We start from the raw sequence: 576,716 nt of genomic DNA on the forward strand, positions 1-576,716 counted from the left end.
CTTGCTAGATCAGCGGCAGCTGAGGAGGCTCAGATAGTGTTTACAGGAGAAGAGAGTTTTGGTCATTGCTTAAGGGTTACAAGGGTTCATGATTGCAGGTTCCGGAAGGAGTCTTGGTGCATGGCCCCAGACTAGATATGTTTGGGGAAGGAGGATGCTATAAAATAGGGTGGAAATCCTTTTGTAGTTTCAAATGAAGACTCTTGGCACCAGAGAAATCTTCTAGGTCAAAACAAAAACCAGTTTATCACTATGAAAGCATAGAATAGTCTATTGGGGATGTGATAGAGGTAAGCACAATTAAAGGAAGCTTGGGATAAGCACAGAGATCCATAGTTGCAAAGAAGTAAAGGCTAAGCCAGAGATCAATTGGTGTGTCTGTTAAAAAAGGAAGCTTTTTTTTCTGATTAAATTAATTGAAATAATGTTAATAGGACTACTGCTTTAAAGCATTATAAGATTGTTTTTGCAATGAACCAGAAACATTAGAAGGCTAGAGCAGATTTTCAACAAAATCATTTACTGTCTAAGATAATAACACTAGAAATGGCATCTGCTTAAGTGGGGCATGGTTTAAGGCCTTTTTAGGAATATTTCATAATGGATTACATTCACATGTTAGCTGAGCTGTTGCTTAGTCAGTCCCTACACGTTTCAGGTGCATACAGTATAAATATGTCTAATTTCTGCTAGGTGGCCAGGATACTGAGTGGAAACTTAAAACAATCCAGGAACCATATGGCTTGGAGTTAAAATGATCTAATACTCTGGAAATGGCAGAAAAGGACAATTAAAATCTGGACTCCCTAGTGCATTATGAGCCTTAAGATTCTGTTGCCTGTCACTTTCTGATGCCCATCAATTCACCTCCTCCTACCTCCACCAACCTTGCATCAGACTGTGTTAGAATACTTTTTATGAGTAGCTTATTTTCCATTGACATGCAGGAATCAATCAGACACACAACTGGGTACCATCACTGCACATCACCAGATGGAACAGCTCTCCCAGAGCTCAGAACTGTGTGTAAAGTTCTGAGTATGCATGGCTCTTCCTGTGCACAGCAGTCTCTTCAGTACCTCAGTTTTGTGTTTTAGACTCACAGAGTGGATATGAAAACAAAGCACTCTTGATTCTGTCTAGAAGTTTAATCTCTATACTTTCTCTGATGTTTTTCATTGTTTGAAAAGAAATCAAACAAAATAAAACATGGACAAGAAAATAAGATGATACCTTTTTTATTGGACATAACTTAATACATTTCTTGATTAGCTTTCGAAGGCTCATAATACACTAGGGAGTCCAGATTTTAATTGTCCTTTTCTGCCAGCATGGCATTAAAAAAAATTGAAGCAGTGCAAAGAAAAGCTACAAAAATGGTATGGGATTTGAGTTACAAAACGTATGAGGAGAGACTTGCTGACCTGAACATGTATACCCTGGAGTAAAGGAGAAACAGGGGTGATATGATACAGACGTTCAAATATTTGAAAGGTATTAATCCGCAAACGAACCTGTTCCGGAGACAGGAAGGCAATAGAACTAGAGGACATGAAATGAGATTGAAGGGGGGCAGACTCAAGAAAAATGTCAGGAAGTATTTTTTCACAAAGAGAGTGGTAGATGCTTGGAATGCCCTCCCGCGGGAGGTGGTAGAGATGAAACCGGTAGCGGAATTCAAGCATGCTTGGGATAAACATAAAGAAATCCTGTTCAGAAGGAATGGATCCTCAGAAGTTTAGCGGAGATTGAGTGGCAGCACCGGTGGTTGGGAAGTGGGGCTAGTACTAGGCAGACTTCTACAGTCTGTGCCCTGAAAATGGTAGATTCAAATCAAGGTCAGGTATACATATAAAGTAGAGCATTTGAGTTTATCTTGTTGGGCAGACTGGATGGACCGTACGGGTCTTTTTCTGCCATCACCTACTATGTAATGTCTTTCTATGAGCCTAAGATCACCACCTCCCCAGTTTCAGAACCTTTGTGGTGAAGAAAAGATGTTACTGTTGAACTGACCTCCAGCAGTTCTCTGCAAAGTGGATTTAAAGGTCCAGTCCAGCAGAGTAGTTATGGGAGTGGGTTCAAGTGCTGAAGAGCTCCTTGTAGGCTGCCAGATAAAACACATAGGCGTTCTTGGACTCAGGCCAAAAGTGCAGGATGATGGCATTTCCATCTTCATTGGACCTTCTAAAATATGTCCTGTAAGTGCAGATCTAAGCAGCCAGTTCTACTGCAGTCAGTTTTATTATGATAGTTACATAAGAACATAAGTGTTGCCATATTGGGGCAGACCGAAGGTCCAGCAAACCTAGTAGCCTGTTTCCAGCAGTGTCCAATCCAGGTCACAAGTACCTGAAAAGATCCCGAAAGAGTTTAAGGGCATTACCAACATGTTCTGACTTCTGTCAGTGCAATTATCTGTACACACGGGCATCACAGCTTGGTTGCACATGGATTCAAAATGTCTCTATGTTTACACTGCTAGTCAGTGGCGTACCAAGGTGGGGGCGGTCCGCCCTGGGTGCACGCCGCTGGGGGGGGGGGGGGGGGGTGCCGCGCGCCTGTCGGCTCTTCGTTTTCATGCTCCCTTTGCCCCGGAACAGGTTACTTCCTGTTCTGGGGCAGAGGGAGCATGAAAATGAAGAGCCGGCAGGCACGCGGCACCCCCCCCCCCCCCCCCCAGTGGCGTGCACCCGGGGGGGGGGGGGGTTCTTTCGCCAGGGGATCGGGGGTTCTTTCGCCGGGGGGAGGGGGGCGTTGCACTGTTCCGGGGGGTGCTGCACCCGGGGGGCGGAGCGCATCGGCAATCCGCCCCGGGTGTCAGCCCCCCTAGGAACACCACTGCTGCTAGTGCAGGCATAGCTCAAGGCTCGTCAGACTCTCAGCTTTTGTCCTCATCAGCACAATAACCAGCCTTAAAGTCTCCCAGTTCCAATTTCCCTATCAGACCCATCTCTGACTGTTTTGCAGCTTCTTTCAGAATATCCTTGTTTGTTAGTGCAGTAGATGATCTGTAACTTTGGTAAGAGGTACTGCAAAGATGCCCCAACATTTCAGTGTTAAAATCTAGCTCTTTGCCATCTCTGTCTGGGTGGAACTCTTTCTGCTATTTCATGTTCACAAAATTTAGATTTCTACCACTGTCACAGCCTAAGCCTTTCTAGAGGAAATAAGGATATATGGCTGCAGCAGTAAATATGGTTGTTTCCATGCTTGAAAATGAAAAAGCCTCAATGGGATGTTACTCCCTTCCACCTTCCCGAGAGATGCCTTACCATTTTAGCCATGGTATGAACTGAGGAGACTGCTGTGCGGGAAGGGCAGCACATTCTCAGAACTTTACACTTAGCTCTGTTATTTGAGGGACTGATGCAGAAAGCTACCATGAGGAGTGGCCTAGTGGTTAGGGTGGTGGACTTTGGTCCTGGGGAACTGAGGAACTGAGTTTGATTCCCACTTCAGGCATAGGCAGCTCCTCCCTCCATTGCCCCATGTAAGCCGCATTGAGCCTGCCATGAGTGGGAAAGCGCGGGGTACAAATGTAACAAAAAAAAAAACATGCAGTTACAAGGGGGGAGGGTTCGCACGTTCTTAGGCACTGAAAACAGAGAGGGGTTGAGCATGCAAGTTAACTCACATGGAAGATATGACCACACGGTATATTAAAATATATGGTAATAAGCTCATTTAAATATTACAATCAAGGCATAAAGCTTTTTGCATGTGCTCATCAAGTCCAGGGCAGCATAGAAGGGTTCGTGGAGCGGATCTCATGCCAGTTTTTGAACTGTAACTGCCAGTTTGTCATATTTTATAACCATAAAGAAGTTCCTGCAAGCTTCAAAGGCAAATGGGAAGTAACAGACGTGCATATGAAATTTGAAAATAAGAGCACATATCGGCACCTGCTCTTCTGCACCTAAATATGAGCCTCACAAACAGTTTCTGTGACTGAACTTTTTGCGATGCTGATATTTAGGCACAAATAACAAATGCCAATGTGTGCTGGCAATTCCGTTTTCCTTCAGACATGCACACAAAGAAGCCACGGAACCTTGTGCGCATGCATCCGTCAATCTTCAGTCCTCCCTCCCCCCCCCCCCCCCCCCCAATTTGAATACATTTAGTATTCTTCAAGGCTCAATGTTACGTTCTCAGTAGAAGCCACATGCTGAGACATTCGCACACTGGTGTACCTCAAGCTTTTCTGCATCAGCCCCTAAGAGAGCTTCTCCATCCCAGCAGTGTGTGCACGATCAATTCTGCTATTTATGGAACACAACTGTTACAGGTTAGCAACAATGCAATTTCTAGACTTGCCATCATTTGCTGATTCACCCTTGACCTGAGGTGCTAGCTCTCAAAAGTTAATCAACAAATGTATTAAGTTAGTCCAATAAAAAGATGGCACCTTGATTTCAGTTTTTGTTTATTAGCCTTTATTTCTGTATTGTGTGTTTATATTTTAGAGTAGCAGTGGTAACATTGCTTTTAATATTATGGTTGACATGAAATTCATTAACAACATTAGCTGCTATTTGGTAGCACTTTTGGATTATAAGTATGAGGTTATTTTTTTATCTTGTATTTTTTTGTTTGCTGTTTTTGTTTCCCCCCTCCCTCCCCCCAGTCATGTTCCCTTAAGCCAAGAGATTATGTCTTTCATTTAACAGTACTGTTTTTAATAAAAATGCACAGTGGAGACTTTTTTTTGAGCCACACATGTGTTGTTTGGCTTTATACTGAGGTCTTTTTCCCCTTCTTCACATTCTTACTTTTTACTTTATATGGAGTTTGATGACCCTGTTGAGATTCTCCTTTTCACCAAGTTATTTTGATGGCTTTTGTTAGCAAATCGCTGTTAATACATCTGTATTCTTTTCTTATAGTTAGTCACTTGCTGAATTGTGAAGATTTTAAAAGCTTAAGGCATCTAATACATAATATATTAATGGCTGAACTGACTGCTTGTTCCTCAGGTGATGCTCTGCGGCATGCAAGAGGTGGATTTATCAGACTGGCAAAGAAACACAGTCTATCGTCATTATACAAGAAACAGCAAACAGATGATTTGGTTCTGGCAGGTATGCTATACAGTATAAGTAATCTCTACCCTTTCTCAGGTCTTCTGCAGGAGTGACATCTCCAATCAAAATTCCCGTAAAGCACTGTGAAGCAAATATATTAACTTCACCCTATTAATTGCTTCATTTTTCTTTTAAAAGTCATCAAAATTTTAGTAGCTATGGGGCTCATTTTCAAAACAGAAAAATTTCCAAAAAGCAGCACAAAACAGCAGATGGATGATTTTTTTTTTTTGCCCAAATATCCAAATCATTATTTTTGAAACCCATTTTTAAGAACGTTTTCTTTGCAGTTCATCCAAATCACAAGGGCGCATGTTGGAGACAGGATTTAGGCATTCCCAAAACGTGGACGTTCTTCTGCCATAATGGAACAAAGCAAAAACATTCAGGGCTAAAAGTTAGATGTTTTGGTCTAGATCTGTTTCAATCACAACTAAGTCACAAAAAAGTGCCCTAAATGACTCCCTCTTATCAATTGGTCACTGACCCCCTCCCAACCCCAAAGATATAACAGAAACAGTACATACCAGCCCCTAAGACAGCTTCAGATATTATGCCAGTCCTGTTAGAGCAGAAAGCAGGTCCCTGGAGTAGCCTAGTAGTTGGTGCAGTGCACTGTAGAGAAGGGGACCCAGGCCCATATCCCACTGTAACTGGTACACTTGTGATGGAAAGTGTGAGCCATCCAAAGCCTACCAAAAATCTATTGTACCCACGTATAAGTGACACCTGTAGCCATATGGGCTATTGTAGTGGTGTACAGTTGGGGTTTTGGAGGTCTCTCCATACAATATAAGGGAGTAATGGTGGGATGTGTACCTGAGACCTTTTTTATGTGAAGTCCACTGCAGTGCCACTTAGAGTGCTCTACTGGGATATCTGTCTGGTCAGTCTACTAAGAATGCTGCCCCCCCCCCCCCCCCCCCCAATATATCCCAATGGCTTTTTTTTGTGCATTTTTCCTTTGGACTGTGTTTTTTCCTCCAAAATGTCCATAAACGTAGATGCACTGAGCACAAAAACATCTAGCTAATGGCCATTTTTGAAACAAAAAGTTGGATGTTTTTCTGTTTCGAGAATGGCCATGTTTGTTACTGGATTTTTGGATGTTTTCAGTAAAAGGTCCAAAATTGGATTTAGATGTCATATTGGAAGTGCAACTCTGTGTCAAGGAGGAAGTGGTATCACCCAACTGAATGGCAGCTTAGACCTCAAGCGTCCTTCACCTCTGCTTACCTTAGCAATAATTAGCAACTTTTCAGCAGTGCCCTGTGGTGAACCTTATGTGATGAGTTTTGGGAGGGCACCTGTCTCAGATGGTAGGTAAGAAATTATGACTGGACCTTCATCTTTTTGCATATAAGCTGGTGGGGTTGGCAGGCCACGAGGCAGAGCAAACAGCTGTAGCAGCAGGAGGACTGCGCACCCAAGAACAAGGAGGAGTCAGAGCTTGGCTCGGAATTCCAAGAGCAATGTCTACTGACTACCCGGAACAAGCTGCAGGGGTGGATGGTGGACCTAAAGTCGGCAGTCTTAATCATCAAGTGTGAACTTCATGCGGATGTTTAAGGGCTTCATAAAAAGTTTGATGATATGAGTCAGCGATTAAATGAATTTGGGGAGCTGGTAGATGTTATGGAAATTTTCCTGTACCAAAGAAGCTCGCAGAACTCTAGGTTTAATCATATAAAGATCTTTATGTGAAAATCAATTCTACATGCAGGGAGATACCGTCTTTCACAAAATGCAAGTTTTCTTCCCTGCTCTTTCTACAAAACTACAAGCCCACCTAGCTTCTTTACTGCCAAAGGATGATGAGTGTGGTACTCACCTTATCAGAAAAGCTTACAGTGCTTCAGAAGATATAGACAGATGTCTGGCATGGTTGAGAGATTCCAGTTTGCATGAAGACATTCATTCAGTATTGGTTAAAAGAAATGTGCATAACAGACGTGATCAGTGCAGAAGGATGAACTGCTGAAAGAAGCTGAAGAGTAGAATAAAGATCTTTAATCATGCCCACTGTCTCTTGCACTCACTCTCTCTGTAAGCTCCTCATATGATACACTCTCTTCAGAGTGGCTACCACAAAATATTTTACTACGAAAAGCAACCTCAGCAGGCCTAATGTACCACTGTGGCCCCAAACCCAAGGAGTAGGACTCAGTCTAAGCATATGGTTCTTGCTCAGTCAGAGTAGCAGCCACCTTTTTAATTATTTCATACCTCCAATCTCTACAGAACTCTCTAAACCTCTGAGGGGGCAGAGTTCAGTTTTTCCTTCCAGATTGGCAAGGGTCCCTGTGGGATGGTGCCACTCCATCCGCCCCCCTACCTTGGTTTGAGGAGGGACGCAGCCTGCCTCCCTCCTCTTCCTTTGACGCCACAAATGGCACCCTGCCCAGTGCATCCTGGGATGAGCTGGGTGGGGCTACACACCATATAAGGGAGAAACTGGGGGGGGGGAGCTTGGTCGGCACAGACTGGACCACCACCCATTTGCTGGGGGGTTGGGGGGGCTGGAGACCCACCGGATCTCCAGCCCTCCCTGAACCTGGGGGGATCATCTGGGGGACTGGAGGTCCGCCGGACCTCCAGCCCCCGTTGCTTGGGGCAGGGGTAGTCAGGGCCTGGTGGTCCCATGGACCTCCAGCCCCTATGTTTGACAGAGCACAACTTTAAAAGGGCCCCCCTTGGGTTTTTTTTTATGCCAGCTGTAGGCTGCAGTGCTGTGAGGACACACACATATACACACTCTCACTCTCTCTCTCTTTCAGACAGACGCACACACATATTTCATTACATTTTTCACAACAAATATGTTGCCCGTTTTAACGGGCTTTACGGCTTGTAAATTATATAATACAACTATAGTATCTTAAGCCTCATTTTACATAGGTCATTGTGGTAGGAATTGGGATGTCCAGGTCAAGACATACTCATTTCCCCCTATTATTTTATGAAAGGCTCTGCCAAATATGCATGTAGGCACCAGCACGCAAAGCAGGAGTGGCAACTTTATAAATTTACATATACAGAAAAAGAGCAACATATATATATAGTAACCAGGTTCCTCTAGGTGCAGCCAAGGATAGAACAATCTCCTCTAGCCGCGGGCTCCCGGTACAGTCAAGAAATAAATGTCCACCAGCAACTTCAATCTTAAGGACTTTATTCCATGCAGGTTTCTAGTAGACCTGACGCACAGTTCCAACAGCAGCATTCACCTTCAATCTTTAGCACATATAAGTCACCTGAAAGTGTGTGGCAAATAGTCCCCTTTAAGCAGTAGGCTATCAGCACATACCAGGATTCAATACAGGCTCACAGTCAGCTCCAGTCTGGGCTCTTTATCCAATGCACAATAAGAAGTAGTTCAATTCCAAATAGAAGCAATTCATTCAATTCATCATCACAGTTAAATTACAAAGCAGCAGTTTCTACCTTCTACTCTCTTTACCTTCAGGAGAGTTCAATACTTTAGAGACTCCTCATACCCAAGGGATTTCACCCTGCATCAGCTTCACTGGTAAATTCAATACTTTAGGGACCTCCCTTACCCAATGATTTTCAGCCTGCAAATACTTTTGGGACTTCCTCACACCCAAGGGATTTCAGCCTGCTTCAGTACTTTAGGGACCTCTCTTACCCACGGGTTTTCAGCCTGCAACTGCTTCTCTCCTCTGGGACTCCTTCCCACCTGCCTAATCAACCCCTGGCTTCTGCTCTCACAACCAATCATTCTCCTTCCATTAGCTTCCCCTACACCCATACCAGCTGAGTTAAGCATTAGACTAATGATGAGCTCCTGCACACAGGGTTTCTTAACTCTCTTTCCCCCTAGTGGCAGCCCATCTCCACATCCTGCCAGCTTACACCCATATCTTCCCCTATTGCAGTAGGAGTCCAATCCGGGTTCTTCAGCTCACCCCCTGGCTCCTTGCATGCAATGCCTTCTGGGACTTGTATTTCAGACTGAAACTGCCTTAACCCAACTATCCTGGATGTGACTTTATCACAATATATATGTAATATTTTTATATTTAGAGAATAGCAAATCAAATGCACAGCCTAGTACAAATGGCGACCCATAGTTGCCCATCTAGTAAGGAAATCTAAACTGTTGGCCAGATCAGTAGTTATGGTAGACATTCACCACATAGATTGCTGGTATACTGTTTCTAAAGTGAAATAGGCATGTTGCTACTCACTGTTGAGAACTATTAGTCAAATTCGATTTTTGAATTACTTGGCCACTTGTCTACTGAATTTGTATCTGTTAGAGCATGTAATTATAGTTCAACTTAATTTTTGATTATTTCTGTTGTCTAGTTTGTTAAAGAGATGGACAACGAAGTTCGCTTGCGGCTGATGCAGTTTGTCACTGGTACCTGCCGACTACCAGTTGGTGGATTTGCTGAGTTAATGGGTAAGAATAATTGGACTGAGGGTTTTGTAGAATTTATTTAAACAATTGAAGATGTATCTTTTTGAGAAATCTTATGTTTTATAGGTTTTTTCTTTGATTTTTTTTGCTTGATTGTGAGGATTTAAAGTGTTTAGCTTTTTTATTTAGAATGTTGTATGTTATTTTCATTTATCATTTTATTTAAATATGTAATTCTGTACATTATTTTGCTTTTTACTTTGTAAACCACCTAGGACCATTTGTTTGAATTAAGTGGTATATAAACTTTAAGATAAGATAAGCAATAATTCCACCTTGAAGTTCAGTGGGTATATTGCATGCTTAGTATTTCATTTTTCCTTTGTTCAGAGGTAAGACCAAGATGCTATTTTGATTCCTCTGGCTGTTTTCTATAATCCACTGATTCATAAAGAAGAATAGTGAAATTGTGACCATATTGCTGTAGGCATATTGAGCAGATTAAACTTCCTGCTGTGAAATAATACTCATACAGGTGGAAAGTAGTGTTATGCTGTCTTTATTCCTTTACTATAGGAAGTAATGGTCCTCAAAAGTTTTGTATTGAAAAAGTTGGTAAGGAAACATGGCTGCCAAGAAGTCATACCTGGTGAGTTATGCTGACTCTTTAAGTATTGATCTAACTTCTTATTTTTTAATTTATCACTCTCTTTCTTACACATTGAGAAATCACTTTCTTTGATGTTAAACTGTTTTCTAGATAGCTTCTATGTGATTTTGCAATCAGTGTTCAAGTATCATGTGTTAAAGCTCTGTTAAAATGGTAGATTTAAAACAACTAGCCAACAAACATTCTCTGTTCATCAGGAGGAATGAAAACAGCCACAACAGTAAGTAATGTCGTTCGGTGGCACCAACACTTAGAAACATTGAGAAGGTTTTTCTAACTGAGCATGTGTAGTGGTCTCTTCCACACATCATGGCCAGCAACCCTCCATGTACACACATATACAGAAAACACACAAAGTGATTATGTAGTGGAATTTTCCTTCCCTCCCCCCCCCCTCAACTTATTACCTAGGATAAAAGTAGCACAGCAATCATAATACATTTCCTGCAGAGAAGGCCAGAAGATCCCCTGAAACCCTTCAACCACAACAAAATACAAAACAGGTTTAGACAGGGTGGAGAAAAGCTCCAAGCCTAGTGTTCCTTATGATTAAATAGCAGAAAATCTAATTAACACATTTTACATGGTGTGGCAGCGTGGCTAGCAACTGGCTGCAGGACCACATGAAAATGTAACACACACACAGGCTGCAGGTAAAAGTCAAAAGTACGTTATGTACCAAAAAGTAATCATCTCTGTTACTTCACAGGCTTAGTCATGTTAAATAGTGTCTCTCTTTCTCTCTCTTTTATAATATAGCCCCAGTCAATACTCTTCTAACATGCGCAGTTAATGGCATCTCATGTCCCTTAATTCATAACTTTTGGAATATCCTGCAAAGTTCTCTCCTACTGTGGTAATCTTCTGTCCATGTATAATCAATTCCTAGAAGCTGACATCACTACTTAGTTTCCCACCCTAGGGATACGCGTAGGCTCAAGCTACTCCTCCCTCAGGGCTGCAGCCTTCTCTCTCTTTCTCTGTGTATCATTGCTGGGAAGTCCTCAATCAAGGCTGCGGCTCTAGAGGCTACTTGACTCTGGTCTCTATCACTACTCCGTTGGAGACCTCTTGCCTAGGGGCCTCTGATCTGTTTTGTCTCGGGGCCTCTCTGATCTGTTTTACCTCGGGGCATTTAACCGCTTCCCTGCCTGAGCCCAGCCCCTCTGATTCAGCAGATATAACTCCACCTTCCCTAAGGAGTGATCCTATGGAAACCCGATCATGTACCTCCCACTCCCTTTTACATGGTCAGAAGTCAGGTTAAACGTAACCTCTGACCCAGGCATATTGGGAAAGAGGGTGAGAGAAAGAAAGAAGAATGGGGGGGAGGGGGATTAGGGAGCATAAAAGGAATTCCACATAAGTTTACTAGTGCACAGAATGTGTTTACAAACAACAAAATGATAATGTCCTTTATTTGTACAACTTTCATGTCATAGAAAGGAACTGTGCTAATAGAGCAAGGACTAGTGGTTACTTATGGAAATAACATCCACAACAGATTAAGCTTCCCCCACCCCTTCTTTTTTGCTACACATTAGAAGTGTCTGATTACACTTTCAGGTTTTTTTCTGTCCCTGGATTTGAACATAGGTCCCTTGGACCTCAGTCCACTGTAGTGGCGTAGGCTTACATTTTTAACAGGGGGAGCACCCCCCCCCCCCCCCATGCCCTCCCCACCCCCATACCTTCAAATCACCTTACTCCACTCCAGTCTTCGCCTAGGCAGTGGCAGCAGCACTCATAGGCTGCCTGCACTGGGGCTTTCTCTTTGAACTGTCCCGCCCTTCACAAAACAGCACGTTGTATCAGAAGGGGCAGAATGGTTCACAGAGAATCCCCGGTGCAAGCCACAGACAGCCTATGAGGACCACTGCCTCAGCAAAGACTGGAAGGAGATGATTTTAAGGCACAGGCAAGGGGTGCGGTCTGACAGGGAGCGCATATGCAACACATGCACCTGGAATGATTACGCCACTGGTCCACTGCACTAACCATTAAGCTACTCCCCAACTCTGCACGGAGATTGTAACAGAACAGTGTTTTTTTAGACCTGTAAAACTGCCTTAATTAATTCTTGAAGTGTATTTCTCTAGTTTGGCCAGCAGTTGGTGCATGTTTATGTTTTGAAGCTGTTTGGCCAGCAGGTGGTGCAAGTTTATGTTTTGAAGCTGCTGCAGGACCAAGGCTGTTTTCTTTGCTTAAGCCTTTTGGAAAGGACGTCTGCAGTATACTTTCAAAGACAGTTGTTCTGGGCTCTAATTGACCCAAGAGCTCATTTTCATTTGGATTTTACTGGCTTTTCCCCCAGTCTTAGCTAGGAAGAAAAGAGAGTAGGATCTATTTGCTGAGGCTCTTTGAACAGTTATATGTCCTGATTTTCCCAGGTTTAGTTTTATAATTGATCCATATTTCAGTTACCTGCTATTGTTTGCTGATTGCACTTTTTTGTTCATTGTTCAATATTTTTAAGACAATAAACACTATTCAGTTTATTGCCTCTGCTATCTGGACTGATAAAGAATCCTGGTGGTTTGTGTGTTGGGTCTATGAGTGCTTTCTGGGAACCTAGAAATCACTTGGCGGTTCTGACCCAGTTGGTTGGAGGAGGGTGCTAGTGTAGAGCACAAGCGTCAGGTGGACCTGAGATATGCTGGGGATAGACCCTCTAAGTGGATACGGGGTAACCCCAGGTGGTTGGCTAGGCATTTTGTGACACGAGGTCTATTATGAAGTTGATTTTAAAAGATTTTAGTACCATGAACATCCATAGATCTTGAAGCTGTCATAGAGCCCCATATCCCTAGCTAATTTCACATTCAGGGGAGGGAAGGGGACAGCAACCACTGGAGAAGTAAGAAGGTGATTTGCCTTAATCTCTTCAGTGGCCAGCTCCTCAAGCAGAGTGCTTTTCTGTAACCTGGATGTGCCAACATCCATATTTTGGTCCCTTTCTAGTCCATCCCAAAACACGCCCAGACCGCACCCCCATGCCATATAATGTGCTGCAGTTTTAGATGTCCATATTCTGGCTTTATAAAGTCATGATTTGGATGTCCATGAAATATGGATGTCTAAATGCTGGGTTTCATACATCCAAAGCACAAGTAGAGCTTCCAAACTAAAGGCATTAGTGTGATGATGTATCTTTTTATACTACTTTTACCATAACTTTCTGGATACTGTATACCACCGAGATAATTTTGCAACTATATAGTCTATCACATATTCCAAATGAATCGCTGCTTTTTGTATAAGTGGTTTGGACCATATTTTTGTCAGAAGTGTGATAGATGTTTGTGGTTTCATGTTCTTTAGAAATATAGTTGATTTAATGATGTCATAAAAACACAATTATGTAAAACAAATATATAAATGATTGCTTTCTTTTTTGTTGTTTTAGTTTTAATCGTTTGGATCTACCACCATATAAAAGCTACGAACAACTAAAAGAGAAGCTACTTTTTGCCATTGAGGAGACAGAGGGTTTTGGACAAGAATAGACAGCATTGTATAGGAAAATACTTTTGCCTCCAAAAAAACATCCTTATTTCATGTCAAGCCAAGTAAAATTGCACAGTCTTTAATTGTATATATGCTGTTTCTTCTGTACAGTAATATTTTTCTGGAACTCTGAAAGCATAAATGTCTGCGATCTTCCACATAGATATGCAAAACAATTCAGCCTTTTCTACTTTATTTATTTCCCCGTACAGTGACTGACTAGGAAAATAACTTTAATTTTAAAAATAAACTAAATATTTTATTTTAAAAATTATATATATATGTATAAATATATATGTATACGGAGAGCTCTAGTTTTATAGAGCTTTACATATAAGAAACATTGCGGCCATCCAAGGAGGTCTGGAATCACTTCATCTTGACTATATTGTCCAGAAAAATAAAATTGCAAACAACTGTGTTCTTACTTATGCAACATCTCTCCCAAGGTGGTTTATTGCATGGCTTTTCTAAATGGTGTTAAAAGGTTAATGCCAAAAAGTATCTCAAGTATGTAGAAATTCACTGCTGGCTTTATAAGATGATAGAACATGCAAAATTCTGCACATTGTAATCTTTCAGTCCTTAAGGATAGCTGGTTTCCCTCGCTATACTGCAGTCATGATTGAAGCCTTTATGACTGGCACAAGAGTGTTTGTACAGTTGAAAAATGCAATTCATATTGAGAATGATCAGTTGATGCCACTCTTCAAATTCATTTTGGATGTCAGAATACCGAATTTCATTGGACATTGTTAAGAAATCACTTTATTTTTTTCAAGTTAATATTAGGAGGTTGTTGGGTAACAATCTTTTCAAATGAAACCTGAATAAAAGAAAAGAATTTTTTTAAAAAGGTCATCTTGCTGTTGTACAGTTTTTTGTTGTTGTTTTTTGTATTTTTATCTGTCAATGAAATTATTATCGAAGTACATCACAGTTTATATACCCTAGCATCAAGTGTATAGTGTGCGATTTAATGTCAGCAGTTTTCAACTGTGTCAAAGGTTCACTATTTACATTTCTTCTCAGATGTGGTTACAAATCTGGAGAGACTGATATGTGACCATCTCTGGGAAAAGAAGACTAAAGTCTCATATCCAAAATGTTGAGAATGGCTGATTTTTCATGTCTTAGGTACATAAGCAGTTAAAGTTACATGTTTGAACTTCTATAACTTTTTTATTTTCTTTGCATAAAAGAATGAGGTTTGAACTGTTGTATTACAAATTGTTTGCTGTAACAGAAATCATTAAAATCTCATATTTTGTTTCTGGAAACTTTAGTCATCTTTTCCCAGAGATGGTCACACATGGTAAGTTAAACAATCTTGAGCAAACAAGATTCTTAAAAATTAATAGCTGTTTAAAAAACAACACTCAGCTTTAATATAACAAGTCAGATTTTCTTGAATATGTTTAAAAATGTTTCTGTGTAGATAAGCTTAGCATCTTCAACAGAGCATGAGTTCTTTTTAGGTTTTGATACCTTTATTGGATTAATATAATTATACAAGAACATAAGAGTTGCCTTACTGGGCCAGACCAAAGATCCATCTAGCCCAGCATCTTTCTTCCAACAGTGGACAATCCAGGTTACAATTACCTGGCAGAATCCCAAGACGTTTTCAAGATTGCATGCTGCTGAATCCCAGAGATAACCTGTAGCTTTCTCTGAGTCTACCTTAATAACAGTTTATGGATTTTACCTCCAGGAACTTACCCAGTCCTTTTTTAAATGCAACTATGCTGGTCATTTCTCTTTTGAACAGGATGAACAGGCCATCTCTGAGTTCAGAATATCCAAGATTTCCAAGCATATGTGGAAGTTCCTACACAGCCACCCCTTTACTGTTTCTCTCAGTGTATTTTTATCTATATTGCCACATTGCTGCTCTCATAGCATTCTTTTCCCTTTCAGCAAATCACGTTTTTCCTATGGTCTTCTCATTTCTCAAACAACCCCCCCCCCCCTTCTCTTTTTGTTTTTATTGTATATTAATGTAATTAACATCAAATTAAAACTTGACAAAGAGAAACATTTATTCCAGTAGCCAGTAACATAGTAAATGATGGCAGATCCAGTTTGCCCAACAAGATGGCCAGAGTTATACCTTCTGCTCTGTGCATGTTATACTCTGTGCCTTGTTTAAAGGGTGAAGATTATTTAAGGGGCTGTTTTATTTAACATGGGAAAAAAGGCTTACCACAAAATGATTTAAAGCATTTTGTGGTAGTTTGCCTATCCTGTCCACTCGTACTACCTTGCGCATTAGCTATTTTCCAAAATATTTTTTGCTGGGGGCATGTTTTGATAGACTGACCCTGCCCTGGGGCAGGGCACCACAATTTTGAAGATGACTGCACTGATCCTGCAGCAAGCAGACATCACTCTCACTGCCAGACCCACAAGAGGTCAGGGGGTCACTATTAGACCGCTGGGCCTTTTTTTTTTTTTTATAATGTCAGGTCAGGCCAGCAGGATGGATGGGAGGGAGAGATGGAGGCCACTAGACAATTTAAGATATGGGGTTTGGGGGAGGCTTGGGCAAGAATGAGGGTAGGAGCAACTACACTATCAGGGTAAGGGGGTGAAGGAGTCGGGTCAGGCGTGGGGGGGGGGGGGGGGGGGGGGAGGCGGAGGGAAATTTGGGACAATGACTGCCGACAACTTTCTTTTGGGTTTTTGTTTGTTTTTTTTCTTCACCCTTCTTGTCAGTGCCTGAGCCAATCACCACTCAGGAACTGATCAGAAGAGGTAACATTTCGCAGTGAGCTGCAGATTACTGCTGCAGTTTGAACATGGTAGTAATTTGCATGCTCATTGCTTATAGAATGCTGCTGTAGCTTTTGAGCAAGAACTTCACAGTAGAGCTGCAAGCTGAGCCAGCTGTACTGCCAGGCTTTCTGCTTGGGCCCCTTATTCTTCCAGGACTCTCCAACTCCCCAGACGCTCTTCTTTTCATAAAGTATGTTTATCACTTTCAGAACTGGATTGAATTCAGATGTAGTCACATATGCAAATTCCTGTGGTGCTGTATCATCTCATTCTTTCCCAGGAATAAAGCTCCCTGCTGCTCTTTTATTCCACAGCTACTTAACTCATATTTTTTCTTCTTAGAAGAAGTGGTAGGCTGGCATCTTTATCCAGATTATACTTCCAAGTAAGTGTATAAACCTAGGCAACTTCTCACTACTCTCTACTCCTCCTTATGCAATAACTGGGCTTCCCAAAGGCTTGAGCCACATACAGAATGGTGCAATGGCCATGGAATCCAGGAGCTGAAGACAAAGAATTCAAAAAGGGTTTTATACCAGTCCCCAAAATGGTCTCTCTCTACCATAGCATTACTGATCAGGAGAACCTCCCCTTCTTCTGGAAATTTAGGGGTATTCAAAACTCAAAATACAATAGAGCCATGAGAGATCTCTGCCATCCACCTAAAGCAGCCCCAAACTAACCCAATAAGGTGAAAAAAAACCAATAACAGTGTAAACCAAGATTTCACCTGAATAAAAATATATATTGAGAACCCCCCTGATATTCAGCAGGCAGCACTGACCCCAGATATTCCATGCCAAGCTGTATCCGGGGACCAGCATTGAATATCCGGTTTCAGTTTTGTCCACGGCAACTTAACCGGTTAAGCTGATGCTCAGTGCTAACCGGTTAAGTGCTTAGCAGTTAAAGATAGACCTACTATTTATGTGGCCTATCAACTTCCAAACTGAGGGGCCCTTTTACTAAGATGCATAGGTTCCAACATGTGTCAATTTTGAACTACCAGCCGGCTACTGCGTTCCCTTGGTGGTAACTTCATTTTTTACACACATCCGATATGCGTGGCAGAAAATATTTTTTATTTTCTATTGCATGGCGCTAACCAGGCAGTAATTGGCAGTGTTCACTCACTGACGATTACAACCCAGTTAATATTTGAGACCTTACCATTAAGTCAATGGATGGTGATAAGGTCTTAGGGCCAAAGTGGATGCGCGCCAATTTTTATTTTTATGCACGTCCATTTTTGGCCCAAAAATAAAGGCCTTTTTTTTTGCAGGCACGCTGAGAAATGGACCTGCACGTGGCCAATACACGTGCCTACAACAGTGCTGGCCATTTTTCGGTGTACCAGGATCCCGAGCCGGTTAGTACTGAATATTCACGCTAAATTGCATAACATAGTTGGTTAGCAACTAGCCGCTAAACACTAATATTTAGCGGAGATAACTGGCTATCTTGTGCTGAATATTAGTGGTTAGCCGGCTAAGTGCTATTTAACTGGCAGGAGCCGTTCCTGGCCAGTTAAGTAGTGCTGAATATCAGGCCCAGAATGGACTATAAAAGTGGAAACTGGGATTTATCAGTTGAAGAACCAAAGACAATTTTAACTGCTGAGGTTCAATGACCAACATTGCTATGTTCTTATAAAATCATAAACTAGGGCTGCATTTCTATTAAAATTTTAATTGCATGATAAAATATATGTTGTTATTTTTTTCCCACTGCAGCTCCTTGTGATTCTGTTCAAGTCACTTAACCCTCCATTGCTCAGAGTTACGAGGAGCTGCAGTGATGAAATAAGACCTTTAATCATGATTACAAATTTTAATTGAAATGCAACCCACCCCCCCCCCCCCTCCCCAAAAAAAAAATTAAGAATAAAAAGTGATGAAAAGATAAGAAATACAAAATACACATTGACAAATTACGGGCCCTGTTTACTAAGGTGTGCTAGCGTTTTTAGAGTGTTCTAAACGCCAGAAACATATATTCCTATGTGTTTCTCTAGCATTTAGCGCACGCTAATAACACTAGCGCTCCTCCAGTGAGACGTGGAGGGGCATAATCGAACGCGAACGCCCATCTCCATGGGCGTCTATGTCCGCGAATGGGTACGTGAAGGGGCAGGACAGACTGTATTTTCGAAAAAAATGGGCGCCCATCTTTTTTTTCGATAATATGGTTTGTGCCCGGCAAATGCATCGGATTTGTGCAGATTTGAGCTGGGCGATTTCGTTTTTCAGCGATAATGGAAACCGAAGGCGCCCAGCTCACATGCCAGGACACCAACCGGGCACCCTAGGGGGGGCTCTTGTAACAATTAGAAAAAAAAATTAAATACCTCCCAAGTCTATAGCTCCCTTACCTTGGGTGCTGAGCCCCTCAAATCCCCCCCCCCAAAACCCACTGCCCACAACTCTACACCATTACCATAGCACTTATGGTACACGTGGGTACAGTGGGTTTTGGGGGAGGTTTGGAGGGCTCCCATTTACCACCACAAGTGTAACAGGTAGGGGGAGATGGGCCTGGGTCCACCTGGGTGAAGTCCACTGCACCCACTAACAACTGCTCCAGGGACCTGCATACTGCTACTACTACTACTTAACATTTCTAGAGCGCTACTAGGGTTACGCAGCACTGTACAAATTAACAAAGAAGGACGGTCCCTGCTCAAAGGAGCTTACAATCTAAAGGATGAAATGTCAAGTTGGGGCAGTCTAGATTTGCTGAGTAGAGGTGAAGTGGTTAGGTGCCGAAGGCGACATTGAAGAGGTGGGCTTTGAGCAATGATTTGAAGATGGGCAGGGAGGGAGCCTGGCATATGGGCTCGGGGAGTTTGTTCCACGCTGGGGTGAGGCGAGGCAGAAAGGGCGGAGCCTGGAGTTGGCGGTGGTGGAGAAGGGTACTGAAAGGAGGGATTTGTCTTGAGAGCAGAGGTTACGGTTAGGAACGTAAGGGGAGATGAGGGTAGAGAGGTAAGGAGGGGCTGCAGATCGAGTGCATTTGTAGGTTAGTAGGAGAAGCTTGAACTGTATGCGGTACCTGATCGGAAGCCAGTGAAGTGACTTGAGGAGAGAGGTGATATGAGTATATCGGTCGAGGCGCAAGATAAGACGTGCAGCAGAGTTCTGAATGGACTGAAGGGGGGATAGATGGCTAAGTGGGAGGCCAGTGAGGAGTAGGTTGCAGTAGTCAAGGCGAGAGGTAATGAGAGAGTGGATGAGAGTTCGGGTGGTGTGCTCAGAGAGGAAAGGGCAAATTTTGCTAATGTTATAGAGGAAGAAGCGACAGGTCTTGGCTATCTGCTGGATATGCGCAGAGAAGGAGAGGGAGGAGTCGAAGATGACACCGACGTTGCGGGCAGATGAGACGGGGACGATGAGGGTGCTATCAACTGAGATAGAGAGTGAAGGGAGAGGAGAAGTGGGTTTGGGTGGGAAGACAATAAGTTCTGTCTTGGCCATGTTCAGTTTCAGGTGGCGGTTGGACATCCAGGCAGCAATGTCGGATAAGCAGGCCGATACTTTGACCTGGGGTTTCCGCAGTGATGTCTGATGTGGAGAGATAAAGCTGGGTGTCATCAGCATAAAGATGATAGTGGAAACCATGAGATGAGATTAGGGAGCCCAGGGAAGAGGTGTAGATTGAAAAAAAGAAGGGGTCCAAGGACAGATCCCTGAGTAACTCCAACAGAGAGCGGGAATGGGGTGGAGGACGAACCATGAGAGTGTACTCTGAAGGTACGATGGGAGAGATAAGAGGAGAACCAGGAGAGGACAGAGCCCTGGAACCCAAAAGAAGACAGTATGTCAAGAAGTAAGTTGTGATTGACAGTGTCAAAAGCGGCGGATAGATCGAGGAGGATGGAGTGGAGGAGGAGTGGCCTAGTGGTTAGGGTGGTGGACTCTGGTCCTGGGGAACTAGGGAACTTAGTTCAATTCCCACTTCAGGCACAGCTCCTTGTGACTCTGGGCAAGTCACTTAACCCTCCATTGCTCCAGGTACAAATAAGTACCTGTATATGTAAGCCGCATTGAGCCTGCCATGAGTGGGAAAGCACGGGGTACAAATGTAACTAAAAATAAATAGTGACCTTTGGATTTGGCGAGGAACAGGTCATTGCAGACTTTAGATAGTGCCGTTTCTGTAGAGTGTAGGGGGCGAAAGACGGATTGAAGCGGATCGAGGATGGCATGAGAGGAGAGAAAATCAAGGCAACAGCTGTGAATGGCGCGTTCAAGTATCTTGGAGAGAAAGGGTAGGAGGGAAATGGGGCGGTAGTTGGAGGGACAGGTAGGGTCAAGTGATTTTTTTTGAGGAGTGGTGTGACTACAGCATGCTTGAAGGTGTCAGGGACAGTTGCAGTGGAGAGAGAGAGGTTGAGGATATGACAGATGGTGGGGGTGATAGTAGGAGAGATGGTGTTAAGTAAGTTGGTGGCGATGGGGTCTGAGGAACAGGTGGTGCATTTCGAGGAGGAGAGAAGATGGGCGGTTTCCTCTTCAATGATATCAGGAAAAGAGGAGAAGGAGGCCTGGGTTGGTTGGTTGAGGGAGTGGGTTATAGGATGAAGAGGAGGAGAAGGTTTGGTGGTGAATTCGAGGTTGATCTTCTGGACCTTGTCGTGGAAGTAGTCAGCCAGAGATTGGGGAGAGAGTGGGGGGGGGGGTGGGAGCGGAGGGCACTTTGAGGAGGGAGTTGAGGGTGGTGAAGAGACGACGAGGGTTAGAGCTGAGGGAATTAGTCAATTGGGTGTAATAGTCCTGTTTGGCGAGGAATAGGGAGGACTGGAAGGAGGATAGCATGAATTTGTAGTGAATGAAATCAGTATGGGTGCGAGATTTCCTCCAGAGGCGTTCAGCCGAACGGGCGCAGGAGTGAAGGTATCAAGTGCAAGGGGTCAGCCAGGGCTGGGGATTGGTACGCCTTGTGGGACGGGAGATGGACGGTGCAAGGGTGTCTAGAGCAGAGGAGAGAGTGGCATTGTAAGGGGAGACAGCCTTGTCAACAGACTCAGAGGACATGATGGAAGGGAGGAGATCAGAGCTACTAGAGGATAAGGTGGGGGGGGGGGTCAACAGCCTGGAGATTCTTGGAAGTAGTGGTTAGTGTTGGGGGAGGCTGATGAAGTGTGAATGTGATCAGTTGATGGTCAGAGAGAGGAAGAGCTGATGCGCGGAAATTGGAGGGTGAGCAGGTAGAAGAGAGGACGAAATCAAGACAGTGGCCAGATTGGTGAGTAGGGGTGGTGGAGCTCAGTTGGAGGTTGAAGGAGGAGGTTAGAGTGAGGAACTGAGAAGCGTACGAGTCGGATGAGTTATCAGTGTGTATATTGAAGTCACCAAGAATGAGGGATGGGGATGAGGGCTCAAGAAAAATGGAGAGCCAGGCATCGAAGTCGATAAGGAAGGAAGGAAGGAAGGGAGGGACTTATCAGGGGGGCGGTAAATGACTGCAACTCTGAGTGGCAGCGGGTAGAATAGACGGATGGAGTGGACTTCAAAGGATGAGAAGCAGTGAGACTGTGGTAAGAGGAGAGGTTGAAAACTGCAGGAGGGCGAAAGTAGTAGCCTGACGCCGCCACCGCGGCCAACTGGGCGGGGCGAATGGGAGAAAAGATAACCTCCGTGGCATAGGGCCGCAACTGAGGCAGAGTCGTCAGGGGTGAGCCAGGTTTCAGTTAGGGTGAGCAGTTGAAGGGAATGGGAGATGAAGAGATCGTGGGTGAAGGAAAGTTTGTTGCAGACCGAGTGGGCATTCCACAGGGCACACGAGAAGGGGAGGGAGGAGGGGAATAGAGATGTGATTGGAGATATCGCGGAAACGTTTGCATAGATGAAACGAGTGGGGGACCTGGGTTGGGATTGATGTCTCCTGCGGATAGCAGGAGGAGTAAGAGAGGGCGGAGAAGGGTGGGGGAGGTAAGGCGACGAAGATGGGATGCGCTTAGGAGGAATGGGGAAGGGTTCATGGCAGGAAGGAGGTGTTAAAGGTTGAGAGCTAGGAAGGAGGAGGAGGACAATAGGGATGGTGAGGTGGTGGGGGACAGGGGTGGGTAGGGTATTGTAGTAGTGAGCAGGACGGGAGAGGACATGGATGGGCAGTGAGTTCGTGTGGTATACAGTGGTGGGAGAGGGAAAAGATTAGGGAGGGACAGGGCAAGGAATAGAATGTGAATGGGAGCCATAAGTAGTGACTGAGGTATTCACGGGGCAGGTAGATGGGTTGGGAGACAGGCAGGTGAGGGTGAGCAGTCGGGCAGGGGAGTGATGAGCTGGCAGGAAGATGGACTGGGAGGCAGGCAGGTTTCAGGGTGAGCAGTCAGTCAGGAGGGTGAAGGGCTGGTAAAGTGGCAGGTTGTTGATGGGCAGGCAAGTTGAAGGGCTGACAAGCGGCAGGCTGATCGATTGGCTAGCAGGCAGGCGGGCAGGAACAGGTGATTGGCTAGTAGGCAGGTTGAGTGGCTAGCAGGCAGGAGCAGGTGATTGGGCAGCAGGCAGGCAGGAACAGGTAAGTGCGGTGAAGAGCACAGCAGCAGGACTGGAACAAACTGGAATGGTTTAGAGCAGAAGAGAGCAGAGTAGTAGGATTGGAGCAGGCTGGAACAAGCAGGAGCTGGCGGACTAGAATGAGCTGGATCAGGCGGGCTGGAACAAGCTGGATCAGGCGGGCTGGAACAAGCTGGATCAGGCGGGCTGGAACAAGCTAGATCAGGCGGACTGGAGCAAGCTGGAGCAGAAGGCCTGGAGCAAGCAGGGAGAAGCTGGATCAAGCGGACTGGAACAAGCTGGAGCAGAATGACTGGAGCAAGCAGGGAGAAGCTGGGTCAGGCGGGCTGGAGCAGAATGACTGGAGCAAGCAGGGAGAAGCTGGATCAGGCAGGCTGGAACAAGCTGGATCAGGCAGACTGGAACAGGCTGGAGCAGATGGACTGGAGCAAGCAGGGAGAAGCTGGATCAAGCGGACTGGAACAAGCTGGAGCAGAATGACTGGAGCAAGCAGGGAGAAGCTGGGTCAGGCGGGCTGGAACAAGCTGGATCAGGCGGACTGGAACAAGCAGGAAGAAGCTGGATTAGGCGGGCTGGAACAAGTTGGAGCAGATGGAGATGGAACAAGCAGGGAGAAGCTGGATCAGGCACGCTGGAACAAGCTGGAGCAGATGGATTGGAACAGGCAGATGGATTGGAACAGGGAGAAGCTGGATCAGGTGGACTGGAACAGCAGGGAGAAACTGGGTTGGGTGGCTGGAACAGATGGGCTGGAACAGGCAGATGGATTAGATCAGGCAGGGAAAAGCTGGGTCAGCAGACTGGAACAAGCTGGTGCTGATGGGACTCTGCCTCCTCACGGTCTCTGTCCCTGCCGCCGTCGGCCCGGTCACACAGGTCGCTGGATCGGCGGGCTGGAACAAGCTGGGGCTGATGGACTCTGCCTCCTCTCAGTTCTTGTCCCGCCCCCGTCGGCCCGGTCGCACAGGTCGCACCCCGACTCCACCGCAGGATGGATCCCTGTCTCGTGGTCTGCAATCCGTGCCCAGGCCGTTCCGGCCAGGGAGTGTGGCGGCAGCGCACAGGACCTCGGGGCACGACCAACGCGGCAGACCGCGGCCCGCCGGATCTCTCACGCAGGAACCCCAAGCCCGGGATCCTCCGGAGTGCACGGGCAAGGCAGAGAGGCCATGGGAGCCCCAAGCAGTCGGACGACAGCGAAGGGGACAGTCCGCAGCCACGCGGCAGGCAGACAGCCACAATCAGCCCCAGGCCGCTCACCCGCGCCGGACACCAGATAAGCCGTCGTGGTCCAGCAGTCCACCGACTGGGTCTGACACAATTCCGGTCCGGTCCGGTAAAGGAGGGCCCAGGATGGTTCAGGTGAGTCTGGTACTTTGGGGCTTCAGGAGCTCGCCACGGAGCTCCTTACCTGCCGGCCATCTTTGTGTAACTGCTGTGATGGAGCTGGGTATGGCATTTGAGGCTGGCATACAGACTGGAAAAAAAAAGTTGTTAAAGTTGTTTTTTTTTATGCTGGGAGGGGGCTAGTGACCACTGGGGGAGTCAGGGGGTGCTCATCCCCGATTCCCTTCGGTGGTCATTTAGGGCACTTTTTTGGGACTTCGTGAAAAAAAAGGGTCCAATAAAAATGACCCAAATTCGCGCTAAAAACGCCTTTCTTTTTTCCATTATCGGCCAAAGGTGCCCATCTCTCCTCGGCCGATAAACACGCCCCAGTCCCGCCTCCAACACGCCCCCGTCAACTTTGCCCATTTCCACAACAGATTTCAGTTGAAGACTCCCAAAATCGGCTTTCGATTATACCGATTTGGGTGCCTTTGCGAGATGGGTGCCTATTTCCCAATTTGGGTCGAAATCTGGGTGCCCATCACTTTCGAAAATAAGGCTGTTAGTAAACAGGGCCCTAAAGAATCTAAAACAAAACCTATAAACAGCCTTTCAGTTTTCACAGCCTACTTTAGAAAAGCAAGCCTATCATAAACATCCCAGAAAAAAAAAACACAAATATATGGACACACATTTAGTGTCAGAATTATCAACAAGTATATAAAAATCTAATATATTTTTTAGTGACTACAGTACCCCTCTATATTGAAATTGAGGTCCACCATTACTAGACAACGATCCCAGCTCTGCAGAAGGAAGTGGCAATTGTTGTCAGATGCCTAGAATGCAGTGGTTCTTGAGAAAGTACTAGTCGAAACAGAGGCTCTGTAATCAATTTTGCACAGATAAATTATTGAACTCAAGGTATTGCCCTTCACATATATTTACATTCCAGTGGGTGGTGGTATTTAGAACAATTTGATTCTGTGGACCTCAATCTCAATATACAGGGTGCAGTGCTCGCTAAAAAATATATTTATTAGATTGTTACATACGCGTTGATAATTATGACAATAAACAAGGCAAGGGTACATATATTAGTGTTTTTTTCTGGGATGTTTATGATTTTAAAAAAAGCATAGCAATGAATGCCCATATGGTGGGCTACTCTGGTAATTTGGTTGAAGAATCTCAGCAGTTAAAATGGTCTTTGGCTCTATAAATGATAAATCCCAGTTTCCATTTGTATAGAAACATTCTCAGTATATATTTTTATTCGGGTGAAATCTCGGTTTACACTTACATCAGTATCTAATTAAACTGAGGGAGCTAGTATGGTGGCAGCTGTGCAGGAACTCCTATGCATGATGGGAAAAAACTTAGGAGCCCTTTTGCAAAGTTGTGGTAGGCCTAATGTGCAGGTAATGCACCCAGGCACCCTGCAATACTTTTGTGTTTGCCTCGCGATGTTTCCCGCTCCAGAAAATATTTTTCTATTTTCTAGTGCATGGGCGTGGTGTAGATGTGCCCAGTGGTAATCGGCCATTGCGCGTGCTGTCCAGTTACCACCAGGTTAGAGAGTGAGCCCGTACCTCCTACTAAATAGGTGACGGTAAGGGCTCAGGCAGTAAATTGCCACACACCAATACTTTTATTAACGCATAGCCATTTACGTCTTCCATTTAAAATAATGGAAATCCTGGCTGCGGTAATAAGTGGCCTCGGCACATGGCGATTTCACATGCCCACCCTACCACAGGACATTTTTTACCGCAGCTTAGTAAAAGGACCCCTTAGTTATTTTGGAGATTTCTGTGTCAATACAGTTGGATGATGTCACCCACTAACATGTGTGATTTTATTCTGCTATGGTAAATTCCCCATTACAGATAAGCAAACGCACTACTTATAATTTGTTATATTTTTTACAGGTCAGATAATACTTTTAATGCTAAAACCTTTTTTTATTGTTTTCATTTTATATTTCTGAGTACTAGCAGTCATACTTGTCATGGAGATAAACTGGATCTTCCAAAGACAAGCAGCTAAACTAGTCACACAAAAGACTTTTTGAGGAATTTCCCAGTAAAGACTCGATGAACCCTTTAAGCATGCAGGGCAACTCCCATTACTGCACAGTGTACTTCAATTTGTCTTTTTCCATTGGTTCTGATGCTCATGTTCCTGAGCTCTGTTTGTTTTCTTTTTTACTGGTCATGAAAATAATTTTGTGGGTGGTTTTTTGTTTGTTTTTTTCACTTTCCCTACCTTTCCCTTTGGAGTGCCTTAGTGAGGACGTCAGACTCACAGAGACAGAACAAAGCCATCTTGCAAGGATTCGTTCTGTTTCTGTGAGTCTGACGTCCTGCACGTTGTCAGACTACAACGAAGTCTTGCATGGGATTGGGAAGAAGAGGACCTCGGCTTGGCTGGCGGGGGTTGGGGTCCCCTGCCAGCAAAGGTAGGCGACAGCGGGTTGGCGATGGCAGGTTGGTGGCGGGAGGGGGGGGGGTCGAGAGGGTCCGGCGGGGGGGGGGGGGGGGAGGTCAAAGTTGATGGTGGGGGGGTCGGCGGCGCTGGGGGGGGACTAAAATGTGCCCCCTCACCTCGGGCTCTGGACCCCCCTCCCGCCAAAGTCTGGCTACGCCCCTCAACCCACCAGCTCTTTCTTCAGGTACTCCCCTATTTTACTAAAGCCAGAATGTTTGAAATCTCGTACTGAGTCTTGTGTGTCCACAGTCCATTTTAGCTCTTATGTCAAAAACCATATTGTGTGATGATCACTATTGCCTAAGTGGGCACCACCTGGACATTAGAAACACTTTCGCCTTAATATGCAAATCTATCTCATGCATATTCATTCTGGATATCCTGAAAACCTGACTAGCTGGGGTTCCCCCAGGATAGGTTTGGAAACCCCTGGTATATAACCTAGAGCAGGGGTGGGCACCCACAGTCCTCAAGAGCTACAACCCAATTGGGTTTTCAAGATTTCCACAAATATGCATGAGATCTATTTGCATACAATTGAAACAAAACATGTAAGTCAATCATGCATATTCATTGTGGAAATTTTGAAAAACCAACTGGGTTGTGGTCTTTGAGGAACATGGTTTCCTACCCCTGAGCTAGAGGAAGGAGGTTGAGAAGGAAGAAGGATTGAAAGATAACACCCCCCCCCCCCCCCCCACACACACACACACACACTTTTTTTGATTGTTCTCTGGGGTTATTGCTTTGCTTGACTCGGGAGCGGGAGGGAACTTCATTGATGCTAACCTCCTCGATCTATGGGGCAGACCTTCTGTCCCGTGTAAGCCTGCTCTGCAGGTGACTTCCATTCAGGGATCGACCTTGCCACAGCCCATCACTCAGATCACTTCACCCTTACAGATGCAGGTTGGAATCCTGCACCAAGAAGAGATTCAACTCTTGATTCTCCCTCGAGCTATCCACCCAGTCATTTTGGGGTTGCCCTGGTTACGACTCTATGCACCCCAGATTGACTAGACCACCAGTGAGATCAGCAGCTAGGGACCCCGCTGCTTTCACACCTGTCTCATGCCAGTTGAACCTCCTCAGAGGGCCATTTTGGCTTTTCCCGGAGCTCTTCGTCCCTGCAAGGCCTCCCTACCAGTGGAATACCAAGATTTCCAGGACTTTTCGATGCTCAGGAAACTGAATCTCTTCCCCTCATCGCCCTTTTGACTGCCCAATTGACCTACTCCCGGGTAAGACGCCCCCCAAAGGCCGACTATACACCCTCTCTCGGGAGGAATCTAGTGCTATGCGGGCCTACATCCATGAGAACCTCCAGAAGGGGTTCATCAGACCGTTCTCCTCTCCTGCAGGAGCCGGCTTCGTCTTCGTGTCCAAAAAGGATGGTTTCCTGCGACCCTGCATTGACTATCAAGGCCTCAACAATATAACCATTAAGAACCGGTATCCGCTCCCACTTATTCCTGAATTGTTTGACCGTCTGCAGGGGACAGTAATTTTTGCTAAATTAGATCTCTGAGGAGCCTACAATTTGATCAGACTCTGCCAGGGAGACGAATGGAAGACCGCCTTTAACACTCATGAGGGTCACTTCGAGTACCTGGTCATGCCTTTTGACCTCTGTAATGCTCCAGCAGTCTTCCAAAATTTCATTAATTTCATCTTTCAGGACCTCCTGTATGCCTCCGTCATTGTATATCTGGATGACATTTTGATTTTTTTCTACCTCCGTTCGAGACCATGTATGCCATGTCCGCATCGTCCTCAAACGGCTCCGGAGTCATCGCCTTTTTGCAAAGCTGGAGAAATGTGCATTCCACCAGAAGATAATTCCCTTTCTGGGATATATTCTCTCCCGGAGGGACTCCAGATGGACCCCGCGAAACTTCAAGCCATCCGAGACTGGCCGATACCCCAGGGACTCCAAACCTTGCAACGTTTTCTAGGTTTCGCCAATTATTATCGGCAATTTATCCAGCACTATTCCCTAATCACTGCACCGCTAACCGCCCTTACTAGGAAGGGGGCAGATTTGAAGAACTGGACTCCCGAGGCCCAAGAGGCCTTCTCTACCTTGAAGGGAGGCCTTTATGTCTGCCCCGGTGCTCCGCAGCCCAGATATAACAAAGCCCTTAGTGCTGGAAGTTGACGCCTCATCATTGGGGGCCGGGGCGGTATTGTCTCAGGTCGCACCCTCTGGGAGATGACACCCATGTTTCTATTTCTCTAAGAAGTTCTCCCCTGCGGAACGCAATTATACCGTTGGGGACCGGAAGTTACTAGCCTTGAAACTGGCTTTCCAAGAATGGCGGTACCTGCTAGAGGTGGCTTCACACCCGGTCACGGTGATTAATGACCATAAGAACCTCCTCTATCTTTAGGGGGCTAAAAGATTGAATACACGGCAGGCACGCTGGTCTCTCTTCTTTGCCAGGTTTGATTTTCGTCTGGTTTTCCGCCCCACGGAGAAGAATGTGCAGGCAGATGCTCTTTCACGGGCTTTCGTTACATTCGAGGAACCCGAAGAGCCCTACCCGATATTAAACCCAGCATGTATTCCTTCCACCATTATAGCCTCGACCTCCCTGAAGACCTCCATGCCCCCTCAGTCCAGGAAGAAAGTTCTCCAGTGGGGACATTCGTCTACCTTTGCCGGTCATTTCGGATTCCGGAAGACCTTCCACCTCATCTCCCGGTACTATTGGAGGCCTCGCATGGCGCAGGACGTCCTACATTTTGTTTCTTCCTGCCCCACCTGTGCTCGGACTAAGTCTGCTCCTGGCAAGCCTTGGGGATGCCTACAACCCTTACCTGTTCCTCAACAGCCATGGCAGGAGCTCTCTATGGACTTTATTACCAATCTTCCATGCTCTCAGGGTCACACTGTTATCTGGGTTGTGGTTGACCGATTTTCACGTATGGCTCATTTTGTCCCTTTGAAGTCTCTGCCATCTGCTGCTAAGCTAGCCTCCAACTTCATTCAACATGTGTTCCATTTGCATGGTCTACCACTACGAATTATCAGTGACCGAGGGTCTCAATTTACATCTAAGTTTTGGAGGGATCTATGTTCCGCTTTTGGCATCACTACACACTTCTCCTCGGCCTACCATCCCCAAAACCAACGGGTTGGCAGAAAGAACCAATCAAACACTCAAGACATTTCTACGGGTTTTTTCTAACTGTTACTTCCCTGGGTAGAGTTCGCCTACAATAACAGCCTCCAGTCCGCTTCCCAGACATCACCATTCTTTACTATATATGGACGTCACCCTCGTCTACCTCCTCCAATTCCGATGAATCAAGCCTCTCCGCACCTCCAGCACACCCTTGCGAATATCCAAGAAATGTGGAGCAAGATCCAGCATCAACTGCGCCAAGCTGCAGCGAAGTACAAGCCTTTTGCTGACCTAAGAAGACGAGCTGCTCTAATCTTTCAACCAGGGCAGAGAGTGTGGCTCAGCACCAAGTACCTGAGGCTCCGTTTGCCCTCTCTTAAATTCGCTCCCCGCTTCATTGGCCCATTTCCTGTTCAATCTCGAGTGGGAACGCCTCCAACTGCCTAGTACTCTCCGAATTCATAATGCCTTCCATGTCTCGTTACTAAAACCATTCGTGGCATCAAAGTGGCATTCCAAACCCAAGAAAAGCATCACTCCAGAGACTGAACCCGATCCTGAGTTTGAAGTGGAAGAAATTTTGGACGCCAAACATCAGAGGGGCCAACTCTTTTATTTGATATCATGGAAACACTTTGGTCTGGAGGACAATTCTTAGGAACCAGCTAGTAATGTCCATGCACCAGAACTGGTCCAGGAGTTTCATGCTCGCTGTCCCTCTAAACCTGGACCGGGACGAAGAGGGGTGGGGTCTTCCGGGGAGGGGTACTGTCATGCTCTTCACCTCCTCGGTGATGGAGCGCTCCCGCAGGGCGGTACACCGGCCGTATTGGCGGGTTTGGCGCTCCCTGGCATGCCTGAAGTGGAGCGCCAGTCATCTTGGCGGGGCTGGCGCTCCGAGAATTGCCCCGGCTCTCTCTCTTTTTCTCTGGGGGCAAGATCCACATCCGGGACTCGGGCTTGCTGCGTTTGCGCCTCCGGGACGCTGGGATTCCTCGCCCCACCTCCTGTCCAGCACAGGATTGGATACCTCGGCAGTCCACTTCCTGGCCCCTCCTCTTTTCCCTTCCCCTGGCCTATCAGTGTCTTCTTTTTCTTTAGTCCTCCCTCGCTCCGCTACTATTGGCCTCCCAGTCTTTCCCTCCTTCTGCTCTCTATGCTATGGCAGCACCCTTCCAGCTGACGTCAGACACCAGCCCTTTATCAACTGATCTCCTCCTGGGCTCCATGCTTCGGCTTCTACTCCGGTAGGTGATTGTTTGCGCTGTTTCTATATTCTGTCTGTTGACCCCTCATTACTGACCTTGCGTGTATCCCAGATTACTCTCTGCCTGCTGCCTGTCTCTGACTACTGCATGAACCCGGATTACTCTTTGCCTGCTGCCTGTCTCTGACTACTGCCTGAACTCGGATTACTCTCTGCCTGCTGCTTGCGGCCACCTCTGAACCCTGCCTGCATCCGGAAGTCCTGTCGGCCGCCCGCACCTGGGGGCTCAACCCTCGGGGAACGGCAGTCACCACAGGTGAAGTCTCGGGGTTGTTCAGCTGCCTAGCAGAGCGCAGGTGCGAGTCCTCGTCTCTGTGCTCCGCCTGGCACAAGGACTCATGAACGCGACAGACACCTAGATCTTTTTCTTGGGTGTCGACTCCTAGGGTGGAACCTAGCATCAACTAAATATGATATGGATTATTTTTCCCATTGTGTATCACTTTCCACTTGTCCACATTAAATCTCATGTGCTAGTTGGATGCCCAGTCTTCCAACTTCCTAAGGTTTTCATAAAATTTTTCACAATCTGCATGTGTTTTAACAACTTTGAACAGTTTTTTTCATCTGCAAATATAATCACCTCACTCTTGGTTTCCATTTTCAGATCATTAATAAATATGATAAATAGCACCAGTCTCAGTAAAGATCCCTATGGCACCCCACTATTCACCCTCCTCCACTAAGAGAGCTGGCCATTTAACCCTACCCTCTGTTTTCTATCCATCAACCAACTCCTAATCTACAACAGAACATTGCGTCCTATCCCATGACTTTTTAATTTTCTCAGAAATCCCTCATGAGAGACTTTGGCAAACACATTCTGAAAATCTAGGTATACTACATTGACCGGCTCACCTTTACCCATGTTTATTCATGCATTCAAAGAAATAAATCAAATTGGTGAGGCAAGAATTCCCTTGGCTGAATCCATGTTGACACTGTTCAATTAAACCGTGTTTGTGTACAATGATTTGTATTCTTATAATAGTTTCTGCTATTTTGCCCGGCCATGACATCAGGCTTACCAGTCTGCAATTTCCTGGTTCATCCCTGGATCTCTTTTTAAAAATTGGTGTTATATTGGCCACCCTCCAATCTTCAGGTAATATGGACGATTTTAATGACAGGTTATAGATTACTATCAGCAGATCTGCAATTTCATATCTGAGTATATCTTCCAGGTTCACCGAGATTTCTTTCAGTTCCTCTGCATCGTCACCCTTGAAAACCAGAGGTAGATTTCTTATATATTCTTCAGTAAAGACCGAGGCAAATAATTTATTCAGCCTCTCTGCTATGGCTCTGTCTTGCCCGAGTGCCCCTTTTGCTCCTTGATGATCTAACGGAGTCATGGATTCCCTCACAGGCTTTCTGCTTCTGATATACCTGAAAAGTTAATGAAATTGCATGGAAATACTTTTAAAACAAATAGGAGGAAATATTTTTTTCAAAGAATAGTTAAGTTCTGGAACTCATTGCCAGAGGATGTGGTAATGGCAGTTAGCATATCTGGGTTTAAAAAAGGTTTGGACAAGTTCCTGGAGGAAATGTCTATAGTCTGTTATTGAGATGGACATGGGGGAACCCACTGCTTGCCCTGGGATTGGTAGTATGGAATGGTGCTACTAACTGGGTTTCTGCCATATACTTGTTGGAGTCAAGTTTCTCTTCGTATTCTTTTTTGGCCTTCTTTATCAATTCTTTGCATCTAACTTGCTAGTGCTTAACTTTCATCTTTTTGTCTTCATTTGTATCTTTTTTCCATATTCTGAAAGATGTTCTTTTGGCTCTACTAGCCTCTTTCACTTCTCCCTTTAGCCATGCTGGCTATCATTTGCTCTTCTTGCCACTTTTATTAATACATGGAATACATCTGGTCTGGCCTTCCAAAATGGTGTTTTTAAACATCCATGCCTAATTTAAAGTCCTAACCTTTGCAGCTGAGCATTTCAGCGTTTTTTAAACCATTTTCCTGGTGGATGGTAGTATAGCCCTACACTTATATTCTTTTCTGTCACACATGGAATTTCTATCCATAATGATTCCATGTTGCTGTTTCATATAGAATTTTTATTTTGTTAGACTCAATTCTCTCTTTAACATAAAGTGCAACCCCCCTCCAATTTGATCCACTGATCGTCCTCCTTCCACCAGGTCTCTGAGATACCTATTATATCTACCTCTTTTACTTAGTTTTATATACTCTAACTCTTCTATCTTACTTTTTAGGCTTCTAGCATTTGTATAAGGAACAGGTTCAGTCACTGGCCTGAAAGAAAGGAGGGGCACTTTCAAAGGTATTGGTGGTCTTCTCTTTCTGAGATACTGACTGAAAATAACTATCATCATTTGATTTTGCTATAATGGGGGAATACAACAACCTGTGCTTACTTGACACTGATACTAGTGGCAAGTTCCTGACTAAAAAAAACACACACACATACAAACACAAAAACCCAAACCAACCAAAAAAACAGGTTGGTCAATGTATGAAAAACCCTAGGGGAAAAAGAAGAAAGAGCCAAAACAGGAGGAGGCCTCATAAAAACACCGTGGTGTAGATATGCAGCTGGCAGCAGTCAGCATTTTTTACAGGCTGACTGTGGCCAGCTAAATTAGCCTTGGATATTCAGTGACAGGCCATGTATGGGAACTGAACATCCAGTGCTAATTTCAGTGGGTCTGGCCACTAAAACTTAAACGGTCCAAGCTTATATTCAGCCATGGCCCACATAATAGAGGTATGTGGGTCCCAACTGAATATCGGCTGGGACCCACCTAACATTTTGTTTTGTGGCCTCCCCAATCCCCCTCCTGCCTCCCAATATAGCCCCCCTAGCCCGTAAGAGTATGAAACCTCCCCTTCCCCTAGAACAGATAGTCCACTTTGGAAACCGCAAGAGACAGGAGTGAGTGAGCTTTGCTCCTACCTCACTAGACCATCATGAATATCAGGTTAGGCCTGGAGGGGGGGGGGGCTACTGCAACTGAGGAGGTTAGGGGGTCACTCCATGGACAATGGATGTGGGGGATTCCTTAAGTTGTGGGCTGGGGGGAGCAGAAATTGGAGGTGGGTTCTTTTGGGGTTCAGAGGGGGCTCGAAGGGCATAAAAAAGGTAGGGCTGTCCTAACTTGGCCGGGTTAGTGATGTGGGTCCCAGCACTGAATATTGCCAGTACCTGCATATCTGCTGGCTCCTCCCCAATGCCACCCAACTGGCCCACTTTTTTATGGGTGGCCCAGTTAAGTGCCACTAAATATCTGCTGTTGGGTGGCCCCAGGAACTTAAGAGGGCTGGAGCCTCTCCTGCCTGTTTAAATCGTTTTGAAAATTGGCCAGTGTGATATTATACCAAGAGATGAAGTAAAAGTGAGGAAAGACTGTCGGGCTGCACAGGAAAAAAAAAAAAACAGGTCTGAAGGGGACCCTGCCCAATGCTATGTTGTGCGACATCACACAGATGCTCATCTGATATGATCACCCTATAAGTGAGGACTATCTTGCTTTTATTTAGAGAAAAGTAGCTAGAAATACATAAACCAGGTGCATTTAGGCCAAGAAGAAATGCATCTGGCATGTATACACTCTACAGTCTTACCTCACTTAAAAAAGTTTAAAATTGAAAAACAAGTTACTCCAAATGTATTTGTAAAAAAACCTCGTAGAAACAAAATGAACACTGAAAGAAAAAAAAACATATCCTATGAAATGGTAATTCAATTAAAAGTAAATTTAATGCAATTAATCATTTTTAAAATTATTTTTACCAGATTATATATATACTTCAAGTACAAAATATCTTGGACAGAAACATTTTGAAATAATCATAAGCTCCCTCTGAATCCACAATCACATAGGATCAAGAAGGAAACAAAAAAGTAAATTAATTCTTTCCCCCTAAAACAATACGTAATACTTTTAAAGAGATTATTCTACAAAGGTGTGTCAATGTGTGTGTTTATCATCTGAGAAAAAGCGAATGCTACATACTTGTAGAAGGTATTCTCAGAGGACAGCAGGCTGATTGTTCTCATTGATGGGTGACATCCACGGCAGCCCCTCCAATCGGAAACTTCACTAGCAAAGGCCTTTGCTAGCTCTCGCGCGCGCATGCGCGGCCGTCTTCCCACCCGACCCGGCTCGTGTTCGTCAGTCCCGTATGTAGCAAGACAAAGCCACGGGAAGACACAACTCCAAAGGGGAGGCGGGCGGGTTTGTGAGAACAATCAGCCTGCTGTCCTCGGAGAATACCTTCTACAGGTATGTAGCATTCGCTTTCTCCGAGGACAAGCAGGCTGCTTGTTCTCACTGTGCTTGTCCTCACTGATGGGGTATCCCTAGCCCCCAGGCTCACTCAAAACAACAAACGTGGTCAATTGGGCCTCGCAACGGCGAGGACGTAACTGAGATTAACCTAACAACTTATCCAACTAACTGAGAGTGTAGCCTGAAACAGAATAAACATGGGCCTAGGGGGGTGGAGTTGGATTCTAAACCCCAAACAGATTCTGAAGCACTGACTGCCCGAACCGACTGTCGCGTTGGGTATCCTGCTGCAGGCAGTAATGAGATGTGAATGTGTGGACCGATGACCACGTCGCAGCTTTGCAGATCTCTTCAATAGTGGCTGACTTCAAGTGGGCCACTGATGCAGCCATGGCTCTGACATTGTGAGCCGTGACATGACCCTCAAGAGCCAGCCCAGCCTGGGCGTAAGTGAAGGAAATGCACTCTGCTAGCCAATTGGATATGGTGCATTTCCCCACAGCCACTCCCCTCCTGTTGGGATCAAAAGAAACAAACAATTGGGCGGACTGTCTGTTGGGCTGTGTCTGCTCCAGATAGAAGGCCAATGCTCTTTTGCAGTCCAATGTGTGCAGCTGACGTTCAGCAGGGCAGGAATGAGGACAGGGAAAAAATGTTGGCAAGACAATTGACTGGTTCAGATGGAACTCCGACACTACCTTCGGCAAGAACTTAGGGTGAGTGCGGAGGACTACTCTATTATGATGAAACTTGGTGTAAGGGGCCTGGGCTACCGGGGCCTGAAGTTCACTGACTCTACGAGCTGAAGTAACTGCCACCAAGAAAATGACCTTCCAGGTCAAGTACTTCAGATGGCAGGAGTTCAGTGGCTCAAAAGGAGGTTTCATCAGCTGGGTGAGAATGACAATGAGATCCCATGACACTGTAGGAGGTTTGACGGGGGGCTTTGACAAAAGCAAACCTCTCATGAAGCGAACAACTAAAGGCTGTCCTGAGATCGGCTTACCTTCTACACGGTAATGGTATGCACTGATTGCGCTAAGGTGAACCCTTACAGAGTTGGTCTTGAGACCAGACTCAGACAAGTGCAGAAGGTAGTCAAGCAGGGTCAGTGTAGGACAAGAGTGAGGATCTAAAGCCTTGCTGTCACACCAGACGGCAAACCTCCTCCATAAAAAGAAGTAACTCCTCTTAGTGGAATCTTTCCTGGAAGCAAGCAAGACACGGGAGACGCCCTCTGACAGACCCAAAGAGGCAAAGTCTACGCTCTCAACATCCAGGCCGTGAGAGCCAGAGACTGGAGGTTGGGATGCAGAAGCACCCCTTCGTCCTGTTTGATGAGGGTCGGAAAACACTCCAATCTCCAGGGTTCTTCGGAGGACAACTCCAGAAGAAGAGGGAACCAGATCTGACGCGGCCAAAAGGGAGCAATCAGAATCATGGTGCCCCGGACTTGCTTGAGTTTCAACAAAGTCTTCCCCACCAGAGGTATGGGAGGATAAGCATACAGCAGACCTTCCCCCCAGTCCAGGAGGAAGGCATCCGATGCCAGTCGACCGTGGGCCTGAAGTCTGGAACAGAACTGAGGGACCTTGTGGTTGGCTCAAGATGCGAAGAGATCTACCAAGGGGGTGCCCCACACTTGGAAGATCTGGCGCACCACTCTGGAGTTGAGCGACCACTTGTGAGGTTGCATAATCCTGTTCAACCTGTCGGCCAGACTGTTGTTTAAGCCTGCCAGATATGTGGCTTGGAGCCACATGCTGTAACGGCGAGCCCAGAGCCACATGCTGACGGCTTCCTGACACAGGGGGTGAGAAGGGAGCTTGTCCACCAAGCCTGCCAACTGTCGCACATTATTCCGCATGTGGATGCTCGTGTAGAGCTGGTAGGGCTGAATCTTGGCCACGAGCATAGAAGAATGGTAGGCCTTCCTCCCAAAGGAGTCTAAGGTTCTAGAGTCCTTGCCCAGGGGCGCCGAAGCATGCTCCCTAGAACTCTTAGCCTTCTTTAGGGCCAGATCCACCACACCAGAGTCATGAGGCAACTAAGTGCGCATCAGCTCTGGGTCCCCATGGATCCTGTACTGGGACTCAATCTTTTTGGGAATGTGGGGATTAGTTAGAGGCTTGGTCCAGTTCCCCAGCAATGTCTTTTTTAGGACTTGATGCATGGGTACTGTGGACGCTTCCTTAGGTGGAGAAGGATAGTCCAAGAGCTCAAACATCTCAGCCCTGGGTTCATCCTCCACGACCAACGGGAAGGGGATGGCCGTAGACATCTCCCGGACAAAGGCCGCAAAAGACAGACTCTCGGGAGGAGAAAGCTGCCTTTCAGGGGAGGGAGTGGGATCAGAAGGAAGGCCATCAGACTCCTCGTCAGAGAAATATCTGATGTCCTCCTCCCTCGAGGCCTCACCATCGGTATCAGACACAAGCTCATGAACCTGTGTCTGAAGCCATGCCCGACTCGACTCCGTGGAAACACGGCCACGGTGGGAGCGCCGAGAGGTAGACTCCCTCGCCAGCACCGGCGAAGCTCCCTCCACCGACGTTGTCGGGGAATCTTCCTGGGAGGCGGCCGTAGCCAGTACTGATGTCGGAGACCTCACCCCGGGCAAAGGGCCAGCCGTTGCCTCGCTCGACGGTACCGGAGGCGCAAGCACCCCCGGTACCGGAGGAGAAGGGCGCAACAGCTCTCCCAGAATCTCTGGAAGAACGGCCCGGAGACTCTCGTGCAGAGCGGCTGTGGAGAAAGACTGGGAAGTCGATGCAGGCGTCGAGGTCAGAGTCTGTTCCGGGCGTGGAGGCGGTTCCGGGCTGTCCAAGGTGGAGCGCATCGACACCTCCTGAACAGAGGGTGAGCGATCCTCCCGGTGCCGATGCCTACTGGGTGCCGACTCCCTTGGCAACCCAGAGCTCTCGGTACCGAGGCGGGAAAAAGACCGGTGTCGATGCTTCTTTGATTTCTTCAAACGAAGCATGTCACTGGAGATCCCCGGTACCGACGAGGAGGACGTAGAATCCAACCGTCTCTTCCTCAGGGCCGAGGCCAAAGAAGGTCGGTCTCGGGGGGAGGGGGGGCTGTACCGCAGGAGCCCTCAGGGCAGGAGGAGACCCACCCGAAGGCTCACTGCCACCAGCAGGGGAATGGACAGCCCTCGCCTGCACTCCAGTCGAAGCACTACCGTCCGACGACATCAGCAACAGCGGAGGTCCCGGTACCACCAACGTCGACGCAGCCTTCCGATGTCTCGGTACCGATGATACAGAGGGTCGAAGCCTCGATGCAGTCGATGCCAAAGACTTCGATGCTGTCGACGTCGATGCACTCGATGCGTCCTGTGCTGTTGTCGACGAAGAGCCCGAGAACAACACGTTCCACTGGGCCAATCTCGCTACCTGAGTCCTCTTTTGTAAAAGAGCACAAAGACTGCAGGCCTGCGGGCGGTGCCCAGCCCCCAGACACTGAAGAAACGAAGCGTGCCTATCAGTGAGCGAGATTACCCGGGTGACATGGGCGGAAAAATCACGCCGGCGAAATCAAAATTCGCGATGATGACGGAAGGCACCAAAAAAAAAGGGAGAGAAAACCTGTACCGAGGCCAAAAAGGCCTATCCCGAAAGCGAAAAGAAACTTACGCTGGGGGAAAAAACTGGACACACGGGAAGGGACAAAGACCGAAGGTCTTTTTTTTTTTTTTTTTTTTTAGCGAAATCGCGAAGACGCGCGAGGGTCAACTTGAGGGGCATGAAACGGCGGCAAAACACGACCGTCCCGAGCGCGGACAAAAGAAGACTGACGAACACGAGCCGGTTCGGGCGGGAAGACGGCCGCGCATGCGCGGTGCGCATGGGCGCGCGAGAGCTAGCAAAGGCCTTTGCTAGTGAAGTTTCCGATTGGAGGGGCTGCCGTGGACGTCACCCATCAGTGAGAACAAGCAGCCTGCTTGTCCTCGGAGAACTAACATTAACCCACATTTTGGTGCCACCTCTTTATAAGTATATCTTATTACCATCCTTTTTCACGTTTCTACCAAAAATTGAGATTGTACTGTCATGATAAGTTCAGGGAACCCCTTTATCACCTTATATTAGCAACATTATGATTCATAGCTTTCTAGACGTGCCAGTACCTTGTTTATGTGATAACTAAAAAACCCAAAGATACATAACAGATACAAGGGGAAATGTAGAAAGGTGCTTTTACTCTTAGGAAGTTTGTTTCCAAGATGGCTGGTTTGTTTCCAAGATGGCTGCTGACAATTATCTGATGGATTTTGGCCGTTCATCGATAGCCATTTTCATTCCCAAATGGCAGAATGAGGAATGTAGTTGGCTCAACACTGGACCAGAACGGTAAAGTCAGAGATGTACATACAGAGCCAAATTTTGCTTTCTGTCAGTGCAAACATTTCTTCATTGCTGTTTCATTACTTATGGCTCTTAGCACCTTTAATCAACCTTGAATAAACATAAGCTGGATCAAGTCTTTTAGGTGCTTCAGATGCTTTATCCAGAACAGCTGTTCACAAACCTCTGAGCAGTTTAGTAGCTTCCTTCTGTACCTAAAGTTAAGATAATAATTAGTATGAAGTAATCTAGAAGCAGTAAAAGAAAATAGCACTGCCAGTCCTGTAGCCTACCTACAAACATGCAAAACAGATTCCTGGTACTAAAATATATAAACTTCTAAGACTATGTACTTTCATGATACACATAAAAAGTCATAACATTTGGGTACTAATACTCAAGAGTGCACAGGCAGCAGCAGAGAGGTGGGCCACTGGGGCCATGGTCTGGAATCTCTGCATGGAATCATTGACTAGGGAGGCTGGAGGGCAAGGAAGGAGACTGGTTTATTTGACTTTTGCCCTTGGAGTGTGACTGCTATCTGAAGCTTCAAACCAAAAACTGCATTCTACAGCAGTTTTCCCATCTTCTGTTGGCCTCAGGAGGGGAAGGACTGCAGCAATAGCACTTGCAAACTTCTATTTTTGAGTTGAAAAAAATGCCTTCAAAATATTCCCAAACCTGGTCCTAAAGGCACTCGGCCCAGTCAAGGTTTCAGGATACCCACAATGAACATTCATGAGAGAGATTTACATGCCCTACCTACACCGCATGCAAATCTCTCTCATGAATATTCATTGTGGGTATCCTGAAAACCAGACTGGCTGGGGTGCCTCCACCTTGATAAACTCAAAGCAAAGCAAGCTATTGGTCCACGCCAAGCCCCACATAGGCATTCCTTATCCTATATAATAAAAAGCACCTCCAACATTCTGAAGCTGACTCTGTAGCACTGTGGGGTTTGTAAGTCTGTAGTTCAGCATTTCATTGGCTCTCACTGTCCCCGCCCTCACCAATCAGACAGAACGGAACTTGGAGGAGGGAAGTGGAGTGGATTGAATCTCTAACAAACAATCATATACAGGGAGGTACGAACATCAGCAGAGGCAAGTGCACAGAACGGAAGGGAAGACAAACATTTAATCACTTTGTCACTCAAACACATACATACATACATACACACACACACAGACATCACACACACACAAAATCACTCTGTGTATCTCTCTCTTACACTGTCTGTAAAACACACTCACTCTCAGTCTCTCACGTGGGCAACTGTATGTTGCATTCTCACGAGTAAGGAGCTCTTCTGATGTGATTGTTAAACTGATTGAAGGGCCTGAACAAGGAAAACTTTTACCACATTGTAACACAGTTTACACAAAAAATATTGTATATAAAGAAATCTTACAAATGTAAACAACAATTATATTCAGAATTATATTCAGAATACAGAGCTTGGGGGTGGGACTGGAGATTGGAACCAAAAGGATGTTCTGCTGTGGCTTTTTTCAGGGCTGTGTGCTTGGTCTGTATATAGTGCTTGATTTTTATATAGTGGTTCTTGATCCAGATTGGTTGGTGTCCGTCCAATTACATTTAAACTCTTGAATGTGGGAAAGGCCGTTGGTCTCTGTCCAATCAGTATAAACTTGCTAGTTGCTACCAAACAACCCACTCTAGAAGATCTGCAGGGATATAGCAAAGCGGATCAACACCTTAATCGGCGCAGGGGCAAAAGCAAGTTTCAAACAGGGCAATCACTTGACCCCAAGGTTCTACAGCCTACCCAAAATCCATAAATCATATGTTCCACTACAGCCCTCATAATTGCAATTAACTCACCTACTCATCCTTTAACATGATATCTAGCTGATCGTCATATCTGTTATGTTATATGTTATGTTATACAGGGGCTTTTAGTCCGCAAATACCATTTAGTTCATTGCAGATTACATTTAAGAACCATAGAGAAATAAAACTCTAGAAAATAAAACTGTTAGAAAGATTCCAAAATAAATAGAAAAAGAATAAAACGTTCCACTATATCTCATAAAAGATATACTAGAATTAGAAAAGGTTCAAAGAAGGGCATCCAAAACAGTAGTGTAGCCAGAAATCAATTTTTGGGTGGATCTAGGGGTGGACTGGGTAGACATGACCTATGCATTTCTTCTCTGCCCGCTATTCTGCCCCCCCCCCCCCAAAGCAGTAAAAATGAATACCTCGGCTGGCGGGGATCCCCGGGCTCTGCAGTCCTCTCTGGAGTCCCCCTCCCCCAAGCACTGCCCACTCGCACCCCCACTTGCTCAGTTCAACCAGCATCCCCTCCCCCTCATGCCCACATGCACAGGGGTGCCAATTGAACTGAGCATGTGTGAGTCGGGGAAGTGCTGGTGTCAGCACCTGGAAACATGTTGGTGATTGCCATAGGGATGAGATTTAGCAAAAGGGTTTAAGTAATAGCTTTTATAAGCATATAAAGTCTCTGTTACAGTTCCATAGGCTAGCATTTAAGGGGGCTATTTCAAAGTTAGCAATGTATCAGTATACAGCACAGCTAATAGGCACAGGAAGCCTCAGTTTAGACTTTAATTCCCTCTCACCCACCCACCTCTGGCCTTATCTCTGTTTTATAGGCCCTTGAACCAAATAGGAGGTTCCAAATTTAATTAGGGCATCTCTATCAGCCAGTAGCTCTTAGAAATACAGTCTACATAGATCCACAGAGGGGAACCTGCTAACAACATTAAATAATAATAATAATAACAAACTAAATATTAGCATAGCCTAGCATATAACTAGCAATCTTAAGGGACTTTAGCTTACAAATTTAGGATCATATGTAGAAAGCTGAAATCCAGAATCTCCAAAGTAGCATTTTCAGAAGTGCTCCCTGTTCCACGCGCTGGACCCAAGAGATAAGCAAAGCTTTGAAGTCTCAATGTGTGGATGAGGCGATCATGCAGGAAGGAGGGTTTTAGATTTGTTAGGAATCAGGCAACATTCTTGGGAAGGGGGAGCCTATTCCAGAAAAATGGGCTTCATTTTAATCAGGGTGTGTAACCAGGCTGCCGGTATCAACATTTAAACTAGAAACTGGGGGAAGGCCAACAGTCACTCCAAATCACATGGTTTGGAACAACGTGTCTTTAAAAGATATCACCAAAATATGGAAGATATTTTTGGGTGGATCTAGGGGTGGACTGGGTAGACATGACCCATGCATTTCTTCTCTGCCCCACCACCCTCCGAAGCAGTAAAAATGAATACCTTGGCTGGTGGGGATCCCCGGGCTCTGCCAACTGAAAAGTCCTCTCTGATAGTGAGGTTGCAACAGAGACCATAGTAGATCAGGTGTCTTTAAATACAGAGCAGACAGATTTTAAAGATTGCAAATTATCACTGTCAACTAACAAACAAGTTGTAAGTAGGAACACAAAACACTGAAATGTCTGTATGCAAATGCCAGAAGCCTAAGAAATAAGAAGAGAGTTTTAGAATATATTGCACTAGATAAAAGATAGATATAATGGGCATCTCTGAGACCTGGAGGAAGGAAGAGAACCAATGGGACACTGTCATACCATGGTACAAATTATACTGCAGTGATAGGGTGGATCGAATTGGTGTACAGGTAGCATTATACGTTAACGGGGCCTTAAATAGATTAAAAATTCTGCAGGACACAAAACACATCTTGGAATCCCTATGGATAGAAATTCCATGTGTAAAGGGGAAAAGGATAGTGATAGGAATATACTACTGTCCACCTGGTCAGAATGAACAGATAGGTGCAGAAATGTAATCAGAAATTAGGGAAACCAACAAACTGGGTAACACAACAATAATGGGTGATTTCAATTACCCACTAATATAAGAAATCTGTAGAATTCAACTTCATAAATCCAAAATAAGCTTCTACAATACTATTCTGTATCTAAAGGAATGTCATCTAATCCAACTACAGTGCACTCCATTTAAGTGCACATCGGATAAGCGCATGCTCTGTTTAACTGCATGCCGTACTTCGGTCCCGTTTTTGGCACCATCAATTTCTATGGGGACAAACCGGTTTAGCGCACCACTGATAAGTGCAAGATTCGCTTATATGCATGGTTTAAGACTGCTCCTCTGCAGGAAAGACTCTGCATAAGCGCACGCATGGAATATGGGAGTCAATTGATGCGTGACAAAGGGGCGGTAAATTTGAAATCTCGTTGGTTAACTACCACATGCAGAATAAGCAAAAGAATGTTGTTAGAGTGTACACTGGAGTCATCATCGTCGTCGCGCAACTGTATGACTTTAACACTGGCTGAACGAATATTTATTTATTTATTAGGATTTATTTACCGCCTTTTTGAAGGAATTCACTCAAGGCAGTATAAAGTAAGAATAGATCAAGCATGAGCAATAGACAATTATAGCAGTAAAAATATTCAAAAACAGTACAAAGAATGGCATGGTATACTATTTATAATGTCAACACAATACGTAATAGAACATTATAGGTGATAGCGAAGGGTAGAGCAAAGATGTAACATATAGAAGGGTAAGAAAGTAGGAAGAGTTAGAAAGTAAGGTGATTGATTTAAAGAAAGTTGCACATGAGGTCAGAGAAATGGTTAAATGTTATCTCAGCTAGAGTAGGAGTGGATAAACATGTCCTGCTGCAGTATATGCAGCCTGAGGGTGTGTGTGTGTGTGTGTGTGTGAGAGAGAGAGAGAGAGACTGACTAACGAGTTAGTTACTTCTTCCAATAAAGGCCTGGTTGAAGAGCCAAGCTTTCACCTGAAGTAGAGATAGTCTTGTGTTAAGCGCAGCCTTTCAAGCACTGCATTCCACAGTATGGGGGCTACTCCGGAGAAGGCTCGCTTGAGGGTATCACATCGTGTAATGTCTTTTCGGGAGGGTGTGGTTAGTGAAAGTCCTTGGGAGGACCTTAGTGTCCTTGGCGGTGTGTGGAGGATCATCCTATTTTTCAGGTACTCAGGGCCATTTCCTTTCAGGGCCTTGAAAATCAGACATAGAGTTTTAAATTTAGCCCTGTATTGTACTGGTAGCCAATGAAGTTTTTGCAAAAATGGTGTGATGTGGTCACATTGCTTGCAACCTTCTATGAGTCTTGCTGCTGCATTCTGAATCAACCGGAGCCGGTTCAGGCCCTTTGTAGTCAGACCATTGTATAGTGCACTGCAGTAATCCAGTCTTGATGTTATCATGGCATGTACAACTGGGATAAGATTTACCTTCTCGATGTAAGGAGAGGCAGGGTAGCTGTTGCAAATAGTAGAAACAGTTCTTACTTCTTAAAAAATTAGAAAACAAACAAAGTCAAGCATCTATTGCTAAAGAATATGGTGTCAATCCCAGTCAAATTTCACATATCTTGAAGCAGAAAGATCAGCTTCTGGAAGACTGGCAAAACAATACAAATCCACACAGGAAACATAAACGGCGGGAAAAGCTGAGGATGTAGAAGATGCTCTTCTTCGGTGGTTTTTCTCAACTCAGGAGTAGACAGTTTCCTGTCAGTGGTCCACTGCTTATGGAAAAAGCTAATAAGCTAGATGAAAGTCTTGGACTAACTGAATTCAAAGCCACAGTTGGGTGGTTGGAAAGATGGAAGGAGAGGAACAACATAAAATTCAAGAAACAGCATGGTGAAAAACAAGACGCTGATGACTTTGGTGCTGAAAATTGGGTTGTTTCAGTTCTTCCTACCATCTTGAACGAGTTTGCACCTCATGACATTTTCAATGCTGACGAAAACAGTCTCTACTGGCGAGCAATTCCTGATGGAACACTTGCATTCAAACAAGCCGAAACTACAGGAAGTAAAACGTCGAAGGACCGACTGACGATCCTCCTTTGTTGCAATATGGATAGGAGTGAGAAGTTGGAACCACTCGTCATTGGAAAGCGCAAACAGCCCCGTTGCTTCAAGAATGTTAAGTGACTTCCTGTGTCATACGAGGCTAAAGCAAATTCATGGATGACTGGGGAGATTTGGAAGCAGTGGCTAAAGAAGTTAGACACTAGAATGCGGGCACAAAAGAGTCAGATTTTGTTGCTTTGTGATAATTGTGCTGCACACAGTGATGATGTCAGGCTGTCTAACGTCAAGGTAGTCTTCCTGCCACCAAACACTACCTCTCTGATCCAACCTATGGATCAGGGCATAATAGCCAATTTCAAGCAACATTATCGGGCTCTTGTGCTATGTCGCCTGATGAGCGGTATGGATGACCAGACTGGCAAGGATAAACGTGATGTTGAATTCCCTACATATACAGAAAGAAGCCTGGAATCATGTTACACAGGCAACCATTGTGAACTGCTACAAGCAGGCAAGCTTTGTTAAGGATGTGGAGAGGGACGAAACAGATGCAGCTGTTGCAAACGCGTCAGATGAACAGGCTATTGACATCCCAGCCATTGTTACTGAAGAGGAGTTTCATCACTACATAGCTGTTGATTACGATCTACAAACACTGATGTCCAGTTATGTGCCTACACTTAGGCAACGCTGATGATGAAACAGATGATGAAATGAGCAGCGAGGCACATGCTGACGAAATTCAATAACCTCCTGTCACTTTTGCAAGAGCGCTGGAGAGTCTCAACACCGTGCGGGCCATCTGGAGGCCACTGGATGTCAGTGCTATGACAGTTTTTACCGTCTGGCAGACATAGTCTATGGAACTCACAGACACAATAGTGTACAGAGGACTATGACTGATTACTTCAAGTAAGCCTAACGTCAGTTAATGGAGACTGTATATGTACATATAATAAACAGTACTGTACATATGTTTATCAGATGTCAAGCTTCTTTGGGTCACAACGGTTAAGTGCATGCTCCGGTTAACTGCATGTATTTCTTTGGTCCCAGACCCTTGCACTTAAGCAGATTGCACTGTACTTGTAAATAGAATGGAGAAAAAAAGACTTCAGTAAGAAAAAGAGATACACCTACTTGTAAGGCAAAACCTTCATAAACATAGGAGGCTCTTCATAATCATCAGTCATAAAAAAAATCCACTTATAATACTATTTCAGTATTCTTCAAAATAACAAAAATCCTTTTAAAGATACAGAATAGGTTTAGAAAAGAAAATGAAAAAAAAACGTTGCCAACAAATATGTGCTTATCTTGGAAAACAAAGTCTCTCACCCGTCTTGAAGTAATGCATTCCAATTAAACTTTACAAATCCCGACAGGGATTCCCTGTTTCACCACTTCAGACTGCTTCAGGGGAAAATGCATTGTATTATATTCAATCCAAGATAACAAAAAACTTGAAATTTCCAAGAAAAAAAACTTTCCAGCTTACAGCACTATCAAAAATGATTTCAATTACTCCAATACTGACTGGGCAAATGTAATATCAGGGAATGTTAGGGAGGTCAAATTCCTTGGTGAAATCAAGGACTGCTTTATGCAGCAGCTGGTTCAGAAACCAACAAGAGGGGGAACAATTTTAGACCTAGTCCTTAGTGGAGTGCATGATCTGGTGCAGGAGATAATGGTGCTGGGGCCACTTGATAACAGTAATCATAACATGATCAGATTTGAAATAAACTCTGGAGTAAGTACTGTTAAGATCCCCCTTAGGGAGCCCCCCCCCCTCTTGACCCTTGCCGGACACCGGTCCAGGAGGGTGAAGAGGGTCTTTCAGAAGGCTTGGAATATATCCCACCAATAGGACCTCTATTACCTGACTCCTGTCATTATGGATATCAGTGTGTGAATTCTTTTCCCCATAATGTGTCTGGTGAATGGTATTTAGTGAAGAGTAGATTTATGAAAGAAATTATTCTATCACTGTAGGAAATAAAAAGAGTGAAACTTTGAGTAATACCAAGATACAGCTGAAAGTTCAGATATGTAGAAACTTTTATTTCTTACATCAGTCTGGTACGCTCATCACGGGGCCTTAGGACATCAGTCCGTAGCTTTACATCTCTGGAGAGTTGGGGATCGAATCCAAACTCCTCCCAGATTCACCTTTCCTATTTACCCTTTTTCCTCATTATTCACTTCATTAAAACTGTATAATTATATGTAAATCTTGTTTTCTTACAGTAGCTGACCACAAGCTAACCACAAACTAGATCAGAAGCCCAAATGTCCCCCCCTTACACATTTCCCAATCCTCTGCAATACCTTCTTGTCTTAAGTCTCCGTCCTCCCTTGAGCGAAGCTTCTCCTGTCTTTTTAGGCTATTCGGTGTATGTTGAAGTTGATCCCAGTTATGTCTCCCCCATCCCTACCTGTAGATCTTGGGTTAAGTAAGATCCAGGCAGGTCACATTTTGTGTAATTCTGTCGATCGTGGGTTAAATGCAATCCAGAAATTTTTCTCTGTTTGTGTCACTGTGTTGTTTGCCTAAGCTCGGCTGTTTTTCTATCCTTCCGAGGCTATTCTCTTTTCCTATCTTCATAGGCATCCATCTTAAAAAAGGATTCCACCTTAGCCTAACCTAACTTGTCAATTCAGGTTATCTAATTCTTCATTTAAGCTTTAAAACTGCATTTGCTTGTTAGGCCAGATCCTGATTTGACTTGCCAACTAGACACTGCTTCAGCAGGTGCCCAGTGTTAAGTCTTATCTCAGTTTTACTGGCCTAGCCAGTGCCTCTCAGGGCCTAGGCTTCATGACAGAGCCCACCACTATTCCAGTGACGGGGGCTCTGGCTACAACATATATTAACAGTACACATAGGAAATCCAATACATTAACATTTAACTTTGAAAAAGGAGCTTACGAAAAATTAGGAGAATGGTAAAAAAAAAAAAAAAAAAACCAACCCTTAGAGGAGCAGCTGCGAAGGTCAAAAATTTACATCAGGTATGGATGCTATTCAAAAATACATCCTAGAAGCCAAGACCAGATATATTCCATGTATTAAAAGAGGAAGGAAGTCAAATGATGCTGGCGTGATCAATAGAAGGATCCGATTGAAAATAATAAGAAACAGCATAAGGAATGGTAAGTCAAATGCAAAGCACTGATAAGGAAGGCAAAGAGAGACTTTGAAAAGAAAATTGCGCTAGAGGTAAAAACATAGTAAAAACATTTTTAGGTATATTAGAAGCAAGAAGCCAGTAAAAGTATCAGCTGGACCGCTAGTTGACCAAGAGGAAAAAGAGGCACTCAGGAAAGACAAGGCCATAGCAGAGAGATTTATTTATTTGGATTCATTAACTGTCTTTATGAAGAGAGTCCTCAAGGCGATGTACAACAGATACAGTTTAACATAAAACTTAAAATTTTGTTAACAGCATAACAATAGTAAAATGACCAAATACAAGCATAGAATAAATGAGGTAAACTTGAAAACAGCAAACTGAAACCTAATAATAGGACTACCGTGAAACAGTATCAAAAATATACACATTCAAATACCAAACATATAATACAATGTCAGCATAATACCAATAAAACATCTAATAAGCACACATTAGAACATTCAAATAACAGATATGATGCTAAGGCTTTATCTACAATACAGCTTACCATGTAGCCAAGGAGCCAAGTGCAGATACAGTGGTGGAAATAAGTATTTGATCCCTTGCTGATTTTGTAAGTTTGCCCACTGACAAAGACATGAGCAGCCCATAATTGAAGGGTAGGTTATTGGTAACAGTGAGAGATAGCACATCACAAATTAAATCCGGAAAATCACATTGTGGAAAGTATATGAATTTATTTGCATTCTGCAGAGGGAAATAAGTATTTGATCCCCCACCAACCAGTAAGAGATCTGGCCCCTACAGACCAGGTAGATGCTCCAAATCAACTCGTTACCTGCATGACAGACAGCTGTCGGCAATGGTCACCTGTATGAAAGACACCTGTCCACAGACTCAGTGAATCAGTCAGACTCTAACCTCTACAAAATGGCCAAGAGCAAGGAGCTGTCTAAGGATGTCAGGGACAAGATCATACACCTGCACAAGGCTGGAATGGGCTACAAAACCATCAGTAAGACGCTGGGCGAGAAGGAGACAACTGTTGGTGCCATAGTAAGAAAATGGAAGAAGTACAAAATGACTGTCAATCGACAAAGATCTGGGGCTCCACGCAAAATCTCACCTCGTGGGGTATCCTTGATCATGAGGAAGGTTAGAAATCAGCCTACAACTACAAGGGGGGAACTTGTCTATGATCTCAAGGCAGCTGGGACCACTGTCACCACGAAAACCATTGGTAACACATTACGACATAACGGATTGCAATCCTGCAGTGCCCGCAAGGTCCCCCTGCTCCGGAAGGCACATGTGACGGCCCGTCTGAAGTTTGCCAGTGAACACCTGGATGATGCCGAGAGTGATTGGGAGAAGGTGCTGTGGTCAGATGAGACAAAAATTGAGCTCTTTGGCATGAACTCAACTCGCCCTGTTTGGAGGAAGAGAAATGCTGCCTATGACCCAAAGAACACCGTCCCCACTGTCAAGCATGGAGGTGGAAATGTTATGTTTTGGGGGTGTTTCTCTGCTAAGGGCACAGGACTACTTCACCGCATCAATGGGAGAATGGATGGGGCCATGTACCGTACAATTCTGAGTGACAACCTCCTTCCCTCCGCCAGGGCCTTAAAAATGGGTCGTGGCTGGGTCTTCCAGCACGACAATGACCCAAAACATACAGCCAAGGCAACAAAGGAGTGGCTCAGGAAGAAGCACATTAGGGTCATGGAGTGGCCTAGCCAGTCACCAGACCTTAATCCCATTGAAAACTTATGGAGGGAGCTGAAGCTGCGAGTTGCCAAGCGACAGCCCAGAACTCTTAATGATTTAGAGATGATCTGCAAAGAGGAGTGGACCAAAATTCCTCCTGACATGTGTGCAAACCTCATCATCAACTACAGAAGACGTCTGACCGCTGTGCTTGCCAACAAGGGTTTTGCCACCAAGTATTAGGTCTTGTTTGCCAGAGGGATTAAATACTTATTTCCCTCTGCAGAATGCAAATAAATTCATATACTTTCCACAATGTGATTTTCCGGATTTAATTTGTGATGTGCTATCTCTCACTGTTACCAATAACCTACCCTTCAATTATGGGCTGCTCATGTCTTTGTCAGTGGGCAAACTTACAAAATCAGCAAGGGATCAAATACTTATTTCCACCACTGTATATAGATGGGGACAAGATGGGTGGTACAGAGTCAGCTGGGATAAATAGATGGGTAGCTAAACTCAAGGCAAGTTCTTTGTACAGTTAAAGATATTAGGAACTGGTCTAAGCTGCAGTGTGTGTAGCTAGCTAGGCCAGAATGAGTGTACAGTCAGTCACCATATATATTAAAGGCTTGGGGAACAGCCAGGCTTTCACCTGCTTCCAGAAGTACAGGTAGTTAGATGTAACTCCTCTGGGAGTAAATTCCAGAGTGTGGGGGCTACTCCTGAGAAGGCTCGCTGGCTGGTATCACATTTTCTTTTTATGAAGGTACAGATAGTGTTACTCCTTGAAAGGACCTCAGAGGTCTCAAAGGTGTATAAAGGGCTTATTCTTTAAGTACCTTGGCCCATTTTGTCTGTGGACCTTGAAAATCAAACAGTTTTAAATTTAGCTCTGTAAGGTACCAATAGCCAGCGTAGTTTTTGCAGAAACGGTGTGATACGGTCATGCCACTTGAAGCCTTCTGTCAGACGTACTGCAGCATTCATGTGGACTTGATTTGATTGCTGGACGGGGGGTCCTCTCCGTCTTCCGCAGGTACATTGACTACTAAAGCAAGGTCCCGTTCTCAGGGAGGAACCATGCATCTTACTGCTTGGCCATTGAAAGGGCTCTGTTGACACAAAAGCGTTATTCTAATTTGGTCATTGCTTCCTTGTTTCCTCACTTTTCAGAGGCGGCCCACTACCTGCAAGAATCAAATGATATCCGGCTGCCAACCTGAGGGACCAAAGCTCCAAAATTGGCTATCGAGCACGACAAAACGTCCACCCTGTAGTGCTTGGCAAAGGTATGCTTGTATACACAAACCAGGACTTAAAAGCCACCTACTTCAAAAAAGTGCTTTAACCAACAGTTGTTTCACCAGTATTTCACCAATATTCCACCAATATAATATGTAATATTTATGTGTAGAGTACCCTCAGATATAAACCACTGTAACTGCAGTCAATAATGCTGCTAAAACGTGGCATAGCACCTCTTTCATTAGGTAACTCTCACTCTGTTTTTTGGGAGAGAGCAATCTCTGCTCACATTTTTTTATGCTTCCCAATCACCACAGTGCTATAAAATCATTTATTTCTTTTAAAATATATACTAGGTGAAAATATATACTAGGTGAAAAAACTGGCCTTGATCTGTGGATTGTGCGAGACAGAATGAAAGAGGAAGAAGTGATTCATGCAGCCTTAACCCTTTGTCCCTGAGGAAAGTGATTTGAAACCCCGCGGAGTCGGGCGGTTCCAGGGGAAGGCAATTGTTTATTGTGTCAGCAAGGCAACATAGTTCTGCCAGGGAGGCAAGAACTCACGAGATAAGTGCACAGTTTTTTCACCTAGTATATATTTTAAAAGAAATAAATGATTTTATAGCACTGTGGTGATTGGGAAGCATAAAAAAATGTGAGCAGAGATTGCTCTCTCCCAAAAAACAGAGTGAGAGTTACCTAATGAAAGAGGTGCTATGCCACGTTTTAGCAGCATTATTGACTGCAGTTACAGTGGTTTATATCTGAGGGTACTCTAAAATATTATATATTATATTGGTGGAATATTGGTGAAATACTGGTGAAACAACTGTTGGTTAAAGCACTTTTTTGAAGTAGGTGGCTTTTAAGTCCTGGTTTGTGTATACAAGCAGTTGAATGTTACCAGAGACATTGATATTGTGAATTCGTTTTCTGTTGGCAAAGGTATGCAGCATCAACCACGTTGCTGTCTTGAAAATATCTGCCAGAGACAGTACAGTAGTCTCCGCCCAGGATGTCACTATATGCCTCATAGAATTAGCCCACAAGGAGCCAGCTTCTCCGCAAGCAAATAAGCTGATGTAATTGTCTCCTACAGTCATCTAGCAATTGTGGGCTTGGAAGCCATGAGGCCAAGCCTTTATTTACCAAAAAGCACAGTCTGTCCAATTTACAAAACTCATTCGTGACTTCCAGATATCTAATGAGGACTCTCTGCAAAAGGACAGAAGCTCCACAGATTTGGTTGAGATGAAATGCTGATACCACTTTCTGAAGAAAGGACGGAACCATATGCAGGAAGATATCCACCTCCAAAAATCAAAGAAAGGGATCCCAACAAAAGAGAGAGCCTGAAGCTCTGAAACCCCATGTGCCAACGCAACACTACTACTATTTAACATTTCTAAAGCGCTACTAGGGTTACGCAGCGCTGTACAATTTAACATAGAAGGACAGTCCCTGCTCAAAGAGCTTACAATCTAATGGCCACCAAGAATGCTGTCTTTAGCATAAGATCTGAATCTTCTAAAGAGCCTGAAAGACTAAATTAAGGTTCCACTCTGGCCATGGAGTATGAAAGGAAGTCTGCAAGTGGCCTGCTCTCCGCAAGAATTGAATGATATCCAGGTGAACCACAACAGACATCGTCTATAGTTGGCCCCTGAAACAGGGCAAAGCCGCAATCTTAACTTTTAGAGAACCCAATGCCAATCCTTTCTGAAGACCTGCTTGGAGAAATGATAGGATGTGCGCAATCTGAGCACAGAAGGAAGATAGTCCACACTCAGAACACCAGCACTGAAAAGTCCTCCATACCCTTGCATAAATGGATGTAGAGCATTTCTGAGCCTGAAACAAGGTAGCAATGACCAAATTAGAATAATATTTTTGTCTCAACAGAGCCCTTTCAATAGCCAAGCCATAAGACCAATGGGCATGCATCCTCCATGAGCACCGGACCTTGCTTCAGTAGGCCATGTACCTACAGAAGATGGATAGGATCCCTGCCAGCAGTCAGATCAGGTCCACGTACTAATGCCTCCACAGCCAATCTGGAGCTAAGAGAATTATCTGACCCAATGCAGTGCAATCTTTTTCAACACGCAGCCTACCATGAGCCAATGACATACAGTAGATGTGTCTCTGGCCATGGCTGCAGTAGGGTATCGATCCCCATCGAGCCCGGTTCTTTCCAACAGTTTAAGAACCTGGGCATTTTGGAATTTCTTTTCGTCACCATCAAGTTCAGAAGCGGAGAACCCCATCAGTCCACTATCAGCTGAAAACCCTGGCTGAATAGATCCCATCCCTGCTGAGAAAGTTCACCTCTACATTCACAGATCCTGTGACGTGATCTACTGAAAGACAGAGAAGATTTTTCTGCACCCAACTCTTGAGGGAGGCTGCATCCACAGCCATCAGCAACTGCGGGTCCCTCCTTGCTTGTTGATGTCTAATCTAATCAGGTTATTCTATACCACTAGATTTCCACCAAGGTCCAAAGTGGTTTACAATAATATGACATATACAATAATGTGGCATATACAATAAAAAAAACAAGTCAATAACAACATTAACTAACCATTAACCAGTACTTTTGAGTCTGACTTAACAAGTAAATAGGGGAAGCAAAGGGAGTGTCTACGCCTCCCATAAAGAAGAAAAACACCAAAGGGTGGAAGCAGAACCAACTCCAAATGATCAGCCCAAACAGGAAGAGCATCAAAACAGTTTATTGGGACCCTACACGGTCTGTGTTTCAGCAACAAGCCTGCCCTCAGGGATCTAAAAACATAAAAATCAATATTTAAAAACATAAATCATAAAAACAAAAGTTATAATAAAATGTGTTGATGATAGGGAAACACATGGTAAATTAATAATATAAATACAGACATCATCAATGAGAAATATACATAAAGAAACCACACAAAATAACAGTATTATATAGTGATGATATAAGGATATCTAGAAGAAATTAAATAAAGGTTCAAATTCCAAAAATATAACTAATGCAGATACATCAAAGAATAAAAATGTGCCTGAAAGTACAGCCACCATCACAAAATACTGTAAGTATAGAGTGCAAACAGAAAGTGAAAAAGTAATAAAAAAGGAACAGAAGACTGGCACAAAGCCCAAGAAAAACCCTGAATTTGTCTGCACATTTTGTTTTTCATCTATGAGCCACACAATTTAAAAAAATTATTTAAAGGCACTGGCATATTGTACAGACGCATTCATGTTTCAGATATGTCACCCCTGTCTGCTGTCTCCAGAAACCCTAACCTTAGGAATTATTTGGTACCCTCCACTCTTCCTACACAACAAGAAAACATCACTAACAACACTGGTCATAGATCCTGCAACTCTTGTTCAGTCTGTGCCCACTCATTCATCCTCGATGTCTTCATTCATCCCACCACGATATCCTCATATATTATATTATTAATTTACCATGTGTTTCTCTATCATCAACACATTTTATTATAACTTTTGTTTTTATGATTTATGTTTTTAAATATTGATTTTTATGTTTCTAAACCCCTGAGGAAGGCTTGTTGCTGGAACACAGACCAAGTAGGGTCCCAATAAACTGTTTTGACGCTTACTTCCTGTTTGGGCTGGTCATTTGGACTTGGTTCTGCTTCCACCCTTTGGTGTTGTGCTTAACAAGTGTCTTGAGACTTTTGTGAAAGACTGTATAATAATTGTCCAGTCTTGAGTCAGTCGGAAGAGATCTTAACAGCCTGAAATAAATATGATCTTTCACAATTTCTTTTTGATACAAGATGATGAACTGGGGGAAAAAGAAGAGCCACTGCCATCACATAGTCAGAGAAAACTTGGATTGAAGCCCCATCAGAAAGTGAGCGAAGTTGGGTAAGGCATTCTACACTGCCCTCAGCTTCATGCAATTTATTGACCACTGAGATTGCTGTTCCATACAGGTGCCCTGTGCCAGATGGAACTTGTAATGAGCTCCCCAACCCGATTTCCTGGCGTCTGTTGTCACCACCTCCAATTGTGTTACTGGAAAGGGAGCTCAGACAGTCAAATTCTTGCCCGACAACCACCTCTGCATACTCTGTCTGGCAACCAGTGACCAAAGAAGATAAAGATCGCACTTCTGTGACACTAGAAATCAGTGGCTGAGAAGAGAAGAGATTCGTAAAATGGCCACATATGAGCCCTTGCCCATGGCTGTTGCCATTGACTCCAGAACATGGACATAGAAGAAGCCCCCTCATGATCAACGAAGGTGGAACTCCTGACACCAAAGCAGAAGGCTCCTCCATGGAAAGCACTGCCAGTGCCTCAGAAATAAGAGCATTGAGCTCCTCTTTATGAAAAAACCTCAGTTCTTTTGAATCATCTTCCTCCTCTAACAGCTCTGTCAATGATGGCTCCTCTGAATAGACTGAGGCCATGTCAGATAAAGAGGGAAAAGAAGAGGTAGGCTCATCTGCCCACTCCTAGAGGTCTAAATGAGATCTCTAAGGAGTCATAGGGGCAGCAGAGTGAAAAACTGAAGCACCTTGCAGCAACTCTGATTATCCCTGCTTCAGTAAATAGGCCTAGTGTAAGAGCAATAAAAAACCATGGAGAAAATAAAAATCCTGATTCAGCTGAATGATCTGTCAGGCCCTGAGGCTGTAAAATGGCAGCTGTGCTCTACGCGTGATCAAAGGCTACTCCTCAGTGCCAGTCAGCCCCAACAAAATGGCATCCATTCCTGTGCTCTCCTGCATCAAATTGCGCACTGGTCCTGTCACAGAGCCAGAAGATCCTGGCATATTTGGATGATACACCAAATCTGAAGATGTGCTGCTGCCAACTGCTTCCTCCGCGTCCTTTGGGATACCCGGTTTGCATGCACTGCAACACCCGACGCTGACCGGTGGGTCCCACAGTGGGAACATCCTGTAACTGCCTTTGTGCGAACTTCCATTCACCCCAACTATCACAAGCACAGTACAGTGTGTGCCATGTGGTGAGACAGGATACCTCCCCTGCATCAAGTAGAACTTGCAGCCCTCCAAGCAGTTCTGAGTCAAAGATTAGTCGTACTAACCACTGCTGGCTGCTCCCCCCAAGCTCAAAATCTCCTTAAGTCTTACCACAGATGAGAAAGGTTCAGGAATCATATTCTGTCCCATGCTCTTCAGCTAACCTCTTTCCTTCTCCCTTTTTTAAGGTTGTTTGCTGGAAAAGGAGAGGTGAAGGAAGAAGTAAATTCACCGGGCACCACGGACAGGGATCTGAAGTCCTCCAGATATGACTCTGCAGACTCAAACCACCTGCAAAGCTCAACTGGTAAACAGATGACCAACTGGACCAGGAGCAAAGCATTCAGAGCCAGAGGCTCAGTTAAGTTCTCTATCTCCACCTGCAGGTTGACAGGTCCTGGAATAGTGGGAAGATATGTAATGGAAACTGTTTTATCATCCAAATTCTAACATTCTTTATTTAGGAGAGCTAAATTCTGTGGGAGAGCTGATATCAGAACCTGCCTCTGCTGGTGAGAGATCATTCTAAGATTTAGCGACCTTTAACTCAGTTAAGAGGTTACGAGGAAAGTTCTTTACAAACGTCAAAAATTGTGTAACTTTGATTTTAATAACAGGCTAATTATAGTCTTTTTACAAGTCATTGGGAAAATAACAGAAAATACACTAAATAAATTTAAAAGACTTAAAATCAAATTTAATATCCCCCACTCACAAATTTAAAAACATTAACAACTCAACAACATTACAATGCAGTACAAGGTCTGGAAGCCAAATTTAGTAGTTTAAACCAGAAGTCCAACATAGCTTTCTGAGAAATGTTCCCTGTTCCATGCACAGGATCCCAGGCTCAGCTCCTGAGTGATCGCAGGTAATTTAGAACCTCTGAGATCACAAACAGGTTAAGGATGAGTGATACAAGTTGGGCCACTCACCAGGATGCTCTGCAAAATCAGACCCAGTCTTTCTAGGAAATAAGATGATATCTTGAGCTCCTGAATGTTCAAAAGGCTTTCAGAAAATCAGGCAATCAATAACATTATCTTTGATAAATTACTTTAAAAATTGGGGATGAACAAGTAGACTAGAGTTGTCAGTATACTTATCAGGCAGCAAAAGTGGAACATTCATCTTTTCCAATATGTCTTTAGGCATCATCATTAGAGAAAGATTTAAGTGACATTACCATCTGCTCCCCTTTCTTACCTCCTTGTCATCTTCTGTGCGTGCTGGGTACTCTTTAGCTTTGGTTAACCAGAAGCGAGCATTGATTCTATCTTTTAATTGAAGGTATGTCTTTCCCAAACTGAGTAAATTTTGGCTATAAAAATTTGGAGCAACTGTGGGGAGTTGGGGAGAAGCAAGCAAAAACAAACAAAAAAATTGAACATTTGCTTGCAACAACTAAGTACTTACATAAATACTTAATCTAGATTCAGATAATAATTAGTAAGTTTGCCTAAAATACTTTTGTTAACTCTAAATATCGTGTTCACACGGTAAATGAGGGCACATAAAGACCCATAAAGTCATCCAGTTTGCCCAACAAAGGCAAAGCCGCACCTGCCACTCTGTGAAGGTTATAGTCATTCATGCTTAAACACCAGTTGGCAATTTGCCATCATGCCAACCACATGCCGCTATGAACTTTCTTCAGTAATGGCAGGATACCAAGAATTTTAATAAACATTTAATAAACATACAGGTAATTAAATATAATGCAGTCTTGGGATAGTATTCTATGGAGTTGTAAGTACAACACTAGCTGTACCGTGCTGGCCTTTATCTGTTGTCATATATAAGTTGCTATGTCAACTGAGATAAATGAACAAGATAATAACAAAGGCTTATAATGATCATGATGTGGGTCCCAGATAGCAAACTAGTTACCTAGCTAGAATGCCCTAGTTATACCCTATTCCTTTGTAGAGGCTTGTATGGGCTTTTACAACACACATAATTGTAGCCAAATTTTAGAAAGGAATACTCCAGGTGTGTTGAGGTTGAGGAAGTAAACCTATATATATTTGGATTCTTGACTGATGTTTTGACCCTGTAGCAGGTATTCTCTCGCGGACGACGACTCACACGTAAGAATATTGAGCCTGCTTGTCCTCGGAGAATAGAAGGTACAAAGTATGCAGTTTGTACCCAGGGACCTCGTAGCCAATTTACAAACTACCGGTGTTGTTTCCTTTTGAAAATCAGCGCTCAGTGTGAAGACCTATGAAAGCATAAAGTATTAAGCTAGAAGAAGTGTGCCCAGGGGCTGGAATAAAGAGTTGCCTGAGAAATATGCAGTTGGTGAAACCTGTTTAATTTGCTTAGTGGGAACCAGGTCACCCTGAGCGGGAAGGGGTAGCACACTAATTTGCATATGATCTGCATATTGAGAACCAGGTCACCCTGAGTGAAAAGGGGGACATCACAATATATAGCATAAAGCCAGGGAAGCGGAAACCAATACTTTCACAAAGGGAATCAGATAAACAAAAACTGGAAGATCTAAAAGGCATTTTAAAGATTTATTCTGCAGCAGTGGCGTAGCTAGGGTAGTTGACACCCGGGGCCGGTCATTTTTTAACCCCCCCCCCCCCCCACCCCACAATCCAGTACTAGGCATACCGAGAATACAAAACACTCAGGACCTATAGAGCAATTCTACCATACCATAAGCAGTAATTTGTACGAGTCACACAAGGAAAAGGAAAGCATCTTAAACACTACAGTGAGCACTAGAACATCAATTCACCTATTGTACAATGAAAACAGACAGATTAGTACAGATCGTCGATCCTGTACAGTCAATGCCAACCGAAAGCCATGTCTTTTTCACAAACACAGATACACCCTAATCCACTATAGAATAAGTAATCATAAACTTTCTATTTAGACAAAAATTAAACTGAACCCCCAATGCCAGACTCTGCACACAATGCAACACCACAGAAACAGAAAATGTCCCCTAGTACTGTGCAAAATATAAAGACAGCAGATGTAAATTTGAAAAAACTAACAAATACCAACCACTTTACAAATTAACAAATAGAAATAAAAGAAATACAGAAAATAAAATAATACCATTTTATTGGACTAATACATTTAGCTTCCAGAGGCCAAAATCTCCTTCCTCAAGTCAATACAGTATAGTGCTGTTACAGTATTCTATCCTGACCTGAGGAAGGGGGTTTTGTTCTCTGAAAGTTAAGTCAAAATGTATTAAAATTAGTCCAATAAAAAGATTACCTTATTTACATGTTCTATTTATAAACATTTATTAACACAGCTACAATACTATATCCTAAAGGAAAAAAATAAAAATATATATTTTATTTACAGTTTGTTGTCTCTGGTTTCTGCTTTCCTCATCTTCTTTTCACTGTCTTCTTTCTATCCAGCATCTGTCTTCGCTCTCTCTCTCTCTGCCATCCAGTGTCTGCCCTTTCTAATGTCCCTTCCATCCACTGTCTGCCCTCTCTCTCTGCCCCTTCCATCCATTGTCTGCCCTCTCTCTTTCTTCCATCCACATCTGCCCTCTATTTCTGCCCCTTCCATCCACCATCTGCCCGAGTCTGCCATCTCTCTCCCCCTTCCATCCACATCTGCGCTCTCTCTCTGCCTTCCAGCCACATCTGCCCTCTATCTCTGCCCCTTCCATCCACCATCTGCCCTTTCTCTCTGCCCCCTTCAATCCGTCTGCCCTCCCTCTCCCATCCATCCAGGGTCTGTCCCCTCTCTCTCTGCCCCCTCTTTTCAGCCCCCAGTTCCAGCCCCCTTATTCCACCTGTCCCTAGTTCCAGACCCAGCCCACATCTCCCACATGCCCCCCTTTTCATCCCCACTATCCCACCAGTCCCCAGCCCTTTTCTCCCATCAGACCCAAGCTTCAGCCCCCAGCCACTTCTCCTTGTCTCCTTTTCAGCCCCTAGTTTCAACCCCAGCCCTTTTCTCTCACCAGTCCCGAGCTTCAGTCCCAGCCAGTTCTCCCTGTCCCCTTTAAAGCCCCCAGTCCCCACAGTTTCAGCCCCTGCCCCTTTTCAGCCCCCAGTTCCAGTACTAGCCCCCTTATCCCAACTACCCTCCTTTTCAGTCCCCAGTTCCAGCCCCATTCATCCACCACATGCCTTGCATCCCCCCTTTCAGCCCCAGACCCATTCTCCCACCTGCCCCAGGCATGGACCCATTTTCCCTCCTGCCCCCTTGTCAGACCCCAGTTCCAGCTTCAGACCCTTCTCCCCTCTGAGCACCCCCACCCCTCCCCAATGCCCTTCTCCCCTCTGAGCTCCCCCACCCCTCCTCAATACCCTTCTCCCCTCTGAGCATCCCTCTGAGCTCCCCCACCCTCCCCAATCCCCTTCTCCCCTCTGGGCTCCCCCTCTCCCATCTGAGCTCCCCTTCTCCCCTCTGAGCTCCCCCTCTCCCATCTGAGCCCCCTCTGAGCACCCCCTCCCCTCCCCTCTGAGCTCCCCTTCTCCCCTCTGAGCTCCCCTTCTCCCCTCTGAGCTCCCCCTGAGCAACCCTACCCTCCCCAATCCCCTTCTCCCCCCTGAGCTCCCCTTCTCCCATCTGAGCCCCCTCTGAGCACCCCCACCCCTCCCCAATCCCCTTCTCCCCTCTGGGCTCCCCCTCTCCCATCTGAGCCCCCTCTGAGCTCCCCCTCTCCCATCTGAGCCCCCTCTGAGCCCCCTCCCGATCCGGTCCCGTCGTCTCCCCTCCGTCGAAAGCTGACAGAGCCCTCTTTTCCTGCCACCACCCTGCCTGTTTTTTAAAAAATGCATCTGCGACGCAGGCAGCGCTTCGCGTCTGCCCTGTGCATGCTGTAAAAGCTGAAAATCGCCTTGCTGGTGTCCTCGCTATGTCCCGCCCTCGAGGAAATAGGAAGTTACCTCAGAAGAGGGCGGGACATAGCGAGGATACCAGCGAGGCGATTTTCAGCTTTTACAGCATGCACAGGGTAGACGCGAAGCGCTGCCTGCGTCCCAGATGCATTTTTTTTAAACAGGCAGGATGGTGGCAGGAGACTCGATGGACTAGCACCCCCCACCCGCTGACACCCGGGGCAGACCGCCCCCACCACCCCGCCCTTGTTACGCCACTGTTCTGCAGTATTAAAAACAGGATGGGTTGATGGTCCCTTAATGTCACTACTAATTCAGTGCCTACTTGTCATCCTGCTGGCACAAAGTTTTACATCATGAAACACCACTGACAAAAATTTGAAATAAACATTATGGAGTTACCTTGTTCTGCCTTTAAAAAGTATTGCAGAGCCTAGAAGACAATAAAATTGCATTTGTATTACTTTTGGATACTTTTTATTTGAAATTCAACATGACATTAAAGACACAAACCTGTCACAACTTTAACATCAGAACATTTCTTGTGCTGAAGTTTTTGTTATCTCTACATACTTGAATAGGCCTACCTTCTTATTCACAGAGGATCATTTCCTAGTGTGCACCATATAACCAATGACTCCCCTATCACCTCAGTATAAACTAATTGACATAATCAGCTTGGCACACCAACTCCCATAATCCTTCAGTGTCACCATACCACCATTTTCTGATTTCCTCCCTGTTTCCTTTCCTTTTCCCTAACAGTAGTTCCTTCATAATACTCTGTTCCTCTCATAATGGTAATTCCTATATGTGTTAAACAAAGGAGTAGCATGATCCACAAAACTAATACAATAATGCTAGGAAGACGAAGGAAGTCATATACACTTTATTCCATAAATAAGACAATGTTTAAAAGTGATGACTCGACATGGCACCAAGTTTCAGCTAGTGTCTGCCTCAGGAGTCTGTGCATATGTGATTTAACCCAACTGTAGCAAAAAATGCTTCGCAAGAGTGCCAAAAATGGATACAGTCTTTAAAAAGACTACAAATCCTAAAAGGACACCAAAGCAGTGTACTGCCGTGATTGTGGTACAAACTGCTGAAACAACTACAAGAAATAATAATAAATAAGAATAAAGAATAATTACATTTCCTCATGGCATACTGCTTGTAACACTGACACAATATACCATGAGAAAATGTAATTATGTTTGAGAACAAGAACACCCCTGAAGAAGCGTTTAGTGAAACGGGACCCTGTCGGATTGCAGAAGATAAGTGCTTCTACATAACTACAATATTAGTCTATGAAGACATTTTGAGTATTTTGATTAAATGTGATTACATATCCTAAATTTGAAAAAGACTGTATTGACATTGTATATCAAGATTTTGGTTTTTGCACATTTTTAAGGAGGTTTTTGGCCGATGATTAAAAGAAACTGAATGTCTGTTGTGGCATTGTGGAATACTACTACTACTACTATTAAACATTTCTAAAAAGGTTTTTCACATCCATAGACTATTCCAGAGGTCTTTTCTTCCTTTCTTGCACTTTAGTGAAAGAGTTGATATTTTCCATCCACTAATTATGCATGACTATCTGAATAGAGCCACTGAAAATTCTTTCTGACCACTCCAGCACTATCCCTATAGTGCCAGGGCAGAGCAAGAGTGTTTCACTCATTTAAACAGACAGCAGCACTCAATATATATGGATTATTTAAGTCCCACAGCTAGTGTGATCAACACATAAGAATAGCCATACTGGGTCAGTCCAATGGTCCATCTAGCCCAGTATCCTGCTTCCAGCAGTGGCCAATTCAGGTCACAAGTACCTGGCAGAATTACAAATAGCAAGATTCAAGCTACTGATCCCACGGACAAGCAGTGGCTCTCCTCATGTCTATCTCAATAGAAAACTATGGACTTTCCTCCAGGAACTTGTGCAAACTTAAACCCAGATACATTAACTGCTGATACTAGATCCTCTGGAAACAAGTTCCAGAGCCTAACTATTCGTTGAGTGAAAAAAATATTGACTTCATTGTGTGTCCCCTAGTCTTTGTACTTTTTGTAAGAGTAAAAAATCGATTTCCATTGTCCTCTTTTTTTATCTCCACAAATATGGTAACCCTACCCTTAAGCATTTTCTCATATGACAGGAGTTCCATCCCTTTAATTATTTTGGTTGCCTTCTTTGAACCTTCTTTAATTCTGTTATATCTTTTTTTAAAAACAGCGACTAGAATTGCACACAACACTCAAGATGTGTTCACACCATGGAGTGGTACAGAGGCATTATAATATTCTTTGTCTTATTTTCTATCCCTTTCCTAATAATTCTTAGCATTCTGTTTGCTATTTTGGCCGCTGCCACACACTGGGCAGAAGATTTCAGTGTATTGTCCATGATGACATCTAGAACTTTTATTTGAGTGTTGACTCCTTGGGTAGAACCTAGCATCAAATAACTATGATTTGCATTTGTCCACATTAAATCTCATCTGCCATTTGGATGACCAGTCTTTCAACTTCCTAAGGCCTTCCTGCAATTTTTCACAATCCACATACATTTTAACAACTTTGAATAGTTTTATGTCGTCTGCAAATTTAGGGTCCCTTTTACTAAACCACAATAGCGATTCCCAGCATGGCAATGCTGACAAAGCTCATTCACTTTGAATGGGCTGCGTCGGTGTTGCCGCACAGGAATTACTAGCACAGTTTGGTAAAAGAGGACCTCAATCACCTCACTTGTTTTTCTGATTTCCAGATCATTTATAAATATGTTAAATAGCACTTGTCCCAGTACAGATACCTGAGGCACTCCACTATTCATCCTCCTTCACTGACAGCATTGGCCATTTAACCCTACCCTCTGTATTTTATCCATCAACCAATTCTTAATCCACCACAGAACGCTGCTTCTTATTCCATGGATTTTTAAATTTCTCAAGAGTCTCTCATGAGAGACTTTATCAAACGCTTTCTGAAAATTTAGATATACTAAATCAACTGGCACACCATTAAGGTTAGTGCAGTGGACTTTGATCCTGGGGAACTGAGTTCGATTCCCACTGCAGCTCCTTGTGACTCTGGGCAAGTCACTTAACTCTCCATTGCCCCTGGTACAAAATAAATACCTGAATATATGTAAACCATAGTAACATAGTAACATAGTAGATGACGGCAGAAAAAGACCTGCACGGTCCATCCAGTCTGCCCAACGAGAAACCTATAAGTGTATACCTTACCTTGAATTTGTACCTGTCCCCTTCAGGGCACAGACCATACAAGTCTGCCCAGCCCAACCACCAGTCCCGCCTCCCATCAGCGGCTCTGGTACAGACCGTATAAGTCTGCCCTCCCCTATCCTCGCCTCCCAACCACCTCCCCCTCTTCCCCCCAACTGCTCCGCCACCCAATTTCAGCTAAGCTACTGAGGATCCATTCCTTCTGCACAGTATTCCTCTATGCATATCCCATGCATGTTTGAACTCCGTTACCGTTTTCATCTCCACCACCTCCCGCGGGAGGGCATTCCAAGCGTCCACCACCCTCTCTGTGAAGAAATACTTCCTGACATCTTTTCTGAGTCTGCCCCCCTTCAATCTCATTTCATGTCCTCTCGTTCTACCGCCTTCCCATCTCCGGAAAAGATTCGTTTGCGGATTAATACCTTTCAAATATTTGAACGTCTGTATCATATCACCCCTGTTCCTCCTTTCCTCCAGGGTGTACATGTTCAGGTCAGCAAGCCTCTCCTCATACTTCTTGGAACGTAAATCCCATACCATTCTCGTAGCTTTTCTTTGCACCGCTTCCATTTTTTTAACATCCTTCGCAAGATGCGGCCTCCAAAACTGAACACAATACTCCAGGTGGGGCCTCACCAACGTCTTATACAGGGGCATTAAAACCTCCTTTCTTCTGCTGGTCACTCCTCTCTCTATACAGCCTAGCAATCTTCTAGCTACTGCCACCGCCTTGTCGCACTGTTTCGTCGCCTTCAGGTCCTCAGATACTATCACCCCAAGATCCCTCTCCCCGTCCGTGCCTATCAGACTCTCCCCGCCTAACACATATGTCTCCCTTGGATTGCTACTCCCCAAGTGCATCACTTTGCATTTCTTCGCATTGAATTTTAATTGCCAAACGTTAGACCATTCTTCTAGCTTCTTCAAATCTTTTTTCATGTTTTCCACACCCTCCGGGGTGTCCACTCTGTTGGAAATCTTGGTGTCATCGGCAAAAAGGCAAACCTTACCTTGTAACCCCTCGGCAATGTCACTCACAAATATATTGAACAGAAGGGGCCCCAGCACTGATCCCTGAGGCACTCCACTACTCACCTTTCCCTCCTGCGAGCGAACTCCATTCACCACCACCCTCTGGCGTCTGTCCGTCAACCAGTTCCTAATCCAGTTCACCACTTCGGGTCCTATCTTCAGGCCGTCTAGTTTATTCAAGAGCCTCCTGTGGGGAACCGTGTCAAAAGCCTTGCTGAAATCTAAATAGATGACGTCCATAGCACGTCCTTGATTTAATTCTCCCGTCACCCAGTCAAAGAATTCAATGAGATTCGTTTGGCACGATTTCCCTTTGGTGAAACCATGTTGTCTCGGATCTTGCAACTTATTGGCTTCCAGGAAATTCACTATCCTTTCCTTCAGCATCGCTTCCATTACTTTTCCAATAACCGAAGTGAGGCTTACCGGCCTGTAGTTTCCAGCTTCTTCCCTATCCCCACTTTTGTGAAGAGGGACCACCTCCGCCGTTCTCCAATCCCTCGGAACCTCTCCCGTCTCTAAGGATTTATTAAACAAGTCTTTAAGAGGACCTGCCAGAACCTCTCTGAGCTCCCTCAGTATTCTGGGATGGATCCATTTATACTTGCTACAGTTTTTAAGTATTGACCCAGAAAAAATTATACATACATGTAAAGCTGATAAGGGATTCTGGCATATATATATATATCTATATATAACTATATACAGTGGGGGAAATAAGTATTTGATCCCTTGCTGATTTTGTAAGTTTGCCCACTGACAAAGACATGAGCAGCCCATAATTGAAGGGTAGGTTATTGGTAACAGTGAGAGATAGCACATCACAAATTAAATCCGGAAAATCACATTGTGGAAAGTATATGAATTTATTTGCATTCTGCAGAGGGAAATAAGTATTTGATCCCCCACCAACCAGTAAGAGATCTGGCCCCTACAGACCAGGTAGATGCTCCAAATCAACTCGTTACCTGCATGACAGACAGCTGTCGGCAATGGTCACCTGTATGAAAGACACCTGTCCACAGACTCAGTGAATCAGTCAGACTCTAACCTCTACAAAATGGCCAAGAGCAAGGAGCTGTCTAAGGATGTCAGGGACAAGATCATACACCTGCACAAGGCTGGAATGGGCTACAAAACCATCAGTAAGACGCTGGGCGAGAAGGAGACAACTGTTGGTGCCATAGTAAGAAAATGGAAGAAGTACAAAATGACTGTCAATCGACAAAGATCTGGGGCTCCACGCAAAATCTCACCTCGTGGGGTATCCTTGATCATGAGGAAGGTTAGAAATCAGCCTACAACTACAAGGGGGGAACTTGTCAATGATCTCAAGGCAGCTGGGACCACTGTCACCACGAAAACCATTGGTAACACATTACGACATAACGGATTGCAATCCTGCAGTGCCCGCAAGGTCCCCCTGCTCCGGAAGGCACATGTGACGGCCCGTCTGAAGTTTGCCAGTGAACACCTGGATGATGCCGAGAGTGATTGGGAGAAGGTGCTGTGGTCAGATGAGACAAAAATTGAGCTCTTTGGCATGAACTCAACTCGCCGTGTTTGGAGGAAGAGAAATGCTGCCTATGACCCAAAGAACACCGTCCCCACTGTCAAGCATGGAGGTGGAAATGTTATGTTTTGGGGGTGTTTCTCTGCTAAGGGCACAGGACTACTTCACCGCATCAATGGGAGAATGGATGGGGCCATGTACCGTACAATTCTGAGTGACAACCTCCTTCCCTCCGCCAGGGCCTTAAAAATGGGTCGTGGCTGGGTCTTCCAGCACGACAATGACCCAAAACATACAGCCAAGGCAACAAAGGAGTGGCTCAGGAAGAAGCACATTAGGGTCATGGAGTGGCCTAGCCAGTCACCAGACCTTAATCCCATTGAAAACTTATGGAGGGAGCTGAAGCTGCGAGTTGCCAAGCGACAGCCCAGAACTCTTAATGATTTAGAGATGATCTGCAAAGAGGAGTGGACCAAAATTCCTCCTGACATGTGTGCAAACCTCATCATCAACTACAGAAGACGTCTGACCGCTGTGCTTGCCAACAAGGGTTTTGCCACCAAGTATTAGGTCTTGTTTGCCAGAGGGATTAAATACTTATTTCCCTCTGCAGAATGCAAATAAATTCATATACTTTCCACAATGTGATTTTCCGGATTTAATTTGTGATGTGCTATCTCTCACTGTTACCAATAACCTACCCTTCAATTATGGGCTGCTCATGTCTTTGTCAGTGGGCAAACTTACAAAATCAGCAAGGGATCAAATACTTATTTCCCCCACTGTATGTCTGTCTGTCTGTCTATCTATCTATCTATCTATCTATCTATCTATATATATCTATATATATATATATACACAGTTTCATTTCAAATTCTGTCTTTCGATCTTTGGTGCAAACATTGGTTCTCTCCAAATTTGATTATTGTAATGCTGTTTACAAAGGTTCCCTGCAACAACACACGCTCGGAATAGTGGACTATAATTTCGCTTTTAGGGAGTAGTGCTAACTACAGCCATTTTTTTTAAGTCACAATACGTATGGGGATCCCCACAGGACGTTTGACTCACCAGTGAACTCCTGCACCCTTGAATGAGCTAAGTAGAATTACCTTTCAAATAGTTTTTTTGGTCAATGTCACAGATTCATGGCAGCCATGATTCTATCTATGAGCACATGTGCTGCATTCCAAGACTTTCCTCCCATTCTGTGTTCAAACAATTTATAAGCAAAAAACCAACAAAAGTGCAGAAACTAGATCCGCTACGTGGTTAAAGATAAAAAAACAACCAAAAAGTAGCGAAATCAACACAACACTTCCAAGACACCGTGGAGGCGAGTAATAGATAAAAATACCTTATTAAAAAATGTAAAGAAAACTCAAAAGACTCGACACGGAGCCATGTTTCGACAAAAATGCCTGCTTCAGGAGTCTACAAATTAAAAGGAATATGCAATTACAATACACAAAAATATGTAACTTAATACAAGCATATACAAAGTAATGACAAAACAATTTGTTTTTTACAAAGACATAAAAAGCATGTACTAAAAAGATAAATAATAGACATCTAAGAAGACTGTTAATCACATAAGGTTTGTTAAGTAAATGGAACTGTAAATTAAACTGTAAAATAAGTAGCAATATAAAAATGCATAAGTAAAAATGGCTAGAAGTATAATTAGTACCAGTAAAGAATGCTCAGCTATGATGAAATTAAATTCTCATATAAAATTACTGAATATGAATATGAATCTCCTCCTCTCAAACTTTTATGAAACTGTGTAGATCAGTAATTCCCAAACTTTTAACCATAGAGGAACCCCTAAAATATTTTTCCATACACTGAGGGACCCTCAATTTATGTAAGAATATATATGTTCATACAAACAGATTTCTTGAAGAGAACCCAAAAAGAGTTCAAAGAACCCATGCGTACAAGTCATAACGGTCAACATCAACCAGAATGCTGAAATCTCCCAATACTGTGTGGGAAAGATGAAATAATAAAACTCAAATTCTGAGCTGTAGAAGAAAAGAATGGTCACCTTACCTCTTCATAAGTGGAAGTTGGTGGGGTTGAAAAAAGAATTGCTCCCATTTTTCTCTGGAACCAAGACAGACTAGCAAAAGACCAACACCTAAGAGGAAGACACATGTTCAAGCATCATAATGCATCACAATTTTAATTCTTTATTTTGTGGAAATTTGCTCCCTCCATATACTTTAACAGTAATATGTGTGCTCTGTGGATCATACACTATTTCAAAGGCACACTTGATAGCAAAACCATATGACTTTTAGTAGAACAAATATTGCTGGAAAGTCATTTTCAAAATACTTTGAGCTAATTTCTCCAAGCTCGCAATGAGTTTTTGGGAACAGCCATAATGTAAAAAAAAGTGTCACAAATTATCACACATATGTAATGAGATTCAAACGGTCCCTTTTAGTTATAAAGCTACAAATGACATCAATTATACAGCATGACTCAATCACACCATTCTGTGTGACATAACATCAGATATTGTTCCAAACACTGCTACTCACTGAAGTTTAGGGGCTTCAAAAATAATTGTAAAAGTTTTAATGAAAGCAAAGTGAAAGTTAAAATTTGCTGCCTGTATGACTAAAATATACAATATAGAAAGAATGCTGCTTCCTTTTTATTCATGACGACTACTGACTACAGCCAAGATTTAAGTGGTAACAAGAAGTTTCATAACTGCACTGATCTAAACTAAATGCCTCGTACTTGTGACTAAATTCATAAACACAATATTATGTGTGCATTCTTCATGTCTTGACAAAAGGGTTTGACGGAAAAGACACTCTAACTTCTGGGCTTATGTGGTCTAGGGGGAGAAGGTAAAGGAGGATTCTCTTCAACTCCAAGGCCCCAGATTTAGTGGAAATAAAAACACAGAAAATTATGGCCGATAAAGTCCATATGGGCTATCCAGTAAGCCTAGATACACCATCTACTATATCTTCCTCTCCTTTCAAGGTCCTATACCATCTACTAGATCTAGGATAGTGTGAAATCCTCCTAATTTCTTTGGGACTAGGTAAATACTTGGAATGAAATCCCTTCTCTTTTTCCTCTGGTGAAACAGGTTCAATCACTTTGGCCTGTAAAAGGGACGAGAGTTCCTTTACAAGCAATTCCTGGTGCTGAGAGCTTAATTTTGATACTCTTGGTGGACAGTTTGGCAGTATGGTTTTCAACTGCTGGGTGTAGCTTGTCCGCACTATTATGAGAACCCACTAGTTGGAGGTTACAAGGGACCACCTCTTTTGGGAAAAAATTTAGCCTCACTCCTACTGGTAGGTTGCCCAGCACAGCTACTTTTATGGTGGCTATGCTCTGCTGGAGCCAGTCAAAATCTTGCCCTGGTTTGGGACTTCTGAGCCTTCTGCTACTGTACTGCGAGAGCTCTGGGTAGTTTGGGATAGATGAAAGGGTGGAGGGAACTTATGCCTTTGTCAGTAGTAGACTTTCCTTTGCACTCCGCCAGAGTACCTTCTGGAAGAGTGATTTAATAGTATCAGTGCATTTCCTGAAGAGGTCAATGACCTCCTCCACCTTGTCACCAAAAAGACTGCTCCACCCACTCCAGCATGGAACATCCACCAGTTTCTCTTGAACCACTGTTTCTAAGTCTGAGGCATGCAACCAGGCGAGTCTGCACATCTCAATAACCATAGCGTCAGAGATAAGAAGTGGCTTTCCCATTTAATGGATAAGAATGGTTTATGCAGTTTTCTCCAGGAAAAGGTTTTGGCCATAGGAGCTTAATTTTTACAGTTTCCTTGTAAATGTATAGTTTGTTATCAGGAAAGCATTTATATATTTTTGGAATCATCTTAATTAGAGAAGGATTTGGGGTGTTCTATGGAATTTTGTAGACACTAAGCATATGGTGCCTAGATTTCCACGCCGAAATCCAGGTGCATTCTAAAACTACGTGCATAACTTAATTGGCTCAACAAGCCAATCAGCATTTTTAACAGCACTTAACAAGCAATAATGAGCACTAATTGACAATAATTGCAAGTTATGCATTCAACTCAGTAAGCGCATTCTACAATGAACTGCGCCTAAATGGTGACACACACAGTTCAAAATAAATGCGTGCAATTCAAAGGGGCATGTTTACGGGTGTTTCGTGGGCGTTCCAAAATTTATGAGCGCAGCAATCTGTCTAAATCTATGCGCCGGGATTTACGCTAGGTTTTCGCTGGTGTAAATGGGTACGCACAGATTTAGGTGTGATGATATAGACTAAGTGTATTCTATATACTGAGCGTAAATCTTATAGAATATGCTTAGGCGAAACTGAGTTCCATGCGGATTTTTTAGGCGACATATATAGAATCTGGCCCTAGAGGGGTCCTTTCACCAAGTCATGCTAAAAGGTGGCCTGTGCTATCCCCAGTGTGGGTCTTTCCCGCATGCTGAGGCCACTTTCAGCATGGCGGTAAAATGGCCCAATTTTCTATGTTTCCTGTTAATGGCCACATGCTAATTTCCCCTTTAGCATTTGAGCCCTTACCACCACCTATTTTGTAGGTAGTAAGAGCTTACATGCTAAACATGTGCTAATCGGTTAGTGTGCAGCGATGTAGCTGCGCTAACAAATGAGCACACATGCCTACTCTGCCCCCAGACCCACCCCCAGTGCTAAAAAATAAATTCTACTTTTTAGCGCATGGGTAGTGCGCATCAATCCCAAAACTACTGCGGGACCCCTGAGCGCACCCTGAGGTAGTGTATTTTAACCTGTGGTAAGCACACATTATTACTTACCGCAGCTTAGTAAAAGGATCCCTAAGTATGGAATTGTTTGAAATTCTGATTCCTATGTTCTTTTTCTCTGTTTTATGGGCTATTATGTATTCTTCTTTATTACCTTTTTTAATGATATGGAAGTTTTCCTATTTGTCTTGTTTATTATCTTGTGAGGAGTATGCGTTTCTTTTCCACATATTTGAAAATGAATTTTAAAAAAAAGGACGAGATACAAAAGGATCACAAAGCACAGCAGAAGAAGCACTCAGAAATGATAAAACTCTCAGCAATACCTCTCCCCTCAAAAAAAAAAATCACCTCTAACGCATAGTCTCTCCACACACTGACAAAGCTTCTTGCAGGATAGTGATTTTATCTGTAGCAAGCATGTTTACAAAGCATAACTGAACCAGAAAAACTCCTAAGATTCTTCTGTTTCCTGACTTTTTCAGCCAACAGAAAGCAAGGACTTCATGGCACAAATTTTTTTTTTTCATATTTTATTAAGGTTTTTCAAGTATAACACAAAACAAACAAACAAACAAACAAAAAAAAAAGTTACAAGAATCCATGGCAAAGTTAATAACAAAAATGAAAAGACAGAACAACATACCATGACAATACCCATAGCAAATCAGCAATTATACAATTATCAGGTAGTGCTATTAGGAATCCGACAAAATGAATCTAAACGAGCCCAGGTCTTTAGGACAGATTGAACACAACGGTGCACAAATTTTAATTTTAATGCAGAAGTAAAGTTACCGTATTTTTCGGACTATAAGACGCACCGGACCATAAGACGCACCTAGGTTTTAGAGGAGGGAAATAGGAAAAAAAAATTTTCCTTTTTCCCTCCTCTAAAACCTAGGTGCTCCGGTGCGTCTTGTCCGAGTTTTGGATTGTCGTCTCCTACTTACGCGATGCCATGTTCCCTGGTGGTCTAGTGACGTCGGGGCAGGAAACAGCCCCCTCTTTCCTGCCCATCGCGCTGCTCTCCGTGCTCCTGACTGCTTCCTGACGGTCTCGGCGAGATTCAAAATGGCCGGAATATCGCCGAGACCGTCAGGAACCAGTCAGGAGCACGGAGAGCAGCGCGATGGGCAGGAAAGAGGGGGCTCTTTCCTGCCCCGACGTCACTAGACCACCAGGGAACATGGCATCGCGTAAGTAGGGGACGGCGATCCAAAACTCGCTACCTTCGGACTATAAGACGCACCCCCCATTTTCCTCCCAAATTTTGGGGGAAAAAAGTGCGTCTTATAGTCCGAAAAATACGGTAACTTCCATTTTAGTACACATTTCTATTCTAACGTAGATTCTCTTTTTACGTCAGTGTTTTTTGCCTATCAGTGGTGTGCTCCCTGTTTCGATATATCAAAAAACATGAACTTAAACTTGTACATAGGAAATTTAATTTTATTGCTGAATTAAAAATTCTGTACTAAAAATCTAACACAGCCTTATCACACTGGCCCATAAATCATTCCGATCTAAAACAATGAATGTAATTTCATCACCTCCCCCCTGCCATCCTGTTACCTTAGAATTCTTTATAGCTTTGAAACAGTGTTAAAAATCATCCTAAAATGTATTTGGGCATTCAGACATCATCGTCCTTAATTCACTTTACTTTGACCTAATAAAGTGAGGCTACTTGCATGTGGCAGGTGTTCTCTGAGGACAGCAGGCCACTTATTCTCACAACTGGGTGACATCATCCGACAAAGCCCACTGTGGACGCTACCCAGTGTACTGTCTCTTTCAGAGGCCTTTGGCAGCATCCCACCGACGTGCAAGTGTGGGACCAGCAGTATAATGATATAGTTGGAAAAGTCAACTTCAAGTGGAGAAGGGAGAGTTTGTGAGAATTGGCCTGCTGTCCTCAGAGAACACCTGCTACAGGTAAGTTACTTCTCTTCCTTCAAGGACAAGCAGGCCATAATATTCACCCAAAATGGAAATCTCTAGCTACCAGGGTCCCTGAAAACAACAAGGGCAAGACCTAAGAAACCAATCAATCTGAAAACTACAGGGTGAGGCTAAAAAACTTAACCCCCTAGAGGTTTTTGCTGTTTTCTTAGCAACTGCTTGAGATTTCAATGTGAAATTTTACAGCATTATTTGTCGTTATTATCTATGTTTAAAGATCTCATTCCACTCCGTAGATAAGCACGGTGAAGTTAAAAACTTTTTAGCCGGAATTGGGGAGGGGGCGTGTCAAGATGGCGGAAGAACTGATGGACGCTCTTCGTTGTTGCTGACTTTCCTATGGTGCTCACGATTTTTGCAAAATTACCTCTGAAAAATGCCTCACACCAAGAGGAAAGGAGTGGTAAGGGCTTTACCGGTGGCGAACCCAGAAACTACTCTTGTGCAGACGACGATGAAGAAATACGCCACCAGTACTCCTCGACAGACCGGCTCGAGTCAGCCTCCGGCAGTGGGAGACGTGGGTGGATTGTCTTTCCCACTAGGAGCAGATACATCTCTATCCTCGCCGGAGATTAACCCTCCGCCCTGCCCAGCAGGTCTTAGAAGCGGGCTAGGCCCTCTAGAGGTGTCCGAAGAAGGCGCTGCATGGGGTTTCACCACCGGAACCCGAGTCGGGACGCTGGGAGAGCAGAACAAAGTAGAGCTTGAAGCTCCCGCGGCGGTTACTTTGGAATCTATCTGGCAGGCGATACAATCATTGACTTCTGTTGTTGCTTCAAGTGTGAGTAAATTAGATTCGTTAGCATTAACATTTGAGACATTTAAAAAAGAATCTGAAAAAATTAACTCTGCTACCCACCAGGACATATCGACTCTGAAGGAAAAAACGGATTTACTTATAAAAGATAAAATGTTAATACATCGAAAGATAGAACTGTTCGAAAATTATAACAGACGTTTGAATTTGAGGTTGCTGAATTTTCCAATTTCCCCAGAAATAAATGCGAAGGATTTATTTAAAAAGTTCTTGATGGAAAATCTTCAATATTCCCCTGATTTGATTCCTCCAATCAATAAAATTTATTATTTACCTGATTTAAAAAGGGGGGAAAAATTGAAGTCTATGGGAGATTTGCAAAATCTGACTGACTTTTTAGAACAGTCAGCAACCGAAGTTTCAGCAAGGAGAACGTTGCTTGTTTCGTTGGTTTTCGAACAGGATATGAATGCTATAATGAAAATGTATTTCAAAAATGCCGCGAAAACTTTTCTTGGTGATAAGATATGGATATACCCGGATGTGGTTAAGACCACACAGGATAGAAGAAAAGCTTTCTTGGCACTTAGAGAAGAGACTAGACTGCTGGGAGCGAGATTTATTTTGTCTTATCCATGTAAATGTTTGGTAAATTACCTAGATAAAAAATATGTTTTTTTTGAACCGCAACAGCTAAAATCTTTTCTAGATTCCAGATAGTATTTGAATATTAAGAAGATCAGGATTAATAATAAAGATGTAAGGAGTTAACCAGGCCATCTATGTTTAAGATAGTTTCTTTTTATTTAAACCACCTGTATATGTTTAACGCTCCCTCTAAAGTTTTGGTGGTCTAAGAAAGAGGATGTTTTCTGTTTTTCTTACCTCTCTTAATATAAGAGGGGAAAGTTTATTATTTTTATTTCCTATATGTATTATACTTACTCTGGTTTTTCTATAACAAGATTGAATACTTGTGAAAAATTGAAATTATAAATAAATATTAAAAAAAAAAACCTTTTAGCCGAAAACCTCTGAAAAGAGGTGGATGCAGAAGGAGGTTGTCGGGAGAGAGACTTCATGGTGTCAGAATGTTATCTCCCTGGCAAGGAACGTCCGCCACTCTCTTCTGAACTGCTGGTTCAAGATTCAAGACACGTAGCCATGAAAGTCTGTGCATCCCCACACCCAATGCAGAGAGCCTGGACACAAAATCAAAAGTGCCCTTGGCTACATATGTCCTGCACTCCTGTTCTGTAGATAGCTGATGAAGCTCTGTAGCCTGCTCTGATGGGAGAGTATCCACAAAGCCTAGAACAAATTTCACCATGGGACTTCAATTAAAGGCTCATATAGAGCTTGTAGGTCTGGATCCAGGAAATGGCATCAAGGCCTGAAATACTTTTCTCCTAAAGAAATCCACTGTCTGGGTCTCCCTGCCCGGAGTAGCCAAGGCATGTGTCCTGGAACTCCTAGCCCTTTTGAGAGAAGATTTGACTACCATGGAGTGGTGAAGCAACTGGGCCTTCTCTAATCTGGGAGCCTTTTGGATCCTATAAATGGAATCCACCTTCTTTGGTACAATATGCACAGACAGTGGGGTTCCAGTTCTTCATCTGTGCATCTCTGAGTCATAGTCCAAGGGAGCACTCTGATATACAGATAGGTAATTTGGTAGACAACTATATGTTCCCTAACTATAGATCCGAATCCATAGCCCAAATGTATATTGATAAGAGAACGACACAAGACTCAGATATTATAAAAATGGAAGGCAATTTATTATTGGCAGCAGGTTAAACAGCGTAAGTCAGAGATAATGTACAGATACTAAATACCTAAACTGATAGCAGAGCAATGAGTAGTTATGTACTTATCAAGACAAGGTAAAGAGAATGCATAATTTAGTACATTTGGTTGTAAAGTATGGACCACTAACTTCCCCAGCACTATGATAAAAGACAGTTTACAACCTGACCAATGAAGAAGAGTCCTCTCTCTCTCTCTTGATCTCATGGACACCGGAGCTGAAGAGAAGATGAACGCTGGCAGGGAGCTGTCTCTCGGGACATGGAAGACTAGAAGTGCAGGCAGGTGCAATCAGAGCTGTGTTTGACCTTGGGATGTTTCCATGGCACAGCAGCTCGGATCTGTAGTTATCTGTTCCTCTAACTGCAGCTCTTCGGATAACTGATCTAGATAACTTCATGTCTTTGCAGAGGCTTCTTATACCATTTCTTGGGAGAAATGAGCCTCAAAGTCTAGCACAACAAATTCATTGATACTACTTACTACTACTACTTAACATTTCTAAAGCGCTACTAGGGTTACGCAGGGCTGTACAGTTTACCAAGAAGGACAGTCCCTGCTCAAAGGAGCTTACAATCTAAAGGACGAAATGTCAAGTTGGGGTAGTCTAGATTTCCTCAATGGAGGTATAGTGGTTATGCGCCGAAGGCGACATCGAAGAGGTGGGCTTTGAGTAAGGATTTGAAGATGGGCAGGGAGGGGGCTTGACGTTTGGGCTCAGGGAGTTTATTCCAAGCATAGGGTGAGGCGAGGCAGAAAGGGCGGAGCCTGGAGTTGGCAGTGGTGGAGAAGGGTACTGAGAGGAGGGATTTGACCTGTGAGCGGAGGTTTCGGGTAGGAACGTAAGGGGAGATGAGGGTAGAGAGGTAAGGAGGGGCTGCAGATCGAGTGCATTTGTAGGTAAGTAAGAGAAGCTTGAACTATATGCGGTACCTGATCGGAAGCCAGTGAAGTGAATTGAAGAGAGGGGTGATATGGGCATATCGGTCCTGACAGAAGATAAGACGTGCAGCAGAGTTCTGAACGGATTGAAGGGGGGATAGATGGCTAAGTGGGAGGTCAGTTAGGAGTAGGTTGCAGTAGTCAAGGCGAGAGGTAATGAGAGAGTGGACGAGTGTTCGGGTGGTTGCTCTGAGAGGAAAGGGCGAATTTTGCTGATGTTATAGAGAAAGAAGCGACAGGTCTTGGCTATCTGCTGGATATGGGCAGAGAAGGAGAGGGAGGAGTCGAAGATGACTCCGAGGTTGCGGGCAGATGAGACAGGGAGGATGAGGGTGTTATCGACTGAGATAGAGAGTGGAGGGAGAGGAGAAGTGGGTTTGGGTGGAAAGACAAGAAGCTTGGTCTTGGCCATGTTCAGTTTCAGGTGGCGGTTGGACATCCAGGTAGCAATGTCAGATAAGCAGGCCAATACTTTGGCCTGGGTTTCCGCAGTGATGTCTGGTGTGGAGAGATAAAGCTGGGTGTCGTCAGCATAAAGATGATATTGGAAACCATGAAATGAGATCAGCGAGCCCAGGGAGGAGGTGTAGATTGAAAAAAGAAGGGGTCCAAGGACAGATCCCTGAGGAACTCCAACAGACAGAGGGATAGGGGTGGAGGAAGATCCATGAGAATGTACTCTGAAGGTACGATGGGAGAGATAAAAGGAGAACCAAGAGAGGACAGAGCCCTGGAATCCAAATGAGGACAGTGTGGCAAGAAGTAAGTTGTGATTGACAGTGTCAAAAGCGGCGGATAGGTCGAGAAGGATGAGGATGGAGTAATGACCTTTGGATTTGGCAAGGAACAGGTCATTACAGACTTTGGATAGTGCCATTTCTGTCGAGTGTAGAGGGCGAAAGCCGGATTGAAGTGGATTGAGGATGGCATGAGAGGAGAGAAAATCAAGGCAACGGCTGTGAGCGGCGCGTTCAAGTATCTTGGAGAGGAAGGGCAGGAGGGAAATGGGGCGGTAGTTGGAGGGACAGGTAGGGTCAAGTGAAGGTTTTATGAGGAGTGGTGTGACTACAGCATGCTTGAAGGTGTCAGGGACAGTTGCAGTGGAGAGAGAGAGGTTGAGGATAAGACAGATGGGGGGGGTGACAGTAGGAGAGATGGTGTTGAGTAGGCTGGTGGGGATGGGATCAGAAGAACAGGTGGTGCATTTCGAGGAGGAAAGAAGGTGGGCGGTTTCCTCCTCGGTGATATCAGGAAAAGAGGAGAAGGAGGCCTGGGTTGGTTGGTTGAGGGAGTGGGTTAAAGGGTGAAGAGGAGGAGGAGGCTTGGTGGTGAATTCGAGGTTGATCTTCTGCACCTTGTCGCGGAAGTAGTCAGCCAGTGATTGAGGAGAGAGTGGGGGGGGGGGGGGGGTGGAAGCGGAGGGCACTTTGAGGAGGGAGTTAAGGGTGGCGAAGAGACGACGAGGGTTAGAGCTGAGAGAATTAGTCAGTTGGGTATAACAGTCCTGTTTGGCAAGGAATAGGGAGGCCTGGAAAGAGGATAGCATGAATTTATAATGAATGAAATTGGTTTGGGTACGAGATTTCCTCCAGAGGCGTTCAGCCGACTGGGCGCAGGAGCGAAGGTATCGGATGCAAGGGGTCAGCCAGGGCTGGGGATTAGTACGCTTTGTGGGGCGGGAGATGGACGGTGCAAGGGTTTCCAGGGCAGAGGAGAGAGTGGTATTGTAAGTGGAGACAGCCTTGTCGACAGACTCGGAGGACATGATGGAAGGAAGGAGATTAGAGATACTAGAGGATAGTGTGGGAGGGTCGACAGCCTGGAGATTCCTGGAAGTAGTGGTTAGTGTTGGGCGGTACTGAGGGGGAGGATGATGAAGTGTGAAGGTGATCAGGTGATGGTCTGAGAGAGGAAGAGCTGAGGCACAGAGATTGGAGGGTGAGCAGGTAGAGGAGAGGACGAGGTCAAGACAATGGCCAGTTTGGTGAGTAGGGGTGGTGGAGCTCAGTTGGAGGTTGAAGGAGGAGGTCAGAGTGAGGAACTGAGATCCCTGATGTTATGACTTGGGGAACCAAAACAATGTGCCACTTGTGTCATAAGGCAGGGTTGTTTCGACCATGAAGTAATTGTTCTAATAAACAATGTGAAGTTATTCCTTTTGTCCATCTGCAAACTTGACAATGTCTAGCAATGTCCTTCTTGTCTGAAGGCAACAAGTCTTTACATGAAAGTTGAAGTTAGACATAGTCTGTATTTTAATGTCTGGCTGATAATACTGAATAGTGCTATAAAGGGTTTTTAGCTCCACAAGACCACAAACATGACCTCTCTGCTCTGCAGAAAACTGAAGAATGCCGGTCCTATGCTTGCACGCGCATGTGGGATGGGATGCTGCCAACGGCCTCTTAAAGAGACAATATGCTAGACAGTGTCCATACTATACTCCATCAGATGACGTCACCCAGTTGTGAGAACATTATGGCCTACTTGTCCTTAGAGAGAGGAAATATAACTCTCAAAACACTAGACGCAATGTTGTTAGCATAATAAAAATGTATCACCTTTATTTCTACATGTCTAAGTGGACTAACGTGGCAACCGCAGTATACAGTTCGGCTACAAAATGCAAAATGTTTGATCAGTACAGTACTTACCAAAGGCCCATAAGATGATAGGAGGTAGCATCATAAGGGTTTAATTCAATGGCTTTCTAGTAAGAGAGAAAGACAATATTTAGAGATTGATTCACCAAAGTCTCTTCTCTTCCCCTAGACACAAAACTGGAGAAAAGCTTTAGTGAGTCTAGCCTGTAGAATCATGCTCTGTTGAAAGAGAAATTGAAGAACTCATTCCCTAAAATGCAAGATAAACCAAATGGCATATTGTTTTTTTTCTCAAATTACCATTCAATGTAGTTTTTATATGTAGGTGGGAAATTCTTCATGAGGAGCAGGTACCAATCTGGATCATAATTAAATATTAGGATATTTTTCTTCTTACATCTACCTGTATTTCACTGTGTGGTTGCTTGTAGTGTTATAGACTTGCTTTCAATAGCAGCTGTCCTACCTGAAGTTCTTTCTAGGCTCATTCTTACTAAGTTTCAGTCATTCATTCTCACTACCCCCAACAACAAAGAAATCAAAATCAACAATAAACGGCATCTGTGAAGATGAACCACAGTAAATCACAAGAATTCATAATAACAACGAAATCTGAAATCTCACTTTTTAATCAGTCCTTTGCCTTATCAAAGGTGCATAGTATAACTACTTCTCCACTAAGTGGCATATTACCCAGAAAGAGACACAGCATAAAATGAACTCTCACCCTTCCTGCCTTCAATTTAAGATATGAACATTCCAGGGTAGCTGGAAGAAAATTAAACATTCCATTTCTCTGATGCAGGAGATTAATGAAGGTATGAGCTGTGACCATGCCACCAATAAGAACGTAAGTGTTGCCATACTGGGTCAGCCATCAAGCCCAGCATCCTGTTTCCAACAGTGGCCAATCCAGGTTACCTGGCAAGATTCCTAAACAGTACAATACGTTTTATGCTGCTTATCCTGGAAATACTGTCAACTATCAGTGGCAATGTTCTACTACTTGGTTTGTATACCTCATTCGAACAGGTAGAACAAGTGCGTGAATTTTTTGTGGATAGTGCTTTTTTTAGGAGGGAAGTCTCATAAAATCGCCAGGGTTAAATTATACATGCCCCTGTTTCGCGATAGTTATAATCATCGACTTACCCTACCTCCAGTGGTGTGCTGGTAAATGTTTAACAACAGGCTCTCTCCCCAGTCCCCCTCTGCGCCCCCCCCCTTCCCCCTCTGCGCCCTCCCCCCAAATTGCAGAGCTGGCTATAGCCGGGGAGAGAGCCTGGGGGTGGGGGGGGGGGGGGGGGGGTGGCAATGCATTACTCCAGGAAAAAAAAATTAAATAATCCCAGGTTCCAATCTAATTCATGTTTAATGTGCAATAAAATGCCATAAATAAGTAAATAAATATAAACTTTTAATGCTGAGCACCTGATTCTCAAAGTGAACATATTCCAAACACTATAATGAAAATAAAATGATTTGTTTTCTACCTTTGTTGTCTGGTGACTGTTTTTCTGATCATGCTGGCCCAGTATCCGATTCTGTTGCTATCTGTCCTCTTAACTCCGTTTCCAGGGCTTCCTTTCCATTTATTTCTTTCCTTTCCTCCTTTCTTCTTCATTTCTGGTCCTCCGCAGACTTGACTGTCCAGTGGATCCAGCTTCTGCCTATTTTCTTCATCCATGTGCAGTTTTTCTCCTCTCTTCCTTTTCCCTCATCTCCTTCCTCACTCTTCCCTCCCCTCCATCCATTTCCAGCATTTCTTCTCTCTCCCGTCCTCTCCCCTGTCCTCCATCCACCCATGTCCAGCGACCCATCTCTCCCCCTGCCCTCCATCCACCCATGTCCAGCGACCCTCCTCTCCCATACCCTCCATCCACCCATACCCAGCGACCCTCCTCTACCCTGCCCTCCATCCACCCATGTCCAGCGACCCTCCTCTCCCCTGCCCTTCCCTCCATGCACCCATACCCAGCGATTGCCCTCTCTCACCTGCCCCCCTCCAGCCACCCATGCCCAGCGACTCCCTTCTCTCCCTTGCCCCCCTCCTCCAGCCAACCATGTCCAGCAACTCCCTTCTCTCCCCTGCCCCCCTTCCTCCTCCAGTCACCCATGTCCAGCGACCCATCTCTCCCCCTGCCCTCCATCCACCCATGTCCAGCGACCCTCCTCTCCCCTGCCCTGCATGCACCCATACCCAGCGGCCCTCCTCTCCCCTGCCCTCCATCCACCCATGTCCAGCGACCCTCCTCTACCCTGCCCTCCATCCACCCATGTCCAGTGACCCTTCTCTCCCCCTGCCCTCCCCTCCATCCACCAATGCCCAGCGACTCCCTTCTCTCCCCTGCCCTCCCCTCCAGCCACCCATGCCCAGCAACTCCCTTCTCTCCCCTGCCCTTCCCTCCATGCACCCATACCCAGCGACCCTCCTCTCCCCTGCCCTCCCCTCCATCCACCCATGTCCAGCAACCCTCTACCCTGCCCTCCATCCACCAATGCCCAGCGACTCCCTTCTCTCCCCTGCCCTCCCCTCCAGCCACCATGCCCAGCGACTCCCTTCTCTCCTCTGCCCTCCCCACCAGCCACCCATGCCCAGCGCGACTCTCCTCTCTCCCCTGCCCCCCTCCAGCCACCCATGCCCAGCGACTCCCTTCTCTCCCCTGCCCCCCCTCCAGCCACCCATGCCCAGCGACTCCCTTCTGTCCCTTGCCCCCCTCCTCCTCCTCCAGCCAACCGTGTCCAGCGACTCCCTTCTTTCCCCTGCCCCCCTTCCTCCTCCAGTCACCCATATCCAGCGATTCCCTTCTCTCCCCTGCCACCCCCTCCTGAGTTGTCCATCGAATTCTTCGGGGCAGGCAGTCTTGCCTGCCCGCTGCCGGCGCTGACTCTCCCCCGCTGCCGAATTGCTCTTCAAAATGGCCGCCGAGATTTACAAGGGCGGCCTGCAAGACTTCAGCAGAACTCTCACGAGGCCGCCTCTGGAAGTCTCGGCAGCCATTTTTAAAGAGTGAACCGGCAGCGGGGGAGGGTCAGCGCCGGCAGCGGGCAGGCAAGACTGCCTGCTCCAAAGAATTCGATGGACAAGGGTGACTCAGGTGAGGGACCGGATCCGGAGGGAGGGTGGAAGGAGAGCCGGCTCGCACTTAGTAACAACCGGCTCGCAAGTCGGAACAAAATTTAACAACCGGCTCTTGCGAGCTGGCTCCAGCACACCACTGCCTACCTCCCTCCTCTTTAGTGGTAATGTTCTGATGTTTCTAATCTTACTGTTATATGTTAACTTTTTTTGTATCTTTTATAACTTTTTAACAACCACAAGAAGTATGACTATTCTCACTACAACATGCATGTCAGGAACTTTAGTGTTCGAACAATCTGACCATCTTGACAAGGCTGTATATTTTACTCATGAAAAAGCATAACTTAGCTTAAATCTTGAAGTGCGGAACTCTCCTCGACAGGTGCCTGTTTCGCACAACACGGCTTTCTCAAGGGGTTGCTGGCACACTTATCAGCCTGTCCTTGATCAGCTAGACAGCCTGTCCTCACTCAAGGACAGGCTGTCTAGGTGATAAGTGCACCAGCAACCCCTTGAGAAAGCCGCGAAACAGGCACCTGTCGGGGAGAGTTCCGCACTTCAAAATTTAAGCTAAGTTATGCTTTTTCATGAGTAAAATATATAGCCTTGTCAAGATGGTCAGATTGTTCAAACACTAAAGCTCCTGATGTGTATGTTGTAGCGAGAATAGTCATACCTCTGGTGGTTGTTAAAAAGTTATAAAAGATACAAAAAAAGTTAACATATAACAGTAAGATTAGAAACATCAGAATATTACCACTAAAGAGGAGGGAGGTAGGGTAAGTCGATGATTCTATCGCGAAACAGGGGCATGTATAATTTAACCCCGGCGATTTTATGAGACTTCCCTACTAAGAAAAGCACTATCTACAAAACATTCACGCACTTGTTCTATCCTAGAAATAAGCAGTGGATTTTCCCCATCTTAATAATGGCTTATGCATTTCTTTTAGAAAGCTAGCCAAACCTTTTTTAAACTCCATTAAGCTAACTGCTTTTACCACATTCTCTGGCAAATAATTCCACAGTTTAATCACATGCTGAGTGAAGAAATATTTTCTCCGATTTGTTTTAAATTTACTACTTTCTAGCTTCATTGCGTGCCCCCTAGTCCTAGTATTTTTGGAAAAAGTAAACAAGCGATTCATTTCTACCTGTTCCACTCCACTCATTATTTTATAGACCTCTATCATATTTCCCCTCAGCCATCTTTTCTCCGAGCTGAAGAGCCCTACCCACTTTAGCCTTTCCTCATAAGAAAGTCGTCCCATTCCCTTTATCATTTTCGTTGCCTGTCTCTGTACCATTTCTAATTCCACTATTGAGATGCGGTGACCAAAATTGCACACAGTATTCGAGATGCAGTCGCATCATGGAGCTTCTTTTATTTTTTTATCAAAGCAATATGTCTATAAAATCTTGAGTGAATTGCTTGTTTACTCTTTACAAAAAGGGGGCACGCAATGAAGCTACTAAATTGTAAATTTAAATTGGAGAAAATATTTCTTCACAACATGTAATTAAGCTCTGGAATTCATTGCCAGAGAATGTGATAAAAGTAGTTAGCTTAGCAGGGTTTTAAAAAAGGTTTGGACACATTCCTAAAAGAAAAGTCCATAAACCATTATTATGATGGACTTGGGAAAACCCACTGCTTATTCTGGGGACAAGCAACATAAAATCTGTTTCACTCTTTCAAGATCTTGCCATCTATAGAAACCAACAAAATCAGTACTAGGTCCATGGAGTGAAGGAGTAGCCTAGTGGTTAGTGCAGCGGAATTTGATCCTAGGGAACTGGGTTCAATTCCCACGGCAGCTCCCTGTGACTTTGGGCAAGTCACTTAACCCTCCATTGCCCCAGGTACAAATAAGTACCAGAATATACTATGTAAACCGCTTTGAATATAGTTGCAAAAACAACAGAAATGTGGTATATCATTGTATCAGTTCTTTTGTGTATCCATAAAGTCACTTCAGACTATAACTTGGTAATCACAAAATATCTCCATCACATATGGGAGAATGTTCCTGTTTTCCTGCAAGGTCACCAGAAGCGGTCAGTTAATTTGACCACCATCTGTTTCAGGGACTGTAGTGTACAATACCATCTGTGATTTATTTTGTATCCATTTTCCTGTGGAGAACTGATAGAATTTCTTTGCTTGATTCAAGAAGGTGGCTGGAAGGTGTATCTGAGTCAAATGATGTTACCTTAGCTGTTTTTTGCCTCATCTTAATAAAGTGAAAGAGAAAACCCCAAATATTTCCCTCTGTATGGGGTTCTCATGCATCCAGGTCCCACTCTAATCTATTTCTTGAGTTATTTCATGGGATCTTTTGAGTACTCCACATACGTGGATTCTCTTTGGATTTTTCAGGATGTCTTTGTGGCCATTTTTGTACAAATGCTGCTAGATAGATGTCCTTGTCCCTGTTTCTTTTTTTGGCATTCATAATTTGGATGTTTTATTTTGGTAAATGGCTGTTTATTTTGGATGCTGTCATGTATTTTTGAACAAGAAACCTCAACGCTTTTCCTATTCAAAAACAGCTGCGAGATTGATGGAGGGTTTTTTGGATGTTATGAGCACGACGTCCCAATTCTGACTTGAACGTTCTTTCAAAAATGGCCCTCCACAATTTATACCTGTACAGTATCTGGCAAATAGCAACCCAGACAGTTCCCACCGGACTGTTCCCACCCACCAATTCCCCCCTCCTCCCGGACAATTCCCACCTACGGCAATTCACCTCTGGTCAATTCTGATTTAAGGGGGACAGTTCCCACCCAGAAATTTCCCCCCCCCCCCCCCCCCGGTCATTTTCCACCTTTTTTTTTTTTTTAAATCGGACTTCTTGCGTTGTGATGAAGTCCTGGCAGTGCGAATACAGATGTACACAGAGGAAGTATACCGATCCCATAATTCACTCTGTGTGTCGCGTTGCATTGTGGCATTGGCTTTTTGTAAAAAAGTGAAGTCCTGGCAGTACGGATACAGATGTACATGGAGGAAGTATATCATTTCAGGTGCTTACAGGGAGGATCCTCATACCCTTCTGCAGCATACGGATGTACACAGAGGAAGTATAATAAGAGAACAACTTTTGAAATGTAGAGCAGTAATTTGTTATAAATCGTAATCAGTGTGTCATTTTGAGGGGATGATTATAGGGACACCCTAGCATGTGTTATATTGGTGCTGAGTTTTTTTTCTCCTGGTAAAGGGTCACTAAAACAGGTGTTCAACATTCAGAGTTTCTATCTATTTAGTAATTTCCGTTGGTACTCCATCTTCCCAATTGGTATCTTTTGCCATTCTGCTCTGCAGGTAAGTAGTTACCTGAATACCTGGGGATCCCCCCCCCCCCCCCCTTGTGATGGGAAAGCCTCGCAATCAGCCAACCTTTGTCGAATCAACATTTCCTGTGCCCCCTGTTCTCTCTTGCGTTGTGCTCCTTTTTTAATCAAATGTCCCCGCACCACAGCTTTAAGAGCATCCCACAGGGTTCCATCTGTTACCTCTTCATTATCATTAAATGTTAAATACTCTTCAAATAGATCTCTCACTTCCTGACAATCTTTCTCAGTGTCTAGCAGGGATTCATTGAGTCTCCATACCCTTCCCCCCTGGACCTTACCCAGCCCCCCCAGCTTCATCCACACAGGAGCGTGGTCTGAGGCGTGTATGCTTTCAAATTCAGACCCCTTAATTGCCCCCCATAATGAACGGCTACCCCAGATCGCTTCTATCCTGGCATAGGTCTGTTGTGCATGTGAATAATGAGTAAAGTGTTTTTGCCCCGGGTGCTGTAGCCTCCAGACGTCTAATAAGTCTAGCTCTCGCATGAGTTTGAGAAACTTCCCCCTCGTGTATTGTGTCCCCTGTTCTTTACCTTTTGAATGGTCAATCCCCGCCACTGGGAAATCCCCCCAAAAAAATATCTGCCCCATGGCAAAAGTTACTAAGTCTGATCGTATCTGTTCAAAGAATACCCCTAGTTTCTACCTATTTATTTATTCACTTATTTGTGAATTAGGTTGAAACCTGGGAGCAATTAAAATCTTTTTGTTTCCTGTGCCTAGGGGGCTTAGGCTACATTTTCCATGTAGTGGCAGGAAGGTGAGTCAAGTCTTTTCTTTTTTGGATGGGTGTAGCTTGTCTGGAAGAGGAAAGGGATGAGTAAAATGTAATGTTTGTGGGGCACTGCCCCCCCCCCCCCCCCCCAAATGATCTGGAAGGGGAAAGGGAAGTGTGTTTTGCATTGTTCTCCCTAGTGTGGTGGGAATTGATTCAGTGGGAATTGTCCAGATGGGAACTGACCTAGAACCGCCTGTACATATGCGCTCCACCTACAGTCCACCTATGCACACACCCACTGGCAAAGTACATAAGTACAAGTCATCAAACCATGACATGTACTTTTATGCTAGTCTTTATTCTAGAAGAGGTCATATACCAGTGAAGTACCTACTTATGTGTGTAAATGACTAAAATATCTCCTTCTTGCCATCTAAAATTACTCCTAAATGCCTCACTTAAATGTATCCAAGTCAGGAGGCACTGTTACTCTAAACACAAGGACAAGATGAATGAATTCTAGTTAAAAGCTGCTGGTGCTTCACAGGTTTACCTGGAGATGGCCTTTTATCACATAGGAGTCAGCAATTTTTGTATTGGTGCCTTCATAATCCCCAACATCACTGATGCAGATGGCATACCACTGAAAAACAAATTAATAATAAAAGCATGGTACCTTCAAACTTCAATGGAAACGTAATCAAGAGAGCTCTTATGAAGCCAGTTCAAATCTCCTTCTTTTTGACATGTCAGTTTTAATATTATTATTCAAGACTTATCTTTAATAAGTAATAGTTGAATTTATAAGTATATTCCAACAGATAAGCGCACCATAAAATATTTAGCCCAGTGCTAAATATTTTATGGTGTCATGCAAACTCCAAGCATGTCAACATATTAATCAGCTTGTTCATAATTAGACAAATGTCCTCATCAATGTAATCTGGTATTTTGTGTCTCAAATAGGTTTTGATATCCATTTAGCGCAATACTTTTCAGATTAATCACATTCATATACCACAGGTGAGTGGCTCCAGTGACAAATACTTTCAATGGATCATTTAGGTGCTTTTAAAAAGCCTCAGTCTCCCAAGCTCATGTACACCCACCTTCAACCACTCTTCTTGATTACAAACCAGATCAAGTGAGTTACATAATAGTAACATACTCTGGGTTGAACCATGCCCGGGGAAATGCAACATAACAAAATTTTGTTGAATAAGGCTGTCACTTGTCACCCCAATAAACAAATGAGGCAAATTAAAAAAAAAAAGAAAGAAAAACACACACACAAGTGATGCCTCATTTTACATAGAACACAGAGGTCAGAATTAACATAAAACAGCCATACTGGGTCAGACCAATGGTCTATCTAGTTCAGTATCCTGCTTCCATCAATGGTCAACCCAGGTCACAAATACCTGTCAGAAACCCAGATAGCAACATTCCATGCTACCAATCCCAGGGCAAGCATTGGCTTCCCTCGAGTCCATCTCAATAACAGACTATGGACTTTTCCTTTTTTTGAACCCAGATACGCTAACCACCTTTACCACATTTTCTGGCTGTCTAGTTTGGGACATACTCGGTTAAAGTGGTATTTTTAGAAAAGGATCTGTCAACATAGAGCCTTTTTCTAAAATACTTGCAGGAGTGCATGTGTATTTGGAGACACATGCAATGAGAGCAGCCATTGTACAAATATACACATTGAATAAATAAACATTACGGACACAGCAACTTCCACATATAGTTGCCTCATTTTACAAACCTCATATGTGTAATACCACCAAAAAAGTAGTAAGGCCTCAATTTTAAGGTGGTTTCATTTCTGAGGTGAGCAAAAACTACATGGGATTAAGAAGAATGACTCCTTTAATCCTTCATGTAAAGCCCTGGCCAAAACAAGCACTTTTTAAAAACCGATGAGGCTCATTTTCAAAAGAGAAAAACATTCAAAAAGTGGCATAAACCTGCATTTGGACGTTTTTCTAACATAAACGTCCAAATAGGTGTTTTTGAAACTAATTTTGACGTTTTTCCATGAAGTACGCCAGAAGTGCGTTCAAATCACAGGGGGGCATATGTTAAGGTGGGATCTGGGCATTCCTAACACTTGGACATTTTTCTGCCATAATGAAACAAAACAAAAACATCCAGGGCTATAAGTTGGACATTTTGGTCTAGACCTGTTTTATTAATGAATAAGCCACAAAAAAGTGCCCTAAATGACCAGAATACCACTGGAGGGACTTAGGGATGACCTTCCCTTACTCCCCCAGTGGTCACTAACCCCCTACCACCCCCAAAAAATATGAATAAGAACATTACTTACCATCCTCAGATGTTATAATCAGGTCCATTAGAGCAAGATGCAGGTCCCAGGAGTAGTCTAGTGGTGGGGGCACCGCACTGTAGACAGGTAAAATCTGACCCATACACTCCTTTGGGAGGAAGTGGGAACTTCCATCAGGAGGATGGCTGGGGTAGCAGAGCGTTTCATCAGGGGAGGAGTCTGGGGGAGTGAGACCTTCCCTTGGGGGGAGGAATGGGGTGGGAAAAGGAGTGGGGCCTTCTGTCGGGGGCGAGTTGGGAGGGGAATGGAGTGGGTCTTTCAATAGTGGGGAGTGGGGAGTAAGGCCTTCCATAGGGGAGGAGAGTGGGGGGAGAAGTGGGGAGGAGAGTGGGGCTTTCTGTCAGGGGTGAATGGGGAGGGGAGTAAGGCAGGTCAGGTTAGGTCAGGGATCAGGGAGCTAGACCACCAGGGCCTCTGTTCGGGGGGGGGGGGGGTGTTGTTGGGGGTTCTGGAGGTTCACCGGACCTCCTGCTCACATTTGTAAGTTTGACAGGTTCGGGCTTTTTTTTTTTTGACAGCCTGGACCTGTCAAACAACTTCAACGAGAGAATTGTGCCTTGGATGTCCTCGCAAAACGTCCCAATCCAGGGATGGGGAAACCCGTATTTTCGAAAAAAATAAAATGGACATCCATCTTTCGTTTCAAAAATACCATCAGGGACGTCCAAATCCTTAAATGTGGTCGTACCTAGACATGGACGTTTCTGATTTTCGGCGATTTTCGAAACCAAGGACGTCCATCTCAGAAATGATCAACTGAAAGCCATTTGGTCAGGGGAGAAGCCAGCATTTGTAGTGCACTGATCCCCCTGACATGCCAGGACACCAACCGGACACCCTAGGGGGCACTGCAGTGGACTTCATAAATTGCTCCCAGAAACATAGCTCCCTTACCTTGTGTGCTGAGCACCCCAAAACCCACTACCCACAACTGTACTCCACTACCATAGCCCTTACGGGTGAAGGGAGACACCTACATGTGGGTACAGTGGGTTTCTGGTGGGTTTTGGAGGGCTCGCTGTTTCCTCCACAAATGTAACAGGTGGGTGGGGGGGGGGGGGGAATGGTGCTGGGTCCACCTGTCTGAAGTGCACTCACTCACTTAAACTGCTCCAGGGACCTGCATACTGCTGTCATGGACCTCAGTATGACATCTGAGGCTGGCACAAAATATTTTTACAGATGATTTCTGAGGGTGGGAGGGGGTTAGTGACCACTGGGGGAGTAACGGGAGGTCATCTCCGATTCTCTCCGGTGGTCATCTGGTCATTTCGGGCACCTTTTTGTGCCTTAGTCGTAAGAAAAACAGGTCCGGGTGAAAACATCCAAGTGTTCGTCAGGGACGTTCTTGTTTTTTTCCATTATGGGTCAAGGACATCGAAGTGTTAGGCATGCCCAAGTCCCTCGCTACGCCTCTGACACGCCCTCTTGAACTTTGGCTGTCCCTGCGACGGAGTGCAGTTGGGGATGTCCAAAATCAGCTTTCAATTACACCGATTTGGACATTTCTATGAAAAGAACGTCCATCTTCTAATTTGTGTCAAAAGATGGACGGCCTTCTCTTTCAAAAATGAGCCTGAAAGTAATTAAAGGCTAGAAAAGAGGATAGAGCGGATGTCGATGTGAAAGATGACAGATGTGAACAGCAAGGGAGATGTGAAAAGATATTGTTAGCAACAGAGATGGAAACTGGGGGGGGGGGAGATGAAGAGAGCAAAGGAGGAAGAAAGGACTTTGGGTCCCTGGTGGTGTGTCGGTGTGGCAGTGTTAATTGGTGGCAGAAGAGCAGGGCACCTAGGTGACTCACTAGCAACAATTATGTGACCAATGGTACACCCTGGTAAACTTATAAGGGAACATTGTTCAGAAGATTTACTGAAGTCAAGATAGTCATCCTTCACAGCATCTCCCTTAAATAATTCAATTAAGTTTATTTGAAAGACTCTTCCATTTATACATCAGTGCTATGTAGTGACATGTAATTTACTTGTTTAAAGATGTTGCTCTATCTTATTCTTTACTATCATTTTCCATAGTTTTGAAGTTATTCTAATGAATCTAATGTGTGAAAGAGGAACCCAAACTATAGCTACGTGATGCAAGGTTCCATGTTAGGAGTCCCCAACCAGGAAAAGGATCTAAGAGTCCTCGCTGAAAATACTTTGAAACCCTCTACTTAGAGTGCTGCAGCGGTAAAGAAAGCAAATAGAATGTTAGGTATTATTAGGAAAGGAATGGAAAATAAAAATGAGGATGTTATAATGTCTTTGTATCGCTCCATGGTGTGACCACACCTTGAACACTGTGTGCAATTCTGGTCACCGCATCTCAAAAAAGATATAGTGGAATTAGAAAAAGTACAGAGAAGAGCGAGAAAAATGATAAAGGGGATGGGATGACTTCCCTATGAGAAAAGGCTGAAACAGCTAGGGCTCTTCAGCGTGGAGAAAAGATGGCTGAGGGGAGGTTTGATAGAGGTATATAAAATACTAAGTGGAGTGGAGTGGAACGGGTAGACATGAATCGCTTGTTTACGCTTTCCAAAAATACTAGGACTAAGGGGAATGCAATGACGCTACAAAGTATTAAAACGAATCGGTGAAAATATTTTTTCACTCAATGTGTAATTAAACTCTGGAATTCGTTGCCAGAGAATGTGGAAAAGTAGTTGGTTTAGTGGAGTTTTAAAAAGGTTTGAATGGCTTCCTAAAAGAAAAGTCTATAAGCCATTATTAAAATGGAGTTGGGAAAATCCACTACTTATTTCTGGGATAAGCAGCATAAAATGTATTGTACTGTTTTGGGATATTGCCAGGTACTTGTGACCTGGATTGGCCACTGTTGGAAACAGGATACTGGGTTTGATAGACCTTTGTTCTGTCCCAGTATGGCAACACTTATGTACTTATGATCGGTTGTTGCCTTGCTCTATCTTGTTCCCAATTTTGTGTATCAGGAGCATATCCACTCTCCTTCAGTCCCTTGAAACATCTCCCCATCTTCAAGGACAAGTTGAATAAAACTTGAGGGGTATAGTCAACACTTTCATGTACTCTTCCAGCATACTGGGGTCTTATCCCACTTATGAAAATAACAAGAGAACCCCAGCACAGGACCTGGTACATACTAATAGAGAAAATATTCCTAAATGGAAAGTTTCAAAGGGATTTATGTGGGTAAATAAGTGTTGCAAAGGAAATCCCTTTGAAAATTGCACCCCCTCCACAATGCATGAAAAAAGCAGCACTGAGGCAAGGCAGGGTGGGTATAGCACCACAAAGCACATACAGTGACTTCATTTTGAAATCTTTTAGTATGGAAGTTTAAAAAATTACCACAGCACTGGCCCTTCACAAGATTTTCAGAAAGGAACTCCGCAGAGAGTTTTCTTGTGAAAATCAGTTTGCAGGCCCATGGACACTTTCTTGCTAGCACCATAAAAGAATAAAAATTGTCCTCCCCATTTTTAAGTAGGTAGTCATTTGAGCTACAGTGATCAAAAGACAGTATGAAATACTATAAGAGCAAAGGAAAAAATGGGTTACACAAACAGATGAATCAGCTTTAAGAATAGCCATTGGTCAGACCAATGCCACTAGTGTAGCTTATCAGCATTCGTCAAAGCTATATTTGCATATTTTGACAGCTAGCCATGCCCACTTTCAGTTCTGACAGCCAATCAGAATCAAAGACACACCCAAGCCCAACCCATCTAAACCCCACCCACACCCATCCTGGAGGTTCCTGTAAGTTTACTTATCTGTAATGCAAAACAACAACAAAAAAAGCTTTTCTGTTTGACTGCAGCTGATTGGGCTGCTCGTGCTACTATCCCTGTATTCTAGAATTCACAGACTGAGATACGGCTATGTGGGGGATTTTCTCATTCGTTGTCAGATGGGTGGAGGAGTGGCCTAGTGGTCCTGGGGAACTGAGGAAATGAGTTTGATTCCCACTTCAGGCACAGGCAGCTCCTTGTGACTCTGGGCAAGTCACTTAACCCTCCATTGCCCCATGCAAGCCGCATTGAGCCTGCCATGAGCGGGAAAGCGCGGGTACAAATGTAACAAAAATTTTAAAAAATAAAAATCTCAAGGGACTGGCTGCAGAAACCAGCTCTGCAGGGCACAATCTCACACAGATGTCTTGAAAACAGGAGGGGTGTGGAGGAGTAGATGTGCATACAGGGAGGCTCTATGCTCAACAAACAGCTGTCTATAGGAAAAAAGGGAGGTGGTGTAGGTAGGATTTGTGGATTCTATCACACAAAACAGGACATCACTCAAAAAAAAAAAAAAAAGAGAGTACATAAGTAATGCCACACTGGGAAAAGACCAAGGGTCCATCGAGCCCAGCATCCTGTCCACGACAGCAGCCAATCCAGGCAAAGGGCACCTGGCAAGTTTCCCAAACGTACAAACATTCTATACATGTTATTCCTGGAATTGTGGATTTTTCCCAAGTCCATTTAGTAGCGGTTTATGGACTTGTCCCTTTAGGAAACCGTCTAACCCCTTTTTAAACTCTGCCAAGCTAACCACCTTCACCACATTCTCCGGCAACGAATTCCAGAGTTTAATTATGCGTTGGGTGAAGAAACATTTTCTCCGATTTGTTTTAAATTTACTACACTGTAGTTTCATCGCATGCCCCCTAGTCCTAGTATTTTTGGAAAGCGTGAACAGACGCTTCACATCCACCTGTTCCACTCCACTCATTATTTTATATACCTCTATCATGTCTCCCCTCAGCCGTCTCTTCTCCAAGCTGAAAAGCCCTAGCCTCCTTAGGCTTTCTTCATAGGGAAGTCGTCCCATCCCCACTATCATTTTAGTCGCCCTTCGCTGCACCTTTTCCAATTCCACTATCTTTCTTGAGATGCGGCGACCAGAATTGAACACAATACTCAAGGTGCGGTTGCACCATGGAGCGATATAACAGCATTATAACATCCTCACACCTGTTTTCCATACCTTTTCTAATAATACCCAACATTCTATTCGCTTTCCGAGCCACAGCAGCACACTGAGCAGAAGGTTTCAGTGTATTATCGACGATGACACCCAGATCCCTTTCTTGGTCCGTAACTCCTAACGTGGAACCTTGCATGATGTAGCTATAATTCGGGTTCTTTTTTCCCACATGCATCACCTTGCACTTGCTCACATTAAACGTCATCTGCCATTTAGCCGCCCAGTCTCCCAGTCTCGTAAGGTCCTTCTGTAATTTTTCACAATCCTGTCGCGAGTTAATGACTTTGAATAACTTTGTGTCATCAGCAAATTTAATTACCTCGCTAGTTACTCCCATCTCTAAATCATTTATAAATATATTAAAAAGCAGCGGTCCTAGCACAGACCCCTGAGGAACCCCACTAACTACCCTTCTCCATTGTGAATACTGCCCATTTAACCCCACACTCTGTTTCCTATCCTTCAACCAGTTTTTAATCCACAATAGGACTTTTCCTCCTATCCCATGACCCTCCAATTTCCTCTGTAGCCTTTCATGAGGTACCTTGTCAAACGCCTTTTGAAAATCCAGATACACAATATCAACCAGCTCCCCTTTGTCCACATGTTTGTTTATTCCTTCAAAGAATTGAAGTAAATTGGTCAGGCAAGATTTCCCCATACAAAAGCCATGCTGACTTGGTCTCAGTAATCCATGTCCTCAGATGCGCTCTGTAATTTTGTTATTAATAATAGCCTCTACCATTTTCTCCGGCACTGACGTCAGACTCACCGGTCTATAATTTCCCAGATCTCCCCTGGAACCTTTTTAAAAAATGGGCGTTACATTGGCCACCCTCCAATCTTCCGGTACCACGCTCGATTTGAAGGATAAATTGCATATCACTAGCAGTAGCTCCACAAGCTCATTTTTCAGTTCTATCAGTACTCTAGGATGAAGACCATCCAGTCCAGGAGATTTGCTACTCTTCAGTTTGCAGAACTGCCCCATTACGTCCTCCAGGTTTACCATAACGTCAGTAAGTTTCTCCGACTCGTCCGCTTGAAATACCATTTCCGACACCGGTATCCCACCCAAATCTTCCTCAGTGAAGACTGTAGGGTGAGATAAATAATACCTAGGGCAACAAGTACCCACGGATTACTTATACCAAGATTCCCTGATGCATAAGTCTGCCTAACAGACTCACTAGCTCTGTCTAGGGTGAGATACAGGAATCTTGCTTCTGGCACCTCTCCAGGTGTTTTGGTGTGTAGAGTGAAAAAGAAAGACACAGCTGATAGATATATATATATTAGCTTTATTATGGATAAGAAAATAGAAATACTCTGCGCTAGCTTATGCAATAAAAATATCCCTTACTGATATGAGCACTACCAAAATATATTGTTTATACTACCCTCTGATTATCCTGAGACTAAGTACGGTAATGATTAGAACAGTACAAATGAAAGCTCCAGCTTGTTCCAGTTCAACTGATCCAGCTACTTCCTGCCTGTTCATCTACTCCAGCCTGCCCGATCCTGCTTCTCCCTGACTGCTCCAGTCCATCGGCTCCAGCTTGTCCCATCGGCTCCAGCTTGTTCCAGTTCAACTGATCCAGCCTCTTCCTACTTATTCATCTTCTCCAGCCTGCCTGATCCTGCTTCTCCCTGGCTGCTCCAGTCCTTCGGCTCCAGCTTGCTCCATCGGCTCCAGCTTGTCCCAGTTCATCTGATCCAGCTACTTCTTGCCTGTTCATCTACTCCAGCCTGCCCGATCCTGCTTCTCCCTGGCTGCTCCAGTCCATCGGCTCCAGCCTGCCTGTTCCAGTCCACATGCTCCAGCCTGCTTGTTCCAGTCCATCTGCTCCACCATGTTTCAACTCGCCTGATCCAGCCCCTAGCCAATCAACCTGTCTGCTAGCCAATCACCTGTTCCCGCCTGCCTGCTAGCCAATCAACCTGCCTGCTCAGCCATTGACTTACCTACCTGCCTGCCAGATTTTCAGCCATAGACTTACCTAATCGCCAACCCAAAACCTTGCTTCAAGCCCTATCTATCTGCCTAATACTTCAGTCATTACAGACTCACCCACTAACACTTGTTAACTGCTCAACACCTCAGTCACTATATAGTCACCTGCTACACCTCAGTCACTACCTATGGCCCCTGTCCATGTTCTCTTCCTTGCCCTGTCCCTTCCTAATCTTCTTTCCCCCCCACTCCCACTGTCTACCATTAGAACTACCCGCTGCCCTCCCACCCTGCCCGCAACCACAATACCCTATTCACCTCCATCCCTCACCTCACCATCCCTCTTGTCCCCCTCCTCCTTCCTGGCTCTCAACCTTCGGCACTTCCTTCCTGCCATTAACCCATCCCCTTTCCTCCTAAGTACACCCCGTCTTCGTCGCCTTCGTCGCCCGACCTCCCCCACCCTCCTCCGCACTCTCTTGCTCCTCCTCCTGCTATCCGCAGGAGACATTAACCCTAATCCGGGTCCCCCCCACCTGTCCCCATCCTATCCTTGTGAACGGTCCCGCGATGTTTCCAATCTCGTCTCTATTCCCCTCCTTCCCCCCTCCTCCCTCCCCTTCTCATGCGCCTTGTGGAATGCCCACTCAGTCTGCAACAAACTGCCTCTCACCCACGATCTCTTTATCTCTCGCTCCCTTCAATTGCTCGCCCTAACCGAAACCTGGATCTCCCCGGAAGACTCTGCCTCAGTTGCAGCCCTCTGCCATGGAGGCTATCTCTTCTCCCACACGCCCCGCCCAATCGGCCGCGGCGGAGGCGTTGGGCTACTACTATCACCCTCCTGTAGTTTCCAACCCCTCCACCTACCGCAATCGCACTGCTTCCCATCCTTCGAAGTCCATTCCATCCGGCTATTTTACCCGCTACCACTCAGAGTGGCAGTCATTTACCGCCCCCCGGATAAATCCTTCCCTTCCTTCCTTACCGACTTTGATGCTTGGCTCTCTGTCTTTCTTGACCCCTCATCTCCGTCCCTCATTCTCGGAGACTTTAACGTACATGCTGATGACCTATCCGACCCCCATACTTCTAAGTTCCTCACCCTAACATCCTCCTTCAACCTCCAGCTGTGCTCCACCACCCCTACTCACCGTGACGGACATTGTCTTGACCTCGTCCTCTCATCCTCCGGCTCACCCTCCGATTTCCACGTCTCAGCTCTTCCTCTCTCCGACCATCACCTGATCACATTCACACTTCTTCACTCCCCCCCCCCCCTCCACCCCGTCCAACTTTAACCACCACCTCCAGGAACCTCCAGGCTATTGACCCCTCCACCCTATCATCTACTATCTCTAATCTCCTCCCCTCCATCACGTCCCTCGTAACTGTCGACACAGCGGTCTCCGCTTACAATACCGCTCTCTCCTCTGCTTTGGACACCCTCGCGCCATCCATCTCCCGTCCCACAAAGCGCACCAATCCCCAGCCCTGGCTGACTCCTTGCATCCGTTACCTTCGCTCCTGCACCCGATCCGCTGAGCGCCTCTGGAGGAAATCTCGTACCCTTTCAGACTTCCTCCACTACAAATTCATGCTATCCTCCCTCCACTCCTCCCTATTCCGTGCAAAACAGGACTACTACACCCAATTGACCAATTCTCTCAGCTCCAACCCTCGTCGTCTCTTCACCACCCTTAACTCCCTCCTAAAAGTGCCCCCCGCTCCTACTCCCCCTTCTCTCTCTCCTCAATCACTGGCCGACTACTTCCGCGACAAAGTGCAAAAGATCAACCTTGAGTTCACGACCAAACCTCCACCTCCCCTTCACCCTTTAACCCTCTCCCTCAACCAACCTACCCAGGTCTCCTTCTCCTCCTTTCCTGAGATCACCGAGGATGAAACTTCCCGCCTTCTTTCCTCCTCGAAATGCACCACCTGTTCCTCTGATCCCATCCCCACCAACCTACTCAACACTATCTCCCATACTGTCACCCCCGCCATCTGTCGCATCCTCAACCTCTCTCTCTCCACGGCAACTGTCCCTGACACCTTCAAACACGCTGTTGTCACACCTCTCCTAAAAAAACCTTCACTTGACCCTACCTGCCCCTCTAACTACCGCCCCATCTCTCTTTTACCCTTCCTTTCCAAATTACTTGAGCGCGCCGTTCACAGCCGCTGCCTTGATTTTCTCTCCTCTCATGACATCCTCGATCCACTTCAATCCGGTTTTCGCCCTCTGCACTCGACAGAAACAGCACTCTCTAAAGTTTGCAATGACCTGCTCCTGGCCAAATCCAGAGGTCATTACTCCATCCTCATCCTCCTCGATCTTTCCGCCGCGTTTGACACTGTCAACCATGATTTACTTCTTGCCACGTTATCCTCTTTTGGATTCCAAGGCCCTGTCCTCTCCTGGTTCTCCTCTTATCTCTCCCACCGCACCTTCAGGGTACACTCCCATGGATCTTCCTCCACTCCCATCCCATTATGTGTTGGAGTTCCCCAGGGATCTGTCCTTGGACCCCTTCTCTTCTCAATCTACACCTCTTCCCTGGGCTCGCTGATCTCGTCTCATGGTTTCCAGTATCATCTTTATGCCGATGACACTCAGCTATACCTCTCCACACCTGACATCACCGCGGTGACCCAGGCCAAGGTATCGGCCTGTTTATCCGACATCGCGGCATGGATGTCCAACCGCCACCTGAAGCTGAACATGTCCAAGACCGAGCTCCTCGTCTTTCCTCCCAAACCCACTTCTCCTCTTCCTCCACTCTCTATCTCTGTTGATAACACCCTCATCCTCCCCGTCCCATCTGCCCGCAACCTCGGAGTCATCTTTGACTCCTCCCTCTCCTTCTCTGCGCATATCCAACAGACTGCCAAGACCTGTCGCTTCTTCCTCTTCAACATCAGCAAAATTCGCCCTTTCCTCTCTGAGCACACCACCAGAACTCTCGTCCACGCTCTCATTACCTCTCGCCTTGATTACTGCAACTTACTCCTCACCGGCCTCCCACTCAGCCATCTATTCCCCCTTCAATCAGTTCAGTACGCTGCTGCACGTCTTATATTCCGCCAAAACCGATATACTCATATCACCCCTCTCCTCAAGTCACTTCATTGGCTTCCAATCAGATATCGCATACAATTCAAGCTCCTCCTCCTTACCTACAAGTGCACTCAGTCTGCGGCTCCTCACTACCTCTCCACCCTCATCTCCCCCTATGTTCCCGCCCGTAACCTCCGCTCACAGGACAAAGCCCTTCTCTCAGTACCCTTCTCCACCACTGCCAACTCCAGGCTCCGCTCATTCTGCCTTGCTTCACCCTATGCCTGGAACAATCTTCCTTTACCCATACGCCATGCCCCCTCCCTACCCATCTTCAAATCTCTGCTTAAAACTCACCTCTTCTATGCTGCCTTCAGCACCTAACCGCTCTAGATAGACAGAATGCCCCTATCTATCCACTCTATCAGATTAACTGTTCACTCGTCCTCTAGATTGTTCACTTGTCTTTAGATTGTTCTCTTGTCTTTTAGATTGTAAGCTCTTTGAGCAGGGACCGTCCTTCTATGTCTAAATTGTACAGCGCTGCGTAACCCTAGTAGCGCTTTAGAAATGCTAGTTAGTAGTAGTAATAACCTAATAATCCTTATGAAACTTATCACATCTTATGCAAAATACACATTAGCTGCTTTCCCTGACCAAGAGCTGACATAAACCAGTCGTGCTTAGATAAAACCACTGCCTAACCCCAGACCAGGAAATATATCACTGTGATCTTACCACGCTGTCGTGATGACGGCTTCAGATAAGACCGGAGCAGAATCTCCCCAGACGCTATTTTAGCTGTCGGTGTCTTAGGTAGTGCAGGTCTTTATTAGCCCACGTAGGTTCCCGTCACTCCTTTGGTTATCAGAGCCAATATCTCTGCCACAGGTATTTGCACCAGGATGCAGGTCACGATGTTGGTATCATACAAAGTCTCTGGCTCCCCTGAGCCTTGCTGGATTTCTCAGGTCCTCTTACCAGTTGCCCCTCTTCCAAGGGTCCCCGACTCACTAACTTACTTCTGTTCCCGCTTTCCCCGTACCTCTCGGTCAGGTGATGGTAGGAACCAATCGTGATCTTGTCCAGTTCAGTACATGGCAAGAAGAGTTCTTTGTTTTGTGACCTTGGAGAATGGTAACTTCTGGAGCCATGTCTGCCTCCCTACTCCGTTCTCAGGGTGATAGAAGGGGGTGTTTAGAACACAGACTGTCCTTGGCTTTAGCAAGCCTGTCAGTGATTTTCCACAAGTTGAAGCTGGATCTTGCTGACACAGAGATGTTGCAGCAGCCATCTTATTATACCAAGATGTCATAGGCTTGTATAGGCCCAGACCAGCATAGGCTAGATCACAGGGAAATACCCCTACAAGACCGAAGCAAAGAATTCATTCAATCTCTTCGCTACGTCTGTCTTCCTTGATCGCCCCTTTTACCCCTCGGTAATCCAGCGGCCCAACCCATTCTTTTGTCGGCTTCCTGCTTTTAATATACCAAAAAAAATGTTTACTGTGTTTTTTTGCCTCTAATGCTATCTTTTTTTTCGTAATCCCTCTTGGCCTTCTTTATGTGCGCCTTGCATTTGCTTTGACACTCCTTATGCTGCTTCTTGTTATTTTCAGATGGTTCCTTCTTCCATATTTTGAAGGCATTTCTTTTAGCCCTAATAGCTTCTTTCACCTCACTTTTCAACCAGGCCAGCTGTCTTTTGGAGTTCCGTCTTTCTTTTCTAATTAGTGAAATATGTTTGGCCTGGGCCTCCAGGATGGTATTTTTGAACAGTGTCCATGCCTGTTGTACAGTTTTTACCCTCTCAGTTGTCCCCTTAAGTTTTTTTTCCACCGTTCTTCTCATTTTATCATAGTCTCCTTTTTTAAAGTTAAACGCTAACGTATTTGACTTCCTGTGTATAGTTACTTCAAGGTTGATATTAAAACTGATCATATTATGATCACTGTTATCAAGCAGCCCCAGTACCATAACGTCCCTCACCAGATCATGCGCTCCACTAAGGACTAAGTCTAGAATTTTTCCTTCTCTCGTCGGCTCCTGCACCAGCTAGCTGCTCCATAAAGCTGTCCTTGATTTCATCAAGGAATTGTACCTCTCTAGCGTGTCCCGATGTTACGTTTACCCAGTCTATATTTGGATAGTTGAAGTCACCCATTATTATCACATTGCCCATTTTGTTTGCGTCTCTGATTTCTTTTATCATTTCTGCGTCTACCTGCTCATCCTGGCGAGGCGGACGGTAGTACACTCCTATCACCATCCTTTTCCCTTTTATACATGGAATTTCAACCCACAATGATTCAAAGGTGTGATTTGTGTCCTGCTGAATTTGTAATCTATCTGAGTCAAGGCTCTCGTTAATATACAATGCTACCCCTCCACCAGTCCGGTCCACCCTATCACTAGTGTCCCACTGGTTATCCTCCTTCCACCAGGTCTCAGTAATGCCTATTATATCCAATTTTTCATTTAGTGCAATATATTCCAACTCTCCCATCTTATTTCTTAGACTCCTAGCGTTTACATATAGACATTTCAGAGTATGCTTGTTGTTCCTATTTGCATGATGCTTAGTACTGGACACTAGTGATTTGCCATCTTTTGTCTGATCTTTAGTTGTATTTTAGGGCACCTGGCCTACCACGGTCTGTTGTGCAACCTCACTATCCAGAAACCCTATCTTCCCTGTTTGAGAGGTATCTTTGCAAGATACCTTATCCCGAACCATGCGCTTTTGAGCGACGTTCGGCCTTCCCCCCACTAGTTTAAAAGCTGCTCTATCTCCTTTTTAAATGCGGATGCCAGCAGCCTGGTCCCACCCAGGTTAAGGTGGAGCCCATCCTTTCAGAATAGGCTCCCCCTTCCCCAGAATGTTGCCCAGTTCCTAACAAATCTAAAACCCTCCTCCCTGCACCATCGTCTCATCCACGTATTGAGACTCCGGAGTTCTGCCTGTCTCTTGGGCCCTGCGCGTGGAACAGGTAGCATTTCAGAGAGACAGCTTTGCTAAATACTACATTGTAGGTTTGTTTTAAATATTCAACACAGCTTTTTTTTTTTTTTTTCTTTCCTTTCAGGCTGGCTGTAGAAAACCAGCACTTGCAGGCACAGATCATGGGCTTCTGACTGTGTGAATAGATCTGAAAGCCTAACGAGTCAGAACACCTATGATTTCTTGTGTATGCTAATCTTAAAACAGCTTTAGTCTATAATATGTGCCCTTTAAAGCAAAGAGAAGGAGGAGGAGGAGACGTTGATCCTTTTGTTTTTAAACCTAAAATGGCTGTCATTCATTCAGCAATCAGTCTGTCATTCTTATGATTCAACAATTTTTATTGATGACAATTCAGGATATAATTTGCATACATTAGTCTCCAGTTCTCAAAAGGATAACCTGAGATAATCAATACATTTGAACCCGTGATCACATTTTCATTACTTTACTAACCTCATATCCCTCCCCCCCCCCCCCCCCCAATTAAAACCCTTCATATTATACACAACAGATAAAGACAGTATATAGTGGCAACATTACAACTGCATATCATAAGCACCACTCCATCCACTTTCGCCAAACATCAGGCACTTTGTTCTTCTGTTGTAAGCGAACATCCTATAAGTAGTACGTTTATCACTTTGTCTTAAACTTTAAACTAGAACTAAAACTTAGTTTTGCTATTTTATGTACCTCCCTGGGGCAGAGCTAAGGGCCTGTGCTCTGCTGGCCCTCTCTCTGATCCCATGAGAGTCCTCTCTTAGCAAGTACTAGTATGAGAAATTACAAACTAGAACTAACTCCCCTCCCCCACCCTCTCCCATTCTGCCTGAGTGACCCCCAATCTGTATTTCTAAGGAACATCAATTTCTTTTAGTTAACACTTGTTGCCGAAGAAGGACTAGACAATGCACTAAGCCTATTAAGGATATAACTGCGAGCTTTGGGAGACACCACGCTGATATAACCTATCCAAGTTAAATAAAAGTGTTTTTGTTTTTTAAAGTTAAGCAGAGAGTCCTGAAGTTCCGTCAGGAGTAAAGCATGAAAGCGATTACGCCATTGCCAAAAAGAAGGAGCCCACTCCAGAGTCCAATTGACCAAAATGCATTTCATACCAATCAAATAAGCCTTATGAGCTAGCATCCTCTGATGAGCTGTTCACCCCTCTATCGGTGCTTGACATCCCAGTAAAATACATTTTGGCAGAAGTCTAACCCGGGAACCCCCTATCCTCTCCAGAAACCTAATTACCCTGCTCCAAAATGTCTTGATAGCCGAGCATTGCCAAAAGGCATGGTAGAAGTCACTTTCGGTCGCACCACAGCGCTTACACTGGGCTGATTCTAAATACCCCATTTGACAAAGGCGTGATTGTGATGTGTATGCTCTATAGATTACTCTAGCCTGGCACTCCCGAAGTTCTACACTGCGTGTCCATTTCCCAACCCCTCTCAGGCACCTCAGAAGCTCTTGAGCTGAAACCGCCATCTGAGTATCCACAGCCCACCTATCTGCCACCTGTCTCAGCTCTCTCCGCGGCTTACAGCAGGGAGACAGATACAGGATCGCCCGACTGAACCTCCAAAAGATCTTCCAGTCTGGTGGGCACATCAACACCCAGCACCGCCCTGGGCAGAGAAGCTACATAGTGTCTCACCTGTTCATACGCAAAGCAGGAGCCCCAGTCTGAAGGATCTAAGCTAAGCTCCTCCCTGGTCCTGATAGCTCCAGAGGGTTCCAACACGTGATGTAAAAATACAATCCCCCTCTCTGTCCAAGCCCGCAAACCGGGGTTTTCAGTGCCCGGACGGAAAGCTTCATTTCCATGCAGGGGAAGAAGTCTACTACATCTCCAATCAAAGGCCCACATCTTCGCCAAATCTCTCCACAGCACCTCCGTCCCTCCCGCATGTAGTATATAGAAACTGTGCTGTGGACTGCACAATGCTTTCTCCATGTTTAGCGGGGTGTAGACCTCTGTCTGGTGATACCAGTCCCCTAGGTGCCGTAAAAGGCAAGCTATGTTGTAAAGTTTAACATCTGGGACTCCAAAACCCCCTTCTCTCCCTTTCCCTATAAGGTATTCAAACTTTATCTGAGGCCTCCTTCTAGCCCAAAAGAATTTAGAGAGCATACTATGTAACACTCTTACTTCCCGTTGTTTAAGATAGAGTGGAATTGTTTGCATAAAATAGAGCCATTTAGGGAACAAGACCATATTAAACAGCGCATTTCGTCCCATTAAAGACAACGGTAACCCTTCCCATCTCCCAAGAGTCTCTTTTGTGTAAGATAACAAATGCGCTATATTAGTCTCTCCAATACGTCTAGGGTCCTTGGTGAGTTGGATTCCCAGATATTTAAATGCAGAATTCGCTCTTTTAAATGGACATTGTAGTCTCACCCATTGGTCTTCCTTCATATGAAGGACCATAACCTCTGATTTCTCTAAGTTGAGACGAAATCCGGAAAAGTCCCCAAATTCTGCAAACAGTTCCATCAGAGAAGGCAGGGAGCTCTGTGGATCTTCTAGCACTACTAGCAGATCATCTGCAAAAGCAGATATCTTGAAGGATTCTTCCCCTATCTGCACACCTCTCACCTCCCCCATCCGCTGGATGTCCCTAATAAGGGGGTCCAACACCATCACGAAGAGCAGTGGCGAAAGAGGGCAGCCTTGTCTGGTTCCTCGAGCTATCTCAAAAGGGGCCGAAGCCTGCCCATTTACCCAAACCTCAGCAGTAGCTCCTTGATATAGGGCCGTTATTGCTTCTTGGAAGAACCCTTCCATACCATACGCCTGTAGTATGGCAAACATAAAATCCCAGTTGACATGGTCAAAAGCCTTTTCGGCATCGAAGCTAATTACTAGAATGCTGATGTATATTCTCTAAGGCTCCCAAAACTTGCCTCATATTACGTGCTACTGATCTACCCTGAACAAAACTCACCTGGGATTCCTCCACTACCTTTGGTAGTATCCTTGCTAATCTGTTTGCCAAGATCTTGGCAAATAATTTGGTCTCAAATGGCAGCAAGGAAATAGGTCTATATGAACCCGCTTGCAAAGGGTCTCGGCCTGGTTTTAACAAAACCACTATTTGTGCTCTCCGTAATGCCTCTGGCAAGGCTCCCCTCTCAACAAATCTATTAAACACCACCATAAGGCAAGGCACTATATCCTGGGCGAGAAGTTTGTAGAATTCAGCAGAAAGCCCATCTCCCCCTGGGTGTCTTATGTAAATGGCTATCCCGAATACCCCAGCTCACCTCATCCTCTGTAATTTCCCCATTTAGACTATCTTGTTGTTTCTCTGTGATTTTGGGAAGTGGTTGACCTGCCAAGTACCAATCCGCCTGAAGCCCCTGATCGTCTGGAGCAGAGTACAAAGATTCATAAAACTGCCGGAATACCTCATTCACTTCCTCTGATGTATGCTGGAGTCCTCCCTTCGCATTCCGTATCTGAGGTACAAAGCGTGAGCCTCCCACCTGTTGCACCAACCATGCCAACAGTTTGCCCTGCCGATTAGCATGTTTGTATAATTGATATCGAAAATATTGATTAGATTTTTTGGCTTTTGCATGGATTAATTGGTTTAAGGAGCTCTGGGCTTCTAACAATTGAGCTTTATGTAAACTGGAGGGCCCAGATCCAAACCGCTGTTTCGCCTGCCCCACTATCTTCCCTAGACGAAGAATCTCCGCCTCCCTTGCTCTTTTCTTGTGAGTATAATAGGAAATAATGCTTCCCCGTAACACTGCTTTCGCCGCTTCCCAGAATAATACCAGATCCCTGTGGTAAGCGTCTTCATTAAACTCTATGTACTCCCTCCACTGGGCTTGAATATAGGGGGCAAACTGCCCATCATAATAAAGTTCTCTAGGGAAGCGCCATCGACCTCTCTGCCCTCTTGCCAACCCACAAAAAAAAGAAACCCACACCATCGCGTGGTCCAATACCTGAGTCGGTCCTATCTCCACCTGTTCCAACGAAGTGACTTTACATGACGAAACCAAAATATAATCAATGCGCGACAACGTGTCATGCGCTCTGGAAAGGTGGGTATAGTCCCGTTCCCCAGGGTGGAACAGGCGCCATGCATCTACTAGGTCCAACAAAGAGCAGAGCCGTGGGATCCCCTTCTGTAAGTTCACTGGCTCCACCCTAGAGGTGCCTGTACTGTCCAACAGTGGGTCAAACACCGAGTTAAAGTCACCCCCCCCCATAAATATTGGCATTTGGTCAAAGGAGTGCACCTGGCTCACTAGGGATTGATAAAACTTCCTGTCATATTGGTTCGGAGCATAGACATTCACCAGTAGCAGGGGTTGATTATTCACGTGAGCTTCTACCATGACAAATCGTCCCTTTTGGTCTGCAACCACCCTCTTCTTAACAAATGAAAACCCCTTACGAAATAGTATAATGACTCCCGCCTTTCTGTTGGAAGTTGGGCTTTCCACATAATCCCCCACCCACCAACTACATAGTTTTTTATGTTCTTGCGCCGATAAATGTGTCTCCTGTAACATTACAATGTGAGCTTTTTGCCTGTTTAAAGTTTGTAAGATCTTACTACGTTTAATTGGGGAGGTTATGCCCCCTACATTCCAGGAGATCAATTTAACCATAATCTGTCAGAAGCGGTCTTGTAAGGCAGATATGTGTGTTTTTGAGGGGATGGTGTCCCAGCCTGCACCTCCCCCCTCTTCTTTCCTCCCCAGCAACCACTCTCCAGTTCCTCTTTCCCGGTCCTATCCCTCGCACACTCAGGCAGAATTCCCCCCCTCCCCGCTTTTTCAGCGTCCCCCCTCCCTCCCCTCTTCTCCATTCAATACCCCAACCCACACCCTCGAGTTCCAAGAAGAACTCATCACGTAAAGGTGCCCTAAACCCCACCTGAAAAATCTCGGCTCCCTCCATTAGGCACATCTCATATATCTTTCAAAGCTTATGTCGCCCTTTTTTTTTTTTCAGAACTTTATCCACTATCCCTCCCAATTAGTATATATATACTCATGTATATACACATACATATATATATATATATATATATATATATATATATATATATATATATACACACATACACACACATATTTTTTTAAACACTCATTACTTATCAATTAACACTCTAACATTAACACAAATTCCAGGAGTTCCCCACTCCCAGCCTTGGCTAGGTCTGCAAGTATCTCAATGTTCATCCCATTAACAAGGAGGCTCTGCTCAACCACTTACTCCAGCTTCAGGCCACATACATCACCCGATCTGGCACCATCCTGTCGGTATGCCTTTTAATCCACCTCCTCCTGTGCCAAGCCCTGGATAAAACCTTTAGCTGATGGTATGTCCTCAAAAACTTTTTCTGTTCCTCCATGATGCACTCTCAGCTTTGCGGGATATACCAAAGCAAATCTGATCTTTTTCTCATGAAGTGTTGCACACACCGGCGCGAATTCCTTCCTCGCTGCCACCACCCGCGCGGAGTAATCCTGAAAACATAGAATTCGCTGGCCTTCGTATTTGAGTTCTCCGCCGGTACGCACTGCCTGTAAGATGGCCTGCTTATGTCCATAGTTGAGGATTTTCAAAATTACTACCCTGGGTCGTGCCGCACCCTGTCTCCGTGGCCCCAGTCGGTGTGCTCTCTCGATCTGCAGGGGGCCTGGCATATTATTCAGTTTCAGTGTAGTTGGAATCCAGGCCTCCAGAAAACTGCCCAACTCTGAATCCTTAATCTGTCCCAGTAAGCCGATCAGACGCAGGTTATTGCGCCTGGATCGGTTCTCAAGATCATCTAGTTTGTTCTCCAGGTCTGATATCCTTTTCTGACGGGCCTCCACGGGTTGTAACTCGGTTGCCATGCGGTCCTCGATGTCGCTGACCCTTTGTTGAACATGATCCAGATCCAGATGGAATCCATCAAGGCGTTCATGAGCCTAGTCCGCCCTGTCGAATATCGCCTGTAGCTTTTTATCCAGTGCCGCCTCTACAGCCGCCGTTACCTCTGCCGTTATCTCAGCCGTCCACATTGAGCAAACGCTCGAGCTCGGCGACTGCGGCACGGGCGCCATCTTGGGTTCCGCGGTTGCTTTTTTCTTTTTTTTGCAGTTTTGCCGCCATCCCGCGCGCTCCGGACACTGCCACCAGATTGCCCGCTACACAGGAATCAGCTCTCCGGTCAAAATGAATCAGGGAACGCTCGTACCCCCAGGAGGTTAAATAAATGTAAAAGTTGAGGGGGAATAGCAGGAGCTCAGTACAGACGCGACCTCACTCCCGCATTGCACCACGTGATCTCCCCAGTCTGTCATTCTTAAAAAACAGACAGACCTGACTCAATCCATCTTAAAAATAAGCACAAGGTATCCTTTTTGAAAGAAAAATAATAAGAAAAAAAGAAAACAATTTTTTTCTTTCCTGTGAGAAAAAAAGGCTAAGCTGCGCACATTCCTCCACAGCTGTAGGGGGCAGTGTCGGGGTTTTTTGACATCACTTCCCGTCACATGACCCCATCCAAGATGGTGACCAGCAGTAGAAACAGGAAGTGATGTGCATCCTATGGTAGCTGCCATCTTGAAAAATAGTTGTGACAATGACTTCTCTTCTTGTGATCTCAGTAAATGGAGTGAGGTTATGAAAAACAAGGCAGTTTCATGGTGGGGCTATGCAAATAAGGGGTATGAGGAATGGGGTTATACAAAGGGGGTGGGGCTATGACATCAGATTCAGTGACATCATCAAATTAATAGGGCTTGGGCGTGGCTTCGACCGGAAGTGCCTGGGTTTAGGCATGTCCTCAATTCTGATTTGCTGTTGGGACTGAAAGTGGGCATGGCCACTTGTCAAAAATATGCAAATTAGCTTTGAAGAATGCCAGTGAGAAACACTACTGATGCTCCATCTATTTCAGTATCCTGTTTCCAACAGTGGCCAATCCAGGTCACAAGTATCTGACAGAATCCCAAATAGTAGCAGGATTCCATGCTACCTATTCCAACGAGAAGCAGTGGCTTTCCCCATGTCTCTCTCAAATGCAGATTATGGACATTTCCTCCAGGGACTTCTCCAAACCTTTTTAAACCCAGACACACTAGCCACTTTTACATCATCCAGGAATGAGTTCCAGATCTTAACTATTCGTTGGGTAAAAAAATATTCCTTCCTATTCATTTTAAAAGTATTACCATGCAATGTCAATGAGTGTAACCTATTCTTTGTACTTTTTGAAAGAGTAAAAAATCATTTCACATTTATCTGTTCTACACCTCTCAGGATTTTTATATTATATTACATTATACTCTGTTCTTGTATTCCGCTAATACCCAATGAGTTCAGAGTGGTTCACAAACAAGAAAAACTACACCTAGGACCATACAAATATTTTAAAACTTCTGCAAATAAAATCCAGATTACATCAGTTTAGAAGTTACATATTCATAAAAAAGAGACGTTATTATTTTCCTAAACAGCATAAAATTATTCTCTGTTCTTAAATTCTCAGATAGTACATTCTAAGCTTTAACTACCTGATAAGTAAAGAGGAAATTAAAAAATCTCTCATCTTATCCCTTTTGGATGTGGAAAACATAGTTGGTTCAAAGATCATGATGAATGTTTGCGGAAGACACATAAAAAATCGAAAAAATGAATCATATAGATAGGAGCTATTCCTTGTTGAATCTTGAAAATCATTCAGAATAATTTAAACAATACTCTGGCCTCTACAGGCAACCAATGAAGCTGAACATACAAAGGGGTCACTCTATCAGATTTCCTACTGGAATAAATCAGTCTTAATGCAAGATTCTGCACAATCTACTTTTTCTTTTTAATAGGGCCTCTGTACATCCTGTATAATCTAATTTAGATAAAATCAAGGCCTACACAACAATCTAAAATGTTTGTGTTAAAAATGTTCTAGACCTCTATCATATTCCCCCTCCTCAGCCTTCTCTTTTTGAAGTTGAAGAGCCCTAGGAGGCATATTTTCAAAGCACTTAGACTTACAAATTTCCATAGTAACCTATGGAACTTTATAAGCCTAAGTGCTTTGAAAATGAGCCCCTAGCCTCTTAAGCTTTTCCTTATAACAGAGGAGTTCCATCCTCTTAATCATTTTGGTTGCCTTTCTAACCTTTTCTAATTATGCTGCATCATTTTGGCGATATGGCAACCAGAATTGCATGCAATACTCAAAGTGAAGTCACACCATGAAGCGATAGAGGCATTATAATATTCTTAGTGTTAATTTCTATCCCTTTCCTAATAATTCCTAGTATTCTGTTTGTTTCTTTTGGCCACTTTATTATGATGGTAAATACAATGGAGCATTACTAGTAGGGTAGGACAGTCTTTGTGAAGCAGAAGAACTAGTAACTCAAACAAATTACGTTCAAGTACAGTAGGTATTTCCCTGTTCCCACACAGCATACCAGCTAAGGGCTAAGTGGGCAATTCTATTGCAAGGCCTCTCCATTTAGGTGCCCCAATACTGCACAGACAGCGTTTATTCTGTAACAGCATCTGGGTACCCTTCATTCTGGTATGTACAACTTATATAATTGTAATTGGCAAAACAGCAATTAGACTTCTATTCCTAAATGTACATTAAATTTGCTTCTGTGATAAATTTATGATTGGATAATTGTGAATCTCTTCCTGTGAACTTCAGAATCAGGCAACACCCAAATAAGTTTATCCAGGGAACACGCACCCTGAAGGTTTAGCCTTGCATCTTGCAGCCTGTCTGATAAGGAGCACAGGCATAAGGCTAAACACTTTTAAGGGGTTACCTTAAATGTGATTCCTGCAAACTCTGTAAAGTCTCCAGTGACTTGTCAATCACCACCTTCTCTGTGTATTCTTTTGTTCACACTAGCCCACTCCTCAAATCACTTCACTGGCTCCCTGTCCGCTTCCCTATACAGTTCAAACTCCTCTTACTGACCTTTAAATGCATCCACTCCATGACCCCTCATTACCTCTCCTCTCTCATTTCTCCCCACATTCCTCCCCGTGAACTCTGCTCTCTGAACAAATCTCTCTTATCGTCCCCCTTCTCCTCCACCGCTAACTCCAGACTTCGTTCCTTTTATCTTGCAGCACCTTATGCTTGGAACCGTCTTCCTGAACCCATACGTCTAGCTCCTTCTCTACCTGTTTTTAAATCTATGCTGAAAGCCCACCTTTTCACTTCTGCCTTTGGCTCCTAACCACTACTCATTTGCCCTCCTCCTCTCTACCCATTAATTGCCTTGCCCGTTAATGTCTTGTCTGTCTGTTCTACCTAGATTGTAAGTTCTTTGAGCAGGGCCTGTCTCTTTATGTCAAGTGCTCAGCGCTGCGTGCGTCTGGTAGCGCTATACAAATGCTATTAGTAGTAGAATACTAGCATAAACCTGCATTGATATGCCCAAATTAAGACATGACCATTTACATCAGATCAATGGCAGGGTAATTGCAAAGCAACACTTTTGGGAACTGTTATTTGGGCCTGGGCACCTATGCACATTGGCACTGGACTTTTGGGCAACCAAATCACATCTAGAAGTCCTCTCTCTACTTCTTCCCTTTCTGCCCCACATTGACCTTTGTGCCCAGGGAAAAGCAGGGCCCATGCTTACTTGCTGCTGTGGGGTCCTTGGCGCAGAAGCGAAAGATGTCCCAGATGGTGCCAGTCAGGGAGAATGGCAGAAGAACCAGAGCCTTCAGCCATCCTACCTGGGAAAAAAATGTAGAAGATGCCCTAAGAACTGAGAAGAGGGAAGGTAAGGTAATGAATTCCACTGCTTCAACTAATGCAGCATTTCCTAGCTCTTTCCCAGAGGCACAATGAATATGTGTGAGATAGATTTCCATACATTACTGAAGTGTACATCACCTGGACCGGATGGCATACATCCAAGGGTACTCAGAGAACTTAAGCATGAAATTGCTGATCTGCTGTTAGTAATATGTAACATTGTCGTTAAAATTGTCCGTAGTATCTGAAGATTGCAGGGTGGCCAATGTGATGCCAATTTTTTAAATGGGTTCTAGGGGTGATCCGGGAAATTATAGACCAGTAAGCCTGACATCAGCCAAGTAAAATAGAGGAAACTATTATAAAGAATAAAATTACAGAACATGTAGACAAACATGGTTTAATGGGACAGAGTCAGCATGGGTTCAGCCGAGGAACGTCTTGCCTCATCAATTTGCTTCATTTTTTTGAAAGCGTGAACAAACATAAAGGTGAGCCGGTTGATGTAGTGTATCTAGATTTTCAGAAAGCTTTCGATAAAGTTCCTCATGACAGACTCCTGAGAAAATTAAAGACTCATGGGATAGGAGGCAAAGTTCTGGTGTGGATTAGGAATTGGTTATTGGACTGAAAACAGAGGGTAGGGTTAGATGGTCATTTCTCTCAATGGAGGAGGGTGAACAGTGGAATGCTGCAGGGATCTGTACTAGGACCGGAGCTATTTAACATATTTATAAATGATAAGGAAATCAGAACGAGTGCAGATGATACAAAACTATTCAAGGTTGTTAAAATACGTGTGGCCTGTGAAATGTTGCAGGAAGACCTTAGGAAATTGGAAGACTGGGCATTCAAATGGCAGATGAAATTTAATCTGGACAAATACAAGGTGATGCACATTGGAAAGAATAATCTGAATCATAGTTACCTGATGCTAAGGTCCACCTTGGGGGTCAGCATTCAAGAAAATGATCTGGGTGTCACTGCAGATAATAAGCTGAAATCTTCTGCTCAATGTGTGGCGATGGCCAAAAAAAGCGATGCTAGGAATTATTAGGAAAGGGATGGTGAATAAGACCGAAAAGAATATAATGCCTTTGTATCGCTTCATGGTGAGTCTGCACCTTGAGTACTGCATTCAGTTCTGGTCAACGTATCTCAAAAAAGATATAGTGAAATTAGAAAAGGTTCAAAGAAGAGCGACAAAAATGATAAAGAGGATTGAACTCCTCTCGTATGAAGAAAGGCTAAACAGGTTAGGGCTCTTCATCTTCCAAAAGAGATAGATGAGGGGAGATATGATTAAGGTCTACAAAATCCTGAGTGGTATAGAAGTAAATCGATTTTTTTACTCGTTCCATATGTACAAAGACTAGGGAACACTCGAGGAAGCTACATAGAAATACTTTTAAAACAAATAAGAGGAAATATTTTTTCACTTAACGAATAGTTAAGCTCTGGAACTCTTTGCTGGAGGATGTGGTAACAGCGGTTAGTGTATCTGGGTTTAAAAAAGGTTTGGACAAATTCTTGGAGGAGAAGTCCATAGTCTGCTATTGAGACAGACATGGGAAGCAACTGCTTGCCCTGGGATTTGTTGTATGGAGTGTTGCCACGATTCGGGTTTCTGCCAGGTATCTGTGATGTGGCTTAGTCACTGTATGGAAAACAGGCTACTGGGCTAGATGGACCATTGGTCTGACCCAGTATGGCTACTCTTATGTTCTTATGTTAATCTATCTCATGGTTACTCTGAAAACTGGACTGGATAAATGTGCCTCTGGGACTGGGTTGGGAAACACTGAACAAGTGGACCCCAGTGCACAATGAATTGTTTCTACTCAGAAGAGATCAGGTGAGATGTTTTATGACTGAAAGCTCTTAACAAGGTCATAGATATCCATTTCCACTATATGTTAAGTGAATGTTGTAATTTCATTATCATTATAATTTTTAACTTACCTTGTGAACTGCAAAGTGCTCTGCATCTATTGACAGTGCCTTCTGTGCATAGTCAAGAGCCTCATAAATCAGTCTTTTCTTATCTTCTGCCCGAGTAGTACTTAGCATGGCCAAATCACGTAATGCTCGTGCCAGACGCCACAGTATCTCAACATTATCACTGTTCAGAAGCAAAACGTACATTAATTTTGAACATGAAGCTAGTTATGTCACAGATGTCACTGCTCAATATCCTTCATTTTAAGGCAAACAGATAATTTATATGCTCCTCTCTTTTTAAGAACATAAAAGATATCAGCAGAAAGGAGCTACTTGGTCCATCCAGTCTGCCAATATGTAAAGGTCTACTGTGCTGTCCCAGGTCTTAATTTGTTGTCTTCTCCCTGTTTCTATTATGTAAGGTTATTGAGCGCCTCCCACTTAGGCATCTGGAAGCTGTGTGGTAGGTACCTATTCTATAATGGAATCTAAGTGCTTAGATTCCATTATAAAATACAAGCATAACCTGGTATCTGTGCGACTAACTTTTAGGTGCCCGCACTTAAACCAGCCTTAGAGCCACCGAAATGTGGCAGGGGATACGTGTGAGAGCCTTACCAGCAAACCAAAGATCGTAATGGACACTACACAACCTTCCCCTCCTCGATCCCCATTGTAATGGACACTATTTAACCTTCTCTATCCCCATTGTACCTGAAACACATGTACTTATATTTGACTATATCACCTTGTATTTGTTTCTCTACCGGACTTGGCGAATGCCTTTACGGTATTATGTAAGCCACATTGAGCCTGCAAATAGGTGGGAAAATGTGGGATACAAATGCAACAAATAAATAAATACATTACCTATATCCCCCAAAGCTCTGCCCCTTATGTATGTCCCCCTTGCAAATATGCGTTATATATGTTAAGCGGGTATTTGTAAAATAGCACTTAGGCATCCTGCTAAAATTTTCAGAACATCATCTCATTCTGCATCCATGTCAAACTGGGTCTCGGACAATCCATAGTATTGAAACCACAGTAACAGCATTAAATAGCGTGCTTCAGTCATTCCTAGATGCTGCTCAGATGGTTCTTTTAGTTTCTTTGGATCTTTCTGCTGTCTTTGACCTAGTGGATCAATCTTTACTTTTGGTTTGTCTCCAGTCTTTGTGAATCTCAGGTACAGTCCTTCAGTGGTTCTCTTCGTTTCTTTCTGATAGGTGTTTTGCTGTATCTACCTCTTCTTCGACTTCATCCACTAGGTCCTTGTCTTGTGGTATTCCCCAAGGGTCTATTTTTTCTCCTTTATTATTAAACATTTTCCTAAGTCTCTTAGCACTTCTTATCCAGAATTACAATATCAAATTCTTCATACATGCAGACAATATAGTATCTCCTTCCGCTCCTGATTTCGCATCATTTCAGCACTGCCTGCATTCTCTTGCTGATTGGCTTTTAGAACATAAATGGTTCTTAAGCCTTCAAAAACAACAGCTTGTTGAGTTTACTATCTCCTCCTTCTATTCCACTTAACCTTTTCATTATCCAAATCACTCCCGTGAGTTCCTTCCGGTATTTGGGTGCTGTTTTTGACTCTAGGCTTGTGTTTCATCACCAGGTTTCTCAAGTGATTAAGAAGGGTTTCTACAGGATTCACTGTATTCGATCTATCTAGCAATTTCTCAGTTTTCCTCATCCATGCCATTGTTATCACTCGTATCTACTACTGTAACTCTATCTACTGCGGTATTTCTGGATATCTTCGTTGTCTTCAAACACTTCACAATTCTGCTGCCCATTTCTTTTTTATCAATAAACTAGTATAGAAAGCCCGTTTCGGTAGGCAATGAAAAGGGCACTAGCAAGGTTTTCACGATAGTGTGTGTGTGTGTGTGTGTGCGAGTGAGACAGAGGGATTTGAAGAGTGTGTCTGTGTGTGTGTGATGGAGCATGTGTGTTTGTGTGTCTGAGAGATACAGAGAGTGTGTGTGGTGAAGTGATTTCCATGACCCTCTCCTTCCCTTCCTCAGTCCGTATGTCTGTGTTGCTGGTCCCGCCCCCGTTTTCCATGACCCTCTCCTTATGCTAAGACAGTTTACTTGTAGTTCCACATCTTTTTCAACCACTGCCGTACACGTGCCTGAAACACGGCTCTGTAGACAGCCAGCTGGCTTTGGCTGTTGTCTCTGCAGCTGCTCCTCCTCTCCCCTGTGACGTCGCTGCACTCCTCCGGGGTTTTCCTGCAGGGGCAGTGACGTGCAGGGGAGAGGAGGAGCGGCTGCAGAGACAACAGCCAATGCAGCTGGCTGTCTACAGAGCTTTTTTTCTGGTTGTATAATTTTGTTTTTTCCTTTTTGTACAGGCCGCTGCTGCTCAACAGGAGAAGCAGCAGCGGCCATTCAGCGTTGATGGCTGCGGGTGGTGAGGGGTTTGATGTGGCCGAGGGGGGGTGGGGTAGGGGCTTGGGTGTTGTGCCATGGGGAAGGGCTTGGTTGGTGCGCCGGGGAGGGGCTTCTGTGATGCGCCTGCACGGAGGGGCTTTGCTGTTGGGGGGGAGCTCTGTGAGGTGATGCGCCGGGGGGGAGGGGCTTCTGTGATGCGCCTGCACAGAGGGGCTTTGTTGTTGAGCGGGGGCGGGGGGGCTCTGTGAGTTGATTCGTAGGCAGGGAGAGGAGTAGGGAAACTACTCCTCCCCCTGCCTGTCTTGTAGTGTTATAGATGCCCCGCCTTTGCGTCAAATGTGATGACGTCGTGGGCGGAGCGATGTGATTGGTTGAGTGCCTCTGCTCCGCCCTCTACGTCATGACGTTTGACATGGGGGTGGAGCTAACACTCATGGGTGAATTCCAGGTTTCACCACCATGCATTTAGAACGTTGGGTGTTGTGGAGGCTTCATAGAACGTTGGAGGTGCGTTTTATATAGAGCGATACTGGGACCACATTTCACCACTTCTTTCCCAGCTGCACTGGGTTACCCAACTGGCACTCTTTCATCTATAGTTGAATTTATAACGTCATAAGAAGATATTTATTTTCTAATAATAAATTATAATAGCTCATAGAGGGATAATAAGATGTTAAAGTATGTAATTTGGTCAGCCAATGAGGAGGTGGATGCTGTCAAATCTCACTGATAAAACATCATTGGTGACCAATATTAAATTTCTCATTTAAGAATCTCTGGTAGCTTGCTATATCTGATTGTGCTATTCTAGTTCACAAGGCATTAAAATAAAACAGATTGGCAGTCAGTTGAGTATACAGTGGGGGAAATAAGTATTTGATCCCTTGCTGATTTTGTAAGTTTGCCCACTGACAAAGACATGAGCAGCCCATAATTGAAGGGTAGGTTATTGGTAACAGTGAGAGATAGCACATCACAAATTAAATCCGGAAAATCACATTGTGGAAAGTATATGAATTTATTTGCATTCTGCAGAGGGAAATAAGTATTTGATCCCTCTGGCAAACAAGACCTAATACTTGGTGGCAAAACCCTTGTTGGCAAGCACAGCGGTCAGACGTCTTCTGTAGTTGATGATGAGGTTTGCACACATGTCAGGAGGAATTTTGGTCCACTCCTCTTTGCAGATCATCTCTAAATCATTAAGAGTTCTGGGCTGTCGCTTGGCAACTCGCAGCTTCAGCTCCCTCCATAAGTTTTCAATGGGATTAAGGTCTGGTGACTGGCTAGGCCACTCCATGACCCTAATGTGCTTCTTCCTGAGCCACTCCTTTGTTGCCTTGGCTGTATGTTTTGGGTCATTGTCGTGCTGGAAGACCCAGCCACGACCCATTTTTAAGGCCCTGGCGGAGGGAAGGAGGTTGTCACTCAGAATTGTACGGTACATGGCCCCATCCATTCTCCCATTGATGCGGTGAAGTAGTCCTGTGCCCTTAGCAGAGAAACACCCCCAAAACATAACATTTCCACCTCCATGCTTGACAGTGGGGACGGTGTTCTTTGGGTCATAGGCAGCATTTCTCTTCCTCCAAACACGGCGAGTTGAGTTCATGCCAAAGAGCTCAATTTTTGTCTCATCTGACCACAGCACCTTCTCCCAATCACTCTCGGCATCATCCAGGTGTTCACTGGCAAACTTCAGACGGGCCGTCACATGTGCCTTCCGGAGCAGGGGGACCTTGCGGGCACTGCAGGATTGCAATCCGTTATGTCGTAATGTGTTACCAATGGTTTTCGTGGTGACAGTGGTCCCAGCTGCCTTGAGATCATTGACAAGTTCCCCCCCTTGTAGTTGTAGGCTGATTTCTAACCTTCCTCATGATCAAGGATACCCCACGAGGTGAGATTTTGCGTGGAGCCCCAGATCTTTGTCGATTGACAGTCATTTTGTACTTCTTCCATTTTCTTACTATGGCACCAACAGTTGTCTCCTTCTCGCCCAGCGTCTTACTGATGGTTTTGTAGCCCATTCCAGCCTTGTGCAGGTGTATGATCTTGTCCCTGACATCCTTAGACAGCTCCTTGCTCTTGGCCATTTTGTAGAGGTTAGAGTCTGACTGATTCACTGAGTCTGTGGACAGGTGTCTTTCATACAGGTGACCATTGCCGACAGCTGTCTATCATGCAGGTAACGAGTTGATTTGGAGCATCTACCTGGTCTGTAGGGGCCAGATCTCTTACTGGTTGGTGGGGGATCAAATACTTATTTCCCTCTGCAGAATGCAAATAAATTCATATACTTTCCACAATGTGATTTTCCGGATTTAATTTGTGATGTGCTATCTCTCACTGTTACCAATAACCTACCCTTCAATTATGGGCTGCTCATGTCTTTGTCAGTGGGCAAACTTACAAAATCAGCAAGGGATCAAATACTTATTTCCCCCACTGTATATAAATCATATGATGTTACATTTCTTATATTCTGATGTATTATACTAGAGCTGATTGCTTAATTTATGGAAATTTTTGAAACTTCAATTGAAAAAAAAAAAAAGTAAGCCCTGAGCTCTAGAAGAGCAGTTCCATCCCAGTGCGGTGCTGTCAGATAACGCCCTCTTGTGTGCCTCAACAATCTTGTTGTCTTTGGAAAACAACTATTACAGGTGAGCAACATTGCTTTCTGTACTATCTACAACCTAGTTGTGACAAAACAGTGGGGGGGTTTAAGCCTGTAAAACTGCCTTAATGTAATTCTTGAAGTGTATTTCTCTAGTTTGGCCAGCAGGTGGTGCATGTTTATGCTTAAAGCTGTTACAAAGACCTCTACTGATGTGGCCAGTTTTTCTTTTCTTTTTTTTTTTTACTTTTTCTGGGCTCTGATTGGCCTGGAGTTTGAAGTTACCCTGAAGTTACTGGTTTTGTCTTCAGTCTTAGCCAGGAAGAAAAGAGAGTAGGATCTCTTTGCCGAGGCTCGGTGAACAGCAATATGTCCTGATCTTCCCAGGTACTAATTAGTTAGTATACAAACGTTTAGTTAGTGTTATAATTGATCCATATTATTATTTTGCTGATTGCACTTTTTCTGTTCATTGTTCAATATTTTTAAGACAATAAACTTTTCAGTTTGTTGCCTCTGCTTGTCTGGACTGATAAAGAATCCTGGTGGTGTGTGTATTGGGTCTGTGAGCACTTTCTGGGAACTGTGGGACCATTGAGAATGTGGCCCCAGTAACCTAGAAATCACTGAGGATAATTTGAGAGTGGAAGACTCACCCAGAGGTGGTTATGACCCAGTCGGTGGGAGAAGGGTGCTAGTAACATGCAGGCATATTTTCAAAGTACTTTGGAAGGCTAAGTTCCATAGGTTTCTATGGAACTTTGGGAGGCTAAGTGCTTTGAAAATGAGCTTGATAGTAACATAGTAGATGACGGCAGAAAAAGACCTGCATGGTCCATCCAGTCTGCCCAACAAGATAAATTCATATGTGTATACCTTACCTTGATTTGTACCTGTCTTTTTCAGGGCACAGACCGTATAAGTCTGCCCAGCAGGATTCCCCGGCTCCCAACCACCAGTCCCGCCTCCCATCACCGGCTCTGGCACAGACAGTATAAGTCTGCCCTCCACTATCCTCGCCTCCCAACCACCAACCCCTCTTCCCCCCACCTGCTCCGCCACCCAATTTCGGCTAAGCTTCTGAGGATCCATTCCTTCTGCACAGGATTCCTTTATGTATATCCCACACATGTTTGAATTCCGTTACCGTTTTCATCTGCAACACCTCCCGCAGGAGGGCATTCCAAGCATCCACCACCCTCTCTGTGAAAAAATACTTCCTGACATCTTTCCTGAGTCTGCCCCCCTTCAATCTCATTTCATGTCCTCTCGTTCTACCGTCTACCCATCTCTGGAAAAGATTTGTTTGCGGATTAATACCTTTCAAATATTTGAATGTCTGTATCATATCACCCCTGTTCCTCCTTTCCTCCAGGGTATACATGTTCAGGTCAGCAAGTCTCTCTTCATATGTCTTGGAACGCAAATGCCATACCATTCTCATAGCTTTTCTTTGCACCACTTCTATTTTTTTAACATCCTTCGCAAGGTACGGCCTCCAAACTGAACACAATACTCCAGGTGGGGCCTCACCAACGACTTGTACAGGGGCATCAACACTTCCTTTCTTCTGCTGATCACACCTCTCTCTATACAGCCTAGCAACCTTCTCGCTACGGCCACCGCCTTATCACACTGTTTCGTCGCCATCAGATCCTCGGATACTATCACTCCAAGATCCCTCTCCCCCTCAGTACCTATCCGACTCTCCCCGCCTAACACATAAGTCTCTCGTGGGTTTCTACTCCCTAAGTGCATCACTTTGCATTTCTTCGCATTGAATTTTAATTGCCAAACCTTAGACCATTCTTCTAGCTTCCTCAGATCCTTTTTCATGCTTTCCACTCCCTCCGGGGTGTCCACTCTGTTGCAAATCTTAGTATCATCCGCAAATAGGCAAACTTTACCTTCTAACCCTTCGGCAATGTCACTCACAAATATATTGAACAGAATCGGCCCCAGCACCGATCCCTGAGGCACTCCACTACTCACCTTTCCCTCCTCCGAGCGAACTCCATTTACCACCACCCTCTGTCGTCTGTCCGTCAACCAGTTCCTAATCCAGTTCGGAACCTATCTTCAGCCCATCGAGTTTATTTAAGAGCTTCCTGTGGGGAACCGTGTCAAAAGCTTTGCTAAAATCTAAGTAGATTATGTCTATAGTATGTCGATGATTCAATTCTCCAGTAACCCAATCAAAGAATTCAATGATATTCGTTTGGCACGATTTCCCTCTGGTAAAACCATGTTGTCTCGGATCTTGCAACTTATTGGCTTCCAGGAAATTCACTATCCTTTCCTTCAGCATCGCTTCCATTACTTTTCCAATAACCGAAGTGAGGCTTACCGGCCTGTAGTTTCTAGCTTCTTCCCTATCACCACTTTTGTGAAGAAGGGCCACATCCGCCATTCTCCAATCCCTCGGAACCTCTCCCATCTCCAAGGATTTATTAAACAAATCTTTAAGAGGACCCGCCAGAACCTCTCTGAGCTCCCTCAATATTCTGGGGTGGATCCCGTCTGGTCCCATGGCTTTGTCCACCTTTAGCTTTCCAAGTTGTTGATACACACTCTCTTCCGTGAACGGTGCTCTATCCACTCCATTTTCAGGTGTACTTTTGCCAGTCCCTTGTTGTCCTTCTCCAGGATTTTCTTCAGTGAAAGCAGAACAAAAGTATCTCTTTAGCAAATTGGCTTTTTCTTCATCATTATCTACATAGCATTTCACTGTATCTTTTAGTCTCACAATTCCCTTTTTAGTCATTCTCCTTTCACTAATATACCTGAAGAAATTTTTGTCGCCCCTCTTTACCTTTCTAGCCATTTGTTCTTCCGCTTGCGCCTTCGCGAGACGTACCTCTCTCTTGGCGTCTTTCAGTTTCATCCGGTATTCCTCCCCGTGTTCCTCTTCTTGAGATTTTCTATATTTCTGGAACGCCAACTCTTTAGCCTTTATTTTCTCAGCCACTTGCTTGGAGAACCATATCAGTTTCCTTTTTCTCTTGCTTTTATTTACTCTCCTTACATAAAGGTCTGTGGCCCTATTTATTACTTCTTTCAGCCTGGACCACTGTCCTTCCACTTCTCATACATCCTACCAGCCCATCAGCTCCTTCCTCAGGTATTCTCCCATTTTACTAAAATGTGGGATACAAATGTAACAAATAAAATAAATAAATAAATAAAAGTGATAGTGCACTTGAGACCAGAAAAACAATCAGTGCAGAGATGACATTACAGCAGCGATACACACTGAGTATAAAAGTCTATTGATGGCAGAAAAGGAGAAAAAGGGATAGTGAAAAAGTATCATCTCTGTAATACTCTCTCCAATATTCAAAGGTATTTAACTGGCCAGACACAGCCAGTGACTGGTTCAATAGAATATTGGCACCTAACTGCAGATATTCAGCAGGAGATAACCAGTTATCCTGCTACATATTTGAACGGCTATATTGCGTGACGTGGAGGGGCATAATCGAACATCGCCGGCGATCTATGCTGGCGGCGGCACTACAGCTGGCCGGAACCGTATTATCAAAAAAGATGGCCGGGCATCTTTTTTTCGATAATACGGTTTAGCCCGGCCAAATGCAGTGGAGTTCGCCGGGTTTGACATGGCCGGGTTTGTTTTTCAGCGATAATGGAAAGTTATGTCGGCCATTTCAAACCCCGGCCAAATTCAAGGCATTTGGCCGTGGGAGGAGCCAGCATTTTTAGTGCACTGGCCCCCCTGACATGCCAGGACACCAACCAGCCACCCTAGGGGTCACTGCGGTGGACTTCAGAAAAGCTCCCACGTGCATAGCTCCCTTACTTTGGGAGCTGAGCCCCCCAAACTCCCCCCCCCCAAACCCACTACCCACAAATGTACTGCACCCACTAAAATTGCTCCAGGGACCTGCATACAGCCTCTAGGACGTATTGCTGCTGTATAACTTTGGCATACCAGTTCACACCTGAAGACTAATCTCTCTGAAAAAGTCCTTTCTTGAAATAAGCACGTTTACTCACAGTTAACTGCAGATCAGAGGTTGTGCCCCACTGGCAAAGAGTCCCCTGGTACTAAGATTAGCAGTAGGTCAGAGCTGGCACAATGGTGTACAATGCCCTCTTTCAGCACCATTCAAGGTAAGAACTACGTTCTCTAACATGGGTAACACAGGAAAGGGAACTAAAACTGGCTTACAAAATTGGCCACTACCGCATGGACTACAACAGGAAACAAAACAGGGCACACTCTGACCCAGTTAGCAGGGGGGAAAAGCACCATGGGAGTAGAGCCCAGTACCCTACACCCACCACAATGCATTGCTAATGTGACTCTGCAGGGCACCTAACAGAAAAGGTGTCACACTCACCCGAGAGCCACATCGCAACCAGGGCAAGGCTGTCGGAGGATACAACACATTCTGCTGTCATGGAGGTGGGTACGGCATTTGAGGCTGGCAAAAAAGGTTTTTTAGTTTTATTTTTTTAGTTTGGAAGGGGATTGGTGACCACTGGGGGAGTATGGGGAGGTCATACCCCATTCCCTCCAGTGGTCATCTGGTCAGTTGGGGCACCTTTTTGAGGCTTGGTCGTGAAAATAAAAGGACCAAGTAAAGCCGGCGAAATACTGCTTAACGCCGCTTTTATTTTCCATTATTGGCGAAAGCCGGCCATCTGGTAGCCACACCCATGCCCGCCCATGACCCGCCTTCGCTAATCTACCAAAACGCCCCCTTGAACTTTCACCGGCGAAGCGACGGGAAAGCGGCGATGCTGTCAAAAATGCCGCTTTTGATTATACCGATTTCGCCGCTTTTAAGAAATCGCCGGCCATCTCCCGATTTGTGTCAGAAGATGGCCGGCGATCACTTTCGATTATACGCTGGATAGCCAGTTAGGCGTGCATATTCTGCGCTTAACTGGCTATGTTCAGTGGATTAAAATAGGCTGTATAAATAGTAGGCCTATTTTTAACCACTAAAAGGTTAACTGGTTAGCGCTAAATATTGGCTTAAACAGTTAACCTTTTAGCGGTTAACCCCTCTCCTCTCCCGAATATTCAGTGCTGGTCACTGGAAACAGCCCAGCATTGAATATCCAAGTTTAATACAAGAGCATAAATATCATGCCCATTGTGTCTAAAGTACTCTATGACTTGTGCTGCCTGAAAGAGTCATAGAAAAGTAGCTGAGTGGCTAGAGCAGCTGGCAGAAAACCAGGGTTCAAATCCCACTGACGTTTCTTGTAATCTTGGGCAAGACATTTTAACCCTCCACTGCCTCAGATACAGGCTTGGACTGTAAAACCTTTGGTAGACATAGAAAAAACCTACTGTACTCACTTTTTAAACTGCTACTGAAAAAGGTGTGAGCTAAATTCAAAAGACATACTTTGTCATACTTTAACGACACTGCCACTGACATTCTACGTATCAGAAGAAGGTACATTTCCCTTTCTGTTGATTTGCTTTTAAATGCAAAATCTTCTACAAGATGTCTTAAATACTGTAATAATGCATGGTATATTCAAACATGTGCCCATACCTTTGTTTGTACTCCTGAAGGAAATGATACAGCTTTTCTGTTTCTCCAGCCTCATATAGATAATCTGCTTTGTCTAAAACCTGGTCTCTGATAACTAACAATAAAAAAAAAACAGGGAGGGAGAATAAATAACTGCTTATTTAGTACAATATCTAACTGGCTACACATGAAAACATGGGAGGGGTGGACATTTTTTGGGCATTTTACTGGCTACAATAAAAAGGGCCCAGGCACACAGGAAAACCAGCTACCGCAGGGCCCTTTTTCCCAAAGCTAAGTAAAGGACCCCTATGTGCCTTGATCAAACAAGTACTCAGAACCAGCCCCAGTCACTCAGAAATTTCATGAACAAATTTACACCTCCTCCAAACATGCAGAGATATGCATGCTTTATGAAATGTACAAAATACATCACAACTCTGCCCCCTCTCTGCCAAAACTACAGCTTCAGGAATGCCTACAAGCATAGGTCATTTTGTCAGTGTTTGCAATCGATCGTGCAATTTTTTAAGTCACCTTCCCCATGTAAAACATGTTTTACAAGCAGAAAAAGCTCTTGAAAATTACCCCCATTGTGAAAAATGAGATACTGAACCTTTAAAACAGAACTGTAATACCAATACTTCACCAAGAAGTCATCTGTGTTCAAATGCCTGCCCATAGTAACATAGTAAATGACAGCAGATAAAGACCTAAATGGTCCACCCAGCCTGCCCAACATTCATACTCATTATCAATTCATGATTCATTGTTGTTATTTTTATCAGATATTTTCATCAGTCTGCTTTTGTGGTTTTTACTTACTATTGTAAGCAGATTTTTGCCTTTTTTTGTTTTGTTGCTATTACTACAATATTACAATACAATATTACAATACAATATTAAAATACTTTCTGTTGCAGGCACTGGGAAATACTCTCCCTGTCTTGCAGAGCCAATGAATGTCCCAGCTCTTAACTCAGTTATGTTCAGCCATCACAAAAGAGAAGGGGAATCAAGAATCATTTGTTTTGTTTTTCTCCAAATGGCATACAGCCTTTGAGCACTAGATTCACAGCAGAGCATTTCAGTTCATTTGACATTCTGGCTGGCTGGGCTGTAAAGTTGCTTTGAACAAGTTAACAGTAAAGTGTAATACTGATTTATTATTGGATGAAATCATGTGAAAGTGAAAGCCTGCAGAGCTTGCCGATAACAAGAATAGATAGATAGATAGACAGACAGACAGAAAGTGTGCATGAGATTTTAATTACTACTTTTAATTTATTTTTTAGAAAATGACATACTTCTAGGTAATGGGTTCCTGTGATGACTGCCCTTACCCTCAGTTAAATGCCACTGTGCCTTTGCTTCTGGGCATTTAACTCCAGCCACCAAAGCAGAGTCCACTGCATCTGGCAATTATCATCTAAATAACAAATTTAAAATACATCATCCAAATTCTAACCTGCTTCAGCCACACAGATTTCCATTTTCCTTGGTCTTTTAAATGATTTTCAACGTCCGTAACTAGGAATGAGGGCTGGGAATGATGGAAAGGCCTAATTGATGTTAGCACCTGTAGCCATTCAAGATGGAAAAAAAGCCTACCTTTCTCCAGCTGCAGTAACCAAGGCTGGAAGCAAACAATGGCTTTCTCTGAAGGGGAGGCATTAACATAATACATATTAATATTTTTCTTTATACTGCCCTACTAAAGAAATACAACCCTTTATGGTTAACTACAAAAAAGAAAATCTACAATTGTTTAGAATGGCTGACTACAGAATCTCAACGGAGGAAAACCAGTATACTGCAAATCTGATGCACCCCTCTTGCTGGGAATCAAAACTTGCAAATGGACTAGTCAACATACACACCTACAACATCATAAAGACACCTCTTAAGACTGCTGTATTTATTTTTTGTCAGCTCTGCATACAATAGTGATACATGAGCCTGCACATCCTAGGTCTGCTATTCTGACATTATGTGCCTGTAACTATAGAGAAAATGGGTCCTTTAGAAGACCCATTCCATTCATAACTTATACAAATCTTATCAGAGAGGTTTTACATGAACAAAATTGCATTTCTTATTTTGCGTCCAGATTGCTTTCTATCATTTTTCTCTTAGATATGTACCTGTAGACACAAATAAACATAGATCTATATAGAAAGCTACTGCTCATCAAATATTAAGCTTTCTAACTGACATAACTAGAGTTGATAATTTAAGCAACAGTCCTTGAACTGCAAACTATTATCTGCTAAAACAATTAAAATTTATACTGTTATTCCTTTAAGTAGACAATGTAAACACTCTGCTTTTATATATGAATCAGATTAGCTTAAGATGTATGTTTCAAACTTTTCAGAAGATCTAACAGGAAGGTCAGAATGCCAACTTCATATAGATGAGAAAGTTATCTTAAGGAGACACAGTGGGAAGAGCTTTGAAAAGCAGAATGTGGGCTAAAGTAAAAAGTGCTGTAGTAATAGCAACAAAACAAAAAAAGGCAAAAATCTGCTTACAATAGTAAGTAAAAACCACAAAAGCAGACTGATGAAAATATCTGATAAGAATAACAACAAAGTTTAATATAACAAAACCCAGAGGTAAGTAAAACAATACCCGACGTGGCCATGTTTCGCCCTCAGGCTGCATCAGGGGTAAAACTAGAAAAAAAGTGTGTGGGGGGGGGGGTAAATTTATCCCATAAAAGTATTAAAAAACCTCTATGCTTGTTTAGTTAGTCAGCATCCAGCAGACTTGGAGGAGCTGAGGGAGATAGAGAGGCAAATAGAGGAGGCCTACAGGACATTGTACAGAAGTCCCACCTCCAGTCTGGCAGCCCCTGTACTGCCTTAGAGGGAGGCCTCCTAAATGGACAGCATCACCCTGATGAAGTTAGAAATAATCCTGTGGTCAGGACCAACCACCAGGGGATGCAATATCCTCTTGTACCGAGGATGTGTCTCCAGGAGTTCTGTCCAGGAGGGAAGGGTTATGACAGCTGTTGTAGTTGGTGATTTGATTATTAGTCATGTAGATAGCTAGTGGATGTGAGGATTGCCTGGTGACTTGCTTGTCTGGTGTGAAGGTGGCGGATCTCACGTGTAATCTAGATAGAATTTTATATAGTGCTGGGGAGGAACTGGCTGTCTTGGTACATGAAGGTGCCAATGACATAGGAAGATGTGGGAGGGAGGTTCTGGAAGCCAAATTTAGGCTCCTAGGTAGAAAAACAAAATCCAGATCCTCCAGAGTAACGTTTTCTGAAATGCTTCCCGTTCCATGCGCAGGACCCAAGAGACAGGCAGAGCTCCGGAGTCTTAATGAGTGGATGAGACGATAGTGCAAGGATGAGGGCTTTAGATTTGTTAGGAACTAGGAAACATTCTGGGGAAGGGGGAGCCTATTCTGAAAGGATGGCTCCACCTTAACCAGGGTGGGACCAGGCTGCTGGCATCAGCATTTAAAAAGAAGATATAGCAGCTTTGAAACTAGAAACTGGGGGAAGGCTGACAGTCGCTCAAAAGTGCATGGTTCGGAATAAGGTATCTTTCAAAGATATCACCAAAACAGTGAAGATAGGGTATCCCAATAGCGAGCTTGCAATAGAGAGCATAGTAGACCAGGGGTCTTTAAATAAAAAGCAGATAGATTTTCAAGATTGCACATTATCACTGTCAACTGCTGAGCAAGATGTAAATAGGAACAACAAACAAAGTCTGAAATGTCTATATGCAAATGTCAGAAGCCTAAGAAATAAAATGGGAGAGCTAGAATATATTGTACTAAATGAAAAAATAGATATAATAGACATTTCTGAGACCTAGTGGAAGGAAGATAAACAGTGGAACACTGTCATACCAGGATACAAATTATATTGCAGTGATAGGGTTGATTGAATTGGTGGAGGGGTAGCATTGTATCTTAAGAAGAGCCTTGAATTGAATAGACTAAAAATTCTACAGGCACTCTGTGGCCGAGGATCAAGCTCCTTAAGAAGCACTTGTGAAACAGGGGCTCTCTATAGAGTGTACTACTACTACTACTTATCATTTCTATAGCGCTACTAGACGTATGCAGCGCTGTACACTTGAACATGAAGAGACAGTCCCTTCTCTACTGAGCTTACAATCTAATTAGGACAGACAAACAGGACAAACAAGAGATAAGGGAATATTAATGTCAGGATGATAAAATAAGGGTTCTGAACAAGTGAACAAGGGTTAGGAGTTAAAAGCAGCATCAAAAAGGTGGGCTTTTAGCTTAGATTTGAAGACGGTCAGAGATGAAGCTTGACGAACCGGCTCAGGAAGTCTATTCCAGGCATATGGTGCAGCAAGATAAAAGGAACAGAGTCTGGAGTTAGCGGTGGAGGAGAAGGGTGCAGATAAGAGAGATTTACCCAGTGAACGGAGTTCCCTGGGAGGAATGTAGGGAGAGATGAGAGTGGAGAGGTACTGAGAAGCTGCAGAGTGAATGCACTTATAGGTCAATAAGAGGAGTTTGAACTGTATGCGGAAATGGATAGGAAGCCAGTGAAGTGACTTGAGGAGAGGGCTAATATGAGAGTGCACACGGTTGATTAAGCCACAGGGAAGATAAATGCCTTTTTTTGTAACTCCAATAGAGGATAACTACCTTTTTTGCTATTGAAATCCCAAAAAACTTATAAGGGTTAAGAAAAAGAATCATATGTTCGGATGTTTTTTGTCTTATGAGGAAGCTCAATAGATATTCACACGAAGAATATAAATCTTCAAAAGTGGAAACCAAGCAGTCAGGCATTCACATTAAGACAAATACGTGAACGCTGAGCACCTGAAGTCTTTTCCTCCTTTATAATAACATCTATATCTGAGAGATTAACTTGCTGTATGTTTGAGTTGAATTAGGTGATATATTGTGATAAAGTCACATCCAGGATAGTTCGGTTAAGGCAGTGTCAGTTTGAAATACAAGTCCCAGAAGTCATTGCAGGCAAGGAGCCAGGGGGTGAGATGAAGAACCCGGACTGGACTCCTAGCTGCCATAGGGGAAGACAAGGGTGAAAGCTGGCAGGATGTGTAGATTGGCTGCCACTAGGGGGAAAGAGATAGGAAACCCTGTATGCAGGAGCTCATCATTAGTCTAATACTCAACTCAGCTGGTATAGGTGTGGTGGAAGCTAATGGAAGGAGAATGATGGGTTGTGAAAGGAGAAGCCAGGGATTGATTAAGCAGGTGGGAAGGAGTCCCAGGGGAGAGAGAAGCAGAAGGAGAAGCAGTTGCAGGCTGAAATCCCTTGGGTGTGAGGAAGTCCCAAAAGTATTTGCAGGCTGAAAATCCTTGGATAAGAGAGGTCCCTAAAGTATTGAATTTACCAGTGAAGCTGATGCAAGGGTGAAATCCCTTGGGTGTGAGGAGTCCCTAAAGTATTGAACTCTCCTGGGGGTAAAGAGAGTAGAGGATAGAAATCTCTGCTTTGTGATTTAACTGTGATGATGAGCTGAAAGAACTGCTTCTATTTGGAATTGAACTACTGTTTATTGTGCACTGGATAAAGAGCCCAGACTGGAGCTGACTGTGAGCCTGTATTGAATCCTGGTATGTGCAGATAGCTTACTGCTTAAAGGGGACTATTTGCCACACACTTTCAGGTGGCTTACATGTGCTTAAGATTAAAGGTGAAGGCTGCTGTTGGAACTGTGTATCAGGTCTACTAGAAACCTGCATGGAATAAAGTCTTTAAGATTGAAGTTGCGAGTGGACATTTATTTCTTGACTGCACCAGTAGCCTGTGGCTGGAGGAGATTAGTCTATCCTTGGCTGCACTTAGGGGTACCTGGTTACAATATATATGAAATGAAATAAAGATAATAAAATATATAGAAAAGGGGGAAAATCCCTAGGTAGCTGGAAATGAAGACTCATGACACTAGCTCCAAGCCCTGGTTCTAAGGAACCTGGAAATACAAAGAAGCAGGAAGAAAGTACCAGATCAAAAATATTAGAGATTTATCTGTGCTATGTCTCTTCCAGGTCTGTTACTGCATTTGTGAAAAATACACATAAAGCTTTAAGCCAAAAATTCTCAAACTATAATACAGTCATATAAGTCTTACCATTGTCATTGGCATAAACCACAGCATCTGAACAAAATTTTCTGTAAAATTCATATGCCAAATATGAGAGCACTGAGACTGAAAGTCCTCTTCTCAGAGAAACAGGATTTCCAAGAATCTAAAAAGAAAATCAATACATAATTAAATCTTTCAAGGCTCAGGTAAATACAGATAAACAAAATGTACATCCCTCACAAGATACCAAGGGGCTCATTTTCAAAGCATTTAAATTTACAAAAACATCCAAATCAGTATTTTTGAAACCTATTTTTCAGATGTTTTTCTATGCTGTTCATCTGTAGTGCATCTAAATCTCAAGGGGCGTGTTAAGGGCTGGATTTGGGCGTTCCTAAGACTTAAGACATTTTTCATCCATAATGGAACAAAGCTAAACTAAAACTAAGACGGTTTGAGCTAGACCTGCTTTTATAACGGATAAGGCAAAAAAAAGGTGCCCTAAATGACCAGATGACCACTGAAGGGAATCAGGGATGATGCTCCAAATACCCCCCCAGTGGTCACTGACCCCCTCCCAGACCCCCAAAATGTGAATAAATATATGACTTACCAGTCTCTATGACAGCCTCAGATGTTATAGCCAGGTCTAATAAAGCAGCATGCAGGTCTCTGGAATTGTGTACTGGTCAGTGCAGTGCAAAATGGAATAGGAGACTTGGGCCCCTATCTCCGTCTACCTGTCACACTTGCGGTGGAAACTGTGACTCCTCCCAAAGTCATCAAAACCCTACTGTACCTTCACCTATAAGGGATACTGTAGTGGTGTACAGTGGGGGGCAGTAGATTTTGGGTGGGTTTTAGAGGGCTCAGGGGACAAGATAAGGGAGCAAAGGTGAGATGTGTACCTGGGAGCATTTTTATGAAGTGCACAGAAGTGCTCCCTATGGTGCCCCATTGTTCTCCTGGGATGTCTGGGGGACCAGTCTGCTAAAAATGCTGGCTCCTCTTATATCCCAATGGCTTGACTTTCTACATTTTGCACTTATTTGTTTGGTTTTTTTTAATGGACCAAAAAACAAAACTTCCAAAGCACAAAACCTTGTTTGAAACAGTATTTTTGAAAAAGAAAACCGACACTTTTCTTTTTCAAAAATTACCTTCTTTCCTATTCAGATTTTGGACATTTTGTGCAAAACGTCCAAAGTCGGACTTAGATGTCATATCGAAAATGCCCATCCACGTTACTTTGTAAGTCTAAGTGCTTTGAAAATATGTCTCTGTGTGACATGCTATAACATCATACTTTAAATTTCAGGCTCTTCAGTTTTCAAGCACAAAACCTTGGTAAGAACAAACATAAGAGTGTTTTTATTACTTTCCAAAACACTAAGGAAAATAAAACTGACTCATACTTGGACTGGAACTTTCTCCCTGATCCTTTCACCACAGGCCTGGTCTTATCTTCTTGCAATTGTTGTGGCTTGTCTTCCCTGCAGGTCCTTAAACAGATTCTTGAGGTCCTCATCAAACAATAACTGTCCTTGGAAAGGAAGTTTACATAATAAACGGGATCTAGAGGATCAGCAACAGAGCCAAAGTCACCTATGTACAACCAACACTAAAGCCACCAAGGAAGAAGAGATATAAATCAAGATATAGGGCACATTAGCCATGAAGACCGCACCCAACTCCAATCAAGCAACCTTTGGCAAGGCCAGTAGCTGCTGCCATCAGTGCCACATACCCTTGCCATATAACCCCTCTAGATTGCTGCCTGTATGTCATGTACGGAGGCTCCAAATGCCTGTCTCAAGGAGCAACTCTATACCTTCCTGTCAAGCGAGGTCCATCAGGGCCAAATCACCTTGCAAGGGGATTATGATTTTCATCCACACTGCTGTCACCAAGGCATCCACCTTAGGGACATGTAAGAATCTGTCCAGCTCTTTGCAAGGGAGAAGATAGAGCCTGCCCAACAACTTTGTACTTTGAAGAACCAAGTTCAGGGCTTCTCACTCTGCTGAACCACCCTCTGTGGGAATTATGGTCTCCTCTGTCATCGCTGTAACCAAGGCATCCTCCTTAGAAACATGCCCTTTTTGATTATGTATTGCAAACCGCTTAGATTTCTTTGTGAAAATATGCGGTATATCAAATAAATTGAACTTGAAGACAAAGCCTGCCCACAACTTCTTACCCTGAAGAACCAAGTCCAGGGCCCCCTATAGGGGCTAGACCCCTGCCTATATAGCTATTAACAGAGCTTGCCTGACAACCTCCTGCATACCATACTACAGATATGCTTAAACAATGCTTCAAGGCAGCATGAACTTTCTCCATATTCACCACGGTCTTCAAATTCAGAACGACTGTGCTGGTGGCCTACTTAGCTGATACAATCACTTTGCAACCATTGCATCATGGACTTCTTGTGCAGAGATAAGGACTTTTGGTCAATTGCATTGGAGCTTGAGTTCAGAGAGACATTCCTGAATTCCAAGAACTGCATCTTCAACAACATAAAATGGACATTCTTATGTTTTTTTTAAATCATAATGTCCAGAACAAAAGTAAGGATGTTATAATGCCTTTGTATAGGTGCATGGTGTAACTGCACCTCGGATATTGTGTTAAATTCTGGTTGCCGCATCTCAAAAAAGATATAGTGGAATTAGAAAAGGTAGAGAGAAGGGCGACGAAATTGATAAAAGGGATGGGACGACTTCCCTAAGAGGAAAGGCTGAAGCGTCTAGGGCTCTTCAGCTTGGAGAAAAGATGGATGAGGAGAGACATGATAGAGGTCTATAAAATAATGAGTGGAGTGGAACAGGTAGACGTGAATCATTTGATTACTCTTTCCTTTTCTTTTTTAATTTTTTTATTTATAACCATTTAAATTTTACAAGCGATAAAACAACTTGCTGGAAATACAGAGAAAGTAATATATAGGAATTATTTCAGTCAGGTAATTCTATTCTCTTCCTTAGACCACTAAATAGGGAGAGTGAAACAAGACAAGGAGATCAATTAAACAGTAAACAGAAAAAAAAAACATGGTATTAACCTGATTATCCCCAGATATTACTCGTCTAATTCATTATTCCACATTGATTATCTGGTTGGCTTCTTCAAGGCCCATACGGTGTATAGTCAAATCATTTCATTGAAAACATACTTATTGTCCAATATTAGTTAGAAATAATACATCTGATTACATTCTTTCTCTTTTAAAAACCAGCACATATTTAACAATACATATACTTCTAATTCAAATCCCACTGATTAAAGTAATCCCAGTTTTCACAGGCTTCACTCCTTTTAAAGTAATAATTGAGGAAATATTTCTGAGGAAAACTTTAGGAGTCATACCCGGAACTCTGGGAAAAACAATAATCTCGATATTAATCATCTATAATAATATTCATTTTATTATTCAAAGTTTCTGGTCTATTATCATTTTCAAAATCATAACCACTTCTTGCTCGTGTAGAATCATTTGTTATATCAATTTTTCACTTTCAAAGGGTTCAGTTAAATTGTCCATGTAACTCTCTAATAAAATTGCCGTATTTTTCGGACTATAAGACGCACTTTTTTTCACCCCGAATTTGGGAGGAAAATGGGGGGTGCGTCTTATAGTCTGAAGGTAGAGAAATTTAGCAGGCCGCCCTCCCTCCTGCCGAGTTCCGGGATCGCCCTCCCGCCGAGTTCCGAGATCCCCTGCCCTCCCTCCCTCTGAGGTCTAAAAGTAATTTTACCTAGTCGGGGCTGCAGCAAAAAGAATGCAGGCTCAGCACGTCACTCTTCCCTTCTGTCTCTCTCAGCTCTCTGGTCCCGGCTTCAAACAGGAAATGAAGGCGGGACCAGAGCTGAGAGAGACAGAAGGGAAGAGTGACGTGCTGAGCCTGCATGCTTTTCGCTGCAGCCCCAACTAGGTAAAATTACTTTTAGGCCTCAGAGGGCAGGGGATCTCGGAACTCGGCCGGGAGGGAGGGAGGGAGATCTCTGAACTCGGCGGGGCGGGAGGGAGATCCCGAACGCGGAGGGAGGGATTCGGACAAGATGCACCGGAGCGCCTAGGTTTTAGAGGATGAAAAAGGTGCGTCTTATAGTCCAAATATTTTTTCCCTATTTCCCTCCTCTAAAACCTAGGTGTGTCTTATAGTCCGAAAAATAAAGTATACCGAAAAATACAGTATATCTGAAACAAAATTATTTACTGCCATCCTTAAGTCCCGAAGCGTCTTCCAGATGGTATTCAATATAACCTCCACGGGAGCCAAAAACTCCAAGTTGATTCCACTTAGGTGTTTAGGAGTGGTTCCGCCGATTTGGGTTCTGCTGTAAACGTCCTCCGTTTCAGCATATGCCTCTAACTCACTCCTCCACTCCTTTGGACATGGTGGTTGAATAATTTGGGAGCGATGGAGTTGTTTTTTCCAGGTCCAAGAGCATTGACGCTCCTTCACCGGCGCTAATCAAAGGACTCGCCAACCTTTTCATCTGTGGGCAGTTCGTCGCGCAGCGGTCCCACACTTGCTGCTCAGGGGACAAAACGCTGGCCATCGGCGGCTGACCGCTGGTTGTCCCCTTCCTCTCAGTTAAGGTAACTGCAATTGCAGACAGGAAATTTACGTAAAGAAGACGAAACTTCAGAGGGCAGCTGGGCCGTTGGGCATACGAACTTCAGGTCACCATCTTACCACTCTCCCAGTTTGGGACACTCTTTGTCTGGTTTCTCCTCAGAGGCCTGTCTGATATGGGTAACCCTTCAGCATAGCCCTCTGAGTCATTAAAACACAGAAGCCCCTCCACCACTACAAGGTGGTGTCCCTTCGGAGGGGTGATTACTCTTTCCAAAAATACTAGGACTACGGGGCATGCGATGAAGCTACAAAGCAGTAAATTTAAAACAAATCAGATAAAATTTTTCTTCACTCAACGTGTAATTAAACTCTGGAATTTGTTCTCAGAGAATGTGGTAAAGGCGGTTAGCTTAGCGGGGGTTTAAAAAAAGGTCTGGACGGTTTCCTAAAAGAAAAGTCCATAGACCATTATTAAATTGACTTGGGGAAAATCCACTGCTATTTCTGGGATAAGCAGCATGAAATGTATTGAACTTTTTGGGGATCTTCCCAGGTATTTGTGACCTGGATTGGCCACTGTTGGAAACAGGATGCTGGGCTTGATGGACCTTTGGTCTTTCCTAGTGTGGCAATACTTAGGTACTTATGTAATTGTTTACGTTATCCTCGGGTACAGTGCCTCTATCAGAACCATATAAACGATGCATTCCATAGACAAAAAGGTCAAATGGTGTTCCTATCAGCTCGTGGACTCTATTAAACTACTCTACTCATCTGTCCATTGCAGCACACTTCAAAACATGCCCTGGAAGTCATGACAATCCTGCTGATCTGCACCTTCATCCCAAGAGAGAGGAGTTTTGCCTCACCTTCAAGTTGTATAAACACAAGCTCTGCTACTGCTGTGAGGTAATAAGTAGGCGGTCCAATTTATGGTTCTAGGGAGTGCATTTACTCTGAATCATTGTTGATAAGAACATTTGTCAGTTACTTCTTTCTGAGACACCTAGCATTTGTACATAATTCTTAGATGCTAATTATTCCCATTTCACTTTTGGTTGTTTTACTTGCTTGTAAATAAATCGGCTTTTATTTTTATATGTGGGCCTTGTGTTGGTTGCTTGTCAGTGTTCCCAGGAGCTAAGAACTCAGATTCCCATAGGGGGGTATGGCTTAGAAAATCCTGATACCATAGTGCTACCATTACGTATTCTCATGTCCCTTTTATACAATGTCCCACAGAAGGCTCTGTACCTGTAATTGCTCCTCCTACACCCCACTCCACAAAAGAGCGCTATGAAGGAGAAAGGCTCAGACCCTATAATATTATTTCTCTATCCACCGTTTCCTCCTGAGTTGTTGTTGAGATGCAAAGAGGTGACAGCACCTGCAGATAAGGGAAGATGACTCCTGCTTCAACAGCCTCACTATGGGGTGTGGGTGGGAGAACACATCATCCTCCACCAGAAAAATCTTTCCTGACTCGAGGGACTCACCTCCTGGTTAATCATCCAAGTCACCCTCTCCCGAGGCCTCCTCCAGAGAAGAGGTAGCCAGAATAGGACCCTCAACCTCTACCAAGTCCCCACTAAGGACCCTGGGGCACTTACTTCCACAGACTGACCCCCCCCCCCCCCCCCATGAGGGTCCCAGGGGCTCAATAGAATAGAAACATAGAAAAATGAAGGCAAATTAGGCTGCCCATCTATGCCATCTACTCTCCCTTTCAACCCCTTAGAGATCCTATGTATTTGTCCCAAGCTTTCTTGAATTCTGAGCTTTCTGAGTGGAGGAGTGACCTAGTGATTAGGGTGGTGGACTTTGATCCTGGGGAACTGAGGAACTGAGTTCAATTCCCACTTCAGGCACAGGCAGCTCCTTGTGACTCTGGGCAAGTCACTTAACCTCCATTGCCCCATGTAAGCCGCATTGGGCCTGCCATGAGTGGGAAAGCGCGGGGTACAAATGTAACAAAAAACAAAAAAAAATTCAGATACAGTTCTCGTCTCTATCACCTCCTTGTGCTGAACAAACTTTCAAGGACAGGATCTGCAGACCAGCTAGTAGACAGGAAGATAGAAAGGGGGGATTGCACTGTGACTGAGCTCTGCTGCCTATTTCAAGGGTTGGGGCTACTATTGTATCTGCTTGAGAGATCTTCAAATTACCTCCAAGTACAGGCAGTGGAATGGGATGGGCCACTGAGGCCACTGCCCCACCAGTATTCTTTCCAATACAGCATCGACAACTAGAGAGCTTGGGGGGAGAGGCCAGAGATGGTTTGTTTGCCTTCCACTAAATCAGAAAAGTGTTCCGCTGCCCCTGCATAAAATAGAACCTTGTGGAAACATTGCATGACTTGTGGCAAAACAGTAGCCTGTGTTCATAACTCCCCCCCTTAGTTTCATTTTATTATTCTTACCAAACCAAAAGCATGTTTAGACACCACTGCATTTGAACTTCCCCACCCATTATCTCTCTTGGTCGGATACACACAGAGACAACATGGATCCAGCTACACACATATGCAGGGGACTGGAAAGAATTCCATGAGTAATATTCTGCAAGCTTTCCCAACTAGTTTTCACTTTCCACTTGTTAGTCTTCTAACTTTTTTTTCCAAGATCTCCTTTCTATTTTCGATTTCTTTGCTCCCCTGCTGTCTTCTTGACTTCCTGGCATACATGTCTCTGAACATTCCATTCCATCTCACTTTGCTCTTCTCTGCCTCTCCATCTACACATAGCTAGATTTCATCCCTCCTTCTCCCTCTCTAGCCTTCCATATCACAATCTTCACTTTCCAAATTATTCCCTCTGTTGCCCTCTCATTGGGTTACTCTCCTCATCAGTTTCAAACAATCTAGCTAGCTTGTCCTTCTCCCACAACAGTTATCTCAATCCATCCCCTTAAAACAACTCCAGTTTGATTCTTTCCAACCATCTGTCTCCCTCTCACCTCCTTCTAAACTTTCCCAACCTTTCCAGTCACTTCCTCTCATGCTCTCCCATCAATCAATCAATATTCTTGGTCCCTCCTCACCACTCTTCCACATCTTTTATTTTCTGGTACCCTGCCCATCTAAGATCTTACTCCTCTCTCCCCAGATCTCCCATTATCCCTTCCAGTCCTCAATATTCTTTTCACCTCTTGGCTTCTTACCAGTTTCCAACTCCAACTCTCACCTCCTCTCCAGTCCTCTCATCTCTCACTCCTTTACCAGCCACTTTCTACTCTCGCTTATTCTTATCTCACATCCCCAGTCCCATCTTGCACTCCTCATTTATATACCACTTCCAATCACTGTTCTCCTCTCACTAATCCCTAAATCCTAACTTAGCCAAGCCCCCACTCAATCTCCAAGAAACTTCTGTTTTTCCCATCCCTGTCTCTGCTCTGCTTTCCGGTCTCCGAGTTCCTATTATCCCAAGGAGCCTCTCAATCCCTATGTTTAAGTTATTCCCTCCAATTCAGTCCCTTAATCTCCCCCTTTTCCCTCCTGACTTAATCCCAGTACACACTCTCCCTCCAATCCTTCAGTCTCAACCCACTGCTGCCTCCACCCCCAGCTAACTTGAAAACTGCCATTCTTGTTTATCTCCTAGGCCTCTCTCACCCTCATAGTAACACCCCTGTTTACTAAGATGCGTTAGTGCGCCTACACTTAGCGTGCGAGCTAACCATGTAGGCGCCTATAAGGATATTGTAGGCATGTACATAGTTAACGCACATACATGGTTAGAGCACATTAAAAAGGTTAACGCGCCTATAACGCTGCTTAGTAAAGAGAGCTCTAAATGATGGCAGATAAAACATCCAGTCTGCCCATCATTTACACTCATTATCAATTCATGGTTAAACCAACAATGAATGTAGTATAAAATACCTGATCCTGGTCTTTCTTTGCCATTTCTGGAACATAGACCATAGAAGTCTACCCGGCACTGTCCTCACATTCCAGCTACTCAAGTTACCGTCAAAGCCCTCTCCAGCCCGTCCTATACTGTCTTGCCATATGCAGAGTGGCCTTAGTTCTTCATAGCCGCAGTCACCATCTAAGCACCACTCGACACATCACACACATGCAGTCATTTCAAAGCACACAGACTTACAAAATTACATAGTAACATATATAAGTTTGTAAGTCTATGTGCTTTGAAAAAACACCTCATTCAACTGTTTCTTAAAACCTTGTTTACTATGCAACTGTTACCTATTTATGCAACTTGGTCCTGTGCCAAGAGCCTGTTGCTCAAACTATTGTTTGTTCTCCACCTAGAACTAAACAGTTAAGCGGATTCTAAATGTCAAAATTAAATTAAATTAAAATGAATGTCATTATCTGCCACAGAATCCATTTTATTCCTATGGGTTCTGCTGCAGATAGCATGTGCTAATATTTAGTAAAACACTCCCTATATTAAGTGGTGTGCTGGAGCTGAATTGCAAGATCCGTTTATTTTTTTTCAGAATTTTGGGAGCCAGTTGCTGAAGGAGGCCCCTAAGATTGGCTGAAGCAGCCTGTTCCTGCTGATGTGTTCCAGCACTGCTTAAAGAAAAATTAATCGTGGCACAAGACAGGCAAGAGGCCAGGAGGTGCGAGGTGAGAGAGCAGAGAGGTGCTGCTTTGGGGGGGGGGGGGGACAGCATGTGGAGGGGGAGGGAAAGAGGTGCAGCCTCAAGAGGGGTAGGGTTGGGAAAGAGGTGCTGTTTGGGGGGGGGGGGAGAACAATGAGGGAGACAGGTACTGCATAGTGAGGGGGGGACAAAGGAGACAGCCAGCCAAGTACTGCATGGGGGGAGATGTTGGGGAAGAGAGGTGCTGCATGGCGGGCAAGGAGGGAGCAAAGTGCTACATGGGGGAACAAGAAGGAGGACGGAACAATGACAGAGACAGGTACTGCATGGGGGGAGCAAGGAGGGAGAGAAGTGCTGCATCAAGAAGGGTAGAGAGGAACAGAGGTGCTGAATAAGGGGTGGGTCAATGAGGGCAGGAGTGCTGCATCAAGAGGGGTGCAAGTAAGCAGGGAGGTGCTGGACAGGGAGGTTAGGTAACAAAGAAAGAGATTCAATGAGGTGAGGGGAATAAGGAAGAGAAGAGGCCACAGAGAGGGAAAGACGTGGCAAGACCTGCAGGGAAAGATGGAAGAGGGAGAAGTGTTGACCCTGCAAAGAGGAGACAGAACAGAAGTGAGGGAAGAGAGAGGAATACTTGCTGGACCCCTGGGGGAAAAGGCAGGGGGAGGGAAGAGAGAGGGAGAGATGCTAGCATGTGGCAGGGGGCATAGGGACACAGAAGAGTTATGTTGGACAGGGCAAGAATAGGAACACAGAGATGGGAGATGCTCAACATGGTAGGAAGACAGATAGGGATGCAGAGAGCAGATGGATGGTGGACATGAAGAGAAAGGAATTGCCAAATGGTCATGGAGATTCTGGCAAAACAGTTAAGGAAGAAAGAGGAAAGCAGAAATCAGAGACTGGGACCAACACAATAAGAAAAATAAAATGGACAACAGAGTTAGAAAATACAGTTTATTTTCTATTTATTGTTTAGAATATGTCAGTTTTTGAAATGTGTATCTGGCAGAACTGGTTTTAGACATGGCAGTGGGCCTGGGGCTCACAAGAAAAACCTTATTCTTTGGTCTTCAATGAGTAGAATAGCAGTGGTAAATCTCCAGCTTTGAGATGAGCCACCTTTGACATCTCTGAATTCCTTTACCTTTGCTGGCAGGGACACTGAGCTCCACCAGCCAAATTAAATGGAGTGCCGCACTGCTCCCCGCTGCTTGTTTCTGGTTCTGAGCAGCATGCCAGGAGTTTTCATTCAAGTATGCATGAAAACTCCTGGCATGCTGCTCAAAGCCAGAAAGAACCAGCAGGGAGTGGCGGTGGTCCATTTATATGGCTGGTGGAGCTAGGCCTTCCTTCCAGCAAAGGTAAGCCTACCATGCCCGCATGGGGGGGGGGGGGGGGGGGGGGGGGAGAGAGAGAGAGGAATGCAATGCCTCCCTAGTCCATCCCAGCCCCCCTCCCCATTTGTAGGGCTGGCTACGCCTGGAGAGAGAGCCTGTTGTTAAAAATATTCCACCACACCACTGCCTATATCTGTTTTAAAATGTTATTCTAATGATGTAGGCCTTTCTTTATATACAAATCATGTCGCAATCTTGTACCTTGCTCTAAGTACTTCAGTAGTGGAGCAACTCGAGTGAGTAATCTACTATAATAATTTCCACCTCCAATGTTCTGAAGCTGACTCTGTGGCTTCACTGAAGTGAAGGGTTCGTAAGGTTCGTTAGAGTCACCAGTCTGTCACCATCTCTCTGTCCCGCCTCGCATCAAAACGTGATGACATCGAGGGCGGAACAGTGAGAGGCAAGGCAACAAACCAACGAAAATAGTTGTAAGCGCGCCTGCACACTGCCTACCCTCTCTGTGTCTCGCGGTAGTCATTCGTTGGTTTTTGGCGGGCGAGTGAGCGAAGAACTCGGCAAACAAGAAAGGTGGTGTGGCGGTGAAAGCCGCACGGAAATATCTGACAGCTGTAGCTGAAGGACAGCCGCATACACGGAGACAAGACAGTGAATTGAAGTTTATTCTGGTGAGTGCCCATGGCTGCGTCAGCCCCGCCATTGCCTGTCAATGTGTGTGAGTGAGAGAGTATGAGGGAGCTCCTGCTGGCTGTGGGTCAGGCCAGGACTTAGTTGGTGGACGGGAGAAGCACTGTGGTAGGGTGGGTGGGAGGGTACCCTGGAACTCAGAGGGAGGGTGTACCCTGAAACTTGGAGGGAGGGGGACCCCTGGCACACACTCTCTCTCACAGACACACTCACACCCAGTCTCACTCTCTCTCTGTCACACACACACACATTCGCACATTCGTTCTCTCTCTCTCTCTCTCACACATTCTCTCTCAAACATACACACTCCAAGAAAAACCTTGCTAGCGCCCGTTTCGTCTCAGAAATGGGCCTTTTTTCCTAGTTCTTATAATAAAGAATAAACTCTGTAGCTGATAAATCAACAAATTTCCTTCTTTCTACCTCAAAAAAAAAAAAAAAAGACTGGTTTAGTCCAATTTATTTAAATATAACATTCAGATGTGATCCCTCCAATCTTATCAGATTATTCCACACCAGGTTCTTAAATGTAAAACAAAGGAAAAAATAAATTACAACATGAAGCAGGAAACAATTTGATAAGCTAAACCACAAGAAGAAGGAAGCCAGTGCTCATGAAACAGACTGGAATTATTTCAGAGACAGTTTTTAGACCCATTACGATAACCGCAGGCTGGTGCAATAGCACTGTCAGAGATCTGCAATGTCCTGTACATTACTGTATGCGTGGCCTTATTTCTTTTTAAATATATTCTTAAGCTATCAGAAAACTAAATGGTTTACACTAATGCGTTCATTATCAAACGTACAGCAAGCTTTGATACCAACTGTAGAACCAAGTTCAACACAGCTAAGTTCCTCCTTTTGGGTTTGTTTTCATTTAAATGCTTATTATTATTATTGTATGATAGGCAAGGAAACCTTATACTACGATCAGAAGAGAACCAAACTAGTTACAGAGTTGTCACACATTTATAAACAGCGGTAACACGTCATCCCAGGATCAACGTGGTTTTTTTCGCCTATAACTGGTAGGGGCGGTGGTTGGTTGGTTTATTTATTTGTTCCTCACCTGCGCCGGTCATAATAATAAGATTCATACAGAACACCCGCGGCACTGATTTTTTTGGGGACGGTTACTAATCAGTCTGCCTTAACAGCCAGTCCTGGCATTTCGTAAAATGAAACATTTCTCGGCTTTTTAAACGGATCTTCTTTTACAATTTTCTGCTTTCAACTGGGGTTGGGCTGTTAAGGCCACACTTTCCTTCCCTTCCCCAGGATCAGAGGCTCCCGATCCACCTTACCAGGCCGGGGCTGCCCCTGGGCAGACATAGTGCGGCCCGCAGCCGCCAGCGCCACATCCACTGTAGCCGAGCAACCGCCGCCATCGCCTCCAGAGGTCGTTTCCGCCCGCAGCCCCGCCCCCCGATGTGGGGCCCCGTTGAGTACATCGAGTCTGATTCCTGCAAACTCCCCTTCAAACACTGGGATAAGTGTCCAGAAAGCTAAAGGAAGAAAACAAGCCCGAAGAGGTGCACAGGAGTGGTTAAACACCATTTAAGACCATGTTTGTGTTCCGATTCTTTTATAGTTGAGGGTGTTTTTCTGGGGCGTTTCCTCTCTCTTTTATACATCAGGGTTTTAATTTAAGGAGTGTCAGAGATTCATATTTCTTGACCGTGATAGTGAAAATGAAATATTTTGCTCTCATACATAAGCAGCAAAACTGGTACTTACTTTTCGCGGCGGGGGTGAGCGATATGAATGACAATTTTTGTTTGTTTTTCTCGCTACAGCTACCCTCCCCACTCCCCCCCCCCCCCCCCAACCAACCTAGGTTTTCTGGCCTTGCTCCACTAGGGGCGTATCTAGACCTGACATTTTGAGGGGGCCAGAGTTAAAATGGGGGGGGGGGGCACTAACCCCACATCACCCAGCATCGAGTTAACTCTGCAGTTCCCACAGTTCCACAATCCACACAACACCAGCCCAACCCAGCATCACTTCACCAGTGTCCCCAAAGTTTTTTGTTTTGTTTTGGGTTGTTTTTTTTTTTACCTGGAGAGTCTGGATTCTCAGTCTGGACTCTGGAGTGGACAGTAGGCAGGGCAGTGTGGAGCCTGGAGGACTACTGTTGCTGCTGCTGCAGTGATAGGCAGGCTAGGCAGCGGGTGGTGGGCTCTTCAGTACTCCAGTCCTCCTCCTTTGGTGAGTAGTAACTGGTTAGCGCAAAGTTCGCGAACCCGAAGTTGTGAGGCACAAGGCAGGTCACGGTGAGCAGCCAGCCAGGGCGGCAGTGAGGCACAACGAGGCGGTGAGCAACAGGGCGGCAGCGGGAAGAATTGTGGAGTCGGACAGCCGCTGAAATGGACGGGACTAGATCAGGCCAGACTTCGGCGGGAAGGACCGTGTGGACGTCACGTCATCTCAGAAACAGAAGCGCTTGGCTGCGTTGCTGATCTGCAAGGGCGGGCGTGCAGGACATCAGACTCACAGAAGTGAAGCCTGCCCTTGCAGATCCGCGCCGGAGAACAGGACTTATTCGGCTGGCAGCGCCAGCAAAGGTACTAGCGGTGGCGGGGGAGGGTTGGCAGTGGCAGGGGATCGAAGGTGTTGGCGGTAGGGGGTTCAGGGCCCCCGTGGCCCCACACAGAAACGCCCCTGTTCCAGATGCCAATGAGGTTCTTGAAAGGCCAAATAGAGCAAGAACCACCCCGTTGGACTTGCTTCACCAGGTTGGTATTTCATACACACAACAATGCACTGGCCTCAAAGATGATCTTGTAGGAAGATTGATGCTGTCTTTTTGGGACTTTGAAGACCTCCGGGGGGGGGGGGGGGGGGGGGGGTCAAAGGCATGTGGAGAATTGGGACAAGCCCAGATGTTCTTACATTTTTAAATTTTTGCTGTGTTGGTATTTGTCAAGAGGAGGGGGGAATAAACTTTCATTGTGTTGGAGTGGAGTAGCCTAGTAGTTAGTGCAGCGGACTTTGATCCTGGGTTACTGGGTTCGATTCCCACTGCAGCTCCTTGTGACTATGGGCAAGTCACTTAACCCTCTATTGCCCCAGGTACAAAATAAGTTCCTGTATATATGTAAACCGCTTTGAATGTAGTTGCAAAATACCACAGAAAGGCAGTATATCAAGTTCCCTTTCCCTTTTTAATTTTGTTTTCTTTCTCATTAATATTATTTCAAATAAAATTAAATAAATTGCAATTAGAAATATGCCCACATATAAACATGACTGGTCCTACATGTCACACATGGCCCACTTTTTCAGCCCCTACTGACTTATGCAAATAAGGCCTTCAATATGTCTCTGCACATGGCCCACCATTCCTTCACCTCTTTCTCATGCCACCCCTGAATAAAAATGTACTTGCATACTCCTATACAACCCTGAGAGGTTGGATGAAGGAGAAATAGCAGCTGAACAGAGTCCATGCTTCCATTGGGTGAATTAGGTGGCTGCCTAGAGAGTCAAGTTTCTGGAGCAGCCAAAAGGATTAGTACTTTAAATTTCTCTGCCTCCTTACCCATCCCCTGGTAACTATATTCAGTGTTTCTATGCTTCTCCCCCCACCCGTCAAGGGTGGCTGAAACAGTTGTGTTTAAAATGTGTCTGCTTCCTCTGTTATTGGAAGCCAATCTTGCAGTATGCTCCACCAGATTACAAGAAATTGCAGCTCATACCATGAGATTGCAAAAGAAGTGGACATGATTGAGAGATGGGGAGGAAGGAAGAGAAAATTCAAGTACTGAGAATCGGAGAAGAAGCTGGTAGGGATAGGAAGATCTACATGGAGTGGTGGTTGGGCAGGGAGAGGAGGGCATAGGGAAGAAAGCTGAATAGGTAGGGTGGGATAGAAGGACAGCAAAAGTGAGACCTACATGAGATGGTGGAGTGGATATGAAGAGGAATAGTTTTATCAGATGGGGCTGGAGTATAGGGGGAAAACAGACTATGGAGTGGCCAGGTAAGAAAGGGAGACATCCATAGGTTGGTGGGGAAATAGAGATAATGTCACTTACATGGCGAGGGGAAGGGTGAGAAACCTACATATGATGTAGGGAGGATGCTGAAGGAGACTACATGGGATTGTGGAGAAGGGGTTCAGAGAGAGGGACACTATCTAAGATAGGGTTGGGGAGAGGGAGAGAAGACCTGAGACGGGGGCATGAAGTGGAAGACAGGATGACAGAAGAAAGGGAATGGAGTCAGGGAAGAAGCTTAAGCTACTGAGAGGATGATAGGCAGAAAGAAAATAGGTGAGGGCTGTGCAAGGGGGTGAGTACAAAGGGTGGAAATGGCAGACTAAGGAATGAGTGTAAGAAGGGGATATAGGGGAATGGGGAGGAAAAGAGAAAGCAAGAAGAAGCAATAGATCAAAGTCAAACATAAATGTAGGAGAGGAAATAAAGTAAACAGGAGAGAAGAAATGGAAAGAAGAGACCTGAAAAAGAAGAACATGGAGAAAAAAAAGACCAAAACAACAAGATTATAAAAACAAAATACCAGAGATAAAAACGGTAAACCCCCGGATTCTATATATGATGACCAAATTTGCACGTGCAAATCAGCGCACGTTGACAGTTTGCTTGTGCAAATTAATTAACAAGCCAATTGGCACCAATAATTGGTTGCTAACAACCAATTGTCATTAATTGGCCTTAATTGGGATTTACATGCATATCGTGTTCTAAAACAGTGTGCCTGGAAATCCTATTGTGCATATGTGTATGGCCAGGATGTTCCCAGAATTTACAGAATAGACCTGATTTGCGTGGCATTTACACCTGCTTTCAATAGGTGTATTTGTGAGCGCTTTAAGTTAGGCTCTTAGCCACTTATTTTATAAAGTGCATGGATCCTTAAATTTTTCAGCACTGATTTCTTAGTCCCAATTATAGAATCTAGTCCAAAATGCATTTTAAATGTGCTAATTGGAATATTTCAGCTTTGGAAATGCACATCTCTCAAATTTCATTTTTCATAGCACAGAAGGAAATACATTTCTTTTTCTCCTGTGTTTTACTGCATGCAGAGCTTGGCTTCTATTTCTAACTTGTGGTTCTTTATTTATGTGATGAGTAGTTGAGTTACCTGGCATTGCTGGGAAATCTAGTGTCTAATAGGTGCATTTTAGAAAGGGGATGGGACTTGATATACCACTTTTTTTTGTAGTTACAATCAAAGTGATTTACATATTATATACATGTACTTATTTTGTACCTGTATCAATGGTGGGTTAAGTGACTTGCCCAGAGTCACAAGGGGCTGCAGTAGGAATTGAACCCAGTTCATTAGGATCAAAGGCCACTGCATTAACCATTAGGCTACTCCTCCACTAAATGATCAAAGTCAAAGTTTGTTAAATGCATATAGGCCTCACCATTCTCAGAGCTCCAAAGCACCTTCTCAAAACAGCAGAGATTTGGTCCTCCATCAAAAGTATTGAAGCCATTAGTACACTCAAACTCTTGATTTTAGGCTGAATGTAAAGACTAATCTTCCCAAACACAAAAGTTTAGAAGGAATTCAATTGGGATTCTTTCCAACCAGTCTTGTTCAGATTAGATGAACTTTAGAAAGTGGGTGAAATCTTGGTTATTTACCCAATCATTTGCTAAGGTAGATGTATTGTCATAATGTTCTGCTCAAGAAAAGGAACTATTTTATAAGGCGCGGCTAGTTCAAACTCTATCCTCCCTCCCCCACCACCACATCCAGCATCTGTGGTCCCGCATCTCCCCTCTCACTGCTGCCACCACTCCACATCTTGCTGGGCCCGCAACAGTAATTAAGAAAATGTTATTTTGCGTGCCCTGGTGTCTTTCCTTTGCTAATTAAGCTGTCTTAATTCCCTTTATTAAAACCTGGGCTGGCTTAAAGCATGAGCTTAATAAGGCATTGGCTCAGGGCACCAAAAGTCTGCCTCACTGGCTCATCTTTCACATCATTCAGAACATATTTTGCTCTCACCACTTTGCTTTCTTCTCTGCATTGCCACTGCCAGAAGTTTAAATTCAAGTACATGTGCTTCCTGTTCTTGTATCCATGCTGCAGAGAAGAGAACATAGCAGCAAGAGCAAAATATGCTCTTGCTACGAGGGGTCGCTTCTACATCCCAACCTCCAGTCTTTGGCTCTCACGGCCTGGATGATGAGAGCTTAGAATTCGCCTTCTTGGGTATTTCAGAGCATGTCTCCCGAGTCTTACTTGCTTCCAGGAAAGACTCCATGAAGAGGTGTTAGTCTTCAAATGGAGGAGGTTTGCCGTCTGGTGTGACAGCAAGGCCCTAGATCCTCTTTCTTGTCCTAAGCAGACCCTGCGTGAATACCTTCTACACTTGTCAGACTCTGGTCTCAAGACTAACTCTGTAAGGGTTCACCTTAGTGCGATTAGTGCTTATCACTGCCATGTAGAGGGTAAGCCTATCTCTGGACAGCCTTTAGTTGTTCACTTCATGAGACGTTTGCTTTTGTCAAAGCCCCCTGTCAAACCTCCACCAGTGTCATGGGATCTCAACGTTGTTCTCACCCAGCTGATGAAAGCTCCTTTTGAGCTACTGAATTCCTGCCATCTGAAGTACTTGACCTGGAAGGTCGTTTTCTTGGTGGCTGTTAACTTCAGCTTTTAGAGTCAGTGAGCTTCAGGCCTTGGTAGTGCATGCACCTTATATCAAGTTTCATCACAGCAGAGTAGTCCTCCACACGCACCCTAAGTTCCTGCCAAAGGTGGTGTCAGAGTTCCATCTTAACCAGTCAATTGTCTTGCCAACATTCTTTCCCCGTCCTCATACCCGCCCTGGCGAAAGCAGTTTGCACACTTTGGACTGCAACACAGCATTGGCCTTTTACGTGGAGCGGATGAAGCCCTTTAGACAGTCCGCCCAGTTGTTTGTTTGTTTTGATCCCAACAGAAGGGGAGTCAACCATCGGAAAACGCACAATCTCCAATTGGCTAGCAGAGCCCACGAGGATGGGGCGGGGAGAAGGACAGAGCCCACTGGGATGAGGACAAACTTTGTCCTCATGTAATTCTCTACTCTGAACCCCTTCTCTTCTCCCCTCCCCTTCTCACCCTCTGCCTTCTCCAAGAGCCAATCCCCAGTCTCTGCATCAGCCCTATCCCTCTTTTCTCATGTGCCTCCTGGTCAGCCCCCTTCTCCCAGCATTAGAACCCTTCTCCTACACCCATCCCTTAGCATCATCTGCCCTTTCTTCCATCCCCTGTATCTATGTTAGCTCCAAACCCCTTTCTCCCAGCGTCAGCATCAGACCTTTTTCTCAATCCTAATATGAACCTCCTCCTGTCACCCCATCATGCCAGAATCAGCTCCTTAATGCTTCCCCACTATATGCCAACAACAGCCCCCTTCTGCCCTCCTCAGCCACATCTCAGTCCCCTGCTCCCTTCTCCTTTCACCTATAGTCCCTAGGTCAGCCCACAGCCCCTTCTCCTACTCCCTTCATCCTGCCGTACTCCCAGCATCAGCTCCCTTCTCCAGTGCCTTTAAATCAGATGCAGAGCAGTGGGGAGGCTGCTTCTTAGTTCCCTGCTCTGCCTATCCTCTGTTGGCTCTGGCCACTGGCACTGCAGGAAATACTTGTTCTCTGATTTCAACAGCCCCAGGATGCCAGTGACCAGAGTCAATAGAGAGCAGGCAGGTTGGTGGGAATGAAGAAGCAAATTCTGCTGCTTTGCAGCTGACTTAGAGAACAGGAAATTTTCAGAAACACCAAGAGTGGTCCATCTCAAAGAGTCATATTTTCCACCCTGGGGATTAGACTTTTTTTTTTTTGTAACCTCTGTGGCTTCTTTTATAATTTCATACAACCTAGACCTAGAAAAATTGAGAAAAATCATAAAATATCTACAGCCACTACTCCAGAAGGATGAACTACTGAAAGAGATATTCCTATCCAGTGTTGGCCTTCCGATAGCCACCCAATTTAAAACACAAACTAGTGAGAAGCAACCTCCCGCTAGAAACTCAAAAAGAAGAGAGTGGCACACATCCTTGCAATATATCCAGCTGCAAATTATGCCAAAACATTTAATAGGATCCCACAGTCATTCACAAAGGAAAAATATTCAACATATCAGAATCCTTCACATGCTCATCTTTCAATGTGGTATATATCATTCAATGTAAAAAGTGTGACGAAGGGTGCTATATTGGAGAAACAAGCCAGATGCTAATGAAGAGATTTAATTTACATAGGCATCATATGAAAAATGCCATTACCAACCAGTTTGTCACCTCTGTGGAACAGCACTTTACAAAACCAGAACACTATCAATGATTTTATGGTGAGAATACTAAAAGGAAACTTTAAGACAATCCAAGAACGTAAGGATTTTTGAAGTAAGAATTATTAAATATTTTGATAACCAGACAGGACGTAGCAAAGATTTGGTTTTTCTAGCCCATTATAAACCATAAAATTCTACTGCTTTGTCACCCTCTGATCACCATGCATATCTTCCTGTCTCTTACCTAACCCACCCCACCTTCATCCTGTCACTGGAATGCTTTGATGTTTCACTTATACATACTGTTATTTATCAGCATTTGCTTATTTCTAATCTTCTGAAGAAGGGTTGTCTTCCAAAGCAAATCAAAAATGTATTAAGTTAGTCCAATAAAAAAAGGCATCATCTTATTTTCTTTTCCATGTTTTATTTTATTTCTATTGATGATCACCTTTAAAAGTGGACTAACAAGGCTACCACGCTACCACATCTCTCTATTCAAGGTGCTTCTGTGAAACTGAGAATGTCTTTAAAGCATGAATTTAAGAAGCCTCCTTTCTGAAATATTTAGTACAGAAGCGCTTGGGAAGATCTGCACTTAAAAAAACTTTTTTGGTTTCAGTTCTCCTGTGTCGCTAATGGACAAATTGGAGCCGGAATGGAATGAGGCTTGGCATATTCAAGCCTCATTCTGGCTCCAAATTTGACAAATAGGAGGAGGTGACGTGGCCGATAACGTCATCACGCTGGTGTTGACTGACGCGCGGCTGCTGCACACAGCTGCAGCTCAGAGGAGCAGTAGGCACTGGTCTCTGGAGCAAGGCAGAGGCAGCTGTACAGTTTTAGCTCAGTTGGCCTCCTTTTGGAAAGTTTGCTGCTGCTCCATCCTTCACGGTCCCTACAACAAATCACCAACCGAAACTCTGATAAGTTGCAACTGCCCTTTACAGTGCCCTATAAAAATTAGTAAAAATAAATAAGAGGTGTAGCTGATAATGCGGCGGATTCAGAATTAGTACGCTAGGATCTTGTGCAAGACAGTCACTTAATCCGTACCCTCCGGCACAATCAGATTGTAAGTACTCCAGGGACATCAAATACCTATTGTATCTGAACATAACTCGTGACTTAGTTTCATAATCCTATTTCCCGACACCAGATTCAGCAGCACAAAAGAAGGCTATCCACCCACCTATGGGTAGGCGAGGGAACTTTCAACTGTTAGTTAACTCCATTACAACTGTAGTGTACAGTATCCAGCAGAAAGTTCAATTTAAGAGCTGAACATGGGGTGCGGGGCTGGGAGGATCTTTCTTTCTCTCTCTCCTCCCTGTGCTCTGCCTCTTCGGAAGGGAGGGGACAGGGATCCACCTGGCAGCCCTTAGTATCTGCAGCAACACGTCGGCCCTGGAGTAGGTAAGTATCCTTGTCTCCCTCCTTGGTTCTATCATGTGCGCGTTTCCCCTCGGGGAATAGATTCCTGCGGGACTAGGTGGAGGTGGACGAGATCGGGAGCAACCGCCCGGGACCTCTGTGCTTTTTCCCCGACCTCCGCCTTCCCTAATCGGAGGAGGGCGTAAAATCAGTACGTTCTCGGCTGTTGGGTGTGAAACTTCTCTCCCCTGGATTCAGTTGAGCTTTATTGGCCTGACAATTTTACACATGTTGCTAAAGTAATACGTAAAGCTTTGAAGGACGGACTGGTTGGTTTGGCTTGTACTCCGATCATTTGAACTATTCGCGTGGGCCCTTAGGGTGCTGATTTATGTTTGGGCGTTAAGCATCGTGTCATTCTTGCAGTGGGGTGATTTGTTTTGGAAAGAGAAAGCTGGTAGGATTTCTTAGAAGGGACAGAAGCTTTAAAATGGTTTAGATTGAGATATACAAACAATTCCCCCTAAACTAGCTTTTTAAATTGTATCAAAACAGGATTTTTTTTTAATTAGCCGTAGCCGCCCACTCTTCTGTTTTTTTTTTTTGTTTGTTTTTTTTGCATTTTGCGATTATCAGTTATTTCAAAATAGAGTTTCAGCATCGGAAGGAGAATGGATATCTGGTTAATTTCTCCTCAAGCAGCAATGCAATGTGAACCGCATCTGATTTTTAACCCTCACCCTCCTGTTTTTCTGGATTGTAAACAATGTAATTTTAGGTAGATATGCAAAAGTTATGCATGTAAGTACTGTACATGTATTCAGGGCACTGGCAGGATGAAGTGTAACATGCTTTTGTAACATGAAAGAAAAATAGGTATTTCATATATTCAACTATATTCACTGTCCAGGATTTAAACTTTTTTTTTTTTTTGTAGGAATGTGACCTTGGATATAGCTACTTAGGTTTTGTCCTTTAGATTGTAAGCTCCTTTGAGCAGGGACTGTCCTATGTTAAATTGTACAGCGCTGCGTAACCCTAGTAGCGCTTTAGAAATGTCAAGTAGTAGTAGTAGTTTTATTATTTTTTTTATATGTATTTTTATAAATCTTCTGTGTATCATCCACAGTAATCTAACAATCCCAGAGCATAGCCAAATATAGTATCTACACACAAACAAGCTGTTACAATCAACCAAAGACCCCATAGGAAAGTACCAGGACAGCCAACGGCTCATTTTATTTCTGTAAATCCAATATATAGAGTACACTGACAAGATATGTCCTCAGTTTATTCTTCAAATACAGTATATAGGATGCGTTGACAAGAAATACCCAACACAGGCCGTGTTTTGGCATTCAGGACTTTGTCAGGGGTCCACATAAATAAATATAACAAAATATAAATAACACGTGGAGGGGTATAATCGAAAGGGATGCCCAAGTTTTGTTGAGGACGTCCTTGCAAAACATCCCGATGGAGGGGCGGGGAAACCCATATTATCGAAACAAGATGGACGTCCATCTTTCATTTTGATAATACGGTCGGGGACGCCCAAATCTTGAAATATAGGTTGTCCTTAGAGATGGTCGTCCCAAGACTTGGTCGTTTCTGATTTTGGCGATAATGGAAACCAAGGACGCCCATCTCAGAAAAGACCAAATGCAAGCCTTTTGGTCGTGGGAGGAGCCAGCATTTGTAGTGCACTGGTCCCCCTCACATGCCAGGGCACCCTAGGGGGCACTGCAGTGGACTTCATAAAATGCTCCCAGGAACATAGCTCCCTTACCTTGTGTGCTGAGCCCCCCAAATCCCCCCCTAAAACCCACTACCCACAACTGTACACCACTACCATAGCACTTACAGGTGAAGGGGGGCACCTAGATGTGGGTACAGTGGGTTTTGGAGGGTTCGCTGTTTCCTCCACAAATGTAACAATAGGGAGGGGGATGGGCCTGGTCCGCCTGCCTGAAGTGCACTGCACCCACTAAAACTGCTCCAGGGACCTGCATACTGCTGTGATGGAGCTGAGTATGACATCTAAGGCTGGCAATCAGTATTTTTAAAGATGTTTTTTAAGGGTGGGAGGGGGTTAGTAACCACTGGGGGAGTAAGGGGAGGTCATCCTCGATTCTCTCCGGTGGTCAACTGGTCATTTCGGCCACCTTTATGTGCCTTGGTCGTAAGAAAAACAGGACCAGGTAAAGTCGTCCAAGTGCTCAGCAGGGCATCCCTTTTTTTTCCATTATGGGTTGAGGACGTCCCTGTGTTAGGCACGCCCAACTCTCACCTTCGCTATGCCTCCGATACACCCCCTTGAACTTTGGCCATCCCTGCGACTGAAAGCAGTTGGGGACGTCCAAAACCGGCTTTCGATTATACCGATTTGTACGACCCTGTGAGAATGATGGGCGTCCTCTTTCGAAAATGAGCCTGATAGTATTATAACATATGCCAACTAACATAGTACAAATGAAGTTAATGTGCAAAGTGCATAAAAAAATCAGATCTGAAAGGAATGTGGTGTGTGAGAGTGAAAGATGAATATTGAGAAGAAGTAGTATGAAACCAATATTAGATTTATCTGTATTATATTTTCCCATCAAAGGTGATTTCAATATGGTTTATTTTAGTACAGCAAATATCTATTCTGAGGTCTTATCAAGGCATATGTATTTGCTTATATATGATATTTTTTATAGAATTTGTTTTATAATTGATCCAGAGTGGAGGAGTGGCCTAATGGTTAGTGCAATGGGTTTTGATCCTAGCAACCTGGGTTCGATTCCCACCTCAGCTCCTTATGCCCCTGAGCAAGTCACACTTAACCCTCCATTGCCCCAGGTAGATTATGAGCCCTCTAGGGACTGAGAAAGTACCTGCGTAATGTGTACAGCGCTACGTATGTCTGGTAGCGCTATAGAAATGATTAATAGTAACTAATAGAACTGTCTCTATATTATAGTTATCTGCATCATACTTATCCATCAATCATTGTTGTTTTTTTTTCTTTTACTCATTTTACATTGCAGTAACTTATTTAATTCAAATTTGGTCATATTATTCTGTTTCATCTCACATTTCATTTTGATACTTTTCTAACACGGTATTCATACACAATTGAGTATTTTTTATTTATTTATTTAGGGCACTGTTTACTAAGCCTCTCTATAGGCGCACTAGTGTTTTTACTGCAAGCCAGTGGCGTAGCTACGTGGGGCCTGGGCCCCCGTAGATTTAGCCCTGGACCCCCCCCTGCTGACGACCCTCTCAACTCCCGCCGCCAACCCAACCCTTGAAGGAAGCCTTTTGCAGGAAGAAGAGGACCTTGGCTGGCAGGGGTTGGGGTCCCCCGCCAGCAAAGGTAGGCGACAGCGGGTTGGCGGCGGGAGGGGGGGTCGAGAGGGTCGTTGGCAGGGGAGGGGGCAAAGTTGGTGGCGGGGTTAGCAATGGCGGGGGGGGGGGGGGCTAAAATATGCCCCCTCACCTTGGGCTCTGGACCCCCCTCCCACCGAAGTCTGGCTACGCCCCTGGTGCGTGCTAATGATAGAGATGCCCATAGGAATATATGGGTGTCTCTAGTGTTTAGCATGCATGAGCAATGCTAGCACACCTTAGTAAACAGGGCCCCAAGATTCTATTTTTATGTCATTTTTCTACATGAAAGTCCCATTTCACTTACTGTTTTTATACACAGGTCATATCTGGTTGTTCCAGTACGGTACACATTTCAGTTCATATGTATAGGTGATATTTTTTTCACTTTGCACTATGGCTCTTTTCAAATTGTAGAGATTTTTTCTACTAGGTATATTTTAGATATAGTAAAATGCTTCCTTTAGGTTCTTATTATTCCACTGTTTTCACTTTTATCATATTTTACCTACACTCAACACTCTTGTTAACAAATATTGCTCTTGATTTCACTTTTTTCTTACCTATATGCTTATTGTATTGCATTAAAATGCACTGCCCTCTTATCTTGAATAAGACAATGTTAGTTATTATTTCAGTCATTCATCCTTTTTAGAGTTATCACATTCACTGGCATATTTTGTTACTATTTTTTAATATGTTTATTTTTCACATCGCTCATTTTACAAGTTGTCCGCACTTGGGCACTGTTGTTCGTCTTAAACTTTTTGCAGATACTCTCTTTTTGAATCAGTTCACTTCTTTCACACTGACGTTGATTGTGTAATCTGGAGTTAGTAAGCAGAGGCAATAATTCTTTGTATGCACTTGTTCTTAGTTGTCAAAACATGCTGTTAATTTACATTCGTATGCAATGCGTTTATTCAGGCAGTGATTATATGAGTTCACTTGTACATCTTGATCCTGGCGTAGCTCGCTTGTCATGTATGCTTTTTTTTTCATATAAATTAGGATGAAGTATCTCGTACATATCTTATATAATAAAACTCACCCTCAACGTTCTGAAGACACTGACGTCACTTCCGTCACTTCCCTCAGGACAGGGTTCGTGGTGGTGAAGCCACCTAAATCGCCAAGTCTCAGGGCCTCGCCCTCGCGTCAAACGTGATGACGTCGAGGGCGGAGCAATGGCGTCACACACCGAGGGCGGAGCAATGGCGTCAGAACGACGGGGGGGGTTGGGGAGGAAAACCTTGCTAGCGCCCGTTTCATTTGCTCCAGAAACGGGCCTCTTTTACTAGTGCATTAATATATGTCACAAAGACACACTAGGATATCAAAGTTGCCATTTGTCATTGGTGTCATTTTGCGCTTTGTTTGAGAGAAGACGCTACTTGAACAAAGCTGATGCCATTTTTTCTCCATCTCAAGGTATGGTAACAATCTTTATGATGATTATGTTATAATCACCTTGTTTTTTCCAATGGTCACATCATGTTTGCCCTAATTTTTCTCAATTGTTTTTAAAATTAAATCTAGTGTTACATTGTTTAGTCAGAGTGATATACTAGATGGACTTGTTTGCGTCATTTTTGCTGGGTGTTTCATTTAGTTTGAGTGTGATCTGCACTATACCAGTTGTTCCATTTGGTTGCATCCGAAATACAAATAATTTTATATACGAATCTAGGGGTCTAAATATTCATTTTCTTGCATTGTGCATCCTATCCTTTGACATTGATAGTCACCATCTAGGCCAATGGGTTGTTAGTTTATTTCATTAATCTGATTTATGGTTCAGTTTTGTAGTGTGGGGCACATGATGCCCATACACAATGCATCATGTAGTGATAGATTGACTCATACAAGGCAGGACTGTAAGAATCAGTTGCAGTGTTGACGGGTAGTATAAGTCTTTGGACGTGCTATTCCATTTTTTCGTGGTTCTCGCCCTTCATTGTGTATTCCTTTTCATCCTCATGTTCCCCTTGAATATTGGAATGTTCAATGTACACAGACCTTTTCAATATTCCGTCTATTTTGACATACTTCTCTGGACACCCTTGCATGTTTACATAGTTTTATTCACTACATATTGGTTTACATAGTAACATAGTAGATGACGGCAGAAAAAGACCTGCACGGTCCATCCAGTCTGCCCAACAAGATAACTCATATGTGCTAATTTTGTGTATACCCTACTTTGATTTGTACCTGTGTTCTTCAGGGCACAGACCGTATAAGTCTGCCCAGCACTATCCCCGCCTCCCAACCACCAGCCCCACCTCCCACCACCGGCTCTGGCACAGACCGTATAAGTCTGCCCAGCACTATCCCTGCCTTGCAACCACCAGTCCGGCTTCCCACCAACGGCTCTGGACTCAGACCGTATAAGTCTGCCCAGCACTATCCCTGCCTCCCAACCACCAGCCCCACCTCCCAATCTCGGCTAAGCTCCTGAGGATCCATTCCTTCTGCACAGGATTCCTTTATGCTTATCCCACACATGTTTCACATTATTGCCTGTCAATATTCTTTCACTCAAGTGGTAGATAATCTATAGAGCATTGGCAGAGTTGACTGTATCTTTATAGTCCTTTTGGCACTGTTTTAAAAAGTGCATTGGGTGTGTCTTTGGATTGGGGAGGGGTATAGTTGTAATAAATATGCTGCTTACTTAGAGAAACTTACTCCAGGCTCCTGTTTTTGCAGCATAGGAGCATAAATACCTTCTTTCCTTGTCATCAAGCAGATGCAGCCATTACAGATGGGTTGTGTCCATCAACCAGCAGAGGGAGATAGAGAGCACACTTTTTTCAGTGCCTCATACCAGCTTGCTCCACTGCCTCTCTTCAGTATTCTCTATCTCCCCTAGCAGAGTGGCTGCAGCTTCTTCGAGCTCCATCTAAAATCTGCCTGGAGGTTGCTCCTGTGCTTTTGCCAGTTGTTAGCAGGGGTGTTGGAGGCTATAGCAGCTTCACTTTAAAGGCACATAGGTTCGCCCTTTCCCTGCCTTACCCATACCTCCGTGGATGTGGACACATTGCTTAGCTTTCCCTGTCCTTCCCCACCAACAGTGGATGCAGGCACATAGATTCGTCCTTTCCCTGCCTTTCCCACTCACCTGAGCCTCCGGAGTTCTATTTACCTCTGCTTTCCTCACAGCGTTAAAAAAATGGAACAGAGGTTTTCCTTTGATTCTTCTATGGGACCGGAGCTGTGATACTCGGTCCGGTGAGGTAAGAGTGTTTTCTGACTCCTCCGGGGTGGGCCCGCGATTGGGGCGATTTGGCGCAAACCGCCATTTTGAATTTTCCCGCCGTTTTCGGCGATGGCTGCAGAGACAGTAAAGCGCTGTTCCAAGTGTGGCAAGCGCAGATCAGCAGCGGGGCTCTGTAAATCGTGCTGTACAGACGTTAGAGCCAGCCCGAGCATGGCAAGCGACGATTTTTCGCGCTCTGAGCTGGCAGCGGACGCCATTTTGAATTTACCACATGGCGCGACCTCCGCTGAGACGGAGAGTCTTGAGCCCGGGGGGAGAGGCCTCGGAGTGAGGCTGATATGAGAGCTACTAGCCCCGGCAGAGATCCGGGTGTCCAGGGTTTGTTTTTCTCCCCTGATTTTGTCGTATTAATGCATAAAGCATACATGCTTAAAAGAGCTCTCCCACAAAGCCCTGCAGGGGCCTCTTCTAATGCCCCCCCCCCCCCCCCCCCCCCGGTGGATTCTAGCCTGGGTATGCCCTCTGAGGCGTTATTCCCTGATCATTGGCAGAATATGAAGCGCAGAAGGGCTCTTTCCCCTTCAGAGAGTGCTGCACTTCCATTTCCCCCCCTCCCCCCGTGGTCGGGCTGTGAGGATTCGGAGGACTCTGGCAGGCCTTTATGGTCTGAGGAGCCAGAGTCTGATGCAGAAGTGACTCAGATCCCTCCGCGGTGAGGATTTTCCACCGTGATGAGCTGCCAGCGCTTATTTCTGATGCCCTGCAGGCTCTCTCTATTGAGGACCCTGCCAGTGGCACAGCCTCCTCTGTGAATCCTAGGATGGCTAGTACCAAAAAGCCTGCTTGAGCCTTTCCTTTGCATGACTCCATCCAAGAGCTTATTTCGGCTCAATGGGCTGACCTTGAGGGACCTTTGAAAGTTTCCAGGGCTATGGGGCAATTATACCCTCTGAGTGAGGAGCATATGGCTCGCTTTGCTATGCCTAAAGTGGATGCCCTAGTCACAGCTGTGACAAAGAGAACTACCCTCCCTGTTGATGGAGGTGTTGCCCTGAAGGATATTCAAGACCGTAGACTGGAATCAGCACTTAAACGGTCATTTGAAATTGCAGGTCTCACTATTCGGGCGTCTGCATGCAGTTCTTATGCTGCTAGAGCCTGCCTGGCTTGGTTGCAACAGGCAGTGGAACAGCCCGGTGATGGAGCGGAGCCACTTTCAGATGTGGCTCCGCGGATGGAGTCGGCCTTGTCCTTTCTTGCTGACGCCCTTTATGATATTGTCAGAGCTTCGGCTAAACACATGGCAGTAGCAGTGGCGGCTCGCCGTCTTCTTTGGCTACGGCATTGGGCGGCGGACATGGCCTCTAAGCAAAGGTTGGTGAAGTTGCCCTTTCAAGGCCTTCTCCTGTTTGGTGAGGAGTTGGAGAAAATTGTGAAGGGCCTGGGTGAGGCTAAACCCCAGCGCTTGCCCGAAGATAGGCCTCGGCTTTCCTCTAAGGGTGCGGCGGTCCACTCCTCTTACAGACCTCGCTTCCGTGGAGCTCGAAGGTACCGCCCGGGGCGTTCTGCTGGGTTCACTTCTCGTGTTCGTTTTCAGCAGAGGAACTCCTTTCGCTCGGACAAACGTTCCACAGCCACTGGCTCAAGGCCTGGAGTTCCGGGGCGACCCTCTCAATGATGGTGCGCCGGCCCTCTCCTCGAGTCCTGTCATCGGAGGACGTCTTTCCCTCTTTGCCGAGGAGTGGGCCAACATTTCCTCAGATCAGTGGGTCTTGGACCTGATCAGAGACGGTTACAGAATAGAATTCGACGCCCCTGTAAGAAACGTGTTTGTGGAGTCCCGATGCGGTTCTGCCGCCAAATGGGCGGCGGTAGAGGAGACTTTGCAAGGTCTGATTCAGATAGGGGCCGTGTCCCCGGTACCTCCCACCGAACACGGCTGCGGCCGCTACTCCATGTACTTTGTGGTGCCGCGAAAAGGAGGGTCTTTTCGCCCTATTCTGGACTTAAAAGAATTAAACAGGTCCCTGAGAGTGCGGCATTTTCACATGGAAACCCTGCGCTCCGTCATTGCGGCGGTACAGCCAGGAGAGTTTCTCTGGACCTGAAAGAAGCTTACTTGCACATACCAATTTGGCCCCCGCACCAGAAGTTTCTGAGGTTTGCGGTGATGGGAAGGCATTTCCAGATCCGGGCCTTGCCTTTTGGCCTCGCCACAGCTCCCCGCACCTTTTCGAAGGTTATGGTGGTAGTAGCTGCCTTTCTAAGGCAAGAGGGTATTCGGGTTCACCCGTACCTGGACGACTGGCTCATTCGAGCAAACTCTGCTGCAGAGAGTCAGCATGTAACAGCCAGAGTGGTCTCAGTACTTCAATCTCTGGGCTGGGTCGTCAATTTGGCCAAAAGTCACCTGACCCCCTCGCAATCTCTAGAATATTTGGGGGCCAGGTTCGACACAGCCTCGGGGTATGTGTACCTACCCGAGCAAAGGCGGTGCAAGCTTCAGAATCAGGTCCGCCTGGTCCTGAGGATGCCCCGCCCATGAGCTTGGGACATTGTCCAGCTGCTTGGATCGATGATGGCCACCATGGAACTGGTGCCCTGGGCGAGAGCGCACCTGAGACCTCTACAGTATGCTCTACTCCAAAGATGGTCTCCAGTATCTCAGGATTATCAATGCAGACTCTCTTGGCTCCCTGCAGCCCGACTCAGTATGGAGTGGTGGCTCTCAGACAGCATGCTGCGGCGAGGAATGCCGCTGGCACTCCCCGATTGTTGCCTAGTGGTGACAGATGCCAGCCTGAAAGGCTGGGGTGCACATTGCAAGGGGAAGCATGCCCAGGGTCTATGGACACCTGAGGAGTCGGAGTGGTCCATCAACCGCCTAGAGTTGAAAGCGGTGTTTCAGGCGTTTCTGGCTTTTCAAGTGACCCTGGAAGGATTGGCTGTCAGAGTGATGTTGGACAACACGACAGCAGTGGCCTACATAAATCGACAAGGTGGCACTCAGTGCAGAGCTCTAGCCGCGCAGGCCGAACAAATTTGCCACTGGGCCGAGCTGCATGCACAGTTTCTGTCGGCAGCTCACATTGCAGGTCAGAGCAACGTGCAAGCCGATTAAGCAGGCATCAGATCGATCCAGCGGAGTGGGAGCTTGCAGACAAAGTATTCCTGCAGATATGTGCCAAGTGGGGCAAGCCTGTGATGGATCTAATGGCGACAAGCACCAATGCCAAAGTCCCGTGCTTTTTCAGCAGATGGAGAGATCCTCGTTCGGCGGAGTTGGATGCCTTGGCTCAACCCTGGCCTCCGGGCCTACTGTATGTGCTCCCTCCGTGGCCCTTGTTAGGGCGAGTGCCCCTGCAGATTCGGCTGCATCAAGGAGAAGTGGTTCTCCTCGCCCCAGATTGGCCCAGGAGGCCTTGGTATGCGGACCTCCGATAGATGCTCATAGAGGATCCCCTTCAGTTACCTCTGGTTCCCAACCTGTTGTCACAGGGTCCGGTGACCATGGAGGATGCCGGCCGATTTGGTCTTATGGCCTGGCGATTGAGAGGGCGCAATTGAGAGACAAAGGCTATTCCAATAAAGTAATTACCACTCTCCTGCAAGCCCGCAAGCGTTCCACTTCCGTGGCTTATGCCAGGATTTGGTGCCAGTTTGAAGTCTAGTGTGCTTCCAAAGAGATCACACCCCTGCGGGCTCCTGTCTCGCCGATTCTGGACTTTTTGCAGGATGGTGTACAAAAAGGCTTGGCCTATAATTCCCTGTGGGTGCAAGTGGCAGCGTTGGCCTCCCTGCGTGGCAAGGTTGAAGGCGTGTCTTTAGCTGTTCATCCAGATGTGGCACGGTTTCTTAGAGGGGTGCTTCGGCTCCGTCCTCCCGTGCGTGCACCATGTCCAGCTTGAACCTGGGGCTAGTGCTGAAAGCCCTTCAGGGTGCTCCCTTTGAGTTGCTTTGGCGTGCTTCAGAGACAGATTTGACACTGAAGGCCATTTTTTTAGTGACCATTACTTCGGCGAGACGGGTGTCAGAGCTCCAGGCGCTGTTCTGTAGAGACCCTTTTCTGCAATTTTCAGTCCGGGGTCACGGTTCGGACCGTGCCTTCCTTCTGGGCTAAGGTGGTTTCAGCGTTTCACCTAAACCAACCTATTTTCTTGCCCTCCTTTGTCAAGGAGGAGTTTCCAGAATCTTTTGGGCAATTGCACCTGTTGGACGTGCGCAGGACTCTGCTGCAGTATCTGCGAGTTACTAACTCTTTCAGGACCTCTGATCATCTGTTTGTTTTGCTATCAGGTCCTCGCAGAGGGTCTCCAGCATCTAAAGCCACTATTGCCCGCTGGCTCAAAGAATCTATCTTTTCAGCTTATTTGCTTGCCGGCCGGCCTCCGCCTGATGCCTTTAAGGCGCATTCCACTAGAGGAATTTCCTCTTCTTGGGCTGAAACTGGAGCACTCTCTCTTCAAGAGATTTGTAGTGCAGCAACATGGGCTTCTAAGCTTTTTTGCCCGACATTACAGGCTGGATGTGGCTGCCAGGAGGGACGCACATTTTGGAGCGCAAGTGCGGGCACATGGTGTGGCTTGTTCCCACCCTGTCTAGGGATTGCTTTGATACATCCCATCTGTAATGGCTGCATCTGCTTGATGACAAGGAAGGGAAAATTAGGTTCTTACCGTGATAATTTTCTTTCCTTTAATCATAGCAGATGCGGCCATGATCCCTCCCTGTCTGATTGTTATCTGCTGTAAATCTATTTCAGGTTCTGTTCATGTTTCCTGGAGATTCCGTCCTTGGGAGAAAGTCGGAAAACAGTCTTCAGGATTCTTGTTCAATTAAAGGAGGATGACTTAATTCCAGTGGTGTGCTGGTAAATTTTTAACAACAGGCTCTATCCCTGGTCCACCTCGGCGCCTCCCCCCGTCCACCTTTGCGCCCCCCAAAAAATTGCAGAGCTGGCTATAGCCGGGGGTGGGGGGGGGGGGGGGGCAATGCATTACTCTCTCCAGGAAAAAAATATTAAATGATCCCAGGTTCCAATCTAATTCATGTTTAATGTGGGATAAAATGCCATAAATAAGTAAATAAATATAAACTTTTAATGTTGAGCACCTGATTTTCAAAGTGAACATATTCCAAACACTATAATGAAAATAAAATGATTTTTTTTCTACCTTTGTTGTCTGGTGACTGTTTTTCTGATCATGCTGTCCCAGTATCCGATTCTGCTGCTATCTGTCCTCTTAACTCCGTTTCCAGGGCTTCCTTTCCATTTCTTTCTTTCTTCCTTTCTTCTTCATTTCTGGTCCTCAGCTTCTGCCTATTTTCTTCATCCATGTGCAGTTTTTCTCCTCTCTTCCTTTTCCCTCATCTCATCTCCTTCCTCACTCTTCTCTCCCCTCCATCCATGTCCAGCATTTCTTCTCTCTCCCCTCCTCTCCCCTGCCCTCCATCCACCCATGTCCAGTGACCCTCCTGTCCCCTGCCCTGCATGCACCTATACCCAGCGATCCTCCTGTCCCCTGCCCTGCATGCACCCATGTCCAGCAGTGACCCTCCTGTCCCCTGCCCTCCATCCACCCATGTCCAGCAGTGACCCTCCTGTCCCCTGCCCTGTATGCACTTATACCCAGCGATCCTCCTCTCCCCTGCCCTCCATCCACCTATGTCCAGCAGTGACCCTCCTCTCCCCTGCCCTGCCCTGAATGCTCCTATAGCGACCCTTCTCTCCCCTCCCCTCCATTCACAAATGCCCAGCGACTCCCTTCTCTCCCCTGCCACCCCCTCCCGAGTTCGGCAAATTCAACTCCCTCCCTCCCTCCGGATCCGGTCCCTTACGTCAGCGACTTCACGAATTCTTCGGAGTCGCTGGAAGCACTGACTCTCCCCCACTGGCGCTGCAGGTTCACGATTCAAAATGGCCGCCAAGACTTACAAGGGCGGCCTCCAAGACTTCGGCAGAAGTCTCGCGAGACCGCCTCTGGAAGTCTTGGCGGCCATTTTTAAAATGCGAACCTGCAGCGCCAGCCTGGGAGAGTCAGCGCTTGCAGCGACCCTGAAGAATTCGTGAAGTTGCTGACGTAAGGGACCGGATTGGGAGGGAGGAAGAGAGCCGGCTCACGCAATTCAACAACCGGCTTGCAAGAGCCGAGCAAAGTTAACAACCGGCTCTTGTGAGCCAGTGCGAGCCGGCTCCAGCACACCACTGCTTAATTCCCTCCAGTTTCATGTTTTGGAGGATGAGTTTATTCCCTCCGGGAGGATGTTTCATTCCCTCCATTCTGAGTTAATGCCCTTTGTTGTAGGGCCATCGTTCGCTGTGAGGAAAGCTCATGTTATTCCCATTGCGGTTTGCCATACTGCTTTGGAAGCTTCAATTACTGAAGGAGAGGCAGTGGAGCAAGCTGGTATGAGGCACTGAAAAAAGTGTGCTCTCTATCTCCCTCTGCTGGTTGATGGACACAACCCATCTGTAATGGCTGCATCTGCTATGACTAAAGGAAAGAAAATTATCATGGTAAGAACCTAATTTTCTCATTAACAGGTGGCTGAGGTTTTAATGTAACTGCTGTGATTTTTTTTGGACAGAGCTGATCATGTAGTTTTACTAGTTAGGGGATTTTATGTTTTGTTGTTTTTATGTTTCTTCAGTACATACAATATAAAACTAATGGTACATAAATGTTAGCTTGCGCTTTGTTGCAAGAGTAAATTTGCCTTTTTATAGCCATATCTCAGTTGCCAGATATGATTCCATGTTAGACTGGCCATCTGGGTACACAGAGTCATTTATGTAGTGTACACCTGTTAGAAGCAGGAAAAAAGATACATTAGCATTATTCTGCAGGTTTTTATGCTTCGTTTTTTATTCAGCACATCCACGAGTGAATTGAAGAGTCCTAGCTGGCATCTTCTAGGCAGTGGGAGGAGGACAGAGAGATGATGTGCAGCAGCAGCTGTAGTGTATAATTGAGCCAAAGCACTTAAGATTTGCTGAAAACTTTAGAGGCACTCTTTTTTGAGAATTTACTTACCTGAGATTTTCTCTGTTAGCAAGAGCAAGCAGGATGAAGTGGTGTCATCTTTTGGTTCTGTGAGGTGGAAGCCTTTTCATCCTAATTTTATTTATTTTTATTTTTGTTACATTTGTACCCCGTGCTTTCCCACTCATGGCAGGCTCAATGCGGCTTACATGAATGAGATTCTCAGTGGGGAGGCGAGGTTTAGCCTTTGACCTAAATCAGGATCTGGGAGACAAGGACCAGGAGGAGGAGAGAGTGGTCTGCAGCAGGAGTAGGGAGGGAAATGGAGAGAATGAGAAGGCTGCACCTCTATGATGTGGAGGAGTAGAGTAAATCTCTGCACAGGGTGGGGTAGTGGATGTGTGCCCACCAAGGGAGAAATACACTCGGCATATGCTTCTGCCACCCCCAAATCAAATTATTGAGAGGGGAAAGGGAGAAGCATTTGTCCACTGGTGCATGAGTCCAGGAGGAAATTTCATATCCCTGTAGGTATGGGGGAAGGGATCCAGACCATGGGCCTGCCAGGTTTTGTAACCGAGCACCAGGTATTTGTTTGTATATCTTATAGGAAGTAAGATTACATTCTTTTGTGCTAACAGCTAATGTGACTCCAGGTGTTTGCTTACTGATATGCCTGACTGAGGTTCAAGTGAGCCTGATATGAATCCAATGTCCCAAAGCCTTAGCTGATCTACTGAAGATGGTAGCAAGACGTGTCAGCTGACCATGAGCCTTCCCAGTTCTGAGATGGTAGATAACATAGTTTAGTTTAGCTTTATAGGGACTGAACCATTCTTCAGCTAATATGCAATATTCCTTTTGAAGAAAAGATTGCATTCAGATCATGCTTTTATATGTTTTTATGCTTCGTTTTTTTTAGCTTGCACCTTTTCAGTGGTAGCTTAAGGTCAGCTACATTTGAGTACCGTATATATTACCCTTTCCCCAGAAGGCTTACAATCTGCACTTGATGCAATAGCGTGTAAGGTCATTTACTCAAGGTCACAAGGCCCATAACATTTGGAGCTGAGACTTGCCACACCTCCCCCCACCTCCTCTCCACCGCCTCCCCTCACCTCTCTTGATTCCATTCTCTCCTTGAGAACAACTGCACACTACTACTTAAATGTGGGAAATAGGAATTGAGGGAGAGTTCAAAATGGCTGCCGAGTAGAGCAGACGTGTTACAGAAGCTCCTGCAAATTTTCTTTTTTTAAAAGGGCTTTTTGTATTAGCCATACCTAAAAATGCCTAAGAGAAGGGGGAAAGCTGCTGCTGCAGCCTCCCAGCGGCTTAGTACCCCAACTCGAAGCGGTCCAATTGATTCTTTTTTGCAGCGAGTTTTGGACGCTAGAACGCCGGTGAGCGGCTCGCTGTTGTCTCCTGTGCTGGTTGAAGGAGCGCAGGAGACCTTAGAGCTGGAAGTTTCTCTAAGCCCCGACGCTCGAACACCCCCTCCTCCTCCAGTGCCTCGCGAGATTGGAGCTCAAGGAATGGCATCTCCGAGTCTAACCCCGGAAAGGGAGATAGACGAAGGACGACGGGGGCGCATATGAAGATCACCAGGGAGCTGGATTGATCGCACAGGCTGAAACATCAAAGGAGGAGCAAAATGCCTCGACTATGGAAGGAATTTCCTTACAACAACAAACGGGGGTAGGTGCCTTTTCACTTGCAGTTTTTCAAGATAAACCTCCCGAAGTTACGTTAGACTGTTTGTGGACACTCATTGCAGATTTGGGCAAAGCATTAATTCCTCAGATTCAAAAAGTGAAACAGGATGTTGTCTGTGTAGAGGAGAAAATAAAGCAATTGAATGTAAAAGTTGAGAAACAAGATAAGGAAGTACAACGACTGCAAGAAGTTCAAAATAACATGGTGAAAGACTTAATTAACTTAAGAAGAAAGGCAGAGATAATGGAAAACTTTTCAAAAAGTAATAACTTGCGATTTATTAATTTTCCTCAATTAGACAATGTGGCTCCTAGAGAGAGGCTGAAAATATATTTTAAAGATACCTTACAGATAAGTGAAGAAAATATACCTCCTTTTGCGCAAGTTTTCTACCTTCCATCTAGACAGCAACAAACATTACAAAACCAACCCCTTGATGTTTCAGCTTTACTAGAAACCTCAGACTCTGAACAAGTAATACCAGCCACGTTATTGGCTACAGTTGCTTTGTCTCCGGACAAACTTTGGATATTAAAATTGTTCTATAAAAATCGTGAAAAACTCTTCAAAGGGTTAAAAATTAGTGTATACCCTGATGTATCAAAGGATACACAGCTGCGCCGGAAAAGATTTCTTCAGAAAAAGCAGGAAACGATTCAACTGGGAGCAACTTTTTTTTTTAATTTCCATGCAAGTGTTTGGTCACCTACCACTCTGAAAAGTTTGTGTTTTATGACCCATCCCAACTCGAGACATTTATTACATCTAGAAAGACAGCTGAAACAGTAGTTTCAACTAGTGATGTTGTTTGAAATTGGAACATAGTGTCCTTTACACCTCTGCTACTCTTTTGTAATTGTGTTTATTTCTTAGTAATATACCTTCAATGATGTTTGAATTTTGAACTCCTAATTTGAGGACTTGTATTGGTTTGAGGGAAGTTTCATAAATGATATATTGCCTATTATATTGTAACCTCATTATATCCAATTTTTCTGAACAAGTTTGTATACTTGAAAAGTTGAAATTTAATAAATAAATTAAAAAAAAAATGTGGGAAATAGAAATTGGCCGCAGCTTTGCTTTGTTAACTTTCACATTTAACATTTCAAAATTCAACTATTAAATTACTTAACAATTCTCGAACCTTCCACCCTTTCTGCCCCACCTTGTCAGCTAGGGCAAGGGTACAGCATAGGCCTCCATGCTTTCTTATTCCAGGTCACCTGACCCCACCTTCACTTAGCTTACTGCTAAGCGCTCATCACCTGATGAACTGCTGCCCCATATCTAGGGCATCCCTCCTGGTGCTACGACATTAACCGCACCCTCAGGCTTTGCCATTCACTCTGCTCCCTAGTGGCTGCCAGTGCCTTCAGGGAGGGTGGGCAGGCAAACAGCCGTCTACAAGGAGCAGGGAAAAAAATCCTGCTTTCACGGAGGCAGTGCTTTCAATAATCACCCTCAATCCTGCCTTCTGAAGACGTCCTCACCCAATCTCCAGCAAAACTTGTGGTGGCAATTTAAATTAGGCCCTTTCTGCTCCTGCAACTCTCCTTCCCCCCCACCCCCACCCGACCTCTGTTGTTACTTCCTTTCCAGCAGCCCTCCCTTGTTCTTTCAGGGTTCACCCAGCCCAACATTAATGTTGCCCATCAAGACAGGCTTTTAATTAGTATACTTGAACCCTGGCTTCCCTGCTTCTTAGCCTGCTTTTCTAACTGCTAGGTTGCTGTCTATTATATACAAGATTTGTTTTCTACATCAATAGGCAAAATTGTTCTTACTCCTATTCCCAAATCTTCCTCTTTAGATCTTCGTCAACCATCTAACTGTAGACTGATTGCTAATATTTCTTTCCATACAAAATTAACTGAATCTCTAGTGGCCAAACAGCTTATTGATTTTTATCGACTATTCCATACTGAGCCTTTTCAACATGGCTTTAGTAGTTTACATAGTACAAAATCCCTGTTACTTGCTTTAACATCTAAAGCAAGAGAAATTATTAGTAAAGGGAGACAAGCTTTACTTCTGCTATTTGACTTAGCAGCATTTGACATGGTGGATCATACCATAATGTTGAATGTTCTTATTGAACTTGGGATCGGTGGTACTGTACTTAATTGGTTGGAAAAATTTTTGAAAAAATGATCCTATGCAGTAAAAACTAAGGGTCCTTGTGCTAGTGACTGCAGCTGTTTTACCCACGCGCCAAGGCCCTTTTTACTACAGCGGGTAAAAAGCCCCAAAAAAGAAATGGCTGTGCAGTAAGTTCACACTTGCTGTGTGGCCATTTGGGGGGCGCACTTACCCCCTGTGGTATTAATTTTTCCAAAATTCCAGCAGGGCAGGCAGTGCCGCTCGCTGGAGGCAGAACTACCTCCAGTGGCCGTATTGGACTGGCTGTAGTTCTGGGTTGCCATGCGGCAAGCCTTTTGGTAAAAGGACCCTTAAGGGATCTTTCTCATTTTTGGAGTTCTGATTGTGGAGTTCCTCAGAGCTCGCTGTTGTCACTTGTTTTATTTAATATCATTATGTGCTCACTGAGTTCATTGAAGCTAGACATGGGTGAGTTCCTGTGCTCATACACTGATGACAACTTTGCTACATATGAACATAAGAGTAGCCATACTGGGTCAGAACAATGGTCCATGTAGCCCAGTATCCTGTTTTCCAAACAGTGGCCAAGCAAGGTCACAAGAACCTGGCAGAAACCCAAATCATGGCAACACTCCATACTACAAAGCTCAGGGCAAGCAGTTGCTTCCCAGGTCTGTCTCAATAGCAGACTATGGACTTTTCCTCCAGGAATTTATCCAAACCTGTTTTAAACCCAGATACGCAAACCGCTGTTACTACCTCCTCTGGCAAAGAGTTTCAGGGATTAACTATTCATTGTGTGAAAAAATATTTCCTCCTGTTTTTAAAGTATTTCCATGCAACTTCCTCGAGTGTCCCCTAGTCTTTGTACTTTTGGAATGAGTAAAAAATCAATTTACTTCTACTCATTCTACACCACTCAGGATTTTGTAGACCTCAATCATATCTCCCCTCATCTGTCTTTTTTTCCAAGCTGAAGAGCCCTAACCTCTTTAGCCTTTCCTCATACGAGAGGCGTTCCATCCCCTTTATCATTTTGGTCTCTCTTCTTTGAACCTTTTCTAATTCTGCTGTATCTTTTTTGAGATGTGGTGACCAGAGCTGAACACAATACTCAAGGTGCTACAGGAATTATCTCTAGATGTTGATAAATAGCACTTGAGGCTATTAAATTGCATTAACAAGGTTAAAAATTGGTCCTACTGTTACTTACCGGCTAAGAGTTTGAAGTTTGTCTTTTCCTACTTCTATTGCTTTAAATAAAAATGATATGCTTACAGTTGTCTTTACCTCTAGAATTTTAGGCGTTATCTTTGACACCTTGCTAACTCTTGAAGCCCAAGTAAGTAATGTAGTCAGGAGGTGTCTTTTAAAAAAATGAAACAATTGAGATTGGTTCATTGTATTTTTTCATGAACATCATTTCGCATTCCTGGTTCAGGCCACAATTCTAGCACAATTAGATTACTATAATTCCATTTCCGAGGGAATTACCGATACTGTATTAAAGAAATTACAATTTACTCAATACGATGGCAAGATTAACTTTTAAAATGCAAGTTTGATCACGTATCGCCTCTTTTTACTGAACTTTGTTGGCTTCCACTACAAGCATGTATTGATTTTAAATGGGCTTGTTTTATCTTTAGAATTTTAAATGGCATAGCTCCGGAAGAATTTCTTTTTTTTTTTATGTTTTCCAAAGGCATTAAATCAACCAGGTTGAAGCAAATTTTGACCTGTTTTTTTTTTTCCCATCCTTCAAGGCTGGCTGTTTTCGAGGTTCTTAGAAAACTCATTTTCATATAGTGCAATTCAAATATGAAATACTATTCCTTCTTTGATAAGACTAGTGGCTCTAATCATTTTTGTGACAATTTGAGAATTGCTGTGTTTCAGAAGTTTCTAATGAATGCTTAACTTTCTGTAATATTTTGAAAATTGTTTTATTTTTACTTTTAATTACTGTTCAATATGTTTCTTATTTGTCTGACAATCTTATTGTAAACTGCTTTGAGTGCAAGGGGACCGCCTTTGACTCAAATGCATGTGCAAAGGAACAAGTTTTGCTACTGCACATTGAATTAATTAGATACAACTTTTATGACTCTTGACGCAGGTGCTGTGTGCCGAAACACGGCCCATGTCGGGTGATTTTTGGAAGATTGTTGTCCAAGTTATGCGATTAAGGGAACTGTCCCAATTTTGAAGGCTTTGTGCTTGTTTTTGCTAATATAAAAATGCCATCATTTGGAAAAGATGAGAAAGTCTCCATTTGGAGTCTGTAAGGTCTATTATGAACAGTTAATACAATATATCAAGTTACACCTAGAAATTCTTTCTAATCAGGCCAGTGGCACACAATAAAATTGGGATGATTTTTCTCTCTGCCACCTTTTATTGGTCTCTGAATGTGTTCATATGTGAGGATCTTCTGTTTTTTCCACATGTACTGCAGAGTAAGTCATTTGGCATGGACACATCTGTTAGATAATGCTGTTCTTTTCTTTTCTGATTTTCTTGCATCAAACTTATCTGTGGGAACAGGAATGTTTTAGGTGATCCGGCTTCTTTATTCTTTATAGTTCTATCAAGGTCATGATGTAAGTGTTTTTCTGGCACAGCAATGTTCTACTGTTGACATAACTTCCAGTAAATGAGATATGCTGCCCTACTGTTGTTCCTTTCTGTTTACCATTTTTTGTGACATCATTTCGTCATACCCAGCAACCAAATGTGGGACTGTTTGTAGTTCAGTGCTACAAAATCTGCATGTATCTTTTTTTTCTTCTATGTTGGCTATGAATGATCTTATCTGTAGTCCACTATCTTGTGCTGCAGATATCAATCAACCTGTTAACTTTAGGTTTAAGTTTTCACTTCTTTACCTTTCATCTGTCAGATTTTCATATATAGCTGCTGCAGTAACTATTTCCCACTGTGTTTGTGCTTTAGCCAATTGCTTGTCTTTGCTGTTTTAACTCTTTTAAAGATCTCTTTCTCTTGTTCTGCAGATTCTGCTTTAAGTTCACAAAGGCATTCATTCATAAACTGCACCATATAGAGCTGATAGACTGCAGTGTTGGAATTTATCATAGTGCCCTACTGCTCTGCTGCTGCTTCTTTCCTTCCATGTGCTGGTGGACTCTTAATCATTCTTTTTATTCAGTGCAATTCTTGTCCAAGTTTAAAGATGAAAACTGACTGTGGCTGTTTGCTTTCGTACTTAAGCACTTTTTGAGTATTTGGGTCTAATGCTGCTAGGTATTACTGAAGGCCTATGATGATAGCTCTGTATATCTAATATATTTCTGTAAAGCCCATACCACCTTCAGCGTTTGAGATGTACAATTGTAGTATACTTGTTCTTCAAGATCTTTGTAATACCAGTCTACAGTTGTGATATGCCTAAGTATAGTATTACAGACTGGGAGGGGAGGGGAAGTAACTGTTTTCTTTCTCTTTTTTTGAGTATGAGGATTTGAATTTGGGGGTGTGGGTTGAGGGAGGTTAGTGGGGTTGTTTACTTTATATCTCTAGTGCAGTTTTGCATTGTATCAGGGATACGGGAGAATGTGTTACTAGTATATTCTTGGAAGATTTTTCCTATGTTTTTTGTTCAACTTAAGATCGCCACATGGAACATGAGTAGGTAGCCTTAATAGCCCAATTAAACATAAAAGAATGTTAAAGCACTTACCTGCTTATAATCGAAAGAGAAAAACTCCTATATTGCGACCCAAATCAGGAGATGGGCGTCTTTCTCCCGTGGGCGCCAAAATCGGTATAATCGAAAGCCGAATTTGGGCGTTTCCAACTGGAATCCGTTGCGGAAACGGGTAAAGTTGACTGGGGCGTGGTGAAGGCGGAACTGGGGCATGGTTATCGGCCGAGGAGAGATGGGCGTCTTTAGCTGATAATCGAAAAAAAAAGGCGTTTTTACTGCGATTTTGGGTCACTTTTTGGACCCTTTTTTTTCATGCACAGGCCCCAAAAAAGTGCCCCAACTGACCAGATGACCACTGGAGGGAATCGGGGATGACCTCCCCAGACTCCCCCAGTGGTCACTAAACCCCTCCCACCAAAAAAAACCCCCACTTTAAAAACTTTTTTCCAGCCTGTATGCCAGCCTCAAATGCCGTACCCACCTCCATGACAGCAGAATGTGTTCTATCCTGTGACAGCCTTTCCCTGGTTCTGATGTGGCTCTCGGGTGAGTGTGACACCTTTTCTGTTATGCGCACTGCAGAGTCACATCAGCAATGCATTGTGGTGGGTGTAGGGTATTGGGCTCTGTGATTCCACTAGCTTGTGGCAAATGCTCATGATGTTGGTAGTTGGTAGGCTCTACTCCCATGGTGCTTTTCCCCCTGCTTACTGGGTAAGAGTGTGCCCTGTTTTGTTTCCAGTAGTCCATGAGGTAGTGGCCATTCCTTGTCATCAAGCAGATGAAACCATTATGTATGGGTTGTGTCCATCGACCTACAGGGGGAGATAGAGAGCACTCAACTTTTCACAGTGCCTCATGGCCAGCTAGCTCCACTGCCTCTTCAGTATTCTCTATCTCCCCAAGCAGGGTGGCTGCAGCTTCTTCGAGCACCATCAAAAATCTGCCTGGGGGTGGCTCCTGGCTTGCCAGTTGTTAGCCGGGGTGTTAGAGGCTATAGCAGCTTCACTTTGAAGGCACATAGGTCAGCCCTTTCCCTGCCTTACCCATGCTCCCGTGGATGTGGACATATTAGCTTGCTATTCCCTGTCCTTTCCCACTCAGTGGATGCAGGCACATTGGTTCGCCTTTCCCTGCCTTTCCCACTTATCTGAGCCTCCGGAGTGATTTTATTTACCTCTTTTGCCTCTGCTTTCCTCACAGCGTTAAAAAAAAAAAAAAAAAAGTCGGGTTGCGCTTTAGCACAGCGATCTTGGAAAAGAGGTTTTTCTTGAGATTCTTCTGCAGGACCGGAGCTGTGATACTCGGTCTAGTGAGGTAAGAGTGTTTTCTGACTCCTCCGGGGTGGGCCCACGATCGGGACATTTTTGGCGCAAACCGCCATTTTTGAATTTTACCGCTATTTTCGGCGATGGCTGCGGAGACTGTAAAGCGCTGTTCTAAATGTGGCAAGCGCAAATCAGCAGCGGGGCTCTGTAATTCGTGCTGTACAGACGGTAGAGCTGGCCCGAGCATGGTGAGCGGCGATCTTTCGCGCTCTGAGCTGGCAGCGGACGCTATTTTGAATTTTCCACATGGCGCGGCCTCCGTGGCGACGGAGAGCCATGAATCCAGGGGGGGGGGTCCTCTGAGTGAGGCTAATAATAGAGGTGATAGCCCTGGGCAGGATCTGGGCGGTCAGGGAGCGGTTTTCTCCCCTGATTTTGTTTTAATGCTGCATAGGGCATACATGCTTAAAAGAGCTCTTCCACAGGGATCTTCGGACCCTCTGGCTGCCCCCCCCCCCCCCCCCGGTGGATCCTGGCCTTTTGGAGTTGGCTTTGCCTGTTTCTTATCCTCCTGATAAACGCAGAAGAGCTAATTCCCCTTCTGAGTGTGGCGCACCCCCCTTTTCCCCCCGTGGTCAGGCTATGAGGATTCTGAGGGGTCTGGCAGAACTTCTTGGGCTGAGGAGCCAGAGTCGGGTGCAGAATTGCCACAGGAGCTTAATGATCCGTCTACGGTGAGGATTTTCCATCGCGAGGAGCTGCCAGCACTTATTTCAGATGCCTTACAAGCCCTCTCGATTGAAGGTCCTGGGAGTGGCACAGCCTCCTCTGTTAATCCAGGGATGGCTAGTACCAGAAAGCCTGCTCGAGCCTTTCCTTTGCATGACTCCATCCAAGAGCTTATTTCGGCTCAATGGGCTGACCCCGAGGGACATTTGAAGGTTGCCAGGTCTATGGGGCAATTATTGTTGGATTATTTGTAGTAAATAATTAGCAGATTTTAGTACACACAGCTTCAGCTTTAGAAATGTTAATTTCTTTCTTCATCTCTCTCTCATTCACCCCTGAATAATTCACTGCTGAGTCACTTTAAAGTTGAAGTAACAAAACATCTGTTTACTCACAGTTTGTAGTTAGATTATAATCAGACAGGCTTATATATACATATTACTATACATTTGTATTATCAGCTCCTTCCATGTGCTTAGATGGTAATGGATGCTCACACCACCATAGATCCTCTCAGGTTAGGAGAGATCATGAGCTCCATGTGCTCCATGTGCTGCATCTAACCCCCACAGGAAGTTGCATAGCTGTGTGACCTCTCTAAGTAATTCACATCAGAGGTCACAGAGTAATCACAGAGAAATAATAGGTGACAGGCAATGCATGTAAAAAATACAATTACATTCCAACAAACCCCTTCTCATGCATAACTGTCATGCAATTATTTATTCATACAAAGTCCAAGCTTTATACGCAGATTCACAAAATGTTCTCTGGGTAACGGTTTGGTCATGATGTCAGCTGTCATCTCACTGGTGTGACAATAGTGTAGACTGATGACCCCTTCTTTCGCCAACTCTCGCACGTTGTGGTATTTCGTTGCGATGTGCTTGGTGCGTGACTGAACCTTGTCATTCTGTGACAGTCGGATGCAGCTCTGATTATCTTCCATTATCTGGATTGGTCTCTTTTCAGCTATTCCAAAATCCAGCAAAAGTTTTTCAATCCACATCAGTTCTCTGCACGCTTCCGATACGGCCACATATTCAGCTTCTGTAGAAGACAAACTCACAATACTTTGTTTATGACTGGCCCATGAAATTTGTACATTTCCATACATAAACACATATCCACTTGTGGATTTATAATCAGAATGATCCCCTGCCCAATCTGAATCACAGTAACATATTAGTTTTGGATTACTATTGGCTGAAATCTTTAATTTACAATCAATGGTACCCTTTAAATACCTTACCATCCTTTTAACTGCAGTCCAATCTGATTTGGTAGGTGAGCTGACCCTTCTGCTCAAAATTCCTACTGCATTTGCTATATCAGCCCTGTATGTGGTAGCTAGATATAAAAGCTTACCTATGGCTGATCTATATTGGATGTTATCTGGTAAAGGTTCTCTTACTGTTTCATCCTTCAGAAAATCAGTGATCATGGGAGTGCTTACAACTTGGGCATCTTGCATACCTAAACTTTCAATACGCTCATTTATTTTCTGCTTCTGGCTTAGAAGATAAGAACCATCATTTTGTTTCTCAATTTCTATACCAAGATAGTATGACACATTACCAAGTTCTTTTATCTCAACATTGAGGTTTAAACATTTTACAATGTCCTTGTACTCTTGCTCACTTTTGCTTGCAATGAGCAGATCATCAACAAAAGCTAAAATGTATGCATATTGTCCATTTGTGCACCTAGTGTACAAACATTTATCTGCTTCACCTTGCTTAAATCCTAAATTTGTCAATATTTCATGCAATTTATCATTCCAACATTTTGCACTTTGCTTTAATCCATAAAGACCTTTGTTTAATTTACACACTAGCTGTCTTTGTTTTGTATTTATGAAACCTGTTGGTTGTTCCATGTACAAGTCTTCAGTTATATCTCCGTGAAGAAACGCTGTTTTCACATCAATGTGGTTGACTTGCATGCCTTTTGAGACTGCAATGCTCAGAAGTGTTCTAATTGTCGTGTGTTTCACTACAGGTGCAAACACTTCATCAAAATCTTCTCCATATTTTTGAAGATATCCCTTTGCCACTAATCTGGCTTTATACCTTTCCACTTTTCCTTGTGCATTCCTTTTTAACTTGAATACCCATTTGCATCCTATAGCTTTCTTGCCAGGAGGTAATTTTGTAAGAATCCAAGTATTATTTTTATGCAATGCATCAATTTCTTCTTGTGCAGCTTTATGCCATTCAGCAGCTTCTTCTGCTGGCATTTTCTCAATCTCATCCCATGTTAAGGGCTCTTGAGCTTCTGCTGACTTTGTTAGGTAAGACAGTCTTGGGGGTGGAACACCTTTGTTTTCCCTGGATGAGCGTCTGACAACAGGTTGGTCTGACCTTTCTGCATCCTCTAAATCTGAGAGTCCTTCTCCAATTGATTCCCCTTCTCCAACTGTACTGTCTTCTTCAATGATCCTTTCTGTGTCTGTTTCCTCTGCCTGTTCCTCGTTAGATACAGGTGAGTTGCTTTCAGACATCTGCCTTGGTATGGCATTTATATACACTGGCATGTCTATTATGGTTCTAGTTTCATATTCTGGATGATAAGGCTCATCTGGGATAATCCAGCCTTTATCAACCCTTTTGTTTTCATCAAAACATGTAACATGTCTTATGCCAACAATGCCAGTTTTCAGATTCAAAATTCTATATCCTTTGTGTCCTGGAGCATAGCCAACTAAAATGCCCCTTTCTGTTGTGGAATCCAGCTTATGCCTTCTTTGCTTTGGTACATGAGCATATGCTGTACTTCCAAATGTTCTTATGTGTGACAGGTTTGGCTTCCTACCATGCCATGTCTCATGTGGTGTGCGCTCAGCGCCTTTAGTTGGCATTCTGTTTTGTAGGTACACTGCTGTGAGAATTGCTTCCCCCCATAGTCTTTTAGGGAGATTGCTATCTGACAGCATACACCTGGTCATTTCCACAAGTGACCTAAATTTTCTCTCTGCAACAGAATTTTGCTCTGGTGTGTAAGCTACTGTTGTGATATGCTGAATGCCTTCTTGTTCTAGAAATGTGTGCATGCTTTGCGAAGTGAACTCACCACCATTGTCGGTCTGAAGAACCTTTGGTTTTCTTTCAAATTTATTGCTCACCATGGCTACGTATTTCTTCAGCATGTCTGTGACTTGACTTTTCTCTTTCAGCAAATAGGCCACACAATATCTAGAGAAATCATCCAAGAATATTAGCACAAATCTGTTATTTCCCAATGATGGGATATTAAACGGTCCACATAAGTCACTGTGTATTAAGTCCAGTACTTTATTACTCCTATTTCCTGTGTATGCAGGAAATGAGGGTCTCACACCTTTTTGAGTAACACAGTCTATGCATTTCTCCATTTTACCAGCATCTGCACTTATCTGAATGCCGGTGGCCAGTTGCTTACTGTAAAGATCCTGGATCACCTTAGAATCACGATGTCCCAGGCGGCGGTGCCAGATTTCCAGACTACATTTACCATCATTCTTCCTTACTTGCGCCATATGTGAGGCTTCACCTGAAATGCTCAGTTTATAAACATCATTATGCATAAAAGCTTCAGCATACACTTCATCAATTTTAGAGATTGTGCACTTACTGTTTTCAAAATGAATCGCAAATCCCTTCTTATCTAATGTAGATACACTAAGCATATTGCAAACTGCTTGGGGAATATACAAGACATCACTTACAGGAATTTCTTTAACTTCATTAGACACTTTGCATTTTAAGAATCCAATACCTTTTGCTTGGATCTTAGCAGTCCCTGCGTTTGCAGTTTTAAGAATACCTTCTTCTGGACACATTTCCTGAAAGAAATCCTTAGAATTGGTTAAATGGCATGTGCTCCCCGAATCCAAAATCCAAGTACTTTCATTTGAATTATTATTTACCATAGTCAAAGATTTTTCTGCCATTAGAAAGCCCTTGTGTTTATCTTTGTCCTTCATACATTTCCTGGTTTGAAAATTCTTTAGTTCCATTGGCTTAGGTGAGCTAGAGGGAGTGTTTTGTGTTTCCTTACACCATTTAGATACATGTCCCTCCTTTCCACATGAGTAGCAAATCAGCTTGCCCTTGGGTGGAGTTTTCCCATAGCTCCGCCTTCCTCTGTTCTTTGCCAAGAAATTTGTTTCATTTCTCTCTGACTGACTTTGAGAACACATCTCCTCAGAATCATTTATTATGCATTCCTGCCTTAGTTTTGATGTTGCCTGTTCAAAAGATTGCCCTTCAATGGCCTCATTTACAGACCTAAAAACATCAAACTTCTTTGATAGTGAGGTAAAAAGAAATGCTCTTTTCAATGCATCACACATGGGAATTCCAGAAAGTTCTAACTTTTGAAATGAAGACATAAGATGCATAATGTGATCATTACATTTACTTTTATCCCTTAATTTGGTTTCATTCAACTCTGCCAGCCAAATTGGTTGCTGCTTTGCATATGTAGTTGCATACATAGTTCTCAGTTTATATAAAATGTCCTTTGGTGTATCTTTTCCCTCCACTAATATGGCTTGTTTCTCAGAGAGAGCTTCCAAAAGCATGCACTTCACATTATAGTTTGCATTGTCCCATTCAGCCATATTTTCATCTGTTCTGTCTTGGTCTAAGCATATATTTAATCTTTTTGCTCGAAGGAGACATATGAATCTTAGTTCCCATTGCTGATAATTAAACTCAGTTAATTTAGGCACCTTGAGAGAATAGAACAATGGTGAATTTCTTCCCTCAGCCATTTTCTTAGCCTTCTGTCTGCTGTGTGGGGGGGAGAGAGAGACAGACTGAATCTTTCCTTTAAAACTTAAGAGAAAAATGTGGCCTTTTTTTCTGCCTGGTAATATTTCTCTTCTTTTTCAATTCCTGGCCCCTGGGCCCATAACCCTTTTGTTGGATTATTTGTAGTAAATAATTAGCAGATTTTAGTACACACAGCTTCAGCTTTAGAAATGTTAATTTCTTTCTTCATCTCTCTCTCATTCACCCCTGAATAATTCACTGCTGAGTCACTTTAAAGTTGAAGTAACAAAACATCTGTTTACTCACAGTTTGTAGTTAGATTATAATCAGACAGGCTTATATATACATATTACTATACATTTGTATTATCAGCTCCTTCCATGTGCTTAGATGGTAATGGATGCTCACACCACCATAGATCCTCTCAGGTTAGGAGAGATCATGAGCTCCATGTGCTCCATGTGCTGCATCTAACCCCCACAGGAAGTTGCATAGCTGTGTGACCTCTCTAAGTAATTCACATCAGAGGTCACAGAGTAATCACAGAGAAATAATAGGTGACAGGCAATGCATGTAAAAATACAATTACATTCCAACAATTATACCCTCTGAGTGAGGAACATTTGGCTCGCTTTGCAATGCCTAAAGTGGATGCCCTGGTCACGGCTGTGACAAAGAGAACTACCCTCCCTGTTGAAGGAGATGTTGCCCTGAAGGATATTCAAGACCGCAGGCTTGATTCAGCTCTGAAGCGGTCCTTTGATTTGGCAGGTCTCACTGTTCGGGCGCCTGTGTGCAGTTGTTATGCTGCTAGAGCCTGCCTGGCTTGGTTACAGCAGGCAGTGGAACAGCCCGGTGATGGAGCGGAGACCTTATCTGAAGTGGCTCCGCAGATGGAGTCGGCCTTGTTCTTTTTGGCTGACGCCCTTTATGATATCCTTTTATGAGTTCATGCCCTTGTTAAGGGACCATCGTTCGCTGTGAGGAAAGTTCATGTTATTCCCATTGCGGTTTGCCATACTTCTTTGGAAGCTTCAAATACTGTAGAGGCAGTGGAGCTAGCTGGCCATGAGGCACTGTGAAAAGTTGAGTGCTCTCTATCTCCCCCTGCTGGTTGATGGACACAACCCATACGTAATGGCTTCATCTGCTATGACTAAAGGAAAGAAAATTATCATGGTAAGAACCTAATTTTCCCTTCTCCTCTCTTCCCTTCCCTTCATCCATGTGCATCTCCTTTCTGATTTCCCTCCCCCCCCCCCATCCATCCATGTCCAGCAACTCTTCATTCTCCCCTGCCCTCTCCTCATCCACCCATATCCAGCAAATTTCCTCTCTCCCCTGCTCCCTCCATTCATCCATCCATGTTCAGCAATTCTCCTCTCTTCCCTGCCCTCCCCTCCATCCATCCATATCCAGCAACTCTCCTCTCTCCCCTGCCCTTCCCTCCATCCATCCATGTCCAGCAACTCTCCATTCACCCCTGCCCTCTCCTCCATCCATATCCAGCAAATTTGCTCTCTCCCCTGCCCCTCCATCCATCCATCCATGTCCAGCAATTCTCCTCTCTCCCCTGCCCTCCCCTCCATCCATCCATCCATGTCCAGCAATTCTCCTCTTCCCCCTGCGCTCTCCTTCTGTCCTGTCCAGCGATCTCTTCTCTCCCCTCCTCTCCTGTCCAGCGATCTCTTCTCTCCCCCTGCCCTCCCATCCATGTCCAGTGATTCTCCCTGCCCTCCCTCAGCTCCCTGACAGCCCTCCTCTCCGTTCCTCCCCCCCCCCCCCACGCGTTTAACCCTTTTACTTTCAGGCGCAGTGACGGCAGTGAAGAGGGCAACACAGCTTCTCCCTTCCCTCACACAGTGTCCCGCCCTCGCGGAAACAGGAAATGCATCATCGCAGAAGGCGGGACACTGTGTGAGGGAAGGGAGAAGCTGGAAGCGAGCCTCCTGTATTGTCCTCTTCATTGCCGTCGCTGCGCCTGAAAGTAAAAGGGTTAAACACGCGCAAGGGGATGAGGAACGAAGAGGAGGGCTGTCGATCGGGGAGCTGAGGGCGGGAAGGAGCGGAGGGACCGTCTGAGAGCTGCTTGGCTGCAGCGCTGCTGCGCCAGGCAGCCCTGCGTTTGGGGGGGCAGCAGCCAGGGGAAGGTCATGGTTGGGCTCCCCAAGCCTCTTATACGGGGGGCGCCTATGACTGTCCTTCCATCCCATCCATGTCCATCAATTCTCCTCTGCCCTGCCCTCCCCTTCCCTCCCTCCGATGTTCTGCGATTCTCTCCTCTTAACATCATCTCGCCTCCAGCGTTCCCTTCCCCCTCATTGTTCTGCCCTCTGACGTATTTACGTTTTGACACGAGGGCGGGGCAATGAGTGGGAATGGATGTTACAAACCCAGGCATCCAGACGTAGAATGTTGGCAGTGCAAATTATTATATAGGATATTTAAATCTTTTATTAAAGTATAAAAAGGAGCAATATGCTGTGCAACTATCTAATATAATAATTTGTTCCTGCAACGTTCCAATATGTCTACCTGCTTTCGTAACCATCTCCTGACGTCACTCTCCCGAAGTAGAAACCTGCTTGCCTGGCAGACTATGAGTTGCAAACCTCTACCCTGATGAAGAGCTACGAAATCTGGCCATGTCGGCAGAGGTTTGACCTGTTTGTAAAATTGCTGCCAAAGGTAAGTACTTTACTATTCGTATTTTCAAAGCGATAAGTTCAATGCTTTTTGGAAAGTTTGAAAAATCGAGTTGATCAATGAAGATGTATACTGCGCTATAAGTGTATGGGACACTGTGCCCAAATGGGAACTGCTGTTGAATATTCTGATGATCCCCGTTTCTTTAAAAAAAAGTATACACTACGTACTATTGAAGGTATGATGAATGTGTGTGTTTGAACTGTGAAATATATAGTGAAATATATAATCATATTTAAAGTAAGTCCCCACACCAATACCGTTAGGTCCATTCAAGATGATTCGTCTTTAAATCTAGTCAGCTATATTTTAACTGACTAGATTTAGGAAAATCTGTACTTGTGCCTGAAATTTTCATATTTTGGGAAACAGAAATCAAGGTTCTGCTTCTATAAGATAATGGGTAGCCAGCAGTTTGTCTTCAGATTAAACTAAAATTTGTCATCTTTCCAGAACCAGTCATTCAGTTCAAAGGATAATGTAATCCTAAAGGGTTAAAATTTATTTTTTATTGCCCGACTGTCTGGGGTGTCCGGGTCTGTAAGCAGGTTGCTGCAGGCGTGGCTGTCCAGATAGGGTCAGGCGGTAGAGCACTGGCAGTACTGCGGGGCTGACTGGTTGCCACGGTAGTGAGAAGGTCCAGTAATCTGGTGCAGGATCAGGGACAAGAGAGTAGTGCCGGACAGGAGGAGAGCATCAGAGCTTGAGGCATTGCTGGAGAGCCAATTGCAGCTGTTTGTTCCCGCAGTGGTTTGCGCGCATTCAAAGTTTCCCGTTCAGTGGCTGTGAGGGCCAGCTGTGTGGGCCTGCACGGGCCTTGTGTGCATTCGCAGCAGCGCTCAAGATTGAGCCTGCACTGGCACCGGCCCAATTTGGAGAAATGGGCTAGTGCTGTTGGAAGTGTGTTGCTGCGGTTTGCTGGAGATGTGCCAGGGAGAGATCCGGAGAACCTCCTGAAGATTTTTGGGATTGTGTTTGGTGCAGCCAGGACGATCGCATGTGGAAGGGGAGGAGCGTTGGGCACGAGAGGTGCCGGCTTTTGCAGAGCCGTGCAGCGGAAGGTGCAATGGAAATTCAAAGTTAAAGAGAAATTTCTGGCAACGTAAGAGAAAAAGGGGTCTTTAAATTGTTTTTGTCAGAGTTTTTCTAGCTGGGCTTTCCTTGTTTGGGTATGTTGTTTGCAGGGGTGTTTGAGTTCTGCAGCATGTGCTGTGTTCCACAAGTTGGTGGAATCTCCTAAGAGAATTCTAAACTGCCGAATTGGGTGGGTATAGCTGATGAAAAAAGCTGTGAGTGTGGAGTGGACTAATGCTTATTGCAGTGGGCTTTGATCCTGCCTTGTGACCTTGGGCAAGTCACTTAACTGTCCATTGCCCCAGGTAGAAAAACTTAGATTGTGAGCTCTCTTGGGACAGAGAAAGTACCTGCATATAATGTGTACAGCGCTGCGCATGTCTAGTAGCGCTATAGAAATGATTAATAGTAGTAGTAAAAATCAAGATTTAGCTTTTTTTTTTTTTAAAGAGAATTGGAGTTTGACTGAACTAGTTAATTATCGAAATCTGCGGTGAACTTTTGGCTTCAGGAACTAGAGTGTTTGCTGGTGAGACTGCAGAAGTTTCACTGAAGTAGAGTTTTGCTTATATTTTAGATGTTTGTTTAAAGGAGACACTTGTGAAGAACAAAAATTACATTTAGTGACTCACATTTGAAAAAGTAATCCACTGTGAATAAGTCAGATGAAAAAACAGCAGATGTTATACATAGATTGTCATTTAAAATAGTAATGCTGCTGCTGAAGGAGAACTTAAATGCTGCTGTTACTAAAAAAAAACAAAAAACGATTTAGCCTAGAAAGTGGCAGTGAGAACTTGTTAGAGCTGCCTGGAAAAAAAAAGTTCCTTTGAGTATAAAGGAACAGAACTTCTTTGTCAGTGAAAGATAAGGAGCTGTAATAGCTTAACTAGGGCTGCTTATCAATCAAAATGTTTAATCACAAAATTAATCGCATGATCCAAATAGTAGCATAGTAAATTACGGCAGAAAAAAGACCTGCACGTTCCATCGAGTCTGCCCAACAAGACAAACTCATATGTGCTACTTTTTGTGTATACCCTACTTTGATTTGTACCTGTGCTCTTCAGGGCACAGACCGTATAAGTCTGCCCAGCACTATCCCCGCCTCCCAACCACCAGCCCCCGCCTCCAACCACCGGCTCTGGCACAGACCGTATAAGTCTGCCCAGCACTATCCCCGCCTCCCAACCACCAGCCCAGCCTCCCACCACTGGCTCTGGCACAGACCGTATAAGTCTGCCCAGCACTATCCTCGCCTCCCACCACCGGCTGGCTCTGCCACCCAATCTCGGCTAAGCTCCTTAGGGATAGGCACCATCTCTCCCATCTCCATCCCCTCCAATCCATGGGCACCATCTCCCTCCCTCCAGTGGGCACCATTGTTTCTCTTCTCTTTCTTCCTCTCCCATCTCTTTTCTTTGAGGCTTCCATCCCTTATTTCCAGCATCTGTCCCTCTAACATCCCCCTCCCCACATCTTTCTCTGTTTCTTCTTTCTCCCGTGACCACCCCCTCCCCCGGTCTGCATCCTTCTCTCGCTTTATATTCTTTTATCTGCTTCCTCTTCCTCCCATGGTGCCCCCTCCCCCGATCTCATCCCCACCGTGATCCATATCTTTCTCTCTGTCTTCTTTATTTGTGCTTCTTCTTTCTCCCTCTCCAGAGGGGACTCCAGTTATCTTTTATTTTCTTGAAACAGTAGTAGGGATCCAACTGAAGGACACTTACTTGAAGCAAGCTTTGAGGTTAGATCTAGGGTTTTGCCTACTTTGAGTTGTGTAAATCCAGGCAGTAAGTATCCGCAGTGAAGGGAGAACGCAGAAGAAGAGAGCTCTAATGCCAAGAAAGGAGAAGTCAGAAGCAATAAAGAAACGTTGGTGAGACTCCATGGCACAGAAACAGAACTAGGACAAACAATACACATACAAAGAAAGAGAGATAGAGAGAGAAACATAAAAGAAAAAAAAAGCTTACCGGTTGTTCTGTTTTCTTCAGGACCTTTACCTGTAGAAAAAAGAATAACGAAAAATCAGAAAAGGGTGAGGTCAATTTTAAGTTATAGTCATAGGAGAATAGACTTGTATAATACTTATCTGACGTTCATCTTTGTTAATTTAAGGGCAGATAATCAAAAGCCCTGCGCTGTTCCAAATAGCACTCTAAAAATATCGCTGGAACAGCTCGGGGCTTTACCGCACCTATGATCAGAGATAATTGCATGTAAATTTAAGCACGCAATACTCTGATCATGGGGTAGAAGTGCAGGAGGATTGTGCCTGAATGGTTGGCGATCCAGTGGGTCTCCAGCCCCCCTACCTCCCCCTCCCTCAGTATTGGCAAGAAGTCCCTGGTGGCCCAGGATACACTGGGCAGTGCTGGGTACTGCCATTTTGCAGGTGGCGCCGAAGGAAGAGGAGGGAGGCCACTTCCCTCCTCCAACCCAAGGTAGGGGGGTGGGGGGATTGAGCGCGGCCCACTGGACCACCAGGGACTTCTTGCCAATGCTGGAGGGAGTGGGGGGACTGGAGACCTGCTGGATCCCCAGCCCCCCCGAACCTGTGTCGGGGGGGGGGGGCAGAGGGACCAGAGGTTCCACCGGACCTCTAGCCTCCTGTCGCTGGAGGGGAGGTCGTTGGTCGGGTCTTTGGTTTCCGCAGGGGGGTTGCTTCACTGGGGAGAATGGGAGCCTGCTAGCATGCAAATGCATGCTGGACAGGGCTCACCATTCTTCCCCAATGGTCTGCAAACCCTAACGCCAGCTCTGAGCTGGCGTACGGTTTGCTGCAACCAGCGTGCCAATCTTTGGCGAGCTGGTCGCTGATTATTGGAGATAAATAGGTCTAGCATGCATTTGCTAGCTACTTGTGCTAAGAGCCCTCTTTTGCATGCATTTGCATGCTAGTTGCGTTCAGAGCCCGCGAACGCATTGTTTCACGCTCTCAGCTCTGATCATGGGGCGGTAGCAAACACAGGCACTAATATGGCGCAAACAGCCTCTATGGCCTGCGTTTGCTTCTGATCATCGGCCCATTAGTTTGTAAGCTGGATCCTTAGGATATTCTAATAACAAAATATAAAAAGAAGTTAATATTTAAAGCTTTGGTGTTCATTCTTTAATTATTTAACTTATTTGTTTAATGGTAAGTTGATATTGTTTCTCTTGCTTCCTTTACCCGACCATTTCCCCTGTAGCTCCCAACGAGAACCTCTTCCCCACTATTTTCATGTGCTTTGTCCCTTGAGAGAGAAACACACCCGAGGCAATGGCTGATTAGACTAAAGGTAAAGTAGGGTGTAGTTAACTCTTGGAGGGCAAAGTTACATTAAGAATGAACAGAACTTGGAAGAGAACTGGGTGATGTTAATTACTGGTGGTGGAGATACATGGATACTAAATGTCATGGATCTCCTAACAACATCTCCAAAGTCAAGGATTGGCCAGATGAAATTTTTCTTTTGTTTTAAGGTCTAGATGTAGGATCTGCTTATGTACTTAACTACAACAGACCAAAAAAAAAAAAAAGAAGATAGCAATCATCTTCTATACTAATTCATTTACTGCAAACTTTCTGTTCAAAACAGGTCTACACTTTCCCTATGACCCACTTTGAATTGCAACTACTATAATTGGTACTTGGTTGCAGTATGAATGATATTTAAGTAGACACTAGATCTTTGTGAGTATAGATATAGATGCATTTTGTTTTAAAATGTACTGTTTATTCTTCTCAGATTGAAAAATGGCAGCACAATGTGTGGTGAAAATAGAGCTTACCATATCCTGCAGCAATCTGTTGGACCGTGATGTTGGGTCAAAATCTGATCCACTCTGTGTGCTGCTCATGAGCTCAAGTGCACAACACTGGTATGAGGTATGGATAAAATAAATTTACTGTCGATGGAATTTTAATTAAATCATTGATTAGTTAGCTAAAACAAAGCCATGTCTACCATCTGCAAAAGGTGTCATCCTGCTTCCTGTCACCTTGAGTGTTCTCTCCCCAAGCCAGAGGTCAGGACCACTGGAATACTAGATGGGTGGCTCTGGCACCCAGCCTAGACTTGAACCTGTTATACTGTAAGCCAGCTGAAGTAGTGACAGTGGTCCTGAAGAAGAATCAACACTCTTCCTAGTCCACCAAGTTTGCTACCTTGGTAGCAATAACTGTGAAGAAGACCTGATCCATTCCCAGCCAGAAACAACTGAAGCTTCTATTCTAGATGTGTTTTAAGTGGTATGTAGGACGGAGGAGATTCTTTGGAGTTTGATATTATGTGAATTTTCCCAGGAAATGGTGCTTAAAATGGAAGACTTGGACAATAAAATTTCTGTCATGAATACTTGAGTGGGTTTTCTCAATTCCACTATTTCTACATTGCAAGCAGTTGGAACTTCGGGATCAAAGATAGTACGTTTCTCCACAACTAACTAGAAAAAATGGAGAATAGTTGTACGCTAAAAATCTGTGATTATTGAATTTTCCAGTATGTCAACTGTTGTCACCTGTAATTTTGCTGTGGAAATATTTCCAAGAAGTATTATTGTTCTCAGATGCTGATACTATAATTATTTCTTCATGTTATTATATGCCTAAATCTTATGTTCTGGAGAAAAAGGAAGGATTGGTTTATGATGCTTTGTCTAATTTTGAACCATTTTGACAAGGTTTGTTGAAACTGCTCGATGACATTGCTACTAGAGCCATCCTTGTTATTTTCTCCAGTGAGTTAGATAAAACGAAGGTGTTAAGGTCTTATTTAAAAAAATTTAAAAAAAGATTGTTTTGTCATAAGAAAATACAAGCTTTTCCTGATGTGGCTAAGAGCATGCAAATGAGCAGGAACATGTTTAAGTTCAAAGAATGGATGCTTGCATTGGGTGGAAAGTATTTTTGAAAATTTCCTGCAAGTGCCTGATTAGAATGGTCGATATGGATTATGTTTTCTTTGACCCAGCACAATTAGAACAATTTCTTTTTGATAAAGAAGCTAAATGATGTTTTACTGTCAGTAGATGGCAGAATTTTTGTTGTGGTCATGATAGTCCATGTTTGAGGAGAAAACTAATATTGTTTTTTATTTCCTTTGATTATTATGTTTGTTTTTCTCTGGAGTGGAGGAGTAGCCTAGTGGTTAGTGCAACGAACTTTGAGCCTGGGGAACTGGATTTGATTCCCACTTCAATTCCTTGTGACTCTGGGCAAGTCACTTAACCTTCCATTGTAATATGTAAACTGCTTTGAATATAGTTGCAAAAAAACAAAACCACAGGCGTTATATCAAGTCCCATTCCCTTTTCTCCTCCTTTTCATTGATGTAGGCTTTGTGATGTTTTCTTTGTCAATCTCTTTTTGAGTATTGTAGAAATATTGTTAAATTTAAAAAAGAAATCCTAATAGAAAAGTTATGGTAAAAACTGAAATAGTCCAGGAGTATTTAAATAAAGAACAGACAGAGATAAATGATTCCAAATTAACTCTATCAACTGCTAAAAACATTGTAAATAGAAATATAAAAGGTTAAATTTATTCTTACCTGCTAATTTCCTTTCCTTGAACCCTGGTAAACTAGTTAAGACAAGTGGGTGATGTTCCCTAACCAACAGATGGAGGCTGAGCTTTCAGTGACATCATCACTGGCATAAGAAGTGGTGCAGCCCTGGAACTTGCCAGTGTGAAACTATATTGAGATATGTTCTAATATAGTTCCTGCAGCAAGCTGAGATTTTCCATGATCAGATTTCTGAAGATGCCACATAGAGGTTCCTTTGTTTAATTATGGCGGAGACTGCTCGGTTCTTTGGCAGAGTCAGTCCATCTCATCCCACGCCTGTCTCGTTCCCAGTTCTCATATGAGGTTCAGTATGCTGGCGAGTTTGCCCTGTTGATTGCTGAGACTAGGAGTGGAGAAGTAGCCTAATGGTTTGTTTGAGTATCAGGAGAACTGGGTTCTATTCCCATTGCATCTGCACAGGTCGCCTCCATTGCCCCAGGTACAAAATAAGTACCTGTATATAATATGTAATCTGCTTTGATTGTAACCGCAGAAAGGCGATATATCAATCCCATCCTCTTTCTCCTGATACTCCAGTGAGGAATTAGGAGAGCTACAGTGGGGGAAATAAGTATTTGATCCCTTGCTGATTTTGTAAGTTTGCCCACTGACAAAGACATGAGCAGCCCATAATTGAAGGGTAGGTTATTGGTAACAGTGAGAGATAGCACATCACAAATTAAATCCGGAAAATCACATTGTGGAAAGTATATGAATTTATTTGCATTCTGCAGAGGGAAATAAGTATTTAATCCCTCTGGCAAACAAGACCTAATACTTGGTGGCAAAACCCTTGTTGGCAAGCACAGCGGTCAGACGTCTTCTGTAGTTGATGATGAGGTTTGCACACATGTCAGGAGGAATTTTGGTCCACTCCTCTTTGCAGATCATCTCTAAATCATTAAGAGTTCTGGGCTGTCGCTTGGCAACTCGCAGCTTCAGCTCCCTCCATAAGTTTTCAATGGGATTAAGGTCTGGTGACTGGCTAGGCCACTCCATGACCCTAATGTGCTTCTTCCTGAGCCACTCCTTTGTTGCCTTGGCTGTATGTTTTGGGTCATTGTCGTGCTGGAAGACCCAGCCACGACCCATTTTTAAGGCCCTGGCAGAGGGAAGGAGGTTGTCACTCAGAATTGTACGGTACATGGCCCCATCCATTCTCCCATTGATGCGGTGAAGTAGTCCTGTGCCCTTAGCAGAGAAACACCCCCAAAACATAACATTTCCACCTCCATGCTTGACAGTGGGGACGGTGTTCTTTGGGTCATAGGCAGCATTTCTCTTCCTCCAAACACGGCGAGTTGAGTTCATGCCAAAGAGCTCAATTTTTGTCTCATCTGACCACAGCACCTTCTCCCAATCACTCTCGGCATCATCCAGGTGTTCACTGACAAACTTCAGACGGGCCGTCACATGTGCCTTCCGGAGCAGGGGGACCTTGCGGGCACTGCATGATTGCAATCCGTTATGTCGTAATGTGTTACCAATGGTTTTCGTGGTGACAGTGGTCCCAGCTGCCTTGAGATCATTGACAAGTTCCCCCCTTGTAGTTGTAGGCTGATTTCTAACCTTCCTCATGATCAAGGATACCCCACGAGGTGAGATTTTGCGTGGAGCCCCAGATCTTTGTCGATTGACAGTCATTTTGTACTTCTTCCATTTTCTTACTATGGCACCAACAGTTGTCTCCTTCTCGCCCAGCGTCTTACTGATGGTTTTGTAGCCCATTCCAGCCTTGTGCAGGTGTATGATCTTGTCCCTGACATCCTTAGACAGCTCCTTGCTCTTGGCCATTTTGTAGAGGTTAGAGTCTGACTTGATTCACTGAGTCTGTGGACAGGTGTCTTTCATACAGGTGACCATTGCCGACAGCTGTCTGTCATGCAGGTAACGAGTTGATTTGGAGCATCTACCTGGTCTGTAGGGGCCAGATCTCTTACTGGTTGGTGGGGGATCAAATACTTATTTCCCTCTGCAGAATGCAAATAAATTCATATACTTTCCACAATGTGATTTTCCGGATTTAATTTGTGATGTGCTATCTCTCACTGTTACCAATAACCTACCCTTCAATTATGGGCTGCTCATGTCTTTGTCAGTGGGCAAACTTACAAAATCAGCAAGGGATCAAATACTTATTTCCCCCACTGTATATGTGCAACCAAGTGTAGGTTGGTGTTTCAGGTCCTCTTCCGTGGAAATCTGTCCTTGGTCCTTGCAGCGGTGTCCGTAGGGTACACTGGTGTGGCATTCTTGTCTAGACTGGTTTAGTAGGATGATACAGAAGGGGAAATTTCCTTGAATGCTGCTAGACTAGGCCAGGAATCTTCTGGGAAGACTAGAGGTTCAAGTTATTCCTTTCAGCTTCCTCTCCACCATTTGGGTTAGCCTCAATTTTTGTCCTTGGGGTGTGCCCGGAGGCTTTGATAATCACTCCTGTGGTGGTTCGGTTTCTGAGGTTTGTTCTCAATATGCTTGACTTTTTCAGGTCTGATTTGACAGTAGTATACTGGCAAGTTCCAGGGCTCTTTGTTGAAATGATAGCACCTTGTATAATGACTTTCCTTTATTACTTGTACTGAGTAATATAGATTTATAATGGCATGCAGTGATCTTCATAGTAGAGGATTCAGTAAATGTCCAAAGCCATCCCCACCAGTCTCTGGACAAAGCTCCTACACCAGTATTCACCAACACTCTTTCAGTTGCTTCCATCCGCATCATTTCTCCACCTTACTTCACCTCCTCTCACTCTGCTTCATAAGATGGTACTTCACAGCCCCTTCCCCTACCACTGCAGGTGTGCCCTCCCAGTGGTGCTACCTGCAACAATTATTTGTTTGGACCATAGTCAGTTCCCCTCCGTCCTTCATTCTGCATCTCCTCCTTCTTACAAAGACCCTAGGCCTTAACTCCAAACATACTGAGTACACTGTGTCCATTTTCTCATTCTTTAAGTCTCACTGTCGCTGTCCGTCTGAGTCTTTTACTCTCTAATCTTGTCACACCCTAGTCCATCATCTCTCCCAGTATTATCTTTTTCATTATGTTCTCTCTCTACCCCCTTCCTTCTCTCTCTCTTTCTTTTCTCTACTATTACCTACCTCTGTATTCCTTCTCACTCCCTTTTTACTCCACCCACATGTATGTGTGTGTGTATATATATATATATATTTTTTTTTTTTTCACCCTATCCATCAGCCTGTCATAAACATCCACCTCTTATGCAAATGCATATTTACACACTGCCCCCTCTAATCTCTCTCTGTACCTCTCAACACCAATATTTTCTTTCTTGGTACAGTGGGGAGATTTAAACTACATAACCGTTCAGGAAATCAAAAAATGTAAAAGCCACTCACTTATTGTAAATGTGGTCCCAGCCTACACTAGGTTAGAGCAGGATGCTAAATTTTGCGTTAACCTGCATGATCCAATGATGACGCAGGCTGATTAAAACTCTTTGAATAGAGTAATGAAGCTACTTCAATGAAAGCTGAAGTCCCTACCATCCCATCTTAAATTGTTGGGCCTGTGTAGGCTGATTCAAAGCATTTTATTGGTCTGTGCATAAGCAAACAAAAAAGCAGATACAAACTGTTGACATCTCCATCTTCCTCCCCCAAAGAAACCTTGGCAATAGAAATTATACTAGTCTGAGCCTCATAGGGATTTGCTAAATCCCTAGAAACAATGTTGCCTCAAAAAATTGAGCTGATGTGAGAAAAATTTTCTTCATGAGCAAAGGACCGAATTGAAATGAGCAAAAATGTTCTTACAAAAACACCCTCAGACGTACGTACACTCACAGACACAAACTCTCACAGACTCTCTCAGAGAGAGGTTGGAAAGAATTCCATGAACCATCCTTTCCCTATTTGTTTGCCTGTAGTTTATCTATATGCTTATAGCTATTCTGAATTTTACTCAGCTATGAATATTTAGCGCATCTTAGAGGGAACATTGCTCCTCCTGTACGAGCACCACTCTTAAAATTAAAAAAAAAAAAAGTACAGTAGGGGAATTTTTGAATACAGCTGGAAAGGACCCCCGTTCACTTTCTACCAGCTGCCTCCCCCAGTATCTCTGTTACTGATGGTATTATGCAGTCCAAGGAATTATGTTTAAAAAAAAAATGGAAATACTTAATGGCAAAATAATACAACGTATTGAACAGAATAGTTAGTGTTTGCAGGCTCACCGGCAGGTGGTGGACTCTTTTGTTGACATCTTTGTTCTTCCATGAGGGTGCCTGGTCTTTTGCATCTGATCTTTAGGCACCTGGTTTCCCGGCATAAGAACAAGCTGCTATTGCAGTGTGCTGGAGGAGGCAGGTGTTTGCAGGCTTACCGGTGGATTGTGGACTCTTGCTGACATCTTTGTTCTTTCCCTGGTCCCTTGGCATCTATCGTCATCTTTAGGCACCCGGTATTGCCAGTATAAGAATAGGCCTTTACTGCGGCGTATGGCCATAGGGCATGTCCAAAGGTGCATACCAGGCCCCTTGGGAGGCTCTTGAAGCACCTAGGAGACCCGAGGAATGCCGATAGGACTTGGGGGAACCCTGAAACTTGAGTGAGCTTGCTTTCCCATTTACTTGTTGTTAAAACTGTTAGTTGGTTCTATATGGGGAAGAAAAGGAAAAATAAAACTGAAATGATTGGAACTTCCACACCCATCATTAAGGACCCCATGGATAGACATGTGTTACTGGGAACCAAATCGGGAGACATAAAATAGCCCACCATCAAAGGGAGCTTCTTAAAACTCCTTGGCCAGAACTCCTCTTCCATAGCCAGCTTTGTGGGTTGGTCCCCAGAATCAATGGCATAGCCACGAGTGGGCCTGGGCCCACCCAAAATTCTGGCATCCTTATGGCTGGTGGGGATCCCCAAGCCTTGCCAACTAAAGATGTCCTTCAGCAGCCAGAACAAGTGATTTTCTTACCTGCTACAGCCAGCGGCGCTTTCCACCTATTGCCACTTCACAAAACTCCCACCCTGCAAACATGCTCTGCACGAAAACCGAGTGTGTGCAGGAGGGGAGAGGCTGGCACAGTGGCAATGGGTAGAAAGTACTGCTGGCTGTAGCCAGTAGAGAAATCACTTGTTCTGGCTATTGACATCTTTACCTGGAAGGGCTTAGGGATCCTTACCAGCTTTTGTATTTATTTTATTCTATGTGGTCGATGCTGTGGGGCAGAAAGCATGGGGGGAGATTGTAAAAGGTCTGTAAGTATACTTTATTAGCATTATAAGAGAAAATAGAATATATTTTTATATCCAATTACTATTTGTGTGATTCATATGAATTTACATAGAAATAAATTAATTCCTAGTAATTATAAATAAGAATATCTCTGAGTGCTTTGTTTTTTTCTTTGTGCGTAAATGAATGGGAATGATAGGACAGGGTAACGGACAATTATTTTTCATATGCAAGAGTGTAAGGAGTACCTTAGCTGATCTAGGTATTTTATTCCTCTACCATTTATGTGTGTATGCATAGGTATATACGTATATATGTGTGTGCTTATATACACATAATAGATCAGGCGCTTATTTGCATGGAGCATAAACTTGTCTTCTCAAGTTCAAAATGTTGAAAATAAGATTTCTTTGTTGCAGACTACTAGTATAGCAATAATTAGTCTCTATAAATTGGAGACTTTGGAACATTCACTTAGAAGTAGGAACCTTAGGTTCCTTAACTTTCCTGTGGAGGAGTAGCCTAGTGGTTAGTGCTGTGGACTTTGATCCTGAGTTCGATTCCCACTGCAGCTCCTTGTGACTCTGGGCAAGTCACTTAACCCTCCATTGCCCCTGGTACAAAATAAGTACCTGAAGATATGTAAACTGCTTTGAATGTAGTTGCAAAAACCTCAGAATGGCAGTATATCAAGCCCATTTCCCTTTCCCTATTTGAGATTCTACATGGAATGTTGCTACTATTTGAGATTCTACATGGAATGTTGCTATTCCACTAGCAACATTCCATGTAGAAGCCTGCCCTTGCAGATCAGCAACGCGGCTGCGCAGGCTTCTGTTTCTGTGAGTGACGTCCTGCACGTCAGACTCACAGAAACAGAAGCCTGCGCGGCAAGGGCAGGCTTCTACTTGGACTGCTGCTAGTGGAGGAGTAGCCTAGTGGTTAGTGCAGTGGACTTTGATCCTGGGGAACTGAGTTCAATTCCTACTGCAGCTCCTTGTGACTCTGGGCAAGTCACTTAACCCTCCATTGCCCCTGGTACAAAATAAGTACCTGAATATATGTAAACTGCTTTGAATGTAGTTGCAAAAAACTCACAAAGGCGGTATATCAAGTCCCATTTCCCTTCCCTTTCTTCTTTCTGCTGAAATATTGGTAGGAAATATTTTAAAGAAGTGCTTAGCTTGCCAAGTTCTGATGATATTGCTTTGGTAAAATGTTACTATATATCTAAACAAAAAGTTTGAGTGCAGAGGGTGACTTGGCTCAGTTGGGACCCTCAGAAAAGTGCTAATTTAACTGCTTTTCTCGAGGACGCCATTAATTTGTTTTGGCCAGAGCCACACTCTTGATGTCTCTTTTGAATAAAAGGGACTGATCACTTATATTACGAGTTTTCTTCAAGAAAAAGACCCCTTGCTTTTGTGGGAAGATTATACAATTTTTTCCTGATGTTTTGAGAAATACTCAGGAACAGAGGAAGGCTTTCTTGGATCTTAAGAACCGAGTAGTGGCCTCAGGAGTTTCATTTTTTCCTAAGATTCCCCTGTGTTTTGTAACTTATCAGGTACACAGTGGGGCTCATTTTCAAAGCACTTAGACATACAAAATACCATAGTAATCTATGGTACTTTGTGTGTCTAAGGGGTCCTTTTACAAAGCTGCGGTAATGTGGGTGCATTTTTTGGCGTGCGCTGGACCATTTTTTATCACATCTGGGAAAAGGGCAAATTTTTCATGGGCCTGGGATAATATTAAAACTAACGCATGCCTATTTACGGCCTGGGCCCTTACCACCACCCATTGACCTAGCAGTTACAGCTCATGTGCTACCCACGCGGTAACCATGTAGTGTGCACCAACGTGGGTGTACTGCCGGTTACTGCCAGGAACGGCTTTTGCAGCAGAAATTGCCTAGAAGGTACCTATTCATAGAAAACAAGTAGGAGACGTAACATTCTATGCAGCCTTGGCTAAATCTTAGTGCATTACCTATGATTACATAACTTCCCTCCCTCCTCTCATAAAACTCCCCAACTTGGAAAATATGAAAGTCTAATATCCCTCATTGCCCTGGCTCCAGGCAAGGTTGAGTTAGCTGCAGTTCAAAAGTTACAGGGGTGAACATACACAGAAATCGAAACTGCTAGATGTTGGGCATTATTACAATGTGATAAGCCTTGGTCTTGAATCAAACCTGAAAGCCTACTTCTGTAATTTTTAGAATGTCTTTCTGTACTGTTGGCTAGTCTTTGCAGGATCTTATCACATGAATTTTCAGAGTGATGGTTTCCTGGTAAGACCCAATGGAGATGAAAGAAATAAGGCCCTGTCCTAAAAGAAAGGAGTAAGAGACACCTGACTAAAACCTAAAAGGTGAATGAAATAATGGCAGAGTATTTCTACTTGGTTATTTCAACTGCTGCTTAAAGCAAGATTACTAGAAAAAAGTTAATATTTTTTGTGTATGAAAACATTGTCTGCAATTGAATACACTAAAATCTTGTTAAATATTTGCACAAAGAGCTGTTTTAATATACTGTACATGTGGGATAGCACATTGTAGTGGTGGTGCCTGGGGTCATCACTAAAGAAATAAAAAGCTTGTTTAATGTGTTTATTTTATCTTAGGTCGATCGCACAGAAAAGATTAAGAATTGCCTGAATCCTAAATTTTGCAAGAAGTTCCTGATTGATTATTATTTTGAGGTGGTGCAAAAGCTAAAATTTGGAATTTATGACATAGACAACAAAACTATTGATCTGGGAGATGATGATTTCTTGGGTGAATTCGAAATTACTTTGGGGCAAGTAAGTAGCTGGGTTTTTATTGTTTTTGTTTTGTTTTTTTGCTTCATGGATAACACCTTATTAATTGCACAAATATGAGAAATGTCAGAGTTGAAGCCTCACTGAACTGAAGGAAATAATGTGAACAAGAGAATATGAATTTGTAGGTGCCACCAGCAAGATTCTGTACTTTATTCTCATAAAGGTGCCCTCTAGCTACATCCATCCACACCTTCCACCAGCATATTGCCTTTCCCTTTTTCTGTGCCTTGGATTCCCTGTACCAGTTGACTCTTGACTTCAGCTAAATTTTCCTGTCTCTTGGTTCTGGGTTGGTTATGTATGCGCCTGCCTTCTGATGTTAAAGAGAAAGATAGGACTTGTGATCTTTATTTGCAACCAAATTTTATCTAACTTGCAATACTTTAACATTACTCAGGCTTAGCATGTCTCAACAAAAGATCTGCTGTGCTTACTTGACCAATAAGAGTGCACCCTCTTTGCACATAGTGAACACTCTTTAAGGAGAGTGTGTGTGTACTTGTAACAACATTCGTTCTAGAAGAACAACAAAAAACTTGGGGGCCCTTTTACCCAAGCGGTGGTAAGCCCGACTCAGGCTTAACACTCGCCATTCTGGAATAACCGCCGGCCCCAACATGGACGCCGGTGGTAGTTCCACCCCCAGCGTGCGGCACTTCTGACACTAGCAGACATATTTAAAAAATATTTCTGCAGGGGGCTATCGCCAGGTTAGCGTGGGAGCCCTTACCGCCACCTCAATGGGTGGCGGTAAGTGGTCCCCCCGCATGGCCATGTGTAAGAGCAATCTTAACACGTGGCCATGGGTTTTTGTAGCCTTTTTTACCCATTGTGGTAAAAAGGGCCACAGTGCGCAGGGCTATTTTTACCGCAGCTTATAAAAGGACCCCTTGGAAAACAATCAACACTGGCATTTTCTAGCTGCCCATTCCTATTGGAGAGTTGTTGATTGCTTTTGGGCAAGCTAATAAACTTAGGGGGGTCCTTTTACTTAACTGCATTAAGTGGTAATTTGTGCCTAATGCAGCTTAAAATGATGTACTGTGGGATTCGCTCATGCATCTTATGATAACTGCCAAATCTGTATATGCTAACCACACATTAAAGAATATTTTTATTTCAGGGTGGAGACTGGGCGTTCCTGCATTAATCAGTGCAGCTACATTACCCAGTACTAACTGGTTACTGTAGGGATACTGCGTGAGCCCCGATCACCTACAAAATGGGTGGCGATAAGTGCTTACGTGGTAACCTTTTTTAATGGATGTGCACTAGTGGCAACTTTAATATGACCATTAATGCAAAAAATACAAAAAGGCTTTTTTATGGTTGCAGTAAAAAGTGACTTAGTGTACAGGGAAAACCCGAGTAAGGGCACACTAAGGCCACTTTTTACTGCAGCTTAGTAAAAGGACCCCTTAAAATCTATAACACCTTCACTTCCTTTGGTTTAAAAGCAGCAGTTTATTTAGAGAAGAGTTTATTTAGCCTTTAACATTAGTTGTTTTGCTTGATAGATCGTTTCCAGCAAGATGATAACAAGGCCTTTAGTGCTGAAGAATGGCAAACCAGCTGGAAAAGGAGCCATTACGGTAAAAAAAAAAAAAAAGTAGAATTTATGACAATTGTATTGTTAATTCCATCTGGAATGTGTTTGTCACTGGAATAATGTCCCTGTGCTTAACATCAGTACTTTCAATTAGAGAAAAACTAATAAAAGTACATTTTTGTACAGAATTTCATTTAGTTAGGTCATGTGAGTAAAATGTCCCCAGGATGTGCTCTCTCATCAGAATCAAATGTTTTCTGAATTACAGCTAATGACCTAATTTAAAAGCAAAGAAATTAGTTTTATCTTAGTATAACTTAAAATGGAACTGATAGCATGCATAAAATGTCTGGCTTTGCTTTCTAAACTGAGTGGTGCTATCTTTCTTACAGATTTGGCTTTTTTTTTTTAAATTTCATTTTTTAACATTTCCTATCACCATCAATTCCTTAGATTGTTGCAGAAGAAGTGAAGGATAACAGAGTGCTTCTCTTTGAGGTAGCAGCCAGAAAATTGGACAATAAGGTATTTATTTCATTGCCAGATTTATGTTCTGGAAATTTCTAGACTAGAAATCTTGTATTCTATTTTGTTTGAATGCACTTAGGCCCCGATGCTCAAAACTCCAGTGCTGTTCTGAATAGAGCTGTAAAAATACTGCTGGAACAGCACAGAAGAACAGCGCCCTGATGCTCAATACTAATGAGATGCAAATATAGGCGCACTCATAGTGTTGAGCTTTAGGGAGTTCGGCGGGAGGATTGTACTGGCGCATACGCAGAAGAGTTCCATGGTAATCTTGGCTCCTGTGTGCATGCGCCTTGTAAAACCCGAACTTGAAGCAAGGCCTAAATATAAGCATTTAAAATTTTTTTTTTAGCTTAGATGCTTATATTTAGATGCAGGAAACAGACACCAATCACCAATATGTGCTTTCATTTGGCATTATATATATATATATATATATATATATATATATATATATATATATACTTATTATTATTAAGGGTGCTTTAAATTTAGATGCAGGAAACAGGTGCCAGTGCTTAAGGGCTTACACAGGCTTCCTTCTGCTTCCAAAAGCAATCAAAACTGGCAGATTTTACAGAAGGAATCATGAGAGAATCATGGGAAATCTTCTCTTAACATCTTAACGCCTGCTCTGACCTGGCATTATTTTTTGCATGGTAAGGCAGTTTTGTTTTGGGCACTCTTTTCTGAACATTGGGGAGGAATACAAAATGGCCTCATTAAGATGAGCTTGACTACATTTGCATGCTATCTGCTTGTTGCCTGTGCTAGACCCCTCTGACCATTCTGCATAGGTAAATGTGGGTGCTAATGGCCTCTAGCGCCCATGTTTACTTTTGAGTATTGGGGCCTTAGATTGTAGTAAAATGGGGAGGAGGGGAGGTGTTGATCAACAGTTTCCTCCTGTTCCTTTTGGACTTCCACCCAATCAGAACCTATCTTTTTTGGAGCCATGGTGTCGTGAGCTTTCATGCGCAGTTACCTGAGGGGAGTAAATTAATCTGCCCAGCTGTTGTAATAACTATTCTTTGGCCAGAAGCTACAGGCAGAAGTACCCTCAAGAGTGCAGTAAATGTGCATTAGTGGCCAATAGGTGTCACCATTGTACAGGGGCTGGGATTATTTCGTCTCACCGCCCTTCATCCCCTCTTTAGGGATTGTGAACTCTGCCTCCAAAGCATCCTCAATTCCAACCAGCCCAAAGTAGGGGTGTGTTTGTTTGGTTTTTGGTAATTAAAGTGTACTGATGTACCATAATCGGTGAAAAACAAGTTTGACGCAGCTGTGCAGTTGCACTGGAAAAGGCCAAATCCATGCATTGCCTTGACCCACCTTTCTAATCCACATAATGTTCCAGAGAAAGATAGAAAATTGGAGGCTTGGGAACCAACCAAACGCTGAACAGGAAGAAACAGGCATGATCAGCAATGCTGCCAGGAGGTGCATAGACAGAAGATGCAATAAACAAGGAATTTAGTTCAAATGAGTCAAAATTCCATGTGTCTGAATGTCAAAGTACATTTTATTTTAATATGCAAAGTAATAATACTACCCCAGTATTAAAAGAAAGTTAACGATATTTTAAATTAAGCCCCCCTCCAGAAAAATACTTTGAACAAAAAAACTGCCATATCAGATCTCTTTGATCTATCTACAGCTCAGGGTGGTTCTTAAGGCACATAGCTTAAGGACTTATTTAGCTTTTGAAATGCAGTATATCACTTGCTAGTACCTTATTTTGTGGCCAATTTAAAAAGGGATCATTTGCCATTAATATTAAAATGTAACAATTTCTTTTGGAAGCAGGATAACAAGGGGGGGAGGGAGGGGGATGCTCTGTTTTACAGTTTGTTATGTATAGTGCTGGTTTTTTAATGCGATTAATGTGTTAATATTTAACTTGCAATAATTTTAACGCAATGAATTACATCATGCTGCTCTCTCCTACCGCTGCCCCCTCCCTCCCTGGTGCCCCTGCAGCTTGTTCTCTCCTACCCGCCACTGTACACCAGCAGCTTTTTCTATGCTGCCACCCCGCTCTCTGGCATCTCATACCGCCCACCCGCCATCCTCCGAACTTACCTTGTACACACTGGCATTAAGCACACGCTGCTGCACTCCTTTCTGTAACCGGAGCCCGTCCTCTCTAGCATCCCGCCTTCTCTGATGAAACTTCCTGTTTCCTGCTGCAGGAGTCATACACTAGAGAGGGAGGGCTCCGGTTACAGAGAGGAGCGGAGCAGCGTGTGGTTAATGCCACCATGTGTACAAGGCAGGTTTGGAGGGCCAAATGCTATGGGGGTGAGGGGTGGAATGAGATGCCAGAGAAGCGCAGTGGCAGCAGAGAAAAGGCTACTGGTGGGCAGGTGTGCGGCGGACAAGAGAGAACAAGCTGCAGGAGCATCGGGGAGGGAGGGGGACAGCGGTAGGAGAGAATATATGCTGGAGGGAGGAGGAGTCTGAGAGAATCACGGGGTGGTAGGAAAGAAAAGAAAAGGCTGTTGGGGGGGGGAGGGGTTAGGAGAGAATGCAGGCCAGCTGGAGAGAAAAAGTTGCAGGAGCTCTTGGGGGAGGGGAAATGAGATTGTGCCAGTGGAGAGGAAGGGAAGGAATGAGATGAGATGCTGCCTAAAGAGAGGAAGGGAAGAAAAGAGACGAGAGATGGTGCCCATAGAGAGGAAGAGAAGAGAGATGGATGAGGTGGTGCCTATGTAGATGAAAGGAAAGAGAAAAGAGAGGAGATGGTGCCCACAGAAGGGAGGGGAGGACAGACAGAAGGAGAGAGGAGATGGTGCCCATGGATGAAGGGGAAGGGAAGGGATGGAAACAAGACAGATATAAGGAGGAAGAAAAATGGCAGAAAGTTGAAAGTGAAAGATGTTACAGGGGAAGAAGAGAGGAGGAGAGAGGAGGCCCTGAAAATAGAGTTCAGAGCACAACCAGAGGAACAGAACCAGAGACAGGGAATAAGATGATTAGAAAAATAAAATCACTGGACAACAAAGGTAAGAAAAATGATTTTATTTTCAGTTTAGTAACTGAAGTACAACATGTCAGTTTTGAGAATTTACTTCTGCAGTCTGTATTTTGCACGATACAGGTGAAAATGTGAGGGGGATAGTTTATGCGATCAACCACGCGATTAAAATTTTTGATCACGGTTGGCGCCTTTGGTTGGTGGGCAGCCCTAGATCTGTAATATCCATACTGAGCTAATTGCCTTTTCTAATATGCAGGATCTCTTTGGAAAGTCAGACCCATACTTGGAATTTCACAAGCAGATTCCAAATGGAAGCTGGCAGATGGTTCATAGAACAGAGGTAAGGAGTGAAGTGTGTGTGTGTTTTGTTACCGTTTCTGAACAATGCAATCAGGGTCCCAACTAGGGATTTGTCCAGTGAGAGTTCAGCCAGTGTTCTCTGTTTAAAAACATCTGCATTCAGTTATGGACTTGGGAATGTCGCAAATTTATATAAGTAAAAATTAAAATAATTGTTACAATTTTATCCTACTTGCCCAAATGATGGGCAAGGCAGCGTACTGCATGTTCAAATGCTGGTACTATAAATCCCTTCTCAAAAGAACTTACAATATAAGGGGCCCTTTTACTATGGTATTGTAAAAGGGGCCTTGCGCTAGCGGCGGCGGCTGTTTTTGCCACGCACCGAGGCCTTTTTTACTGCAGCGGGTAAAAATCTTGAAAAAAGAAATAGCCATGCAGTAAAATTGCACTTAACCATGCAGCCGTTTGGGGGGGAGCAGTGCTGCCTGATTACCGGCAGATAACCCCCCTGCGCTAATATTTTTCTGGAATTTCCAGTAGTTTCAGAAATGCCATGTGCTGGGGCGGAACTACCGGCAGATGCCGCGTTATGCCTTTGGTAGTTACGATTTTCCACACGACAAACCTGTTACTGCGGAGCAACCTGTTAGTAAAAGGGCCCCTAAGTGTCTTACTGAGATGGTGGGAGATAAAGAGGGGCATTTTCGATAGAACGTCTAAATCAGAATTTAGACATTTTACCTTGAGCCCCATAGTGACTTGCTCAAGGTGAGGGAAGAGGGATTTGGACGGTGTTCTCAGCTCATAATTGAGCTCTATACTTAGGCTTGCCCATGTTTAGGGGTTAAGCATTTGAAACATATTTGAAGATGAGTGACATCACAGTGTCACATGGGAGTGGGTCGTACAAACAGCATTGAAAATGATGTGGGCAATGGAAGGTTCCTTCTTCTTCTTCTTTTAATGTTGGAAGCCTTTTAACGCCCAGTGTACCAAACTAGTAATATAAGGAAATCAGCAGCCGTGCCATGGTTCCGTTAAAGATAATACAGATGAGAGGACTTCATTGATCACAGTGGTAGCCTAAACCACTATCTAATGGGTCCTAAAAATAGTGCAGACATCTAACAGCATGGTGAATAAGATCCAACAGATGCTGAAGAAGAGACTAAGATCAGCACAGCCCACGGCATTGGGAGCACATGCGGCCTCCCCAGCAAGTATGGTGTTGGGACTTGAGAGCAAAGCGTTGTTTGGTGCATGAACGTGACGGGGCTCTGAGTCAAGGGAACATATTCAAATGCTTTGCAGAGCTGAAAATGGATCTCATAGCAATAAAAGAGTGAAAATGAAAATATGCCCTGACGCTGCCCACCTTCACAATTTTGGATTGCTCTTATACAGGAAGGCCCTGGCAAGGTATGCACTGCTGTTCATCTCCTCAGCTTAATAGAGAAAGCATCCTCCAGAGTGCATGGAAGATTGGGGGTATCTGTGCCACCATATGCAGATTTTTCAAGATGTTTAAGCTCTCACCCTGGCTAAATGGTGGGCGTTTAAGCCCTTCGAAATCCTGAACAAAGATCACATCAAATTAAAGGGTAATGAGATTTGATATATTGCTTTTCTATGGTACAGTTAAAGCGGTTTATATTTTATTATATGCAGCTACTTTCCTCTGTCCCTAGTGGGCTCACAATCTAGGCTTTTGTACCTGGGGCAATGGAGGGTTAGGTGATTTACCCAGAGTCACAAGAAGCTGCAGTGGGAATCAAACCCAGTTCCTCAGGTTGTCAGCCCACTTCATTAACCAATTAGGCTACTCCTCCTCCATTAGGCTATTGGCCTAGTGGTTAGGGTGGTGGACTTTGGTCCTGGGGAACTGAGTTCGATTCCCACTTCAGGCACAGGCAGCTCCTTGTGACTCTGGGCAAGTCACTTAACCCTCCATTGCCCCATGTAAGCCGCATTGAGCCTGCCATGAGTGGGAAAGCGTGGGGTACAAATGTAACAAAAAAAAAAAGACAGATGCAGGTGAGAGAAATAGTGGATACCTGGAGAGTGTTGAGGCTAGCTGTACTGGTGTGGAATGAGAATTATGTGATACCACTTCACAAAATGATGGCAAGGCTCAGCATCACAGGAAGAAGAGGTTGCATAGAAACATGGACCAAAAGAAATGACTGATTTTCCTTTGGTGTCCTGGAATTTGAGAGATGACTTTGATAATAAATGGACTTAAATTTGTGAGTTATGGTTGAAGAAATAATCTTCACGTGGATGACGTGAAGGAAAATGTTGCAAGATCCTCGCCAGCGGAGCACGGATGTTGGTTGGGCCCAGCACCATAACCTTGAGATGAAGTAAGAAGAGAGAGCCGATTGTCTCGGGGGTGGGGGGGGGGGGGGCAATTATTGGAGAATCTTGATTTATTTATTTATTTATTGCATTTGTATCTCACATTTTCCCACCTCTTTGCAGGCTCAATGTGGCTTACAATACATGAATGGTGGAAATATATTAGAAAATAAACATTTAGTGTTACAGAAGGATCTTGGTCAACATGATAATGATAAAACATGATAGTAGTGTTACAAGCAGATATTGTAAGATAGTCGTCCTGAATATATGTGAGGAGTTGTGTGTATTCACATTGGTTGGTCTTTGTGGTATTCCTTGTTAGAGAGATGGGTCTTCAGTAGTTTGCGGAAGCTCGTTAGTTCGTGGATCATTTTTATGTTGCGTGGCAATGCGTTCCATAACTGTGTGCTCAAGTAGGTAAAGTTTAGATTTAGATTTAAAGCCAAATTTTCCGGTGTTTTGGGTCCTGAAACAGGGATATTGGTGATTATTAGAGAGTATACGGTATGTGTGAATAGCATGTTGATTTATCATATAATTTATCCTAATATATTCATGGAATTTACAAGCAAAATGTTTGAATTTGTAGATAAGGGGATAGGTAAGATGACATTTGTTTGACGTGAGAATATAAAAGCTTTTGACTTGTCCAGATTGAATTTGAGTTTATGGGTTTGAAGCGAAGTTGCAATAGTGGTAAGTTTTTCATTGATAAATGATACGTTTTGTGGGCTGGTGAAGTTAAGAGCAATTATAATTTGAATATTATCTGCAAATACGTAGGGACAGAGCTCCAAAATTTGAATCAGGTTGACCAGTGTTGCAAGAAAGATGTTGAGTAATATTGGAACTAGGATTGACCCTTGTGGGACCTCGCAGATTAGAGAATAAGAGAGAGCGAGGAATTTGTGCCAGAGGACTGTGTTTTTTCCTGTTAAACAGGAACTGAACCGTATATAGGCTGCCCCTCTGATACCTATTTCTTGAAGTCAACAAGATCGAATGCCGCTGCTAGATCCAGGGTATATGAATTACAGTTTTGTTTTGGGTTTGCCTGAAGGATTAATACCCAGTAGGGTAGTTTCCATATTATGTTCTGAATTTTCCTTGATTTGGGTGGGTGTTCGGTCTATAAAAATTGATAGTTCTTCAGCTATCTGTTAGTTCAGTTATTTCTGTTTGTTTAGAAATTAATAGTAAATTGTTAGGTAATAAGGAGAGGGTGGGGCCTGGACTTCTTTACGGGGATGATCTAGATTTAATTGCTTTTATAGAATCCTGTCAGTGGTGTTGTTTTGTTTTCGATGTAGGTAATTTTCCGGGGGGTTGGGTTGGGGGGTTTTTTCTTTGATTTTTTTTTTTTTTGCTGCAGCTTGACATTTAGATTTAGTTCTTTCATATTTCTCAGTGTAAAAATGATTATCTTTAATGCTTGTTTTTCTTTTTTTTATAATTATGTTTCTTATTTTAAATTGTTTCTTGGAAAAAAAAGGTGGGGGAGATTTGTTGAAATAATGGATAAGCAACAGTGGACAAGATATAACATATTCAATAACTTAAGAAATTTAAATGATTTTGCTTATATAAAATAAGGAAAAATTAGAAAAATTTAAGCACACTGAAAAATAACACAGATTGATGAAGGTAAAAGGTAATACACGTACTTCCATCTTTTCAAAGCCTAAGGCTTAAGTGGAAGCTCACCTCTGAAGATCCATTAAAAAAAAAAAAAAGAACATATATATTGTGATTAGTTTGTTAAACAACAGTAGTTTTGTTAGAATATCCTATATAATAATTTGTACCTCCCATCGTTCCATGGCTGGCTGGCTGGCTGGGTTCATAACATCTCCTGACGTCAGCCAGCCTCCAGCGTTCCATTCCCACTCACTGTCCCGCCCTTGCGTCAAGACGTAATGACGTCAGAGGGAGGGGAGGGCAGAGCAGAGGAGAATCGATGGGATGGGAGGAGAGGAGAGAATCGCAGCACACGGATGGGAGGGCAGGGAAGAGGAGAATCGCTGGACATGGAGGGGAAGGAAGAATCACTGGACATGGAGGCAGGGGCAGGGGGGAGAGAAAAAATTGATTACAAGACAGCCTTCCAAGGGCCCGTTTCATTGTTGAGGAAACGGGCTTGGTTCCACTAGTTTCCATATAATTTCATTGCGTGTACCCTGGTCTTTGTACTTTTTTGGAAGAGTGAAAAATTGATTCACTGTTACCTGTTCTACACCACTCAGGATTTTGTAGACTTCAATCATATCCTCCTTCAGTCGTCTTTCGAAGCTGAAGAGCCCTAACCTCTTTAGCCTTTCCTCATATGAGAGGAGTTACATCCCCTTTATCATTTTCATTGCTCTTCTTTAAACCTTTGGGTTTTTTCGTGAACTCTAACAACTTAGATATTTTATTTAGGGGAAAAATATTTCTTAAAGTTTATGGCAGTGTTTGGATCATCTGTGCTTAAAACATTAAAAAATATTAACAAAAGTATATCTCACAATTTTATGTCTGGGGGGGTGGGGGTGGGGGGAGCTTTAGAGGCAGGGAGAGGCAGCCGCTTGTTAAAAAAAAAAAAAAGGAACTAAGGGGGAGCATAAGCCTCTGTTGCTGGGCATTTTATACGGGCAAGACAGCTCCCGGTCTCCACTGCTGCAGCTGACCTCTACTTGTTTTGTATAATTACACTGACTGTTGTTATATTAGTGAGTAATTGTGAGCCTTTGGAAATACAAGATGATATTAGTGGCTCTGACCTCCAGCCAAATCAGCTGCAGATGCTTAGTATATATGAGAAAGCACTGGGTTTTAAATTACACATAAGTAAGACTGGCTTTCGACGTTAATATTGACTTGCAGCTGATCCAGCAGGTGAAAACGGTTCGCCATTAAGTGGACAGAGGAACAGATTAAATACTTGGGGCTTTGTTAGAAGAGATGGGAAGCTAATTATGTTAAGCTTTTACCAACTTTGGGTAAGACCTGGGTACTGCACCAATTATATGTGTCATGGTTTGGCATGTGCTCCCAAGGCCTCTATGCTTTCCAAACATTGCTGGTCCTTATTCCAAAGAGAGCCCTGGTATTAGGTTCTACAGTTTATATGGCATCACAAATGACCTAGATTGGTGAGGGAGATGTTATTTCAAAGCAGAAAAAGTGGGGGATGGCCAGTTAAGACCAGCTGTGGAATGGAAAGTAGCAGCCAAGGGGAAAGCCCGAATACAAGTGGAGCAGGTGGTGGGCAGGGTCCAATTTGATACACCTGATTTTTACCGGATTATATTACACCAGTTTTTTAAGTGAAGATATATATATATATATATATATATATGTGTGTGTGTGTGTGTATATATATATATATATATATATATATATATATATATATATATATATATATATAGCATTCACTACTGATTTTTCTGTGGTTACTTTTTTTCAGTATTAAAATACATGCCAAGGTTTGAAGAGTTGAAGTCATTGCGTTTAGCTATGCAGTAGAATAGTTAGGTAAAATAGCCAGTGCCAAGTCTGCTTTTACTGTGCTCTATCACTCAGTTTTAGCTGATCTTCCTGGATCTGATTAGGGGAAGATAGCTCTTGAAAATTAGGAAAATAATCACTTTTTAGTTGACCCTTTGTTCTCTTCTTTTTTTAGGTAATCAAAAACAACTTAAACCCAGTATGGAGGCCATTTAAAATACCTCTTCGTTCTCTCTGCGATGGTGATTTGGAGAAAACAGTTAAGGTAAAAAGTTGGAATGATGCATATGTTACAGGTGTTGGTTAAATAGGTATCTGGAGGCACAGCCTTAGTCAGTTCTGCTCCACTTAGAGCTCTGTTATTAAATAGCCTTAAGTGCCTGGTGGCTGTGACAGTTTTCAAGCAAACGGAACTGATAGGGGCAGTCAGCTGTCCTTGAGATTGTGGTGTCCTTCTTTTCATAGTGCCAGTGTTCAGTGATTAGTACCTACAAACCTAGGAATTCTGTTGATAAATTTTTCTCCTAGGGTGATTAGCAGATATAAATAGGCAAAAGCCAAAAAACAAAACAAGGAGGATAAAATAATGGGAAGCAAAAATCAGCATGGTGAAACAAAAAAACATGTAAATTTATAAAAAATGAAAAATACACATAAGAGAGAGAATATGTATTATACAGGAACATATATGTGTGTACCTGATTTACTTAACCCACAAATAAACATGTTCCAACCCACATGTTCCCTCCAACTGGTTGGAATTCTGAAGTTCAGGGCAAACTGAATCTATGTAGCAACTCAGATGTATAAATCCCTACAGCATTTCAGAGGAACAGGGAAGTGCAGCAGAAAACGGATACATTTTTGAGCTCAAACAACTTTTAAAAAACAAATTACAAAAAAGGGGTAAACAGTCAAAAAATAAAAAGATGTTAAGCCTCAAAAATGAAAATGAAAAGACAGTCAACTTGAAGCATCAGCCAGAGCTCTAGTTTATAAACCCAAACTTGAAAGGCGATGAGACTTGATATACTGCCTTTCTGTGGTTGCAAAGTGGTTTGCATATTATATACAGTCATTTATTTTGTACCTGGAGCAATGGAGGCTTAAGTGACTTGCCCAAAGGCACAAGGATCTGCAGTGGGAATCAAACCCAGCTCCCCAGGGTCTCAGGCCGCTGTACTACTCTACTCTCAGGAACGTGCCAGAAAGTGACCAGTGCTATTTGAAATAAGAAGAAACTTATCATAATGAGCCTTTTTCAGTAGTTCAGCCCATCAGGGCTCTTAACCCACAGCAGTTGCTTTTAGTTTCATTCATTAAATAAAGATGTGGCTTCTAGATTGGTTTATTTTAGTTTTTAACATTTGCAGTTTTTGTGCTACAACCCTGAGCCACTGTGTCAATCAAATTGAAACAGTGACTCAGGATAGTCTTGGACCTGGCACAGATTCTTTTCTAAATACTGCAAGGCGTGCACATATATATGCCGATACATGCAGTGGGAACAACCATTTTACAAAGATACATGTTGAAAAAATAAACGGCATGGACAGGCAGCTTCCACACAGATATCAGAAACCCTTGCATCTTTAATTGTGGCTCAGCCGCTGTGGCACAGTGGACAGAGTATTTATTAAAGGAGTGACCCCAAGCTTGGAAGTCACCTATTTGTGTGCTTGATTTGAGTCCCACTTGATGGAAAAAGCACAGCTTCTCACCTGTAATGGATGTTTTCTATGGATAACAGGGTTGATCATTCACACAGTTCCTCCCATCTCCCTAAGGTCAGCATTTCTTCTTGACCTATGGAGCTAATCAAGGGACTGAGGAGACCACTGTGTATGGGAATGGCTGCAGATATTCAGAATTTTACACCAAGTTCTGAGCTTTGGGAGAGTTGTTCATCTCAGCTACGTGATGATGTCACTCACTTGTGCGCTTGATCAGTCCTGCTGTCTATGGTGAACACTTATTATAGAAATAGTTTTCACTGCAAGCAGACTTAAACTGAAATGCTGATGTTTCTTAACAAAATTAAAGGTTCCTCAGCAATCCTCCAAACCGTTCAAGACGCTTGGGTTATGCACTCCTACCAGCAGAGGGAGACTGAGAACACTAAAACTTCTTATACAAGTAGCCTGTGCAGACCTTCTACTAACCAGTATTTTCTCAGTCTCAGCAGAGGGTAGATGTGTGCAGCCTGTGCAGTGTACTCAGTCTGGTCAACCCGTTTGGGGTTTCTAGGTTGGGTTGTAAATGTTAGAGAACCCACACTTGGATCTCTATTACAGGGTGTAAGTCCTAAGGGGCTTCTTATTCCCTGTGGGGTGTCACACCCAGGTGGCCGGGTCCCTCCCTCTGTGCTCTTCCTCTGGAGGACTGCTTGACCTCTGCTACAGACCTCGTTCTGTACCCTTGAGGCGTTTAGGGATCAGCAACGAGGTTTAAAAAAAAAAAATAAACGTTTTTAAAAGGTGGCTATTTTGGCCGTTCTTGTGGCAGTCCAGAGATAAAACGTCTTCAAGGGTGTTCTTGCCTTAGGCGGTTTTGCCTATTAGTCTGTCAGAGCACAAAGCAACTGTTTGTTTTTATTGTGCTTGCGACCATTATGTCTAAGCTGGCGAGGTGTTGGTTTTGCGCGAAGCGCGGCGTTGAATTGAAAGATGGCCAATGTAAATTTTGTGGGGAGCCTACGTTGTCAGCGCTCTTGCCCCCCGTGCTTTCCCCTGAGTCGGCGGAGGTGTTGGGCGGTGATTTGACCGCACATTCTGGGCTGGCAATGGTGGGGCCGGTTTTGGCGGGAAACGCAGCCATTTTGGCTGCGCGTCCCGGGTTGGCCTCAACGGAGCCGTTTTTGGTGGGAAGTGCGGCCCTTTTGGCCGCGCATTCCGTACCGGCGCCGGGGGACCCGTGTGTGGCGGGAAGCGCGCCTAGTTTAGCTGCAGATCACGCGATGGACCTGCCGCCTCGGAATGAGGGGGTCCATCGCGGAGACTGCGGGAAGTGTTGTTGGGGCTTCCCCCCTGAGTTTGTTTGGTCTCTGTATAATGCCTGGAGAGCTGGCACCTCTCAGGCTGTTTGTTCCCCGGAGGCTGCTAGCTCAGTGGGAGTTAAGCGCCCACTGGTGGATATTTCGGAGCCTATGGAAATTCTTTCTCTGCCTGGGTCGGACGTTTGGAGTGACCCAGGAGAGGAGGATCTCTTAGATGTGTCTGAGGATCAGGATGGGCTAAGGCCTGGGGAAGATGCTTCAGTGGTTCACATTTTTCATAAGGAGGAGGAGTTAGAGCTCATTGATCAGGTGATCTCTACTTTGAAGTTTGCTCCGGCGGCCACTCCCTCTGCGGAGGGACCCCAGGTAGATCCCTCGGTTAAGGGGATTCAGAGAGCCTCCTGTTTCTTTCCCATGAATTCAGACATTAGGGACATGGTTTTTCAGGAATGGTCTGTGCCGGAGGCTGCTTGTAAGGTGTCTAGGGCTATGGTGCGGCTGTATCCCTTGCCTCCGGAAGATTTGGCCCTGCTGAAACCACCTACTGTGGATGCGGTGGTTACGGTGGTTACTAAGGCTACGGCCATTCCGGTGGATGGCGGTACAGCTTTACGGGAAACGGTAATAAGTCTTCCTTATGAAGGTGTGCGGGTCCAGCCTCTGGTGAAGGTAGGGGCGTGACTTCGTCTGTTTTATCAGGGGTGGACCCAATTTACTTCAGATCAGTGGGTGCTGGAGGTCGTTCGCGACAGTTATGCGCTCGAGTTCGAGCACCCGCTGCGGATCTGTTTCTTCCCTCTCCTTGTCACTCTCGAGTCAAGTTAAAGGCTATTCAAGAGATTCTGGGTCGCTTAATCCAGTTGGGAGCTGTGGTACCAGTTCTTCAGCACGAGCTGAGAATGAGTTGTTATTCCATTTACTTTGTGGAGCCGAAGAAGGGGGACCAGTTTCGACCCATTTTAGATCTCAAGAGGGTCAATGGGGCGCTCAAGGTACCATCCTTCCACATGGAGACTCTGCGCTCGGTCATAGTGACTGTTCGTCAGGGAGAATTTCTCACGTCACTGAATCTCACAGAAGCGTATCTGCACGTGCCAAATCGAGAGACCCATCAGCATTCCCTTCGTTTTGCTGTTTTAGGGAGGCACTTTCAGTTCTGTGCTCTGCCTTTTGGTCTGGCAACGGATCCACGCACCTTCTCCAAGATAATGGTGGTGGTAGCAGCGTCTTTGCAGAGGCAGGGAATTCTGGTGCATCCGTATCTGGACGACTGGTTGATCCGGGCGAAGTCTCGGGCTCACAGTGTGGCGGCGACGGCTCAGGTGGTCGCGTTTCTGGAATTGCCCGGGTGGGTAGTGAATGTAGTCAAAAGTCAGTTGATCCCATCACAGAGTCTGGAGTACTTGGGAGTGCGGTTCGACATGGCAGTGGGATGTGTTTTTCTGCTGGATTCTCGGATCGCCTCTCTTCAGCAGCAGGTCCGGCTGTTAATGTCCGTTCGGAGTCCAACGGTTCGAATGTACCTTCGGGTTCTGGGCCTCATGGCAGCGACAATAGAGGTAGTACCATGGGCCAGGGCGCATATGCGTCAGCTTCAGACGGCTCTGTTGTCCCGGTTGTCTGCTCAGGTACACAGTTTGGATTTGCAGTTGCCATTGAGGGGGGCTCCTCGGCGCAGTCTCCAGTGCTGGCTGTGCTCGGCCCATCTGAAAAAGGGCATGCCGTTGGAACCTCCTCAGTGGGTGATTCTGGTAATGGATGCCAGTCTGCTGGGCTGGGGAGCTCAGTGTCTCGGTCGGTCCACGCAGGGGCGGTGGTCGACGGAGGAAGCTCAGTGGTCTATCAACCGGTTGGAGACGAGGGCGATTCGGCTAGCTCTGTTGGCGTTTCGCTCAAGTGTGTTTGGAAAGGTGGTAAGAGTCATGTCCGACAACGCGACAGTGGTAGCATATGTCAACTGGCAGGGCGGTACAAAGAGTCTGCGGTTGGCAATCGAGACGGCTCTGCTCATGAGTTCAGCGGAAAGGCATCTAGTGCAGATTTCGGTGGTGCACTTGGCCGGGGTGGACAACATGAACGCGGATTTTCTAAGCAGACACATGTTGGACCCCGGAGAATGGTCTCTGCACCGGTCGGTGTTCGACCAGATAGTTCTAAAGTGGGGAATGCCAATAGTGGATCTCATGGCGTCGGCACAGAATGCTCAGGTTCCTCGGTATTTCAGTCAGCGTCGGGATCCGCGAGCAGAAGGGATCGATGCGTTGGTCCTTCCGTGGCCTCAGTGGGTATTGCTGTACGTGTTTCCCCTGTGGTCCTTGATAGGTCGAGTCCTACAGAGGGTAGAATGTCATGTGGGTCCGGTGTTGTTGGTGGCTCCGAATTGGCCGCTTCGGCCGTGGTTCGGGGATCTGATGCGCTTGTTAGAAGGCGAGCCTCTGCGGCTAGGGGGCTCAATGCTGTTGTGTCAGGGTCCAATTGTCATGCTGGATCCGGATCGGTTCTCTCTTATGGTGTGGCCCTTGAGAGGAAAGGGTTTTCCCCACAGGTGATTCAGACGATGCTGCAGTCTCGTAAACGTTCAACGTCTTTGGCCTATGTGCGTGTGTGGCGAATATTTGAAGATTGGTGTGGGGACCGGGCGTGAGTCCCTTCAACAGCTTTTGTGTCGTGCATTTTAGATTTCTTGCAGGATGGTTTTGAGAAGGGCCTTTCATTGTCATCTTTGAAGGTGCAGCTGGCTGCTTTGGCATGTTTTTGGGGTAAGGTGCAGGGCAGGTTGGTTGTGTCTTCCCCGGATGTGGTCCGTTTTTTGAGGGGGGTGAACTTGCTTCGTCCTCCTCAGTGGCCGGTAGTTCCTCAGTGGGATCTTAATATCGTTCTTGACTCTTTGGCGGGTTCTCCTTTTGAGCCCTTGGAGTCTTGTTTGATAAAAGACCTTACTATGAAGGTGGTCTTTTTGGTAGCTATATCGTCGGCTCGCCGGATTTCGGAACTTCAGGCTCTTTCATGAAGGCCTCCGTTTCTGTGGTTTTCTAAGGAAAAGGTTTTGATGCATCCAGTGCCTTCGTTTTTGCCTAAGGTGGTATCCTCCTTTCATGTCAATCAGGTTATTTCGTTGCCGGTCTTGGGGGATGCTTCTCAGCGTCGTTTGGCGAAATTGCATGTGCGCAGAGTGTTGAAGGTTTACTTGCGCAGGTCAGAGGAATTCAGGTCTTCGGACAGGTTATTTGTCCTTCATGGGGGGCCCAAGAAGGGAGCAGCTGCTTCTAAGGCATCTATAGCTCGATGGTTGAAGGATGCCATCTCTTCGGCTTACATATTGCATGGCTGTACGGTGCCGGTGGGGCTCAAGGCACATTCCACTAGGGGGGTGGCGGCTTCTTGGGCGGAGAGTAGTTTTGTTCCACTGGTGGACATTTGTAGAGCGGCGGTGTGGTCCTCCCTACATTCTTTTGTCAAACATTACAGAGTGGATGTACAGGCAAGGGAGGATGCCAGTTTTGGAGCTGCAGTCCTGTCGTCTGGGCTTCGCAGGTCCCACCCTTAGATGTGTTTACTGCTTTGGTACGTCCCAAGCGTCTTGAACGGTCTGGAGGATTGCTGAGGAAGGTGAAATTAGGCCTTACCTGCTAATTTTCTTTCCTCTAGATCAGTGATGGCGAACCTATGGCACACATGCCAGAGAGGGCACCAGAGTCCTCTCTGTTGGCATGTGCGCCGTCGCCTCAGCCAGTTACAGCCCCCCCCCCCCCCCCCCCGCCCTCCAAGCACCAGGGCCCACCTCCGAATAAAAGTCATACCTGGTCGGGGTTAAGGCGGCATCGGCAGCAGCAGCAGTAGTGAAAAGCATGCTGACTCGGCACGCCTTCAGCCTTCCTTTCTGTCTCTCAAGGTCTGGTCCCGCCCTCATTTCCTGTTTCCGCAAGGGCGGGACCACAGAGCTTGAGAGACAGAAGGGAAGGCTGAAGGCGCGCCGAGTCAGCACGCTTTTCACTGCTACTGCTGCTGCCAACGCCGCCTTAACCCCGACCAGGTATGACTTTTAAATTTCGGAGGGGGGCCCTGGTACTCGGACGGAGGGAGGGCGGGCTGCTCTGGAAAAGCTTTTGTCTTTGACGCCATTCGTTTTCCTTGTCAGACCAGCCTCCATGAAGGGTTGCTGGTGTGTTTTCACTATGACAGCACTGCAGAATTAAATAAAACACCGTTCCATTTGTGGGGCACAAAGATTGGCTACCACATTAGTAGGAAAATGCTGATAGGAGAGAGTCATTGAATGAGCAGCATTCTGGCTCCTCCCATGACAACCCTGGAACTGGGAAGGAGGGAGAGGGGAGGGGGGACCCTGGCCCTGGAGCTGGGAGAGAGAGGAGAGGGGGGATCCTGGAACTGGGAGGGAGAGGGGACCCTGTGGAACTCAGAGGGAGGGGGGATCCTGTTGAACTGGGAGGGAGGGGGACCCTGGAACTCGGGGGGAGGTGGACGAGTGGGAAGGGGGAGAGAGAGGGGGGGATGAGAGGGGGAGGGGGAATGGCACTTTGCGATAAATAATTAGATGTTGGGTTACTGTTTGGGCACTCGATCTCTGAAAGGTTCGCCATCACTAGATCCTCCAGACCGTTCAAGAGCCCACCCAGTGTATCAGACAGGTCAGTATGATAATTTCTTTAGACTTCAGTTGCTGATATTTCTAGTAGCTCCTGTGATTTGGGTCCTTGAGTTTTACTAAGGGCAGTTTGTGGTACCGTTTGTGCCCATCTGCAGTTGAATTACCCCGTCTTAAGGGGAGGAGATCTGAGTGTGGGTTCAGTGGTTTTGTTTAGGTGGGGGTGTTTTGTTCCTCTGCTTTGTTACTGTTTTACTGGTTAGTAGAAGGTCTGCACAGGCTACTTGTAGAAGAAGTTTTAGTGTTCTCAGTCTCCCTCTGCTGGTAGGAGTGCATAACCCAAGCGTCTTGAATGGTCTGGAGGATCTAGAGGAAAGAAAATTAGCAGGTAAGGCCTAATTTCTCCTTTTTGATTGATTGCTTTATTCTCTGCAAACTAATGTTCCTTTACACAGCCTTCAGAAATGAACTTAACCTGAACTCCATATTACCTGAATGACAAAATATTTGGGTTGAGAATAACTTTAGTTTGTAAACAAGGAGAAAAATACTGTTATGATGGTGAATTACAAAAAAAGAATGAGCAACATTTTCACTATGTTGTATACACAGTGACGCACGAGATTGGCTCTCGTACAATCTGTAAGTAGAAAGATGGTCACTGCTTTCATGGGTAAACACATTTTCCTGTGTGTCTCATTTTGTGCATTTAGTAATGATGCACAAGCTATTCTGTCCATATCATATTGCATGTTTGTAATTGATATTTGTGTTGCAGTGAGTCATGAAAGAACTCTTACCTTGGATAGTCCATATTTGGGAATGATGCATGACTTCATCTGACTCTTTTAGAAAATGCAAATAATGGATACAGTATATACATTACAGTATATGCATTATATTACTGATGCCACCTTTTACATTTTACCACCATGCCAGACCTCTTTTCTGGAAACTCTCTATGCTGATTTTTGTGCTTGTTTGAAAAATGCTGTTGTGTGTTTTGCATGTGCATGTGGAAATTTTTATAAAATGTGTTCTTGGGGATGACTCGGGGGTAGTGCATATGGTTATCCACAATTCCCAGGCCTGTCTTGTACTGTGGGATGGGGATGTCCCTCTCTTTGGCTGCCTCTCCTACTGTACTTCCATACCACAGAACTTCACAAGAGACCAGAAAAAAACAGGATACCAATAATGAGATAAGTGCTTTATTTTGTCTGTTCTGAAGTTATGGCATTTCTTCTTCTAATCTCCATGGCTAAAGACCTACAAAATAAAAACAAAATTTGTGATTACTAGTGTTTTCTGTCCATTGGAGAGGGTGAATCCCAGCCATGGTCTTTGCTTCATAGAGAGTGATCACTGTAATGGCTGTGCTGAATGGGAGATGGTTAAGATCAGAGAGGAAATTCGGGGAGCAGTGCATGAAGACATACGGAGGGTAATTCTATATTCCATATCATCAAGCTGATCAATCCATAGACTGGTGGGTTGTGTCCATCTACCAGCAGGTGGAGATAGAGAGCAAACTTTTGCCTCCCTATATGTGGTCATGTGCTGCCGGAAACTCCTCAGTATGTTCTCTATCTCAGCAGGTGGTGGTCACACACAGCAGCAGCTCTGGCTAGGCCTCCAAGCCTAATCCTTAGGTTTTGTTGAGGCCTGGGGTTGAGGGCTCTTTTGAGCAAGTGCAAACCTGGTGGTGCCAGGTCCCTCCTTTTCTCCCCCCTCCCGCTGGCTCCGTTAAAAAAAAAAAAAGAAAATTTTAAACGTCCTTAAAGGCGTTTATTTCGACGTTTATTTAAACGTTCATTGCAGCTACTCACTGGGACACCAGTTCGTTACAGCTCGGAGCGGCAAGCAGGTAATTTTACCTTTTTATAGCGGGCAGGGGGTTCCCCGATTCTTCTCCTCGTGGCATATGGCGTCGGAGGGCGAGGGCGCAAAGGGTCGCTCCCCGGATCGCTTGAGCGCTTCTAGAGGGGATGCGGGGGTCTTACAGCCTGATTCGCCCTTGTTGGGTGACAGTTTCGTGACCGAGGAATGTCCCGGTCCTTTCTCCGGCGTGGCGGTTTTTCCCGCCATAAACGCCCATCCCCCGCTCCTCGCCTCCGCCATCTTGGCCGGCCACGCGGCTCGGACGGCTTCTTCGTGGGCCGCCCTTGAGGTTGGAGACATTAATGCCATGAACGCCCTTAATTTGGGTGACGGCACAAAGCGGCTAAAGTTAAGCGCCGTTCTTCCCGCGCGGCTCCTTCGCGGAGTGTCGCGCCGGACGCCATTTTGTATGCGCAGCATGTCTCTCCCCCGCTCTTGCGAGCGCCGGTTGAGGGTGCGTCTAGGGCTGTTGCCCAGGCTGCGGAAGTGCACAGTCTGGGGGGTTTCTCCCCCGAGTTTGTTTTGCTGCTGCATCAGGCTTTCCTCATGCAAAACGCTGCCCCTGCTCCCTCTTCTGGTAAAGAGGTTGAGGTTCCCAGAGGTAAACGCCCTCTGGTTGATTTCCAGGCCTTGGAGGACTTTGTCTCCTCCGATGTAGATGAGGGCAGCGTGTCTGAGGTCTCCCAACGGTCCTTTGCGGATTCCTTGGAGGAGATGGATTCCCGCTCGGATGGAGCGGATGACCCCTCTGCAGCGCGGCTTTTTAGCTCAGAGGATTTGCCCAACCTGTTAGTGCAGGCCATGGGCATTTTGAAGATTTCCTCTCCGGAGGACGTCTCTCCCTCAGCCCCTGTTGGCTCTGCCATTATGCTGGGGACGAAGCGCCCGCCTAGAACCTTCCACGTGCATGATGCCATGCACACCTTAATTTCGGCTCAATGGGATGTCCCGGAAGCGAGCCTCAAAGTGGCTAGGGCTATGTCCCGCCTCTCTCCTTTACCTGAAAGTGAACGTGAGGCCTATCTGTGGCCTACCGTGGATTCTTTAATCACTGCGGTGACTAAGAAAACGGCTTTGCCGGTGGAAGGTGGCACAGCCCTAAAGGACGCCCAAAACAGAAGATTGGAGGCGGCCTTAAGGTCGTCCTTTGAGGCGACTGCTTTAAGTTTGCAGGCCTCGGTTTGCGGTGCCTATGTGGCCAGGGCGTGCCTGACTATGGTGCAGCGGGCTTCCCCCTCGGATCATTCCTTGAGGGCTGATTGGCCGGCCCTGGAATCGGGCTTAGCCTATTTGGCAGACTTGCTGTATGTTGTCTTGAGAGCCTCAGCTAAAGGCATGGCTCAGACAGTCTCTGCGCGGCGGTGGCTTTGGCTGCAACATTGGTCTGCTGACCACGCCTCTAAATCCCGCCTGGCTTGATTGCCTTTTAAAGGCAAGCTGCTCTTTGGGGTCGAGCTGGACAAAATCGTGACCGATCTCGGCACGTCTAAGGGCAAGAGGTTACCAGAGGTCAGGGCTCGGGCTAGTACCCGTCCCGGTCCCTCCAGAGGACGGTTTCAGGAAGCCCGTCGGTACCGCCCGGGCAGGCCGGGCTCCTCTGCTCCCTCTTCCTTCAAGAGGAATTTCTCCCCCAAGCAGCATTCCTTTCGCAGAGACCACCGTCCCGGAGCTGCTCCCTCCGGTCCTCCCCCAGGGTCTCGTACCCAGTGACGGGGCCTTGGTCCACGCCCCAGTGCAGATTGGAGGACGGCTGTCCTCGTTTCGGGGTGAGCGGACCACAGTAACTTCACACGCTTGGGTGCTGGAAGTCATCAGAGACGGCTACAAGCTAGAGTTCTGCCGACCCTTAAGAGACGGGTTTGTACTCTCTCCCTGCAAGTCTCCGGTCAAAGCTGTGGCAGTGCAGCAGACCTTGGACAACCTGATCCGCCTGGGTGCGGTCGTTCCGGTGCCAAAAGATCAGATTGGCAAGGGACGTTACTCCATTTACTTTGTGGTACCAAAGAAAGGAGATTCTGTCCGGCCTATCCTCGACCTCAAAGGGGTCAATCGGACCTTGAAAGTGCGGCACTTTCGCATGGAGACTCTCCGCTCTGTTATAGCGGCAGTGAAGGCAGGAGAGTTCTTGGCTTCCTTGGGCATCAAGGAAGCGTACCTGCATATTCCCATCTGGCCTCCTCTCCAACGCTTTCTGCGTTTTACAGTCCTGAGACGACACTTCCAGTTCAGAGCCCTCCCTTTCGGGTTGGCTACTGCTCCGCGGACCTTTTCCAAAGTAATGGGGGTCATAGCGGCCTTCCTGCTAAAGGAAGAAGTACAAGTCCATCCTTATCTGGACGACTGGTTGATCCGAGCCCCCTCTTATGCAGAGTGCGGCAAAGCTATGGACCGGGTAGTTGCTCTTTTGAGCTCCCTGGGATGGATCATTAACTGGAAGAAGAGCCAGCTGCGCCCGACTCAGTCCCGGGAGTATCTGGGAGTTCGATTCGACACCCAAGTGGGCAGAGTGTTCCTGCCAGACAATCGGATTGTCAAGCTTCAGGCTCAGGTGGACTAGTTCCTAGTAGCCTCTCCTATTCGGGCTTCGGACTACGTGCAGCTGTTGGGCTCTATGACGGCCACGATGGAAGTAGTGCCCTGGGCCAGGGCTCATATGAGACCACTACAGCTATCTCTGCTGTTGCGCTGGACTCCGATGTCGGAGGATTATGCTGTGCGCCTTCCCTTGGACCCAGCAGTGCGCAAGCCGCTGAGCTGGTGGACGCAGACAGACAAGTTGTCTGCAGGAATGCCTCTGGTGACCCCGGAGTGGATTGTCGTCACGACAGACGCCTCTTTGATGGGCTGGGGAGCCCAATGCTTGGGAAGGACAGCGCAGGGGCTCTGGTCTCCTGCAGAGGCAAGTGGTCTATCAACCTCCTGGAACTCAGAGCCATTCGGTTGGTGTTATTGGAGTTCATCCCGGTACTGGTGTTGAAGCCTGTACGGGTCCTGTCGGACAATGCCACGGCTGTGGCCTATATCAACCGCCAGGGAGGTACCAAGAGCGCCCCTCTAGCCAAGGAGCCTATGAATCTATGCCAGTGGGCGGCAGCGAACCTGGAGCAGCTTTCAGCGGCCCACATTGCCGGAGTCATGAATGTCAAGGCGGACTTTCTCAGTCGCCATACTTTGGAGCCCGGAGAGCGGCAGCTATCTGCTCAGGCGTTCTTGGACATCACGAAGCGCTGGGGCCAGCCGAGCCTAGATCTGATGGCGTCATCGGCCAATTGCCAAGTGCCGCGCTTTTTCAGCAGAGGACGGGACCCTCGATCCCTGGGAGTAGATGCTCTTCTCCAACAGTGGCCGACACAAGAGCTCCTCTATGTGTTCCCGCCCTGGCCCATGTTGGGCAGGGTGCTAGACCGGGTGGCAAAGCATCCCGGCAGGGTAATCCTGGTGGGCCCGGATTGGCCCAGACGTCCCTGGTATGCGGACTTGATCAGGCTCTCAGTCGACGATCCTCTGCGGCTGTCAGTGGAGCAGGGCCTGTTACATCAGGGTCCCGTGGTGATGGAGGATCCCTCCCCCTTTGGGCTTACGGCCTGGCTATTGAGCGGCAGCGTCTGAGGAAGAAGGGCTTCTCAGACAAGGTCATCGCCACTATGCTAAGAGCGAGGAAGCGCTCTACTTCTACTGCTTACGCCAGGGTTTGGCGTATATTTGCAGCGTGGTGTGAAGCAGGCTCACTTTCTCCCTTCACTGCTCCAATTTCTTCAGTGTTGGCGTTCCTGCAAGAAGGTCTGGAGAAAGGCCTGTCGCTCAGTTCCCTTAAAGTCCAGGTAGCGGCTCTGGCTTGCTTCAGGGGCCGCCTGATGGGTGCTTCCCTGGCTTCGCAGCCAGATGTGGTGCGCTTTCTCAAGGGAGTTAATCACCTGCGCCCTCCTCTGCACTCAGTGGTGCCTGCGTGGAATCTCAACCTGGTGCTAAGAGCATTGCAGAAGCCGCCTTTTGAACCCTTGTCAAGGGCATCTCTGAAAGACCTGACGTTGAAAGCAGTCTTTTTGGTGGCTATCACTTCAGCCAGAAGAGTTTCCGAGCTCCAGGCGCTCTCATGTCGAGAGCCTTTTCTGCAGTTCACTGAGGCAGGAGTGACTATTCGCACAGTGCCTTCCTTCCTGCCCAAGATTGTTTCTCGCTTCCATGTGAATCAGCAGCTCTGTCTCCCTTCCTTTCGTAGGGAGGTCTACCCAGAGGAGTACTCTGCTCTTAAATATCTGGATGTGAGGCGAGTCATCATCAGATACTTGGAAGTGACCAATGATTTCCGGAAATCGGATCATCTGTTTGTCCTGTGTGCAGGTCCTCGTAAGGGTCTGCAGGCTGCTAAGCCTACGGTGGCAAGATGGGTCAAGGAAGCCATTGCAGCGGCTTATGTGGCCGCAGGGAAGGTGCCGCCTATCCAGCTGAAGGCTCACTCCACGAGAGCTCAGGCGGCCTCGATGGCAGAGGTCGGATCCGTCTCCTTGGAAGAGATATGCAAGGCGGCAACTTGGGCTTCGGCTCATACATTCTCCAAGCATTACCGTTTGACGGTGGCTGCACGGGCGGAGGCCCGGTTTGGAGCTTCAGTGTTGAGGTCAGGGATGTCAATGTCCCGCCCTGGGTGAGTACTGCTTCGGTACATCCCACCAGTCTATGGATTGATCAGCTTGATGATATGGAAGGTAAAATTATGTATAATCATACCTGATAATTTTCTTTCCATTAATCATAGCTGATCAATCCATAGCCCCTCCCAGATATCTGTACTGTTTTTATTCTGATTGCATTTCAGCTGCAAGTTTAGTCTTCAGTTACTTCAGAAAGACTTCGTGTTCAAGTTTTTTCACTTGGATTCTTCAAGAGTTGAGACGAGTTTGTGTTACAGTGAGCTGCTGCATTCCTCTCCCCCCCGTTTTACGGGGCTGGATTGAGACATGAATTCTGCCGGCACTCCCTCCCGCTTCGTGCGGCTGTAGGGCAGCTTTGTACCCCTCCCGCTTCGGCGGTGTTGGGGTCAGTCAGCTCCTCCCGCGGTTGCGGTTGCAGGATAAGCCAGATCCCCCCGCATCGGCGGGTGTGGTGTCCCTCCCCCGCTCCGCGGGGATGAGCTGGACGGATTCCCCTCCCCCACTTGTGTGGGGATGAGCTGGGTTAATTCCCCTCCCCCGTTTCGGCGGTGGTGAGCTGGGCAGAGTGTCCCTTCGTGGGTGTAATTCTCTAAGTGCTGAGTCCTGCGGATGGAGCTTTGATATCGACATACTGAGGAGTTTCCGGCAGCACATGACCACATATAGGGAGGCAAAAGTTTGCTCTCTATCTCCACCTGCTGGTAGATGGACACAACCCACCAGTCTATGGATTGATCAGCTATGATTAATGGAAAGAAAATTATCAGGTATGATTATACATAATTTTACCATTGACTGCCTATAAATTAGGCACCGAGGGAGCCTGGTAGGAGCCTATTCTGTAAAGGAATGTGTGCACTTATTTTCCTACTAGTAAAAAAAGCCCCGTTTCTGATGCAAATGAAATGGGGGCTAGCAAGGTTTTCTTCAGAGTGTGCATGTGGGATTGTGTGTGTTCCTGCCCTCTGCCCTTTCTCCCTTCCCCTGTGCTGTCTGTCCCCTCTGCTCTCTGTCCCCTCCCCCCTCTGAGTCCTTCAGTGTTAAGTTTCCTGCTGTTTGTTTGTGTTACAGAGAGAGTGAGGGGCATCTGCCCTCTCTCCCCTCCCTCCTCCGAGTCCTTCACTATTACAGAGAGTGCGATTTCGTGCTGTGCTGTGTTTTCCTTTACTGTTTGTGTTACAGAGAGAGCGAGGGCGGGGCAGACACTCATGGGAAAACCGGATATCTCTACCGCTTCACACTTCCGGCTGGAGGCTTCATTTAGAACGTTGGTGGTGCCTTTTATATATAGAGATATGGAATACTAGCATTACTAGCAAATAAGTGTTAACATGGAGGTTTAGTTGACTGAAGACGGCATCACATAACAAAGCTGAAGCTGTAGCCACCATCTTGATACCCTCAAAACAAAGCAAACTATTAGTCCACTCCAAGCCACGCATAGGCGGTCCTTTTTTCTATTGTTTTGGGTGACTCAGTATGGTGGCAAACTCTACCTACTGGCTTCAGGTCAGATAATGGGGCAAGCACACTCCCGCCATCTCCTGTCAATTAAACCTCCTTGGTACTTAGTCATGAGCAGCTTCTCTAGCTATGGAGCTGACGTAATTATATGCTCCTATTTGACAAAGAGGGGCATAATCGACAGGGATGCCCAAGTTTTGACGTCCCCCATGAAGGGGCGGGGAAACCCGTACTATCGAAACAAGATTGACATCCATCTTTCATTTCAATAATACGGTCTGGGACGCCCAAATCTCAACATTTAGGTCGACCTTAGAGATGGTCATCCTTAGACTTGGTCGTTTCTGATTTTCAGCGATAATGGAAACTGAGGATGCCCATCTCATAAACGACCAAATGCAAGCCCTTTGGTCGTGGGAGGAGCCAGCATTCATAGTGCACTGGTCCCCCTGACATGCCAGGACACCAACCAGGCACCCTAGGGGGCACTGCAGTGAACTTCAGAAATTGCTCCCAGGTGCATAGCTCCCTTACTGTGTGTGCTGAGCCCCCCAGAACCCACTACCCACCACTACCAAAGCCCTTATGGGTGAAGGGGGGCACCTAGATGTGGGTACAGTGGGTTTCTAGTGGGTTTTGGAGGGCTCACATTTACCACCACAAGTGTAACAGGTAGGGGGGGATGGGCCTGGGTCCACATGTCTGAAGTGCACTGCACCCACTAAAACTGCTCCAGGGACCTGCATACTGCTGCGATGGACATGAGTATGACATTTGAGGCTAGCAAAAAATATTTTTAAAGAATTTTTTTGAGGGTGGGAGGGGGTTAATGACCACTGGGGGAGTAAGGGGAGGTCATCCCCGATTCCCTCCGGTGGTCATCTGGTCAGTTCAGGCACCTTTTCGTGGCTTGGTCATAACAAAAAAAAAAGGACCAAGTAAAGTCATCCAATTGCTTGTCAGGGATGCCCTTCTTTTTTCGATTATGGGTCGAGGATGCCCATGTGTTAGGCATGCCCAAGTCCTGCCTTCGCTACACCCCTGGGAACTCTGGTCGTCCCTGCAATGGAAAGCAGTTGGGGACGCCCAAAATTGGCTTTCGATTATGCTGATTTGGGTGACCCTGGGAGAAGGATGCCCATCTTCTGATTTGTGTCGAAAGATGGGCATCCTTCTCTTTCGAAAATAAGCCTGATAGGCACATAGCTTATACTATTGTATAAATTACGTGTTTAACTGTATGCCCCACCCACACTCCACCCAGGCCATGCTCATGTCTGTGCCCACCTTGCAAATACATACTGTGTAAGATAGGCACACATTTCTAGAATAGTGCATGGGCACATATTCAGCTGTGTGTATGTGTGCACATATATAGGCTGGTATTCTGATCAAATATGTGCATATCTGACACTGTTAATGCCTGTTTTGTAGAATTACTCCCTTGGTGCTTTACTGCCAGTGGGGGCTGGTTTCCGTTGAGGTGAAAAGCCCAAAAAATAAGAAAACGCTGCAAGATCAAAAACGAGTTCTTTAAATGCTCATTTTTTTCAGCAATTAACACCACTATTTGTGTTTGGATTCTAGAAATATCTAAAAGCAGATGCAGACTTGTAAGTCTTATGCTAGAGAATAGAAACAAAGAGGGCAAGTTGTACAGGCAAAATGTTTAGGCCATGGCTGTCTGATATGTGTTCAGAATGTCAAGTATTTGTTCTTTAGGAGAACGCAATTCAGTCAGTCTGATTAGTGGAGTCAGCATACCTTGGCGAACAAATACTGAACAGGTGACTGCTTGAAAGGTTGAATTTATCTCCCTCTGAGTTTAAATGAAGTTTCCAGTTAAGAACCACAGCATCAATGGAAACATGGATGAAAGCTAGACACCATGCCAGATTTAGCAACTACATAAAGTAGAATAGGCTTGAAACAAGTTCATGTTTACCCTCTTATCCTACATACTCTGTTACAGAATTATCATCTAGGTCAGTGATTCTGAACCAGTGTGTCACCAGTGTGTCTGCAGGCTGAGGAGAGCAGAACAGGGAATGAGGTACTTGATATCCATATAACCATATAACCGGTCCTTTCTGTTTCACCATTACCCATAGTGTTCACTGCTGCCACCAGCCCCAACTGGAAATGTTGCAAATCTGCTCATCCCTACCCAGCAGTCACCACCTTTCTTTGCATTACTTTCAGTAATAATGAATGGTATATACGGGATTTTTTTTTCCTTGAGCCATGAACTGTAGTGTTCAGTGTGTCACAGATGTGAACATCATCTGTCAGGTGTGTCACAATGGAAGAAAGGTTGAGAACCACTGGTCTAGGTTCATGGGTAAATGTTGGTATTCTCATAATTTTTGCCCATAAATGACTAATCTGGCTATGTGCTATTCTGTAGCTACACACACGTCTTTGATAGCAGATTGCAGGTGGGCTTTCACTTGGGTGGAGTCTGGGCAGGGCCCACAGTTACATGCATAACTTATAGACTACTATAAATTACATGTGTATCTCCCAAATCTATGTGCAAGCATTTACAGTTCTGTGGCTGGTATAAGTGCTTACCCTAAAGACATATGCACATATTCACCTGGTTGTGCCAGTATTCTGTAAAGGCGCCTACTTTCGTCTGTGGAATAGGCTCTTTATAGAATTGCTTTCCATATGCTTAAGAGGTGAAGGCATAATGCTCAGCAGGCTCCGATTCGCTTGAATGCTTATGGTTCTTGGCTTAAGCTGGGGAAGATATGTGTAAAGAACTTTTGCTTTGATCCTGCCAAACAGCTGATTCAGGGGCTGGGCAGGATGGAGAAACACAGTGCAACCTGGTGCATTACTCCCACTGCATAAACTGTAGATTCCAGCGAGGACGAGGAAAGAGGGAAAGAAGAACAAGAAATGCAGTGGGAGCTCTTGCTTCACCGCCAACAACTGATTTGGGGTAAGGGAGCATGGCAGAATGGAGTCTGATGCCATGGGCTGGATTCAGTTTCCCTAGGGCGAAATATTCTGCACAACTGACTTCAGCAGTTGCAAAATTAGTCTGTCTTCCATTACAAGAGAAATACCAAGATAACACTGGTTCTGTAATGGATCTGTGACAGGCTGTAAGCTCTAGTGAAAGGGAAGGAATTTTGTTCATTCTGTTTTCAGTGATAGCTCAAGAATGAGTTTCATTTAGGTGTTTGTAAGTATTTTTCTGTCCTTGGAGGGCTTTCAACCTCAATTTTTGTACCTGAGACAATAAAGGATTAAATGGCTTGCCCAAGATAACAAGTATTGTCAGTGGGATTTGAACTTCATTTTCCTGGTTCTCAGCCCATTTCTCTAACCATTTGATTACTCTTCCACTCACCTCAGGCACTCGCATACAGTGCCTTGTGAAAGTCTTCACATCCTTGTACATTTTTCACCTTCAACTGCCTAAGAAAAATATAATTCAAAATGCATAAAAGTAGACTTTTTTTCACTAAACTACACTCTACAATTTCAGTGTGGGAAAAAAAATTGTAGAAATAGGCAAAAATAATAAGAAACCAAAATGTCTCAACTGCAAAGTCTTTACACCTTTGTCAAAGCAAACTCAAGTGAACTGTTTCCAAAAATTGTCTTAACAAGACCCATACCTTAGTAGAGCCCACCTGTGTCCAGACACAGTAGTTGTGCTGGGTGTTATCCAGGCGCCAGAGCTGGCTTAACAGGCAAATTAGTGAGATACTGACTCGGGGTGCACTACTTAAAGGGTGCAAAAATGCCCTACTGCTGATATCACTACTTCAGGAACCTCCTCTCCACAGCCCAGTGCCTCTCCTCCATGTGCTCAGAATCTCTCTCCCCCCTTCTCTAGCATCTCCTCCTCTCTCTCAACCCACCTCTTCTGTCCATGGTCCGGCTTCTTACCCTGTCTCTTAATTTCCCCTTCCCCTGTCGTGTACTTTAAAATGTGTCTCTCCTTCTTTAGAAGTTGCTAGGAGAATCAGAAACAGTTTACATATGCCAACGGCAGCGGGCCCCGGAGTTTTTCCTCTGTTGTGTCCTGTCCCTTCTGATGTAACTTCCTGTACCTGGATGACAGGGACATGGTAGAGGGATGAATTTGGAGCTGGCAGCCACTTTCGTACACTGGACTGGGAGGTTTGTAACTTGAGAGATGGGTAGATGCCAGGCTGGGGGGGGGGGGGGGGGTGAGGGAGTGTTTGATGCCGGAGGGAAGGGGGAGAGAGATGCTGAACTTCGGGAGGGAAGGAGATTGACTGCTGATTCAGGCAGGGTGGAGTGAGGGGAAGGGGGCCTATGCAGGGGTGGGGTGTGTAGATGCTGATACAGATGGGGTGGGGTCACCATAGCAACAATTCACTCATGGGCCGATGATCAGAATCAAACGCAGGCGCTAGAGGCTGTTAGCACCATACTAGCACCTGCATTTGCTACCGCCCCATGATCAGAGCCCCAGAGCGTGTGAAACAACGCGCTCGTGGGCTCTGAACGCAACTACCATGCAAATGCATGCTAAACCTATTCCGCCCCAATGATCAGTAACCAGCGCGCCAAACATTGGTGCGCTGTCCGCGGCAAACGCTATTCCAGCTCGGAGCAGACGTTAGGGTTTGCAGACCATTGGGGAGGATTGGTGAACCCTGTCCGGCATGCATTTGCATGGTAAGAGACCCCCCATTCCCCCCAATGCAGCAGCCCCCCCCCCCCCCAGTGACAAGGGGGCTGGAGGTCCGATGGGTCTCCAGCCCCCCTAACCCCCTCTGGCATCCCGTCACATGCCCTGGTGGCCCAGTGGGCAACGAGTCAATCTCCCGACTGGTGGTCTAGTTGCCCTTCCCCACCCCCCTACCTTCATTGGAGGAGGGAAGTGGCCTCCCTCCTCTTCCTTCGGCGCCGAGGGGGGTCAGGGGTACTGGAGGGTTTGACTCACAGCCCACTGGGCCACCAGGGCTCCAATGTGAGGGTATGCCAGGGAGGGTTAGGGGGGGCTGGAGACCCATTGGACCTTCAGCCCCCGTGTCGCTGGGGGGGAGGCAGGCTGCTGCATTGGGTGGAATGGGGGGGGGGTCTCTTAGCATGCAAATGCATTGTGGACAGGGCTTACCATTCCTCCCCAATGGTCTGCAAACCTTAATGCCTGCTCCGAGCTGGCATAGGATTTGCTGCAGACAGCGCGCCAATGTTTGGGGGGGGGGGGTCAAGGGGACTGGAGGTCTGTCGGACCTCCAGTCCCGTGTCGCTTGGCTCGTGATGGGGGTACTTGGGGTGTGGTGATGTTTGACAGGTCTGGGCTTTTGACAGCCTAGATCTGTCAAGCAAGTGCTGGGAGGATTGTGTCCGAGTGCAGGCGCAATCCTCCCACACTTTTACCCTATGATCAGAGAGAATACGGTGCTTAAATTTGCATGCTATTACCTCTGATCATAGGGGCGGTAAAGCCCCGCGCTGTTCTGGCTCTATTTTTATAGCTTTGTTTGGAACAGCGTGGGGCTTTCAATCATCTACCCATCAGGAATCACAACCCCTTGAGCTGACAATGCCAGGAGTGTTTCAGTCTTTCTGTTATGTTGTCAGGAAAACTCTGCTCTTGTTTCCATGACATACACTTTTGGAATGATATCATAGAAAACATTTTGTGAAAGGTTGCTGAGACAACAAAACTGAATTTCCTAAGGTGTGTGTGTGTATATTCTAGCTGTAATATTATTCTAGGACATAATTAGTAAAATGTATTAATTTTACCTTTTTTCATTTATTTTATTATGATCTTCATAACAAGTAACTAAGATCATACTCATAGGGGACATTGTTAATATCAGTAGTGATGCTCATAGTGATACTGTAGTGCTACGAATATTGGCAATATTTCTCTAAGAGTATTTTAATAATGTTAAAGTTTGAAATGGAAATATATTTTAAATCTGCACAAATCAGCAAAACTGTTCGTATTGTTGTTAAAGGTTAACATTGTGTTGCTATGAATTTCATGGCTCAGAATTACTTCCTGTAGCAAAGCTGTTTCACTATGAACATTCACGTGAAATAGTGTTAGTGTCTACTTCAAGCAGGGCCGATGTTAGGGGGTGGCAAATTGCCCTGGGTCCCTAAACCATAGGGAGCCCCAAATCTGCCTTGCTAAAGGAATCATAGGCTGAAGGCCAGCTTTTAGGCCCCCTCCCCAGTTTCTTCCCTGGGTCCCTGAGGAGGAGATTCTATATATGGCGCCTAAAATATTGGCGCTGAAATTGGTGCTGACTAAGCGTATTCTGTAATTGGCACCTAGATTTAGGCACCGATTATATAATGCTCTTAGTTGATAGTTCAGTTTCTAAATCTGCGCGTATCCATTTACACCAATGAAAACTCAATGTAAATCCCTGTGTGTAGTTTTAGGTGCACTGGGCCATATTCTGTAACTAGGCACCTAAATTTTGGAACACCCACAAAACACCCATTCCCCCCACCACATCCTTTTTTGCCTGCACGTGTTAAAAGTTTGGAGCACTGTGTTACAGAATACGCATAGCAAGTTGTATGCCTAAATTCTAATCAGTGCCAATTAGTGCTCATTATTGCTTGTTAAGTGCTGATATCTTGTTTAGCCAATTAAGTTGTGTGCAGTATAATAGAATCCACGCCTATTTCGGCACCTAAATCTAAGTGCAGTCTGTAAAATCTGGAGGTGAATGTCTTAACACCAGCCTTGACTTCAAGGGTCATGATTACATAGTTGCTTTAATGTCTTTGTTCATGGCAATAATGTACTGCTCTGAGCATATGTAAAAGTATAGCTGCTACTCTTCCGCAGAAGACTGACATTTTATGGTTGCCTTTGGGTTGTCTGGCTGGATGAGCTGAAGAGTTGTGCCATATTTCAGACATTCAGTCTAAGACCACTTCGGGCTTCTTTTACTAAGCAGTGGTAAGCCCAACGCAGGCTTACCCTGCGCTATACAGAAAGTACTGCCTGGTTATTTATTTATTTTTGTAGCGCCGGAGTGTACCCGGCGGTAATCGACACAGCCCGGTTACCGCCGGGTTAACACTATAGCCTCTACCGCCACCTCAGTGGGTGGTGGTAAGGGCTTCCCTCTGAAATGGCTGCACGACAAATGCTTTACTTGCCACCCAACCCCTTCCTATAGGAAAGCGAGACTTCCCTTTTACCAGCTGCGGACCTTTAAGCAATCCTTATCCTTCTTGACCTATCTGCTACTTTTGACACTGTTGATCACCACCTACTCCTTGATATTCTGTCCTTACTTGGATTTCAGGCTCCGTTCTGTCTTGGGTTTCTTCTTATCTGTCCCATCACACTTCTAATGTATGCTCTGGTGCATCCTCCTCCATTGCTATTCCATTATCAGTTGGTATACCTCAGGGCTCTACCTTCAGACCTCTTTTCTTCTCACTCTGTACTTATTCCCTTGGGATTTCTGATCTCCCATGGTTTCAATACCATCTTTATGCTGATGACTCCCAGATCTACCTCTCCACACCAGGAATTCAGGTGCAAGTCTCAACCAGTATGTCTGACATTGCTGCCTGGATGTCCCATTGCCATCAGGAACTGCACGTGGCCAAGACTGACCTTATCTTCCCCCTAAACTCACCTCACCTCGCATTCTCTATTTCTCTGGATAACATTATCATTCTTCCTGTCTTCTCAGCTCAAAAGCTTGAGGGTCATCTATGATGCCTCTTTCTCTATCTCTTCACATATAGAACAGACTGCTAAAACCTTTTGTTTTCTTTCTCAATAACTTCACCAAAATGTGTCCCTTTCTTTCTGAACACAGTACCAAAATCCTTTTCCACACTGTCATCACTTCCTGCTTAGATTACTGCAACTTGCTCCCAGGTCTCCCACTAAACCATCTTTCTCCTCTTCAATCTATTCAAAATGCTGCTGCACAACTTTTGCCAGTGTCACAACACTCAGCCTCTCTCCTTTAGTCACTTCCTTGCCTTGTTACACATTTCTGTATCCAGTTCAAACTCCTCTTACTGACTTACAAATGCATTTATTCTTTAGCTCCTCATTATCTCTCCACGTATTTCTCCCTACACCCCATCCCTGGGACTCCATTCAACAAGTAAGTCATTCTTACCTAAACATTTATCCTTCACCACTAACTCTAGATTCTGTTCCTTCCATCTTGCTGCGCCATACGCCTGGAATATACTTCCTAGGTCAGTGTGTCATGCTCCATCCGTAGTCTTATTTAATTCCAAGCAAAAAGCCCACCTTTTTGAGGCTGCTTTTAACTCTTTACCCCTTATTCACATGTTCAATACCCATAATTCCCATGATAAATGTAACTCCCTAATCCCTTATTTGTCCCTTTTGTCTGTCTTGGATACATTGTAAGCTGTGTCAAACGAGGACTATCTCTTACTTGCTGTGTATATCTAGTGGCATTGTAGAAATAAGCGGTAGGTGATGATCACACTGTGGCTTGGTAGCTGAGACATATTCATAACTGAACAGAATATAGCTGAGCAGATGGGAGTATGAAGCTTGCATTTTTCTGCCATTTACTGTTACTAGAAACCCTATAATTCTTTATCTACTGGAGGTTTAGGCACATTGCATATTTTCAAGGCACTTAGACTTACAAAGTTGCATTGTAACCTATGGAACTTTGTAAGTTTAAGTGCTTTGAAAATGAGCCCCATTGTCTCGACATCGCACTGGAATCTTGGTAACATTGAATGAGAGGAGGCTTAAACACCAATTTCTTGCATTCCGATCTAGGGGTAGCTCAGAAAATGTATTTTTAGCAAATTGGTAAAACGTAATTTCACTGGGTCATTGTTATATTAATTTGTGCAAAGCTAAATGTGACTTTGTTTCAGGTGGAATGTTATGATTACGACAATGATGGGTCACATGATCTAATAGGACTTTTTGAGACCAGAGTTTCACAGCTTAAGGATGCATCACCCGCTTCACCGGTAAGTTCCATGTTATGCAGTATTACTAAATTCTGTAAATTACTGTTGTGATGCAATGATTATCTACTTGTTATAAGTAATGGTATAGCTTGTGGAAATCTGGTTCTGATAAATCTATCCCAGAGCTGGAATAAATACTAACTTTTGAGTTCAAGGCTAGAGTAGAGAGATATGGGAGCCATGTTTGTCCACTTTTAAAGGTAATCAATAGAAATAGAAAATGAGTTCAAGTCTAATAGTAGTAGTGATTTATGGAGATATATGTAACCCTCTAGAGTTTTTTGCTGTTTTCTTGGCAACCGCTTTGAATTTCTCAACGAGAAACTTTATGTACTTATTGAGTCATCAAACTTACAGATTACTATTAAACATTTAATTATCTTAACCTATGCTGATGTTACTGACATTTTAGCATTACTACCTAGCAATTTTTGTGCATTAAAAATGTTCGAGCTAAAACACAGTAAATTAACATCATTCAAATGATATAATTAACAATGTGTCAGAATTTTGCAGTCACTGTGAATTCCCAAAGTGTCCACCCCCAGCTTTAACACAGGCCTTCAGTTACTTTGGGATGGTCTTACCAGCCTCGTCAATTGCTCCCTGTTGCAGGCCAGATTATCTGCAGTGCTTCCCTGAGTTCAGCGATTGTTTGCAGCTTTGGTTGGAGATTGTGATAGACCTCCACATTGCTCCCCAGACAAAAGTCTATGTCACTGTGATATCATTAACAGTAAGCTGGTACCCCATTTTTCTTTCTTTCAAATAATGGTAGTTTTACAGTTTAAACATTTTTGAGCACACACAAATCGCTGGGTGGTCACGCTAAAAAGTCTGTAACATCACCATGTTTAAAGATAATCTTATCCCACCCTAACCTATTCTAATATAGGCGTTTCTATTCTGCTTTACCTATATACGCTCTAGACATATCATAACCAAATAAAAAATAGGATAGATCCCATTGAATTACAGTGATGTACATAAAACGAATGCTCTTCATAAAGAGCCCTTCAAATACTGGGCAAGCAAATAAGCCATAATTGCTCTCCTAAATACAGAATAACAGGTATTATGTTGGATATCTTTTGGTAATTTGTTCCATAGCTCCGAACCTCTTCCTACTAAAGATCTATGTCTAGTAACGGCCTTTCAACACACCAAAACTGAGAGTATGTTCAACCTAATTTCTGAATGGAACAAAATATTCTAGTTGCTGAGTAAAAAGAGACCATATTTTGGAGATAGGAGCTAATCCATTCAAAATTTTGAAAACAAACATCAATAGTTTAAATTGAATTCTTTCCTGGACTGGCAGCCAATGCAGTTTAATCAAAAGTAGGGTGGCATTATAAGTAGATCTGCACCCCCCCCCCAAAAAAAATGTTTATCCACTTCATTTTGCACGTGCTGTAGACATCGAATTTCTGAGCCAGGTAGACCCAACAGAACAATGTTCCAATAGTTTAATTGATTTATAATCATTGCCTGCAGCACAGTTCTCAAACGAGAAGTATCCAAAAATTGTTTTATCCTATGAAGTAGCTTAAGTTTTAAAAAAGCTTTCTGGACTATTTCATTTATGTGTCTCTCCATACTTGGAATAGGAGTAAAATTACTCCTAGAATTTTAATACTAGTTTGAAAAGAAATCTCAGTGGACACCAACCTTGTTGTAGAACATGGTATCACTATCTTTTCTTTCCACCCATAAGAGATTCATTTTACTAGGGTTAATCTTTGTCATTCATAAGCATCAACTGAGAAATTCTATCAAACACTGTAGTCATCAATTCTGTAGTTTCCTGAAAAATTTGAACCACTGGAAATAATAAGGTGATAGCAGCAGCATAGGAAAAGTAGGTTATAAGTGATCTAATTAACTGATGTAATTCACTTAAACATTGAAAAGGAGAGGGGAAAGCAGAGACCTTGTGGTATGCCCCAGTCCATGTGTCATGGCTTTGACAAAGATCTATTCCAGATAACCTGTGAAGTACGATGTTGTAGAAATCCAGAAACCCACCATAGAACTGTGTCTGAAACACCTATATGAGCTAGTTTTCCACAAAGGATTTCATGATTAGCTAAGTCAGAGGCCGCCGACAGGTCCAATTACATGGCCATTGTCAGGAAGCCCTTATCCATATTAGGTTTCAATTCTGTCATCAATTCCAAAAGCAGTGAGTGCTAAAATTGGTGCAAAAGCCTGACTAATATCCAGTATTTGATACTGAAAAATATAGTCCTGTAATTGCATCCCCATCACTGCCTTCACCATACATAAGAACATAAGTGTTGCCATACTGGGTCAGACCGAAGGTCCATCAAGCCCAGCATCCTATTTCTAACAGCGGCCAATCCAGGTTACAAGTACCTGGCAAGATCCCAAAACACTACAATACATTTTATGCTGCTTATCCTAGAAACAAGCATTGGATTTTCCACAAGTTCATCTTAATAATGGCTTATGGACTTTCAGGGAGTTATCCAAACCTTTTTTAAACCCCGCTAAGCTAACTGCTTTTACCACATTCTCTGGCAATGAATTCCATAGTTTAATTACATATTGAGTGAATAAACATTTTCTCCGATTTGTTTTAAATTTACTACATGGTATCGTCATTGTGTGCCCCCAGTCCTAGTATTTTTGGAAAGAGTAAATGAGCAATTCACGTCTATCCATTCCACTTCACTCATTATTTTATAGACCTCTATCATATCTCCCCTCAGCCATCTTTTCTTCAAGCTGAAGAGCCCTAGCCGCTTTAGCCTTTCCTCAGAGGGAAGTTGTCCCATACCCTTTATGATTTTCATCGCCCTTCTCTGTACCTTTTCTAATTACATTATTTCTTTTTTGAGATGCAGTGACCAGAGTTGCACACAGTATTCGAGGTGCGGTCGCACCATGGACCTATACAAAGGCATTATAACATCCTCACTTTTGTTCTGGACATTATGATTTAAAATAAAACCTGTGCTAAAATAGTTCAAGTTAGTGGTAAAATATCAGTAGCCCATGTTCATAATTGTACCCCTAAATGCTCCCTGTTAAGTACAAAGCCTGTAAACATTCAGCACAATCGATTTTTTGGGGGGAGAAACACACTGGGTCATTAAGAAAGGCATAATCAAAAGGGGTGCCCAAGTTTTCCTGAGGACGTCCCGGCGAAGGGGCGGGGAAACCCGTATTATCGAAACAAGATGGGTATCCATCTTTCGTTTCGATAATACGGTCGGGGACACCCAAGTCTTGACATTTAGGTTGTCCCTAGAGATGGTCGTCCTTAGAGATGGTCGTCCTTAGACATGGTCGTTTCTGATTTTCGGCGATAATGGAAACTAAGGACGCCAATCTCAGAAACAACCAAATGCAAGTCCTTTGGTCGTGGGAGGAGCCTGCATTCGTAGTGCACTGGTCCCCCTGACATGCCAGGACACCAACCGGGCACCTTAGGGGGCACTGCAGTGGACTTCAGAAAAAGCTCTCAGGTACATAGCTCCCTTACCTTGTGTGCTGAGCCCCCCAACCCCCCCCCCCCAAACCCACTACCCACAACTGTACACCACTACCATAGCCCTTACGGGTGAAGGAGGGCACCTGCATGTGGGTACAGTGGGTTTGTGGTGGGTTTTGGAGGGCTCACATTTACCACCACAAGCGTAACAGGTGGGGGGGGGGGGCTGTGCCTGCCTGCCTGAAGTGCACTGCACCCACTAAAACTGCTCCAGGGACCTGCATACTGCTGCGATGGACCTGTGTATGACAGTTGAGGCTGGCATAGAGGCTGGCACAAAATATTTTTTAACTATTTTTTTGAGGGTGGGAGGGGGTTAGTGACCACTGGAGGAGTAAGGGGAGGTCATTCCCTCCGGTGGTCATCTGGTCAGTTCGGGCACCTTTTCGTGGCTTGAGCGTAACAAAAAAAGGACCAAGTAAAGTCGTCCAAGCGCTTGTCAGGGACGCCATTTTTGTTTTTTGATTATGGGTCGAGAATGCCCATGTGTTAGGCACACCCAAGTGCCGCCTTCGCTATGTCTCCAACACGCCCCCGTGAACTTTGGTCATCCCCACAACAGAAAGCAGTTGGGGACGCCCAAAATCAGCTGTCGATTATGCCAATTTGGGTGACCCTGTGAGAAGGACGCCCGCTGCCCAAAATAAACTTTTTTACAATACCTAGACACACATGGTAGCAGCTGTAAATCTCGACATCGATCTTGTTGATCATAGACATTCACTCCATTTCTGAAAGGGGAATACTTGTGTATTTTTGGTTCCACTTAAACCCCACCACCTTAACACTTTTGAGCCCTAAGGGATACGGTTGGTTACTGAATCAGCTGTAAGCGAGGGAGGAGTTGTCTTTTTGTGGGTTCATTTAGTGTGGGGATCATTGTTGGGAACAGTTCTGGGTATCCTTGGGGTGGGGGATTCAGTGGTGTTGGGGGGGGGGGGGGGGGAGTTGAGTGCTGGTTTGTTACGATTGGGGTTTGGGGATGCAAGAGTACAGGCCCCCGGACCCTTGTGCCTGTTTTTGCATGAGGGGCTGGAGTTCCTGGGGGTGTGGGGGGGATAAAATATGGAAAATCTTTGACAGGTTATGTTCTTCCTGTTGTTGACTGCTTGTCCTTGCTTTTGTTATATCATCAATAAAATTGTTCAAACATGAAACCCCACCGCTTTGCTATATGCACAGATTGCAGATTTACATGTGTAAATACGTTTTCTAAAACAGGCTTTTTAATGTTTATTCAATATACATGTATAAATGGCAGTATTTTACATGTTTAAAATGTGAACAGGGCTTCCAAAATAATGGCCTTAGTATGGTTTTTAGATTTAGAAATCTGACTCAGAACAAAGTTTAAAGGGGGACGTCCCTGTCTTTTGAGTTTTATCTATGCTGCGTATGCTTTTGGAGCAGTCAGTTTATAATATTGTTTCTATATATCTCTTTATATATAAACTAGCCGTTGAGCCTGTAAAAACGGGCTGGTATTGGGGTTTTCCTTCCCCCCCCCCCCCCCCTCGGAGTCGTCGCCGCCACCCCTCCACCCGGCCCGGGCCCTCTCTTCGCTTCTGAACTTACACATCCATTTGCCAAACGCAGCAACGCACATCAACTGAGCTGCCGTGGGCCCTTCCTTCTCTGCCTGTGGCCCCGCCCTCCTATGACGTAACGTCAGCGAGGGCGGGACACAGGCAGAGAAGGAAGGGGCAGCTCAGCTGATGTGCGTTGCTGCGTTCGGCGAATGGATGTGTAAGTTCAGAAGGGAAGAGAGGGGTCGGGTGGAGGGGTGGCGGCAGCGACTCCGAGTGGGGGGGCGGGGAGCGGTAGCAACCTCGGCGGTGCAGTATCCCTCTCTGTCCCGCCCCCCCCCCCCCCCCGTCATCACGTATTGACGCGGGGGCGGGACAGAGAGGGAAGTCTCTACTGCGCATTTGCGAGTGAGTCGGTCACTCGCCGTTTATATGTTTGATTAGCAGTTGCAAATGCTGCTTTCCAAACCCATTCATTCTTCAGCAATACAGCACACCAAATTATTATAAATACACACATACACATTTAAAAATCTTTTGCTAAGAGGGTTATTTACTAGCATCATAACCTTTCTGCTAGAGGGCCTATTTAATTTCTTTGGGTTCTGTGGCAGATAGGGGTAATTTACTAATGGATGCTGTGTGCTAAGTGTTTGTGATCATAAATGCATGGTAAAATGACAGCAATATCTGTGTTTGCACAGCTCCTGTGCCAGCATAAATTTCTGATACACTTGAAAAGTTAATCAACTGAAACCTAACATTATATAGAAGCACTTAGCCTTCCAAAGTTCCATAGAAACCTATGGAACTTTGGAAGGCTAAGTGCTTTGAAAATATGCCTCATACTCATTTAAATAACAATAACTGTTTACTTTGGCAATAGGAGCCATGATTTTTATATTTTAATAGTGGTTTTTTCCCCATCTTGTTATTTTATCAAATATTGAACTATGTCTAGAGCAAGTAACTCAGTGAAACATTTTATTCACTAGTAAAAGCATGCTTGCTCTGTGATCACATCTTAAGATACTATGGGCCCTGTTTACTAAGCCGTGCAGTAGGTGCGCAAACTTTTTAGCGCACTCTAAAAATTAGCATGCGCTATCGATAGAGACACCCATAGGAATATAATGGGTGTCTCTGTTGTTAGTGCGCACTAATTTTTAGTATGCACTAAAAAGTTAGCGTGCCTACAGTTCGGCTTTGTAAACAGGGCCCTATTTGGGTTTTTTTTTTAGAAGAATAGAAGCAAACTGGCTATAAAACAAGGTGAACTGAGCTGAATTAATGCAGTATGTCTCAATTTGGTTTGCATACTTAAGCTCTGTGTTCTGTTACTTCTGTCTCTTTAGGTTGAATTTGATTGCATTAATCCAAAGAAAAAGCAGAAGAAGAAAAACTACAGAAATTCTGGTGTAGTGAGCGTGAAACAGTGCAAGGTTAGTGAGCTTCATATTTTGTTAGACTCTTAAATTAATGCTGATACAAATAATTGCTTCTTGTATATGTACACTGTGTCCCAGAAGGAGTCAGGTTTGGATCTACTCACCCACCACTACCTTTGGAGCCTAAGCATATTACAGAGATAATTCCTCAAGCATGTGGACGGGGAGGGTGATAGCCAACAGTACAGTGACAGCCGCAGCCAGTGAATGAACAGTATTTATGGTGTACCTCAGAGGAAGTGCCCTTTCAGCCTTTAGGGGACAGTGAGGTTGCTAGAGATGTCTGGGCATGCCATATGGTGAGGAGAATAGAAGGCATAAAAATATTTCATTCAATTTAGTTGGAAAAAATAAGTGGAGGCCATTAAAACATTTATTTTTGTGGACTTATGTTAGTTTCAGTAGCTGAACTATTGGCACACAAATTTTTAGCTGTATACTTAAATTCAGGTCATTTAATGTATTTACCCACCTTGCACAATCTTAAGCATTAAAGAATAAACACAAACAATAATAAAACATATAAAACTGAATCAGTCTAAGGCTGGAAATAAGGTTGCTAAACATGGTGTACACAGATGGCAAATTAAATGCAGACATAGATGAATGAGTTTTCATCTGTAAAATAATGAAAAAGAAAACTTGCTAAGCAGGACACACCATGAAAGTAAATATACTGTATATTGAATAAGATGAAGGACAGTGTAACCACTATGGAACACCCCTGCCCATCACTGTATGCTGAAGCTGATTGCCCACTCTAACTTGCTGGTCTCGCCCAAGAAAAAGACCTTGAATAGCTGTGCGCAATAAATTGAAATCTCAGTGTGCAGTGTTACAGACACAAAAAGGCAAATAGAAGTTAGCAATTATTCACAAAGACATAGAAAATGAAACTGGGAATAAAACAATGCCTCTCTATTGCTAAATGGTGTGGCTCCACTGTTCTGGTCACTGCATCTCAAAAAAAAAAAGCAGAACTAGAAAAAGTATAATGAAGGGTATCAAAAAACAATTGAGGGGATGGACAACTCCCTTATTAAAAACAAAGGAAAACATACCAAGCTCTTCAGCTTTGAGAAAATACAGGAAGTATGCTAGACAATGTGGTTTAGGCTAAGTAGTATAGCTGAATTTAAAATAAAGCTTGAGCAAAGTTCCATAAATAATTATTAGCCAGATGGGCTTGGTGTCTTTTGTGAGAGAGAGCAATATGGAACAGATTTTCCTGTCAAGATCTGTCATGTACAGTAGAGTCCTGGTAAAAAGACCTTCAGTTATCTAACATTCTGGATTAACCAGTGGTTGGTAATCTTGGGCTCCTCCCACTCTATCTGTCCTTCCCAAACATCAGGTCATCAGCCACACCTCCCAGAATCCCACTCACCCAAAGAGAAGTAGCCTCCCCACCTACTTGACCACCCGTACACCCCCTCTCCGGGTCTGCTTTAGAAGCCCTGGTGGTCCAGCGGTGAGGTCCCAGTCACTCCTGCCTTTGCTGGCTTGGTTCTCAGAATGGCTGCCATGAACTCTAGTGGCATGCTCACAAGACTGTCAGCAGAGTTTGCAACAGCAATTTTGAAAGCCAAGCCAGCATTGGCAGAAGCGACTGGGGATCGCTCCTGCCCTGACCTCGCTGCTAGACCACTAGGGTTTCTAAAGTAGACCTGGGGGGGGGGGGGCTACAGTTGGTCAGGTAGGTGGGAAGGCACTTGAAGATGCATCGAGGATTGGAAAGGCTGCTGCTGTGAAGGGGGGATAGGGATGCAATGTGTGTAATCCTGTCCCTTGTCCCTGGGGAGGGGGAAAACACTCAGACTTAGAGATATAGGCGCAACCAGTAAAAATCTTTATTGGTATCTCACTAAGCCAATACAAAATAATTGTTCTCTCTGGAGCAGGTTGTCACCCAGTAGCCAGATTCACAGACTGAATAACAAAACTGCTAAGCAAAACCTTCCTAGCCATCACATATATACTGTTGTAAGTTTTGTTTCTCCTAAATCATGTGATTTCTCCTAAACTAACTTATGATCATATATGGATTTTCCTGTAATATTCTGTTATTTTTATATGTATACATAAATGGCAATTTCCTACATTGTATCATCCTCTCCTCTTGTGTGCACATTAACACTTTGTGGCAATTGGCTAATTCCTTATCAGTAAAGCGTGCTCCCTGCATGCAAATCCATGTAGCAAACAAGTAAATAGTATGAAACACCTGGTGTCCTTCTTCTCTGAACACATATTTCCGTTGGAACATCTTGGGGTCAGCAGGGTCCTCAGTCTCTCATCACCACCAAGGTTATATCCATATGTTTCAGCCATATATGGGCCACATAGCCTCAGTTTCTCCTGTCACCTTGACATGTAACATGTACTTTCCATTTCCTGAGAAAGCACTGTAGCTTACATGCAGCTGCAGGAAGAGACTAAAAATATGCTGATAACAGCAAGGCTGGGAAAACTGAGGGCTAGCAGGGCCATATTATAGGCCTAGTATTATTATTATTATTTATTGCATTTGTACCCCACATTATCCCACCTTTTTGCAGGCTCAATATGGCTTACAGAGTGTTGTTATGATGCAGTCATTACATGATCTTAAATACATAAGCTGAAAGTAAGTGAATTAGATGCAAGGTCATTACATGATTTTAAATACATAAGCTGAAAGACAGGCCTAGTATAGGAAGGAATTTACAAGTGCAATGTGAATCTCTATATTATCCGAATTTTTGGATATCCAACAACCTGTTGTGCCCGATTTAAGTCAGATAACCAAGATTCTTCTTGTACTTCCAAGTGACTTAGGCTGACCACCACTGGAGACAGAATGCTGGGCTTGATGTATCACAGGTCTGACTTAACATGACATTTCTTATGTTCTTCCTCTTTATTCAACTGATTTCAGTGTCCCTTACCACTTTTGCCTTGTACCCAATCCTGCATTTTCTCTTCATTCTTTTTTACTGTACCATTACTTTACATCTGTCAAATTGTTAACTTTTTTTTTTCTCTGCTGGTATGAAGTATTCAGCCTTCCATATGAACATAGAGGCCTTTTTGCTAGAGTGTATGAAGCAATTAGTGGAAACAGGCTACTGGGCGACAGTGTTAAGAGGTTTTGTGGTACTTTGCCTGTTTCTGCATGTTAATTCCTGTGTTATGCCTTGGTAATTACAAATTTTACCACGGTTCTGTAACAGGACTTCATAATGCAACCAGTCTTGATAAAGGACATCTCTTGTATCAAAACCTATTAACCTCTTCATGACTTGCTTTTTCTTTGTAAGGCCCTATAATAGGCTATTCATTCTCACTTTGTTTTCATATCAGTCTGGTCATTGTTTACTGCACTGAGGCACTCCTCCCATTCCCCTAAAGTTAAGTGTGGTAGATAAGCAAAGCAAGTACAGTAATAGTAAATTATTTTTATTTGGTTTAGACAATGAATAAGTGTCTTCAAAATGTTTTTAGCATTTTAGCCTGTCTGAGAATTTCTCAGATTCATGTATGCAATATACAGCCTCTGCTACTTGGATTTTTTTTGTAGCTTGACATAATGTTAAGGCCTGATGGTAAAGTACCAATAACATTTTAAAAATATTTACTGTTTTCCCTGCAGATTTCTGTAGAGTATACATTTCTAGACTATATCATGGGAGGATGTCAGATGAATTTTATTGTAAGTAAAACCTATTTTTGTATTTATTGGATGAATTGTAAGAAATGGTCTTTAGCACAGTAGTTTCGGTCATAACCAAATTATTTTGTTAGTTTTTAATTTTTAAAAATTGCCTTTTAACTATGTACCTGGTGTATATTTTGTTTCCTTCCTCGAATTATAGTCCCTGGAGCATTGATCTCTGGGATAGTGACTGTTGAGGACTTCCCGATAGCAGAACATTTGTAAAGTAATGTTTCCTTCCCACAGATTCCTGAAAGCACGGTTATCATTTGGCAGGCCTCAGAAGGGGTCCCATTCAGGACTATGCTGTGAATAAACTGACAAAAAATGCTGAGAACTATATCAGCCTCTCTTTGGGTAATAATGTCATCAAAATCTAGCACTTTGATTGGTACATTGTTTCAAATGCTAATTTAAAACTACTTCAAACACTCATTACATTTCAATAGACATTTGTTATTAAAATGCTGAAAGAGTCAACTGGTTATACTATGGTTATACCATAGTCCATTCAATTTCTTTGTTCAATCTGCGAGGATGGACAGTACTTCAAGAAAAAATGAACTGTTGTACCTTCTCCACTAATATTTGGGAAACGACTCCACCATGTGGAGATCGAACTCGCAACAGAGCAAAGAAACTCAAATCTGAAACTTGGTGCTGAGCACTAAACCGATGCTCCACCAAAGATGCCTCTTCATGGTGGTTTCTCAAACAGCTGAGATGTTCTGCAATATGGAGCTTAAGCTTCCTTCATGTCTGTCCAGTGTAATATAAATTGCAAGGGCAGTGGATACAATATGTCACTTATGAACTTTAATGCAATACCACTCTGTATTTCTCATTCCGTTAATGGTGATCGCCACTACGGTATAATGTAAGCCACATTGAGCCTGCAAATAGGTTGGAAAATGTGGAATACAAATGCAATAAATAAATAAATAAATAAATAAATAAATAAATAAACTACCTGAGTGGTGGTGCAGTCTTTCTGTCACATGGAATGAATTTTGCCCCCATTGTCGGGTTATCCCCTTCCTTAATTTCGAGGGAATAATGGCAATATATACATTGGCCACATTTAAAGTGTCCAGGATTAGTAATTGAGGACAAAGAAGTATCAGCATGAGTTAGCAGCTCATCTATGTTTCTACCTCGCTGGTAAGCAAACTTAGGAAAAGATGAAGTATAGGGCAGTATTTGTTCAACAAATAGTCTGCCCTCATCTACATTGCCACTCAGGTTCAGCACATCCAGCAGGTCACAGCTTGGCAGATATTGAGGTTGCTGGGCCACATGGCCTCCACTGTTCACATCACACCCATGGCACGCCTCCATCTGCAGGGGGTACTCAGTGGACCTTGGCTTCTAGTGGGTCAAACCATAGGGAATCTGAAGGATGCCATATCATTCACCCCAGAGTTGTGGCAATCCCTTCTCTGGTAGATAATTCGGACCTATTTAACTCAAGGACTACCATTCTAAATTCTTCCTCCTCAGAAAATTCTAACCACAGATGCGTCTAACCAGGGATGGGGTACTCTGGAGATGCACTTTCATATCAATTTCCTAGAGCTGTGGGCAGTTTGGAACACTCTAAAGGCTTTCAGAGATCAGCTGTTGAACCAAATTGTTCTGATCCAAACAATCAGGTTACCATGTACTATCTCATAAATATAGATGGGAACAAGTGTTTACTCTAATAAGGCAACTGCAATTAGGTTATAGAGGAAAAGACTTCAGACTCCCGGTCACAGCTGGTTATACTCAAACTAAACTAGCTGACCGCTCTGCTCTGCGTGTCTGACATTCAGTTCACGCTGGCGAGAATCCTCATCAGTCAAAAAACCTCTAGTACATCGATCTATCAATTTCATACATTCCTTCGATGTGTAACTATACTTAGATAATACTTAGCTGTGGTTTGTGCTAGGGCAAATTCTATTCTAATAGAATTTGCCCTAGCACAAACCACAGCTAAGTATTATCTAAGTATAGTTACACATCGAAGGAATGTATGAAATTGATAGATCGATGTACTAGAGGTTTTTTGACTGATGAGGATTCTCGCCAGCGTGAACTGAATGTCAGACACGCAGAGCAGAGCGGTCAGCTAGTTTAGTTTGAGTATAACCAGCTGTGACCGGGAGTCTGAAGTCTTTTCCTCTATAACCTAATTGCAGTTGCCTTATTAGAGTAAACACTTGTTCCCATCTATATTTATGTACAGTGCACTGTAGAACAAGTACCAAAAGAAATTGTTTAAGACATGTACTATCTCAACAAGCAGGGGGTACAAGATCCTACCCCTTATGTCAAGACGCAGTCAGGATGTGGTAGTTGGCCACCAGCCACGACATGGTACTGAGGGCCACATACCTAGTGAGGAAAGAGGTGGATAGATAATGCAATCGCACGCGTGGTCCCTCCATATAGACGTTGCCAATGAGATCTTCTGAGAGCGGAGCACCCCATGGGTTGATCTGTTTGCCACTCATCTCAACAATAAAGTTTCTGAGCTCTGCTCCAGACACAGATCACATGAGAGGCTAGCATCTGATGCCTTTCTTCTTGATTGGAGGAAAGGACTTCTTTATGCATATCCTCCAGTCCCTCTGATCGGGAAGATTTTGCTGAAACTCAGGCAGTACCAAGGAACCATGATCCTCATCGAGCCTTATTGGCCGAGGCAGATATGATTTCCGCTTCTTCTGGAGTTGTCCTCTAAAGAACCTTGGAGATTGGAGTGTTTCCCGACCCTTATCACACAGAATGAGGGGTCACTTCTACATCCCAACCTCCACTCCCTGACCCTCATGGCCTGTATGTTGGGAGCATAGAATTTGCAGCCCTCCAGCTGCTTGAGGGTGTCTCCAAAATCCTCTTTTCTTACAGGGAAGATTTCACTAAGAGGTGCTATATTTTCCAGTGGAAGATGTTTGCCATCTGGTATGAGGGCAAGGCCCTAGATTCTCTCACTTGTCCTACACAAAAACTGCTTGAATACCTTCTGCACCTCTCTTGAGTCAACCAAACCAACTCTGTAAGGGTTCACCTCAGTGCAATTAGTGCTTACCATCACCATGTACAGTGTAAGCCCATCTCTGTACAGCCTCTAATTGTTCACATTGTGAGAGGTTTGCTTTTAATAAAGCCTCCCTTCAAATCTCTGCATGTGTCATGAGACCTCTATGTTGTCCTCACCCAGCTGATAAAAGATCCTTTTGAGCCACTTGACTCTTGTCATCTGAAGTACCTGACCTGGAAGGTCTTGTTTTTTAGTGGCAGTCACTTCAGCTCGCACAGTCAGTGAACTTCAGGACCTAGTAGCTGATCCACCTTTCATCACAACAGAGTAGTTCCCCACACATACTAAGTTCCTTCCTAAGGTGATGTCGGAGTTCCAAACCTAAGTGAGGGTAGTTTGACCTGAATAGTCTTCCATCTGAAGGAATGCGCTTAAATGATAAGGAAGTTGTAAAATGAACGTTACTTGGTGGAAATGGCAGTTGAAGGACTTTTTGAATGAATTGAAGTCACTGGATTGAGGTGACATTTGAACGGCTCCTGAAGACACCTTCTGGTGAAACACAGCCCTGTGTAGAGCTGTAAGATATGATGGGCAAGGATCCTCATTGGGATGTTATATTGGAGTGATAGTGACATCATTTGAACTGCAACTTTTAAGCACATTTGTGGCTAATAGAACTTGTTATTCATGAGTGAATCAGAGGATCACATAATACAGAACGACGTGGATTTATTCATCATCTCTCTACAGGGATTATAAACTCTATGTTCCTCGAGGGACTATGATTTATGGACATTGAAGGTGATTTTGGTAAATAACCTAGCGGGAGGACAAAGTGAATACCCAGAGATTATACAACAACATTTATGTGAAGGATGATATGAGAAGCAAAGTTTGTGTAAGTGATTATGTGTAATTGTTATGGTGATAAATATAATTTGGTAATAATCTATTCTTAGTAGTTGGAGTTCCATCTTAACCAGTCAGTTGTCCTTCAAACATTTTTTCCAATACCTCATGCCCATCCTGGTTTAAGTGCACTGCAGTCTTGGACTGCAAGCCTTCTATCTGGAGCGGACTAAAGCCCATAGACAGTCCTGTTTTGTTGTTAGTGTTATTGGCTTTGATTGGTCTTTCTGTTGCAAGTCGCTGTTGACCATTCTTTGTTTTCAGTGAACCTGGTAACTAGAGATTACTAACTGAGAATATTTTGTCCTGCTTATCCTTGGAGAAAGCGAAGTTACTCACCTGTAGCAAGTGATTTCTGAGGACAGCTGGACACGTATTCTCACATACCCCCCCCCCCCACCCCCCCTAGGAGTTTCATTCTTACGCTTTTTTTAATTAATGTCGGGTCTCACGTGAGTACAGTAGGCGGGAAGGAACCTACGCATATGCGGTTGGGCCTTCCAAAGGCTTCAGGAATGTGCTGTATACTGGGCAGCATCCGACCCAGGGCTTCATTGGTGACGTCACCAACTGTGAGAATACTTGCCCTGCTGTCCTTGGAGAACATCTGCTATAGGTGAGTCACTTCACTTTACCTACTGTTGTTTGCTTAGATCCTCTATGTCGGCCATAATGAAGGAATAAATGACTTTGGGTCTGTTTCTGTTTTTAAAGCCAATATGCCAAAATCTGAACTTCTAAATCTTGATGTTCAGGAAGAGGTGGTTGCAGAACTGACTGGTCTATTCCCTTGGACTCCATTCGATACTTAGGGGTCCAAGTCACTTCATCCTGTGATTGACTCTTTCAAGCAAACAATGGTCCATTATTAGATTGAATAAAGATTTGATCACTGATCTAAGCTTCACCTTTCATGGGTGCAGAGGATAGGGACCATAAAAATGATGATGCTTCCAAAGTTCCTTTACTTTTTCGAAACCTTACCCATGGAATTACTCGGAAAAATATGGGGGAAAATACATAGAGAAGTTCTTGATTTTATCTGGCGCAAGAAACCTCCGAGGATTTCAAGAGAAATAATGCTCCAGAGTTGGGAAAGAGGAGGTCTGGCGGTCCCAAATTTCCAACATTATTATCTATTAGCCGAACTGAGAGCCTTGCTAGTCTGGCACTCATCACGTCAAAAACAATGAGGTTGTTGGAGGAGTGAGCAGTATGAAAGTGTGGATGTTGGGAATTTAGGATAGGGTTCCTCAGAAATGGGTCACAACTTTTATGCGATTAACAGAGATTCTTTGGGGAAAAAAAATCTTTATTGCTGAGTGGAAGGAGATTTTTGTGTTTGGCTCTTATTACAAATCCTTGGGATTTTTCTACCAGTTAAATCAAAAAATTCACAGGGTGTGGGAACCTAAAAGGTTATGTTTTATGGGGCAGCCATTTCATCGGAGAATATTTACCTTACCTTTCCTGAAGTAGGGGAACTGTATATGCTTGCTTACAGGTAAAACATTATAAATTAGATTCTATATATGCACCTGGGAGCAATTTCTGAAGTCCACTACAGTGCCCCCTAGGGTGCCCGGTTGGTGTCCTGGCATGTCAGGGGGACCAGTGCACTACGAATGCTGGCTCCTCCCACGACCAAATGGCTTGGATTTGGTCGTTTCTGAGATTGGCGTCCTCGGTTTCCATTATCGCCGAAAATCAGGGATGACATCTCTAAGGTCGACCTAAATTTTGCGATTTGGGTGTCCCCGACCGTATTATCGAAACAAAAGATGGACACCCATCTTGTTTCGATAATACGGGTTTCCCCGCCCCTTTGCTGGGATGTCCTGCAAGGACGTCCTCAGGAAACTTTGGGCGCCCCTTTTGATTATGCCCCTCCACGTCATACTTTGTATTGTTTTTTCAATATTTTTTACTGCTGTAATTGCCTATTTCTCATGTTTGATCTATTCTTACTATACACCGCCTTGAGTGAATTCCTTCAAAAAGGGGGTAAATAAATCCTAATAAATAATAAATAAGTAATATCACACTTAAAAAATCAACACTGAAACAAAATATGCCTAGGCGTATTTTTTAAAGTATGTATAAATTTAGGCATACTTTACAGAATACACCTAAATTTATATGTAGTGTATAGAATATGCCAGGCGCCCGTCCACGTGAGTCAATTAGTCGTGGGCAATTATGCCAAGTAAACCTTGGTATAAATGCAGATGCTGAATTTATGTGCAGACTGGATGTATTCTATAACAATGTGCACAGATTTTAGAAATGCCCCCAACCTGCCCCTCTCCATGCCCCCTTTTTAACTATGCGACTTAGCATTTATGCACATCACATTACAATATGCTTAGACAGTTGTGCACATAAATTTGTATTAATGCCAATTAGTGTCAGTTGCTTGTTAATTGGCAATTATCAGTGCAGATTGGCTTGTTAACTAATTAAGTTGCTTGCACAAATCCATAATACGACCGGATATGTGTTCACAACTTACGTCGTGCTATATAGAATCCGGGGTTATGTGGGGAAGGGAGAGGTAAAGAAGGATTTAAAACTACTACTAACTGGGTTTGAAAAAACTATTGCAGTCAAAGAAGCAAAATGGGGCTATAGTGATCTTGTGTAAGGTGATAAATGGTGCAGGAGGTGAGAACAGGAAGGCTAAATATATTTTAGAATGGAAGGCATTGAGTACTCTCTAGCCTCCCCAATGGGTACAGATCTTTGTGGACATACAGAAGAGCTCAATTGCCACTAACCATGTTGAGAATGGACTCAAGTCACTATGTTGATGGTTCTCCACATCTGTGAAGCTTCATCGGATAAATCCAGTGATAAAAGATAAGTGTTGGTTAGAATGTGGCGAGCAAGGGACATTCCTATGTATGTGGTGAGAACATATTAAGATTCAAATGTTTTGGGACCAGCTGTGTAAAACACTGAGCAATATGTGAGGATCCCCTTTGTTAAAACTGAAATTAGCATGTCTTCTCAATCAATCTTGTATGGGGCTATCCAACAAGGAAAATAAGCTAACATGCTTTTTGGTGGATTGCAGTTTGGTTGGAGATCGTGGCCATGTGGAAAAATAATGGTGTACAAGAAATTATGGCATATATATATTTTATGTCTAGGCTCACAGCATTAAGACATCATTAATTCAATTTCAGCAAATATCTCCCTTTCTTGTGTGGTATAAGTTGAAAGTGACAACATAAGTGGGTGAGAGGAGGGAGGGATGGGGTAAACTGTACTAAAACGTGTAATTGGATCCATGTACATATTAATTTGACTGGTTGCACTGAAGAAATAATGGGCACCATGTTTGTGGACGTTATTACTGGATTTGTTTGGTTGGATCTAAATATAGAATTAAAAATAATTATAAACAAGAAAAAGAAACTCAAAATATGAAAGGACAAAGCAGACAGGAAAGAACTTCTGGGACTAAGAGAGGCTATTTTAGCAGCTTATATCTGGCTTGGAGGCAAAGCTGTTTTAGTACCAGTGTTAAACTGCAGAGAGTACTGGTTCAGTAATATTAATGAATCACGGGTGCTTTGGTTTCATGCATAGGCTAAATGCTTTTTAAATGTAAGTTATAAAAAGAGCTATTTTAAAGTGTACAAAAGTCTAGTGACACTTTTTCATCTCTCGGAACACCTATGCTATTTTGGGTTTTTTTTCCTAACAGGTTGGTATAGACTTTACCGCATCCAATGGTGATCCCCGCTCTCCTAATTCTCTCCATTTCATCAGCCCAAATGGAGTTAATGAGTATCTGGCAGCCATCTGGTCTGTGGGAGTGGTTATTCAAGATTATGATGCGTAAGTTTATTGGAGCTCTTTTGCGGGAGCTATTGTAGTTTATCTCAACATTTTGAGGTTAAAGATTTATTTTAGAATGGCACTTCAGTGTTGTCGAATAGAAAGTTAGCTATGTTTATGTGCCCCTTTTTCTTTTACTACAATTAGAGGATTTAGATTAAATTGGGAAATTAGTTTACTGCCAGTTTTTTGTTTTGTTTTTTGTGTGAAATGCATTCTAGTAACTCAGCTGTCTCCAACAGCACTCAGGCTTTCACTGAACCCCTATTTGGTAATAGCTCCCAGTGTTTCTGTCCTGCTGGTAGATCCAGCATGGAGGCAAAAATGTAAAACACTGGCATGTTCTACCCTGTAATACAGAGGAGAAGAGACAGAGATCATTTTGCATCCATCTCATGCTTATCAACAGAAGTAATCTGAAAATCTCCTGATGTTGAAGAAAAAATGGGTGCAACCCCCCCCCCCCCCCACACACACACAGATGAGTATGTTTGTCAAGACGTTTGCCGATATACTATTTTATTTTCATTCACCAAGCTTCCAGCCTAGTTGGAACCTGCTTAATGAAATTTATGATTGGAAGGGATGGGAGGATCTCAAGCTGAAGTACTATGGTCTTTCATTCTTTATCTTGCCAAATCAGTTCAGATGCCTGGATATATGCTTCTCAAGCAGCAGATGGAGACACAGAACCTGGGCCAGCTCAAGGGATTGTGGCACACTGACCAACTTTTGCTTTTGCATCCCCATCTTGGGACCAGTCTTGCAGTATAAACCATGAAGATGTCAGGCTCATACTGCGAGAATTGTCTCTCCTAGAAGGAAACTGGTTGTACAGCTTAAATGCAAATTACCCAGTTTTTGAACAAAGTATTCTACACATTTAGATCCCAGAGCTTCTCCTTTTCCACAAACAAGCACTTTATCAGCTTCCAGTACTGCTGCATGTTTTGCCTCCCTATTGATGTGTCACAAAAAAGGAAACCCCCACAAAAAGGGAAGCAGTCACTAATGCTAAGAGAGTTTACCAGTATATACTTCACCACTGGAAAATATACTAATATTACAGATTTAAAACACTTGTTAAAGTTAAAAAGTAAACAAAAATAACAATATTAATTATAAAGTGGGGAGAAGCTGTCAATGTGAATATATTGAGACAAAGGGGCTTACAAGACTTTTTATCAATAAATTTGACTAAATACACAGTCAAATAGGCTCCAAAAATAATCAAATAGTAGAAGTAGAGCATATAATATCATCCAATAGACAGAACTCTATGGTAATAATAAACACCTTAGAACCCAATTTCAAGAACCTCGAGGTACCACATAAAATCATTTCTACTTAAGCTTTATGTACCAAATTGTTATTCCTTCTAAATTTTGAATTTTGAAAAAAAAATTTTTAACATTATCTTTCTTAATTTATATTCTAGTTCGCAAACTTAATATATAAATGTAAAAATTGGAAAAGCACTTAGCTTGATCCTTAGCAATAGCAATTGTAGCAGCTTTAAAGCTAGTTTCCAGCATTAGTGGAGGAGTGGCCTAGTGGTTAGGCCCTTGCCTAAGGCCCTTGACTTTGGTCCTGGTGAACTGAGGAACTGAGTTCAATTTCCACTTCAGGCACAGGCAGCTCCTTGTGACTCTGGGCAAGTCACTTAACCCTCCATTGCCCCATGTAAGCCGCATTGAGCCTGCCATGAGTGGGAAAGCGCAGGGTACAAATGTAACAAAAATAAAAATAAGTAGTATGGGACTACTTTGCCGACATGTTTTGCCTTAAGTCTTCTCAAGTTGTTGTCATTTTGAGGAGTACTGTGGTCCTGTAGTGGGTATTTTGATGCCTGGTTCCTGATGGAGTAATTTCCGAAATGGAGCTTTGTAGAACCCAATTGGACTCATCCTACTATCTAGATAAGTTTTTCACTTGACTGATACAATTTTATATTGAATTGTGATTTTTCATGAATAATATACACTATTTGTGAACTGCTTAAGGACTGTTTTAATTAGTGATTGCAAGCTTGACACTGCTCATCATAGTTTGTGCTGATAATAGAGATATTGATTTATATATATATATACACACATACTTTTTTCACAGTTATGCACTGTTTTTTTTTTTTGGGGGTGGGGGGGGTGCACTTGGTGTGAAGTTTCAGCCAGCTTGCAAACATTGATTCTACTTGGCTGTAAGTCAGGGAACAGCACTGTCTCTATTTCACATCTCTGAATCCCACACTGAGGACCCAAAATACACAATTATTATTGGTTTTTTTTTCATATGTATGTGTTTCTCTATTATCCACACATACTATATGATTTTTTTAGAGTATTTTTTGGATTCTATATTCTAAGGTTTCTCAAGTCTGGTCCCCTACAAAAACAAAACAGAACGCAATAAAAATCACTATTGTTCTATATACTATAGACTTATTCTCACAAAAAAAAGCATTAAAGAAAATATTTAATACCTCAATATGCAGTCACTATCTCTTAAACATGGTGTCTCTTCAGTTTTAAATGATGGCAACCGCATTTCTCTTATGCAAACACTCAAGAGTCAGCTGACTAAAACTAACCAATCATAAAACCCTGAGCTATACCGATGACATCCATTCTGAGTCAGCATTTAAGCCAAATGGGTTCACTGAATTAAGCCTATATATCCAATTTTGCTCTTTATAGTTCAAAACTTTGTCATAATTACCATCATCCCACACTTCTTGCATTACATCAGTAACTCTCCATATGATATCTGTGACTTGATGTTGATAATCTACCCAGTGTTGCACTAGAGGGGCTTGAAAATTCCTAATAGAAATACAGGATTTATGTTCATTTAGCCGGAGCCGCACAGGATGACTACTGAGGCCTACATACACTAAAGCACATGGACACTTTATAATATAGAAAATTCATGCTTGCATAGGTAGTATCAGATCTAGAAGTAGTAGTTATAGATGTTCTAATATCTGTCCAAAAAGGACCCACCAAAGTGAGTACACACCATTGACAGCCACCACAAGCTGTAAGATTATAGGTATTAGTATCTTGTACTTTCTCTTGCTACCATTGGGTCAAAAAAGAATTCCCCTATTGTTTTTCCCTGTTGATATTCTGTAGTTTGAAATTGAGAAACAAATGGATATAGCTGCCTAATATGCCAGTGAGATCTCATAATAGAGACCAGCTCTTTAGACAGGGTGGAAAAAGGAAGAATGCATGCTAATAAATCTTCAAAATCCTTAGATTTCTCATAAATCCCTTTGGACAAATCTGCCAATAGATTACAGGACCTGAGGCAACATGACTTCACTAGAGGCAGGTCTTCTCAGACAAATCTGATTCAGTTCTTTGACTGGGTGACCAGAGAGTTGGATTAAGGGAGAGTGCTAGATGTGGTGTATTTAGATTTTAGCAAAGTCTTTCACACAGATCTACATAGACAACTAATAAATAAACTGAGTGCCCTCGGTATAGGCCCTAAACTGACTAATTGGGTTAGGAACTGGTTGAGTGGAAGGTGACAGAAGATAGTGGTAAATGGAGCTCACTCTGAGGAAAAGGATGTTACCATTGGTGTGCTGCAAGGTTTGGTTCTTGGGCCAGTTCTTTTTGTAAGCAATATTATTGAAAGCATGTCTGGCAAGGTTTGCTTCTTTGCAGATGATACCAAAATCTGCAATGGAGTAGATACCCCTGATGGTGTGGATAACATGAGGAAATTCCTAGCGAAGCTTGAGGAATGGTCTGGAATTTGGCAGCTAGGATTTAATGCTAAAAAATGCAGGGTCATGCATTTGGGCTGCAAAACCCGAAGGAATGGTTCAGTTTAAGGGGTGAAGAATTTTTGTGCATAAAAATGGAGTGGGACTTGGGTGTGATCATATGGAATGATCTTAAAATGGCCAAACAGAAAAGGCAACAACAAAAGCTAGAAGGATGCTTGGGTGCATAGGGAGAATGGCCAGTAGGAAAAAGGAGGCGTTAATGACCTTGTATAAGACTCTGGTGAGACCTCATTTAGAATATTGTGCACAATTCTGGAGACCACACTTTCAAAAAGATATAAACAGGATGGAATCAGTCTAGAGGGCAGCTACTAAAATGGTCAATGGTCTTCATCATAAAGTGTATGAGTGCAGACTTATGCATACTTATACTTATGTAAACTTTGAAAGAAAAGTGTTAGAGGGGAGATATGATAGAGAAGTTCAAAACCTACATGGCTTAAATACACAGGAGGTTTGTCTTTTTTTCAGTTGAAAGGAAGTTGTGGAATGAGGGGGTATAGGATGAAGGTGAAAGGGGACAGACTCAGAAGTAGCCTGAGGAAATACTTCTTCATGGAAAGAGTGGTAAATTTGTGGAATGGCCACCTGGTGGAGGTGGTGGAAATGAAAACTATATCTGAATTTAATAATACTTGGGTCAAATACATAGGATCTTTATGGTAGAGGAAGGGATAGTAGATGGCATGGATGGGCAGACTGGATAGACCATGTGGTCTTTTCTCTGTTTCTATGTAATAAGATGAGTACTATACCATGCCATACTTTGAATTGTTATTTGAATATTTTTACTGCTGTAATTGCCTATTCCATATCATCATGCTGATCAATCCATAGACTGGTGGGTTGTGTCCATCTACCAGCAGGTGGAGATAGAGAGCAATCCTTTTGCCTCCCTATATGTGGTCATGTGCTGCCGGAAACTCCTCAGTATGTTCTCTATCTCAGCAGGTGGTGGTCACACACAGCAGCAGCTCTGGCTAGGTCTCCAAGCCTAATCTTTAGGTTTTGTTGAGTACCTGGGGTTGAGGGCTCTTCTTGAGCAAGTGCAAACCTGGTGGTGCCAGGTCCCTCCTTTTCTCCCCCCTCCCGCTGGCTCCGTTAAAAAAAAAAAAAAAAAATTTTGGACGTCCTTTAAGGGCGTTTATTTCAACGTTTATATCAGCGTTTATTGCAGCTGCTCACCGGGACACCAGTTCATTACAGCTTGGAGCGAGAAGCAGGTAATTTTTACCTTTTTGTAGTGGGCAGGGGGTTCCCCGATTGGTCTCCACGTGGCCTATGGCGTCGGAGGGCGAGGGCGCGAAGAATCGCTCCCCGGACCGCGTGTGCGCTTCTAGTGGGGATGCAGGGGTCTTAAAGCCTGATTCGCCCTTTTTGGGCGTCAGTTTGGAGGCCGGTCAGTGTCCCGGTTCTTCCTCCGGTGCGGCGGTTTTTCCCGCCATAAACGCCCATTCCCCGCTGCTCACCCCCACCATTTTGGCCGGCCACTCTGCTCGGACGGCTTCTTCTTGGGCCGCCCTCGAGGTGGGAGACGTTAATGCTATGGTCGCCCTTGATTCAGGCGACGGCAAAAAAGCGGCCAAAGTTAAGCGCCATTCTTCCCGCGCGGCTCCTCGGAGTGTCGCGCCGGACGCCATTTTGGATGCACAGCATGTTTCTCCCCCACTCTTGCAAGCGCCGGTTGAGGGTGCGTCTAGGGCTGTGGCCCAGGCTGCAGAAGTGCACAGTCTGGGGGGTTTCTCCCCCGAGTTCATTTTGCTGCTGCATCAGGCCTTCCTTATGCAAAACGCTGCCCCTGCTCCCTTGTCCGATAAAGGGGTTGAGGCCTCTGGAAGCAAACGCCCTTGGGTGGATTTCCAGGCCCTAGAGGATTCTGTCTCCTCTGATGTAGATGAGGGCAGCGTATCTGAGTTCTCCCAACGGTCCTTTGGGGATTCCTTGGAGGAGACTGATTCCCGCTCGGATGGAGCGGATGACCCCTCTGCAGCACGGATCTTTCGCTCAGAGGATTTGCCCAACCTGTTAGTGCAGGCCATGAGCATTTTGAAGATTTTCTCTCCGGAGGACGTCTCTCCCTCAGCCTCTGTTGGCTCCGCCATTATGCTGGGAACGAAGCGCCCGCCTAGAACCTTCCATGTGCATGATGCCATGCACACCTTGATTTCGGCTCAATGGGATGTCCCGGAAGCGAGCCTCAAAGTGGCTAGGGCTATGTCCCGCCTCTATCCTCTGCCTGAAGGTGAACGGGAGGCCTTTCTTTGGCCTACCGTGGATTCTTTAATCACTGCGGTGACTAAGAAAATGGCGTTGCCGGTGGAAGGTGGCACGGCCCTGAAGGACGCCCAAGACAGAAGATTGGAGGCGGCTTTAAGGTCGTCCTTTGAGGCGGCTGCCTTAAGTTTGCAGGCCTCAGTTTGCGGCTCCTATGTGGCCAGGGCATGCCTGACGATTGTGCAACGGGCTTCCCCCTCGGATCCTTCCTTGAGGGCTGATTGGCCGGCCCTGGAATCGGGCTTGGCCTATTTGGCAGACTTGCTGTATGATGTCTTGAGAGCCTCGGCTAAGGGTATGGCTCAGACAGTCTCTGCACGGCGTTGGCTTTGGCTGAAGCATTGGTCTGCTGACCACGCCTCTAAGTCTCGCCTGGCTAAGTTGCCTTTTAAAGCAAGCTGCTGTTTGGGGTCGAGCTGGACAAAATTGTGACCGATCTCGGCACGTCTAAGGGCAAGAGGTTACCAGAGGTCAGGGCTCGGGCCAGTGGTGCCCGCCCCGGTTCCTCCAAAGGGCGGTTTCAGGAAGCCCGTCGGTATCGCCCGGGCAAGTCGGGCTCCTCTGCCCCCTCTTCTTTCAAGAGGAACTTCTCCCCCAAGCAGCATTCCTTTCGCAGAGACCGCCGTCCCGGAGGTGCGCCCTCCGGTCCTCCCCCAGGATCTCGTACCCAATGACGGGGTCCTGGTCCATGGCCCAGAGCAGATTGGAGGACGCCTGTCCTCGTTTCTGGGCGAGTGGACCAGGGTAACTTCAGACGCTTGGGTGCTGGAAGTCATCAGAGACGGCTGCAAGCTAGAGTTCTGCCGACCCTTAAGAGACGGGTTTGTACACTCTCCCTGCAAGTCTCCGGTCAAAGCTGTGGCAGTGCAGCAGACTTTGGACAATCTGATCCGCCTGGGTGCGGTCGTTCCGGTGCCAGAAGATCAGCTTGGCACCAAAGAAAGGAGGTTCGGTACGGCCTATCCTCGACCTCAAAGGGGTCAATCGGGCCTTAACAGTTCGGCATTTCAGAATGGAGACTCTCCGCTCTGTTATAGCGGCAGTGAAGGCAGGGGAGTACCTGGCATCCTTGGACATCAAGAAGCTTACTTGCATATTCCCATCTGGCCTCCTCATCAACGCTTTCTGCGTTTTGCAGTCCTGGGCCGACACTTCCAGTTCAGAGCCCTCCCGTTCGGGTTGGCTACTGCTCCGCGGACCTTCTCCAAAGTAATGGTGGTCATCGCGGCCTTCCTACGAAAAGAAGGAGTACAAGTCCATCCTTATCTGGACGACTGGTTGATCCGAGCCCCCTCTTGTGCAGAGTGCGGCAAAGCTGTGGACCAGGTGATTGCTCTTTTGAGCTCCCTGGGGTGGATCATCAACTGGGAGAAAAGCCAGCTGCGCCCGACTCAGTCCCTGGAGTATGTGGGAATTCGATTCGACACCCAAGTGGGCAGAGTGTTCCTGCCAGACAATCGGATTGTCAAGCTTCAGGCTCAGGTGGACCAGTTCCTAGCAGCCTCTCCTCTTCGGGCTTGGGACTATGTGCAGCTGTTGGGCTCTATGACGGCCACGATGGAAGTAGTGCCCTGGGCCAGGGCTCATATGAGACCACTACAACACTCTCTGCTGCAGCGCTGGACTCCAGTGTCGGAGGATTATGCTGTGCGCCTTCCCTTGGACCCAGCGGTGCGCAAGGCGCTGAGCTGGTGGCTGAGGACAGACAAGTTGTCTGCAGGAATGCCTCTTGTGACCCCGGAGTGGATTGTCGTCACGACGGACGCCTCTTTGACGGGCTGGGGAGCCCACTGCTTGGGAAGGACAGCGCAGGGGCTCTGGTCTCCTGCAGAGGCAAAGTGGTCTGTCAACCTCATGGAACTCAGAGCCATTCGGTTGGCGCTTTTGGAGTTTCTCCCGGTAAGAGCGTTGAAGCCAGTACGGGTCCTGTCGGACAGTGCCACGGCTGTGGCCTATGTCAATCGCCAGGGAGGTACCAAGAGCGCCCCTCTAGCCAAGGAGGCCATGAATCTATGCCAGTGGGCGGAAGCGAACCTGGAACAGCTGTCTGCGGCCCACATTGCCGGAGTCATGAATGTCAAGGCGGACTTTCTCAGTCGCCATACCTTGGATCCCGGAGAGTGGCAGTTATCGGCTCAGGCGTTCTTGGACATCACGAAGCACTGGGGCCAGCCGAGCCTAGATCTGATGGCGTCATCGGCCAATTACCAAGTGCCGCGCTTTTTCAGCAGAGGACGGGACCCTCGATCTCTGGGAGTAGATGCTCTTCTCCAACAGTGGCCGACACAGGAGCTTCTCTATGTGTTCCCGCCCTGGCCCATGTTGGGCAGGGTACTAGACCGGGTGGCAAAGCATCCGGGCAGGATAATCCTGGTGGGTCCGGACTGGCCCAGACGTCCCTGGTATGCGGACTTGATCAGGCTCTCAGTGGACGACCCTCTGCGGCTGCCAGTGCAGCAGGGCCTGTTGCATCAGGGTCCCGTGGTGATGGAGGATCCCTCCCCCTTTGGTCTTACGGCCTGGCTATTGAGCGGCAGCGTCTGAGGAAGAAGGGCTTCTCAGACAAGGTCATCGCCACTATGCTGAGAGCGAGGAAGCGCTCTACTTCTACTGCTTACGCCAGGGTTTGGCGTACCTTTGCATCGTGGTGTGAGGCAGGCTCACTTTCTCCCTTCATTGCTCCAATTTCTTCAGTGTTGGCGTTCCTGCAAGAAGGTCTGGAGAAAGGCCTGTCGCTCAGTTCCCTTAAAGTCCAGGTAGCGGCTCTGGCTTGCTTCAGGGGCCGCCTGAAGGGTGCTTCCCTGGCTTCACAGCCAGATGTGGTGCGTTTTCTCAAGGGAGTTAATCACCTGCGCCCTCCTCTGCACTCAGTGGTGCCTGCGTGGAATCTCAATCTGGTGCTAAGAGCCTTGCAGAAGCCGCCTTTTGAACCCTTGTCGAGGGCATCTCTGAAAGACCTGACGTTGAAAGCAGTCTTTTTGGTGGCTATCACTTCAGCCAGAAGAGTTTCCGAGCTCCAGGCGCTTATCATGTCGAGAGCCTTTTCTGCAGTTCACTGAGGCAGGAGTGTCTATTCGCACAGTGCCTTCCTTCCTGCCCAAGATTGTTTCTCGCTTCCATGTGAATCAGCAGCTCTGTCTCCCATCCTTTCGTAGGGAGGACTACCCAGAGGAGTACTCTGCTCTCAAATATCTAGATGTGAGACGAGTCATCATCAGATACTTGGAAGTGACCAATGATTTCCGGAAGTCGGATCATCTGTTTGTCCTGTTTGCAGGTCCTCGTAAGGGTCTGCAGGCTGCTAAGCCTACAGTGGCAAGATGGGTCAAGGAAGCCATTGCAGCGGCTTATGTGGCCGCGGGGAAGGTGCCGCCTATCCAGCTGAAGGCTCACTCCACTAGAGCTCAGGCGGCCTCGATGGCAGAGGCCGGGTCCGTCTCCTTGGAAGAGATTTGCAAGGCGGCAACTTGGGCATCGGCCCATACCTTCTCCAGGCATTACCGCTTGACTGTGGCTGCTCGGGCGGAGGCCCGGTTTGGATCTTCAGTGTTGCGGTCAGGGATTTCAATGTCCCGCCCTGGGTGAGTACTGCTTCGGTACATCCCACCAGTCTATGGATTGATCAGCATGATGATATGGAAGGTAAAATTATGTATCATACCTGATAATTTTCTTTCCATTAATCATAGCTGATCAATCCATAGCCCCTCCCAGATATCTGTACTGTTTATATTCTGGTTGCATTTCAGGTTCAAGTTTAGTCTTCAGTTCCTGTTCAGGAGGACTTCGTGTTCAAGTTTTTTCAATTGGATTCTTCAAGAGTTGAGACGAGTTTGTGTTACAGTGAGCTGCTGCATTCCTCTCCCCTCCGTTTTACGGGGCTGGATTGAGACCTAAATTCTGCCGGCGCTCCCTCCCGCTTCGTGCGGCTGTAGGGCAGCTTTGTACCCCTCCCGCTTCGGCGGTGTTGGGGTCAGTCAGCTCCTCCCACGATTGCGGTTGCAGGATAAGCCAGATCCCCCCACATCTGCGGTTGTGGTGTCCCTCCCCCGCTCCGCGGGGATGAGCTGGACGGATTCCCCTGCCCCACTTTTGTGGGGATGAGCTGGGTTAATTCCCCTCCCCCGTTTCGGCGGTGGTGAGCTTGGCAGAGTGTCCCTTTGTGGGTGTAATTCTCTAAGTGCTGAGTCCTGTGGATGGAGCTTTGATATCGACATACTGAGGAGTTTCCGGCAGCACATGACCACATATAGGGAGGCAAAAGGATTGCTCTCTATCTCCACCTGCTGGTAGATGGACACAACCCACCAGTCTATGGATTGATCAGCTATGATTAATGGAAAGAAAATTATCATGTTTGATCTATTCTTACTGTACACCGCCTTGAGTGAATTCCTTCAAAAAGGTGGTAAATAAATCCTAATTAATAAATAAGTAATTTTTTTTTTTCAGGGACAAAATGTTTCCAGCCTTTGGATTTGGTGCTCAAGTGCCTCCCATGTGGCAGGTAAATAGATTTAGGAGGTAGTTAATATGTGGTGAAAGTTGAGCTTATACTCCATCATATGTTTATTCGAGCACTTTATATTAGTTTACTGTGGGAATCACTAAACTGTAGTGTACATTACCACAGGTTAGTGATTCCTGCGTAGCATGAATAACACAGCTTGCGATCAACCTTGAAAGCTGTTTGATTCATACTGCCCGGCTGCCTGACCGGAGTCTGGAATTGGCAGTGGAGGAGAATGGTACAGATAGTTACCCGATGGACAGAGTTCCTGGGGAGAGGTAAGAGTGGAGAGGTTCTGAGGAGCTGCAGAGAGAATGCACTTGAAGTCAATAAGATGAGTTTGAACTGTATCCGGAAACAGATAGGGAGCCAATGAAGTGACTTTAGGAGAGAGCTAATGTGAGCATAGCGACAGTGGTGGAATATAAATTGTGGAGCAGAATTTTGAAAGGATTGAAAAGGAGAGAAATGGTTTAGTGGGAGACCTGTGAATAACAAGTTGCAATAATCTAAGCGTGAGGTAATAAGAATGTGGATAAGGGTTTTGGTAGTGTGCTCAGAAAAGAAAACACATTTTGGTGATATTCTAAAGAAAGAAATGAAAGATTTTAGCAGACTGTTGGGTATGTGCAGAGAAAGAGAGAGAAGAGTCAAAGATAATCCCAAAGTTGCGAGCTGACGAGACAGGGAGGATGAAAGTGTTATCCACAGAAATAGGGAAGAGGAGAGGTGGGTTTAGGAGGAAAGATGATAAGCTCAGTCTTGGCCATGTTTAGTTTCAGATGGTGGTGAGACATCCAGACATCAATGTCAGACAAGCAGGCTGAGACTTGGGTCTGAAATCCTGCTGAAATTTCTTGTGTGGAGAGGTAAATCTGTGAGTCATCAGCATAAAGATGATACTGAAAACTATGGGAGGAGATCAGAGTACCAAAAGAATAAGTATAGATAGAGAAAAGAAGAGGTCCCAAGACAGAGCCCTGAGGTACACCGACTGATAGTGAGATAGCAGTGGAGAAGGATCTACCAGAGCATACACTAAACGTGCGATGGGAGAGAAAAGAAGAAAACCCAAGAAAGAACAGAGCCCTGAAATCCAAGTGAAGACAGCATATCAAGGAGTGGATGATGATCAACAGTGTCAAAATCAGCAGATAGGTTGATAAAGATGAGGATAGAATATAGGCCTTTAGATCTAAAGAGGTCATTGGACACTTTAGCAAGAGCTGTTTCAGTTAAATGTAGCGGGCAAAAGCCGGATTGAAGTAGATTAAGAATAGTTTGAGATGAAAGTCAAGATAGTGACAGTGAACTGCACATTCAAGTTGCTTGGATAAGAAAGGGAGATGGGACAATAGTTGGATGGGCAGGTAGGGTCCAATGAAGAGTTTTTTTGAGGAGTGGTATAACTACGCATGTTTGAAGGCATCAGGACCAGTTGTAATGGAAAATTAAAGATTGAGGATATGACAGTTAGAAGGGATGACAGTAGGAGAGAGAGTGCTGAGTAGATGGGTGGGAATAGGATCAGAGGAACAGATAGTGAGTTTGGAGGAGGAAAGAAAATGTGCAGTTTCCTCTTTGGTGATTTCAGAAAAGGAAGAAAGGTGGTAGGGGATGAAAGAAGGTTGACAGAATGGACGGGGGGGAAGGAGAGGTGGAGGTGGCTTGGTTGAGAGCTCAATGGAAGTACTCAGCTTATAGTCTGGGGAGAAAGTGAAGAGGGGGTTGGAGATGAAGGAAGTGAAGGGGGTTGGAGTTGAAAACATTTTGAGAAGAGAGTTCAGTGTGGCAAAGAGACAGCGAGGATTTGAGCCAAGAGAGTTTGTCAAATGGATGTAGTAGTCTTGTTTTGCAAGTGAAGGAGGTCAGCAAGAATTTGAAATGTATGAAATCAGCGTGGACACAGGATTTTAGCCAAAGGCATTCAGCAGATCAGGCACAGGAGCATAGGTTGCAGATTCTAGAGGTCAGACAAGGGTGGGGTTTGGTATGCCTTAAAGAACAGAGATTAGGAGGAGCGAGAGATCCAAAGCAGAGGAGACAATAGCATTATAGGAAGAGACTGCCTCACTGACAGACTTGGATAATAGTGGTTGAGAAGAGGGATGAAATGGTGGAGAACGTGCAAAGGTTGATAGCTAAAGATTTCTAAATGGTAGAGGTTGGATGGGTTGTGGAGGGGAGGTTGATTAAATGTGAAAGTTATCAGATGATGGTCAGAGAGGGGAAGAACTGAGGTGGAGAAATTAGAGCGTGAGCAGTTGGAGAAGACATCAAGATCAAGGTAGTGGCCATTCTGGTGAGTAGGGGTAGTGGAGCACAGCTAAATATTGAGTGAGGATGTTTAAAGTGAGAAACTGAAAGGTATAACACTCAGAAGGGTCGTTAGCATGAATGTTAAAATCCCCAAGAATAAGGGAAGGAGATGAAGGTTTGAGAAAGAAGGAAAGCCAGGAGTCAAAGTCAGTGAAAAAGGAAGAACATAGTAACATAGTAGATGACGGCAGAAAAAGACCTGCACAGTCCATCCAGTCTGCCCAAAAAATGGGCCACTTTTTTGTGTATACCTTACCTTGATTTGTACCTGTCTTTTTCAGGGCACAGACCGTACAAGTCTGCCCAGCACTATCCCCGCCTCCCACCATCGGCTCTGGCACAGACCGTATAAGTCTGCCCAGCACTATCCCCGCCTCCCAACCACCAGCCCCGCCTCCCACTACCGGACTTTTCAGAGGGTCGATAAATGACTGCTATTTGGAGAGGTAGAGAAGTGAATAGATGGATAGAGTGGACTTCGAAGGAAGAAGGGCATTGAGACTGAGGTGGGAACAGCCACTCAGAAAGGAAATATGGTTATGTAAACAGGGAATATTTACTATCAAAGGAAATAGTATTGCCCGATGTGATGTGTATGAATGATACAATTAATTGTTTTGTCCTCTTTGGTATGGAAATTTTTGTTAGAGCTGTCCTATCACAAAATGGATTTCTTTTATGTTAGAATATTATTGTATGCTGGTTGTACTTTTTAAAGATGTAAACCATTCTGATTTTGCAGATGACGTTTAATGTGAGCAAGTGCAAAGTGATGCATGTGGGAAAGAGGAACCCGAATTATATCTACGTCATGTTAGGAGTCACAGACCAAGAAAGGGATCTAGGTGTCGTCATTGATGATACGTTGAAACCTTCTGCTCAGTGTGCTGCAGCTAAGAAAGCAAATAGAATTTTGGTATTATTAGGAAAGGAATGGAAAACAAAAATGAGGATGTTATAATGCCTTTGTGTTGCTCCATGGTGCGACAGCACCTCGAAGATAGTAACATAGTAGATGATGGCAGAAAAAGACCTACATGGTCCATCCAGTCTGCCCAACAAGATAAACTCATATCCGGAAAAGATTTTTTTTGCGGATTAATACCTTTCAAGTATTTGAACGTCTGTATTATATCACCCCTGTTCCTCCTTTCCTCCAGGGTATACATGTTCAGGTCAGCAAGTCTCTGCTCATACGTCTTGGAACGCAAATCCCATACCATTCTCGTAGCTTTTCTTTGCACCGCTTCCATTTTTTTAACATCCTTCACAAGGTACGGCCTCCAAAACTGAACACAATACTCCAGGTGGGGCCTCACCAACGACTTGTACAGGGGCATCAACACTTCCTTTCTTCTGCTGATCACACCTCTCTCTATACAGCCTAGCAACCTTCTCGCTACGGCCACCGCCTTGTCACACTGTTTCGTCGCCTTCAGATCCTCGGATACTATCACCCCAAGATCCCTCTCCCCCTCAGTACCTATCAGACTCTCACCGCCTAACACATAAGTCTCTCGTGGGTTTCTACTCCCTAAATGCATCACTTTGCATTTCTTCGCATTGAATTTTAATTGCCAAACCTTAGACCATTCTTCTAGCGTCCTCAGATCCCTTTTCATGCTTTCCACTCCCTCCCGGGTGTCCACTCTGTTGCAAATCTTAGTATCATCCGCAAATAGGCAAACTTTACCTTCTAACCCTTTGGCAATGTCACTCACAAATATATTGAACAGAATCGGCCCCAGCACCGATCCCTGAGGCACTCCACTACTCACCTTTCCCTCCGAGCGAACTCCATTTACCACCACCCTCTGTCGTCGGTCCGTCAACCAGTTCCTAATCCAGTTCACCACTTCGGGACCTATCTTCAGCCCATCTAGTTTATTTAAGAGCCTCCTGTGGGGAACCGTGTCAAAAGCTTTGCTAAAATTTAAGTAGATTACGTCTATAGCACGTCGATGATTCAATTCTCCAGTTACCCATTCAATGAGATTCGTTTGGCACGATTTCCCTCTGGTAAAACCATGTTGTCTCGGATCTTGCAACTTATTGGCTTCTAGGAAATTCACTATCCTTTCCTTCAACATCGCTTCCATTACTTTTCCAATAGCCGAAGTGAGGCTTACCGGCCTGTAGTTTCCAGCTTCTTCCCTATATTGTGTTCAATTCTGGTCGCCACATCTCAAAAAAGATATAGTGGAATTAGAAAAGGTGCAGAGAAGGGTGACGAAAATGGTAAAGGGGATGGGATGACTTCCCTATGAGGAAAGGCTAAAGCGGCTAGGGCTCTTCAGCTTGGAGAAAAGACGGCTGAGGGGAGATATGATAGAGGTCTATAAAATAATGAGTGGAGTTGAATGGGTAAATGTGAAGCGTCTGTTTATGCTTTCCAAAACTACTAGGACTATGGGGCATACGATGAAGCTTCAATGTAGTAAATTTAAAATGAATCAGAGAAAATGTTTCTTCACTCAATGTGTAATTAAACGAATTCATTGCCAGAGAATGTGGTAAAGGCGGTTAGCTTAGCGGAGTTTAAAAAAGATTTGGACAGCTTCCCAAAGAAAAAGTCCATAGACCATTATTAAATGGACTTGGGGAAAATCCACTATTTCTGGGATAAAGCAGTATAGAATGTTTTGTACATTTTTGGGATCTTGCCAGGTATTTGTGACCTGGATTGGCCACTGTTGGAACAGGATGCTGGGCTTGATGGGCCTTTGGTCTTTCCCAGTATGGCAATACTTATGTACTGATTTGCTGTGTAAGAAGTAACGGTATAGTAAATAAATAAACAATAAAAGATAAAGAAGAGGTTGAAATCTACAAGAGGGTGAGAATAGCAGTCCAAAACCGCATTGAGCCTGCATTGAGCCGCATTGAGCCTGCCATGAGTGGGAAAGCGCGGGGTACAAATGTAACAAAAAAAAAAAACCACTTCTGTGTCGAACTGGGCGAGGTGTACCGGAGAAAAGGTAATCTCCATGACACAGGGCAGTAACTGAAGCAGAGTCTTCATTGCAAAGCCAAGTCTCAGTTTGTGCAAACAGATGGGAGAGTATGAGAGATAAAGAGGTCATAGATTTAGGTAAGCATATTGGAGACAGAGCGGATATTCCACAGGGCACATGAGAAAGACAGAGAAGAAGGGGAAAGGAGAGGAACAGAAATGAATGGAGACCTTGTGGTGTGACCTGCACGAGTAGGGTGAGCTTTGATTTGAAGGATTGAGATTGATATTTCCAGTAGAGAGGAGGAGAAGAATCAAGAGAGTATGGAGAAGAGTAGGAGAAGCATGACGACAGTGACGAAGATGAGATTCACTCGGATAAAATGGAGATGGTTGAATGAAAGGAAGAAAATGTTAAAGTGTTAAAGCTTGAGAGCTGAGAAGAAGGTAAAAGATAAAAGGATGTTGAGGTGATTAAAGCAGAAGGAGGGTAATGTTGTCTTGAGGTATGCAGTGGTTTGAGATAGAGAAACAAAATTGGGATAAGTCATTTTCAAGAGGAGAAAGTGTAGTGTGGAGCATTAGAAATAGGAGAGAGAAAAATAAAAGCCTGTAGAGGGAGAATGTTTCATGTGCTGTTAGGTGCACGGCATCTGGAGCGGAGACCCTGAGTGGATAAGGTTGGATCTGGGAGTTGCCCTGGAGAATGCTGGGAGGAATATGCAGATGGACTGCAAGACCTCCACAGTACAGCACTTAGATGTTAAATGTTGGTGCTTATATTATAGAATTGCCACCATAGTTCTACATATACATACAGTTCTATGTACAGAGCAGAAGGAGTGACTTGAGGGTGTTAAGGGGATGGGGCCACAAATACATGCACTACTGCCCTGTAACCCCAGACACCAGGGACTTGTATAGGTAGGCGGGGGGAGGAGGGCTAAAGAAGAGGGTGGGGGAGTCTTTGGGGGGAAATGGGGGGCTTTTTATTGGCAGGATTTGTTATAGGAGGTCTTTAGTGAGGTATAATGAGGGGATATATTTGATGGGAGAGGGGATTGGGATATGGGGCTGTATTTAGGGGGGGGGGGGGAAGGAAAGGAAAGATGAAGCTTTTAATGTCCGGTCCATTTAAGATGCTGGCGTTATTTTTTTCCAGGAATAATGCAGCTTCTGGTGTTCCCTGCAAGCTGTATTATTCAATTGCATAATAATGAGGTGTTTTGCATGCTTTGTATTCATTATTAATATGTGTTGTGGTAATACAGCATACCTTATTGCCGTTTAACTTGCATTAAGGGGTGAATAACGTGCATTATTGTCATAACTACCTTTACAACTGCCCCACTTAATTAGTTACAAATACATACTAATTAATATGTTGAATTGGAATGTATAAAAAATATGAACTGCTCTTACCTTAATACTTTTTAATACAGGTATCACATGAGTTTCCATTAAATTTTAACCCATCAACCCCACATTGTGCTGGTAAGTTTTGTACCTAAGTGCATGCATTAAAAGCAACTGTGTATGATATTTTATGTTTTTAAGGCAGGAATACTAGCTAGCTAGATTATTCAAAATACCAACTTTCTGGTTGCTCGTCTTCCTTCTAAGATTAAATTCAGTATAGCCATTCAGATTGTCCTCATACAAAAATTTAGGCGACAGAATTCCTTCAAGAGAGTCATTAAGATCCTGAGGTCCCACTGACGCCAATTCAGATATCCAGAACTGTTCTCACAACCTCATTTTCTATAATCTATCATATCCTAATGCACTATTTAATCTGAGTAAAGTCATTTATTCTAATTAGAATAACAAGAGGAGAGTTTTCATTAGAGTTGTAATTGCATTTAATTAGTTTCTGAGAAGCAAACACTAAATAAATTATATATTATACTATATAATCTTAAAGCTCTTTATACTCGTCTAATATCACTAGTACCTTAAGATGTGTTAGTTAAATAAGTCTCTAATACTAAGATGCAGTCCAGCAGAGAGAGAGGTGCTATCCAGACTTTTGCATAAGAACATAAGAATAGCCTTACTGGGTCAGGCCAATGGTCTATCTAGCCCAGTATCCTGTTTTCCAAACAGTGGCCAAGCCAGGTCACAGGTATCTGGCAGAAATCCAAATTGTTGCAACACTCGCAGGACCCAAGAGGCAGGCAGAGCTCTTAAGTCTCAATGCGTGGTTGAGATGATGGTGCAGGAATGAGGGGATTTAGATTTGTTAGGAACTGGGCAGCGTCCTAGGGTAGGGGGAGCCTGTTCCGAAAGGAAGGACTCCACCTTACCCAGAATGGAACCAGGCTCCTGGTATCAACATTTAAAAAAGAAAAAGATAGAGCAACTTTTAAACTAGAAATTGAGAGAAGGCCAACACTCAAAAGTGCATGGTTCGGAACAAGGTATCTTTAAAAGATAATCACCAAAACAGGGAAGATAGAGCATCCCGATAGCGAGGTTGTAATTGAAACCAGAGTAGATCAGGTGTCTTTAAATAAAGAGCAAAACTGTAATAACCTCCCAGGTCTACTTAATACTATCAGTTATGTGCCTATCCGTTGTATTTAGGCATGAGCATGTACACCAGCTCCATGCAGTGGCATAGCCATAGGTGGGCCTGGGTGGGCACAGGCCCGCCCAACAGCTGCATACTGCTGCAGTAGCTGAAAGGGATCCCCATTCCCTGCCAGCTGAAGATCTCCCCAAAGGCACCCAGAAACTCCTATGAACATCTCGGCACTTGGCAGCTTCTTCCTGAGACACCAACACCAGTAGTTTTGTGAATGCACAGAGTGCCAGTGGCAGCAGCTCAGGAAAATCTGCTGACTGCCGAGCTGTGCACAGGAGTTTTTCTGGGCACCTTCGGGAGATCTTCAGTTGGTGGGGCTTGGGGATCTCCACCACCTCAAGTATTTATAGTTCCTTTTAAAAGTTGAGTGTGGGGCCAGGGCGGAGGTGGAGAGGATAATTGGTGTCCACCCATTTCCCTCTTAGGCCCTCCCAAAATCTGCTCACTGTGTAGTGTAAACGGTCACACCCAAATACTACGCATATGTCTGATCTGTTAGTAGGTACCTACTTTTCTTTGTAGACTACTAGACTTTACTTTGTAGAATAGGCTTTTACCGGGCACCCTGTTATAGAATAGTCCTTCACGTGTATTCTGATACTTACACTTTGTTCGCAGCCCAAAATGTGTAACGAGTGTTTGAATATTAACCCTAAAGTCTATATATAACTCTGTTCTAACGAATGATGGTAAGTGAGTTCTGCCTTATGCAGTGCATATAAATGAATCAACAGTGGTGTACCAAGCATAACCCACTCAGTACCTTTATCCCATCAGACTGCACACATATTATGCACATAGTAAGGTCTGAAATGAGATTTGCCTACAATTCTAGTACAACATAGAGACTGAAATAAGATAAATGAACTGGGACTGCCTTCACAGAGGAATAGCTGATTTTAGTTCTGTTTTACATGTTTCCCTCTCCCAGGGATCCAAGGTATTGTAGACGCATATCGAGCCTGCCTCCCTCAAGTGAGGTTATATGGACCTACCAATTTTTCTCCAATAATAAATCATGTTGCCAGGTTTGCTTCTGCAGCTACACAGCAACAGACAGCTTCTGTAAGTAATGTAGCTTGCTGACTTTAATGTTTGGGTGTGAGGGTAGCAATTCCATAGGCTTCTATGTCTTTGTAGTATTTCTTGTACTTTGATGTAAGTTGCTTTGAGTCATAACAAATTTTAGCAAAGAAAATAATTCCCCAGTCCTTCAACCTCTTGGTTTCTAGCTTCATATATACCCCACTACTCACTGGATGGTACCTGCAGTCCAAGGAATTCTTGGAACCCTGCTTTTATCCCCTGCTTGCCATCGTGTAACAGTCCCTTTGATATAAAAGTCCAACATCCCTGTGTAGTATATAGAAAAGGGAAAACCAGTATCTTTCTGGGCAATATAAACCGACTTCACTCCTTTTCGGCCTACCATCTCAATCACACTTATTCTCCTGGACAGCATGTGCTGCCTCCTGCCTCTCTCAAGCCTCAGAAACTTACCCTTTTAACCAAACTGCAGCAAGAATGCCTTAACGTCTTCCTAAAAACCAAAGTGCTCTTTTTCTAAAGTATGGTAAGTTTTTACACATAGTGGACCAGATTCTATATATGGTACCTGAAAAATCTGTGCAGAACAAATTTCCGCCTAAGCGTATTCTATAAGTGGTACCTAGATTTAGGCACAATATATAAAATACGCTACGCTTAGGTGATCTCTGAGCACCTAGAACTATGCGCATCCATTTACACCAAGGAAAATGTGGCGTAAATACTGGCGCATAGATTTAGGCGCAGAGGGCCATCCTATATAATAATTCTCACCTCCAACGTTCTGAGGCTGCCTGGAACTGTGGATTCCACCGGATGTGGTCTGCTTCATGGAGTAGATCGAACTGACGTCAGCAGCAAACAGCGACACAGCCAGGAGGAGGAGTAGCAGCCAGGGGGATGATTCTCCTCCCCCTGCCTAGGACTCGCCCGTGTTCCAAAGCACCCGCGCACACTAACCGCCGTGGAAAAACCGCCGCCGCCCTCCCTGTCCTCTCCAAGTCCGGATTCGGACTGTCGGAGAGGACGGCAGGGAAGGCGGCGAGACGGCAACCGACCGGCTACGGCGACTGTGAAATGTGGAGGGGGGAGGGAAAGACCAGCGCTTCCCACTACAGCGCATCGGTCATCCCTGTTCACTCACAACAAAGCAAGCTATGAGATGCTGCAGGACATTTAAGACACAGGAGTGGAAGACAGCACAGCAAGTCTACGGTAAGCAAGGAAGCCCATTGGTAAATCTCTGTTTCCACTCCCCTACGCAGCTGTCATTGCCATACACTCAAAAACAACCAAACCTAGGAGCTCCTGCTGCACATTGTCATTTTTACATTGCTGATAGACAGTGCCTTAAAACATCAAGGACAAAAGGAGGGGGGAGACAGACCCTGCAACTGGGAGGGAGGGGGGAGGGATGGGAAGGGAGGGGGCAGGGGGGAAGGAGGGAGGACCCTGCAACTGGGAAAAAGGGATGGAGGGAGGACCCTGCAACTGGGAAAAAAGGGAGGGAGGGAGGGGGCCCCCCAGCAACTGGGAGGCAGGGGGGGACCCTGCAACTGGAAGACGCACCGGGGGGGGGATGATGACCCTGGAAGTGGAAGGGAGGGGGGACCCTGGCACATACTCTCATTCTTACACACACACTCGCACTCACTCTCACTCTCTCCCTGTCACACACACACTCACACATTCACTCTCTCTCACACAGTCACTCTCTCTCACACAGTCACTCTCACACACACTCAAACATACACACTCCAAGGAAAACCTTGCTAGCGCCCGTTTCCTTTAAAACAGAAACGGGCCTTTTTTACTAGTATTCTATAACAGTGCATGTAAATTTTGGAACACCCATTTCCCCGCCCATAACCACGCTCCTTTTTGGCTGCATTCATTACAATTTAGGCACTCTGTGTTACAGAATACACTTGGCGAGCTGTGTGCGTAAATTCTAATTATTGCCAGTTAGTGCTCATTGTTGCTTGTTAAGTGCTGTTATCAACGCTAATTAGCTTGTTAAGTCAATTAAGTTACATGCATTGTTATAGAATACGCTTGTGTGATACATACAATCCGGGGGAGTGTGCTTTCACCGCAAATATTAAAGCCCGTTTACTGTCATGGATATGCCCAGCATATTCTGTGCATTACACATTTAGACTATTCTTAATTAGCACAGATGTGAGGAGGTGGTATGTGCATCTGCTCTAACTACACAAGTGACAGCATGTGGTAAGTCCACACCTATTCTCTGCTCATAACTTGCCCAGCTCCGGCTGCCCACAGAGTTTGCAGTTAACATATGAAACCGTATGCTGTTGTGTCAATGTAGTAAAATAATTCTGTGCTCCTGCAATAACAGTGCATGCTCATTCGCACGTTAACCACTTAATGCATTTTAGGAAAAGCACCCTTAAATAATTAGTCTCTAATTGAAGTTCCCTAGCACACTGCTCCTAGTAACAAAGTAGATGACGGCAGAAAAAGACCTGCATGGTCCATCTAGTCTGCCCAACAAGATCTTGTTTTGTCAGTCTTCCAGAAGCTGGTCTTTCTGCTTCAAGATACGTGAAATTTGACTGGGATTGACACCATATTCTTTAGCAATAGATGCTTGACTTTGTTTTCTAATTTTTTAAGAACTTCTATTCGTTCAGCCAGTGTTAAAGTCTTACAGTTGCGCGACGACGACTCCTCCAGTGTACACTCTAACAACATTCTTTCACTTCTGCCTGTGGCAGTTAACTGAGATTTCAAATTTACTGCCCCTTTGTCACACGCCAATCGGCTTCCATATTCCATGTGCGCTTATGCGGCATCTTTCCTGCAGAGGAACCCAAAAACGGGACCCAAGTACGGCATGCAGTTAAATAGAGCATGCACTTATCCGACGTGCACTTAAATGGAGTGCACTATATATATATATACTAGTAAAACAGGCCCGTTTCTGGCAGAAATGAAACGGGCGCTAGCAAGGTTTTCGTACCCCCTTTCCACCCCCACCCAGGTCATCGATACCGCTGCTCCCCCCTGTCCGTTCGCGCACCCACTCAACATACCTGTGCAAAGACGATCAGCTGTTTTGTAGAAGCAAGACGGCACCGCGTGCAGGCAGCACCCATTGGCTGTTGTCTCCTCTCCTCTCCTCTGACGTCGCTGCGCATCTGCGAGTTCGTCCACCCAGGGGCATTGACGTCAGGATAGAGGAGGAGCAGCTTCTGAGTGTTCAGCCAATCCCTGCTTGCTGCCAGCGTTTTCTGTTTGGGTGGGCGGACGGAGAGGGGGGGCGGCGGTATGGACGACCTGGGTGGGGGTGGAAGGGTGGTGCAGTGGGTGCGGAGACAATGTGGGGAGTGGAACGGTGACGGGCTGTGGGGGGGCGTGGTGGCAGGGGCGGAGAGAGTGGGGAATCGCTGGGTGGGTGGAGGGGGAGAGAGAGTTGTGCAGGTCTTTTGAGTGGGTGGGCGGACGGACAGGGGTGGGCGGCACTGGCTGTTGTGATTTGTGGGTGGGGTGGTCGCGTTCGGGACCTTGAGGTGGGTGGAGTGTTGTGCGGCTGCAAGCTCGTGGGGGGGGGGGGGGCGTGTCAGCATGGGCGGAACCCCGTGGGCGGTGGGAAGTCGTGGAGATCTCCGCCCTCATTTGCCAGGACGTTGTGACGCGAGGGCGGGGCACACGACGCTTCACAGTTCTGACTTCCGGTTTCCAGGCATGGGAAACAGGATATCTCTGGCGCCTCACAGTTCCGGTTTTGAGGGGGTTTTGAGGCTTCATTTAGAACGTTGGGGTTGCGAATTATGTCCGGAAGGGGCGTGGTTGAGGGCGGGTCTATGAGTGACAGTGAGTGGTGCATGAGTGAGAGTGAGTGTTGCTGACAGCCTAGACTTCAGTGTTTCCCTCCCACAGAGTGAGCTTCAGAATGTTCCAGGTGAGAACATATATATATACAGTGGTGGAAATAAGTATTTGATCCCTTGCTGATTTTGTAAGTTTGCCCACTGACAAAGACATGAGCAGCCCATAATTGAAGGGTAGGTTATTGGTAACAGTGAGAGATAGCACATCACAAATTAAATCCGGAAAATCACATTGTGGAAAGTATATGAATTTATTTGCATTCTGCAGAGGGAAATAAGTATTTGATCCCCCACCAACCAGTAAGAGATCTGGCCCCTACAGACCAGGTAGATGCTCCAAATCAACTCGTTACCTGCATGACAGACAGCTGTCGGCAATGGTCACCTGTATGAAAGACACCTGTCCACAGACTCAGTGAATCAGTCAGACTCTAACCTCTACAAAATGGCCAAGAGCAAGGAGCTGTCTAAGGATGTCAGGGACAAGATCATACACCTGCACAAGGCTGGAATGGGCTATAAAACCATCAGTAAGACGCTGGGCGAGAAGGAGACAACTGTTGGTGCCATAGTAAGAAAATGGAAGAAGTACAAAATGACTGTCAATCGACAAAGATCTGGGGCTCCACGCAAAATCTCACCTCGTGGGGTATCCTTGATCATGAGGAAGGTTAGAAATCAGCCTACAACTACAAGGGGGGAACTTGTCAATGATCTCAAGGCAGCTGGGACCACTGTCACCACGAAAACCATTGGTAACACATTACGACATAACGGATTGCAATCCTGCAGTGCCCGCAAGGTCCCCCTGCTCCGGAAGGCACATGTGACGGCCCGTCTGAAGTTTGCCAGTGAACACCTGGATGATGCCGAGAGTGATTGGGAGAAGGTGCTGTGGTCAGATGAGACAAAAATTGAGCTCTTTGGCATGAACTCAACTCGCCGTGTTTGGAGGAAGAGAAATGCTGCCTATGACCCAAAGAACACCGTCCCCACTGTCAAGCATGGAGGTGGAAATGTTATGTTTTGGGGTGTTTCTCTGCTAAGGGCACAGGACTACTTCACCGCATCAATGGGAGAATGGATGGGGCCATGTACCGTACAATTCTGAGTGACAACCTCCTTCCCTCCGCCAGGGCCTTAAAAATGGGTCGTGGCTGGGTCTTCCAGCACGACAATGACCCAAAACATACAGCCAAGGCAACAAAGGAGTGGCTCAGGAAGAAGCACATTAGGGTCATGGAGTGGCCTAGCCAGTCACCAGACCTTAATCCCATTGAAAACTTATGGAGGGAGCTGAAGCTGCGAGTTGCCAAGCGACAGCCCAGAACTCTTAATGATTTAGAGATGATCTGCAAAGAGGAGTGGACCAAAATTCCTCCTGACATATGTGCAAACCTCATCATCAACTACAGAAGACGTCTGACCGCTGTGCTTGCCAACAAGGGTTTTGCCACCAAGTATTAGGTCTTGTTTGCCAGAGGGATTAAATACTTATTTCCCTCTGCAGAATGCAAATAAATTCATATACTTTCCACAATGTGATTTTCCGGATTTAATTTGTGATGTGCTATCTCTCACTGTTACCAATAACCTACCCTTCAATTATGGGCTGCTCATGTCTTTGTCAGTGGGCAAACTTACAAAATCAGCAAGGGATCAAATACTTATTTCCACCACTGTATATATATAACATACACACAAATGAATATGTTGATATGGAGAAAGGAAGGAAGGGAGAAAGAATAACCAAAATGTATATGTATGTATGGTTATTTCCAAAAAAGCGAGCTCTTTCTCCCTTCCTTCCTTCTTTCCTTCTTATCCAGAACTCCCTCTTCCTCTCCAATAGTATTTCCCCCACACCTTTTTTTTTGTTACATTTGTAACCCGCGCTTTCCCACTCATGGCAGGCTCAATGTGGCTTACATATTGTATACAGGTACACTGCTCCTAGTGCCAAAGTGACTTTGGAAAATGCTGTTGCCCTTAGTCTGGTATATTTATTCAGGAAATATTTCTGCCTGGAAAGGGTAGTAGGTGCGTGGAGTGGCCTCCTGGTGAAAATGAGGAATTCACCTGAATTAAAGTAGAGGAGTGTGGTAGCCGTGTTAGTCCACTCTTAAGGTTATCAATAGAAATCAAACAAAATAAAACATGGAAAAGAAAATAAGATGATACCTTTTTTATTGGACATAACTTAATACATTTCTTGATTAGCTTTCGAAGGTTGCCCTTCTTCCTCAGATCGGAAATAAGCAAATGTGCTGGCTGACAGTGTATATAAGTGAAAACATTTAAGCATTACTATGACAGTCAGCTAGCACATTTGCTTATTTCCGATCTGAGGAAGAAGGGCAACCTTCGAAAGCTAATCAAGAAATGTATTAAGTTATGTCCAATAAAAAAGATATCATCTTATTTTCTTTTCCATGTTTTATTTTGTTTGATTTCTATTGATAACCTGAATTAATGAAATCATAGGGCAAGCACAGGGGATCTCTGTAGAGAGGAAGGGATTGTAGATCTTATTAGTTGGTATGATTGGGTAGACTGGATAGGCTATATGGTCTGTCAACGAGGCTGTTTCTTCTTACAACAGTACTCTATCCTCTGCCTTAGACACTCTTGCACCTTTGATGACCCGCCCTGTAAGGCGTACAAAACCCCAACCTTGGCTGACTTCTAATATCCGCTACCTACGTTCCTGTACCCGCTCTGCCGAACGCCTCTGGCGGAAATCTCGGGCCCTTGCTGATTTCTTACACTTTAAGTTCATGCTGACCTCCTTCCAATCTGCTCTTTTACGTGCCAAAGAGGATTATTATATCCAACTGACCAACTCTCTTGGCTCTAATCCTCGACTTCTCTTCACCACATTGAACTCTCTCCTCAAGGTGCCCCCTCCCCCAACTCCCCCTTCATTATCTCCTCAGACCCTTGCTGAATTCTTTCACAACAAGGTTCAAAAGATAAACCTTGCTTTCTCTACCTCACCACCTCTCCCTCCACTAGTCCGTTCCCCTCTCTCTCCTTCCCCTCATTCCCTTTCCTCCTTTCCTGAAGTTACTATTGAGGAAACTACACTTCTCCTTTCTTCCTCAAAATGTACCACCTGTTCCTCTGATCCCATTCCCACCTACCTTCTTAATGCCATCTCTCCTTCTCTTATTCCTTTTATCTGTCACATTCTCAACCTCTCACTTTCCACTGCGACTGTCCCTGCTGCCTTTAAACATGCTGTGGTCACACCTCTCCTTAAGAAGCCTTCACTCGACCCTACTTGTCCCTCTAATTACCGACCCATCTCCCTCCTTCCTTTTCTCTCCAAATTACTTGAGCGTGCTGTTCACCGCCGCTGCCTTGATTTTCTCTCCTCACATGCTATTCTTGACCCACCACAATCTGGTTTTCGCCCTCTCCACTCAACCGAAACTGCGCTTACTAAAGTCTCCAATGACCTATTACTGGCTAAATCCAGAGGTCAATATTCCATCCTCATTCTTCTTGACCTTTCCGCTGCTTTTGACACTGTCGATCACAGCATACTTCTCGATACCCTGTCCTCACTTGGATTCCAGGGCTCTGTCCTTTCCTGGTTCTCTTCCTACCTCTCCCTCCGCACCTTTAGTGTTCACTCTAGTGGATCCTTTTCTACTTCTATCCCTCTGCCTATCGGCATACCTCAGGGTTCTGTTCTTGGTCCCCTCCTCTTTTCTATCTACACTTCTTCCCTTGGTTCATTAATCTCATCCCATGGCTTTTCCTACCATCTCTATGCTGATGACTCCCAAATCTACCTTTCTACCCCTGATATCTCACCTTGCATCCAAACCAAAGTTTCAGCGTGCTTGTCTGACATTGCTGCCTGGATGTCTCAACGCCACCTGAAATTAAATATGACCAAACTCGAGCTTCTCATTTTCCCCCCCAAACCCACCTCCCCGCTCCCCCCGTTTTCTATTTCTGTTGATGGCTCTCTCATTCTCCCTGTCTCCTCAGCTCGAAACCGTGGGGTCATCTTTGACTCTTCTCTCTCCTTCTCTGCTCATATCCAGCAGATTGCCAAGACCTGTCATTTCTTTCTTTACAACATCCGTAAAATCCGCTCCTTTCTTTCCGAGCACTCTACCAAAACCCTCATCCACACCCTTGTCACCTCTCGTTTAGACTACTGCAATCTGCTTCTTGCTGGCCTCCCACTTAGTCACCTCTCCCCTCTCCAGTTGGTTGAAAACTCTGCTGCCCGTCTCGTCTTCCGCCAGGGTCGCTTTACTCATACTACCCCTCTCCTCAAGACCCTTCACTGGCTCCCTATCCGTTTTCGCATCCTGTTCAAACTTCTTCTACTAACCTATAAATGTACTCACTCTGCTGCTCCCCAGTATCTCTCCACACTCGTCCTTCCCTACACCCCTTCCCGTGCACTCCGCTCCATGGATAAATCCTTCTTATCTGTTCCCTTCTCCACTACTGCCAACTCCAGACTTCGCGCCTTCTGTCTCGCTGCACCCTACGCCTGGAATAAACTTCCTGAGCCCCTATGTCTTGCCCCATCCTTGGCCACCTTTAAATCTAGACTGAAAGCCCACCTCTTTAACATTGCTTTTGACTCGTAACCACTTGTAACCACTCGCCTCCACCTACCCTCCTCTCTTCCTTCCCGTTCACATTAATTGATTTGATTTGCTTACTTTATTTTTTTTTTTGTCTATTAGATTGTAAGCTCTTTGAGCAGGGACTGTCTTTCTTCTGTGTTTGTGCAGCGCTGCGTACGCCTTGTAGCGCTATAGAAATGCTAAATAGTAGTAGTAGTAGTAATATCTGTCATTTTTTGTGTTTCTCTGTTGCTTATTGTGATGCCTCTTTAATGACATGATAATGTGTGTGTTCAGCATTGAACGATGAGTCAGAAGATTTTGATTGGCTGTGGTGGACTAGATCTAGTCTATGAGACCTTATTGGGTCATGTTCCTCCTTGTATCTCGGGTTATCCAACCATAAGTTAGTAATGGCAATGATATTAATACTCCTCCTTCCCTTACCTCCTTTGACACTGTCTTGTTGTATTGTAGACTATCGACAGAGGAAACTGTTCATTTCTCAAGTACTGTCTTTAAAAAAAAATCCCATAACACATACTATGTACATCCCAATTTGGAACAATCCAAAATTCAAAATTAACAATTAACAATTGTTGCATAAATTGGAATACTTGGAAAAAAGCTGGTATATGGACTCTCAATGATGTTATAAAAGATAATTCTTGGCTACCTTTTGCCCAAATAAGTATAAAATATGGTCTTAAAAGTTCTCAATACTATAAATGGGTTCAACTCAAACACTGTGTAACTAACTCCGTAGATATAAAAAAATTAACTACTGATTACCCTTCTTGTTGGCAACTTTGCAAGTCTTTTATGACTTCCAAAAAAGTCGCATCTAAATGGTACAAAATACTACAGTTAACTAAATTCAAAGAACCTACTAATACCATGATCATGGGAATGCGATCTAAATGCCCAACTAGATGAAAAAACTTGGGGAAAAATTTTGGTTTAAAATTACTCATACCACCAAATCAGCATCCATTTCACAATCTATGTTCTACTTAGCATACAGAGCCCTATGGACTCCTGCTAAACTCGCCAAATTGAACACAATAAAACCAAAAAACAGTGCGAATAAATGCTGGACCTGTGAAAAAGATGTTGGAAATCTTAAACATATCATCTATTCTTGCCCATATATTCAAGAATATTGGAATTCTGTATGGGACACAATCTTCCACCTAGAATATTCAAGTTGTTTTATCATATAATATAGTTATATGTGGATCACTAATGTTACAATCATCAATAGACAAATATCAAGCACAATTACTGGATTTAATGTTACATCAAGCCCTTAGAACACTTTTCTTTTGTTGGAAAGATCTTGACAAAGTAAATTATTTATCATGGTGGAATTCTGTGTGTATTTTAGCTAAATATGAATATGCTGCGGCTGAAAAACATAACTCACTTGTTAAGTACAACAAAATATGGTCTCCTTTACTAAACCCACTACGTAATAACCTTTGTCAGAATTGAAATTATGTATTACTCCTGTGATTTATGATTATGATCTGTTATCGAAATAATCCCGGACTTGCCCTAACTTGAACATGTATGCTGATGCTTGTTACTGTTAACTTGTTAAGCTGGCTAATTGCTTTATTTTAGCCATTTGTTATCATTTATAAAACACAATAAAAATATTGGAACTAAAAAGTACTGTCTTTTTTTTTTTTTGACCTGGCAGTTTCCTCCTGCTCCGTTGAGCTTCTAGTTGGAATTAGAGTTGGAATGTGGCACCATAAGCCATTATTTGCAAATATCCAGGGATTTATTCCCCTCTTTTACAGTATATCCCCTCATAATTTACCTAGCCCAGTCAGTGCATCAATAGTCCCTGGCTAGAGGCCTTGTACAAAGGCTTCTTGGGGAGTCCTCCATTATTTCTAAATTGTGCAATGACTGGGTCTTCTACTCCCTTTCCCTCCCCCAGGCTCTGAGAACACTTCTTGGCCCTGGTTGTTTTAGGCCACGACCTAAGGTTGTATACTTGGCCCTGGTTTCAGGCCAGGGCCTAGGTTACATTCTTGGCCCTAGTTGTTTTAGGGAGTAGAAGGCTTGATCAGGGAATAGAATCCTGGTTCCTTCAGTCACCGAGCCACTAGGCCAACCCCTCAAGCACCAGTTTCTAATACATGGTGAATGACAGACATTATAGAGATCTAAATCAATATGTTTGGTTTTTTTTTGTTTTTCACAGCAATACTTTGTACTTCTGATAATCACAGATGGTGAAATAACTGATCTCGATGAAACAAGAAATGCCATTGTGAAAGCTGCAAAACTTCCTATGTCCATTATTATTGTTGGTGTTGGAGGTGCAGACTTCAGTGCCATGGAGTTTCTTGATGGCGACAATGGAGGTCTCAGATCAGTTACAGGGGAGATGGCTATCCGAGATATTGTGCAGTTTGTTCCTTTCAGAAAATTCCAGAGCGTGAGTACTATTTATTAACATTCTCTAACGTTTCAACCAGCTAATCAGAAAAGAAAAGGAGGAATTGATGTTAGAGTTCACTAAGCACAACCTGAAATTTCTACAAACATTAGGGGATTGGCTACTCTATAAATTGACTACAGTTGCCATCTGTTCAAACTGTTCAAAGAAAGGGATTGTTTAAATCTTTATTCATGTTATCGGCATCATAGATATGGAACTCTTTACCTTTGGTGTTGTGTTGTGAAAATGTTTATATTACAAGAAATTTTTTTTAGCCTGAGCTATATTAGTTTTGTAATGTTCAAGATATTTCGTGGAATGTTTTATTTTAAATATTTATAGATGTCATGATTGTTGACTGTTACATATGGAAGTTTTATTGTAAACTGCTAAAAGCTCATGGTTTGTGTAGTACATAAGAATAACGTTTTTACTATTAATGTCTCATGATCAGAATTTTCAGCATTCGTTGTATATTTTGTTATTCTTTGCTGAAGGGGGACATTAGCTGGGATAGAGTGATTTTCTATATATTGCCTATTTGCTTTTGGTTTTGAAAAGAAACATACATTTTAACATTATAACATTGGAAGACTTGTGGCTCAATTTAAATTGAAATTTTACTGAAATTAATTTTAGACACACTAATATTTTACCTCTCTTTGTTGTTGTTGTTGTTGTTGTTATTATTGGAGGGTCCAATGTCAAATATGACCAAAGGGGGGACACTTCTGATTTTTTTTTTTCATTTTTGCCTCCTGCATTGTATAAGTTTCTATTGACTAAGCAGCAAGAATGAAGGCAGATATCAAGGGACAGTGCAAATAATACTGGTAAGAAATTAGGAAATCAGCTCAAGAAATGAAACGCAAAAAATAGAGAAGACAGAAATAAAGAGAACCTGCTCTGAAGATGAGAAAAATACTTTGGCCACTTTTTTTCTGGTCACTCTGTAAGAAGCTTTGCTATTTTGAAAAAGATATTTAACGCAGAGGCATTAACACTTTTTGGCACGGTGCTAAAAAATCTTACAACATTACCCACCGTTTCAGATTTGCCTCCAGATTTGGCTATTTAGCAGATTTTCTACTTTGTGTGCATTTCCTAGGGTGGATTTCTTTACGTTTTTCCATAGCGCCACTCGCAGACAGACTTCTCATCAACGGAAAACATGCCCAGCTTCACGATTTCCATGTTCTTTTGTGTATACAACTTTCATTTTGATATTGTAAATAGACTAAAGAAGTCCATAAGTTTTTCTGCAGAATCTGTCTTTTCTAATTTTCAGAATTTTGTTTAAAAAAATTCAGCTCAGTCATTGGCTGATGGAAGGGTTATCTGTGGAGAGTCAGTAAATGTTAGAACATTAACATATGTAAGGTGTTCGACTATTTTAAACAGTTTCCTAGAATAAGATTTGAATAATAATTCTTTTTAGAAAAATTAATGTAGTATTTATATTAGCTTTTTTTCCATAGTAGCTTTACAGCAATATCATTTGTTTTATACAATTGACGCTCCAAGAATCTACAATTCTGTTTTAAAATTAGCAATGCATTACTGAAACAAGGAGTTTTAGGAAGTCTTTTACTAAGGTGTGCTAGCGTTTTCAGCTTGTGCTAAAAGTTGACGCTAAACGCTGAGATGCCCATAGGAATATAATGGACATCTCAGCGTTTAACGCCAGCTGATTTTTTACTGCGACCTAAAAACACTAGCGCACCTTAGTGTGCCTAAGGGTCAAATGTTTCCAAAGAGGAGCAATATCATCCAGGGTAGTTTGAATTTCAGAATTCCAGTTGTCCAACATAAATTGTGGGCTATTTTGGTTCAATAAAAGTGGAGAAAGTATAGTCCAAAATAAATCTTGATTATTAACTTGTAACCTCAGACTGGTGGGTTGTCATACTAGTCCAAATGGTTAAATGTTCAGTTGGAATACTTACTTCAAATTGCCCACAGGGAGCATCGATATTGTTTTTATTGCACTTTATATTTAAAAAGTATTTAAAATCAATATGTTAAAAACCATTAAAATCAGATTAAATTGTTTAAAAGGTTAAAAAAAAACATTAAAATGTTTAAAATATGTTATCACTTTAAAATTCCAATTCCAATGTTCACCTTCCTATACTGGATCCAGTTTACATAAATTAATTTTAAAAATCAGGTAAATTTTTGTTGTTGTTATCAACACCAGAATTTACTTCACTGGTGTTCTCAGACTATCAGGTACGTATGCTTTTCAGTGTTTGTGTGTGCTCACTGAACTCAGGGGTCCTTTTACCAAGCTGCGGTAAAAGGGGGCCTGCACTAACTTCAGCACATGTTTTTGACGCGCTAGTGTTTTTAGCACATGCTAAACGCTAGAGACACCCATATATTCCTATGGGTGTCTCTAATATTTAGCGCGTGCTTATTTTTAGCACGCACTAAAATTGTTAGCTCATGAGTGGTCTTTCAAAAAATCTTCTGAGCAGTGCCCATGTTTAGAGTGTAAACTAATACCACCAATATCGGGCTTTATTGTTGTTTCTCAAGCAGTTTCATATGTAAGTAGCAAATAACCACATCCACTCAGAATCCTAAAATGAATTTTTATCCATTCTAATAGACCTCAGCAGCACAACCCCAAGCTCCATTATTTTATTGCTCTAAGCTTTACATTCCCTCTTGTCATCGGTCTTTTATTTACACATAAATATAATCTCCATTATTCAGCTGGCGGCAGTCAGCGTTTTTTTAAATGCTGATCGTTGCCAGCTAAATTATCTCCTGAAATTCAGTGACGGGCCATGTCCACTCCAAATTATTGAGGATAATTTGGGGTGGGCAGGCTGTCAGAGGTTATGCAGGCCTTGCCAATATTCAGTCGGGGCCGCATAAGAGTTATGCAGCCCTGGCTGAATATTGGGCCACTCCAGCGCGCATAATTTTTTGTTGTTGTTGTTGTTTAAAAAAAAAAAAACAAACCCGAGCCTCCTCCCACCCCAGTGTCCCTTTTTCCCCTCCTTCCCTCTCCTCGCATTGAGATACCCTCCCCGTAAGACCCCGCCTCCCCTCAACCATGAACTACATCCCTGGTGGGCCAGTGGGGGGCAGGAGCTCAGCTCACTCCTACCCCTTGCAGCGTCTCAGTAAAATGGCTGCCATGACCTCTCGCGGCAGCTCGCAGTACTGCACGATATTCAGAGCCTGCATACAACAGCTGGTTTGGTCAGATAGTCCTTCAGAATCAACTCCACCCCTCCTAGGCCCATTTGGTTTCTATTCCATAAGTACATAAGTACATAAGTAGTGCCATACTGGGAAAGACCAAGGTCCATCTAGCCCAGCATCCTGTCACCGACAGTGGCCAATCCAGGTCAAGGGCACCTGGCACGCTCCCCAAGCGTAAAAACATTCCAGACAAGTTATACCTAAAAATGCGGAATTTTTCCAAGTCCATTTAATAGCGGTCTATGGACTTGTCCTTTAGGAACCTATCTAACCCCTTTTTAAACTCCTTCAAGCTAACCGCCCGTACCACGTTCTCCGGCAACGAATTCCAGAGTCTAATTACACGTTGGGTGAAGAAAAATTTTCTCCGATTCGTTTTAAATTTACCACACTGTAGCTTCAACTCATGCCCTCTAGTCCTAGTATTTTTGGATAGCGTGAACAGTCGCTTCACATCCACCCGATCCATTCCACTCATTATTTTATACACTTCTATCATATCTCCCCTCAGCCGTCTCTTCTCCAAGCTGAAAAGCCCTAGCCTTCTCAGCCTCTCTTCATAGGAAAGTCGTCCCATCCCCACTATCATTTTCGTCGCCCTTCGCTGTACCTTTTCCAATTCTACTATATCTTTTTTGAGATACGGAGACCAGTACTGAACACAATACTCCAGGTGCGGTCGCACCATGGAGCGATACAACGGCATTATAACATCCGCACACCTGGACTCCATACCCTTCCTAATAACACCCAACATTCTATTCGCTTTCCTAGCCGCAGCAGCACACTGAGCAGAAGGTTTCAGCGTATCATCGACGACGACACCCAGATCCCTTTCTTGATCCGTAACTCCTAACGCGGAACCTTGCAAGACGTAGCTATAATTCGGGTTCCTCTTACCCACATGCATCACTTTGCACTTGTCAACATTGAACTTCATCTGCCACTTGCACGCCCATTCTCCCAGTCTCGCAAGGTCCTCCTGTAATCGTTCACATTCCTCCTGCGACTTGACGACCCTGAATAATTTTGTGTCATCGGCGAATTTAATTACCTCACTAGTTATTCCCATCTCTAGGTCATTTATAAATACATTAAAAAGCAACGGACCCAGCACAGACCCCTGCGGGACCCCACTAACTACCCTCCTCCACTGAGAATACTGGCCACGCAATCCTACTCTCTGCTTCCTATCTTTCAACCAGTTCTTAATCCATAATAATACCCTACCTCCGATTCCATGACTCTGCAATTTCTTCAGGAGTCTTTCGTGCGGCACTTTGTCAAACGCCTTTTGAAAATCCAGATATACAATATCAACCGGCTCCCCATTGTCCACATGTTTGCTTACCCCCTCAAAAAAATGCATTAGATTGGTGAGGCAAGACTTCCCTTCACTAAATCCGTGCTGACTTTGTCTCATCAGTCCATGTTTTTGTATATGCTCTGCAATTTTATTCTTAATAATAGCCTCCACCATCTTGCCCGGCACCGACGTCAGACTCACCGGTCTATAATTTCCCGGATCTCCTCTGGAACGCTTCTTAAAAATCGGAGTAACATTGGCTACCCTCCAGTCTTCCGGTACTGTCCAAAAATAAATATGTGTGTGTGTATTAGTTGATATTTAGTTTTGATTATGGGTCTTGCCTGTTGCAGGCCTCAGTTTTATCTCCTTTTTCTTTTAAGAGAGCCTGTTAGCTAGGGATTTCCATTAGTAAAAATATTACATCCTGCTTGTCCTTGGGGAAAGCAAAATCACACACCTGTAGCAATCTCCAAGGACAGCAGGTTGAATATTCTTACTGCCCTACCCTCCTCCCCTTGGAAGTGAATTCTATCAGCTATTCTGTCAGACTGAGTTGGTCCCATGTGACGACAGGGTTGGGAACATAAGTGTTACCATACTGGGACAAACCTAAGGTCGATTGAGCCCAGTATCCTGTTTCCAACAGTGGCCAGCCCAGGTCCCAAGTACCTGGCAAGATCCTAGAACAGTAGAACAGAACAGGTGCGTGCATATGCGGTGAGCCACTTCCATGGGAGTATTTCCCATACTAGGTTCCATCAGATGACGTAACACGTCAATAAGAATATTCATTAATGCTGTTCTCAGAAAATACCTTCTACAGGTGTATAACTTTGCTTTGTAGAAGTAAAGCTTTCTTTCTCAAGCACAGTGAGGGAGGACATACATTGCAATTATAGCCATGCCTGAAAATGCCAGATTCTAGTTCATGATTGTAAAGTCTACACACTGGCAGACTTTGGAAACACTGTCTTAAAGGTACTTTGCAAACTCTCCCCCCTCCCCGTCCCCAATGTGCCACGGCTACCTCAATAGACGGGGAGTGATTTTGTACCCTCATCTTTCTTGCACCCTGTGTGGCCACACCACCCTTGGGACAGCCCTATAAGTGGGTAATGACTTTAGCTTTAGAGTCTTTCTTTCTCTCCCCACCCCTGTAATTCTTTTCGTTACACAAGTGTTGATCTTCTGAAAGAATTTTCCATGCATTTTAGTTTTCTTAATTTATTTCAACACCACCTTAATAATTTCAGCATTTATATAATTCACCTCCCCTTTAAAAAAAGAATCATGTGGAAACAAATCAAAGATCCATCCAGCTAATCAAATTAGTCATTAGACCATATTCCTAATAGAAAGTATTGTATTGCCACAGTTTATTTAACCTAGTAATGTAAACTGAATGCAGCCTGCTGTATACCACATGCGGCCTTTATTTGTACATTAACTTGTCAACCAGAAGCCCACTAGAACACAAGAAAAAAAAGCTCAGAGACTCGGTGTAATTTTGGTTACTGTGCTTGGACCTAGATGAGATCCAGTTAAATCTTTAGAGAGTAGACCCTCATTACGGATGCATTGAGCCTTCCCAGCTCTGCCAAATCCAAGGGCTGACTGTGTTAATAAATATTTAACCACACGAATGAATATAGAGGATACAGAGAAACTTCTAGGAATGCATGCTCATGCTTTAAGCTCACACAAGATAACAGTGGAAGAATTATTATGTTGGAATAACATACTCAGTGCATGTGGTAGTTTGTGTATGAGAGAGAGATTAGTTTTAGTGCATATAGAGAAATCAGCTTCAAATTGGACTTGGTTTTATAATATATTATGAGCATCAGTATAATCTTTAATATTTGTTGAATCATTCTATTTTAATTTTAGATAGTGGTTTGGGGATTGATGGATAAAAGGTTTATTTTGGGGTAGGCTCTCTTTACGGGGAGTTAATATAATTGGAACCCATCTTTTTTTCTTAAGTGTGTGTTAATCTCTGCGTAGAATTGGTCTTTCCAAAGATGATGTCAAGAAGACTAAGGAGAAGGTGTGGGACCAGTAAAGTACAATTCCTTACCTGATAACTGATATTCCTTGAGTTCAACCAAACCTGTAGGATATAATTTCACTTCAGAAGGGGGAGACTGCAAATTCCTGCTCCATTCACCATATGGAGCTAACGTTTCAGCATTCTTTTAGCAAGCCATCTCCATATTTGAGTCCTATGTCCTCTGTCTTTTTTATTTAATTAGAATAAGTTACAGGAACACAAAAGAAAAATGCATATTGTAAAGGGGGGGGGGGGGGGTCCACTTCCTCCTCTTGGGTGGAGCCAGCAAGCCTGCGGGGCTCCCAGGGTTCCAGGACAGAATGCTGCTGATACTGGGACTCGGGGCCAAAGTATTTTATTATCAAGGCAATTGCATACCAAAAATTATAATATATTCTTCAAAACAAAAGGTACAGCCCTCTTAATATAGTCTTCAAAAGAAAAAGGTACAGTCCTCATAAAATAATCTTCAAAAGGAAAAAAGGTACAGTCCAGGTCGCAAAATCCCAAAGCAAACGCTCAGCTCCTCAAGACCTCAGGTCTTCTATTAGGGCATTAGCTTTCCCTCCCCCCCCCCCCCCCCCTTCAGAAGGGTTTAGTAAGAGTTCAGCACACTTCCAATATAGCACAACAGTTCAGAACAAATCTTCATGGACAGTCTTTGCACATCAAACCAATACAACAAATCACCTGCCTTTTCACAGCACAGAGGGAACCCTGTAAGGAGCAGGGTTGGCAGTTTCTCCCACCTCTCAGCACCACGCCCGGTGTGGCCTCCTCCACTGCCTTCAAGTGCTGGGCAGGGCCACCTTTGAATTCTCCCACTCCATGGTAGCTGGCTCCTCTCCCTTAGGCAGCTCTAGTGGCAGGCTACTTCCTTCCTCCACATACTCCATGGAATCTCTCTCTCCATTCATCTCCCCTCGCTCCTGGTGACTGAGAGCCTCCAGGAAATCTGCTCTCCCCTTCTCACAGCTGGGGGGAATTATATACTGATGGCGAAGCCAGGGAAACTGAGCTTCATCCTTCCCTCTCCCTCTAGTGGGGAAGGAGTAACAGGCTCACCCAGCCTCGAGCCATTGCGCCCCCAGCTGGGGCTGGGAATCCATTCCATTTTTTTAGGACTACTCTCTTCTCTCATTCTTTTAAGGACTTCTGGGACCCGTAGTTCTGGGCTCAGCTGCTTCACTGGGGAATCTCTGGGGCTTGCCTTGTCACAATATTCAAAAAAGATATAACCGCCTCATTGCATTCGAGTCCATTTAAAGGAGAGACCTCTAGGATGGTTTTAAACCACCAATTTAAATTATAAGAAAATCAAATATATCTGCAAGCATTGAAGAAAAAAACATTTAGAACCCTAAATATCACCTGCTACTAATAAGCATCCTATATTCATATATTAAACTGCAATTGTATCTAGTAAGAAATATTCTAAATGTACAGGATCAAAAACATATAGGAATTGTTTTCATATATTACCAGGCATTTAGAAAGAAACTTTAGGAAAAAGGACACTCCCACGGCTAAAACCTTAGGTTTAAGCTGCAGAGAAGCATTTAGTCTTAATTGAATGAGCCTGGAAACATCAGGAAAGTTGTAGTTTAATATTTGAATGTAGGACCTGCTGTGCCTTCTAGAAGCTGTCTGTTAATGCTAAAGACTGTAACAGTTAAGTTTCAACCTCTGATAGAAAGTTCAAGTTTAAAACCATAGGGAAAAGAGTTTCACACTATTTAAACTAATAAAGTTTGCTTTTTTAAATCAAACCATTTTTAACAATAAGCCTACAGTTTCTCTTTTATCCCAATCTTAAAATCACCAAAGCACAGAGCAAAATAATGCTTACCTAGAGAAATGTCATTTTCTCTCAGAATGCCTCAGAAAAGAAGGTTACCTGGGACCTTGTCTCTGTATATAGCTTTCATTCTAAAGGAATTGCTTCAAACAGACCCTCTGATAATTAACACAGTGATCAGATTGTCCTAGTGACCTTTGCAGCTATTCTGCCTTTTTCACAGTACTTTAATAGCTAATTCAGGTCAGAAGCAGTGCTTCCTCTGTCTGGCAAAGAAAAGAAAAGAACGTTTTCAAGTCAGAAAGTTTGACCCTGCTCTTCTACTATATTTTTTAATGCTCTAAGCTGTAACAGTTCAATTTCAACCTCTGGCAGAAAGTTCAAGTTTAACAATATGGGGGAAAGGATTTTATAGTATTTAAATTAATTAATAAATGAAAATTGCCTCCTTTTTTAAATGAAGAATAAACTAGGTCCTGCTGTGCCTTCTAGAAGCTATCTGTTAATGCTGTAGATTGTAACAGTTAAATTTCAACCTCTGACAAAGTTCAAATTTAAAACTATGGGGAAAAGGGTTTTACATTATTTAAACTAGTTAATAAAGTTTGCTTTTTGAAAATCAAATCAATACACCTACAGATTCTCTTTTATCCCAGTCTTTAAATCACCAAAGCACAGAGCAAAATAATGTTCACTTTCCCACAGATATGTCCTCTTCTCTCAGAACTCCTCAGAAAAAGAGGAACAGCAGCACTGTAGTCAGCAGGATTTGAACGTGCATGGGGAGACCCCAGTGGATTTCAAGTCCATCACCTTAATCACTCAGCCTAAGAAAGGAAAGTGCTCTGGCTCGTCAGGAGTGGAATTTGAACCTATGCCTCCAAAGAAGACTGCAACCTGAATGCAGCATCTTAGACTGCTCAGCCATCTTAACAACTGGAAGGAGGATATATTACCATAGTGTGGCATGCGTAAAGTGGAATTTTGTACCTATTCCCCCCCCCCCCCCACCCCCCAAAGAAAAAAGCAAAATTTAATTTAACTAGTACATTGAAGTAGATAGGCATATTAAGGCTACACCCATATGTAGTGAAGCAGGGAGATTCTGGATTTAACTCAGGTCGTTAAGTATTAGCTCAAAGTGAGTTACATTCAGATACTGTAGGTATTTATGGTCTGCCAATTTCTTTTTAAGGGGTTGTCACCTGCTGTGCTGTACTTTGAGAAAGTATTTTCTTTATGTTTCAACTTTTTTATTGATGGTTCCAAACAACCGACATAACCATTGCATTTAATATACAACAATGCTAGTTACAAACTGCGCTCTCCAAACAATGGAAAGCGTACAGTGGGGGAAATAAGTATTTGATCCCTTGCTGATTTTGTAAGTTTGCCCACTGACAAAGACATGAGCAGCCCATAATTGAAGGGTAGGTTATTGGTAACAGTGAGAGATAGCACATCACAAATTAAATCCGGAAAATCACATTGTGGAAAGTATATGAATTTATTTGCATTCTGCAGAGGGAAATAAGTATTTGATCCCCCACCAACCAGTAAGAGATCTGGCCCCTACAGACCAGGTAGATGCTCCAAATCAACTCGTTACCTGCATGACAGACAGCTGTCGGCAATGGTCACCTGTATGAAAGACACCTGTCCACAGACTCAGTGAATCAGTCAGACTCTAACCTCTACAAAATGGCCAAGAGCAAGGAGCTGTCTAAGGATGTCAGGGACAAGATCATACACCTGCACAAGGCTGGAATGGGCTACAAAACCATCAGTAAGACGCTGGGCGAGAAGGAGACAACTGTTGGTGCCATAGTAAGAAAATGGAAGAAGTACAAAATGACTGTCAATCGACAAAGATCTGGGGCTCCACGCAAAATCTCACCTCGTGGGGTATCCTTGATCATGAGGAAGGTTAGAAATCAGCCTACAACTACAAGGGGGGAACTTGTCAATGATCTCAAGGCAGCTGGCACCACTGTCACCACGAAAACCATTGGTAACACATTACGACATAACGGATTGCAATCCTGCAGTGCCCGCAAGGTCCCCCTGCTCCGGAAGGCACATGTGACGGCCCGTCTGAAGTTTGCCAGTGAACACCTGGATGATGCCGAGAGTGATTGGGAGAAGGTGCTGTGGTCAGATGAGACAAAAATTGAGCTCTTTGGCATGAACTCAACTCGCCGTGTTTGGAGGAAGAGAAATGCTGCCTATGACCCAAAGAACACCGTCCCCACTGTCAAGCATGGAGGTGGAAATGTTATGTTTTGGGGGTGTTTCTCTGCTAAGGGCACAGGACTACTTCACCGCATCAATGGGAGAATGGATGGGGCCATGTACCGTACAATTCTGAGTGACAACCTCCTTCCCTCCGCCAGGGCCTTAAAAATGGGTCGTGGTTGGGTCTTCCAGCATGACAATGACCCAAAACATACAGCCAAGGCAACAAAGGAGTGGCTCAGGAAGAAGCACATTAGGGTCATGGAGTGGCCTAGCCAGTCACCAGACCTTAATCCCACTGAAAACTTATGGAGGGAGCTGAAGCTGCGAGTTGCCAAGCGACAGCCCAGAACTCTTAATGATTTAGAGATGATCTGCAAAGAGGAGTGGACCAAAATTCCTCCTGACATGTGTGCAAACCTCATCATCAACTACAGAAGACGTCTGACCGCTGTGCTTGCCAACAAGGGTTTTGCCACCAAGTATTAGGTCTTGTTTGCCAGAGGGATTAAATACTTATTTCCCTCTGCAGAATGCAAATAAATTCATATACTTTCCACAATGTGATTTTCCGGATTTAATTTGTGATGTGCTATCTCTCACTGTTACCAATAACCTACCCTTCAATTATGGGCTGCTCATGTCTTTGTCAGTGGGCAAACTTACAAAATCAGCAAGGGATCAAATACTTATTTCCCCCACTGTATTTACAAGAATGCGAAAACAAAAGGGTCCACATTCTCCCATCAATCGTTTTCTCCCATTTCCCCCCGAGAAAGTATTTTCTGTAATAATATTACATGTAATAACTAAGTTTAAATTGTTCAAAAGTTATACAAATCATGGAATTTTTGACAGGTTATGATACTTTTATTTCCTTGCCTATCATGTTATCCTCTCTCACCCTCTTCCCTCATCAACAGTCTCTTTCCCCCAAATCATCCCCTGGCTGGTTCTTCCTTAAATATACCCGTGGGTATATGTATGTGCACTGTGACATCCCCTCCATATTTTAACTGGGTGGGAGATAACAAGCACTTATCGTCTTAAACACAGTGGGTCCTAGTTCACCAATATTATCAGCTTCCGCGGGGGTCTTTATTAGTGCATGCAGTTTTCACCCAACCTAGTTACGTTATTTAATTGAGCCGTATTCAGTTCCAGGCAGCAGAGTGCCTGGAACTGAATATGGCTTGATTAAATAATTGGGCTGAATGAAAACAGCATGTACTGATAAAGACCCCTGAGGAAGCGGATAATATTGGTGAAACGGGCCCAGTTGGATTTAAGAAGATAGGTTTTTTGAGTCCGATGAAAGAGATGTGAAACCGAGAGAGAGCAGACAGCATTGCAGTGTGACTCAAAAGTTTCTGAGGTGTTTTTCTTCTAATTTTTATGAATATTCTGCGTGCACTGATGTCTGTTATGGCTTATTATTTAATATAAGACTAGACTTCGATGATAGTGAAGTGAGACATTTGTATGATCTGTCTTCATCTCTTAATTATTGAATCTCAACTTGCCAATGATTTTGTTATAATTAAGTAATTTATGTTGTTTTATCCAGGCTACAAAAGAAGCTCTTGCTCAGTGTGTTTTGGCGGAAGTTCCCCAGCAAGTTGTGACTTACTTCAACATGTACAAGCTTCGCCCCCCGAAAGAACCTGCCACTCAGTGAGGAGACCCTTTAAAAGAAGAGCAGAGATTATTTCTGCAATTGTCAAGATCCCTGATGTTCTTTTTATCCTGTCATGCACTATTTTGTAATACTTGTAAAAAGCAGAACTGTACATTATCTTCCCTTTTAATGATCTTTTAACATGCCAAAGAATTTAATTCTTGTTAATGTCTTTAATTTCTTGTTAGAGATTTTAAAATTATAGGTCTCTACTGGACTGCTGTAACTTAAAGATTGACATAAAGACTTTCACAGATTTGAATTACTACAGTAAGGAGTTTATAACTGGATTGCTGAATGAAACAGTAAATGCATAAAACTAACTTTGATTCTTGAGATGCAGCACAAAACATTAAGGTGTCCTTTTACGAAGGTGTGCTAACAGATTTAGCACACGATAATGATTAGTTCACGCTAAAAGACAAGATGCTGATTATATTCCTGTGGGCGTCTTATCATTTAGCTTGCACAGATATTAACGTGCCTTAGTAAAAGGACCCCTTAGTGTGGATTGAAATGTATACACTTTCTTTTTGAGAAGATAGTCTTTATATGGCATTTAATCAGGTTCATATTCAGAAACAAGTTAGGTGGTCGACAGTGACGGTGAAGCTGATTCCATAACGCCTTTTTTTTTTCTTTTTAATTATTGGCCCGTATAACTTTGGGCATATAAAGTTATGTGATTGTCCCATTGCTGAAAACTTAGCAATGTGGAGCAAACTGCATTCAGCAAAGTTTGGCATTGAGCAGCAAAGATGAAATCTTTGCAGATGGAGTTCTAATTACAGCAGGAGGAACGCTGAGGATTTCTGCAGATGTAAGTGATTGTGGTTTCTGTGGCTTGTAAGACTTCTTCTCTTAGCCCATGAGTGGGGGCAATTCTGTAATAGGCTATTTCCAGTTAAGTGCCCTGCAATAGGAGCGTATTCTATAACGGGATAACCCGGTATCAGCACACCTAACATTAAAATGCCTACAGTTACAGCAGCCATAGACCTTGCATAACAGCGGGTGCCTAAATCAGTAGGAACGCTTGTAACTGTGAGCTCTGTCCATGCTTTGCCCACACATACATTTCCTTGCAGTTCCACACCATAGCACTTAGGGTACTACACGCATAATTTTCTCTGCATTTAAACGCACAAGGGTTGCATAACCATGGTCCTTCGTTATAGAACTTCTGTCAGCATCTTCCTTTTCTACTCACTTTTTGGATATATATATATATATTTCCTCAGTTGGCATTATGCAGATTTGTAGTGGGGGTGGAGGAACAGCACTAATGATTAGGGTCTCAATTGTGTCATGTTTTATCTACTGCTAGATTCACCTAAGAATAAGGGCATTTTTAATTTTGTTTTTTTGTGACATCACCATATGAAAATCTTCATTTGCTACTGGCCCTCATTTGCTGCTGTAGGGGTGTTTTACTTAGGAAATGTAAATAGGGACTCTTTCCCCTCCTTTGGGTTGGCTGGGAATGCTGCAGAGGCATTGTTCAACACAGCTCCCTCTGGGGAAGGGGGGTGAAGGAATCATAGTGATTGCTTAGGGTTGAAACCTAGAGGTTGGATTCAAGGCCCATGATTGCAGGGTTCCGGAAAGATCACTGTTGCGTAGCTTTTATCCAAGACCATCGCTACAATGATTGGACAAGTTATGTTGAGGGGTGTAGGGGGGGGGGTTGAATATAAAATAGTAGATAAATCCCTGGGTAATTATGAATGAATGCTTATGTTACCAAATCAAAGCCCTGGTTCTGACTGAGTTAGAAGTACAAAGGAGCAGGAAAATACTGCCAGCTTCCCCCCCCCCTAAAAAAAAAGAAAAAGTAGGGGAAGGGGTTGTACACACATGTATACGATGTTTATAGGGCATTGTTTAGAGAAGCGGGTTAAAAGGGGGGGGGGGTATGACAGGAGTGCAGGGGAAGTGTAATTTAAAAAAATAAATAACCAAGGGAGAGACAAAACAAAAGAATGATAGTTGTGTAGGAAAGGGGGCTGATTTTGTATTGAGTAGGAGATAAGATGGAGGATGACCAAGAAGGAATGGAAAAGTGAAGTTCTAAAAGCAGCTCCTCAGATGTTAATGAAGCCACCAGTATCCATAAAAGTTTCATCTTGCCTCAGGTGCTTGTTTTGGAGGCAGCGCCATTTCACTTCCAAGATTCCTAATTGGGATGAGTAATTGGAAGGCACATATGGCTTGAATGTGTCTTAGCAAAGGAAACTGAATTACAAGAAAACCAAACTAGATATATTTCACTCACCATGATGGAAAATGGTGAAGCCTGAATATCTCCTGTTTTTAAACTTGCACATCCTGCTAATTTAACCACTCACAGTTTTATATATGCCCTCTCTTCATTTGCCAAGTTTGCAGTAATGCAGTTGCTATAAAAGTCAAAGTTTTGTATTTCTCGGTATCACTTATGTACACCTGTTTATTGGAGTCAGAAATGAAAGATATCTTCCAACTAGAATGGTCCTCCATCACTCATTGCATGCATATATGTTTTTGTTGTAATGTGTTAACTTTGTTCTTTGTTTTGAATAGATTTATGACTAAGGTGTATAGAGATGTAATAAATATATAGTAACATAGTATATGACGGCAAATAAAGACCTGTACGGTCCATCCGGTCTGCCCAACAAGATAAACTCATTGTATGAGCTACTTTATATGTATACCTGACCTTGATTTGTCCTTACCATTTTTAGGGCACAGGCTGTAGAAGTCTGCCCAGCACTAGCTTTGATTCCTAATTACCGATATTGCCACCTAATCTCCAATAAGCTTCTGTGGATCCATTCCTTCTGAACAGGATTCCTTTGTGTTTATCACATGCATTTTTGAATTCTGTTACTGTTTTCATTTCCACCACTTTCTGCGGGAGGGAATTCTGACGTTTTTCCTGAGTCTGCCCCCCTTCAACCTCAATTCTCTAGTTCTACTGCCTTCCTGTCTCTGGAAAAGGTTTGTTTGCGGATTAATACCTTTCAAATATTTGAACGTCTGTATCGTATCACCCCTGTTTCTCCATGCCTCCAGGGTATACATGTTCAGGTCAGTAAATATCTCCTTGTACGTCTTGTAATGCAAATCCCATACCATTTTTGTAGTTTTTCTTTGCACTGCTTCAAGTCTTTTTACATACTTGGCAAAATACGGCCTCCAAAACTGAACACAATACTCTAGGTGGGGCTTCACCAACGACTTGTACAGGGGCATTAACACCTCCTTCTGCTGGTTACTTCTCTCTCTGTACAGCCTAGCAGCCTTCTGCTATGGCCACTGCCTTGTCACACTGTTTCGTTGCCTTCAGATCCTCAGATACTGTCACCCCAAGATCCCTTTCCCTGTCTGTGCATATCAAACTCTCACTGCTTAACACATATGTTGCCCGCGGATTTCTACTCCCTAAGTGCATCACTTTGCACTTCTTTGCATTGATATTTAATTGCCAAACATTAGACCATTATTCTAGCTTCTGCAGATCCTTTTTTATGTTTTCACTCCCTCCAGGGTGTCCACTCTATTACAAATCTTGGTATGATCTGCAAAAAGACAAACTTTACCTTCTAACCCTTCGGCAATGTCACTCACAAATATATTGAACAGAATCGGCACCAGCACCGATCCTTGAGGCACTCCACTACTCACCTTTCCCTCCGAGTGAATTACATTAACCACCACCCTTTGTTGTCTCTCTGTCAACCAGTTCCTAATCCATTTCACCACTTTGAGTCCTATTGTCAAGTTAGTCAAGAGCCTCCTATGATGAACGGTGTCAAAGGCTTTGCTGAAATCTAAGTAGATTACATCTATCGCACGTTCTTGATTCAATTCTCTGATCACCCAGTCAAAGAATTCAATGAGATTCGTTTGGCACGATTTACCTTTGGTAAAACCATGTTGTCTCGGATCTTGCAACTTATTGGCTTCCAGGAAATTCACTATCCTTTCAGCATCGCTTCCATTACTTTTCCAATAACCAAAGTGAGTCTTACCGGCCTTTAATTTGCAGCTTCTTTTCAGTCGCCACTTTTGTGAAGAGGGACCACATCCGCTCTTCTCCAATCCCATGGAACCTCCCCTGTCTCCAAGGATTTATTAAATCTTTAAGAGGACCCTCCAGAACCTCTCTGAGCTCCCTCAATATCCTAGGATGGATCCTGGCTGGTTCTATGGCTTTATCCATCTTTAGATTTTCAAGTTGATCATAAACACTGTCTTCCATGAGTGGTACTATATTCACTCTATTCTCATATGTACTTTTTCCAGTCAATCGCAGTCCTTCCCCAGGATTTTCTTCCGTGAAAACAGAACAGAATTATTTGTTTAGCACATTTGCTTTTTCTTCATCAATTTCCACATAGCGGTTCGCAGCATTTTTCAGTCTCACAATTCTATTTTTAGTCTTCCTCCTTTCACTAATGTATCTGAAAAACGTTTGTCACCCTGTCCTTACATTTCTAGCCATTTGTTGTTCTGCTTGCACTTTCGCCAGATCTATATCTCTCTTGGCTTCTTTCAGTTTCATCCAGTGTTCCTCCTCTTGAGTTTTTCTGTGTTTCATGAACGCCAACTCTTTAGCCTTTAAAAGTGACTTTCTTTTGATTGTAATTATTGCTACATAGAATCAAAAGACCTTTGGGAGGGAGAATGCCAAAACCTATAAAGGTATAGTGACTCATGGGTACAGATTGTTGTTGCCTCTTGAGAAAGCAGCAGAAAAAGAGGGATCCAAACCATTGCAGAATTATCTATTTAAACTTAGATGAGAGTCAGCCAAAAGGAAAGGAGGTGCTGTCTAGTTGGTATGGCAACACTTAAAGAATGGAAGAGTGTTCCAAATGTTACCAATCTACAGTGGGGGAAATAAGTATTTGATCCCTTGCTGATTTTGTAAGTTTGCCCACTGACAAAGACATGAGCAGCCCATAATTGAAGGGTAGGTTATTGGTAACAGTGAGAGATAGCACATCACAAATTAAATCCGGAAAATCACATTGTGGAAAGTATATGAATTTATTTGCATTCTGCAGAGGGAAATAAGTATTTGATCCCCCACCAACCAGTAAGAGATCTGGCCCCTACAGACCAGGTAGATGCTCCAAATCAACTCGTTACCTGCATGACAGACAGCTGTCGGCAATGGTCACCTGTATGAAAGACACCTGTCCACAGACTCAGTGAATCAGTCAGACTCTAACCTCTACAAAATGGCCAAGAGCAAGGAGCTGTCTAAGGATGTCAGGGACAAGATCATACACCTGCACAAGGCTGGAATGGGCTACAAAACCATCAGTAAGACGCTGGGCGAGAAGGAGACAACTGTTGGTGCCATAGTAAGAAAATGGAAGAAGTACAAAATGACTGTCAATCGACAAAGATCTGGGGCTCCACGCAAAATCTCACCTCGTGGGGTATCCTTGATCATGAGGAAGGTTAGAAATCAGCCTACAACTACAAGGGGGGAACTTGTCAATGATCTCAAGGCAGCTGGGACCACTGTCACCACGAAAACCATTGGTAACACATTACGACATAACGGATTGCAATCCTGCAGTGCCTGCAAGGTCCCCCTGCTCCGGAAGGCACATGTGACGGCCCGTCTGAAGTTTGCCAGTGAACACCTGGATGATGCCGAGAGTGATTGGGAGAAGGTGCTGTGGTCAGATGAGACAAAAATTGAGCTCTTTGGCATGAACTCAACTCGCCGTGTTTGGAGGAAGAGAAATGCTGCCTATGACCCAAAGAACACCGTCCCCACTGTCAAGCATGGAGGTGGAAATGTTATGTTTTGGGGGTGTTTCTCTGCTAAGGGCACAGGACTACTTCACCGCATCAATGGGAGAATGGATGGGGCCATGTACCGTACAATTCTGAGTGACAACCTCCTTCCCTCCGCCAGGGCCTTAAAAATGGGTCGTGGCTGGGTCTTCCAGCACGACAATGACCCAAAACATACAGCCAAGGCAACAAAGGAGTGGCTCAGGAAGAAGCACATTAGGGTCATGGAGTGGCCTAGCCAGTCACCAGACCTTAATCCCATTGAAAACTTATGGAGGGAGCTGAAGCTGCGAGTTGCCAAGCGACAGCCCAGAACTCTTAATGATTTAGAGATGATCTGCAAAGAGGAGTGGACCAAAATTCCTCCTGACATGTGTGCAAACCTCATCATCAACTACAGAAGACGTCTGACCGCTGTGCTTGCCAACAAGGGTTTTGCCACCAAGTATTAGGTCTTGTTTGCCAGAGGGATCAAATACTTATTTCCCTCTGCAGAATGCAAATAAATTCATATACTTTCCACAATGTGATTTTCCGGATTTAATTTGTGATGTGCTATCTCTCACTGTTACCAATAACCTACCCTTCAATTATGGGCTGCTCATGTCTTTGTCAGTGGGCAAACTTACAAAATCAGCAAGGGATCAAATACTTATTTCCCCCACTGTATATGTTTTATCATTGCTTATACCCTATGCTGTCCATTAAAGTGCTTCATTGTGTATTATTGTGTTGACAATGTAATGTAGCATACTGTGCCATACCTTGTATTGTTATCTAAATATTTTACTGCTATTGCCTATGTTTGCTGTATACTGCCTTGAGTGAATTATTTCAAAAGGCAGTAAATAAATCCTAATATATAAATAAACCTATGAACTGTGGGTATATTTGATGGGTAGGCAATACTGCCATTACTATCCTGTTTTTATCCCATGAACCTTAATCATACTGGTGTGGAAAAAAAATTGGAAGTAGCCAGATGGGATGACCCTGAGGATTGGCTGAGCTTGACCAAGTGGCATGGAGCCAACTGTTAAATTTTAGTAACCTTAATTCATTTCTTTTCTCCAGATCACCTAGCAGGATCACCAAAAGTAGTAAGATTCCATACTACTTACCCCCAGGGATAAGTAGTGGTTTTTCCCTTGTCTGTCTTAACAACAGTTTATGGACTCTTCTTCCTGGAATTTGTCCAAATTTTTTAAAAATCCAGCAATGTTAACTACTTTTACCAAACCCTAAGAACATAAGAATAGCCATACTGGGTCAGACTAACGGTCCATCTAGCCCGGTATCCTGCTTCCAACAATGACCAAGCCAAGTCACAAGTACTTGGCAGAAACCCAATTAGTAGCAACATTCCATGCTACCAATACCAGGGCAAGCTATGGCTTCCGCCATATCTATATCAATAGCAGAGTATGGCTTTCCAGGAACTTGTCCAAACCATTTTAAACCCTTTGGCTACGAGCTCCAGCACTTTACAGCAAAACATAGAAGGGAATTTGCTGCTTTCAAACTGCCTCACCCTCTTCTCTGTTCTCCTGATCATAAACAGAGCGAACACCACAATACAAGCATGCAAACAGAACACTCACAACACTGATTGGACATAATTCCATGAAAATGTCTTGCAAGCTTTCTCATTATGAAAACCCCTCTTTCCCTACCAATGTTGTCACATCCTTTCCCTGATAGCTGTCTTTTAGAGATTTGGATGTGTATTTTATTTATTTATTTATTGTGCTTGATGTACTGTAAGGGGTCCAGAAAGACAGCTGCTGTAAATTCTACTGTGACATCTACTGACTAAATCTCATAGCTTTCTTGGTTGCTGTGTATACTACCAACTAATACATATTGCCTTTACCAGTGCTGGATTATGCATAGGCAAAGAAGGCACATGCCTAGGGTCCAAATATTCAAGGGCCATTCCATGTGCTCAGGACTCAGGGGGTTGGAACTGCCAGCTATCTGACTGTTTTCATGATTTTACAGATTTTTGTATTAGTGGTCTGCAGCTAGAAGGATAGCTAATGTGTCTGGATTTTTTTTCAGAGTTTAAAACTTATATCTGTAGCTATCCAAAATTCCCACCTATTTGTGTGTCCCTGCTCTGCCTGCTTTCGGTGTTACTAGCTGCAGAGACCATGCTATTCCAACATAAAACTTTACTGAAGAAGTTGTTCAATGTGTATGATGTGGCACTTGCTACAGTTATATCTGGTAGCTTCCATAAACATTTTATTTATTTCTGCATTTATTGTTTCATACATGACATATGTTTCTATGAAACAGTCTTGGAGATTTCTCAGCCATGTCGGGCTATGAATGATTTGTTATCTTTTGTACGGTTAACAGCTCCTGAGGACGTCTCTTTGGTGAAACACAAATTTGTGTCGAGCTAAATAAAAGTATTCTAACAGCTTGAAGAATTTAACAGCGAGGATTGCAAAATATAAAAAGTTTTGCCAGAGTCTTCTGGGGTACGTGCACTGCGCATGCGCGGCCGTCTTCCCGCCCGTCACATGAGCGTTCCCTGCTCAGTTTAATCAAAAAACAACAACTCCAAAGGGGAGGTGGGTGGGTTTGTGAGAACAATCAGCCTGCTGTCCTTGGAGAATACCTGCTACAGGTATGTATCTTCGCTTTCTCCGAGGACAAGCAGGCTGCTTGTTCTCACATGTGGGGTATCCCAAGCACCCAGGCTCACTCAAAACAACAAACATTGGTCAATTGGGCATCGCAATGACAAGGACATAACATTGACCTGAAACCATAAACAACTAACAGAGTGCAGCCTGGAACAGAACAAAAATGGGCCTAGGGGGGTGGAGTTGGATTCTAAACCCTGAACAGATTCTGCAGCACCGACTGCCCAAACCGACTGTGAATGAGTGGACTGATGACCACGTTGCAGCCTTGCAAATCTCTTCAAGCTTTGGACCAGACTGCAGGCAGCATATGTGCAACGCTGCCACTTGCAAGGATCAAAAGACCACTTTTAAGATGAGACTGGTGCAGGGGTGGGTGATGTTGAAACACGGGTGGGGGGAAGATGTTGGATTGTGCCAAGAACAGGGGTTGGTAGTGGAAGAAAATATGTTTGAAGGAAACACTTCAATATAATTTTTTATTTATTTTTAATTGCGATTAATTTTTGTTTTTACCGCTTCTGATTAACTGTGATTAAAATGCAGCCCTAATTAGTAATGAACACTAAAGAAACATGTATATATAATATTACAAATAAAAGTTCACCTTAGTGCGATTAGTACTTATCGCCGTGTAGAGGGTAAGCCTATCTCTGGACAGCCTTTAGTTGTTCGCTTCATGGGAGGTTTGCTTTTGTCAAAGCCCCCTTTCAAACCTCCACCAGTGTCATGGGATCTCAACGTCATTTTCTCCCAGCTGATGAAAGCTCCTTTTGAGCCACTGAATTCCTGCCGTCTGAAGTAGTTGACCTGGAAGGTTGTTTTCTTGGTGGCTGTTACTTCAGCTCATAGAGTCAGTGCCCTGAAAAAGACAAATCAAGGTAAGGTATACACAAAAAGTAGCACATATGAGTTGTCTTGTTGGGCAGACTGGATGGACCGTGCAGGTCTTTTTCTGTCATCATCTACTATGTTACTATGTTCAATGGAAGCTGACTTTAAGTGAGCCACTGACGCAGCCATGGCTCTAACATTGTGAGACGTGACATGGCCCTCCAGAGTCAGCCCAACTTGGGCATGTGAAGGATATGCAATCTGCTAGCCAACTGGAGATGGTGACTCCTCCTGTTGGGATCAAAAGAGACAACTGGGCGGACTGTCTAAAGGGCTTCGACAGCTCCACGTAAAAGGCCAATGCTCTCTTGCTATCCAAGGTGTGCAAACTGCTTTCGCCAGGGCAGGTATGAGGACGGGGAAAGAATGTTGGCAAGACAATTGACTGGTTCAGATGGAACTCCAACACCACCTTTGGCAGGAACTTAGGGTGCGTGCGGAGGACTACTCTGTTGTGATGAAACTTGATATAAGGTGCATGTACTACCAAGGCCTGAAGCTCACTGACTCTACGAGCTGAAGTAACTGCCACCAAGAAAACGACCTTCCAGGTCAAGTACTTCAGATGGCAAGAATTCAGTGGCTCAAAAGGAGCTTTCATCAGCTGGGTGAGAACGACATTGAGATCCCATGACACTGGTGGAGGTTTGACAGGGGGCTTTGACAAAAGCAAACCTCTCATGAAGCGAACAACTAAAGGCTGTCCAGAGATAGGCTTACCCTCTATACGGCAGTGATAAGCACTAATCGCACTAAGGTGAACCCTTACGGAGTTAGTCATGAGACCAGACTCTGAAAACTGTAGAAGGTATTCAAGCAGGGTCTGCGTAGGACAAGAAAGAGGATCTAGGGCCTTGCTGTCACACCAGATGGCAAACCTCCATTTGAAAGAGTAACACCTCTTTGTGGAATCTTTTCTGGAAGCAAGCAAGACTCGGGAGACAGCCTCTGACAGATCCAAGGAGGCGAATTCTAAGCTCTCAACATCCAGGCCGTGAGAGCCAGAGACTGGAGGTTGGGATATAGAAGCGACCCCTCGTTCTGAGTGATGAGGGTTGGAAAACACTCCAATCTCCACGGTTCTTCGGAGGACAACTCCAGAAGAATAGGGAACCAAATCTGACACTGCCAGAAGGGTGCAATCAGGATCATGGTTTTGCAGTCTTGCTTGAATTTCAGCAAAATCTTCCCTACTAGAGGTGTGGGAGGATACTCATACAGAAGGCCTGTCCCCCAATGTAGGAGAAAGGCATCTGACGCTAGTCTGTCGTGAGCCTGAAGCAGAACTGAGGGACCTTGTGATTGATCTGAGTGGCAAAAAGATGCACCGAGGGGGTGCCCCACGCTCGGAAGATCTTGCGGACTACGACCATGTTTAGTGACCACTCGTGAGGTTGCATTATCCTGCTCAGTCTGTCAGCCAGACTTGTTTACACCTGCCAGATAAGTGGCTTGGAGAAACATGCCATGACGGCAAGGCCACATCTGAATGGCTTCCTGACACAGAAGGCAAGATCCGGTGCCCCTCTGCTTCTTGGTGTAGTACATGGCAACCTGATTATCTGTCTGAGTTAAGATGACTTGGTTGGACAGCCGATCTCGGAAAGCTTTTAGAGCGTTCCAGATTGCTCTTAACTCCAGGAGGTTGATCTGCAGACCTTTTTCGTGAAAAGACCAGGTTCCCTGAGTGTGGAGCCCATCTACATGAGCTCTCCACCCCAGGAGAGATGCATCCGTTGTCAGCACTTTCTGTGGCTGAGGAACTTGGAATGGTCACCCCAAGGTCAAATTGGATCGAATTGTCCACCACTGAAGGGTATTCCGAAAGCCGGTGGACAGTTGAACTACATCTTCTAGATCCCCCAAAGCTTGAAACCACTGGGAAGCTAGGGTCCATTGAGCTGATCTCATATGTAGACGTGCCATGGGATTTACATGAACTGTAGATGCCATGTGCCCCAGAAGTCTCAACATCTTCTGAGCCGTGACCTGCTGAGATGCTCGAACCATGGACACCAGGGACAAAAGGTTGTCTGACCTTTCCTCAGGAAGAATAGCTTGAGCTGTCTGAGTGTTCAACAGGGCTCCAATGAATTCCAATTTTTGGACTGGGGTGAGATGAGACTTCGGATAATTTATGACGAACCCCAGTAGCTGTAGTACCCGAATAGTCATTCGCATGGACTCCAGAGCACCCTCCTCTGAGGTTCTGTTCACCAGCCAATCATCAAGATAAGGAAACACATGCACTCCCAGTCTGCATAGCGACACTGCGACTACAGCTAGGCATTTGGTAAACACTCTGGGTGCAGATGCCAGGCCAAAAGGCAGTACATGGTACTGAAAGTGCTGTGTTCCTAGCCAAAATTGGAGATACTTCCTGTGAGCTGGGAGTATCGAGATGTGGGTGTAGGCATCCTTTAAGTCCAGAGAGCATAGCCAATCGTTTTCCTGAATCATGGGAAGAAGGGTGCCCAGGGAAACCATCCTGAACTTTTCTCGGACTAGAAAGTTGTTCAGGGCCCTTAGGTCTAGGATGGGACACATCCCCCCTGTTTTCTTCTGCACAAAGAAGTACCTGGAATAGAATCCCAGTGCTTCTTCCCCAGTGCTTCGACCGCTTGGGCCTGCAGAAGGGCGGAGAGTTCCTCTGCAAGTATCTGTTTGTGCTGGGAACTGTAAGAATGAGCTCCCGGTGGACAATTTGGAGGTTTGGATTCCAGATTGAAGTTGTATCCTGACCGGACTATTTGAAGAACCCACCGATCGGAGGTTATGACGTTTGGTGAAAAAATATCAACCTCCCCCCAACCGGCAAGTCATCCGGCACGGACACTTTTTCTGAGGCTATGCTGAAATGGAGCCAGTCAAAAGCCTGTCCCTTGCTTTTGCTGGGGAGCCGCAGAGGCCTTAGGCGTATGCTGTTGATGAGAACGAGCGCACTGGGACTGAGCCTGGACAGGCTGCCAAGAAGCAGGAGTGTACTTACGCCAAGCATAGGAATAGGGAGCACTCCTCTTCCCTCCAAAAAACCTCCTGGATGAGGAGGTAGTAACAGAAGAGGTCTGCGGTAGAGAGAATCCATAGCATCGTGCTTTTTGAGCTGGTCAACCAGATCCTCTATTTTCTCACCAAAAAGGTTATCCCCGGCAAGGAACATCCTCCATCTGCTGCTGGACCGAATGATCCAGGTCAGAGACACGCAGCCATGAGAGTCTGCGCATCACTATACCTTGGGCAGCGATCCTGGATGCTACATCAAAAGTGTCGAACGTACCCCTGGCCAGGAATTTTCGACACGCCTTCTGCTGCCTGACCACCTGGCGAAAAGGCTCAGCCTGCTCCGGAGGGAGCGCATCAACCAAGCTAGACAGTTGCCTCACCGAGTTCTGCAAGTGGATGCTCATGAAGAGCTGGTATGTCTGGATTTGGCAGCGAGCATAGCGGCCTGATATGCCTTCCTCTTAAAGAGTCCAAGGTTCTAGATTCTTTGCCTGGGCGCGCTGAGGCATAGTCCCTAGTACTCTTGGCCCTTTTGAGAGCGGAGTCCACCACCATGGAATTGTGAGGTAGCTGAGTCTTCATCAATCCAGGTTCCCCGTGGATCTGATATTGGGATTCAGTTTTTTTCAGGATCACAGGGTTAGACAGAGGGAACAACCAATTTCACATAAGGACTTCCTTCAGTACATTATGCAAAGGAGCCATTGCAGCCTCTCTAGGTGGAGAAGGATAATCCAGGACCTCGAGCATCTCAGCCCTGGGCTCATCCTCAACCTCCATAGGGAAAGGAATAGCCGCAGCCATTTCCCGAACGAAGGAGGTAAAGGATAGACTCTTCAGTGGAGACAGTCTCCTTTCTGGTGGAGGGGAAGGTTCCGAAGGAATCCCAAAGGACTTGTCAGAAGAAAAGTACCTGGGATCCTCCTCTTCCTCCCACGAGCGCTCATCTTCAGTATCAGACAAGACATTTCTCAGAGCAGTCCGAAACTGAGCCTGCCTCGACGCCGAGGAACGACGTCCTCAATGGCGGTGCCGAGAAGTCAACGCCCGCCTGGAGTCTGGTGAAGCTTCTTCTACCGACGTCGAAGGAGAGTCGACCTGGAGAGTCCACCTGGGTGACAGCCGACATCGATGCCTTTGGGGACCTCACCACAGGCGAAGGGCCAGAGACCGCTGTAGCCGACGATACAGAAAGCGCAAGTACCCCCGACACTGAAGCAGCCTGGCGCAGTAACCATTCCAGAAACTCTGGAAGCAGAACCCTGATCTTCCCCTCTCTGATAACCATCTTATAACTTTTACACTTAAATCTCCTCCCTCCCAGTCCCGTCCTATCTTATCTAATTTATCTAGGAATCTTCACGATATTGACCCTTCATCTCTATCCTCCCATGTTTCAAACCTCCTCTCTACTGTGGCACCATCCACGTCTGTCAACGAGGCTGTTTCTTCTTACAACAATACTCTATCCTCTGCCTTAGACACTCTTGCACCTTTGATGACCCGCCCTGTAAGGCGTACAAAACCCCAACCTTGGCTGACTTCTAATATCCGCTACCTACGTTCCTGTACCCGCTCTGCCGAACGCCTCTGGCGGAAATCTCGGGCCCTTGCTGATTTCTTACACTTTAAGTTCATGCTGATCTCCTTCCAATCTGCTCTTTTACGCGCCAAACAGGATTATTATATCCAACTGACCAACTCTCTTGGCTCTAACCCTCAACTTCTCTTCACCACATTGAACTCTGTCCTCAAGGTACCCCTCCCCCAACTCCGCCTTCATTATCTCCTCAGACCCTTGCTGAATTCTTTCACAACAAGGTTCAAAAGATAAACCTTGAATTCAATACCTCGCCACCTCTCCCTCCACTAGTCCATTCCCCTCTCTCTCCTTCCCCTCATTCCTTTTCCTCCTTTCCTGAAGTTACTATAGAGGAAACTACACTTCTCCTTTCTTCCTCAAAATGTACCACCTGTTCCTCTGATCCCATTCCTACCCACCTTCTTAATGCCATCTCACCTGCTCTTATTCCTTTTATCTGTCACATTCTCAACCTCTCACTTTCCACTGCAACTATCCCTACTGCCTTTAAACATGCTGTGGTCACACCTCTCCTTATGAAGCCTTCACTCGACCCTACTTGTCCCTCTAATTACCGACCCATCTCCCTCCTCCCTTTTCTCTCCAAATTACTTGAGCGTGCTGTTCACCACCGCTGCCTTGACTTTCTCTCCTCACATGCTATTCTTGACCCACTACAATCTGGTTTTCGCCCTCTCCACTCAACCGAAACTGCGCTTACTAAAGTCTCCAATGACCTATTACTGGCTAAATCCAGAGGTCTCTATTCCATCCTCATTCTTCTTGATCTTTCCGCTGCTTTTGACACTGTCGATCACAGCATACTCCTCGATACCCTGTCCTCACTTGGATTCGAGGGCTTTGTCCTTTCCTGGTTCTTTTCCTACCTCTCCCTCCGCACCTTTAGTGTTCACTCTGGTGGATCCTCTTCTACTTCTATCCCTCTGCCTGTCAGCATACCTCAGGGTTCTGTTCTTGGACCCCTCCTCTTTTCTATCTACACTTCTTCCCTTGGTTCATTAATCTCATCCCATGGCTTTTCCTATCATCTCTATGCTGATGACTCCCAAATCTACCTTTCTACCCCTGATATCTCACCTTGCATCCAAACCAAAGTTTCAGCGTGCTTGTCTGACATTGCTGTCTGGATGTCTCAAAGCCACCTGAAATTAAACATGACCAAAATCGAACTTCTCATTTTTCCCCCCAAACCCACCTCCCCACTTCCCCCATTTTCTATTTCTGTTGATGGCTCTCTCATTCTCCCTGTCTCCTCAGCTCGAAACCTTGGGGTCATCTTTTGACTCTTCTCTCTCCTTCTCTGCTCATATCCAGCAGATCGCCAAGACCTGTCGTTTCTTTCTTTACAACATCCGTAAAATCCGCCCCTTTCTTTCTGAGCACTCTACCAAAACCCTCATCCACACCCTTGTCATCTCTCGTTTAGACTACTGCAATCTGCTTCTTGCTGGCCTCCCACTTAGTCACTCTCCCCTCTCCAATCGGTTCAAAACTCTGCTGCCCGTCTCGTCTTCCGCCAGGGTTGCTTTACTCATACTACCCCTCTCCTCAAGTCGCTTCATTGGCTCCCTATCCGTTTTCACATCCTGTTCAAACTTCTTCTACTAACCTATAAATGTACTCACTCTGCTGCTCCCCAGTATCTCTCCACACTCGTCCTTCCCTATACCCCTTCCCGTGCACTCCGCTCCATGGATAAATCCTTCTTATCTGTTCCCTTCTCCACTACTGCCAACTCCAGACTTCACGCCTTCTGTCTCGCTGCAACCTACGCCTGGAATAAACTTCCTGAGCCCCTACGTCTTGCCCCATCCTTGGCCACCTTTAAATCTAGACTGAAAGCCCACCTCTTTAACATTGCTTTTGACTCGTAACCACTTGTAACCACTCGCCTCCACCTACCCTCCTCTCCTCCTTCCTGTACATATTAATTAATTTGATTTGCTTACTTTATTTTTTGTCTATTAGATTGTAAGCTCTTTGAGCAGGGACTGTCTTTCTTCTATGTTTGTGCAGCGCTGCGTACGCCTTGTAGCGCTATAGAAATGCTAAATAGTAGTAGTAGTAGTAGTAGTAAATATTCATTGAGTGAAAAAATATTTCGTCCTTTTTTTTTTTTTTTTTTAAACTATTTCCATGTAACTTCCTTGAGTGTCTCCTAGTCTTTGTACTTTTGGAAAAGTAAAAAATTGATATACTCGTACACCACTCAGGATTTTGTAGACCTCAATCATATCTCCCCTCATCCGTCTCTATTCCAGGCTGAAGAGCCCTATCCTCTTTAGCCTTTCCTCATACGAGAGGAGTTTATTTATTTGTTTGTTGTAGTTGTACCCCACATTTTCCCACCTATTTGCAGGCTCAATGTGGCTTACATAGTACCGTCAAAGGCATTTGCCCAGTCGGTGGTTAGCAAATGCAAAGTTGTATAGTGATCGTATGAGGTATAAGTGGAGAGTTCCATCCCCTTTATCATTTTGGTCACTTTTGTTTGAACCTTTGGGCATCTCTAGCATTTACATAAGTAATGCCATACTGGGAAAAGACCAAAGGTCCATCGAGCCCAGCATCCTGTCCCTGACAGCAGCCAATCCAGGTCAAGGGAACCTGGCAAGCTACCCAAACGTACAAACATTTTATACAAATTATTCCCAAAATTGTGGATTTTTCCCAAGTCCATTTAGTAGCGGTCTATGGACTTGTCCTTTAGTGCATGCTTATTTTTAGCACATGCTAAAAATGCTAGCGCACCTTTGTAATAGGACCCCATAGTGAATAATGTGTAAAAATGACTTAAAGTAATAACATTAACAACCATCATCAAAATGAAAAGTTTGGAAGAGGGAATAAAACTGTAAGAAATTATATGAACCAATGTCAACTGACGTGAATAAAATGACATTGCACAGTGTAAAGCCAGAAATCCAATAGCTAATATATGCCAGTCCATCATTCACTTTGCCTTGATTAGCCACATAAAAGTTTATCACACTCTGAGCATTTTGCCAAAGCTTCCTCAGTATATTTAGAAACTTGGGCTACAATGCTTTCTCTAAATGTGTTACCACAGCACGATCATTTAGAGTAACCTCTATCTTAGGTGCAGCTGAAGGAAGGGTTAAATTAGGTGATTCTGTTGTTTATTTAATAGGTGACTAATTTGTTCGCTGTAGCAGAGATCAAATAGAGATGCAGGCTGGGAGGGTAGGGTTCACCCACCCAATGACAAAGATGCTTCAATGGGAAACACTAACCTCTGCCCTGAAGAAGTGAATATGCCAAGTTCGCAAATGTGTTGGTCCATGGGTCTTTTCAGTGAAGAAGGAAGCTCTCTTTCAGCTCTGACTCCTACAGTTTTCACCTTAGGTTCACTCATTGAATAAGTAATAAAGAGCAGAAATCCCAGCGCCTTAGATTGCTCTGAATGGACTCCAAAGGGGAGGGGTGTGCCCCTTTGCTTACGCTCCTTCTAGTATGCACCTGCAGCCATATTCTGCAATAGGGGCAGAGATTTAATCCAGCAGGGTCTTTGCCAGCTGACTTAGCAGATTTGCTTGTGCCCTCAGCAATGCCTGTAACCCAATCAGAGCAAGTATGTGGACAAGCTGTTCCCAAATGCTCTGCAATACGGGCAGAGATTTAATCCAGTGGGGTTCTTGGTTGATGATTTGGCAGACTCACTTGTGCCCTCAGCAGTGACTGCATCCCAACCATAGCAAGTCATCTGGACCAGATGGTATACATTCCAGAGTACTAACAGGATTGAAAAAAATTAACTTGCAGAGCTATTGTTAGTAATATGTAATTTATCTTTAAAATCAAGCATGGTACCAGAAGATTGGAGGGTGGCTAATATAACGCCAATTTTTTAAAAAGGCTCCAGAGATGATCTGGGAAATTATAGACCAGTGAGCCTGATGTCGGTGCTGGACAAAATGGTAGGGGTTAGACGGTTTCAGAGTTTAAAAAGGGGTTAGATGGTTTCCTAAAGGACAAGTCCATAAACTGCTACTAAATGGACTTGGGAAAAATCCACAATTCTAGGAATAACATGTATAGAATGTTTGTACGTTTGGGAAGCTTGCCAGGTGCCCTTGGCCTGGATTGGCCGCTGTCGTGGACAGGATGCTGGGCTCGATGGACCCTTGGTCTTTTCCCAGTGTGGCATTACTTATGTACTTATATAAAGAAGACAATTACAGAGTATATACATAAGCATTGATTAGTGAGACAAAGCCAAAATGGATTTAGTCAAGGGAAGCCTTTACTCACCAATATACTATATTTCTTTGAAGGGTGAATAAACATGTGTATATAGTTGAATCAGTAATATTGTGTATCTGGAATTTCAAAAGGCATTTGACAAACTACCTCATGACTGACTCTTGAGACTTTCTAATGTCCTACTGTGGATTAAGAACTAGTTAAAAGATAGAAAACAGAGAGCAGGGTTAAATGGTCAGTATTCTCAATGGAGAAGGGTAGATAGTAGGGTTATCCAGGGCCTGCGCTGGGACTGCTGCTTTTTAGCATATTTATAAATGATCTAGAGATTGGAATAACTAGTGAGATAATTAAATTTGCTGATGATACAAAGTTATCAAAATCGCAAGAGGAGAGTGAAAAACTGTGACGACCTTACAAGACTGGGAGACAGGGCATCCAAATGGCAGATGACTTTTAATGTGAGCAAGTGCAAAATGATGCATGTGGGAATGAGAAACCCAAACTATAGCTACATCATGCAAGGTTCCACATTAGGAGTCACCATCCAGGAGAAGGATCCAAGTGTCATTGTTGATGATACTTTAAAACCCTCTGCTCAGTGTGCAGCTGTGGCAAAGGAAGCAAACTGAATATTAGAATTATTAGCAAAGAAATGGAAAATAAAAATCTTATAATGCCTTTGTATTGCTCCATTGTGTGACTGCACTTCAAATACTGTGTGCAATTCTGATCACTGCTTCTCAAAAAAGATAAAGAGAATTTTGAAAAGGTACAGAGAAGGGCGACAAAAATGATAAATGGGATAAGATGACTTCCCTATAAGGAAAGGCTAAAGAGGCTAGGCATTTTCAGCTTGGAGAAGAGACAGCTGAGGGGAGATATGATAGAAGTCTACTGTATAAAATACTGTGTGGAGTGGAAATAGTAGATGTGAATTGCTTGTTTACTCTGTCCAAAAATACAAGGACTAGGGGGCGTGCAATGAAGCTACTAAGTACTAAATTTAAAACAATCTCTGTGGAAAATATTTCTTCACTCAGTGTGAAATTAAACTCTGGAATTCATTGCCAGAGAATGTGGTAAAAGCAATTATTTTTGCAGGGTTTAGAAAAGGGTTGGATAATTTCCTAAAAGAAAAGTGCATAAGCCATTATTAAGATGGACCTGGGAAAATCCACTGCTTTGGATTGGTGGCATAGACTGTTGCTACTAATTGGATTTATTCCAGGTACTTGTGACCTGGATTGGCCACTGTTGTAAGCAGGCTACTGGGCTAGATGGACCATTAGTCTGACCCAATATAGCTATTCTTATGTTATTTCTACGTTAAGAAACATAAAATCTGTTTTATTCTTTTGGGGGTCCTTTTACTAAGCAGCGGTAGGGTTAATGTGCAGGTAGTATGCCAAATGGCACAACCGCAGGGATAGCGCGGGCGCCCTGCAGTAGGTTCAAAGTTGGTGCATGCTGTTTCCCTTGGTAGAAAATATTTTTCTATTTTCTACTTTGGAAGGGGGAGTTCCCAGCAGGAATTGGCAGCATGAATACTGTGCAAGTAGCACATAAGCCCTTACCGCTAGGTCAACGGGTAGCGGTAAGGGCTCGGGCAGTAAACAGATGCACTCTACTTTTAGTTTTAGCGCATGGCCATTTACTGCCCCATTGAGAAATGCCTTTTTGCACAGTAAAAAATGGCCCAGTGCATGCCAAAAACACGCGACCATACTGCCGCAGGCCACCTTTTTCCATGGCTTAGTAAAAGGACCCCTTGGGATCTTGCCCAGGTACTTGTAACCTGGATTGACCACTGTTGGAAACAGGATGGTGGGATTGATGAACCATCGGTCTGTCCCAGTATGGCAATGCATATGTTCTTTTGCTTATGCTGTTATTGATTTATTGAATTACATCAGCTTAAATATCTCTCTATATAAAACGCACCTCCAACATTCTAATGAAGCCTCACTTTCCCAATGTTCTAAAGTGAGGCGGCAGAGACCACTTTTTGAACATCAGTGTTTGCCCCGCCCACGCGCTGCTGATTGGCTGTGCCTCAGGTGATGCACACAAAGTACGGTTCCACCTCCCAAACACTCACATGGACTTAGAAACCATCAAGCCTTTGAATGGGACCGGTGCTGCAGAGGAGCAGGAGTGGGACAGCGAAGAAAATGCAGCGGCGTTCAGGAAAAAAAAAAAAAAAACACACGAGTCCCGCCCCTTCCTGAGGAGTGGGTAGCTACCAGCACGGGGACCAACCGCGAGGAAAGCGCAGACGAAGAACGCCACTAAACAACCACTACATCGCGGACCTTACTCTGCAAGCTGTTCATGCGGTGAGTCTCCAAGCCGGCGTTCAGTGCCTACAACAGAGACTTCCAAACACATTCGCCCTCAGCCCCGCCCTCCCTACAGAACGCCACCCACATTCCACACTAAAACCAAACCAACCCCCCCCCCCCAAAAAAAAACCCCACCCAAACGGAAACCTCCGGCGCCCAACCCCCCCCTAAAAAAAATGGATCACAGCCCACCTGAGTGCCCAGCTGAAATCAGTGCCTACAAGGAGACCTCCAGACACATGCGCCCTCAGCCCCGTCCCCCCCCTACAGAACACCACCCACATTCCACACTCAAAAAAAACCCATATCTACTCCTACTGCCTGCCTGCCTGCAAAGGATCCCTCTGGTTTCAACAAAAATACAAGTGCCTACAAATACCACATCAGAGTGCCCTGCTGAATTAAGATTACTGTATCACACTCACACGCAGAGAATCACCCCCTACCAGCCACAAAAAACCCCACATCTAATATGGACAATCAGCATCACTCACTAACACAAATACATACAACCAAACTGCCCACCACCCAAAATGCCACACACTGCCATGGACAGACAACACCTTGCTTTCACACTCATACACACACACTCCCTCCCCCAACCCCCTTAATACAAAAACTGAAACAGTAAAAAAACCTACATCTCTCTCTTACAAACACCCACAGACTCCCATAATCCCCCCCCCCAAAAAAAACACAAACACTCATACAGAACAACCCTACCCCACAAACACCCCCCTACAAACACCCCCCCACAAAATGGCACACACACCCACAGACACCCACAACCCCCCTCAAAACCACAAACACTCATACAGAACTATAACACATAAATCAGGTTGTAAATTTCATTGCACGAGCTTAGAATAAAAACATTGCATAATATTTAACCACCAATAAAGATCTTGCAATTAATGTTTCTGATATAGTTGGAGCAGTATCCCGATAAGTTGCACTGGCCAACTCATACTCAAGATATTCAAGGCTGGCTGGTATCTGGATACCACTCTGAATATCTGAGTTTCTAAAGACTGCCGTGAGCTGAATACTACCCTAATTTTTTGATGATGCTAGAAGTCGGGCATTCTCTTTTTGAGAGCACATATTTTTATATCAAAGAGTTTAGACAATCTTCATTACCTTTCTATAACAAAAATAAAGTACAGCTTTCAAGTTTTCATACTTTTTGAATTCTAATAAACACATTCAATTTAATTACTTTAGTTTGAACACATATTTATAGATGTGTTGATCACTAAAGGTAATAGTACATTTATCACCACTGTGTATAGAAAACCAAGTGATCAGAATACTTTTCTACAGTTTTTTTAATAAATCATTATTAAAGAGTTTACCTTACTCACAAGTTTTGTATTATTCGAAACTCTGTTGAACAGCAGGTGAGTCTACATATAACTTAAGAATTTTTTTAGCCAAATTAACAAAGAAGGGTTGTTCTGCATAAGTAATAAAAAAGGTATAGAAACAAGAATTATATAATAATGGCGATCTACAGTTGATATTAGAGAACACTGTGGAAGAGGCAGCTGATATGATTACATGTGTATAGCATAGTGGTTCTCACTGTTTCGTTTGTTGTGACACGCTGAACACTACAATCTGTCCCTTGAAAAAAAGGGTTCAAACCTCATTATATCATAATAAAGAGATAAGGTGCATGAATATGCTGAAAAAAAACCTGTTGCTGCAATAAGAGGGGACCTTATCAAGGTGCAATAAGGCTTTAAGTTGTGTTATTTGCCTCTTAATGTGACTTAAAGGGCCCTAACGCAGTCCTGTGACTTAATTTCCCGTGGTGACTTAAATATCGCTGTAGATTACATAGTAATGAGATGCAAAACATGCACACATCTCCTACCTCTCCGTCAATCTCTTCTCCAAAAAGACACACAGAGCTGTCTTTCCCCTAGTTTGCAGACATCCCCAGTATATACACCATCATAACTGTCAGTCAGAATTTGCCCCAACGTCCTCAATACTCACAGCATCCTAACACTCTGAAACCCATGCCTACTCTACACATACACTCTCTGGGCCTACTTTCTCTCTGGCTTTCAACACAAGCAGAGGAGCAGGAGGAGAACGGTTACATGTCAGGCCACATCCTGGCCTTGTGGTTCGGAATTCAGCAGTGAGAACCAGCATGGCAGATGAGCAGGATGCAGCTGCTCTCCTCTTTCTCCTCTGCTTGTGTTGAGAGCCAGAGAGGGATCGGGCCCAGAGGAAATGAACAGGACAAATGGGGCTGTGCTTGCTGGGGGCAGGGGAAAGTTTGGGCAGCAAAGAATAAGAGGAGATGAAAGAAGCAAGCTGAGGAGGGAATACCCACAGGGGCATGTTTGCCAAAGGTACAGGGGACAAGGAGAAGAAGGTGAGGAGAACAAGCCCAAGGTGTCACAGGTGAAGTATGGGGGATACTATGGAGGAGGGGAAGAGGTGGGTGTATGCCTAAATGGAGTAGGAAGAAAAATGGCTGGGGAGGTGTGTTAGGCCATCACAAATAGCTGTGGGGAGAGTGTGTGTGTAGAGTGGGGATGGTTTTCAGAGAGGATGCTGTGAGTATTGAGGAGGTTGAGAAAACTGTGGTGGGGCAAAGACTATGATGGTGTACATACTGGGGGGATGTCTGCAAAATATGAAAGATGAGCATGATCCATGACACATGCCAGCAGAATCTCTCACACAGAACACAGATCAACCCTCACTAATTACAGAAATGAAGGTCCAAAAATTAAAAATGTTAATCCTAAGAAATCAAGTCTCTGAGCAGTGCAACACAGGATAAATAAAAACACATTTCATCCTGTACTAAGCAAAATACAAAGATTTAAGAAATACACATTGTCAAAAACTGAAAATTCCTTTTTTTACCCACCGTTTCTAATTGGGATGTTCCATTCTCTTTTCAGTCTTCTCTCATCCCCTACTTAACTTCCCATATCCTCTTCTACCCACATTGGTATACCTTCTCATAAGAAAATAAACCTTTCTATACTGGGACAGATCAAAGGTCAATCAAGCCCAGTATCCTGTTTCCAACAGTGGTCAATCCAGGTCGCAAGTATCTAGCAAAATCCCAAAAGAACAAAACAGATTCAGTGACTTAACTTGGCAGGGGAAGCTTCTGCCTAGTTAAATTGGTCCATCCAATTACAGATTAAGTGAATAAATATTTTCTATGATTTGTTCTAAATTTACTGCTTAGTAGCTTCATTTCATGCCCCCTAGTCCTTGTATTTTTATAGGAAGTAAATCAATTCACGTCTATCATTTCCACTCCACTCAATATTTTATAGACTTCTATCATGTCTCCCCTCAGCATCTCTTCTTCAAGCTGAAGATCCCTAGCCTCTTTATCTTTTCCTCATAGGGAAGTCGTCCCATCACCCTGACTCATAAATGTTTGAAAAAGCTCAAGAAGATGAGGAATTTGGTCCACTTGAAAATGTTTTTAAAATTCAACTTTGAAACCGTCCATGCCAGGAATTTTGTTATTTTTGAAAGCATACGCTATTCCAAATCCAGAGCCTGCTGGTGTTATCAATCATGTGCAAAACACATATAATTTTCACAGCGCCATGTCGATAATTTAACACCCATGAGCTTTTTTCTCCGGCTGTATAAGATATGCTCTATAAACCGTAAGCTGTCTTCTTGGGGTATATTTGTGTACAATGCTTCGATATCAGCAGTGACCAACAGAAAAGTCTTATTTGTCACTGAGCATCCATCTAATTGTGTTAGAAAGTCCATAGAGACTCTCAAATATGAAGGATATAAACTCACTAATGGTCTAAGAAACATGTCCATATAAATTGATAACGGTTCTAATAAGGACCCCTTAACTGAAATTATTGGACGTCCCAGTGGATTGGACATATTCTTATGAATTTAAAACGAATCGGAGAAAAGTTTTCTTCACTCAACGTGTAATTAAACTCTGGAATTTGTTGCCAGAGAATGTAGTGAATAAGCAAGATGTTGTCAACATTATGTTGACAACATCTTGCTTATTCACTATACTGACAGTGAAAACCTCCCTTTGTTCCTTTTAGAGACTTCTTTTTGACTTTTCTTCCTAGCTCCAATCTCATGTTTCCTAATCTGAAAGAAACAGAAGCAGCTGGCTAACTGGACAGGTTTGTCATCTTTTGCTAGCCTCTACTTTGCTTGGTTCCCTGATAAAACTGGTACTTTTAAATACTTAAGGGTCCTTTTACTAAACTGCGGTAGAAAGAAGCCTGCTATAATGCGAGCACGTCTTTTGGGAGCATGCTGGGTCATTTTTTTTACCATGTCTAGGAAAAAGGACCCTTTTTTAAGGGGCCGGAAAATAGACATGCGCTAAAATTGAAGCCAGCACGCGTCCATTTTTGGCCTGAGCCCTTACCACCACCCACTGACCTAGTGGTAAGATCTTACACAATACCCACATTGTAAGCATGCAGTGCGCAAGCTGCTGTTTACTGCCGGGTAAGCGGCCTGTAGTAGAAAATAGAAATTCGCTCTTACTGCCTGTCTCACTTGCTAGCCGGGTGTTAGAGCTGATTTAGCGTGTGCTGTATGTGCATAGACCCTCCCGGGCCTTTGTAAAAGGGCCCCTTAAGGATTATCATTGATTGCTAGCTTTCCTTTAACCAGCCAATAGCTTCTGTTATAACATCAGGGTTTTTAACTTTGCGGATATTAAGATTGGTCCATTATAGTTTTGATAATTCTACTCTACTCTCTCTTTTACTGCTTTATTTTTGTCTTGGTTAGATTACTATAATATAGTATATGCTAGTTTATGCAATTTTGGTCTGAAGAGACCCTAAACTCTGCAAAATACAGCAACTTGGTTCATCTGTCGAGCATGAAAGTCTTCATTGGCTCCAAGTAGAGTTTAGAATTCATTTTAAAGTTCTGTACTGCCATCCCATCTTTCAGCGTTTACCTCCTTGTCTCCTTCAGTCCTTGAATAACCATAATTGTATTTATTTATTGGGATTTATTAACTGCCTTTATGAAGAGATTCACCCAAGGCGATGCAAAAAAGGTAAAGTTTAACATAAGACTTACAATTTTGCTAACAGCATAACAATATAAAATGACCAAGTATAAACATAAATACAATAAATGTGGTAAACTTGAAAACAGCAGATTGAAACCTAATAATAGAACTACCATGAAACAGTATAAAAATATGCATATTTAACAGCTAGTCCTCCTTGGCCTTTGTTAGGCACATCTAGAGTCCACACATCAATGCCTTTTTTTGTCTCCCTGTTTGTGGAATAACCTCTCCCCATTTTTACATTCTGAACCCTCACATCAGAAGTTTAGAAAAGGTTTTAAAACATATTTATTCCAGCATGCTTTTGGGAGTACATCCCTTCACTATAGCTGTCTATTTGTTTCTGTGATCTTGCTGATTGTTAACATCATATCTAATGCTTATGTTTGTGTGATTACTTAACCTTTTTAATTAAAAAAATGGAGTTCTTTTCTAACTAGTGTTTTTAGTCTATAACTCTGCTTTGACTTGCTTGCTCAAAAGTGTCATAGCAAATTCAAAATAAATAAATATAGTTTGAGCATATGTGCACCTTTTATAGGTCTCAAGAGTTGATGCAGATTTTTAATTTTGTCTGTCTATTGATATGTTATTTATTTTTATTGTCTTTTATTTGTTAACAGATAGATTGGTGAAAACAATGAATGAAAAAGAGTTGGAAAATAAGTGGATGCATTCAGAGCCACTTGTTCAATATTTAAATATTAAATGGTAAGGAAGAGAATCTGTTCGGGGGGGGGGGGGGCATGTCAAGATGGCGCCGAGAACGGGTGAAGAGTAAGTCGCTCTGGCTAGCTTGCTCGGGGATAAATAAAAGAAAAAGAATTCAGCTACTAACAAAATGCCACATTCAAAGAGAAAAGGAACACTGAGGTTAGTGCCCCCGCCTGCCTCGACCTCCTCCCAATTCAAACAAACCTGGAGCGTTTCTTCCCCGGGACCTCCCAAGCAGAAAGGGGAGTGGAATCCGCTGCAGTTGGATCCAGGGAAGCGGACCAACCGCTGGAGAATGAAACATCTCTCTCCCCTCCGTTGACATTGATGAAACCTCCGTGTCCAGCGACACTGGCAGACCAAGAGGAAATCCAAACGGACACCGGAAGCGCGACCAGAGGAAAGCCCAGCGGGGAACCCGGACCGCTACAAGATTCGCGGAGATCCAGAGACCAGGGGTTTCCTGAGTCCCTTAGAAGAAACCCGGAGGTGAACCTGGAAAGGATATGGCAGAAGCTTCTTGATATGGACTCGACCTTGCAGAGCTCCTCGAGAGAGGTAAAAGCTTTAAATGTTAAGATTGAAGGACTGAAAGATACTGTTGAACTGATTGAACAAGAATTGACTTTGAAAGTTTCAACCTTACAAAATGAAATAGAACAAGTAAAAGAATTTAAAGTGTCAGTGGCAAAAGATAATACAGATATCCGAAGGAAGATTGAATATATAGAAAACTATAATAGAAGATTAAATTTGCGCTTCTTAAATTTTCCTAAACTCCCTGGCATAAAACCTCTTGAATTGTTTCATAGATTTCTAAAAGAAAATTTAAAAGTTCCTCAAGAAGATATTCCTCCAGTTAATAAAATTTATTATATACCTAATAAACCCAAAGGAGTTGAAGATGAAAGAAAAGATATGGGAAATGTCGATATTGATCTGGACAACATCTCTGCAATCCTAGAACAATCCTTGGAAAATGTTACGGAAAGAGCAACAATGATAGTTTCCTTGGTTTTTGAGCAAGATCTGAATTCGATTATGAGACTATATTTAAAGTTTGCTAACCTTCACTTTGGCGGTGAAAAAATCTGGATCTATCTGGATGTCACCAAAACAACGCAACAGAAAAGGAAAGCTTTTCTTTCATTGAAGACGAGAACATTAGAATTAGGTGGATCTTTCTTGCTTGCATATCCTTGCAAATGCATAGTGAGGTTGAGGCGGATAAAATATGTTTTCTATTTACATGAGCAGCTGAAATCCTTCCTTGATTCAAAATAATCAAATAAGTAGAAGAATTTGGGAATGACAATGCCTTAAATTCATTTGTTGTATACTTCTATAATTCCTGCCCCCCCCCCCCCCCCCCCCTTCTAGATGGTGGTCTAAGAAAGCTGTTTAGTTTCCTTAAAGAGATGATATTCTTTATTTTATATTACTGGCTGTATTTCATTTGACAGATGTAAACTGTTCAAATTATTGAAAAATTTAATAAATATTTTTTTTTAAAGGAAGAGAATCTGTTCTAAGCATCTGCTCTGTGTGTGTGTGTGTGGGGGGGGATTGAATTTTCCTGCAGATGGAGAGAAACCATAGGAACTTAAAGGCTTATTCTGACTGACCTTTTAAAAGCAAAAAGATTCTTCTTCTATGACTTACAGGCAGTAAACAAAACACTTTGTAAAGAGTGGGTTTCACTCCCCAATGCTCACACACAATCCTGTTTTAGTTCAGAATAAGTCTTTACCTTCAGACTCTCAGCAAGAAGAAAGTTCATGCTGCATCTGCAATCCATCTCTGCCACATAGCAAACAGTTAAAATAAAAATTTCTTTTTAAGAAAGTAATGATCAGTCACAGGCTGGTGGAACTGCACAAATTGCTTTCAAAGCATAATGTCACACAATGCATCCATGTGAAGCTTTTAAGGGCACTATAAGAAAGCTGCAGTACCTTTTAACTTTTTGGGTAGGCTTTTAATTTACAGGATTTCATTCTACATACAGGTTCCAGGGTTCAGGGTTTGAAGCCCACATCACAACAGCTAATCAACTTCTCCTATGTAGGCTAAAGGTTCAGTCTAAAATTTCTGCAGCACTGACATTTGGCAAGCTAATGTGTAGGCACGGTTTTATCCATTCTTGCTTCCTCATTCGAATTAACCCAAAAAGGCTCAGCAGCAGGGGCATAGCCAAACAACAGATTTTGGGTGGGCCTAGGCAAGAAATGGGTGGGCACCAAGTGTTCTCCCCCCACCCCCCCCCCAACCACTACCCAAAAAATATCTCAGCTGGTGAGAAAACGCTTCTTTCCATCTTGGCAGTCTGCAGCAGGCATGCACTGAAAACTGAGCATGCGCAGGTACCGTTATCGTGGAGAGTAGCGTTTTTGTTACTATCAGGGGGAAATGTTGAGCTGGCCGAGCTTGGGATCCCCACCAGCTACTACTGTTGGGTGGGCCTAAGCCCTAAGTGGGTGGACCCCTGCCCACCCAGGCCCACCTGTGGCTACGCCACTGCTCAGCAGGCCCTCATTTTGCCTCACTGCATGAATGGAGTTGGTATTCTGATTTCCCTAAGAAAGGACTACAAAGTTACAAGCATAATTTTTTGTTGGCTGCCTTCAGATTCTTTGCTCAAAATAAATTAGATTTAAAAATGGAGTGGAGTAACAGCTTTGTGGTTGGAACAGAAGATGTTAAGGGCTCAGGAATAAATAGCCATTCACTACTTTTCATTTTAGCGCACGGCCATTTACTGCCCCATAAAAAAAGCTTTTATTCCCAGCTATGGTAGAAATTGGCCCAGCACGCGACAATTTCACACATCAAAACTACCGCAGGTCACTTTTTACTGCAGCTTAATTAAAGGGCCCCTTAACCAGGTAATAATGATGAATATCACTGCTAACTGACCATCCCCTCACCAGCTAGGTTAGGGGCAGGCTGGTGGTGGAATGTGGTCAGAGTTCAACTTTGCCCATTAGGTGATATTCAGTCTGCTAATTGGCTAAGTAACAGCATAAAGTTAGGACAGCAAATAGCTGTCCTAACTTTGGGGTCCTTTTACTAAGCTGCAGGAAAAAGCGGACTTAGTGTGCCCTTATGTGGGTTTTTCCTAAATGCTAAGTCCATTTTTATTGCAGCCATAAAATGGATGATTTTCTTTGTTTTTGTATTAATGGCCATGTGCTAATGTTAACTAAAATATAATTGAGGAAGAGAATAAAAAAATCTATAGAAAAACAAAAAAAGAGATTCTTAAATGCCAATAGTATGAGCAGAGGGTTAACTGAAAAGCAAAATTAAGGAGGAAAAAGCCTCAAGAAGCTCCCAGCCTTTAGCTGTAAGAGCGGGACTTCTTTATCATTGGCAAAACACCTCCATAAACATTGACTTCTACAGAAATAGCTTAACTGAATCAAACTTCTCAAAAAAATGTTTTATATAATGAATATAACAGCTATAGATACTTAGCTGTGGAGTCTCTTGTATCAACAAAGCAGACCATGACCAACGGAGGCCAGCATTTCGTTTGAACTGTATCAGGGTCTAACAGTCCCAAAGCTCTGTAAAATAGAAGAGAAAAGTTAAACAAAAATCTCGACAGTTCAATTTAATATCAGTCTTAATTGACCCTTCAGTGCTTACTGCTGCTCCGTTCAACATCCGACGGAAAAGAGACACAATCCTTGAAAAATATGGCGACTTCTTATAATAGTTGACGTCAGATGCCCAAGCCAACAACGGCCAATCACATCAAAGGCCGGTCAAATAGTTCCAAAAAAATAAAAAAAAGTGACACCATTCAAGTCTGGTGTTAAGACCCAATGGAGATAATGTATTGAGAAGTGGCCTAGTGGTTAGTGCAGTGGACTTTGATCCTGGGGAACTGAGTTCGATTCCCACGATTCCCACTGCAGCTCCTTGTGAGTCTGGGCAAGTCAATTAACTCTCCATTGCCCCTGTAAACCGCTTTGAATGTAGTTGCAAAAACCTCAGAAAGGTGGTATATCAAGTCCCATTTCCCTTCCCCCCATTCCCTAATCTAAAGATCCATTGTTGCTCCTTCTGCAACAGTATATGGCGTCTATCTCCTCCAATCTGTGATGTGGTAATCTGCTGCAGGGCTACACAGCGTAACATCACAAAAGAATGCTGATGATCAATGCAGTGACTAGCTAATGGTGATGACAATTTCTAATGGCACTCTTGTGTTCCACTAAAAATGTGGATAACTGTCTCAATGTCTGCCCCACATATAACTTCCCACACAGGCAAATGATGCAGTAAATGACATGGAGGGGCATAATCGAACGGAAACGCCTATCTCCATGGGCGTTTATCTCCAAGAACGGGTCCGTGAAGGGGCAGGCCAAACCGCATTTTCGAAAAATGGACGTTTTTGAGCTGGGCATTTGTTTTTTTTAGCGATAATGGAAACTAAAAATGCCAAGCTCAAAAACGTCCTAATCTGAGCCATTTGGTCGTGGGAGGGGCCAGGATTGGTAGTACACTGGCCCCCCTGATATGCCAGGACACCAACTGGGCACCCTAGGTCAGTGCGGTGGACTTCAGAAAAAAGCTCCCACATGCATAGCTCCCTTACCACGGGTGCTGAGCTCCCAACCCCCCTCCCCCAAAACCCACTACCCACAAATGTACAACACTACCATAGCTCTTAGGGGTGAAGGGGGCACCTACATGTGGGTACAGTGGGTTTTGGAGGCCTCCCATTTACCAGCACAAGTGTTGCAGGTGGGGGGGGGGGATGGGCCTGGGTCCACCTGCCTGAAGTGCACTGCGGTACCCACTAAAAGTGCTCCAGGGACCTGCATACATGCAGGCCTCTAGGACTTGTTGCTGCTGTATAACATTGGCATACCAGTTTACACCTGAAGACTAATCTCTCCGAAAACGTCCTTTATTGGAATAAGCACGTTTACTCACAGTTAACTGCAGATCAGAGGTTGTGCCCCACTGGCAACGAGTCTCCCTGGTACTGAGATTAGCAGTAGGTCAGAGCTGGCAGAATGCTGTACAATGCCCTCTTTCAGCCACATTCAAAGTAAGAACTAAGTAGTCTAACGTGGCTAACACAGGAAAGGGATCTAAAACTGGCTTACAAAAATGGCCACTACCGCATGGACTACAAGAGGAAACACAACAGGGCACACTCTGACCCAGTAGGCAGGGGGAAAAGCACCATGGGAGAAGAGCCTACCAACTACCAACATCGTGAGACTGTAACACAAGCTAATGAAATCACGGAGCCCAATACTCTACACCCACCACAATGCAATGCTGATGTGACCCTGTAGTGTACCCGAGAGCCACATCTGACCCAGGGAAAGGCTGTGAGAGGATCGAACACATTCTGCTGTCATGGAGGTGGGTACGGCATTTGAGCCTGGCATACAGGCTGGGAAAAAAGTTTTTAAAGTGGGGTTTTTTTTGGTGGGAGAGGGTTAGTGACCACTGGGGGAGTCCGGGGACGTCATCCCCGATTCCCTCCAGTGGTCATCTGGGCAGTTGGGGCACTTTTTTGGACTTGTTCATGAAAAAAAAAGGGTCCAAAAGAAGTGACCCAAAATCGCGGTAAAAACGCCTTTTTTTTTCGATTATCAGCTACAGACGCCCATTCTCCTCGGCTGATAACCACGCCCCAGTCCTGCCTCCGACACGCCCCGGTCAACTTTATTCGTTTCCGTGACGGAGTGCAGTTGGAAACGCCCAAAATCGGCTTTCGATTATATCGATTTGGGCGCCTTTGCGAGAAAAATGCCCATCTCCCAATTTGGGTCGAAATATAGGCGTTTTTCTCTTTCGATTATAAGCTGGATAACCGATTTACCTGTTGTATTAGTAAATAGAGTATATTCTCTGTTGGTTGAAGGATCCTTAAATATCTTTGTCTCCAGCATGTTCGGGCACATACTACAATCCATTGCACTTCTTATGTCCTGTAAATTCCTGTATAGTTGATCCAACCACATGCAGAGTAGACAGGCATAAAGCTCTTTCAAATTCTCATCTCTTGTGTTTATGCAATAGGGGATTATTGTGTTTATTAATTTGGTGCTTCCAGGGTACATTGTATAAGAGAAACTGCTTAGCAAGTCTAGTACCTAATGAGGCATCAGAAAACTGACACTGCCTTTCCATTGAGGGGCTATCGGCAGCATTTCTGGGAATAATACTTTATTAAATTGCAAATTACTGCACACTCATTAGAATACAACCAGGACAAAAGAGAGGGAAAAACCAAGGTCAGACAGCTAGCTTTTCCAGGAAACCACTTGGCAGCAGTTGTAAAAGAGGTCTAATTCAGCTTTCAGCCTAAATACCACTTCCTTAGATAAATTGTTATAAGCAAATTAATGCAAGCACTTTGCAGGACAATACAAAATGTCTGATGGAAAAATACTATCTTGATTTGATTTATTGATTTTATATACTGCCTTTTGCTGAAGTGTGAAGGTGGTCTTGCAAAACATGTTCTCTTTAGGGATATCTGCCACCTGAAATCTCCCTTCTATTTTCATCTTTATGAAAGTTAAACTACCCAGGCCTATATGTGAGCTGCAGTGTCTTGTAAAAGTGTACACACACTTGTGTATTTTTCTCAATCTGGTATCTGAAAAATACAGTTCAAAATGCATTAAGGGACGCTTTTACAAAGTGGCAGTAAGCTCACTGCGGGCTTATTGCATGCCAATCTGGAGCTATCACTGGCCCAATGCAGGTGCCGGCAGTAGTTCCACCCCCCCAGTGTGTAGCTTTTCCAGTGCTAGTGGAAATATAAAAAAAAACAATTCCTCAGGTGCAAACCCAGCAGTAATCGGGCAGCGCCGTGCACTACCTGATTAGTTCCGGGTTAGCTTAGGAGCCCTTACTGCCTCAATGGGTGGTGGTAAGTGCTCTCCCTGGATGGCCAAATGGTAAGTTAAATCTTACTGTATGGCTATTTCTTTTTTGGCCTTTTTACCCATTGTGGTGAAAGGGCTTTAGCACGTGGCCAAAAATAGCCCCTGCCGGTAGCGCAGGTCCCCTTTTACTGCAGCTTGGTAAAAGGACCCCTAAACTAGGTTTTTGCTTTACGGATCTGCACAATATACTCTACACTTTCAATGGAAAAGATCAATTATAGAAATATTAAAAAGTGGTAAAGAATAAGAAATTTAAAAAGTTTTGATTACATAAGTCTTCAACCTCTTGATTCATGTCTTAATGGATGCCCTTTTGCAGCAATAACAGCCATGAGTCTTTCAGCATAAGTGTCTATAAAATTTGCACAAAAGGATGGTGCAGATTTTGCCTATTCATCTTACAGAGGAGCGCTTGCTTTTCAAGTTATCAAGGAATCAGAGACCCGTCCCCTTCCTGTCATACCCCTCTGTAGTACCTCTATCCATTTTCAATGCCTCTCTTCCTGTCTCCAGTCTTCTACCTTTCCCTGCACTTCATTCCCTTTCTCTTATCCCCTCCCATTTCATACCCTCACTCATTCTCCCTACCCATCAACACACTCTCACTCATACCCATCAATTGCTGTGTCCTCACTATCCCCTCAGTACTTCCCATTCCTAGCATGCTGTCATTTCCAGCGCTACAAAAATTTAATTATTTTTGTAGCACCAGAGTGTACCCGGTGGTAATTGGGCAGTGCCATGTGCTGCCTGGTTACCACCAGGTTAATGCAGGAGCCATTACCAATGGGTGGCGGTAAGGGCTCTTCCCTGAAATGGCTGCACAGCAAGTGCTTTACTTGCTGCATGGGCATTTCCTGCAGGAAGGTGAGACTTCCCTTTTACTAGCTGTGGTATAAGGGGGCCTCGGCGCACATATAAAACATACGCCAATGCCAGCGCTGGCCCACTTTTGCCACAGCTTGGTAAAAGGGGCCCTTAAACACCTATCTTGTCACTGTTGTCCCTATACTAAGAAGGGCACAGGTAATTTTCCAAAATAATTTCATATACTCACATATCCAGTTTTCCATACACACTTGTGCTTTACTATTAGGCAAAAACCTATGTTTGTGAACTTTAGGCCCTGACACACAGGCCCTATAGACCCAACTTCAGGCAGTTGTGCTGAAGAAAATAATTTTTAAAATAAATCTCCAGGATTCTACTTCCAAATAAAACTCCAGTCCTCTGTATCTTTGCAAGGTATATGGTATCCCAGTCACTGCTATACTCCTGGGCTCAAAAGCCAACACTTAGGCCTTGTAGGCCAAAACCCAGACCTTGAAGGCCCACCTCCAAATTACCATTCTGGAAAGAAAATAATTTCCTTTCCATACTGTGACCTCACTCCCACCTTAAAAATGTAGTTTCTGCCTCAGTTCCAAACACTCTCACACTCTCTCACAAGATTCCTCAAAATGACAGAACATAAAATTATTTTTCTTTCAAAGAAAATTACCTCTAGGGTGAACAGCAGTGTTCCTGTAAACCCCCAAGGTCAGGATTACTATTTTTTTAAAATCAGCTGATAGCCTTTTAACTCAAATTCTTTCACTGTCATACAGAGCTCTCATACATGCATCCAACCTCTCTGAGATCTTCAGCCCCTCTGACAGCAGTCTAATCAGCTGTTGGTAGGGATGATAGGGACTCAGAGTCGCCAGCTGACCTCTGGTGACCAATCAAATCCCATTCAACAAAACTTTGAAAGTTGTGGAACTAAACTAAAAAGTCTATGGTCTCCATTTTGACCACATCTACTATAATAATTTGCAATCCAGCGTTCTGAAGCCCAGTTTGTAATGTCTGAAGCCTTCCGGTGATGTCACCATGTTGCCTGGGAAACCACGACGCATCTCAAGCACAGGTGCGACGAGTTCACACTACCATCTCCATCCCCTCCCAGTTCAGCAGTCCCCCCCCCCCCCCAGTGTGGCGGCAATCTCCACTTACTAGCTTCACACCTACATCATCATACATATGGTCAACAGTTCTCAATCTAACCCCCCCTGCCCTTAACACCTCGCCAGGAGACGCAGAGTTCAGCAGTCCCGCCCCCCCCCCCCCAGTGTGGCGGCAATCTCTACTTACTAGCTTCACCTTGATCATCATACATACGGTCAACAGTTCTCAATCTAACCCCCCTGCCCTTAACACCTCACCAGGAGACGCAGGGACGTGGCACGCTCGACACTGAAACACTGCATGTAGGGAATTGTAGTTTTATTGTAGCACTAAGATCCAACGGAAGGGACAACCACAGGGGCGCCGCAGTTAAGCACCAGAGCTGCGCTGTGCTTGGCTGAGAGCCTCCCCTCCACTTTTCAGCGAGAGCCTACGTTATCCTACCTGTTCGGCTCTGCTTCCACTCGGAGGGCACAGAGAGGGAGGGAGGTGCGGGGGTGTGGAACTCAGATGACAGGGGGTGCATGGAACTCGGAGGGCAGGGGAGGACAGGGAGGGAGGGAGGGGGTCCTGGAACTGGAATGGGAGGGGGTCCTGGAACTCGAAGGGGAGAGGGGCCTGGATCGCGGAGGACAGGGAGGGAGTGAGGTAGGGATCCATGGAACTCGGAGGGGAAGGGGCCTGGAACTCTGAGGATAGAGAGGGATGGACACGCGGGGGTGTGGAACTCCAAAGACAGAGACCGAGGGATGGAGAGTTGGAACTCTGAGGAGAAGGGAGCATGGAACTCCGAGGACAGGGAGGGGGGCCTGGAATTCACATGACAGGGAGTGAGGCAGGAGGCCAAGCTGCAACTGTGAGGAAAATCATTTCATTTCTATCAGAAATGGGCCTTTTTTTACTAGTAGAAAATAATGGAAAAAAGACATTTTTACCCAACTTAACACAAACATTTCCACAAAATTCACTCAAAAGGTTGTGTTATCCGAAAGCCCGTCAAATCCCATATTCCATATTTTAAAAAATACATTTTGTTCCTCATTTACAGATGCTAACACATAAAAAAAAAAAAAAGAATTACCCCCAAACCCCCAAAGAACCAGATATGTCCACTCCAAAAACATTCAGTAATGCCCCATGGACACCCCCAAATGATGCCTGCCAAAAATCCCCCAAAAAACCCAAATCCAAAACCTAGAAACACCCCAAATTAAAACCTTCTTTCCCCTACAAAATGATTTTTGCCAAAAATTTGAAGGTACTAATTTACCTTAGGAGGTTCTTAGAAATCCAAAACTACCTTAACATTTTAATAAAAATTAGCCCCTTAGCTCACAGCCAAACAGGACCAAAAAGTACAATTTAAAATAAAACTAAATAAAACATTGGGCCACCAGACCCCTTAACCTATCCCCTGAAGGCTCCTCACTCGACCCCCACCAGCGGAACGGGTTCCGATGGACTCCCAGCAACGGTGGGAAAAAGTCTGCAAAAAACATTGAACTGAAGTTAGTAGGCCCAAAAACCTAGGCCCCGGCCTCAGTTTGAGCCTAGTTGCGTCTCCGGAACACTACCGTGCATGCGTGAAAAATTGTGCTTGCTCCAAAGATCCGACCGGGCCCAGACAGGCCATTTTTCTGAATGCTCCCCGCCTGGGAAATCTCATTTCCTGGCAGGGCAGCTTCGAGGAAGGCCACATCTGGTGCGACTTCTGGCCACCAGTGAGGGACTAGCATAGAAACAGTCACAGAAACGGCCCCAGACAGCCCAAACCCAGATTTAAAAAAAAAATTGTTTCCCTTTCTTCTTCTTTTTTTTTTTATAAACCACTGATTACAATTAAACAGACAATATAGATTGTATAGTCATTTTAAGGAGAGTGGCCCTTTTCACACTTAAAACTTCCTGTTCCCATATCTTTTATTATCTCAGACAGCATAGGAACAATTAAGGAGGAAGCCCCATGATATTCAGAAGTTCTCAGGAGCTGTGTATTCAAAGTATTCTAAAGTACGTGGTGATGAGGTTCTCTCAGGGGCTTATAGAATTCGGAGATACCTGAAAAGAATCAGCCACCCGATGGTTCATATTATTGCCAGAGATACCTGGTATCAAGTGAATATGCCTGCCACTGGTCTGTTCTGTGCATTAATGAGTAGAAGCAGAGCCGAACAGGTAGGATAATGTAGGCTCTCGCCGAAAAGTGGAGGGGAGGCTCTCAGCCAAGATGCTGGTCTAGCCTTGATCTTTATTACAATATCTCCATGGGAAAAGTAAAAAAATAGCAGAAGGCACAGAAGTGGCATCAAAGAGGTGCTCCCCTTTTGTCAAGCTCCTTCAGTTGCATGCTGCAGCCACATGCCACAAGAACACTTGAAATTAAATAGTGAAGACATTGGCACTTATTGATGATATCACAGTAGGGTCAGAGTCCTGGAAGACCTGGCATAGTCTCTCTCCCTCTACTTCTTCAGCCTTCAGGAGCACTGAAGGTCTCCCAAAGTCAGTATAGCATCTGCATGTTCCCCTCAGACCAGAAATCATTCTCTTTTCTCTCACAGATACCATGGAGAGTCTAGAATTTCAATGGCAGAGGCAATGGTACTCACCAATGATGTCACAGTAGGGTGGTCACACCCTGGAAGGCCTGGCACAGTCTCTCTCCCTTTGCTTTGTCAGCCATTGCGGACCCTGACTGGGATCCCCAAATTCAGCATGGCATATCTCTAATCCCTCTCAGGCTAGCAGGTTTCTCTTTCACCAACCTGTTGTCCCTTGTAGGATTAATAATTTGGAAGTCGGAGAATGAGGGTGTTGGTTGAGGAAGGGAAGTGATTTTAGATTTAGCTCACAGCTTTCATGGTGGTAGCTGAAGGCAAGTTACAATCAGGTAAGGTGGGTATTTTTCTGTTCCTAGAGGATATGAGGGAGTCTATGGAATGCTGTCACTTTGTCTTAAGGATACTCCCTCACAGTGTCAGAGCCACCTTAAAACCTATAGTCCTGCCCAAGGGGGAAGTGATACAGGAGGGGTGAAGCCAGGAGGGCATGGTCCAGGAAGTATAAAAGTCCAGGGCATAGCTGAGTTAAGGAGGCCCAGAGGGAAGCAGTGATGCCCAATTGCATTTGCCTGTACCATGTATGTGTGAACTGCAACTGCTACAGTCAGATAGGCCAAGTTCAACTTGGAACCTTGCAGCTTTGAATTTTTGACCCAAATAACTATTAGAGACTACATTGGTAAGACAAGTAAAGTGTACTGCCATGCTGAGACACTGTGACATATGCCGTGGTCTTGCAGAAGCAGGCCTCTGGAGAACCTTGTTATGTCTAAGGAACATAAGAACATAATTTTTGCCTTGTTGTGTGGCTCCACTTTGCCTTGGCTCCAGGCTCACCCTCGCTCACATTACCACAGAGGGCTTAGAATCTAAGGGGCTCTTTTACTAAAGCTTAGCACATGCTGAAGGAACTAGCATGCGCTAAATGCTAACAAGCCCATTTTATACTTATGTACTTTTTAGAATTTAGGGCTGGATTCTGTGTATGGCAACTGAATAATCCATGCAGATAAAAAGAGGTATATTCTCTAAAGTACACCTAAATTTTATATAATAGTCTTAAATTTATGCACAGTATATAAATTACGCTGAGCAGCTCACCATGCGACTACATTTGGTTGCAACCTTTTAGGCCATGTTTTACTTGGTGTAAATCTTGATGCCTAAATTGGATGTAGTTTACAATAATGCACATAGATTTAAAAAATGCCCGTGTCATGCCCATGGCCATGTCCCCTTTTCAACTATCAACTTAGAATTTAGGTGTACCATGTGATAGAATACACAGCGCATTGTGTGCGTAAATCTCAATTAATTGCAATTAGTGCTGATAATTGCTTGTTAACATCCAATTATCAGCACTGATTAGCTACTTAACTAATTAAGTTATGCGCATTCTTAAAGAATGCACTGTGGTTTCCACATGGATTTTCAGGTGCTATATATAAAATCCAGGGGTTAGCATGTACTAATTCTGTTAGCACATGCTAAGCTTTAGTAAAATGGCCCCAAAGTTTACATCTGAGACAATAAGGGTAAAATGACTTGCCCAAGATCACAAGGAGCAGTAATGGGATTTGAACTGGACTGCCATGGTTCTTAGTCTACTGACCTAACCCCCCCCCCCCCCCCTCAACCAGGTGGATGTTCTGCTGCCACTGGATCAAATTTTAAGTTTGCATTACAAAAATAATAATAATAATAATAAAATCAAAGATTCAACCATCAACAGTCCATATAAGATATAAACTTATAAAGTATTCCATTTAAAACACAAAGCCTCTACAGAGCTAATAACATACTTTCACTACTAGAGCACTAATCAAAGAATATACATTGAAGCCACACAATTGGTCCAAAGCCTCAAGACTGCTGGGTATTTGGACAACATGGTCTACATGCCAACATCACAGAACAACCTTAGATATTGGACCAGCCACAAATACATACAAAACAAACAGAAAAACATAACAATATAGGTCTGACATGCTTGCCAGATATTAATATAATGTATTTTATCATGTCAGAAAGTCACTTCACAAATGAAGAAAACATAGGGTATACACAAAAAGTAGCACATATGAGTTATCTTGTTGGGCAGACTGGATGGACCGTGCAGGTCTTTTTCTGCCGTCATCTACTATGTTTACTATGTTTATATCCAGAGCATTCAAGAATGATCACCTGCTGGAAAAAGATCACGCTTGCCCCAAAAACAGTTAATAGGCTGAGACTCCAATGAGGATGCCGATAGTCACAAAACAGATGTAAAAATAAGGCAGGATGAAGAAATAGACACGTGTGATAACAAGCCAGAGTACATAAGAAGAAACAACAGACAATAATTAGCCCCCAGAAACACATGCTAATGAGGAGCTCATTGACACAGAGGGCTCTAAATTAAAACATAAAGATTTTCTATCTGAATTAAGTGATGGGGAAGCAAAAATATGCCAAGCTAATTAGTACCTGAATCAGAATATATGATTAACATAGAAAGAAAGACAAGCACATTGTTCAAAGTAATTATAATTTCAAAAGGGTCATAGCAGACACTGAGTGGGAATTAGTATGATACTTGACAAATTCAAATATAGCTATAAAATTTAGACAAACACGCAATATAACCACATTATCTAAATATGGCATGAACTGGTGATAGATAATAGAAGATTCTGAACATTCTCCGAACAGATATTTCTATTTAGGAAGAAAGTCACAAGGGAAAACCTGAAGAAAGAGAAGGCCTGAAGACAAGCCAGAGAGTGATCCGCAATCCCAACATGTAACCTGTGGAAAAGAAGCTTAAGGTCAATCTCAAACCAAAATTCCTACCTAACCACAACTACTATACATGGAGCCATGGACTAAAGTGTACCACAAAGAATCATCGCTGTTGTCATCATTACACCTCAAAGTCCTTGTGAACTGTTGAATCCAGTGTGAACTGTCCTTCTTGCTCAAGGTTCTTTCCTGACCTGAGCTAAGTGTACTGCTTTAAAATAGGGCAACCCAAAAGAACGCTGCAAAATCCTTAAACCATGTCATGCACCATCCTAGTGGTACCAGCCATAGCTCCAGGGCTTCAATTCTGCTAGAATGGGCCAGAATAGTGTTCCTAGACTTCATAAGAAACCGGAATTGAACAGTGTCATAAGCATTGGCATGGGGGTGGCCACACTATCTTAGGTCTGACCGACTGTATTTTTTTTTTTTTAATTGCTAAATGTCCTAAATTTCAGCACTCATCTTCTTGAATCCATCCAACTGCTCCTGGCCTGCCTTTTCCCCCTCAGCCATTCTGAGTCCAGCTGACACTGGTAAATCTGTGCTGTCCTCTGCAAGATGCTGACTCCTTGTAATCAGGTGGTTCCTCCAGCAACAATGTTTGAACTGTCTGGGATTCTGTAGAAAGTGACCTGTGGTTCAAAAAGTGTTGCCATGGGAAGCACATGGCTAAAACAGAAAGTTCAGCACCTAGCAGGAAGTAGCAGTATGCAGACAGTTCACCACTGTGGACATTTAATCATGTGACGTGTTAACACATATTCAAACTAAATGCATTCAAATTACATGCGCAGAAAACTTATGGCAAATGGGGGGTGGGGGTGTATCAGCACTCATCTGTGCCTGAGCATCTAAATATGAGCCTCACTGAAACTTCTTACACATAAAATTTTCACATTTAGGTGCAGAATAAGTGTTTTATCACCTTTGCCACTTCATCATGTGACATTTCATTACATATTCAAGCTGAATACATTCAAATCATAGGAGCCGACTCTGTGGGTGCTGTGGGTGCTTGAGCACCCCCAATATTGAGAAGATTCCTTGTATGTGTCCAAGGAGGGGTTTCCATTGGGCTTAGCACCCCCAATAATTTTGAAAAGTTGGCTCCTATGATTCAAATTATATGTGAAGAAAACTTGTAGCAAATTGGGGGTGAGTTGGTAGGGGGGAGCATGCCGGTAATTTCAGCTTCTTTGTTCACCTGTCCAAAGGAAACCAGAAATGCCAGCACATGTTGGCACCTATTCTTTTGTACCTAAATATGAGCCTTGCTAAACACTTACTGAAGCCACATACCCTGATTCTAGTTCCTGTTTTTCTACACAGGTCTCCAAGATTCTACCTCGTTTATGTTTATTTCATCTTGTCGAATCGCTTTTTTTAAACATATAAATCAAAGCGATGTACAAAAATACATGATAATAAATTAAAGTGAAAAGAACGCCAATAAAAACAGAACCTTTCATACAAAAATCAAACAACCAGAGACACAGAGTTCCATTGGCTACACATCTGCTTGGTGCTACTACTCCCATTTACAGGGACACTTAGGATATAAAATTATTTTTAAAAAGTGGATTTTTAAAAGGACTTTATAATTCTTTAAAAGGGTTTCAGATCTAATATCCAGAGGAAGGCCATTCCATAGGAAAGGAGCCAAAAAATAAAAGGCATCTTTTCTTGTCATTTCATAGTAGGCCTGGCTAGGATTAGATAGGATTGGTGTGTCAGAATAGTCAACGAGGCCAGATAATCAGGAAATTCTGTGTATAAAGTTTTACAGGTCAAGGTAATAATTTTAAATTGGATCTGCAACTTTTATTTATTTATTTGGATTTGCTCTCACCTTTTCAGTAATAGCTCAAGGTGAGTTACATTCAGGTACACTGGATATTTCTCTTTCCCTGGAGGGCTCACAATATAAGTTTGTACCTGAGGCAATGGAGGGTTAAGTGACTTGCACAAGATCACAAGGAGCAGCAGTGGGATTAGAACCAGCCACCTCTGGATGTCAAGACTGGTGCTCTAAACACTAGGCCACTCCTCCACAGGAATCCAATCAAGTTTCTTAAACAGTGGGGTAACATGATCCCAGCATTTAGCATACCAGAGTAAACTGGATGATGTATTTTGTAAAGTTTGTAATCACTTAATTGCCATAGTGGGAAGACCAGCATATATGACGTTGCAGTAATCGAGTTGGGAACCAACAAAGACATGAAACAAAGTATGTAGAGCATGAAAATCCATAATGCTCATTATGGGTTTAATTCTCCGGAATGCATAGAAGCCTCGCTGTAAGACTGCTGAAATTTGTTTTGAAAAATTGAATTTGGAGTCCAATATAACTCCCAAATACTTGAATTGCTCTACTGGATGAATGGGATTGTCAAACAACACAAGGATCACAGAAGGAATAGATATGCTTGGCCCGTTAGCCAGCAAACTGTTGACTTCTGTGAGTTTAGAACCAAATGATGATCTTTAAGCCAGATGGAAACTATCCAAGCAGGCTTGATGAGGTGAAAGGTCTACTGCAGAGACTATAATGGAGGATAAGGATATCATCAGCATAAAAATATATACTTAACCCTGATGATTGAATCAAATTAGCTAAAGGGCATAAGTAAATATTAAAAATGATTTGGGAAAGTATTGACCATTGTGGGATGCCGCATGTTAAAGAACACGAATCTGACTATTAGTGCTGAGGATGCTGAAGGAACAATCTGGTAAAAATGAGGTAAACCACTGTAGAACAGTATTAGTGATTCCAATATCCCTGAGCTGCTGCAGCAGAAGGTTGTGATTAATCACATTGAATGTTACAGAGATTTCCAAGGATAATGTCAAGACAACAAAGCCCTCATCAAACTTTCTATATACTTCACTGAGCAGTGAGGTAAGTAAGCATTGTCTCTTTTAGGCAATTTCCTTTGAACATCGATCACTGTTTCAAAAATGGTAATTTTAACCACGGATATAGATACACTTAGTATTTAACAGCAACTTTTGAGCATCGGGGCCTCTATGCAGTTACTGAGGGGCCCTTTTATGAAGTGGTGGTAAGCCCAACGTGGGCTTACTGCTCGCTAAAAGGGAAGTACCTCCAGGCTACTGCAGCAGCCCAGCAGTAGTTCCTTCTCCCAGCATGTGCCATTTCTGGTGCTGCAAAAAAATATTTCAATTTTTGTAGATGCTGGTGTGTACCCGGTGGTAATCAGGCAGTGCTATGCGCTGCTCAGGTACCACCGGGTTAACATGGGAGCTCTTACCGCCACCTCAATGGGTGGCGATAAGTGCTCCCCCCCCCCCCCCCGCCGAAATGGCTGCGAAGCAAGTGGTTCACTTGCCATTTCTTCAAGAAAAGCGAAACCTGCCTTTTACCTGCTGCGGTAAAAGGAGGTCTCGGCACAAGTCAAAGACATGTGCCAACGCTCCCTTTTGCTACAGCTTCGTAAAAGGACCTCTTTGCCAGTTATCAGGCTGAATATTTCCACTAACCAGTTAAGTTGCTGCACCCCTAACCTAGCTTCTCCTGGCCATTTAAATTGCTTTGAATATCTACTCCTTAATGGCTGAATTCTTTATAAACTGCAATCTTTATAACTGCAGTGCAAGAAGACCTTGGTAAACAGATTTATTAAAATAATAAATCTTAACAATTATCAATGAAAGATGAAGAATATTTAGTACTTAAAAATCAAAGAAAGCACAAACTGACCAAAGCTGTTTTAAAGTAAAGAAACATTTCTTAAATACCTGAGGAATTTGTAGATGAAATTTTAGTGTTTTGTCAATAGTTACTCCAAGAATTTTAATAGATTGACAAAAGGTAATATCACATTATCAAAAGAAGGTAGATCAGAGACCGGAGTGAAGTTTTTCTAGGAAAAGCCATAAATTCAAATCTAGAAAGGCTGAGCTTAAGACCACTGTCAGCAAGCCATAAAGCAATATGATCTAGCTTAGAAGAGGTAGCAATACAATCTGCAGCATGTCTCCAGTGAGTAAAGAAGCTGTATATCATCCGCATAAATGAAAATACAAAACCAATGTGAAGTGTCAAAAGAACAAGATAAATACTGAAGAGCATATGACCAAGTATTGATCCCTGAGGTACCCCAGTTGTGAATACTTTTTGATGCAGAAAATGTTTGAGACCAGGAAATATGGAAAGTATGATCAGAAAAGTATGAATTGAACCAGAAATAAACCTCCTTAGATATATCAAGATCAGAGAGATAACATAAAAGCATACCATGATATACCAGATCAAAAGCAGCTGTAAGACCAAGAAAAATGAGAGCACGCTTACCAAAATTTAGAAATAAATGTATATTGTCCTCCAGACCTAACCAAGAGGCCCTTTTACTAAAGGGCTGGCAGGCGCCAATCCAGAACTACCCCCAGGCTACATCAGAAGTCCTGCAGTAGTTCCCACCTCCAGTGCGTACCATTTCCAGCACTACAAAAATACTTCATATTTTTATAGTGTCAGGGCTTACCTAGCGGTAATCAAGCAGCACTGTGCACTGCCTGGTTACCATCAGGTTAGCGCGAGAGCCCATACCGTCACCTAAATAGGTGGCAGTAAAGGATTGCCCCCGGAATGGCTGTGCAGTAAGTGGTTCATTTAGTGCATGGCTATTTCTTTTTGAAAAATACCCAGTCTTTTACCCATCGTGGTAAATGGGGGCCTCGGCGTGCGTCAAACACACACACTGACACCACCGCAGGCCCACTTTTACTGCAGTTTGGTAAGAAGGGCTCAAAGTGTGTTCAATAGAATGATGAATAACTGTCACATATGAAGTTTGTTTATTTTTTCAAGATAATCAGACAACCATACTGAGATGGATGAGAGGAGATAGGGATGAGGTATACAAAATTCTGAGTGATGTAGAACGAGTAGAAGTAAATCGATTGTTTACTCATTCCAAAACCACAAAGACTAGGGGACACTCAAGTTAATTACATGGAAATACTTTTAAAACAAAGAGGTAGAAATATTTTTTCACTCAACGAGTAATTAAGCTCTGGAACTCTTTGCTGGAGGATGTGGTAACAGCGGTTAGCGTATCTGGGTTTAAAAATGGTTTGGACAAGTTCCTGGAGGGAAATCCATACTCTGCAATTGATATAGATATGGGGGAAGCCACAGCTTGCCCTGGTATTGGTAGCATGGAATGTTGCTACTAAGTGGGTTTCTGCCAGGTACTTGTGACCTGGCTGGACCACTGTTGGAAACAGGATACTATCCAGATAAGCTAAATGGTTCAAAGGATTCCTGACCACAAGATCATACGAAGTAACAACAAACGCGGACAGATCACCCCCATGGAAACCTGAGTGTGGAGTCCCCCAGGGATCCCCTCTCTCACCAACATTATTCAACCTAATGATGATACCTCTAGCCAAACTACTAGCCAATCAAAACCTCAATCCCTACATTTATGCAGATGACGTCACAATTTACATCCCATTCAAACATGATCTAAATGAAATCACCAACGAGATCAACCAAAGCCTCCAAATAATGCACACTTGGGCAGATGCATTCCAACTAAAACTTAACGCAGAAAAAAACACAATGTCTTTTACTCACCTCAAAACATAACACAAAAAAACTTCTCCACCATAATCACACCATACTGTTCCCTCCCTGTCTCACAAAACTTGAAAATTCTTGGAGTTACCTTTGATCAAAACCTCACTCTTGATACCCATGTGAAAAACACGACGAAAAAGATGTTCTACACCATGTGGAAACTCAAACGAGTAAAACCTTTCTTCCCGAGATACATCTTCCGTACCCTGGTACAGTCAATGGCAATAAGTCATCTGGACTACTGCAATGCACTGTACGCCGTGTGCAAAGAACAGACAATAAAAAAACTCCAAAATGCCCAGAATACGGCCGCCAGACTCATATTTGGAAAAACTAAATATGAAAGTGCAAAACCCCTAAGAGAGAAACTTCACTGGCTCCCACTTAAGGAACGCATTGCGTTCAAGATCTGCACGATTGTACACAAAATCATTCACGCAGACGCCCCAATCTACATGCTAAACCTCGTAGACTTACCTCCCAGAAATGCCACAAGATCATCCCGCAAATTTCTCAACCTGCACTACCCCAGCTGCAAAGGACTTCAATACAAGCTGATGCATGCCTCTACCTTCTCTTACATGAGCACGCAGTTATGGAATGCATTACCTACAGACCTGAAAGCAATCAACGAAACAACTATCTTTCAAAAATCTCTGAAGACATTCTTCTTCAACAAAGCCTACAATGAGAACCTACAGCCTCACTAAGTCACCTCACCAACCCACTCAATTATGAACGCCTACCTTCTATAACTACCCTAATCACTCTCTTCCTTCTTCTTTCTTCCCTTCCTAATCGCTACACATTACTAACTGTATCTGATCTGATATCCTGAAATGACAATGTTAACAAATCTATGTAAGCCACATTGAGCCTGCAAATAGGTGGGGGAATGTGGGATACAAATGCAATAAATAATAATAATAAATGCTGTTACTACATCCTCCGTTGAGTGAAAAAATATCTCCTCCTATTTGTTTTAAAAGTATTTCCATGTAACTTCCATGAGTGTCTCCTAGTCTTTGTACTTTTGGAATGAGTAAAAAATCCATTTACTGCTACTTGTTCTACACAACTCAGGATTTTGTAGATCTCAATCACAACTCCTCTTATCAGTCTCTTTTGCAACCTGAACAGCCCTAACCTCTTTAGCTTTTCCTCATATGAGAGGAGTTCCATTCCCTATATCATTTTGGTTGCTCTTCTTTGAACCTTTCCTAATTCTGCTATATCTTTTTTGAGATACAGCGACCAGAACTGAATGCAATACTCAAGGTGAGATAGCACCATGGAACGATACAGAGGCATTATAGCATTCTCGCTCTTTTTTACCATCCCTTTCCTAATAATTACTAGCATCCTGCTTGCTTTTTTTGGCCACCACCCACATTGAGCAGAAGATTTCAGCATCCAGCTTATTTTCGAAGGAGATCGCCGGCCATCTTCCGACACAAATCGGGAGATGGCCGGTGATCTCCTGAACCCGGCCAAATCGGTATAATTGAAAACCGATTTTGGCCGGCACCAACTGCTTTCCATTGCGGAGCCGGCCAAACTTCAAGGGGGCGTTTTGGTAGGGTAGCAAAGGCGGGATGGGGCGGGACGGGGGCATGGTTATGAGATGGCCGGCTTCGCCTGATAATGGAAAAAAGAAAGCCGGCCCTGATGAGTATTTCGCCAGCTTCACTTGGTCCATTTATTTTTAGGACCAAGTCTCAAAAAAGTGCCCCAATTGACCAGATGACCACCGGAGGGAATCGGGGATCACCTCCCCTTACTCCCCGTGGTCACCAACCCCTCCCACCCCCCCAAAAAATTTTTTTTGCCAGCCTCAAATGTCATACCCAGCTCTCTGACAGCAGTATGCAGGTCCCTGGAGCAGTATTTAGTGGATGCAGTGCTCTTCAGGCAGGTGAACCCAGGCCCATCCCCCCCCCACCTGTTAACTTGTGGTGATAAATGTTGAGCCCTCCAAAAAACCCCAAAACCCACTGTACCCACATGTAGGTGCCCCCCTTCACCCCTTAGGGCTATGGTAGTGGTGTAGAGTTGTGGGGAGTGGGTTTTGGGGGGGGGGATTTTGAGGGCTCAGCACACAAGGTAAGGGAGGTATGCACCTGGGAGCAATTTTTGAAGTCCACTGCAGTGCCCCCTAAGGTGCCCAGTTGGTGTCCTGGCATGTCAGGGGGGCCAGTGCACTACAAATGCTGGCTCCTCCCACAACCAAATGCCTTGCATTTGGCCGGGTTTGAGATCACCGGCATTAATTTCCATTATCGTTGGAAACCGATGCTGGCTATCTCTAAAGCCGGCCCAAATGCTGACATTTGGCCGGCTCCAACCGTATTATCGAAAGAAAAGATAGCCGGCTATCTTTTTCGATAATACGGTTTGGCCGCCGCTTTATGGTGCCGGCCATATAGATGGCCGACGCCGTTCGATTATGCCCCTCCATATTATCTACAACAACACTTAGATCTTTTTCTTGAGTGCTGACCCCAAGGTGGACCCTTGCATCAGGTAACTATGATTCAGACTATTCTTTCCAATGTGCATTACCTTGCATTTCTCCACATTAAATTTCATCTGCATTTGGATGCCTAGTCTTCCAATTTCCTAAGGTCTTCCTGCAATTTTTCACAGTCCACACATGTTTTAACAACCTTATCTACAAATTTAATCTCCTCACTCATCATTTTGATTTCCACATCATTGATAAATATGTTAAATAGCACTAGTCCCAGTACTGATTCCTGTGGCACTCCACTGTTCACCTCCTGGAAATTGTTGCCAGAGGATGTGGTAACAGCAGTTAGTATATCTGGGTTTAAAAAAGGTTTGGACAAGTTCCTGGAGGAAAAGTCCATAGTCTGCTATTGAGACAGACATGAGGAAGCCACTGCTTGCCCTGGGATTGGTAGCATGGAATGTTGCTACTAATTGGGTTTCTGCCATGTGACTTGGACTGGCCACTGTTGGAAACAGGATACTGGGCTAGATGGACCATTGGTCTGACCCAGTATGGCTATTCTCAGGTTGTTATGATGATGAAGGATGCTTATTACAGTTGAAACAAACTGTGGAAGAGAAGAGGCCTAAAAGATTACATCTTAAATAGGAAAGAATAACTGATGATTGAAGTACAAAATGGAAAATTGTTTAATTCTATGGAAACTAAAAGAGAATCCGAAAAGAAACACAAAATACATTTGAAAATGGCAGTAAATGTAGATTGTATATAGAAAAAGACAAAATGGGGGGGGGGGTTGCTGTTGTGCTGTGTGCAGACATGGTTCGGTGAGCTCCGGTGAGGACTACTACAAATACTGTTTCTAAATGGCATTTTGGTACTAGCTTTAAATAATTATTCTCTTGCATCTATGATATGGCTGCTAGTAAGCCTACCAGGACTGAAGCCGCTTTCGCTGGGCATTAAGGACTAGATTCTATCATGCCTATAAATTTGGCGCCAAAATGAAATTCGCTTAGGCATATTCTATAAAGTATGTTTTAATTTAGGTGTACTTTATAGAATTAGCCTAAATTTCCACATAGTTTATAGAATATGCTGAGCTCCAGTCTATGTGAATAAAGCGACGATACTTACCTGTAGCAGGTATTCTCCAAGGACAGTAGGCTGATTGTTCTCACATGTGGGTCGATGTCCGCATTGGCCCAGGAATCGGCATTTTGCAAGCAAAATATAAGATTTTTCTGGCGCGCGTGCAGCGTGCACTGCGCACCACGCATGCGCGGACTAATTTCCCGCCCGTCGCGTGAGTGCGTTCCCTCAGTTAAATCAAAAAGTATAAAAAGAAGCAAACAACAACTCCAAAGAGGAAGTGGGCGGGTTTGTGAGAGCAATCAGCCTGCTGTCCTTGGAGAATACCTGCTACAGGTAAGTATCTTTGCTTTCTTCGAGGACAAGCAGGCTGCTTATTCTCACATGTGAGGTATCCTTAGCAACCAGGCTCACTCAAAACAATGAACATTGGTCAATTAGGCCTCGCAATGGTGAGGACATAACTTAGATTGACCTGAAACTATAAACAACTAACTGAGAGTGCAGCCTGGAACAGAACAAAATTGGGTCTAGGGGGGTGGAGTTGGATTCTAAATCCCGAACAGATTCTGCAGCACCGACTGTTGCGTCGGGTATCCTGCTGAAGGCAGTAGTGAGATGTGAATGTGTGGACTGATGACCACGTTGCAACCTTGCAAATCTCTTCAATGGAGGTTGATTTAAGTGAGCCACTGACGCAGCCATGGCTCTAACATTATGAACAGTGACATGGCCCTCTAGAGTCAGCCCAGCTTGGGCATAAGTGAAGGAAATGCAATTTGCTAGCCAATTCGAGATTGTGTGTTTTCCGATGGCAACTCCCCTCCTGTTGGGATCGAAAGAAACAAACAACTGAGCGGACTGTCTGAAGGGCTTTGTCTGCTCCACGTAAACGGCCAATGCTCTCTTGTAGTCCAAGGTATGCAAACTGCTTTTGCCGGGGGGGGGGGGGGGGGGGGGGTATGAGGATGGGGAAAGAATGTTGGCACGACAATTGACTGGTTCAAATGGAACTCCGACACCACCTTTGGCAGGAACTTAGAGTGCGTGCAGAGGACTACTCTGTTGTGATGAAATTTGATATAAGGTGCATGTACTACCAAGGCCTGATGCTCACTGACCCTACGAGCTGAAATAACAGCCACCAAGAAAATGACCTTCCAGGTCAAGTACTTCAGATGGCAGGTATTCAGTGGCTCAAAAGGAGCTTTCATCAGCTGAGTGAGAATGACGTTGAGATCCCATGACACTGGTGGAGGTTTGACAGGGGGCTTTGACAGGGGGCTTTGACAAAAGCAAACCTCTCATGAAGCAAACAACTAAAGGCTATCCAGAGATAGGCTTACCCTCTACACGGCGATGAAAAGTACTAATCGCACTAAGGTGAACTCTTATGGAGTTGGTCTTGAGACCAGACTCTGACAAGTGTAGAAGGTATTCAAGCAGGGTCTGTGTAGGACAAGAAAGAGTATCTAGGGCCTTGCAATCACACCAGACGGCAAACTTCCTCCATTTGAAAGAGTAACACCTCTTTGTGGAATATTTTCTGGAAGCAAGCAAGACTCGGGAGACACCCTCTGAAAGACCCAAGGAGGCGAATTCTAAGCTCTCAACATTCAGGCTGTGAGAGCCAGAGACTGGAGATTGGGATGTAGAAGCGACCCCCTTGTTCTGAGTGATGAGGGTTGGAAAACACTCCAATCTCCACGGTTCTTCGGAGGACAACTCCAGAAGAAGAGGGAACCAAATCTGACGTGGCCAGAAGGGTGCATTCAGGATCATGGTTCCACAGTCTTGCTTGAGTTTCAGCAAAGTCTTCCCTACTAGAGGTATGGGAGGATACGCATACAGAAGGCTTGTCCCCCAATGTAGGAGAAAGGCTTCTGATGCTAGTCTGTCATGGGCCTGAAGCCTGGAACAGAACTGAGGGACCTTGTGATTGATCTGAGTGGCAAAAAGATCCACCGAGGGGGTACCCCACACTCGGAAGATCTTGCGGACTACGCTCATGTTCAGTGACCAGTCATGAGGTTGCATTATCCTGCTCAACCTGTCAGCCAGACTGTTGTTTATGCCTGCTTGGAGAAACATGCCGTGACGGTGAGCCCAAAGCCACATCTGGGTGGCTTCCTGACACAGAGGGCGAGATCCGGTGCCCCCCTGCTTGTTGGTGTAAAACATGGCAACCTGATTGTTTGTCTGAATTAAGATTATTCGGTTGGACAGCCAATCTCTGAAAGCCTTTAGAGTGTTCCAGATTGCTCTTAATTCCAGGAGGTTAATCTGCAGACCTTTTTCCTGAAAGGACCAGGCTCCTTGAGTGTGGAGCCCATCTACATGAGCTCCCCACCCCAGGAAAGATGCATCCGTCGTCAGCACTTTTTGTGGCTGAGGAACTTGGAGTGGTCGCCCCATGGTCAAATTGGATCGAATCATCCACCACTGAAGAGAATTCCGAAAGTCGGTGGACAGTTGGATTACATCCTGTAGATCCCCCGCAGCTTGAAACCACTGGGAAGCTAGTGTCCGTTGAGCTGATCTCATATGTAGATATGCCATGGGCATTACATGAACTGTGGAGGCCACCTGCCTGTCCTCAGCTCCCCAACAGCCCACAATTCCATTCCTGCTGCAGCCGCCCTGTGTTTAAAAGCTGTTATTTTAAGTCACAGCGGTGGCTCGCCTCCAGCCATTTCTTTCCTGCTCAATGTCCCGCCCTCGCGGAAACAGGAAATACCTCATCAGCGGAAGGCGGGACACTGAGCAGGAAGGGAAAAACTGGACTCGAGCTGCCGCTGCAACTTAAAATGACAGGTTTAATCGCAGGGCAGCTGCGTCGGGAACAGAATGGAAGGCATGTTGGGGAGTTGAGGGTGGGCTCAGCCGGGGGTGGGGGGAGAAGGCGGAAGATACAATTTGTTCTTGGCTGTACCGGTGGGGCCACATTGGAGAAGAAAGCAGGCGGGGAAGGTCACAGCTGGGCTGGGGAGGCTTAGCCTCACCAAGCCTCTTATACGGGGTGCCTATGGCCCCAGCTCAAACACTTGCACCCTGTGTTGTAAGAAGCCTCTTGCCTATGCCTCCATGGATTCCAGGGGTTGTTTGAAGAGTAACTAAAGACTGCCAAGGTACGTCAATTATCCCTTGGCTGTTTGAACTATGGAACCATGTCGGGGAACAGGCTAATGAAACTGGGACTGTGCTTGAAGAGAATTTATTAGAAGTATCAAGCCTGTGAGAAAAAAGGGCGGATTATTTCCCTTGTATACATAAATAAAGTGCTTTGACTTTTACCTGCAACCTGTGTATACCACATTTTGTGAGGTCCTACAGCCACACTAGCCATGTTGCCACATTCCTCATGGAACTTCTTCTTTATAAAATGATGACCTTGATGTTTGAACAATATAAAATGAACGAATTGTAAGTATTCTATTTTTTCAAGCATTCCTAGACCTTGACTGTGTACAGCTCCAAACAGTACCTGAATCAAGGACAGTAAATCTGCATTGTAGTCAAGACTTGTGTATTTAAAGGATTATTATTCCTTTATTTGAATGAAAGTGCAAACCAGCATATTTAAGCTCCATCTATCTATGACCCAGTAGGAACATTGCTACAATATATAATTATATCTCTATCATTGAGTGATAGCTAATTGCTTATCATTACATAACCATAAATCAAGGATTTTCTTATGTGTCTATAACCATGGAACTTTATTTTTCAAATGCATTTACCTCCAAGTGAAAATATCTGACTTTTTTTTACAGAGTTATTCGAACAACTGATTATCTGTTATTTATCCTACACCTTAATGCTTACATTTATTACTGGGCCTCAGACTTTGAAGGCATCAGAAGTAGCAAGTGGGTATGTGATGGTAATGGAAACATGTAAGTGTTTATCTGTGATTCTTTGTCAGCTGAAGTGTAATTTCTATAAGAGTGTACTTAAATAGCACACAGAGTAATCATCCTTGATTATCAGTAATGAATGGCAAGAACTATTTGGTGTGTTATTTTTTAGCTGTAATGTACTGCCATTAAGAGCAGATGTAGTACTGTAATGTATTCTTAAAAGAAAATCATTCATAAAAGTGTCCCTTGTCTGTGCCCCTAGAAATGCAAATCCGTATTTTTAAAGTAAATTAGGCATACGGTTATTTGCACACTTTCATTTTAAGGGCCCTGTTTACTAAGGCATGCTAGAAACACCCATATATTCCTATGGGTGTCTCTAGTGTTAGTGCGTACTAATTTTTAGCGTGTGCTAAAAATGTTAGCGTGCCTACCTTGCGGCTTAGTAAACATTGTACAGAGGAGGCTTCCAGGCTGGCCAAAGGCAGCGCTCATGTTGCTGACGCACGCTGCCGGAGTTCTGAAAGTTTAAAGGCCTGCAAAGCAGGGTGAGGGTGGAGAGAGGAAGGAGAGCGATACAATACATCGCATTAGTCGGAGGGGGGGGGGGGGAGCGCTTGGACGGAACCCTTATTGCAGCAGCAGCAGTAGCAGCACCACCATACATCCCAGCAGCATAAGCACCACACGAATCGGAGGGGGGGGGGGGGGGGGGGAAGATGCCTATGGCAGCCGCACACTGCCGCAGCACCCCCTTATGACTTGCAACCGGGGTGGACCGCCCCACCCTCGGTACGCCACTGCTCCCGTGCTAACCCGGCAGTAACCAGGCAGTGCGCAGCACTTCCCAATTACCACTGCATACACACCGGTGCTACAAAAATAAATATATGATGGCACTACTGATGGGCTGCTGTGGTAGCCTGGCGGTACTTCCTTTTTAGTGAGCAGTACCATCTTACCTTGCTCAATGTCCATGACCAATATAAAAATATCTTTGCTTAAGTGTAAGTCTTTGCATTCCAATACTATAGCAGTCTGTGATGTCATTTCTGACAAGGGTCTTGACTCTTGACTTACTATCCACCTTATAATCGAAAGAGAAAAAACGCCTAGATTTTGACCCAAATCTCACAAAAACGAATAAATCGGTATAATGGAAAGCCGATTTTGGACGTTTTCAACTGCACTCCATCGCGGAAGCGTACAAAGTTGACGGGGGCGTGTCGGAGGCGTGGTGAAGGTGGAACTGGGGCGTGGTTATCGGCCGAGGAGAGATGGGCGCCTTTCGCCGATAATGGAAAAAAAGTATGCGTTTGTAGCTAGAATTTAGGGCACTTTTCCTGGACCCTGTTTTTTCACAAATAAGGCCCCAAAAAGTGCCCTAAATGATCAGATTACCACCAGAGGGAATCGGGGATGACCTCCCCTGACTCCCCCAGTGGTCACTAACCCCCTCCCACCACAAAAAATGATGTTTCACAACTTTTTATTTTCACCCTCAAATGTCATACCCACCTCCCTGGCAGCAGTATGCAGGTCCCTGGAGCAGTTGTTAGGGGGTGCAGTGGACTTCAGGCAGGTGGACCCAGGCCCATCCCCCCCCACCTGTTACAATTGTGCTGCTTAATGCTTAGTCGTCCAACTCCCCCAAACCCACTGTACCCACATGTAGGTGCCCCCCTTCACCCCTTAGGGCTATAGTAATGGTGTAGACTTGTGGGCAGTGGGTTTTGAGGGGGATTTGGGGGGCTCAACACACAAGGAAAGGGTGCTATGCACCTGGTAGCTCTTTTACCTTTTTTTTTTGTTTTTGTAAAAGTGCCCCCTAGGGTGCCCGGTTGGTGTCCTGGCATGTGAGGGGGACCAGTGCACTACGACTCCTGGCCCCTCCCACGAACAAATGCCTTGGATTTATTGGTTTTTGAGCTGGGCGCTTTCATTTTCCATTATCACTGAAAAACAAAAACGCCCATCTCACAAATTGTCGAATAAAACATGGACGTCTATTTTTTTTCGAAAATACGGTTCGGTCCGCCCCTTCACGGACCCGTTCTCGGAGATAAACGCCCATGGAGATAGACGTTTTTGTTCAATTATGCCCCTCCACGTCTCAAAATGAGATGTGGCTAAGGGATGGTGACGAGGCCCTCCTCTCATAATGCATACCATTGGGAATATTCAGTTTATTCATTGTCTATGCCCTCAAGAATTAGAAGAGGAGTTGCTATTATAGACTCAAATTCTCTACCAATTACTGAGTTATTCCATGATTCCCTCAGATATCCTGAATCTTTGCTTATCACGATTGATTTCAAGCCTTCAATCCACCTGCTTCTTCTTTGTCCCCCATCTTTAGATGTGCTTGCCTGGGTTACTCTATGCCAAACTCTTTTTGACTCTATGATACATTTTCCCACAAAGGATCCCTATATAGAAAGAGAATAGACTGAAAACAGAACTTAGCAGTGCTTAGATGACAACTCCAGTAGTTGGAAGTACTAAGCAGAATTCTATGGTTTGTGTCCCAATTATGACAAAACAGATCTAGATGTTCTGGAGTGGGCTTTGACAGCAACTCCAGTAATTGGGAAGTAAGGCCAGTGCTAAGCAGACTTCTATGGTCTGAGTCCTAAAAATGGCTAAGACAGAACAGAATAAAGAATGCAAATTTTATAACACAATCAAAGTATATGCTATGTTGGGCAGACTGGATAGACCATGCAGGTCCTTATCTGCCATTTTCTACTCTGTTACTATCTTGAAGTCCAAGTGATTTCCACCATTATCCCCATTTCATGGTCCAATCATTACCTGGTCACTTTTAATCTGCTCACAACCCAGGCTTCTCATTCCTTCCAGACATCAACTTGCTACTTTAGAAATTTTAGTCAGATCAATTTTAGCACCCTAGTACCTCTTCTTCATCATTGCCACAAGATTTTGAGTCCTTATTTCTGTCTGAACAGATCATCTCTTAGAATCCCAATCCAAATATGGCATTAGACATCACTGCACCTGTGAATACTATCTGTTCTTCTTCACATTATTTGCCAAGACAGAGTTAACCAGAGCACAGTAAGAAGAATGAATCAAAGCAGTGGGCCTCAAGAAGGGTTATGGGAAACAACCTTTATTGAAGACTACTAATCATTTCTATAGTGCTACTAGACATACACAGGTACTTTCTCTGTCCCTAGAGACCTCACAATCTAAGTTTTTGTAACTGGGGCAATGGAAGGTTAAGTGACTTGCCCAGGGTCACAAGGAGCTGCAGTGGGAATTGAACCCATGCTGCCAGGATCAAAGTCCACTGCATAGTGGAGTTTGGCTAGAAGAGGGGTGGCATGATTGTATCTATGGGCCCTATATAGCAGTCTGGCCTCTGAATTTTGAAGAGTCTGAAGTCTTCGAGACAAGGACTTAGAAATTCCACAATAGACAACATTGCAGTAGTCTAAAAGTGTTATCAGAAAAGCATGGACTAAGATATGAAAGACATTGGAATCAATATAACTCCAACTGAGCTATCTGAGGAGCAAAACATAAATTAGAGTCAATGATAATACCTAGATATCGGAAGGTGGTGACAGTAGGAATAGGCCTGTTTAAAAGAATAGGGGTAACAGAAGGTGAAGGATGAAATCCCATGATCCAACATGTCACTATTTTGGAAGGATTAAGAACTAGCTTGTGTCTCACCAGTCACTCTGCAAGGGCATTGAGGCAGTTTTGTAATACAGTGAAATCAGGAGTGATGTGAGAAGTTGTGTGTGCCAGCACGATCAACTTTTCGCTGGGCAGAGACAGCGGCCTATGTGTTTTCAGTGGTAGGCCCAAAACTATGGAACAAATTGCCAGGCTATGTTTGTTGTTGCCCATCATTGCAGCATTTTAAAAAAGAACTTAAGACTCATTTATTTGTGCAAGCATTTCCCACTCTTGGAGTTTGAATTAGATTTTGTGATGTCTGATTGTGTATAGCTTTTTGTCCAAGGAAAAGTTTTTTAGTTGATATTATTTTATGAATGTTTTTATGTAACCCACCTAGTGATAGGTGGAATATAAATGTTTTAAATAAAAAAAATAGTAGGAAAGACTAACAAAATGTTATCCGCGTAAATGAAAAATATGATGTTGTGATCTTGTATTAGTGTGGCCACAGGACTTCAATAGATAGTGAAAAGTAGAGGGGATAAGATGGAACCCTGAGGAACTCTGCAATACCAGGTTGTGAATTGGATTTAGAAAATGAAGTTAAAACAGTGAACGTACGGTCAGTGAGGTATGAAGTGAACCAGTCCAATACTTTACCTGAAAGACTGATTTCATGAAGACAAGAGAGAAGGGTGATGTGACAAACCAAATCATATGGAGTGGAGAGATCCAGTGATACAACCAGAGCGATTTTCCCCTGATCTAGAATGGCATGAAGTTCACTTAACAAAGCTGTGATTGTGGTTTCTGTACTGTGAGACGAACAAAAACCTGTTTGACGGGGGTGGAGAATAGAAAGTTGGTCGCAGTGGGAAAGAAGTTAATAGAAAACTATTTTTCACAGAGTTTAGATAAAAATGGGAGATTAGAAACCGGGTGACAGTTCGTAGGACAAGAGGTGTTGGATGTAGGTTTTATAAGTATGGGAGTAACAGCTACTTGCTTCCAGGGCAGAGGGACTAAGCTGGAAGAAACTCTTTCTGTGATTAGTTGAAAATTGAGTGGTAGTAGTCCATGATTTTGGTAAGTGAACCATGTAGAGGGGACAGGATCAAAAGAACAAGTTATAAGATGTATAGAATAAAATACTTTAATGAACTGAGGTAACGGCGGGAAATTAAAAGTGTCCCAGGCTGCTAAACAAATTGAGGCGGCAGAGGGTGTCAGGTGAGCATTAGACATATTTCTAGATGTGGAAGCTAAGGGAATGGACAGTGATACTGCTTAGGACAGATATGACAAGAGAGTTGAGAAATTGGGTAGAAGACACCAGCAAGAGGGGAACTAATGTTGCATTTAAAAATGTTATATCCACATTTACCACGAATCTAAATTGGGCAGACTTTATGAGCCATTATGATCTTTATTATATTACATTACATTAGACACTTGTATCCCACACTAACCTCATGAGTTCAGGGTGGCTTACAAAATAAGAAACCCAGCATCCCCAGGAAATTATCACAGCTTCCTATATAATAATAATATACTTTTTTAAAATAAAAAATAAGTCTTTAGTAGCTTACGAAATCTATTATAACTCGCTTCACATTTAATTTCTTTGGGCAGTGTGTTCCACCAAGACACTGACTGACAAGAGAACAGCCCAGAGAAGACAGTCCTATAAACGATCTTCCTAGATTCAAAATAATGCAAGGACAAAAATCTATGAGAAGATGAGTCTAAGTTTCTAGTAGATAAAAACCACATGATTACTCATATAGCAAGGGCATACTCATATAAAATATGAAAAATTAAGGTGCAAAGTTTAAAAATGATTCATGGCTCAACAGGTAGCCAATGCAGTTTTAAGTATAAGAGTGTAATAAGCTCATACTTTGAAAATTTAAAAATCAGTCTTGTTGCTCTATTTAAGAAGGTCTGAAACTTCTTCAGTATTGACTTTTTACAGCCCAGATAAATGGTTTTACAATAATCAATATGGGCCATTACCATAGTTTGAATAATTAATCTGAAAGTGCATTGATCAAAGTTAGATCTAATATGCCTGAAGACTTGTACAGGCACCATTTATACATGAGATTCAAATATAAGACAATTATCGAAGAGAACACTAAGAATTTTGAGTCATGTCTAATGTATGTGGAGGGGCATAATCGAACGGGGCGACCAAGGTTTCCTGAGGACGTCCCCACGAAGGGGCAGGGAAACCCGTATTATCGAAACAAGATGGGCGGCCATCTTTCATTTTGATAATACGGTTGGGGACGCCCAAATCTCAACATTTAGGTCGACCTTAGAGATGGTCATCCCCATTTTTGCCGATAATGGAAACCGAGGACGCCTATCTCAGAAATGACCAAATCCAAGCCATTTGGACGTGGGAGGAGCCAGCATTCGTAGTACACTGGTTCCTCTGACATCCCAGGACAGCAACCGGGCACCCTAGGGGGCACTGCAGTGGACTTCAAAAAAAGCTCCCAGGTGCATAGCTCCCTTACTTTGTGTGCTGAGCCCCCCAACCCCCCCCCCCAAAACCCACTGCCTACAACTGTACACCACTACCATAGCCCTTACGGATGAAGGGGGCACCTACATGTGGGTACAGTGGGTTTTGGAGGGCTCACATTTACCACCACAAGTATAACAGGTAGAGGGGATGGGCCTGGGTCCGCCTGTCTGAAGTGCACTGCTGTACCCACTAATACTGCTCCAGGGACCTGCATACTGCTGTCATGGAGCTGGGTATGATATCTGAGGCTGGCATAGAGGCTGGAAAAAATATTTAAAATTGTTATTTTTAGGGTGGGATGGGAATTAGTGGCCACTGGGGGAGTAAGGGGAGGTCATCCCTGATTCCCTCCGGTGGTCATCTGGTCATTTAGGGCACATTCTTGTGGCTTGGTCGTAAAAACAAAAAGGACCAAGTAAAGTCGGCCAAGTGTTTGTCAAGGACGCCCTTCTTTTTTACATTATCGGCCGAAGACGCCCATGTGTTAAGCATGCCCCAGTCCTGCCTTCTCTATGCTTCTGACACGCCCCCGTGAACTTTGGTTGTCCCCGTGATGCAGTTGAGGACGCCCAAAATCGGCTTTCGATTATGCCGATTTGGGCGACCCTGGGAGAAGGACACCCATCTCCCAATTTGTGTCTCTTTTGAAAATAAGCCTGATATTGTACCATCAATGGTCACATTAGTTATGGGGAGAATATTAAAGGCACTACTTAATACCATCATGTACTATGTTACAGTGACAAATACATTTAAACAGAGCCCTTTTACTAGTGTAATCCCCCATTATAATGAGGATTACTAAGAGTCATCTGAGAGAATGCTCCAGTCTCTGAGGGGAGGGGTCTGGAGTTGTGGGAAGTCATCTGAGATTGTGAGTGGAAGAGGATCCAGCCCAAGTGTGTGTGTGTGTGTGTGTGTGTGGGGGGGGGGGGGGGGTCCCTGGGATAAGTTACAGAGGGAAATGTTTCTAGTTAGTGACTGACAGTAGGGGTGGGCTTTGCAGGTAAAAACAATTCCCGTTTTTCTGAGGACATGGTTTTTGGTTGCCTTAACCCCTGCCAGGACCCTAGGAGGATAGGGGGTATCAAAGAATGGCCAGATAACCTAAGGCTGAATTGAGGGGGAGTTATTGTTGGCCAAGCGCAGTAACTGTTGGAGAGGAGTGCTCTGGGTGGGCAAGGGGAGTCCAGCTCAAGAGCAGGGACAGGGAAGAGCCTGTTCAAGGCCAGAGGGTGCAGCCCAGTGAGTGCAACTCTGGAAGAGAGGACAGGCAGGAAGGTCTAATCCTTTAGGAGTTTGCAGGTGACCAGTGGCGTACCAAGGGGGGGGGGCGGTGGGGGCGGTCCGCCCTGGGTGTCAGTGGGTGGGGGGTGCTCCGTTGCTGACTGCAGTCAGCCCTCGTCTCCTCTCCATCCTGTGTCTTTAAAAAAAAATCTGAAAAGCAGCATGGCAGGCAGTGCTTCGCGTCTGCCCTGCCTGCTTGTAAAAGAAAGCACCGGCAAACCTCCTCGTCGATGTCACGACGTCGCGTCGGGTCTTCCCTCACTTGGTCCCGCCCTCGCGGGGGGCGGGACCCAGTGAGGGAAGACCCAACGCGACGTCGACGAGATTTGCCGCTTTCTTTTACAAGCAGGCAGGGCAGACACAAAGCGCTGCCTGCCATGCTGCTTTTCAGATTTTTTTTAAAAGCCCCGGATGGAGGCAGGAGACGAGGGCTGTCGTCGAAGGTGGTAGGTGGGACGAGTTGGGGGGGGGCTTAGATGGGCAAGGAGGGTTTCAGATGGGAGAAGGGGACGTGGGGAGGGGGGTCTCAGATGGGAGAAGAGGGGAGAAGGGGACTGGGCTGGGGAGAAGGGGGTGGGGGTCTCAGATGGGAGAAGAGGATGTGGGGAGGGGGGTCTCAGATGGGAGAAGAGGGGAGAAGGGGACTGGGCTGGGGAGAAGGGGGGTGGGGTCTCAGATGGGAGAAGGAGACGTGGGGGGTCTCAGATGGGAGAAGAGGGGAGAAGGGGACTGGGCATCTCAGGTGGGGAGGGGGTCTCAGAGGGGAGAAGGGGACTGGGCTGGGGAGAAGGGGGTGGGGGTCTCAGATGGGAGAAGGGGACGTGGGGAGGGGGATCTCGATGGGAGAAGGGGACTGGGGTGGGGAGGGGGATCTCAGATGGGAGAAGAGGGGAGAAGGGGACGGGTGGGGAGAAGGGGGGTGGGGAAGGGGCCATGCGAGAAAATGGGAGCCATGCCTGGGGCTGGTGGGAAAATGGGTCTGGGGCTGAAAAGGGGTCCCTAATGCAAGGCATGTGGATGAAGGGGGCTGGAACTGGGGGCTGAAAAGGAGGGTAGGTGGGATAAGGGGGCTAGTACTGGAACTGGGGGCTAAAAAGGGGCAGAGGCTGAAGCTGGGGGGACTGGGGGCTGAAAAGGGGACAGGGAGAAGTGGCTGGGGCTGAAGCTCGGGACTGGTGAGAGAAAAGGGCTGGGGCTGAAACTGCGGACTGGTGGGATAGTGGGGCTGAAAAGGGGGAGCAAGTGGGAGATGTGGGCTGGGGCTAGAACTAGGGGCAGGTGGGATAAGAGGGCTGGAACAGAGGACTGAAAAAAGGGGCAGAGAGAGAGAGAGAGAGAGAGGGGACAGACGGATGGATGGATGGGGGGGGGGGAGAGGGAGGGCAGACCCTGGATGGATGGGGGGGAGAGAGGGAGGGCAGAAAGTGAATGGAAGGGGGAGAGAGAGGGCAGACAGTGAATGGAAGGGGCAGGGAGAGAGGGCAGACATTGGATGGAGGGGACAGCAGAGAGGGCAGACACTGGATGGCAGAGAAAGAACGAAGACAGATGCTGGATGGAAGGAAGACAGTGAAAAGAAGATGAGGAAAGCAGAAACCAGAGACAACAAACTGTAAATAAAATATATATTTTTGTTTTTTTTGCTTTAGGATAAAGTAGTATTGTAGCTGTGTTAATAAATGTTTATAATAGAACATGTAAATAAGGTAATCTTTTTATTGGACTAATTTTAATACATTTTGACTAACTTTCGGAGAACAAAACCCCCTTCCTCAGGTCAGGTTAGGACACTGTAACACACTATACTGTATTGACCTGAGGAAGAAGGTTTTGGCCTCTGACAGCTAAATGTATTAGTCCAATAAAATGGTATTTTATTTTCTATTTTTGTTTTATTTCTATTTGTTAATTTGTAAAGTGGTGATTGGTATTTGTTAGTTTTTTTTCCAAATTTACATCTGCTGCCTTTATATTTTGCACAGTACTAGGGGACATTTTCTGTTTCTGTGGTGTTGCATTGCATGCAGAGTCTGGCATCTTGGGGGTTCAGTTTAATTTTTGCCTAAATAGAAAGTTTATGATTACTTGTTCTATAGTGGATTAGGGTGTATCTGTGTTTGTGAAAAAGACATGACTTTCAGTTGGCATTGACTGTGAAGGATTGACGATCTGTACTATCTGTCTGGTTTCGTTTTACAATAGGTGAATTGATGTTCTAGTGCTCACTGTAGTGTTTAAGATTTCTTTTTCCATGTGTGACTCATAGAAATGACTGCTTATGGTATGGTAGAATTGCTCTATAGGTCCTGAGTGTTTTGTATTCTTGGTATGCCTAGTACTGGATTTTGGAGGGGGGTGTTAAAAAATGACCGGCCCCGGGTGTCAACTACCCTAGGTACGCCACTGCAGGTGACAACCAATGATATCAGCACAGCCTTGGATTATACAGCCCAAAGGGATGGGTGAAGGACTGGAGGAGTTGTATATTTGTACATATTTTGGGATTCCTATAAGAAAACGTTTAATTAGTGGATAAGACTGTACCAAATAGTCTTGGCTGGACAGAAAACCTCTTAAACCAAATGCTGACTGTATATAAGGAATTATTGAGTTTGGATTAACTGCCTGTTGCAGAGTTCAGTAAAGTTTGCATAAAAGATAACTCCTTGGTTTGGTGAATATTTCTTGAGCGTGAAAGGAAGTGAAGAGCTTATTCCCAGACTATTAAAGGATACTCAAGATGAAGGCCAGTTTAACATCCTACAGCCTTCTGGATTTTTATCTGGCCTCGGCCTGTGCCCAAGTTCGAAACAGAAGGACTGGATGAGTTGTGGAGAGTGAGTTGTGAGAGTAGGAGAGAGAAGGATTTATTTTGTCCGTCAGAGAGCTGAGCTGGTTGTGGAGACTCAGGTTACACTAAAAAGAAACATGCCTCAGATACATGGTTGTCCTGAGAAAGGAAGTGAGGTTGGTGTGAATTAGATTGACCACTCAGGACCTCACACTTTGGAGACACCCTTGTCCCCAAGGTAGCTGTGCCACCTGCAACTGACCACTGAGCTCAGTGATGACATGATCCTCACTACTTCCCAGCCTCTATCCCACTGGCAGGAGATGTAAGACAGGCATGCTCTTTGCCTGTTTTTGCGGCCTATGCTGTCATTATGGTCTGGAAAGAGCACCACTGTGGGAAGAAGGGAGGAGTGATTCTGGGGAGAGACCGGTGATTGAGAGAAACAAGAACCCCACTCTTTTCTCCCTTCATCCCCACCTCACTGGTGCCTTCCTCTCTCTTGATGTTCTCCCCAATACATTATATTACATAAATTACATTATTCATTTGATATAACACCTTTCTGAGCACACATCAAGGCATTTTACAAGCAAAAGTAAAAAACCACATATAGTTGCACAGAACTAGACAACACAGCAACATAAACATGTAAGAAAGACAACAAAATCAATATAAAATGGGCAAAAGGAGAAAAAGGGTAGGGAGTGGGTGGATGATATAATAGTTCCTCAAGTAGCAAAATATGCAGAATATGAAAGGAAAAGAGAAGAAACTTTATAGCACCAAAAATCAGAGAAAAGAGTCAGCTCTGATTCTGAACATGGAGCTCTTCATTCTTTTACAGGAGGCGAGGCGTTCCAGGAATAGGAGCTAAATAACCAAAGCCTGTGCACAGGCTGTTAAACCCTGGAGGATTCCTTGCCTTTACCTCGGCTCTTAGGTTTCAGAGCCCAAGGTGTGTTCAAGGAAATAAAAAGACAATACAGATTACAAGCATAGAATATTAGCTAAAGCCAGCTTTAGGAAACACTGTCATGCAACTGCAAACTAAGCAGCTTTGCTAGACAAGTCTCTAATCCATCTTTCACCTGGGCTGTTTTTATTAGCAAATTTCAGAATGCAGATTAATTCTTTGGCATAAGATAATTGGAAAGCAACATGCTTTTCCCTTTCTCAGGCCCTGTCTGTTCAGAAGCGGAGCCAGGATGAGGCAGGTTGACAGGGCGAGGGGAGCGAGAGTGGACTTCTGCTGGCGCTGGTGCACATTTTCAGTGCAACAGGAAGAAAAAAAATAGGAGCCGGCACCAGCAGAACTCCGTTTGGGGGAGTGGTCGCTCCCCTGGTGCCCCACCTAGCTACACCACTGTGTCTGCTACATCAGTAGGTACACCATATCTTTTTGGCCCATCCTCTTTCTTCTTTGGCTCAATTTGCTCAGTTTCCTTCATGTCTTAGGTTTCAAGGCCTTTCCTAGTACATTTGGTTCAGCAGATAATTATCCTCAGCCAAATATTCACAGCACATACCCTTCAGGGCTATTGTTTACAGCTTCAGAGGAACTTAACAATTCCTCTTATTATATGTCTGACATAGATTTTCCATTTCACCCTCATCCTCTACCAGACCCCAACTCTCCAGTTTTCCCAGGCCTCATTTTCCCAGCTCCCCTACAGGTCCCTTACAATAGCACCACTTCAACAAGCATTCACACCATCTCACACTGCTCAGGAATCTACCCCCTCTCACCTCTTCTTTTTGCCTTTGTTTCCCCCCCCCCCCCCCTGCAGTTTGTGCCTTAAGTCACAGGAGAACAGAGATCTTGATAAACACAGAGATTTTCTAGCTACAGAGAAAGAAGGGAAAGCAACAGAACAAAAGATGCATATTGCTTTGCACCAGAGATTCAGACTATGCCTGAAGTTTCTTATCTGCTGTCATATTACATGTTTCTAATTTTTATCAACAACCAACATCCATAAGAAAGTGAAATTGCAAAACATCGAAGTCTACTCTGTATCTTGAGTCCCAAAAGCATACAGATTGACATATCTATCCAGACAGATAACAATTTCCATGCCAGACTCAATTATGCTCACCCAACCATATCACAGATATCTTTTTACTTACACAGGTAGTGCACAAACACCACATCTAAAATAAATTAGATTGTAAGCCCTCCGGGAACAGGGAAATACCTACTACACTCTGAATATAAAACTGTCTTGTTGTATTCTGCCTTGTACTTTCTGTGATTGAAAGACTGGACTATGAGCACTGCTATTATATTAAAATTAAGACGATTCAAGAAAGACATATAACTCTAAAATTTCTTTCAATCTTAAAGAGTTATTATTTCTGTAACACATAATTGGGAGTAATTTTAGACAACAGAAAAAGCAATCTTATAAAATTGTGCAGCTGAATGAGCATGTATAAGTGCATATGCTGATAGGATGGCAAGAATATATATGTGCATGTGAGGGGGTTTATAGAACACTGTCCTTCACCCTTAAGAAAAGTCCCTCTGATAGCCTGGGCCACCTTAAGAGTACAGGTCCCGCCCAAGGAGGAATTAAACTGGGAGGGGTGGAGTCAATAACTGGGAGAGTAAAAGACAGGGCCACGCTGAGGTTAAGGAGGTCCAGGGAAGGAAGAACTTAAGCCCAAGTCTTTTGCCTTTACTCAATACATTTAGCTGCTGTGACCTGGCTGAGGTAAGCCAACTTTGCTTCTTGTTAAGACTTCCAAGCTTTGCTGGGGCCAGACCTGAGTCTCAGAAGACAAGAGAACTTATGGGCTGTGTTTGGGGCAGGGCAGGCCCACCAGCTGTAACAAGAATTAATTTCCGTTCTTAATATCCATTAAAACGTTACAAAAATGTTACAGTTCTAATATGATATTTAAGAGCAGGGGGAAATTGCTCAAAGCATGTGCTGTATTTCTGAGCCTTTAAGAGCACGTGCTCCAACCATGTGGTCTCACACAAAGGCTGTGCACATCTAACCTTAAAAAAAAAGAATTTTCTCCACCAATTATCTATGAAGATAATAATATTTGCAATTGCAAGAATAAAAGGAATTAAGCATATTTATTGCATTACATTAACCTGCATTACCAGGTCTAAGAGCATGTGTAAAGAACAGAATATATATTTAGCTTCAAAAGGAGTTTATTTTAAAATACAATTGCAGCGAGAGATAAGAGTCTTACAGAGAATCTGTGCTTAAGTAAAGTAAATATGAATTATTAGTTACTTACAAGTCCTTGTTACAAAGCTGAGTGATGAGCACATGGCACATGGTTACAGGAGAGAAGGGTAGAGCTGTAGGTCCCCAGAGCAGCAGATCCCAAGAAGAAGCAGGTCCCAAGAAGCCCGTGAGCTGGGTTTTCCAGGCTTTTTATACAGTCTGTTTGCAGGGAAATATGAGTGCATGTCCTGTGTACATTTGCTTCCTGGTTTGCACTGGAGAATTTGCAAGGCATTGTGGTTAATGTAGTCTGTTCACATGATCACATTATAAGTCTTTCCTTTCTGCATATGTCCTGGGTCTTCATGTCTGATAGCTGATGGGAGGGGGCAGATATACATATCTGAGGTAACTAGCAAATGGCTTGTTTATGGCTTTCCTCTGAAATCTGTCTTCAATGGCTTCTCCAGACTTTCTGTCTGCAGTTGTGTTTAATTTCTGCAGAAGCCTTGATGAGCCTTCAAGTATCCACCTTAGTCATGCTTTTGTTACCAGTCCTTCAAGTGGGCGGAGAATGAAGCTATATCCCAGTACCTTTTGTCTCTGTTAAGTGTTTATAATTGACTCGTCCTGCTATCAGAAGTTCCCAGGAAAATGGAGGGTAAAGAGGGGCTTGAAATGAAAGCCAGTTTTTAAAGCTGTACAAATATATTGATATATATCTTTATCTGATCCAACACAATCAATAATCCTGATAATTTAAACTGATACCATTACACAGCCACAGACTGTTTGACCTGCTAGCCAGAGGCCTACTCAAGACTGTTAATACATAAGAGAAACCGTTGCATCTGATGTTCCTGACCTGTGAAGCAACAGATCCCAGGGCACAGGTGAATAAAACATTTATTTTCACATTTATATCCGTTGTCTGGCTGAGTTATTCACAGGGCTGCCCCATAACCCCTGCCTGGGGTATCACAGTGCACCATACACAAGCATTCCTGGGGGCATTGTTTGGGTATAGCTCGGGGAAGTTTCAGTGTATGTATTAAGGGGGGATTCTATAAATGGTGCTCAAAAATCAGCACTGGAAAAGATCGGCACTAAGTGTTATTCTAACCTGCTGAAACCTGGTGTAAATCCCAGTGGCCAAGTTGGGTGCAGAGACCCATTACACTATAACACTATGTTTTGAAATGTCCCTGGCCCACCCATGCCTCTCTCATGCCCCCTTTTGGGTTGTGTGCCCAGCATTATAGAAGAGTTTACAGCCAGATGCACATGCAAATTCTAATTGGAGCCAGTTAATGTAAATAATTGGTTGTGAGCATCCAATTATTGATGGTTCACAGCTCGTTAGCCACGCCCAGATCTAGGCACTATATAAAGAACCCAGGGGTTAACTTATAGAATACACATGTACATGCATACATTTGCATTTTCTTTGGAGCAGGTGTAAATTTGTGAGACATCATTTTCAGGCTATTGAAGCTCATTGTAGGACTATTTTACAGAGGCACATAGATGCCTAGGTTGCCTTTGTGAAATAGGCACTCTTGTGTACTTTTCACATAGGCACTCTGATATAAAATTAGTCCCCAAGAGGGCAATTTTCAAAGAAATTTATATGAGTAAAAACTGTTTTACTCTTAAAAATTGACTGCCTAAATATTACTCATCCTCAGTGCGGAGAAAACTACATCTGTAACTTGAGCAACAAGATGAGTAGTTTTCAGGAGGATGTTTACGTCAGGAGAGGAAAAGTGTGTGTGCAGATTGTGTTTTCAACTCTACACACATGCTTTTGAAGCAACGGTCTAAGTGACCCTGCAAATGTTTACCTATGGAAAGCTTCAAAGCACGAGTACACACGTTTTTGCTTTGAGAATTTGTGTAAAGCCCATAGACACGGTATATAATATGCAGGTGCCAATTCACTAAGGTGCAGTAACAATGCATTAATTCCAAAATTTAACCAGTGGTAACTGCAGAACCTCTGCTACAACTGTGGGAGGTGTTCCCACATCTTCTCATACACTTAACTCAGAAGAGATGCCTTCACATCATCCAGCTGATGTACTAACTACTAGCATGTGCTAATTCCTGTGTTAACTTCTTAGTGTAGCTTAGAAAAAAGGCCCCATAATGTTATCTATCTTGGTTACCCCATGATATTCATATAAATGTTTTATCAATATATAGAGAACATGATGAAGTGCTATATAAACCATTTTACAAATTAATGCCAAAGTAAAACCTCACAGCATCCTTGCATTTTATTTGTGCCCCCAGCTACCCATTATGATATAAGTGGAAACCCTCTAGTATCATTTACTTCCATTCATACAGTGTTATATTGGGGGTGTAAGTCTGAAACATAGTGGGGTAGCAACTAGTGAATGTGGCACTGAATATATGAGACAGTAACAGAATCAAGACAGATCAGAATTGAAGATGCTTAGAGATGAGGGAGGAAGAAATTGTTGGATATTTTAGTGAGGGCAGTAGGAATGGATAGAATGAAAGAGACAGGTGGATTAACTAGGTCACAATGAGGGTAATTCTATTACAGGGTGTCTACCAAAGGTGATGGATATGATACCTATTTTTCTTTATAGAATGCTAGCTTAAATGGCCAAACACATGTGAACATTTAGAGGTGAATTCTATAAATTGCTCCTAAAAAATCATCGCTGAAAAAAATGCTGAAGTACTATTCTATAAGCAACACCTAAAGTTAGGTGCGGTTTATAGAACAGAGCTTAAATCCCAGGGGTTGCATGTAAATTTACGTGCATCGATTTGCACTAACGAAAATGTGGTACAAATGCCCCATCTACATTTACACACAGAACCCCCTTATTTATAATTGTGTGTTTAGCCCCAAATCACGCCCATGATCCACCCCAAACTGCCCATGGCCCTCCCATTTCCATGCCCCCTTTTTCAGGACATGCATAAATTTTAAGCATGGATCACAAGCCTAAATTTTCATACATACATCCTAATTGTTTCCAATTAGCGCCAATAATTACTTGTTAAAAAGCCAATTATTGGCACAATTGGCTCTTTATTCAATCAAATTGTGTGCATAAATTGGTCATGAGCCCAAATTTGCACACACAATTTTTGGCGACTTTTATAGAGTTAGGGAGTTAAGGCACAATCACTTACACCAGCTCTAAAGACGGTATAAATGTTTGCACTGAGTTGTGTGCTAGTATGCTATCATTTACACATGTACTTGTGTGCTGTGCTCATGGTCTGCCCAAAATTCACCCATATGCATGTCCACCGGCAAAGTATACACCATGTAATTACTAGTAAAAAAGGCCCGTTTCCGAAACCAATGAAACGGGCGCTAGCATGTGGTTTTTTTGTGTGTGTGTGTGTATGTGTCACAGAGTTATTTTGTGTGTGTGTGTGTGTGTGTGTGAGTGTGTGAGTGTGTGAGGGTGCGGTGTGTGTGCAGGTTGTTGATGTGTGTCTTTTTTTGTTTTGTTTTTTGCTTGGGGTTGGGGGATGTGCTGTGCTGTGCTGGCAAAGTGGGTTGGATTGGTGTGTGGCTTTGAGGGTGTGTTTCTGTTGTATTGTGTGTGTGTGTGGTTTTGTCTGTCAAGGAGATTTGTGGAGGGGGGTCTTTCTGTTTGTGAAATGTAAATGTGGTTGTAGGGGGGTCAGCCTTTGTTGAGTGTTGTTTTTTTTTCCATGTTTTTTTTTTTTTTTGTGTTGTGCTGAGGCAGCAGTGTTGTTTTAGATGGGTGGAAGGTAGAGGAGCACGTTCTTTGTCGGTATTTTTTGGCCGTTTCAGGGTTGCTGTAGGGGAATGCTGGAAGAGAAATGTGCTGTTGGAAGCAGCGCCATCTTTTTCCATTGGGCTGGGGTTCTGGGCATTCTGGAGGTGGGTGACGGCTTGCCTGAGGACGGGGATGGTTGTTTTATGTTGGCGGAAGGGGGAAGAGCACGGTCTCGGGCCGTCGGGGTGTGATCTGGTATGTTTGGTCCATTTCAGGCCGGCTGCATGGGAATGCTGGAACATTTATGCGCTGCAGGAATCAGCGCCGTCTTTTTCCGGGTGCTCGGGGAATCCCCGAGGTGGGAGACAGCTTGCCTGAGGCTGGGGATGGTTGGGCACGTCCTTGGCCGCTTCGGCAAAAGGGGAAGAGGAAGGGGGTGGGGAGTTACCTGCAGCCGCCTGAGAAACCATGTATTCTTTGTTTGTTTTGTATTATTAGTTTGCATTTCTGTTGAAGAAAGAGTGGATGCCTTTCGAATGATGGAGGTGGTGCGTCGGTGTGCGGTTGTTTCGTTAGTTTGGCAGCCAGTCTCCAGCGATTCCTAGGCAGGGAAGGAGTACTCCTCCCCCTTCCTTGGTCGCTGTTTGCTGCTGGCTGGGTCGTGGGTAATCCTTCCAGCTGGGCCGCAGCTTGTCCTGTTCGCCCATGTCCCAGATGGTGACGGGCACGTTGTTTTCCGGCTCCTCTGACTCCATGTCAAGCGATCCCAAATATAGTCTGTGCTATAGGCCCTCTGGCACTCTTCAGTATTGGCATTAGGCATTTAAAATTTTCTCCCCTCCCTCCCCCGGTCTATTTTTGCACATACCCACAGCAGGAATATTCTTCTCTCGTTCCAGCGGTGGTTCTGTGCTCTCCGTGCTGCACAGATAATGAGCCATTCTGCTGGGGAATGCTCCTCCCTTATTGTCATGTAGTTTCCTCTGATTGGTCCGTCTTACGTTGCCTAGTGTTGCCTGGGAACGGTGTTGTGATGGTCCTTTGTGTTTCAGAATGTTGAGGGTGTTTTTTCTGATTGGTCCGTCATGTGAGTGCGGGGCAGAGAGACATGGTCAGTGTTGTGGCTTCACCACCATGAATCCATGAACCCTTCAGTGAGTGACTGAGTGACTTCAGAACGTTGTCTTCAGAACGTTGAGGGTGAGTTTTATTATAGTAGATGGTGCATACTTTTCTAATCTAATCTAATTCACAGTTTATATATTGCACTTATTCCAACGAGAGGTTCCAGGCGGTTTGCAGTTCAAAAATTCACACAAAAGCGGGGGTAACAAATGAATCTAACAAAATATGACGTAACTAATTATAAAATTTATCAAATAAAAAAGTCTTCAACTTTATATGTAACCACCTATAGTCTAGTTCTGAATAAACTAGACCAGGTAAAGTGTTCCACATAGTAATAGCTTGAAAAGAAAACAGAGAATTAAGCTGATGTTTACACCTTATCCCCCGGATTCTAAATAGGATGCCTAGAGATCCGTGCCAAAATCCAGGCGGATTCTATTTCAACACGCATAACTTACTTGGCTTTATAAGCTAATTAGCATTACTAACAGCTCTTAACAAGCAATAATGAGCACTAGTTGGCAGTAATTAGAATTTATGCACACAACTTGCTAACCCTCAGATTCTATATTGCATGCCTAGAGATCTGCACCAAAATCAAAGCATATTATATAACAATGCACATAAATTAATTGGCTTAACAAGCTAATCAGCATTGATAGCAGCTCTTAACAAGCAATAATGATCACTAATTGGCAATAATTAGAATTTATGTGCACAACACACTAAGCGTATTCTGTAACGCACTGATTTCTGCACCAATTTTTTAGGCGCCATATATAGAATCTCCCTCTAAGTGTATTTGTAATGCACTGCGCCTAACTTCTAACACTTGCAAACAAATAGGGGCGTGGTTATAGGTGGGGAAATGGGCAATTCATGGGCATTCTGAAATTTACATGTGTACTTATAGAATATGGCCCCCCTGCACCAGAATTTACGCTATGTTTTCGTTGGTGTAAATGGAAGCATGTAGTTTTAGGTGCTGGGATATCAACTAAGCATATTCTATATACCATGCCTAAATCTAGGCACCGCTTATAGAATACGCTTAGGCGAAATTATTTTCCACATGGATTTTTTGTGTCATATATAGAATCCCCCCTATGTTTTAAAAAACCGGATACCTCCATAATAAACTTTCATGAACAGAATTATAGAAACAATGAGAGAAAAGCTGAATTAACAATCTAGAAGTATTCCCATACAACACCTGAAAAACTAAGCAAGCAGTTTTAAAAAATAATTCGTGCCCATATATAAAACCAATGCAATTCTCTAAAGTAGCCAGAAACACTATCATACTTCTTTAATTGAAGGATCAACCATATAGCTGTGTTCTGCAAAAGTTGTAACTTAGTTAACAATTTACTACTCAGTCTGACATATAAAGAACTACAATAGTTCAAATTAGATATAACCAACATCTGGACCAACACAGCAAAATGTGACCTTTGAAACTAGGATCTTACCAACCTCAACTGATGCATCCAGAACAAAAGATTTTTTCCAAACTTGGTTAACCTGGCCTTCAAAAGTCAATGAATATCCAAGATGACTCCCAGGACTCTAGATTCTTTTACCATATTTAAATTCCATTAGTAATTTAATAAATTCCATACTAATTCCATTAGTAATTTAACTAGTTGTTAATTTATGAATGGTCATTAATATGCATTAGTGGCCATTTACCTGTGTTCTTGCCACTTAAAACTAGTCAACCCCTTATTACCTCCCCAATATGACTAAAGATGTTGAGATGAATGTAAGAGGACTGAGATGGTAATTGAAAGGAGAGGAAAGATTAAATATATTTTTGCTTTGAGTGATGAATACATATTTGAAGACAGAGAAACAAGAGGATAATGATAAGAAGAAGATGTGCTTGAGAATGGGACTAAATGTGGAAGTCAAAATGGAATTGGTTAGGTTAACGAGAAATATAGTCAGTGTAGAAGAGAAGTATATTATTGTTTTGGGCTGGGTACACTGCAACAAATAACAGGGTACAGAAGCAGCAGGAGGAAAAGCCTAACCACATGAAATACAGAGAGAGAGGGATAATAAATGGCATAGATGGGCAGACTGGATAGGCCATATGGTCTTTATCTGCCTTCATTTTTCTATGTTTCTAGAGAGCCATTTATTGCTGTATATCAGCTTTACAAAGACCTGAGCAAGGAGATCACATCACAGTATATCCATGTGATATAACAAAGATCAGTATGAAATATACTACTATTATAAATTTAAGTACATAAGTACATACAGTAAGTACATAAGTAGTGCCATACTGGGAAAGACCAAAGGTCCATCTAGCCCAGCATCCTGTCACCGACAGTGGCCAATCCAGGTCAAGGGCACCTGGCACGCTCCCCAAACGTAAAAACATTCCAGACAAGTTATACCTAAAAATGCGGAATTTTTCCAAGTCCATTTAATAGCAGTCTATGGACTTGTCCTTTAGGAATCTATCTAACCCCTTTTTAAACTCCGTCAAGCTAACCGCCCGTACCACGTTCTCCGGCAACGAATTCCAGAGTCTAATTACACGTTGGGTGAAGAAAATTTTCTCCGATTCGTTTTAAATTTACCACACTGTAGCTTCAACTCATGCCCTCTAGTCCTAGTATTTTTGGATAGCGTGAACAGTCGCTTCACATCCACCCGATCCATTCCACTCATTATTTTATACACTTCTATCATATCTCCCCTCAGCCGTCTCTTCTCCAAGCTGAAAAGCCCTAGCCTTCTCAGCCTCTCTTCATAGGAAAGTCGTCCCATCCCCACTATCATTTTCGTCGCCCTTCGCTGTACCTTTTCCAATTCTACTATATCTTTTTTGAGATACGGAGACCAGTACTGAACTCCAGGTTCAATTTAATCTGGAATTTATATAAAGAAAATGTATATAAAGGAAACAAAGCTGGCCCAACCATTATTCAAGATCAGGTGGTTACCTAGGGCAGAAGCTTCAAACAGAGCAAAACAAATCCTGACAGCCATAGAAACTCAAAAGAACAATCAACATCTACTTTTAGCAGCACAAAGCACGATGTCCAATTATGTATTTTTATAGAACTGTTGTAGGGTGATCATGCATTGTAGACTTTAATTATCAAAATCTTGGAGAGGGAAGCCAATGAGTTAGTGACCTGAAAATTAATTGAAAATATTTTGCTGCCATGGGTATCGGAGAAAGGTCCTTGCCACAACATTTTCCAGCTGGAACCCCTAGTAGTTACTGCTATAGATGACTGCAGAGATAACCATTGACAGATGGAATTTTTTAATGGCTTATTTGACACTTGCACTTTTTAATAATGGTGGGTTTTAGAATATTGAAATATGAGTAAGCAGAGGTCATAAGATAGTATGAAGATTTGCTTAGATCATCCAATACTCTTACACTGGCCCTGAAAGAAAAGGGACAGCAAAAAATCTACAATTTTGAAGCAGCAATAAACTATATAGCAATCCCTCTAATCTTTTGTACAAGTTGAGATTGTCCCTCTGTTTTACCAGCACCATAATAAACACCTCAAGACTGGATGCCCTTTTGACTTCTGCTGTGCTTAGTTTCTGCACTTCTAATGGTTTGGAAAGCACAGATTTCCAGCCCAAAGAAAATAATGATGCAAACATGTTAAAAATCTGTTTCTGCATATTTATTTAGTTAGAGTCAATCAAAGTTAAGTGGATAATGATAGTATTTACATAATGAGAAATTGGGGGTGCTTAGATAATTTTACAAACTTCTACTTAAGGTTCAGAGAATCCCACTTACTTTCAGCAGTCGATTTATCCTGAACACTGGTTTAATCCTGAAGATAAAATACAAGAGTTCTGATGGAACTACAGATGCTACATCAAGCTGTTGAGGAACACATTTTAATTAAGTCTTTTGGCATAATATGAATTACATTTTCTCTGAAAGCTGTGGTGGATATGTTTTTATTCACTTTCACTATGTATATGCTAGTGGTTATCTCTTAGTAATTCAAAAGCAACCTCCCTTGACATATTGTAAATATCTCCAATAGAATAAATGTCATTTCCAAACACTAATTCAAATCTAATGAAGTGTCAAAAAATGAAACGTCATGTACAAACTTAAAAGCTCATATATTTCTTAATACCAAGCTTGAAAATATGTATTCATCAGCCCAAGAAACAAACTTTAAAAAATGTTATATATCAATAGAAATATGTCAAATACTTAGCTTAAAGGGCCAAGATGATTATTGAAGTAACTTACAAAATCAAAAGTCTTCCAGCATGGAACTGAATTTTGAAATTGCTTTCTGCATCTGGGATCCAGTAAAGCATGACATGGTCTGATGGCACTATTTAATCAACAACATGGAGTCAGAATGTCCAAATGTAAAAATCTGTCAGAGAATATTCAAAGCAGCCAATCAGCAAAAAATTAAAAATATGTTTCAAATTACACCATGTCATTCAGTCCTCAGATTTAAGCCTTTTGGTTCCACAGTATTTAAAAATGGTAAATCCAAAACTGCTCATGAAAATTAAATTGTGAAATCTAATTAAAATCCCAACAATCACTCTGAATATGGTCAATGATACATCATTGTAGATCACTAAAATGATGTTTCACATATGGACAACGTATTACCATGTTTCAAATATGGACAACGTATTACCATAGGAGCTTGATCATTACCTGCATTGAGCTTTGACTTATGTTCAGTCACAGTAACAATAACGGCAGATAAAGATCTGCATGGTTCATCCAGACTGCCCAACATGGTGGCCAGAGCCATGCCTGCCACTCTGTGTGGGCCCCAGCCACCTATGCTTAAACATTGGTTGTCAAGTCTCCACCATACCAACCAAATCGGCAGCCAAACATGATGCATCTGTTAAAGCTAAGTAGTTGGATGTTATAATAAGCTTTTGAGGATATTCAGATATGCTTACATAAATAAAAAAGGAAGATTTTTTAAGCCAGTGATTGATGAAAGCAAGGTTTTGAAAAAAATATATATGTACCTGCACACGTCTGAGGTTTTTTCCTTCCTAGAATAGAGACAATAAAAGAATTTTGAAAACACTGAACATGAATTTGGTGGTGTGAATTTGGAGTCTTGGTTCTAATCATACATCATCCCCAACTTAACAGTCAAGATGTCTTTCCCTCTCCCCTGAAATGCACAGCACCTTTACGCACAGCATGTGACAATAAAGTGACCAACAGCACTGGAGCTGTTGAAACTTCACCTGTCTTTTGCCATATGCTGTCTATCGAGTTTTAAAATACACTTAGTTCAACCAATATACACTAATAGGCAAGGACAAACTATAATATAAATCACCTAGCTTGTGAGATAGGTGGTAAATTTTTAAACATATTTTGTTTCCATTGTTTGGATCTGTCCAGTCTTTCCAAGAGATAGCTTGTGCACAAAAGGAACAGAAGTCACATGGCTGATGACCCACAATTTCATATTCTTTCATATCCATACAATCCAGTAATAAAGATTTAACACCTTGTCACAAATATTGGAACCCCACATAAATGATATCAAAGGTCTGAATGTGAAAACAGGGTGAACAGAGAACATAGACCAATATTTTTGTATCGTTTATGCCACTTGAGAAGCTTTCACTGAATATGGAAGCATACAAATTATCGTCCTCTGTGCTTTTTTTGTTTGAAGTTCAATAAGAAGTCACATTGGGCATGTGAAGAGCAATTCTATACCATAGACACTCACAATTACACATGCATTGTACAGGTAAATGTTTAGAATATTAGCTCTTACACACATGTGCACAAATACCCCTCTTCATAGCATGTTTTGCAAGGAGAGCACAAAGCGGAAAAACATGGGTGGGACTTAGGCAGACCTCACCCACCTGTGGAATTGCCTCTTTAGCGCTCATTTATGATTGAAAAAGATTATTCCCTTTCCAAAATTCTGTATGAAAGAATTACTGCTTGCTGTTTAAATTCTTCAGTATTTGAATATAAGTAGTATATTGTTACAAATTATCCATTGGTAAAGTCTATTTAAGTCTCGGTGGAGTAGTAGATAAGCCCCAGTTAATTAAAAAATGAATGGGTCCTATATTCAGCCAGTGGCAATCAGTGTTTTGCTGACTGGTAAATCCAGAAATTCAATGCCAGGCTATGTCTGGCCACTGGCATTGAATTTCTGCATTTCTGGAGCCGGCTAATGCATAGCCGGTTAAGGGCCCCTTTTACCAAGCAGTAGTAAAGGGGACCCCGCGGTGTCATTGACAAGTGGGTTTGCCATGCACCAAGGCCCCAATTTACCACTGCCCAATAAAGGGGAATGTCCAGCCGAGGAAGGAAATGGCTGTGTGGTATGTGAATCATTTGCCATGCTGCCATTTTCTGGGGAAGTCTGGCAGTAATTGGACAGTGCATGGCACTGCCCGATTACCACCGAGTAAGCCACTGGTGCTAAAAAATAAAAATAATTCTGACACACCAGAAATGGCATGTGGTGGGGGCAGACACTACTGCAGGGCTCCTGCAGTAGCCCAGCAATAGTGCCGAATTGGAACATGGCAAGCCCGTGGTGGGTTTGTCGTACCTTTGTAAAAAGGCCCTCTAGTGTGATATTCAGCACTTAACCGGCTATGGGTTACCGCATAAAGATAGAACTGACCTTTATGTGGTCCTATTTATGCAGTTAAGCTGCCTGGTTAAGTGCTGACTCCGCCCCTGGAATGTTCCTAAAATAGCTGGTTTTCAGTTTGGTGCTAACTGGTTATTTTCAGTGTCAGTGACCAGTTAATTGCCTCTTAAAATTAGTGGTTAGCCCCAAAACAAATGATTTAATTGGCCAGGAACCATTTCTGGCCAGTTAAATCAATTTGAATATCGACCCTAATTGTCATTTTCAAAGCAGATGGACGTCCCATACATCTGCTAAAAACATCCATATCCTGATTTTGGAAAGTCTGAATTTAGATGTTTCACATTGCAGTTCATCCAAATAGCAAGGGGGTATTTTGTGGATGTGTTTTGGGTGGGGCTAGGGTAGGCCCAAAAGTAGGATGTGAGATGGCTGGGTTTTTTGAGTGTTATGAGCAGGACACTTTTTTTGGACTTAGACTTGTTTTTTGAAAATGCCCCTCTACATGTCCAAAACCTCTAACTTGGTCTTAAAAAAATAAGAGCAAATTGCAAATGTTTGTTTGGATTATGAAGCCATATGGTGCATGACTGAGAAGCAGATGATTGTAAGCTCCTTTGAGCAGGTACTGTCCTTCTATGTTAAATTGTACAGCGCTGCGTAACCCTAGTAGCGCTTTAGAAATGTCAAGTAGTAGTAGTATGTCAATCTCCACTAAAAGTCAATATATCTGCACCAAAAGAAAATGTGAGATACGTTTCTTCAAACTCTGTCATGTATGTTAGCTGTTGGTAGTACTAATGCTGTGCCCATCATGACTCCCTGAATTAAAAAAACAAAACATTTTTTTACAACCTTCAAAGTAGTTGATTTGTATACAATAAGGCCACATCCAAAGAGACTTAACCAGGTATCTTTCAGATGCTTCTGTAACATTGGCCAATTCCATAATAAAGTAGATGAATCCTGTATATAAGATCTTGTTGAAGTGGCCTATACCTGCAAAAATATGTCCACAAAAATGTACAAAAGCTCCAAAATGGATCCGTTGCCAACTAGGATAGGATGTCCTGGAGGCTGAATAATAGACATGAATTTTCAGCATTGGAGGGAGTTCTATAAATGGCGCTCAAAAATGGGAAATATTAGTCCTTTATAGACTAGTGCTTAGCGCCAGTTTCTGCGCCCAACTCTGGACACCAGACTTACACCTGTTGAAACCTGGCATAAATCCTGGCGCCCAAGTTAGGCACAGAGGCCCATTATTCTATAATACTGTGTGCAACTTTTTAGAATGCCCATGCCCTTCCCATGGCCACGCCCCCTTTTGGGTTGGGTGCTCTGGGACTTGGATGCCCACTATTATTTATTTATTTATTTATTTGTTGCATTTGTATCCCACATTTTCCCACCTCTTTGCAGGCTCAATGTGGCTTACATAATACCGTAATGGCGTTCGCCAACTCCGGTAGAGAAACAGATACAGAGTGATGTTATGGTCGAATAAGGTTCATATGATTACAGACACATTGGGGAATCGTAGAGAGGAAGAGTTATGTAGTATCCGTTATGAGCTTTGGTTTCGTTCTGTTGGGCACTCAAGGGCCCCCTACCAATAGTATGGGATGGAGGTCATGGCACAACCGGCCCACTCTCAAAACAGAGGAGTGGAGGTGGAGGGGAACCTGGCTACTTGGGTATAGCACCCCCAGGATTCAAGGAGTGGTGAACTATTCCAAATCATACAGCTCAATTAGATGAGCATGCAAATCCTAATTGGTGTCAATTAAAGTCAGTATTTGGTTCTTACCATCCAATTATTGATAGTTAACAGCTTGTTAGCCAATTAAGTTGCATACACCCAAACTTGGGCTCCTAATTCTGGGTGCCATATATAGAATCCATAGGTTTGTGTATCTTGAAGATAGAAGAACTTAGGATTGTTGAGAAAGTTCCATTACTACTGTGCATTATAGTATAGATGTGCAACAGACTGTAAATGAATACTGTATGCTTCTTTCAGGTAAGGTTCTTTCTTTTAACTCCACTTTCATGCAGCAATGAAGATAATCACTTACTATTGAATTTTTTAGAAGTGAATGTATCCTGTGGCTATTGTTAACACACATCCTGGCTCTTTTCATATCCACAGAAAGTTCTGTATTTGGATTTGCAGGTGGGCACCGAACGTTTGCTGTGTTTAGTGAATCTGTATAATTATGATCACATTTACAATACTATTCTTGGTAAAGACATTTACTGTAGCATTTAAATGTGAATAAATTAGGCAACAATTTGATCTCAATACATCTTTAACCTTTTGAACTGTAAAGTGAATCTGATTCTGTATTTGGATTAGATACATTTCTAAAGCTAGAACTGTTTTATATTTACAACTGCCTAAGACATACCTATGTGTTCCATTGTATACTTATTACCAGAAATCTTACTGAGTGCCAGTAATTTCTTTTCATCTCATTTCTGTCAGTCTGAACCCCCCTCACCCCATAAAATGTGGTTAAAATAATGTTACTGGCCTTGTGAAAAGCATAACTGTCTTTGCTATGGGTCTCTCCCATATTGCACAAAGAAAAATAAGCCTTTTACGGTGCATGTTTGCCTCCTTTTTAGATCCCATGCCTTTGACAGATAAGGTCCATACAAGAGATTGCAAAGACTTGCCTAGCAGTAGTTGCATAATGGAAGAGTTGCCTAAGGGTTAGGACTTCTTTTACTAAACTGCACTAGTGATTCCTGATGCAGCAAATGAGACGAAGCCCATAGGAATTGAATGGGCTTCCTCTCATTTGCCATGTGGGAATCGCTAGTGCGGTTTAATAAAAGAAGCCCTGAGTATTTGATATGGATGGTGATTTTATTAGAGGGTTTCTAGGTTTTCAAGGCACATAGGCACATATGTGACACTTATGTTATCCAACATTAGTTATGTTCCCCAAATTACCAATAACATATTGAAAAAGTGTGGTGAGAAAGGGTAGAAAGATGGCAGCGGTTTGAATGTACCCTGCATGACTTTTTCCTATCTATTTACTTTGCTGACCCCGATGGAGAGGAAATAGAAGGGAGTGGCCTGGGTCTATCCCTCGGAGACCCTTGCCTCCCCTGTAGTTAGTCCAATGAACATAACAACATAAGAATCGCAACAGTGGGGCAGACTGATAGTCCATCTAGCCCAGTATCCTGCTTCCAACAGTAGCCAATCCAGGTCACAAGTACCTGACAGAATCCCAAATGGTAGCAACATTCTTTGCTACCAATCCCAACAACAGCAGTGGCTTTCCCCATTTCTAGCTCAATAGCAAACTAGTCCAGGGTGACTCCCAAGTCCCCCTGATCCACCCAGGGCCTTCGCTCCAGGTGCCTAGCACCAGTGGCATAGCTATGGGGGGACATGGGGGCTTGGGCCTCCTCAAATTGTCTCTGTGGTCCCTGCTGTGGCTGGTGGGAGTTGGGGACCCTGCCAGCTGAGGCATTTGCCTACCCTGCTCTTCTGCATGCTTGTTTTAATGAAATTGAGCATACGAGACACCCATAGGAATATAATGGGCTTCTCAGCATTTACCGCTAGTTGATTTCTACTGCAAGCTATCAATAGAAATCAAACTATTGATAACCTTAAGAGTGGACTAACACGGCTACCACACTCCTCTACTGCAAGCTAGAAACGCTTCCATAGCTTAGTAAAAGACCCCATCAAAGCTTTATGAATTAAGGTCAGAAATTGAATATGCAAAGCCACTGGAACCTAATTGTAGTGACCACAACACTGGGGAAATATGATCAAATCTTGTAATGTTAGACAAAATTCGGGCAACAGCATTCTGTTCCAGTTGCAAGGATTTCAATATATTATTTGGAGCCCCTAGGAACAACAAATTACAGTAGTCAAATGGAGGCATGATAAGTGCTTGTACAATGGACCCAGTTCTATAAATGATGCTGGAAAATCAGCACTGAAAAAAACCGCACTAAGTGCTATTTTATAAACAGCGCTAAAAGTTAGGCACCATTTATAGAATAGCGCTCAGCACCAAGATCCATGCCTAACTTTAAGTATGAGGTTTTACACCAACCAAACCTTGATGTAAACCAGTGTAATTTATACACTGATCTTCTTTATTCTATAATAGCATGCATAAATTGAGGGAATGCCCCCCAATCCACCTATGACCCTCACATGGCCACGCCCCCTTTTTGGAACTGCATGAAAAATGTATGTGTGGATCCTGGCTCCTAAAAATGTGCATGTAAATTTTAATTGTTGCCAATTAGTGACAATGATTATTAGCGCCGAAATATCAGCGTAATTGGCTTACTATTCAGTTAAATTGCGCATGGAAATAGAGCACACGCCCACATTTCCACATGCAATTTGTAGCACCCTATATAGAATTTGGCCAAATAAGTCTAAAATTAGGCCCTTATAACAAAATTTTTAATCTTCTCAAAACCATTATTTTATAGAACAATCTTTTTGACTAACATTTGAAGATGGACCTTAAATGAAAGGGAAGAATCTAATGTCACCCTAAAGTATTTGATTTCCCCGACAGAATCACCCAAGCTAAATTCTCCTGGATTGTTCACCCAGTCATGATCTGTCAAAATTTAACATCTGTGTTTTATACACACTTAATTTCAGCCTATATGCTGACATCCAAGTTCTGATAGTGGTATGAGAAAGTTTCAAAAAAAATCTAATGAGTCATTGACTGATCCTTTAATAAGGAAGAAAAATTGTATATCATCTACATAAAGGCTACAAGAAACTCCTAGTCCAGCTAAGAGTTTACAAAGAGAAAACATATTGATATTGAAAAGTACTGGGGACAATGATGATCCCTGAGGGACCTTAGAGCTTATTTCTATGCAATCAGAAACATGGTCATCTCAATACTGAATGATCTTGTGACAAGGCAAGCCCCAGAGATTCCCCAATGAAGCAGTTGAGCCCAGAACTACGGGTTCCAGAAGTCCTTGCAAGAATGAGTGAGGAGAGTAGTCCTAAAAAGATGGAATGTATTCCCAGTCCCAGCATAGGGCGCAATGGCTCGAGGCAGGGTGAGCCTGTTACTCCCTTCCCCACTAGAGGGAGAGGGAAGGATGAAGCTCAGTTTCCCTGGCTTCACCATCAGTATATAATTCCCCCCAGAGGAGAGCAGATTTCCTGGAGGCTCTCAGTCACCAGGAGAGAGGGGAGACGAATGGAGAGAGAGATTCCATGGAGTATATGGAGGAAGGAGGTAGCTTGCCACTAGAGCTGCCTAAGGGAAAGGAGCCAGCTACCATGGAGTGGGAGAATTCAAAGGGTGCCCGGCCCAGCACTTGAAGGCAGTGGAGAAGGCCACCAGGCGTGGTTCTGAGAGGTGGGAGAAACTGCCAACCCTGCTCCTTACAGGGTTCCCTCTGTGCTGTGAAAAGGCAGGTGATTTGTGGTATTGGTTTGATGTGCAAAGACAGTCCATGAAGATTTGTTCTGAACTGTTGTGCTATATTGGAAGTGTGCTGAACTCTTATTAAACCCTTCTGAAGGAGGGGAAGGGAAAACTAATGCCCTAATAGAAGACCTGAGGTCTTGAGAAGCTGAGCATTTGCTGAGGAATTTTGAGACCTGGACTCAGTGGTGTACTGGAGCCGGCTTGCACCGGCTCGCAAGAGCCGGTTGTTAATTTTGCTCCGACTTGCGAGCCGGTTGTTACAAAGCACAAGCCGGCTCTCCCTCCCTCCTCCCTCCCTCCGGATCCGGTCCCTCACCGTCCCTGCCTTGGCCATCGAATTTGTGAGTCTAATTGTCCTCCTACAACCTGTTTCAGCAGGACCATGACGTGCCCTACAGTCTCTCTGAAAACAGTCTCTACAGCTTGTCTCAGGCCTGGGCCCAGAAATGCCAGTCAGTCTCACACAAGATAGCATCCCCCAGTCAACATCTGGCCAGGTTTTTATCCAAAGTTCTGCAAGGTTCCAAGATTAACTTAGCATACCTGAAGTTAATGTCTGTAGGCATCCAAGAGTCACACATATGTGGTGGAGGCAGTGAGGCTTCACTTCTTCCCTCTGAGTCTACTGTGATAAACAGGCTTCTATTGTGCAGAGGGCATTCAGGAGGGGGCATCACTTATGGTAGGGAGGCTTATATTTTGTAGGGGTCAGAGAGGTGGTTGATCATGGTGGAGGAGCTTCTATTTTTGCATTGGGTCGGGGGGGGGGGGGGGGTCATTCATGGTGGAAGAGGGGTCCAGGAAGGAGCTGCTGCTACAGACCAGAACCCATAAATTATGAGAGTCTCAACTCAATATTGGCCGGGAACTGCATAAATTCTGGTGGCAATTGTTTGGCCAGTCAGGTCTAGATATACTGAACCCAGACTATTAGTTTATGTTCACCATTAACCCACTGTGTGGCTCCGTTTATCAGGGCTCTGGGTCTGTCCTTGTCCATCTTCCCACATGGCCAAATAGCTAAACTCTAATTTGGCTTCAAATAGAAAGACAGGCTTGCTTCTTAACTTCAAAAACATTTATTATACACAACATCTGTATAAAGATATGCAAGGTAGTTAATAAATCCCCACAACAAACAAGCAAATACTTAAGAATAGGTCTCATAGAGTATCTGGACATTTGCAGCTATAATATATCTTTCTTGAGTATTTCTAATGCATTAACATAAAAAGTAATGACTAGGCTCTGGGAAACACACAGAAGTGACTACTGCAGTAATCTTGTATTAGAACTTTTGTCAGAAATGGCGCATTCTCTCCTACAGAAAAGCAATAATGCTATGAGGTCTCTCAAGGAAATCAATCGGCTTAAAAATTAGATCCCACTGATTGTTTTGTTGTGTATGTACCCAGTTTTAGGTTTGTATGTTTAGAAATATCAAATAGAATAAATAAATAAGGCAGCTCTCTCTACCTGTGGAATAAAGGTTACATATTAGGCTTAAATGTTACAGGAGTTGATCAAAACAACCACTGGGTGGCAGTACAACCCAAAATATGCAAAATATTAGGGCTGTGTATTTGTTTGATATGACACAGGAAATGTGAATGCCATTTTCCATATTGTTTCATGTCATTTTCAGCCTAAAACAACAGGAGAATCCCACACACTTTAAGATATATTGTCCCTGAAGTGAAAAACAAAACAAAAATTCTCATAAACTACACAGGAAGCTAAAGAAAATGAAAATGTTTTTTGGCAGTGCACCCTGACAAAATATACATTATCCTCACTCACGCTATAATCTTACATGCAAATTTACATGTCTTATGCGTGATTTTACACATGTAGGTTATAGATTCTTAGTAGTTATTCAAGTATCTGATGCCTTTAATTAAGCCGTAATTGTCACTAAAAATAACAGGTGTTAATTGCTGTTGATTAGCACTATTTGGCACTAATTCATACTTATACGTAACTGCACTTAGGGGCCCTTTTACTATGATGAGGTAGGGCTAATGCACGGTTAGCACGGAAGCCCGGTGGTAATTTCCAAGTTGGTATGTGCTGTTTCCCGAAGTAGACAATATTTTTCTATTTTCTACAGCGGGGGGGGGGGGGGGGGGGGGGGGTTCTGATGGTAATCGGCAGCATGGCTACATTAGCTCACGCTGCCTAAGATTACTGTATGAGTAGTGCGTGAGCCCTTACCACTAGGTCAATGGGTGGTGGTAAGGGCTCAGGCAGTAAATAGCTGTGTGCTACTTTTAATTTTAGCACATGGCCATTTACCGCCCCACTAAAAAAAGCCCTTTTTCACAGCTATGGTAAAAAATGGCCCAGTGCACACCAAATTCACGTATCCAGACTACCACAGGCCACGTTTTTACCACAGCTTAGTGAAAGGGCCCCTTAGTTCCTATTCTTTAATAGCGGGTAATTTCTATAGCGCAATTGCAAGGGGGTGTGCATGTGGGGCAGGGTGTGGCAGAAACATGCCAAACACTTACACGCTAACTTTAAGGAATAATGTAATTTCTTTCCACAACTGCTACATTTAGGCATAAACATTTATGCCTGCTATTAACATGGCATAAATGCTTACGCCTCAGCATTGACACACAAATGCTGACTTACACTACTTTTCTAGAACAACAATTATGCACGAAATTGCCATCTACCATCACATTTCCAGGAGATAACGACAGTGACCTAGTCCACTTCTCCTACCTAATTTCCCTATGCTTATCCCATGTCCCATCCCCCTTCTGCCTCCTCTACCCCTCCTCTAGTTGCTCACCTACCCTTGCTCATACCTCTTCTACTCCCTTCACTCTTGTCCATCTCTACCTAATTATGTCTTTTATTATTCTGATATACTTAACTTATTTTTTCCTTCATCAATACTCTGTAATCTCTGTTACTATGTAAGCCGCATTGAACCTGCTCTGAGTGGGAAAGCACTGGGTAGAAATGTAATAATAAATAAATAAATAAATAATAGAATTTGCATCAAGTGTAAGATAGTTTGGCACTTAACTTTAAATGACCTTTTTGAATTGATCCCAAAGTGTATAAAACAGGATATTGCAGTTGGGTTTCCTGGGGTCAAACTAAGCAATCCACAGCTAGTCACTCAACTCATAAATCATTGTGATTTACATAGAAACATAGAAAATAGAGGAAAATGTAGGTAAAGACCATATGGAGGGGCATAATTGAACGAAAACGTCTATCTCCATGGGCGTTTATCTCCGAGAACGGGTCCGTGAAGGGGCGGACCGAACCGTATTTTCGAAAAAAATAGACGTCCATGTTTTATTCGACAATTTGTGAGCTGGGCGTTTTTGTTTTTCAGTGATAATGGAAAATGAAAGCGCCCAGCTCAAAAACGAATAAATCCAAGGCATTTGTTCGTGGGAGGGGCCAGGAGTCGTAGTGCACTGGTCCCCCTCACATGCCAGGACACCAACCGGGCACCCTAGGGGGCACTTTTACAAAAACAAAAAAAAAGGTAAAAGAGCTCCCAGGTGCATAGCACCCTTCCCTTGTGTGTTGAGCCCCCCAAATCCCCCTCAAAACCCACTGCCCACAAGTCTACACCATTACTATAGCCCTAAGGGGTGAAGGGGGGGGGCACCTACATGTGGGTACAGTGGGTTTGGGGGGGTTGGACGACTAAGCATTAAGCAGCACAATTGTAACAGGTGGGGGGGATGGGCCTGGGTCCACCTGCCTGAAGTCCACTGCACCCCCTAACAACTGCTCCAGGGACCTGCATACTGCTGCCAGGGAGGTGGGTATGACATTTGAGGGTGAAAATAAAAAGTTGTGAAACATCATTTTTTGTGGTGGGAGGGGGTTAGTGACCACTGGGGGAGTCAGGGGAGGTCATCACCGATTCCCTCTGGTGGTAATCTGGTCATTTAGGGCACTTTTTGGGGCCTTATTCGTGAAAAAACAGGGTCCAGGAAAAGTACCCTAAATTCTAGCTACAAACGCATACTTTTTTTCCATTATCGGCGAAAGGCGCCCATCTCTGCTCAGGTGATAACCACGCCCCAGTCCCGCCTTCACCACGCCTCCGACACGCCCCCGTCAACTTTGTACGCTTCCGCGATGGAGTGCAGTTGAAAACGTCCAAGTTCGGCTTTCGATTATACCGCGTTATTCGTTTTTGGGAGATAAACGCCTATCTCCCGATTTAGGTCGCAATATAGGCGTTTTTGTCTTTCGATTATAAGCTGGATGGTCTATCTAGTCTGCCCATCCATGCCATCTACTCTCCCTATCACTTCCTTAGAAATCCTATGTACTTGTCTAAATGGTTCATTTGTTTTCAGTGTATTTTATTTAAAAATGTGCTTATGTTTTTGCTTTGTCTGTCTGACAAGCAATGCAAAAACATACATGTGAGTGGAAGAAGCATCAAGGCTAATATAGCTCCCAATGTCCTGCCAGGAAAAGAAGGAAAGAATGGAAGACTTGATTACCACCAGAGTGGCTCATTGGAATCCAGCCTGCCTAGCAGCCAAAGAACTGTTTTGGCTGATATTTCTAATCGGATGACAGAAGATTTGTTTAATAAATCCTTGGAGACGGGAGAGGATCCGTGGGATTGGGGAACAGTCGATGTGATCCCTCTTCACAAAAGTGGTGATAGGGAAGAAGCTGGAAACTACAGGCCGGTAAGCCTCACTTCAGTTATTGGAAAAGTAATGGAAGTGATGCTGAAGGAAAGGATAGTGAATTTCCTGGAAGCCAATAAGTTGCAAGATCTGAGACAACATGGTTTCACCAAAGGTAAATCGCGCCAAACGAATCTCATTGAATTCTTTGACTGGGTGACCAGAGAATTGAATCAGGAACGTGCTATAGATGTAATCATAAAGGAATCCTGTTCAGAAGGAATGAATCATCAGAAGCTTAGAAGATTGGGTGGCAGCTCCGGTGGTTGGGAGGTGGGGCTAGTACTGGGCAGACTTGACAGTCTGTGCCCTGAAAATGACAGATACAAATCAAGGTCAGGAATACATATAAAGTAGCAAATATGAGTTTATCTTGTTGGGCAGATTGGATGGACCGTACAAGTCTTTCTCTGCCGTCATCTACTATGTTACTATCCTGCTTAATTTTCGAAGGAAAAGGGCGCCCATATTCCGACACAAATCGGGAGATGGGCATCCTTCTCCTAAGTTCGCCCAAATTGGCGTAATCGAAAGGGGGTGTGTCGGCAGTGTACAGAAGGCGGGACTGGGGTGTGCCTAACACTTGGGCATCTTCGACCGATAATGGAAAAAAGAAGGGTGTCCCTGATGAACACTTGGACGACTTTACCTGGTCCTTTTTTTCTTACGACCAAGCCACAAAAATGTGCCCTAAATGACCAGATGACCACCGGAGGGTCACTAACACCTCCCACTCTCAAAAAATTAAAAACAAAATATTTTTTACAGCCTCTATGCCAGCCTCAAATGTCATACCCAGCTCCATGACATCAGTATGCAGGTCCCTGGAGCAGTTTTAGTGGGTGCAGTGCACTTCAGGCAGGCGGACCTAGGCCCATCCCCCACTACCTGTTACACTTGTGGTGGTAAATGTGAGCCCTTCAAAACCCACCACAAACCCACTGTAACCACATGTAGGTGCCCATTGTACTGAAGTGTAGGTTCCCTCCTTCACCCCTAAGGGCTATGGTAGTGGTATACAGTTGTGGAGAGTGGGTTTTGGGGGGAGGGGTTGGGGCTCAGCACACACGGTAAGAAAGCTATGCACCTGGGAGCAATTTCTGAAGTCCACTGCAGTGTCCCCTAGGGTGCCCGGTTGGTGTCTTGGCATGTCAGGGGGACAAGTGCACTATGAATGCTGGCTCCTCCCACAACCAAAGGGCTTAGATTTGATAGTTTCTGAGATGGGTGTCCTCGGTTTCCATTATCACCAAAAATCAGGGACAACCATCTCTAAGGTCGACCTAAATTTTGCGATTTGGGCATCCCCGACCGTATTATCGAAACGAAAGATGGACGCCTATCTTGTTTCCATAATACGGGTTGCCCCGCCACTTTAAGGGGCACCCTTAGAGATGGGTGACCACGCTCGATTATCCCCCCATATCACCTAAATGGCCCAGTATTGAATTTCGGGGCTCAGTGCTGACCACGGGAGGCATCCTAGCTACCTTCCGCAGTTTGAATATTGACCACCTATGTGCTTTGAAAATGGGCACCTTTGTATTTTAGACACCATGCAGTCCAGATCTCATATTGAATTTAGTACTGAGATTTATCTATTAGCATTAATTTCAGAACTTTTTACTCTATGTTACTTTGACTTAATTGTCAAAAAAGGTGGTTTGATCAAATGTTTATAAACTAACTATAAACAGACAGATATTGGACAAGGGAAGAGCAGCATTATTAGAGCAACTAAATCTAGGTTCTACATTTGATGTGGTTGACCATGAAATCTTACTGAACAGACTAGAAGATGCTGGGATTGTTGGAACAACTCAATATTGATTTTATTCGTGTCTAAATCGGTCCTATAGAGTTCATAAAAATGATCTGCTCAATATTCAAAATGATTTAACCAGGCAGGAGAAGCTTCTGCCTATTTAAATTGCTTGTGGCATCTAATCCCTGATAATCAGGGGCACTTAACTGACAGTGCTGCTGAATATCACCACAAACCACCCCTGCATTGTCTGGTTAGTGCTGGGGAAGTTCTTAGGCGGAGTTTGTGAGGAGCTGGTTAGTGGGGATATTCAGACCACTAACTGCTTAAGGAAGCAGCTAGAGTTAGGACAGCAAAAAGATTATCAAACTTTAGCCACTGAGCTAACTGGATACCTCTTGACAAGTTCTTTCCCCCTCAGATTAAATTGATGTTTGTATGGCAACACATAGTTGTGAACTTCTGACTATCATAATATTTCTAGGATAAGCAGCATAAAAGTTTGTACTTTTTTGGGATCTTGCCAGGTACTTGTGACCTGGATTGGCCACTGTTGGAAACAGGATGCTGGACTTGATGGGTCTTCAGTCTGTCTCAGTATGGCAATACTTATAAAGAGGTCCTGAGTGAAGAAATATTTGTTTTAAGTTTATTACTTAGTAGCTTCATTGCGTGCCCTCTAGTCCTAGTATTTTTGGAAAGATTAAACAAGCAATTCTACCTATTCTACTCCACTCAGTATTTTATAGATTTCTATCATATCTCCCTTTATCTGTCTCTTTTCCAGGTTGAAGAACCCTAGCTGCTTTAGGCTTTCCTCATAGGGAAGTCATCCCATCCCCTTTATCATTTTTGTTACCCTTCTCTATACCTTTTCTAATTCTGCTATATCTTTTTGTGATGCAATGACCAGAATTGCATACAGTATTTGAAGTGCGGTCACACCATGGAGTGATACAAAGACATTATAACATTTATTTCCATTCCTTTCCTAATAATTTCTAACATTCTATTTGCTTTCTTAGATACTGCTGCACACAGAGCAGAGGGTTTCAACATATCGTCAACGATGACACCTAGATTTTTTTTTCCTGGGCAGTGACTCCTAATGTGGAACCTTGCATCACTTAGCTATAGTTTGGGTTCCTCTTTCCCACATGCATCACTTTGCACTTGCTCAGATTAAATGTCATCTGCCATTTGGATGACCAGTCTCGTAAGGTTCTCTTGCAAGTTTTCATAATCACTTACGATTTAACAACTTTGAAAAACTTTGATTGGGGGGAGGGGGATTATGCTGTTCCATGAGTGGGAGGGAGGATCAGGTTGGAGGGTAGCAGGAAGTCTTCTGTGAAAATATTTTGGACATACTCAGATCAGACTGCCTTGGCACTATCCTGATAGTGCCACTGAAAATCCATGGATAGGGGACTTACACATTTAGTGGAGGTTTCAAAACATATAAATCCTCTTGAATATTGGCCTAAGAACATAAGAACATAAACATTGCCATACTGGGACAGACCGAAGGTCCATCAAGCCCAATATCCTGTTTCTAACAGTGGTCAATTCAGGCCACAAGTACCTGGCAAGATCCCAGAATAGGAAAACAGATTTATGCTGCTTATCCTAGAAATGAGCAGTGGATTTTCCCCAAGTCTGTCTTAATAATGGCTTATGGACTTTTCTTTCAGGAAATTATCCAAACCTTTTTAAAACCTTGTAAGATAACTGCTTTTATGTTCTTATGTACTTAAGCTAGTAACAAAGACTGATTTTCAAAGGGGTTAGAAGATGCCTAACTTTGGGAGTTTGGAGGATCACTTTGTATTAAGGATATGTAATGGTTTAAAAAAAAACAAACTTGTAAAACTACCTTTTCAGTTGTTCCTTCTAAAACAACCAACAGAATAAGTATGAGTACCAAATGACCTGCACATTTATTTTTAGAAAATCCTAGAGACAGCTAAAGGGGTTGTTTGTAAATACCAGTCTGAATTTTAATTTGTAGACCTAGATTAACACTGGGGGTATAAGAGAGCTTGAATCATTAATGATTTAAAGATAGGTAATTTGTGCTATAATAATGTTTATAGCAGCAATGATTATCATAAGAATATTTGTTGTCAAAGATGACGGTTTCTAAAAGTAAGGCAGGAGCAATATGAGATAATGTTATTTTTCATTTTTCTTAAAGCTGGTACATCAGTGGAACAATTGAGCAGGTTTTTAGTTTAATCTGACGGCTGAGTAACCAGAGCAAATGCTCCATGTTGTAAAGCTTTTTGGCATCTATGTGCTTTTCATTGCAGTTATCGTTGCTAACCTGTCACATCTAAGAACTTCCAAACTAGGCACAGACAAGACTTCAAAGTCCAGTGCAATAGAAATTTGGAATCAAAGGAATGTAAGCATTTTCACTATGATGAATGGTCACATACATAAACCCAGCATTTTCTACATATTTATGAACCAATTCCTTTCAGCTTTCACCAGTTAATATAATATTTACATTATGTTTGGCTGGCAGGATTTTTTGTAGGCTGTGATATGGAAGATCAACTTATTTCCAAGACACAATCAGCAATGCGGGAATGATTAACTTCAAAAAGGGATAAACATATTGATATCCATCAATATCTGGCCAACTGAAGACATTATTATGTGGTGTGGCTTCATTAGGGTAATTTTTCTTGACTGAATTTGATTTGTTCCTTCCACAGTTTGGTCAGCGGGCATTTCTGGTCACTTTCACTCTTTGGCGAGAATGAAGAGACAGTAAAACCTAATTTTGTTTTTAAATGAAAAGGGGACTGAGGGGTCAATGCAGATAGCAGCTCATTAGAGATGCGTACCAATAGCTGAGTGTATGGTTTCTAATGCAAACCTATGATAAACGTGTTGCTGCAGCAATAAACAAATGGAATGCAAATTACCACCACTTTAAAAAGTGTGCACAGTCAGAAAAAGCATCACACAAAGCAGCAACAGTCTGCGACAGTTTTCTGTCAAAGAGTGATGATTGTCTCACGCATTGACAGGAAGGGAGACATTTTTTGTTTTAAAGCCACCTGCGTTGAGACAGGGCACTTCCACAATCCCCCTTAGAAATCCCATGATCCCCACTGCCCACGTTAACTCCTCCTATCATCTAATCCTCCACCCCCTAAGATGACCCCCATATCCCTCAAATAGCCCTGGTGTTTGATCCCCCAATTAAATAGCTCTGGTGTCTAGTGGAGCCCCTACATCCTGATCCAACCAAAAATAGCCATGGGGGCTAGTGGCACCTCAAATGCCCCCACAATCCCCAGCCCCTTTCAATCCCCAGCAACCAATTCTTCACGGTACATCCTGGGATGCACCACATAGGCCCAGCCTGCCAAATAAGAGAATTTAGTCAACATGCTGTGTCATAGGATGCACTGCACGGGGTTAGGGCACTGCTATTTTGGCAGATGGTGGCATAGAGGCAAGATGGAGTGGACATTGCTCTTGGTTTTCTTCAAGGTATTTGAGGGGGCCAGGGGAGTTGGGGTGGCACTAGGCACCAGGGCTTTTATTTTGGAGAGGGGTGTTAGGATTATGGGGTCAGAGTATCAGGGGGTTCAGGAGTCTTGGAGGCTCAGGAGGGTCATAAGACTAGGGCTATTTTTGGAGGTATTGGGGAGGATCAGGGAGTGGGGGGCAGGGTCCAACAGAAACTAGGGATATTTTTTCTATTTTTTTTTTTTTTTTGGGGGGGGGGGAGTCAGGGAATTAACAGGTAGGAGGTTGGAGGATCGGGGGGGGGGGGGGGGGGAAATCATCTCAGGCAAGGTGGAGGATCAAGGGTTTTTGGGCCCAGGAGTGGGCTATTAACTTTTCTTCCTCAATGCAACTGCCTCAGAAGGTCAAGCTAACTCTTTCACACCTCCTCAGGTTTCTGTACTGAGCATGCCTTAAAGCCTTCTGCAGCAATTTGTTGCATTAGGGTGGAATAGATAATAACCTCATTACCAACCATTTTCATTTGATTTGTGCTGGTGCCTGATGCAAGATTTGCTTTTCTTTTTCTGCATTGGGTGGCCAGAAATTTGTGCATAGATCTATATAAGAATAGCCATACTGGGTCTGACCAATGGTCCATCTAGCCCAGAATCCTGTTTCCAGAAGCGGCTGATCCAGTTCACAAATACCTAGAAGAAACCCAAATAGTAGCAACATTCCATGATACTAATCCCAGTGCAAGCAGTGACTTCCCCATGTCTGTCTTTGTAGCAGACTATGGACTTTTCCTTCACGTCTAGTAGTGCTATAGAAATGATAAGTAGCAGTAGTAGTAGTAACTTATCCAAACCTTCTTTAAACCGAGATATGCTAACCCCTGTTACCACAAAGAGCTCCAGAGCTTAACTATTCACTGAGTGAAAAAAATATTTCCTATTTGTTTTAAAAGTATTTCCATGTAACTTCATTGAGTATCCCTTAGTGTTTGTACTTTTTGAAAAAGTAAAAAAATCTATTCAATTCTACTCGTTCAACACCACGCAGGATATTGTAGACCTAAATCATATCTCACCTCAGCCGTCTCTTTTCCAAGCTGAATAGCCCTAACCTCTTTAGCCTTTCCTCAAACGAGAGGAGTTCCATCCCCTTTATCATTTTAGTTGCTCTTTTTTGAACCTTTTCTAATTCTGCTATATCTTTTTTGAGATACAGCGATCAGAACTGAACACAATACTCAAGGTAAGGTCGCACCATTGAGCGATACACAGGTATTATAGTATTTTCAGTCTTATTCACCATCCATTTCCTAATAATTCCTAGCATCCTGTTTGCTTTTTTGGCCACTGCTACACACTGAGCAGAAGATTTCAGCGTATTATCTACAATGATACCTAGATCTTTTTCTTGACTGATGACCCCCCCCCCCCAAGGTGGATCCTAGCATCAGGTAGCTATGATTTGGATTATTCTTTCCAATGTGCATCACTTTGCATTTGTCCCTTTAGGCTGTCCTCCTGTCAGCAGTGCCCCTCTCAGGGCTACACTGTGGTGGACAGGCTCTCCCTGTATCAATCCCACTTCCAGGCTGGACTCTTCTTTGTCCACCTGAACCCCAACTCGTTCTCCATTTGCCACTTATAGGGGCAGCAACTACTCCTGTAGCTAGCCAGTATTTACTTCCTTCACTTCAGCATCCCTCAGTACTCCCAAGGGTCCTGGCGGGGGTACAGGTAACCAAAGACCTCGTGTTCCTCATCACAGACTCTTTTATTAAATCTAAACTACACCCCTGCTGTCACTCTTCACAGGGAAACCACTTTCTTTCTGCAATTTATTATACTACCGCTCTCCTAGGACTGGACTCTCTACCACCTCAAGGTGAGGTCGCACCATGGAGCAATACAGAGGCATTATAGTATTCTTGGTCTTATTTACCTCCCTTTCCTAATAATTTGGGTGCTGACCCCCAACGTGGACCCTAGCATCAGGTAACTACAATTCAGGTTATTCTTCCCAATGAACTTACAAGAATCGAGTGCTCCTACACTTCAGCACTGGCAAACGCCACAGCGTTTTAACTTTTCTGCCATAGCACAGTGTTCCCACTCTCACGGCTTTCCTGTAAAGACTGCATCACTTTGCATTTATTCAAATTAAATTGCAACTGCCCAGTCTTTCAATTTCCTAAGTATCAGCAATCACATCAAAGTGCTTCAGAAACCTATGGAAACTGAGTCAGATTAGAAACTACTTTTCCAGACAATCATTTCACCTAATAACACAATCACTGATACTGTCCAAACTAGACTACTACAATGCAGCATATTTAGGGTGGAAAGAAAGCATACTAAAATCGCTGCAAACCATACAAAACACAGCAGTAAGACTGATATTAAAAAAGTCGAAACACGAGCAACACCACTACTCAAAGTGCTACACTGGCTCCCACTCAAGGCAAGACTATTCTTAAAAGCAAGCACCCTTATATTCAAAATACTATTTGGCATGTCCCAAAAATACATGCTAGACCTGATTGAACTATCCCCATGAAATGCAAACCCAGAAACCAGAAGCTACCTACTACTTCACCTACCAAACTGCAGAAACATAGCATAGAAATCCATCTTGCTGGCCTCCCACTTAGTCACCTCTCCCCTCTCCAATCGGTTCAAAACTCTGCTGCCCGTGTCGTCTTCCGCCAGGGTCGCTTTACTCATACTACCCCTCTCCTCAAGTCGCTTTACTGGCTCCCTATCCGTTTTCGTATCCTGTTCAAACTTCTTCTACTAACCTATAAATGTACTCACTCTGCTGCTCCCCAGTATCTCTCCACACTCGTCCTTCCCTACACCCCTTCCCGTGCACTCCGCTCCAAGGATAAATCCTTCTTATCTGTTCCCTTCTCCACTACTGCCAACTCCAGACTTCGCTCCTTCTGTCTCGCTGCACCCTACGCCTGGAATAAACTTCCTGAGCCCCTACGTCTTGCCCCATCCTTGGTCATCTTTAAATCTAGACTGAAAGCCCACCTCTTTAACATTGCTTTTGACTCGCAACCACTTGTAACCACTCGCCTCCACCTACCCTCCTCTCCTCCTTCCTGTACACATTAATTGATTTGATTTGCTTACTTTATTTTTTGTCTATTAGATTGTAAGCTCTTTGAGCAGGGACTGTCTTTCTTCTATGTTTGTGCAGCGCTGCGTACGCCTTGTAGAGCTATAGAAATGCTAAATAGTAGTAGTAGTAGTAGTAGTAATCTAAATAGATGGATTTAATTATCTGGGATCTAAAGGGTGGAACTCAATACCCATGATCACAAGAAGCATTACAAACTATCTCCAATACAGAAAAGAACTAATGACATACCTTTTCTAGAAATTCTATGGATAACCACATGCATGACTGATGTTCTACACCACTTATGTAATCATACTGCACCAATGTTAACAATATCTTATTGGAAATTGTAAACCACACACATCAATGTAAACTGTAAGCCACTTTGTACTGAAAATTGCTTTTGGATAATAGTGGGATGTTGTTGGTCTTGGGCTGAGAGGGTAGGGGGTGAGGGGGGGTTTGGAGGTTTGTAGAGGGGTTGATGTTAGGGACTAATTACTGTGAACTGCTTCAATTGCTGGGTTTAAGGTGGTCCATAAAAAAATTTTTTACATTCTTTTTCTAAGAATTATATGGCAGTGAACTTACCGCTTTGGTGGCACACTATTTATTTATTTATTTACTATGGTTAACTGGCACTGTGCGGCAAGTCCTCACTTCAATAAGTCAGTGCAGCCACAGTTACTCTCTGTCTGGGCTGATGCAACAAGGCTCATACAGACACATGCACAGGCTGGCTGCACGTGGAAGTCATACACTATTGTACCTGGAACTGACATCAGGTTTACTGGTCTGTAATTTTCCAGATCACCCCAGAACCCTTTTTAAAAATCAGTGTCACATTGGCCACCTTCATTCTTCAGGTACTATGGACAACTTTAACGGCAGGTTACAAATTACTAACAGCAGATCAGCAATTTCATATTTGAGTTCTTTCAGAGTACCCTTGGATGCATGCCATCTGGTCCAGGTAATTTACTACTCTTTAATTTGTTAATTTGGCTCAGTATGTCACAAGTTTCACGGAGATTTCTTTCACTTCCTCCGCATCATCACCCTTGAAAACCATTTCTGTATATGCAGATTGCTCAAATCTTCTTCCAAAAAGACTGAAACAAAGTATTTATTCAGTTTCTCTGCTATGGCCTTGTCCTCCCTGAATGCCCCTTTTGCTCCTTCATGATCTAATGGTCCCATGGATTCCCTCACAGGCTTTCTGATGTACCTGAAAAAGTTGTTACTATGAGTTTTTGCCTCTACAGCAAGTTTCTCTTCATAATCTCTTTTAGCCTTCTTTATCAATGCTTTTCATCTAACTTGTCACTGCTTATGTTGCTTCTTATTTTCTTCATTTTTAACCATGCTGTCGTTTTCTCTTCATTCCACCTTTGTAAATACGTTGAATTCATCTGGTCTGGGCTTCCAAGTTGGTATTTTTAAACAATGCCCATGCCTGATGTGGAGGGGCATAATCGAACGCGAACGCCCATCTTCATGGGCGTCTATCTCCGAGAACGGGTACCTGAAGGGGCGAGACAAACCGTATTTTCGAACAAAATGGGCATCCATCTTTTTTCCGATAATACTGTTTGTTTATGTCAGCCAAATGCATCGGATTTATGCGGATTTGAGCTGGGCGGTTTTGTTTTTCAGCGATAATGGAAACCAAAGGCGGCCAGCTCAAAAACGACCAAATCCAAGGCATTGGGTTGTGGGAGGGGCCAGGATTCATAGGGCACTGGTCCCTCTGACATGCCAGGACACCAACCGGGCACACTAGGGGGCACTTGTAACAATTTAAAAAACAAAGCAAACTACCTTTGAAGTCCATAGCTCCCTTCCCTTGGGTGCTGAGCCCCCCAAACCCCCCCCAAAACCCACTGCCCACAACTCTACACCATTACCATAGCACTTATGGCTGAAGGGGGACACCTACTTGTGGGTACAGTGGGTTTTGGGGGCGGTTTAGAGCGCTTCCATTTACCACCACAAGTGTAACAGGTAGGGGGGATGGGCCTGGGTCCACCTGGCTGAAGTCCACTGCACCCACTACCAACTGCTCCAGGGACCTGCATACTGCTGTGATGGAGCTGGGTATGACATTTGAGGCTGGCATACAGGCTGGGAAAAAAGTTTTTAAAGCTGTTTTTTTTGGGTGGGAGGGGGTTAGTGACCATTGGGGGAGTCAGGGGTGGTCATCTGGTCATTTAAGGCACTTTTTTGGGACTTGTTCGTGAAAAAAAAAGGGTCCAAAAAAGTGACCCAAATTCGCGCTAAAAACGCCTTTCTTTTTTCGATTATCAGCCGAGGACGCTCATCTCTCCTCGGCTGATAAACATGCCCCAGTCCCGCCTTGGATAAGTGAGTTTTTGAGTCTCCTACAATGTTTGTGGTGGCACATGGCAGTGCTCATATGAAAGTTAATGTGGAGTTTTTTTTGTGAAGACATATGATTGTAACGGTTCTCTCATTATATCTAAGGTGTGTCCTTTAAGAACGAGGTGGATCCGATTTTTCTGAAGTCTTTTTTTCTCCACTTTTTATGTTGTGCCTGCCATAGTTGCCCTCAAACTAATTGTGCACGAGGTAGAATTGCTTGTGTGTTCTTGATACTTTATTCTACCCATTCCGGATATATTTAGGGTAATTGAAATCACCTATTATTATACTGTTGCCCAATTTTCCAGATTTCCTAATTTCTGTAAACATTTCTTCATCTGTCTGTTCGTTCTATCCTGGCGGACAGTAGTCCATCTCTACAAGAATACTCCTTCCCATCACACATGGAATTTCTATCCATAACGATTCAACGCTGGTATGTTTCTTATAGAATGTTTATTTTGTTTGACTCACTTCTCTGCTTAATATATAGCACAACCCACATCCAATTTGATCCCCTCTATCATTCTGATATAATTTGTACCCTGTTAACACAGTGTCCCATTGATTGTCCTCTTTCCACCAAGTCTCTGAGATGCCTATTATATTTACCTCATCATTTAGTGCTATGTACTGTGTGAGAAGTAAGAGGCTGTCCTATCCTGGGCAGGCCACTAGATGGCGCTGTTCCTCCTAAAAATGTCCAGGGAAAAGGTTGGAGGTTGCTAGGACCGGGGGAGAGTCCTGGGGGGTGGCTACAGGTGCAGGTGGTTACGAGCTGGGTCCTGTGTAGCTAATTAACCCCTTTATACCCATCTGAGTTGTGAAAGGAAGGGAAGTGAGCTGGCAGCAGAAGAAGAGAGATCCCCCTTGAAGGTACTGGCTAACCTTATGGACTTGTGGTGGACTGGGTGTCTAAAGGAGACAAGCGGGCTGAAAATCCTGGGGTAAGAAGGCCCTAAAGCATTAGTGTTGGACTGTGTGTCCTCAGTACTTATAGGAACTGTGTGTTCAAAGGAAGGACTGTGCGTCCAAAGAAGGAAGGACTGTGTGTCCAGGACTGTGTCCAAAGAAGAAAGGACTGTGTGTCCAAAGAAGGGGGGACTGTGTGTTCCAGTAATGAGAGAAGCAGGCGGCAAGGCCTGGGGTTAGAAGTCCCCAAAGTATTGAAGTTAGTACTGAGCCCATGTATCTGTGTGGGGAGGCTCAGTGTGAAGACCTATGAAAGTATAAAGTATTAAGCTAGAAGAAGTGTGCCCAGGGGCTGGAATAAAGAGTTGCCTGAGAAATATGCTGTTGGTGAGACCTGTCTAATTTGCTTAGTGAGAACCAGGTCACCCTGAGCAAGAAGGGGTAGCACACTAATCTGCATATGATCTGCATATTGAGAACCAGGTCACAACTGTAACTCTTCCCATCTTATTTTTAAGGCTTCCAGTATTTGCATACAGACACGTCAAATTGTATTTTTACCTTGCATCTACAAGCTACTCAGAAGTTGATGGGGATAATGTGCATCCTTTACCCTGCTCTCTCCTTAAACACACCTAGAATCTTTCACCATTGCTGAAACCTCTCTATTGGGATTTCCTAAATGTCCTGTTTCAATAGTATCATTCAAGGCTTCTAGGCAACTGTCGGCTGTCCTCCCCCATTTTAGTTTAAAAGCTGCTCTATCTCCTTTTAAAAATTAAAGCTTGGTTCAATCCCAGTTAAGAAGGAGTCCATCCTTTCGGAACAGGCTCTTCCTTTCCCAGACTTCAAGCTTGAAGTCTCGGCAGCCATTTTGAAGAAGTGGCTGCAGCGAGCAGGTCAGAAACAATAGGAAAAGACCACTAGACTATCAGGGTACTCTAAAGGTATGTTCAGGAAGGGCACCCTGACTTAGAGCTGGAGGGGAGGTGGATGGATGGATGGAGTTGTGTGGGTGGGCGGAGGGAGGGGACTGGAAAAAAGATTGGTGAGGGGGATGCGCATGGGGCAGTGGCGTACAAAGGGGGGGCGGTGGGGGCGGTCTGCACCGGGTGCATGCCGCTGGGGGGGTGCCGCAGCGTGCGCCTGTCTGCTCCCAGTTCACTATGCTTGCTAAATTCTCTCGTTCGCTGCAGCAGCTTCCTCCTTCTGCCCCGAAACAGGTGGGGGGGGGGGCGCGCTGCACCCGGGGGGGGCGCATCGGCGATCTGCCCCGGGTGCTGTCGAGGCTAGGAACGCCACTGGCATGGGGGGAAAGGAAAAGGGGGAAATACAGCACATGGACAGAAGGGGATGGGGAGGAGATGAGAGGGGGACATGCTGCTCATGGATGTTTGGTTTTTTGAAATGTACATCTTTTCTAATTTTGTATTTAGCAGAGTATGGAAGAAAATGCATTTCTGTTACTTTTACCAGTGTTTTCACTGCTTATATAATCTGGCTTCCTTGGGGGAGTTGAGGTGACTGTGTGGCACAGCATGGCAGGGGCAGGGCTGGGGTCACACCAACGTGCTGCAACACACCCCTCTCATCTCCTCCCCCATCCCCTTCTATCCATGTGCTGTATTTCCCCCTTTTCCTTTCCCCCCATGCCAGTGACGTTCCTAGCCTCAACAGCACCCGGGGCGCATCGCCGCTGCGCCCCCCCCGGGTGCAGTGTGCCCCCCCCCGTGAAATGACACCCCCCCGGGTGCACGCCGCTGGGGGGGTGCCGCAGCACGCGCCTGTCTGCTCCCAGTTCACTACGCTTGCTAAATTCTCTCGTTCGCTGCAGCAGCTTCCTCCTTCTGCCCTGAAACAGGTTACTTCCTGTTCCGGGGCAGAGGGAGGGAGCTGCAGCGAACGAGAGAATTTAGCGAGTGTAGCGAACTGGGAGCAGACAGGCGTGCGCTGCGGCACCCCCCCCCCCCCAGCGGCGTGCACCCGGGGGGGTGTCATTTCGCGGGGGGGGGGGGGCGCATCGGCGATCCGCCCCGGGTGCTGTCGAGGCTAGGAACGCCACTGGCATGGGGGGAAAGGAAAAGGGGGAAATACAGCACATGGATAGAAGGGGATGGGGAGGAGATGAGAGGGGGACATGCTGCTCATGGATGTTTGGTTTTTTGAAATGTACATCTTTTCTAATTTTGTATTTAGCAGAGTATGGAAGAAAATGCATTTCTGTTACTTTTACCAGTGTTTTCACTGCTTATATAATCTGGCTTCCTTGGGGGAGTTGAGATGACTGTGTGGCACAGCGTGGCAGGGGCAGGGCTGGGGTCACACCAACGTGCTGCAATACACCCGGGGAGCCGCTGTTGTACACCAATGTGCCATGGCACTCTGGTTGAAAAACACAGCCTTAGAGGTTCAGCAATGCTTAACAAATTCAGGAGGTATGACCCAAACGTAGGATAAACATTCTGATGTGAGGAGCTTTGAGCTTGATGTCAGTATGTTATGAGGAAAGGTTTTTATCCTACACTAATACTAATGCATTAACAATAATATAATACGAATGTATAATTTCATTCTTTCAAAATAGATATGGGTTTCACACTTTAATAAATTTCTGACATATTCATGTAACCACATGTGAGATGGATGACTGTGAAGCAAATTGCCTTTTCTAAGATAATATGAACGTTTCCATATGGGGCACTGGAAAAGGTGCAATGCTATTTACTATTACCTTATTCCCATGTTTAGGCAAATTGAGACATACTCAATGTTCTGGAAACTAAGAAATAAAGGGAATTAGTACTTATGTCCTAGGATATCCCCCTCACTGAATTAAATTCTCTGGCTGTTGGATTATACTATTATTATACTGATTATGGAGATTATTTTAGAAATTGTGGTCACAATTTCCGCATGGACATGACGACATCCATATGTAAATGGTGATTCTAGAAAGGGCTTACTGTACATGTGGATATCTAATATACAAAGAAATTACAAAGGAGCATGGATTGCATGGTCTGAGCTGGTCAAAAATCTACATGTGTATTCCCCATTTCAGAAAGAGAAATTTTCCGCATCAGGCATTAGAACTGATCCAAAAGGTGCTCATTTAGGGGAGGTATTCTCCCCGAACTGCCATTGTTTATTTTCCCTCTCCAAACTGAAAACAAATAAAGCTTGAGGCCTCTATAGTTAATGAGCAGCAGATAGGTTTGCAAAATGGTTGGCATACAAATGTAAGCTGCCGAGTTTCCTCAGCTGATTTTTCCCATGTGTAGATTCTGCCATGGCTGCTCCTGCTGTATGTGCCAGCAAATATAAGCGCATGCAGGTATATTAGGAAAGGCACTACATTGATAGATCCTTTTGTAAAATACCACTAGAACTGAGCATTTCCCAACCTGGTTGTTTCGGTTCTAATCTCTGCATTCCATGTAAAATGGGGGTCAGGGCTGCTGAGAGACAAACCTGGGCCTGGGGCAAACAATCTTCAGGGCTCTGCTGCTGCCCCCCACCGGCGCCGCTGCTCCCCTCCACTACTGCTGCTTCCCCTGCTGCCACCACCGCCCTACTCCTGCAACAGTGAATGAGAGAGAGAGAGAGAGAGAGAGAGTGCTCTGTCAGCTGCAGGTCCTTCTTCTTGCCATGTCCTGCCTCCTGTGAAGTAACTTCCTGTTTCCGCATAGGCAGGACGTGGCAGGAAGAAGGACCTGTGGCCATCAGAGCAGTCTCTTTTGATTGCCGGTGCTGGGCCCTCCTTGAAGGCCAGGCCCAGGTAATCTTGCCCCCCTGCCCCCCCCCCCGGGCAGCCCTGATGGGGGTTCATGCATACAAGCATCATATTGCATTTTATTGAGGAATTTCTTTAAATGGCAATATAATGTACAACCTATGTAGGTGTATGCAGTAATTTCTGATATTCAAAACTGTTGCATAAGCAGTTTTAATGGGGAAGGACATTTTTGAAAGAACATCCAAGTTAGAATTGGGACATCCTGCTCATAACATACAAAAAAAGTCCATCTCAAATCCGTTTTTGAAGAGGAAAAACATTGGGATTTCCTGTTCAAGAATACTTGAGAAGGATGTTCTTGTGCTGAAAGCGTCCAAAATGAACAGTCATTTTCCAAAATTAAACATCCAAAATATGAACGCCTAAAAAGAAGGCAAAAAACAAACAAACAATCAGTCTGGTATCATTTGTACAAAAATGGACTCATAGACATCTCTGCAAACAGAGGGGCAGCCTAGTGGTCAATGCAGTGGACTTTAAACAACAGGATCCAGGTACAGACCTAATCCCATTTTAATTCCTTGATATGTTATTTTGAGCCCTCCAGAAATAGATAAAAAGCTACTGTACCTAAACGTACATCACTACAATAGCATTCATGTTTACAGGTGTCTTATAAATTAAGGTAAAGTAGGTATATATCAGTGTTCCAGGAGGGCTCACATATTTGTACAGAAATAAAAGTGCTTAAGCGGGAGTTATATTTGGGTACCATTGTTTAAAGTCCATTGCACTGATGACCAGACTACGTCTTACACTTGCTTGCTGCTCTATTAGGAAAGGCCATAGTACCTGAAGCTGTCTTACAGCCAGGTATCCACTGTCACTTTCAGTTCTTAGGGGGTAGGAGGAGGTCAGCAACCACTGGGAGATTAAAGAGGGGTCAGCTGCTCAATTGGGGCACCTTTTTGTACCCTGGACGTGTTTGAAACAGATCTGGATAAACACATCCTTTTTTTTTTGCCTTGGACATTTCTTCTTCTTCTATTATCATTAAAAGACATCCTAATTTGGGACCCGCCTTAGTCCCATCTAAAACACTCCTCCAAAATGCTCCTTGCTATTTGGACAAACTGTAGTGTAAAATGTCCAAATTCTGCCTTTCGAAAATAGAGATTTGGATGTTTTCGGCAGATGGACTTTTTTTTCGCATTTTGAGATGTCCATCTGCTTTGAAAATGAGTGCCATAGTGTTTTTTAAACAAAGGAACAAATTAGTATATTCAATTATAGGAAAGAATTGCCTCTATGTGGAACTCCTCTGTATGAAGCTCCGCTGAGGGGAAGAGTAGCCTAGTGGTTAGGGCAATGAATTGAGAACCAGGGGAACCCTTCAAATCCTGCTGCTGCTTATTGTGATCTTGGGTAAGTCACATAGGTCCCTATTGCCTCAGGTACAAAATTATATTATAAATACTCTGGGGGCATGGGTATACAACAGTGTACCTGAATGTAACTCACCTTGAGCTACTACTGGAAAAGGTGTGAGCCTAATCCAAACAATAAATGAGTATCAACTTTTCATGTCTTATTAACTAAAGGATATCTTTTTTTTCCCCATAGGCACAGAATGGACAGAAGTCCTTTTTAAATAAGGCTTTAGAAAGGTTTACACTTCCAAACTAATCATCTGGGCTGTACAAAATGCCCTGTGCAGAATTCAAAGGTTGGGCACAGCGGTTTCTTTGGCAATCCTCTTAATCGTTCAATCACAGCAGGCTGGGAATCCTTTAATCTTCTTTGCTTAACTGTCAGAGGAAAAACATTGCTCTGTGTGAAGTACAAAGAACTTGGGCCCAAGAAACAGAATGAAAGGCAGGCCAGATTTCATTTTAATTACTAATTTTATACAAGACTGAAGCACGAGAAAGTCAAAAGCACGTACATAGTACCAATTATCTTTCCCTTTGTTCTTTTTTCACTTTAATGTTGCTGTGAAAAGATATTTGATTGCTTTGGATTTTTGCTTTTTTGATGTCCAAATGCTTCGTGTGTCAAAAATTCTTCAATATTTTTAAAACAAACCAAGCAGGTACTGTATAATACCATAACAGGATTTTCTCATTTATTTACTCAAACTTGATTCTCTGCTGTATTGCCTGGGTCACAAAACAGATAACAATCAAAATACTAGCGTTACTACTATGATTTATCATTTATATAGTACTACTAGATGTATGCAGTGAATGTAAACATATCTTATTCATATTCATCATGTGGGAATGTTCATTAGGGATATCTTGAAAACCTGTTTGCAGTCCTCTAGGTTGCATTTTGACCCGCTGGGTCTATCAAGACAGACAAGTAGGACAAAATGAACATTTAGGGAGATTCATTTATTACATGAAATGGTTAAAAGCAACATGGGTATGACTTAAATGCACCAACTCAGGAAATGTATTACAGGCATACAGTGCAGCAAGGTGGAAAGAACACAATCTGGAGCTGACAGTGGAGGAGAAGGGCATAGATAAGAGTGACTTATCTGTGTAGTAGAGTTCCTGAGAAGGGTTAGAGGGAAAGATAAGGGAGCAGAGGTAAAGAGGAGCTGCAGAATTGAATGCATGTACAGTTGACTAAAGAAAGTTTGAACTGCATGCATAAGTTGATAGGAGTAAATAAAGTGACTTGAGGGGGTCATATGAATCTAGTGATAGCGGTGGAACATAAGTCATGCAGCTGAACTTTGAACAAATTGGAGAGAGAGAGATAGTTCAGTGGGAGACCTATGAGGAGAAGGTTGCAGTGATTTAAACAGCAGGCAAGGACAGCGTGGATAAACTTTTTGATAGTGTATTTAGAAAGAAAGGGATGGATTTTGGTGATGTTATAGAGAAAAAAATGACAGGAAAATAAACTATAAACTCTATAGTATAATAAAATCTAATAGTATAATAGTCCTCATAGCATAATCAAGGACAAGTGGAGGGGCATAATCGAAATGGACGCCCAAGTTTTGCTGAGGATGTGCTGGCGAAGGGGCGGGGAAACCCTTATTATCTAAACAAGATGGACGTCCATCTTTCGTTTCTATAATACGGTCGGGGATGCCCAAATCCTGAAATTTAGGTCATCCTTAGAGATGGTTGTCCCTAGACTTGGTCGTTTCTGATTTTCGGCGATATTGGAAACCAAGGACGCCCATCTCAGAAGCGACCAAATGCAAGCCTTTTGGTCATGGGAGGAGCCAGCATTTGTAGTGCACTGGTCCCCCTGACATGCCAGGACACCAACCGGGCACCCTAGGGGGCACTGCAGTGGACTTCATAAATTGCTCCCAGGTACATAGCTCCCTTACCTTGGGTGCTGAGCCCTCCAACCCCCCCCAAACCCACTACCCAAACTGTACACCACTACCATAGCGCTTACGGGTGAAGGGGGACACCTAGATGTGGGTACAGTGGATTTCGGGTGGGTTTTGGAGGGCTCACAAGTGTAAAAGGTAGGTAGGGGGATGGGCCTGGGTCTGCCTGCCTGAAGTGCACTGCACCCACTAAAACTGCTCCAGGGACCTGCATATTGCTGCGATGGACCTGAGTATGACATTTGAGGCTGGCACAAAATATTTTGAAAGATATTTTTTGAGGGTGGGAGGGGGTTAGTGAAAACTAGGGGAGTAAGGGGAGGTCATCCCCGATACCCTATGGTGGTCATCTGGTCATTTCGGGCTCCTTTTTGTGGCTTGGTCGTAAGAAAAACAGGACCAGGTAAAGTCGTCCAAGTGCTCGTCAGGGGCGCACTTTTTTTTCCATTATGGGTCAAGGACGCCCATGTATTAGGCATGCCCAAGTCCTGCCTTCGCTACACCTCCGACATGCCCCTGTGAACTTTGGTCATCTCCGCAATGGAAAGCAGTTGGGGACGCCCAAAATCGGCTTTCAATTATACCGATTTGGGCGACCCTGTGAGAAGGACGCCTATCTTCCGATTTGTGTCGAAAGATGGGCGTCCTTCTTTTTCGAAAATAAGCCTGTTAGTCACTTAAAGGAACTTAATGCTGAGTCAAACCAAATGTGGGCAATTTGATAGGTGACCCCTAATTTGGCTACCAAAAGAGGAGGAATCAATAGCAATGCCTACTATGACAAATATAAAGAATTATATTTATTGTAGTGCTTACTATACCTTCTTTCATAATCGACAGAAATTCATTCAAAACTACCAAAGAAGCCCCAGGACTCGAAGGCAATATCTCCAGCTCAGTAAATTTTGTGCATACCATGAATAATGAACTTCTTTTCTAAGCCAGGATATAGGAGTATGACCTCAGTCTCTTAGATTTGCTCCTGTAATTTCCCATAGTACTTGCATTAAGCTGAAGAGGATTTCCTTTTGGAGCTCATAAGATGTAATGAGGGACATTTTTGATATGATATCCAAATGTTGAAAAAACATTTACCAAAAAACGGCAGACATACAGAACGCCCCCACCCCGCTGGAAAATTCGCATTGCCCTCCAAAGTAAGGAAAGGAGAAACCTCTGGGCTCCTAACCCTTATTCACTTGTTCAGAACCCTTATTCTATCATCCTCACTTTAAAATTCCCTTATCTCTTGTTTGTCCTGTTTGTCTTGTTTGTCTGTCCTAATTAGATTGTAAGCTCTGTCGAGCAGGGACTGTCTCTTCATGTTCAAGTGTACAGCGCTGCGTACGTCTAGTAGAACTATAGAAGTGATAAGTAGTAGTAGTAGTTTCCTCCAACACGGCCATGCCTGGTGCAGTGGTTCTAAAAACCTAACTTTTTGCTGGAGTACTGAGTGCCTGCTGTCCTGCCCATGTAGCAAATTAATAAATCCAAAGGGTTCACTCCACCCAAGAACCTAACCAGGAGTGAAGAAATTCTCCAACCCAGTAATAGCCTCTTGCACCCACCTAAACAAGGCCACAACATTATAGAGTCAGATGTCTGGCATGTTAAGCCCACACTGGAAACTTGTCCAGAGTCAATTTATCCATTCCAATTCTGGAAGACTTTGCCCGCCATAAAAACCTGGAAATAATCGATCGAAATTTATGTTCATCCCTAAGAGTCAGCCAAAGTGGCATGGTATAAAGGGTATAGAAATTTGGGTACTATCACCATTTTTACCAATGCCACCCTTTCCATCAGTGAAAGAGAGAGATCCTGCCATTTGTGACAAAGCTTCTTAATGGCTTCCAAGTTACATGTAACATTAGCACTATATAGAACCACTGGATTGGCACTCAAATACATGCCCAAGTACCCCAAAGGCACCAATGTAGGGGGGATGGCGAGACCCCGCTGCTAAGGGGCACTTGGGCTACCTGCCAGCACCAGTAATTCTGATTTAGCGCAGTTGAGTTGCAACCCAGAAAGTAGTCCAAATTCTTTAACTATAGCTAGGGCAATATCAAGATGCTTATTTGCTTGCTCTAAATATGATAAGATATCATCCATGAATAAGCTGATCTTACACTCCCTCCCACCAATCACTACTCCTTGAATAGCAACAGAGGAGCGAATCTTGATTGCCAAGGGCTCTATTGCTACAAGGAACAGAAGAGGGGACAGTGGGCATCCCTGGCGAGTTCCCCACTGTAGGGCAAAATGGGGGGTGGGGGGAGGCTCATCACCATCAATTGAGCACACGGATTAGTATAGAGGGCCTGTATTCATCCCAAAAACCTGCCACTCAGGCCATACTGGCTCAAAGCCCCAAACAAATAATTTATTTATTTATTTATTTATTTCAGGTCATTTATACCCCGCCTTTTGCCGCAGTTGTGCAGCCCCAAAGCGGCTTACAATGAACTAATTAAAATAAATACATTACAGTTACATTTCAGTAGTTAGGGCAGGAGAACAAGGTAAGAGGGGAAAGGTACGGGAGGCAAAGATGGACGGCAGAAGTCCAGGCGGGCCGATGATTGAAATCCAGATTGACACGAATAGGTCCAGCAAGGTGATCCCCACACGGGGACTGCGACAGAGCCCAGGTGGATCAAATGAAGCACTGAAGAACCAGCAACAGCATGCAGTGGCCAGATGAAGCTGGAGGCAGGCATCCCATGATATGCTGTCAAAAGCCTTATCCATATCAAGACCCACGATAGCAGCTATCTCCCTGTTCTCTCTGTGATCATGGAGCACAGCCAGGACTTTCACTGAACTCATGGACACATAATGTCTGGGTAGAAAACCCACTTAGTCAGGATGCACCAGGGAGAGCAAGTAGGCATTGAGGCACCATACCAAGATCTTGACATCCTGTTTCAGGAGGGATATAGGTCTATAGGAGCCCACCTGCTCTGGTCCTTTCCTGGCTTTGGTAGCAATACAACATGGGCCATATTCTCCTGAACCCGACTACTATCAATAGAAAAGGCATTACACATAGATCTCAATGGGCCAGCCACTAGGTCTTAGAGAATATGAAAATATTCAGGGCCGAGCCTATGAGGACCAGGTGCCGTTGTGAGATGCAACTGTTTAATATTCTCCAGGATCGCCTCCTTATGTAATGTGGTGTTCAAACTGCTTGTCCCCCAACCGCAGCACTGCCAGGCCCTGAAAAAACCGAGCCATGGCAGCCTGATCCAGATCCCTTTTTCCATACAAGGTTTTGTAAAATAGGATGAATTGCTCCATTATCTGATATTCCTGACAGTATGTATGTCCCTTAGAGTCTTTAATGGATGTAATCACTTGCTTCTTTTTTGGGAGTCTAACTAGATTAGCCAACAATTTCCCTGTATGCCCCCCCCCCCCCCCCATCCATGGAGCTTGTAGCACTGAAAATATAGTGTCTGCTTAGCCTTTTGGTGTAGGATGGTATCTATCTGCTTTATAATTTCCCCCAATTTATCCCTGATAACTGGATCCAAGTTCTGTACATGCCTTTTCCTTAATGAGTGAAGCTCCTGGGTCAAAGCAAGCAGGGCTTTATCTCTCTCCCACTCTTATATACAGTTTTCAAACAACTCTTGGTTTATCTGTTATCAAACTTTATTATTCTTTATATTAATCATTATGTATGTAAACATATTTTCACTTACTACTGTTTCCATCTAGTAAAACCATTTACACGTACCCATCTCATTTATACCCACATTTATAAAAATCTCTTATACAAGTCTCTGATGAAGACTAACGTTCACATTCCTAATACTGTCTTGCAAACAAATTTTCATTTATATCTAATATCTATAGAGGTCAGTACATGCGTTTCTAATTTAGTCCGCAGATCTTCGCTTCATCCAATTGAAGCTAACACAGTTCAATTTCCTACTTTACTTTCAGAGTCAATCCTCCATATTTAAACTGTATTGATCACTCCGTACTTAAACCAGTTAGCACTACCGTAGTCTTCTCTCAACTGTTTTGCTGCGTGTGCCGAGTTTTCAATCATATTCAAGACAAAAAGCACGCTACTGTGTCTTCATCTTCTTGTTAACTTCTTTATACATGTTGATGTCACAAATTTGCTCGTGCTGGATTTACATGTTGTGACCCTACACGCACGTGTTTTGCTTGATTAGCGTCTTCAGGGGTCAGTATTTCTAGATAAAACAGCAGAAAATATATTCCAATTCTACTACTACTCTCTTAATACAATACAATATCTTATAAACAAACTTATAATGCTTACCGGCTGCCAGAAAGCCGCTGGGCACTCACACCACATGATACCCTCATGGGCCGTCAAAACAACGCCCACGCATGCGCATAGTGTGGTTCAGGGATTCAGTGCTTTAAATACCCACTCTCACAGATTCAACCACTCGATTTCCTTATTAAGAACATGTGGAATAACCGTATTCCACTGAAAAATTAACCTCTGCTCTTTTCTTAGCAACATCCGGGGGATTCCTCTTAGTGTTTTAATCTGATGCAGGACTACAAACCGTAGTTCCTGTTTTGCATGCTCGTTATAGTAGATATTGAATTTGCTGGGGTACAATCGAACTGGTCGATTTCCCTCAAGATAAATCTACAAAATTGCCAGAAATCCAAACTAGTATATCCCTAAAAATTTTTTAAATTATTTTTTAAATATGCAAATAGTGCTTAGTAACTGGGCTGTCACTCGAACTGACTGGCAGTTAATTATAGTGTTAAGCCCGTCCAGCCATCATTGCACCAACCGCCTCCTATCCTTAACATCAGAAAGATTATTTGCAAGCATTGGCCCCTCTTACAATTGCTCAATATACCTTCTAACCTATGTTTTGCCTACATAAGAGGGTGCAATTTGGGAGAATTATTAAAATACAAGGATGCCCAGAGGCCTGCCCACAGTAATTGGGGGCATGATAAATGCCATAAGTGTGTGTACTCTCAATATGCTTGGACAATTTCGTCTGTCATACATCCGGTTACTGGATGTAATTACATACTACGGGGCAGGACCAATTGTGAATCCATGCAAGTTGTCTATGGAATTCAATGTCCATGTGAGAAGTGGTATATTGGCCAAACTAAGCGTATGGTGAAAAACCGCATAGCGGAACACTTGAGCAACTTGCGTCATCGGAAGATGGAGGCTCCACTGGTTGCTCATTGGACACAAATGAAACACGATGATATGGATCTTCGGTTTGTGATTTTATTTCAGATTCAGTGCACCACGGGGGGTGATATAATGTCCACCTTGTTATATAGAGAACAACAATTTATATATCACTGGCATATGGTCAGTCCTACGGGTTTGAACAAGGAGATTGATTGGGGGTCTATCACACACCTCCGATAAAAGCTATAAAAGAGAGGGTGGGGCGGACTAAACTTCTGCGCATGCACCGACATTCTCTGCTGGTTGGGAGTGTGAGAGATATTATTAATGCATTTATATATGTTTATTATACAAGATTGTTAGTTTTTTTGTGACTCATGAATGTTAGGGTTTTGTTTTTGTTTTACGTTATTGTTTAGACACTACAGATACTGGTTCCCCTGATGACGCAAGGATAGCGAAACATGCCAGCATGTCAGGAACAAGAAACAAGAGTATTGATATGGAATTGAAGCTCTGACAAGAGAATTCTTGATTTAATCACTTTTTCCACCTTATGTTTTTTTCACCTTTTATTTACATTCACGGTCTTCGTTGGCTACCACCGAACGCTGAGAAGCCTACAGCCTTCGTTTCAATAAAATAAGAAACTTTAATCCATTAAGCCCGTATGCTATTAGCACTCTGGGGGCTAAAGTTGATTATAGCTCCAGTTCAGTTCATTAGACAGGGTAGGAGGTGGTTGGTGCGATGATGGCTGGACGGGCTTAACACTATAATTAACTGCCAGTCAGTCAGTTCGAGTGACAGCCCAGTTACTGAGCACTATTTGCATATTAAAAAATAATAAAACATTTTTTTGTTTAGGGATATAGTAGTTTGGATTTCTGGTAATTTTGTAGATTTATCTTGAGGGAAATCGACCAGTTAAATTGTACCCCAGTAAGTTCAATATTAAATTTTAACTACCAGACTCTCGACCATTCTTCTAACTTTTGGAGATCCCTTCTCATCGTTTGTACTCCCTCCAGGGTATCCACTCTATTGGCTATCTTCGTGTCATCCACAAAAAGGCAAACCTTTTCTTCCAACCCTTCAGCAATATCTCTCACAAATATATTAAATAAAATGGGCCCCAGTACCGACCCCTGAGGAACCCCACTGCTCACCATCCTTTCCTCTGAGCGGATTCCATTTACCACCACCCTCTGCCACCTGTCGGTCAACCAGTTTTCTATCCAGTTCACCACTTTCAGTCCTAAGTTCAGCCCTTTCAGCTTATTCACGAGTCTTCTGTGGGGGACCATATCAAAGGCTTTGCTGAAATCGAAGTAGATTACATCTAGCGCACGGCCTTCATCCATTTCTTTTGTCACCCAGTCAAAGAAGTCAATAAGATTCGTTTGGCAGGATTTTCCTTTTGTAAAGCCATGTTGTCTCAGGTCCTGTATCCTGTTGTCTTCTAGAAAGTTAATCATCCTTTCTTTCAGCAGCAACTCCATTATTTATCCTACCACCGACGTGAGACTTACCGGTCTGTAGTTTCCCACTTCTTCCCTGTCTCCACTTTGTGAAGAGGGACCACATCTGCTTGTCTCCAATCTCAAGGAACCTCTCCTGTCTCTAAAGATATATTAAATAAATCTTTAAGAGGTCCTGCCAGGACCTCTCTGAGCTCCCTCAGTATCTTGGGATGTATCCCATCCGGCCCCATAGCTTTGTCTACGTTCAGATTCTCAAGCTGCTTATAAACTCTTTCTTCCATAAACAGCGCAGTATCCACTCCATTCCCAGATATTCCTTCGGCAGTCAACCGTGGTCCTTCACCAGGATTTTCCTCCATGAACACTGAAGAGAAGTAATTGTTTAGCACATTCGCTTTATCCTCCTCACTTTCCACATAACCATTCTCATTATCTTTCAGTCTCGCAATTCCATTCCTATCTTTTCTCCTTTCTCCAGTATATCTGAAAAAGGTTTTGTCACCTCTCTTTACATCTTTAGCCATTTTTTTCTTTCACTAGCCGTATTTCCTTCTTCACTTCTTTGAGTTTAATCTGATCTTTTCCGTGATCTTCTTGTTGCGTTCTTTTGTATTTCTTGAACAAAGCCTCTTTGCTCTTATTTTTTCAGCTACTTGGTTGGAGAACCATATAGGCTTCCAGTTTCTCTTTGCTTTGCTTACTTTCCTCGTGCAAAGATCAGTCGCCATATTTATAGCAGCCTTCAGCTTTGACCACTGATGTTCTACTTCTCCTACGCCTTCCCACTCCAACAGCTCCTTTTTCAGGTATTCCCCCATTATATCAAAATCAGTACGTCTGAAATCCAGTACTTTTAGTTTTGTGCGTCCACACTCCGCCTTCGCACTTATATCAATCCATATCGTGTGATGATCACTATTACATAGGTGGGCACCCACCCAGATATTAGAAACACTTCCTCCATTCGTGAGCACTAGATCCAGCATCGACCCTTCCCTCGTGGGTTCAGTCACCATTTGTCTGAGCAAGGCACTTTGACAGGTGTCCAAAATCTCCCTACTTCTTTCCGATTCTGCAGATGGTACGTTCCAATCCACATCAGACAAGTTGAAATCTCCCAACAGTAGCACCTCCTCTTTCATACCAATCTTCCGAATATCCTCTATCAGATCCTTAGCTTCTCCACTTGTGCTGGAGGTCTGTAGATAACCCCCGTGTGGATACAGGTTCCATCTTCTCTTTCCAGGACGATCCATAAAGCTTCTTCCTTTCCCCAGGTGCCCCGCATTTCAGTCGCTCTGATATTGTCTCTCACATACAGCGCCACTCCTCCACCCCTTCGGCCCTCTCTATCCTTTCTAAAAAGATTATAGCCCGGTATAGTCACATCCCATTCATGGGAATCATTGACCCATGTTTGTGTAATAGCAACAATATCCAAGTTTTCTTCAAACATTAGGGCTTGCAAGTCTTGAACCTTTTTACCTAGGCTACGAGCATTTGTGCTCATTGCTTTCCATCTGCATAGTGAGTTTAGGTGGTTTTCTATATTTAGATGACCTTGTCCTCTGCCATCAAGTTTATTCTGGGAGTGGCGTAGTGCTCAGGCACAATTCTCCCGCACTTCTACCCCATGATCAGAGATAATTGCGCTGCTTAAATTTGCATGCATTATCTCTGATCATAGGTCTAATAGCACCCCGTGCTGTTCCAGCGCTATTTTAGAGCACTCAGGGCCGTGCTAGGTAAGCGGGGTAAGCAAGGCAGGGGGGTGCCTGCCTTCGAGGGGCGCCGCTGCCCTGGCCTCCGCTCACTTGCAAAATCTTTTACCTGAAGTTGCAATTCTCCTATCTCCCCTCCTTTTCATGGCAAACAGGAAGTGAAACCAACACAGCAGTACTCACTGACGCAGGCAGGCTCTTTAAGTTATTTGAGAAAATGCAACCAGATTGCTATATATGCTTTGGTTTGGGGATAACTCCTCACTCAGGGTGAGCTTCAGAGCTTGAACAGTATTCAAATTAAAGAGAACCTGAAATTTTAAAAGTGCTAAAAATAAGCTTTAAAAGTATTTGCATTAAATCTAATTGCAGAATTCAGGTGCTGGGAGTCTGTACTTGGTTGCCATATGCTCAGATTTGTTTAAATCATATGCAAATTAGTCCATTTTTGGGAGGTTCTCATTTGCATATTTATGATTAAAAAATGATGGAAATATTTACAGCCTTAATGTTAGGTCATGGCTCTGATCAAAAGTGTGAAGTTTGATCCAAAAACGAAGGGTTTATCTAGTGTTTTTCACTAACAATTCCCATGAGTGTCTGTATGTTAATCTGCATTCAAATAGAGCTCTCTGATTGGATGATCAGCTTCTGTTAGAAATCTGCCGGGAAGGGAACAGAGTGAGACAGCAACTGACCGTCGGTTTGGCCAAGAGAGACATGCAGCTGTGCTAGGCTTTTATTGCAATAAAGCCTTTATGAATTTGTGGCCTTTACTGCAGTTTACCTTAATTATGTCTCCTTGAGGAATAGTTCAGTTTTATGGAAAAATCACTGATTTGTGTGATTTTCCTCACATAAATTTGCTACTTTAAAATTGCTTAAGAGCTCATCTGCATGATTCTCCAGCTCATTAGCTATTTTGCATAGTTTTTGCAAATGGATTCACAAACTCAAAATTATGCATCGAGACCCAGCAAATAGCCCATGCAAATTAAAGAAATGCAATTATGTTCGCTATTAGCCATTTTCCATACATACATCAACCTCTTTATCAACATCATATTCTAAGTGTCTATTTTTTTTTTATGAAACTTGATAGAATTTAAGACAGGTGCAAATTCTGATTTAGGGAAGTGTGGAGGACAAATTGCTAAAGGCAAGATTGAATACTCTGTACTGGATCATCAACATTTTAGGACCTTGAAGTTTAAAGTGAAGTAAAGTCAGCAGAAGATAAAGAGTAGAGTATTGGTAATACTAGGAATGCAGATAGATTGTACTGTAAAATTAAACAACTTGAGGTTTAGTAAGTACAGAATTCATATTTACAAAGGATAGTTACAGAAGAAGAAATAGAACCCAAATACAAGAAATGAAGTACTAACAAGAAGGTGGATAATATTACAAAATAGAGCAAACATGGATGAATCAAGTAGATGATTCTCCCATGAACAGCAGATTATTAATGAACAACTGACTTAAAAATTATGTTACCACAGTAGCCTGTCATGACAGGAAACAGTTTAGAAATGTTAGTACATTAGTTACTAAAAAATGTACAATTTAGAAAATAATCCCTTATGGAAAACACCTATCAATTGAAGTACTGCATTTATATGTACTTTTTATTACCTCATGTTCAAGAATATGTACTTAGGAGTGGCCTAGTGGTTAGGGTGGTGGACTTTGGTCTTGGGGAACTGAGGACCTGAGTTTGATTCCTGGCACAGGCAGCTCCTTGTGACTCTGGGCAAGTCACTTAACCCTCCATTGCTGCATTGAGCCTGTAGTGCGGGGTACAAATGTAACAAAAAAAAATGATCAATGACGACTACCATTAAGACAATTTATTTTGTTACTAATGTGTTATCTTAGCAAGGATCCCAGTTTATGCAATGAGACCTAAAGACTAATTTTCGAAAGAGAAGGACATCCATCTTTTGACACAAATTGGAAGATGGGTGTCCTCACAGGGTCACCCAAATCAGCATAATCGAAAGCCGATTTTGGGCGTCTCCAACTGTTTTCCGTTGCGGGGATGACCAAAGTTCACGGGGGCGTGTCGGAGGCGTAGTGAAGGCGGGATTTGGGCATGCCTAACACATGGGCATCCTTGACCCATAATGGAAAAAAAGGGCGTACCTGACGAACACTTGGATGACTTTACCTGGTCCTGTTTTTGTTATGACCAAGCCACAAACAGGTGCCCGAACTGACCAGATGACCACTGGAGAGAATTGGGGATGACCCTTTACTCCCCCAGTGGTCACTAACCCCCTCCCACCCTCAAAAAACATCTTTAAAAATATTTTGTGCCAGCCTCAAATGTCATACTCAGGTCCATCGCAGCAGTATGCAGGTCCCTGGAGCAGTGTTAGTGGGTGCAGTGCACTTCAGGCAGGCGGACCCAGGCTCATCCCTCTCCCTACCTGTTACACTTGTGGTGGTAAATGTGAGCCCTCCAAAACCCACCCAAAACCCACTGTACCCACATCTAGGTGTCCTCCTTCACCCGTAAGGGCTATGGTAGTGGTGTACAGTTGTGTACAATTCTGATGGCAATATTTTGGACCAACTGTAAATGGTAGCATTCTTTGACATGGAGACCAAAATAACAAGAATTGCAGTTTGTGTGATAACTAGAGAATGTATAAGGATGTTGAGAGTAGAAAGATGTAATAAAGGTTGCACTGATCTAATGAGATGCAATTTATATAAGGAACATTGAACAACCTTGGAAATCTGCTTGCTAAGTGTAAGTGTGGAATTGAAAATTAATCCAAGAATGCATGTAAAATGAACCTGAGAGACAAGGCAACCATTAAGTAGGATAGGAGAAAACAGAAGTGGCTGATTCGAGGAACGGGAGAATAATATAACTTTAGATTTGTCTGGGTTAAGAACCAGCTTATTTTCTGTAAGCCATGCTGTAATTTGCTTAAGACGGGTGTTAAGTGACTGACAAAATATAATGTTGATTGGCTGGATCTTTAGGACAGAGAATTTGAATGTTGTCTGCATATACATAGGTAGTTTAAGTTGATGGATTGTGCTAGTGTAAGAAGGCTGACCAGGAAAATATTGAAGAGCAATGGAGAAAGAATAGACCCTTGGGGACACCTATTGAAAGGTGAGAAGGGGTGGACTGAGTGTCATTGGAATAGATAGTGTATTGTCTGTTTTCCAGGTAGGAGAGGAACCATTGGTTAACGGAGAGTAGGCTAGACAGCAGAAAGGTCTAGGGAGAGGAGGAGTACTGGTCTAGACTTATCCAGGAAGTTACGAATAATATTGGTGAGGCTCAGTAATGCTATTTCAGTGCTGTGATGTTGGTGAAATCCAGTTTGGTTTGGGTACAGGACATTAGTTTGAATAATGAAATCAGTAAGTTGATAGTGAACAATTTTTTCAACAATCTTGACACGATAAGGAAGGTTGGCTATAGGCCTGTAGTTTGATGTGTCAGTGAAAGACAGTTTGGAATCTTTTATTTTAGGATAAATAGCATTTTTCCAGACTTGAAGCATGAGTCCAGTGATAAGAGACAATGAAACCATAGAATGAAGAAAGGGGAGAAAGGTAGATCAATGTTTTTTAATTAGAGTCGAAGGTAGGGGATCCAGAAGAGTGGTGGTGGATCACATCTAGAACAGTATTTTGGAGAGATTAGCCATAGTAGAGATATGAAAGTGAGATAGAGTGCTAGTAGAGCAGTTAGGATAGAAATTGGGGGATGAAGTAATAGAAGATGGAGAAGGAGTAGGGTGAAGTCCATTATTAAAATGGGCTTGGAAAGTCAGGACTTTAGATTGAAAATGTGTAGCAAGTAATTGTGCTGGTGGGTTGGGTTTGTCCATGTGACTTGAAGAATTTTTGAATGTAGTTAGTGTCTGGTAACCACATCTCTGAATTTAAAAAAAAGGTATACAGAAGGGCCACCAAAATGATAAAGAGGATGGAATGAGGAAAGGCTAAAGAAGTGGCTGATGGAAGATATGATAGAGGTCTAAAAATAATGAGTGGAATGAAACAAGTAGACATGATTCACTTGGTTACTCTTTCCAAAAGAACAAGGACTAGGGGGCATGCCATGGGAATACTTGGCAGTGCATTTAGGGGCCCTTTTACTAAAGGGTGTTGCCACGTGGCAATCCAGAACTACTGCTGGCCCAACGTGGCCACCAGGAGTAGTTCCGCCTCAAGATTGCGCCATTTCCAGTGCTATGGAAAATAATTTAGTAATTTCTAGCACAGCTCTAACCAGGCAGTAATCGGGCAGCAGCACATGCTGCACAGTTACCACCGGGATAACGCGGTAGCCCTTACCACACCTCAATTGGTGGTGGTAAATGCTCCCCCCCACCCTGCATGGCCACGTGGTAAGAATAATCTTACTACATGGCCATGTCTTTTTTAGGGGTATTTTACCTGCTGCGGTAAAAAGGGCCCTGGTGCAAGACAAAAATGGCCCCCACTGCTACTGCAGGGCCCTTTTTATCACAGCTTGGTAAAAGAACACCTTAGAACAAACTGCAGAAAATATTTCTTCACTCAATATATAATTAAGCTCTGGAATTTGTTGCTAGAGAATGTGGTAATAATAGTTAGCGTAGCAGGGTTTACAAAAGGTTTGAACAAGTATCTAAAAGAAACAGTCCATAAACCATTATTAAAGTAGATTTGGGGAAAATCTACTTCTTATTCTGAGATAGTTATCTGACTGTGGCCAGAGTTTCACTATAATCAGCTGTCTCAAGGTGTGAACAACCAATCTACAAAAAAACAAAAATATAACAACCTCAATATAAGTGAGCATATACTTTTTCTCCATATTTTTCTGAGAGAGCTTAACTTTCTTGTGTGTAGATCAGAAATGATGTTCTGAGTAACATCATAATTGAGGCTCTTAAGGAAATTATTCTGTGGCCATGTTTGAAGGATCCCAGTGGTATGAAGATGACTTGTGCTCTAATTAACTGACAAGTACTTTTGTGGTTTTCAACTATATTTTACCCATTGTTGATTTTTGGATCTTTTAGTTTTCACGTATATTATATATGTATATTTTTGTTCACTTTTGCTCACTTGAGGTTGTTATATTATTATTTTTGTTTTTTTGTAGATTGGTTGTTCATGCCTTGAGACAGCTAATTATAGCGAAACTCGGACCACAGTCAGTGTGATTGACTCTGTATATACTTTTGAATCTTCAGCTAAGTTAAAAGCTAAGTGTTTGCTTTTTCTTTCTCTTGTTTGCCACATTTTTGGGGGGATCTATTTAAATCGAACATTCTGTGGAGTTTTAATAAAATTTTGTTTGAAAGGGTTTTTATGCTCATGAAGAGATTTGACCCTGTTTAAGTCTTTTCTACCCTGTTAATGTTTATTGGGTGGAGGCATGAGTGCTGAGGCTTTCCCCCTTTATTACATTTTTTGTACTCCACAGGAATACAGTGCTGAAATAATACTTTGCATATTACACGAGAGAGATTGAAACATAGTTCTGAAATTCCTTTTCAAACTGCAGAGCAGCAGCCAGAGAAGAAGAGCAGAAGGGCTGAGCCTGGAGCAGAGCAGAGAAAGTCACTCTACTTCCTAATCCATCCTCTCTTCTCCTGTCACTCTTGCCCTTGGCTCTACAAGACCCTCCATTGACTTCACAGTCCCACTTCCTTTTTGCAAACAAATTAAGCCCTCTTGTCTGGTCCCTACTGTTTTTCTCTGCTGGAACAGTGATTTCCCAATTGGCTTACTTTTCAAGATCTCAGCAGCCACTCTCTTTAGCTGACTTCACTAATTCAGAACCTCAGAAGTTAACTACTTCAATTCTGATATCCAGAGAAAAAATAACACAACTAAAAGCTTAAAGCTGAAAAGAAAACAGGCTTTTGCGAGAACAAATAGAACTTTAGGCATTCTTTTTTTTTTTTCAGATTGATATTTAAAAGCAGTTGGGGTGAAGTTATCAAAGTGTGCTACTGTTAAGTCATGCTATTTTACCACAAGTCAGGTTATTCTGCCTAAAATGGGACCCGGTGCTAAAATAATTGTGATAAAATAACTCCCCTCTTATTCTGTTATTGTTATTGATGAGGGCTGTGGTGAAATGATGAATTTTCCAGCATATGAATTATAAGAATATTTCATGAAGTGTTGTTCTCTGGGCTCTGATTGGCCAAGGAGCTCAAATTCAGCTAAGGTGTACTGGCTTTTTCTCCAGTCTTAGCCAGGTAGAAGAGAGAGAGAAAGATCTCTTTGCTGAGGCCTTATGCACAGTTATATTTCATAACTTGTGAGCAGCTATATGTCCTGAATTCCCCAGGTACTATTTAGATAGTAAACAAATGTTTAGATAGTGTTATAATTGATCCATATTTCAGTTATCTGTTATTGTTTGCTGATTGCACTTTTTCTGTTCATTGTTCTAATTTCTAGACCTAGTCTGCACTAGTCCTTAGTGGAGCACATGATCTGCTGTGGGAGGTAATGGTGCTGGGGCCTCTTGATAACAGTGATCATAATATGATCGGACTTGATATTAGCTTTGAAGTAAGTATACATAGGAAATCAAATACGTTAGCGTTTAACTTTAAAAAAGGAGACTATGATAAAATGAGAAGAACGGTGAAAAGAAAACTTAGAGGAGCAACTGTGAGGGTCAAAAATTTACATCAGGCATGGATGCTGTTCAAAAACACCATCCTGGAAGCCCAGGCCAAATATATTCCGCATTTTAAAAAAGGAGGACGGAAGACCAAACGACAGCCGGCGTGGTTAAAAAGTGAGGTGAAGGAAGCTATTAGAGCTAAAAGAAAATCCTTCAGAAAATGGAAAAAGGAACCGACTGAAAATAATAGGAGATAGCATAAGGAATGTCAAGCCAAATGCAAAGCGCTGATAAGGAAGGCTAAGAGGGACTTTGAAAAAAAGATTGCGTCGGAGGCAAAAACACATAGTAATTTTTTTAGGTATATTAAAAGCAGAAAGCCGGCAAAAGAATCGGTTGGACCGCTAGATGACCGAGTGGTAAAAGGGGCGATCAGGGAAGACAAAGCCGTAGCAGAGAGATTAAATGAGTTCTTTGCTTCGGTCTTCACCGAGGAAGATTTGGGTGGGATACCGGTGCCGGAAATGGTATTCGAAGCTGACGAGTCAGAGAAACTTAATGAATTCTCTGTAAACCTGGAGGATGTAATGGGGCAGTTCTATAAACTGAAGAGTAGCAAATCTCCTGGACTGGATGGTATTCATCCCAGAGTACAGACAGAACTGAAAAATGAGCTTGCGGAGCTATTATTAGAAATATGTAATTTATCCTTAAAATCGAGTGTGGTACCGAAAGATTGTAGGGTGGCCAATGTAACGCCGGTTTTTAAAAAAGGTTCCAGAGGAGATCCAGGAAATTATAGACCGATGAGTCTGACGTCGGTGCCGGGCAAAATGGTAGAGACTATTATCAAGAACAAAATTACAGACCATATTCAAAAGCATGGATTAATGAGACAAAGTCAACATGGATTTAGCGAAGGGAAATCTTACCTCACCAATCTACTACATTTCTTTGAAGGGGTGAACAAACATGTGGATAAAGGTGAGCCGGTTGATATTGGGTATCTGGATTTTCAGAAGGCATTTGAGAAAGTACCTCATGAAAGACTCCAGAGGAAATTGGAGAGTCATGGAATAGTAGGTAGTGTTCTATTGTGGATTAAAAATTGGTTAAAAGATAGAAAACAGAGAGTACGGTTAAATGGTCAGTATTCTCAATGGAGAAGGGTAGTTAGTGGGGTTCCCCAGGGGTCTGTGCTGGGACAGCTGCTTTTTAACTATTTATAAATGACCTAGAGATGGGAGTAACTAGTGAGGTAATTAAATTTGCTGATGACACAAAGAGGGGCATAATCGAACGGCGCCGGCCATCTATATGGCCGGCCATCTTTGGGGCCGGCTCTGCAAAGGGTCGGAGCCAACTGTATTATCGAAAAAGATGGCCGGCCATCTTTTCTTTCAATAATACGGTTGGGGCCGGCTAAATCTCAATATTTAGGTCAAATGTTGAGATCGCCGGGTTTTACAGATGGCTGGCTTCGGTTTTCGGTCATAATGGAAACCGGGCCCGGCTATATGAAACCCAGCGAAATGCAAGTCCTTTGGTCGTGGGAGGAGCCAGCATTTGTAGTGCATTGGTACCCCTCACATGCCAGGACACCAACCGGGCACCCTGTCACGGTAGCAGCTAACGAAAACAGAATGCAAATGATCTACAGGCTATTATAATGAGCTAATTAGGAGATTCACAGCTGTTTTCTGACCCCATGCACCGTGGAAAAAACAGGAGATCTACACCCCTCGTTGGGGCTGCGTGGGACCCATGCAGTGAAGGACACCCACACTGTTGGGATACGGTACTTCTGGATGTTTAGATCTTGCTGATCAGTTATGCTATGACTTACTTGTTCTGGAGTGCTGTATTTTGTGATGCTGTTTTGATAAATGTTCAATAAAGACTTCATACAACTTAAAAAAGTGGAAAAAAAATCCAAGTGCTTGTCAGGGACATCCTTTTATTTTTTTTGCACAGCCACCTCTGGATTGGACATGCGCTTTTTTTGCCGGCCACCTCTGAATTATAACCTCTGAATTACAAGACGGGTATTCTAACCACTTGGCCACAGCTCCACATAATTGGATGTCCCTCCCTTTTGATTATGCCCCTTCAAGTCTCTCTCAGCCAATCACAGCGCATTTAGCTGTCTGTGAGTGGCTGAGAGAGACCCCTGTCTGTGATTGGCTGAGAGAGACCTGAAGGGGCATAATCAAAAGGGAGGAACATCCACGTAAGTAGAGCTGTGGTAAGGGGAGGTTATCCCCGATTCCCTCCAGTGGTCATTTGGTCAGTTGGGGCTCCTTTTTGAAGCTTGGTCGTGAAAAAAAGGGACCAAGTAAAACCGGCGAAATGCTCGTCAAGGCCGGCTTTATTTTTTCCATTATCGGGCGAAGCCGGCCATCTCAAGAGCACGCCCCATCCTGCCCCACCCCGCCTTCACTACCCTACCGACACGCCCCCTTGAAATTTCACCGGCTCCGCGATGGAAAGCAGTTGAAGCCGGCCAAAATCGGCTTTCGATTATACCCATTTGGCTGGTTTCAGGAGATCGCCGGAAGATGGACGGTGATCTCTTTCGAAAATGAGCTGGAAAGTTATTCAAACCCACTCCCTCAATCAACCAACCCAGGCCTCCTTCTCCTCTTTTCCTAATATCACCGAAGAAGAAACCGCCCATTTTCTTTCCTCCTTGAAATGCACCACCTGTTCCTCTGATCCCATCCCCACCAACTTACTAAACGCCATCTCTCCTACTGTCACCCCCCATCTGTCATATCCTCAACCTCTCTCTCTCCACTGCAACTGTCCCCGACACCTTCAAGCATGCTGTAGTCACACCACTCCTTAAAAAACCATCACTATACCCTACCTGTCCTTCCAACTACCGCCCCATCTCCCTCCTACCCTTCCTCTCCAAGATACTTGAACGTGCCGTTCACAGCCGCTGCCTTGATCTTCTCTCCTCTCATGCCATCCTCAATCCGCTTCAATCCGGTTTTCGCCTTGTACACTCAACAGAAACGGCACTCACTAAAGTCTGTAATGACCTGTTCCTTGCTAAATCCAAAGGTCACTACTCCATCCTCATCCTCCTTGACCTATCCGCCGCTTTTGACACTGTCATTCATAATTTACTTCATGCCACACTGTCCTCTTTTGGGTTCCAGGGCTCTGTTCTCTCCTGGTTCTCCTCCTATCTCTCCCACCGTACCTTCAGTGTCCCGTTCCGGGCCCTTACCTGGGGTTCCGCGGGCCGGAGCGGGAGGCTGAAGCGCCCGAGGAATCCGGGCCAACCAGGGAGGGCTGCCACGGGGATCGCCGTGACCGCAAGTTGCTCCGAGGCCGGCGACCCCAAGGAACTAACGCCGGCCTCGGAGAAGGAGATCCGCCGGCCAAGATGGCGGCGCCGGCGTCGACGCCCCCCTCGCGGCAGCAGCACCCGAGAGGAGGCTCCGCCCACTCGCGCCGGATTGGCGCATCCACGTAGGAACTCCGCCCATCGGATGGGAGGGCCAATCCGGGACCCGCTGCCGGCCTGGGCGGCGAGGATTGGTTCCAGCTGTTCTCCAAGCCAGGTCGAGCGGGGAATTTAAACGGAAGCACGGAGAGGATCCAGTGCTTCCGTTTTCGTGTTTGAAGCCATCCTGTTACTTTTGCCAAGCTTGTGTGGATTCCTCGTAGAGGCTAGCCGTCCTGCTAGCCATTTGCCAAGCCTGTGTTAGTTCCTCGTGGAGGCTAGCCGTCCTGCTAGCCATTTGCCAAGTCTGTGTTGTTCCTCGAAGAGGCTAGCCGTCCTGCTAGCCATTTGCCAAGTCTGTGTTGTTCCTCGAAGAGGCTAGCCGTCCTGCTAGCCATTTGCCAAGCCTGTGTTTGTTCCTCGTGGAGGCTAGCCGTCCTGCTAGCCATTTGCCAAGTCTGTGTTGTTCCTCGAAGAAGCTAGCCGTCCTGCTAGCCATTTGCCAAGCCTGTGTTTGTTCCTCGTGGAGGCTAGCCGTCCTGCTAGCCAATTGCCAAGTCTGTGTTTGTTCCTCGAAGAAGCTAGCCGTCCTGCTAGCCATTTGCCAAGCCTGTGTTTGTCCCTCGTAGAGGCTAGCCGTCCTGCTAGCGATTTCCAAGACTGTGTCTGTCCTTCGTGGAGGCCAGCCGGCCTGCAAAGCTGTTTCCTAGACTGTACTTGCCCTCGGCTAGTCGCCTAGTCAGGTCAACCGTCACCCCGTGGTTCCAGCAGTCCTGCTGGCCGCCAGCAGCTGAGGGCTCAACCCTCGGTGAACGGCGGTCGCCGCGGGTGAAGAGTCGGGGTGCGCGGTGATCTCCTGGGACTAGTGAAGCTCGGGAGAACTCAAGAGCTCACCTACCTCAGAGTGGCATCAGGGCCGCGACAGAAAACGGAAGCCATGAGCTCGCCGACGCAACCTGATCTACGGGACCTGGCTAAGGTACTCCAGCAGCAACAGGAACAGCTTAATGCCCTATCCGGGGCTCTCCAGAATGTTTGCTCCCAACTCTCCACGCTCCAGGTACAGAACCAGGCCGCTGCGGTCCCAGAGGCCGTAGCGGCTCCCCGTATGGGAGGGTTCCGCGTGGGACCTCGGTTCCCTGAGCCAGCACGATACGATGGGAACCCGGAGGGTTGTCGGGGGTTCCTTCATCAGTGCAATCTAGCCTTCCGGATGCAACCGGAGGCTTTTGCTTCGGATCAGAGTAAGGTTGGTTACGTCATGGGCCTTTGTACGGGGAAGGCCCGGGACTGGGTGGTCCCTCTGGACGACCAGCATGACCCCATTTTGGGGGATTATAGCGAATTTCAGCGCCTGTTCCGGATGGTGTTCGATATTCCGGGACGACCCTCCTCCGTGGCATCCGAGCTGCTCCGGATTCGTCAAGGGGAGGGGACAGTGGCCGACTATGCCATCCGGTTTCGTACTTTAGCCGCTGAGCTGCGGTGGGATCCGGAGTCCTTGACGGCCATTTTTAGAGAGGGGTTACACGAACGAATCAAGGATGAATTGGCGGGACGGGAGACTCCTGGGTCTCTGGATGTCCTCATATCCCTCTGTATCCGGGTGGACACCCGATTCCAAGAGCGGGCCAGAGACCGGGTGGAGCGGCAGAAGTGGGGACGAGGTTCCGCCAGGACGAGCAAGGGGCCGGCGCCCCGTCAGGTGAACCGGGACTCTGCAGAGCCCGGGGAGGAGCCCATGGTGTTGGGCCGACAACGGTTGAACCCTGCCGAGAGACAGCACCGACAGTCTAAGGGACTGTGCTTCTACTGTGGGCAGGCTGGGCATTTCATCCGGACTTGCTCCCTCCGGTCGGGAAATGCGCTCCCCAAGGCACCCTGAGGGGAGGGTTCTTGGGGCACTCTGCTCCCCTACCAGAGACCTTGCTCATCCTATCAGTGACCTTACGGTGGCAAGAGACCCAGGTTCAGACCCGAGCCCTGGTGGACTCAGGGTCTGGGGGTAACTTTATTGGGCTCGAACTGTTGCAGCAGATGGGATGGCCCACGCTGCCCCGCAAGCCGATCCTGCGGATAACCTCCATCCAGGGCACTACTCTTCCCCAGCCGGTCACTGAGATTACGCCTATGTTGGGTCTGCAGGTAGGGGAGGGTCATCGGGAGGAGGCCGAGTTCCTAGTATTACCCCGGACCATCCACCCGGTAGTTCTGGGCTTGCCTTGGCTACGACACCACAACCCGGTAATCGACTGGGCCAGGGGAGAGATTCAAGTTTGGGGCAAGACCTGCCAGGAGACCTGCTGTAAGGACCGGGGTGGTAGCTGTCCGGCCTTAAATTCGTTGCCCGGGGAGGGAACCGATGAATTGGGCTCCCTGCCTCTGGAGTATAGAGACTTTGCTGATGTGTTTAGTTCCAAGGAGGCGGAGGTATTACCCCCACACCGGCCTTTTGACTGTGCCATTAATCTGAAGACCGATACAGTTCCTCCCCGGGGTCGCCCGTACAAATTGTCCCGAGGGGAGGTCAAGGCGATGCGAGAGTATGTCCACGAGAATCTCCGGAAGGGGTTCATCCAACCGTCGACTTCCCCAGCCGGGGCGGGGTTTTTCTTTGTCACCAAGAAGGATGGGACCTTGAGACCTTGTATAGACTATCGGGGATTAAATGCCATCACCGTGAAGGACCGGTTCCCGTTACCCCTGATTCCCGAGCTCTTGGACCGTCTGCAGGGAGCTCAGATCTTCACGAAGTTGGACTTACGGGGAGCCTACAATCTAGTACGAATCCGATCAGGGGACGAATGGAAGACGGCCTTCAATACCCATGAGGGTCATTTTGAATATCGGGTAATGCCATTCGGACTATGTAATGCCCCTGCGGTGTTTCAACGGCTCATCAATAGTGTCCTAGAAGAATTGCTCAATTCCACGGTGATCGTATATCTGGATGATATCCTAATCTACTCTAAGGACCCCAAGGAGCATCCGGGGCATGTCCGTGCGGTGCTGGACCGCTTACGCCAAGCCCATCTATTCGCGAAGTTAAGTAAGTGCGCGTTCCATCAACGATCGCTACCTTTCTTGGGGCATATCTTACTTCCAGGGGGGTTAAAGATGGAACCAGACAAACTCCGGGCCATTCGCGAATGGCCGCAACCGAAGGGTCTGAAGGCCTTACAACGATTCCTGGGGTTTGCTAATTACTATCGCCAGTTTATCCCACAGTATTCCCGGTTGACCATCCCGCTGACGGAGCTCACCCGTAAGGACGCTAGGGTCCGGGATTGGCCACTAGAGGCGCAGGCGGCGTTCCAGCAGGTCAAAGAGGCTTTTGAATCCGCGCCTATTCTTCTAACCCCCGATCCTGAGAAGCCATTCACGGTGGAGGTGGACGCGTCCGCTTTAGGGGCCGGGGCAGTCATTTCCCAGATCAACCCCGAGGGCCGGCGTCAACCGTGCTCCTTCTTCTCACGCAAATTCTCTCCAGCCGAACGGAATTATACAGTTGGAGACAGAGAACTCTTGGCCTTGAAACTCGCACTGCAAGAGTGGAGGCATTTACTGGAGGGAGCAGAACACCGGTTCACGGTTATCACGGACCATAAAAACCTCCTATACCTTCAAGAGGCCCAGCGGTTGAATCCCCGACAGGCCCGGTGGTCATTATTCTTTTCTCGGTTCCATTTTCAACTAGTATTCCGAGCGGCTTCCCAGAACACCCCGGCAGATGCACTCTCCCGGGCCTTTGAAATCCCCGAGGATACTCAGGAGACTCAACCTATGTTAGATCCCGCTTGTCTCAGTACGGCCACAGGGGAGGTTGCCCCGGTTAAAAAATTCGTGGTGGCCGCCGACCGGAGAAGAGTGTTGCAATGGGGACACGCGTCTAAGTACGCGGGACACTTCGGGTTCCACAAGACCCTCCAGTTCATCGCGAGGCAATATCGATGGCCACAAATGAGACGAGATATCTTCCAGTTTGTTACCTCGTGCCCAGTATGTGCCCGAACCAAGCCAGTAGGAGGACCCCCTGTGGGAGACCTACAACCTTTACCCATACCGACCAGTCCTTGGTCGGAGATTTCCATGGATTTCATCACCGATTTACCTCGTTCCCAGGGTCAGACTGTGATCTGGGTGGTGATAGATCGATTCTCTAAGATGGCTCACTTTGTTCCCTTCACAAGCGTCCCGACAGCAGCAGCTCTAGCTCAAGCCTTCATCCACCACATCTTTCGACTACATGGACTACCCATTCGGGTCATTAGTGATCGAGGGCCTCAATTCACCTCTCGCTTCTGGAGAGGATTATGCAAAGCCTTGGGGATGGAGAATCATTTCTCATCCGCGTACCATCCGCAGACCAACGGCCTGGTTGAAAGATTAAACCAAACTCTGAAAAACTTCTTAAGAGCTTTTGTCAACCAACGACAAGACAACTGGGTCTCGCTACTTCCATGGGCCGAGTTCGCTTATAACCAAAGTGACCACTCCTCCTCAGGACAGTCCCCGTTTTTCCTGGTGTATGGACGACATCCACGGCTTCCAGGGCCATTCCCGACTACCGCCATGACACCAGCTGGGGACCAGGTAGTAGCCGACCTACAGAAGGTCTGGAGGATAGCTAGAGAACAATTACAGAAAACCGCGATTAAGGACAAGCGCTTTGCGGATCGCCACCGGCGGCCCGCTCCCGTGCTTCACCCTGGACAAAGGGTATGGTTAAGCACGAAACACCTGAGAATCCCAGGACCCTCCCGAAGGCTAGGACAGAGATACGCGGGACCCTATGCGATCCAAGAACGAATTGGACCCGTAACATATCGATTACGCCTACCCGCCACCCTACGAGTGCATAACGCCTTCCACATCTCACTCCTCAAGAGGTTTCAAGAGTCCAGGTGGCACCCGCCTCCCGTCCCGGAGAAAGATCTCCAGGTGTCTCCAGAACCGGAGTTCGAGGTAGAAGAAATTCTTGACTCCAAGTGGCGGCGGGGAAGACTGTATTATTTGTTGTCATGGAGATCTTTTGGTCCCGAAGATAATTCCTGGGAACCCGTGGCTAATGTTCATGCTCCCAAATTGGTCAAAGCCTTCCACGCCCGATATCCGTCCAAACCCGGCCCCCGGAGGAGGGGGTCGTCCGGGGAGGATACTGTCCCGTTCCGGGCCCTTACCTGGGGTTCCGCGGGCCGGAGCGGGAGGCTGAAGCGCCCGAGGAATCCGGGCCAACCAGGGAGGGCTGCCACGGGGATCGCCGCGACCGCAAGTTGCTCCGAGGCCGGCGACCCCAAGGAACTAACGCCGGCCTCGGAGAAGGAGATCCGCCGGCCAAGATGGCGGCGCCGGCGTCGACGCCCCCCTCGCGGCAGCAGCACCCGAGAGGAGGCTCCGCCCACTCGCGCCGGATTGGCGCATCCACGTAGGAACTCCGCCCATCGGATGGGAGGGCCAATCCGGGACCCGCTGCCGGCCTGGGCGGCGAGGATTGGTTCCAGCTGTTCTCCAAGCCAGGTCGAGCGGGGAATTTAAACGGAAGCACGGAGAGGATCCAGTGCTTCCGTTTTCGTGTTTGAAGCCATCCTGTTACTTTTGCCAAGCTTGTGTGGATTCCTCGTAGAGGCTAGCCGTCCTGCTAGCCATTTGCCAAGCCTGTGTTAGTTCCTCGTGGAGGCTAGCCGTCCTGCTAGCCATTTGCCAAGTCTGTGTTGTTCCTCGAAGAGGCTAGCCGTCCTGCTAGCCATTTGCCAAGTCTGTGTTGTTCCTCGAAGAGGCTAGCCGTCCTGCTAGCCATTTGCCAAGCCTGTGTTTGTTCCTCGTGGAGGCTAGCCGTCCTGCTAGCCATTTGCCAAGTCTGTGTTGTTCCTCGAAGAAGCTAGCCGTCCTGCTAGCCATTTGCCAAGCCTGTGTTTGTTCCTCGTGGAGGCTAGCCGTCCTGCTAGCCAATTGCCAAGTCTGTGTTTGTTCCTCGAAGAAGCTAGCCGTCCTGCTAGCCATTTGCCAATCCTGTGTTTGTCCCTCGTAGAGGCTAGCCGTCCTGCTAGCGATTTCCAAGACTGTGTCTGTCCTTCGTGGAGGCCAGCCGGCCTGCAAAGCTGTTTCCTAGACTGTACTTGCCCTCGGCTAGTCGCCTAGTCAGGTCAACCGTCACCCCGTGGTTCCAGCAGTCCTGCTGGCCGCCAGCAGCTGAGGGCTCAACCCTCGGTGAACGGCGGTCGCCGCGGGTGAAGAGTCGGGGTGCGCGGTGATCTCCTGGGACTAGTGAAGCTCGGGAGAACTCAAGAGCTCACCTACCTCAGAGTGGCATCAGGGCCGCGACATTCAGAGTACATTCACATGGATCTTCCTCCACCCCCATCCTGCTCTCTGTTGGAGTTCCTCAGGGATCGGTCCTTGGACCCCTTCTTTTTTCAATCTACACCTCTTCCCTGGGCTCATTGATCTCATCTCATGGTTTCCAATATCATCTTTATGCTGATGACACCCAGCTTTATCTCTCCACACCAGACATCACTGCGGAAACCCAGGCCAAAGTATCAGCCTGCTTATCCGACATTGCCGCCTGGATGTCCAACTGCCACCTGAAACTGAACATGGCCAAAACCGAGCTTATTGTCTTTCCACCCAAACCCACTTCTCCTCTCCCTCCACTCTCTTTCAGTCGATAACACCCTCATCCTCCCCGTCTCATCTGCCTGCAACCTCGGAGTCATCATCGACTCCTCCCTCTCCTTCTCTGTGCATATCCAGCAGACAGCCAAGACCTGTCGCTTCTTTCTCTATAACATCAGCAGAATTCGCCCTTTCCTCTCCGAGCACACCACCCGAACTCTCATCCACTCTCTCATTACCTCTTGCCTTGACTACTGCAACCTACTCCTCACTGGCCTCCCACTTAACCATCTATCCCCCCTTCAATCTGTTCAGAACTCTGCTGCGCTTCTTATCTTCCGCCTGGACCGATATGCTCATATCACCCCTCTCCTCAAGTCACTTCACTGGCTTCCGATCAGATACTGCATACAGTTCAAGCTTCTCTTACTAACTTACAAATGCACTCAATCTGCAGCCCCTCATTACCTCTCTACCCTCATCTCCCCTTACGCCCCTACCCGAAACCTCCGCTCACAGGACAAATCCCTCCTCTCAGTACCCTTTTCCACCACCGCCAACTCCAGGTTCCGCCCTTTCTGCCTTGCCTCACCCTATACTTGGAATAAACTTCCTGAGCCCATACGCCAAGCCCCCTCTCTGCCCATCTTCAAATCCTTACTCAAAGCCTACCTCTTCAATGTCGCTTTCGGCACCTAACCATTATACCCCTATTCAAGAAATCTAGACTGCCCCAAATTGATTGACTGCACATTTTGTCCTTTAGATTGTAAGCTCCTTTGAGCAGGGACTGTCCTTCTCTGTGAAATTGTACAGCGCTGCGTATTGCTCCATGGTGCGACTGCACCTTGAATATTGTGTTCAATTCTGGTCGCCGTAGCTAAAAAAAGATATAGTGGAATTAGAAAAAGTGCAGAGAAGGGAGACAAAAATGATAAAGGGGATGGGGCGACTTCCCCATGAGGAAAGTCTAAAGTGGCTAGGGCTCTTCAGCTTGGAGAAAAGGCAGCTGAGGGGAGATATGATATAGGTCTATAAAATAATGAGTGGAGTTGAACGGGTAGATGTGAAGTGTCTGTTCACGCTTTCCAAAAATACTAGGACTAGGGGGCATGCGTTGAAGCTACAATGTAGTAAATTTAAAATGAATCGGAAAACCTTTTCTTCACTCAACGTGTAATTAAACTCTGGAATTCGTTGCCAGAGAATGTGGTAAAGGCGGTTAGCTTAGCGGAGTTTAAAAAACGTTTGGACAGCTTCCTAAAGGAAAAGTCCATAGACCATTATTAAATGGACTTGGGTAAAATCCACTATTTCTGGGATAAGCAGTATAAAATGTTTTGTACTTTTTTGGGATCTTGCCAGGTATTTGTGACCTGGATTGGCCACTGTTGGATACAGGATGCTGGGCTTGATGGACCTTTGGTCTTTCCCAGTATGGCAATACTTATGTACTTATGTAAACATTTTTAGTTTATTGCCTCTGCTTCTCTGTACTGACTAAGAATCCTGGTGATTTGTGTGTTGGGTCTGTGGGTGATTTTTAGGAACTTTGGGACCACTGGGAGTGTGGCCCCAGTAACCTAGAAATCACTGGGGAACACCTTGAGAGCGGGAGACTCACCCAGAGATGGTTGGGACCCAGTCAGTGGGAGGATGTTGCTAGTGTAGAGCACAAATGGCAAGTGCAAGTGGACCTGAGCTTGGCTGGGGATAGACCCTCTAAGTGGCCTGTGATGTCCTTTGGAGAGAGTGTGGTTAGGGAAACTCCTTGGGAGGACCTTAGTGACCTTTTAAGGTGTGTAGAGGGAGATCCTGTTCTTCAGGTATTCTGGGCCATTTCCTTTAAGGGCCTTGAAGAGTTTTAAGTATTGTACTGGACCATGCTTCTCAAAGTTACTATTTAAACTTAGGACCAAATATTCAGTGGGTGGCTGAAAATTAGTTTAAAAGTATCTGGATAACTTATTTGGATATATTTAAGCAGCTAGCTGTTGAATTGACCTCTCAGTGATTTGATTCCAGAAGCTCACAGAGACAACTAGAGGTTCATTCTAGAGATGGCTATCTTCTTGTTACCCTCCTGTATATGACAAATGCATTATCTTACAGTAATGAATCTCTTAGATTGAGTTTGTGTCTCAGAGAAAAAGTCAGGTTTTTTGTTACAAATCAGACAGACTCCATCGTGAGAAGCTGGATGAAAAAAAAACCCTGAGGCACAGGGATAGGCAGGACACACACCAGTTCAGTTCGTTTGTACTAAAATTACAAAGTCTGGCACACTGACTCTATACAAACAGCAAACTGACAGGCTCTGCTACAGTATCCACTGTCTCTCTGCCCTAATACTGAGTATGGTGTTTTCACTGTGGTACATTTATATGGCTTAGGCTTTATCAGGTACAATATAAACTTATATAATCTTATAATCTCATCAGAGAATAACACATTAACATTCATAGTAAAATACCTAGATATTACCAGATATATAGAAACTGTTTGTCTCTCATGTAATCATGTCAATGTCATTTCCCCATAAAACACTGACTCTAACCAAACCTTGCTGGTGCTTCTTTCCGCAGGCCTAGAGGGTTTGGGCTTGTAATAGAAATGTTGATGTCCCATTGGCCCTATCCTGGTACCTTAGAATCTTCCTGCCTAAGTTTGCGCCACTCTTTTCTGGTGCTGTAGGGTATTCATTCCAATGTTGGTGCTGCTTTGCCCATCTCTCAGTGTCTTTGGGTGAAGGGAGGGCTCTTGGTGATTCTTTTCCCTTTTCTATGGTGGCTTGGAGTATTCATACCACTGTTTTTACTCTTTGTCCCTCTTTTGTTCTATGGGGTTTTCATATCAGTCTTGAGGTCTTGTATTGCTGTTGCCTCTCTGGCACATACCTGCCAGCAAGTTTTAAGCAAGTTTCATTGAAAATGGATGGGAACCCCCCCCCCCCCCCCAGTAGATAATGTAAGGTAGAAAGATACGGTTGGAGGAAGGAAGATAATACGTTTTTACAGATTGCATATGGCAGCCAATATTTTTATACATGCTGACTGCTGTAGGCAGAATTAGCCCTGGATATTCAATGATAAGCCATGTCTGGGCTCTGACACTGAACATCTGGGCAATTTATACTGAGCTGGATGCCAAAGCTTCTGCAGGTCTTGAATGGGATCGGCATAATGGGAGTCCCACCAATATCACCCCGGTCTCAATCCTCTCCCTCCCCTTTGAAGCAAAGGGTAGCCCCAGCCTCATACTCCATCCTTCTCACCCCACAAAGCAAAGGGTAGCCCTCGTTTGAGCCCCCAACACCCAAGCCCCATGTATCTACCTTAAAACTCTCCCTGGAGGTCTAGGTGGCATACAAAACAGGACAGGGAAGAATTGGGAAACTAAAGTCTGGTAAGTCTCACATTGGTGGTAGGAAATATAATGAAATTGCTGCAAAGGAAAATATAGTTAACTTTCTAGAATCCAATGGGTTGCACAGTTGGAGGCAACATGGCTTTACCAAAGGAAAATCCTGACAACTAAATGCAACTGATTTCTTTTACAGGGTGAAGGACATGTGCTAGATGTAATCTATTTGGATTTCAGCAAAGCCTTTAATATGGTTTCTCACAGAAGACTCCTGAATAATCTGAGAGGGTTGAACTTAGGACCCAAAGTGGTGAACTGAATTGGAAACTGGTTGACTGACAGGCTGTAGAGGGTGGTGGTAAATGGAATCCACTAGGAGGAAAGGAAGGTGAGTAGTGGAGTGCCTCAGGGACTTGGTACTGGGGGCGATTCTGTTTAATATATGTGAGAGACATTGCTGAAGGGTTAGAAGGAAAAGTCTGCCTTTTTGTGGATGACATGAAGATAGTCAATAGAATGGATACCCTGGAGGAAGTAGAAACCATGAGAAGAGATTTCCAAAAGTTAGAAGAATGGTCAAATGTCTGGCTGTTAAAATTTAATTACCAAAAATTGGGGATACATATACAATAAATTAGAGCAAACCCTATAACCATTTAAAAAAATATAAGGGCTCTAAATATTTAAAAACATACAAAACTATACATCAATACTTCTAAAATCACTCATTCAAACCATTCATACTTGCTACCCCGGAAGCAGCAGAGCTTTTTGATCAGCCTGTGTATTGTGGTCGCTGGGAGACAGGCTTGAAATTGATCTTACCGGGTATGGGATAGCTCCTCCTGATGAAGCTTTCTGTGAAATGTGGCTCTGCATTTAGGAGCTAAGAAAGATTTGGGATTTTGCTATTCATGGATAATTTATCTGCACTGGACCTGTAGTTTGAATGACAACATAGTGCTCTTTGGAGTGGCCTAGTGGTTAGGGTGGTGGACTTTGGTCCTGTGGAACTGAGTTCAATTCCCAACCCAGGCAGCTCCTTGTGACTTTGGGCAAGTCACTTAACCCTCCATTGCCTGCCATGAGTGGGAAAAAGTGTGGGGTACAAAAAAAAAAGATTAATTAACATTTGGCTCCTTAAAAGCATTGATGGATTATGTATTCAAGATCCACCATGCTTGATGGTTTGCGATTGAATTGAACCGTGCGGGGTGCTCACGGCCTACAGCGTTGAGCCATGTTGTGTCAGTAGAGTGGAATTTACTAACAGATTATTCTGTTAGTGGGGCATTTGCAAAAAGGACATATTAGAAATGTTTTCTAAAAAAATTTATGTTTTATGTATTCTTTACAAAGGTAGTTTGTAATGCTTGGAATAAACTCCCTGAGACCATTTGCCAGGCCCCCTCCCTGCCCATCTTCAAATCCTTACTCAAAGCTCATCTCTTCAATGTCACCTTCAGCACCTAACCACCATACTTCTATTCAGGAAATCTAGACTGCCCTAACTTGACATTTCGTCCTTTAGATTGTAAGCTCCTTTGAACAGGGACTGTCCTTCATTGTTAAACTGTACAGTGCTGCATAACCCTAGTAGCGCTCTAGAAATGTTAAGTAGTAGTAGTAGTAGTAGTAGTAGTAGTAGTAGCAGGTATGAATGGTTTGAATGAATGATTTTAGAAGTATTGATGTCTAGTTTTGCATGTTTTTTTGAAAATAAATCTTTACACACATTGCTTTAAATATTTAGAGCACTTATATTTGTTAAAATGTAATGTGAAGAAGTGGAGAGTGATGCACTTGATGTGCAGAAATCCAAAGGGGATGTACCAGATAGGAGGAGAGAGATTGATAAGCACAGCTCAGGAAAGGGACCTTGGCGTGATGGTGTCTAACAACCTCAAGGTGATAAAACAATGTGACAAGGCAGTGGCCATGACCAGAAGGGTGATAAGCTGCATAAAGAAGGGTATAACCAGCAGAAGAAAGGAGGTGTCGAGGCCCGCTTGGAGTATTGTGTTCAGTTTTGGAGGCTGTATCTTGCTAAGGACATAAAAAGACTTGAAGCAGTTCAGAGAAAAGTGATAGAAATGGTATGGGATTTGTGTCACAAGACGTATGAGAAGAGACTTGAGGACCTGAACATGCATACCCCGGTGGAAATGAGAGACAGGGGTGATATGTTACAGACATTCAAATATTTGAAAGATATTAATTTACAAACAACCCTTTTCCAGAGACGGGAAGGTGGTAGAACTAAAATATGTGATTTGAGATTGCGGGGAGCTGACTCAGGAATACTATCAGGAAGTATTTTTTTACATAGAGAGTGGTAGATATCTGGAATGCCCTCCCCTGAGAGGCGGTAGAGATAAAAATGGTAACGGAATTCAAAAATGCATGGGATGAACAAAAAGAAATCCTGTATAGAAGGCATGGAACCAAACAAACTTAGTTGATTAGATGGCAGCACCAGTAATTGGGAAGTGAAACCAGTGCTGGGAAGATTTTTATGGTCTGTGCCCTGATTGTGACTGGACAGATTCAGCTTCAGTAACTGGAGAACAAGACAAGTGCTGGGCAGACTTCTATGGTCTGTGCCCAAACAGCAAGGACATATCAAGATCAAGCATACGTAAGTAGTATCACATCATACTTTATAATATGAGTTTATCTTGTTGGGCACGAGTGAACCATACAGGTCTTTATCTGCCATCATCTACTATGCTATTATGTTGTTACTATGACAGGAGCGATGCCCACTTGCTCCTGTCCGTCATAGGTCTACCTCAAAATGCCCGATATGACTCCTAATTGCAGTATTGCTATTCATAGGGTTGGGGCTCAGGCTGAGACAACTCTTTGCTTGGGGGGGGGGGGGGGAATTGGGAAGGGGGCACCTGAAAGCCCTCTCCAGAGGTTAACCAGGCACCAACCAATATTCATACTTGTGCCTGGTTACCTTCACGGCTAAAGTTAGGACATCCTTTTTGCTATCTTAACTTCAGCCACTTATTTAACTGATTAACAGTGTGAATATCACTGTTACTCAGTTAAGTATCAGCTCCTCCCAGGCTTTGCACAAGCTCCACCCACAGATGTCCCTAGCACTAACTGGATAGTGTAGGGGCAGGGCTCAGTCCTGCTGAATATCATAAGTACATAAGTAATGCCACACTGGGAAAAGCCCAAGGGTCCATCGAGCCCAGCATCCTGTCCACGATAGCGGCCAATCCAGGCCAAGGGCACCTGGCAAGCTTCCCAAGGCTTAGATGGTCACATGCAATTTAACCGGGCACAAGCCTCTCCTGACTGGTTAAAATAATTTTGAATATCAAGTGAAGAATTTACAAGTAGTAAAAAAAGATGTCTTTCTCCAAAAGGATTGAAGAAGCAGCTAATAGACTGAAAGAAATGTTCAAGGTTGTGAAAGTCTTTTGGGGTTAGACAAAGTTTGTAAACAAGAGCAGCTGGGAGTTCTTATTGCAGAGTGATTGGCACTTTTTCTTGATTAAAGTGACTCATTTGAAAACAAGCACTGTTGGATTGCCCTTAATATTCAGGGAAATACAATATTAGAGGAAGATTATGATGGTGGGGATAAAAGGAGAGGATGAAACAGCTTATTGGAGCTCTGAATACTAATTTTGCAGAGGCTCCTGGCCCTGCAGGTGTGCTGAAGAACTACACTGAAAAAGAACTGGATGAGGGGCAAATTGAATCCATGTCTTATGCAGGGTGTATTCCTGTCAGTGTTGAGGCTGAAGTAACTCTTATTCTATAAAAGGTGAAAGATGTTGTTGTTGTGCTAATTATATGCCCACCAGTAATTGCCCATTTTTAGCTAAATTGATTGAAAAGGAGTGACTTTTCAAACTGAGAATTTTCTGGAAGAGAATAATATGTTTGATGAGGAGCAGGCAGGTTTCTGTGTGAATAGGGGGCCAAGTATCTCCTAAATATGGTTTTGGATTACTAGACAAGAATTAACGTGTTTTATTGCTTACATTGTATTTGAGTTCTGTTTGATTTGATGGACTTTGATATTTTATTAGAGATGTAAGTAGTTGGATTTAACTGGTGATGTTCTGCTGTTATTAAATTCCTTTAAGGAGGAATTTTTTTAAAGTTAAATAGGATGGTGAATTGTCTTCCATAAAAATATTGAAATGCGGGGGGAGGGGGAGGGGAGGTCCATCAGGACTCTTCCCTATCATTCTTGCTTTTTAATAATTTCTTTCAACCTCTGAGGTCATTGATTGAGAGATAGGGTTTTAACCTATTTTCCACTTCTAACTGTAAGGAGTCCACTGGCACCAATGCCTCTGATGTTAGCCCCTCTTGCTACTAAAAACCCATTAATTATGCCTCCAGGATATTCACTATCAGGATGACAAAGCCCAGGATTGCCCTTCGTCTACGTTTTCCCTCCATGGCTTCTTATGCAGATCATGTCCACCCTTGACAATACACTGCTATTTTTAGAGACCAGGTGCAGGAAGTTTGCAAATCATTGGAAACCATAAAAGCTCCTCTATTTTAACTATATGTTTTCTGCCACAGGGAAGCCAGGATCAGATCTCACTACTTCTCATGATCTTGGGCAAATCACTCTGCTATGATCCTGCTGTGACAACAAGCATGGTAGAGACAGGGTCTTTGTCCTGACTGACTATGTCAGAGATTGGGCTGACGTGTGAGACAGATGGATGTCAGATGCCAAACCCTATTTAAGCCTACCTCTGCTTGCATAGGACACTCTAGCGTTAATTCTCTCAGCTGTGAGTTTACCTTGTGATTCTCCCTTGTTTGTGCCTGTGGCACAATGTGAATTCTTTCTCGGTGTGGTTAATCTTTAACCCTTTACTTCCTGTACTTGCTGTTTGAGGCAGTGGGAGCTTGCTCCTCATGCTGTAGCTCAGTTGTGAGCTGTATGTGTGGTTTGCCTTTAACTCTTTTCCTTCTGTATTTGCTGTTTGTGTCTGTGGGAGTTTACTACTCCGTCTACTTGTGTTGTAGCTTGGCTGTGAGCTGCTTCTCTGTAAGGCTTCCCTTAGGCTTTAACCCTTTGTGTGTGTGATTCTTGTTCGAACCTGTGTGACTTGCTCTCCTGTTAGCTCTTCTGTTTAGGGTGTGTGGCACTGCCTTGAACTGCCTCTCTGTGTGGTTTCCCATTTACCCTTTACTTTCTGAATCTGTTGTTTGATTCCTGTTGGGGCTACTCTTCTGCTTAGCTGTGTGGCACAGCTCTGAGCTGCCTCTCTGTGTGGTTTCCCTTTTACCTTCTATTTGCTCTTGTTGGTACTGTTCGTTCCTGTGTGCTTGGTCCTGTAACCTTTCGTTGGTGACTGTGTTTTGTGCAGTGTGCGCGGCCTAGTTAGTATTCCTTTCTGGGACTTTGTTCTGTTCCTTTTTTCCTTTTCTTCTTCTTTATTTGGGTTCCAGTTCGGCCTTGCGGCCCATATGCTTGGACTCTGTTATGTGTAGGTTCCAGTTTGGCTATGCGGCCCGTATGAGTGTTCTATCTTTCCTTTCTGATAGTGCTCTCTGGTCTCCCTGAGCATGTTAGGCTTTATAGCCTTTAGTCTCTGTACTTGCATGGCCTCAATCTGCCTTAGGCCTCTGTCTAGGTCTGCCCTAGGCCTCAGCCTAGACCAAAGGACTCATGACCAAACACAACACATTTACCCCAGATTCTACATAGTGCGCCTAGCGTTCCATGCCAAAATCCGAACGTAACATAGTAACATAGTAGATGGCGGCAGAAAAAGACCTGCACGGTCTATCTAGTCTACCCAACAAGATAAACTCATATGTGCTACTTCTTGTGCATACCTTACCTTGATTTGTATCTGCCATTTTCAGGACACAGACCGTAGAATTCTTGCCCAGAACTAGCCCCACCACCCAAACACCAGCCCTGCCTCCCAATCTCGGCTAAGCTTCTGAGGATCCATTCCTTCTGCACAGGATTTCTTTATGTTTATCCCACGCATGCTTGAATTCCGCTACTGTTTTCCTCTCCACCACCTCCCGCGGGAGGGCATTCCAAGTATCTACCACTCTCTCCGTGAAAAAATACTTCCTGACATTTTTCTTGAGTCTGCCCCCCTTCACTCTCATATCATGTCCTCTCGTTCTACCGCCCTCCCATCTCCGGAAAAGGTTCGTTTGCAGATTAATACCTTTCAAATATTTGAACGTCTGTATCATATCACCCCTGTTTCTCCTTTCCTCCAGGGCATACATGTTCAGGTCCACAAGTCTCTCCTCATACGTCTTGTAACGCAAATCCCATACCATTCTCGTAGCTTTTCTTTGCACCGCTTCCATTTTTTTAACATCCTTAGCAAGGTACGGCCTCCAGAACTGAACACAATACTCCAGGTGGGGCCTCACAAACGACTTATACAGGGGCATCAACACCTCTTTTCTTCTGCTGGTCACACCTCTCTCTATACAGCATAGCAACCTTCTGGCTATGGCCACCGCCTTGTCACACTGTTTCGTCGCCTTCAGATCCTCTAACAACGCGCGTAACAAAATTGGCTTAACAAGCTGATCAGTGTTGATAACAGCACTTAACAACCAATAATGAGCACTAATTGGCAATAATTAGAATTTACACACATAACTCGTAAGCATATTCTATAATGCACTGTACCTAACTTCTAACACACACAGGCAAAAAGAGGTGTGCACAGTTATAGAATATAGCCCAGTGGGCCTAAAACTTTGCACTGGGGTGTATGCCATGTTTTCATTGGCACAAATGGATGTGCTTAGTTTTAGGTGCTGGAATATCAACTAAGCGTATTCTATATACCGTATCTAAATCTAGGCACTGCTTATAGAATGCGTTTAGCAGAAATGTCTGCGTGGATTTTTTAGGTGCCATATATAGAATCCCCCTTAATCCTCCATTGCCTCAGTTAAAAATTAGATTGTACGCATCTGCAGGGACAAGAGAAATACCTGAGTGAAACTCACTTTGAACCACTGAACATGAGCTAAATCCAAAATCATCCCTTCAGGGATGTTCAAATGATAAAATATATGTTTATTCTGAAGAAATGATCTATATATTGACCCATCTTACCTGAAATATGCATTTATACATATTTACCCCTGAATTCTATAAGTGTGTGTGCCCAATTTCTGTGCATAATTTAATTGAATAATGAGTCAATTAGCGCTGATAATTGGGCCCTAACAATCAATTATCAGTGCTAATTGGCATTAATTAAACTGCATGCGCATAAGTATACATGGCCTGATCCTTGCATAAACTTTACGTGTGGATCCTAAAAGGGGGCACGGTCATGGAAGGGTCATAGGTGGGTGTTCCCACAATTTCTGCATTCTGTTATAGAATAATGGGGTTAGGTGTGGGGATTTATACCAGTGTTTTGTTGGTGTAAAAGGTCGCACCTAAAAGTAGTTGCAGTTCCCGGCGCTATAAATGGTGCCCAACCTTGAGCACTGTTTATAGAATAGCGTTTGGTGCTATTTTTTTCGGTGCTGATTTTTTAGGTGCCATTTATTGAACTTAATCCTTAGAGTATATCTTATGAATGCATTAATTAATGTTGCTAATGTGGTATTACTCCTCCAAAACATGGATACTATAGAGATAAATTTTTTAAGCCTTTTTTTGTAAAGCAGTATTTTACATAGAGAAATAGGCATTTTGCAGTATAAAGCTATCTGAAGGGACCGAATTGAAAGAAAAATACATATATTATAAAATACATCTATATCCAGGCAGGTGTAGGTGGAAGAGTTATTTCTGCTTTGGATACTCCTGGGGGAATTCTGTGCAAAGTGAAAATTCTGCATGCAATATTTGAAAAATCTGCAAAATTCTTCACACTTTGTTATTTTCTTATGCAGAATTCCCCCATTATAAAGGCTGGCTTCTCTCCCCAGGCATGAAATACTCCCATCACCACTACCACAGCAGTTTTCCTTCTCAGGTTCCACCTTCTCCAGTTCTCTCCTAATTTGTATCCCCTTCCCCTGTTGAATTCAGAACTCGGCTTTTTCTACCCCTTCTCCAGGAATAATATCTCAATTTTTTTTCCCATCCTCCACCCTCTTTTTGTTCACCTGTTCTCTACTGTCTAGCAGCACTCTGTCTTCTAGAGTTCTCTCTTTCCATCTTAGCATAGCGGTGTGATTTGCATAAGCCTTTAACATATTTACATGAAAAAGTATGCTGCTTTCTGTCTTGAGAATCCATAGATATAACATAATTTGTATCATTCAGGCGCCTAATGACCTTGTAAGGTCCCACCCAATTAGCTTGAAGTTTATTCTGACAAACTGGGACTAAAACAAGTACCTGCCGACCCGCATAAAACTCTCTGTTTCGGGCCTTATGATCATACCAGGTCTTTTGCTTAGTCTGGGTTGTCTGCAAGTTATCTCTGATCTGCTAGAGGACCAAATGGGGTAGGTAACAAGAAGGAGAAAAGAATGTCCTATGACTTTCTCCAGGTAAGTAAGGAACTCTTCCCCAAATCAAGACCACTGCATCAACCTGAAGTGAGAAGGACCCTACAAACGTCTGTACATCCCTCACTTCACAGTACCACTCCCTCAACCTGGGGAAGCAGCAGAAAGAGGGGAGGGGCCCACACCCATCATATGGGTGATAGAAACGTTTAAATATCTCAGGGGCATTAATGTACAGGAAGTCAGCATTTTTCAAATGAAGGAAAACTCTGGAATGAGGGGGCATATGATGAAGTTAAGAGGAAATAGGCTTAGGAGGAATCTAAGAAAGTATTCGTTCATGGAAAGGGTTGGTGAAAGCGTGGAATGGCCTCCCGGTGGAGGTCGTGGAGATGAGGACTGTGTCAGAATTTAAGAAAGCATGGGACAAGCATATGGGATCCCTTAGGAAAAGGAACAGTTAGTGGTTATGGAGGATGGGCAAACTGGATGGGCCATTTGGCCTTTATCTGCCGTCATGTTTCTGTGCTTCTGTCATACTTTGGGTCCATTGTTGACTGGCAGCATTGCTACCTCACACTTGGAAATGCATGTGCAATTCAAAAACCTGTTTCTGGGATGTTGATGTGTTTGCTTGTCTTTGTTTGTATCATCTTCACAATGTCATTCACTCTACAGTTTTTTATGCACTGCACTTTATTTCCCTTCATGTTTGTGCCTTTTTATAACATCATTGGTTATCTAAACAATACAATCTAATGTCAAATCATCAATTATTTTGTGCTGTAGGATATTTTCAATTGCAAAGTACTAATAAAAATTAGTGAACCAAATTGCTCAGTATGAACCAGTTGTTGATTTGCTCAAAGGAGTTTGTGTTTATTTGTCTATTGCACAGCATATGAGCTAAACATGTCCCAGGGGATAGTTGAATCTCTCTCAGATTACAAATGCTCTCTTTACACAAAAATGGAACCGGGAATGAATGAATTGGGACAAGTATTTCAGGAGAACCCATGGTAAATTTGAAGTCCTGCTGTATGAGATCTGCTGTGAGGATCAGTAAATTCAGTAACATGGAGGTTCCAGAAATGTCATTGAGCAGATGATACCTTAATTCTAGTTCTTGAGAAATTGGAGGTTTTATATCTATCTATCTATCTATCTATCTATCTATCTATCTATCTATCTATCTATCTATCTATCTATCTATCTATCTATCTATCTATCTATCTGTCTATCTATCTATCTATAGACAGAGATATAGATATGCACTGTATATGGAAAAACGTGAGCCTCCAAAACATTTTTAAAATAACACTACCCAAAAGTTAGAGTTTCTGACACAGTGTTTACTAAGCTGTGCTAGCAGCTGCCATACGCTAATGCCGACACAGCCCATTCTCTGCCGGCATTACTGCGTGCCAGCTGCTAGCGTGGCTTAGTAAACACTGGGGTTAATGTCAACCTGAACAGTCAGAATGTTTAAATCTGACCTTTTAGCACTGTATTCTTTTTTTAACTCTCAGTATTTTAATTAAAACTCAATCATCTTTTGACATTTTGTTTATCAATATGCAATGACATCACAGATGGCATCAGTGAGTAAGTAATTAAGTCAAGTCGGAAACTGAGATTTGTGATAGCAGTTTGTGGCGTTTTGGGATACAGGGGTCCATGCTAGATTAGAAATTCAATATCAAACCAGAAAGCTGTATACTTTTACATAAGATATCCACTTTGTGATTGTTTAGACATGACTGGACTTTTGAATTTGGAAGATGAAATGAACATAGATGTAAACTATTTCCTATGCTAATGCTTCACAGGTTTCAAGATTCAAGAGGTCAAATATTCTAAAATTCTTGCACTAAAGTTCTTAATTATGTTTGGATATATTACTAAGGGCTCTACTACATGATTTGTACCTCTGGAAAGGGTAGCTGATATATACAGTATTGATAATATTTTGACAAACCAGATGGATATCTTTTGACAGCCATCGTTTGTAAAGAGACTGGGGAAAAGTTTTTTTTTTTTTTAATTCTATTAAATATTATACCAATTGCTGTTGAACATTCACTGGCAATAAAAATCTGCAGAGTTTAGTGCTTATGTGACAGATGAAAATCTTCTCACCTCTATTAAAACTTTTTTAACTTTATTAAAATTACATAAAATAGCAATGGCACATTTGGCATCAGGACATGCAGATAATTACTTATTATAATGTAGGAGGATCACCAAAATGTGCCCTCTAGGAAAACAAGGGGGGGGGGGGGGGACATTCTGCAGACCTGCTCCTAAACTAACCTGTTTTTGAAGTATGCGGTAATGGAGGAAGGACTTGCCTGTCAGTCACTAGGCAACAGGAGTCCCTTCTCTATTTTGCAGGGGAATATAAAAGGGGCTTATAACAAGGATCCAAAGTCATCTTTCTAGCAGAGGAATCTTTGGTTACCCAAAGGGGATAATATATAGCTTGGGAAGCTGCATCTTAGATGGTCAGCTAGGCTTCCTACCATGGAATTTCTAGGCTTGAGCCAGCAACAGCTGAAAGGAAGGGAGACTATTTATTTATGTATTTATATACCACACTTATCACAGAAGTTCTAGGTGGTTCACAACTTTACATACATAATAAATTCTCAAATCTGCAAAATACATTTTAGACAAACATACACAATTCCTTGCTCAAATATAATAAAATACTCAGTGGCTTAAAGATTTGTGCAATTTATACTCCTTCATAAGCCTCCAAAAATAAAAGTGTTTTAAGTTCTTTTTTAATATCACTCAAATTAATTTCTTTTAGTCTCAATGGGATTGAATTCCCAAAAAACCCAGGATCTGCTATATAAAAGATCATATTCCTATATTGCTCCAATTAAACCAGTTGATTTGAGGGAACATCAAACATTGATTTTCAGACCTCAAGGATCATCTAGGTTGATAAACATATAATTTGGATGCTAACAATGGTGAAAACTGCTATTGAAAACTTTAAACATCAAGCAAAGAGTCTTAAACTTTACCCTATAAGCAATCAGGAGCCAATGTAGCTTCTTTAATACAGGAGAGATGTGATCATAACGACTCTTACCAGTAAGAACCCTTGAAACGGTGTTCTGTGCAACTTGTAATGCCTGAAGCTGATTTTAATTTATTCCAAGCAATAAACCATTGCAATAATCGAAACATGGTGTAATGATGCTTTGAATGACCTTTCTAAAATTATTAAAGGTCAATAGATTTTTCAACCTTCTCAGTAAACACAATTTGAAAAACACATCTTTAATAATTTTCTGAATATGCCATTTCAAAGTTAATGCTGAATCCATCATTACACCCACATTCTGAATTTTACCAACCACCGGAATTAAGTCTAAATGAAAGACACACACATCAGGTATATCATTACTTAGGAAACTGGTCAACAACAAAATCTGAGCTTTCATTATATTTATTGTTATATTTGTACACTGTGCTTTCCCACTCATGGCAGGCTCAATGTGGCTTATGTGGGGCAATGGAGGGTTAAGTGACTTACCCAGAGTCACAAGGAGCTGTCTGTGCCTGAAGTGGGAATTGAATTCAGTTCCTCAGACCCAAAGTCCACCACCCTAACCACTAGGCCACTCCTCCACTTAAATTTCCAATGAATCGCTTTCATCCAAGTCTGGATAGTCTGGAGATATAATTGCAACTTACTAAAACTGGTCATAACTGAGTCACTTATAGCATCTGTAGGAGTATTTTCCTGCCATCTCACCTTTCCAAGCCTGAACCAACTAATATGGATTCTACAGCCTGTGTCGTGAATACATCTGAAACCATCAGAAACCAGATTTTCAGAAAGGAAAATTACTGCTTGGCATACCCATGATGACTTCATCCAAAGACACATTGTTTACTGCAATCTAGCCTCTGGTTATCTCCTGGGAAGCATGGAGGAGCTTACCTAACATAGACAAAAAGTCTCCGGGAATAGGGTGTTTGCTACCACCCAGCTTGTGACAGATAAGAATTCCTTTGCTAATAGCAAGGCCTCTCTTCATAACCATGAATTCTGCTGGACACTTGCTTTGCATTTGCCATATTGTTATTTTTATATCGATAATAAATAATATATTTCATCTTGACATGATTATTTCATTGGTAGTCATTGTGGCAGAAACCTAAGGGCCAAATAAGAGGTACGCTCATTCCCTAGAAACATGTCCAGAATAATTGCTATTCAGTAATTTTATGCCAGCCCAAGGACCTTAGCCTACAGCACCAAAAATTGAATATCATCTGCATAGATTTGAAAATGAACATTCAGGCAATTTAGCAACTGACATAATGAAAGCAAAAATATGTTAAATAATACAGCAGATAAACATGATCCCTGCAGAACACCGGTCATTATGTTCACATATCTGTACTTGTCCTCATTTCGTTATACACAAAGTTGCTTATTTTCTGAAAAAGAAGAAAACCATCCCAGAACAGAGCCATTAATAGATCTCAACTGATTCATCAGAATGTTATGTTCTATTTTATCTAATGTAATCAAGACAAAATGCTGCTCTCTATCAAATCCAGATCTGATAACATCAAATAAAGATAGTAACAAAGTCTCAGTATCATGATAGTAACAAAGTCTTGGTATCATGACTTGATCTGAATCCAAATTGATTTGGATCCAGAATATCATGCCTATCCAAAAAATCAGTTAATTCATCATATACAATCTTTTCTATTACTTTAGTCACAAAGGCAAAGAAGATATTGGTCTGTAATTCCCCACCACTGTCTTCTCTAAGGTGCAATTTTTTTTTATCAAAGGTTTGATTACTGCTTTCTTCATCCCATCAGGGACATTACCCTCAACAAAGCAGCAATTAATAATTTGAGCAAAAATAGGAACAGAAAGATCTTTTTTTTTAATTTTGAAGGGAAGCTTTATTGAATGAATCCACAAGACCTACAGTAGCAAACATTAACAGTGGAAAACCACATGCTATACAGATTCAATACAGCTGAGGAGTCAACCAAAGTGGCTGCATCTTATACATCAATACTATTCCCGTCTTTTTGTATTTAAGTGAGGTGACAACAACAAAATGAAAAACAAGCAAAAACAAACCCTTCCCAACTCCCAAGAACCTGAGAACAGAAAGATCTTTTAAGGTTTTCACAACTGCTGGACCACAAACATCAGATGTACACATAGGCGCCCGGTATAAGAGGCTTGGGGAGGCTAAGCCTCCCCAGCCAGAAGTTAACAGCAGCATCAGCAGTTTCTCCGTCTTCCTCCAGACCTGTTTCTCCTCTTTCCCTCCCCTGCGCGACTCTCCCTTCAGGCTGGGCGGCTAGCAACGAGTCCTCCTGCTCCCTTAATCGCTACTACCACAAGCGGTAGCCAGCGATTGGCACCATCAACTCTGTGCACGCAGGGGGTGGGAATCGGGACCTATGGGCAGTGGCGTACTGGTGGGGGCGGTCCCGGTCTGGTTAGGGGGTGTGGGTGCTCCAGTGCTGCCATCCATTGACTTCTTCCCCTGCCCCGCCCCCAACTTGTGCGGTCCTGCATGGGGTGTCCCAGCATCTCCCCCCCCCTGACTAGTGCTGTATCTCTCTCCCCCCTCCTTGCTCGCCCCACTCTGCTAATCTTTAAATTTCGGAGTCCGGCAGCATCAGCAATGTGAGTGCTGCCTTCAGCCAATCCCGGAAGCATTCTCTGTTCATTGTCCTGCCTACGCGGGAAGTTGTATAGAGGAGGCTTCCGGGGCAGGCAGAAGGCAGCGCACATTCATTGCTGAGATGCTGCTGGCGAGCTTGGAGGCATGCAGGAGCGGAGCAGTGCAATAATTGGGGGGGGGGGGACGGAAGGAGAGCGATTCCAGCCAGACCAAAGGGAAAGGGGGTGGAGAGAAGAGGGGTGGGAGTGTAGGAGAGAGAGAAAGAAGGGTGAGGAACATCATGGGAAGGGGACACAGGGCAGATGCTGAACTTGGGAACAGGGATGGGAACACAGAGAACAAATACTGAACATGGGTGGAATAGGGACAGGAACACAGAGGGGACAGGGGAGGTTATGGATAGGAGAGATAGTGAGTCAGAGGGAATGACAGTGGACATGGAGAGAAAAAAGTCAAATAGGAGGTAAGCAGAAGATGGGTATGGATGAGGAACAGAGAGAGGAGAAATAAAGATGGGGGGGGGGGGAGATACTGGAATGCATATGTAAAAAGAAAAGAGGAAGACACAGGCAGAAGGGAAAGAAAGGGCAGGCAGTGGATGGAAGGGGCAGAGAAAGCAGACTGATGCTGGATGAAAGGGAGAGAGAAAGAGAGCAGATGCTGGATGGAAGGGAGAGTGAAGAGAAGAAGAGGAAAGCAGAAACCAGAGACGACAAAGGTAGAAAAAAGATTTATTTATTTGCTTAGTATTGTAGCTGTGATGATAAATAGAAATGAAAATAAGGTGATCTTTTTGTTGGACTAATTTTAATACAGTTTTGACCAACTTTCAGAGACCAAAACCTCCATCCTTAGGTCAGGACAGGACCGTAACAGCAGTACTGCTGACCTGAGGAAGGAGGTTTTGGCCTCTGAATGCTAATTGAAAATGTATTAGTCCAATAAAATGGTATTAACTTATTTTCTCTGTTTTGTTTTATTTCTATTTTTTAATTTGAAAAGTGGTGATTGGTATTTGTCAGTTTTTTCAAATTTACGTCTGCTATCTTTATATTTTGCACAGTACTAGGGATATGCATCACTGTTTCTGTGGTGTTGCATTGAATGTGGAATCTGGCCTCTTGGGGGTTCAGTTTAATTTTTGTCTATATATTTCTATTTTAGTTTGTGGTTACTTATTCTATACTTGGTGAGGATGCATCTGTGTTCTATGTGTTTTTGATGACTTATACTGTGCCAAAATAGAAATTTGAAAACTGGTCGTTAATAAAAGGAGCTCATTGTGAATATCATCCACCCTAAAATGATGTTTTGTGGCTGTACATGAGAATTGTGATATGATTCCTTGTTTCATATTGTCGACGGTCTGTGATGTTGTCCGTATGGGTGGTATATTGGTGAATTAGGGTCTGCCCAGTATAATATTTATGGTACAGTAAGGTTCTGAGTGTGTTTTTGAACAAGTTTGTGCATAGTGTTTTGCAGTTGAGCGATTGTGGTTAGGATATACTTTGAGCAACCACTTTATTCTTTGACATATGATACATATCTAATATCTACATTTAATAAAAGGTATTGTGACTTTTATTTTTACTTTTTTTTTTGTGTGTTGTCAGATAATTATGGATGTAAGCTCCACCCCTGGCCCCACCCCTAACCCCATCCCCATTAACCTCCCCAAACAGTTGGACCACCGACCGCCTATGGATGTACAATATTTACTCTAGCAAATGTCTTCTTTATGCATTCATTAGACACTATTCAAAAATTTGACCTTAATTCTATCTCAGGAAGTAAACAAGGCAATTCCATTGGTAAGCTCTGATTTTCAAATGATTTTACTGATACCTTATAAATAAATCCATTTGCAAAATCATCACAATCAATTTTAAACTCAGATTCATCCAATCTAGAGTTTTCTTTTATAAGGGAAGACACCACACTAACCCTCCTGTTTACTAAGCTGCGCTAGCGGCTGCTGTGCGGCAGTGCCGACACAGCCCAATCAAAGCGTCGGCATTAGCACACCACGCCACTAACGCATCTTAGTAAATAGGGGGGTAGATAACTCTTTTTACAGGCTCCTTCTAATTCTAATCTTACTGTAAAAAAATTACACTTAACCTGTGTTAAGGGACATATTCCAAAATTCAAAAAGCCCTTCCACATCTTCTAAAACTAACACACTTTCTCTAGGCAAAAAAATCAAATAGTGCAGCTTTCAAATCAGAAATTTCATAATGCTCATGATGGCTAACAATGTTCCTTAACCCAATTTTCTTTCTTTTTTGCTTTTCTAATCTCAGTGTACAAACTAACAATGACCATGGAAACATCATAGTTCATCAAGACAAAATTTATTTGAAGACATTGTTTTAGAAACAAAAATTAAATCTAACCATTGTCCGCCAATACGAGTTGGACCATCAACTATTTGCATCCATTCTATTGGATCCAGAACGGAAAGAAAACTAAACACCACATTATCTTGCAGAAAGGTGTCTGCTTGCAAATTAAAATCACCTAACACCAGAGTTTTAGAAGACGGTAATTTCAAATCCATTGAAAAATCAATAAAAGGAGAATAATTAAATAAAAAACTCCAGGAGCTGCATAACATAAAACACTTAACAAATTTGAAGTTAACACTATTATTTTGGTACCAACAATATGCTCATAGCTCAATCTAGAAAAGCGCAAAAAATCTTTACAAATGACCAACACCCCACGCCCTCTTCTATTATTTCTTGGTTGTGAAAAGGCCACATAATTAGATGGACAAAACTAAGTAATCAAAACTACATTCTCATTTTTAAGCTATGATTCTGTAACATACATGGGTCTAGATTCTATATATCACACCTAAAAAATCAGCACCTAGGTGTTTCTATAAACCGCACCTAAATTTAGGCGTGCTTTATAGAATACGCCTCAGTCTATGTGTAGTTTATAGAATATGTCCAATACCTGTTTTCTGTGATTATATTTAGTTGTGGCCATTCACACCAATGAAAACCTGGTGTAAATGCCAATGCCTAAATTATGCATGGAACAGGCATATTCTAAAACATCGAATGTAAATTCTAGGAATGCCCATAACCCATCCATGGCCACGCCCCCTTTTCAGAATTGTGTCAGAATTTATGTGCATCACTTTATAGAAAACGCTCAGTCATTTCTGCACGTAAATTCTAATTAATGCCAATTAGTGTCAGTACTTGCTTAAGTTCAATTATGGCGCTGATTGAGTTGTTCAGCTAATTAAGTTGTGCATGCAAATCCAGAATATGACCGCACTATATAGAATCCAGGGAAAAATGTCTAAAGATCCTCGGAGAACTGGAGGTAAATGCCAGCCCGTGTATCCTATACCGGTGGAGCCCAAAGTAGAATGGAGTAATGACTGAGGATCCAGGTACATGTTAAAGGGACCTTTGATTCCGATGCATCCTTATATTACATCTGAAGAAACCCAGGGCTGAGGCAGAAAGGGAGTTGTCTTTTTGTCCAAAACAATTACAAACTGCTGACGTCTATCTCAGGTACCAGGCTACTGACTGAAGATATACATTATAGTTTCTTACATCTAGAGGCCTACATCCAAAACTAAAGGAGGAAGTACCAATAAGCAGGACTATTGGTAAGGGACAAGTCAGGGAGGGACTGGGGCCTAAGGCACTTGAAGACGGTCTCACTGTCTCCACCCTTTATAGCAGGGAGAACTTATCCCTTTCTTTCCATCACTGTGCTCTTCCTTGGCCTGTCTTGCATTTTGCTGGTGGCACGTTCAGATTTGGAACATGAGAAAATGCTTCCTGTTTCTTGGGGGAATACAGAAAGTGTCTGTTTCTCAAATTAAAACAAAAAATGCTGGTGGTGAGACAGGCTGAGGAAGAGCATAGTGGTAGGAGCAAAGGGAGAAGCTCCTGCTGCTGTGTAAAGGAGTTATCACAATGGTGTCTAGGAGGGTAGAGAGGGACAAGGATTGGGGGTCTGTGCTAGGAAGAGGGCTGAAGCTATGGATGATTCTGGAGGTCTGAGAGTAGAAGATGGCTGGGCTGAAGCTAAGGGGCTGGAAGAATGGAGCTGATGCTGGAAGAAGCCAGGGAGTGAGAAGGGAAATGACATATATTTGGGGGAGGGGAAGGAGAAGAAGAAGAAGAAGAAGACGAAGAAGAAGAAGAAGCAAGGGTATATGCATCCCTCCCAAGGTTCAGCAAACATACATCTTGATGTCACAGATGCTGCTTAACAACCCATAAGCAATAACACAAAAGAAAATATGGCTACTCTTACTAGTGGCGAAAAAGCTTGTAGGAACAGAGGAAATATAGTAATTCACACACACAAAAAAATATTGAACAAAAGTAAGATTGGAAAAGGTATTAAAGCAATAAAAAATGCAAAGGGATGTGTGAGGTATAAACTATATTGATTTATATGTAGTGACTTTATATGAACAGTTAATCACTTGCTGTAACAATATGAAGGCACACTATAAATAAAAGATGAATGTATACAAAACACACTCTATATCATCCAGAGAAAAAAAGGGAAACTCATAAAAAATACATTTAAAAGAATAATTCTTGGAGAAACAATGCACAATAAAATATGAGAAATTTCATCATATGGCCCAACCATTTTCCTAATATTAGTACTACTACTACTTATCATTTCTCTCATGCTACTAGATGTACACAACACTGTACACAAACAGGTAAGAGACAGTGCCTGCTTGACAAAGCTTACCATCTATTCAAGAAAAATAAGGGGTTTTAGCTCGATTTGAATAACCCGAGAAGAAATATGATGTACTAACTGATACTGGATTGTTTACCTAAAGCACTGTATTTCAAAACTGTTAAGTCTCTGATATCTGAGGGTTTAGCACTAGACTTGGTAGAAATTAGATATTTATCTGTAGTTTTCCTGCTTAATTTTATCCCTTAAAGTATTTTACACCCGGTCTTGTTGACAGGCTTGTAGACTAGCAGAGGTGCAGTGAGGTGTTATATTAGAACATTGGAAATTGGTGTCACAGTTAGCACAGTCTAGAGATCGTGGTTCCAAAGGCTCTTCCACCCTGCCCTTCAGCCCACCTACCCCTAGGGTGACACTTCCTATACAGCCTTGCAAATTCACTGCCTATTCCCTTCAAAAACTCTCTCAACTACAGCCAGTTTTGACACAATTTCTCCTTGCATTTACTTGAGCTGTCTGTTTTCTATCAGGTGCAATTACTTATTTGATATTAACAGAGTTTTTCTTTTGAAGCACAAATTTACATACTGTATATAAAAAGTCAGGTTTACTGTACCTTTCTTACATACATCTAGGAGAAGGTACAGAGAAGAATGACTAAAATGATAAAGGGGATGGGATGACTTCCCTATGAGGAAAGGCTGAAGCATCTAGGGCTATTCAGCTTGGGGAAAAGAAGACTGAGGGGAGATATGATAGAGGTCTATAAAATATTGAGTGGAGTGAAATGGGTAGACATGAATCATTTGTTTACTCTTTCCAACAATACTAGGACTAGGGGGCTTGCGATGAAGCTACAAAGTAGTAAATTTAATACGAATTGGAGAAACTTTTTCTTCACTCAACATGTAATTAACCTCTGGAATTTGTTGCCAGAGAATGTGGTAAAGGCGGTTAGCTTAGCAGGGTTTAAAAAAGGTCTGGACAGCTTCCTTAAGGATAAGCAGCATAAAATGTATTGAACTTTTTCGGGATCTTGCCAGGTATTTGTGACCTGGATTGGCCACTGTTGGAAATAGGATGCTGGGCTTGATGGACTTTTGGTCTGTCCCAGTGTGGCAATACTTATGTACTTAAGGATAATAGTTTACCTTCACTTCCCTTTAAGAAAATCATCAGCTTCCTCTAGGTTTCTTGTTTTATCCTCTTTAAAAAGGGAACAAATAATTCTTCTGTTATTAGGCCTACAACCAAACACTATACATTGGAAAAAAAGAGAGGGGAAAAAAACCACACCTGAAAGGATAAGCTAAATCACTGTATATCCCAATAATAGGCAAAGAATTACATTGAACTACATCCACAGAGTAAATCTGAACAGCTTGTTAGATTTCATAATAAAACTTGGGTAGGCCTTTCATTTCTTTTTATCCACAGGTACAAACAGCTCCTACACTTGAGATGGCAAAAAAACAAAAACAAAAAACCAAAACATCATGCCCCTAAAGCTGCAGCTCTCATTACAGCTTTTGTCTCTGTCAAGACTAAATGCTTGACCCAGGGCAAGATTATGGTTTTATGTGATAAATGCATGCACATTGAATTCCTTATGGAAGAAGTACAAGAACTAAGAGAGGAGGTGGCAAGACTAAGAAGCATCTGTGACAACTAGAACTTCATCCCGGAGATGCATGTTAAAACATTGGGGATCTCCAACAAAGAGAGGGAAGATCTTGTGCAGAAACATGACAGCTGGACACAGGTCACCAGATCCTACAAAATCAACCCCCCAACCCTATCTTCTGTTGAACTGAAGAATCGGTACACAATCCTGGAGGCAGAAGAGAAGAAAACATCTCAGGAACAGGAGGAAACAACAATCAAAAATCCCAAAGCTGCCAGATTGGTGGCCAATAAGTAGTGAAAGGTAGTGGTGGTTGGTGATTCTCTTCTAAGGGATACTAAGGTGCCCATCTGCCGACCAGACATGATGTCCAGGGAGGTGTGCTGTCTGACTGGTGCCAAGATTTGAACTGTAGCGGAAATATTACCTAGACTCATCAAGCCTACTGACTATTATCCTGTGCTGCTCATCTAGGTTGGCACAAATGATACTGCTAGGTATCCTACTGAACATATCAAAAGAGATTTCATGGCTCTTGGTCAGAAGGTAAAGCACCTAGGTTCACAGGTGGTGTTGTCATCGATCCTTCCTGTTGAGGGTAAAGGCCTAATGAGGAAAATTCACATCCTGAATCTAAATGTGTGGCTGTGTGGATGGTGCCAATGCGAACGCTTCAGTTTCCTAGACGATGGGATGATTTTCCAAAAGCTACTGAGAAGTGATGGTGTCCATCTTTCAAAGAAAGGATGAAGTGTCTTCAGTACCAGACTGGCTAAAGTACTAAAGAGGGCTTTAAACTAAATTTGCTGGGGATGGGTGAGAAAAATCCCAAAGGCATTAATAACCCTCAGGAAGGTAAGACATCAAATACTCTCATAGAAAGGGGGAAAGAGTAATATCTGGAAATCCTTGTATACCAATGCCGTTAATATAGTAAAAAAACAATGTCTAGATCTAGAGGCTGCAATGATAGAAGCAGACAAGTTTAGTGGCAGTCACAGAGAGGTGGTTCATGGAGAACCATGACTGGGATATAGTTATACCTGGTTATAATCTAATCAAGAAGGACGAGGTAGGTAAAAAGAGTGGAGGAGTGGCATTATATGTTAAGATAATTTTAAAGTGACAGAACTGCAGGACGTATGGGATAAGGAAGAAGTGCTGTGGGAAAGGGAAATATATTTACATTGGTGTAATGTACAGGTCATCTTCACACTCAGAAGAAATGGACAATGACTTAATTGAAGACATCCACAATATAGCTAGGAAAGGGGAAGTAATACCTCTAGGAGATTTTAATATGCAGGAAGAATTGTTTCAGCAGTGGGTGATGGAACCGATGTGGGATGGAGCTATTCTAGACCTAGTGCTTACAAACGGGGGCAATGTTTCTGATGTTATGGTGGGAGATCATTTGGCATCTAGTGATCACCGAATGGTGTGGTTCAATATTAAAACAAAGGAGGAGCGGGCTTATTCGAGATTGTAGGTCCTAGATTTCAAAATAACTAACTTTGCTGAGATGGGGAAATTACTCAAGGAAGAGTTAGTTGGATGGAAACAGCTGAAGGAAGTAGAACAGCAGTGGGTGAAACTGAAGGGAGCCATTTTAAATGTGACAAATCATGTTAGCAAATTACATAAAAGTAAGAGGAAAAGAAGACCGCTCTGGTTCTCAAACATAGTAGTTGAAAAGGTAAGGGAAAGAAGATTAGCCTTCATACAATACAAGAGGACTCAGAAAGAGGAAGACAGGGAAAATATCTGGAAAAGCTAAAAGAAGCTGGAAAAGCTGTCAGAAAAGCAAAGAGGCAAATGGAAGAAAAGATAGCCGACTCAGTAAAATTGGGGGACAAGGCCTTTTTCAGATATGTAAGTGACAGTAGGAAGTGCTATAATAGCATTGTGAGGTTCAACACTGAGGGGGAAGAATATGTAGAAGCTAATAAGGATAAAGCTGAACTGCTAAACAATTATTTCTGTTCTGTGTTCATGTATGAAAGGCCGGGAGTAGGACCACAAAAAACAAATGCAAATGGGGATGAATGTATGGTATACTGGGACCGATTCTCAGAAGACTGTTCGTGAGGAGATAGCTAAACTAAAAGTAGACAAAGCGATGGGGCCTGATGGGATACACCCAAGGGCATAGGCGGTCGGTGGCCCAACTGTTTGGGGAGGCTAAAGGGGGCAGGGTTAGGGGTGGAGCTTAAATCCATAATTGTCTGATAACACACAGAAAAAATAAATAAATAAAAATAAGAGTCACAATACCTTTTATTAAATTTAGATATTAGATATGTATCATATGTCAAAGAATAAAGTGGTTGCTGAAAGCATATTCTAAGCACAATCGCTCAACTGCAAAACACTATGCACAACTTTGTGCAAAAACACACTCAGAACCTTACTGTACCATAAATATTACACTGGGCAGAACCTAATACACCAATATACCACCCATACGGAAAATGCAGACCGTCAACAATATGAAACAAGGGATCATATCATCACAATACTCATGAAGAGCCACAAAACACCCTAATTCATGTTTAATGTGGGATAAAATAAGTAAATAAATAAATATAAACTTTGAATGTTGAGCACCTGATTCTCAAAGTGGACATATTCCAAACACTACAATGAAAATAAAATGATCTTTTCTACCTTTGCCTGATCATGCTGGCTTGGGAGGGTGGACGGAAGATGCCAGTGTGTTTTGTTTTCTTTTCTTTTAACACCACTTCCTGTTGGTGCCTGAGCCAATTATGTGGCAGTAATTTATATGCTCACTGATTAAAGAATGCCATGGTATTTTTTTTTGTGCAGTATTTTATAGAACAGCTGTCACTACCTCAATGCTTACTGCATCTCCCTCATTCTAAGTTCTTGTACCAGGGGCAATGGAGGGTTAAGTGACTTGCCCAAGATCACAAGGAGCCACAGTGGGGAACTGAACCCAGTTCCCCAGGTTCTTAGTCCACTGCACTAACCATTAGGTAATTCCTCCACTCCAAATGGATTATTACAATCAGTGGAGACAGCAGAATACAAAAATTGGGTTTATCTGCAAAACTAGGTCATGGCACATTCAAATATATATAAGCTGCAGCAAACCTGACGGCTTTTGCAGACAGCAATCTGCTACGAAGAAAATGGAAATCCCTGCCCAAGAAATAAGACAACAAACCAAATATTTAATATAAAGTTTAGTTTGAGTCAATCAATTCATTTCACTTAATATTCCACTAACAGCTGCCAAGTGGGTTACAATAATAATGCTCATACAGCACGGAGACTGCAAAAGGAGGGGGGTCTGGTATATAAGACACAGCACACCTACATGAAATGTTAAAATCCATCTTAAAGGCTTTAGATGTTCTCCAGCAACAGCAGCAGTCAAAAATCCCCTGACTGGGCTTCATGCAAGGTAGAAAAGGGTGGAGGAGGGGCAGTACCAACAGTGAGGATACAGAAATGCCAAAGGAAAGGCAGCCCTTAAAAGTCCAGCTCCCCTGGTGGATTTTCTGTGGCTCTGGGCAAGTTACCTTATTATAATCAAAAGTATGCCCAAGAAAGTGCAATCATAGCCCATTTAGTTATGTTTAAAAACAAAAGAGATGTGCATGAAACAAAATATTTATTTTTTTGACTTGTTTTAAACCTTCAGTCAACTCAGCACCTACCTCTCTGTCTCCTGAGCTGAAATCCAACGTACTACGTGCGCTGCGCCTACTGGAAGGAAGTGGGGGGAGGGAACTCTGATGACTGACTCTCTTCTTCTTAACCAGCCTGAGCCTTCCCTACGTGAGGCCCCTCCTGTGCGTTCCTGAACAGGAAGTACATGACTGGGCGCCAGGAGCGAGCACTCGTAGGGAAGGCTGACTGGCTTTGGCTGCCTGAGGCCGGCGAGGCGAAGAAAGAAGCACTGGCTGCAGAGACATAGGACCGCGGAACTCAACTGGGCGGCTGATGATGGGGTCGGTGTCGGGGTCGCGTCATTCCGAAACAGCTGATCCTGCGGCTGGGCCGAGCGGCAAGCCCCGGGCGGGCGGAACTGTGTCGTGTTGGCATCGTCGTGTCATGGTGGGTCCGACTGAAACTACAGCTGATCAGCTGATGACATCATCAGGATCCGATCCTGCGGCTGGGGAGGCTTAGCCTCCCCAAGCCTCTTATACCGGGCGCCTATGCCCAAGGGCATTCGGGGAACTCGGAGATGTTCTGGTGGCTCTGTTGCCTTACCTCTTCAATGTTTCCTTACAGTCTGAAGTTGTCCTGGAGGCCTGGAGAAGGGTGGATGTGGTCCCTCTGCACAAGAGCAGAAGTAAGGAGGATGTTGGAAATTACAGACCTGTCAATCTGACCTCGGTGGTGAGTAACCTAATGGAAACGCTTCTAAAGTGGAGGATCGTGAAGTTTCTTGAATTAAATGGACTGCAGGACCCAAGGCAGCATGGCTTCACTAGAGGCAGGTCATGTCAGATGAATCTGGTTGATTTCTTTGACTGGGTGACCAATCAGTTGGACATGGAAGGGCTGCTAGATGTGGTGTACTTGGAATTTAGCAAAGCCTTTGACATGGTTCCGCACAGGCGACTGATTAATAAACTGAGTGCCCTTGATATGGGACCTAAAGTGACTGACTGGGTTAAAAACTGGTTAAATAGGAGGAGACAGAGGGTAGTGGTAAAAGGAGCTTGCTCTGAGGAAAGAGATGTTATCAGTGGTGTACCGCAGAGATTGGTCCTCGGGCCGGCTCTTTTTGACATCTTTGTGAATGATATTGTGGAATGGCTGTCTGGTAAGGTTTGTCTCTTTGCGGATGATACCAAACTCTGTAATAGGGTGGACACCCCGGAGGATGTAGATAGCATGAGGAAGGATCTAACGAAGCTTGAAGAATGGTCCAATAATTGGCAATTCAGTTTTAATGCTAAGAAATGCAGGATCAGCCACTTGGGTTACAAGAATACAAGGACACAGTAGAATATAGGGGGTGAAGTGCTTCTGTGTACGAAAGAAGAGCAGGACTTGGGAGTGATTGTGTCTGTCGACCTTAAGGTGGCCAAACAGGTAGAAAAGGCGATGGTCAAATCCAGAAGGATGCTCGAGTGCATAAGGAGAGGGATGACCAGCAGGAAAAAAGAGGTGATAGTGCCCTTGTATAAGTCTCTGGTGAGGTCCCACTTAGAGTACTGTGTGCAATTCTGGAGACCGCAGCTATGGAAGGATATAAACAGGATGGAGTTGGTCCAGAGGGCGGCTACAAAATTGGTAAGCGGTCTCAGTCATAGAACATATAGGGGCAGGCTCCATCCGACTCCATCCTGTTTATATCCTTCCATAGCTGCAGTCTCCAGAATTGCACACAGTACTCTAAGTGGGGCCTCATCATATACTTATACAAGGGCACTATCACCTCTTTTTTTCCTGCTGGTCATCCCTCTCCTTAGCACCCAAGCATCCTTCTGGTTTTCGCTGTTGCTTTTTCTACCTTGCACCCAAGCATCCTTCTGGCTTTGACCGTCGCTTTTTCTACCTGTTTGAAGATCTTAAGGTTATCAGACGCAATTACCCCCAAATTCTGCTCTTCTTTCATACACAGAAGCAGTTCACCCCCTATATTATACCGCTTCCCTGGATTCTAGTAATACATTACATATTACACTGGATGTTGGATGTAAGTTGGGAGTGGGTAGGATCATGCTATGACATGGGCAACTGAAGGTGTAGCTGGCTGTGACAGCTAGTGCATGGCTTAATACCGCGAGACAGCTGTCATGACTACTGATAATGCAGCTGAACTCAATGCCACCTGAAGAGGTAGGTAGTACTGTGAGAATACTGTTAGGTGTCATCGTTGTAATTTTGGATTGGACCCACTGCCCCACCAATGTTGACACTTGGGTGGTCAAGAAAAACCAATTACCTTTTTTACATGTATATATGTAGGAAGCAGCTAAATATGCCAATGCTATATTGAATATTCATACCACTGAAGGTTTTGAACATGTTGCATAGGATGTCTTTGTCAGGATATACTATAAGCTTAGAACATTAATATATTTTATATACCTGGCCTGAATATTTCTTCTTATGTAACAAATAGAGCATTACTGACAGAGTGCTCATAAATCTTATTGCTGACCTTGCTCAGCAGAGCTGAAGGGTATAATAAATTGTGCTGGTCACAGTGTTTTTCTGTCAAGACATCAGATGTTATCAGAATTTGGCATTACTGTAGTTCAATACCATTAGTGGCCATTAGATAATTTATATAAGCAAGCACCAGTATAAGAAAGGTTAAGAAGCCACAAATATTAGGGGAATGCAGAAGCCAAAAAATTCATGGTCTCTTTTACCAAGCTGCGCTGAAAGGGGCCATGCGCAAAGACTAGCATGTGAGTTTCCCTATGCACTGAGGCCACTTTTAGCATGGCTGTAAAATGGCTGTATTTCCATGTTTTCTATTAACAGCCTGGCACTAACTTCCAAATTAGCACATGAACACTTACCATCAACTATTTAGTAGATGGGAAGGGCTCATGTGCTAACCATGCAGTAATTGATTGGCATGCGGCAATATAGCTGCGCTAACCGATTAGCGCTGGGCACACCTACTCTGCTCCTAAACATGCACCCGATGCAAAAAATACAAAGTATTTGTTAGCACTGAGGAAGCGTGTGCAGATGCCTGAACTACTTCAGGGTGCCTGAGTGCACCCCACAGTAGTGCATTTTGGCACAAGAAGTATGTGTTAGTACTTAGCACTGCTTAGTAAAAGGACCCCTCAGTTTGCTTTTGGGAAAATTTTAATTTTATTTCAATGATTTTCATTATTTTTCTTCAGTTTGCTTTTCATAGTTAATAACACATATTTAACCATCAATAAAACTTCTTAATGTGTGTAAATACATTAATTCATAAGTTATTGTGCATTAAGTCCATTTTACATGCACTAGATTTTTTAAGGAGCCTCAGAGGCATATTTTCAAAGCAGTTTGGGAGGCTAAGTTCCATAGGTTTCTATGGAACTTTGGGAGGCTAAGTGCTTTGAAAATGAGCCTGTCAGTGAACTGAATGTGTGCTAACAAATGCACATTACTAGTACATTCCTTTGTCTAAAATCGTAGATAATTCACAGTGTTTAATATGTATGCTGCTTTTTATAATAGGTACTCACTTATTTCTGTCTTCATCCATTCTAGCAGATAGATTATTCCTCCTTGGTCTTGCCATCTTGGATTATTTAGGTTTCTCCATCTGATTGGATTGTTGCTTGGGATGTATGGGTGCCAATGACCTTTGCTCAATAACTGAACTTATAACAGAGGAAGGAGAAGAAGTGCTGAAGTCTAAGAAGAGATATTTAAATATTTAGTCTGTCAATTCATGTTGGTATAACTTGCAAAACAGATACATTGCTAGAAGGAAAGATAGTGGTTGCTTTGGGCCCGATATTTACAATGATTTATAACGGGCAGAAGAGACTCCATGGTACTATCTGATTAATGACGTGGTGCTCCAGAGGCAGAGTCTGGGTGGAGCCAGGATTTATCTGGTTAGTGATCCACTAACCTGGTACGTGCCCAGATAAAGTTAGGACGTCAACAAGGCCGTCTTAACTTTATCCAGATAGTTATGAGGATACCTATCTGCATATTGGCCGGCATCTGGATAACATCCACAGTCGGGCAAGACCTGGACATTCAGTGATGGTGCCCATAATATGTGGGCCGGATTATGCAAGTGGTGGTCAGTGCCTTAGAAATTGCTGACTGCCACATACTGTATATTGGACCTTTTGTTTCTAAACAAAGAATAAAGTTATTCTTCTTGGATCTGTAATATATGGTTTGCATGTAAGCTATATTTTATACAAAGTTTTAGGGACTATGGAGTCTTTTACTAAGCTTTATAGCAGCTACTCTTGGGCTTTCAGTGTGATAGACACTAGCACGGGCCTACACTACAATCTACTGTGGTATAAAGGAAGCTTTTGTGTTAAAAATCCACCTTTAGCAGCCTAAGGTAAGATCGAGGTATGACATGGGGGGGGGGGGGGGGGGAGGTGGAAGTGTGGCTGGCTGGGACAGCCAGTGCACGGGTCAGTACGCATACCAGCAGTCACTGTCAATAGGATAGCTGAGTTTAGCACCACCTCAAGAAGTAATACTTTGATACTCCTGCTAGGGTCATCAGTGCCATTTTGGATTGGACCCACTGTCCCACCAATGTTGACTCCTGGGTAAGTCCTGAGGGGGGGAGGATCATGAGGTAAGGGTTGATTTTGGCTATGGTCAGAGGTGGGGTTGTTGATGAGTGGTACTTGGCTTATTGAAAGTGAGTTGGAATATGTTGATCGGCAGTCTTGTGTCATAAGGGAGGTTAGGGTATGTTGATTGGGGGGGGGGGTCTTGTGTCACTGGTGGTGTGTGGGGATAGTATGTTCAGGTGCAGGGGGGTTGGTATATTTTGATCAAGGGGGTGCAGAGTAGTGATTGGGTGCTGTCGGGGGGGGGGGGGGGGAGGTGTTTGCATGTGTGACTGGAGGAATCAGGAGTAGGGATGTGGAAGGGCAGGGAGAGAGCACTGCCAGGCCACAACTATTTATTTTAATTCCAGCTGGCCCTGCACTGCAACTGCATGTATGGCTTTGCCACGCAGTGCAGTAAGCATCTGCCGTGTGTGGAAAATGCAGAAAAGGATACTGAACATGCCACCTGCATTTACCACAAAGGCTTTACAGTTACTATACATGAATTTTTGTGTTAAATGTGTGGTAATTGCAAAACCTACCGCACTTTAGTAAATGGGTCCTATATTAGGTCACGGTCCATTTCTCATTTTATGTTTGCTGGTGATATCTGGAGTTTTCACAGCAAGTGCACTGTTTACTACATAAAGAAGTGGGCAGGAGAGAATTCTGCTGCCTCCACATGGTTCCCAGGACTCCAGAAAATACTTACGCTCTCCACTTAGGTGTTTGAGTCAGAGCAGAGCTTACCTATATCCAGTATGCATGCTAAACTCTGCACCATTTTTAGAGCACTATGTGTAGCTCTCTACACCCGCAGATGGTTGCACCCTATAGCCTCATTATTTGCACAGTTTTCCTGCCATCACTATGTCTAGAACATGTTGTTAACAGCTTGGTTAAGCTTCCTAATCTTTTGAATCAAATCCCATCTGGGCCACAGCCATCAGCCTGATCCAACGGCACAGGCAATGGTGCCTTGCAATCTTAGTCTTTTGCTGCCGGCTGGTTAAGTCGATCCAGAGTCACCCATGCTTCATCTATGGAGGCAAAATACAGAACCTGTTCATTGTGCAATTTTTACATGCAGTTTTTACTGGGTACAGCAATGTGAATAGCACCTTCTTCAAAAACAGATCTGCACATATCAGCACAATCTTTCTCCTGTGTAAAGTCACTTGTGCAAAATAATCTTGAAATAATGTGTCTGATGCCATCACATGACATCTCTCTATTCCCATGGTCCACCTGGCTCAGATGCTATTTGTCGACTCAGTTGAGAATTTTAGTGATGACCAGTCTTTGCGTTACTTCCTGTTTCTGGGCATGGACCCACTTGGTTCACAAGTTCACATCAGATTAGGACCTCCTCACCAGTCAGACCAAGTTTTTCTGGTAACCATTGTTCAATTAAATGTACCAATGTTGATTTTTTGTTGGATTCCAGGAAACCAATCTGGTGAATATTATTTTGCAGACTCTGATTTTCCTGATGCTTGATTTGGTCCAACAAGTTTGCAATCTCCACATGCAGGCAGGCTAACTGCCACTGCATCCTCTTGGGTAGAAATTCTCACATCTGTGTCCTCCAGCTACCTTGCATGACCGCTCTCCAATTTCATCCAGGGGTGACTGGAGCTTGTTAAGCTTGTCCCCTAGTGTTGCCAGTTCCATCTTTGAAATCTATTGCACAATGCCATCAGATAATGCTGACAACCACTCTCCCTCAGTTGCCATCTTGCATTCACTGCTCTTGATTTTGCCTTTGCTGGACCCCAGCATCTTTGTAGACATCCCACACTTCTGTTGCTCTGGTAATACTACTCTCACACTATCGTCAGCTCTTCCTCTTGCTTCCTCTGCAAATTATTTCATTGGTACATCAGGGAGCACACCTTCAGGTCAATATTCAAAGTGATTTAACTAGTCAGAAATGGTTCTGGCTGGATAAATTGCCTGTTTGGGGCTAACCAGTCATTTTCAGTGCCATTTAACTGGTTATTGTCACTGAAAATGTCCGGTTAGCACTTATATCAAAACTGGCTATTTTGGGGGCATTCTGGGGGCAGAGTCAGCACTTGGCCAGTTAAGTGCTCACTATTGGCACTTAACTGGCCAAAGTATCTGCATGAATAGGACTGCATAAAAGTCTATCCTATCTTTATGTGGTGCCCCATAGCTGGTTAAGTGCCACATATTGCACTTAACCAGCTATGTGTTAGCTGGCTGTGCAAACCCAGAAATTCAATGTCAAAGCATGGAGATGGCCCGGCATTGAATTTCTGGGTCATGATATGCATAAAATCAACTATGTGAGATATAATCCCTATTAGAAATTATTCCTCCCTCACCTCACCTCAGGCCTCAGTGTACCCACCTGTAGGCAAGAACAACCCTTTTATAGAATGACACCCCCCTCAGAAGGCAATGACATGTTGGGAAGACAACCAACACCCTAAAGACCCCAGCCCTTATCTGAAAAACTTCCACTTCCCCAGATAAGAGGCGTCTAACACATGCAGTCTGTGCAACTGGCAAGTACCTTTCCTAAAGGTCCTTCAAAGCTTTGGCAACAGGAGGAATTGGGGCTTGGGCCTTCTTCACTGCTGACTCAGAGCTGGAGTGCTGGAGCTCCATTTAGGGCTGGTGTTATCACCATCAGTAACATGTATGCTTTCCCAGGCATGGTAAAGCAGGCTGTTAATATATCAAGTATTAAATGGGGCACAAACATTCATGTTTAAATTAGCATGTTAATGCATGTTTGTTAATTTTTGGAATCTAATGCTTTAAATGTAGCTTCCTAATCTTTTGTAAACTGAGCTTGATCTCCGGGTATAGACAGTATATATATGCCACATTATTGTTGTTAACATGGTTTAGTGCACATAATCCAAAGACTATTGAATCTCAGGGGGATTGTTTTCTTATTCTGACTTTAGAAGAAATGGATGACAGAGCTGTCACCTACCATAACTGTGTCCAAATGTAGCTCTGAAATATAATCTTTATTTGACAGTAATTCTTGTTATTTTCTAAGTGCTACATGATGGAAAATATACCAATATTCATCTTCTATCTTGCACTCCCTAAGAGTCGTCTTCTCCTAGATAGCTAATGCGCACAGACATTTAACAGGCTTCCTTCTTAATACCTTGGACAATAATAAGCACATTTTATAACCTCTGTAAATACTGTGCAATGTTTTGATTTGCATCATTGGTCTCAAAACTTTCCCTGTGGTCTTGTTTTTATACAGCAGACAAGTCTAGGATGGCTTCTGAATCTAATATTCTCTGCAGTAAAAATGCACTTGTGAAGAATTATAATAATGATTAATGACTCAGCTGCACACAGATTAATATTCAGACCTATAAAAAAACCTCTTCTTTTCTATTCCACTTTTTATAATGTACCTTGTCTGATTTTCTTGTCTCTCTGATATCTTTTAATTGAAATATATGGTAGCATATAAAAAGCCCCCTAAATTATTTGTTATGATGTGAGGCTTTATTTTAATACTCTTTGTAAAACTTTTTATTGGTACATAAATTGTATCTCATTTTTTGTCAAGGTTTTGATATGTCCATGTGATTTTTTTCCTTTTTTTTTTTTGGAATGCAGATTGGGGACAGTTTGAGCAAACCATAAGCAAGCAAACAAACTAATAATGAAACAAATGACTCTAGGGATCATACATACCAAGAAAAATAATATGCAGGCACATATATAAATCAAGCACATAGTTTTTTTGAGACAGAAAATAATAAATGCATGAAATAACAATGAAAAGATAAACCCTGTGAACAGGATGTACTAAAAAGTAAGCATATTTGTAATACCTAGAATTATAAAAGAGAACCTCCTCAACAGGGCTGATGCAAGGGTATCAGATGTACTAGATGAATTTCAGTCTTACCCCCCCCCCCCCCAATTATCTTTTATTTCCCTATATTCCCTGTAAGATTTTTATAACTAAACTCAGCAATCATGGATGTCACACTTTTAAATGTTGGGCTTTGCATTGTATGTACATATGTAATGAGATTAATTTCCAAAAGTGATATATCCAGCTGAATGACTATTTATCCAGGTGAGGGCTGTGGTTATCAATATGGGCTACCATTAGGACATGTTATTTTGCTACTAACTCATGCTAGTTTAGCACAGATCCCATTACATGCAACGAGTCTTAGGACTGCGATAAAAAATGTTCTTAGCGGGCCCTTATGTAGGTCTTTCCTGTGCGCTAAAGCCATTTTTACTGCAACCGTAAAAATGTGCCTTCTTTCTATTTTTATGCATTAATCCCCATGTGCTAATGTTGTCATCAGCGCGGGTCATTTTGCAAAATCACTATAAGCACTTACTGACACTCATATTGTAAGTGGTAAGGGTTCCTGTATTATTGAGTGCTAACCAGTTAGCATGTGGTAATGCAGATACACTAACTGGTTAGCGCAGCAATGACCACTCTCTGCCTGACGAGCCTCCTGAAAAAATGTAGAAAAAGTTTTTAGCGCATGGTTGACACATGCAAATTTCAAAGTTAGAACAGGACACCTGAGCTTGTCCCATGGTACTTCATTTTTTGCTTCATTAGGAGCACATTAGCACCTAACGTGGTTTAGTAAAAGGGTTCCTTAGTTACTAATAACTAGGGTTAATGGTAAAATAACATGTCTTAATGGTAGCCCACATTGATAACTTCCTCCTTATCCCTGGATTCTATATATCACATCGAGATTTCTGCACGGAAATCGAAGGGTATTCCTTAACAATATGCTTTACTTAATTAGTTAACAAGCTAATTAGCACTGATAATGAGATGTTAACCAATTATCAGTACTAATTTGCATTAATTGGAATTTAAGTGCACTACTTGCTAAGCGTATTCTATAATGTTGTGCACATAAATATAAGTCGCATAGTTGAAAAGTGGGTGTGGTTATGAGCATGGAATGGGCAGGTCATGGGCATTTTTAAAATCTATGCATGTTGTTAAAGAATATACCTGCTCCGTGCCTAATTTAGGTGTCAGGATTTACACCAGGTTTTACTTGGAGCAATTGACAGTGAATAAATCTAGTTGCGTGGACCGGTGCTTGGCGTATTCTATAAACCGCATGGAAATTTACTAAAAGGGTGATTTTCAAAAAAATATTCCCATTGGTAAAATAGTGCTTTTAGATCCAGAAATAGACTTTTATTTAACTGCCAACCAATATAAGGGCAATTCTATAAAGGGTGCTGAATTAAATAGGGGTGCATCTAAATGGCAGTGTCAAAAAGTGCACCTGCATTCTATAAAGAGAGAGTAGGTGGGTCCTTAGAGATGGTTGTCCCCAATTCTCGGCAATAATGGAAACCAAGAATGCCCATCTCAGAAACGACCAAATCCAAGTCATTTGGTCGTGGGAGGAGCCAGCAGTCATAGTGCTCTAGTCCCCCTGACATGCCAAGACACCAACTGGGAATCTAGGGGGCACTACAGTGGACTTCAGAATTGAACAAGCGGCTGCCTCCACCATTGTCTAGCACCATTGAGGACCCACAGCTGGAAGAAGCAGCATCTGGAGTCTCAGCAGACTTTCCTGGAGAGGAAGATGGAAATGGAGAGGCAAGTAATGACACTGAAGCTGCAGAGAGGAGAATGAAGAGATGCCACCAGAGGACAAGGAGGTGGAGGATGGGGAGAGCCTGCAGAGGAGTTAATGGGAGATAGTCCAGAACAACAGGAAGAGGTCAAGGCAATGGACACAGCAGCACCTTCCATAAGCAGCCCTGAGCAGGAAGAGGACATATAATATCAGTGCTTGCAAGTGATATCTGGTAGCAACACTTGTTGTGGCCTCCACAGGGATGTTCAGGATCTGAGAGTCACAGTACAAGAGGGACCATGTAACATCAATATAAATCTTGGGATCATCAGTACAGAACTCAAGACCCTGAACTGGACCCTTGGCACCCTACTTCCTCAGCTGGTGCCATGTCCATCAATACCAGGGTCACCCTCATCATCTGCCTCTGCCACATCTTCATTCCACCTTGCCCAACCCCAGAGTCTGACTTTACTGTGGGAGACACCAATGCTTGGTCTTCCCAACTTTCCATGAGGAGGCCAGGCATGACTCTGGGTTGGGTCAAGGTGGACAAGTTTTTCAGAGCAGATCTCATCACCCCAGCAATCTCTGTGCTGCCACATGAATCTGCAGATGCCTCACCAATGCAGGGTTGTGGCAGGGGGAGAAAATAGGTAATGGGTTCACACAGGGCATAGAAAGGGTGATTATCATGGGGGCACTGTACATGCCTGTTTACATAATCACACATATGGTAGAGTGAAAAAAATTGTTATTATTGACACATTGGGCACACTATTACACTGAGACACCAGTGTATGTGTATATGTCTGTGGTGGTGGTGGGGGATATTGTACTTTGGATCACATTAAATGAATGTTCACTTATGCACAAGAAATGTGTCTGGATGAGTTCATTTCTTCATTTTTTGCAGCCACTGCATGCTGGTATGTCTGTAAGGGTATCAGTTTCTGAAGTATAGCCTCACCATCATCACTGTCTGTGACTGGCAACAGTGGTCTCTAGGTCTGGCATCTTGTGAGTGAGGGCTAGGTTATGGAGTATGCAGTAAGCTGTGAAGATGTCACAGAATTTAGCTGGGATGTAGAGCTGTTTTCCCCCGAATGATCCAGGCATCTGAACCATGACCTCAATATGCCAATGTCCTTTCTATCACGGATCTGGTTTTCCTGTGTGCCTCAATATACCTCTCTTCAGATGCGGTTGGCAATAAGAGTCGGCAACCAGGTCCTTAGAGAATAGCTTTTATCAACTGCAGGAAAGGGAGCAAAGGGCATTTAGTGAATGTTTACCTATTGCTGTATGTATTGGTATGTCACAGAATTGGTGGTTCCTTAGGCTTGCAAAGTAGGTTTTGTCACATTTACCTGTGGGCAAAGAGAGAGAGAGAGAGAGAGAGAGAGAGAGAGAGAGAGAGAGAGAGGGAGAGAGAGAGTTGGTTAGTGATTGTGAGGTTGTTGGTGGGTGTGCTTAGCTCACCAGCAGTCATCCCCTAGAGATCTAGTGACTCTGAAAACACTCTTGTATTCCAGCATGTAGGCATTGTGGCTAGATTCTAGGTAGCATGCAGTTATGATATTTGATCAAACTGAACCAAATCAGCTGATGGATTTATGGGAAACATCCACTATATAACTCTATCTTAACCAAGATGCTTTCCCTATGTAGAACTTAAACTTAGATCCCCCTTAGTATCTTACATATCTTAATAAATTGTGGGGGTGGGAGGGGGATGGTCTAGCTGTTTCTTGGTTACAGTTCTGTCATTGCCAAATGAGTTTCTATTATATTATAGTAGGTCAAGCAGATGGTGCTTTGGGAATCTCAGGTGGCAAAGAGAAAAGCATAAGTGGCGTATTCCTTAGGGATAAGCTGCATGCGAAACCTGTTATGTTATTTTTCAAGAAAGCCAATCAGGTTGAAGTGCTGTTTCTACTTGACTGCTTTTATTGACACAATTTATGACAGGATTATTTTATATGGCACATATTGTATTTCTTCCAACTGGTAGCACTTTCAATCACCTTAGTAACTAATGCAGGCGAAAAAGGCAGAGCTACACATATGATTTCAGGCCTTCTCAACTCACAGAGTAGTACCTAATTGTTTAGTTACTGTTTTATCAATTTGAACTATTGAGCAGGGAAACTTGGAATCAGGTTATATACAAAGGTAGACGTGAAAGTTCCAACTGACATTTGACTATCTTTACCACAGCAGCCATTCAATGGACTTCAGAAGTGCTTTTCACATTGGCGATCAACGTATTTATTTATTTAGAAGCATTTACAACTGGAATTACCTACAAATCTAGGTGGGGTGCAACTTTATGGGCACTGCTGTTACTGTTGTACCCTGCAAGACTGCATAGAGTCTGTGGGATTTTCATACTGTTTCTACTGTGTGCTAGAAAATTCCCACAGCCTCAATCAATAGGAGCGTGAATTGTATGTGCTGTGACATCACTGCTCTGGTGATCTCCCAAAGCCATATTCTATGTAGGGAAGTGTCCAGTTCAACCAGTATTTAGATTAAAGAAGGAGTTATTTCTTGGAGGGAATTTTGCAAAGCTATAAAGCCAGGATCAAAATTCAAACCTTTATATTTTGGTTTTTGCTTTCCACCAGGACCCTTGTTGTGAGGGATGACCCTCATGCCTTATGCCTTAGCCAGCTAGAAGCAGCATTTTTATTCAGTTGTGCTCTGCTAGCCCAGTGAAACCATGAAAGCTAATCAGTGGTAGAAGTTAAACATGGTATTAGAAGCTGCAGAGACCTCTGCCCTGTTTTTTTGGTGATTTAGAGATTCGGATAGCTCCTACACCCTTCTACAAGAGTAAGGAGAAGTGGGAAGTATGCTGTCTTTCCAATGGCAGTTCCAGCTGAGCAAAGAGAACCAAGGAACTCATCCATTATATCATGGTCCTAGAAAACAATCATGAGGCTGAAGAGAGGAATGTTCACACTACTGTGGTACCTTGACATTTTTTTTCAATCTCAGAAGAGATCCTTGACACCTCCTAGGAGAGGGAGACTCAAAGTACCCAGGGTCCCTGTACCAGAAAGAGATCAAAGATTGTGTGTTCCATTATTTCATCTTATGCACTGCTGATGTTGTATACTGTACAAAGAGAATAGGCGGTTTAGGGAACACTCAGTACTCACCAAAGAGTAATTAAAGAGGAGTTTTGGAGCTTATAAAGGCTGTAAATGCTTAGTGTTGCCTCTGCTATAAGACTGTTCTATCTGCCTATTGGCTATCTAAAGTTCCAAGTGAAGAAAAGTAGCTCAAAGCAACAGTAGTTTCGCCTATATCATTTTTGGAGAACGCAGAGAACTGAAGAGTGTGGTGTTGCCTTTCCAGGCTCCTAGAGGTGTCTCCAATCCCCCTAAATAAAAATTATTCTGTACCAGGCTGTACTCATGCTCACAAGTCCCAAATAGGTAAATACCCAAACTAGACCTGCATCACAACTGATATTTTTCCTACAAGGTATTCAGAGCCCGATATTCAGCTGACAGCAATCAGCAATTTGCTGACCACTGCTGGCATTATATTTGGAAATTCAGTGCTGGGCCATGTCCTGGTTATGGCAATGAATTTCTGGGTATATGGAGCTTGCGGAAAACATAACTGGTTACGTGCAATATTCAGTACTTAACCGGCTATGAAGAATCGCAAAAAGATAGGACTGCTTTTTATGTAGTCCTATTTATGAAGTTTTCTTAGCTGTGGCATGGAGGAGTGGCCTAGTGGTTAGGGTGGTGGACTTTGGTCCTGAGGAGCTGAGTTTGATTCCCAGCACAGGCAGGTCCTTGTGACTCTGGGCAAGTTACTTAACCCTCCATTGCCTGCCATGTGTGGGGTACAAATGTAACAAAAACAAATAAAAAATTAAGGGCCAGCTATCAGCTAATTGCAGATTCAAACCCTGGAACACCCCCTAAATAACCAATTTTGACTTGGATGCTAACTGGGCATTTTCAGCAGCACTATCCAGTTAAGTGTTGCTGAAAATGTCTGGTTACCCCCGGACAGGCAATTTAAATGGCCAGAAGCCTCTCCTGGCCATTTAAATCATTGTGAATATTGGGCCCTCAGTTTTCAGAATCCTACTCCATGTTTAGTTCCTTGGAGTGTGGACCTTCACTTTTTTCCACATGAACTTGGGGTATCCCGCTTTAGTTGATGAACTTACTTATTGGAGCTCATATTGCTTCCTTGGACATTGGCAGTTGGTTCTAACCCTTTCCTTGCACTATGCAATCTATTTTCAGTTATCTTTCTTCCTCTCTCAGAGGAAAGAATCTCTCCCACAAATTTAACAGGCATTTTTGTTGGTGAAACTGTATTTTATGTGTAGAAATTTTTTAAAATAAAATTCTGCTCACAATGTTCTGGTAAGGCGTGTGCATAATCTTTGAGTGGGATGCGACAAAAGGTAGTGGTAAATGGAGTTCACTCTGAGAATAGGGGCATTGAGCCAAATTCTGTAAATTGCACCTTAAATTTGGCACCAAGAAACCATGCAGTTAGAATGATTCTATAAACTATGCCTAAAGTTAGGCTTAGTTTATAAAATATGCTCATGTGCCATTCTTGCGACTAAAATTTAGCACGCACTCATTTAGGCCACTTAAAACCAGGCCTAAAAACCTGCATCTAACTTAGGCGTAGATCAGATGTATTCTATAATAGTGCACATAGTTTTTTGAAATGCCCATGGTCCACCCATTCCGTGCCCATGGCCTTGCCTACTTTGTAGCTGCGTGCATTAGAATTTACACACACTATGTTATAGAATATGACTAGAAAGTTGTGCATGTAAATTCTAATTATAGCCAATTAGTGCTGCTAATTGGTTATTAAGTACAAATTATCACAGCTGATTGGCTTGTTAATCAATTAAGTTGTTTGCATAATTTGGATGTGCGGCCAAATTAGCACACACAACTTAAGGTGCCATTTATAGAATTTGAGGCTTTATCAATAGTATGCTCCTGGAATCATTCTTTGGTCTGATTCTAATTGGCATTTGGTAAATGATATTGCATAGGGTTAATGGGAAAGTTTTACATTTTTGCAGATCATGTGAAAATCTGCAACAGGGTAAATATCATAAGTACATAAGTATTGCCATACTGGAACTGACCAAAGGTCCATCAAGCCCAGCATCCTGTTTCCAACAGTGGCCAATACAGGTCACAAATACCTGGCAAGATCCCAAAAAGTACAAAACATTTTATGCTGCTTATCCCAAACATAAGCAGTGGCATTTCCTGAAGTCCATTTTAATAATGGTCTATGGACTTTTCCTTTAGGAAGCTGTCCAAACCTTTTTTAAACCCTGCTAAGCTAACTTCTTTACCACATTCTTTGGCAATGAATTTGAGAGTTTAATTTCACGTTGAATGAAGAAAAATTCTCTCCAATTCATTTAAAATTTACTACTTTGCAGCTTCATCGAATGCCCCCTAGTCCTAGTATTTTTGGAAAGAGTAAACATACTCACGTCTACTCTTTTCACTCCACTCATTATTTTATAGACCTCTATCATATCTCTCCTCAGCCGTCTTTTCTCCAAGCTGAAGAGCCCTAGCCACTTTAGCCTTTCCTCATAGGGAAGTTGTCCCATCCCCTTTATCATTTTCGTCACCCTTCTCTGCATCTTTTCTAATTCCACTATATCTTTTTTGAAATGTGGTGACCAGAATTGAACACAGTATTTGAGGTGTGGTCGCACCATGGAGTGATACAAAGGCATTAGAACATCCTCATTTTTGTTTTCCATTCCTTTCTTAATAATACCTAACATTCTATTTGCTTTCTTAGCCGCAGCAGCACACTGAGCAAAAGGTTTCAAAGTATCATCAACGACGACACCTAGATCCCTTTCTTGGTCAGTGACTCCTAACATGGAACCTTGCATTACGTAGCTATAATTCGGGTTCCTCTTTCCCACATGCATCACTTTGCACTTGCTCACATTAAACATCTTCTGTCATTTAGACACTCAGTCTCCCAGTCTTGTAAGGTCCTCTTGTAATTTTTCACAATCCTCTTGTGATTTAACAACTTTTAATAACTTTGTGTTGTCAGCAAATTTAATTACTTCACTAGTTACTCCCATCTCTAGGTCATTTATAAATATGTTAAAAAGCAGCGGTCCCAGCAAAGACCCCTGCGGAACCCCATTAACTACCCATCTCCATTGAGAGTACTGACTATTTAACCCTACTCTCTGTTTGCTATCCTTTAACCAGTTTTTAATCCACAATAAAACTCTACTTCCTATCCCATGACTCTCTAATTTTTTCTAGAGTCTTTCATGTGGTACTTTGTCAAACGTCTTTTGAAAATCCAAATATATAATATCAACTGGCTCCCCTTTATCCACATGTTTGTTCACCCCTTCAAAGAAATGTAAAAGATTGGTGAGGCAAGATTTTCCTTCACTAAATCCATGTTGGCTTTGTCTCATTAATCCATGCTTTTGAATATGCTCTGTAATTTTGTTCTTTATAACAGTCTCTACCGTTTTGCCCAGCACCGACAACAGGCTCACCGGTTTATGATTTCCTGGATCTCCTCTGGAACCTTTTTAAAAAATCGGTGTTACATTGGCCACCCTCCAATCTTCTGGTACAACGCTCGATTTTAAAGATAAATTACATATTACTAACAATAGTTCCGCCAGTTCATTTTTCAATTCTATCAGTACTCTGGGATGGATACCATCCGGTCCAGGAGATTTGCTACTCTTCAATTTGTTGAATTGCCCCATTACATCCTCCAGCTTTATAGAAATTTCATTCAGTTTTTCCGACTCATCAGCTTGGAATACCATTTCTGGCACCATTATTTGTCCTAAATCTTCCTCGGTGAAGACCGAAGCAAAGAATTCATTTAATCTCTCCGCTATGGCTTTGTCTTCCCCAATCACCCCTTTTACCCCTCGGTCATCTAGTTGTCCAACTGATTCTTTTGCAGGCTTCCTGCTTTTAATATACCTAAAAAATTTTTACTATGTGTTTTTGCCTCCAATGCAATCTTTTTTCAAAGCCCCTCTTTGCCTTCCTTATCAGCGCTTTGCATTTGACTTGACATTCCTTATGCTGTTTCTTATTATTTTCTGTTGGTTCCTTCTTCAATTTTCTGAAGGATTTTCTTTTAGCTCTAATAGCTTCCTTCACCTCACCTTTTAACCATGCCGGTTGTTGTTTGGCCTTCCATCCTCCTTTTTTAATACGCGGAATATATTTGGCCTAGAAGTTTTGAACAGCATCCACGCATGATGTAAATTTTTGACCCTCGCAGCCACTCCTCTAAGTTTTTTTTCACCTTTCTCATTTTATCAAAGTTTTCAAGTTAAATGCTAATGTATTGGATTTCCTGCGTATACTTACTCCAAAGCTAATATCAAATCTGATCATATTATGATCACTGTTATCAAGCGGCCCCAGCACCATTACCTCCCGAACCAAATCATGTGCTCCACTAAGGACTAGGTCTAGAAGTTTTCCTCCTCTTGTCAGCTCCTGTACCAGCTGCTCCATATAGGAGTCCTTGATTTCGTCAAGGAATTTTACCTCCCTAGCATGCCCTGATGTTACATCTACCCAGTCAATATCGGGGTAATTGAAATCACCCATTATTATTGTGTTGCCTAGTTTGTTAGCATCCCTAATTTCCTTTAACATTTCTACATCCATCTGTTCATCCTGGCCAGGCGGACAGTAGAACACTACTATCACTATCCTTTTGCCCTTTACATATGGAATTTCAATCCATAGTGATTCCAAGAAGTGTTTTGTTTCCTGCAGAATTTTCAGTCTATTTGATTCAAGACCCTCCTTAGCATACAGTGCTACCCCTCCTCCAATTCGATCCACCCTATCACTACAATATTATTTGTATCCCGGTATGATAGTGACCCACTGGAAGGTATGGATAACATGAGGAGTGGGTATAGTGAAGCTTGTGGAATGGTCTAGATAATAGCAGCTAATATTTTATGCTAAAAATTGAAGGGTTGTGCATCTGGGCTGCAAATCCTAAGAAAGCAGAACAGTATGGGGTGAAGTATTTATATGAAATGGAGTTATTTTATCTGATGATCTTAAGGTGGCCATACAGCCAGATAGAAAAGACACCATTAAAAGCCAGAAAGATGCTAAGGAGTATAGGGAGAAGAACTGCCAACAGGAAAATGGAGATGATAGTGCCTCTGTATACAGGGCCAGATTAATACTATATTGAGCCTTAGGCAAGCATATATTTTTAAAGTATTTATTTACTATATTTATAGCCTGCCTATCACCTAGGTGGGGGTACCACTAAATATATGCCAAAGTAAAGTAGATATACATAATGCAGATTAACATCCTTCCTGTGATGTCACTTCCTCATCATTATTTCTCATGGAGGTTTGTACAAACAATTGAGCTTCAACTTTTTCCGAAACTTAGGTATGGATGATGAGCTTCCTGTGAGGAATCATATCAAAGGCTTTGCTGAAATGCAAGTAGATTACATCTAGCGTATGTTTATCCAGTTCACCCTCACCCAGGCAAGGAAATCAATCAGATTCATTTGGTAGCATTTTCCATTGGTAAAATCATTCTGCCTCAGATCTTGCAACCTGTTAGATTCAAAGAAGTTTAGTATCCTTTACTTTAGCAGAGTTTCCATTAGTTTTCTAACCACCAAAATGAGTCTTACGAGCCTGTGGATTTCCACTTCTCCCCTGTCCTCACTTTTGTGAAGCAGGACCACATCCACTCTTCTCAAATCATGTGGTACCTCTTCTGTCTCGAAGGATCTATTAAATAAATCCTTAAGATGTCCCGCCACAATTTCTCTGAGTTCCCTCAATATGCTAGCATGTATCATATCTGACCCATGACTTTGTCTACTTTCAGTTTTTCAAGCTGTACATAAATGTTTTTTTTTCTGTAAGCAGTGCAACATCTACTCCATTCTCATATATACCCCTAGCAGCAAGCCGTGCTCCTTCTCCAGGAATTTTTTTTGTTACATTTGTACCCTGCACTTTCCCACTCATGGCAGGCTCAATGCGGCTTACATGGGGCAATGGAGGGTTAAGTAACTTGCCCAGAGTCACAAGGAGCTGCCTGTGCCTGAAGTGGGAATCAAACTCAGTTCCTCAGGACCAAAGTCCACCACCCTAACCACTAGGCCACTCCTCTATGAACACCGAACAGAAGCATCTGTTTAGCACATCTGCTTTGTCCTCATCATTTTCCACATAGTGGGAGTCAGCAGCTTTCAATCTTTAAAATCCCATTTCTAGCCTTCCTCCTTTCACCAACAAATCTGAAAAAAAGTCTTGTCACCTCTCACCTCTTCAATAGCTTTCAGGCTTGTAAGCAGTATGGGGGTCCTTTTACTAGGGTGCGCCGAAAAATGGCCTGCACTGCTGTAGATGCGTGTATTGGATGCACGCAGATCCATTTTCAGTGTGCCTGCAAAAAAGACCTTTTTTTGGGGACAAAAATGGACATGCGGCAAAATAAAAATTAGCGCACGTCCATTTTGGGCCTGAGACCTTACCGCCACCCATTGACCTAGTGGTAAGGTCTCATGCGTTAACCGGGTGGTAATGGTCTACGCACATACAATGCTGATTACTGCTCGGTTAGCGCCATGCGCTGGAAAATTTCCGGCGTGCTTGCTGGATGCGTGTAAAAAATGAAATTACAACACGGGCCACGCAGTAGCAGGGCAGTAGTTCAAAATTGGTGCACATATGTGCATATGTGGCTTAGTAAAAATACCCCTATATAAATAACAATCCTTGATGGGGGTCTTAGGTTCTTTGTTGTAAGACCTTGGTCCTATAACTCTGCATCCATAAAGAGGGGACTCATGAAGGCAGACCACTTTCAGAGGGCTTTTATTTTATTTATTTATTAATTAATTAAGATTTGCCATACCACCGTTAACTAACTTGCCGATCACAGCAGTGTACAATGCTAACAAAAAGGGCTTATAAATTTGACTCTGCTGGGCAAAATGGCTCTTCTCAATTTTTAGCAACATTGGTTATTTTACTAATCATTATATGTAAATCCATATGCACCAGCTGAATTGGGTTTACAAGTGTGAGAAGTATTTATTTTAGCAGCAGGAACCTGACAATGCATATAAATTAGAATTGTTCCATGAAACCACGGTAGAACAAATATTTCAGAAGAGATTCTGCTAGTGTTCCTGACTAAAAATGAAATGAAATGCTGTGTTTGCTTAGTTGATGTGGAGCTCTTCTTGAGTATAAGTACCTGAGATGCATTATATGTATAACAGGAATGAGTTTCTCTCACTGGTGTGTTTTTTTCATAAGGAAGCTGACTCATAAGAAGGTTAGAGTATGCACGCTGCAATTTCCTTCTTTTAAAGCCATTCGTTTTAAAAAGATACTGGAACAATCATTTTCCTACAAGAAATACTCTCCCGGGTTTCATTACAAACTGTGATATCCTAGAGCCTAAAACTATCACCACCATTTACACTAACGAAAATGTGACATAAATCCATGCGCTTAGATTTACGTGCACTGGGCCATATTCTATAACTATAAGCATAAATTTTGGAACACCTACAAAACACCATTTCCCTGCCCATAACTATACCTCTTTTGAACTGCACGCATTAGAATTCAGGCCCAGTTCATTACAGAATATGCTTAGTAAGTTGGGTGTCTAAATTCTAATTATTGCCAATCAGTGCTTATTATTGCTTGTTAGATGCTGTTATCAATGCTGATTAGCTTGTTAAACCAATTAAGTTACATGTGTTGTTATGGAATATGCTTACATTTCAGTGTGGAACGCTAGGTGCGTTATATAGAATCCGGTGGTATACGCCTAAATTATCTAGTGCACAACTCAAAGGGAGTATGGCCAGGGAGAGGCATGGGTTGGTCAAATGCATTTCCAAAATTTAGGTGCAGTGTTATAGAATAGGAGCATGGCCGGGCCATAGACATGTCGCCAAGCAATGTGCAGAACTTACAGAATACTATCAATTGTGTGCATTGCATGGCATACTTTGGTGCAAAATCTTATACCAGCCATTGACCTATCGTAAGTGGCCACACTTAAATTCTGGTGTGCCAATGTGGCTTTGCATTAAAATTTTGTAACAGCTTAGGCATGCCTACATCTTGGTGCCAAGTTACAGAATTGCCCAAATACATTTATACAGTATGGACCTAATTCTTATTTATGGCACCTCAAAAAATTGGTACCAATCAAAAACACTTAGGCGTATTCTATAAGCCATGCCTAAAGTTAGGCATGGTTTACAGAATATGCCTAAGCCCATCCATGCGATTAGAATTTAGGTGCAGCAAATTACGCCAATGAAAACCTGACATAAATGCCCAAGCCTAACTTTAGGTGTGGAGTGGGTTATTCTATAACACTGTGTATCAATTTTAGGAATGCCCACTACCCACCCATGCTCCTCCCATAGCCATGTCCCCTTTTGGGATCTGGGGGTATGTGTTCGTTTCCAGGGGTAGAAAATGCACAGAATAGGGTTGAGGATGGACATGTATGCATATCTTGCAAAACACATGCATAAGCACTGATTCTTAAAGGCACACACATGCACAAAGTTACTTCAGCCTTGGAGAAGGTGTAAGTTTGCATGACAGCAATTTCATTAAGGTGCGTATGTTACCTTTATAACATCAGTCTAACGTATGCACCTATGTGCCTTCCTTACGTAAGCACCTTTTTATACAATTTCCCCCCACATGAATACTTAGCATTAGAGTCTTTGTGAAAAGGAAGAGCTGATTTTGCTTTCCTCCTTGCAAAAGACCAGGTTTATTCATTGGACCACTATTGTCATCTGTAGGCATTTTAGAAACTCTACTACTGAATAGCGTGCAGAAAACTACCAGAACCATAGGGACAGAATGATCAAGAACAAAAATGATGCTTGAATAATTCAACCTTCCATAAATCACATTAGTTTGCTGAACAATAAAAAACAGAGAAAAACATTTACCTTGAAGGAGAACCCTCAGGCTGGAGCTGTGTTGCCAGAGCAACGCTATTTACATGCCAGTTAGAGCTGTCCATGGTGCTTCAAGGAAAAGGCCCTCAGAATGCATATAAATCCTAAATGTAAACTCAGTAAAATTAATAAATAAATACTGCTAGGCAGAGTGACTGCTGTGGTTTGGAGAAAGGATGAGGAAACTGTGTCTGTCTTTAAGAGGAGATAGAGTCTATTTGTGCAGTGAGTTGTGGCATGTGCAGGGTTTCACATGCATGAGCCTGGTATAATGAGTGATGTCATCAGGAAAGTTCAGTTGTATGAGTCAGTTGGAAAACCTGAAGAGAGACAGAGGCAAGTGTGGCTGCAGTCTGAGTTTTAGGCAGAATTTAGAGATAAAAAAGGTTATCTAGTTTCAGGATTTTTAGTAGTCTGGGAGGAAAAGGGTACTGCTTCAGGGAGAAAGGGGAAAGAAAACTTCTGTTTACAGGGGATGAGAAAAACATTGGAAACCAGAAATTTACTTTAGTTGATGTCAGAGCTCTGAAAAGAGTTTGAAGAGCTTGGGGTTTCAGAGAAACAATGTTCTCTTAAGGGATATGACATGGGATTAAAAGAGAAAGTTATTAATTTCATAGTTTCATTATAAAAGGGAACTGGTGTTTTGAGAGGCTGGTTTTAAAGGGAAAAAAAGCTTTTAAGAAAAAAACCAAATTCAGGGAAGAATAACTTCAGGGAATACTGTGGGTTTTTGTTTAGTAATTTCTGATTGCTTTCCTGAGTTTGCTGGGGAGAAAGAGAAAAGCAGGGCTGAAAAACAGTTTAGAATGCCCAGTGCTGTATTGAAGCTGAAGTGACCTTAAGCTTGAGGCAGCTTTAGAATGTTGGGTTCTGCATAGGGAGCAGTGCTGGAAGCTGCTTAGTGACTGACAAAATCTGAGACTTGACATGCTGTAGAATTTGTGGGTTCTATAGTGAGAAAGGTTTGGGTGCTGCATTGTTGTGTGGAGCAGTGATCAGAGTGTAGTGTACATTAAAAGACCTTATGGGATTTTGGGGATATTAGCCCAGGGACAAATAATTATATTTTGTTTTCAGAATTAGTTAGCATACACGGCTTTTCTGCCAAAGAAGACACTGATTCAGCTGCACACACAGGGAGTCAGGGTCTTCCTTCTTTGATTTATTTGAGAAGGTTAGTAGGTTCTGAAGACACCCTAAAGATCCAAGGAGGGGATCTGGAGACTGAACCAGCTGTTGAAAACCTAAGGTACCCACCGCAAGAAAGCGATGGAGCCGGTGAAGTTGTTCTTTTAATACATTTTTTTTTGGTGTGCACACTAAGTTTTATTTTTAAAGGCAAATGTCAGTATTGGTGGCATTTTTACATGAACATTGGAACTGAATCTAGAAAAGGGATTAAAAGGCTAGTTTATAAATTACTTATTTGAGAATTAGGATGTTATAATAGTTTGTTAGTTTTTTTAATAAACGTTAACTTGTAACATTTACCTTAATTTGACAAAGGCTCTGGTAGTTTTTTTTCTGTGGGGAAAAGCACTGTGACATTTTCAGGGCCTGTTCCTTCAAGTGAGCACTCATGACATCATAGTGGGGGTTTATATAAACTAATGAGGGTCCTTTTCAAAGCTTTTCTACAAGTAAACAGCTGTTTACCTGCAGAAGAAGACTCTCAAAGAATGCCTCTCCTCTTAGTATGTATCCTTTTACCCAGGGCCAAAAAGGAGTGGAAGGAGTTAGGGGAATGGAAGTGAGGCTTCCACTTTGAAAATGCTGTGCCTACGTCCTGCAGATACAAAGGCATTTACTTTGAAGAAAGAACAAATGTACATAGGTTCATTGGAGCACCTTGACTGTGTTCAACCAGAGTTTCAGAGCGACACACCTGTATAAGGTTTCTTTTTGAAAATGTGGGTACAGTGAAAATCCAGATAGTTGTGAATGAGCAGTTACAATGTATCCAAGTGCATTTGCATCTGCTTTGAAGCAGAATAACAGGTTTATTTTCAAAAGAGAAGGATGCCCATCTTTCGACACAAATCGGAAGATGGGCGTCCTCACAGGGTCGCCCAAATCGGTATAATCGAAAGCCGATTTTGGGCGTTCCCAACTGCTTTCTGTCGCTGGGACAACCAAAGTTCACAGGGGCATGTTGGAGGCGTAGCGAAGGCAGGACTTGGGCGTACCTAACACATGGGCGTCCTCGACACATAATGGAAAAAAAAGGGCGTCCCTGATGAGCACTTGGACGACTTTACCTGGTCGTGTTTTTCTTACGACCAAGGCACAAAAAGGTGCCCGAAATGACCAGATGACCACCGGAAAGAATCAGGGATCACCTCCCCTTACTCCCCCAGTGGTCACTAACCCCCTCCCACACTCAAAAAACATCTTTAAAAATCTTTTGTGCCCATCACCCTCCTACCTGTTACATTTGTGGTGGCAAATGTGAGCCCTCCAAAACCCGCCAGATACCCACTGTACCCACATATAGATGCCCCCCTTCACCCGTAAGGGCTTTGGTAGTGGTGTACAGTGGTGGGTAGTGGGTTTGGGAGGCTCAGCACACAAGGTAAGAGACTTATGTTCCTGGGATCAATTTCTGAAGTCCATTGCAGTGCCCCCTAGGGTGCCCGGTTGGTGTCCTGGCATGTCAGGGGGACCAGTGCACTATGAATGCTGGCTCCTCCACGACCAAAGGGCTTGCATTTGGTCGTTTATGAGATGGGCGTTGTTAGTTTCCATTATCACCGAAAATCAGAAACGACCAAGTCTAGGGACGACCATCTCGAAGGACGACCTAAATGTCAAGATTTGGGTGTCCCCGACCGTATTATCGAAACGAAAGATGGACGTCCATCTTGTTTCGATAATACGGGTTTCCCTGCCCCTCCACCGGGACGTTTTGCGAGGACGTCCTCAACAAAACTTGGGCGTCCCCTTTGATTATGCCCCTCTAAATGTACTGGTGGAAAGAAAAATCAACCACAGGACATGGAGGAGCGCTGTATCCCTATGACTGTAGTGCACACAAGAACAAAAAGTAGTCAGAAGGGACAAGATTGCCGAATAGAGCAGACGTGCGTGTTTGAGCTCCCGACTCACTAGACTGCGTGACGAGAAGTTAGATCCATACCCTGTGCTGGTCATGGGGAAACGGAAGGGAAAACCCAAGGGCTTGGCCTCCGTACCTGGGAATGCACCCCCTCCTCGCCAAGCAATCTTAGAGCAGTTCGGGATTCAACCGCTGGCTATGCGGGCGCCCGCTTCGGAGCTTTCCGTGATGACATCGGCGGAAAACAGCGCGGAGGCGATCTCTTTGAGTCCGCCAGGAAATACCATTCCTCCACGACCCGGAAGCATTATGACCCCGACAGAGAAGACGGATGGAACGCCCAGAGTGGAGAAGATTCTACCGTCTCCAGGAGGCCTAGTTGGTGGTCTTTCCCCGATTGGGGGGGTTTTGTCCACGTCTACCCCCACTCCAACGGGAGTTGCACCGGTATTTCGGGAGGTGAAGAGACCTGAAGTGGTAACGTTAGACTCTATATGGGATGTTATCCAGGGTATGAATTCTCTACTCTCCCAGGTAATTAATTCTTTTACTCAAGAATTTGATAATGTGAAACAAGTGCAGAAACAGTTTACAGAGAAAATGCAAATCCAAGAAGGTCAAATGGAATCTTTAAAGATTGAACTTTCTGCTCTTCAGAACTTTGCAGGGACAGTGGTCAAAGATAGAGAGGTTCTAGTGAGGAAACTAGAATCTCTCGAAAATCAAGGGAGGAAGAATAATTTGCGGTTCATTAATTTTCCCAAATCGCCCCTAATTCCAGCTATGGAGATGCTACGTAAATATTATACAGAAATACTTGGATTTCCACCTGAGGGATTCCCTCCTATTGTTCGGCTTCAATACATAACTGGAAGAAAGTCGAATCCTTTGAATCCTTCACCACAACAACCTGAGATGAACTTAACAGAGTTTTTGGAAAACTCTATAGAACTGGTAACAGAGAGAACTACTCTTATAGTTTCCTTTGCACTTGAAATGGATAAGATGAATACTTTCAAATTATATTTTCGTCATTTGAATGATACATTTCTTGGGGAAACTGTGCGTATATTTCCTGATCTAACCAGGGAGACTCAAGCCCGTCGGCGGGAGTTTTTGAATTTAAAAGCTAGAACCCTTGCTAAAGGGGGCTTGTTTAAGTTAATATTTCCATGTCATTGTATAATATCCCTGGATTCTCTTAATTATATACTTATGGAACCCAAGAAGTTGAGAGAATTACTATCAGCCAAAGAAAGTAGTGATAGATTAACCCAGGACGCCCAATAGAGAGTGAAAGTGCTGAGCTCTCCGGCTGTGGGTGTTCCTCATGCCTCTGCCCTTTGGTTTGCTTTTTTTTCCTATGAGGTTACTCAGAAATTTTTACCTTGTATCTTGTCCTTAAGTTGTGGTCTACAAGATGTAAATTTACCTATGTATAATTGATATTATTACTCGTTTTTTTCTTCTTTTTCTGTAAATAACATTTTATGTTATCTTTGATGATTAAATGAAAATAAAAAAAAAAAAAAAAAGAACAAAAAGTAGGGTGAGTTGGCTCTTCCAAAATTCACAAGGGAGACATCAGTATACTTCTATGCATGGATTTGTATAGAATGCATTGGTGGAAAGTACATACACAGCACTATTTTGGATAGAAATCAGAATTGATACGTCCAGGTCAGGACATGTGCAGTTCCAGTATTATGTTAGAAAAGGATCTGCTGACAGAGCCTTTTCTGGTATAGCAAAGAGAGGGAACAAAGTACAAGCAAAAGTCCAAACAAAGAAGACAGCACCAAGAGCCTTAAAAAGAGGGACACAGTTTTAATTATAAACCTTTAGTAAAACAGTCATTGGAAAAAGACCCAACACGGGCCGTGTTTCGGTGCTCCGCACCTGCGTCAGGGGTCTACATAAAATACAAAGCAATAAACAGTTTGAAAAACACACATAATACAATAAAATATATACTTCAGTGGAATTTGAATAAAAATTATGTAAAAGAAAGAACTAATTATAAATTATATTCAAATAGGAACCCGTAATAAATAATGATAATCATGTAAAGTAAAAATGCACTCATCAAAACAGTTAATATCAATTCAAAACAATCTACATAATGGTGTGTAAAATTTAGTCACGTGGACCGGTGCTCGGCCTTTTCTATAAACTGCATGAAAATTTAGGCTTATTCTATAAAGTTTGACTAAATTAAGGAGTACTTTATAGAATACACCTAAGCAAATTTCATTTGTAGATGTGCTATATAGAATCTTGTCCTATATGTGTAGATTTTAGTCTCATCCAATCCCTGCCCGAATCATACCCAAAACCTGTCCTTTTGCAGTTCACACGGAGTGCTCATATGCATACATAAATACCAGAAACTCACAAAATAGTACTTATATAAAATAAAGCCCGCTGGGTTTTGAAAATGAAATCCCTTTGGATAATTTCCCTCTCTCAATCTCTGTGCCTTTTAAAAAATTGCAAGTACCTAACCTTTATAAAAAAAATTGTTTCTAAAGCCGGTAACTTCAACAAAAGGGAAATCTCACTGTAAAAGTTGGTGAGAGTAAGTCACTAAGGACTTCTATAATTGTATCCAGAAGTTTACATTTGCCAGTAAAGCTACACATATTGATAACAAGTTGTTTCTTTAAGATCAAAACTATGCAGAAGGATTTGCTAGCTGTAATTTTTCACAAGAATTACGACAGAGCTGGTAACATCTTGGTCTGATACCAACCTGAAGTATCAGATAGTCATCTGTGCCTCCCCGGGCCTATATCCTGTGATAAGCAGCAAACATAAAGTGGTAGAAATCTGGAACATATTCTTTTAGTAGTACTCTGACATCTGTAATTAACTTAAAATTTTATATTAATGGAGTCTGAGGAAGCAGCAGCAGCAGCAGCAATGAGTGGAAACAGATGTTAAGAAAGGTTCAGGAGTGCACCACAATAACGGGAAGGCCAATTAAATTATAAAAAAGTGTCTACTCAGCTACAAAATATGGTAACAGAATAGTGCTGAGACATGTGAATGCACAAAGGCTGTAATCATTGCAAGGCCAACGTAATTATTTAGAATAATGCTGATGTTCAGAAGGACAGGGAGAAGACACTAATTTATCAACGCAGGGAGCGAATGATTAGTACAAGTTGTTACAAATCTATTGTAATATTAACATTAAAACATACTGTAGGATAGCATTAAGGAATTCTTCATAGTGTTATTTATCTAATCTAAGTCAGACACAAAAGTACAAACATGAAAATCATCAGGCATTCAAGCTGGTAAGCATTGCATCTCTTTTACCTCTGGCTTACATATATTTCCTTTGACCTCAATCCAGCTGTCTAGGATGCATTCTGAGTAGGATAAAGTGAGGGTTTGCACTAAGAAGTGATCCATTTTACAGAAACTTCATGGTGCCAATGAAAAAACTTTCCTATCCACTTCCAACAAACAATGAAATGCTCAGACTATGTCTGATTCCACTAATAGCATAATTGATCTTCTAGTGGGTTTAACCACTTTGGGTGGCCCACCTGAAGCTCTTGGCATGCTCCTGGACAATCTGACAATAATTAAGAGGAACAATGACGTTTTTAAATAAAATGTTGTAAAAATAATTCTGGTGAATTTAATGTTGAGGAAGGTATCAGGTTGACAATGTTTGAAACCAAATCCTCTATTTATCCACAGAACAGATAAGACATGAGCAACACCAGCACAAGCTTCCTCATACTACTCTGTGAATTTGACTGAACCCTATCTCTGGAACATTCACCCCTAGGGGTGAAAATATTATTAGTTTCCCATGCCTATATTATTTAGCCTTTTTGCTGAACCTGCCAAAAAACAGTGGTGGTCTTTCTTAATGGTGTGGACACCTGCCCACTAAGAACTGATGTAGACCGTCAACTCTGTGCATAGGCCTCTGCATGACTTCCAAATGGTACTTGCTGTTGGTCATTAATATCTTATTTTGATGGGAACTAGTGACCTAGAGATGGAATTCTCTGTAACTATATGGGGTGGTCTGGAATCCCTGCTCCCAGAATAGAAAAACAAACCTAGTTTATGCATGTAAGACAATTTCCTTCTGAGGAGGAATAATGTCAGAAGTAGGAATGGGCAAGCTAACATAATGAATACTTCCATCTACATATACTACTGATATTACCGCCGTTAACCTTGGCAGATAAAAAAAATTATACCTAGGGTAAAACTGTATAGTTGTACTGAACTCCTAGACAGTTTATTTGGCAGCTTATGCCCCAGCAGTAATATGAGAGTACCACTTGGGGGTCAAGAAGTGCTATTTGAAGCCAGCTGCCTATGAAGCAGAATTGACTGTGGATTGCTCCTGATTCCCATTATATACCATAAGACCCTCGATGGGTGTCAGGAATCAGATTGGGAGAGGTGAGGGGAGATTCTGAATTAGGGTGGGGCTTCTGGTCATAGGAGTATGAATCAGAGTGGGAGTGTGAATAGGATGAGGCATTTGAATCAGAGTGAGCATTCTGATTGGGAGTGTTTGGAGGGAGAATCTATTAAGGTGGGAGAATGGTTGGGGGCTCATGATTGGGTAGGATCATCGGTAAACCATTGGTTCCTTTAAAAGATATTGGGTCTAACTTACGTGTGTGGTAAAATGCAGCTTTTAACTACCAGTCTAGATATGTAATCCTGTCTCTTGCCATATGGGAAAAGTAGTAGGGATGACCAGATAGAATAAAAAATTTAAAAAAATCATGGCCCAGACTATCTTGCTATGCCTTCAGACCTGCCCCCTTTTTATCCAGTTAAAATTATATGCATTTACAATTTTATCTGGATGGTTACCTGGACATATGGTGTAAATTTTTAATGGATAATACTTATGCAGGTAAAAGCCTATTTTACCCACATAAACATTTTGACCACAGACCTGAAAGGCTAGCTCAAGCTCATATTCAAGCCAATGTTTTAAAATTAAATGAATTTGAAGCTCAACCAGTGTAATATTAATGTGGATAAACATCAATTAATTGATGGCATTCTGTTGTTCTTTGACAGATTGTACCGTTTTGGAGGGGCTGAGGTTTTGATGGGTATTTCTTTTTTGTTTTCAAAGTAAAATGCAACATTGTAATTTAGGTTGAAATTAAGCCTAAATATTGTGAATACCCCTGACCCACCCATTCCCCTCCCATGGCCACACCACTTTTGAGTTGCACACAATCCAATTTAGGTGCCCATTGTTATAGAATAGCATGCAACGAGATCTGTGTGCAGATCATAATTAGTGCCAATTAAGTGCCTGTTAACTCCAATAATTAAATCAGTGGAGCTCATTAATTATTTTGCACATGGAGCTGGGTAATCTTTATAAAATCCAGGGGATAGCTGCCAGTGATAAGTGCAGTCTATTTAGTGCCGCTGCTGTTGAAAATTGACTTCTGTGTTTCTGTAGACCTACGTTTTGCCCCCATACACCACTGTGCAATTTTATAATTGTCAACTTAGCTCTGCCCTTTAGACCACCTGCTTTTACTACAGGTAAAAGTATGCGCAAAATGGCACTAATTGCATATCCATATATAGGTGAACAATTTTATAAGATCCCATTTTCTTGGCTACAGCTTGGTGATTTGTACAAAAATGACTTTGGAACTTTCTTTATCTGCAGCATATAAATCACAGGCTTATTTTCGAAAGAGAAGGATGCCCATCTTTCGACACAAATCGGAAGATGGGCGTCCTTCTCACAGGGTTGCCCAAGTGGAGGAGTGGCCTAGTGGTTAGGGTGGTGGACTTTGGTCCTGGGGACCTGAGGAAGTGAGTTCAATTCCCACTTCAGGCACAGGCAGCTCCTTGTGACTCTGGACAAGTCACTTAACCCTCCATTGCCCATGTAAGCTGCATTGAGCCTGCCATGAGTGGGAAAGTGTGGGGTACAAATGTAACAAAAAAAAAATCAGTATAATGGAAAGTTGATTTTGGGCATCCCCAACTGCTTTCCGTCGCAGAGGTGTAGTGAAGGTGGGATTTGGACGTGTCTAACACATGCAATCAACCGATAATGGAAAAAAAAGGGAGTCCCTGATGAACACTTGGACGACTTTACTTGGTCCTTTTTTTCTTATGACCAAGTCACAAAAAGGTGCCCGAACTGACCAGATGACCACCGGAGGGAATCGGGAATGACCTCCCCTTACTCCCCCAGTGGTCAATAACCCCCTCCCACCATAAAATTGTTTTTTAAATATTTTTTTCCAGCCTCTATGTCAGCCTCAAATATCATACCCAGCTCCATGACAGCAGTATGCAGGTCCCTGGAGCAGTTTTAGTGGGAGCAGTGCACTTCAGGTAGGCAGACCCAGGCCCATCCCCCCTTACCTGTTACACTTGTGGTGGTAAATATGAGCCCTTCAAAACCCGCCAGAAACCCACTGAACCCATAAGGGCTATGGTAGTGGTGTACAGTTGTGGGGAGTGGGTTTTGGGGGGTTTGGGGGGCTCAGCACACAAGGTAAGGGAGCTATGCACCTAGGAGCAATTTGTGAAGTCCACTGCATTGCCCCCTAGGGTGCCCGGTTGGTGTCCTGGCATGTCAGGGGGACTAGTGCACTACGAATGCTGGCTCCTCCCACGACCAAATGGCTTGGATTTGGTCGTTTCTGAGATGGGCGTCCTTGGTTTCCATTATCGCTGAAAATCAGAAACGACCAAGTCTAAGAACGACCATCTCTAGGGACAACCTAAATGTCAAGATTTGGGCGTCTCCGACCATATTATGGAAACGAAAGATGGACGCCCATCTTAAAAAAAAGAAAGACCTGCTTTTTATCTGCTGTGGTAAAAGGGGGCCTCGGTGTGTGTCAAAAACACTCGCCAATGCCAGTGCAGGCCCCCTTTTGCTGCAGCTTCATAAAATGACTCCATAGTGATTTACAAAATAGAAAAATGTTTAATTTTTTCTTTAAAAAATGGCCATTTGCTTGATGGTTTTGTGCTCAATGCGTCTATCTTTTTGGACCATTAAAACTTCATGAAAAATGCAAAAAAAATCAAGCCATTGGGATGTAGGAGGTACAGAGGGATAGGGGTCTGAGTCCCCTTCTCTACAGTCCACTGCACTGACCACTAGGCTATACCAAGGACCTTCTTGCTGCTCCAATAGGACTGGCCATAACATCTAAAACTGTCATAAAGTCTGATATGTACTGTTTCTGTCACATCTTTGGGGGTGGAAGTGGGTCAGTGACCACTGGGGTAAGTAAGGGGGGGTCATGCCTTAATCCCTCTAGTGGTCATCTGGTCATTTGGGGCACCTTTCTCTGACTTAGTCATGATAATAACAGTCTAGACCTAAAAAGTTTAAATTGTAGCCCTGTACATTTCTGGTTTGTTCCATTATGGTAGAAAAATGTCTATGTCTTAGAATGTCCAAATTCGGTGTCTATAATCGGCCACTAACAAGAAATTATTGGCACAAATTAGAATGTATGCATGCAAATTTCTAAGCATATTCTATAAAGTGGTGCACATAAATTCTAATTCACAGATCTCAAAAGGGGGTGCAGCCATAAGAGAGGCATGGGCAGGTCATGAGCATTCCTAGAAATTACATGCACTAAGTTAGGCATGGGTATTTACACCAGGTTTTATTTGGTGTAAATGGTTGGGCCTAAATTTTAGTTGCAGGAACAGGCACTATGCGTATTCTATAAACCACACCTAACTTTAGGCAAGGTTTATAGAACAGTGCTAAGTGCAGGTTTTTTCGGCACCAGATATTATGACCAAAGGTCCATCAAGCCCAGTATCCTGTTTCCAACAGTGGCCAATTCAGGTCACAAATACCTGGCAAGATCCCAAAACAGTACAATACATTTTATGCTTCTTATCCCAGAAATAAGCAGTGGATTTTCCCAAGTCCATTTTAATAATGGCTCATGGACTTTTCTTTTAGGAAGCTAGCCAAACCTTTTTTAAACCCCGCTAAGCTAACTGCTTTTACCACATTCTCTGGCAACAAATTCCAGAGTTTAATCACACATTGAGTGAAGAAATATTTTCTATGATTCATTTTAGATTTACTACTTTGAAGCTTCATTGCGTGCCCCCTAGTCCTAGTATTTTTGGAAAGAGTAAACAAGCGATTCACGTCTACCCGTTCCACTCCACTCAGTATTTTAGATACATGGAATTCACCCCTAAAAGGCTAATTCTTTAACAGGGTACCTACTAAAGGTGCTTTTTAGGGCACCTATTTTAAGCTGAATCTATGAAGAAAAGTAGGCTACTACTTTTCTTTATAGGACTCTACAAATGGCCGAAAATGTGCGAATATTATGGCACAGGCACTTACACTAGCTGGTGTAAATGCTCAAACCTAGAATTTAGAATTCCATAATTTACTTGTGCACCTTTGTACTCTGCTCAAGTTCCACTCAAACTCTGCCCATATGAACCCCCACTTGTAAAGTCTATGCCAGCAAATCAAAGCATGAATGTACTTTTCTGCTAGGGTTGATTCCTAAATCTAGGTGAATTCTTAGGTAAAAATATAGGCAGAAATTACTAGAATACTGCCAAATATTTGCTTGATTTTATACCACCTAAAACCAGACAGCTCCATATATAATTACATGTCAGTAAAAGGACCCCTTAATTTTTGCAAAACATTCTTTTAAAAGAGTTTTAGAGCAAAAAGCACTGCTATTCAGCAATCCTACTATTTTCTGTAGCCTGGGGATGTACGATACTGCCAGAAAGTCACTGACAGATTTAAGATCATATTGACTTTACCTTGCCTTCAGCTTTCACAGGTTGAGTCTGCAGGTTTTCAGCATTCTTTCTAGTTTCCTCCAGAGGCTTTAGCTTTTCTGGCATAGACTTGATTTCAATTTACTAAACATGTTTTGCATGATTGCTTTGACACTTCTGTTGTTCCTATGTCAGTCAGGGTTCCTCTGACTGTTTTTCTTGCCACTACTATAGAAGCCAATTAGATATCTAAGAAGGTTTAGTGGTGACTAATTCTACAATTTTCCTTCCTGCTAAGACAAAACTATTCTAGGAACAGTATTTTCACCCACCAATCTGTTCTGTTGTTTTAGTAATGTCAGCACTAACCATTAAAGTCATACATCGATTTTGTAGGTGGTCTGGGAGTGGATTTGGCAGTTATACAGTTAAGTGCCTATAATTAGCCCAAATTAATTGGACCACAGAAAACTGAGTCCTATCTTTGTCTGGTTTCACTTAAGTGGTTAAGGGCTCCTTTTACTAAGCGGCGGTAAGCCCAACACGGGATTACCGCTGGCTATACAGGAAGTACTGGCGGCCTATTTTTTTTTGTAGCGACAGAGTGTACCTGGAAGTAATTGGGCAGTGCTGTGCCCTTACTGTCACCTCAATGGGTAGTGGTAAGGGCTCCTCCCCGAAATGGCCGTGTGGCAAGCGCTTTACTTGTCGCATGGACAATTCCTGCAGGAAGGCGAGATTTCCCTTTACCAGTTGCGGTAAAAGGGGGCCTTGGAACATGTGTAAAGCATGCGCCGATGCCAGTGCCAGCCCCCTGTTGCCGCAGCTTGGTAAAAGGGGTCAAAAGTGCTAAACATTACATTTAATCAGATAAGGGATACCTGGCCCCACAAACTTGGATATTCTGTTCTGTTGTTTTAGTAATATTTTTAGGCTTGCAACTAGCATATATAAACCAGCCAATCCTGTTAGCCTGACAATGAAATAAATATTTTCCCCAGTATTCTTTCATTCTCCACATGCTGAAAAGAATACAGGTACGTGAAGCTGTCTCAGGGGAGTATTGAAACAGCCACTGCAGTCTCCATTCCACTTGGTTCATCAGTTTTTTTTAAATATTACATGAAGGATGTTAAACATTAATTTGCAATTCTGCATTCAGAGCCAAACATTCTGTGAGAAATGCAATTAATGATCCTTTGTAACCAGGAAATGAGAAGGGATATTTTAATTGGGCAACAATTTTGGAAGAAAACTATCTACAGATTGGAATGTATGACTTCCCCATAAATAATTTTTATTGCTACATTATTCTGCACTTTTCGTCTAAGGGGCAACCAACCTAGGATAATATTTCATTATATAATTTCTACTTTCAATTCTGCCTATTAGGAACAGTATTTTGCTCGTACAGTTTTAGTTTTTTTCAACTAAAGATGGAAACTCGTCACCCAAAACCAAAAATAGTCATCATAGCCTGAGAAAAGATATTCAGAGCTCATAGGAGGAGGAACCACCATAGGAACTCCATTTAGACACTGTTTATTCTGTCTACAAACACCCATTTAAGCAAATGCATCACATTTTTTTTAGCCTCAGGGCCAGTGCTAGGGTTTCTGGTGGCCCCTGCAGCCTAATAGTTGGTGCCCCCTACCCATCCATCATCTCCTCTCTCTCCTTTCTCCTCCGAACTTCTCCTCTCCCCCATTTAGCACCTTCCATCTCCCTTCCCTTCAGTGAGAGCAACAGAAAATCCTCCACTACCAGACATCTGCCCTCAGTGCTTTTTTTTGTAGGAAAAGTGGTACTGGTACTCATTATAGGCAACCTTAGGGGCGGGATCACTTTGGCTCCACCCCTACAGTAACCACACCCATAGTAACCACACCCCTTTTACCTACCAGCCATGGCACATATAAACAGGCATCATTGAAAATATTACACCAGTATAGGAGAAAAAAATTAACTTATGATTTATTTTCAATATAAATAATTTATGTAAGCTGTTACAGCTCCAGTATATCCAAAATGACACAAACCAAATTAGCACACAGACCAGGAATTAGGAGAACAGTCTTGCCAAATCTTAAACACAATATGTTATCAAAATCTCAGAACCCAACAAAGAGATCCTTATTCATACACTTGGCTTTGCAGTCACACATGCAGAACAGAGAGATAGCCCCTTCAAATATTTACCTGAAATCCTAAGAAGCTAGACTCTGCATGCAGCACAATACCAGATACTCTCTATCTGTTCTCTTCATTCCATTTCTAGGGCTTTCTGTCCATTTATTTCTTTACTTTCCTTCTTTCTTCATTTCTTTCCCTATATCCATAAGTAAGAGTTGGGTCTTCCTCGGACTTGACTGGAGGGTGTAAAGAGTGGATCCAGCTTTTGTCTATTTTCTCCATCCATGTGCAGTTTTTCTCCTCTCCTCCCTTTCCCTCATCTCCATCAGTATGCATCTCCTTCATCCATATGCATCTCTTTTCTCTCTCTTCCCTCCCCTCCATCTATGTACAGCATTTTTCTTCTCTCCCCTCCATCCATGTCGAGCATTTCTCCTCTCTCTCCTCCTCTCCATCTATGTTCATCTCACTTCCTCTCTCTTCTCTCCCCTCTATCCATGTCCAGCATTTCTTCTCTCTCCCCTCCATCCATGTGCATCTCCTTCTTCTGTCTTCCCTATCCTCCATCCATGTCCAACATTTCTCCTCTATCCCTCCCTCCATCCATGTACATCTCCTTCCTCTGTCTTCTCTCCCTTCCATCCACATCCAGCAATTCTCACCTCTCCCCTGCCCTCCCCTCCATCCATGTCCAGTGATTCTCCTTTCACCCATGCCATCTCCTTCATCCATGTCCAGCAACTCTCCTCTCTCACCTACCCTTCTCTCCATCCATCCATGTCCAGCAACTTTCTTCTTTTCCCTGCCCTCTCCTCCAACCTTCCATGTCCAGCAATTCTCTCTCCGCTGCCCTCCCCTCCATCCATCCATCCATCCATCCAGCAATTCTCCTTTCTCCCCTGTCCTCCTCTCCCATCCATGTCCAGCTATTCTCCTCTCTCTTCTGCCCTCCCCTCCATGTCCAGCAATTCTCCTATCTCCCCTGCCCTCCCCTCCCATCCATGTCCAGCAATTCTCCTTTGCCCCATCCTCCCCTCCCATTCATGTCCAGCAATTAGCCCCAGCCCCACCTGCCCCCTTTTCATCCCCTGAGTTCCAGCCTTAGCAGGAAATTACATCAGAGGAAGGCGGGACACTGAGGGGGAAGGGAAGGCTGGAGGCGAGCCTGTTTCTTTCACTGCTGCCGCCTTGACTTTGAGGTAAAATAAAACAGATTTAAACACAGGGTGGCAGGAACAAAAAGGGGGATGTTGCAGGCGCTGAGGGTGGGCAGGTGGGGACCAGGGGCTGTGGCTGGAACATTTAGTCGCTGGCAGTGGTAAGTATAGCTTGTGGCGCCCACCAGAGGTTGGCAAACCCCTGCTATGTTTACTGCGCTTATCGGATAGCGCTGGCCCTGATTAGCCTCATAACCCAACGAGAGTCAAATGGCTCAGGCTCCAAATTTGGCATTTTTGAAAATTTACTAGGGCTGAGTACCTAAATTTATGTTTCTAGTATCACTGGGGTCCTAAATTTAGGAGCCATAAAAGTGTGGGCAACAGGGGCAAATTTAGGAAGGTGACAAAAAGTTCAGGATTTAGCACTAACTTCTAGCACTAGACACCCAAATTAGATTCCTAAATCTAGTCAAATGTATGTCAGGTCTAAATTTAAGAACTTTCCCCTCAATATTCAGCACTATTTAACCAGCCAGGAATGGCTTCTGGCTGGTTAAACAGTACTTATCTGGCTATCTGCGAGTATTCTGTGGGAGATAGCCAGTTATCTCCTGCTGAATATTCACAGTCAGTGCTTAGGGCTAGATTCTATATATGGTGCCTGAAAATTCTGAGTGCAAAAAAAATTATGCCTAGGCATATATATATATATATATATATATATATATATATATATATATATATATATATATATATATATATATATATATATATATATATATTGTTACATTTGTACCCCGCGCTTTCCCACTCATGGCAGGCTCAATGCGGCTTACATGGGGCAATGGAGGGTTAAGTGACTTGCCCAGAGTCACAAGGAGCTGCCTGTGCCTGAAGTGGGAATTGAACTCAGTTCCTCAGTTCCCCTAACCACTAGGCCACTCCTCCTTCTGGTTAAGTACACCTAAATTTTATAGTATAGACAAATTTCCACCCGGTACACAGAATACGCCAAGCGGCTCACCACATGACTTAATTTTGTCATGTTAATTTAGACCACATTTTACTTGGCGTAAATTCCAATGCCTAAATTAGGTACAGATTGGGCATATTCTATAATAATGCACATAGGGGCCCTTTTAATGTCTCGGGGGTGTGAGTTCTACAGAGAGATTCCTAATAAAGGAAAGAGAGAGCTGAAGATCTTCTGAAAACGGATTCCCTTAAAGTGTGGTGGGGCTAAGATCAATTGCTTTTTTTCAGTCTGTTGGAATGGATGATGCAGACAGATGAGGTATTAATCGGTAATTCAGAGGTAGAGCCTTGTAGAATTTGATAGATTAGACAGGCATCTTTAACCAAATTCTTTCAACTAGGGGTAGTCAGTGTAGTTTAGCAAGATATGCTGAAATGCTAGTGTATTTATTCAGTTTGAAAATTAGTCTTGCTGCCGTGTTCTGTATGATATGCAGTTTTTTCTGGTATTGGATCTTAATACCGAAGAATAAGACACTACAGTAGTCCAGATGTGGTAGGATCAGCATTTGGACCAGTAGTAATCGAAGAATGACCCGACTAGGTGTAGTTGTCTCATTTTGAACATTGTGTTTTTCCATAGTTAAGTACATAAGTACATAAGTATTGCCATACTGGGAAAGACCAAAGGTCCATCAAGCCTAGCATCCTGTTTCCAACAATGGCCAATCCAGGTCACAAATACCTGGCAAGATCCCCAAAAAGTACAAAACATTTTATACTGCTTATCCCAGAAATAGTGGATTTTCCCCAAGTTCATTTAATAATGGTCTATGGACTTTTCCTTTAGGAATCCGTTCAAACCTTTTTAAAACTTCGCTAAGCTAACTGCCTTTACCACATTCTCTGGCAATGAATTCCAGAGTTTAATTACACGTTGAGTGAAGAAAAAGTTTCTCCGATTATTTTAAATTTACTACATTGTAGCTTCATCGCATGCCCCCTAGTCATAGTATTTTTGGAAAGCGTAAACAGACGCTTCACATCTACCCGTTCAACTCCACTCATTATTTTATAGACCTCTATCATATCTCCCTTCAGCCACTTTTTCTCCAAGCTGAAGAGCCCTAGCCGCTTTAGCCTTTCCTCATAGGGAAGTCATCCCATCCCCTTTATCATTTTCATTGCCCTTCTCTGCACCTTTTCTAATTCCCCTATATCTTTTTTGAGATGCGGTGACCAGAATTGAACACAATATTCGAGGTGCGGTCGCACCATGGAGCGATTCAAAGGCATTATAACATTCTTATTTTTTTGCCATTCCTTTCCTAATAATACCTAACATTCTATTTGCTTTCTTAGCTGCAGCAGCACACTGAGCAGAAGGTTTCAACGTATCATCAATGACGACACCTAGATCCCTTTCTTGGTCCGTGACTCCTAAAGTGGAACCTCGCATGACGTAGCTATAATTTGGGTTCCTCTTTCCCACATGCATCACTTTGCACTTGCTCACGTTAAACGTCATCTGCCATTTAGATGCCCAGTCTCCCAGTCTTGTAAGGTCCTCTTGTAATTTTTCACAATCCCGCGATTTAACAGCTTTGAATAACTTTTTGTCATCAACAAATTTAATTACCTAACTAGTTACTCCCATCTCTAGGTCATTTATATATATATTAAAAAGCAGCTGTCCCAGCACAGACCCCTGGGGAACCCCACTACCTTCTCCATTGAGAATACTGACCATTTAACCCTACTCTCTGTTTTCTATCTTTTAATCAGTTTTTAATCCACAATAGAGCACTACCTCCTATCCCATGATTCTCCAATTTCCTCTGGAGTCTTTCTTGAGGTACTTTGAGGCATATTTTCAAAGCACTTTGGGAGGCTAAGTTCCATAGGTTTCTATGGAACTTTGGGAGGCTAAGTGCTTTGAAAATGAGCCTCTTTGTCAAATGCCTTCTGAAAATCCAGATACACAATATCTAGTTTGTTGATGTGGGATGAGTATGGAAGTGAGGAGTCTAAGTGGACCCCAAGCACTCTGGCTTCTGACTCAACTGCAAAGGTTCTGTCATTGGATAGTGTTATTGAAGTTGGGGTTTCAACTCCTTGGTTCCTGAATTATAGGATCTTTTTCTTTTGCACATTCAGTTTTAGCTTGTTTGCTGAAGCCCAGGACTGAATAGCTTTCATCCCAGTTGTTGCAGACTCAATTGGGTTTCGAAGAGAGGGTGTAACGGTAATAAGGGCATGATGTCATCAGCATATGATAACAGGAGTTCTCCAAGTCTCAGGTGTATTGAACTAAAGTTGAACAAAATAGAAGAGAATGGGGATCCTTAGGGGACCCCAAATTTCAGGATCCAGTAATTGGAAAGGAGTTTGTTTTGTTTTACAGAGTAGCTTCGATTTGAAAGGAATTCATTGAACCACTTGAATACAGATCTTGTTATTCCTGTCTGATTTAGTCATTCAAGTAGCACTCCATGATCCACTGCATCGAAAACTGCCAATATGTTGAACTGAAGTAGTAGGACCTGATTGCTTTTGCACAGATATTGTTTTATATATATTGTTAGGACTAAGAGGAGGGTTTCGATGTGTGCCAATCTGAATCCGAATTGGGACCAGTATAAAGTAGAAAATATGTCTAGGTATTTGGTAAATTGTTTGCTAACATATGAGTCCAGCATTTTGATAAAAAGGGGTATGCTAGCCACTGGACGATTGTTTGCTGTTAAGGTTGTGTCTAACCCTGAGCCCTTCAGTAGAGGTGTGAGAACAATTTTGCCCATATCTAATGGAAGCGAGCCTGCTTTTAGTAGTTTGTTAAGACAGTCTATTAGCCACTGAACAACCTCTGATGGGATGGTTTGGAGCAGAAATTCTGGGCAATGATCCAGGAAGCAGTGTGAGTGTGAACATTTCAGCATTAGTGATTTTACATCTTCTGTTGATAGTGGTTGAAAAACTGCCCATATCTGATTTGTTTTAATTCTCTGAGTTGGGTCTGAGCCGGGGCCTGCTCCTGTCTCAGAGACTTTGGCATTTTTCTCTGATGAATTACTTTTGGCTAGGTCTGATCTGATTTGGTTTGGTTGATCTTGTTAGCAAAATAGTCAGCTAGTTCTTGAGCGGATGGACATTTTTGAAGTATATTGTCTGCAGTGTAGTTGGAGGTTAAGCTTCTAACTAGGTTACTGAGAAAATAGCAAAAAACACTAAGGGGTTACTTTTTTTTTTTTTTTTGCCTCATCTTGTATATTTTTCTGAGTCCTGAGCTTGAGGAAATCAACTTTACATGTACTTCTGCTGCAGTTGTATGATATGTGCATGATACAGAAGAAATATTTGCCATGTAACACTATTCAAGGAACTGTTAATCTCCTAGAGCATGACCTACAAAGCAAAAATGCTATAATGCTGTGTGCAAAACCATTGCATCTAATTCTCATTCAACAAAATCATTTGCACTGGTTAAAATTAACTCTGCTGTTGCTGATTTTCAAGTTTTTGTTTTCTTATTGAACCAGCTAAAAGCGGCCAGTAAGCATTCTTTCTTTTTTTGGCTTTTTTCAATACCAGATTCAATTGAGTCTTGTACAAAGTATGTAATAGGATTTGATTGTTCCACAAGCTTTACTAAACAAAGGACTGACAATTATTCTCCAAAAAGAGCTAAAAATAAACACCTGGATTTATTCATCAGGCCTAAAATAAGCTTTCCTCTGAAATATCTTTAGTCTATTAATAGTGATTAATGCACTTTGGACTTGCTTGTTGCTTTGTTTTATCTGCATACCTTAACTAGCTCTCTGCTCATACCATTAAAACGTAATGCTTTCCAATATGACTACATGTAGGGAGAATGATTTTCATTGTATTTAATTTGACCCAGAAGCTCTCTCCTGTTCATGTTTCTTCCAGATCACTTGGAATCAACCTGGGAACTGACACAAGAAAACCTTCATTTGCAATGCCTGGAGATATTCCCCCTATTTTAAATCTCCTCTCCTCACCCCACCTCACTCTACATACTTTAGTTGGGTCACTGCAATGGCATTCCTGGGCCAGAGAACATATTTACGTAGCCAGTCACAGAGCAGAGGGATCACACGCTCAAGGAAGAGCAATTGGAATGGATAAGGAATGCATCGCTAGTTGATGTAGACAAGCTTTATTAATAGATTTTAAATGGATATATTACCCGACACAGGTCGTGTTTCACCCAGCAGGGCTTCGTCAGGGGCTTCTTAGTGATCGTCACTAAGAATTACTTGTATATATTCCACCAATTGGTGTTAAAACAGGCTGTATCAAGGTAAGAAAAACCAGCACAGGTCCTAGAAATATGAGCAAAGGCACGCCAGAGAACGAAGACATGCGCTCTGGTATCACAATACATTAGTTCACTAGCATCTTTGTGGTCCTTTGCTTTCCTTTTGTGATTTCCCTTTAGAGTCAGACAGCCATTAACTTCTAATTGGCCATTTACCCCCAGATTTTATACAGGTCATCAACATTTATGAGCCCAAATTTGGATGCAGACCACTGATGCAGGTGTAAATGAATTAATGAGGCATTAACAATCAATAATTGGCTCTCATTTGGAGTTATGCACAGATCAGCCCTGTACGTATTAGTCAGATACCCCATGATTCTATATAGCGTGCCTAGCATTTTGCGCTGAAATCCAAGAGTATTCTATAACAACATGTGTAACTTAGGGGCCCTTTTACTACGTCGTGTTGGCGCCTAAGCACGTACAATGCTCATCAATTCAGAGTTACCGCCCGGCTACCGTGTGGCCCACGCGGTAATTTCATTTTTTACACGTGTCCGCTACACGTGTTGGAAAATATATTTTATTTTCCGGTGCACGGCAAAAACCGGGTGGTAATCGGCATTGTGAGACCTTACCGCTAAGTGAATGGGTAGCGGTAAGGTCTCAGACCCAAAACGGACACGTGCTAATTTTGATTTTGCCGCATGGCCATTTTCGACAAAAAAGGTCTTTTTTTACAGGTGTGCTGTAAAATGGATCTGCGCGCGTCCAAAATACGTGCCTACACTAGTACAGCCCATTTTTCAGTGCACCTTAGTAAAAGGACTCCTTAATTGGCTTAACAAGCCAATGAGCATTTTTAACAGCACTTAACAAGCAATAATGAGCACTAATTGGCAATAATTAGAATTTATGAGCATAGTACATGCACAATAAACGTGAATCTTGACATTTTAAATGTGAATCTTAACATTTCTCTTAGAAAAGTGATATTAAGAAAAGTTAAGGTTCATGCTTAAAATGCTGGTTTGTATATTTTCTTTTTAGGTGTCGGACTCGATCCTCTGATGAAGCAATAGTGAAACAGGTGCATTTTGGGACCCAGTCACTACAGATAATGTCACTATGATAGTTGATTCCTCTATATATTGCTGCTTTATTTTCCTATGAAGATTGCGGGCAAAAAATTGTTGATATACTTAAAAAAATATTTTTACATATTTAAAAAAGACAAGGAACACAGAATAAAAGTTAATCTAGCAAGCCTGTATTGAAATGAATAAAGTTTGGACGCTCCTGCTATGTTCTGGTATAGCAATACTTTGGTAGAGTTCTTCAAATAAGATTAATGTATGAATCTTCTTTTTTCAATTTTTTGGGTGGAAGTTTTGACACCCTTCTTGTGGATTAGTGTTTGGCCATTTGTTATAAGTAAATCTTTGCACTCAATTGATAGCAGTTGGGTGTGTAAATCCAAATATTCTATAACATCACACCTAATTTCTGGGAACATCCCTAACCCGGCAATGCCCCTTCCATGGCCACACTCCCTTTTGAGTTATGTGCTATGAAATTTTACTCAACCAACTTCTAACCCAGTCAGTCACTTCAGGGCTTTATGGCTTTTGTACCCCGCATTATCCCAAACAAGTTCGGGTTCAATGCAGGGGCATAGCCAGACTTCGGCGGGAGGGGGGTCCAGAGCCCGAGGTGAGGGAGCACATTTTAGCCCCCCCTGGCATCGCTGACCCCCGGCTGCCATTGCCGACACCCCCCGCCACCGCCAGCACCACCAACAACTTGGACCCTCTCTGCCGATGACCCTCTCAACCCCCCTCCCGCTGTCAACCCGCCGTCGCCATCAGACTCACAGAAACAGAACGAAGGAAGAAGACTTCAGCTGGCGGGGGTTGGGGTCCCCCGCCAGCAAAGGTAGCAGACGGCGACGGTGGGTTGACGGCAGGAGGGGGGTTGAGAGGGTCATGGGCAGGGGGGGTCCAGGGTCAAATCTACGGGGGCCCAGGCCTCCATGGCCCCATAGTAGCTATGCCACTGCTTCAATGTGGGTTACATCAAACTTTTAAAGCAAATTACAATAAGAGAACTATAACTAAAATACAAAACAATAGTAGGTAAAAACATCTAAGCAGTAAGATTACTCATTTTGAAATAACAAATTAAACTAAAAGAATAACAATCACCAACAGTTGCAAGGAATTCACTAAGTAAGAATGCTTTCAACAAATTATGAAATTTCAAGTAGTCATTAACATATCAGAGTGACTTTGGTAGGGAATTCCATTGCCTAGTAGCTTGGTATGTGAAGCTTGCATCACAAATAGATCTGTAACGAAGATTTTTACAACACGGAAAATGGAGAAGATAGTCTCTCGACATCGGATGAGCATTATAAAAAGGTAATTCTAATAAGTATTGTATGTGGTCACATAAAAGACCAAATAAAATTTGATAAATAAGTACACATAGTTTAAAGGTAACTCTTGCATTTATTGGAATCCAATGCAGTTTGTTTAAAAGACAAGCTGATTTGGTGAATCAAGGGGCTTTACATACGAGATGAGCCACAGTATTCTGAGCTGTTTGAAGTTTTTTGATAAGAGAGACTTTTAGGCCTGAGTAAACAGCATTACAGTAATCAAATTTGTATAGTACTAAAGATTGAACAAAAGAGCAAAAAAGAGAGTAAGAAAAGAAAGGCCTCAGTCTTTTCAATCTCCACAGAGAATTAAAGACACTAGAAATCACCACAGAATCCTGAGGTTCAAATGATATTTATATGTTGCCTATGTGGAGCCATTGGCCACTTTTGGAAACAGAATATTGAGCTAGATGGACCATTGGTCTGACCCAGTATGGCTATTCTTATGCTCTTAAGCTATGGGTTGTGGCCAGTGAGGTTCAGCAGCTTCCTTGCTCTTCCAATCTCCTCTCCCACTCCCCTGAAGAAAATCTAAGGTGGCTCCAGGCCACCCTCATACATGAAGCCCCCCCCCCCCCAGGCCTGCCTTTTTGGGTCCCTAGTAGTCTAGGGGGGAAAGAGCAGGATAGTTGTCTACTCAGTCCTGCCCAGTATGGCCTGCTCATCAAAATGGCTGTTGCAACCTCTAATGGTAGTCTAATGGCTCCTCCATGGCAGTGGAAGCTGATGGTCTAATAAACACTATTCCTTCAACGAACTATGGGGCTCCAGAAAAACATACAGCTGTCAGGGGATAAGCACGTAGAAAAAGAAAATTAAAGCATCAGCCTTTTCGGCTGTCTCCAGAATCTTGGCAAGCTAGGCTACCACCTAGTTCACCTAATGGAAGTTGTGGTCCTGGTTCTGATTGAATTAGAAGCCCAAGGAAGCAGGAGGTGAAAGAAAAGAAAAGAAAATAGAAAAGAGCAAAAATGAGCTCAGACACTGTGGAATGTGGTAAAAAAAATATTGCTGTATTCAAACTGAGATACTGTTTTAAAACATTACATAAGCAAGATCTTGGTGACTTTTCTGAAATGTTCCTGTCTCCTGTATCAAATATTTTTAACATACAACACAATGTTTTAAGTTTGGAAAAGTAACTCATTATTTCTCTGTTGACAGCTTTGTAAGTCTCACAGGATCCTTTTACTAAAGTGTGGTAAAATCTAGGTGTAACGCGTCTTAATATAGGACTTTCCTGCGCTAAGACCAGATTTAATATAGCACTGTTGTAGGGCTTTCTCTTGTGTTTTATTTGCAGGTTGTGTGTTAAATGTTCCCATTAGCAGATGGTACCTACATCGAATTAACACGGGAGCACTTACTGCTTCCTATTTAGGGGGCCCTCTGTGCTCTTGCATTAACTCTGCATTATCCAGTTGGCGTGTGCTAATCATAGCGTGCTGGATAATGCAGGATCATCAACTCCACCCATGACACACCCCCACCCAAAAATATTTCTAAAATCAGTAATACACAGGTTACCATACATTAACAGGCAAAATACAGCAATACACTTTAACACATGTCTGCAGAATGGCAACCTGTGCATTACTGACTTTTTTGAAATATTTTTGGGAGGGGGGCCTATCATGGATGAAGTGGGCATTCCTACTCTGTTTCTGTGGTAGACTGTTGACGTGCACTAACTGCGCATTAAGGGGTCCTTTTACAAATCCATGGTAAAAAGGGCCTGTGGTTGTGTGGGTGCATCTTTTAGGTGCACGCTGGGCCATTTTTTTTTTACTGCGGCTGGGAAAAAGTCAAATTTTTTAATGGGCCGGGAAATGGGCTTGCGCTAATATTAAAACTAGCGCGTGGATTTGAATTAGAGACTTAAGTATATGTATTGTTAAATAACTTCTGGTTTTTAAAAGAGAAAGAATGTAATCAGATGTATTATTTCTAACTAATATTGGACAATAAGTATGTTTTCAATGAAATGATTTGACTATACACCATACTGGCCTTGAAGAAGCCAACCAGATGATCAATGTGGAATAATGAATTAGACGAGTAATATCTGGGGATAATCAGGTTAATATCACGGGTTTTTTTCTGTTTACTGTTTAATTGATCTCCTTGTCTTGTTTCACTCTCCCTATTTAGTGGTCTAAGGAAGAGAAAAGAATTACCTGACTAAAATAATTCCTATGTATTACTTTCTCTGTATTTCCAGCAAGTTGTTTTATCGCTTGTAAAAATTTAAATGGTTATAAATAAAAAATTAAATAAATAAATAAATAAATAAAACTAGCCCGTGCCTATTTATGGCCTGAGCCCTTACCACCTCCCATTGACCTAGTGGTTAGGGCTCATGTGCTACCCACGTAGTAACCATGCAGCGTGCGCCAACGTGGGATTGGTGCAGGTTACTACCAGGAACACCCCCTATGATATTAAATAGAAAATTATTTTCTACCGCTGGATTCGTTGTGCACCAAAATCTGAATTACCAACAGGTGCATGCGCTACCCTGACGGTAGTGCAGATTGAGCATGCACTACTCACACATTATCCCTCCCACACCTTTGTAAATGGGCCTTAAGGGCTTAACGACCTTTAATAAAAGGGCCCCCAAATTAGACAAAAATCATAATCTCAAGACATATTTTAATTACATGCTACTTTATATGGTTGGTGTAACACCCTGAGGCTTCAGCATGGGTGCCCAAAACAGTTAATAATAATAATAATAATAATAATAATAAAAAGAAAATCCTCTGCATCTGCTTAGCAATGTGAACGTATCTGAAAGTGTACACACCTTCTTTTAAATACCTAGATCCATATCCATTTGGTTTTAACTCAAGGGTAGCAAAATGTAAATATTGGTTAAAGCCAGCATAGCTAAGAAACTAATTGGACGTAGAACAGACTATCTGACTTGCTGTAGCACCATTAATCTTCTTACTTAAAGCAGCTCATGATGTTCAATTAACTGAAGTGCTTTTAGCGTGTGCAATAGGAGAAATACTAAATAGCCACTGAACATAAAAAAGAATCAAATACCGCAGCAGGTTAATCACTCCTGCAAGCCAGACAGACCGGGGAAAAGGGGAGAGAAAATGCCAAAGGATAGGTCTGGTTTAACAGTCTAACAAATTTCCACACGGCCCAATTGCTCTTTCTGAAGTAACAGCATTCATTGCTAGTCAACACCTCGGCCTCTATAATACCTGTGAGTCACAGATGTCTGTAGGTCAGTGGAAAACTTCTTATAGGCATTCTCCATATATCTTTTGTGGTTTTTAGTGTGTAGTTTAATTAGGTAAGTTAAAGGTAATCAAGTCCCTCTATTTGTGAATGTCTGCCACTTGCATGACAGTTGCTTGGCAGACTAGTACTGGGGTTGGTTTGCCATTGCTTTCGCTAGTCATCTTTAACCTGCCACCCCCCCATCCGCCGGCTAAAGCTGGGTACTCATTTACTAACTGAAAACGGATGGATGGATGTTTGTCAGTGGGCAGCTACCTGACAGAAATCCCAGCACAGGATTTCACCTCAGGTTGTGGGTGCAGTAGGCATGCAACCCATCCATTGCACTTCTGTGCTTGTAGTTTACTGTAATTAGAAGACAAAAAAATTGCAAACATTATAATAATGGAATCAATGGCAGAGCCTGGAGGTCCTGAGTTCAGTCTCTCTTATTGGGCCTACAACTTTCCTTACTCGTTCTTTTTCTCTCCCTATCACATATATCTACTTTCATTATTTTCACCTATCCTCTTACTCCTCTCTATCTTCCTTTGATACCTCCATTATCCCTCCATCATACATTCAGGTTTTCTTTCCTTTTTATTTTGCCTTTCTGTACCTTTATTTTCACCCGTTATGAGACTGTGCATCTGTATCTCTGAATTTTGACAGCATGGAAAGAAATACATTTCTGTTTGTCTCTGGTGTTTTACTGCGTGCAAAGCCTAGCTTCTTGAGCTTTCTATTTCCAATTTCTGATTCCTTTTTTATTTGATGGGGCTACCAACAGGATCTAGATTTTCAGGATTAGCTGATCCAGCCCTGGCTTTATCCCATTGCGTACAGGGACTTGCAGTCTTTTCTTTTTTAGGTAATGCAATAGAGAAATGAAAACTACGAGTCCCTGCACTCAGTGGGTAAAATCTGGACTAGACTGACCTATTCTGAAATATTTGGTGAGTATTTATGTTCCGCATTTGCAGTGGATGTGAGCTAGTTCACAAGAGTTTAGTATCTGTGCAGGGATCTTTAGCAGTTTGATTTGTTCTGCTGTGTCAGGAGGAGTTATATTGGTATTATAGGGTCTGGTGTGACCGGGGGGCATAGTCATCCCTCCAATTATGGAGGGGGGGGCAGAGGAAGACTGGGGGTACAATATATTCTGTCCCTCTCTTCACCTCCCCCCCCCCCCCCCCAGTGTGTTAAAAATAATACTTTTGCTGAGAGGAATATTGAAGCCCTGCCAGCCTAAGAAATTTGCTGCCAAGTCACTCCTCTCCTCCTCAGGCTGCTGCAATAATCTGGAAGTTGGTGGGGTACCTCCAGCTGCCAATTCCGTGACTCTCTGAGCATGCTCAGTTCTTTCATGAACCAAGCATGTGTGAGGAATCCCACTGTTAGCGTCTGGAGGCATCCCACTGACTTCTGGGTTACTGCAGGCGTGCAAGAAGGAGAGGAGTGGCTTGGCAGTAAATTTCTTTGGCTGGTGGGCCTTTGGTATTCCTGCCAGCCATTTATGGGTACAGTGCAGATTTGGAAGGAGCTTGAGTGTGAAGGGGGCCAGACTCCCCAAGGCTATGCTATTGAGTGTGACAGGAATTTTTGTCATTTGAATTAGTGCTATTTTGATATGGCAGGTTGCTATTTAGATTTGGAATGTATTTTTTTTTTTTTGGGGGGGGGGGGGGGGTTGTGTCAGCTCCATAGTGCGAGGTAGTGGAGAGTTTGTGTTGTACATATTCTGAAGTCACATCAGAAACCATAACAAACTCACCTAAGATATAATTATGTGAGCCAGAGCTTTTACTGGTAGTTAGATATGTACTGGCAGGGAAGATGGGGGCACAAGAATGAAGATTTACATAGGGATCCTAATATCCTTGGATTGGCTCTCATTAGAACAGGTGTACCATATATTGGACTATGGAACTATGAGTTTTCATTCAGAACTTCAAGCACCCCCTTTTATATTTATAATCCCTCCAAAAGTAGCCAAGCATTGTAGTGACAGTCATAATTCAGGATTTCCTCCAGAGCCTCACATGGGTGTACTCCGAGTTTAGCCTCTAGATGTTGATTTGGTTCAATAGCTGAATGACCTTCCCTCCCATGGGCTGTGCCTCTGTAGCATTCCCAGCTCTGGCCAGCCAAAGAAGTGGAAGCTGGACATAGGAATCTCTCCAATGTGGTTCACATTCAGCACTGCACATTGTGCTCCATTTCTGATCTCTGAGTGGCCTTGAATTATGTGAACATCATCTGGAGTGGATGAATCACAAGGCACATGATTACATATTGATGTCAACACAAAGGAAGAGTAAGAAGCAAAAGACACTTGAGCACATGCTAAAATCTATACTAGCTTTTTCTGAATGCAAGCATGTTTGCTCTGAATATATTTATCTTCATCTCCATCCTTCTAGCATTTTGGAAGCTGCCCTAACAGGAGTTACAGTGCCGAGTCTCAATTCACCGGTAACAGATTCTTTCCCTCATATATTTATTCTTTTTTTTTTGTTTCAATTTGTTTATTTAGTTTTCAGAGAAAAAACGTCATATACAACTACAATATGAATAAACAACATTTGAACAACACATAAGAAGTGCTGAATGATGCAATACGTGGAGGGCATTTTCGAAAGGTTGTCCAAGTCTGAATTTGGACGTCTTCACAAAGACGTCTAAAATCAGGTAGGTATAATTGAAAAATAGTATGGACATCCTTAGACATTCCAAAATCACAGCATGAAACATCCAAATCAGAGATGTCCAAAGTGTAGAAAAAAGGACGTGTTTCTCACAGAACTGCTGAAGGACATCCATCTTACAGAACCGCCATCCTTCGGCGGTTCTGTAAGATGGACGTCCTTGACGTCCTTCGGCAGTTCAGCAAGAAACACGTCCATATATGGCTGGCACCACAAACAGCGGTCCCGAACCGTACTATCGAAAAAGATGGCCAGCCATCTTTTGTTTCGATAATACGTTTGGGGCCGGCCAAATGTCAGAGATGACCAGGTTTGAGATGGCCGGCATTGGTTTTCAGCGATAATGGAAACCGATGCTGGCCATCTCAAACCCGGCCAAATCCAAGGCATTTGGTCGTGGGAGGGGCCAGCCTTTGTAGTGCACTAGTCCCATGACATGCAAGGACACCAACCAGGCACCCTAGGAGGCACTGCAGTGGACTTCACAAATTGATCCCTTATCTTGGGTGCTGAGTCCCCCAAACCCCCCGAAAACCCACTCCCCACAACTGTATAACACTACCATAGCCCTTAAAAGGTAAAGGGGGGGCACCTACATGTGGGTACAGTGGGTTTATGGTGGGTTTTGGAGGGCTCACATTTATCACCACAAATGTAACAGGTAGGGGGGGATGGGCCTGGGTCCGCCTGCCTGAAGTGCACTGCACCCACTAAAAACTGCTCCAGGGACCTGCATACTGCTGTCATGGAGCTGGGTATGACATTTCAGGTTGGCATAGAGGCTGGCAAAAAATGTTAAAAATTTTTTTTGGAGGGGTGGGAGGGGATTGGTGACCACTGGGGGAGTAAGGGGAGGTCATCCCCTATTCCCTCCAGTCGTCATTTGGTCAGTTGGGGCACTTTTTTGAGACTTGGTCCTAAAAAGAAATGAACCAAGTGAATCCGGCGAAGTGCTTGTCAGAGCCGGCCTTCTTTTTTCCATTATCGGCGAAACCACGCCGCCGTCCCGCCTTCCGTACCTCGCCAAAATGCCCCCTTTAAGTTTGGCCGGCCGTGCGACAGAATGCAGTTGGAGGCAGCCAAAATCAGCTTTCGATTATACCGATTTGGCCGGGTTCAGGAGATGGCCGGCCATCTCCCGATTTGTGACGAAAGATGGCCGGCCTTCTCCTTCGAAAATAAGCAGGATAGTAACCTATAGAACTTAGACTTACAAAGTGCTTTGAAAATACACCTCACAGTGTCTCCACTTTTAATGCAGTTACACTGGCTGCCTATAGAGGCCAGAATCATATTTACAAATTACGTGCATTTGTTTTTAGAACATATTATGATTTTGGTCCAGCATATAAATAACAAACAAACAAATAAATAAATAAATAAATAAATATCTTGTTGAGTTATTAGAATTCATACCTTCAAGTAACCTTACTAGTCAATGTAATCTTGTAGCAAATCTGTGTAAATCATCTGCTCCTGACAAGTTCAGTGATTTTTCTTAGGCTAGCTGGAGATCAGGTGTGATATATTAGTGCCTTGCACTTCATTGCAATTGCTTGAGGGCTGGCAACAGATTGGGATTTTAGGATATTACTAAAGAATATGCACAATAGGTATTCCAGATGATGGAGGCAGTGGGCATGCAAATCTCGTTTTTGCAGCTTTATTTGGGATATCCTGGAAACCTTTTGTCATTGGACTGGGAGTGAAGACCAAGGGGCCCTTTTACCAAGCAGCAGTAAAACTGCCCCCAGTAGTGTTGGCGCTTGGAATTACCGTGCGCCGAGGCTACTTTTTATCATGACAGGAAAAAAGCATTTTTTTTGTTTTTGCGTCATTAATGGCTGAGCGCTAATATCAAAATTAGCGTGCGTCCATTTACTGCTTGAGCCCTTACCGCCACCTATATAGGAGGCGGTAAGGGGATTCATTCACTAACCTGGCAGTAATCGGGCAGCATACAGCAATGTGCCCACATTGCCCAATTACCACCTGGAATACTTGCTCCCCATCCCCCCGCACTAGAAAATAACAATTATTTTCTAGCATGGGAAACAGTGTGCAGCAAACTCAGAATTACGATCAGGTGCATGGGCACGCCCATTGATAGTGCTGTTTTGCTGCGCACTACCCATGCGGTAGCCCTACCGCCACTTGGTAAAAGGTGCCCCAAATTCGTAGTACTTCCCTTGAAGGAACCTGGTAAGATTAGAATGATCTTCTTGGCTGCTAAATGTTGCGCCGTATTACTCCAGTATTTATGTATTATTGTTGCCATTTCTTCTGGCCACCTGTAAGTAATCATAACATTCTGCTTGCGCCCAAATTATGGCCAGAGACATTTCAGGTGATTGGGCTTAGATTCTAGCCTTCTCTGTCTCTGCCAAGAACAGTCATGAACTGTTACCTTGATGCTTCTTTATGGATGGGACATGCTATATCCAGTAGCCCTGATGATGTGTTTTTCTGTTTCCATAGGACCTGTGTTCACTGGTGTTTGATTTGGGGACATTCCCTTTTCACTAGGATGTGCCTGACATAGTATCTATACTGTCTTCTGATACAGAATGCCAGTGTCAACCTGTGTTGTTTTCTACCATTGTCTTCCCTACATTGATTGGTCATTATTGTGAGCTATAGCCAGTGCTTTTTTTGTAGAAAAAAAGGTGCCGGTACTCATTGTGGGCGGGGTCACCACACATGGCACCGCCCCTATTATAGCCACACCCACATTAGTCACACCCCTTATACCAGCCATGGCGCATATAAACAGACATCATTGAAAATATAAAACTAGTATAGGAGAAAAAATAATGTGATTTCTTTTCATTATAAATAATTTCTGTAAGCTGTTACAGCTCCAGTATACCCAGTGCAAAATAAGACAAATTCCAAACACTAAAATGAAAATAAAATGATTTTTTCTACCTTTGTTGTCTGGTGACTTTGTTTTTCTATCCATATTAGTCCCAGTCTCTGATTCTGCTCCTATCTGTTCTCTTAACTCCATTTCCAGGGCTTCCTTTCCATTTATTTCTTTACTTTCTTCCTTTCTTCTTCTTTTGTTGCCCTGCATCCATAAGTAAAAGCTGGGTCCTCCTCCATGGAATTGACTGGAGGAGGTATAACATGGATCCAGCTTTTGCCTATTTTCTCCATCCATGTGCAGTTTTTCTCCTCTTCCCTTTCCCTCAGCTCCATCCATGTGCATCTTCTTTTTTCTTTCCTCCCCTCCATTCATGTCCAGCACTTCTCCTCTCTCCTCCCCTCTATCCATGTCCAGCATTTCTCATCTCTCTTCCCTCCTCTGTATCCATATAAAGCAATAATTCTCTCTCCCCTCTCCTCCATCCAAGTCAGCATTTCTCCTCTCTCCTAGCCAACTCCTCCATCCATCCATGTCCAGCAATTCTCCTCTATCTCCTGCTCTCCTCTCCATCCATTTCTAGCATTTCTCCTCTCTCCCCTCTCATCCATGTCCAGCAATTCTCTCTTCCCTGTCCTCCCCTCCCCATCCAGCGATTCTCCTCTCTCCCCTCCATATCCAGCAATTCTCTCTTCCCTGCCCTCCCATCCCATGTCCAGCAATTCTCTCTCCCCTGCCCTAACCTCCCATCCCATGTCCAGCAATTCTCTCTCCCTTGCCCTTCCCTCCCATGTCCAGCAATTCTCTCTTCCCTGCCCTTCCCATGTCCAGCAATTCTCTCTCCCCTGCCCTTCCCTCCCATGTCCAGCAATTCTCTCTCCCTTGCCCTTCCCTCCCATCCCATGTCCAGCAATTCTCTCTCCCCTGCCCTTCCCTCCCATCCCATGTCCAGCAATTCTCTCTCTCTTGCCCTTCCCTCCCATCCCATCAATTCTCTCCTCTGCCCTTCCCTCCCATCCCATGTCCAGCAATTCTCTCTCCCCTGCCCTTCCCATGTCCAGCAATTCTCTCTCCCCTGCCCTTCCCTCCCATGTCCAGCAATTCTCTCTCCCCTGCCCTTCCCATGTCCAGCAATTCTCTCTCCCTTGCCCTTCCCTCCCATCCCATCCCATGTCCAGCAATTCTCTCTCCCCTGCCCTTCCCTCCCATCCCATGTCCAGCAATTCTCTCTCCCTTGCCCTTCCCTCCCATGTCCAGCAATTCTCTCTTCCCTGCCCTTCCCATGTCCAGCAATTCTCTCTCCCCTGCCATTCCCTCCCATGTCCAGCAATTCTCTCTCCCTTGCCCTTCCCTCCCATCCCATGTCCAGCAATTCTCTCTCCCCTGCCCTTCCCATGTCCAGCAATTCTCTCTCCCCTGCCCTTCCCTCCCATCCCATGTCCAGCAATTCTCTCTCTCTTGCCCTTCCCTCCCATCCCATCAATTCTCTCTCCTCTGCCCTTCCCTCCCATCCCATGTCCAGCAATTCTCTCTCCCCTGCCCTTCCCATGTCCAGCAATTCTCTCTCCCCTGCCCTTCCCTCCCATGTCCAGCAATTCTCTCTCCCCTGCCCTTCCCATGTCCAGCAATTCTCTCTCCCTTGCCCTTCCCTCCCATCCCATCCCATGTCCAGCAATTCTCTCTCCCCTGCCCTTCCCTCCCATCCCATCCCATGTCCAGCAATTCTCTCTCCCTTGCCCTTCCCTCTCATCCCATGTCCAGCAATTCTCTCTCCCCTGCCCTTCCCTCCCATTATTTCCAGCGATTCTCTGCCTCTCCCCTGCCCTCCCATCGACGTGCGATTTTTCCGTCCCTACCCTGCCCTCACCTCTCCCATATCCAGCGATTCTTCGTCCCCCAGTGTCCTCCTTCACTGCCTGCCAGCCAGCGTCGGATGCAGAAGTGAACGGTGCAGGCAGCGATTGGCTGGCAGCATCGTAGCTTCCCTCTGCAAGTCCCGCCTACAACTTCCTGTTTACGCATAGGCGGGACTTGCAGAGGGAAGCTACGACGCTGCCAGCCAATCGCTGCCTGCACCGTTCGCTTCTGACTCCGACGCTGGCTGGCAGACAGTGAAGGAGGACGCTGGGGGACGAAGAATCGCTGGATATGGGAGAGGTGAGGGCAGGGGAGGGACGGAAAAATCGCTGCACGTCAATGGGAGGGCAGGAGAGAGGCGGAGAATCGCTGGAAATAATGGGAGGGGAGGGGAGGAGGAGAAAAAGGTGCCGGTACGCCGTACCGTTGCGTACCGGCACAAAAAAAGCACTGGCTATAGCAGAATATATATCTATATATATAAAACTCACCCTCAACGTTCTATTGTCTGCTGATGTCACTGAAGCCAAGGTTCGTATGTTCGAAGCTCTGAAGCCACGAAAATCACAGTCTCTGGGCCCCGCCCTCGCGTCAAACGTTATGACGTTGAGAGCGGAGCAGATTCTCACCTCCAACGATCTACTCAGGCCACAAACTCCGGATTTCCACACTGTAGCTCTGCTCTGCCCTCGCATCAAAACGTGATGACGTCGAGGGTGGGGCACGAAAACTGCCACCCACACAGAGCTACAATGGAAACAGCAGCGGTGCATGCCACGAACCAGGTAAAACCGCGACGAGCCATGCAGCCATGAAACCCTTGCTAGCGCCCGTTTCATTGCGCTCAGAAATGGGCCTTTGTTTACTAGTCTATATATAAAGGTATGTAAAATATTTTTTAAAACATAGCCTATGTGCCTGATTGGGAGCCAGCATTCAGACTTTGGGACAAATATCCTACTGCCCGCATCAATGCTTCCATACTTTCTACATCTGTTATGGCTCCTCAAGGAGTGATGTCCATCTGAGCTGCAGCTCCATTACTGCTCTCACAAGTGTAATATTGTCATAGTGCAGACAGCACATCCTCACTTGTGAGAAATGTGGCTCTCAGGCCCTGAATCTCTGTGATTTCCTCTTGTCATAGGTTGTGTAGAGGGTCCAGCTGTGGTTGTGTTCCAGATACAGGGTGGGGGCATCTTGCCTGTGTGTACCCTAGCACGGTAGAGAGCTGGTGGGTGCCCTCATGGCTGGCAGAGGTTCTTCTCCTGAATGCACCATTGAGCCTTCTCCTTCTTTATTGTGTTCTCCTGAGGACTCAGTAATGATCTGCATCTCCTTGGTAGACTGTCTGCTGGCTGTCTCTACACTAGGGGCCACCAGTGAATCAACCATATCCTTGAAGCTTCCACCAATTCCCTCCTCCAATAGCCCTTCAGCCAATGTGTCTAGCTCCCCCTTATCTGTGTCTGCAGGAGTCTTTCTATCATCTACCTTCTCATCCAACTCCTTCTTCTCATCCTCTTCCTTTTCATGTACAGCTGCCTGATCTTCTATCCCCTGTGTTGCTTCTGCTTGCCCAGGTGGGCTCACAGTAGGTGATATTGCAACTGGGAAAAGAAAACTAACCTGCTGATATTCAAAGGCATTTACTCAGTTAGCAGATGCTACTAACTGGATATGTGTTAGTGAGCAGGCTATTCAGCAGCACTGACCACAAAGCCCCAAGATAGTCCAAGGACAGAGCTTGGACAGAGCCAGAGGTTATTCAGTTAGCAATGATATTCACAACACTAACTGGTAAAGTTAGGAAAAGGCAGGAGATGAGGTGGAGATCAGGGAGCAGATGCATCAGAAAGAAGACAGGGGGCCACAGGCACATGTAGTGTGCTGCAGGTAAGCACATACATTATCAGCAATAAGGCTGTTCTAATTTTATCCAGTTAGCAGTTTAAATATCGCTAACTGGACAGCACTGTGGGTCAGCTCTTATTTCCTGATATTCAGCGCTGGCTGGTACATGAGTACCAGTGCTGAATATCTGGTGGAGTTTTTTTCCCCAGGGCAGTCGGCATTTTAATCAGCATTGACCACTTCAGGCTGAATATTGGTCCCAACATGACTTTATCAGGCTATGTTCCAGGCAATGTATGGATCTTAGCTAGCGCTTTCGAGGAGCTGAGCTTTGTGTGTTACTCAGTGGAGATCAGGGAGCAGATACACAAAGAAGAAGGCAAGAGACCATAAGCACCTGGAGATTATGTAGTCTGTTGTAGCTAAGCATATACATTGTCAGAGTTAAAGGTTGGTACATCTATCCGATCATAAACAATGGTTTGGACTATAGAGGTGACCATAATCATATATATATAGCATATATGAAGGGAGCACAAGCTATAAGTGAGATCAAGTGCCGGTATTCTGTCTCCTTTATTAAAATGTGAATCATTCGGTTAGGTTGCAGGAATGCTTGTAAGTAAGTAAGTCTGATAGTGAGTTCCATTCGGTGATGGCATGATAGGGAAACATATAGTTGATCTTCTGTTGTGCATATGCAAAAAAGCTGAGAACTGTAACTGCTATATTGCCACCTCTGTTTGGCCATGCTCTCAGACTACTTAAAGGTAATACAAGCTTTTTTGCATATGCACAACAGAAGATCAACTATATGTTTCCCTATCATGCCATCACTGAATGGAACTCACTATCAGACTTACTCTGCCGAGAACCGAACTATCAATGGCTGTGCAAAAACCTAAAGGCCCTACTATTTGACAAATGCAAATCCTTTCAACACTGCCTCCACCTATTCTCCCACCATCATAACCCCCTACACCCCCCTTCTCTGATCAAATAACTATGTAGTGACCTACTCTGTAAACAACCTCAAACCTCCCGCTGGGTTTTGTACGGTATACAAACCTCAGATTAGACTAGAGGTTTTGCCCTCATCTGGAAGTCATGCATTCATTTCAGTATTTATATACTGTTAGATCTAAGTAGTTTTCAATTTTATTTTACAGGTACCCCTAGTGGGCTCACAATCTAAGTAGTACTTTGTACTACTGTTGTACCCTGGGGCAACAGAGGGTTAAGTTGTGTGGGGTCATAACGAGCTGCAGAGAGAATTGAACCTGATTTCTGAGGATCTCAACCCACTGCTGGTTATCAGGTAGCAGCAGGAATTGAACCCAGTTTCCCAGGTCCACAACCCACTGCACTAACCATTAGGCCTTTCCTCCACTCCATATAAATACTAATGGAAATAGTATATAAGACTTTATTTATTTATTTAAATACTTTCTATTCCACTCTATCTAATATTCTAGGCACATTACAAAGTAAAACAGACATAATCCATTAAACATAAAAGATTAAAAACAAAAGCTAACCTTTAACAAAAGTTTAAACAATACACGTAAGATATGTCAATCATTTATCAGCCAGAATGTCGATGACATGCTCAGATTCCCCTGTTCTTAATAAATACCAGTCAAATTAATTACCAGTAAATGCCTGCATGGCTCCTGTGAAGTAATGTGTGAAACAGTGTTCCCTTTGTCTTTCCTGTCCAATATACATAGGGGTTCAGGCTTCTTAAATAACCCTCTTAATAAGGTTAACTTCTTTGGTAGGGGCTGAAGAAGTGGATCTAGAAACAAACGATTAGAGTATATTCGTCTAAGTTTATAGTAACAGCTCTTAGTTACATTGGAAATCTGAGGATGAAAAGACAGTGCTTCATCTCGAATGATCCCTAAAATTTTTATGTTCTGTACTTGTGAATTAGTAGTAGTATTTAGAATGATGGGATGTGCAAGGGTTCTGTGTGGTGAGTTAGAGAAGAAAATGCATTTTGATTTTAGAGGATTAAGAATCAGCTCGTTTTGCTCTAACCAGTCAGTGATCCTAGTTAAGGTACAGTTAAGGTTGCAAATCATCTGTATGTCTGTTTGATTAATGTGATATAATAGTTGGATATCATCTGCATACACATATGTTGTAAACCTGAGAAACTGAGCAAGCGTACGAAGGGGTGCCAAGTAGATTTTGAATAGCATGGGTGATAAAATTGTTCCCCGTGGAACTCCAGTGTCAGGTGAGATTGTTTTTCTTGGTGTTGAACAACATACGAGTAGTGTGTAAGATATGATTCGAACCAAATAAGTACCAAATCCTGAATTCCTATTTGATATAACCTTGTTAGAAGTACGCTATGGTTGACCAGTTCGAATGTTGCTGATAGATCAAGTGACAAAAAAAGAATTGATTTGTTTTGGTCTAATTGTCTGCGAATAGTCATAGTAATCCCTAGCAGAGCAGATTTAGTACTGTGATAAGGTTAGAAGCCCATTTGGTTTGGATGTAACGTATTTGTTTTTGTTAGGAAGTCCTGTAGTTGGTGTTGGATTATTTTTTTCTACAATGTTGATCGAAAATAAGAGATTGGCAATAGGGCGGTAGTTGTTCACATCTGAAGTGTGCTTAGTCAGGTCTTTAGTTTTTGGGCATAATATGGCATGTTTCCAGTCCTCTGGAACCTCTTCCAGTAGAAAATGAGGATTCTATCATATGTAATATGAATGGGCTTAATTCCTGAGCAGATCATTTAATAAACACTGATGGAATATGGTTATGAGGTGCTGTTGTAGATTTCATGCCTTGAAGTATGTGGTTCAATCGAGTGTCAAATGGGATATGAAGTAGAGAGCCTACTAGTCGGCAGGCCAGGGCTGATGGGATGAATTGTAAAAACTGGCAAAGTTGTTGAGAATGTACTACACAGAGTAGAGATTTTTTTTGTTGATGTGGTTAGCAAGGTCTTGGAAGAGGGCAACGATGTTGGATCGGGAGGAGGGGGACTGTTTGTAGTTAGTGATTTTAATATCTGATAGAGAATGGCCGTATTTGGGAATTTGGTTATTTTGGAGGAGCAATAGCACTTTTTACTTGCTAGTAAAGCTGCTGTATAGGATTGGGCCATGTCCTTAGATAGTGAGGGTAGTTGTAGAACATTTGTTTCTACAGTTTCATTCCGCCTGTCGCAACTGAGGTTTATGCAATTGAAGCTGAAAAGTGTACCAAGGATCTTAGAATTTGTTAGGTTTTGTTAATGTGGTATACTGTACAGGAGCTAGAGAGTTAAAAGAATTTTGGGGACCATCATTCCATGTCCAAACTTGGCCAATTTGAAGGCCTCAAAATGTGTCTATATTTAACGATGAGCTTTCATGGATAGTTAGCTTGCTAAGATCTCTAGTTCTGGTAGAATGGGGTAAATGTGGCATGGCTGATTTTGGAAAAGCAAATGTAAAGCTTCTGCAAAAAGGACAGGTTTATTCTGACCCCTAAATCCCATACTTCTTCTCAAATTGACTGGCGTTAGGTGAGAAACCTACCTGATATTGTCTAAAATTTTTAAGGCTTGTTGCTTAATCAATTTAATTAGCACTGGGAAACCTCTCTTTCTGTCTTTCTTTCTTTCTTTCTGTTCCTGCCAAACTCTGATAGAGGGGAGGGGCATTTTTACATAGCTGACACTGCTATAATTATTGGCAATATCTAGATTTATTTAAAAGGAAAGTTATTAATATCTAGGGCAGTTTTAAAAAGTATAATAAATTGTAAAGTGCTGGATCAGACACTACCATTTTGGTCCATTCAATGAGAGAATTCCCTTGATAGCAGCACTTAGCTGACCCATTGGGACTTATAATCCCAACCACCCCAGGGTTGTCCACTCATTTATAGACAAACCAAACCTCATTAACTTTACTCCACAGTCATACACAGGCAGTCTTGCAGGCTGATACTCCAACATAGTACACCTGTTCATACCCATTTCAACCAATCAGGATGACTTTTATTCTCTGCAATAATTGTGCTGCTTTAGTTTCAAGGCCAATCATCTGGAAACTTAAAGCTTGTCCTATCTGTCTTCAGCTATCTACTTTAAAACAAGAGCTATATAAAGTAATGCAAGAATTAGATGCAATTAAAGCAACTTATAGGACTGTACAGAATCATAACTTCTCACCACTGCCTCAGAGAATAAAACCACAAAGGAACAGATGGTTCACAGTAGGCTCAGGCAGAATTCGTCATGTCACACAGAAACATCCGCCCACACAAGTGTTGCCACTACAAAATTCTTTTGCTCCACTACAGCACTGTGATGTTCCTGAAACTAAAATTGAAGCAGAAGAAAAAGAAAAAGCAAGGAAGAGGGAACAAAAAGAGGAGAAGGTACCCAAAGAGAAAAGACACTCACAAATCACTAAACCCAAAACACATACTAGGAAATGTAGTTGGAAAGCAATGACCACAAATGCTCACAGTCTAAGCAATAAAATTCATGACCTTCAAGCCCTGATGTTGGAGAATGACTTGGACATAGTTGCAGTCACAGAGACATGGCTCAATGGTTCCCATGAATGGGATGTAAACATACCAGGCTATAATCTTTTTAGGAAGGATAGAGAGGGACGTAAAGGTGGAGGAGTAGCTCTGTATGTGAGAAATGATATTGCAGCAACTGAAATGACAGGGAAGTGGGGAAAGGAAGATGCGATATGGATCACCTTAACAAGAGAGGATAAAACCTTGGTCCACGTGGGTGTTGTCTACAGACCCCCGACACAATTGGAGGAACTGGATAAAGATCTGATCGCTGATATTCAAAAGTTGGGGAAGAAAAGAGAGGTGCTGTTGTTGGGAGATTTTAATCTGCCGGATGTAGATTGGAAGGTTCCGTCTGCAAAATCGGAAAGAAGTAGAGAGATTGTGGATGCTTTCCAAAGTGCTCTGCTCAGACAAATGGTGAACGAACCCACGAGGGAGGGAGCCATGTTGGATCTGGTGCTCACAAATGGGGATAGTGTGTCAAATGTCCGAGTGGCTGCACACCTGGGAAACAGTGACCATCAAACGGTTTGTTTTGATGTAACGGCTCATGTGGATGGCGGCCACTCTAAACTCAAAGTCCTGGATTTCAAGCGAGCTGACTTTAACAAAATGGAAGAATACCTGAGGAAGGAGCTGATGGGCTGGGAGGACATACGAGAAGTGGAAGGACAATGGTCCAGGCTAAAAGAAGTAATAAACAGGGCCACAGACCTTTATGTAAGGAGAGTAAATAAAAGCAAGAGAAAAAGGAAACCGATATGGTTCTCAAAGCAAGTGGCTGAGAAAATAAAGATTAAAGAGTTAGCGTTCCAGAAATATAGAAAATCTCAAGAGGAGGAACACGGGGAGGAATACCGGATGAAACTGAAAGAAGCCAAGAGAGAGGTACGTCTGGCGAAGGCGCAAGCGGAAGAACAAATGGCTAGAAATGTAAGGAGGGGAGATAAAAACTTCTTCAGGTATATTAGTGAAAGGAGAAAGACTATAAAGGGAATTGTGAGACTAAAAGATACAACAAAACGCTATGTAGAAAATGATGAAGAAAAAGCCAATTTGCTAAATAGATACTTTTGTTCTGTTTTCACTGAAGAAAACCCTGGGGAAGGACCGAGAGGGACTGGCAAAAGTACACCTGAGAATGAGGTGGATAGAGCGCCGTTCACAGAAGAGAGTGTGTATCAACAACTTGGAAAGCTAAAGGTGAACAAAGCCATGGGGCTGGACGGGATCCACCCCAGAATACTGAGGGAGCTCAGAGAGGTTCTGGCGGGTCCTCTTAAAGACTTGTTTAATAAATCCTTGGAGACAGGAGAGGTTCCGAGGGATTGGAGAATGGCGGAGGTTGTCCCTCTTCACAAAAGTGGGGATAGGGAAGAAGCTGGAAACTACAGGCCGGTAAGCCTTACTTCGGTTATTGGAAAAGTAATGGAAGCCATGCTGAAGGAAAGGATAGTGAATTTCCTGGAAGCCAATAAGTTGCAAGATCCGAGACAACATGGTTTCACCAAGGGGAAATCGTGCCAAACGAATCTCATTGAATTCTTTGACTGGGTGACAGGAGAATTAAATCAAGGACGTGCTATGGACGTCATCTACTTAGATTTCAGCAAGGCTTTTGACACGGTTCCCCACAGGAGGCTCTTAAATAAACTAGACAGCCTGAAGATAGGACCTGAAGTGGTGAACTGGATTAGGAACTGGTTGACGGACAGACGCCAGAGGGTGGTGGTAAATGGAGTTCGCTCGGAGGAGGGAAAGGTGAGTAGTGGAGTGCCTCAGGGATCGGTGCTGGGGCCGATTCTGTTCAATATATTTGTGAGTGACATAGCCAAAGGGTTACAAAGTAAAGTTTGCCTTTTTGCGGATGACACCAAGATTTCCAATAGAGTGGACACCCCGGAGGGAGTGGAAAACATGAAAAAAGATCTGAAGAAGCTGGAAGAATGGTCTAACGTTTGGCAATTAAAATTCAATGCGAAGAAATGCAAAGTGATGCACTTAGGGAACAGAAATCCAAGGGAGACGTATGTGTTAGGCGGGGAGAGTCTGATAGGCACGGACGGGGAGAGGGATCTTGGGGTGATAGTATCTGAGGACCTGAAGGCGACGAAACAGTGCGACAAGGCGGTGGCCGTAGCTAAAAGATTGCTAGGCTGTATAGAGAGAGGAGTGACCAGCAGAAGAAAGGAGGTTTTAATGCCCCTGTATAAGACATTGGTGAGGCCCCACCTGGAGTATTGTGTTCAGTTTTGGAGGCCGTATCTTGCGAAGGATGTTAAAAAAATGGAAGCGGTGCAAAGAAAAGCTACGAGGATGGTATGGGATTTACGTTCCAAGACGTATGAAGAGAGGTTTGCTGACCTGAACATGTACACCCTGGAGGAAAGGAGGAACAGGGGTGATAAGATACAGACGTTCAAATATTTGAAAGGTATTAATCCGCAAACGAATCTTTTCTGGAGATGGGAAGGCGGTAGAACGAGAAGACATGAAATGAGATTGAAGGGGGGCAGACTCAGGAAAGATGTCAGGAAGTATTTTTTCATGGAGAGGGTGGTGAACGCTTGGAATGCCCTCCCGCGGGAGGTGGTGGAGATGAAAACGGTAACGGAGTTCAAACATGCATGGGATATGCATAGAGGAATCCTGTGCAGAAGGAATGGATCCTCAGAAGCTTAGCTGAAATTGGGTGGCGGAGCAGGTGGGGGGAAGAGGGAGTGGTGGTTGGGAAGCAAGGATAGGGGAGGGCAGACTTATACGTTCTGTACCAGAGCCGGTGATGGGAGGCGGGACTGGTGGTTGGGAGGCGGGAAATACTGCTGGGCAGACTTATATGGTCTGTGCCCTGAAAAGGACAGGTACAAATTCAATTCAAGGTAAGGTATACACATATGAGTTTGTCTTGGGCAGACTGGATGGACCATGCAGGTCTTTTTCTGCCGTCATCTACTATGTTACTATGTTACTATGAGAGAATGATCAGTCCATGGGAGTGTGGATAAGGAGAAAGAAAGTGGCTGACAGGGAGCTGTGGATGAAGATAAAACCAGGTCCAATGTGTGCCCTGCAGAATGTGTACATTGATTAATATGTTGAGTTAATTCTAGGTCTGAGAGTAGAGCTATCAGGTCAGAGGTATAAGGTGCTGCTAGTTTATCAAATTGAATGTTAAAGCCACCTAGTATAAAGTGAGTCTTTGAATTAATACAATGATCGGTAAATAGAACCTGAAGTAATTGAAAAGAGAAGAGGTAGGTGGTGGTGGTAGTGTGTGTGTGTGTGTGTGTGTGTGTGTGTGTGGGGGGGGGGGGGTGATAAAAAGTAAAAAATCTATTGGAGGAGAGGATATAGTTCTAAACGCAAGCAAATCTATGGGGGGCTGTGAATTATTATGGAAATTGTGCCAGATCCTGTGAATATATGACTGCTACACCTCCCCCTCGGTGATAGCTATGTTTACCCATGTAGAATGAATATCCAGTGGGAGCTGCTTGCTCGATATAAGCTATATTGAAATCCATAAGCCATGTTTCTGTAATACATAGAATATCCAATTTATTAGTGAGTACGGTTCCATTAAGAAGATGGTGTTTCTCCTTGATGGAACAGGAATTAAGTAATCCAATTCTATGGGAAAAGTTGTAGGAGATGAGAGAGTTAGATGAGTCTGTTTTTGAATCTGTGTTAGTTGTCTTACCCGGGGGTTGTTAGGCCATCGTATAGGTTTTTTGGGTGGTGGCCCCAGAGGATGGGAATCAGCTGTAAAAAACACATAGGGTAAAAAAAATGAGTGAGAAAAAGGAGAATTCCAAATACAAAAGCTTGAACAAGGGGAAGGCCATAATATCCAATGGTAGACTCAGGAAGCATATGAAGGAACGTACAAAGGAGCAGGTTCTGCTCCTTCTGTGCACAACATTGGCGCACACACATGGCACACCCCTACGTGGCGTGCACCACTAAGGGCAGGAAGAAATAATCAATATCCGCGACATCACTTCCAGGGAGAGCAGAACCTTGGGACAGTGCCTAACAGGAACAGCAGCAAAGGTTATAGACTTGCCCCCAGTAAGTTAAGCTGAGAAAATAGACAGTCTTTATCTTTTATTTTTAAACCATTATTTATTACTCAGAGATGTCCTGGTACTTAAACTGAGGTGCCCTTTTCCTAAACTGCACTAAAATGTGGCCTGCGCTATAACTACTGTGTGGGTTTTCCCGCGCACTCAGTCACCTTTAGCACAGCTAAATGGCTGAGTTTTTATTTCCTCAATTAATGGCCACACACTAATTTCCCAATTAGCGAGTGGCCATTAGCATGTGAGCCCTTACATGTATCTATAGGAAGCGGAAAGGGCTCATGTACTAACCACACACTAATCGGTATGCATGCAGAAATGTAGCTGCACTAATCGATTAGCACTAGGCACGCCTACTTTCCACCCCCCATACATGCCCCAGCTGGAGAAGCATGCACAGATGCCAGAATTACCGCTGGACGCCTGAGTGCACCCTGCCGTAGTGCATTTTGGCACAGGGAAGCTTGCCACCGCTTAGTCAAAGGAGCCCTGAGTTTGCAGAAACATCACTTGAGCTCTTGTAGCTCGCAAAAGTAAAGCATAATTCAATTGTTTCTCATGTCACGGCTGAACCTGTGGTAGCTGAAAATCTGCCTGATGGATGTGAAACCCTGAGACTGGGAAAATGGGATCTCTCGGTTCTCTTGCTCTGTGTTTGCCCGTGCGCAGACAGAGCATGAGCTAATTATTTGTTGATTTATTATTTTTAATATGATTACCACTATTACTCCTAGGATTTACACAGCATGGTTCATCCTGACAGAATTCATTATGTTATGTATTTGGTTCAGGGTGGATTAGAGAGAGGGGGAAGCAGGCACAATGCTGTTTTCTACTTTTATTTTCTAACAACCAACAAACCAGTGTTTGCACTGCAGAAAGTAAAAAAAAAAGGTACTAGTATCATACTTTAGTTAAGTTGGAGTTATTACAACTGAAAGTGTTCACTGCTTTGTTAGACATTGACAAAGGAATTACAGTGATCTAGGTTGTCGCAATCCTTTTGACAGTGCCGATACAGTCTAATTTCTATGCAGCAGACTAATCCATGGCAAATGGTATGAATGTTATTCATGCAGGCACGTTTCTTAAGGCAGCTCCAGGGTGAATTCTGCAGCAATGTTTCTGAATTTCTATGGCTAATTATGCGCGCATTTGCACACATTTGTATAAGTCTATGTATTAAAGGGATAGAACAGATATAGAGACAGAAAAATATAGGCAGATAAAGACCTTTATGGCCTATCCAGTCTGCTAATTCATGCTATCTATTCTCCTTATCACTCTCTTAGAGATCCTATGTACTTGACTAAAGCTCTCTTGAATTCAGGTACTATTTTTGTCTCCACCACTTCCACCAGGAGGCCGTTCCATGAATTCAGCACCCTTTCCATGAAGAAGTATTTCCTCAGGTTACTTCGGTGTCTCTCCCCTTTCACCTTCATCCTGTGCCTCCTTGTTCCAGAGCTTCCTTTCAATTGAAAAAGACTCAACTCATGTTCATTTATGCCGCATAGCTATTTAAATAGCTTTATCTTAGCTCCCCTCTCCCGCCTTTCTTCCAAAGTATACATATTGACATCTTTAAATCTATCCCCAAACACTTTATGATGAAGACTAATGACCATTTTAGTAGCCATTTTCTGGACTGACTCCATCCTATTTATATCTTTTTGAAGGTGCGGTCTCCAAAATTGTACACAATATTCTAAATATTCACCCAAGTCTTTTACAGGGGTATTATCACCTCCTTTTTCCTACTAGTCACTCTTCTCCCTATGCAATGAAGCATCCTATCTTTTGCCATCATCTTTTCTACCTGTTTGGTTATCTTAAGATCATAACGTACAATCACACCCAAATCTCGCTCTTCTTTCGCTCTTCTTTCGTGCACTAAAGTTCTTCACTTCCCTCTGGATTTTGCAGCCCAAATGCATGACCCTGCATTTTTTAGCATTAAATCTAAGCTGAAATATTGCAGACTATGCCTCTAGCTTTGATAAGTCCTTATGATACAGATGTTTAAACACTTGGAAGATATTAATATACAAATAGATTTTTTCAGTGCATTTTTTCTAGCAAAAAAGATGCAGGTACTCAATTCCCAAGCCATCCTTCAGGGGTGGGGTGATCACTGAGGGACTCACCCCACAATAGGTAGGCCCCCTGAAACCAGCCATAGAATATATGAAAAAGCAGAATTGGTGTGCAGATCTTGGGCTTTTTGATAACTTTTGGTCAACATGGGTCAATTTAGCAGGCAATGAAAAAGGTGCTGGCACTCAGTACCTCTGAGTACCCCTTGAAAAAAAACCCTGGATTATTTCCAGAGATGGGGAAGCAGCAAAACTAGAGGACACAAATTGAGGTTGCGGGGTGGTAGACTTAAGAGTAGCATCAGGAAATACTTTTTCATGGAAAAAAGTAATAGATGCATGGAGGAGTGGCCTAGTGGTTAGGGTGGTGGACTCTGGTCCTGGGGAACTGAGTTCGATTCCCACTTCAGACACAGGCAGCTCCTTGTGACTCTGAGCAAGTCACTTAACCCTCCATTGCCCCAGGTACAAATAAGTACCTATATATAATATGTAAGCCGCATTGAGCCTGCCATGAGTGGGAAAGTGCGGAGTACAAATGTAACTAAAAAAAAAAATTCCCTCCTAATGGAGGTGATAGAGACAAAAATGGTGACAGAATTCAAAAAGGTGTGAGGTGAACATAGAGGATCCCTAACTAAAAAGAGATTGATATAAAACAAAACAAATGACTGCATGTATGCTCATGTGCTGACTGGTGCTTAAATGGTGACTCTGGCAGTGAGGAACTAAGGCCAGTGCCGGGCAGACTTCTACTGTCGTCTGTTTCCAAGTATTGTAAAAGGTCAGGATGTGCTGGAGAGGGCTTTGATGGCAGCTCCAGTAGTTGGAAAGTAAGGACAATAAGTAAATAAGTACATAAGTATTGCCATACTGGGAAAGACCAAAGGTCCATTAAGCCCAGCATCCTGTTTCCAACAGTGGCCAATCCAGGCCACAAATACCTGGCAAGATCCCAAAAAAGTACAAAACATTTTATACTGCTTATCCCAGAAATAGTGGATTTCCCCCAAGTCCATTTAATAATGGTCTATGGACTTTTCCTTTAGGAAGCCATCCAAACCTTTTTAAAACTCTGCTAAGCTAACCGCCTTTACCACATTCTCTGGCAACGAATTCCAGAGTTTAATTACACATTGAGTGAAGAAACAATTTCTCCAATTTGTTTTAAATTTACTACATTGTAGCTTCATCACATGCCCCCTAGTCCTAGTATTTTTGGAAAGCGTAAACAGATGCTTCACATCTACCCGTTCAACTCCACTCATTATTATATAGACCTCTATCATATCTCCCCTCAGCTGCCTTTTCTCCAAGCTGAAGAGCCCTAGCCGCTTTAGCCTTTCCTCATAGGGAAGTCGTCCCATCCCCTTTATCATTTTCGTCACCCTTCTCTGCACCTTTTCTAATTCCACTATATCTTTTTTGAGATGTGGTGACCAGAATTGAACACAATATTCGAGGTGCGGTCGCACCATGGAGCGGTACAATGGCATTATAACATCCTCTGCCCTCTTCTCCATGTCCAATGATTTCTCCGCTTTCTCTCCTGCCCTCCCCACCCATCCCACCCATGTCTAGCGATTCTCCTTTGCCCCTATCATCCCCTCCCATTCATGTCCAGCGATTCTCCTCTGCCCTCCCCTCCCATCCATGTCCAGCAATTTCTCCTCTCTCCCCTGCCCTCCCCTATCATCCATGTTCAGCAATTCTCCTTTGCCCTCCCTTCCCATCCATGTCCAGTGACTCACCCCAGCCCCACCTGCCCGCCCTCTTCTCTGGCAACATCCCCCTTTTCGTTCCTGCCACCCTGGGAGAGGGGGTTAAATCTTTTATTTTACCTCAAATTGCAGCGGTGGCGGCAGTGAAATCAGCAGGCTCACCTCTAGCCTTCCCTTCCCTTTCAGTATCCCACCCTTGCAGAAACAGGAAATTACATCAGAGGAAGGTGGGACACTGAGAGGGAAGGGAAGGCTAGAGGCGAGCCTGCTGGTTTCACTGCCGCCACCGCTGCAATTTGAGGTAAAATAAAAGATTTAAACTCCTCAGTGCAGCAGGAATGAAAGGATGGCTGTCGGGGATCTGGGGGCAGGCAGATGGGATCCAAGGGCTGCCTGCAGCTGGGCTGGAACTGTGAGCTGCCCGAGCAGTGGTAAACATGGCTTGTGGGACGTCCTCTAGAGGTCGCGCTTACTGGGTTGTGCCGGCCCTGCTCTCGTCACAAAACAGACCCAGAGGAAAAAAAATTGACCTCTTTGAAAATTCACAAGGACTGAATGCATAAATTTTTACTCAAAATTTCACTAAGAGCCTGATATTCAAAGTGATTTAAGCAGCCAGGAGAGGTAACTTAACCCCCAATATTCAGTGGCACTTAATCAAATAGTGCTGGTGAATATCACCTCTGACCACCCATTAAACAATGGGCAGATTAGGGACAGTAAAAGGGGTGGTGTTTGGGGAGGAGCTGGCAGTTATGCGGGTTCCTGCAATGTTCAGTACCAGCACTTACATAGCTGAGTGAATTTAGTACAGCTTACTACTACTACTACTACTTATCATTTCTATAGCGCTACTAGATGTATGCAGTGCTGTACACTTGAACATAAAGAGACAGTCCCTGCTCAACAGAGCTTACAATCTAATTAGGACAGACAAACAGGACAAAGAAGAGATAAGGGAATATTAAAGTGAGGATGATAAAATAAGGGTTCTGAACAAGTGAATAAGGGTTAGGAGTTAAAAAAGGTGGGCTTTCAGCTTAGATTTGAAGACGGCCAGAGATGGAGCTTGACGCACCGGCTCAGGAAGTCTATTCCAGGCATATGGTGCAGCAAGATAAAAGGAACGGAGTCTGCAGTTAGCGGTGGAGGAGAAGGGTGCAGATAAGAGAGATTTACCCAGTGAACAGAGTTCCCGGGGAGGAATGTAGGGAGAGATGAGAGTGGAGAGGTACTGAGGAGCTGCTGAGTGAATGCACTTATAGGTCAATAAGAGGAGTATGCGGAAATGGATAGGAAGCCAGTGAAGTGACTTGAGGAGAGGGCTAATATGAGCATAATGACACTGGCGGAATATTAGTCGTGCAGCAGAATTTTAAACAGATTGAAGAGGAGAGAGATGGCTAAGTGGGAGACCTGTGAGAAGCAAGTTGCAATAGTCTAAGCGAGAGGTGAAAAGAGTGTGGATGAGGGTTCTGGTAGTGTGCTCAGAAAGGAAAGGGCGAATTTTGGTGATATTATAGAGAAAGAAATGACAGCTTTTAGCAGTCTGCTGAATATGTGCAGAGAAGGAGAGGGAGGAGTTGAAGATGCCCCAGGGTTACGAGCTGATGAGACATGAAGGATGAGAGTGTTATCCACAGAAATAGAGAATGGGGGAGGAGGAGAGGTTGGTTTAGGGGGACAGATAAGAAGCTCAGTCTTGGTCATGTTTAGTTTCAGATGGTGCTGAGACATCCAGGCAGCAATGTCAGACAGGCAGGCTGATACTGTGGCCTGGATTTTGGCTGAGATTTCTGGTGTGGAGAGGTAGATCTGGGAGTCATCAGTGTAAAGATGATACTGAAAACCATGGGAAGAAGTATAGATGGAGAAAAGAAGGGTTCCCAGGACAGATCCATGAGGTATACCAACTGACAGTGGGGTAGAAGTAGAGGAGGATCCACTAGAGTATATGCTAAAGGTACGCTGGGAGAGATGAGAAGAAAACCAGGAAAGAACAGAGCCATGAAATCCAAGTGAGGACAGTGTATCAAGGAGTAGGCTGTGATCAACAGTGTCAAAAGCAGCAGATAGATCGAGAAGGATAGAATAGAGACCTTTAGATCTGGCCAAATTCTGCCTGCTTATCTATGTGGGTGCCGGCAGTGAATATTGGCCAGCACCTGCATAAACCTTTCCTTCTTTCTAAAGCCCCCAATCACCCTTCCAGCCCCTGAAAAATCCCCCTCCCCAAGCTCGCCATTATGCAGGACCCCCCACCCCTCTCTGAACATCCTCCCACCTCCCGCAGTCTAGGTAGTCCCCTTGGGTCTACCTGATGTCCTGTGGGGTTATTGAGAGCAGGAGCAAAGCCCCCTCGCTCCTGCCCCTTGAGGCTTTCCTAAGAAAATGGCTATCTAGGTAACCTACTTGTGTTTGGCCAGCATCCTACAATTCTGCAAATCCTGGTAGTGAACTGATAGCAGGAGCATTCTAACCAATAAGGATTATTAAGAATCCCTGCCTCAACACCACATTCCCTGACCAACACTCCCAAATTTTTTATTTAAATAAGCCTATACATTTTGGGGTCCTTTTACCAAGCTACAGTGCCTACAGTGGTGTTGGTGCATGGGTTTGCCATGCACTGAGGCCCCTTTTACCACAGTGGGTAAAAGGTGTTTTTTTCAAAGGGGAAGTAAATGGCCATGCACTAAGTCAGTCCAGAGCCCTGACTGCCTCCAATTTAGGAGGCGGTAAGGGCTCCCGTGTCAACCCAGCGGTAACTGGGCATGGTGCTGCATGATTACTGCCAGGTAAGGCCCCGGTGCTAGAAAAAAATGTTCCTAGCATTCTGGCATAAGCCGGAACTACCGCCTGGCTCCTGAGTGAGCCTGGAAATAGGGCTGATTTGCCGTATGCCATTGCCACGGTAGCCCAATTGCAGCTTGATAAAAGGGCTCCTTTATTTGCAAGTGACTGTTATCCTTCTCAGCTTTCTGAAGATTCACTAAATCATTGAATTAAACTATGGCACTATTTAAACTACCATCCTGCTGTTTCTTGCATTCCCTCAAAGAACTGTTCCTTCTGGATGTTTTGATGTATGACATGTCTAGATTAATTTTGTTACTGCTTAAAATTCACCAAGCAAAAATTCCCCTTGTCCAACTGTCAATTATTTCATTCTCATAGGGATTCACAGACACCTGTGAAGTACTATAAATTATTTAAACCGCAGGATGTTGCAAATAAAAATAAACATCAAACTCTGTTTTTACAATTCATATCCTTTAGTGTAGGAAAGTCAAAGTGCTCAAAATTTAATTTATTGAAAAAAAAAAGAAGAAGAAGAAGAAAATCTTTGACTAACTTAGATATAACCGATAAAAGTTTGAGTCCTCTTGTATTTATTTGGAGAGCTGATGGAAACTTTCTGTTCTAAAACCATAAGTACATAAGTACATAAGTAGTGCCATACTGGGAAAGACCAAAGGTCCATCTAGCCCAGCATCCTGTCACCGACAGTGGCCAATCCAGGTCAAGGGCACCTGGCACGCTCCCCAAACGTAAAAACATTCCAGACAAGTTATACCTAAAAATGCGGAATTTTTCCAAGTCCATTTAATAGCGGTCTATGGACTTGTCCTTTAGGAATCTATCTAACCCCTTTTTAAACTCCGTCAAGCTAACCGCCCGTACCACGTTCTCCGGCAACGAATTCCAGAGTCTAATTACACGTTGGGTGAAGAAAAATTTTCTCCAATTCGTTTTAAATTTACCACACTGTAGCTTCAACTCATGCCCTCTAGTCCTAGTATTTTTGGATAGCGTGAACAGTCGCTTCACATCCACCCGATCCATTCCACTCATTATTTTATACACTTCTATCATATCTCCCCTCAGCCGTCTCTTCTCCAAGCTAAAAAGCCCTAGCCTTCTCAGCCTCTCTTCATAGGAAAGTCGTCCCATCCCCACTATCATTTTCGTCGCTCTTCGCTGTACCTTTTCCAATTCTACTATATCTTGTTAAGGGATCATTTGAAGAAGTCCAATAAGGGCTTTGAGCCCTGCCGACTTGTTAATAGAGATGGGACAGAAACTGCATAACACATATGACTAGCAGATTGACAATATAATATAGAAAGTTTATTTTCACATAATTACACTGTGGAATCTGTGGCTGGAGGATCTGATCAAGGTGTCTAACAGGATTCAAAAGAGGTTTGGACAAGTTCCAGGAGGAAAAGTCCATAAAAAATGATTAGTGAGGTAGCTAGTGAGGTATGAAAAGTAAAACTACTTTTTTGGGATCATTTAAAAAGACTTATTTGCTAAATATTTTGATTAGGAACCAAGCAACAGTGCATTACAAAGTAGAGGCACAGACATGTCATATATATGCATAAAAAGAGGTACAAAATTGCATCAAACCCAGCCTGATCACAACAAACAGCACATGGAACTGATTAAAAATTAAGACAAAACAAAGGTTTTATACATTATTTATTTAGAAAATCTTGAGAGCCCAAAGGCCACAACAACTTCTGCTGCCAGGTTCCCCCCCCCCTTTTTTTTTTTTAAATCTTATTACCCCCTACCTTCTTAACCTGTCCCTCCCATCAAGCCCTCCCCTTCTCCCCTCCCCCCTTCCAATTCAATTCCCATCACACTTATAAGGTAATCCCTCCAAACTGATGTGGGCAGGTTGTTCCCCTGGTGCCCTTTGAGACCCCACAGCCATTTTTGCTTACAAAAAAGAGTTTTTCCTTCAGCATTGGATGAAGGAGTCTCCAATGACCCTCTAACAATGAGAGACAAATACTTTTTGGGATCTGCCCGGTACTTGTGATCCAGACTGGCCACTGTCAGAGACAGGATGCTGGACTTGGGGGTATTGAGTACCGGCACCTTTTCCACTGTCTGCTAAACCTGACCCATGGTTCTCGTATTTTAATGAAAGAGCTCAGGTTCTACATACAAATTCTGCCTTGTCATAGATTCTATGACTGGTTGCAGGGGTCCTGGCTATTGTGGGGTGAGTCCCTCAATGATCACTCCACCCCTGAAGGGTGGCCTGGCATTTGAGTACCGGCACCTTTTTTGCTAGACAAAATGCACTGAGTAAAGGACACATAAAACAGATAACTACTACTACTACTACTATTTATCATTTCTATAGCGCTACAAGGCATATGCAGCACTGTACACCATACACAAAAAGACAGTCCCTGCTTAAAGAGCTTACAATAGCTCATTTCTATTTCTTAGCTCTCAAGACTGGCTTTGTACTTCAGAGCTCAACCTTCTTTAGGATTGAGCCACTCTGTGCTGAGGTGTCAGAGAAGAGGCAAATGTAAATTTAGTAAAAGATCCCTTTGTAAGTTATTTCAAACTAAGGGTGATAATAGCTGAAAATCCATTTTAATTATGTTTTTCAAAGAAGAGATGAGTATTGATTAAATTGGATATTTTATAGTTATAGAAAGCAATATCCACACTCACAAGTAATTTTTTCTCTGTAATGTTTGTAGGGGGTAGAGGAAAAGACTTCAGATACCCGGTAACCACTTATTGTGTTTTTAATATTGGACTGCGCTGCTTAGCACTTAGACGTGTAACAAATTTTTCTTTTTCGTAAGGCTACTAGCGAGCATCGTCATGAGTCAAAAAACCTCACCCTTTACATTCTTTTTTCTTTAATTTTAATTTTTATAATAATACTATGATACTCTTTGTACTTTAGTGTTTTTAAAAAATGAATAAACACTTAGCTGCTGTTGCACTTGAACTAGTGGGTACGTCCAACAGCGAGCTCCTGTTTCGCTTGATGCTTCATAAGGAGCGGGTCTATTTAAATCCTAGCCGACATTTTAACCCAGCCAACTGTGCAGAAGGTAGAATCCGCACAGCGTCAGGTATGTGTAAAGACTTATAGAGTGAAAGTTCGCACTTTTCTATATATTTTCTTTTTCTCTCTGTAAAGATTTTAAAATACTGCTGTTTATTCAATTACAGAGTGTTGTAAGAAACTAAGGGTCCATTTACAACAATGAAAACATGATGTCAATCCCTGTATGCAGATTTATGCACACTGGGCCATAAATTATGCAAGTAAATTTAGAAATGCCCATTTCCCTGCCCATAGCCACGCCCCTTTTGAACTGCGTGCATGAGAACTTAGGTGCAGTTCGTTGCAGAATATGCTTAGAGACATGTGCATGCACATTCTAATTATTGCCAATTAATGCTCATTATTGTTTGTTAAGTTCTGTTAAAAATGCTAATTGGCTTGTTAAGCCAATTAAGTTATGTGCCTTGTTATAGAATAAGCCTGAATGTCAGTATAGAACTCTAGTCGCATTATATAAAATCCAGTTTTTAGTGCTGAATTTGTTTTGGATCCGAATTTTCGGTGCCATTTATTAAATTCCCTTCTATGTGCATTTTTGAAAGTGTATAAATCAAGGGGGCATACATACGGGGGAAGCATGGAAGAAGCAATGGTATATCTCTAATATATGTCAATCAACTATCTTCACGGCCCCAATATCATGCATAAGTTGAAAATTGTAAAATGTAATCCAAATAGCATTCATGCAAAAATTGCTTATAATATGTTTTTGAGACCTCAGTCAATTGGAGCTGACTGAGAGCCATAGAGTGCCCCGCAGCTCTGATTGACTGAGGTCTCAAAAACATATTATAAGGAATTTTTGCATGAGTGCTATTTGGATTACATATCTCTAATATAAGCATGCAACCTATAGAATACTATAAGTTACATGCTTTGAATGGTGCATTCAGGTATGCCCATTTATACTTACCATTGACCTTGCATAAATGGCCATACCTAACTTTAAAAAGCTTATAAAAGAGCTAAATATGGGAGTGGTTACTGCAGAATTCTCGTAGATCTACTTTACAGCAGAATATGGTGTGTATATTACCATATTCACCACATTCTATGGAATTACGTAAAGTGATTCTCAAGTATCGGGACATTTTAAAAGTACATTTGGTTTTTCAAGAAATTCCAAAATTCGCATACCGGCGAGGGAAGAATTTAGCAGAATTAGTACCTATAACGAACGTTAGACAAAATGTTCCATATAACAATATTGGATTTACAGCTCATTCTTCATGTATTTATTGTACATATGTAGTTGAAAGCAACAGCATATTTAAGTATCTCTTCTGTAAAGGAATCTTAGGTTCCTAAGGATACATTCTGGATTTACTCTTCCTTTTCAGTATAATTTGAAGCAATTTAAGAATAAAGAAATTGGGGAATTGAAACCCAAATCTGCAGCACTGTAATAGAAACGTCAGGTTGCAATCATCTTGGCTCCTCCTGATTATAGTGCCTTTAAGTGCCTCTTGTATAATTTACAATGTATCAAATAATTGCTTTGTTAAATGTATATATTTTAAGAACACGTTTATATTCACGTATACAGTACTAATATGCATTAATGCAATTTAGCACAATTCATTTAATGCAAGCCCATCATTCTCAGTGGGGTCTACTGCCTAATTGCCAGATTCTATATATATCGCGCCTTAGTTTCTGCATGGAAATCAAAGTATCCTATATAATAATTTGCACCTTCAACGTTCTACGTCTGGATGCCTGGGTTCGTAACACAATTCCCATTAGTCCGCTCTCACATTGGAACGTGATGATGTCAGAGGGCGGATCAATGAGAGGAAAGGGAATCCAGCACCAGCCAGCAAAAGAACGTTGGAGGTGAGGATGCAATCGCCAGAGAATCGCCCCCTCCCTCCCCCCCTGTCCTCCGAATTCCAGGCCCCCCCCTCCTCCGAGTTCCAGGCCTACCTCCCTCCCTCCCCTCCCCTGCGAGTTCCATGCCCCCCCTGTCTTCGGAGTTCCAGACCCCCGTGCCTCCCTCCCTCTCTCTCTCTCTCTCAGTGGCAGCTCGATTTGCGTTGGCCACCCTCTTCTCACAGTCCTGCACCTGGCCCTTGCCTTCCTGCTTGCCAGCTGTAATTTAAAAGTTCTTACCTCGGTGTATGCTAGCAGCAGTGAAAGTAGAGCAGGCATGGCTCTTCAGTCTGCCTTCCCTTCTGTCTCAGATCTGCCTCTGGTCCTGCCCTTCCGGAAACAGGAAATGAGGGCGGGAACAGAGGCACAGCTGTGACAGAAGGGAAGGCAGGCTGAATCGCCGTGCCTGCTCGACTTACACTGCTGCCGCCGGACCATGAGGTAACAACTTTTAAATTACAACCGGCACGTAGGAAGGCGAGGGGCAGGCACAGGACTGCGAGAAAAGGGTGGCCAACGCAGGTCGGGCTGCCACTGAGAGAGAGAGGGAGGGAGGCACGGTAGTCTGGAACTCCGAAGACAGGGGGGCATGGAACTCGCAGGGGAGGGGATGGAGGGGGACATGGAATTCGCAGGGGAGGGGAGGGAGGGGGGCATGGAACTCGCAGGGAAGAGGGGCCTAGAACTTGGAGGGGAGGAGAGGGAGGGGGCATGGAAATTGGACGGAAGGGGGGCCTGGAACTCGCAGGGGAGGAGAGGGAGGGAGGGAAGAAGGGGGTCATGGAACTCGGAGCCCGTACGTGATAATGAGCGCTAAGTCAAACTGAGAATGGCCGCGAGGCAGCAACTCACGCCACAACTAGCCGTTGATGTTCCGAATACTGTGCTGCTCAAAATACATCAGGCAAGCGCTGATCTCACAAGACAACTCGCTGCTGACGTCCCGATAGAGCTGGCAGGGTTTACAAGACTATTGAAGAGATATCGACAGGCTGCAGTCATGTTCTGATATAGTTTCTCAGACTCTATCAACTGAAAAATAGGGGTCTCTCTCTCTCTCTCACACACACTCTCTGTGTCACACATACACTTTCTCTCTCACACACACTCACTCACTCTCTCTCTCACTCATTCTCTCTCTCACACACACACTCTAACACTATCTCTCACATACACTCGCACACAGTCTCTCTCTCTCACACACACTCTCTCTGTCACACACACACACACTGTCTCTCTCTCTCACACACACTCTATCTCTTTCAAACACACTCTCTCTCTTTGTCTCACATACACACTCACACACAGTCTAATTCTCACACACACACTCTCTCTCACATACTCACTCTCTCACAAACTGGAAGGGGGGCATGGAACTCGGAGGGGAGGGAGACCTGGTATTTGGAGGGGAGAAGAGGGAGGGAGGGGGGCATTGAACTTGGAGGGGATGTGGGCTGGACCTCGGAGGAGAAGGGGGAGGAGAGGGAGAGGGAGGGGGAGGAGGATAGGGGGGGCCAGGAACTCAGAGGAGAGGGAGCAGAGCCTGGAACTTGCATGAGAGGGGGGAGGGAGGGGCCAAGCTGGAACTCAGAGGATAACCTTGCTAGCGCCTGTTTCATTTCTGTGTGAAATGGGCCTGTTTTACTAGTATTCTATAACAATGCACCTAACTTAATTGGTTACTGATGCCAATCTCCTTACATCTATTGCTGTTAAGAGCTGGTTGTTGCAACTATATCTTATACTTGTATAGAACAATACTGCATCAGCAATCGTGAAAGGTGCTTTGACTCCTGATCCAGGCATACATGCCGAAACACAACCATGTAGAGTCTGTTATATGTTAGACAGATTTGCTAACAAGATTAAAGCTTCCATACTCGTCTTTTTTTGTTGCATCACTTCTTTTGTCTGCTGTGGGACAACCAGCCAGTTGGGTTTTCAGGATGTCCCTAATAAATATACATGAGAGAGACCTGCATACAATGGAGGCAGCATTAGGGATATCCTGAAAACCCAACTGTCTGGTGGTTCCCCATTTAAACCAGTTGTTCTATAAAGGTGCCCTGTAGGCACCTAAATGTAGGTGTCCCTTTAAAGAATTGTCCTCAGTTTGCTTTAATGAACATTAATAAATGAGGCCTTTATTTTGTGAAAAGAAGAAGCAAACACAGCAACATCTAAGGCAAGACCCAGAGAGTGAATGTAAAGGATTCATATGGAAGGCAATTAGAAGATAGCAAATGCCAGCAACCTCTACCAATGAAGTGTGAAATTTGAAACAGTATGCAGATGGAGAAAAATCACATTTGCAACATTCAACGTTCAAATAAAGGAAAAAAAGTTGAACCATATCCAATTTTTAATTACCACAGGTAAGCAGCAGCTGGCACTCCAGGATATCTGCTGCTCCTGTATCCCTGCACTGTTTTTGATGCCTACTTAGCAATGTATTTTATTAACAGAACTTCTTCATATTGCCATGTTTTTAGCAACTGTTCAGTAAAAGTTTTTGGGAATGCAGATTTTCCATCAGGCTTAAACAATTCAACTTTTTCATGTTAGACAGTGAGAGGTCTTACTCTTTTGGACCATGTTGAACATACTAATGGAATAATGGCACTTTTTTTTGTCTTATTCTGAGTTGCAACAATAGATCCATACTTACATTATTATTATTATTATTACATTTGTATCCCACATTATCCCACCTTTTTGCAGGTTCAATGTGGCTTACAATTCATTGTGGATACTGGAAATAGAAAAGAATGTACATTTGGTTTTACAGCAAGTTTTGGTTACATGATGGTGAAATACATGATAGTGTTAGAGTCAAAGGCATTAGGTACAAGATAGTGTGAAAGCAAAAGACATTAAAGAACATTCCTGGATATCTTAAAGAAAGTAGAGTTACGCGTGTTGTTCTTTATGATATATTTTGTCGAAGAGATACGTTTTCAGGAGTTTGCGGAAATTGGTCATTTCGTAGACCGATTTCAGGTTACGTGGCAGTGAGTTCCAGAGCTGTGTGCTTGTATAGGAAAAGGTTGATGCATGCATTGATTTATATTTCAAGCCTTTACATTTGGGAGGATGAAGATTGAGGAATGTGCGGGAGGATTTATTTGCATTTCTGGGTGGTAGTTCTATTAGGTCTGACATGTAGGCTGGGGCGTCACCATGAATGATTTTATGGACCAAGGTACAGAGTTTGAACGTGATGCGTTCTTTGAGTGGGAGCCAGTGTAGTTTTTCGCGAAGGGGTGTTGCGCTTTCGTATTTTGGTTTGCCGAATATAAGTCTGGCTGCCGTGTTCTGGGCTGTCTGGAGTTTTTTTTGAGTATTTGCTCTTTGCAAAGTGGGAGTGCATTGTTGGCGCTGGTTGCTGCATTGTAAGCATGCTGAACTGATCATAGGGGGGAGAGGGGAGAAGGATGAGATATGGGGAGGTTTGAGGCACTTAGAGTTTCTGGGGGGGTCTTTCTTCTTTTCTTTTGTTTGTTTTGGGTTTTGGGTAAAATAGGGGTTTTCTTGGTTAAAGTGTGGGTGTTTCAATGGTCAATAGATGCATATGTGGTTGTTTTTTGATGTCTAACTTAAGGCACCTGCATTTATGCCTATTGAAATTGGACACCCCTGGGGTAGTGTATTTTTGTTAGTGGTGTGCCAGATAATAATAGTCTGAACTCCTGTATTCTGTTCCCAAATAAAACTTTACTATAGAAATTAACATGTATTATATGATATAACAACTAGTACATGTTCTTCTTGTAGGATGCATAATACAAACACATATTAGTGAATCTATGTTTTTCTGCCTTTTTCCTTAAAGGAAATGGGACTTGATATACTGCCTTTCTGTAGTATTTTGCAACTACATTCAAAGTGGTTTACATATATACAGGTACTTATTTTGTACCTGGGGCAATGGAGGGTTGAGGGACTTGTCCACAGTCAAAAGGAGCTGCAGTGGGAATTGAACCCAGTTCCCCAGGATCAAGGTCTGCTACACTAACCACTAGGCTACTCCTTCACTGTTAAAGGGCCCTCTTGTTTCTTTTTGCAGCAAGATATCTCTAAAAGAAAAAGCATGAATATTTTGCAGCTGTTCTGAGGAGGGCAAATTTCAACCACCCAATTTACTTAGGTAAATGATTTTTAACAAGCTCTTTTTGCTTTGTCACATGTAGAATCTTTTATGACATTACTGATTTAGGATTGTGACGCATCGTATTCCAAACTGGTGGTTTCCAAGATACTGAATTCTAACACAGTAGTGCATTGGGTGTGGTGAGGAGTCTTAAGGCTTGAGATTGCAGAGAAAGTCTAGGATAAGTTCACATTCACAATCTTTGGTTTTGTTCTGTCATGGGATTACTTCTTAGAAAAGAGAAATTATGTCTTTTGGACTAAGAAAGCAGGAAACTGTATCCTCTCTACAACATAAAGCTTGTAAGTGTTTATTAGTTTCTAATCTTATATTGCTTTCAGGAGCATCTATTTCCAGAAATTAGATAATCCACTTCTTCCCTGATTAAATAAAGCTATATTTTATTCAATAAGTGTTTCAGTTATACATCCATTAATAAACATATCTAGCTGGCCAAGGAGCAAATAGAAAAGGATTTATTTATAATGAAGGTGCAAATATACACAGAAAAAAAAGGTTCAGGGCAGGTTTAAAAGTCCGTATTACAAATACCTAGGATATTAAAATGAGCAAAAGTGAGATAGAATAACACACACACCCCTAAGGTCAAAAGCCACCTAAAGAACCCAAAATGATCACAGACTTTATAGGAAACTAATAAAAAAGGCCCGTTTCTGAGACAAATGAAACGGGCGCTAGCAAGGTTTTCCTCGGAGTGTGTATGTTTCGGAGAGTGTATGTGAGAGTGACTGTTTGAGAGTCAGAGTGAAAGTGTGAGTGTGTGAGAGAGAGAGTGAGTCTGGGTGTGAGTGTGTTTGTGAGAGAGTGTGTGTGTGAGAATGAGAGTGTGTGCAAGTGTGTATGTGAGACACAGTGTGATAGAGAGTGTGTGTGTGTGGCCATCCATGCTCCTCTGTCCCCTGCCCCCTCCATTCATCCCTTTCCAGCATTTCCCCTCTTTGCCTGAGGCCTGCCCTGCACTCCATATCCATCCATGCCCATCTGTCCCCTCCATTCATCCCTATCCAGCAATTCCCCTTTCCCTGAGCCCTGCCGTCCCAATCCATGGCCATCCATGTTACTCTGTCACCTGCCCCCTCCATTCATCCCTATCCAGCATTTCCCCTCTCTGCCTGAGGCCTGCCCTGCAATCCATGCTCCTCTGTCCCCTGCCCCCTCCATTCATCCCTTTCCAGCATTTCCCCTCTCTGCCTGAGGCCTGCCCTGCAATCCATATCCATCCATGCCCATCTGTCCCCTTCATTCATCCCTATCCAGCAATTCCCCTTTCCCTGAGCCCTGCCCTCCCAATCCATGGCCATCCATGTTACTCTGTCCCCTGCCCCCTCCATTCATCCCTTTCCAGCATTTCCCCTCTCTGCCTGAGGCCTGCCCTGCAATCCATATCCATCCATGCCCATCTGTCCCCTCCATTCATCCCTATCCAGCAATTCCCCTTTCCCTGAGCCCTGCCGTCCCAATCCATGGCCATCCATGTTACTCTGTCACCTGCCCCCTCCATTCATCCCTATGCAGCATTTCCCCTCTCTGCCTGAGGCCTGCCCTGCAATCCATGCTCCTCTGTCCCCTGCCCCCTCCATTCATCCCTTTCCAGCATTTCCCCTCTCTGCCTGAGGCCTGCCCTGCAATCCATATCCATCCATGCCCATCTGTCCCCTTCATTCATCCCTATCCAGCAATTCCCCTTTCCCTGAGCCCTGCCCTCCCAATCCATGGCCATCCATGTTACTCTGTCCCCTGCCCCCTCCATTCATCCCTATCCAGCATTTCCCCTCTCTGCCTGAGGCCTGCCCTGCAATCCATATCCATCCATGCCCATCTGTCCCCTCCATTCATCCCTATCCAGCAATTCCCCTTTCCCTGAGCCCTGCCGTCCCAATCCATGGCCATCCATGTTACTCTGTCACCTGCCCCCTCCATTCATCCCTATGCAGCATTTCCCCTCTCTGCCTGAGGCCTGCCCTGCAATCCATGCTCCTCTGTCCCCTGCCGCCTCCATTCATCCTTTTCCAGCAAGTCCCCTCTCTCCCTTCCATGACCCCCCCTCGCATCCATGCTCCTCTCTCTCCCATGTCCCAGACTGGCCCGCCCTCTTCTCCTCCCCCCCTTCGCATCCATGCCCCCCCCCCCTTCGCATCCATGCATCCGTTTTTTTTTTCTTCTTTTAAAATTTACCTCCGTGGCGGTTCCGGCAGCGAAGCGTCAGGGAAGGAGGCGGCGCTCCCGACGTCTAGTTTCCCTTCGCTGTGTTCCGCCTTCTTTTGACGTCATCCTTAAGAAGGCAGAACACAGCGAAGGGAAGGCTAGACGTCGAGAGCGCCGCCTCCTTCCCTGACGCTTCGCTGCCGAGCGATGCGATTGGTTGAGTGTCATTGCTCCGCCCTCGACGTCATCACGTTTGACGCGTGGGCGGGGCAGACACAATGCGATCTCACCCCCTTCACTTTTGGCTAAAAGAGGCTTCATAGAACGTTGGAGGTGCGTTTTATATAGAGAGATGGGATTTGATATGCTGCCTTTCTGTGGATGCAACCACAGTGGTTTACATATACAGGCTCTTATTTTGTATTTGGGGTAATGGAGGGTTAAGTGACTTGCCCAGAATCACAAGGAACTGCAGTGGAAACTGAACCCAATTCTTCTGGTTCTCAGGCTGCTGCACTAGCCTTTAGACTATTCCTCCACTCAAGTACACATCCTCCGTCTGTTGGTATCAGGTCATCTCTTCATACAGGCAGCTGGCACTAATGACAATAATCTGCTGTTGATGTTTTTGTGGTCGTGTGACATAGACTAGTATTGATGTTCTTGGTGTTTTGGATGAGTGATGTCCTGTGCCTTTTGCAGGTACATCTTTTATACAAGTCCTTGTTAGAAGTGGCCTTCAAATCATGATATCATGACAGAGATTGGTTGTGGCCAATTGTTATAATTATAGCAACAAATACAGAAGAATACAAACCTCCACACAGGTAAAGCCAAAGCAGAAAGTCACAGTGAAGGAGACAAGATGGATGATGTCAAAAAACTTCTACTGGACTCAAAAAAGGTTCACAGCAAAAGTTTATTATTAAAACCTGGACTCGACACGAGTCGTGTTTCGGCCACTCTGGCCTGCCTCAGGAGTCCCTAAAACAGTACAAAACACATACATGGTAAAGAAATAAAAATATTAGCAAACACAAAAGTTAATCAAACAACATCAAAAATGGAACGTTATGCAAAGCAAAGACACAGATATCTTGCGTTTGAATTGATAGAGCTTAAAAACAAGTACATATATAAGAGGTAAAAGAATAATAAGTATTTCGGAATGACATTTACATACAAACAAATTATTATACAGAAAATAAACATTTATATATATATACTAGTAAAAAAGGCCCATTTCTGACACAAATGAAACGGGCGCTAGCAAGGTCTTCCTCGGAGTGTGTATGTTTGAGAGAGTGTATGTGAGAGTGACTGTGGGTGTGTGAGAGAGTTAATGTGCGAGTGTGTGTGTGTGTGTGTGTGTGTGAGAGAGAGTGAGTCTGTGTGCGAGTGTGTCTGTGAGAGTGTGTGTGTGAGAATGAGAGTGTGTGCAAGTGTGTATGTGAGACACAGTGTAAGAGAGAGAGTGTGTTTCACACAGATACAGTGTGTGTGAGAGAGTGTGTGTGAGACACAGACTCTCTGTGAGACTGAGTGTATGAGACCAAGAGAATGTGTGAGTGACTGTGTGACAAATAGAGAGTGAATGTGATACAGTGTGAGACATAGAGTGTGTGAGAGACAGTGTGTGAGAGTAAGAGAGAGAAAGACATAGACTTTGAGAGAGAGAGAGTGTATGAGAGAGAGAGTGTGTGTGTGTGACAGAGATACCTCCCCCCTCTGGGGTCAGCCCCCCTCCCTCTCTCTGGTGTCAGGCCCCCCCCCTCTGGTGTCTGAGCGTTACTGTGCAGGACGCTGAGCTCTGGCTGTGCTTCAAGGAACTGACCAATCCTATTTAATAGAATGCACCTCCAACATTCTGAAGCCGAGAAACCTCGTGTGGTTGGTCACTTCTGCTTGTGACGAACCCGGAAGTACGTGATGTCAATTCAGGAGATGGATACAGAGAGCAGGAATGCCTCAGCCATGCAGTCAGCTTCAGAATGTTGGAGGTGCGTTTTATTATATAGGATGAAAAATGTACATATCCATAAAACAATGAATGATAAATGGAAAATAAAATCTGGGAATGACATTATATACATCAAACCAAATTTATGCACAATAAATACTTGTGCAAAAAATACAGGAGAAAATAATTAAAAAAAGACAAGTGCTCATACTATGTGTCTGTACTGTACATAAGACAGTACATAAGTACATATGTACATAGTGACATATGATACATAATAAAAACATTAAGAGTATTATTCATAATAGAAATCTGTTCCATATTAACACTAAGATAATTTTGATTTTGTGAAGTGGTCTTATTAAAAAGCTTTTTGTAAAAAAACTTCTTATTGTAAAAAAAGGGGGAAAATAATAGACTATGAAATATAAATGTTTCAAATGTAAAACAAAGTACCTGTATATTATTTATATGGCAATTTCAGGAAGAAGAAACGTTCTTCAAAAATTTTGCAGCTAACAAACAGAAAGGAAAAAAACAAATACAAGGCTGAGTATAAAAATATATATATAAATATATAAATATAAATTAAATATATGTAAAAACATATATATAAATAAATAAATAAATAAATAAATAAATAAATAAATATATATATATATATATATATATATATTTTATATACTATAATAAAATGCACCTCCAACGTTCTGAAGCTGATTCCGTGGCTTCAGTGAAGTGTTCGTAACATTCGTAAGTCTGTCACATCTCTCTCTGCCCCACCCTCGTGTCAAAACTTGATGACGTCTAGGGCGGAACAGTGAGAGTGAAGGCAACACTGCACAGTTGACAGGCAACGGTACGCGATGTCGAGGGACCTATCAGAGGGAAGTGTATGGGAAGAAGGGAGGAGCGTCAGCAGAAGGGGTTATTTTGTGTAGTTGCCAGGCAACGGTACGCGACGTCGAGGGACCTATCAGAGGGAAGTGTATGGGAAGAAGGGAGGAGCGTCAGGAGAAGGGGTCATTCATTTTGTGTGCAGCACGCAGGAGAGGAACAGCGCTGGAATGACAACAACATTGGCTGCTTTATTTTTCTGTATTTTCCAGTGTGGTAATATTTTCCTCTATTTGCAGTGTGGTAAGAGGGAGGAAGGGAGGGGATGACCCTGGAACTCGGAGGGAGGGAGAGAGGGAGGACCCTGGAACTCGGAGGGAGGAAGGGAGGACCCTGGAACTCAGAGGGAGGGAGGGAAGGAGGGAGGGGGACGACGACTCTGGAACTCAGAGGGAGGGAGGGAGGGGACAACCCTGGAACTCAGAGAGAGGGAGGGGGACGACCCTGGCACTCGGAGGGAGGGGGAACCCTGGCACACACTCATTTTCACACACACACTCTCTCTCTCTCTCACAGACACAGTCACACCCAGTCTCACTCTCTCTCTGTCACACACACACAGACTCGCACATTCACTCTCTCTCTCACACAGTCACTGTCACACACACTCTCTCAAACATACACACTCCGAGGAAAACCTTGCTAGCACCCATTTCATTTCTTTGAGAAACAGGCCTTTTTTTACTAGTATATATATAAAAAATTATATATATAAAAAAAGAGAGTGACAGGAGCCAATGTGAAACGGGAGAACGATAACAGCTTCGATGTTAATTTCACACACATCTACTGGTTCAAAAAACTTCAAAAGTTAGATAAACTCAAGCAAAGTATATGTTGTTTGTTGAGACTGGAGATGTAAGGAGTGATAGATGCCCTAAAGAGAGCAAAGGCATCTGGAGACAATATAAACAGTAATAACAAAAAGGGTGTGAAATACCCGTACAGGCAGTGATAGCGTAAAAAACAAAGAGTACATTGCCGGCAAAGGATACTCTAGGATTAATGTGAATGTGCTGGCAGTTTCAAAGCAAATGCAAAAAAAAAAGAGATGATGTCAGCTTACAGTCAAGATATGGTGGCAAAATGAAAACGTGGCTAAATGAAAACGGCACATGACGAACGATTATAGCGAAATACAGAAGTACTGACCAAAAGCAAACATGATGGAAACGTACAAAGCTACAGCCCCAGGTTCTAACTCGCTCAGAAAACCTTAATGGAAATGAAAGCAGGCTGAGCGGTACATACAAGCTCATAACTCACCAGAAAAAAAGCTGTGAATCAAAAATTTCCTTGACTTGAAGGCGCATCGTGACATCAAGACGAGCGTCATCGCAAAAACATCAAACCTGTATTGGTGAGTGTGGCTGCTAAATATACCATCATTCTAATGTATGCAGTGACGTTGGTAAGTACAAGGGGTACGGACAGCATGACTAAGAAATGTAATCACGTGACAAGTGAAATCGCAATACACAAACGGTAGGGGCAAAAGAGAAACGTTAAGGTTGAAAATAAAATGGGCTCAATGAATTTCTAGCAAAAAGCTATCAATCCTCTAGAATAAAATATTATATAAAAAACTAAAAAAAAACATATATAGTATGTGATTGCATCAGTCAATTGGTCAGTACTGATATTTAAATATGTATTTAAAACATGAGTTAGATAAAATAAATTTGTATTTAGAAGATGTATTTAAAATAGTATGTTATGTATTGTACAAACTGTCTGTGGCCAGTAACATTCTGTAACTCAGATATAACATATGTATCTACAGAGGATAGTTCCAATTTATATTTTTTAGAAATATGTATCTGTAATGTAAAATTTTAAATGTTTTGAAGGAAAACTGTTAAGTCTAAGTCTATATTGAGACCTTTAGGAATTATAGTGTCAAATTCAAAAATTAAACGCTGTTCTTCTCGTAACAAAATATTCTCAGTATCACCACCTTTCCACTTTGGAATAATTTGTTTAAACACTAAGAAATTAAGATCTTCAATAGTATGATTTGAATCATTCCAATGAGATACTAAAGGAGCAGTTTGTATATTTCTATTTATGCAACTCTTATGTGAACGTTTTTGAGTCCAGTAGAAGTTTTTTTACATCATCCATCTTGTTTCCTTTGCTGTGACTTTGTGCTATAATTATAGCAAACCACAACTATGTTTTTGATGTCATTTTAGATATTCCCCCAATTCCAGGACTCTAAGCAGTCTGGGGCTGAATAAGGAAGTGTCCATGCCCAAGGCTACTGTATACCTGTGGATTGAGCTAGATGGGTCACCAGATGGATAAAGTCAGGGTCATGGCCAGAAGTATTTCTTAGATGCATGGCAAGCACAAGTCAGATGACATCATAAGCCAGTATAGCATATTGAAATAAGTTTGTCTATTATACACTGAGTATGTTATGATGGTGGTGGAGGGGGGCAGTTTACCCCTGTTCTGACCTGGTTTTACAGCCTGTCTCACTGACACAGACTATTCAGTAATTACTGTGGAATCTTTTGGATTCGTATTTGGTAAATGAAACTTTTATTAGAGGTTCTAAGATACACAATGATTAAGCTATATAACTGAACCCCCCCAATACCTATAAACAATCATTACATCACTGGTCCCTACATCCAAGCAATGCTAGGAGTTTCTAGACCAGGAAAAGCAATATACATACACTATACATACATCACTGGTCCTTACATCATCCAGGCTCTTATCAGCTGGGGGGGGGGGGGGGGGCCTGTTCACAGCGAAAGCCAGGAGCTGCTTTCACCAGGAATTATGGTTCTCTGTGTGGTTTGCATGTTACAGACAAGCTCCCAATTTCACTGACAGAAACTCCCTTTTTTATTAGGCTTAGAACTCATGTTCAGAGCTAAGAAACATTACAAAATGCTTGAGAATTTCTCTGTTTAGGTAAACAAGACATGAGCATGTGGGAATGTGCTCACATGTTTCTCAGTCCAGTTGGCCAGTCTGAAATCAAAACAGGCTCTACCTCCTTCTTCACATACCAAATTAATTAGCGCTGTGTCTTCTACATTCCAAATCATTTTCATACAAACAGAATAAACAATCATTTTAATGAGTGAGTGCACTGCCAGTCACTCAGATAGAGTTCAAACGCAATTTTAGGAAGGCTTAGGAAGGACCTTGGCTAAGGCCTAGGGTGGACCAAACAGGCGCTAAGCAAACCCCAGCCACAAAGCCCCGCACACTCAGGACAAACAACTAGCACCACCAGAAAAGGGAGACAGACCACTCAGGCGGGCCTCACAGCCGAACGGGAACCCACTCGTACAGAGTCCAAGTGTGCGGGCCTCACAGCTGAACTAGAACCAAGTCACACACGGGAAGGGAAAAAAAACAACAAGAGGTTGTATGCAATGCATACAACGCTAGCTAGAGAGACAAGGGAAGGGTGACAGACAAGAAACTGGCAGGTACAAGCTACGACCAGGAGAAGAGAAAGTCAAGGACAGAATGGGACATAGAGTCTATAAGAGTGAAGCTCCACAGGAACACTCTAGGCTGTACCATACAGCACACAAATACACTAGGCTGTGCCACACAGCACTCAAGGGTCAAGGGAATCCACATACAAGAGTACGCAAGGCTGTGCCAAAGAGTCAGACAACAGACACTAGAGACAAAGGGAAAAGCAAGCAAACAGGAAAGGCTGCCTTTACATACACCAAACAGATAAGGGCAATGTTCACAAGAATCAGGAGACAAGCACAACAGCCAAAGCATAAAAGCAGGCTAAAGGGAAGGGCTGCTAAACACAAATCAGGGAGAAGCAGGGCTTACACACAGTTAAAGGAAAAAAGCTAATAAAGGGGAAAAACAAACAATGTTCTTACCAGAACTCAGTGAGCACACAAAGACAGAGCAACAGAGCACCCACATGTGCAGGGGAGCAAGGTAATCAGGGAAAGCAGCTTAGCTAGGGAAACAAACAAGCATACGCTGGGAACAACCAGCACAGAGAGACAGAGCAACAGAGCACCCACAGGTGCAGGGAAGCAAGATAATCAGGGAAAGCAGCTTAGCTAGGGAAACAATCAAGCATATGCTGGGAACAACCAGCACACAGTGAAGCTATGAGCAAATAGAGGAGTAAACAAACTCATACGAAAGCACGCTGTGCTACTAGCACAGATAGAGAGAGGGTAACAGGCTTCAGATGACAGGGATCAACGCTAAAGCATGGACTGTAGGGAAAGGTAGGTTTAAATAGATCTGACTTCTGATGTCTGCTGCCTCAGACGTCAGCTCAATTCCTAACAGGCCAATCAGAAGCGAGTCCCAGTCATTCCCCTGCCTGTCTAGCAGAATCATAACACTCTAAAATCTTTTTTATTACAACCCCCTACATAGAGGTCTATATTTTCTTTTCAAAGCAAGTTAAATATAAGAAGTTAAAGGATACCCATAGGTACAGGTTCACAGAATAGGTGTAATTCATCTTAGGGTTTGGATCTTCCTTGCTACATAGAACAGAAAGAAGCATAATTATTTTATAACCCAATACAAAGTGCCAGGGCCTCCAAAGCAAGTGGTTTTCTTCCTAACAGACAAAAGCACTGTTGCCTCTAAGCTGAGTGGGAGTCCTCCACCTACAGTCCTGCCACTGGGGAGTGCTGTTTCACCATCACATTTTCAATAGTGAGGGACAGGCAAGCTCTACAAGACTCCAGTGATCCTGCCTGTCCCTGGTGATTATAAATACTGCCTCCCACTGGCAGCAATGCAGTTGAAAGACTCCTGCTCAGCTTAGAGTGAATAGTGGACAAAATCATAAGAGTTCAGTGCTGCAAATACATGAATTAAGCTACTTCTGACCTCTCCCTCTCCACTGTGGAGCTGTAGAAATTATTATCAGGGTACTGTAAATTCTAATGGCCCTCTTTGCGCCCCAGGAATACCCTACTCCAGGGACAGAGGGCCTGCGCTTCCACTATGTGTTGGGCCGCCTGCCTAAATCCTTTTGATATTCCATCCCAGTGATATGTCTCTTGTGTAGATACCAGAAGGCGTAAGTCTAGGATACTGTCCATGACCATGGCCTTCTGTCTATCAGGATCTAAGTGAATCCTTGGTCATCTATGTAGTTAAATGTATTCTATTAAAATGCAACAGTAATTTATATAGACATTGAGTGTTAGTTGTGTGCGTGGCTTAGTTTGTAGTATCAATGAAAGGTGAAGAATACTTGAAAATAAAGACAGAGATAGATTTCAGAGAGAAGGCTTTATTCTTACCAAGTGTTCAATTAAGGTACAGACATCAAACAGATTCTGGGTTCACTCGCACAGGGCCCTGCCGTCCGAGAAGAAGCGTTGGGGAGGATTCCAACTTTCTCTCAAAATCTTATCTCTTTTATAGCCACAGATTCCAATAGAAGTCTATTGTGAGGAACCTTTTTTTTTCTAATATTTCTCAATTTCTGAGATCATACTTTCGTATCCGGCCAGATGTACATCTGTACCCAACTCTCTTCCGTTCTATCTATTTCTAGAGTTTCCACACTTCCGTAGATGTCAACATGTTTTTCGAACATTTTGTTTTTGTCGTTTACCAAAATATCTTTCTGTTAAGATACCAGTTTCACATCTTTCTTTTGTAATACAGTTCATAACATCTTATGATCTCTGTGCCATCTGATGGAAAATAAGTCCCACTTTAAAAACCTCATTTTATTCCTTTTGCCCATTTTTATTTCATTATAGGTGCTATATTCAATTAGAAAGTTGTACCTGGTTGTGTTAAGACCCAATGTGCAGACCTGCTTTTTGCAGATTCTCAAATATGATATTATTAGCTTGTTATTTGGCCTAGTCAGTACTTTTCAGTTGCTTTTGCCTGTGTAGCTTAGCCCACCACTATTCCAGTGGTAGGTCTGAAGCCAGGCCACATATTAACATTCCCCTCTTCACCCTATCCCATAGGGTGACACCAGGGCAAATACACCATGGTACCATCCATTCCAGAAGGTATCCTATCAGGCCATCAAATTTTCTGAGTCTTACGGTTAACTGGTACAGTCAAATTTGTTTTTGGTTTGAAATTACCATCTTGGCACCACTTCAATTATTTCAATACTTCTTATCTATATCTGTGGTTATACAAAAACTTATAATTACTATAATAATATTTTTAATTCAACCCATTAATATGCAGGTTCTAACTTATTCTTACCTATGTGAGTATATATTGTTATCAATCATAAATTCTTTGGTTATATGCAGATTATTTCTTGAGTATACATTTGCATAGATGTGCATTGCTTATGTAGACATTTTGCTCATGTATCACATCATCTTATAAAGCTTTATATGGTTATATTGTATCCCTGTGTGCTATTACCTGATTATACAGTTGCAGACATCTCTCTAGTGTCTCTAGCATTTGCATAGCGATTGGTCCTTCTCAGAGGGAGATAGTCCAATGTGTTATCTCCTGTGGTGTTGGGAAGGAGATTTTCGTACAGGGCATATTGTCCTGCTGTTGTCTTTTTCATTATTGCGGTTTCAATTAAGCGTTCTACTAAGCCTCTAGCACAAGGGATTATGCAACATCCTACTAATACAAAAATTGCTACCACTATAATTATAGTAGTGGCTGCTGAAATGATAAATGTCTTCCATTTACCAAAAGCTCTATCCATCCAACCAGTCCAGGATGTGTCAACGCCAGAGTTCTCTGCCAATTCTTGTGACAGTGAGGTTAAGCCTTCCAAAGCTCTGGTGATTGATCCATCTGGAGCAGTATTGTTGGGGATAAAGGTGCAACACTGTGTACCTATCTTCCGGCACACTCCGCCCTCTGCTGCCAGAAGTTGGTCAAGCACTAATCTGTTTTCCAACGTCATCCGGCTAGTGGCGTCTAATTGTGTTGCAATTCCTTGAACTGCATCTCTAGTGTAGTTCACAAATCTCTGCTGGTTGTAATATATGTAGTTAATCCAGTCTAAATTTTTATTTATAGTAGCCCACCAAAAGAAAGCTGATTCGAATCCTGCAGCTATTTGGTTTCTGGCTTTGAACTCATCAGGAACCCCTCTTGGAACTCCAATTGCATCTATATAGACCCGATCATCAAAAGATCCAGGCATTGCATTTCTCTTCACTCGTGAGGAAGAGCTGCTATGAGGAGGGAGCAAAGATGCTATTATAATTGGAATTACCAATTTGACTAAGGCACATCTGCCTGTCCAACTCCTGTGGAGACAGTGGAGGAGTAGCCTAATGGTTAGCACTATGAACTATATAATCCTGTAGAACCAGGTTCAATTCCCACTGAATCTCCATGTGACCTTGGGTAAGTCACTTCCCTACTTTGCTCCTGGTATAAAAACTTGGATTTTGAACTCCCTAGGGACAAAGTATCGCTATATAAAATGAAAACCCCTTTGGTTGTATCACAGAAAGGCAATATATCAGTTCATTACCCTTATGTCTTCAAACTTTCATGCCTTGAGTTCCGTAGACTCACCAAGATGAGGACAGAGGTAGTATTGTCACACAATGGCATTTGTTATCTTCCTTTTCTGTGGGAAGGGTGAAGATCCGTGCATATAGCATGTTAAATAAATCTCAACAGATTATTGCTTAGCTAATTAGATTCACAAAAAGTTATTTTAAAAGCATGTACATGTGGAAGTAATGGCATTTACATATGTAGATGACATAGACATGTACATGACAATTTTAGGCAGCTATTTCCACATGCAAATTGCTGGGATGCGGAATTTGAAAGAGGGTGCAGTTTGGGCATTCTTTGAAGAGACCATAAAGAACTCACACATTTCCCATTTTGAGAAAGTTATGTACTGGCTTTTGCACCTGTTCCAAGGTACATGCAAGTGCCAGCTACCAGATCCTTGGGATCTGGGGTCACCACTAGTGATTCAGGGGACAATAGCACCAATCTGTGTGGTATCTATTATCATCTCAATAATGTAAAATATAGTATTATTTTGTCTTCTCCTTAATTGGCTTACATTATGAAATAGGCATCTATACATGTGGATGCCAGTGATTACATTTCTGCTCTTTTTCTACACATGTACATTTATGAAATGGATACACTGACTGTATGTACTGGCAAATACATGTCCTCTCCCACACACACACACATATATATATATATATTTTTTTTTTTCAAAAAACTCCACATTAGGCAGAGCCTTTGGCAAAATAATGGGGGAATTAAGCATTTCCTGAACCAGGTGTTTCAATTTCTAATTCAGGGGTCCTTTTACAACGGCGCACTGAAAAGTAGCTTGCAGCAGTGTAGGTTCAGGTTTTGGGCATGCGCCAATCCATTTTTTAGTACGCCCGTAAAAAAGGCCTCTTTCTTTTTCCCAAAAAATAGATGTGCGGCAAAATCAAAATTACCACACGTCCATTTTGAGTGTCTGACCTTACCGCCAGCCATTGACCTAGTGGTAAAGAATTTGGGTGGTAAGGACCTAAATGCATCAGATGTCATTTGGTGCGGATCTGCTTTGTGCACCAGAAAATAAAAATTATTTTTCTGACGTGCATATCGGATGCACGCCAAGAATTAAATAACTGCAAGAACCTCACGGTAGTGGGGCAGAAAGTCAATTTTGGCGCATGTTGGGTGTGCATAGACATTTATGCAGCTTAGTAAAAGGGATCCTCAATGATCTATGCAAAATGGAGTTTCACATATATTCAATAACATACATTTTCCAATGCCTGAAGAACCAAAACATAAAGAACACAAAATTAAAAAACAAATTTCCATTCCTTAATACGTTTTTAGGAAAGGAAGAAATGAGAATATGAAAATACATACATTTGAGATCCACCTTTCAGGCAGCCTTAATTATAAAAGGGTAGGAACAATAGATTATAGAGAGCAGAGATTCTATCTGCTCCCCTAGAAGGGATTGAGAAGGTTGTCCAGGTCCTCTATCTTCCCAAGACTCGAATGCTAGACTTGTAACCTCTCCAAATCCTACCACAACAAAAGGAGAATGTCCAGCTCTGGTCTAGGCTCTGGTTTTTCCTTTTTCCACCTCTTCATCTTTGGTGTAAGAAGTTACATAATAACTATATTGGTTCTTAAATGAATTTTCCTGCATGATATTTTGTACTAGTTATTATGTTGGAGGAATTTGAGATGTCATCTTCGTGGAAAACGGGTTTTAGTTTTTCAGCAGAAACTGCTATGGATTTGCTGGGAGATACCACTAATTTCAGTTCCACATTGATCGGATGTGATTCAGCTGAATGGAACAATCTTACTTTGAAATTTAAAGCAGTCATTAGATTAGAATTGAATAGCACTGCTTTAATTGAATGTTGCAAATTAGAGAGAATACCAATAGGGATGCAGATTGTAAAGGCACCTCAAAATTTTCAGGAAAATAAAGAATTTGTGAACCACTGGAACATGATATTGAATAAATGCTCCCTTGATTTGATGCTTCTCATAATAGAATGTACTAAGAAGCTTTTAGACATTGAAAAGAAGAATTTGGATGAGGACCTCAAGAAAGTCAAAGAGAAAAATGGACCTGCTGTTTTTGAACGGGAACATGAGACATTGGAACAAACTTTGAGCACTTTTTGTCACGGTCCCAGGCTTTAAACAAACAGTCACGAACTCTGGAACAACGTGAGCCCTCAGCCTACTGTTGTCGAGCGGCAGCAGGAGGCAAAACCCCCCAAGCAGGACTGGACAGGATTCAGGATGCACTTGGCTTGGCTGGAACCAAATGCTGGAACAGACTTGGCTTGGCAGGAACAGGATTCAGGATACTCAAGCAGGATTCAGGATTTTCAAACAAGTTTGGCAGGAACAGGATTTTCAAAAAGCTTGGCAGGAACAGGATGCAGGATACTCAAGCAGGATTCAGGATTATCAAACAAGCTTGACAGGAACAGGATGCAGGATTTTCAAACAAGCTTGGCAGGAACAGGATTCAGGATACTCAAGCAGGATTCAGGATTTTCAAACAAACTTAGCAAGAACAAGATTCAGGATACTGGAACCAGATTCAGGATACTCAAGCTTGGCAGGAACAGAAGCTGAAAACAAACAGGGCAGATACAAGCAGGATACAAAGCTGACCCACACAGACAAACAATAGAACTAAGGCTGAACCTAGCACACAAGCAGACGAAGAAGAACAGAAGCAGAAGTGCACACAGGCACTCTAAACAAGGAAACAAGACAGAAGTGTCCACAGGCACATAGGCTATGAACAAACAACAAGAAATCAAGGCAGAAGTGCCCACAAGCACACAGACTTGAACAAGGCAGAAGTGCTTCACTGCACACGGACTAACCTGGAGACCTTTGGCATTGCAAAGGCACTGAATGAAAGTGCAGCACTTCCTTATAAACAGGACAGAGGCAGGAAATACACAGAACCCAAAGTGAGGCTTGAAACACAGAGGAAGTGGAAACCCTACAGGATAGAGGCAGGAAAATACACAGAACCGAAAGTGAGGCTTGAAACACACAGGAAAGAAACAACCATGCAGACAGTAGCCAGCTCAGCAGCTAACCATCTGAAATAAGGTGAGCCAGAGAGGGATCATGACCACAATTGTGACGCTTTTCATGATTCCATTAGACAAAACAAGATAAAAAAAATTTGATAGAGATGCCAGGGATTATACTATGCAATGAGTTTATCTCTGGACATTCAAGGATTTAGACACAGAGACTGATAAGGCCCCTAATTCGGGGATAATTGCAAATTTCATATTGAGTTATGATTCTCCTAGTGGTAGTGACAACAATGAAGCTTTTTTAGATCAACGGTCCCGAAGAGACATCCATAAACTTGCTCTCAACATCTGATGAATCCATGGTCATAAATTTATCTTAATGTGAATTGTCAGCAGCGGATAAGAAACTTTTATCATGTGGTTTCACTATTGTCCCAGCAACTGGATTTGATGTTTTTCAATTTAATATAGATTTTGAACGTTTTTTGAGGCAACTCAAGTTACGAGTATTTTTTGATCAAAAAAACTACTAATTATGATAGATCTTGACTTGTACCTAAATCTACTTGGACACCATTGATCTCATAGATTCAATAATCAAGATTTTCAAGGCAGTCATACTGAGAGAAGTTAGATCGGCTTTTCAAGATGCCAGTTTCTTTTCGGATAATTTAACTAAAGCTGAAAGAAGTTCAATGCAGAAACTGAGAAGCGACAACAACTTAGTGATCAAACGTGCCAATAAGGGGGGGGGGGGGGGGGTGTGCTGTGCTGTAGTGTTACAAGTTTGGAAAGACTATGTATTGGACATAGAAACAGAACTTGCAGAGGAGGGGGTATACAAAAGATTAGATGTTGATCCCACAAATAGATTACAAAATTGGATCAAAACATTTACTCAGGAGGGAGTTCATCAGGGTTTCTTGACCAAGAAAGAAATGCAATTTTTAAATGTACAACATCCTTTAACTCCAGTCCTTTACACCCTCCCAAAGAGACACAAAAGGCTGGTCAAGCCGCCCTGACACCTCATACTTTCATCCAAAGGTTCACTATTAGAACCTCTATCAATTTTTGTGGATTGGTTTTTGAAGCAAAGGGTACCATTAGCTCACTCCTACGTAAAGAATACTACACATTTTTTGAAAATTTTAAAGGATCTGCAAGATCTACAAATGGGAAATCTCTTAAAGGTGACAATAGACATCAAATCTCTATATACTTCAATCCCACAAACCCAGGCATTGGATGTGGTCTGGTCTGAACTGGAATCAAGAGAAAGACCTATGGAAATGCCATCTTAGTTTCTATTTGCATTAGCAAAAGTAGCATTAACTGATTTTTGTTCAGGAAATTTTATTTTTGCTTCTACCATAGCAAATCTATTTATGACAAATTTTGAAAAAATGCCGGCTTCCTACGTTAATATATACTTGTAGATGCAAAATTAAAACATGGCATTGCTATATAGAAAACATTTTTATGTTATGTGATGGAGATCCACAACAATTATGTGACTTTGTTAATTGGTTAAATATTTGTTATCTGCCCATTCAATTCACATATGATTTTTTGAGAAAATAATACATTTTTTGGATGTAGAACTTGTGCAGTTACACAATAAATTCTTGACATGAGTTTATAAGAAACCAACAGACTGCAACACATTGTTGCAATATTCAAGTTGTCATCCTCGTTCTCTCAAAGATAGTCTACCATTTTCACAATGTTTGAGATTTTGAGGGATTTGCACTGAAGATTCAGACTACAATTCAAGCTAAGGATCTAATAATTTGAGCAAGCGAGGATACCCTAATTCAGTTTTTAAAAAAACATACACTAGAGCTAAATACGACAATTGTGAACTTTTACTTCAGTCCTCCAATAACAATCTTATAACTTGTATATTAAGAAAAGGTGGAGAAGTATTGGCTGCAATCATTCATAAGAACTGGGATATAATGAGAACTCATTCTATTTATAACGATCACAGACTAAGGATTGCTTTTGCAAGAGGTCGTAATGTGAAGGAACTTTTAAGTCCAGCTGCTTTGCCTTCACTGAATGACAATGCAATTTCACCAGATAAAAGAGGTCATTATAAATGTGGAGAATGCCATTTTTGCTTTATGATGCTTGAGGGTTCCAATTTTGTCAATTGTAGTAATAACTTTGTATACCAGTTACAAATTTGGTCTAATTGCCACTCGGATTGTGTTGTGTATTCTTTAAGGTGCCCTTGTAACTGGATGTATGTGGGAAAAATGACAAGAAAGCTCTCAATGTGTCTAGTAGAACATAAATCATGCATTATCCGGAATAAACCAGGAGCTCCCTTGACAGTACATTGTGCGACATTCATTCATTTGATCAGTTGAAATGCTTTATAATTCAGCAGGTATGACACAATATGCGAGGTGGTGATAGAGATTTACAATTACTTCGGTCAGAACAACATTGGATTCACAATTTGAGAACAGAGGAACTGGAAGGTTTAAATATATCTTTTGAATGGAGAGCATTTTTTTTAGAAGTTTGAATGATGTGGAGTTCCCTATAGGACAATAGAAATGCTTGAAGAGTGACTGGATAATCATCAGTTGGCATCCTACTTTTAACATATGCCATCTTTTTCTAATTCAGATCTTGAAAAGCAGTCTAAGGAGCAAGATGACTGTGAGTAGTGTGGGTCTGTTTTCCTGTTGGTTTGGCCTACAAAGAGCATATGTTAATTAATGTTATATGATGTATATCTTCTCTATACAGCACAAATAGACCAATTCCCCTGAAGAAGCCTTATGGTGAAACGGGAAGCCCCATTGGGATTTATCACAATAAGTGCTTGAATTTTTCGATTATGTCAAGAGATTGAGTGCTGGACTTGCGGTATACTCTATTTCAGAACAAATGTTTTTTGAAAAAGTAAAAGAAAAAAATAATTTAATTAAATAAAGTTTCATTGGATAGGGTATAGAGGATTTGACCGATGGTTATGTGAAAGTCTGTTGAGACTGCAATCTTCTATCATAGATAAAAGTCCACAGACATATTTCTGAGGTCTTTTCCTCCTTTTTTCAGAAATTTGAATATATCTTTCTGTTAAGCATTATTTTCATTCAGTAAGGTTTTTGGAGTTACATAATAACTATATTAGTTACTACTACTTAACATTTCTAGAGCGCTACTAGGGTTACGCAGCGCTGTACAAATTAACAAAGAAGGACGGTCCCTGCTCAAAGGAGCTAATAATCTAAAGGATGAAATGTCAAGTTGGTGCAGTATAGATTTCTTGAGTAGAGGTGTGGTGGTTAGGTGCCAAAGGCGACATTGAAGAGGTGGGCTTGGAGCAATGATTTGAAGAAGGGCAGGGAGGGGGCCTGGCGTATGGGCTCAGGGAGTAAGTTCCATGCATGGGGTGAGGCGAGGCAGAAAGGGCAGAGCCTGGAGTTGGCAGTGGTGGAGAAGGGTACTGAAAGGAGGGATTTGTCTTGAGAGTGGAGGTTACGGGTAGGAATGTAAGGGGAGATGAGGGTAGAGAGGTAAGGAGGGGCTGCAGATCGAGTGCATTTGTAGGGTAGTAGGAGAAGCTTGAACTGTATGCGGTACCTGATCGGAAGCCAGTGAAGTGACTTGAAGAGAGGGGTGATATGAGTATATCGGTCCAGGTGGAAGATAAGACGTGCAGCAGAGTTCTGAACAGACTGAAGGGGGGGATAGATGACTAAGTGGGAGGCCAGTGAGGAGTAGGTTGCAGTAGTCAAGGTGAGAGGTAATGAGAGAGTGGATGAGAGTTCGGGTGGTGTGCTCAGAAAGGAAAGAGCGAATTTTGCTAATGTTATAGAGGAAGAAGCGACAGGTCTTGGCTATCTGCTGGATATGCGCAGAGAAGGAGAAGGAGGAGTCGAAGATGACACCAAGGTTGCGGGCAGATGAGACAGGGACGATGAGGGTGTTATCAACTGAGATAGAGAGTGGAGGGAGAGGAGAAGTGGGTTTGGGTGGGACGTTCTTGAATGAATTTTCCTGCAAGATTTTGTAAGGAGAAGAAGGTCTTTGGAGGGAACCACAGGATACTACTTGGCATCTATGATGACATACCTCACCATATCCTTCCTTTTTGCCTCAGGCTTAGTTTTGCCCAAGGGAGGTGCTAAATTAGTGGAATAAAAGGGAGAGGATGCCCCTGGGTTTGAAAAGACACTGGCGATCTCTGAGGCTGGTGCCATGATAAGATCACAGTGGGTTGCAGGGTATACATCTATCAATATAGGTACTGCCACATCAGTTGACTTACTACCAGTTTTTGGGACTCTGCACTCCCCCCCTCAAAAAAAAGTTTTAGGGAAGCTTTGTCTAGCTTTTGATAACCACATAGTCTGTGTTTCCTTTCCTCTTGTCACTTACCTTTTCAGGGCCCACCCTTCTAGGGAGCTTGGTGCTAGTCTTCCTCTGAGTGGTCCAGAAAGGAAAAAACAAGAGATACGTCACCTCTGACTGTACCTTACTGTTACATTGAAGTGGTGGTGAAAAATATATTTTGGGCTTCCAAGATGAAGTTTGACCAATTCATGGACTGGAAGGCATTTTTTGTTGCCTCTCTACAGAGAAGGGGTCTGTATGGGGTTTTCTCTCCCCACAGAGAATTGGTACTGGGTACCTGGGCACTTAGAATGGGAAATGAATGGATTCCTTTCTATAATTTGTTGTGGATGAGTTTGTTGCTTTTTGTGAATGGAGTTTTCTTTTTGTTTGTATTTAATTTTATTATACTCTTCTATGATCTATTTAGGTAGGTATTACAATCAAATTTTAATAAAGAAACATAACACAGATTCTGCTTACCTCCCAAATGACATTCACATTTTAGGGCTTTCACTCCCAGGCCCAATTGGCACTGGTAATAGACAGTTCCCACCCAGGGTTTGTGACCAAGAAAAAAAAAAAACAGGTTCCTTTCCCGCTTGGGTCTAGCCAGATTTTTCATGAATAATTTTCAGCCCTCAAGCCCCAAATTTTGGTGAATTGTATCCAAAGTGAAGAAAATAGCTTTTCCATAGTATGTGACTCATTTATATAGGGAAACATGAATTCTCCATGCCTACACTGGATAATATTCATTTATGCACATGCTTACTTTGATTTCTGCATTCTTAAAACTGGGGAAAAGAACCAACTTCCTTGGAAGGTCCTGAACCTGACAAATCTCTGAACCTCAGCAGAGCATGGGAGCTGGGTCGGATTTATGCATATTGGGGGAAATTCTATATATGGCGCCTAAAAAATTGGCACAGAATCAATGCCGACTAAGCGTATTCTATAAGCGGTGTGTAGATTTAGGCACACTGGGCCATATTCTATAACTACGCAGAAATTTCAGAATGCCCATGAAATGCCTATTCCCCCCCCTCCCATAACCATGCCCCTTTTTGCTTGCATAAATAGAAGTTAGGCGCAGTGCATTGTAGAATATGCTTAGCAAGTTATGCGCATAATTTCTAATTATTGCCAGTTAGTGCTCATTGTTGCTTGTTAAGAGCTGTTATCAACACCGATTAGCTTGTTAAGCCAATTTACGTATGTTGTTATAGAATACACTTGGATTTCGGCATGGATCTCTAGGCGCGCTATATAGAATTCGGGGGATTATGGCCCCTAAACTGTAATATATATAAGAAGTCTCCCTTGATTACATAGGAAGTAAATTTTAAAGTTAACAGTTTTCCATGCTTGTGAAATGTGAGGCCCTAAGCTGTAGCTTGTCTAGCTTATATGTATATTTCGCTCTGCCTGCGAGGGAGCCATAAGAAAGGCCAGGTGCTGTGAGTTGCAAAACACCACAATAAACCAAAACTGTCACAGTTCCCATGGTTGGGCTGGGAATAGTTAAGTCTGTAGCAGGCAGGATACCAAGACTACAGCAAAGGTGGATGACGCAGTATTTTTTCCATTTAAGACAGAGAAAATGATAAGTTCACTGAAATTAAAGCAACGCCATTTAATTAATATTCCTTTGCTTTTATATATCATTTCTAGGGCACGAGTCTTCTGTGAAGATAAACTATAATAACTTGGAAGCATTGTGCAATATTGAAGGGTTGCAAAGCAGGTACCTATCAAAATAAAACATTTTTTTTAAATTTATACAATTTTAACATTTTCCATCACATAGAAAGCAAGAAAAAAAGGCATATAAAAGGAATTATTCAATCTAGAATTACAATTCAAAACATACAGCCTACAAGCCCATGTCAAGGGGAAGAAGCTACCAATATACTAATGAAACAAAAAGAAAAAAAAAGCAAACACTTTAAATAGAAACACAAGGCATCTTTTACTAAGGCGTGCTCATGTTTTTAGCATGTGCTAAAATTGTGGTTGTACTAAACATTATTTATTTAATTTATTTATTAATTATTTAGATTTTACTCACACCTTTTTCAGTAGTAGCTCTAGGTGAGTTACATTCAGGTACTGGATATTTCTCTGTCCCAGGAGGGCTCCCAATCTAGGTTTATACCTGAGGCAATGGAGGGTTAAGTGACTTGTCCAAGATCACAAGAAGTAGCAGTGGGATTTGAACTGGCCAGCATTCTTAGTGCACTGGTCCCCCTGACATGCCAGGACACCAACCAGGCACCCTAGGTGGCACTGCAGTGGACCTCATAAATTGCTCCCAGGTACATAGCTCCCTTACCTTGTGTGCTGAGCCTCCCAAACCCCCCTAAAACCCACTACCCCCAACTGTACACCACTACCAAAGCCCTTACGGGTGAAGGGGGGCACCTAGATTTGGGTACAGTGGGTTTGTGGTGGGTTTTGGAGGGCTCTCATTTACCACCACAAGTGTAACAGGTAGGGGGGATGGGTCTGGGTCTGCCTGCCTGAAATGCACTGCACCCAGTAAAGCTGCTCCAGGGACATGCATATTGCTGTGATGGATCTGAGTATGACATTTGAGGCTGGCATAGAGGCTGGCACAAAATGTTTTTAAAGAGTTTTTTTCAGGGTGGGAGGGGGTTAGTGACCACTGGGGGAGTAAGGGGAGGTCATCCCCGATTCTCTCTGGTGGTCATCTGGTCAGTTCGAGCACCTTTTTGTGACTTGGTTGTATGAAAAACAGGACCAGGTAAAGTCGTCCAAGTGCTCGTCAGGGACGCCCTTTTTTCCATTATGGGTCGAGGATGCCCATGTGTTAGGCACGCCCAAGTCCCTCCTTCAATACGCCTCCGACACGCTCCCGTGAACTTTGGTCATCCCCATGACGGAAAGCAGTTGGGGACGCCCAAAATCGGCTGTCAATTATGCCGATTTGGGTGACCCTGTGAGAAGGACACCCATCTTCCGATTCGTGTCAAAAGATGGGCGTCTTTCTCTTTCAAAAATGAGCCTGTTAGTCGGTTAGTGGCTAGCTGCTATGCAGTAATATTCAGCAGAGGTAACTAGCTATCTAGCTAGCTGGCTAAGTGCTATTTAATTTGCCAGGAGCCATTTCTGGCCAGTTAAATAGTGCTGAATATCTGGTCCATTGAATTTATTCTGAGAAGTTATACAACAAGTACAAGGAAAACAAAGAAGGTAATTCACCCCCAAAGCCTGTGCATGGGGGCGCTGGGCCAAGAATTCTTGGCAATGCCTCTGGGTGTTTCTAGAAATATCTGGAAAAATTCTAAATCTTAGAAGTGAAATACTCTTTGTCAATATAATGAAAATATAATTTTAGAACAGGGTCTCTCTCCGGCTCCAAAGCAAATGTAACTAGCAGTGTGGTTCTTTGAGTTATCCAATTCTAATGAAGAAGACTCCAAGAAATCTGTTAGGTTTGCTTCTTGAAGGCCTGTTCCACTCTTATTACCTGGTAATACCAGATAGTATTCTAGTAGTGCCTCTGCTTGCAATTTAAGTAATTCTCTGAAATATTTCCTGGTCATTTCAATAGGTGCAATCAAAGGTGACTCTGGAAAGTTCAAGAACCTTCAAAAGTATATTTCCTCAATTGATTCTAATATATTCAATTTTTTTAAAGTAAAGTTCTTGTCCTTCACAGATTTCTTGTAATTCAGAAACTTTAGACTCTAAATTAGCCACATTTAATGCCCCCGATAGAGTTTAAATCATAGGAAAACTTAACCACCACCTTACTCAAGGAAGACTTCAAAGTATTTAAAGCTTCCCACAGTGTGTCCAAAGTGACAAAGGTGGCTTAACCAACTTAGTGACCACTTCCAAAGAAGCCCCCTCCCCATTTTGAATGATCACAGTACTCACTGCCAATGGAGTTATAGACTGTAACAGCAAAATCTGGTCGCAGATACCCCTGGGAGAGGATGCGAACATAGGGAGATCCTCCAAACATTGTACAGGAGAGAGAACCCTCTCTATCTGACTGCTCCTCTATCTGGACTCAAAAGAGCTTCCAGGCTGTGATGGAGCCAACCTCGGAGCAAGGCTTAAGGAAACCCCACTAATGTTGCTGCTGGGGGTCACCCTTGACATGGCTGAAGCGGTCTTTTCTCTCGACCGTGCTGTGGCTCAAAATGCTTCAAATGTAGACTGCTTCAATTACTGGGAGCAGCCTGGAGTCAGAGTTGTTGCTGGATCTTTCCTCTTTGTTTTCCTGTGGAGAAGACGTCAGTCATGCATGTCAAGCGTGATGCATCAAAGAGCTCCTTCACAAGCATCTGCTCAAGACACCATCTTGACCCTGACAAAAAGATGTATAACCCAGCCTGACAAACAGATACATAACCCAATTTTGGAGAGATACGCCATCTATCTGATATAAATATGAACAGTGAGTGGTTATTAAATCATGAGTCATAATTCAGAGATATTTATCAAATAAGAAAGTTTTCAATGCTTGCCTAAATTGGAAATTGTCTTCTATACTCCAAATCTTAACTGGTATCTAATTCCACAGTTTGATAAAAAAAAATAACTAAAAGATATTTCATTAAAATAATTATAACAGATCAAATTAACAGTTGGAAGGGTTAAATTCAACAAATAATTGGAATGAATGGACAGATGAATTGTCAGAGAAGATGCTAAAGATATATGATCCAGTGGGCAATAGCCATAAAAAATCTTATATATCAAACAGGCCACTTTAAAATCAACTCTTGCCCTAACTGGTAACAAATGCAAATCATTCAGCAAAGGAGTAATATATTTAAACTTTTTGCGCCAATGTCACTATGCTCATATTAGCCCTCTCCTCAAGTCACTTCATTGGCTCCCTATCCATTTCTGCATACTGTTCAAACTCCTCTTATTGACTTACAAGTGCTTTCACTCTGCTGCTCCTCACTATCTCTCCACTCTTATCTCTCCCTACATTCCTCCCTGGGAACTCCATTCATCTGTTAAATCTCTCTTATCTGTTCCCTTCTTCTCCACTGCCAACTCCTGACTTCATTCATTTTATCTTGCTGCTCCATACACCTGGAATAGACTTCCTGAGTCAATACGTCAAGCTCCATCTCAGGCTATATTCAAATCTAGGCTAAAAGCTCACCTTTTAGAGGCTGCTTTTAACTCCTAATTCCTATTCACCTGTTCAGTACCCATGTCTATCAGTAATTCCATTATCCTTTATTTGTCCTGTTTGTCTGACTTGATTAGATTGTAAGCTTTGTTGAGCAGGGACTGTCTCTTCATGTTCAAGTGTACAGCGCTGTGTATGTCTAGTATTGCTATAGAAATGATAAGTAGTAGTAGTATATGTTGTTAGCATCCTTCCCGACTCAGTTAGGAATAATCTGCAACCAAATCAGTCGTGTAGAAGGAAAATAAGTGTGCCACCAAAAAAGCTCTTTTCATTTACCACTTACTTACTTACTCCTTTGACACTACATAAGTCATTGTCACTCAGGTGAATCAACAGAACAACAGGTGTAGAAAAATGTCTGACCTGTAGAAGTAATGGAAGCAACTGTTACCATAGCATACCACACAACCGGAACCAGAATATCCGAACTCCAAGTGAACCCAAAGTCAGATGAGGATTACAACTGAATTCGATTGCTCTATTTTGTGCCCAGAATATAAACGAATGGCCTCGTACCCAGACACAGACTTCTGAAGCAGACAGGTCTAAAAAAGAAACTACATAAAAAGAACATTAGTGAATGGATGGCTCTGAAATTGCTTGCACATAACCTGTTACATCAAATCTGCAGGAACTCCACAAGCTGCTGCATATGAGGCTGCTCCAGTACGGAAGTGCTTGAGAACTGAGTAATCAAAACTTTGTCAAAAGTATCCCATCCAGATGGGCTAACCTAAATGGTCTCTCTTGAAGAAAGACCTGAGCACAGTGCCAAGGACAGGTAACTGATTCTAGCACCCATCGCAAAATCACCCAAGATTCTCTGGCTAATTAATCCACTTTGGAGTGTTTAATCCAAAAGCACATCAGAGACTCATAAGTGCACATCATCTTCCAACATACTCATAATACCAGTTCTCCCACCTGCAAGGCTCCCAAGAAAGTGAACGAAAATTCCACTTGAAACACCACTTCATACCAGGATGAACAAACCATCCTCAAAGCAGAAAATAAATTGACCAATCTACATAAAAAGAACATTAGTGAATGGATGGCTCTGAAATTGCTTGCACATAACCTGTTTCATCAAATCTGCAGGAACTCCCCAAACTGCTGCATATGAGGCTGCTCCAGTACGGAAGTGCTTGAGAACCGAGTAATCAAAACTTTGTCAAAAGTATCCCATCGAGATGGGCTAACCTAAATTCCACTTGAAACACCACTTCATACCAGGATGAACAAACCATCCTCAAAGCAGAAAATAAATTGACCAATCTATCATGCAAAATGGGTAACTGCAAATGGAGGGGGAGGGGAGTGGTTGCACGGGGGAGGGTTTTTCCTCTTTGAGCATAACAAACCATGAAGCAATTTCTGGATTAGACAAGAAGAGGTAGGTTCATCTTATCCTTGCAACTAAGAAAATATTATCCACTGCCCCCTAGATTCTATAAAGGTTGCCCAAATTTGGGCATGATCTTGAGATGCAAGTGTAAATTAATTAGTTAATGAACCATTAATAATCAATAATGGCCGTCTCTGGCTGCCTTCAAATCTAAGCTAAAAGCCCACCTTTTTGATGCTGCTTTTAACTCCTAACCCTTCAACTGGGGCATTCGGCACTGCTCAACCGTCCCCTCTCCTTTGCCACCAAGAAGAATAGACATGACCAGCTATTTCTTTGACAATTTGGAATTTATTATGGCCACAGCCAAGCACTTTACATTACATCTTATAAATTGCATTTACTTCTGTTTACATTTCATAAATTTCTATAGCATCACAACTCATAGGAAAACCCCTAGGTACACAGCTTGCCATTCGCTTCCTGTTTTATCGCGCTGCTGGTTGTGCCGTCAAAGCACACCCCCCCCTGCTATAAGGTCTGTTACTTATAGCACCCGCCGATTAGGGTATCTCCCGTTTAAGGACACACCCTGCATAATCTCTGGGCCTCCCGGCCGTTTAAGCCAGGAGACAATATTATCAAGCTAAGTGAACTTCGACCTGGCCCCTTGCCGGTCTTAACCTTGCACTTGACCTTGAATGTCAGCTAGTATTCCCTGCCCCCGAGGAACCATTCTGTGGCGACATGCTGTGTACCCCCCCACCCCCCCGTAGTTTTACCTAATCCCTGTCTCTAACCGCCCAGCTGCGACAGTTGTGCCCTAACTCTGGGTGGGTGGGTCGGGTCACCTCCTCTGGCTTGCTGCTGCCCGCCGGAAAGACCTTTTCTCACCTGCTGTCCCTCTTTTAAGCCTTCCTTCCCCCTTCCCCCCTTTCTCTCCCCTGTTTTCTTTAACCCTTTCCTTCCCGCTGGCCTGCAGCCCAGTTGTGTGCGGCCTCCCTATTTGGTTTGGCCTCCTCCTATTCACTTGTTCAGAACCCTTATTTTATCATCCTCACTTTAATATTCCCTTATCTCTCGTTTGTCCTGTTTGTCTGTCCTAATTAGATTGTAAGCTCTGTCGAGCAGGGACTGTCTCTTCATGTTCAAATGTACAGCGCTGTGTACGTCTAGTAGCGCTTTAGAAATGATAAGTAGTAGTATTGATGTCAGTTGGCACTAATTTGGATTTGCACATGTATCTGCCTGCACAATATCCTATAACACTAGGTTCCTAAATCACATTGTGCATACCCCAAAAGGGAGCATGGTCAGGGGGGGTGCATGGGTGGGTCAGGGCATTCTGAAAATACCACTGAGGTCAGTTAGTATATGAAGAGCATCTGTCAGGATTGTAAGACTATAAGAAACATATCCACCAACCCGCTCCCCCAGTATGAAGAAGAAATAGAGCGTCCTGGCCACCAGCAACCAGCAACCTATTCTGCACCATCCTGTGGCTTCAAAGCTGCCCCCGCGACCAGCAGCCACCACACTGAAGCGATGGCTGCAGCTCCAGTAGGGACTTGTCCACTGAGGAAGAGAAGGGAGGTGAGGATGCGGTGTGCTGCCCCCTGTTCCTGAAGGGGACATCTTCGGACACCACCACCCACAGTTTGTTGACCTCGTACAATGCGTCCTCCTCCCGTGCCTTGTCAGACAAGTCAAGGGTGCAGTAGGTGTCACTCAGGTAGAGAGGAGGCTCACAACATCCCAGCAGCAGCAGCGTAGCGATGCTGCTCCATCAGCAGTTGTGATGTTACTCCCATGGGCTCCCCTCCATGAGGGGGAGCATGAAGCGCCAGAGAAGCTAGTGAATGGGCAGTATGGTGTGTGCTGCCTGGGGAAGGGGAGTATGTGCTTGAACCGGGACCTGTTTAAGGTGTCTAGAGCCACTGTCTCACTGAGATGGAAGCTGGCAGTATAGCAGTTGGGAGGGGAGAACAGGAATGGCCAGGATGGGATGATGTCGAAAACAAGAGGCATCATTGTCAGCTGCTTGTCTGCAACTTAAAATCAAGACTACTGAAATTGAAAAGCATCAGTTATTTGATTACTGACTCTCAGGATATGCTTTGCAGATAGTAACACATTCAAACATTATTAATGTAAGACAATGACTCTGAGGACCTTGCTCATCAAGAAGCAAGATGCCTAGAACGATTGGATAGTATGGGTAATAAATAAAAACTGTCTGTTAATAACTTCAACAGCCACTATGTTATCCAATTTCCAAATTACTATTTTATTGGCCAACTGCTACGCCAAAGTACCAAGGTCACCAGTACTGGGAATAACCCAAAAATTACCACACTGTGACACCAACCATTGATCATCCATTCTGGTGTCCACTGTTCTGCACACCAAGATCTCTTAAAGAATATACCAAATCCAATTCTACCAGATGCATCAGAAAAAAAAATCCAAACCCCAAGACAACAGAGCGGAAGCTGCCCACATCTGAACTCATTAAAATCTCTCATAAAAGAATGCCAAATAAGCAAATACTCTTTTAATTTTACTGGGGTATGACTAAAGTGATGCCTCTTTTTAATTCTCACTGTCAACTGAGTCAAATGCTGGGTGAACACTATCCATGGGAATGACCCAGCAAGCAAAGTTAAACAATCCTATTAAAGACTTGACTTGTTGTAAGGTATGTTTCTTTGACGGACAAGCCTCAGCAATTGCCTGAACCAACTTTTCCACCTTTTTCCGTGGCAGATGCAACTCCATATTCATTGAATCCAACTTGATCCCTAAAACATAAGCACTGTCGTAGGCCCTTCAGATTTGTCTGTAGCCAAGGGAACCCCCAGTTTACCTGCAACTTAATTAAAAACTTCCATCAATTGTGGACAGTCCTCACAAACAATAAATCATCTAAATAATGAATCACATTATCACAGCCAGCCACCCATTAAACCTTCCGCTGTTAAAAATGTGGACAATGTTTCAAAACAAGCACACAATATGAAACAACTCATTTGACATGTATTGTTCAAAATAAAACATCCCTACAAATTTAAAACCCAAAAGGTAAAATGAATTTAAATAGCTAGGCAAGAGACAAAAGGCTGCTTCAATATTTCATTTTGTTATGTTATGTTATATAGGATTTATAACCTGCCAAATCTTCAATTACAGAATTCGAGGCAAGATAACATAAAGAGATCCTGATGCATTTCACCAGGATGTAACAATAAAAAATAAAACTGATACTAGCACAGTTAGTTAATTAGGAAAAATGTGTTTTTAAAACCTTTCTAAAAGTAGATAAATTTGAGAAAGAGCGTAAATCTACAGGTAAATCATGCCACAGACGAACTGCGGAATATATAAAAGATCTAGAGACTAATTTAACTGTAGTCAGAACTGGCAACCAGTGTAGCCTAGCCAATAATGGTGAAACTATTTTATTTATTTATTGTATTTGTACCCCACATTTTCCCACCTTTTTGCAGGCTCAATGTGGCTTACAGAGTATAGATATGATAACGTTGTTACATGATTTAAAAACAGTCGATCATAAGCGGAGGTGAGAGAGGGTTTAGATGGAGAGGTGTTAGGTGAGGCCGTGTGAGAAGTGTTTTTTGGTGTACTTGGGAGGTTTAAGGAATGTTTTGTTTCATTGAGGGTGACTTTTGTAGGCTTTGTTGAAGAGATGTGTCTTCAAAGCTTTGCGAAAGCTGGTTAGATTGGTCGTGGCTTTCAGGGCCATGGGCAGTGCGTTCCAAGACTGTGTGCTTTTGTACGCAAAGGTAGTAGCATAAGCCTGTTTGTATTTCATTCCTTTGCAGCTGGGGAAGTTCAGATTGAGGAATTTGCGGGCCGATCTTTTGATACTTTGAGCATCTAAATATCAGCCTGGCCACCAAGTTCTGTATCATCTGTAGCCTAGAACTTTGTTTGGCTGTGTGTCCTACATACAAAGAATTGTCATAATCCAGTAAGGGAAGAATCGATAACTGCACTATAACACAAAAGTGTTCATGTGAGAAATAAGAATGTATTAAGTGAAGTTGCTTGAGTTTATAATAAACTTTACATATAATATTCTTTACCTGGGATTTCATAGATAATGAATGGTCAAGCATAACACCTAGCACCTTAGATTCCTGATCTACTTTTGTCAACAAAGCTCCCTTATGTTGGGTTCATACCAGGTGAATCACCTGACCAAATGAAGCATACTGCACCATGTACAACTCTGGAGCAATAAAATCATTTACACTACAACCCTATGGAAATGACAGGTTGTGAATCAAATAAAATGCCCCTAGCTCCTTCTTCAGGACAAAGGTGGAAAGAAGAGCAAACGACAGCTAGCATGGTTAAAAGATGAAGTGAAAGAGGCTATTAGAGACTAAAGAACATCCTTCAAAGAATGGAAAAAGAACCTGAATGAAGAAAATAGGAAACAACATAAGCGCAGGGAAGTTAGAGGCAAAGTATTGATAAAGGCGGCTAAAAGAGAATACGAAGACAAATTTGCTGCAGAAGAAACAACTTACAGCAACAGCTTTCTCAGGTATATCAGAGGCAGAAAGCCTGTGAGGGAATCCGTGGGACCATTAGATTACGAAGGAGCATAAGGGGCACTCGGGGAGGACAAGGCCATAGCAGAGAGACAATGAATTATTTGCTTCAGTCTATATGGAAGAAGATGTAAGAGATCTACCTGTACCAGACATGGTTTTCAAGGATGATGATGCAAGTGAACTGAAAGAAATCTCAGTGAACCTGGAAGACGTGGAGGGGCATTTTCAACCGGGGATGCCCATCTCTAAGGGCACCCATCTCCGAGGAAAGCGCTGCAAAGGGGCGGGGCCAACTGTATTTTCGAACGAGATGGGCAACCATCTTTCGTTTCGATAATACGGTTGGGGGCGCCCAAATCTCAACATTTAGGTCAACATTAAAGATGGTCAACCTAAATGCTGAGATTGCCGGATTTAGAGCTGGGTGCCCTCAGTTTTCGCCGATAATGGAAACCAATGGCACCCATCTCAAAAACGAACAAATCCAAGGCATTTGGTCGTGGGAGGAGCCAGCATTTGTAGTGCACTGGTCCCCCTGACATGCCAGGACACCAACCGGGCACCCTAGGGGGCACTACAGTGGACTTCACAAATTGGTCCCAGGTGCATAGCTCCCTTACCTTGGGTGCTGGCCCCCAACCCCCCCCCCCAAACCCCACTCCCCACAACTATACACCACTACCGTAGCCCTAAGGGGTGAAGGGGGGCACCTACATGTGGGTACAATGGGTTTCGGGTGGGTTTTGAAGGGCTCCCATTTTCCACCACAAGTGTAACAGGTGGTGGAGGGGGGTGGGCCTGGGTTCACCTGCCTGAAGTCCACTGCACCCACTAAAACTGCTCCAGGGACCTGTATACTGCTGTGATGGACCTGAGTATGACTTTTGAGGCTGGCATAGAGGCTGGCAAAAAAAGTTTTTAATTTTTTTTGAAGGTGGGTGGGGGTTAGTGACCACTGGGGGAGTCAGGGGAGGTGAACCCCGATTCCCTCCAGTGGTCATCTGGTCAGTTCGGGCACTTTTTTGGGACTTGGACCTGAAAAAAAAGGGACCAAATAAAGTGGACCAAATTCTTGCCAGGGACGCCCTTCTTTTTTCCATTATCGGGCGAACCCGGCCATCTCAAAGCATGCCCCCATCACGCCCCCGTCCTGACTTCGCTACCCTACCAAAACACCCCCTTGAAGTTTGGCCAGCTCCACGACAGAAAGCAGTTGAAGCCGGCCAAAATCGGCTTTCGATTATACCGATTTGGCCGGCTTTAGGAGATCGCCAGCCATCTCCCTATTTGTGTCGGAAGCTGGCCGGTGATCTCCTTCGAAAATAAGCTGGATACTCAGACAAACTGACAAACTGACAAGTAGTAATCACCTGGACCAGATGGCACCCTTGCGTACTGAAAGAACTCAAACATGAAATTGCTGATCTGCTTTTAGTGATCAGTAACCTGTTGTTAATATTGTCCATAGTACCTGAAGATTGGAGGGTGGCCAATGTAATGCTGATTTTTTAAAATAGTTCCAGGGGTGATCCGGGAAATTACAGACTGGTAATCCTGACATCAGTGCTGGACAAATTAGTGGAAACTATAGACATTAAAATTATGGAACACATAGCTAAACATGGTTTAATGAGACAGAGTAAGAATGGATTCAGACAATGGAAGTCACCAATTTGTTTCATTTTTTTGAAGGTGTGAATAAACGTGGATAAAAGTGAGCTGGTTGATGTAGTGGATCTAGATTTTTAGAAAGATTTTGACAAAGTTCCTCATGAGAGATTCCTGAGAAAATTAAAAAGCCATGGGATAGCCCGCAATATTCTGTGGTGGATTAGGAATGGTTATTGGACAGAAAACAGAGGGTAGATTTAAATGGCCATTTTTCTCAATGGAGGAGGATGAATAGTGGAGTGCCACAAGGATCAGTACTGGGATCGGAGCTATTTAACATTTTATAAATGATCTGGAAACCAGAACCAGTAAGGTGAATAAGGACCTCTTTTACCAAACCACATTAGCAATTCTGGCATGGCAATGCCGATGAACCCCATTCAAAATTAATGGGCTTTGTAGGCAATGCTGTGCCAGGAATTGCTAGCACATTTTAGAAAAAAGAGGCTCTAAATTTTCAGATGACACAAAACTATTCAAAGTTGTTAATACACACGCGGACTGTGAAAAAGTGCAGGAAGACCTTAGGAAATTGGAAGACTGGGAATCCAAATGGCAGATAAACTTTAATGTGGACAAATGCAATTTGATGCACATTGGGAAGAATAATTCAAATCAAAATAATCTGAGTAAACACCGAAGAAAAAGATCTAGGTGTCGCTGTAGACAATACACTGAAATAACCTCCTCAGTGTGTGGCAGCGGCCAAAAAGCAAACAGGATGCTAGGAATTATTAGGAAAGGGATGGTAAAAACCCCCAAAATACTATAATGCCTCTGAATCGCTCTATGGTACGTCCTCACCTTAAGTATTCCATTCAGTTCCAGTCACTTTATCTCAAAGATGTAGTGGAATTAGAAAAGGTTTGAAGAAGAGTGACCAAAATGGTAAAGGGAATGGAACACCTCTCATTTGAGAAAAGGCTAAAGAGGTTAGGGCTCTTCATCTTGGAAAAAAAGGTCTACAAAATCCTGAATTGTGTAGAACTGGAAAAAGTGAATCGATTTTTTATTCTTTAAACAAGTACAAAGGCTAGGGGACACTGACCAGCTCATTTTTGAAAGTGATCGCCGGCCATCTTCTGACACAAATCGGGAGATAGACAGCGATCTCCTGAAATTGGCCAAATCGGTATAATCGAAAGTCGATTTTGACCGGCGCCAACTGCTTTCCGTCGAGGAGCCGGCGAAACATCAAGGGGGCGTGTCGGTAGGGTAGTGAAGGCAGGACAGGGGCGTGCTCATGAGATGGCTGGCTTCACCCGATAATGGAAAAAAAAAGCCAGGCTTGACCAGCATTTCGCCGGCTTTACTTGGTCCTTTTTTTTCACAACCCAGCTTTAAAAAGGAGCCCCAACTGACGAAATGACCACTGGAGGGAATCGGGGATGACCTCCCCTTACTCCCCCAGTGGTCACCAACCCCCTCCCACCCAAAAAAAAAACTTTTTTGCCAGCCTGTATGCCAGCCTCAAATGTCATACCCAGCTTCCTGATAGCAGTATGCAAGTCCCTGGAGCAGTTTTTAGTGGGTGCAGTGCACTTCAGACAGGTAGACCCAGGCCCATCCCCCCTACCTGTTACACTTGTGGTGGTAAATGGGAGCCCTCCAAAATCCACCCAAAACCCACTGTACCTACATGTAGGTGTCCCCTTCACCCCTTAGGGCTATGGTAATGGTGTAGAGTTGTGGGGAGTGGGTTTTGGGGGGGATTTGGGGGGGCGAAACAACCAAGGGAAGGGAGCTATGCACCTGGGAGCTATTTTTATTTTTAATTTTTAGAAGTGCCCCTTAGGGTGCCCGGTTGGTGTCCTGGCATGTGAGGGGGACCAGTGCACTACAAATGCTGGCTCCTCCCACGACCAAATGTCTTGGATTTGGCCGGGTTTGAGATCGCCGGCATTATTTTCCATTATGACAGAAAACCGATGCCGGCCATCTCAAACCCGGCGAGCTCTGACATTTGGCCGGCCATCTTTTTTGAAAATATGGTTGACTCTGACCATTTGCGGCGCCAGCCCCGGAGATGGCCGCCCATAGAGATGGCTGGCGCCGTTCGATTATGCCCCTCTGAATGATGATGCAGGGAAATACTTTTAAAACAAATATGAGGAAATATTTTTTCACTCAACGAATAAGTTCTAGAACTCATTGCCCGAGGATGTGGTTACAGTGGTTAGCATATCTGGGTTTAAAAAAGGTTTGGACAAGTTCTTGGAAGAAAAGTCTATAGTCTGCTATTGAGATAGACATGGGGAACCCACAGCTTGCCCTGGGATTGATAGCATGGAATGTTGCTGCTATTTGGGTTCTGTCAGGTACTTGTGACCTGGAATGGCCACTGTTGGAAACAGTACACTGGGCTAGATGGACCATTGGTTTGACCCAGTATGACTATTCTTATGTTCTTTTGTTCTCCAACCTCCTAAGACTGGCTGAATCCTGCAATCCCTCTAACCTCACCCTCAAACCCCCCCCCCCCCCATATGAATGTCATCTCCAATTGTACTCTGCACCTACACCACCCTGCCCTCACTCCTGCCTTTAACAGCCCTGCCCATCAAAGTATCTACCACTAGGATTGCAGGGACAGCTGGCTGAGTCAGACAGCCATGCACAGTGTTCCAGTGTCCCGACGCCTTCAATACTCACACTACCCCGTACCAAACAACTGACTCCCATGGACTTCCACCACCCCTCGACTTGCCTTCTGAACCCTTCTCCCTAGACAACCCTGCTCTCCCCCAAGTTTCTCACCACCCCCATGCCTGGTGGATGTGTATAACTTTAAGGAGGTCAGGCTGTTAATCGGATCACAAGAGCAGCTGCACAATGCCCCAACCCTCATTACTCTTCCAAAACACACCCCAGACAAACGAAGAAAGGACCTGCAGGAGTAAGAAGGTGGCCCAGGTAAACCCCTGAGAAAAATCTGCCTCACCACTCAGGCTCCTAAAAAAACAAAGCCCACAAACATTGTCTCTGCACAAATCCTCGTAACCCATTCCCAAATGATGTACAGGCCTCACTCCAGCGCCCAATCAGAAATGGACCCCAGCAGGTGTTATTTGTAGCCTAGCCCAGTTGACTCAGCTGTTCATGCACTTCAATCCTTTCCCCTCTCCAGCATCCTAGTGCTGTTTCTAACTTCTTCAACTGATTCTCTCCTGTCTAACTCCTCCCCGCCACTGCACCCATCCTCATCACCCCCTTCTCTTTAGCCCATGGGAGGTTTTTGGGGTGACTTAGACAAGTTGACACCCCCAGATTACTCCAGGGGTGGCAGCCAAATAGTGGCGTCAGTCATTTTCATCTAGCTCATGTGATCTAAAAATGTACCTTTTATTTTTGAGTTTACATGGAAGGAAAATAATTTTTCTTTTTCTTCTCTATTTAATTTCTCTTTATTATGTGACATGGTGGCACCACACAAAAGAATATATTATGATTGTGGTGAATATAAAGCAAAAATACAATGAATAGTGAGCAAAATTCTATTTTATACCCTGAATGGTAACTTACTATTCTTTATCAATTATTTCCTTAGGAATAATCCACAGACCACTGAAGAAGCTCATAAAAAGTTTATAGAATTCTATCCAGAAATATTTAAGAAGCCAAAACATAAGCAGGCAAAAATTCCAGACATAGATATGAAAAGGTAATTACTATTATTAAACATTATACATATTATTTCACTCATATTATTATTACCCCATTGGCTTTGGATCATAAATAGACTTCAATTTATTGTACAACTGTTATGAGCAAAATTAGTAGCTAGCTGTGAATGTATTTTCTGTTTGAACAAAAAAACACCTGTTCTGTGCTGAAGAGAAGATTTAACCATTCTGTCTAAGAATTATTTCTTACTACCAACGTCTTGCAGTTCTGTACTTTAAAAGTACAATACTAGTATGCAATTGTTCTATCATTTTTGTAAATACAAGCCAGGTGTGGAGGAGCTGCCTGATGGTTAGATCAGTGGGCTGGGGAAGTCAAGGTTCAAATCCAAATGTGATCCCTTGTGATCTTGGGCAAATCACTTTATCCTCCATTTTCTCAGACACAAACTTAGACGTGAACCCTCTGGAAACAAGAGTAACTCACCTTGAACTACAACTTTACAAACGGTGTAAGCAAAGTCTTTCACTTGATTTTCAGCAGGTGGCAGTGAGCTTTTTTAAAAGGCACCGACAGCTACTGGCTGAATCTTGACCCACATATTCAATACTGGGCCTAAGCTATATCAAATCAGCAGTTTAGAATAAGAAATCTGAATAAGTCTATCTGTGACTGTGAACACTCATGTTACATAGCGTAGCATTTATATCTAACAATGGATTTTTACACAAAAAAGGATATTCAATCTTATCATGACATTCCATGAGAATGAAGCTGATCCAAGTGAGCCTGTAGCTGCTCTGGAGATTCAAATGTTCTGGTGTTGTTATTCAGCATAACAGTCATGTGGGCAGGATAATGTAATCCATATCTCGCTCCCAGCGATTCGAGCTTTGGCGTCATCTCCAGGAAAGCTTTCCTCTTCCTTGCAGTTGTTTTGGCCAAATCAGGAACGATCAGAATAGTTTTACCATCTATAGCTATGGCAGGATGAGTGCGGGTGGTGGTTAAAATCTGCAGAGCATGCTGGAATCTCAATAACTTCGCCACAATGGGCCTAGGGTGTGGTTGATTAAGCCTCTTGAATGATGGCACGCGATGTGCATGCTCAAACTCCAGCAGGGGGTCAAAGGTAGTGTGGAGTATAGAAGGAATCCATTTGTTGAGAAAATCTAACATGTCTGATCCTTCCAATCCTTCTTTAAGGCCCATTATCCTGATATTGTTCCGTCTAGATCTATTGGCTAGATCTTCAATGTCCATTTCCAGTTTTTTAAATTGCGACAAAGATATTTCTTGCAATCGAGTGATTTGCAGAGCCGCAAGATCTGAACGCTTTTCTAATTCCTCCACTCGGATCTGAAAAGCGGTTAGTGTATTAGTAATGTTTGCAATTTCCATCTTCAACTCACATGTAGTTTCGTAGTGCTTGAAGATAGTTTTTTGAGTGCCCGTAGTTCCTCCAGAACTGAGTCAGATAATGTAGAGGTAGCCTTTCTTGGTGGCATTTTTTCTGGTGTTGGAGGATCTAATTTTGATCTTTTAGATCCAGGCACAGTGGATGCACTAAGGTCCGCTTTAGATATTTTAGAGTTTGATTCGAGTTAGTATATAATATTCATTCATTAATTCAGTGAATATCGTGTATGTGACGCAGCTCCAGATGATTTTCTAACCTTGTTGGTGGAGTCAGGATATCAAGTGTCCATCTTTGTCAAGAGTTCACCAGCGCCCCCGAGGATTGAGTATTACAATATGTAATATGGAAATGAATGCTAGACACAAAAAGGTAACACATTTATAGACATCCATGTATAATAACAATTAGAATGGAACTAAGAAATTGAATAATTGTACAATTAGGGATTTAAATTATTTATGATCATCTGTGAGAAATTGCTTAATCAGAGAGGTTTAAGGTATTTCTGGAATATCAAATAATTAAGTTCCTATCTGATGAATTTTGGGAGGGAATTCCATCACTTGTACAGAGGTACAGGAATCCTGACATGTAGATTGACTTGTAGATTACATTTTTGCAGCTGGGATGATGGTTAGATACAAATCCAAGTCATTTGGTCATGGGAGGGGCCAGGATTCGTAGTGCACTGGTCCCCCTCACATGCCAGGACACCAACCGGGCACCCTAGGGGGCACTTGTAACAATTAAAAAAAAAAAAGTAAAATACCTCCCAAGTCCATAGCCCCCTTCCCTTGGGTGCTGAGCCCCCCAAATCCCCCCCAAAACCCACTGCCCACAACTCTATACCATTACCATGGCTGAAGGGGGGCACCTAGATGTGGGTACAGTGGGTTTTGGGGGCGGTTTGGTGCGCTCCCATTTACCACCACAAGTGTAACAGGTAGGGGGGATGGGCCTGGGTCCACCTGCCTGAAGTCCACTGCACCCATTAACAACCGCTCCAGGGACCTTCATACTGCTGTGATGGAGCTGGGTATGGCATTTGAGGCTGGCATACAGGCTGGAAAAAAAAGTTGTTAAAGTTTTTTTTTTTTGGTGGGAGGGGGTTAGTCACTACTGGGGGAGTCAGGGGTGGTCATCCCCGATTCCCTCCGGTGGTCATCTGGTCATTTAGGGCACTTGTTCATGAAAAACAAGGGTCCAAAAAAAGTGACCCAAATTCGCGCTACAAACGCCTTTCTTTTTTTGAGGGCGCCCATCTCTCCTCAGCCAATAAACACGCCCCAGTCCCGCCTTCACCACACCTCCCACACTCCCCATCAACTTTGCCCGTTTCCGCAACAGATTGCAGTTGAAGACGCCCAAAATCGGATTTCAATTATACCGATTTGGGCGCCTTTGCAAGATGGGCGCCCATCTCCCGATTTGGGTCGAAATATGGGCGCCCATCACTTTCGAAAATAAGGCCGAGTGTCAATTTATAAGCAAAGGGGCTGCACTTTTGAATCTCGTTTCCTTGTAGTCTAATCTAGTTGCTGTATTTTGAGCGGTCTACAGTTTTTTCAAAGAAGATTCCTTACAAACAGCATAAATGACATTGCAATAATCGAAGTGTGATAATACTAATGTTGTCACCCCTCTCGGCTGGACCGTAGTGATGTGCTCCCAGATTCCTGTTGTTTGTAGTCGTGGCGAATATCCAGGGAACACACACTCACAGCCGAGGGAGTAGAACAAATAAACTAACCTCGTCCTTTACTCTCAAAGAATAAAGGAGGAAAAGAATCTAAGTTTAGGATTTGCTCCTGAACTGGAAGAACCGCATCTTCAGATTTGCAAATTATCTTTTTCTTTATTGAATACAAATGCAAGCAAATTTTCATTCAAATAAACTCAAATTCACAATTATTGTGTGGCTTAATAGAACTGCAATAACATATTCAACATTCAAATGTAGTTTTACATGTATACCCATAACTGTTTCTGTTTCTTTCAACAAAAATCACCTAAAAGGCAGAAAAGAACCTTTTCAGATAAATATTTAAATTGTCTTTTTATCAAAATCAGATATTTGTTGTAATACTCTTTCCTTGCTATTGATGTCAGGATTTGAGTCTTTATGGGTATTATAGATGTTTGTGCAAGGATCTCACTTGAACCCAGAACACTTAGGCAAGTCAGGAAAACATGGATTTTTTATACTTGATGTTGTTCTGTTCTTTAGTTTTCCCTTAAAATGTTGTAAACCAAGAAAAACTATATGTCCTTCAACACCCTTTGCAAATGTCACTTAGCTGTGGTTGAATTGATTTAGGTGAGGTCTTTCTTACGTTGGAGCTCAGCCGGACATCCTGAAGAGGATAATTCACCGATCTCTTCTCCCTAAACCTCACTTATAAGGAATATAACTGGAGGCAAAACCTTAAAACTTCCTGGGCTTGTCCACTCTTGTGACTATTAACCAATTCTCAATACTGTGGCCAAACTCTCTAATTGAAATAAAATAAGTTAAAGGTTTTCTCACTACAAAACCTATTTCTCACTGTTGTTTCCCTAGTCTAAAATGATCCAGCAGGCTTCAACATTCCATCTCACAGACTTCACATAAAAGCATAACTTTTCCCTTCACAGCTATCAGACAACAGCAGTGCTGGATTTTCTTTATTCTGAAGTCAGATTCCAAACCTTGCTTGCACTGAACTCAGAACCCTCACAAACAACACACCTTCCCCACAGACACAGACACAGCTTAATGGTTTCTTTTTTTTTTTTCAAAAATCCAATTCACCTGTCAGTCCTTCCCCTGTGTCACACTTTAAATCCTTACACACTTTTAGGCTCTCTCATGTAGTACAATTTCCACCACAAATCAAAGCCTCTCTCACCCTAAAATGGTAGGCAGCCATGTGTCCTCTTAATACCTTTGCATACAGACTCTCATTTCATCTTCCATGACCTTAAATTCCCTTAGAACTCAACCATTCCATTCACTGCATGCAGGGATATACCTCTGTTTCACTCCAAACCAAACTAAATTTGGTTTAAAATTTCTCACAGCATTCTAGAAGTACAGCTCTCTCTTACCCAGGACACATCAGTTTTCCCCACATGTATTCAGCAACACAGCCATGAAAAAGGCAGTCTTGTTCATTTAAGTACTCACTTTCAAACTGGTACACACATTCCCAATTACTCTTACTATCACTTATTCCACTTTAAACCCATAAAATATATACTTTTATTTCTTACATTTCACACAATCAGCCTTTCTCTCCATGCTCACAGCCCTGGTCTTCAGTTCACCAGTCCGGGCCAGGGTTGCCAGGTGGAAAATTTTTTTCCCACCCAAACCAGCCTAAATCCAGCCCAAAACCCACCCAAACTCAAACCCTGCCCCTGACACCCCCACCCCCGCGTCATCACCCCCGCCCCCGCCGTCATCAACCCCGCCCCCGCCG

General features: G+C 43.6%; 3 protein-coding genes across 11 annotated transcripts in view; 2 read left to right on the forward strand and 1 right to left on the reverse strand.

Annotated features, from left to right (window-relative positions):
* The window catches only part of WWP1 (WW domain containing E3 ubiquitin protein ligase 1), a 258,360-nt gene extending 243,850 nt beyond the window's left edge, over positions 1 to 14,510 (forward strand). For all 5 annotated transcript variants that reach the window (XM_030216171.1, XM_030216177.1, XM_030216185.1 and 2 more), the window contains 4 exons: positions 4,980 to 5,084; positions 9,420 to 9,516; positions 10,051 to 10,123; positions 13,551 to 14,510. In XM_030216171.1, coding sequence (XP_030072031.1) covers positions 4,980 to 5,084; positions 9,420 to 9,516; positions 10,051 to 10,123; positions 13,551 to 13,650 — 375 coding nt within the window. In that variant the 3' untranslated portion in view covers positions 13,651 to 14,510. The remainder of the gene's footprint in view (positions 1 to 4,979; positions 5,085 to 9,419; positions 9,517 to 10,050; positions 10,124 to 13,550) is intronic.
* Positions 14,511 to 39,392: 24,882 nt separating this feature from the next.
* RMDN1 (regulator of microtubule dynamics 1) lies at positions 39,393 to 143,667 on the reverse strand. Of its 2 annotated transcripts, XM_030216225.1 has the most exons (10): positions 143,582 to 143,667; positions 131,105 to 131,222; positions 125,010 to 125,103; positions 114,463 to 114,622; positions 87,946 to 88,035; positions 80,281 to 80,336; positions 69,445 to 69,532; positions 61,981 to 62,011; positions 57,947 to 58,080; positions 39,393 to 39,997 (listed from the first exon to the last, which is right to left on the reverse strand). In XM_030216225.1, the coding sequence occupies exons 1-10, from the start codon at positions 143,663 to 143,665 to the stop codon at positions 39,959 to 39,961; spliced, it is 894 nt and encodes a 297-aa protein (XP_030072085.1). In that variant the 5' UTR covers positions 143,666 to 143,667; the 3' UTR covers positions 39,393 to 39,958. The 2 variants fall into 2 exon arrangements, with proteins under 2 accessions (XP_030072085.1, XP_030072092.1); XM_030216232.1 differs by lacking the exon at positions 57,947 to 58,080.
* A 7,675-nt stretch (positions 143,668 to 151,342) lies between these two features.
* Positions 151,343 to 296,220, forward strand: CPNE3 (copine 3). 4 transcript variants are annotated; one of them, XM_030216255.1, is made up of 16 exons: positions 151,343 to 151,617; positions 187,252 to 187,391; positions 196,912 to 197,091; positions 198,630 to 198,704; positions 199,115 to 199,186; positions 202,429 to 202,512; positions 208,498 to 208,587; positions 232,786 to 232,884; positions 239,286 to 239,372; positions 243,010 to 243,069; positions 250,725 to 250,858; positions 261,384 to 261,438; positions 268,156 to 268,207; positions 270,232 to 270,365; positions 281,021 to 281,257; positions 293,442 to 296,220. In XM_030216255.1, exons 2-16 carry the CDS (start codon positions 187,260 to 187,262, stop codon positions 293,550 to 293,552), a joined length of 1,602 nt encoding a protein of 533 aa, XP_030072115.1. In that variant the 5' UTR covers positions 151,343 to 151,617; positions 187,252 to 187,259; the 3' UTR covers positions 293,553 to 296,220. The 4 variants fall into 4 exon arrangements, with proteins under 4 accessions (XP_030072115.1, XP_030072133.1, XP_030072106.1 ...); XM_030216273.1 differs by lacking the exon at positions 151,343 to 151,617 and adding an exon at positions 151,719 to 151,740; XM_030216246.1 differs by lacking the exon at positions 151,343 to 151,617 and adding an exon at positions 151,750 to 151,958.
* Positions 296,221 to 576,716: the final 280,496 nt, after the last annotated feature.

Source organism: Microcaecilia unicolor, chromosome 1 (assembly GCF_901765095.1).
Source record: "Microcaecilia unicolor chromosome 1, aMicUni1.1, whole genome shotgun sequence".
NCBI lineage: Eukaryota > Metazoa > Chordata > Amphibia > Gymnophiona > Siphonopidae > Microcaecilia > Microcaecilia unicolor.

Bases quoted from the DNA above. Each gene is read 5' to 3' on its own strand.
- RMDN1 (XM_030216225.1), bottom strand. From the start codon at position 143,665: ATGGCGGCGGTTGCTCGGCTACAGTGGATGTGGCGCTGGCGGCTGCGG. The intron at 58,081-61,980 runs GTAACTCCATAA...AACTCCCCACAG, and splicing joins CTTTTTAAAGGCAGAACAAG to TTGCTCCAAATTTTTATAGC. The intron at 39,998-57,946 runs GTAAGAAAGGGG...TCTTAACTTTAG, and splicing joins GCACAGAAGATGACAAGGAG to GTACAGAAGGAAGCTACTAA.
- CPNE3 (XM_030216255.1), top strand. From the start codon at position 187,260: ATGGCAGCACAATGTGTGGTGAAAATAGAGCTTACCATATCCTGCAGC. The intron at 199,187-202,428 runs GTATTTATTTCA...TCTAATATGCAG, and splicing joins CCAGAAAATTGGACAATAAG to GATCTCTTTGGAAAGTCAGA. The intron at 281,258-293,441 runs GTGAGTACTATT...TGTTTTATCCAG, and splicing joins CTTTCAGAAAATTCCAGAGC to GCTACAAAAGAAGCTCTTGC.